This window comes from Hippoglossus hippoglossus, chromosome 5 (assembly GCF_009819705.1).
Source record: "Hippoglossus hippoglossus isolate fHipHip1 chromosome 5, fHipHip1.pri, whole genome shotgun sequence".
Taxonomy (NCBI): Eukaryota; Metazoa; Chordata; class Actinopteri; order Pleuronectiformes; family Pleuronectidae; genus Hippoglossus; species Hippoglossus hippoglossus.
This window is the reverse complement of record NC_047155.1, coordinates 7,890,915-8,467,630: the sequence shown is the minus strand read 5'-3', so window position 1 is coordinate 8,467,630 and position 576,716 is coordinate 7,890,915. Positions and strand designations below refer to the sequence as shown.

The window sequence follows — 576,716 nt, the reverse complement described above, 5'->3', positions numbered from 1 at the left end:
ACCTAACAGTCTTGACTGCTGGTAGCTCAATCCAAATAGCTGACAAGTACATTTCAAATAGTATAGCGGTACTGTAGAGTGGAGTCATGGCAGCCATAGAGTGGATCATTGATATGGCACAAGATATTAAGACAAATAATAAAATATGGACAGCAAGAGGAATTTAAGTTAAACCTCTATGGTCTGCGATGAAGCAACAAACAATTGAAACAGTAACCACCCATTTTTGTGGGATTTGTGCCGTTTGATATGAGAAATTATTGTCTTTGCAAGCCATGTATGACTCTAAAGGTTTGTTGGAACCAGCTGGGAGGATCAAGCAGTTGCGGCCATCCCATTACAAGTAAGTGTGATATAGTAAGTAGCTAAACTAAGCAGCTGAAGGTTATTCTAAAGACCATTTCACAGACACAAATTGTGGAGCTTTTTAAATGAAAACTACGCTATTGAGGACGTCAAAGCAAGTTATAATCCCCGAAAAAAGTGCAAATTACGATATAGTATAGTAGTAGTATATATATAGAGGGGGGTTCATGGTATGAAAAAGGTTCCCCACCCCTGACCCAGAAGCGAGGGTTATGGGTCTCGACCTGGCGGCACTCTCCATGCAATCTTTAAACGTGACTCTTGGGTGGACACACAATCTGCAGGCAATGGATAAGAGTGACTTCTCTGCTTGGCTGATTAGGCCACAGCCTCCTGGCCCCAGAGTCTAGTCAGCGCCTGAGTGCCGACTATCGTGTTTATGAATAAAGATGTTTGTGGATATCATTTAATTCAGACTTTTTGACATTGCCACCGACATCAAAGTCGTTACTTTTGGCAAGACTGTATCCACTGAAAAAACAAGTGCCTTTATTGGAGCAGAATGCACACAAGCGTGGCCGTGCATCCTTGATCACTGTTTACCGAGCTGCTCGAGCTGACCTCTGTGAAACGCTCACTGATTGGACAGGACGATCCGTGTCATAACTAAGACCGTTAATTCTCAATCTGCTTTTTCCTTTTATCTAATTAATGGAACTGTCTTGATTATGTAATTGCGATTTTCCGCCTCCCACAGGGGGTAGGAAGTGTAGAGACACAAGATCGTCTAATCTAATAATAGGTCGGCGAGCCTGAGTGAGAACATTAGATATGAATTCAATAATGCAAGATTTGTGCTTGGACAATTGGATTTTGATTGGCATAATTGACAATTACCATTCACCAGCATGTAACACAGCCCGTTGTTTAGTGTATGAGATTAATTTGTTATCGGAAACAAACAAGACACTGTGAAACAGAACAGTGACAAACAATCCGAGTTGTCCTTGTTTACCATAAATGTCTATTACACATCTCACTACACGCGATTCTGATTTTCTCGTAAAAATGCTCATACCGACGACTTCTGTTTGTACAGCTGAGGACTTGAGGAGGTACAGTGTTGACGGGGAAGTTACTCGGATATAAGCGGTTGTTCAGAAATTTGAAAATACAAACACAAAATAATCTGTAGTCCAAAGTATACAGCAAAAATGACTCTTCCTGAATGTCACAGTGATCAACTGAGCAACTGAGCCATATCTGAAAACTATCCATCAATTTAAAATCTTGACGCCTCCCTCCCTTTTCCCTTGATGCCATCAGCATTTTATTGCTAAAGCAGAGTAAATGGGGAAAAAAGAAGATGACATTTAAGTCGGCTCTCCCCTCTGAGTGTGAGCACTTGTTGGAAAGGTTTCTCTAAAGAAGGAGAAAAGTTGAGTTCCTCAACCTTACCTTGCAATCAAACCATTTATCCTCCCTTTTTTGTTGTTCACTGCTCATTAGTCTTGATTTAATTTTCTTTCTGTGTGCCCACTCGCAAGAAGAATCCAATTAAGTGTCAGCCATAGTTGCGTCTGTGATAAGTAAGCAGGTATAGACTGAATAACACCCACTAATTGATAGGAAGCAACAGTTCTTAAGAGAGTCTAAGAGGAATTACTGTAACTGAAAGTTCACCAGGAAACTTCAGGGTTCAAATGTCTGAATACAGCATAACATGTATTTATTCATCCTTCTCTTGGACTCTTTCTCACTGTAGCCATGAGTAATATTCAAAATATCAGAGAATGGATGAATTGCATGTGTTTAATAAACACGTTTACAGAAATACAATGTGTATCTGCTGTAGGATTCTGGTCTGTACATGGTGATAAAGTGGGCGAGGTGGTATGTGCTCTCAGAGTGACCTCACTGATGTACTGCATTAATCTGTTTAATCGAAATCCATAGTTCCACATACATGAAAAACTATTCACGTTAAATGGATTGAATTGCCATCCAGACATTCACAGCCCACAAGGCCATGGGAGAGCACAGGTAGGTGCATGCAGAAACAGGCCCTATGCCACGAACTGCTTCTGACAAAGTGGATGAGAATTCCTCTTTACTCATTTGTCCACATTGCACATCCATCAGTTTCTACTTTAGTTCGTCATTGCTTTTGTAACATTGCATCACTTACTATCCTGGGTTTGTTTGTGTTGACAACATGTGACAGTTCCCATCAAGGTACGTGAGTACATTCAACAACAATAAGTTAGTTTAACTTACCTTTTATTACGTTGCAGGTAAAATACTGTTTAATGGTTTGTTCCTCTGTTCGGACCCACCAAGCAGGATAAGGTTTGAGAGGCCGCCGACCAGCATTTCCTGGTTTCTATCCTCTTGGTGATGTCACGGATGACATCACTGGGACAAACCAAGTGAAGGGGTTTCCTTTTTTTCAAGAAAGTTTGCTTTTTTGATTTTCAAAGCATTATTAGATATGTTTCAATGTATCTCTTTTGAAGAGCGATTTAGTGACTTGAATGAGCTTATGTTTTAGTGAAATAAGGTTAGAAGATTGTCTGGAGGGAAACTATACTTTGTCTGGTTACCTGCTCTTAATGGTTCAGCCTGAAAGTGTGAATTGAACACCCTTTATAATCAGATGGATTATGATGGCAGATGGGAAGTGAAGCTGTGGTGCCCCAGGAGTTGTCTAGTTTCTAACCTACAGGGACTTTGGTGAGCAAATAAAAGTATTAACCTCGGAACCTGTGAGTCTGCCTCCCTGCCATTATTATTACTTATTTAATACAATTTTTTACATAAAATTATATAATTTCATTTTGGCTAAGTAGTTGTGCTAGCAAGTTGATTAGCTGCCTCAACCGTTCCAAGATGTAATGCAAGCAAATGGTTTTTGCCATTATTTAGCTAATAGCGCTGTCAAAGCCGGATAGCATGTTTAAATCTGAATGTCCAGTGACATTCAGATTGTGGTATTTATGTTGTGTGGACAGGAATATGGTCTGAACTCTGTGAACTGCCCCACAATTGTAAAATTCCTGCTCCACTCCTGGAACCAGTCGATCACCGTCCAGTGTCTGATCGTCACTTTATCACATTTCACATCTTCCTGTTGCACATGAAACATACACAACACTGAGCTCATGTGTGGCTTTGTTAGTTACTTAAGATATATCTGGTACAGTTACTACCTGCATACTTAATATGCACCATATAGTATGACTTGCCATATGTGACTGCTACAAACTTCTTAATCCTGATTATGTACTGAGGAAGTAGAATGTCGGTGTCAAACAAGGATCACAGCAAAAACTGTGTGTGCTGAATAAAAGGTATTTCCAATCTATGGTATAGCTTATTAATGATTCCCAACTGATTTCTCTTGACAGAATCTATTAATAAAAAACTGTATTGCTTAGTCAGACCACTGGAAATAAATGTGGAGGAATCAGCTGAGTGCATAAAGCACTGAGTGTGGGAATATTTAGAAATTTATATTGTGAAATGAAAGTAAGTTACAAATGTTTATGATTAATAGGATTTTCTGAAATGCTTGGGTTCATTCCAATTTAAAAATCACATGCTTCTCAGAGTACAGACATTGTGTGTGTGGTCAAATGTGCATGGACATAATGATCAACACGTGTGCAAACCTGCTTTATCCCTTAAACAACATTGTCTGTACGACTATGGGAAGTGCTGCAAGTACTAAATTACAGGGTCATCTTTTTGTTTTGTCGGCATTAAATCATGTGCTTACTTCATTTTCTTTATTTTTCACTTTAATAAATTTGAGCTCTGGTTCACTAAATCAAATGACAGATGGACAGAGATGCCTCCATTTAAAGTTAAATACTATCTTGCAGAAAGCTGATCATCATAAGTAATTCTAGAATAATCCCAATAGTGAGTGCAGTAGGATTTTAATTATCAATTAACTACTAGATAAGCTTAATTTTCAGTACTATCCAGCCATTATAGGGGTTATTTAAGGCCCTATTTCCAACAGTGTAGCTGACCGAGCTGAACTTGGCTGCAGGTCACCTATTACCTAAGAGTCTCTGTCCAGCTCATCTCCATGTGCAAGCTACAGAGCAGATCCTATCTGGAGAGGAAATGAAAGTCATTCTCGCCTCTTACTAGCATTTTGAATAACGAGAGTGCAGCCTCATCATTCATAATGACACTGATCATCTATAACGGTTCAGATATGATAAAAAACCCAAGCTCATGTAGAAATGCCCTCTTCTCCAATTCTGATTTCTATGGATCTGCTGCGTGTAACCTTGAACAGTGACAGATAATAGGTTTGTCATTGGAGAGCTTCCTCATTCCCACATAAAGAACCTTTAAAAGAGATATATCACTGGCCTCCAGTTGATGAAGTCTGCAGTGTGTTGGGATTATATCTCGATTCATTCTAATTTACCTTCCTGTGGGTCCCTAATTCGAATGACCCTGGTGGGATCATTAAAGCAGAGGTTATCAACTCTGAGTGGAAATGAGATGCATCCTTAAGCACGGAGAATTGTTCACCTTTTTCACTTTCACTGTCACCTGGTAACAGTCTCCTTCACAAGCTCTGGTGGGAAATGATCAATCTTCTATTTCCAGTCAAAGACCAATATAATGTGTAATGGTTTGGTACTGGCTTTTCTATAGATAGAGATTTGCATTTAGCCTTTTAGATTAAGTTGTCCTGCAAAATGATACCTCGATAGAAGGAAACTACTGTCTGTATAAAATGCTTTTCCTTTCGTGCTCATGATTACAATTTGTGTTACATACACACTTTTAGAACACCTTAATTTTCCTTTGATTTAATTAACTTTCATTGCGGCAGGTAAATTAACCACTTTCTTAATCCCTGTTTTCTATTGAATTTATTTACTTTTTAAAGTTTTTCATTTTGGTGACGACAAAAACCTTTGAGGTGGAACTGTTTCAGTTTCAATAAAAACTGGAAAAATGCAGATGATCTACAAATTAAAAAATATTGGGCCTCTGAATCCAAATTTATAGTATTTACATAACTTCTAAAAGTAGCAATACCCCAATATAAAAATATTCAATTATAGGTCAAATCAATCTGTAAAGTAATAATTTTCATTATTACCGACATCAATAGATTGTCATGCATCACAGAGATGGTATTTGGTGAGGCAGTTTGATTTAGCTACCGTCACTGTTATTATTGCCAAATGAGACCATTGCACTGGATGGGAATGGACTAGCCACATTTTTTAAGTAGCTAAGAACAGACAGACGTGGTGTCCAGATGTATCAAACCAATTTCCCCTCTAATTCTTCAATTTCCACAGCACTGTGGAGATCAAGAATCAGGTGTGTGTATCTGCATAAAGATATCCAATATGAGTTATTTAAAGTTCAACAAAAATATATTGTATCTGTTTCGCTTCTGTGTGCAAGTCCAAGGTAAACCCATTTATTCCATACAGCCTCCCTCTGGGTCGTGAAGCTGCTAACGTGTGATCTTGATAGATAAAAAAATAAAATAGTGTCTCATGTTGTACTTTCTTTTATGACCACTCATAAAAAAAAGTGTTGTGCACAGCGGAGGGGGGTGAACTTACAATGAACAGAATAAAGTTAGTGGAGCACTATTGGAAGTGAAGTCTTTCCAGCTAGTGAAAATGTTTCCAGAAACATTTACTGAAGTAAAAAAAAAATTCATCCAACATCTCTGCCGATTTCATAAATTTAAAATTGCTGCTCCACCTCTTTTCAGCCTCTGTCAGAAACACTCCATTTTGGATCTCTTTATTTTGTCACCCTCTTCTATATGTGCCAGTTGAAAACATCTGCTGCACAGAATTATAAAAGTTATGCATGAAAATAACATAGATAATAACACAAAATTAAGAAAAAGCCAAACTGCAGGCTTGTTACTTGGAGACATCGTTGCTTTATGAAAAGTAAAGCCAGGAAAACAAATTGTTTCAGGCTCCTCAGGTGCAGTTTTTTGTCTCTGGAAGAGAATAAAACCTTTTGCTGCTAACTTTAGCCTTCGTAACTTAACGGAGCTCTTACATGTATGAAAAAGCACAAGATTGTGTTTTCAAAAAAAGCCATTGCCATTAAAATTGTTGTGTTTAACCCCACACGCCTACAATAGCCTCCCAGAGCAACTGCAGGGAAATTATTTTTGATTGGAAAAATAAACTCATTACATCGCAATTCATGACGAAAACTATGACTGCTTTTATTTTTGTCTGATGTGAGGAGCAGCTTCACATTACCAAGCCAAGGAATTGCAATTACAGGCTATGTGGGCTGAAAAATTGGTTAAGTCAAGATCTGCATTCCCATAAATTGCATTATTCAAGGTAAAGTAGATACAGATTAAAGCAGCCAACAGTGAATACTAACTTGCTAAAGACTTTGACCTGTGGAACAATGAGTCACAAGTTTGCAGACGTTGGTGCTACCTGTCCTCTAATCTTTCCTTCAATCAGTGCACAAGGTACCAGCAGGAAACAGAACTATTGCATTTACACCTTACTGTTGTTTCTGCTTTCAAAACCTGGAAGTTAGTATGGAGTTCTTGTTTCATGTATGTGTCTGTGTCAATCTCCTACTGTCTGAGAGGTGTTAATTGTCAGTGATCAGTGAATTTGTGTGTGTTGATATGATTTGCATACTTTAATAAGAGGATCAGAATCAGTCTCACACACACTGGCAGAATTATCATTTTAATGCAAACCCCACTTGTGACCGAACAGACATCATTCAAATAGTAATGAAATACGCCTCTTTCCTGTTCGTCTCATTTGTTCCAGTGTTGTTCGACGCGTCGTTCATTACAGCCGTTCGCAACATTCATGCAGCAATTCAATGGCAAATGCAAATGAATCCAATTCAGCTCGGAGCAGATCCTGACCCGTCTTTTTCTCAATCTGCCATATTGATTGACACGCATGTATTAGCACCTTTCCATTTGTTTCTTTGGATCAAAATGAAATTCTCTTTATTGAACTTCACGCCTGCGAACCACACGAGAGCCACTTGAATTAAGGCCAGAGGTTGGCTCGCAGTTTTCTTGACGTGTAGGAGTTGTTGTTGGTCGTCCCCGGGTCCGTGTCAATCAGCACAAGTCTTTCAGTTGTCTGTATTTTCTGTAGTCTTCCACTACCTCTTTACAACTCATTGTTCTCTTTCTGCAGGATAGTAGGTCTTGAAATGTGAGTTTATAACGGCAGCACCGAGGCCTCACCCACTCAATCCCATTACAAAGCTCATACATCACGCTGACAGTGAATTCATGATTAAAGAGTAAGGATATGGTGATTAATCTACTTTTAATTACTCAATCATCCTTGTCTGAAGAGTTGTTTAAGGTCATATTTTTCTACCCTTGACTAAAGGTAACTGATCTTTGCATTTTCAAATATTAAGATGGAACTGGATCACTGAAAAAAAGGCTTTGACGACTAGATGTAATTCATTTCTCCTTCACAATCATTTATTTATGTTGTCTATGCATGGTATTTCTTCTTCTGTTGCAGAATACAAAGCTAAAAGGATAATTTCTTTCATATTATAGGCTGACACATCTTTTTCCACATAATAAAGATGTATATTCATTTGATATGTGCTTCCTATCCGTAAGTATTCCAAATGATCAAATTTCGGGTTTATTTTAGTTACACTTCTGTTTGAAGAGACAGAAAAATGGAAAAGTTGGCTGAAAGTCAATGCGCTCTGTCTCTTTTTTTTTTTGTTTTATTTCAATTCGTTTTTTGCAGAACTGTCAGAAGTAATTCGTTGGTGTTTTCTGTTTCTTTTTGACAACGCTGCTTCCAATTTTGATCCTAACTTCTTGCTTTGTTGTTAAAATTGCCACATTTTATAGGTCATACAATGTGTGACATTGATGTCTTAATCAATTAAACAAGCAGCTTTGAAAGTAAAGACAGAGATTGAGAAAAAGTTTTAAAAGGTTTTTTTTTTTTCTAAACCCACTTTCTGCATGATCACAAGGCAAAACTAAAAACTACCCATTTTTCTCTCTAACTGGCTTCATAACTTTTACCTTGCAAAAGTCGATAAGGTTTATTCTGAAACTGTTAAAGGTCCATAGTTGACTTGTGTGGTTTCTTGGGATTGTGCCGGTTTGGCTAAGGTTTTGGTAAATTCATCTTCTGTAGGATGGGATATTCTCGTTTCCTGTGCCCGCTCTGCTTTCTCTTATTTCAATGTGTGCTTCTGGCGGGTCGTGACCAACCAACCACTCACCTGCTCCGGTATAAAGCCTCCAGCCTGATCACTACCTCATTACCAGAATGTTGCCTTACCTCATGTTGTTTAGCTGTGGCCAAACCAGGCCAGTTTAGATTTCTATATTTGAACGATCTTAGTTTTTCTATGCCTGTGCTCTTTTACTGCAGGATCACCTCCTCAGCTCCCTCATCCACATTCACCCTGACCTGCTCTCCAGGACTCCTCTTCAGCGCCTGTTTCCCCCAGCAGTAGGATTTGTTAGTTTCTGAGTGTTGAGTCCAAAAAATCTCCATCCTGACGAAACAAGCCTTGATAGTCTCTTTGTGCTGAGCCTTTTCACCAGAACTCTTTCCTAGTTTGACGCTATCCATCTATTGTCCATCATCTCCATTGCACTGTTGGGTCAACAGAGCCTCATACTTCATATTATTAAGACACTTATCTTTCTTTTATTCGGGACACCCCTGTAGCTCACCTGGTGGAGCATGTACTACATAGTAAGGTTGAATCCAGCAGGGCCCTTTCTTGCTTGTCCTCCCCTCTCTCTCCCGTGTCTTTCCTCTACTAAGACTGCTCAAATAAATTAAACTAGAAAAGGGGGAAAATAAATAAATGAAAACACCTCATTTCTAAATCAGAGATAGCGAAACGATTCATGAGCATTTACTTAGCGGCCACCTGAACGGTTGTTTAGGCAATTAGGACTTATTCGTTAAGTTTAGATGAACATCACGGTCATGGTTGCTAGAAATCGATGCTGAGTGTCGGTGGGAGAATGCAAAGGGTTCTCCACTGTCGATATTGCAGATCCTAACATTTGCCTCAACCTCCCTTCAAGGCCTGTCCCATGGACCAGAACATTATAATGACAAAAGGGTGCTTGCCAAGAAAAGACGAACCGAGGTCATTCTGAAAAAATGACCTATGTTGTTTTTTTTTCTGGTGAGGACAGTCACAAGATGACAATCTGTCGACTCACTCACCCCCCCTCTCTCTTTCCCCCTTCTCTATTCTGTATTTGCCTTCCTTTTAATGGAAAAGCTTTTAGATATTACCAGAGGCAGCACCTCAGGCCAATGTTATCTGCCTGTTTATTCATGTGCACATGCATTTCTGTGGTAGTAAGCAGATGTTATTCTGATACCATCTGACAACACCTCAGGAAACCTCACTCTTCTCAGGGTCATGACACTGAGTCATTACTGACATTACCTCTCTGATACAGAACGGCTCCGATCAGACACGATGGGCTTTTTGCAGTGAGAGGCGTCTTATTTTCTGTAGTTTTCTACGGACTGCACGTGTTTGCACTGTTTATGCCCCTTGTGCATCTCACATTCTAGTTCCTTGGAGAGTTGGAAAAAGTTCAACTCGGAGCAGAGAAAAGCCCAACGTCATCGTTGTTTTAACCTTTGCACGATGCGATGAAGTAGGCAGACCTGAAAAACAGCCACGTGAAGACAGGATCCATGCAGGAGAAAGTTGTTGTGGCAGTTATACCCGGAGTTATCAGACCTTACCACAGTTTGTATTATTTTAACAGAACACATCAAGTGAAGATAAAATGATGCTGTTCTTGAGGTTTTGGGTAAAATATCAGGAGCGTTGTTTTTATTAATTTAAACTGTACGATGAGTGAACTGGTAGCATGTACACCATTAAGTTAAGCTGATGTTACCTCACTTTCAAAATCAACGCTCTGCATCTTCTTATAGATGTAAGACACTATCTAAACAAATTGTGATTGACAGCAGAGAGTCAACACGAGCCTTGAACCAACCATCATGAAGCTCCTGGACCAGTTCCTCCAACATGATCTCTCCTCGTTGGGAGGGTCTCATGTACCCACACAGACACACACATTGACACAGCCTGAACCAGTGCCCTCCAGCTGTAGCCCATATGTTTGCAGAAGTACAGCTGTGTGAGTTTATGTCACATTCAAATCCCTGTTAGACTGAGGGCAGGTGACTTGCTGGTTGCCTGGCAACAGTATAAAAATGAATGCAGCACACTGCTCTTTTTCACAACTTACAAGACCTTAATTCGAAAGAACGTGATAATCATGAAAAAAAGACATGACATTTAATCTATTATATGAATATAAGGTATGATATACATAGATACAGGAAGTGACCTGGACTAGAACCTCACATAGACTTGCTTGTGAGTTGTGTACTGAAATCATCCTTTTGAAATGATCTTCCTTGTCTTTAAAACTCAACTTGACAGTTTGGCTCTGAATGCATGATGCCCTGGCAGAAGGCGGTAAGGCAGTCGGTAGAGATTGAGCACATAAGCCTCTTTATAATTGAAGCCCAAGGCAACAAGTGTCCCAGGGACATGATGAACACACGCTCTCAGATCCAGAAGAGATATTACTGTGGAAGATGGTTTGCGTCTTATCATAGAACAGATGTATCAGTGATGGAGAAGTAGATTATATCCTACAGGACAGATTTTTAGAAGTTTGTAAAGATATTCTATGGTTTTTTTATGTTAAATTGTATTTATTTTTCCATGATAAGACATTAAAACTGCACTTAATTTCCTGTGAATCTAAGCTGCTGTTGTTTGCGTGGAGCCAAGATATAAAGGTAATGTTAAAAAATCTATCTTTGATCCAACAAAATAAAAGTGGAATTCCTTTGTTGACGTGAAATCATGCATTGACTGAATAAACAGGTTCAACAAATATTTATAACGTGCAAATTAAAAAACATGCCTTTAATTGGATTACATGCTGTTAGTGTGTTTTAGGAGTAAATGTACTTTATATGTGGAAAAGAAAATATTGACTATATAGGCAAAATTAAGATATACACATGCAACAAAGGGGTGTAGAAAAAGTGGGGGTCATTTTTTCGCAATTGGGAGGAAAGTTTTCATGTGCTTGAAGTCATTGTTTCCATAGTGTTGTGCAGCTTGAATTAGCAACGATTCACACCTCGAGGCGACAATCAATTATAATGACATTAGCCCGGTAATGAATATATAGCTTCAACCCCGGATTTAATGATTAAAAATGTCGGTTTAAGGGCACTACATTTTGTTCTATATACAATGAGCAGGGTTTAATGATTTCACAAAGCTTTAAAAGAGTAGAGAATCACATTTGAGATTCTCTCAGATGTCTTTACACGCTGTGGGTAGCTCTCCTAATTAGATAGGTGTTTGTGTGCTGGAGGTATTTGCCAATTACTGCGGTGACAAAGCACAAACATTAATGGGAGTTCGACTGCAGCTCCAGACAGCAGTGTCTGGAGCTGCAAGCCCAAATAAAAAGCTCTTGCAGAAAGGGTCATAAAGCCAAAGGTGAAATCCAATTAATTCCTCTGTATCGCTGCAGATAACGACACTGAACAAGAATTATAATACATTTGTGCATCTTAATGAATGTGACTGTAATTAACCTGTAAAGTCTCTTTCCAAATCTGCCCCTAATTAAGGCAAAAGATAGATTGTCTATCAAATACTCTCCCCTCAATCAAGTCATGCCCAGGAAACTGTGTGTCTACCTGATAGTGGCCCAGAGATGGCAGTTTAGCTTCAGTAATTAAGATATCATGTTGAAAGCATAGCCCCGGGCTACACTGTTAGATTATCATATACAAACATCAAGATGCCCCTGTGGATTTAAGTTCATACAGAGTAGGAGGATGTAATGCTTGTTAGGGAACCATCTACAAGATTTGCGGAGGGAAAGAAATGCTAAGTGTTTATTGTCTCCCAGTCTTGATCTTTCAAAAACTGGATGGTCTGATCGGGTAAACATGTTTTTGCCCAAAATGCACGAATATATAGAGACAAATAATCAGCCACAGATTTTGGTTTCATATAACCTGCTCAGTTTTATTAGCAAATTTTGACAACTCCGTATACATAAAGCTGCATGATGGAAATCTCCGCCTGGAACATGCACAGATGTTGGCCTGCAAGCTTTGTATTGTCACAATGGGGAAAAAATATGGAACTAACAACTCTTCTGTATTTGAGCATCCAAACCCTGAATTCAATAAGAAACCACTTATATAAAAATACTGTATTTTTTAACCATGTTTCTGTGTCTGAGAAATAACCGTGTTTTATATTGTTTTGTTACATAAGATTTAATGGTTGAGGAAAATACTGTTTTCTTTTTTTTTGTATTATGCCTCCGTGCCGGTGACAGCTGTAGTTAGAGCCATTATGGTTTCAGGTTGTGTCTGTCCACAACCATTTCAATGCAATATCTTAATAACACCTCACAGGAGTTTTATCAACTTTGGCTCAAGCTCTCACTTTGTCAAAGTCACTTAGTAACTTTGCAAAACGTGTTTTTGGACCTACCCTAATAATTGATATGCTGATTATTATAAAATAGACACAGTAGAATTGTTTAAATTCATTTAAAGTCTTACACATATATTATGATTCTAAATAGACCTGGATGTGAAATGTAACTTGACTGGTTGGCAGAGGAATAAAAAAGAATAGTTGTTAATTCCTCTTCACCAAGAGCACAATTGTGAGTCACACACTCGGCATTGGATGGCAGGGTCGGGTAAAAGCTCTCACGTAGAATGAGTTTCTCATTTCTTAAAAAACAAACAACAAAAACTCATCTATATCATACAATTATATGTACTATGAGGTAACCTTGTGTTTGGCAAAATGGCACGTTAGCAACACAAAATGCTCCTGAGTGGTTTCACACTGCATGTGTTCAACGGAAAGTGCTTTGAAATGTAAATTGCTGTGAATAAAAAACAGTGTCTCAGTCTATTTCTAAAAACACATCAATTCCACTGAACTGCAGGTTTGACTGCAGCTACAGAATTTACAGTCTCATTTGCTCAGTTTATTAAAAACATCAAAGCTATATTTCAACTTTGTAGATTTCCTGTAGATTTTCTTAAAACCTGTTTATGAATGTGTCTTGGACTTGCACAGAGCTGTTGTGCAAGGTTATTTATTATTCTTTGTTAAAAACTGATTCTTAAATGTATTAGCTTGTTGAGAAATTATGAAACTGATGTGTCTTTTTTTCCCAAAGCTGACCTGAAATGGTCCTAAGTCATTTTATTTGATATTGTATAGTGTCTTCTTGTTGTCTTGCGTCAGGTTTGTTTCCCACAAACTGTTATGCAGAGCTGAAAAGAACCGCACCTCAAGTGTTTAGGGCTTTTAGCACATATTGCAAACATGATGTCAGCCAATGTAACATCATGTTTCAGTGAAGCTGCTCTGATCTCGACACTCACAACAGTGCAACACGAGAGGCAACACTTCTTTCATAATTATAATTTTTTTTACCACTTTTATGTAAAGTATTCACAAGCGTGCTTCACCTGGAATTAAAAATGAGCTTCGTTTTGAGTAAAGCTAAATATGAATTGAAACAAGTTTCCAAAATAAGTTGAAATTAAATGGTTTAAAAACACATTTGTTTTAACGTTTTTAATTGCTCCAAGTAGTTTGCAAAAGCTAATTTTCAAAAGAAGTTGCAGGAATAAAGCAAATAAGAGAAATAAAATATAATTGAATGCTTTCATGTTTATTGTATACTTTTGATTTTTAAATGAAACTAACATTGGCTCAGTGTGGAAATGATACAGAAGGTTGAAACAAGACGGCATCAAATACAAACCTCTCCAATCAAAAACATATTTTTATTATGTTTATCACAAATAATATGATTTTGGAGACAGGGAAGATTCATGAACACACTTTGATGCTAAATCATGAAAACAAAGAATTGTTTAAGAAAAAGAAAATGCAAATTTTGAGAAAGAAAACAAACCCCTCTGTCCCAAAGAAAGCAAGAGACTTGTATTTCCTCATTTTCTCCAGTCTTTGCATGTGAATGGATCCGTGTGGGTCATTGGTCTTGTTTCCTCCTGGCTCGCCTGTCGAGTTGGATATATGTAAACTGGCCTTGCCTGCGGCAGCCTTTAAAGGGTATCAGTTTGTTGGAGAGTGAGGGCAGGCGGGGGTGCAGGCCCAGCTGAGTGAGCAGTGGTGTGTGCGGGGTGAGGGGCAGAAGGGACTGTGGTCGGGTACTACCCCCCCCCCCCTTCCGATTGAGCACAGTCCCTCAGGTTCAAATCCCAGCATTACGCATTGCCCGTTGACTCATGTGAACCTTTTCCAGTCGCTATTCCCCTGTGGACGGTGATGTGATGTGGATCCGTAGCTGTGTGTGTGTGTGAGCACGTGCACGACTGCAACATGTGTGTGTGCACAAGGGAGAGAGACCTGTGAAAAGTGGCACCCTGAGATGACTGAAAACTCATAAGTATAATTACACACGGCGCAGCACGAGGACTAAGCAATGTACAATGTCACTTTTTCAGAGGCTGGAAGTGCACGGCTGGATTCTGTCCTTTTTTTAAAAAGCGAATGCACATTTAATTATAGGTGGACCACAAAAGGAAACAGGCTTAAACGTGCTGTGAGTGAAAGGGCTGTTTCCACAGTACTTCATTCTATTATGAAGTCATATTAAATATTAGAATAACCAATATTACATTTATATGAACTGCCATCATATTATATGTGGCCTTTGCACTCCTGATAATAGTGTGATGTAGGTGTGTGTGTGCGTGTGTGTGGCCGAGGTGTAACTGTCGTTGTGGGGACGTAAATCTGTCTATCTTGCGGTGGACAAAAAAGCAAGTCCTCAAAACGTAAATCCTTCAGTTCATTCAGACATGTGTTTAAGTTAGGTCAAGGTTAAACAGGTAGTAACTCCAGGAAATCAATGTAAGTCAATGTACTGTCCGCCGAAGTCATGGAGACTCAAGTTCCAGACTGAAGACCAGTTAATTGAGGACAGCTTGTTACATCAGGGACAAAAGCCATGTCCCCAATTTGGAAAAGGGCAGATTTCTGGGTCAGTGGTTGAGGTTAGAGTTCTGTTAGGGGTAAGTGGAGGTTAGGGTTAGAGAGATAGTGATTAGGAAGGTAAGGTTAGGGGGTCTCTAGGAATTGAGTGCGACATAATGTGATGTCCCTCAAAGTGAGCTTTGACAGTGTGTGTCTGCGTGTGTGTCTGTGTGTGTGCGCTGTACACACGATGGTAAATGTGTCATTGAACTCTTGACCCCTCCAGCGTAAGTGTTGCTCACTCTCAGCCTCGCCACGCTCCACTCCGCTAATTAGAGTTGCCAGGCCTGACAAGAAGTCCTGTCACAATCTGCCTGCTCGCAAATGGCACTCGCCTGTTTGTCACCCTATTTCAGAAAAAGTGTGAGAAAACTGGAGAGGTGACATATTCTCACCATCTCTGTTCATCCCATCCTCTGCCTCCCTTCTCCTGGCTGGGTGTGATTAGTTGTGAAGAGGAGTAGATATTAAGGTTTGCTCGATTGCCTTTGCAAACCTCATTTTGTCTAAATCACGGTGCCGGAATGCAAACGATCGCTTTTCTTTGTGCTTTCTACTGAGCCGTCGGATTTTGATAACTTGCCAAGTTGCATCCACCAACAACAGCTTCTTACAACACCCATTCAGTTGTATATGAAAAGTGAGTTCTCTATTCTTTGGTCTTTTATTATATGAGGAGGATGCCTGGGGAAACAAGTGTCTGGAGAAAGAACGGGGGCCATGCTGAGAGCATGAAGAGGGGGGGGGGGATGATTCGCCGGCTTTTCCAATATGGAGCGCGATGGTGGATACTGTCGGCAATGTTCAGAACTGTCTACGGTGCTACGGTGTCATGGCAACTGCACAAACTCCTCTAGACGTTCAAAAATACCAGAGAGAAGGAAAAAGAGGAGCCAATGTGGGCAAATCAATAGAATCATACATTCTGATACAGTTCAGATGCTCTATTGGACACATAGGGACATTAACACACACACACACGCCCATTCAGACACAATAAAATAGATTTAAATGATCTATATATAACTGTAAATATCAAAATAAGTACAGATGAATAGATAGGAACCTATTTTTTGACATATTTTTGTTTTACTCCATAATGTCAAGACTTATATATTTACAGTATATCTTATGATTGATAAACGCTCCCTGTGCTTCAATTACCTGTGATGTACTGTAATGTGTCCCTAACTATGTGGTGTGATATCGTTATAATGATTGATGAGAAATAAGTGAGGAATAAACACTTCAAAATTCCTAATCTTATCGTGGTGTGGCTCATTTGTTATCGATTATGGCCCAGTCCAATTAAGTTCCATAAAAACAACATAAAACTACACAAAAATGACAGATTTCTTCATATTGCAGCATTTGTTTTGGAGCTTTGCAGCTTTTCAGATGTACTCAAGATTTTAAACATTAATACATCAGCAAACTCTTATTTTCCTACATAAATATATAATGGAGTAATGGCATCCTGAGCTGTCAATAAAGTCCCGCTCCCTCTGTGTGTGTGTGTGTGTGTGTTGGACTTCAAGTCTCTATATTGTTTGTTTTTCGTAGCCAGTCCGAACACGTGTGTGTTTTCGTGCATGCGAGTCCCTCCATGTGCAACTGTTTCTCGTCAACCCATTCCTAAAGTGACAAGAACAGTGAGCACGACAACGCGACCTCCAGGGGGCAGTATGAAGACTTCAGGTGAAGTGGACCTTTCAGAATTCACGTTCTCGATTTTACGAGTCCTCCGACAAAGAAGAGCGGAGTCAGTCTTGCTCTGGTTTTTCTGAGACTGAGACCGACGAGCTGCTGAAGGCCTCTAATTTGACTTCTGCTGAATGCATGAGTAGCTTGATGGGTTTATAATACTACACATCTGTGTTCTATCGTGACCAACCAGACTACGCACAGTGACGTTGGCTAACTCTCTGTAACCGATGCATCCTGCCAGCATTGACGTGGAGCATATCACCGCAGTGCTAGCGTGGGCTAATGGTGATGGCTGGATTGTTTTGTTTTGGCTCTAGTCTTTTTGGTTGTTAATGAACATGCAGCAGCAGTTCCACTGGGTTTCATAACACCTTGCAGAGAACACAAATGGAGGGAACTGGTGTGACTCAAAGAAGGTCAAGGGGTTTAGCCAATAGTGCATTAGCTTTGGCCAGAGATGCAGGTGCTCTAGTGTAACATCTAATGGTGCTGAATGTCGTGTATATATAGCCATTATGGGAACCTACATTACTGAAGCCCCCCTACCCTTTGTGGCAGTACTAGTTATACTGGACCGCCTACGCTCATGTTCCACAACTGACCTGAGAAATTTTTCATGCCATGCCAGCTGGCAATTAGGACTACAAATCTGATATCAGGGTCAGCATGAAACGCAGTGTGGTGAAGCGCTCCAGTGAAAAGGAATAAAATATGCCCACATGACCTTGAAAACAGAATGTGAAACTGAGAAATATGGAATTGTCCATTATTAGTTTTTTTTTCCTTGTGCAACTTGCTGAACATCTACATCATACAGAACTTCTCTCTCGCGCTCGCTCTCTTTTTCTTTCTCTATCTCTTTATTTCAGAACCTTTTCTGTTGGAGATGTGGCTACGATGACCTTTACCCACTTCGCCGCCAGAACACTGTAAGCAAACAGCTTTGCAGATGCAAAAGAGAGACTTTACAGGCACTATTCGCTAAGGAAGGCTAGGTCTCTGCTGGAAAATAGGCTTTTGCCAAGGGAGAACAATATCTTTCAGTTATCAAAGTGCTCAGACAACTCGCTTCTCCACATACAAGTTGGTGCAAAATGTGGGTTTGTTTGTTACGGGAAATCTGCCAAGGCCTTTAGCTCAGCTCTTAATGCGCCTGGTTCATTGTTGCATTACAGTATAGATACAAGGATGTCTATTCACACAGGTCATGTTTTACCACTCTACAGTTTAGTGGTTGTAGTCGAATTCTCAGTGCCTCTTTTATGAACTGTATGTTCACCATCTCATTATCCATGAAATGTAAAAACAAGATTATTGGTTGAATTCTTCATGTATTGTAATGGTGTGATTGTAATCTAACTATAAATTTTATCCGACTTTTCGTTCTTTTCTTTTTCAGGCCTCACTTTTTTATCCAGTTTTTATGGTTTCAGTGCGAATGCGTAAAGTTGAGATGTTGCACCATGGATCTTTTTTTGGGGGCTCATTGTAACGGCCATTTCCTCACGTTTTTTTTATCACATCTTTCATTGTTAAAGAAACGCCCTCTAGTCCGCTTCCGAAACCATCCATTATCTATACCGCTTATTCTTTTGAGGGTTGTGGGGCAGCTGCAGCCAATCCCAGTTTATATTGGCGAGAGGCAGGGGAACACCCTGGACAGGTTGCCAGCGTAACCAAACCCACAACCATTCACACTCATTACGGTCAATTTAAGGTCTCCATTTATGCCAACCCCAATCTGCATGTCTGTGGACTGTGGGAGGAAGCTGGAGAACCGGCCAGTAGAGAAAAAAAAACACACAAACACAGGAAAAAAAGTAAACTCCACAGAGAAAGACACTGGACAAACCAGGATTCAAACCGAGAACCTCTTGCTGTGCAACAGACTAACCCGTGATGCTGCCACCAACCAAACAGTCAAAATAACCTCTTTGGTAACAATTTGAAACATTTTCTAATATACAAATACTTTTTTGAAAACATTCTACAGTGTAAATATATTATTGTAAATATAAAAACTGTAAACAATGAAGTATATTTTTTTCAAGGACTGATTGAACGGATGAGTATACTTGATTGTAGAAAATGCATTTTTTACTCCATCTACCTCAGTTCTCACACAAAACCTGAAAAAAAATGTTCTCTTCACGTTGTGATCAATCATGTTAACCTGTAAAATACAATAAGTAAACACCCTGACTCTGGGAATTAAGAGGCAATCACACATAATGTACCGAGAATACGAGCAAACCATAATTTACTGCACTCGCTGCTTCTTGTGTAGTGAAGTGATTAACAATTATATTGCATTGACACCCACATTGGAATGTTCTTTCCAAAGATACAGATTGTTGAATGTTTTCATGAGGTCTGGTAAGAAGTATTTAAACGTGCTTATATGAGGTGGCTGAGCACCAAGCAGGGGATTTATTGTAGGGGTTTACATTAAGTGTAAAGGCTGTAACTGAGCGAGGCAGTTTGACTTTTTATTCTAAAGGATTGTGCATATTAAAACTCTTTTCTGAGCCATGAATCAAAGCCGTCCGGAAATATGAACACCGATAAAATCTCTGTGGGGCTCGCACTGAGAAAAGAAGCCAGGTGGATGCTGCGGGAGAATTTCAGTGCGGAGGAATCAAGAGCGACGGCAACAGGTTGAGCAGCAGCGTAGATTGTGTCCGGCAGCAATAATAGACCTCCCAGTTAGTGACGGCAACACAAGAGACACAGAGCACGTTCCCTGGCTCAAGTAGTTCCTATAACTATACATTACATCCTCTGTTTTACTATTATGTGGTTTAAAAATAAATATAAACACACATCAGCTCCTATCATACTAACACAAGTTGATATTTGGTGATAAAGAAAATGGATATTAACAGAATATCGATAATATTGTTCAAGAAATGTGATAAATGTTGATTCAGAGACGATGTATGTGCTTGGGGCTCATATTTTTTTGCAGACCATGTTCAACCCTCTGACACTTATCTTCTGTCATCTCTGTGTGAGTTTGAAGGCTCGTGGTTGGACGTGTGTGTGGCAAGTCTAGCTACATCTATGTTAGTCATGTTTTGGGTGTATTTGTGTATATATATATATATATATATATATATATATATATATACACGAGCTGGAGATATTTAGCATATAAGTCACTGTACTTGTATTGTAGTAGATGCATAAATCCGGAGAGTTCCATCTCTCATGAGGTTTGGGTTGACATCTGTAACACGAGACCTTTGCCAGGGTTACCCCACAGGGGAATATGGCCGACAAGGAGCAGCCTCGACAGGGAAAAGAGAGATGCTGAGTGAACACATGCCAGCGACTGTAACCGTGCTGTTCTTTTCGTATTAAAGAAGGTGCAAATTGTGGGCCCCAGAGGAGGTGGGTCTAAGAGTGTGATGGAGACAAGGTGAGATTCCAGATGTTTTACCGTTTGTCCCCGCTTGATGTTTTAAGGGATGCTGTAATTCTTCACCTGCTCACCAGCAACCTTTTGAAATTCAGCTCATTGTGACTTTGAAATCATCACCTGATCCACCGAGCTGATTCTGCAGTGAGGAGATACATTAAATACAGGCTGACATTCATGGTTATGCTACTTTTGCAGGTAATATACGACACTTTGTTTGCTGTTCAGTTTGGAACGACTGCCCTATGTGCATTAAGGCAGATGGCTGACTCCAACCTCTCAGAACTACCCCTGGGAGGTTGCAGTCAGTCATCTGCTGTAATGCACTTAGAGCCCTGTTCTACATGCAGTTCAGAGGCACCAAACACAGCGCAGCAAGTGTCTCCGCTCTCTGCTTTCGCTTTTTGCACGAGTGGACCCATTTTCTCTTAGTACCTGGCAAATCCGCCATCATAATTGCACTCTGCCATGGGCTTTCAAAAGGAACGGGCGGGAGATGGCTGCATGATTGGTTTATTGCACGTTACGTCCGAAACCAGGCTTGGTGCAGCGACCCGTTTTTCAGCCGTTCAACCAGAAAAAGTGGTTTTGGACAAACCCTAAATGCACTTAGATAAAATAGAGCCCGTGGAGTCTCGGAGCAGCTTCATTCCACCTGCCAGCTGCAAACATCCAGAGGTTCATACTGTCTGCCTTGGATTTCACCATCCTCCTCACAGACACTGAAAGCTAACTAGAAAACGAAATGTTATGAATCGTTAGTGCAGCACCAAGGACATATTTGATAAAAAGAAAAAATCCTATTCGGAAAGTCTATTATTAAATGGCAGGCACCAGGTGTAATACATTATTATTCATCTGTCTGAGTACATGAGACACTGTGTTTGCACATTCAGTCGGGTTCAATTGATGTGCACAATAGTTTCAATTTTGGATTTTGTGCTTGTCTGAGTTGTTGGGAAAATCTCAAAAAGTTCTATTTCACAGACCATATTAATAATACTGCACTTCACGAGCACATCAAGCGTTAACTTCTTGTGGATACAAACTATTTGAAAATGGATGAAAGGACAAGCAAGAGAGAGAGAATTAAAATATTGTAACATCAGCCAACATCTGGATATATGGACAAGATACTTTGCAGAGAGTGTCCACCTACGAGCTTATAATCACAATCTGTACAAATTCATCCATAAATAACACAGTTTCACCACCAACGTTGCAAAAACAAGGTTAGAACTTGCACTCAGTTTTTCTTAGTTAACTTTGTTTTTATTGGAAAAAAACTAAAGAAGGCAAACTTGTAAAGCTGTAAATTAAAAGTACAAAATTAGCTAAATCCAAGGCCTCACTTTTAAATGACTGAAATCGTTACCCCTTTGCAACTGAGAGGCCAAATGTGTGAAATTGCTGGAGAGCTTGCAGTTCTTTGTGTGCATGTGAGTTTTTCATGAGAAACTTCAGAGAAAACTGACACTGTCCTGACTTGATGTGGAATTCATTCTGAACTTCGTCCACGTGCCACGGCTTCAAGAGTTGGGGAGAAGAGAAAAACGTGTCCTCTGGCAATTTTCTCAATATACCTGCCATGTTTGACACCTCCTCTCCCCCTCAGCTACACAAGGTCTTTCCATTAACCAGTACAATAGAGAAAGAGATGTAGTGTACTGTACACTGGTCTGATGCATCTCTCTGCCCGTAGCATCCTGACAAATACCCACACTTCACCTTCTATTCAATGTAACACAATGTAAACACAATGACGGCATATTGCAGCCACAGCATCACACCAATTAGATGTACAGACAGGGTCACATGAAAAACTATAATTTTAAAATGTATGGAGCTGACATTAAGACGTGTCATTTCAACGAAAACACAGATGTATGATCATCGCTGAAGAAACAATGAAATCATCTCCTGGCATCTGACAACGGTGTAAATAAATCTCTACAAATTACAAATAACATTGTTGGAGAATCTGCCTCTAAAGGCCACTTCATTATTTCTGTCTTGTTTGACAACCGCTCATTGTTGCTCCCGGCCGAGTGAAGGTTACCGGCGATATCGCTGGGAATTCTTGTAGCGCCGTGACGACACAAATTCAGAGGTAATCAATCAGCCTTTGTTTTACCACACAAAGCCTGTCTTGAGGGTTATGCAAATCTTGCAATGATACTGTCTTTTTACTTCTTGTACTTTCTTCAGTATGTAAATAAAAACACAGCAACTCGTTTCCATGTAAATGCCATATCAGGCACTGCTGACATGTACACAAGTGACACAACTTTGTTACCAGACTGAGGGAAATTTCCATTTTGTGTCTTTGTGTTTGAAGTTCGGTTGTAATATTAAGTGACAAATCTAAATTCCAAAGAATTAAATTTTAAATGTACACCAATGAAACGATAAATGGTCTTAAGACATTGTCTAAATAACAGTAAACCAAAGAGTTGCTGAAGTCATGGCCACACTTTAACCTGATCTATGAACTAAATGCAAATTGTTTGTGCTTATTTTGTATCGGGTTTTTTTCTGTCTCATTCAGTAAAGTTACATTTGTGTAGATCTCTAACTTTTTTCTGAAATGAATCAGAAGCCAAAAAAGTTCATGCCCCCTCACTGCGCATTTTTAAAAATAAAAATGACCCAAGTTCCATTTTAATGAAAGAAAGGTCGACAAGATTCCATTACAACCCTGGGTTTGGTTATTTTTACAACATAAATCATATTTATTCACCTCAGTTTCACTCCATGTTCCCCCCTGGTCATCCAGGACCCCCTGGAGTGGCTTCGGTTTGAAAACCACTGGTTAAAATAGTCAAAGAAGTGCACGGTGTTTAAATCTACATATTTAACATTCAGCTCCCCACATATCTAAATAAACTCCACAAATGAGATGCATTAAACAAGGAATAATTAGGAGATACCACAAGAAATTCAAAAATCTGGAATCACTCTGACAAAGATACCACATATGATGAATGATAAACCACATGCTGAACACACAACATCGGACATTTTCAGTAAAGTTGCTGCAGAGAATATTGCAAAAATAAAGCCTATTTACACATTCAAAAGACATCAAGCAGCACTTAGCATTCATGTGTCATATTTCTGGCCATAATTCAAATGCAAGTCCAATAAGATGAGGTAAGATGATCCTTTATTTGTCCCACAACAGGGGAATATTCTGTGTTACAGCAGCTAAGGGGATAGCAGAAATAAGAAGCATCAATAGACATGTAATAAATAAATAAACATGCAATATAAACATAAGGAAAAAGAAAAATAGAGCAATACAACATAGGGGAATAGAAAAAATGGCAATTATATATACAATATAAACAGGGTTACTCATGGAAATATAGTGAGATTGCACAGACAATTAAAGTATTGCAGGGTTGAAATGAATTTACACCTGTGTGGATTATCGGTGCGGTTGTTTATGTCAGAATTGTGGCTGATGTGGTCGAGGGAGTAGCAGCAGCAGGAAGGAAAGACCTGCAACACGTCTCCTTCACATTCTTTGAGTCAATCCATTTGTCACTGAAGGAGCTGCCCGGGTGCTGTGATGGTGTCCTGCAGGGGGTGCGACTGGTTTCCATCAGAGATGATAGCTTCGCTCTCATTCTCATCTCTCCCACCGCCTCCACTGGGTCGAGGGGGTATCTCGGGACAGAGCCCATCTATTCGGTCGGTCCAGTCTCTTCATGTCGAGATGCTGCTGCCCCAGCAGGCCGCTCCAAAGAAAATGACTGATACCACCACTGTCATAAAAAGCTCTTCAGGAGCGCCCCCTGTACTCAAACACATCTCGGTCCCTTGACGGGGTTTTCACACCAATCATGTTTGGTCCGTACCTTCAGACTTTTCTGTCGAGCCCTGAACTAAAATATCAGCTGTGAGCAGTGCCTCACAAATCATTAGGCCCGAAAGAAGAGGTGGGCTCATCCTGATCAAAGTGAACCGGGATTTGGATCGTTTGCAGTGTGAAAATATTTTTTAGGATAGCTCTGACATTCGGATCAGTTGCAGGAAGTTGAGACAGCATAAATCAATAGTAGAAGAAAAAAGAAGCAGAGAGGCGCCTCACAGGATCACTTGTAGTCTCAGCCTCTAACGATATAATGTTGAATAACAAAGACGTCGGTTTGCTGGTGTTAACCCAATGATAATGTAACAGTGGTTTATTAATTTTCTCCATTCAAACAAACTTTTTTCTTTCAAAAATAGTTCGCAAATACAACAGTAGAATTCTAAACATTTCAATGTCAGATGCACGCACGTCTACAAACCAATCAATGTCAAGTACAGGCAGTGATAGTGACAGGACGTGTGTATATCACACAATATTCTTAAATCCACTCTCTAAATTGCAATGTAAAATCAAAGTCGGATCAAATGTTTACAATTTACAAAGATATGAAACTTGTCCCAGCTCCTGAGAACAATATAACAACTATTTTTCCGTCTATTCAATGCTGAGCCGGTGTGGTTCATTTAGTTATCAAAGTTTTAAATGGGTCGATGGCGACGGAGTTCACGCAAAACAAACCCCCACGAAAACATGCTGCAAGATGATAAATGGTTCGGTGGGATTCTTAACTTACAAGAGTAATTAGTTTACTATAAAACATGATGTGTGATGATCAAATAGTTCCAAGACTGCACCTATTTAATTAATTTGCTCCCTGTGGTGCGGATGTACAGAATGAGCTACATATACAGAGACACAACAAGCAACAATGCCAAGTGCTATCTTCATACAGAGAATGTTTATCCGAACATGATTAATGGAGCCACATATCTATTTGGAACAACGTGCTGCATTTGGCTGGCACACATGAAATTATAGGAACAAAACAAAAATTCACACGCCTGTCCGTGAACACAGTGGTGTGGTATTTTCTAATTCGTCAGTTGGCTAACGTACAGTATCAAACCACAGTGGTGGTGTCATAGCAGGGACGGCGGCGTGCCAGGAGCTAAATCTTGGCATGTGTGCACAGGGAGCGGCGGCACATGTTTATTTTAGCATGTGTGTGTGTGTGTGTAATGAGTGTTTCAAAAACGTAGCGAGTAATAATTCATGTGCACTGGCTCAGAGTTACCACAGCTCTACCTTTGTAAGTCTGAATGTTTTTTTATTATCATCACCCGAGATAAAATCTATTGAAACAAGCAGCTATTAGAAATTGATCTCACTGAATCGCTCAATAGCGGGATGAGTGTCTTTTTTTTTTCTTCTTTTTCATTTGAATCAAAATGGAAATGAGGAGTGATGACCTTCAATGGCCTCGGCTGATTCAACTGAAACAAGCTCAGTTTGTGGTATTGTACCCAAGGAGGAAATCTCATTTCTGTGGTCCGGCGCATAATTCAATCCGAGATGAAACCGAGCGCACTTGTCAGGGGCCCACCCCTCGCTTTTGTGCCCTGGTAGCACCGTTTCTCTCCGGAGCCTGTGATGTCTATAGAAGACACTCTGAGCTTCATTCTAATTAATATTGTTGGATATTTCATAAATCAAAAAAGCAGGTAAAAGATAATATCACAGAATCTACTGCTTATTCATTGTGGGACCCTTCATACCGTGGATCACAACACACACGGTAGGTTGGTCAAACTCATTAGGTTCACTTGATTGATTTTTCAGACTCGGAATTTGATGAAATGAATACACACGAGAATGTGAAAAGAACTTTGACCTTCCTTTGCCACGCTTTCAAATGTTAGTACAACACAAGTTGAAATTAGTAGTGGTCAAAGTGTTCAGGCTGTGGCTCAGATAAAAGAGTTGAGTTTGGGAAAAACATTCTCTGTATTAATACACTTATGGTGAATACTCACTGAAATCCCCCTGGACTCAAGACTCTGGAGAAGAATGTTCCCAAAATGTGCTTCTGAAGAAATCTTAAAATGTGCCTCGCATAGAAGAGTCTCTCAATTCTTCACGGTTACACAATGATTGACACAGTTTCATTGATTTATCGAATGATTGATAACGACCATCTTAAAAGTCCAGTGTGCAGGATTTAGAGGAATCGAGCGGCAGAAATGGAATAGGATATTTTACACTCATGTTTTCCTCCTAAGTGTTGTTCTTTTCATTACCTTAAAATGAGCAGTTTACAATACATCAGCCACAGGTTCTCTGTAACAGGCCCACTACAGGGAAGTCTTTTATCACCAGCATATTGTTTTAATTGGGTTATTACCTCCACCAAAGTGGTTATGTTTTCCCACTGTCCATTTGTATGTTGGATTGTTTGCCTGTCAGCGTGATTACGCAAAAAAATACTCCACGGATGGGATATGGGCCACAAAACACATCCAGACAACAATAACGTTGCAAGATGGGGCATTTTCTCCAATTCCCTGAGGAATAATCTGTGCGTCTTGATGAAAGAATCTGGTATATTTAGAGGACTAGTGAGTGCAGTTTGAAAAGAGATGTGTCGTACTGAGTGCCATTCTGGTTGCCTTTCCTGTTTCTGTGTCTCTATGAAAATGACATAATTGTGACTTACTAAACTGTAATTTAGATTTATTTTTTTGGTAGTAGACCAATTGGAAAAAGTGAGACCACATCATGTTTAGGAATGTTTAGGAATTCAATAAAGCACAAGGAAAATGTCTCAGGCTGATCAGCCATCATGACATTATTTAGATTATCATCTGAAATACCTGGAACATACACTTAGTGAAGCCTTTATTCTATTGTAAATGAATTACTGTTAACTTAAGTAAAGAATCTGATTTGATCATAGTCAAAAATCAAAGTCTTTGCCCTCTCTGCCTAAATGTGGTTGTATAACTGAAACAGGCCTGTTCTCATTCTGTGTGACTCCCTGTCAGTGCCCTTTACATTGCATCAATTAGTGAGTACATGTTATGGGCCATTTAAACTTGGCTCACGCTGCTAAGATTATCAATATCACAGTATTCGCCATAAAGAGAAGGCCCTCCCATCGGGATGAAAGCCTGCCTGCCCTTCCCTGCAGAAGCGGATTGAGATTCAATTGTTGAGTGACATTCGCTTCATGACAGAATGATCTTGGTATTCACAACTGGGCCGAGATGCCCTCCCGTTTAAATAAGGACATTTTGTTAATTGTGAAGCAGAGAGAAGCAGAATGGCATTTGTCTGGTGAGGGGGGAGGGCATAATCAGGCGGATCGGAGGCTGAGGAGTGGAGACAAGGGCCATTATGCTCATCCAGGGCAGACACTTGAGAGGAAATGATAACCGGAACTTAGAGTGACAGAGTAATATCACACACTCCCCTGCCCGAGGAGACGCACTCCCTTTTCTGACGAGGACATGAAGTAAAGAAAAAAGCTTTGGATTGAAAAATTTCCATTTGAAGGCAAATTGATGGCCGCTCCGAGAGCAGCCGACGACTCCACCTCACCCCCTCCAGCGATATTAACAGACTGTAATTAATCAAAGTTTCTACTTTTTCTAATTGAACTCAACTTTCGATTTGCCGGAAATGAGAACCCCCTGACATTGGGTTGTGATGATTTCACATTATGCCAAAGACAATTATGTGCATGTCAAGAGTGTTGTATTACCACTCCTAATAACATCATGTCCTCTTTCTGAGCCACTGCGGTCATCTTCCTTTGCGAAAATACTCTCCAGACAGAAGAAGGGTGGGCGGCGGAGATAGCGGGGAGGTCACTGCATTGGCTGCCTTTGCTAGTCCCACAGCATTCAAACAGGAGCTGGTCAAAATGAGTCTGGAGGATGATGTATTGGTTCGGTTTGCAAAATCATAAGCACAGAGAGTGGGTATTCAGCACAAAACCCTTTATGGAAAAGTGGTCTCGGGCTTTCAAAGAAAAAAATAAATCACATTTGTGATCAAATATGCTAAATTAGTGGCTCTTACAACACAGTGTATAGCTCACTGTACTCCAGCGATGTTCTTTTCTCAATTTGGGAAGAAAAAACCACAATTAGATCAGAACAAGCCGCTAACTCAATTGCATCAAGCATTATGCAAATAAGTCAAAGAAAATATAGCAGTGGAAAGAAACACAAGTCAGTTTCACTCCGGCAAAAAAGAAATCAATTGCAATGTCGGCCTCTCGCTTGGAAGCTGGAGAGAGAGAGGGAGAGAGAGCAGTCGCAATGCCTTCAGGATCAAGTTTTCCCACTTGCATAAATATTGCATTTGCCTTTAAAAATAAATTAAAGGATTATCTCTAATCTGATTAGAGTACTCTGTTTTAGCCCTGGGCGTTTTGGACACTGAAGGGTTTGTACGTGGCATAAAATCGGGCTCTTTTTTTCCTCCGACACATTGTTGACGGGAAAAGATGTTTGTGCAGCCATCAATAAAAACCTGAGAGTACGTGTCACTCGGCCTATGAGTAAAAGTGTCACTTGGCTGTGGTCAACTGACTGGACAGCAAAACAGGGCACTTATCCAGACCAGTCAAACAGCTGTTCATGGAGCAGGTTTATTACCACAGTACTAGAAAATAACAAATTCAATATTATATCCTGCGATGAAGGACAAAAAAGTCCAAGTTGTACAAAGATAATAGCAATTTGTGGATTATCCCTTGGAGATAATAGTAAAATAACTTCTTTGAGATGAGAAGTATGACTTTTAATTTTCTCTCAGTTTCTCTTTGTGGAAGTGACATTATTTTTTAAATATCTAGCGAGGATGTGAAATGGAGAGGAAGCCTCACGAATCAGCCTGTTCAACCAATCTGTTGAACACAGCTCTTACTGGCATCAAATATTGGCAATGCCAGCTCATGCAAAATGCAATTACTGCATAATTTATTACTGTTATTACTTATCAGTCAGTCTCGCGGTGAAAAATTGGAAATGTTCATATTTTAATGCTGGATTCAGGGAGGATTGAATGATTAAAATGTCGGAAATAGTGTAAAATGTGGTTAAGCTTCTGAACATGCTGCTGAAACCTGGATGTGATTTGGGCTCAAGTCTCACAGGCAGCAGGGCAGATTTATAAATGTTGCGGCGTGTTAGGTCCCCTGTGTGATGGGTATCCTCCTCAGCATATTCAATCTGGCTCTCGGTGAGGGTTGAGGTGAACTCCATGTTTGGGGGGGGAGTTATAACCTATAACATCCCAGGTGGACTCTCTAGTCAACAGCCCTCGCTGTGCCACCTGCACTGAGCATCTGCCACCGATCCACCCAATCAAAGACAACTATAAAATATGGCTCCACAAAGGGGTAATTGAACACTTCTTTCATTTATTACCATTCACCTTGCTGTCAGAGATTGCCCCAGAGGAGCAGAGATTGTTGGGGTTGTAAATAGAGGGGCAGTAACTTACTTTCTGCACCTTGGTGAGCCTGTTTATGGCTTCTTGCTGCTTCCTGCTTCGGGTTTAAATGAACAGGACTAACAGCACTGCAATGTTACAATGAACAGCGTTTAGGCCCAAGGTGTTGAGATAGTATATTTGTAAAGTAATAAGACAAGTGGATTTGCAAAGGCAAAAGGTTAAACGTCAAATATTTGCATTGTCACTCAGTAATGAAGCAGGAAGAAAGTCGCCTGCATATGTATCATGTTCTGGAATTTTGTATCAGCAATAAACCTCCGACATCTGAGGCAAGTAGATGAGCACTAAACGGAGTTGTTCTCTCCACAGTCGCCAAAGTGCTTCTCATTGAAGGAGCTGTTGGGTTTCTCTATAATTTCCTACGGCCTCCTCACTATGTAAAGTGCCTTGAGATATTGTATGTTATGATTTGGCTCTATAAAATTGAATTGATTTAAGTGGATCACAGAAAATATATATATCTCAAATTGCAGAACAGCCAAATTACTATAATAAAAGAAAATGATGGTAAGACAAGGGCATTGGCAGAGTAAAGTAAAATAAGGAATAACAACCTGTTTAAAGTAAAGTGTGTAAATCTGTCTACAGCAACAAAAAATAGACAATCTGAGCAAAAACAAAAGTTGTGTTCACAGCTTGTACTTTCTGATAACAATCCAATAATAAATAGCATTCCATTTTAGAGAGAAGTACATACTGAAGTACACACTGCAAGTATAACCTGGACGTATCCTACCTTATACTTGTACTGTTCAAGTTAGGGTCCTGTTCACTGAAACCTATGTATTGCATATGACATTATTCAATGAAACTACATTCAGAGTAAACTACGTGAAAGATATAGCTATATTAAAACATATAGTACCAACATAACAACAATGCCAAAAGGGTATTAGGAGCGTAGATAAAAGATCCCAGTCAGTACTTACTCCTGTTGACAGATTAAAATGTCGTAAAATAAACCACGACTTTTCTCAGAATGACGGTTGTTAAAACCCTAAATCTTGAGAACATAAGCTAAATTTAAGCTACACTGACGCACGTAATCTAACCAATGTTACAATGTGACAGTGAAACCAATGTTCCCATCCATCCCCTGCTAACAGAATTGATTTTTGATTTCAGTTGTCATTTTCTTTAATTGCCTGACTGTCTTTGTCTTTTCTTTTTTTTTTGGCTCTCGTCTCTGTTTCGTCAGCAGAAACGTGATTAACGTGTTTTAAGTGTGGTAGTTCGGTACGGAGATGTGATCACAGTAGCTGTGGTCGGCTTCAGTTTTTGATAATCACTATGAAATCTGACAGTGACCCAACTTCCACAGTCGGGGGGGGAGACTGAAAATGTGCATCCAAACAATCCCCGAGCGCACGTGTCCGCTCCCCTTCCATATGCTCAGAGAGTCTCAGTCCTGTTTGATGTTTGCCTGTTTCAGATCAGCTCAGACAGTCAGGTTGGTTTGCACAGTACCAATCCCACTGAGGATCCAAATCCCATAAATTCTACTGACCATGAGACTGAGTTCCAACGAGAGAAAAAAAGGACTTCCATCTGTCTGGTGGATATTGGCAAATGTTTGCTTGCAACATTTATCTTGATAAATACTGTACATCAACAATTATTGCTGAGTTTGAAACTGTTCTCTCACCGTGTGGTTAAAAACTAATTTAAGGAACCTTAAAGGATATCAAAGTCATAATTGTTTAAAAAGGTTCACATGCTCTAATCTTCCAAAAAACAAATCCTTATAATGTCAATTGCTGCAGCTCCTCTTTTCAGCCTCTGTCTGAAACACTTGTTTTTAGCTCCTGTCTCTTTAAGACCCCCTGATTGGCCAGCTGGCTCACTCTGTTGTGATAGGTAGACAGATTCTAGTGCATCTAGGGAAATGTTGGTCTTCACTCTCGCTTTACCTGGTTTTGCTAGGGGGCGCTAGCTGCTAAGCGCGCATTACACAAATGGGGGGGCATCGTGGCGACAACACAATGGTGCAGAAGTATCGGCCGGACTTCAGATGAGGAGGTTCAGGAACAGTGTGGCGGAGAGGAGCTCCCTTTACCGCAGAATTTATGCTTTTGAACTTTGCAGACCTTCAACACACAGAGAAAATCATGTAAAAATAAAAGGAACAACATGGTAAAGGGTATGAAAGGGTATAGGTTTTTGTGATATATCAACAAATACTCATCAATCTGTCCGGCTATTGCAAACTGAATGCTGCCTCCTTAATTGTTGTCTCCTACCAAGCCCATGCCATGCTCGAAATAGAATATTCTGGCTTCAGTAATTGAAAAAGATGGCCACAAGCAATAAAGTTAATACCTTCACCACAACCTTGCAAGGACCGATGAAAAGAACAAATGTTTTTGGACGACTTTTATTGCTTGTACTGTCCATGAGCGTCCGTTTCATAAGACCAGTATAAAATAGACACTTTTTATTTGAATCTACTGTTATGGATCCAATGTGCGAGCATTTTATAGGTTTTCTAACTGTTACCATGACGACGAAGGTAAAGTACGTCTGCTGGTCGTATCGGAGGGTGTGTAAAAGCAACCTACATGGTTGTTAAGGTAGAAGGGCTTGATGATAATTGCAACTGCTGGAAACAACCACAACAACAAAAACGCACACACACTGTGTTATTACTGTAGTAATTTTAAATAATTGAGGTAAACCATGATTTACACACAATAACAACTATACACAGTTATGTTAAGCAACAATGATGCGGGTCCATACGAGCCTGAGCTACATACACGTTATCCAAACGCAATATGCTATTGGAAAGATAAAAACAGGAAACATGAGAAAGCATCCAGGCTTCTAACACGAGAAATTGGACTGTTATTGCTATGTGACCTATGCCGCTCAGCCAAGATGCACTCATCCACTGCACATTGGATGTTTTCAGCTCAGTAGTCCCCTAGCATAGACAGGTAGGATCAATAAGACCCTCTTTTACTGCTTCACTTCACAGCTGTCTAGTCCTGCAGCTCTGGAATAGTTTGACATACACAGACATTGAGGTAAACAAACTTAGAATGGCAAAGGTGAGTTTAAAGGGCCCAACAGGAGGCTTCTTCATTTTTTATATAAATGTTTTTTAACTTTGCGTCTTCTTAGTTCTCCTCCACCTCCTTTTTTCATTTTTTTTTTTTTTTTTTACCGTCTCTCAGGGGTGCTCACATTTTTTCACAAATGTTTTTTTTAGCTGTGCCGCCAGAGTACTCGGGTCTCTCCTCCATCCACATCAACTCTTACATCTCCTCTCCATAAAGAAATACTGCAGGGAGGATAATTTCGCTGCACCCCGCTTCACTTTATTCATTTGGACAATTATTCGGTGAGAAGGTGTCGTCTGTGATTTGTACCACCTTGTTTGACTTTTTGCGCACACAAAAAAAAAAAAATCATTTCAATTTAGCCCTGTGATGCTGCTGAGCCCACAACCCGAGGCTTTGATGGTTTTTGACGGACAAATATGGTTACAGCGCTGGGACATGAAACATTTATACACCTTTATCCTTTAGTCTGCTATGATTCAATATGTGTTTTTGCATCCTGCTATGAGGCTCAGTGAAAACAAGCCTGGACCCTCGTCTGGCCATATCACAAAATACCGTGACATTCGTTTCCTGGGGCCAAGATATGTCAACACTAAAGTCAAATAACTGAGTTTAATTTAAAAATTGAAATATTTCGATGTGTTTTTGAGGCTGTTTTCAAAACATGTCATAGCCAGTGTCACTTAAAATAAATAAAATAGTGTATCAACATCCTTATCTTATGCCCTGAAATTCAAATGTATTTTTACACCTTAAATCACCTCTTTACTTGTTTTTATATACAGTCTCGAGATACGTAAATGAAGACGTCCTTCCTTGAACGTATACAATCCTCCATTCTAAAGCACATCACAAGTGCGAGCTGATGTCAGTCTCTGCTCATTCTCAGAATATGCTGCTCTTGCCAAACGAGATCCCTTTGCTTTGAGCTATGGGAGAATTAAGTCATTAGGCTCAAGTCCAAATTAATTCAAGTCATTAGTGTGAAAGTTTTTTTTTTGCAAGTGTTTTTTTGGCCAGTTGAGTCCTAAGTCATCAAATTCTTAACTCGAATCCAAACACAAGTCCACCTTGATCAGCGTCCACACCTCTGAGGGAACACCCTGATGAAGAGAGAGAGAGAGAGAAAAGGGATTTTAGGAAAACAAGGGAATGCCTGAAGGAGGAAATAACATGGACGTTTTTACCAACAATTCCACAAAGTTAAATGTCACGAGAGCTTGTGCACATTAACACCAGGCTAGATAACAAAATCCACAGAAAGTGTTTCAGTGCAGATTAGGGCCCAAGCTCTGCACTTTAAAAACTGGACCAATTGTTGCCTTTTACATGATTTCATGTAAAGATTCGCCTGTAGCCATAATTTGCTCTTTCTTTATATTTTCCATAATTATCATCATTGTGCTTGAACTGTTTAATTGATGTTTCACCCTGAGAAATTGGGGCCTTGAACATGTTTTGATTCTTTTTTTTCTGAATGGTTGTTGATGCACATCCCCTTATCAACCACTAACTGAAAGGGAGGCAGAGAGATGGGATCGCTATTGATAGCGATTCAAAGAATAACAGATGAATCACACATTTATGTGGGAAAATGGAAACGACCAAAATACATGTCATATGCACTTGAAGATTAATTTAGCATTAATTCAAGTAGCCTGTTTATTCCATGATTCATACAATACATTCCTGATTATACAATATGTTCATAGTATTAGTTTCATTATATTATTTATATTATTTTATTCTAATGCTGAACACATGCTTGTGGTTTGCAGATAGAAACTCAAATATTGATCTCCAATCTCCAACATGTCTTTTCTTAGACTAATTCTCATATTAAAAGATTGATATTTACCCTCTTTACTAATTGGTAGAAATTTACTAAACTATGAAAAGGATCTGTAACCTGCTGGTTGGTGGGAAGTACTTCTACTTCCGCCTGTCACAGTAATGTGAACTACTGCTTTACGAATGCAACACATGAATTTGCACTTACAGTCAAAATGCAATCACAATGCAGAATATGATGAGGACATGCAACAATGGACTTAAGAGGAGAAAAGAGGTTCAGCGAGACTCATTAACTCACTTTTATTCTGAAAGTCTATTCTAAGTCTACTGTAATTTGAATTAACCTACTTTTTATGTCCCTTTTCTGAGTATTAGTAGGCCTATCATATTGTTATCTGCAATACCACCCTTGGTTTTACTTCGTATCGGATTAGAAAGACAATCAGCGTTATCGCACATGAGGCTTGTCCACAGTGGGGGAGAGCAGGCCCCTAAAAGGAAATAGCTACTGATGTTGAGGATTCGGCACAAATGAGAAAAGTTCACTGTGCGTATGTAAAGAATAAAGACGAAGTATCTCTGTTACGAGCCAAAGCTGCGGTTCGCTTTGGTGATTTGTCAATTTATCTATTGAATTATTGGGTTTATTCAATCATCTTTTAGTCTCAGCCTATGTTGACCTTTCGGGAATGGTTCTATATTTATTGCATATCCTGCACACTGTCACAACAATCAGTGTCAGCAATCAATAAATACAGTAGGTGATTCATCCCAAAAAATGCCGCGCACTACCAGCAGCTGTATGAGATCACAAGATGTGTCTTTTTGCTGAAAGACACTTTATGATAAGTGCATATTCCTGTATGTGTCATCCTCTAATTACATAGATGCTGCTGTCAGCTTGTGCTTCGACGGAACAGCACAATCTTTCATCCATGAGTTCACACAGAACAAATTCGACATGATTTCCATATCGTCAGATTTCTATCTGAGAACTTGAAGAGTGGAACGAAGGCACATTCACGTGAGCCAGTTCATCTGTTTGAACAATCTACAGGCCCCCTCTAAAATACATACTTCAATGCATGCTAAAGCAGCGTTCTAGATTATCACTATAATCCAATATTGTGTATGTTTCCCATGTTAAGTTGTAGGATGCACAGAATAGCAATTTCAGATTTTGAATTGGCAGCGTATAATAGGAGCTAGTCTGCAGGGGAACAGAGCTATTTGTTTGGGAACAGTGCGGGCAGCCCCAGGGTGTGGAACAAATACGTTTGAAGCTTTTGTCTTTCTGTGCACATGGCCTGAATTGTGGCGTTATGAGAATGTTCTCAAGCGCAGCCTTCAAGGTTGGAGCAATAGGTTTCCCCTCCAAAATAACTGTAAATGTGTTTTCATGTTCAGACATGAAGGAAAGATACAGATGCTGCCTCTTGTGCTGTGTCCTTGTGGTGAAGAGAAACTTCTTGTGAGCTCTTGTGGACCTCAGGTCCCAAAATACCACGTCCATAATCCTCACATAAACAAACTCTGCACTTGGGCTATTGCATTTTATACCCGGTGTAGATATTTCCTGATGGAGGGCCATCAAAAAAACATATTTGCCACTGACAGATGCTGCTGGTATAATTCAGAGAGGAAAGTGTAATTTCCATCTGTGGAGGGGGAGGAGGACGGCTGAGTGTGCACATTTTTCAGTGTGGAAATTAAGCGCTAGACGGGAGGGAAGGTAGGTTTGCTTCGCTGTCCGTGCATTTGTGTGTGTGTGTGAGAGTGTGTGTGTGTGTGTGTGTGTGTGTGTGTGTGTGTGTGTGTCTGTGTCTGGTACTTACACGCAACAGGGTTCAATACAACGTATTTGATCATGCATTCCGTAATAATTAGGTAGTGTCCTGGCTGTGGCATCAGCCTCTCAGGGAGCTGCAGTTGTTTATCTGCTTGTGCTCCTGCAGACAGCTGTAAATAAATGAAGAAGGAGTAACTCTTAAGGGAGTGTGTGGGGGGGAGGGGGGGGACGCTCACATTGGGATTTGCTGGTTAGTTTTGTCATGCTAGGCTTGCTTCCGCAATTTTTTTTCCCCCCTCATACAACTTTTTGTCCTTTTTTTTTTTGTGTCCATGTTTCATTTATCCATTCATCACGCCACCACTTCCTCCTACATTAATTCCTGTCCGGGTAATAGAGTTTTCCCTGATTAATCTTTCACCCATTTTACTCTATAGCCAGCATTGCAGCAGCCACCCTACTTATTTAATTTGAGAAACGATCTGAAAGGAAAATTCAGGATAATAAATGTTTTCTCCTCTGGGACACTGGTTGGTACAGGCCACATCCATCTTTGAGGAGCCGCAACCCCCCCTACCCCACTGATCTGGTTACACATGTGGGTGCAGAGTCTACGTGCTGTCACTTTACATCACCGACTGTTGGTTTTGCACGCTCGGAAGGAAGACACAGCTTATTTGAATATGTGTCTGTGCCCCCCCGGTCCGTCCGTCTCATTCCTGTAAACGTGATATCTAAATAATGCCTTGAGGGACTTTCCTCAAATTTGGTACAGAAAATATTCAATGTAGAGATTTTGGTGGTCAAAGATCAAGGTCACGTTGGCCTCACAATGCACATCTTTCGCCTTGTGAGCGTCAAAGGTCAAAAGGTCAAGGTCACATGACATTCACTTGGCCTCAAGGATGACCTGAATATAATTTGGTGGCCAAAGGTCATAGGTGAAGGTCACTCTGACCTCACAAAGCACTTTTTTCACCTTGTGAATGTGATGTCTTGAAGCGCCTTGAGGAAATTCTCTCACATTTGGCACCAACATTCACTTTGAGCTTGGATTTCATCTTGGTTGTCAAAGGTCAAGTTCACCGTGTCCTCACAATATGTTTACGTTATTCTTGAACACGATATCTTAAGATCATCTTGAGGGAGTGTCTTCAAATTTAGTGCAAACATTCACTTTGACTCAAAGATGAACTGATTCGATTTTGGTGCCTGGAGGTCAAAGGTCAAGGTTACAGGGACCTCATGTTCCTGTGAATGTGACATATTAGGACTGCCCGTAAGGAATTTCATTACATCTGGCACAGTTCACTTCGAATCACTGATACATTTATTAGATTTCAGTGGTCGAAGGTCACAGTGACCTTTATATGAATCTGGAAAAAAGAAAGTGTGTCTAAATATGTACACAGAAACTGCACTGGTTACTATACATACAACCCCAGTGCGGTAGTTCTAGTTATTCATGCACTTATACATGTATATGGTTTACACAGATGTAGGAAAGGTGACCGAACGAGGTCACACAATCAAAATAAATGTCAGTTCTATGCACTGAAGGAAAATGCTACACTGAATATATTCTGCTTCATGGATAGAGACATCCAAGGTACATCTGCTCACACACACAATTAACTGCGAGGAGGTGGAGCTGATGACGATGTCTCTGCTACAGCAAACATAAAGGCCTATTCAGTTTTAGCTCCCGCATTACAGTTAAGCTTTGCATACTCCTAATCCTTATTGTCTACAATTAATGAGTTTCTCTCATATTGAGAAACATGCAAATTGAGATTTCTGGTTTGGAGACTGCAATTATGGGAGAAGCTGAGGGATATGAGACCCTAATTATGTGCTATCATTATTGCCATGGATACCGCTACAGCTGACTTAGTATGCACTGGTGGAAAAGAGGAATATGAAATATTACGCAATCCAGTGGCTGCATGTGATACAATAACTAAAATATTAAAGGGAAACAACAGCACAAAGTGTCAAAAGTCTTTTGTTTTCCGTTCACATGCCGATGAATAATACAGCGTTCCACTGCAGTTACACGCAATTCAATTTAATTAGCCCATGCAACTAATAATGAAATGTGCTGTGCAGTAAACTTGTCTTCAGAGGAGAGGGAAGGGCATCATTCCACAAGGTGAAAGTCACACAAAAAAATGGGTGAATCAAGCAAAACAAATGCAATGACAAAACAGATTTGTTTTCGTAGCACCATGCACACTGCAACTCTGCACAAAACAAAATGTTCCATTGTCATGGAAATGTGACACTGTTGCTTTCACCTCTCAAAACACAAACACAACTCTTTGCCTACCACTGTGGACGCCGCCACACACACACACACACGCATGCTCACGGGTTCATAAGCGTTTCACATTAACAAACTCACTTTTGTCAGTTGGAGCATTGAATTTAATCTGCTTTGATTTTGCATCAGAGAGCGCACGCAGCCCTATTGTGAGTGCCATCATCTCAAAAGAGCTTAGTGGGCAGAACTGTTATTTGACGGAGGATAAAACACAGTCTTACAGACAGAATCGATGCACTACTTCTAAACCGGCGTGGATTATGTTTGCATTTCATACATCTCTGTCTCCCTCGCTGTATTCAAATGAAAAGATGATGTCTATCATCGAGCAGCAGCAGCAGCAGCAGCAGCAGCAGCAACTTTGCTGTACTAGCGTTGTGTACGGGCACTCACTCCCTGTCAAATCCGTGCACACCAGGCTCAGATGTATCATTTGTGGAGCTATGTTGCCAACTCACTGTGCACTTTCAACTTCAATGTCATCCACCAGTAGATTTCCCACAGGGCTTAACTGATTTGTAAATGGCATAGTTCGCCCCTTTTGTGCCGCTTACAATATGCCTTTGAAAAATTGAAAAAATAATAATAAGTCCCCCTATTCCCCTTTATCCTGCATTGTGCCACTCGGTGCACCTGGGGAAGTGTAGCACTTGCATGATAAGTGGAATATTGAAAGAAAAGCCGGCTGAATTCAATATTTCAGCATTTTCTCCCCTCGCGATTCAGTGTCGCAGACTTGGAGCCCACTGAGTGCTTTACATGACATTTTTATACTTTGACTCATGCTAAAGACACGACTTTGCATAATGGCTCTCATTTGACTGTAAGCAGTAAAGCTTCGCACCGAATGAATAAATATTCCTCCATTCATTATTCATCCACTTTTATATTGATCTCAAGCAGTGATTAATCTGAGGCCCGAGCCCCTTGTCAAGAATCCCACATTAGTCACAGGTTCCCTCTCCCGTTGTGTTGTCTTGGAGACACAGGCTGTGAAGGTGAAAGAGGCCAGGAGCTCAGAGTGGTACGAAACATGAGCCTTGTAATACCAGCGAGAAATTCTTAGACGCATCAGTGGTACAAGAAGGTCGTGATGTTAACATAAACCTGGAAGACTTGACCTCCGACACCTTCCCTGCGCGCAGAGCCGCAGGTGATCGTCACATCCTTCAAGATGTGCCATTGCTCCACTCGATTCCCTGCCTACTATCTCACTCACACACCCCCAGTCTCTGCTGCCAAGCGCAGTGTACGATTGCAGGGGCTGCTCTTTCCCCCTAAAAGACCCGCGGTGAGCTAAGCCGAGTTACACAGCCAGAGCCAAAGGATTCTGGGTAGTTGAAAGCAGCTTTTCTATCACAGCTACCTTCAAAGGCCAGGAAGCCATCCACAACGCAGGGACACTGCAGGATCAAAGGCCCAGAGAGCTCTCACTAATTAGTAGGTGGGAATCCTGTAAATGCACAAACTATTGTCTGCCACTGTCACATTAGTGATAGCAAAGGTTGAGCAAAAGAGGCAATGAGAGAATGTGGCAGGCAGAGGGAGGAAAACGAGGGAGGGAGGGAGAGGGGGAATGAGAAGGACAAGATGAGAGAAGGGACACGCAGTCTCATTGTGTAGAAGCATGTGCGTTGCTTTGTCCCAAAGTGAATGGCATGTGTAGGTGTGTGCTAATGTAAGCCGAGAATGCAAAGTCACAGCTCCCCTTTCTCCTCAGTAACAATCTCCCACAAGGCGACGTCGACCTAACAATGCCTCCTGTGAGCCACAGTATCTGCTCCAGTCATATAGTTGTAATAGAACTCCATCAAATCATCATACCTTTAAAAAATTATGCATTTCCTCACACTCTGGGTCTTATTTCTGTTGTTCTGGAAACTAGTCCCTTGGGTTTCAAAGGAGAATTTTTGCACAGACGCTTCTCGTATCACACGTTCCATAAACAGTCACGTCATTTCCAAATCCTTCTTACAATTAATAATTGTTCACTGGACACTTAAAAGGATATGTAGCTTGGGTTAAGTTGAGCACTTACTGCTGAACTGCAGGGAGCATGGTTTTCACACGTGTCGAACCAAGGAGTCGTGATGTTAGCAGTATGTAACGAGCATGTGTGTTGCCCGCTAACAGGCTTCACCTTTTTGTTTGCTTCCTAAGCACCTAAAGAGAGATCAGGCCACTCACTGCCCAATCAGGGAGAAGCATGTCCCATAAGCAAGTGTGAAGCCCACTTTTCACTCGTCTGCCTAAAAAAATCACTGAGCCGTGAACAAAGGATGAGCTGGGCATGCAGCTGGAGGAACACATGCAATCTATCCATGTAACTTCCACTTCCACGTGTCCACTGACACTTTCTACTGTTGGTTACGACTTGTGGCAAAGGACAGTAAAGGAATGAATTGCTCTCCTATAGCTTCCAGCTGTGAGATGACACATCTGATCCCGGCTCCTGATGGTGTCTGAATGGAGATCAGACAATAGACAATGTTCAAATACACTCACATGTCTCTCTGAAGGAGCCGAAGCTACAGTAAGTAGAAGGAAGACGGATGTTTCTACCATAGACTGTTCATAAAGATGGACGACTTGACAGCACCTCAAAAAGTGAAGCCAAATTTACATGGATTGCCCCCTGGTGGCTTGCTGCAGTATAGGTCGTAAACCTCGCCTCCACCATGTAATCAAATGGGACATAGGCCAAACTAAAAAGTAAAAGAACGTGTTAAATACATTTTTACAAAAGATGGTCTCCATCATTTTCAGTAGCGCTCATTTTCCTTTGTTTGCTGTAATTAGTCATTTGATGCTATTAAAAATGGAGTGAAACGCCATGATTGACATTTGAGACTGACTCCAATTGGTCGAGTGCATGAAAGATGGCAGCACCCGTATTCTACATATTTGTAAAATGGGAGGAGGTAGAGACACGTCGTCCATACATTCAATCATTTATACTATAGTACAAACCTGATGATGCAGTGCCCCCCCCCCCCATCATGCAACCAAAGAGCTCTGATCTATGGGTCAAGAAGCTCCTGGTCTGCAACCCGTGTCAGAAAAAATACTAGATGACAAAAAAAAAAAAAGCCAATTCTGCACATACAAGGGGGGTCACCTTCTCATATTCCTGCTCACTGTCAGTTTCAGAGCGGCGGCTGACAGTTTGTTCTAAACTCCCCTCTGCAGACTGGCGGCTCCTCCTCCATCCCATTTCAGATGCCTGGGGTTCAACCAGACTGGCAGTGCGGCGGCGAGCATTTGTCAGCACAGATTGACTTTTTTGCCCCATGAGGTGTCGATAGGCTGCACCTGACAGGCCGCTGGCTCCGTGCAGTTTGCCTGCCTTGTTAAGTCTGACACTGACAAGAAGTGACTGGGTGAGAACTGACACACACGGAGGGAAAATCTACGGCTACAGCAAATATTTGATGATGTGATTTACGCTGGATTGGAGATGGAAGCCGATGTTGACATTTATGTAACATCTGCACAGTCTGGTCGTCAGGGTCTGTCTCTCTCCCCGGGTTCTCTCTCTCTCTCTCTCTCTCTCTCTCTCTCTCTCTCTCTCTGCGTTTCCACAATTGCAATCCTACCAGGAAAAATCTCACCTTTTGAGAAAGAAAGAAAGAAAGAAGCCTAGTTTCAGTCCTGATTAGCTGAATGGCATACTGTACACGTCACCTGGCACCTTCATAAAGCCGTGGTTAGCAGTCTGCACGTCACCACATGCAGGTATAAATCGTACATAATGTATGTAGAGACGTGTCACATGTCCCTTTATGTTGCGATAAGATAAAACGCACTTCCCATGGATCACTGGTTTACAAACAACTGTGTGTTTAAGACTCGAGCAGGAAGTATAAACGTTTAAATGCCAACGGGGAACACGTGACTGAATGTATTATTCAACTTTTTTTTTCATTTGGAAATCTTCTAAAACCTCTCGCAGCCTTTGAACCAGAAACGATTGCAGCTCCTGTATCTCTGTGCCGGAGATAGAACGCGTCAACGAGGGGACAGAGCAAAATGTGAAACCCTCCTGATGTTTGAAAAGGGAATTGAATGGTGCAAAAAAATGAAATAAATGCTAAATCACTCCCCGTAGTGAGCTGCACAAACATGCTCCAATCTGCCTTTCACAGAAAGTAAGAAGGGCAGGAGCAAGTTGTTTGTTTTTTTCCCCCCAGTAAGAGTCTGGGGTTTCAGTTGAGCCTGGAGATCACTGTAATGACTTTAATGAAGAGGACTTGTTCTTAATTAAGATTAGATTTCTGTTTTATCTGGCTGCCACATCAAGGATCCTTTAGTTCCAGTCTGAATGACGCCTCATTGTGGTCGATTACGTGGTTGATCGACCATGTTAATTTAAACTGCATGACATCAGTTAGCTGGTGTAATTCTCACAGACCAGTGTGGACCGCCTTTGGTATTAACAAGTGTCAGAGGGGAGCAGAAAACATTATCCACACACTCAGATCTAGAGGACAACCAGTGTGTGTTTGTGCGTGTGTGTGTGTGTTTGTAATGTGTAATCACAAAGTGCTCTCTCCTGTTGTGTGGTACATTACTACTAAGTAATAAATACTGTTTCTCTTTTTAGCCTCACTCCTGTCTCACATGGTGGGACAGGTCACGTGTTGGACCACATGACCACGTTGGACGGACTGTATGTGTGACAGCTTGAGTCTACTCCGCCCCCCCTCCCGCATGGCAGACTAGCAGAAAGTGCCTTTTAGTGCAATTACATGGGTTTCTACACATCAATTAGCAATCCAATTAAGTCTTGATGTGATGAATAGTGGTGAATAGGAGCAGAGGAGCTACTGATCTCACTAATAATGATTTCGCCGATTACACTGATCAGTCAGTGGCTAAGAAGACAGACATGCCAAGGTCATCAATTAACACACAGAATGAGCGCCGGGGAAAGAGCAACAAAGGGTAACACGCAATGTTATCCACTAATAGCAGCGTAAATAGTTTGCCATTCCTACTCAGGAACCAACAATGTTACATATTGCATGGTGAGAAGCAGAGTTGTTTTGATGACAAGTTCATAATTTATAATTTACAATAACCTTAAATGCTATAATGTTCAAAATACACATGATTTGTCTTTACAATGCTGCAGTGCCTCTTTTAACCTTCCATCTGAAACAGTTTTTGCTCTCGGGACAATTTGATAATGCTCGGTTTGCTCTGTTAGGGCAGCCGGCCTATTGTTTAGTGTTTGGTCAACATCTTACAGCATGTGTCAGTAACATAGACTGTAAATAAAGAGGGATGACGCATCTCCACTTCCCCCCGATATCCAGAAATTAAGCCAATATATCCTGGACAGGAACGTTGCGATCATCAGGTCCCACCAATACAAATGCTCGACCGATCGCGAGTCAACCTCAACTGTCAATTATGAGGTTTCACCCCTGTGTTATAGTATCAAACATCAGTGATTTAAACTACCTAAAATAACCATCCTTGGTAATAATGCAGCCCGCCACCAGGGGGCGATTGAGACGCTTTGGCTTGACTTTTGTTGATCTTTATATAGTGCATGGTCACTGTAGCCATGGTAACAATCCATCAATGCCAGACTGATATTGAAAATCAGGATGAACCAGCTGACAGACATTACATATTGTAATATGTAACATTATAATCTCTCTACATCCCAGTGACGTAGGTGATAAACCCAAAATGCGTATAATGGACACTTGGTGGTCCTGACGAGGAAATGTATCCATGAAAGATTAATAATCAATATGTTTTCAGTTCATTTGAAGCTTGATTATTGAAAATTAATGTACTTTCCTGCTATTTCAGCTTTGTGTCCTTGTTTTCGTTCGTCTACAAGTTTCTGCAAAGTCAAGTTAAAAGGATAAAACCATAATTAGTCTGAGTCATGAGCGAGAATACTGTCGAGCTGTTTCAAGCTTTTCCCCTCATGCCACCTTATGAGCACCGAGCACCTTCCTAATATTTGAAGGTTCATGCATACTTGGTTACTCTGGGCCACTGGTTAATTCTATTTGGGTCAGTGACTTTAATGAATTAGATTTCATTCCTTTTCTCTTTTTTTTTTTAACGCTCTCTCCCCCTCCCACTTCGTCAGGCTCTGATTAGATATTTTAGAACCTGAGCAACACGCTCGCTACAAAGTGAAGTTGTGGGAATTAAAATATTCTAAAGCAAGGGCAACGGAGAGGTCACCAGCATGTTCCACGATTAACCTCCGTGGTTTTTCAAATGAGCTGTTAAGGATGTAAAAAAAAAAAAACACTCGAGAAGAAAACATTTATCCGAAGTGACTGGATTCAGAAGTGAACCCTGCCATTTAAAAACCTCCAGTGTAACACTTTTCATTTCTCTGCAACCCGGTATCTTCAAAACATATTTTTCTCACAGCTAAACTGCATCATGAGCAAATAAATGTTCTCTCAAACATATTTGCAGTCAGATTTACGCATTTGACATAATGAGGATATTTCATTAATGTATATGAGGGAAGACGAAAAAGCATGAATACTGAATATAGCAGTAAATTGCTTATAGACAACATTCACTTCAACCAATTTGTGACTTTTGTTACTAAAACTAATCTAACGGCACAAAAAACTCACACATCTTGATATGATCAATCCATCGTCGTTTATTAGAAATAAACCAACACAATAATGCTAAGTTTGTGATGACAGTTCAGTTTTAGCTTTTAGTATTAACAACTTTTAACATCAAATTAAACACTGATCTAAGCCTGTGTTGTGTTTTTACATCTTGCAATTTCTCCACTTGAAAGAATATTTGGCTGCTTTTATTAGTTTGCATCTACTGTAACTAAATAATCACCAAAATGTGCATTGACCTGTTCCACACTTTCAATGTAATTTCAATTTAACCACACGTCACTGTCAAGGAAATGTTAATTCCCATATATCTACATTATAATATGAAAGTTGTGTTTAGGCCTGAGGGCTCACTAATTATTAATTTGGCTGCTTTATTAGGCTGCTGTTGATTCATTGAAGATGAGCCATATTTTTTAAGCTATATTCTTGTTAAAGTTGGAAAATATTAGCGTTTGAGAATACACCTGTTTTTTCATCAAACATATGGTTACACACAACATTAGCATATCAGCAAATATAAAAAATATGATGCAGTTGCTGTAACTCATGAGGCAGCATTAAAGGTTATCAGGTGTAGTCAACAATAAGTCTACTTTTATCATTTCATAATATTTTTGGCTTGTCAATAAATATGCTAAATTGAGGTATTACAAATGTAGGCGCAAAAGTGAAACAGTCTTATATATATCATTGGATTCTGATTATTTCCGTTCTGAACAGATCTGCTTAAACTGTTTGAGTAGCTGTAGCAATGCGTACTAGCAGTAGCAGTACTTTGAAATGTACTCACTTACACCTACTGCTCCTCCCAGGGGCATAAACCATCAGTAAGTGTTATCCTAGTTCTGAGCCAACCTCTCCAGGTCCATCTTCTCTCAGGGGGGACATTTCTTGGTTTACTCTCATTGATGTATCTGCAGCTACAGCCAACTTTTTTGAATTTAAATTTTGATTGAGCATTGTTATAAGAGAGCCTGTGACCCAAGCATTTCATTGCAAGCGACTGCTTAATGTTATCGTTGTGCATATGACAATAAACTCTTGAATCTTGAATCTTGAATCTTTTCCCAAACCTCCTCTTGTCTCATCTGGGCTGGGGACCGGCAGAGGTAGAGCACTTTGTAGGTTCACTTATAAAAGAAAATCATATGTAGTCTCCAAAGTATTTATTAACAATACTTGAAAATATATAGTGGACCAGGATATATAAAGGTAAAGATGAGTGCACCACAGCTCCCCAGCAAAGACGGATGAATTGCAGAGTAATGTCCATCTGAGGAGCAGCCGCTGAGGCCAATGACATGTTGTAACGCTCCCATGTTCAGAGACTTACCGGGACGTCCACGTGATGCTTGGATTTTACATCAAGCTTTTTCCCTGACAGAACCTGTTTAATAAACACTGAAAACAACACTGAAAACAAAACAACCTTAATGGAGTGTATGAACTGGGGATGAGATTGAGGGCTTTATTCATCAACTTGTTAAACACTTGCCGCTGGAGACTACATTAACACGATGCTGTGGAGAGCGCTGTTCCTTTATCACTGCTTTTGTCCTTGACCACAGAGACGGCTCATCACTATGAATGGACTCTCAAGTCGATGCAAGTATTTCCACTACAAATGTTTTGTAAAATCAGGTTAATGAAAAATAATAGCAGTATATAATCCTGAAAGGCTCAGTCATTTTTAGGTTATAGCATTCACCACGTTTCTTTACTCAAACAAATAAGCTTCTAAAACGTATATACAGTTTAATTCCTCCTCTTCAAGATCAGGTTGTTATTTACAAAAAGCTCTCCCGACCTCTGTGGATGTGCAGAATCAGCACATTCACCACAGTTACCTGTAGCCTGTAAATCCTCTCTCCTCTCTTCTTACTGCCGTTCGTTGCAGAATCCCCCTTTGCAAGAAAATTGTGGATCCTCCAAGAGACGGCTGAGGTGTGGACGCCCGTAAAATGTGGCTGTAAACTGGCCGCCGCCGCGCGACGCGCTTCTCCGCGCCACATTAACCGTAATAGAAGGTGAATTTCTCAGTGACAGGTTTTATGTTGTTGTCAGTCACACTGGTATGTAAAGCGTGATAAAATATTGCAAGATGGCAAAATAATTTATTCCTCACTCACTCGTGGCCGCTGGTGGACGGACGGCGACGATGGTTTGACAGAGCAACGTCGGGTTTCAGCGGTTTTGTGACACATGTTCGACGGCGTGAGACTTTCCGTACTTATGATTTGTTGCTTCCACCCAGACTGACGCCGAGTACATCACAGTTCAGGTCTTTTAATGTTCACGTGCAGGCGTCTGGCTCTGGACCTCTGACAGATAGAAGTTCATTTTACTACTTTAAATAATTAAATTTACTCTTATTTTATTTTGAATATAGGTATTTTGATGTATTGCGTGTTGCTGTTTTCTTGTTGTACCTTTTTCTCTGGGAAGCACTTTGGTCGACCAACTTCTCTTAAACGTGCTGTGTAAATAAAATGGACATTGAAATTGAAAATGTACTATTTGCACAAAAAATTATTTTGGTAAAGCTTTGGCTGCCACTGTTATTTTCATGACTGAACTGTGCTGTTGTGTTAATAACATCTTACCACCTATGGTAACGTGCTGGTTCAGGTGGAGCTGTAAATTCAGCTGGCCGACACAAAATCTAAAAACATATTGATTTTGTTTTTTACACAGAGGGGGGGGGGGGGGGGGGGGAGTGGAATGTTGCAGATAAATTAAAGTCACATCAGCGGAGGGTTGTGAGGATGTTAGGTGATAAATTCAAAGATTTTTAATGACTTCTGTAATTAACAGGTCTCCGGTTTGGTGCAGAGTAATTAATCCCAGACTTCTGTTCAGACGGTGGCTCATCACGTCCTTGTAGTTGCTGCTAAGTAAGATTCTCCTGTTGTCAGTTTCCACAGTGTCGAGTGCTTGTATAGATCTACTGGTTAAGAATGCACAATATAACCGCACAACAAATATGGCCTAACTGAAGCTGTGTAATGTTGTTGTTGCTTTTTGTGTAGTGATGTGTTTCTTAAACTTTGTCCACCAACATAGATTCAGTTTTATAAGAGACCCAAAAGATGGAAGACTTACTGGTTGATTTTTTTTGAGGAATATAAGTAGGTTACACATATTAACATAGGAATTGTTAAGAGGTGCGTGGACGTGTGACTACACTGTTTAGGGTCATAGATATCTTTTGTCACATATATGCAAAGTATGGCTACATCCATACCAATACGTTTTCCTTTGGAGCGTTTAAGATCTGTATCGGAAATAACCCCTGTCCAAACAAAACTGAACATGCATGTCATGTGACCATTCACGTAGAGCAGGCATGTGTGTGCTGGTGTAGACAGGTAGCAGATTGTCGACTCTGCAGCCTGTTGTTGACTTGCAGGAAAACACAACAAACAAGAAACAAGGATGGTGACAGTTTCTTGGACCGATGACGAGATGGAATTATCCGTGTTTCCAAACGTCTCTGTTCTAGGTGCATGAAAACTCTGGGATATTGTGTACAGCAGACGTGAATGTAAAGTTTTGAAAATGTAAATGTAGCAGTGTGGATGTAGCCTGAGTGACGCTGTTTTCAACCTGCATGGAATCAGCCATCCCTTTTTCAGATGCAAAAAAGTGTCAAGCTGTGAAGGATTTCTAACAAGCAGAAGTTCAGGGTTTCATTAGGGGTGAAAATGTGCATTTCTGCAACAATTCTATTACGTCTACTGGCTCTGCAGCAGTAAAGATAGTATCCATATCCAAACCCGAATATACATTTGTCCCAGGTTTAGCGTTAGGAATGTGTACTATGCCACAGAAGCCCAGCTGAACACGGCTTGGAAGCAGCTGGGTTGGTGGTATTACACGGGGGTGCACGTTGTATTGTGGGTAGGCCATCCATCAGGGAGACTGCAGCTCCCAAAGGTGGTCTCTTCACGCTCAGCTCCAGGCCCCACTGCTGCACACACCCCCCCCAACTTGCTCTACTTATGAACAGGCATACATCGAGATATGGACAAAATAATAGGACGGCCACATGAAGAATGACTTATACGATAATAAGACAGCTTGACAACTTGTGAGTTTCCGGGACTCTCGACCCGACCGTTTACATCCTGTTCTGCAATGTTGGATCGGGAGATTAAAAAGAGACAATTGATACAATACCTAACCTGCTTCACTACAAGTAGATTAATGAATACTCACATGAATAGCACCAATTGAGTTGCACACAAAAAAAGATTGAGGGTTCTACAAAAGTTTATATTTGTGGAGTTTTTTTGTGCACAAAAAGGCGCCCAGGAGCCATAACTCATGATCAGAGCTCAAAAATAAGCAATAGAAAGTAAGTAATACAATTTGCATGTCATTAATTCTTCCTCGTGCATTCAAACAGGTTTGGAAAAAGCCAATAGATACTGTCTACCCACAATTTACGCTGGCAGCTGTTAAACACCAGCGCTCTCGCTCTATTCTCTCATTATTTTCTCATCTCTGAGGTGAAAACACCCCCATTCACGTCTGTGTTGTCAGGAACACCAGCATCACCGAAGCCTTGCACGCAGCCGATTCCAAATCGCCAGTGTGCAGTCGTTTCCACCTCCTCCACTTCTTTTTAACCTGGAGGGATCGTCCAATATCTCGTAACGCGTAGTTCAGGATTTGTACGGCAGCTTTTCCCACGGATCCTTAACTTTCACACTTGGACTGAAGCTGCCATAAGCGTCGCTAACAGCAAACAGTTTTTGTTTACTGTGTAAGTTGTTGGGTGTTCTGCTCCTCCTGTACTGGCAAATATGAATAAATGCTTGCACACATGAAGACACACACACACACATACGCCACATATCTGCAGGTCCCTTTGGGGCCAGTTTCACTACAGGCAGAGTTGAAATGTAAGCCCATGTGCATCCGTGTTATAGTGTGAATAACGTTGACCCTAACAGAACATGCACTTTATTTGATTTATGATTTTGAATTTCTTCTTTATATCCTCATTCATTTCTTTCTCCTATTTGAGGAATCAGCATCAGTCATAACCACTTTACGTCTACATGTAACACTGCTGTCAACCATACGTTTTGGTTTTCTTAACAATGAAATTCATCATAGACTTTAAACTATGATTGTAGACGTATTTTGCATTATTATATCTGCATTGTTTAGTTGTCTTCATATCCCGTCTTTTCTTAGATATGCCCATCGTTATTCTGCCTCTTGCTCCCTTGAAACCACATTTAAATATAGCCGATTTTCTGCCGCTTACGTGTTCAGTGAACCAAACCAGCCGGCCATGAAACGTCTTCGAAAAATTCTCACTAAGTGAATCCTCCTACATGTAGCACATTTGCTTATCATCAGAGAGGGATGTATATTGTGGAAGCAGACGTAAGACAGGGAGACGGCCTCACGGTGGGTCCATGATGTCTGTGTTGGTGCATCGGATCAGACAGAGGACGGAGGAAACGCAGGTGTTATCTTGCCATCGAGCGCTCGCCCAGGATCCTTATTCCTGTGGTATATCTGTACGTGGTCCTGTGATATAAGAAAACACATCTTACTGTCATGTGGTATGCAGCAACGACCGGGGTGAAAGAGCTCATGAATATCCACTGTATTAAGAGATTATGCATATTCCATTATTCATCGGATGAATTATTAAAATGAAGTGATCTTTGTTCTCCGCTGTGTAGCTCCAACACCCTCACAGTGAAGGTGCGCTCTCCATGTCCGTTTTAATTGCTGGAGAACACAGACGGTGGAAGACTGAGTATTTACAATGACCAGGAAAAGAGTTATGAGGGACATAATTTAACTTGTAGATACGGATATGACAGCTCCTGCATATGAAAATTTCTGCAATAATGTGCGTGAGGGACATCGCACATTTGCATTTGGTGTCATGACGGGCGTCGTCATATCTGTGCTAGGATATGACATCAATAACTTTTATCAATGTAAAGCTGCAGGACACTTTGTAATTACCATATTCAATCGTTTCAATGTTCTTCATATTCTTAGCAGCTCTTACTTGAGGCGGCTTCCTGTTAATTTTAGACACTGCTCCCTGCTATCTGACTCTATGTGCTGTAGCTAATTATTTTTCTATTTCATTTTCAGCAGTGTGTAAGTTTGCACGTTCCTTTGACTCAACCTGTTTCCTGCACTGCCTCATGTTGTGGCTACCAGGTTAGTGTTTCTCAATTACTGTATCAATGGTGGTCAAAGTTTTTTACAAAATAGTAAAAAAAACTGTCTCTGGCTTTTTGTCTCACAGGAATCCAAAGCTCCACTTGCACAGTTTCTATTATGTTTGATGGAGGAGTTTAACAAATGGCAAATTACACCTATTAGATAAGACTTCATTAATCCTGAGGGGAATTCTTGTGCCAGCTTTACAGTATTACAGTATCAACAATATATAAAATAATAGAAAATGGTGAATAAAACAACAGGGTATTAAGTCTAAAAATGTAAGTGAAAATAAGACTACAAAGTGTATTGTAAATTAATTAAAATTATAAAGTATATCCAGAGTAATGCAGAACCAGTGCCTAATAGAAATAAAAATAGAAATGAGACAATGAAAACTAATACTGAACAAGGGTTAGTAAAAGTTCCGGTAGGTAGAAATGATAAAAGGTGTATGTGAAATGGGATACTGCACATGAATAGTATTATTTCATATTAGAAGACATATTGGACATGAAAAAGAAAAACTGAATAATTAATCTATTGTATATGTTGTTGGTTTTATTTCCAAGTGTCTGATTATCAGTGGTCCTCCCTGCAGAAGAGGGGTGCGTTGGACATTGACTTTACTTATTGAAAATGTATAATAAATATTCATTGTAATACTGATAAATACGAAATAATGAAATAATAGGTAACACAATGAGTAATAAGTAATAAGTCACTTTTGCTGCAGACAGTTCAGTGTGGGCCACTGATGACAGTTTATTTTGTCCTCGGTAAATTCAAACATCCTTTGTTTTTAAGGATGTAGATGACATTGATGACAACGACACTGATATCAGCAACATTAACGTCCACCCACCTCCACAGAGGTGTCGTCCTGCAGGCGGAGCAGGACGTGCTAATCTCACCATCACAACAAACTAGCTCCTGATATTCTCATTCTGGGTTTTGTGCTGCGTGTTGAAAATGATGCAACCTCGAAGCAGACCACTCACCTTTAGAATGTGTCTGTATGTCTACACATATATACATTTCCATCAATACTAAATAAGATACTTAGCATCTAGTGTTGCTGTCACTAAGCAACAACACCGAATGGCATTCTATTGATGGGATGCGTCAAATTCAGTTGCATAATTTAGATTTACATAATTTCTATAATTACGTCATAATTTGTCAAACGTGTGTGGGAAGTTGCAATGCAAAAGTTATGCTCCATTTTTTTGTTTTAAAACTTTTAACAATTGTATATATATATATTGTCTCTGGATAAAAGGTTTAAGGAAGGTTTATTTACAACTGCGTCTATTTGTTTATTTTCAGGAGGATTATGCTAAATTTACTGAACCGAGGGGGGGGGGGATGGGTCGTGAGCCAGAGAAGAATTCATTAAATCTTAGAGCAGATGTGGTTAAAGAAGCAGGTACAGGAATTTATTTTCAAATTTTTCTTTGCGAGAGGGACCCTGGTCATCATGGTCACAATAATAAACGCTGGTTAAACTGGTGTGTGTGTGTTTCCAGTAAAGACTTAAGGCTAGAGCACACAAGCTGTGGAACAGTCATGAATAAAAAAATAAAAATAAAAGATGACTATCACCTCTGATTCCCAATGATAAAATCCCTTTTTCACCCGTTCACCCACTCATCCACTGGACTTTGCTCGTGTCATAATTACTGAAGCCGTTAATCATTCATCAGCAGATGAATGTTTTTCACAGGACGGCCTCTTGTCTTTGTCATTACTTGATCATTTATATTGACCATTAAATGATAATCATAAACTATCTAATCCATGAACTTAATCAATCTTAGATTTTCTCACTGAGGTTTCTTAATTGCATGTTCCAGTAAAGGACATGTAGGATCTTTATCTGTAGCATGTGGACTCTGCGTGTTGTGACTGAATTCATTTCTGGACTATGAATTATGCTGGAAGTAGAAATATAATGGGGCCTTGAACTGCCTGCGTTCACTCCAGAGAAATGATCACAGCTCCCTCTCAACTGCTTATTGCTTCATTTATGGGAATGACCTCCCTTTCTCTTTCCCTCCACTCCTCCCTCGTTCTCTCACAACCTTCTGAATATTTCAAGGCGCCTTGAAAAAAGCCACTAGTTGTATCAGATTGCAATTATCATTATTTACAAAACAAAATCCCAGGAGTCTTAGATTTTGAATAATGCAGACGGCCGTGGAAGAGATAAAACCCCAAAGCACTCCGTCTTCAGGCAAAATCATATCAAGAGTTTATTTCTCCAGCATGTAGGCAAACAACCATCATGTTCTCACTTGGACAGAAGATAGGACACGTGTTGGTCCCCGCTTGTTTGCCGACATGCTCCAGGAATAAACTCATAATATTACTTCAATTGAAGACCTGGAGCCTTTGTATTTTTTATTTCCACCTATACTTGTCTGCATTATTCAACATCCAAGACTCCTGGGATCGTTTCTGTTTTGTTTTTTACCTGCATCACTGAAGATCACCTGTCGGATCAGCTGGAGCCACACGGCGCTTCCTCCCTCCTTTGCAAACCACCAGTGTTATTTCTCAGTCATTTATTCCAACACGGTGTCTCCTCCTCCTTCAGCCGGCACCTACTCTCCGGATCAAAACGTGCCTTTGTACGTGTGTTTGCGTTACAAGTGCAAAACATCTTTAATGTAATCACAAAAGCCATTGTCCCTGTCAGACGTCTCCTCTCGTCTCCTCTCACGGCGCGTTTCAAGCAGAGCATTTGTGCAATTACTGAAGGATCCTCACTAAGTATCAGGGGACAATTGTCTCGCTCAATGTGATCATATGTACAGAAGCACATCGTAACTCCTCTGCATGCTCACGTCGATTTCTGCCAAGTAAACGGAGCACTGAGAGATTTCAGTGTCGTATGTGCTGACATGTGATATCCGGCTGTTTTTGACTCCCTCTCATTGAATTCAGGACGGTCTTTCTGTTTGTCTCCCCAACCTTAATGCTGCCATCGTTCCCCTGATTCTCTCACATCCTCTTAGCTTTCCAAAAGGCCTGAAGGATCTTCTTTCTGCATCCCAGCCCATTTATGTCTTTTTAATCTCCGTCATTTGTACATCTCTGAGATGGAGCATTGTCTTTCAAGTAGCACATTTAACCTTTAATTACCTGAAACAGACCCATAAGTGCTGGTGAGTAATTACCTCGTGGCTGAATGTTTTCAGAATCGCTTCAGTATCAAGGCAAAGGCACTATTGTTGTTCTTCCTGTAATTACAGCATCCTTTTAAATATTCTCATTGATAACTTTTTTTTTTTTTTTTTTTTTTTTTTTTGCATGATTATGGCTGCAGCTATGTTTTTTCTCTAGGTCACACACTCAGCTACATCTGTTATAACATCACTACAGCTCAACCAATGATTGTATATAATGATGGAGTCCTCCTGCCATTGTACAACCATGAAGTCAAGAGGCCATCTTGCTCTGGTGGCATCATAAGGAGCCAGGGTAGTGATCGTGGTGTGGAGCCGAGGTATCAAGGTAGTTATGATTCAATCTCAGCTGTCAATCTTTGTCTTACCCCATTTTTATAACATAACTTCTCAAGACCAAACTTATCAGAAAAAAACAAACACTTCTCACATCAGTGTGATAGCAACTTCCTAATATGACAGAAATCATCTTTGGGGAAAGAAATGTACTTGGGGTGTACTTTGACTTTTTAGTTTGGCCCACGTCCCATCCACAAACATGGAGATAAGGGGGTGGGGTTTATGACCTATGCTCCAGCCAGCCACCAGGGGGTGATCAATACGGAGCAGTCATGTTATCGTTCTTTATATACAGTCAATAGACTCAAACCTTATATGGAGATAGAATTTAGATAATGGATAGTTCTGAAAAAGCCCAGATTACTGGGCATATAACAACAATGTTATACGATCTGTAACTATGGTGTGATTAAGGTTATTTAAATATCATATGTCACAAAAAATGTATGGATGACACATAAGTGGGTGGACATGATCCTGTTTTGTGATTTGAGTTTACAAAGTATTTTAAGTCTTTTTGAGCTCAAATTTGGGTTTTATTCTACATTTCATAATTTTAGAAAATGATGAAAAATGCAACCAAGTGGTTTCCCTAAAAACAGAATTTTAGGCTAATCTGTTCATTCTAGCCTAGTACATTTTTTATCTTCTGTGCTCGGTGTGTGTTTACAATTTCAACTTCTTCGCCTCGGAATCACTTGTTTTCCGATTTACAATCCTGTTCACATTTTACAATGTTGCAAGGGATCTCAGTCGTCCCCTGTCTGAGTGTCTCTGGTGAGAACTGAGCAACTGTGCCAAAGAATCACACCATGAGAGACACTCCGTACTGTGTAACTGGAGAAACCAGTCATAATGGGCTGGTGCAGGGGACTCCTCTCTCTCCCGTGCGCACGTTTTTCCTATCAAATTACTCCGGTAAGAAGGCCCAGTGACGGAGCTCATCACATCACAAAGGGGGGAGAAACCAGATAGCAGAATTCCCAATCCCCAGTTTAGCAGAGATTTGAAATAGCAATCCCCATCAGGGCCCAGCGATGTCAGTTAACTTCCCCATTCACGGAATAATGGCACAGAGCCGACCCTCCCGAAGTATTGAACAGCATCAGGGGACGACGCTCAATGAAATCAGCCGGGGGGATCTCTCACTTCTTAAGCTTTTCAGTAATATGATCCCCTGCTATCTGCATTACCATATGGGATCCGGCAGCCAGGTAGGGGCAGAGGCAGCGGGGCTTCAGACAGATAATTGATTCCCATTTTTAGTAAGAGGATTGGGGGATGTTGCATAGCAGCAAAAAAAAGGCCCTTTTCAAAGCTGCAGCTTTTAGGCGGTAAAGCTACATTATACCTGACTCAAGGAAAATCTGATCTGTTATTCTTGTACAGCTCTCTGAGGTGGTAGAGTGCATAAATAAGCCATGGGCTACAAGAGGTCTCTGGTTGCCACAGCTAGACAGACATTCAGCAGGAGGGGGGGGGGGGGGGGATTTGTACTACTCACTGAGTACATTTGTTTCAATGGGCAGAATTATCTCCCTCACTGGACGCATCAATTAGAAAAGTGTGTTATTGTCTGTTAAAAAAACGGGAAAGAAGCTACGAAACCATTTAGGCACCTTGTATCAGACGTAACTGTCCAAAACGGAGCAGTCACAAACAAACAGACAATGGTTTGGTTTCTTATCAGGGACACAAGACATATCCTCCAGCCGCCAGCAGGCTCCTGGACTGTGAGCGATCAGGAGACTGGGTCTCCAGCCAAATGGAGTATATCCCCCCCGAGTGAGAGAAAGAAAAATGTCACCCAGGGTAGATGAATGAGGGATGAGTCATTTCCATTTATGAGGTTGAGAATGCTCACACTGGTCTGCTGTCATGTCCCTCTGTGATTGAAATGTGTTTGTGTGTATGAGGTTGTGTGAGAGAGACAAAAGAGCAACAAAAAAAAAAGAAAAGAGGGAGCGTCGGAATGAGAATTTTTATTTATTTTTTCGCTACCAGCATCATGACTCTGGTCATCAAATGTTTACCCAGAGAGCATCAGTGCTCTTTCACCATGCTCCACCACCTTACTCGTGCACTAATGCGCTGCTCCTTTCACAACTGTAAAGAATGGAGAGAGATGCACCGCTGCGTTTCTGAGGCACATCCAGTTACAGTCTTCTGCATAACTTGACATTTACATCTCAGCCCACACAGATAGTATATCCACCGCATATATACCTGCTAAATATTCATAGTGTTCCAGTCCAATCACTTGTTTCAAAAAGGTTGTGGTGTTATTGCTTTACGGGTGAAAACTTTACCCCATTGTCCAATCGGAGGAGTTTACACATGAAGATGTTGAGTGTTGAAGGATCGATGCAAGAAGCTCTGCACATGAAACGAATTATTGTATCAATCCCTCCAGTATCTGCAGCACTTATTCCTTTTGATGGTCGCGGGGGGAGTTGGAGGTCAGGTGGCTATCGTATCACATAGAAAGACAAGGAACCATAAATTCTCACATTCACACTAACGGTCAGTTCAGAGTCCCCAATTAACTTAACCTCAGTTTGTAAACGGACACGGAGAGAGAACATGCAAACTCGACACAGTGAGAGACCTCAGCCAAACCGGGATTCGAACCGGCAAACTTCTTGGTGTCAGGTGCCAGAGCTCTTTCTTTTTAACTGTTCAATACAAATTCAATCACATTTGTTTTACCTGTTTGTGCAATCATCCTGTGTCACTGCACTTTACTCAATAGCCTTTTCTATACAAACCATTTCTACAGTGAAAGGTGTATATTATGTACAAATTGCATTTTTTTTATTTACATTTTTTTATATTTATTCTATGGCCTTTTTTTATATACTACCTCATTCTGACTTGCCTGCTTTTGTAGCAACTGCAATTTCCCTGGTGTGTGGATCAATAAAGTCTCATCTTTTATATCTTCTCACTTTTGTTACAACACAGTAACTCCAGCCCACCTGCTCCGTTACAGCACACGTGAGACTTGGAGTGGAGTTAGAATTAAAGCTTCCCCGTGGACGTCTCGGATCATTCTTGCAGCTGTGGAGCAATGTTCCGGTGAATGGATGTGGAACATTGCTCTACGGTCGGCTGACCCTCAACTTTTCTGAGCTGGAACAATATAGAGAATGAATATGGCCGCATATCGATGCAGGTTCTGCATACATACATGAGGCACCTACACAGCTTTAATATTTAAACAGTAACCTCACGCCGCCCTGGAAATCCTGTTTTTAACCTCTCACCTTGCTGCAGTGATGTAGTCCTTCTACTCCTGTGACATCTCTCCAGGGTGTGGTTACAAAAACAACAGTACAAGCTTGAAACTTTATCCGAGAGGGCAGCAAAGATTCTCTTTACTTTAAAGTTTTTACTCTTTAAAAAATGCATGCTTGCATCTTGATTGTCTTGAATCGGACTCGACGGCCGTGGAACTTGACTAAAGTTTAAACTCGACTCCCCGAAGATTCTCACATGTGCTCGTGAAGCCTCAAGACTTCACTTAAACTTGGCCTAAAGGATTTGCTCTGAAAGACATAAAAACATCTCTGGCAAGTCCTCATTAAATGTTGTCAGAGCAAAAAACCCACTGAGCCAGCAAACAGAGTCGTATCCTTTTCTCTCCAACTAATCTTCACAAAATGATGCCACAGCATCCAGCCTGTAATCTATATCTTTACACACTTTGAGTAAGTTAAGTTACTGCTCCTACCTGTTTTAGGTCCCATTAGACTCGTCTCTCCTCAGGAATAGACATTTTCAGAAGTGAACTCTGGAGGATGGCCTGTCAGGAGGGGGAAGCAGATGGACCCAGGATGCAGAGTTTAACAAAAAGTGTCCTTTTAATAGGAAAAAAGTCTTTAACAGAAAAAACAACTGAAAGCACACAGGGGAAAACACTGGAGGCTTACACGAGGAGATGCAGAGGACGGGCGCTCATGAGACAAGGCATACAAAAAGCACAGGGGATCACGACAAACATTATGACAACGAACCGACAAGGACAAAGGGAAGCACAGAGACTTATATACACACACAGGGAAGGCAGCGGCAATTGAACACAGGTGGAACACATGAGGACTGGTGCAGGCAATCACAGACAGGAAGTGAAGAAAGAAAACACACTAGGAACAGAGACCACAAAATAAAACAGGAAACAGAACACAGGGAGTGGGAAAACATGCGACACAGAGACAACACATATACAAACATAAACACAAGGATCTACAAGAAACACGAGGAGGAGATAATTAAACCGAAAACCCTCTTAATAAAGAGGCGGAAAAACACTGAAAAATACAAAACCATGACATGGCCACACAGTTGGGTCTGGAGGTTCTCTGGAGTTTCACACGCGAAGAACGCAGCAGGAGATTCTCCACTCGCAGAAATCACACGTTTGTGGTTACAGCACAAAAGCTCTGTCGACACATTGTTGTCTTCTTCCTGTGTGGCATCACTTTTTCATCATCAGATATCTTGTATTTTTGTAGGTGTTTTTTTTTTTCTTCAGTTTTGCATCAGTCGCTTGTTAGGATTCTCATCAACACACCCACATGCTCGCTGTGAATCCTCAGGATAAGCTCCTGCTGCTTTCTCACATGTGCTCATTTGAACAGAGTTTAATGTTTTAATTCCGCTGTGGAAATCACCTGTTCTCGTTCACAGCACATCAACACTGGCATCTGCCCCCATCACCAAAACCTCACTCAAACCTCATCGTCTTTCCAATTCCACATCTTCATCAGTGTCTTCTGTGTTTGACACCTCTTTTTCATACTTGTATTCTTTTTGTTTTTTAAGTTTTCCATCTGTTGCGTATTATGTCATCAGTGTAGTAGGGGTATATTGTTGTTGCGCTATATTACAAGATGAAACAGGAAATTCCCACAGGTACTGATTGACACATTTATTGTGAAGGAGGCGGATCACCACTTCCGGTGTCAAAGGGTTTTTGTTTCTTTCTTTTTATTGAGTTTCCATCATTCTGTTCTTTTACAATTGTGTACATAAGAAAGTTGGGTATTGTGTTGAGTGTGCGTGTCTTCTTGGGAGGTGGGATGGCGAGGAGTAGTGCTGGAGTTAGAGCGAGCGTTTTCTTTCTGAAAGCGGTATTACTCGCGATTCCGCGGTGGTACTTCCTCTTTTGCTCTGGACTCTCCTGGTAGTTGGTGAAGGTCCCAGTTATCTGTACGGCTGTTGCTGTGCAAGAAATAAATCATTCGGAAAGACATTTCCTTGGGAGTCTGTCTTCATTGTTATCCACAACGCAGAGTTGAAGACGCTACATCAGCGCACCCACTCTCTTGTGGTGAATCCTCTGGAGGATTTGCAGTGTTCTCACCTGAGCTAGTTTGGAAATCCTCCTGTGTTTGTACCCGGGGTCTGGCAGGAGAAACTCCACAGGCAGTGAGAAGCCGTTAACACGTTCTCACATAGAGCCCCTTCAGAGATTTCAGATTATCCAGAGTTCAGTGCATGTCTGAAAGCAGCTAATGTTGACACAGTACTCGCAGTACATACAGTAGGTCAATTACCCACTAGACTCACAGTCTCATAGAAATGCTGCTGTTACACAAGGTGCCATTGTTGAACTTCCCTGCATTGCGTTGTTCGCGTAATGCACTGCTGCAGGAATCAGCTGTAATTGGCAGACTGTTGCTCAGAACCAGTTGCATTCCTCTCTCACAGCCGCCTGTTATCACAACACTGACTTCTGCAGAGAAAGCACCATTTGGCTTCTTTTTTTTTGTATTTTTCAAAACAGGATCCCAATGCTACAGAGCATTTTGCAAGTGCTTCAGTTTCTCCATCAGCTGGCACGCTCGCTGGTAGCCTGCCATCTGTCTTCCAGCTCTACCTGCTAGATGTGTTTCAATCTGCCATTTCTCAGCAGAGCTGGAGAGACATGTAACAAGTCACGTGTCTCTCCCAAATGGAGCGAGAGGCAACCACCACAGGGAGAGAGAGAAAGAGTGAGAGACGAGGAGGGGAACAGGGGGGGGGGATTGCTGAGAGATTGCTGAGAGGGAAAAAATGTCTGTGCTGCTTTTTAATTGGGGAGAACATTTAGCAGACAAACGTATGACAACCCCACCTGTTCGTTTGCCAGTCTCCGTGGTTTGTGCTACAATATGGAGCTGACAGAACTCCCTGAGAATTCGGCTGCTGCCTTGACAGGAGAGCAGAACTCCAAACGCCGGCCGACTCGTCAAAAACCTACATCACACTCCTCAAAAACGTGAATCCAGCGAATCAGAGCTATACGACTTTTCCACAAGTGCACTGCTATTATTCAAATGACGACTTATTTCTCATGTCCAAAAGACATTTTGAATGCTCCTTCAGAATACGAGTGGTAATTATCACAAATATAGTGTGTGTGTGATTCTTCTGGAATTGTTTTGTGCTATATGGGTTTACTCGTACCACTTTTTTTTTTTTTTATTTCAGATGTGTTTTCTTACAGGTGAAAAATACTCAAGAGACTCACAGGCACATGTAGTATCCAGGACATACACATCATTACTCTCGGTGCAGTTATTCTGCGGAGACTCCACAAAGTCCACCGGTGTCTTCAAACCGCACAACTTCAATGTTTTAATGAACTCAACAGTTCAGTCGGGTCTGGTAGGAAGAAAATCCACGTATTCCCCCCTGGTAGGTCTTCACTCTTTCACCCCCCCCCCAAGTTTATTATCAACACTAAACTTCATGTGTGAGTCACAGCCGACATCCCAGCGTCAGTGGCCTCAGCAGTGTCGTACGGATTATGATGTATGGTGCACACCATCTGAAGACTTCGGGCTCTAAACTGCTCTGCAGACGATGCCAAAATAGGCTGTGGTATATAGGCTGCTAATACAAAATGTATCCTCAGTCTCAAGAGACTCTTGAATACCCACAAACTCCTCTCCTTCCCACACGAGTGTGCAGAATATGAAGTTTAATAAGCATAAACATGATTTTTTTTCTTTTCTTTCTCCTCCCTCCTTCTTCTTAACATCCGGAGCTGAAAGGATTGGACTCCGGACAACAGTCTTCTCAGAACTTAACGATCGTGCCATCTGGAGGCAGGGAAGTGTTGTAGCCACTGATAGCGATCATCTTTTTTACACTTTCCTCTCCCAGATGGTGGGGGGGGGGGGGGGGGGGGGGGGGGAAATGACGCACCATCTGGGCGCAGGTGTCGGTGCTTTGAAAGCGAAAAGCAGCCGCCGCAAAGTAGCCGTAAAGATATTTGCACAAGCACTTCTAAAAGTTTGCTTTGATTAAGAGCTTTTAATGTGCGAGTCTTTTAAGAGTTTAAGTAACTGTGTGGCTACTGTGTGTGTGTGTGTGGATATGTGTGTGTGTGTGTGTGTGAGTGTGTGTGTGTGTGTGTGTGTGTGTGCAACCCTTTAACCACATGCATGTAATCATCATTGCCCAAAACTTTTTTTTAATTTCATAACTGGATCTTTACCGTTTACATTTTTTGCCTTCAGGTTCAACATGTGTTGCATTTTCCACTTTCTGCACCGAGAGAACTGCTGCATGAAAGATGCTAACACGAGTCTTGACTGTGCATTTCATTTCATGGGTTTCATCTCACGTAAAATACTTTGCTGTGTTGGAGCAGAGGGATTTTCTTTGCACAGAAATAAAAACCATGCTCTTCTCCAACTGAGACATAATAATGCTGCCATCAAGTGGTCAGCCATCGTTATTACACCGACCTCATCATCATCATCATCATCATTGTCATCATCATCATTATTACCGACCTGACGCCTCTTCTTCTCTTGTCACTCTCAGAACAAACTCGTAACTCGTATTACTATGTAATAACACACATGGTCTACAGATTCAGATTATATATGTGTTCCCAAAAAACACCTGATGATTTGCAGGCACGTGTCATTCAAGGCAGTAATAAATAATAACCTTGGTTTTTCATATCAGTGCATAAGAACTTGACTATCTAGTGCAGTTGCTTCACGAAGCAGCTCAGTGTGGCCACTAGATGTCACTGTTTACCATTAACTCTGAGCGTGGCAGAAATCCCAGGGTTCACCTGCATTGTGAGGAACTCCTCAGTGAAGTAAACAGACTGAATCTGAAGGATCAGGCTTGTTATTGTTTGTGTGCTCCCTCCACACTGCACAGTCAGAGACGATCAGCGTTATGTCATCCTGAGTGTGTTCGGTTCGAACACAGTGTGAAAAAAAAGATTCCTCTCAGTAAAGATTCAGTGTTTACCACAAACACACCTCATGTCACTGAAGAGGGAGGTTTGTGCGTGTGTGTCTCAGTGTGTGTGTGTGTGTGTGTGCGTGCGTGCGTGTGTGTGTGTGTGCGTGCGTGCATGTGTGTGTTTCTGTACTTAGACCTTTGTGAGGACCATTTTAAGCATAGACCTTATAGAATGAAGACATTTTGGGAAAGTGAGGACATTTCTTTTTCAAAGGGCTGTTTGAGGGTTAAGAGTTTGTTTTAGGGTAAGGGTTAGAATTAGGTTTAGGCTAAAGTTAGGGTTAGGATTAGGGTTAGGTCAGGGTTAGGGGCTAGGGAATGCATTATGCCAATGAGTGTCCTCACCAAGATAGAAAGTACGGACGTGTGCGCAAACCAAGAACAGCTCAACTCCAACATGTTACAAAATGATTTATCCATTTTTATCATGAAACAAACTTCATTTGTGATTCATCGTCATGATGAACACAGTTCCAGTTATCGACTAAAAAGACCACTTCAGACTGATCATCACTTGTAGTTTATTAGGAGTGTTTGTTACTTCAACTCATCCCACAGTCCATTAATCAAAGAATGTCGGCAGCACCTCCAAGCATCCTGCAAATTGAGGTCAATCAGTTTGTTATTGTGGAAAGACATAGCATCTACATCTTAGGATCTAAAGGGAAAAACTGTAGACGCTTCACCAATGTAGCAAATATTATTTAAAAAAAGATAATTGATAGTAATCTCACTGCAAGACAAGAGTCATATATATAATAATAGTTTCATTTAAAAAAAGCCCCTAACCCTCTCACACACTACAATACTGTACAGCACTGTGCACCTTCACACACACACAGACACACACACACACAGAGAGAAGCTAAGTTAATTGTATTAAATTGGTCTGACTTCCGACCACAGTACTTCCACTTGCTTTGTTTTGTCTCCACCAGGCCAATACCTGGCCACTGTAATCAGGGCTGAAGTGAGGTGGAATAAAGGCACAACATTCCCGCCTTGATCAGGCTAAAGTGAGAGAGAGAGACAGAGACAGAGAATAATGCTAATAGGCCCTGAAGCCGCAGCCTGTCAGAGTAAAGAAAGTGCGTTGGAGTGTTTGAGGCCTCGAGCCAAACCAAGTCACATTAGCACGAGAGATCAGACTCTGTCTCTGGAGTCAGAAATAATGCTGTGCTCCAGAAATCCTCTCTGAATAGTGTTTTATCTTCTGCTGGTGTGACTTTCATTGAGCTACATCAAAAGCCTCTGTCTCTGTTTCTCTGTGTGTGTGTCTGCGTGTGTGTGTGCAGCACAGTGTGTTTATATTCGGATATTTGCCAGTATGCGTGTTCATTTCTTCCATCCAGGGCTCAGTGGAAACGTTTTTGTTTGTGTGCAGCTGTCCTTCCACCTGCCTGTTGTGGACTGACACTGCCATTAACGATGCATTAATTCCAGGTTTCAGTCTTTCCACATTTTCTCGGCTCCTCGCGAACACGCCGGCCTGACACCACGCCCTTCGCCCTTGTAAAATCTTGGCAGCGTGTTGTGTTGTGTTTTTCCTCCAGGCTGAAGTCTTGTAGTGAAAGTAAAGACTTGGTTTGAAAATGATTTCTCCTGGCACTGGGAGTTGTATATAGTTCTCTTGGGCTCTATTTCCTTTTTAATTTAGAGTAGTTGTGGTGTTCTGAAACTGTGCAGTAATGTGATACCTTCACAACACTGTCTGGTTGGAATGCTTTAACAACACAGGGAGAGGTCACTGTGCGTGATAAATATAATCAAAGCAATACCAGTCAGTGTGATGTAACTGGCAGAATATTTTATTTTAAATGATGTTTAAAAAATATATATATTCACGCCTTGCAAGCTGCTGTATATTTAACATCATTTACTTGTGTAGGGCGATTAAGGAACAACTTATATTTTGTAATTTATGTCATCTTGTAAATTGGTCCTGTCAGGGTTCACATGTTTGATTCACTGACTCACTCTTCAACTGTTTGGATGAGTCACTCAAACATTTCACTTCTACCATGAAACACATTTGTATAAAATACTAAAAGAAATGGGAGATTTGAATATTTTTGTTTAAAATAATAATAATTATGCTAAAAATTACTATTAGGCGGCCATATATGATTTTTTTCAGCTGAACTAACATGAATATAAACTCTGACAGAATAAATACTAATAAATAAATCTCTAAATAAAATGTTGTTTTAATCAATGCAAATCTTTTTCTTAAATCTGGAGGCAGATAGTAATCAGCAGTCCGAACTTAAGCTCTGACATCGCTGGCAGTGTTTAGGCTCGGCTCTAACGCATTATGGAAAATGTTCCAGTGTGGCCCCGCGTACCGTACGAGAGCAGAGCGGCGGGATCGCACAGCCGCTGCCCTGCTCTCGTGGCTTAAACCATGGCTGAACCACAAGGGTGCGTGATGCTGCAGCCTTTGATGCCAGGCTTGTTTACATGACATAATGATGCCCATGCTGTCAGTTTAGAGCGTTTCAATGCTCTCCATTCCCTCACAAAGGACACTCATCAGACAGTCTGTTTTGCTGGTGGAAATGTGGCTCATTATCATGGGTAAAACGATATGAATTGAAAATCTAAGAGTTTCTGTCAGTGCTCATTGCGGAATTGTGTGTTTCCGAAAGTAAATAAATAAATAAATTGAGACCATTTGAGGGAGACAATAGGGATTCATCAGCGTGGAAAGTAAGATGCTGCATGGTGTGTGAAGACCCCATTTGGAGGATAACTGTTGAGAGCTGTGTTTACTATAGGTGGAACAATTTGTCAAACAATGACACAACAAGTGGAATTTCAGGGGGTGGGGGGGGGTGGGGGTGCCAGCGGGGTGCCAGTGAGTCTCTCTGTCTCCCGGCCTCACGTGCTCTTTAATGTACTCCTGCACAGTAAATAGCACGTGTATACATTTTGTGAATGTGGGTTTTGTATCTGCACACATGCGTGCTCACAAACATGCATATCATGTGTGCACATTTCCCTCTTGTGATCACAGAGCGAGTGTAACTGGAGTGTTCGAAACCACATTCTCTGTGTTTTTCTTCTTCTTCTTCTTCTTCTTCTTTGCATGTGTGTGAGCATCTGTCCTGTTTTATTCAATGACACAACAGTCAACTCCATGGTGACAATACATGTAGTACATCCTGTCTACTTTATATTCAAAGAGGAAAACTCGTGAAACAAAAGTACTTTGCGGATGAATTCCCAAAACAAGCTGTGAAGACTTTACTTTATTTTGTCTTCGACCAAAGTAACTGTAGTTTTTCCCGTGATGTATTTGTACAGTAGGACCACATTATGCAGCATGGGTGGTCTTAACCCCGACTCTGGAACTCCAGAGGGGTCCATTATGTGCATCATGTCCCTATAGCGTGCTGCGTTACCAGGTCATCGTGAAATGGTTACGTGCATTCGACAGACCCCTGCAAGAAACATGTGTAATGTCTTTTTTTCCATTTTAGCCTCTCTCAGCCATTAGAGAACAAACTCACTTCACATCCAGTGTCTTTCAGGAACAAACCCATTACACACCCACCGCTCTGTCGAGAGGCCACCGGTCCGCGTTTTTTGCTAAATGACCCGTGTGCCTGCTGAGGTGATCGCTAAGGAGATTTAAATGTTTGTGGTGGCCGGTGCTTGTGGTAGGTGATATCTAATTAGCCGACACGATAATGAGTTTAGCCCAGAAGAGGAGCTCTGGTGTCATAGGTCGAGTTTTCGGCCCGAGGCAGAGGAGGAGCTGAATCTGACCCCAGAGTCCAGTTCCAACACGGACTTTCCCTCAGGAGCCAGAGGGAAGAAAATGGGTGAAAGGAAGTGGGGGTAGTTAATTAAAAATCTAGCTCCAATGGTAGTTGGTAAACTTAATTGTGCACAAGACCTCGAAACGTACGAGGGATATTCAACATCTCGTCCTATTTTCTAAAAATAAATGTAAAGATTTTGTTGACTTCTTGTTGATATATGCTTTCTGTCTTTCTGTTAACTTTTGGAAACCTAAAATATTCCAAATGACATATTCAAGATACCTTTTTAGTGGATTTTCATTGAGCTTAAGTCTTGTTGACTAACATTAAAAACTTGTAAACAAAATATAACAGGAGAATATGTTAGATTTTTGCTACTGATGCTAATATGCATTTTGTCACTGCATTTTTTATTAAGTTATTATTGTCACACCTAAATTACAATTATAAAAACAAGCCCAGTCCCAAAAACCAATCAATAAACAATACATGTTTGAGCCAGATTCCTTTAAGGATCATACTGGCGATAATGGATCATTATAATAGCAAACCATTTGACACATTTCAGGTAATAATTTAAATATTCTCAACATCTAGACGTCCTGGGGCATGATCTCAATAAAACTAATGTGAACTCATCTGTTTTTATCCAAACAAACCGACCTTTTGTCTTCTGCTATCAAAAGATTCAAAACTTCCTCACAGAAATGTGTTAGTTGTTTGTCACGCTCTCTCCTTTCTGACACTCTCGGCTCTGCTGAGTCTCAATCTCCCCGCACGCTGCCTGACTTTTCCCAGAGGGGGGAAACAAATAACAAAACAAAAAGGCCCCGTTCTCCTCTAATGTGTGTCTGCCTACCTCCTGGGAGACGGGAACAAAGAGCTCTGACTCACAATTCACCACTCCGGCTTCCTTTCAACTGTCACCCCATTTAGTCTGCGAGCGCGGCTCTGATGGTTAAATGTTGGACGTGAGTGCCGGCTTTCTGACAGTTCTGTGGTGGTTGTGGTTTCTCTCATTCCCCTCTCGCTCTGGCCTTAGCGACCCTGCTGCCTTTAAAGTTACTGCGGATGAAATGATGGAGGGGAGAGGAACACACACTGCGCCAAGTGTGTGTGCATTTTTAGTGGTTTCCTCTTCAGTATGTTGGTATTTTTTGCAAGTTTGATTATGCCATCATGCAGTCAGAATCAATGACAGATACAGAGGCATGAATGCAGATGACTGGAAATCTTGGCAGCAGTCGAATGTCATCTGGATCGACTGTCATGCAAGACAGATGCTGCTTTATACGTCAAGGGTGAAGAAGTCAGTTTCAGAGACTATAAAAACGTTTAATAAAGTTCCGAGTTTGTACATGTGCTCGCTCAAGATTTATTGGCAACGTGAAATATGGAAAGAATCGGAGGCCAACCCCATGAGTCATTTTTATAGATCTTCCTCACTCCTATAGTGAGTCACACAGGATCAAATTTGAACTTTATCATTTTTATGAGGTAAAGTAGGTTATCGATTTGCATCGTAAAAGAAACAAAATATTATGACACCAGTTTCCCGGCTGTTTGTTCTTCTAAGTTCTGTGTGATCCGTTTCAGAACAATATGCGTGTCATATAATTTCAGACAGCTGCCTATACATACAAAAATCAATGCAGACAAAGCAGTCATGGTGGCATGCCATCCAAAAGCCCTGGTGCTCCACCACTGTGGTGGTACTGTAGATCTCCATAATTTCCTTGATTCCTTGATCTGTGCCCATCTGCGTATCTGATGGCTCGCCTGCAGTCTGTCTCCGTCATTTGTTCCAGCATGTCCCCGCTAAGTCTCTGTTGCACTCTGGGAACACGGACCACAGGAACCCCCCGGGGGGATTGAAGTCCTTTACGCTGCTGTGAGTACATTTTAGGTAGTTGGAGGTCAAAGGGAGCGACGGGGATGGAAGAGTGGCATAGAGAGAAACAGACACAGGAACATGGAGGAAACAGAATTGTAGAGAACGAGGGGGGGTGGGGGGGGGGGGGGGGGGGGTCGACGCAGGGGAGGTAGAAGATGCATTTTAGTGGAAACATGTTTTAGTATGAGCCTGAAATCCTTCTGAACAAACCATAATTGGAAAAATATGAAGGGGAAATGGTAGATTTAGCAATAAGAGGCTTTTTGTTCTTCTTTCACAAAACGCAGCTCCTTCAAATCCCGGGGACCGTGTTTGCCTCCTATTAGGAAGTTAATGCAAACATTGCATTGACTGGGACGTCTTCCCATTCTCTGAAGTGTTTTACACACACACACCAGCAAACAATGTTTTCGTCACAACTTCTACGCTTTGATGCAGAATCAGTAAAACTAGACGGAGCTGAAAGCGCTTTTTGCGCAAAGTCCTTTTTATGACATTTGTAGGATTAGATTGAAGTCTGAATATCATTTAAAGTTGTTGAATTGTCTTTTTGAGGAGCTGAAATCTATATTCTCTCTTTCATAAAAGTTACTAGTGAGGATGGTTTGTGTTCCTTACAAATACTGAGACACACTACACGGCAGAAGCGTCAGTTACTTGAGGTATTTCGTCAAATAATTTAAAAAGAATTAACTTGAAAGTCTGTGATGACTGAAACCAGGTTTGATTCCATCTTCCTCTAAGTACTGGTTACTCACCAAGCCATTAACATTACATGACCTCTCCTGCTTCTCTTCCCATTTTTTTCCCCCAGCACTCACTGGATTGTGTGCGACAGAAGCCGCTTTCCTCCAGCCTGCGTTTCTTTTTTCGAGGCCAAACTGTTTGATGAGACTCCTGCTCGGCTTCTGACACATTAAATCACTCGGTGCCTGCCACTCTCCCCGCAGAAAACCTTTCTCTCTCAATGCACGACTGATTTACACAGCAGGGGTCATTAAATGTGCAACCAAAGAGACACTTATGAGGCTGTAAAGCCACCTCATTGTAAGTGTTCGCCCTAATGGCTTCCAAATGGCCGGGCCTCATCTGCCTATGATTTTCAAATCAATTTATTACATGTAAACACAGCGCAGGGCCAGCTGAGCATGAAACCCCATCTCTCTGTGATGTGATGCTTCATCAGTGAGAGGCTGAGGAAGGAGCCACAGCAGAGGGGAGGTGTGATGGAGTGAACGTGTGATAAGGTTAAGTGGGAAAATCGTAAAGATGTTTACTTAAAAGCTCATGGGTGTAGTTCTAATGTGCATGGGGAGTGGGGCCATCAGTTTTCCCCTGTGTGCGTGTGGACACTGTGATTGCTCAAGAATTTGTGGTAATTTAGATCTGTTGGAAATGAATAGCACCCTCTTGAGTTCTTGACCTGTGGTGGCATAACAACACATAAAACACATTCCTCATCGTCCCCCGCTGATCAACGCTTCCAAGAAAAACACAAGAAAGAAGAGCGGTGCGAGCGAGCTGCGAAATATTTGAAAAATCTGGAACGAAGTGCACTGAACAAGTTGGTTAGTCATCACGAGTGCACAAGCACCATTTCGTGAGAAACACTGATTTGCTTTTTTGTTTGTTTGCAAGAATCCAGAAGTCCTGATGGAGGGGAACGCATATGTGATATGTGATCTGGTAGTATACATTACTCTGCTAGGATACACCATATTGATAATATATATCATATTTATATATTATGTCTGTGTGTATGTATGTATGTATGTACATACATAGTGTGTATATGATATAGTTATAAATACATATATTATCACTACATAACTACCACTGCATTATTACTGCTATTACTATTATTATAATATCATGCTGTTCCATTATTATTATCATTGCTCTGCTATCACTGCGCATTATTATTAGTGTGCAGGATGTGTACTATTATTATTATTACTTTTCTTATCACTATTCTTCTATTCTATTATTATCAACATTATTTTTATTATTAACAAAATCATCATTTAGTGAGTATGCTATCACCACCTTTATTTATACCACGACTTCCTTTGCACGACTTCCTGCTGCTGCTGCTGTGACAATTTAATTTCCCTCCGGGATCAATAAAGATTTCTATCTATCTATCTTATCCATCTTAACTGTTTTATCTAATCTCATCTATGTTATCTTTCTGTATCCAAGCAAAATAATGAATGTAGCATCATCAAGAGTTCTTTTGTTGAGTTATAAATGGCACACGTAATACTCACTCCTCTGCAGCTAAATGCTCCACTACATGTCACCAGTGAGCCGCTGTCTGCTTCCTCAGTGCAGCAGATGTGGCCGGTGGCTTGAAAAGACACTGACGAGCAGGTGAGACTGAACCACAACAGTGAGGCCGTGGGCTGTGAAATGAAAACAACGAGCTGAACGCTGCATTAAAGCTGAAAACAGTTGAGGCGACGGGTCGAGTCAGGTGGTAATTGTCTGTGGGTTTATTAGCACAAGTGGCACCTTTCACATGACGCATTATATATATTTTTTTACCATTGTTATTACAAAGACATTGACCAGAACATCCTTTATACAATATTTGAATATTGCATGAACATGCATCTGCACATCCCTGATCAAACGGGTGTTATGGATTAAACAAACCGCACAGATTACAATTTTTCACACACGCACACACCCCTCCCCGCTCAATGGCCTTTCACACACATGATTTGCCTGTGTCTCCAGTGTGCAGTGCAGCAGGTCAGGTATCAGACTGCAGGTGACAGGGTTAAACCTGCAGCTCCTGCCACGGCTCCTCCCCTCCCCGCTCCAACCTGCGTGCCTGGGGGCAGAGAGGGCGGCTCGGGGACGACTCATGCCGTGCCAGAGATTCACACCGGCAATTTAAGCTGTCAGTGCGCTCATGAATCACCTGGCTAAGGCATCATTACTCGAGAAGATTTATTGGAAACACATAGGCCAAATTTTCATACTAAAGCAGCAAGTGGAAGAGCCCCCGAGGGCCTCAGGGGGTAGGTTGAGAAGATGTGGGAAAGAAAAGTAGGGGGCTAGAAAATGGGCTGCTGAAGAATATAAAGCTATATAGAAAAAGACAAGATGGTGTGAAGGTAACACGTTAGCAGGTCATTTTTATCCAATCAGCTTAAAGGCCTCTAAGCGCCAATATTAGGATTTTTACTCATGAAGTTGATGCTGAAATATTTACTGGAAACTGATCTCAATTTGAAACTTGGAATTAGTGTCGCAATCAGTCGTCATAGTTGCTATGGCTGCAACATTTGAGTAATATTCTCAGCCACTTGTTCTGCACATGCTGTTCTGGCTCAGGAAATGAAGTGAATGTGTTTTTACTGTGTTTTTACCCCCAGTATGGAAACCCCCAAAAAATCTACAGAGAGAGAGATGGATTAAGACATGATGGAGTTGGTCTTTCTTTTTGTCCTCTGTGTCAGAACATATTAGTCTTTGTGCATATGTGTGCATGTGTGCAAAATACTTTCCATTGTTTTTCTCGAACCAGCTTTTGCAATAGGAATGTTGTGCGTAAGTAAAACGGCAGTGGCTGCAAATCATCTGTCCAGGATGATGTCTGTATGTGAGTGAGTTTGTAAAATCTCTGTAAGAACGCAGAGTAAGTGCACTGTCTTATTTACTCCGACACGTTTGATGAATGGCTGCAGGATAACATTTTTGCATGAAGCACAAAGACAAGGATTTGCTCAAAGACATAATTTAGATTTTTCAGTAGTTTGCTGCACTCTTTTTTTTTACCACGCTGCAGATTTAAGATTCCAGTTGCACTTCTGTAACTTTGATGCTGCGTTTGTGGCTCTAGATTATTTTGTTTCTTGCCAGCCGGCTGCAGGATGAATTGTAAAAAAAAATACTGAAGCACATCTTATAATTATAATTGGACATGTATTTATAGTCAAAGTAAGAAAAAACATTAAGATGAAAAAGGGACGACGACAGGAGAGAAAGTGACCAGCAAGACCTGTAACATCACACGCAGCAGCACACGCAGATAAACGCACACCTCCTCCACAGAAATGACAGACTTTAAACCTCAGAACCAGTCTGAGCACCTCCCGATCGCTCCCACGAGAATCACTATTTAGGCGGCGTGTTAATGAGTTCCATTTAATTCCACCTCTCAAATGTCCAAGAGCCTGAAAAGTCGCGCCGCAATTACCTGTCAACCATCTGACAGCACCACCTCCCAACGTCCTGCGTCTGTCTCACACCGTTAATTAACTCCGACACTTTCAAAACACAACCTGTTACACCCGCATTGTGTGCCACCAACAAGCTCTCAGCTGACAAGTCCTCAGACTGATTCATTTTTCGTTCCAGGATCTTGGACGTGTTCCAGTTTGATGACTGTACTTTAATGAAGATAACATCTATGAACAACATTTAACAGAGAATTGTAACTCTCTTCATGTAAGGACGTTTATTTGCATACGATTTCTCTGTGGTTCTCACGGCAGAGTTATGCATGGGCAACAGCTTAAGAAGGAACCGCTGAACATCTTAAAGAGAATATAAACTAAAAACAAAGTGAGTAACTGCTATTACAGTAAGTTTACCAATAATATGTGAAGGGGAGTATGAACTGACCTTAAAAATAAAGAGTTACGAAAACACCAAAGCCCATAAAGAAAGCAATTTATAAACCAACCACTAACAGCAGCAACACACACACACACACACACACACACACACACACACACACACACACACACACACACACACACACACACACACACACACACACACACACACACACAGAGCAAATCCAATACCCCTTGGTCAATACACTTGGCAGTAAGACGTTAAGGAGAGATAGGGAGAGACAGGCCTGTCTGGTCTCTCTTTCTGGAAACATTGGCCTCTCATTATTTCGCAGGATGCTGAGGGGTTTGATCCCTGTGGCTCTTCTGAATTAATTTAGACACATGTTGGACCCTGAGGACCTGGAAACCCCTGAAGGGACATTGCTTCATGACACTGCTAAACCATGCGTTGGCCTTACACAAAGACGAGAGAGCGGCTGGAGAGATGATTTGGCAAAGGAGAGATTGAATAAACTGACGAAAAGGGAGAGACATTGAGGAAAGAAAGGTATTAAGTAAAACCATGTAATCAATTAAAAGAGGTAAAATGACAGAAGAGACGTGCTGTGCCCTGCGGGGGGGTTTACTGAAGTAGCAGCGAGGGTGTCATGGCAGACCCTGACATCCTGACCTCGGGGCCTTTGCCTTTTCCAGTCGCTCCTCAGCTCAGCGACCTGACAGAAGCAGCAAGTGCTCCATTCCACTGCCCCATTAGCCAAAGGGCCTCATGGGATCTACGGTGCATAATTCAGCATTTCATGTGCACTAGAATAGCCTAACTCTGTGTGGTGTTTTCTATGATGCCAGCACAGGGTACTGAAGCGGACATTCTGCGGAGTACTTGGGTTGAGACGTGCTGCACTAAATCATTGAAATTCCCCTCTCCCTCCATTTAGTCTTCTTACTCTCGATGCTTCCAAGTTTCTAATTACAACGGCAGTTAGAAATTCGTATTGTTTTTTATCTTGTTATGCTCCTGGGCTTATTAACCGACACTGAGTCTTGCCGTTGTGCTGTACCAGGTTTACTTACAGGCCCCAACATACACAGAGTGCTTTGTTTGCAGATAGAAAATAAGCCTTACCTGAATCCTTATAGGTTTTATGCATCTCCAGTGGGGCTGCCTCCCTCGGGCTGGTTGGTGGGACCCTACTGGCATCCTCCTGCAGAGTGCCAACAACACACTGACAGGTGGCAGTTTGACGATCGTTTCAGTTCATCTAGATGTTAAATACAAACACAGATAATTAATGAAGCAAACGTTATTTATGACTTCAAGTGGCTAGAAAAATATAGAAGTCTAAGATTAAACCATGTTTTTGGACTTGATCACAGCCCAGTCATTATTATGCATAATATTTCAAAGAACTGTCAGACCTGGTATTAACATCTGTCCTGAGGGATCCGATCACAAGTGGACACCTTTAAGTACGTGTACGAATGTGTCTCCACATCATGAAACTGCTTGTGATATTTTATGTGTCAGCCAGTGTTACTGTTGTTGTTGTGGTCACAAACAAATAAATGTATGGGTTCTAAGAAGTGTAACAAATACTTTAAATTCATTATGAAGCTGTTGCAAGTCAGAGGACATCAGTGGAGTAGGCCGTCCTTCAGTGGAGCCCAGAACGTATTTCCTTTCACATTGCGAATAGAACCAGACCACCTCTGAATGTGGTCCGGCCCATCGAATCTCCAATGCATCCTCAGGGCATCTTGGGAGTGTCCTATACTTATAGAGCGGTCCACTTAATGATTGGATCACCCAAGACATACTAATACCAGATCTAAACTGGGCCAAAGTTAAATAAGAGAGGGCCAACAATTGAACCCTGGGGAACTCCACAGCTCACACTGTGTCGTCAGATAAGACAGAGGAATTCCCTTCTGTAGGATAGGACTTCGATTATTGTCAGTGTCCAATTTAGATTATTAGAAAATTAGATATATTTCTACCTGATATTCAAATGTAGTTATCTTCAACAGAAAATCCAATGGATGCATTTTAAGTTGACTCTCTGCCGGATACAGTGACATGGATTTGAAAGTATTTCTGCATAAGTCAATTTATTTTATATATACTGGAGTCTTATATGTCAATGTTACAAGTCCTAAAAAGCGATTCTTTGTTAATAATCATCTCATAATCATCTAACTGGCCACATTTGATAAGCACATAGAAACTAGTGGATCACATGCACAAATAAACAAACTTACACATAAACACTCAAGACTTACCAAGGCAGCTTACACTCAGAGGTGATACTCTCTAAGAATAGTAGGTGGTCGTACTTTACAGTATTTGCAAGTCAGGCAGTTCCGTGTTAGTCATCAACCACATCAGTGCACTCATAATTTCTTCAAGACTGAGGACGAAACCCAAGCGTGAAAATCTTAAAATGGCATGACTTTGTCATCACAAGATCCTCTCCTTTCTGACATTTCCACATATTCCGTAGCAGACTTCTGAGAGAGCGAGCGAGCGATGGAGAGAGATGAGGCATGCCTGAGAATCAACACAGAGTGACATTTCAAAGCTGGCCCGCAGTGATCTGCCAGTGGATTCATCAGTGTCAGCCCCATGAAGCGCTCATCAAAGCAGCCGAACACAGAGGCTCACTAATCATGTCAACCCGCTGTAATGTCATCACCCATTAAAAAAAAAAAGTTAGTTTTAAACATCACCCTCTTGTAATTATAATTCCTCTGGGCAGACTTATGTTCTGTGTCTCAATTTTTTTTTTTTTATGTTAGCGTCACCACATTGATTAAAAAAATCCTATTTCTTCTGACAATATTATACTTTATATGCTGTCTTTTGTTCATTATTTACCACATGTGATTTTTGCCTGTAGAAAACAAGTAAATTAGAAATAAACAACACACTTTTCTAATGATTAACTTAGACTAATTTATCCTTTACAAGTCTCCGACAGATATGGTCTCTGTATCTGCAGCTCGGCTATTAACCACATTCAGTTGCATTTCTGTCAAGCCTCATCTGATTTACAGTTAAATGGTGATACTAACTTAAATAATCACCACATTCTCACCTGCGCTGTTGGTCCTCGCTGACAGCCTCGCAGCAATAGCAATGCTTGTCCGCCTGCAGGGCTGAATGTTGACCTTGTCAAAGCCGCTGAAAGGTGTGAGACGGATGATTGGTGGTGCAGCTCTCTCAGAAGAACTGTGAGGACGTTGGGTCCGTGCTATCTCTCGGCTAAATCTGGGCATTTGCATGTAATGGTGCAAAGCTGCAGAGTTCAATTGTCCGTTGGAGCGTTGGTGCTGGATTCGGGTTTGTTTGATGTGTCATAAAGGCTGAACAAAACACTCGAGATGCCACGGATGTCTGTGGCCCTGTTAGTGCCTTGCATTTACATGTGTCTTGGGTAATCTGATCACCAGAGGACAGCTCTAAGTACAGGTGTGAGTGTGTCCGTGACACATTGGGGACGCATGGAGATCCACTTGCTCAGACCACGTTCGGAGGTGGTCAGCGCCTCATAACGACACATCCCTTCACACACCACACTCAACTGGCATCCTTTGTTCGAGAAGAAGGATGTAATCAGTTATGTTCTGAATTAGGGGCTTCGTCCACAACGTGCATCAAACACCTTGGTTGATTTAGTTTCCCTGGAACTGCCTTGATTTCTTCTTCTTTGAATTTGCGGCAGACAAAGCTCAGGAAATGTGTGGCTGCCTCCTGCAGGTTAAAAATAAGATCACATTTTGGTCTTTTTAAATGGAAACGATGCACATGTTGAGCAATATATATATATAGAGAGAGAGCGAAGGAAGTGAGATCCTATCAGATCTGAAACGTGCTAATGCCAGGTGTGAACTGACGCACATAGAGCTTTCCACTCGGGATTGGACACATGTTAAAGCCAGGTATGAACATGCCATAAGACGTAAGATCCTAACAGTAAATCATAGTAGATCATTGGTGTCAATCATTAGAGACGAAAAAGCTTCTTTTTGTTAATGAACTGTTTATAACAAGGTGTAAATCAAAGGCAATAAAGACAAACTGTCTGAAAGTGTTCTACTTTACCCCAAGTATGACCATTAAGAAAAACTATAGGTGCTTTTCAGAATGCCCTTCCTTGTACAGTCCACATTTTGATCAAGACAAGTATAAGGTGTCTACTACAGTGGGGTGACTACAGCGATCTTAGAGACCTTAGTTTGAAAGACCTTACGAGAGCTGTTTTCAGACAGGAACTCCAGACTTTCCCTGACGAACAACTCAGCAGGAGATTCTCCGCTCAGATGCGTTCAGGTGAGGGGTTGAGCAGATCATGTGTTTTTGTTTAAAACACATCCACACCAGCATCTTCCACTATCACATCTTCCTTTATGTCCTCTTGTCCGTGTGGCTCCTCTGTTTCATCCTGAGATGTTAGCATTCTTTCAGTTTTACGTCATTTATTAGAAATGTCATCAATGCGCCCACTCGCTCATGGTGAATCATCCAGAGGACCCCCTGTTGTGTTCCCACATGGACTCATTCAGACATTCTGCTGGAGTTTTTTCCCAGGGGGCTGGAAGAAGAATCTCCGGAGAAAGTCCGAATCCTCTGGCTCTGACATTTGCATTTCTCACATACAGCCCCTCCGGAGTTAAGTGCATGTCTCCAAGCAGCTCAGTTTTTTGGCCTGTGGCAGAATCTCCAGAATCTTCTCGCCGATAACTAATGAGACACAGTAACACCCTCTTATTTTTGTTTATGAAAAAATCACAACATCACCTTTCAGGTTCCTTTGCAATCATGATGATGATGATGATGATGATGATGATGACTCACTAAAACAATAACAGTTAAAGAAAAAAAGCTTTCATGTTTCAGGTGAAGTGCAATGGAAGTGTTGTGGTATCTGGCTTTCATAGTTGTGTAATAATTAATCTTCACCAATGAAAATTGAGCAGTGGCTTTATTCCGATAAAAGAAAAGACAGGCGTGCACAGGGTATTTACTGTCCCTTTTAACTGCTCTGCTTGTCTAGTTTTAACATGTTGCTCTCTCTCTCTCTCTCTCTCTCTCTCTCTCTCTCTCTCTCTCTCTCTCCGTACTGAAGAATGTGACTCCCGCTGCTGAATCCTGCGCTGGTTAATTGCTGTAAGTGAATAAGTCATAGATGGCAGCAGCAGGCCCTTGGGGCGCAGATCGTTTTCATCCTTCCTCGGCCTCGCCGCCCTGCTCAGGTTTTGGCTCTTAACCAGCCCGGCTCATTTTCAGTGGGAATCGTCTGACTTAGCTCACCACTGTACTCCGTCAACAGCTGTTACACTAACCTGCTGCCTTTGTAATTAAAAGAGATACAGTCGAATCACAACAGCGTTAGCGCTGCCTGCACGGACACATTTGGTCGTGAGCGAACATCCTGTACCTGTGAGTGAAGGACGCACCACTGATTGGTGAAAAGAGTGTTTATTGTCTCGTGATGACTCAAATTTCACACGTCTGGGAAATTATTATCCTTTATGATGTTCTTACTTGCTGCCAGTATACAAAGATTGTAAAAAAAAGTAGCAACAACAAGTAATGCAGCTAAGATATCTGTTAAAGCCTTTTCGTTAATTTAATGGTCTAAGCAGTATAATATTTATCATGGTATCCCAGGTGAGACGTTGGTTTTCTTACAGATTCTTGGCCTTGGTGTAACAACATTTCAATGTGAAAAACACAAAGAAGAATTTCCTCAGGTCATGAGTTAAATTACTAAACGATACAACCTTCTTCCCATTGTGTAACATCATCCATCACTGCAAATCATATCGTTGGTGTGTTTGTTAATTGAAATATGTCTCAGGTAGTATTTTAAATTCACACAAATTCAGCTCGAGTAGAAATTGTATTCTTTAATTTGTTTTGTTTCTCTTTATTTGTCTCCTCTCTTGCTGTAAACTTGTCTTCTGTCATCACTCCCGGTATTTACCTCCCTCTCATTGATCAGTTAACTCCTGGTGTGTTTACATACAACATAAAGTCTTCCAACAGCTTCACAAATTTTAGTGGTCACTGCTAACCACACAGTCAATAAATCCGTTGTCAGTTGTTCAGCGAGTCGTGCGGACCTGCCGAGCTCTTCCTGGTTCGCTATGGGGCCACGCTGCCAATCACTCAGAGAGATAAGGAGGCTCCGGCTGGGATTCTCACAGAGATCCAACTTATGGTAAATGTCTCCTGCCGACACTGAGCATCCACATTGTCGACCTGTCAGTCACTTCCTAGTTACGCCCTGGCCAGTCACGCGATGGCTCACAGCCCAACTGAACCTTATGAAGCTCATGGTGCTTTGTCTTGCAGACGTCTTGTAGTCACAGGAATTGTGAAATCAGGGTGAAATAAAAACAGGACTTTAAATCGGACTAATGTACAGCATATATTTAATAAAAACCCACCATCTAAACATCCAAAACACAGAGAATGAGCCCGACAGCCTGAATGTTATATAGCTATTCAACAGGTCATTTAGTCGTAATTTAAGCAATGTTTGCAGCGGTTTGGTCTTTGTTAACCCTCCTGCCCCGGGGCGCTTTCCCTCTGTGATGCCTGTCAAGTTGTTTATGGTAAACAAAACCTGAAAGGGATTGTATCTGGCCACGGTGCATTCGTTTGACAATGCTGATTAGATGTGACATTAAAAAAAGGAGAAGACAAAAGAACAGTACCGTGAGAGCATCTCCACGGAAAAAAGAAATGTGTCGTTATCTCCCATTGGTTTGTGCGTCTATGAGTGAACTCTCTCCCCTCCTACCCCCCACTTCACCGCCAGTTTTGGACAGATACAACTGCTGCAAGAGCAAACCTAAAACAGCGACCAGCCAAAGTGTGCGTATAGGAGACCTTTGTTTTCTTGCACAGTGCCGTCTTTCTTGTGCTTTGCTTTTTTTAATTTTCAAATTATGTATTTAAATTTCAAAGCAATCTCTACCAGATGAGCATTTGCTCATGACAAGCCATGCATGAAGACAAAGAAAGTGGCTGATTTCAATTGTGTTCTGTCATTTCTTGTTTTGGTTTGGTTTGCTGGTGGACGGAGGTGGGGGGGGGGGGGGGGGGGGGGGGGGCATATTGCACAGAGTTAGCATCACATGAAAGGCAGATTATTTCTTTCTTTCCAGCGTGCACGTCATCCTTCAAATCCAGAGTGTTACAGACACAGAGGGATGCACATGGTCTGCATAAAATTAATCTTGCATCCACTCACAGTGTCGCAGCTGCTGACCATGCAGGATGGGAGTGCCTGGGAGGGAGCCGTCTCTTTATTGTGTTTCTACTGTGAATAAATCCTCTTCCTATATATGGCCTAATAACAGAGCAGGTTCCGCAGGTGAAGCCCTCGGGGGGGAGAGGAGAGGGAGAGCAGGACCGAGCTAAATACAGCAGTAAAGTGTCATAAAATCAACTTCATTCACCGGAATTTACTACAACTGACTGATATAGTTTTTCCACTTGTCATAATCAAGTATCAACACGAGGACATCACATGTTTTGTTTCTAGCGTCTGCAGAAAATATTTCAGTTTTTATTAAATGCAAATTATGAATAAAGCGGGAATGCAAAGGTGTTGCACACATCTGTAATTAAATCGGGTTCAGTTGAATCCACCTCGAGAATTGCAGACACAATAATTAGCGCAGAACGTGAGAGAGCTGTCAGGTTCCAAAGGCCTGCTTTTGCCTCTGAGCACTAAGAGAAAGTATGCGGTAAGAAGAGCTCTTAAGTTACCACATGGTATTAGACATGGAGCGAGCAGGTCCCTCAGGTCGGAGTCTCCACTTTGTCCTGTAGCTGACGGCTGTTGCAACGGGAAGGAATTCTGCGCATTTACAGGATGAGGCTGGGATGAGTTTACCTGCGGCCTGTCGTCAATGGATGCAGGAATAAACGTGGACTCTACACTGTCTATTGTATTTAAGGCCTCCGCCCCAACCCCCGTCTCTCACACACACACACACACACACACACACACACACACACACACACACACACACACACACGCAGGTAAGCTGAAATATCGGTGGCCGGTCAGGTCCTGCGTAATTAAAGGAGATGCTGATCTTTGTGACCTCACCACACCCAACACTTAGCCTGGCATGTTGTCTGCATATAGAGGCCCTGCCCAGCCATGTATACATGACAATAGAGGGGGTCACAAAGCCAGCAGAGAGGGCCGCTGTTTTTGTGTCCGTGTGGTGGAGAAAAAAGAAAGAAAGAAAGACAGACCATGCAGGTTTCTCTCTGCAGCTTTTCACCTCGCCGTGCGCCGCTGGTTTGAACCTGCTGTGCACCTGGAATTCCACACCAGCTTTGGTCGTCTGTCTTGTTTTTAAATCATTAGTGTTCTTCTGAGATGCCTCACACTTATTTAAAAAGTCAAAACTTACACCGGGCTGTTTATTCTCCGTATTTACACAAAATACCTTCTGAAATTGTGGTGCGATAAATGTATGACTCCAAAAATATCCTTTATTACAATTATCATAATTCTCTTGTTTTATTCAACCTGCAAAGTTGACATCAATTTTCTCAAAAGTTGGTATTTGAACACTTTATTCCAATTGCGAACACCAGAGGGCTCTCTTTCTCTCCGAGTTAATAGCTCATGGGCATCACTGCTGGAAATAGGACATGGGGGCCAATGTGAAATGGTGAGGAAAGATACTTGTAAATAATCATATATTTATAAAAGACATAAATCCAAATACTGTCTATTAATTAATTTGCACTGAATTAGATCTAAATTGAGATGAGGTGTGATAGTGAACACTGAACTCCACATGAGCTGGTCAGCAACTTGTATATCAGTTCAGTGATTAAGTGTGTGTGTGTGTGTGTGTGTGTGTGTGTGTGTGTGTGTGTGTGTGTGTGTGTGTGTGTGTGTGTATGGCCTGTGTGTCCGCTCAGAGCCTTTTCCCAGCAGCCCTGTGGGTGGTGCGTGTTAATTGACGAAACTTTCTAATGAGGGGGGGGGGGGCAGATCTGTGCACAGAGCTCTGCTTTAATAATAAACTTTACCACAGTCACAAACTGCCGCACCGTCGGATTAGTGACGCTGCAAATCACAGCCAGCTGTTTGAAGATGTGACATGCGAGCCAGGTTATCTCTGATAATTGCCATCAGTGTAACCATATTCACACGATGTGAGGTGTATGCGTCATGTCAGCACTTTGTCCACTTCAAAGTTTCTTCCCTCCACCTTTGATTTACTGTCGCTAAACTGTGTGTTGAATAGAAATAAACACTCTACTGCTTCTTCGGAAAACTCCTGATTTGATTCCTGTCATTCCCATTTACTTAGTGTCACTGATGGAGCTGTCAATATTAATCGAGTCACTTTTGACAGTTGCAAATGTGCAATTCAATCAAAACAGGTTGGAACCGACTATTATTTAAATCTGAGTGGCATCTGGTGATATGACCTTTAACAGAAGTCTCATGTAAACTATGCAGAAGTGGATCAGCTTTAAAAACCTGCTGCTTCCATATCCAATGCATTTTGCAGGTTGAAACTTAAAAATAGACAACAATGAATTAAATAAAACTCTCTTCTCTTTGCTTGGTTTGTCCGTAACTGTATTTGATGCAATTTACAACTTCTTGAAACTTGCAGTGTTCTTCTATTGAGTGATTGAGATTTTGCTATGGGTGCATTTATCTTCCTTACCCCATCAGAAGCGTTGTACTTGTTCTGCTTCGTTCGACATTATACGTAAATGACAATTTGACCAAGCTTGTAACTCACCAACAACAGCTAGAGATCCATGCAGCAGAGAGGCTGTAAAAAAAATGGACTAATCAGTGTTTGCTGTTCCACTGAGCGGCACAGCGAGCAGACAAGAGCAGCCAGTTGCCAAGCAGAGAATCCTACACGCAGCCAGGCAGCCAGTGTGAGCTCTGCGGGCCCTCGGGGCTCCCCGCCGCAGCGTTAGGGTAGGTTACACACCTTGCCTGTTTGTAATTCCCACTGACAGCGCTGGCGCTCGGGGGCCAGACCTGTAACCCTGAGCGCAGCCTTCACTAACAGGCCCCGAGAACACAGGAAAACCCACAAACTCCAGCCCAGGTTGTGTCTCGTGCTTTTCCTGGGCTCGCTCGTTCCACCTCTCTCCTCCCCGCCGTCTCCCTCACTCTCCCTTCATATATCACGGTTAAATGACCCTCGGTTCAACCTCTTCCTGTCCACCGGCCATTTTTCAGATCGCTCCCCACTGCTTGTGTTTATCAACAACGCTGCGTCACATAGTTCCCTCTGTTGCCCCAAACCCTGCCGCAGCCACCAGACCAAAATGACCCGAGATCGTATACTTCTTAGCGCTGAGAGCTAAATTTAGTTCACCTGGGAACTACACACACACAGTTTAACCGCAACATAAAAAGAACGGTAACTGGTTTTAATATTGTGGGAGACTGGTGAATATCCATGACTTGTTTTGAGAGAGTTCAGTCTGAACCATCGATAATGTGATTTAAAACATACTCTTTGGTTTCATTACGGCTCCACATGATCAAGAAATACCCTGATCTGCCAGAACATTGAAACCAGTAACTGGATTTAAGTATCCAAACCTGTAGCAGGTTTTTGAAACATTAAAAGCAGTTAGTGGTTTTGATGTTGTGGCAGATCGCTGAATGTTTCTATGGAGGAGATTAATAGTTTTGTTGAATTAAGCAGTTTCTCTGAACACCAGGATGAGACCACTCGGTGTAACCTGAGCCTCCGTGTTCTAAATATCTTTTTGAAGATGTTTCCATCACTTTGGAAATTATCCTCCCAGCCTCTACACCTGAATATCATTTTACATTACACAGTGGTATTATGTTATAATTAATGCCTTTTGTGATGAAAAGTGTGGAATGCATGTCCTCTAGGCAATCGTCTTGTCAGGGGACATGGATTTCTCTCTCTCTTTTTCTCTCTCTGTCTTTCTCTCCCTCTCTCTCTCTCTCTCTCTCTCTCTCTCTCTCTCTCTCTCTCTCTCTCTCTCTCTCTCTCTCTCTCTCTCCTACTATGCACCACGGTTGACCCCCTGCAGACCTCAGGGCGAGTACTTGACACTGCATCGCATGAGAACGCCGCCGCTTTTCCACCCTGATTAAAGCCACTGCCAGAGTGAGTCAGGGCCAGACTCGCTGTGTGTCTGCACCCTGCCCCTCTGCACTGAAAGCTCCCCTCCCTTCTTTCAAGAAACATCTAAAAGGGGTTAAGATATACTATCAGCCGGGCCGCCCAGTCAGGTTCACTCAGCAGAAACATGAGGAACTGTACTCAAGAGTGTTCCACGAGGAACCGGGGGAGCACCTGAGGGGCGAGAGAGGAATTCTTAATGTCACAAATGAATATGCAAATATCACTGAATGTCATAACACATGCTTTAGTCACCGCCTGATCCGAGAGCGGCCGGGACGCCAGGCAGCTATCGCTACACCAGTGATGCCCGAAGAACACAAGCTGCACCATTAACAAGTGAGAGATCGCAGCGTTCGGCCAGAGCCGTGCAGGTTCGGGCTCCACAAATGTCAAAGCAGGCATGGAGTGTCTGCTCTAACATTTTATACTTCAAAGAAGTAAGTAAAGAAAGAGAGGAATAGTTTGGAGAAGAGCAAAAAGAGTTCGAGACAAAGCGTTAAAGACAAGCAAGAAAAAGACAGAGACCTGGTGCAGCATATTCTTCCCCTCGAGAAGTAAGACTTTCACCCATGTCAAGAGCCTGTGGCGCAACAGATTCATCATCATCACCATCAGTGAATCCCCTGCGGACCCCTCTGTCCCATTTCCTACGATGCTGAACACAGGCCTTCCTGTTCCACTTCCTCTGTGGTAACAACTTTCAACCTGAGATGTGAAACAGCGCCAGTGAGTGACTGCAGAGCCGCGGTGTCGGAGATTGTGTAACGCCGACAGGTCTGAGCACCGCGTGCCGGGGACACACCTGCGCTGACTGGGTCCGAGGCTCCTGACAATCAACCGACGAGGCGTGTGACTGCCTAATTGCCGGTTTTAATATTGAACATTGAAATGTATTCTGTGGAAAATCAGTTGTAGTGAGTCACCGGAGTTGGGGTGCAGCCATTTTCTTTAAACTGCCAGAAAGCAATGGATTAAAATTGACAAGTCCAAATCATTACCCCATCCAAGGAGGTTACGTTTTCACTCCCCGTCCATTTGTTTGTTTGTTTTCTCAGCAGGATTATGTGAAGAATTCTCAAAAGATTTCCACAAAACCCGATCGGGCGGATTCCAAAATTTTTTTTTTTTCACTTTCATAAACACTGACATTTCAAGACACTGGGCTTTTTTGTTTTTTGTTTTATTTGTTAGCTTTTTTTGACATTTTCACAAATTTCCCAGGGAAAGGGGGGGATCCCCTGCTGTGCTCTCACAGTGAATTCTCTGAAAGAAAGAAAGAGTTCAGTGCATGTCTGAAAGCAGCTATAGTGAAAGACATGGTTTTAGCGAATAAATTATTGCTAAGTCGTGTTCCTGGTCACGCAGTTAAAAAGCTTGGTTAGGTAAATAGAGGACATTGATTGGATGTCTATTAATCTCTGGTCTACACGCTGACCCATCACCCCCCAGCTTCCGCTCACTTAACTATCCACTTAGCTAAATACAGGCACTTTACTTCCTGCGCCGTCCCTGAACACTGGCATTGGATGTGAATCACGAGGTGTCCGTGAATAGTCAGTCGCCCAACGTTGATATATTTTCGCCACTAGCGTTTTTACAGAGTTAATATAAAGATAATGTAGGTTCTGTTTGGCTTTTGAACAAACAATTATGCTGTTGTTGTTTTTTTTTTGTGAGGAGACTCTGTTCTTCCATTGTGTGACTCTTGGTTTTATTTATCTGAAAACATCATGTGCCCGAACAAATGTCTTTAAATACTCAACTTTCACCTAATTTAAACATTTTCAGACTCAAGAAATCCTTATGTAGTTTTTCATGCATATTTCATTTTTATTTAAGCTTTTTGTCGTCTCCAGCAGAATCGTGTGAATGAAATTGTGTTTCCTAACAGCCTGCTGTGATTGGTTGGCTCCGTTCGGGCCATCGTGTGTCAGAATGTCATCAGCTTTACCATAAAACGTTGTCGTGTTTGTTCCTCTTCAGTTGTGGTGGCAAAGTTTCCAAAAAAAAAAAAATCTTGTTGTGTCCTGAGCTGGCAATTTGTAAGAGCGTCTTTTTGTGGGAACGTTCAAGGGTTAATGAGAAAAGAAAGGAAATGAAGTGGGCATGTTTTCATTCTGTCTGTGTTGCAATATACACAGTTGCAGTGACAAACACACACACTCACACACACACTGACTCACAGACACATACACACACACACATACACACACTCACATGGATGGAAGTAATTAGACTAGAACAAAGCTGAAAAATTAAAGTGGGGAGGAAATGTTGAAAACACAAGTTTGGTAAATGACCTCATAAACACCCAGTTCCCTCTCTCTCTCTCTCCCCCCCTCTCTCTCTCTCTCTCTCTCTCTCTCTCTCTCTCTCTCTCTCGCTCCCCCCCCCCTCTCTCTCTCTCTCTCTTTCTCTCTCTCTCTCTCCCCCTCTATCTCTCCCGCTGTCACTCTTTTACAGTGATTTCAGTTAGTTTTTCCTCCGTTTTGTTGTGAGATGTAAATGAAGGACATCAAAAGACTCCCCCTCCCTCCCCTCTCTCTCTCTCTCTCTCTCCCCCTCTCCGTCTCCCACTGTCAGTCCTGCTTGGCTGCTTACTCTCTTCATCTGGTCCTCATATGGGCTTCATTCCCCCCTACTGCAGTCCAGCCCAAAACTATTTCCTTTTTCAATTTCCAGGGGAAGTTGTTAAATGGTTTCTGAACCAAACAAGCCTCGTTTTTTTTTTCTCTCCTCCCTGCCTCTTTTCTTTCTCGGCTACTTTTTCGTGCAGCAAACTCCTGCAGGGGCCCACAATCAGCCCTGTGTTGTTCGGTTCACTAATACTGAACTACCAAGCTGGAGGAGGAGAAATAAAGATTTCCACACTGAAATAATGACTCATACAGTGAAACTCCCCGTGAAGAATTTTATTCATGTCCGTAAATATATTTCAAAAAGGGACGTCAACATACAGAGTACAGACTTGTTACCGAAGTGAACTAGTTGGATCATCCTATGTCACACATATACTCGACCTCTTTGTCCCGAGCAGGCAGTCAGGCAGGAAGCCAAGCTGTAGCCACGGGGGCAGAGAAGCCTGCTCATCTGAAGGACAAACGCTAACCGGGCAGACTTTCCTCATCCCTCCATCCCTCTCCCTCCCTGCTCTCCGTCTGCTCTGTGCCCTCTAACCTCGCTACCAGTACGGAGAAGAGAGGAAGAGGGGATCTATAAATCCACCCCCTCCGCCGCGGCTCCTCTCCACCGCCACCCCCATTTGTCGGCGGCCTAGGCGAGGCGAGGCGAGGCTGGAGGTGGTGTGTAGCAGGTCTTCAGAGTAAGCTGTGATGACAGGTGTCACTGAGTCTCATGGGCGGACCTGTGACGAGTGTCCTGCTCACTTACAATCCTCACTTTGGCGCTTTTCACAAGTCACGAACTGATGAGTGCCAAAAGAGGTGGTACGAGGATTCATTCGCCCGATTTGTGTTCCCTTAATGCTGGAGTGTCTGTGTGCATGTGCGTGTGTGTGTGTGTGCGCGTGTGTGTGTGTGTGTGTGTGCGTGTGTGTGTGTGCGTGTTACACACAGGAACATGCAGGACCATGATGCAAAGCGTCTGAACGCCTCCATCCCCTGCACAGGAAAACGTAGATATTGGTATACATGTGCATGAATCCACACACAAACACACACCCTCCCTGCAGCCTGGCACCACACACACGCCGGCTGCCAAGCCAGTTTAGTGTAGTCCTGCTCTGTCTCAGGGCAGGGACACTGCAAACAAAGCCCGTAGCTGCTCCATGCAGTGGGTAAATTAGATGTGCCGCAGGAAAAGAGAGAAGAAACTCACAGGCACGTCTGTCTCATTTAACATGATGTACAAAAAGGGTTTTGTCGGGTGCAGAGAAGTTGTTCACACTCCTTAAAAGTCTCAGTCCGATGATAAATGACGACCAAACAAATTCAATTAGGGTAGTTTGTGTTTCTAAATGTATGTGGTCTGGTGTTGGATATTTTAAAAACGGCGTACAATCGGCTCTGTGAACCAAAAGAATCGTCACAAAAACAGCATTGCCTTGTTGTTGCCGCTGCTTTAAGTGCCAGACATTGCTTGTAATGTCATGTTGTGTTGTTGTCATGTGAGATCACAGGGTTTTCATGCCTTTTTTCACACTTAGCATGTGATGGGGGAAGGAGGAAGGACCAGATTCAGAAACAACAATCAACTTGTGCCCAAATTAAGTACGATTCATTTTTTTTTTACCACAGAGAATTGATGTGCAAAGTATTTTTGTTGAAGATTATGGCCGAGATGAGTATCAATGAATCCAACAGGGGCATGGACACGTTATTCCTTTTCTTAGCTTCAACTATTAATAGATAAATCAGCTGTTGAGGGCCAAGCTTCTTCTCTCGAGTCTCCGCAATTATGTGATCACAGCAGGGAAAGGGGCTAATACGGCCTGGGAGGAGAAGACATTCATCAGATCATGGCAAGCACTGCATTTCCATCTCACTAAGATCCCAGCAGGGATACACATACTCATGAAGCCCCTCTTTTGTACCTGGTGCAGGGGCCTCCCTGCCTTCTGTTATCCTGCAGCCTCAGTCTGCGCAGGCTAATGAGCGCAGGCCTGGTAGCTTCATTCTCCAGGAGGGCAGCTCCCATTCATCCACCGGCCATTCTGCGAAATCCCGCGTATTCACCGAAGGCCAAACCCGCAGTTTGTCGGCATACACACCTCCTCCTCCCTTGCTCCCTCGCCCCTGCATGTACTCATTCTCCCCAGTGTGGCACACAAACCCTCAAAGCCCCGTTCCACCTTTTCACACTGTGCCAGGCTCAAAGGGAGGCTGCTGGGGGGGGTGGGGTGTAGAAATAGAGCTGTGTTTGTTTAAACTCGTCTTTAAAAAGCAAAAGGGGGAACTTGTTAAACGCAGGCCGGTGTGGCCCCGCCGCGCACACCACGACATGAAGGAGCAGCGCTGCAGCTGAGAGGCTGCCGCTGCTGCTGAAGGCCTTTAAGGTATCACTGCCACTCAGGCGCTTCAGAAAGCCACTTTAAATGACACCAGAGCTATTTAACACAACTGTCTGTGTGTGTGTGCGTGTGTGCGTGTCTGTTTGTGTGTGTCTGTTAGTGAGAGAGTGTACTCAAGTGATGAGGTGAAATTAATGTTATTATTATTATTATTATAAAAAGGTGAATAAATTGGGTTTTTAAATACTTTTCTTAATATTTTCCTTCTAAAATAATTGTAATAAAACATATTTAAACCTATTTCTTTATTAGCTGTATTTGTTTCATCATATTTATATTGTTTTTCTCCATTTACAAATATTACATTATGAAGGCCTCGCTGCGAGTCAGAGCATCACATGGTCATGCAGGATCTTTATTTATTTGATAATCAAATGCACATTTCTGATGACTTATGAAGTGAAGTGAACCCAGTATTGTATGGCCTTTTACGTCTCAATCTGTGTTACATTTTCTTGCGGTCTCCAAGAATAACTGACTGTGAGTTAATACAGCCAGTGACATTTTCACCATTCACTGGGTGCAGTTAATTTATGTCTCTTTTCAAAATGCCAAGCAACTATTCACCACCATGTTTTACGTAATATCCGAGCAATAAAAGTCTAATTTTGCCATTTTGGCTCCAGGTATTTTACATCAGGGCTCATTTTTATTTATTTATTTTTATTTTTATTTACATCTATACCTCTTTTTTTGTTCCTTGTTTTTTTTTTTTTTTTTCATTAGCCAAATGTAATCTCTAACTCAGTTTGACAGATTCACTGGAGGTATTCAATTTGATCCCATTTTCCTTCACTGGGAAATCTGGTCTTTGTGTTGACGCAGTCTATGAGAGTAAACATGTGCTAAGTCGTTTTGCATGTCTAATAACGGAATGTTTTCACGGTTGATTTTATGCAGAAAGACGCAGCCCTGTCGCGCCTGGACCCTGTCACAGACTTGTCACTGCTTTGATCTAAAGCGCATCGTAGGAACCCCTCGAATTAGGTTAATTTGCACTAGTAATGAGGGTAGTTTTAATGTCTTAATGAGGCTTTTGACAGGGGTTCATTGTCTCCAAATAATCAATGACAAGCTGTGTGAGGAGAAAAGAAAGGAGGGATGAATAACTAAAGACTAGGGTCCTTATATGCATCTTATCTGCAACCTTTTTAGCTTTAAATTTTATTTAAAACGTCGTGAAATTCAAGCTTTTGTAATAAATATATATGGTTAAATATATACTGTTTTATTTAAAGTTTTATAGATATTTATTTTCTTTATTGTTGGTATTTAAAAGGATAAACTGAATATATATTTTCTTTTACAAAATATTAATCCTTGAAATAGGAGTAAATTCATGTATTTTTTTTCAGTTTTACCCTAACCTATAGAGTATGAGTAAATCATTTTGCTTGTACGCTGTCGTCTACACTAAATATCCCCATGCACGCTCAGGATGCTCAAGTAGGACATTTGCATTTATGCAGATTAAATTAATCTGTTGATCTCCGTGTCTGTCTAATGAAGAAGGCATCGTGGTGTGTGGATATGAATGTCTGTATGCATGAGGAGGACGGGTTAATTAGGGAAACTGTGCCTGGGCTCTCCTAAAAGGTCACACTTTGCCAAAGGCTTGAATACATTCTCCAGACTTGACGTTCCACAAAGTGACAAGTGCAATGACAGATTTTTTTTTTTTTTTACTAGTCAAGCAAAAGAAAAAGAAAAAAAAAAAGCTATGATGGAAGATGTTAAGGGCTTCACTGGGTTAATTCTCTATACTTTGTTTCTTCTAATTGTCCCTCTCATTAATACGTAGACCATGGAGAACTCAAGTCATTACTTTAATTCTTTCAGGCCTGATTATCTGCATTGTTAAAATATTCTATAATCTGCAGATTGGATGCCCTTAAAAATGATTATACATTACTATATCTGTGTTGAATAATATCCCATCGTTAATACTGCCGTCCTCCAATCACGACAATTGTTAAAAAACACGAGATCCTGTTTTTTCTTTTTCACACTCAACTCATCGCAAGACTTTAACACGAGTGTGAAAATATTTGTTCTGGCTTCATGTGTTCTTTGGCTGTCACTTCCCACTGCTGCTGCTGTGTATGATGGTTATTGCCTCTTGTCTCATCAGATTATTCAAATGCCGCGCACCTGACAGGGCAGAGCCAGCGGCTGATATTCACACACAACCTGCACATATTTGCGTGGTTTCCTTCAGGAAAGCAGGAAGCGGCGGAAGCAACGGGAGTTAAGGTTGACACGACAAAATGAGATAGTGAATGTTCTCACACAAGTCCAAATATGTGTTAAATTGTTTTATTCCACTGTCCGTCACTGAGCCTCCTTCTTCCTGCAACATTAAAACCATCATCCCGCAATATATATCAACATCTTTCTGTTGCTTAATCTCTATCAAATCTATGTGTGCAACCCATTTTCTTCTTCCTGATCCCTCCTGACCACATTGTCCTCACAAACATTCACAAAAAAGATAGAAAACATTTTTCATGGTTTAATGTTTATTGCCACACGATTGCCTCTAAAGACCTTTGACAGAAACACAGACTTCTAAAAAATGTGGAGGAACAACTGTTTGGCCCAGAAAATGTTGATTTGTGTGTGATCTATTATTATTAACTATTATTAATATCTATTATCAGGTTGGACTTAGAGGCCTGTAATCTTCTTGAAACATCACATTTCTGCTTTTTTGGTAAATACAATTTTATAAAAAAATATTTTCCACATGCAAAAAAACTCTACGGTACGTGACTTTATTTGTTTGCTTGGTTTTTCAGATTTAAACATTTACTGCGGCCTCATAGTGTCAAACAAACACAAATTAAAAAGTTGTGCTCTCTGTCAAGGAGCTAAAATCTCCTGGATTTATGCGAGCTCCACTTTCCTCACAGCAGATTATGAGCTGTTGGTGGAGCAGTAAAAACACGTGTTGATTTGTAGATCAACACACTAAAATCTCCATTCAACATTGTTTGACGTGTTGAATGATGAGGTTTGCATCGGCTGCGCAGCATCAGTCACAGCACACAAACTCCACCATGTTCCTGATTAACAAGTTCACATGCAGGAGAAACACTGGGCGACGCATTTGTCTTTGTTTTTCGTGCATAATCAAGAACAAACTGCGTCCTTGAATTACGTGTTCTCGGGGATACACACGAGAGCCACAAATCCAAGGAATCAAGTCCACAAATCTGCGAAAACACAAAAGCTTCCCCGTTTTGCCAAAACACTGCACTTCTGTTGTGAAGCTCATATCGTTTACTGTAAGTTGGTAAATAGCATGTGGTGAAAATTAGAGGCATCATACAAAACAGTACCAGCCAAACCACACAAGTGTTTCACTGTTTCTTCTGCCGCCCCTCTCTGATTCTCTCTTCCTCCCAGTTCCCTGCAACAAGCTGAATTTGCAGAAAACCCTTCAAAGCTCGTCTCGGTTAAACGTCGACCGGAGCGACTGATCGGTGTCTCTTTCACAGAGGGAAGCAAACAAACAGATTTCCGTCCGTCATTGTGGTGCGCAGCGGGATGAAAACAAGCAGGGCAGAGACTCAGAGGAGATTCGAGCTGTGAGATTTGTGTTGGAGGACATTCACAGGCCTGATGGAGCTTTAACATACGTGAGCACATATTACCTGTATGACATGAATCTGTAAGTTACAGATGAAGTAGTAAGTTTTGTCAATGAAGCTGCTTTAAGAATACTGCTTTAGTACGGACATTTTTCTGAAATCTTCCGTAGGGGCTGTATATGACAACGCAAATGTCGGAGTCAGTTGCTTCGGACGTTCTCCAGAACTTTTCCTGCCAGACCCCAGGTAAAATGTATGAATGAGCCCATGTGAGAATACGGAAAAAAGAGGCGCCATTTATGCAGAGGATGCAGCCGAAATTCATCTCCTGCCTCCTGCAGGCTTTACCCAGGCGTCACCCCTCACCTAGATGTTTCTGAAATGTTCCTGTTGCTGTGAACGCGTCTGACCGAAACAATCTCCTGCATATGTGAAAAGCAAAATCCGGAATATGTCCAGACCCAATTTTTCAGATATATCGAGATTGAAAACAGTAAAGCTGCGTTTAGACCTGCACTGAATTCCGAATAATCTATAAGAGTGAAAGGCTCGAGAAATTCTCTAGAGTTTCTCCGACAAGCACCTTAGTAAAAAGGTTTGAGAAAACAGCAGCAGATCAAACAGAGGAGTCACTGCCAGCGTGTGGTTGTGTAACACGTGACAGACGCCAACCTGACAATCATGGGGAAAACAGCAGCAAAGATGTCAATTGACCTTTTGGTAATACGGGTGTTGATGTGTCATAAGCACAACGCAGCAGAATTAATACGTCCTTGCTCCGCCTGGTGAACCACACCTCAACTGAACTTTCTGTTGTTATTAACGCTTTTAACGAACTCCGGACATCTGAACAAATTCCACAGTTTCGTGTCTGAAAACAAGACGGGTTGATGATATTGGTGCAGTCATGCACTTTCGACCCCAGATGACTTCAACGATGGATCATGTTTGACCTCAGTTATGATTTTGCGGATGCTTCTCTTCCGGGAAGAAATTCTCCTGCCAAGCCACGTATCCAGCAGCACCTCAGTGAGCAGCGAGTGGGCCGGTCTTAACAGATTTCATACCAGCTATTGTGGTGCGCCATGAGTCGGGATGAGCCAAATCCCTGTCCGGGCCAAAGCCCTGTCCGGGCCCTACCTAACCAAACCACAGGGTCTCACTCCGTTTGACTAATATAAAAAGAGAAGTTTGTGCTGACACTGAAAAGGACACAAAGCAAACAAGCGCAGTGTAAGTGACACAAAGGATCCAAAAGATAAACACGTATGACTGAATAAATGGATTACATGTTCCCCTTTGACAAAGCAGCTTTCTGCACCTCTGGGATTTTGGAGTTTGTCGAGTGTTGACTGCCACACCCGGAGCAGAGGGGGTGTTGCTGACTGATCCCCGCAGCTTCCCTGGCAGAGTCAGCGATGTTTTTTCTATTTGATTGTGGTGACTAAATTGATTTTATAAGGTCTAATCAAAATATTCAATATGTTTTTGCGAAATGTCAGTTTAAACGGGGGGTGGAGGAGACTGCATCGTCAGCCTGGAAGCTCATTAACAGATGCTTTGGCCGGAGCAGCATTTTACTTTTGTTTGTTTTCTTTTCGGTTTCACTTTTGTATTTCTCCTGCAGTTGCAAGAGGGAGCAGAGTTTCATGGAATCCCCAAGATCCTAAGTGGTTGGTCCAGTGTTTGACTTCGATTAAACTTAAAACAAACACAGAATAAGAGAAAAATATTGAAGTTGCATGTGACTGGTAAAACTAAAATAAGTAAGTTCCTTGATCTCGGCAGATGTAGAGTCTGTAAAGCAGATTGGCTCTAAAGTGGAGATATTAGTTTTGCGTTAGTCTGTCAGTGTTGGCAGCTCGACTTGAGATAATGGGAGCAGGGCACGCTGCAGCTCGCCTCTGTCACACATACATTATTTAAAGAACGGTGTGAATTTGACACGGGATCCAGGCGACTGCAGAGCGCAGCACACTCTACAGTTTATCTGAGAAAACCTTTCAGTGCAGAGTGTTTTTTGACAAGATGAATCCGAGGCTGAAAATTGAAACGTTGAAGAGTTTGTTTCCCTTCTCTGTGACAGCCGGGAAACTTGCTCCGTAATGCGAGAAGCCACTTGATTTGAACGTGTTACCAAAAAGCAGCTCATCAAACTAAATCAACAATTACACACACACACACCTACTGTACACACACACACACACGCGCGCGCTCGGTCTGCTCGGTCAAGCCCCTCCCTCCCCGCCGTCTCTTTGAAGTGCGGCGCTGGCAGTAAATTCTTGGGCTCTTTTATGCTCATTCCCATTTCGATTAGTGGGGTTAACAAGCCGCTGCAGCTCGGGCTAATGAGACTGTGCCACGGAGAGGGGTCATCAGAGGTGGGGTGGTGGGGGGGGTGGGGGGGGGGGGGGTTGAGGATGGATGACTCAGTCCCCTTCCTACTGAGGAGCCGAATGAGACGGAGGGGAATCCTAAACATGTGCTGCTGTAGCTGCTGCTTCGCGACCTGAATGAACGGACTCACGAAAGCAACGTAAAAAAAGACAAATTGTCATATTCATACAGTCACAGGCGGTTTCCTGCCTCTCTGCAATGTCCAGCGCATCATCGCCTCTCACAGAGGAGGCAATTACTTTTACCCGGAGTGTTACTGTAACTTCCGAGCATATCCTCACTCCACACACATGCGAAGGCAAACATCCTCCTCACCAACATGGGGGCCCTGTACGGCCAATCCCGCTGGGGACAGATGGGCAGACAGAGAGGGGGGGCCTCATTAAGGCAGGATGTACCAGGATGCAGTAAAACCTCTACTTTCCTTTCCCCTCGTTCCCCTTTCTTCTCCCCTGTGCTGATTCACAGCACACGGAGCTCTCGGAGATCACTAACAGATGGAAAGCAGATAGTCGGATCCCGTAGCGACAGAGAGGAGACTCTCTGGTAGTCTCGGTCGCTCTGTTGATATGTCGCAGAAAAAACACGTCCATGTTCCGTAAAGTACAATTTACTAGTGTTAAAATACAAAAAAAGTCAAATGCAGTAAAGTGCTTGTAAGTTCGTAACTGGTTTCAACATGACTCTCTGAATACTTTCTCTATGTGTTCACGCACGGCCCATCATGGTCAAGGTGCAGACATAAAAGTGCAATAACACATTAAAAGAATTCGCAAACGTAAATACCACAATGTTTATGTCATGATGCTCGTCTGAGGCGACCTCACACAGCAGCAGATGGTGGCTTTTTGAAAAAATGTCAACATTTACACCCACGTATCGTGAATGTGACATAAATGAATTCCTCAGTGAGGCCTTGTGTTTTCTAACACAAACACTTTGGTGTTTCATGTGATGCCAAATGGACCAAAAGTGACAAACAATTTTACGGTGGTGGAGGAGATGTCAACATTTTCTGGTCCATGAATCATTTTTAGTTCACAAATTTCACCACGAGATAATGGAAAATATAAATAAATAAATAAAACTTTGTTTGTATAGCCCATATTCAAACTCTCAAAGGGCTCAACTAGGTGTGAAGTCCTCTGCCCTTTAACCCTTGACAAGAAAAAATGACCAAAAAACATAAAAAAGTGCCACATGTGAGGATTCCTTCTCCCAGGATGGACAGAAGTGTAATACATGTCTTCTGTAACAGAGCACATCAACAAAAAGACAATATTTACAACATCCATGTCTAACATGAGGTGCATCAATGTTTAAAGTATTTACACAAAAGAAAAGGAAGATGAAGGGAGCAGCAACGACACTTGTATTGATAGAGGTATTGCATATAATAGTATTATGTGAGTAGGCACATTGTATATCGAAGCAATCTAGTTATCATAGAAATAAAATGTGTGTGTTTACAGTGCTTTGTTATGTAGTACAGCTTTAACAACAATAGCGTGATTATAGGTGTACATTTCTTCACACCACCACTGATCACTGTGCAGGATGAAGGTCTGGACATTATGACTGGACGTATTAACCAGTGTAATGGAGCCGCACGGACTGGCCCCGGGGCTCCTGTGTTTGCATGTGTGTGCTTTGTGAGGGTTAACACACTAACGGACCAATCTGCGGCTCAAGAGCGGGTCTCCCACAGAGGTTAAGTGTCTCAGCCAAGAGGTCGGCCCGTCATTTAACAACCATAACTGCGTCCCGTCCTATCCAGGTCAGATGGCGGCGTGGAGATCAGCTGTGATGGCTGACCAAGTGAGCAGACAAATGAGGAAATGATGAGAAGCGGGGGGCCTGTCTTGTCCTGTCTCCAGCAGCAGCAGCCCTCCCCTCCCCTGCTGTGTCCGTGGCCGTCTGTGCCGTTGTCCTAATCACGCCAGTCAGCGCTGACACACAGCATACTGTACTGCAGCCCCGCATGGCCCACAGTCCGCCAGCATCCCTGCTCCTGTCAGTCTACTGAGGCAGGGCAGGAAAGAAACCAGCCTCCGAAGTCCGACACAGTTCAGGACAGATGTGGAGATAGAGGTATTTCATCTGTTCCCTCTTTACGTTTCCCCTCCTGCATCCTGCGTCGTGTCATCGCTCCATCACGGCCTCTCTGCCCCACACCCATCAGAATGCACAGGTTCAGTGTGAGACAGACGTTCCCCTTTAGGTACATTCGCAGACACAAAGCTTTCTAGCCTGTTGCTCGGAGCGATGGAATGAACATTGATCTCTGCGGAGGAGGGCGAGAGAGACGTGGAGAAAGGAGGTCGAACCTCCAGATCTTTCATCAAGCAGCACCTCGGGGGGAGATGAGGAAGATGAGGAGGAGGGGGTTAGCGGGGGCGGAAACAGTGGACATCAGGATAATAATCATAATTCAATTAAAAGGTTACTCACCTACTCAGTCACTCAAGGGAGGAGACGAACACCGCTGCTCCAGCTGCATCATCCTCCAGCCAGCGAGGCCTATCACAGCGCCGCCTAATTGAGATCCACTCTCTCTCTCTCTCTCTCTCTCTCTCTCTCTCTCTCTCTCTCTCTCTCTCTCTCTCTCTCTCTCTCTCAGTGTGTGTGTATGTGTGTGTGCAATGACAACAAGGGGACCCTCGAACGCCTCCGAGGGGCTCCTCTCCTAATTGGTTAATTAATCCTTACAGAGCTCGTCTGCAGGGCCAGGGGCGCTCAGCGTAGAAAGAGAGAGAGGGAGTGAGGGAGGGAGGTAAAGACAGAAGTCTGGAGGGATGTGCGTGCGTGCGTGTGTGTGTGTGTGTGCGTGCGTGCGTGTGTGAGAGAGAGAGAGGGACAAGTTTGACAATGACATCATCATCAGCGACAGAGCGGATATGATCCCTTAGAGCGCCACATGTTTCTCACTAAGTCTTAAACAGTCTGCTACTTTACGAGACTTCAGTTTGATTCTGCTTTTTGTCAGCGTAGATCTTTTCTAGGTTTTGATCACTGATGATAAAAACTTTTTTTTAGCTCCTCTCTCTCTCTACTTTCTTTCCCCTGTTTACGCGCCTTCGTTCCTCTCATTGTGTTCCTCTGGTTCCTGTTTTGTGGGGAAGGGTTACACTGGGCTGGAGGGAAGGGCAGCCATGTATAGTCCCTGCTGGGATGATACTCACTGAAAGAGACAAGTATGTAATTTGCCCTTAGATGCAACACATCACAGTACCCACTCTTGCATAATACGCTGGTTACACGGGGTAAAAGTAGGATTGTCAAGTGTATATGTTACAGCTCCGCTTCCGTAGGAGTGATACATTGGAAAAGGGATGTGTCACTAACTTTATTGAAGAAAGATTTGTATTTGTTTGCTTTGCCAGCAGTGGATGATATAACAGAGATTTAATTTCCATAACGTCACAGTTATATCACTTTATTTCCAACAAAGTATTAACTTCTGAGTACTGCTCTCATGTCAGTTGAACTTTACAGGGGTATTGTGTCATTATTATTCCCAGTGTGTGAATGATCTTGCTCACCTGACACTGACTCCTCTAAAACAACATTAAGTACATGTTTGCGTTTGCTGTTCAAACTGTATAAAATTCCTTCATATTTAAAGAGGGAGTGGAGTAAATTGGACACACTGGTTCACACACCGGAGAAGTAATCCAGCGAAAAATGCAGATGCGCAGAGGAAAACCCACACAATTTCTCTTTATGACATACAGGCATGCACGTTCACACACGTGCGTGCACACTGGGGAATGTAGTCAGTAAGCAGCCTTGTGTATTGACTGAGGCGGCCTGTACACAAACTCTCTAATCCCATTCGTACTGATGGTAAAACAAACAACATGTAACGAGGCTGCTGCTGCTGCTGCTGCTGCTGCTGCTGCTGCTGCTGCTGCACACTAAGAATCAACAAGTCCTGCTACTCAAGTAAAGGTACATTTACTGTGATGGATTCTGTGTGCAGAATGGACACTGTATCACTGATGAAACACACATGAAGCAATTTCACCATGTTTTATATTTGAATAATAAATATCATAGCACCATAAAACATCATATCGCTTTTGATAAAGAAGGTTTATGTTTTTGCAATGAAAATGTCCCATAATGCATCTTTAAATGAAACCTTGAATAAGTAAATCAAATGTACATACAACGGTTAACAATTTGTTCCCTTGATTGTAGAAGTTGTCTAATGTCTGAGAGTCAGGACAAAACATCAGCATTTGTTAAACAATCTGGTGACAATATACATTTTAGCTGTTGTTACAGTATCAATCAAATCACCATTGTAAATGTTACCACTGTAAACTGTGAAACCAATAACCATTTCATCCCTATTATATTTTATACATTATATTATAATGGATGTATTCCACTAAGCTATATTTACCCGTTAGGTATGTTCCTATTTGGGAATAAAAGGTTAACACTTATATTTTAAACTATAATTTGGGATATGTAATCATCAAATAGACGAGTCCACAGACTCCTTCTGCAGGTTTGTATGGAGCCTCTCTGTACAGTTGATGGTATCATCCTGAACTTCACCATCATGTTGACACTGGAAAGATTGAACATCAGTTAAACTGCCAAGAATGTTACAATTCCTTCCAGGCACCTCAAGACGGCACCAAGATTTCCCCTAACCCTCCCTGGATTCAGCCGGCAGCGCCATCTTTTCTTCGATGGTGGGATAAATTCATTAAGGAGTTTGTATATCAAAAAATTTGTGATGATTCACAAGGGAAACACTGAAGAAATCTGTTGCCTCTGGCACAGCTCGGCATGTTAATCTTTCAAGGCAGCTGGATTTCCTTCTTGCCAGGCTCAAGCTATTTGTGTCTTATAGGTGTGACCAGAGCAAGAAGCAATTGGTAATTAAAAATTGTGGCACAGTCCTAAAATTTGGTTTTAATCTAGCCATAAAAATGGCAACATTTTAAATTCCCTTGTCTCGGGTGTCTCAATGTCCAGTCCAACCAATGGCGGAGGAATCTATGAGAGTCTAAAGGCTTGAAGGTTGCTCTAATTTGACTTGACACATGGGTAACATTAGTATTTCTATATTTTTCACATAGCCAATGTTTTGTATCAGTATTGTTTTCTCCTGTTTGCTCATTTTCACAGTAGCTAATGTCCCATTTGCGAACATGGAGGAGGTGGAATTGATGACCCACTCCAGCCAGCCACCATTGGAGCTGTCACCTCCATTTTTATTTACAGTCTATGATTACACCATTGTGTTATTGCCTCAGCGATATTTATTCCTGAATTTCAGGTGCTGAACTTCGGGAGAAGCGGTGAGGAGAGGGGGTGTATTGTCTGAGTGTTGATTCAGATATCAACAGTCTTTCTACAGAATTGCGTACTCCGCCTTTAAGTCATCACCCAGATACACCTCTTCCCATCCAGGTTGAGAATACAGTGTGACACAATAAGCAGCCTGCAGGCCTTGGCACGCTCGACACTGCTGTTGCACCATAAATCAACCATCACTCAACCACCTAGCATGATACTGTTTTTAATTTTACACTCAGATATAAAGTCTTTGTACAGGGCTCCAGTTACATGGGAAATCTTACTTTGGTTCTGCACACAGTTTATTTACATAGCTCTGAGACAGGATAATAGTTTATGGGCATTTGCAAAAACCTTTATACTCAACTATTGAGAGGGAACAATTCAGCTTGTATCCGACACAATAAGCATAAATTACAGACTTTGCTTCTTAGGTAAGTACTAGTACAATTAATTTACCATAAATCATCAGCTGTTTACTCTCTGAAGTACCGACTTAATGTCTTACTTAAGTTCATAGCTTGTCATCGTACCTATTTGTCCACTTAACGAGTAAGAATGTTGTGAAATTGCTTCCTCGCATTTCTCTATACTGATTATTAGTTTTTTTCAAAATGCTTCAAACAACATTCAGCTCGACGACACAATCATTAAAAATTCACTCGCAATTGTTTCTAAATCTTTTTAGTTTGCACATTTGTTGTCTTTTTCCCCCCCAATCTATTTCTTTTCATATTTTGTGGTGACAATATGATTTCCCTGAATCCCTAGATCTTCTTTTTTTTTTCTGGCTGACACAAGTTCCCCCGTGGTCATTGCCTCGGACACTATAATCTAAGGATACAACCCCTGTCTTTTGTAGCTGAGATCCAAAGAGTTCAGTGATGATGAGCCACGGTGGTGCACCAGAAAACATGGCCCGAGTCACATCAAGTGCTTTTCTTGGACGCGTCCCCCCGAAGCAAGGACGAGCGCAGCAGCGAGCAGACAGCATCTGACATGACATGAGTTCCAAACAAACCAAAATGGACACACACTGGCTGCCCACACAAATTGTTAGTGTGTGTGTGTGTGCGTGTGCGTGTGTGTGTGTGCGTGGTCGCGGTGGTGGTGATCAAACAGTAAAAGATACGCACGGACATACATGCACGGCGGCCGTATGAAGACATCAGGAGGAAACTCAGAGATGAAGAAGTGAAGCAGTGCAGCTGAAGTTCTGGTTCCCTGTGTGTTCACTGTGTCCCCTGACAGTGCTCCTCCCTCAGGCCCATTCTAGCATAGGTCAGGGATGTTAAAGCAAAACACATGTAGAGTAAATAGATACAAGAAAATGAAAGCAAACAGAACAACCAACTGTCATGTTCCGTCTTCGGGAGCATCAAGTTTTCCACACAATTTTTCCATCTGAAGACGCTGGAGCCAAAAAACGTGAACGTTGTCCTGTCAAATGTTCCAGTTTTCTGTGCATGCACGTTGTGTCTGTAAGTGTGTGTGTATGGGTGTGTGTGTGTGTGAATAGTCAAGCTTTTGCTCATGTTGTGGGGACCTCAATCTGCCCACACAGTCACCTTATGGGGACTTGTCTTCGCTATAGTGACAAAGCAAGTGTCCATCATGTAAATCAATCCATTTCAAGGTGAAGACAAGTTTTAAGGTTGTTAACACGAGGGTTGGAGTTAGACAATTGGTATTAAAGGTTAAGGTTAGAGTAATGTGATGAATGTAAGTCAATGTAATGTCCTCTGAAGTCGTGGAGACACGACCGTGTGTGTGTGTGTGTGTGTGTGTGTGTGTGTTGTGCCATCTTGACTCCTCAGACATCAAAGAACAAGGCGAGGGGTGTCAGAAATAATTTGGCCACAGTGGAGCTACACGGCACGCTGCCATTCACTTTGAATCAGCTGCGCTCAGAGAGATCTAGCTCAGCCTGGGGGGCACGGCCACTGCCACTGCCACTGCCACAGACACACACACACACACACACACACACACACACACACACACACACACACACATAGAAACATACACACCTCCATCACCCCACCTCATTCTGCCTCACAGACGCACCAAACACAAGGTCCCCAACACGCCTCATCACCCAGCCCCTGGCCACCCCTCTTGACCTGCCTGGACATAGACATGCACAAAGGAAGCGCACATAAACACAGACACCTACCATCTCTATATACACACATTGACATACGAGGACGTCAGGAAACACACACATTTAATACACGTGCACATGCAGCAGACAAGCGCTGTCTCTCCCATTTATTGTCCCTCCATCCTCCACCTTCTCAGAGATTCCTTCCCTTCCCTCACTGACTTCGCTCGTCTCCCCCCGTCCTTCCTCTTTCTTCTCATCTCTCCCCTTCTCCTCCCTTTCGGAGATTTCAGAGAAAATAGCTGAGGGCCAGATTAGAGGTTGGCTGCCTCTTTGCGTTACCAGCAAAGATAAATATTCCCAGGATGACTCCCATTGCCTGGAGGATGTTTATGTGTGTGCATGCACCCCCACCCCCCCACACACCCCCCACCCCCCCAAGAAAAACCACACACATGCACACATGCACAGACACACACACACACACACACACACACACACACACAATGACACATGAATGTGAGCACATGTGCACATTTAAACACACTCTGCTGTATTTCTGCAGTGTTCAGTGTGACACAATAGATTGAGCAAAAAAAGATCATAACAGTCATCTGTCTGTTACTGACTTTACCTTACTCTTACCTGTTGCTTTGCTGTGTGTGTGTGTGTGTGTGTGTGTGTGTGTGTGTGTGTGTGTGTGTGTGTGTGTGTGTGTGTGTGTGTGTGTGTGTGTGAGCCTATAATGATAAATGGTAATAACTGCTCCGTGATGTCACAGTTACAGGCTGCAGGAATAATGTAAATGATGAGATTGTGTGTGTTTGTATTTGTGTCAGTATTGATGATTGCCTGGAGGTAACGATAGCAAAATGTTAGAGCATAATTTTTTGGGGGGTTTTTACTCTTGTCATCATTGATTTTCATATTCATTCCTCCATCTTCACTTTGTCCCGAAGGTAATTCTCTAATTTGAATGGTCAGCTGCTCTGTATATTACCTGCCACCATGGCCACGTGTGGCAATTACGAGATTATGATAATCAGAAAAAATAAAAAACTATTTTTAATTTTGACACAAAGTGTAAAACAATATACATGTAAGGAACAATTAAATATTCAGAGATAAAATATACACAACAACACTAATAATAAAGCAGAACAATACAACGAATTAAAATGACTAATAAATGCTCGTTAAAATATCAATATTTCCGAAAACTGGATCGAGCCAATAATATGTAATAAAGCATTTAATGTTTTAATATGAGAAAAAAAAACATGAAAATAATGAAGGGAGGGAGAAAATACAGATTACAATGCTTTTGTGAAAAAATGAATCTTTGGTTGTATCTTTCACAGAGAGCTTGAAATTGTGTTATAATGTTGCACAGCTCAAAGCTGAACAAGAGATGAATGAATGATTCCCTTTCATTTCCAGAAACGCTTACATCACAGTCAGTGAGATGTGACCATTTCCCAGGATTGTCCTGAGTCACTGGTTGGTTAGTTCAGCCCTTTTTTAACAGTTTCTTCAGAACAGCAGTGTTGTTTCTCTCCGTGCTGTGTTCAAACAGGCAGGGCAGTCACACAGCCGGACTGATCCCTAAGTAAGAGGGAGAGCCAGTATGGCGGGACAGACACAGTTTGCTATCTAGAAATCAAAGAGTGGAGCAGCAATATCCTGGTTTGTTTGATTCAGTGTAAACAAGCAAAGGTGGAAGTACAAGGAGTCCTGTTAACAGCTTTAACGACATCATCACTAAAGGCAGCCTGACTGAGACTGAGTGACAGACATGGGGCCGTAAACACAAACGTGTGCCCTGATAAAGAACATGTTTACTTCTTACTCTAGTGTCATACTAAAAGTATTTTTCTTTTTTTCTGTGACACGAGATGAAGTCATCTAACTGACTGAGAGAGACATCACCTACAGTTTGCTAACGTTAGCCACCATAAGCTACGGGTGTTAGAGTAACAGTGAAACCTCCATTTGCACTAAATGAGTTTCTTTATGCAAGAGGAAGATCTGCAGCACTTCTCTAGTCTTGATGTGCATCCATGTGCAGAACTTTCTCTATCATAAATAGCCAACATTTCCCTTTTAGAATATACAGTATCTCCTTCACATTCATGCATGTGTGTGTGTGTGTGTGTGTGTGTTTGTGTAAGTGTTGTGCACATTTCTCAACCTTATGACCATTTTTTGAATGTAAGAAGTCATGCACATGTGTATGTATTCATAACACTGGCAATCCAGTACAGCTTGTAACAACCCCCCCCCCCCCCCCCCCCCATGCTCTGTTCACCATAAAATGTTTTTCTAAGGACTGAAAACACACAGAAAAGAGTGGCTCTCACGTGATGACCGTTCTAACATCAACACAATCAAGTCATACATCGGGTCAATTACAAGGTCGTTTGTTGGTTGTTTCCGTTTTTCATACTCTAACGGGGCTGCATGAGCATGAGCAGCCATATGATACCATTTCATTTCACATTAACGATGGCTCAGCCAGCTGTTTCTCACATGATCATTCGCTGGAAAGCAAAAACATGTTTTCCACTTATCTAATTAATATATATATTCAGTTAAATAAATGAATGAATGTATGATTTGTCAAAATCTGTCTACTATCGTGTGATTGTGCCTGTTGGATAGGATTTGCAGGCTTTCCTGTGACACAAGGTGAATGTATACTGATTTTATATACGTCATTTTAAGAGTATTATATGTTGTAGAATCTGAGGGAAACTGCAGTGTGGTATAGCAGAGTTACCCAAATCATATTTTACAGAACATTTTAAGGCAAAGTCGATTTATACAAATTTCTGCATTTTGTTTCCGACCCACCACTTCAGAAGAGCATCTTCTCAAACAGGCATGGTGGGGCTACGTGGACAATAGGAGACCACAGGAACTCTTCTCTCCTCGGGTTGTTTTGTGTTCTCTCCTTCACCATCGAGACCACAACACATAGAAAGCTGTAGAGAGGCTTATTTTTCTCCTTTACAAATAGACAAATTTGTACTTGAAACCCTGCAGGAAAACATAATAGACGGCAACTGGAGCTGGTTGCAGATTCTTGTAGATTTTTTAGCTCTCATCCAAGAGGCTTCTTCAGTGCTGAAGACTCAAGGCAGGAACGTTACACCTCATCTGTTGATGAGGTAACATGAAATGAAGGGGGATTGGTGTTTCACCTCGATGTTGTCACTGAGCTGAATCGATGTTTGTGTTAAAGGCAGAGCTGGAATAGTGGGACAGATGCAGACACTGTTGTGTAACTCGTCTCATCTCTGATTTTCAGAACGCCACCATGCACTCTGAAATCACACACACACAGGTACGGCCAACTGGTTTTGTTCAGCGTAAACCAGAAAAGGCTGCACAAGGAGGTGTCTTCTGAACTGCAGTATAGTGGGATCTTTGTCTGAACGCTGCCACTGACAGTTGGCGTGACCCAGGTATTTAACCTGTGTGGAGTCGTTGTCAAGGTCCCTGATGTTACGCGGCCCGTTGGTGCTCCTGGCTGTTGTAACAGAAGTCGATCGAGTCATTGGAGTCACCTCAGGCCAAGTGCAATTGGCCGTTGAATCTCCTGCGACGGGATGAAAGAACAGCATTGGGAGAGTGGGGATAAGTGGTGTCGCAGGCCTCAGGAATTAATTCTACACGTCCACGGCCTCCCTTTCCACTTCTTTCAAGCAACACGTCCCTTATCCAAAATATGTCAAGAGTGTCACTTCTCCCTCAGGTGAAGATGAACTGCTGCGTCTCCTCCTGAGGAGTTGGTCTTTCTGTGTTGAGCCATGTGTGGCTGTGAAATCTATATCACTGCAAAAGGCTCTTTTCACTCTTTGTCTTAAACTGGATGAAAGACGATTCACTTTATTACTAAAGAATGGAAAACACTGCATTGTGTTTTATGACAGACCATAACCTGAGTTACAGGTGTGCTATAAAAGTCAATGGTTTAAATCCTACACTGACACTTTAACATTCCTGGCCTCTACAGTTTGACGACCAAAACACTTTGATGCGCAAACATAATTCTTCCCCTGGTATCTTTTCTACATCTGTGGGATGGAGCTCCTGTAAGTGAATCTAACCTCACAAACCAGGCTGTTCCCGCTCCTCAGACAGGGTGAGCCAATCTCTTTATCATGGCATCTTCCCAGAAGAGTAATTACACAGAAGAGAAAGAGCTGTCAGGACTCAATCCTGAGCAGAAACAGGGAAGTTGTTGTTGAAAATACTGCTGCGATGTAATCACAGGTCGGCATGCACCATGGTTCCAGTGGCAGACTTCAATGCTCAAGCAAGAGAGCGTTGCTACAGTGAAGACCTGCTTTCTTGAGTCCTTAAAGGGATAGTTCGCCGCTATCTACTCACCACTATGCCAATGGAGGGGTGGGTGAAGTGTTTGAGTCTCAGGGGTAAACAGCGTTGCATCCAAGTCCAATCAAATTGAAGTAAATGGGGGCTTTTCTTCATCCAAGTCATCCAAGTGTTCGCAAGCCCAGACATTCATATTCGATATTCCATATCCGGTAGCGCACATTCAGGCTTAAAACGTGGTGTAAATGACACCATTACGAGTCGACCATGAATGTGGGGGCTTGCGGACACTTGGATGACACCACACGAGCATGGAGGCATGTTTTTTCTGGTGTTTTATTATGTCTGAGGAAGGGAAAACTCTTTATCCCTGAAGATCGGTAAAGTGGGGAGTAGATAATGAGTGGATTTCCTTCATTTTGGTGAACTATCCCTCTAAATATAAGATCCTCTGTGCCGGGCTGACAATAATAGATCTTGACTGCAAGTGCGCATGTAAGTTCAAGTCTCATACTATTAACGTCATTGTGTTAACACCATAATATCACCTCAGATGTGACCTCTCACAGTTTCTATGAAGCCTCAGAATACACAGAGCCGTGCAGAGGGATACAGATGAAATTATTTACGGGAACTGCTGTCAGTGGGACACTTGTAGGAAATTGGAATCAGATGGAGATTAGACAGTAAGGAATATGTTCCCCCCTCGGAGGTAAAGTGAGGAGAGAGGACGGGCCGGGGGAAGAGGGGGACTGTGCTGTGCAGCTTATGGCAGCGGTGACCTGTGAACAGAGGAAATTGACTTATGTTGTAAGCCCAGCCTCTCTGGAGAGCTAATTTACCCATCTCCCTCTGGACATTTACCTTCATCTGCAATAAATCAGTAAAAAACCGACTGATTTCAATTCAGTCTGCTTTTATCTGTTGACTTATTGTGTCTCTGCGGTGGACAAACTCATGGAAAAAGTGTCCTCTGGGATTTTTCAAAACAGAAAAACAACAACTGGTAACTCGCACAGCACAGAGTCCCTTTCTTTTGTTTTCTGTCTGTTGTGGGGGGGGGGGGGGGGGGGGGGGGGGGTGAGGCTACATGCAAACTACTGCATTGTAGTTTTAAAACACATCACTGCTGATATGTTTTTAAAGTTCTGGAAATGCTGGGAAATTTGGAAAACTTTTGGAAAACTGGCTCCCGTTTTAGATTGAAAACTCCAGGACTGCATTGTAGTGTGGACGAGTGTCACTTCCTGATTGGTTCACGACACGCCTACCAGCAATGAGGGCAAAACATCGTAAACACTCGGTCCGGACCTGGTTGTCGGCCCGAGAAAATAAATCCCACTTTTCACCGCTGTTGTTTCTCATGTTTCATATTTTTCTGTAGCTGAGCAACCAACTGTCGAGTAGAAAAATCAACTTCCTGTTTACATCAGCAAGCGCACGCCCAGTGTGCGTTAATGGTCACGTGACATGTGTTTTTATATGTGTTAGAAAGGACATGGTTTACGAAACGGAGCTCAAAATACTTGTTTTTTGATCAGCTGGTGGCTCGAGTTGTTCTGCTACTGTCGGGCTGCTCGGCAGACAGCTGTGCTTTCAGAGAGGCGGTTGGTGAAGAGCAGGAAATTATGAGACGTGTCAGAACAAGACTGATATTTTCAAGCTGCACATTTTTCTCCCTGCTGGAGACTTCTGTCTGTCTGTTTGGACAAAGCACTAAACACACACACACACACACACACACACACACACACACACACACACACGTACACACATGCATACACTCAGTCTTACACACACTTGCGTAAGCACACACTCATTCGCCTCTTATTCATACTCACTCATGCATGTGCAGATGAAGACCGACACATACACACCACACATTATGAATATGCCTTTTGATATGTGTTATTCTGCATATTGTTCCTGGGAATAAAATGAATGTGCAACAACTCTGCATGTCCTTGAATCACATTTTGCTTTTAATAGATTTCTATGATATGATATATATATATATATATATATATATATATATATATATATATATATATATATATACATTGTATGATTTCTGTGTAAAGATCACGTCACTAGATATTTTAAGTCTGATATGCAAACACACCCAAAACAGGTGCTGTCATATGGAAAACATGTGACTGAGGGTTTCTTATCGTCCCAGGTGATACTCTACTGATTCCATCAATACTCTAAAAGATTATTTTTGGCAGTTTGAAGGGTTTTGAGTGAAAGCCTCGACGCGGCTGTTTCACACCAAACAATCAGATAGTATAGAGCAGCACTTCTCTGGGTGTAAACATGCTGAGATATGAGCTTTATCGCCCTCATATCACCGACATCTGGGATCTCTCTCTCTCTCTCCATCTCCCTCATGCTCTCCATGTTCCCTTTTTTTTTTTTTTTAAATCCAGCAGTGGTTACATCAGCAGAACCGTTGTGTGTGTGTCACGCTGAAGTAGCTTCTGTTTTTTTTTACATATCCCGATAAGCAGGTGCATGTACGAGCACAGACTTGTGATGCATGTCCCTCTCTCGCTCTCTCTCTCACACACACACACACACACACACACACACACACACACACACACACACACACACACACACACACACACACACAAACTGTACACAAACACAGGAGCACGAAAATCCTACCTACCCAGGACTGGAGCTGATTTCCTTTTTCTTTTTTTTCTGTGGTTTTTGAATAATTATGTTTGTTATGAACAGATTTGTCGATTTCTAAGACTGTTCAAACATTCAACACAAGCAAACCTCAGCCTCATTCAAACATGAGTGTATATTCAAATGTGTGTTTGCCTGGTGTAACATTGTATACACACACACACACTGCACATACCCACCACACAGATACAGCCCGGAGACATCAGTCTCATTCATACAAATTCTACTTCTAGACCTGAGCATGTTCTGTTCTGACTTTAACCTGATTCTTAACAGTTTGGTTGATCTCTTTAATTCTCCACATCAGATGAGGATAAAAGATCACGACGCTGTGCCGATTGTAAATGTAATCACTTTTAATACATGCGCTAATATCAGAACATTAAATTATCTCTGCCTCCTCCACGGCATCTCTCTCCTTTATCTAGATCCACATCGGAGCGAAACTTCACTGTTTCTCTCTCTCTGTCTCTTTCTTTCAGCTGTTTGACGAGGAGGTGGACACTGACAGCTCTCATCACCACCTTCCCTCTTTATGCAAAAAGCAGCGTCGTGGCCGGATGCCATGGGTAGGCACTGTAAACATCACTCCCTTTCTCTCCCTCCCTCCAACACAATAGCGCCCAACGTAATTGAGGCATGCAAGTCTGTGGCTGCCGTATGCCAAACATGGGCCCGGATAAATTGCTGGGAAGGAGGTAATGGAGGGAAGAAATTAGAGAACGTACGTGTGCCTTTGATTAAAACCCTCGTGAATGATTGATTCAAATCCACGAAGGATCAAATTTAGTTGAAAATGAAACAAATAGTTGTAAAGAAAAAAGATAAAACTTGTTCGTTCGAATCCGTTAATTTCTCATCAAGTAGTCATGAGGCTTCAAAGTGCTATTTATATAAGTGTTACGACAAGTTGCTTAAGTATGGCCCTTCCTCGTCTGAGAGGAGCGCATCTCCCCGCTCCGTTCACTAGCCTGCACGCTGCAAACAAGTCTGGGCAGCTTTGTATCTCATCCCTCTTTGGATAAACACAGGCAGGAAATGAATGTGGTTTTACAATGATTCACTCCATACTGGAAGCATTTGCTGTCAAAGAAATCCATTCAAAGCAGCTTTGGCTTCACATGTTTACTATTTTCTTTTGCTCTGGCAGATATGTATCTTTTCAGTTGCTTATTTCCTATACCTCTAAAACACACCTCACCGAGGACACGTTCAGGTTTTGTGCTCTAACTCGAACAGTTCATGTCTGAGTTTAGAAGAATTTTTGACAAAAGGCACCATTTTCAACCACTTTTTTTCCGTCTCTCTCTCTTTTCTGCTCTGCTATCTTTATAAGTGGAAATTCAAAGTGCCAGAGGGCTAAAGCTTTAACCATGCAGTACAGCTGGGGAGGGACTGTCAGCCGGAGTAATGAGCTTTACCTTTAGCTGAACCATAAAGGCTGGTGCCTGCCTATGGGCATTGCTGCTCTGAAGTGAGGACAACACACAAACACTTGCACATGTACGCTCAACATCTCGCTGGTTGTAATGTGACCCCCCCCCCCCCACCATGTCCGGCCACAGACAAAGGCTCCAGTTGTTGTTGCAGGGGTCCTTGATTGCTGAGTGACCATTGTCAGGATACATAATTTGCTGAGTGTGTGTGATTTCAAGGTATTTCACTTTGAGAAAACTATGACAGATCGATCACACAGACAGATCAGTTATTATTGGGACAGATTGATCTCAACGTAACATTTGTTCATAGGCTGTGTGTGAGCTATGGAATTGATTTTAAAGTCAAGAGTAATTGCTCAATGATCGTCCTGCAGAATGTGGCCTCCTCACACTTAGTAACTTCAAAAGATCACATCTTTTAGATGGCTTTTTCATTTAAATTAAAATCTATAATTGTTTGAACATATAATTAAAAAATCTATAATTATGTTGCATTTAGTCATTATGTGAAACTTCCCCTAACAAGGAACCAACCTTTTTACCAGTTGATATGACCGACAGCATCTTTTACTGTCTTTCTTACTCATGTATTATTTTAAAATAATTTTAAATATAATGTTTATCTTTCTCTTCTCTATTTTTTGTATTACTTTTCACATTTTTCAATGCTCGTCGTATTATTCTAATGCTTAAAGCTGCACTCATTCCTTCTTATCTAAGCAATGGATGAAATCACTACATCTAATATAAGAGGAATGTTTTGTAAAGACAGAACACAGTGTTTCCTCTCAGCTCTGCAGCATCTTCCAGCATAACCGCTCACTGTGCTTGTCTAATTCAGCTGACTGGAAATAAATGATGTACGGCTCTTGCTTCTATTCAGTTTCAATAAGGTGAGACATGCTGATGCGATATGGAGTTTATAGCAAATGCTTCCCGATATCCAGAGTGAGAGTCAAAGACCATTTGGGCCTCATTAAACCATGGACTATCTCTTTTATGGACTGGAAACAACAAACGCAGTCATATGATCCAGAAACCAATTGGATCACGCTTTGTAATAATGCACAAAAGTCATTATATTCGCATTGTTTTCACTGCCGGCACCTTATGACCAGCAGCACATCCTTACTTCAACGTTCTTCCCTCAAAGGTTAATGTGCGCAATTTCAAGGTGTCAGCAGAGCCACGCGACACTGTGTCGCCTGATGACAAACAATAGGCCCCTGATGCACCGTGAGCTCATGTGCAGAATGAGATGTTAACGGGGGACAGGCATAAAGGAAGTTCAGCAAACAGGCCATGAATTATAAGCGGTGCAACATGTGTGCTGATTTAATGTTGATATAGTCTAGTCCTGTGATTCCTGCTGTGCTTTTGTGCAATTGCATGTAACTTGTGCACAATATGCATGACTCTCTTATAAGGAAAACTAGAATGGCACCAACCTCCACCGAGGCCCAACAGACCTCTTATGAAACCACATTTGAATTCACACAAACAAAAACTGCTCTTAAAACTCACATGTAGGCAGAAGCTGTCTACACTCACATCCTTCTTTCAGCATTTCCTCTGAATGAAATAACATTGAACTCATCATGTGTCGTGGGAGCAGCGCTGTAACGGCAGCAGGTGGTTTCTGCTTCACCAATGTGACGCGGCCGCTGACATGGCATTAACCTCCGATGTAGTCATGTGCTCACAGGCTCCGTCCGCTGGGCTTGGGAATCAGCCATGTGTGGGGCCGGCGATGACACGAAGAACGGAGGAACAGTGAGACACAGACAGATCAATAATTCCTGCTAATCCATAATCCCGTCAACAGTGACAACAATAAGCAACGAATGTTACTTTTCCACTTATTTGTTTTCTATTGATCCGTGATGGATATTTGCCGCTTAAAATGGAACTGAATTGAATACCTTTTATTTTTATTCTTTCGGTTTTTGCCTTGTATTTTGTGAAGCACTTTGTAACCTTGTGTTATACAAATAAAGTTTTTATTATTATATATTTTAACTGTTTCCAGAGACAAACAACTGAAGGACCAGAGAAGCCATGAGTGTGATGTCTTGTTGTTGTGTCTCTGTCCCTCTGACTCTAGTAAACCAGGGAAGAGCGCTGTGTGTAAAACACAGTACACTGTGTGTTTACAGGCCTGTTTGTTGACCAAACAGCTTGTTCCCATTACCGCACTCAGGCCTAGGTGAACAAGACTTGCTTGTACATTTGTTAGCAGGGGAGACGCCAGATGCTTTTCATTAGATAGATGAGCGGCGGCAACCATCCTGTGTAATTTATCTGTTTTTGGGTCGGGGTAAATATGAAAGAAGACGGGGCTCTTCCTGGTGTTGGACTGCGTTTATGTGTGAAGGAGCTTGTGTGCGTGCATGTGAGACTAGAGGCCACCGCAGCCGATAATCCTGCTCCAGAGCTAAAAGTTGTGTGACGTGGCAGGTTTGCAGATGAGGGTGAGGGCTCTTTATTTTGCAAAGCGGAGGCTGCAAGAGGCCGGCGAGGAGAGACGCAGTGTGTTCCCTGAGAAACCAAGACATCTGCTGTCTGTGAGAAGAGAACACAGGGACCAGATCGGGGACTAAGGGGGTCCCCGTGGTCCCATCCACACTGGCAGAGGCTATCCACTGACCGACTAATTGGTGAGGGGCCTGTGCGTGAGCGAGTGAAGGAGGGGCGTCTGGGTGGCAAGCCAGAGAGGAAGGAAGACAGGCCACCTCGTTCCCACAGGATAAGGAAAGAGGAGAAAAAAACCAGCGACCAAAATACAGAAGAGGACAGGAGTAATAGATGCCCCCCCCCCACCTCCTTCTTCTTCCCTCTGTAGCCCTTCCAGACCCAGACTCCAGACTAGCCTCATCCTTGTAATTTAGATTAATTTCTTCCACATTTTCCTCAGGGATTAGGCAAACCCACCCCCGCCCCCCTCCCCCCCCGTCCCCAACACACATACACACAGGCACGCACACTCGCCTCACCCCCCCACCCCCCCACCATAGTTGCTTAATGCTCTCATTATTGAACTACATTCCCCTCACAGCTAACCCCCACCCCCGGCTCTCCGCGCACACACACACTCAGAAATGAAAAACTCCCTCATCGCTGATCAGTGTTGATCTTTTAAGGTCATTAAATGATTCCCCTGATTATGTGAATGAAACTGTTTCGTCTTATTTAACTTCATTAATGAAATCGTCTGCTCCAAAGTCAACTCGGAGTTATTGCCCTTTCAAATGCTGTCACCAGATGAGTTATTAAGTATTTTCACTACGCTGCTTTTGTAAATGGGAGCAATTATTGGCCAAAGTTGCCTGTTATGGAACAAAGAGGAGGAGTTTTCTTAGTTTTTTTCCCCTCATGTCTCAGAGGTTTTCTTGTAAATAAACGATTGTGAGCCCTTCGCGGAGCATCACTGAACTGGACAGCGACAAAAAGAGATCGTTGTCAGAACGCTACAAAAACCATTTCACAGTAAAACATACGTACACGTCTGGTTCCTCCAGGCAAAAATCAAGTTGTCTGTGTTGTCCGACTGCAGTTGAACACAACACAGCAGGCAAATACCAGCAGCGTGAGTGTACTCACCGTACCTCCAGGTGTGTGGACTTAATGCCACACAGGAGCGAGTCACGCTGGGAGCAGACGTTCCTCAGAACAACAAGAAAATACTAGAACCTGTGTAAATCCAGAAATGTGCATCAGAGGCATTTAGACATTATTCACATCACCTAACTTTTAAATGTTGTAATTCATCTATCAGTTGTATTTTCTCTGACAAATTGAGATTCCCCATTGAGGTTCACTGGAGTTTGTGTGTTGTACTAATTCCTGCTTCTCTTTGCATGTACAGTACATATTATCTTGTCTGTCTTTTATCTTTTATTTTCTCATTTCCCATTTTCTTCTCCCTGGAAAGCACTGTTTTGAAAACTGCCTCATGTAGCTAGTTATTCAGTGTGAATTTTATTTGTGTCATTTACATAAAAGTACCTGAGACACATTTATGAGATACCGTTTGAGTAGTGAGACAAGAACACAAGAGTAGATTGCCAACTAGAATGGGACTTAATAGAGCACATGCTTCCACCAAGGCCCATCAGTCCCCATCAAGCGAATGAATGATTCCATGTAAAATCAATAAAAATATATAAAGAAATCGTATATTGCAATGGTAAAGACAGTGATAAATAATTCTGCATGAAGATTTAATGGGTTCTTTCCTGGCTCCCATTCTTTTATTAACTTTCATGGAAATCTGTTCATCAGTTATTGCGTAATCCTGCTGATAACAGCCAAACAAAAAAAACAACAGGGGGGAAATAATACAAACAAGGAACTGTCCTCTGTCCTCAGCACGTGACTCTTTATCTTATAACCATCAAACCCAGGGAAATAATCTGAAGTGAAGGTCATTTTAATTAAAGACTAAAATCATCATAAAAATCACCATGGAAACAAGCATTTTAGAAACTTTTCTTTCCAGAGAGACCACTTGTTTGTACAACTCGTGATAATAAACTTGAGCATAACTGTGCCTATAGAGCACTTTAATCCTTTGGTTGAATTAGTGATACATAAATAATGTTTGGTTGCTTGCTGTAAGGGTCGAGTAACGTCTCCTCTGACACAAGTTGCTCCTCTGTTCCACAGTTCTTCACCTGTCAGGGAGGAGCGGTCCAAGATTCATTAAAACGAGGATGAAAGAAAACATTTCAATGAATTTGGCTGAAATACAGACAGAACGTGTGAGGACCGAACGATCTCCTGCTCTGAAGTGGCTCTTCTGAAGATGTAATCTGATTTTCATTCTCTGTCCCATCTTCTTTCGGAGAGTTCCCTAAATGGCAATCTAATCATCTGGAGATCGGTTTGCTCCTCCTTTCTTTTTTCTAGCTCACATTTTATCCTCAAATGATCATCTTGCTTCCTGTATTTATTGAACTAGACCTTGACTCCTGATTTACACATGAGGATCTCCTGTCATCACGATGACTTATCGCTGATGACATGGGGTATTAAGACTTGGGTTTAACTCATAAAGTGGTTTCAGTGGTCGGGAAGTGCAAGCAAGCGATTAGTCTGACTGCAAATGAGCCTTAATGTACAACAGATTTCAAAGGCAGTCGTTGAAGGGAAGTGGTTGGGATGAATGGAAAGGGGTAAGAGTAGAGTTGTAAGTATGTGGGAACATGTCGGGCGCGATGATGTGAAATGTGTTACAGTACGGGCTGTGTAAAAATAATGCAACCATTGGATTGTTGGAAGAAGCTGATTTAATTTCCTGTATTTTTCTCCCTTAGATAAGTTGTTAAAAATGAAACTCTTCAGTTATTCTAAGACTATTTTAAAACACAAGTTTGAGCCCAACTATATGAATTTCAACTGGATCTCTGATTTCAAAAACTGTATTATTTAAAAGCTCGACAGCTACTGAATATGGAAAAATCTGACTTGGGGGTATTGTATCAGAATAATTGTTTTAAATTGATTTAAGTTTGTACTTTCTTATTGATCAATACAAATTTTGAATCACAAACAAATGAAAGCCATTTTAAACTGTTGTCATCTTAGCACTATATAAGTATTTTTTTAAAGCAACATTTTAACTCGATTTTAAAAAGAAAAATGTTGCATCGAGTTTTTACTTTTTGGCACATTTTCCATCTTTCCTGACAGTTCCGTCATGTGACTCGCCGTGACCTACATATAAAGGTCATTCAGTCAGAACTGGCATGAAATACAACTGCAGTTCACTGAGTCTGGGGTTGACAAGAAGCCCTGGGCATCCTAATGAGATCAAAAGATTCTATTAGTATGTCAGATATAATCTCTGGAAATAAAAGGTGTAGTATAGGAGTTTTCTTTTTTTTCATAAAAGACGGAGAAGTGAAGGCAACAGGTAACCTTAACAAGTCGGCGCTTGCCTTTGTTTCCCAGCTTCATGAGGTGTGTCAGAGGTGAATTAGTCAGAGTGTCTCACGGTTGAGACGAAAATGTTTGACCAGTTACTATGTTGGTTGTGTTTTGGAAAACACATGTCAAGGGATGACACATTAAACAGGTGCATTGTGGTCTGTTTGGAAAAGGACTAGTTGGTGGTAGACTATTCTCACCACTGGGTTTTTATTTGTACTTTCTATAGGTGGTTTATCTTCACTGATATTAAGATTAACATGGAAGAGTTCAAACTTAAGACTGAACGTCTTAGATACTCATCTGACATGTTCTGCTCAGAGAGGATCTCCTCCGCTGACCGCTGGTGAAGCGTGTGAATGGGACTCGTGGATGTTTAATGTCTGTGAAGATTCTCTCTCAACCAGTTTGTGGTATTTATAAGAGCTGTAAAAAAGGCAATTGGACGTTTCACCAACAGCTTCGTCCAACAGCTCATGGCCGCCATAGCAAACCCTGCGAAATGGTAGAATGACAATATGAAAGACAAAACAGACAGAGAGAGAGAGGGGGGGGGGGGGGGGGGGACAGGATAAATAATTGAAGCCTCAGACACAGGGAGAAAGAAATCTTCCTCTTTCTCCCTGTGTCAACCTCCAGCAATACCACCTTCCCCTTTTTTTTTTACCACCTCCTCCCACTATCCACTCTCTCTCTCTGAGCCGAGTGTACAAGCTAACGCGAGTAACTGAAGGCAGTTAAAGTCAACCGCTGCGAGGGCAGTGATCCTCTGAGTTGACAGGTCTGGTTAGACAGGTTCTGAGGGGAGAGGCTGATACTTGTTTAACTGCAAGGTATGGCACTCTTCTGCTGCTGCTGCTGCTGCTGCTGCCTCTGTAGCATTCAGCCTGGCCTGTGTGAGACGCTGGTTAAACCCACTGACCTCCAGTGCAGGATATGTACATGTGCAGAGTTTTGTTGTTCACATTCACCTGGGTATAGTCGAGATAAGTTTCTTTATACCCATAGAGAGTTCAATTTGTTAGGGGGGGCGGGGGTCGGCCTGTGAGCTTCATATAACGTGGCATAACGGATGTTTTTAGTTTTCTGGATGAGATCAAAGACAAATTTCCCGCCTGGTCTGGAAAATGAAGCTCTATTCTATTCTATTCTCTGCAGCACATATGAGGAGTCATGTTGAGACAATATACCGTGGTGGATTACAGCACTGCAGTTGTTCTTATATGTCCAACGTTAATGCTCAAATGTGTTTCAGTCAGCACTGGTTCGGAGTTTCTCTGGCTCAGCCGTTTAGCAGTAAACCCCTGAAACACATAAACAGACAGACCACATGAATCAGCAGGGACTGGCCAGGCAAGTTATGATTAAGCAAGCTTGCGCCACATGTAAATCCCATCTGCAGTTTTGCATTGCTCTGTTTTCTCACACACATCAAAGGCATTGTCATCTGCAGGGTGAAACTTGCACTGGCCACATTTCCATAGATGAAATTCACCTTGAAACTCAAAGCAGATTGACTGTTCACAGGGAGCACACCTGCTCCACAACACAGCGAATACAGGGACTGTCAGCGAGCCGCGACTTTAGGAAGATATGGGTATAAGTGATGGGCTTCTAGCACAAACTGCTTAGTATGTGTCAATAGCTTTCTAAGTTTAAACATGAACAAGCCATTTGTCCGGCCCTCAGCTATCTTTGCTCATCACATGATGTACTTTTGAGGTCTATGCCTTCACTGAACCACACAGCCTATTTGTGAAGCTAAGTGAGAGCAGATAATGATGGCTACTGTTCCCATTCGTTTGGGGTTTTTCTTTGGCGTTTATTAATAGGAAAATTTTCCAACACATGACTAAACCATCATCTGTGAAATACTGCTGAAAGAAGGCTACAGAACAATAGGGCTATCCATTAACAAAATGTGTGTGTGTGTGTGTGTGTGTGTGGCCCAGGCGACATCACTGACTCACTGAATCAGACTTTAGTCTTTCTTTTTATTTTCATTTTTCCTGAAACTTTAAAACAGTTTTTTTTACATATTTTCAAAAAAAGGTATATCATGCCCACTTCCTAACCTCTACTCGATAAAAAACTAACCCATTTATAAAAGTTGAACACGTCATCATCATCATCATCATAAAAAGTTAAACCATACACCAGAATGATACCATTATTTACACAAGCCCATTAAATTACAACATAAATTAGAAAATATTTACATCCAGAACAAGACACTGGATAAAATTCTATGTGTGGAATTTAATGTCTAATTAAAAGATTTTTTGAAGAAGGAAATATGTACATTTACACACACTCTCACAACATGCATACACTCCGGCAGGACTGAACTGGTTGGTGGATTGATGTCAACTTGAGGTTTTTAAATACTAATGATGATTAATACCTAACAGTCACAGAAATAACATGTTCTCACTGCCTGGTATAAAAGATAGAGTAACAATGGAAGCACTGCTATGCCTGTAATCCACATGAACACTGAAGAGGCTTCTATTATAACAACTTTGAAGTCTCTGGTTTCTGACCAAACACAGATTGACAAACCCAAAATCGTCATTTCTTATTCGGGCTTACATAAGATTCAAATCATCTCTCGTGAAACAAAGCACAATAACACTGGAGCCATTTTGAAGTGGTTGTACAAATCAAGCATAAAAAAGTAAAGAAAACGAAGTGGATATTCTTCTCTCTCTTTTTCTCATATAAAAATTGTCCTTTTGCAAGTCCATTGAGACACAGGAAATCAGTGGATTTGCCTCCAGACGGAGCAGAAGGGGGAAAGCTGAGAGGAATTCACAGCCACAGCAACTCATCTTGAAATGATGTCCTCTAGGGAGAAAAAAAAACCAGTATGCACTTTGTTCTTTTTTTCCTCTTCTTGTCAACAGAGTGCAGGTCCCATGGTTGTAGCGTTGGCACATTGGCAACTGTATAGGACTGCAGAGTGGTCGCTATGATATGGTCTGTAGTACATCTTCACAGGAGGCGCTCCCGCTCGGATCGGTCCACCGGGCGTTAACCGTAGGTGCCAAAACAGACTGAAACTGCAGCCGGCTGTGACAAGTTTTTTAGAAATCCTCAACTTCTAAAAAATATATAAATCTAACAGTGCGAGCATACAGTACGTACATACACAGTCACGCACAAATTCAGCTTTCAAAAAAGACAATACTAGATATTGATTTTTTTAAAAGTCCAAAAAGGGCAGACAGGGCAGCGAGATTAAGGGGCTCGGGGGAGGGGGAGGGGGGTTCTCAAGTTCGTAGGGATTCTCCTTTGAGCTCTCATTTCCTGTGCTTGTCCATTTTGTCGGTAGATTTGCTTCCACTGTCTGAGGATCCCTGGGTGTCGTTGCCAGAGCTCAGGTACATCTTGTCCACTTGTTTGAGCGCCTCGTTCAGGTAGTTCTGCAGTGAGGTCATGGCGGCACAGATGGCCGGAGAGCCGAAGCCATGAGTGATGAGGCTGAAGTGGGTCAGGCAGCCTTGGATTCCCGGCTCCATGATGGGAGCCGGCCGAGAGTTTCCCAGAGGCGATCGATCCTGAGTGAGCAGGTCAGTGAACTCCTTGCAGATTTGCCTGAAGGTGGAAAAAAAAACACTGATTTAGGAGGACAGGGGAAAGTACTTGACCACATCTACTGATTCACCATGGCCTGAGTGTAACAAGATAACACTGCAGGTAATCCAATAAGCAAAATGCTCCGGTCATCCATGAAATTCTATGCAAACTCTATCCATGGACACTCACTTGGCAGCAAGGAGCATATTCTTCCGAGAGTTGACCTCGTTGCGTTCTACGTGCGGCCTGCCGAGGTATTCAGCAATCGCCTTCGCAGGGAACTCCGTCTCACACACGTAACCGAAGTCTCTCGCTAAATGAACAGCTTCACCTGAAAGAAAAGAACGAGGAATGAATGACTTTAGTCAGAGATGAAAACACAGATCATCAACGCAGAAGTTGAGGTGAAACATGCTCCTGATCTCAAGCTAAGACTGTATGTTGAGGAATAAATGAAGAGTATTATTATTTATGTATACATATCACAGCCTGCCCTTTCACGCTAGTCAGAGATGAATTGGAAAGCTGGTCAGCCTCAGCAATTTATCGATACACAGCTTCACACTCGCGCTCGGCTTTGGACGTGATTACCCGAGCATCAAGGCACATGAAGAGAAGCAGCTGAACTACAGAATAATCAGCTGTGCTCAGTCGTCTGGCTCCAGGGAGGAAGAACTAGTGAGATGAACATATTTCCGACTTGAGGGTGGTTTGACTTGCATGGTCATAATGGGTTTATGTGGATAAATGCTAGCACAGAGTGCCCACGGCACCAACAGTACCACTTATTGATAGACACGCACATCATTTGAGGACGCAGGCAGCCATTCAGAAGCACAAGATTTAAGGTCAGCTGGCCCTCCTGGCGAGTCGAACACAAGATAACAAGGCTTAATTCAGCTTTGAAGGTCTCTAAATAACACGAGCCTCCAGTCATTCTCCTCCACAAAATCATCAGCCCGTTTAAAAAAATTAGGCATGTAGAGGAGCATGGGAGAGAAAAAAAACATTTTCTACCTTAGCCCGCGGCAGGTAGCTGTGATTAAAGTACCGTGATCGCAGCTAGGCATCGATGACTGATGAGGATGTTGACAGGGGAAGGTAAAGGTGTTGTGTCATCGTCAAAACTACCTGACTTTGAATAACTGAATAACTGTGGCCGTGTTGCACGATGCAGAAGATTTAAATCACTGAAAATACACCTAACTGTATAAATATAAAGTGTTGGTCCCCTCTCTTTGGACCAAACCCTCTTGTCTCCCCCCATTTCTCTGCTCGCGCCCCAACCGGTCGAGGCCGGTGGCAGAAAATGTTGGGTCTCTCTCTATAATACTGTTCAGTCTCAACCTCACGATGTTAAGTGCCGTGAGATAATGTTTCTTGTGATTTGACGCTATAAAAACAAGATTTAATTGAATTTAATTGAAGTTTGTTTTGTTTATGAGAGGATTATTATACAATTGTGCAGAATTAGTGCGGAGATGTTTATTGCGCTATTCTGTTTCTTCATAAGGGTTTAAAAAAGACAAAGACTTAGTTAAAAGGATTATATCAGGTCTTTGTCGATAACACAAGACATCGGACAAGAATCATTTAGTCATTCATTCTGATTTGGGCGAAATGGACAGAATCACCATGGGAATAAAAGGACAACATTGATTTTTTTTTTTTTTTTACTGAAACAAGTTCCTCAAGATAAAAACCTGGCGTACAGTATTTAAAACACACATGCTACGTCGAGGAAATTGACATTCCTACGCACTATAGAGCGACATTCCAGGCGGGGCGAACAGTAATTACACCTGAGAAGGTGCTATGAACCACTGAGTGACATGGCATACCTTCTACGAGTGAGGTAAGTAGGGTGACGTTGGCTGCCTTCCTCCTTCCTGCAGGCAGGTTCAGCCCAATTTTATCCAGCTTTTCTCTCAGGGAACGACCGCCATTTTTTGACTTGGCTCTGCAGGAGAACACAAAAAACACATGGTGAGTCTAAAGCCATAAAGTCATTCGTGGATTATTCACAATAAAAAAATGTTCTCCCATAGGTGTGTTTGCTCAGGGAGGATTAGGGAATTGATGAAGGATTTGGCAAGATTTGATTATCATGATTATTTATTTCTTTTGGACAAACATGAATAGATCAGTGGGACTATTGTGATTTCACTAAAATCCAACGACTGGAGCCCATACAGTAAAAACAACTTGTCAGATGAGACCTCTCACTTGGACGGCCTCATCCTACACTTAAAAAACACAAGTAACACACAAACAGCCTCTCCTGACCTAAAAAACACTGAAACAATTGATGGTTCCACTGGGGAAAAAAAGCATAGCAGATAAATCACTCATACATGTGTTTGCAGAAACACTTAAACTCCGCACTTGCCATGGCCAATTCAGTTTTCCGCATGACATGAGAGGAGTAGGTTCTCCCTCTCCGTGGCGGCTATGAGGGGGAGCATCTTCAGGGAGGCGTGTGTGTGTGTGTGTGTGTGTGTGCCCCCACTCCTTCACCCCCTGCTCCCCCCGCTGTCCCTCAGATAACGATCCTCCTATTGCTATATGACCTACTTAAAACTGACTATGATTGTTTGTGTGTGTGTGTATGTGTACGTGTGTGTGTTGGTGTGTGCACATGTCAGCATTAACACAGACACATGGGAAGTGGCAAACGTGCACTCCAAGCACAAAACGCTCCAGTCAGGACATACTGTAGCCTCCCAGTCCCTCAGCAGACTACCACACTAACATATGTGCCATAAGGTCAACTGCTCTGCCACGGATAAATGTACGCACGCCGCGGCGCCTGACAGACGCACAAACACACCCAGTGACTCTTTAGATCGGTACTAACTGCGTTGATGTAACCTATCTCCAGAGGAAGCAGGGAACCAAAATTGCAGACCACACAAAGAATGTCACGAACATTACGCAGAAAAAAAAACAACTGATGAGCCACAGCAACTGAGCCGAGCTGTGCCTTTAGAAAAAGTCTTTCCCATGGGCTGCTGAGCTTCAGTCAACAGATCACAGGCCATTCACAACTGAGACAATCACACAAGCGTATCTACAGCTCGCAGGCAAACCAGCTCTCGATAAAAACCAACCAAATGAATTATGCTCATTGCTCTGGTTAGTTACCTTGATTTTTGTGAATCAGTGCGAGTGTATTTCTATGTATTTGTAAGTATTTCTATGTATTTCTAAGTATTTCGAAGAGTCTGAGCTCTGACCTGCGTAAAACGCCTCCCAGGAGTGATGCGTTGAGACACTCTGGGGGTGACAGGCGTCTCTGGACCTCGGCCACGGTGACCTTGTACTTGGAAGTGGAGCTCAGCAGGGAGAGGCGGCCCGGTACGGAGCAGAACACCTCCGTGGGATTTGACACCATGCCCAGCAGGGACTCTTTCTGGAAGGGAAGACCCAGCGCATTTCCTTTGGGTAGAGTGACGGGACCTGCAGGGTGTGGAAGAAAAAAAATTTAAAACATGTGTGAAAGAGTGAAAAAGGAAAAGAAATAGAATTGCAATAGGATTTGTTTACACGTGTGCACTTTTCCCGTGTGTCTGCGTAAGCTCAAATCAGCCTAATTCCCATAGAGTGTGTGTGCAGCTCTAAACAAGTGAGAAAAACAGTGTCTGCCGCACTAAAGTATACAAAACTCAACTGTTGAAGACGGTTGAAATACTGTGTGGTTTTTCCAAACACTGGATGCCTGCTGGTTTTAAAATGCCCTCATGCCAAACACCCTCCACAAACAGGTACACACACACACAGACGGCCTCTTCATCTGAGCCACAGATTTAGCTCAGAACTTTAGCGACAGAAAGAAATGTGTGTCTATTTTTGGCTGCCTCTCCCCCCCCCCCTCCCAAAGAGAAATGTGTTCACAGATTCAAAGATGTTAAAACCAACCCACAAGAGCACTGACAGTCATCGGACAAACACAACAGTACAGCACACTACAAAAACAGGGCTATCTTCATCCTCACCCGCAAGAACGCCCCCCTGATAATAAGTCCTCTGTAAGCGATCAAGGTTCCTGCCACCTCGTAGTCCTAATACTGAGACAGAAATCACAGAGTCACATGGGTGCTGCAAGGCTCCTCTGGGGCACATGCTTGGGAATGACATCCCATTGTTTACAAGTGGAAAACCTAGATTGCCCATAGCGTGCCCTTAAGCATGGGAACAATATAATGAGCCATCACTGATTTATGTAACAAATGCAGACTGGCTGGTTTACTGTGGCGTGCACATGGCTCTCTGCTTGTGAGCGTGCAACACAATACTCTCACACTTTGTGCAGCAATGTATCTATCGTCTATCTATCTGCAGTATTTTTCTTGAACATGGTTCAAATTTTTAAAAAAAGTAAGAGGATAATAAAATCGCTGGAGCTGATCTTTTCTCTCTCTAACTCAAAGTCTGTTTAATGGAGCCGCGATGACAAAAACAGCAGGAGTGAGTTCCCTCAAAACAGTTCATGTCCCAACAAATTACTGAGCTGTCCTTCACATGCGAGCCTAATGCCACACCCCACCCAAAGCTGGTTCTGCAGAGCCAAGACGCTGCTGCTTCACGATCAACTCGTAATTTCCTGTTAACGTGATCTGAAAGGAGCTGCAATTGCGAGCTTAGCCGGCCTAGAGATGATCCAAAGCTTTCCTCCCTCTCTCGCACTCAACACCGAGGGGTTGTGATGTTGCTCAATTTTCATGTCATGTCAGCTGCAGCACTGACATTTTTTTTTTTTTTTTTTGTTGAAAGGAATCTGTTTTGTTTTTCCACTGGGCATCCATTCAAGCACCTTCACCAACAGAATAGGCTGAGCTTAGATAAGTGCATCTCACGGTTAGGAGGATTATCACTGTGTGCAAGTGTGAGCAGGAGACTCCTCCTTTGCTGTGGCCTCAGACTGAGTGGCGTGACATGTCACTATAGAAGTAATTGTTTTGACATTTCTAAATATGAAGAGGGTGAAAAAAAAAATACAGTCCTTACAGTACGTTAAATTGCTGCATATTTATCTAGTTGTCGAAAGACACATGAACATCAGGCAGATTTTTCCAAAACTTTTACACTAATTGCTAGAATAATCATAAACGTGGTATTAACTCACCTTTCTTGATGACTGTCTGATCGGCCATTATAATACTGTGGTCATCTACATGCTGGCAAAAGAGAAAAGAGGAGGCAATAAGCAAACACATGCACAACTCAGAAATGACAGACGTAGCAAGCTGAATTTAATTTCTGAACGGTCCATATAAATCATGCAATTTAAAATCTGTTTAAATTACCATTTCCTCTTTTTTAGCCTATTTTCTGCAAAACAAACAAAACAAACGTATAAGGCCTGATTCACTTGTGATGTTTTCTACTGGGACTTTAGTGACCTTTGATTATTTTTGAATCCTCTGTGTTATAAAAACAACATCTCTAAATGTTACGATATGCAAACAAAGCGAATTCATTTTCTTTACTGCATGATAGTGTGTATAAAAGAACATTAGTTATGCTGCATACTTGTCTTGCAACATTAGAGCAATGACTGTATTACCTTTTAATATCTTATTTTTTGTACAAATGCCTTTTATATTGTTTGCAACCACACATTTTATTTGTTTCTGTCACTAAAACAATAATTATTTCCCATAACGTGTCACAAACACATGCACAAACATGGCTTCCACACAACTTCAGCCCTCAGTGTAATTTCCAATCATCCACTCACTTGAACATCCTCCAGTCCGTGGCCCATGTCGTGCATCCCCATGCTGTCCCCGATCACCGACGACTCGAGGCTGTGTGCGTGCGGGGGGAGCAGCTCCGGCCGGCGGAACCCTTCCCTCCTCACCCCGGAGGAGCCTCCGTCCAGGCCCAGGATCTGACTCGCCAGTCCGCTCCGTGCGTGCGCGCCCAGCCCATCCTGGCCCTGGCGGCCGGGCCACGGCTGCTGCTGGTTCGACGACGGCGACTGGTGGAGGGAGTTGATGTTGAAGGGGTCGCCCAGGTGGGAGTAAGGGTCGCCGGACTGCTGGTAGGTGATGGGCTGGTAGGGAGGCGGGAAGTACGGGGGCTGGAAGTCCGAGCTGGCCGAGTGCGAGAGGGCGGGGGACGGGCTGTAGAGGTGCTGGCTGACCGCAGGCAGGTGAGGCAGCCGCGGGTTCCCGTTGCTGCTGCCATCGTGTCTTTCCTGGGGAGACAGACAGGACAGGATGAGACAGAGGACAACAACACGGTGGTAACATGTGTCCCTCAAGGGGATGAAGTGTCTTTCACTGTGTCCACTGTAAAAAATGGGTGAGGTGTTAAAGAATTTAATGTAAGATAATGTGACATTTACGCGCCTATTCGTCCTCTAATAAAGTTTTTTAATATTTAATTATGGTTATTCTCACTGGTTAGTAAAGGCCCACATTAATAATGAGGCAGCATAATAAAGTGAAGAAGAAAGAGGTTTTTATATGACTATTGATATTGTTATTATTATTATTATTATTAGGTCAATTGCTTCTGTTTTTTATTATAAAAATACACATTTAATTCTAGAAAACGCAAAACAATTTTTTTTTTCTTTTTATATTATTTTTTCAAAGTTTAAAAACTTTTGTCCAACTAAACTGTCCGCCATTTTTTTTTCTTTTGCATTACTTTATATTTTGTCAGGTTTACAAATATGAAGAAAAACCATCAGCCATTGTTGTCGTTGAATCGCAAACTTTCCATGTCCCTGAAAAAGGCAGTTTGGGTTTTTTAGTTTTTTGAGTCTCTGGAATAAACTCACCTCACAGTCATCCTCATATTTCACGTTGTCGGCTAATTTCCACAACATTGTGACAGAGGAATAAAAACAACTGTCCCTCCTTTAGCAAAAAAAGATGAAGAAGAAGAAGAAAAAATATAAAGATCTGTGACAGGAACCGTCGGCTGCGCGTTTTAATCCAGGTGTGAAACACTGAGGAGCTTCCTGGTGCTCGAGAAAACCTCTCGTTTCCTCTTGACAAGTCGGAAGGCTGGAGGAACCGACGCAACTGACGTGATGGTTCCGGCCGCAGATGTGAGTGTCCACAGCGGCTGTGGGAGAGAAGGATCGCGGTGTGTGTTTCCCCGCCGCTCCGGTCACTGCGCTCCGCGGCTCTGCTGTGGAAGTGGGCGACGGCGGCGCATTTAAGAAACTCGACTCCCTCTCATGGACAAACCGGAGACGTTCACTCTTATTGGCGCAAAACGTGAAGTATATCTGCACTCGCGGTGGGCGTCACCCTGCGCCATGAAGCAAGTATAAGAGATGGAGGGGGGGGTTATTGAAATATGGCTGATTGGCGGGAGGATGCACCAATCAGAGGTCGGTGCGTCTGTGCCGCTTCCAGACATGTGCACCCACGGGGGCTTCACTTTATAGATCCACAGTGAATGCAGCCTCTCACCCCCCCACTGGTTTGTCTTACTGTGTTTGTTTTCATATCCTCGAGTCACTTCAACCCGGGCTTTTATTTTGAAAAGGATCACCTGCACAGTCTGGATCATATCTGGATGTCGCTCTGAAACAATTCTCCCATTTATCAATGAAATGACTTGGCTTTTTTTGTATTTTTACTTGTTGCTACAGATGTGATGCCTATCTGTAAAAACAAACACGATCAATAAAAGAACTCTTTTTTCCCCCCGGGTTGCTTAGTTACCGAGTTCTGAAGTACAGTAACGTTGCTAAGGGATCGAGCCGCTCTACAATGTTTACAGTGTTGTCAACGAGATTGTGTTAAACAGGCTACATCGATGTGAGCGGAGGTAATGATGTGTTTAATGGGCTCTATTATTTATTCATGTGTTTATTCTACTGATGTTAAAGGAAGGCTATGTCACTATAGAAATCATTTGCATTATTACAATGACATCAGAGTTTATTTGAATTACAACGTATGACCAGAAGCATTATTTGTTTATAATCGCTGTTTTTATAATAATCATAATTATTCCTATATCCTCAACCAGCAGAGGTATAGAATAACAGCCCTCTCTCCAAAATGACTATTAGCTGAAAATGAAAAAATGCATTTCTCCGAGCTGAAATGATTCATTAAAGAATAATATGCGTTGAAATGAAACCCCGTCTTTTTCTCCTGTGGGTGCTTCACGGTGTGGTGTTGAAGTGCTCGTTACAAACCGCAGTGAGCCTCAGGGGCTTAACAGCATCAGAGTCTGAAAAACCTCTAAAGCTCAAAGGAGCTCAACAAACAACTCTTTCTCAACTTCATTTACATTTCTGGTGGAGTTAAAAAAAAAAAAAACACACACACACACAACAAAGCTGCTTCTGGAGCTTTTCACATGCACCACATCTCCAGAACAGGCCTAATGATATTTGTCTTTTTATTGTAAGCACCTAACTGCGCAATTATGTGGATAAACTTATTCTAGCGTTTACAGACACTAATGTACTCCATGTCCATTAGAGGCTATTTCATTCATTAGCGGGGTGTAATTTGACGAGCAGGCTCCTACATGTCAGATTATAATTTGTGAGATTAATGGAGAGACCTTTGTCTTTAAGGAGAACAGCCTGTGGCGTCCGTCCTGCACCCAAGCTGTGATGGACGTCTGCGCATGGGAACAACAGGACGTGGGCGACTGAGGATTATCTTTTCTGTTGTTTTTTAGTTTTTTTTTAGTTGGTCCTTGGCTTGTTGTGATGCGAAGCAGAAGTGAAATGCGCACTGATTAGATGTTATTTTACGTTGGGATCTATAAGGAGGTTAGGGCACGCCTGGCCTGACGGGGATGTCTTCTGCTGCCCTGGTGCTCAGCTCGTCGTTTTAGTGAAGATTGTGAGGCGCGAAACCGGCTCAGCTCAGGATGTCAGGTGAAGGGATTCAAATGCATTCATGGCAGGAGAAATAGTAGTAATAATAATAATAATTTTCCGATTGGTTTGCTATAATTTAACTTTCCATAATACAAAATAAAAGAAGTCTGGCGTGGCTTTTTACATTAAATTCCAAATTTGTCTTTTATTTTTTGGAACACCACCTAAAACAGCCCCTAATAAACACCACAATAATATTTAGGTTACTGCAAATCGTGCTATAACCTATATTACCTTTCATATATATATATATATAGACTATATATTACTTTATATTACATTATATTTGTGTTTGCATTAATCACAGAGCATTTGAGACCTTCATGATAATACTAATAATAGAAATAATGCATTTGATCTGTAAAGCGCTTTTCAAGGAACTAAAAGACACTTGACATATAATTTAAAAGAAAGACACATTTAAGATTAAAACATGAAAAATATAATATTATATATTGAAAGCATTTCTGAAAGAGGTGAGTTTTCAGAGCAGATTTAATTAAAAGTGGACATAGCCCTGTTCTCTGTTTTCACAAATAAATAAATTTAAATTTAGGAATTAAATCAAATTCTACTGTGTTGTTTGTATATCATATTAATTTAATTAAAGTATTTTTTTTTTCCCAGTTTGTCTTGTTTACGATCCAGCAGCTTCAAACCGCATTACTCTTACACGAGTGGAGCAAATAATCACAGGTTCTTCCAAAAAAAAAAACGCGCGCACGGGTCCGCGCCGGATTAAAACCAGGTGATTATCACAGGAAGTCAATAAAACACTGTTACAAAAATAAAACCAGCGATAAATATGGTGCAGGTTAGATGAAAATCCTCCGGGAGAAGCAGAACAGACGAGTGCACTCACCCTCCAGTCTATCCTCTCCAGCACAGACATCTGAAAGGCTCCGGTCGCAGCGGATGAGTGAAACCGGCTCAGTTTTACATTGCTGACTTCACCTGAGGGCCGAGCACTGCGCATGCGCCGTCCAGCGTGATACACCTGAGTGGGAGTATATCAAAACAAATTATCAATAGATCCCCCAAAAAAACTCACACTTGTATTTCCTGTGTATAATTATTATTATTATAATAAAGCAACATGTGTATTCAAATTGATTAAGGTGAGGGAAAGAGCTTAATGCGTAAAAAAATGCATTGTATGTTTTGTAATGTTAAATAACTATATAGGATCACACTTAGGATTTATCGTTAATTTCATATCGATCTGCTATTGATGAGTTGAAAAAAAAGAAAAAGAAAGAAACAATGTCACACACAGAAAATGTGGAAAAGAAAAAAGAAGTGGGGGAATTTTCAAGATGAGGTAATTCCACCCCCCAAAGCCACATCGCCCCGGGGCTGACCGAAAGAATCTGCTTTCAAAAAGCCACTGAAGCTTCTTTAAAGGCCTAAAATGGCTCCTGTTATCTGATCTGCAGAAGACTTCAGCTTAAACTAATGAACAGATCAAAGTGTCTGCGCTGCTCGGCTGAGAAAGTCGCTCACACATCTGGTTCAGAGAAAAGAGCCTCACCTCTTTCTGATGCGCGGCCCCCGACACCTGCCACAGTCCCCATCGACATCTCACACCATGATGGGAAGCGACCGTTGAAGCTTTTATATTTCTGTACAACTATTGCGCTTTAAATGCAAAACACCAGCTGTGAGAATCTTGTATTAAAACACTGGAACAGTTAAGGCCTGGACTCTTAATTTCACTTGATTTCCAAATATCCATGCTGTATCTCAATGGATCAAAGTTATAAAAGAAATGTTATAAAAGACAAATCTCATTACAATTCATTACGAATGTCACATGAAAATCACAAACCAGATGAAAATGCGTTTATCAGCAGTAAATCCGTGGCCTATAATGGCCCCTGGCTGTTCCACCATTCACTGTATTTATCGCATTTTTATAAACATCCATTCAGAATTAAAATAAATCTTTGATATTTTCATTCTTCAATTGTGGGGCCACATAAAGCAAACATGTGGTCTAGGGGGAAAGTAGTAAAAACAGCTGATTCTATAGACACACGTCTGCATTTGCTCCTAAGACAAAGTTATAAAGTCAGTAATAAAAGGTTAATTACAGAAGAAATATTCATACAAGCTCATGTGTTTCTTACTATAAATGCATTGTATCTCTGAACGTTATTTAACGATCTAAATGTGCGCAGGAATATAAATGATCACCAAACAGAGAAGCAGCAGCTGGATGTGGAAGAGAGGAGCCGGTGTTTGTTTAAATATTCAGCCGCACTGATTGGATTATTTATGGTGTAACTTACATTTAATGAGACGCAGGCAAACTCCGCTGTGCGTGTTCCATCCCTTTTTATTCACAGTCCGTCGTTTCACGCAGACACAGTTTCAGGGGATGAGCAGGTTTAAGATACAGACGACTCTGCTGCCGCCTAGTGGCTGCGTGCTCACATCACAATAAGGCTGATCATGAATACATATAAAATAGTTGTTAGTAATCTTAAAAACTCACTTTACACTTTTCAATATTGCTACTTGTTATATTTCTGCCAAAGTCTTGCTTATTTTTCAACTTTGACAATGACTCTGAAGGATAATTTGAAGTCTGACGTGTTGTTTTTACCACAAAGGAAGTTAAATTACTTTGTTTAAAATCTGCAAACACATCTTTCAGCACAGTGCTCAAGCAAACACTGTTTGGAAAGTTCAAACATCAAAGTGAGTCTAAAACAATAGAATTACTTACCTCCACCACCAAGTAACAGTCCTCTTATGAAACCACATTCAGATTCTCTAGATCAGGCTTTTTATTTGGATTTACACCAAACTTCACACACTCAGAAATATATCAGTCCCCTAAACAGGTCAGAATTGTTTTCCCCACCACGAGCTTTGAATCATTCTCTGAGAATTCAGGGGCGATTGCAATGTTTAGGTGAAAATAAATACATAAATAAAATAAAAATAAATGGATCACACAAAAATGTACAGGGTTCTTCCTGGACCCAAATCCAGTCGTCCTGTCCTGCTAACTATCTTACATATTTAATGAGAATAATCTTCAAGGCGGAGGTAAGTGGAAAACTAAATTTGAATTAAGAAGAAATAAAGTAACACATTTAAAGGGATAGTTCACCCAAGAGTGAAAATTCACTCCTTATCTACTCACCACTATGCTGGTGGAGCGGTGGGTGAAGTGTTTGAGTCCACAAAGCACCTTTTGAGTTTCAGGGGTAAACAAGCGTTGCAGCTGAATCCAATACAATTTATTTACATTTGAAGAATCGTTAACCATTTACTTCAATTGTATTGGATTTGGCTGCAACACGATTTATCCCTGAAACCCCAAAAGTGTTTTGTGGACACAAACACTTCACCCACCCCTCCATCGGCATAGTGGTGAGTAGACAGAGTACTATCCCTTTTATTAAAAACAAATATTTGTTACTCCTTTTACATAAAATGTCTGGTTGCTCCACCAGTGAACCTGTCTGATAAGAGTCGGCCGTTTTTGATCTGCTTGTATCTTTAGAAAACACTGAAGGACACTCATGGGACACCTTGTGTGACGGCAACAAGACGATGTCGTTTTATTCGTTTTAACCGACTCCGATGCCGTCAGCTGCTTCTCCTCATCATCACACTGAAAACTAACCCTCACAGCATCACACCTCTTACACGTGAACACATGAAATCTGCTGCATGTGGTAAGAGCTTTTTATGGTTTGTTTTTACTGTGGATTTTCCTGTGAAGTGCACAACAGGGATTTGCTGCTGCTGCTGCTGCCATCACAGGAAATAATTGCTCGTCATTGCACTTGCTAGCTCTGTGTAACCAGGCTTCATGTTACAGAGGCAACACCAAATAACAGCAAATAGAACCGCATTGTATTTCTAATATACACGGCACAACACGTAAATACAGGCTGTGGAAATCATTGTGAAAAACAATATACTGGAATAGAAAATTTATTTTTGACATTCGCTCAGAAGATGTACAATAAGAAAAGAAAAAAGGTCTGACTGTCCAACTGAAACAAGAAGAACAGAACATTTTTGAATCTCCATTAAAAAGTCCAACTGCCTGAAGAGGATTATATCTAAAAAAAAAAAAAAAAGAACATACAGTGTTCACTCATCACCCAGTAGGAGCTGCTTTAGAGATGTGGACCTGTGACACCGCAGAGCGACATCCAGCCTATATATAGGCTGTCCACTAGGAGACGGCAGAGTGACAGTGATGATGGAGTCACCCTGGCATCAATTCTCAAAGCACCGGTGGCTTAGGACACACTGATGCAGGGGAATACGTGGGGGAGGAATTAGGCGACAAAACAAAAGAGTCTGGACAGCTTGGGGAGCCATTAACAAAATGTTCACAACATGTAAACACTGAGCTGCTGGGGATCGGAGAGACAAGTAGGGAAGGAGTCCGCACATCGATGGCATTATTAAAAGGTCATGAGGGTTATGTGGGTGTATACTGTACGTGTGTGTCTGTTTGCATATACTCGTCTTTGGATTTTTGTGAGGGCCAAATTGGTTCCAAGCTCTCATTGTAAGGACAGTTTGATGGAGCGTGTGTGTGAGTGTGTGTTGGAGCTGGGTTTCCTGAACCAGATTCATCAGTAATCTATCGTAAATGGGTCACAATTTCTGGAGCAATCTAAAAATGGTGGTCTTTGCTTTACTGGGTGAGAGTTACTAGAAGTGATACGGGGTGTGGGTGACCCAGTTCGATGTCTGATCTTTAGTGCGCTTGGCGGAGCTGTGGGTCGTGAACAGGGACTTGAAGACTTCAGACTTCTCCTCCATTTTCTGGATGGACCTCTTGGTGCCGGACGCTGTCGAGGACTTTGGGTCTTCAGAGGAGCTGGAGGTTGCAGAGGTTCCAGCCACGTCTGGGTGGAGAAATGGCAAAAGAAATAAACAGGATAAGGAAGATTAGTACAAAGAAAAACAGGGCAAAGACAGAGAAAGGAAGGGAGTAAGACTGAAAATGGGAATATGAGGTTTACCTAAGTTTGTCTCTCCTTATTTTGTTATTTAATTTCCTTTCAGCCTGTTGATTTGTGAAGGAGCAGCGGATCTACAAACTATTTTTGAATGCTCTCTGGACTTTGAGGGCCTCACTAAAGACATAACTTGAAGGCCAACTGATTACAGAGGTTACCCACCGATCAATCACAACATTAAAACAAGTTTCTATCTTCTTAATGGCATCCTACTACAAAAGCCATAATCCACAGTGGAACAAAAGACTTTCAAAGGCATCAGATACACCAGGTTATACAGTGAAGACAATAATCAACGAGGGGAAAGATATGCCACCAAGATCAGGATGTTCCTCTAAAGATTAACAGACAAGGAGGAAACTGGTCAGGCTGCCAAGAGGCCTGTGGCAACAACAAATGAGCTGCAAGTATTCCCGTCAAGCGCTGGTTGCTCCATACGTGTTAAAACAAATTCTCCAGTATTCTTAGTGTGGCTAGTCCATGGGATAGGATCACAAGATGGAAGCTTTTTCTCACAGGGAGAAAAAAAAACAAATGGCAACAGCAAAAGAGGATTTAAGTTTCGGAATGACCCAGCAAGAGCCTCAAACTGAAAACCTGAGGTGACCCGTCGAGGGCTGTGCACCACTGCAATTTCATTTGACTGGAACGTTATTGCCAGGTAGGATGGAAAAATACTGCCAAGTCAAGATGTGCCGAGTTGATATGTTCCAATCCAAAAAACATGCTTCATCAAATTATTACTTAAAGATTGCGCCCACTAATGCATTAAGGTTTTCTATGATTTTCAACCATTTGAGTTTGTTTTTTCACTGGAATTTTATAAGTTACACAAACAAGTTCTAGACTGAAAAGTTCTGGAAATGGAAACCAATATACTCAATTAATTGACTAAATTGATTTTATATCACAAAAAAAGTGTGTAGACTTTTAAAATCCACTGTGTATGTTACTCTTGTATTCATTATTTATAATAAAAAGCCAATTAGAATATCAATATGTAGAATGACAAAAATGCATTTTCAACAGTCCCGGGGGCAGGACTCCTCAATATTTTAAGCAGAGTACTTTGCCCGAGTTGGAAGTATTATAGTTTTGTTTGTCTGTAATAATTAAAACAAAGTATAAGCTACATGACCGGCTAGACCCTGACTAGAGCTCAAGAGAGGGACGGAACCAGAATAGGACAATTTTATTAAGGATAATTCAATGTTCACATAGGAAACACAATTTGTCCAAAGATTTCTAAGTTTTGACTCAAGTAACTCAGCAACGAGTGCCTTTCAGCCAATGTCCTGTTCTGAGGACAAACAATAGTGGCGGTCTCGAATCTAACATCCATTAAAGCATGGCTCAGACTTCGAAAGCATTCTACCTACTCCAACAGCACTAGCACAAGTAAAATAGGGCAGATTTCAAACATGTATGAGATCAGGTTCTCTACATATCGGTCACTAAGTGAAAGATGTGTTTATTAAAATAGACATGATTAAATAATTGCAACCATCATTTAGACGATCACCTAACACAATACAAATGAGATGAGATGTGTTAGGATCCAGGTTACTTACCACAAGTTATATCACATCACCATGTTCTTAGTATTTACTGAGTATCTGTATTTCATGTGAGTTAAATGTTTGGAATAAACCACCAAACTCCACTACAGCACATTCAAAACAGGTATTCAAATAAATAAGGAGGAAAGGCTCCGGTGTTTTGTTAGCAGATGGATTTTGTTTATGTAAATGCTGAAGTGATTTATCTGAACAAAATAAATGATGCCTCCAACAGGCTTTACACAAACCTGCTGGTGTAGACACAGTCTCAGCCTGTTCAGTCACTTTGCTCTTCTTTGATTTCTAATACAGGACGGGAAATGTACTGATTAGAAAGGGTACATACAAATCATTCTCAAGACACCAATACAATGGTCAAGTTTATTCAACTGCAACCACTCACCCATCCACAGATTATTCTTTCATCATCTTAGATCATCTGTTATTCAAATACAATTTTAACTCACCTTTGTTTTGGCGTTGGCTCGCTTTGCTTCCATCTTCTCCCTCAGCTTCTCCCCCTCCTCCTTGGACCCATTGAGATATACGATGTCCTCGTGTTTAAACGGGTCCCCACACTGTAGCACAAACATGACACTTTGGTTAACTGCATGGAAATATATATATATAGAAAATAAATGTTGTGATATCTTAAATCACAAGTTGAACTCAGAAAACATAAGGTCTCAAGATGTTGATTTTGTTAAGTGACTTGAACCAGGATTTTGTATTTTTGTGATGGGGTAAAATGTACTACTGAATCACATATTGTGCCGACGTGGAACAACGTGTGATTCAGTTGTATTCTGTGGAAAGATGCCCTTTCCACAGAATACAGAATTAGTGGAATACCTCTTTGCACAACAGGTAGGAACATGTACTCTTACTTTCACTTGCAAAGCATTAGTTTGTTTATGCTGCCTTATGGAAATCCTAAGTAAAGTAAACATGCAAATTCAGTTACTCAGTCAGAAATGATGATACCCAGGAGACTTCATTGACCAAAGACGGCAAAGCAACTCACAGTCACACTGCAATGTACAATATCAGCAAGAAATAAATAGTATGAGCCTACTCTGTTTTTGTAATCGAGTTATATATTAAATATCTAAAGATCTTTCTGGTTTGGGGGTTTTAGTTGTCTGGGATTTACCTACGCAAGTGCAACTGATTCCTGATCAGTGGATTAAGCCATGTACAGTTTTACAGACGGTATATTATTGAATACCTGGATGACACATGAGTTATTTTATCAAGAGTTTGTAAATCTTTACAAGTACAAGGGAAAACACACCCATATACAAGCACAAATATCAAACCCAGAGTTACCAGCAGGGGATCTATTGTGTGGCCGTAATGCGGCCTCAGTGGGTGGGAACTCCAGCCATGTGCTCTGTTCAACACAAGAGGGATAATCTCAGGAGCTGACCAAGCAGCAAATAAATTCAGTGGGCGCTGCTCTGAAGTCAGTCACTCTGCTGTTGCTACTGCCCACAATGACACAGGCCACTGGTGAGCTGAGCACCTTATCATCGAGTCAGTGCACAAGTCGACCAGAACGTGTCTTTACCCGACAGGACAACGAGAAGGTGAACAAAACAGATTAACTGGTGGTGGGACACCGAGGAGAGTTTGATATGTGCACCTCCAACTGGGGAGATGATCTGGAATTTAACACATCTGAGAGAAAATAACTATGTGAAGAAACAACCCACCAGTGATTAGGAAACAGTATGAGGGAGGAGAGTGGTTAAAACCTTAGAGAGAGCGAGAGCGAGAGAGAGAGAGAGAGAGAGAGAGAGAGAGAGAGAGAGAGAGAGAGAGAGAGGGGGCGGGTGCGTAAGGTGCGACTGTGCCTGTGTGTCAGGTGTGTGCGTTATTGCTGGTAACCAGGCAGGGACGGACTCAATCTCATGGGGATGTGGGGGAAAGTGACTCAATACAACCGGAGAGAAATATCACGTAGAGACCAGACTAACGAACCAGTTTGGCTCAGACGTACGACAGGATCTGCGCCTGCTGATACCGCTGCTGTTGCTGCTCATGATGGGAATGACTTGTGTTCTTTGTCGTACTCTGGATGGATGATAACAAGACATGTGGAATATCTGTTGTGGTGACACAATGTTTGGAACAGGCGTCTGATGTCGGTTTACTTCTTCCTCGTACGGACTACAGACTGAACTGCCTCTAAGGTAACTGCCTAACCTTTGCCGCTCTTTGGATTTTTTTCTTTACACACTGTATTGTGATAAAGTAATAAATAAATATAAATATAATACCAAAGAAAATCAATCAGTATCAGTAGCATTGAGGTTAATCGAGCCGCAAATTCTTCCTTACTACGTGTAGGGTAGTAGCTGGTTTGTTAATAAGTGTAACTGAAGAGAGGGCTGCATCACTTACGGTAAAATTAGGGCTTATTCTCAATAAAGACACTAAATAATAACACTGAAGTATTAAGATGTCAATTTTGTGAATTTGGCGTACAAATGCTAACCTTATTACACATCACATAGTAACTTAATAAGGAGTATAAATGTCAAGTATAATATCCTTCCTAGGCTATTAAATGCAAAAACAACAATACTACATAGTTTTACAACATGCACTGTAAGTTATCACATCTAATGACAGGAAGCAGACGTGTAAATGATTCTGAAATCAGTTTGAAACCTTTTGGCTATCTTTATATCTCACAAAAATGTTTTATGTTTACTTATTGCTATCTGTTGTGCCTTGCACATGTAGGTCCTGAGTTTTTAAATGATTTTTTTATTCAGTGAGTCAACTTCACTTTCATTATTTTGAGCAATTAATGAACATCAGTTATTTGTTAAACGTAAAAAAAACAACCAATATTTTCAATGACCCAGACTTAAAATATTTAGTTTTTGCTTGGAATCTGTTTTATCTTGTGTTTTTGTTGGAGTAGTAGAGTCACAACATCTCTTTACATGTGAGAATTATTCCAGAATGATTAAGAAAATCTTACGAAAAGGGATAAATATACACACACACACCTATTTTCTGCGGAGAGTAAGAACATTTCTGCGCACATATTAGTGAATGAGGCCCATTGTCTCTGAAAATAATTATGAAAAGACTAAATCTGGTGCACTAAACTATATTTCTTTTTCAACCTAAAAACTGTCTTCATCTATTAGTGCTAACCTACATAATTAACCCTATTCAACATCCCTTGGGGTTCAGGACCCGAATGAAAATAACCAATCTAAATGTCTTTTTTGCAGGAGTTGTATCTGTGGTGGTGCTTTCTGGATACGGTGAAGTGGGGCTATTATGTGGCAGCTTGAAGGGGCAAAATGCAGCTTCCTGTTTTGCCTGGGAATGAGTATTATTATTTGTTCCGTCATTTACTTGAGGGCCAGTATACCGACAGCACCCAAGCCTTCAGAGCCTTCAAGTTGCAGGCCCTTTTCCACTGAATGTAAAGCTGTTCTGCCCGGCACTGAGATAGGAGTCGAATGGCTCCGCCGTGACTGCCAGGTAAGCTTTATTTTATTGTCTATCTTCTTTCTGAAATAAACATTAAAGGGGCAGGGAAGCAAACTCAGGAAAGAAAAAGAAGTATACTGACAAATACCAGTAGAGACACTTTAAAAGTTATATGAGTAAAATTAAGTTTTTATAAAAGTTGTATTGTATTACTCTTGTCTGCAGGTGGAAAGCTATATCCTGAATAGCCACCTGCAGTGTTCCAATTTGACCAGAGAGCTGCACTTCATCACAAGACCTCTGAGCCGTGAGGAGGAAGACTACCCTTTAGCATTCATTTTGACTGTTCACAAAGAGCTGGAGGTTTTTGTGCGCCTGCTGCGGGCCATTTACATGCCACAGAATGTCTACTGTATTCACGTGGATGCTAAGGCTCCATGGGAGTACCAGGAGGCTATACGGAAGCTAGTCAGCTGCTTTCAAAACACTTTCCTCTCCAGCCACAGCGAGACAGTGACCTACGCTGGGTTTTCCCGTCTGCAAGCAGATGTGAACTGCATGAGGGATCTTGCAAAGTCCAAGATAGGCTGGAGGAAGGTGGTGAATCTGTGTGGACAGGATTTCCCTGTCAAAAGCAACCTGGAACTGGTGCAGTACATGCAGAGCAAAGAGTGGAGGGACAGAAACATGACGCCTGGGGTGAAGCAGCCGGTGTCTATGAGGCACAGGACAGAGCTCGAGCACATTGAGATCACAGGCTCACATGTTGTTCTGAAAGGGATGGGGCTGAAGAAAGGTCCTCCTCCACACAATCTGCAAGTTTACTTTGGAACAGCCTACTATGCTCTCACGAGGCCCTTTGTCGATTTTGTTCTAAAAAGCCCAATAGCTCGGGATCTCTTGGAGTGGTCCATAGACACGTTCAGCCCAGACGAGCACTACTGGGTGACACTCAACCACGTCAAAGGTAGACTTTGTTTTGAATTGCTACACAGACACGCTCCCACTGCTGCTAACATTACTTTTCTGCACAACAAATACCAGTATAAAGCTATTAATTATTAACTGGTCTGATTATAATATGTAAACACTCGGGAGCTGAGACACAATACAATCAAGGTCAAACTTCACATTTGACTGTTGGTCTAGTAGAGTAAAGTAACACTTCATTGTCCCAGAGTACGTATTTACATACCTACACAAAGAAGCATTAGTATACAGGTTAAGGCCAAAATCAAGGTTGTCAAATTGTCACTCAGATCAGTAGAACAAGAGAATTTAAATAAGGAAATCAAAGGACAGGAGGCAACGAATCACATCCTCAGCTAATCAAAGGCCAAAACATATTTGTTAAAAGCCAAAAGCTGATGCAATAAATTACCTTATGTATCTTTCACAACCCTATACAAAAACAGTGCTGACAGTCCAATAAGACGACCTCTGGATACAAGTGGTCAGTGACCAGTCAGCAAGCTATAGTTTCTCTATATTCTTTTCTCATATTCTTCTCTGAGGTATGTCACACATTTCGTTGCTCTGATTGGTAAAAGGTCGGCTCTCTATAATTTGATAATGTTCCTACAATCCCAGGCTGAAGCAGACTTACTGGACCTCTGTCACCGGTTCCCTTTAATAATGGTCAGAGCAAAAGAAGAAACTCTCTTATGAAATCAGTGGTAGGAAAGACTGTTCATTAAACAGACAAATTCATCTACCACTGGACCATGACTCTGCTCTTCACTGTGTAATAAGATGACGATTACAGAATCAAACGTAAGAACAGACCAGTCTTATGCCATTAAGCACCTAATTGGTCTGGCATTAGTCATTACTGTTCAAGAAGAATAAAAGTGGGGAAAGGATGCAGCCCTGAGGGGGCCCAGTGAAGGATGAGAGTGTACTAGATATAGATCTACTAGAACATTCACTTGAACTCTCTGTTCTCGGTTTGTAATACATGAAGGAAACAACACTTTTTATTCATTTGAGGTTTGACTGGTGCTTGTTTAATTAATTTATCTTGTTGTGCCCTTCAGCGATGATTTAATGGCACCCGACTGGAGAATTAGCACCACCGGCTGATTATCTCAATGCAGCCAACTGTTAATATTCCCATAAGAGTCCTGGATTCACATTAGCAGTCATTAACATTTTCTTTTACAGATTTTAAGGACATCCAGTTAAAATTTTCCCTAAATTTCCACAATTGTAATTGTTGCACACTGTAGGTTGCTGTCATTTCTCACACTTGCTCGAGTCCCAAGAGATCAAATTTTTAGTGAAATAAAATTTCCTCCTACACCAATTGAGAAACATATTAATACTACCATTGGTCTTGATTAGGGAACTGGCCTAAAATTTATCCTTGAGTTGAAATGTCACGACAGACTTGAAATGATCAATACTGATATTGCTTTGTCAAACAAGAGACTCGTGCAGTTCAGAGGGGGAGAGTGTAACAAGGCTTATATACTGTAAAACTCAAATAGAATTCCATCTACTATTTTATCTGTGCAAAATCTCTTGAAGGAGTCCTCCAAGGGAGGGAAACGCTCCAGCAAGTTCCCCGTTTCTATGTGAAGCATCCTGTTCATTCTCCCACGCTGTGCATGTACCACTCCCAAATAGGGCTACGTAAACCCCAAGAATTCAATTATCTTGTATAACAATGATTTGTGTGATCTGATTATGTGTTTAAAGAAGCTCCAGGCAGCCACATAAATGGAGATTGGGAAGGAGACATCCGGGCAATCAAGTGGAAGGATCAAGAGGGGAATACACATAATGGCTGCAAAGGTACAGTACTGCAGAGCATGTCAGTTTATAGAGGTACTAATTTATTGATTAATAACTGTACTACAAGGCTTAACTATGGTCTAGCTTCATTCCTGGTGCTAGGAAAATCATATTAAATACTCTTACGTAATTTGCAAACAACCATTTATTGCCAAGACAGTACATTTTTGGTCCTATATATGGCCTTTTGTCTGCAAACAGGATTATAGGACCATTTACTGGCTAAGGCAACTCAAGATTTACTAAACAGAAGAACTGATAGGAGGATTAATTTGATATGAAGTCCCCTGTAATAGGTTTAGTCTGTGCTTCATATGACCTTTTACTGGTAGAAGATATGATTTTTATGTAACAATGAAATACACACAGCGGGGTCCAAAAGACTGAGACCACTAATGGAATGTTGATGTTACTTTCCAGGGCACTATGTACGAGACATCTGTATCTATGGAATGGAGGACCTGCCTTGGATCATTGAAAGGAACAGCATGTTTGCCAATAAGTTTGAGAGAGACACCTTTCCTGAGGTGCTGGACTGTCTGGAGCAGTGGCACAGAAACAAGGTGCTCAGCCAGTCGACTGTTCCCATAGAGCCATCATGGCTGCTGGCTACACAGAGCAACTCAAGCAGCAGCAGCTACTTTAACAGCAGTGCTCGAGCATGACATCGCTGTTGACATCCTCGGCAAAAGACTGGTTACATTGCAGTTCAGATGAGTTGCAATTCCAAAAGGTGTGAGCAGGAAAATACTGCGCTGAGAACAACGGGATGATGCACTGTACATGCCCTAAGTCTGTAGCTTGACTACTGTTCATTGATATATTTGCCTATATATTATTTTTATAACCAGGGGATAATTTATATATATCAGAGAATTGAAATCTCTTTGCTGTACCGTCATGCATTCAGAGCAAGTGTACGACTCCTTATAAGAAACATGCAAGTCAAAAAATAATACCATTTGGGACAACTAGAAGACACAAAGTATTGAATAAACCACTGTATATAGACTTAATATTGTTTAATTGAATCAAATATGCAATGTTGTTCAATTCAATATTTGTCAGTATGTTGTCCAGTTTGACAAAGTTATGTCTGTCAAATCCTTATTTAATGAATTCAGGAGTTGGTGTAAAGAAATAAAGACAAATACAAGAATAAGCTCTGTTCTCTTTTTCTCTCTTTGCTTCATACTAATGTTCACTTTAATGTGTGCAACTTATGTCAGAGTGATTGTGGAGGTTATATCCCTGAGTATATTGTGTTTAAAAAATAAATAAAGAGTAAGAGTTGTTTCTTTCCAAAATACTTTACAAAGCTACTCAATTCAAAAGGTAATTTAAATAGTTTTCTTCAAAATTAAGGTCAGTTGTATTTCTTAATACAACTCGTTTTTCAGACAGTTTCCAACCAGGAGCACTGTGGTTTCAGAATCTGTTCCGTGCAAAGTCAAAAAACTGATCTGTGCTGATATACTTTCACGTCAACAGATAAAACTATGGTGACTCTATATCCTTTACACTGCCCTTATTCAAAATTGTGTCACTGTCACAGAGTGGTTGAAAAGAGAGACAGACATTTACCTGTACCCATGACTATAGACATATAGTTTGACTACTACAGCTTTTAGTTTAAATGTTCCTTTCAAGTGTAACCTGTGTGGTTGAAATTTATCTCGAGATGTGAAATAAAGAGTTTCTCAGACCGGAGTTGTCTTTGAGTTGTTAATACTAAGCTCTGCAGAGGGTTACACATTCAGCAAGGGTGCTCAAAGTGGAACTCCCCAAAGTCAAAAAAAGCAGGTTCTTATACATAGTGGTGTTTCAGGGTATATACATTGTTTATGGTCACAAGTAATCTGGTAGACAGATAAACATCTACTTCTATGAATAGAGGAAGGTGTTTCAGGGCATACACATTGTTTGTAGTCACATCTAATCTGGTAGACAGATAAACATCTACTTCTACGAATAGATTTCAGACGTCATGGTCCACAGGAGAAGTGATGCATCACAGTAGTAAGACACTGATCACTGAAAGTTTCCATTACACGTGTTAATTCTGAAAACCGAGTTTATTTCTGTGCTGAGGCCATAGACCGCATACGAGGGTGTTTATCTCTGCAGGAAAAACTGACACAGGCTTTCAACTTACAAAGACATGGCATTCATCAATATACGAACACAGATGTCTGCAGTTTAGAACATGTCATGAATCTGGCGTAGAGTTTTCTTAGAAAACTTCCTCAAAAAACATTTAACAAAAATTTTAAGGAAGATATTGGTGAATGAGGCCCAAAGTTCATTTTTGAGCAGAGATGATTTACACTAATAAAAAAATTTACACTTTGTCAGCAGTGTACGATTTTTTATATATATATATATCTCAAGTATTGTCAATTGTACAGGAAGCAACAATATGTAGCCATATTCTGATGAGTCATCCCATAAACGATGTGCATTTTAAGGGAGTTATTCAGTAATTAAGTTCTTTCATGTCTGTGAAATTTGTATATCATCTACAAAGTTACTACAGGCTACACAAACAAAAGAGGGAATGGTTAAACAGGAGTGACAGCCACAGGGAGAGTCAGGATGAAATAATGCTCACCTTATGGCAGATTTCTGTCTTGACCTCCTTCAGGGCCCGGTCTGAGAAGACACAGCCACATGTTTGCAGGTAACAAAACCTGAAGAAAAAGAAAATATATACTGATTATAATAATATAATAAAATAATATTAAAAAAGAAATGCTTCTTTCTTGAACTTTCCCAGTCTTTCTGTCTTTGGCTTTGACCTGTACAAAGTGAACACAAATTATAACTGAGCTCTTCTGTGTTTTTGAGTAGATACTGGTGATGGGAACTGATTAGTGTCATAACAATATATAGCTTATTTTAACTTAATACTGAATGTCATACAAGCAAATAAATCATAACACAGCTCATGTTAGACACAGAGGTCTGTAGAAAACACACCAATAGAGATGTCCTGAATTTAATGGAATATTGTGATCAAATGTCACTGAGCCAGGAAGCTAATGGGTCTACAGCTGCACAAGATTGAATGGAGAGCCTTCCTTTAAATTATTTCTCGTTGTGCTCAAAAATTGTGATTGATGAGTATTCCTGGGTTCTTCTACTTGATGTTGTTTACCTGTGCTTGCCATTCATCTCCAACCCAACAACAGGGCAAATAAACATGCCACAGTTGATGTCCTCATAACGGTCTCCTTTAGCATTTCTTCTTTCTCCCTCCCACTCAGGGTTATCGATCAAGTTCAGCTCCTTTATGTCCTGGAAATGGAGAGGAGGAATAGTCATGTACTGAAGCACGAAACCACACATGAAATCTAGGAGAAACGCACATAGGCATAAACCCCAATACACATCAGAAACTTTGCAGAAAGATTTCAGAGACATCGTTGTGCAGTACCTTTATCCCACGGATGTGTGTAACAGTCTCAATGTTGGGTCTCTCTGCAGTTTTATCCAGAAGATATTCAATGATAGCATCTTTGTTAAAGAGCCTGAAACATAGCACAGTTCAAACGTTAAGTGCATTGTGAGTTTCATGGTTGTAACAAGGCCGATGATTTAGCCTGAGTGACGATGGACATGATGTCAACCCTCACCTTCCCAGGTCACAGGAAACGATGGGACGTCTGAGTTTCTCCTGGCTCAAGGCACAGTATTTCCATTTGGCGGCCAACTCTGCATTTTTATCGACCTACAGGCACAATCAAAGCACTTCAATCAAATCACGTTCCACGGAGACAGCCAACGTCACGAGCCCATGATATCTGTCAGTGTTCTGCATTATACACATGCAAATACTGTACAGGATTTAGTAAAGCATTCAATCACTAGCTGCTAAACACTGTGATTTCTGCGTCTCTTATAAACCAAATTCCTCAGGACGACGTGTCCCACTTAACAGATAAATTACGTAAAGGATTTACAGTATTAAGTCTTTTAGCTTTGCCCTCGATGACGAATGTACTATAATCGTTAGCTGTTATATTTTAAAGGACAGTTAGCTGGCTTGTTAGCTTAACTTCGTGTACATGTCGTGTTCGACAGGACATTGAACACGTTCATTATGTGGTATATCATTTATTGGTTTACAAGATCAAAGGCTCAAAATAATGCAGTTAGCATGCTAGCTGGCTAGCGGTTAGCATTCGTCAGACAGACGTCCACATCGTCACAAGGAGAAAAAAACAAAACAAACATAACGAACCTTCTCGACTTTTTTCGGGCCTTTCACCAACTCGTGCCTTTTGGGAATTGTACCACCGTCACATCCCATCCTGAAAAGCCGACCTGAAACGTCTAAACACCGGGTTAGCTCGTTGTGCGTCACAGCTACACGCAGACAGGAAGTCCCCGGGTTGTAAACAAACTTACGAGTGAGCTGCAACTCTCGCGAGATGTGCGGCCGAGCTGATGTCGCCATCCAGCGGCTGAATGCGGTAAAAACTCAAACCCCAATTCAGGCGTGTTTTCTCTCTGCAGCCACAGAGCGGAGGCATCGCTCCAAACAAGACTATTGTAGTTTCTGTTCAGCCAGCAGCTCTGATGGAAGATTGAAATTGATCAGTTACCATTAAAAAATACATCAAAACATTTAAAAAAAATAGAAAGATCAAATCAAATATACTTTATTGCCCCGATGGAGAAATATGTCTTGGGCCAAAGTGCTACAGCAGCTGCAGAACCGTATATTGTGCAACAAACAGTAAAAAACACTACACGAGGAGATATGTGTGCGACCCAGAATAATAATGCACAATAAAAGTGAGTTGAAGTTTTCACCTGCACTAAAAAAACTTTAAAAGATAAAACACAAAAAGAATATAACACATGAAAGATGAAAAAAAAAAAACTGGCATTAAAACCTAAAAACCAGAGTTTAAAATGTGCGGGACAAAGTGCAAAGGTTAAACATGGCCGAATCAACATGTTTCCTCATTGAGTAGTGTGATAGACTTTGGGATGAATGACAGCTTGAGGCGGTTGGACTTACACTCATAGGCTCTGTAACGTCTGCCTGATGGTAACCGGTCAAACAATGTGTGTGACGGGTAATTAAGGATCCTATCTCCTAGTCTGACCACAGAACCTTTAGATGGTCTGAAGGGAAGTATTGTCCTTTTTCCCCATCACCTTCATAGCCGTTCAGCAACTATTTAACAAGAAGAACTTTAGATGATAATCTTTTATGATGGTTTTGATTACTGCACAAGTATTTGTAAAATAGTAAGTAAGTAGATGCAAAGAATAGGATCTTCTCAAGCAGAAAAATACTGAACTGAGAAAGGATGATGCACCGTACACTTCCTAAGTCTGTAGCATGACGACTGTTCACTCATATATTTGTCTATTTGTTGTTTTGATATCCAGGGAAATTAAGTCTCTTCCCTATCCTTGGGACAATTAAAAGACACAAAATATTGAATAAACTGCTGTATATAGACTTAATATTGTTAAATTGAATACAAAATGCTATGTTGTTTAATTTAATATTTGTCAGTATTAAGTCCAGTTTGACAAACAAACTTTTGTCCGTCAATCCTTTTTTTCAGGAGTTGTTGAAAACAAAGAAATAAAGACAAGAATAAGCTCTATTCTCTTATTCTCCCTCTTATGAGGGATTTGATTACTGCGCAAGCGTATATTTGTAAAACCAACAAGTACAGGCAGAGAAGAGGATCTATTAAGGTAAGAAGGATAAATATGTTACAGGAAGAAAAGGAAGGTTTTGTGATGGTACTCTAATATCATAAAATCTTTATAAAATGTATTCTAGCAAAAAATTTGAGAAACATGTATTCAGTATTGCCATGAGAAAATCATGTTAACAGTAAACCAATAAAAATGCTATAACCAAACATGGTCCTACATAAACCACCATACACTATTGTAGTTGTGCATGTAATTATGAAAAAAAAAAAACTTCCCCCACATTACTTCACTCCTCAGCCGCCCATCCATCCATGAAACGTTCTCAGTCAGCCATTAAACCCAGGACTAGTAAGTGACATTAGTCTGGCTCTCAGACCCGGTGTCAGAGTGGTCTAAAGATGAAAGTTTCCTTGGAAGATAGTTCAATGAGTGCTAATGAGATCTGTTTCCTGTGCCTTGCAGGCTGCAGATTAGTTTACTATCGATGGCGCTGTCCAAGAGCGACCATTAGTTTGGGGAATACCCCACCGGAGACATCTCTGGCAGCATGACTGATAATCGGAGTTGAAGAGAAGACGGAATAAAAACAGACTGTTTGACTTCATTTTGGCCGAAAAAGTAGATTTCGACCTCTTTGTGTTCACCACCCACGGGCAGCTGCTGCTGCGGTTTAGCGAAATGAACAGACACAAACACAAAAACATTTCTCCATTCTGCCCGTTGGTTCGATTGGTTCTTCCTGTAAATTATAAATTGTGTTATGTGTCTTATTGAATTTCCCCCCTTTCTCACACAGAGCTAAATGTTTAGTATGGATTTTCATTAGAGACATTGGAGTGAAAGCTCTGTTAGCAAACTATCTTGGAGAGAGTGGAGGGCCCCGGGCTGATGGTGGAAACCAACACCTCAAGAACGTGCACTGAACAATGGCCACTGGACAAAAGGAGACAAGAACAATGGTCCGCTGTCTCCGTCTTGCAAGTTTTGTTGTTTTCAAAACTTCAGAATTAGAGCTTTCTGGGGAACAGTGTCGTTATTTTTAGGGTGAAAGTTTGTTCACTATGCCTTGTGCCTGATGCACCTGATCATAAAAAACTTACTGAGAGGTAACATGCTTTTTTTTACTCCTTTCAGCTTTAATCCAAGATACAAATTGCACGAATAAACCCACAGTATTTTGGAATTCCAAGGGGTAATCCATAAATGTCTGTTAATGCTGGAGCTGCACGGCTAAAAGTTCATAGTTCTTCTCCTTTACTCGATGAGTTCAGACATCACAGTTTTCATGTGATCGAGAAAGATGTGAGTTATCTGAACACACACAGACGCCCTGGCATGAAAGTAAAATGACAATAGGGATCGGGTCGCAAAAAATTATCATTATTATTGCACATTACCGCAAACTAGATGGTCATTTTTTTGAATGATTATCATCCCAATCTGTTCAAATAGTTTGTCACTTAGGAAATGAGGCAGCAGTGTACAAATGGGTTTACTCCAACCAAGGATGTTATGTTTTCACCCCGGTCTGTTTGTTTATTGGTTGGTTTGAAAGCTAGATTATCCAAAACTACTGGATGGATTACCATGAAACTTTGTGGAAGGATGCGGTATGTGTCAGGAAAGAACTCATTCATTCGTGGTGCGGATCTGGAACATTGTGAGATGAGTGGGTGTTTTTAATTTTTTTGTACGTTTTCACAGATCTCTCAGGGAATAATTCATGGGTCTTGATGAAAAAAAATGGCATATTTAAAGGACTGATACCTGTGCGTGTGTGTAATCTGGTGCAGCTTGATTAGATTTAAGGGGAATGTTGGGCTTGGTGGAGGTATGTGCTCTGCTAAGTGCCTTTCGAGTTCATTTAGTTTATCAGATCTGACAAATCCAAAGCCAGAATGTGTCACTGCCAGTAGATCCTGATTTTAACCGATCACATCTTCTCTTAACGGTTGAATCTGAAGAGTTTCCTCCCAGATCTCCCCCTCTGACCGACCCTCCCACCACACACACTCATATCCTCCTCACCCGCTGTGGTGCTGCTCAGCACGGCTGACCCAAAGAAAACCCCAACCACCAAGCGCCCATCCAACCTCATGTTTATACTTCCATGATGAGTCCAACCTGCCCAATCAGACTTCCCCTGACTGGCCTTGAACTGAAACTGTATACATCTTAACCATCCCAGCCATCCGAAGCAGCCAGTGGAGACCAAGGCTGCATTAATTGCACCAACCAGTGCTGGTAGAGCACCGAGTCCAATGCATTTAGCGTCTCTAATTGGGGAGGAATTGCTTTGTTTACACTGGCGGTAGTGGATAGAGCCGGACCTTCTGCAGCCAACCGAGCTAAAGCTCGAGGAAGGAGGAGTCTGGATCTGCCTCGTCCCTGTCGGAGCTGGACGGAAATTATTTGGAGCAGAGTTCAGGGATATTTACTCAGATTTATCAAGAGGAGGGAGAGGAGATGAATCTCGTTTTTCAGCTTTAAACCTTAATTTATATAATATGAATTTGATAATTTGTGCTAACTAGGATAATGCCATTTTATGAGCTAAAGAGCTATTGTGATTTCTAATGTAAAACCACTAGGGAAGACAGTTTAATTATCTAATAAATATTTTATTGACAATTATTAAACATCTTTGTCATTATTTCTTAAAAGATATTTTTTGCATTCTATTAAACAAGTGAAAATAGTGGAAAAAGTCCACTTGAATTTTCCCGAAACCTCAGGAATCACCTTGACATGATGATATGTGACATTTGAGCAACTGGAAGCAGTAAGCAATTAATTAATTATCCAACTTGTCATTTTTTTAAATTATGAAATCATTACTCATCCAATAGAATCAATTTATTTCACTATGTGACATGACTATAATCCCAAATCCCCGGAGCACAAAAGAGATAGTATAATATAGAGGTGGATAAACCACACATCAAGAATTTTATTATAAATTCATCTTCCACCGCAACACTTCCCCTCAATAAAAAGTCTGTTATGAGAGATTTTAATTTAGAGCCCACTGTACTCAGTCAACTCTTACGCCGTGTATCAGGCCATATTCGAGTTCATGGACCTTCTGTATAATGAGAAATCCAAAACCCTGGAAAAAGCCCACCACATCCAAACACTGCAACGGGTTACCACACACACAAATCGACCACAATTATTTTCTCATTCCTCTTTCTGTTTATGTTCAATCTCACATAGCTAGAATGATGTCAGTTGGAAACGCTGCACATAGCCAATTTTTATATCCTCCTGGAGTGGGATTAACCTGCTTGAGCTTTTGCCACATATCGATACAGATCTTTGATTGTACTGTAAAATATACCCCATGTATTCTGGCATTAGGTCATAAACAGGGAACTTTAGCAGAATTTCAACTTTTTTTTATTGTAATTTCTTATATGATCAGAGTAAAATCGAAAATTTTAAGTATTTATTGTTTTAGGTGATTCCATTTGGATTTGGAAACTGTGCTGCTGATGAGTCAGCAAGAAGAAAGTCAGGTTTTATCTGTATCTCTCTGCATCGATGGAGAAAAACATGCCCGATGTTGCCATGATTCCTCCAGTAGATGACAGTGGAACGGTTTTCCTCGTTGCACCAGCCTGCTGCCATGTGACAGTTTTAATCCGGCAGCTGCACTGAAGTGAACAGCTCAACGTTTTATAAACTCCACAAACCACTGGGACCTTTTCATGATATCAGCCGAGCCAAGACGCACACACAAACACACACACACACACACACACACACACACACACACACACACACACACACACTCACACACACACACACACACACACACACACACACACACACACACACACACACACACACACACACTCACACACACACACACACACACACACACACACACAGACTCCACCTGGACACATTTTTACCATCAGCCAGCTTCTGATTATCTTTTCCACTGTGGCAACACCAGACCCAACACTCTGCAGACAACAGAGCCACAAACAGATAAATGGATACATGCACGCACGCATGGCTCAGATACACATGTATACATTCGCTGTCTGTATAAACAGACAAATATGGGACACACTCACATAGGATCATTGGTTCCTCTTTGATTTCTGTGACTGTGGAAGGAAAGTCTCCATACATCAGTGGAGGCTATATGAATGGAACAATTGGTTGTGTGCTGGCAGCACAGGCTCAGTCACATCTCATTAGCTTGACGGGATCCCCGAAAGGTTCTGACAGCGTCCTGGCTGTGATCGGCGTGGCCCCGGGTGATGGGGACATACCTGTGGCTGCCTTGAGTACTCATGTGGGCACGTGGTGGAGACTATTCAAGCGCACGTAGCAGCTGAGGCCTGGCAGCAGCGGTAGCAAAGGTTCTGGGTGTTTGCGCCAGCCGCCGCCTCACCCTACACGTCCTCGGCAATAATAAAACTCACTCTCACTCCTTTTTATTTCGCTCTCACTCCATCTCATGCCCTCTCTCACACACCCCTGCCCGCACACACTCACATTACACCGACGTGAGGGGAAACGGTGGCTGATGCTGTGCCGTGGTGAGCTCAGCGCTCACTTTGAACGTGAACTAAAAGTCTATTTAGAAACCAGTTGACGTTGTTAAACTTTGGAGGTTTGCTGCTTCCCATGCTTTCGGTATTAATGCCATGTTAAGCTAAGCCGACGGGCTGCTGGACCCGGCTACATACGCAGCTTTTCAATCATACGATGTTAGATTTTGCAAGAAATCAAATAAGCTTATTATCAAAGAGTTTATTAGAGCTTTAATATTATTGCGTTTGAGAATGCATCAACTCAATGCGGCTGTACTCTAAAAGGTCGATCTGAACAGGCAGAGACGGCGATATTTGGAAACTAACCGCTTGCTGCTTGCAGACTGGGCCTTTTGAGTCATGAAGTAACCTTCGCTGATTTGTCAGGCTCCTATCACATGACTGGCATTAGCCTCAGCCACCAGTATAGAACGTATAATGCATAATTGTTGCTCTTATCTCTGCTAAGAGCAGTTTTTACAATGATACAACTGCTGACATGCGAAGGAGACGAGCTGTTATTCAACCATTCTGTGACAATTCTGCAACAAACAACCAAATGCTTCCTGTTTACACCGGCATGCTCATGCCCAGTGTTCACGTGATGTGCGTTAGTATGGACGGGGATTAAAACCCAGAACCAAAACACTACTGTGGACTAAAATCCTTTTTGGTTTGAAGGCAGTTTTCAAATGATCCCGAGCTATTTTCTTTTGCTGTGTCACATTTGCAATTTCCCTGAGAACCAATGTTCTGTGTCAATTCTGGTGTTTTCCATGTGTCCACTTTAGGACACCACCCATTTCTTCTGTGATCTCTTGGAAATGAGTCTGCAAGCATTTTTATTCAGTCGCCTCCAAAGATGTCTCTCTGAGGGGTCTTTGGACGAACACATGTTTTTAATAAGGCCCTTTGCGTCTGGCCTTGCATAAATGTTTAGCAGCGTTCCTTCTGGGAACTGGGGCCTGTCTTTACAGTGGAGGCTAATCAGCTGTAAATTCTCTTTTAAAAAGGAAAGGAAGGCATGGAAGGAGTTAATCTCAGAGGCCCGTTGCACTCTGTGTCTCCCCGTGTATTCTCTCTCTCTCTCTCTCTCACACACACACACACACACACACACAGACATGCACACTCCTTCCAGAAAGTGCAAAGGAGGGGATGATGACAAAAAGAAAAAAAGAGGAGAGAAGAAAAGCTGGAGGCTTTGACAAATGATCTAATAAACAGGTAGGGAAATTACAGGCTAGGTGCCCGCTGGGAGAGGAAGTGGGGCAGTAAATATCTTTTAAAAGCTGTCAATAAATTTGCAGTGCTGAGTTGAGAGAAGTATCCACGGTTAGAGGCGAGAGCAAAGGAGATTGGGCTCCTGTGTGAGAGCAACTGGTTAGTGACGCATGTTGTGAGCGTGGTTTAAATATTGTTTGAAAAAGCTGCTGGTGTATGAAAAATAAATGTGCGCAACGTATTCTGAGATACGACACAGTGAGAGAAAGGTGTCCACAAATAGTGGAATAGAAAACTATTGACTTTTACTTTATTTGCTCTACAAGACAATTTAAGTGTGGAAAAGTTTAAAATGCACTCATGCACAACTTTGTATAGCTTCATGTTATTTATCTTTAAACGTGTATATATATTTGGTTTGAATACTCTGCCTCGGTTATCACCTTATACTTAAAATATTTGTATTGTCATTATCTTCTTTACAGTGACAGCCTTGAATTGTTCTGGTGGCTAGACACTGCAGTTTAATTATTCCTGACCTTTTTTTAACCCTTTATTATTATTATGCTCTTGTGATTGACTGTTTTGTGTGCTACTGGATGCCTTAATTTCCCTCGGGATAAATAAAGTATCTATCTATCTATCTATCTATCTATCTATCTATCTATCTATCTATCTATCTATCTATCTATCTATCTATCTATCTATCTATCTATCTATCATTTGGTATAATTTTATTTAATGATATGAGAAATGAATTGCACATTTGTTCATATGCAGGCGAGGAGCTGTATGACAGAGCCATTGTTTGTTTCCTGTCTTCGTGCGAGTGAACCAGTGACGATAGGGAGACTATTATCACCAGCTCTGCCCCCGCACTTGGCAGGGAGTCTGTCGGAGTCTAATAAAGTTCACTGACACCACCGTGTCTTTCCCACACCTTTCAAGCAGCCTTGTTACTCAGCAGCTCAATTAAAGCTGATTTAAGGGTTCACCTGTGTGCCTATTGGCAAATGTTGCCCCCCAGGGCGGTGCTTCCGTTTGACTGACGGGTTGATGAGATAATGACAGACAGCCACAGGTCTCACCCGCAGTCACCTGTTTCAGCCCTGCGACGCTGATTGGTTAATCATCCAGGCGAAGTGGACCCTCCAAGAAAATGTGGAGCTGCAGGAGTAGAAGTAGGAAACAGTGAAGGACACAAGTGTAATGAAAAAAGTCTAACTGTCTTTGTCGCCTCAAGTCGTAACAAAAAGACTGTGTGTTATTCTGATATTTTCACATTCTTAAAATGAACACGGTTATTATCCTGGACAGCTCTGTTTCACTGCTATTAGCAAATCAAATGTCCAGTTGTCTTTTAAAAGTAAAAGTTAAAAACTGTATGTTGTAAAGATGGGGTGAAGTTAAACATCTAGATGGAAAAATGAACAACTCAAAGTGTTTCTCTTGTTAATAACAACTGTAGGAAATTGGAATTTGGGACCTCCCAGTCATCCCGACATAACAATAAAAAGAAAACATGCGTTTTTTTCCCCTTTGCCCCGTCTTCCTCCATTGTGTTCACAGAAGATTGCCATTAGTCATCGTGGTATAAAAATAAAAGCTAGCTCTTTTATATTGTGCCGGCTATGATGGGCAGTGTGACATATTTTTCTAAGGACAGGAAATCTGGTATGACACATTATCGGCTTTGTGATCACTCATTACCGAATATGTGCGCTCTCTCTCTCTCTTTCTTAAACACACATGATCACAAGGTCGCGCTCAGCCACAAACACAACAGAGGGTTCTGAAGATATGCAAGAAGAAGCAGGACATGGATACTTTGTTTAACACCTTCCTCCTCACCCTTGGAGCGGACCCTCTTAAGTTTCTGTTTGGTAAGCAGAGAGAACATCCCTGAGCCGCTCCTGTTCTCCACTTCCCAGGAGCGTTCTCGTCCCGAGGATAATGTTTCACTGCTGCAGAGGTGTGATAGCGAAAAGGTCTGAGACCTCCAGGCCAATTAAACACAGCCCGGATAACGAGTTAGACCACTGCGTTAGGTGTTAACATCTCCAGTGTCAGGGTTGATATACATAAGAAACACTAAATGCCAGTAAGTGTGGTACTGTTTTAAAATATGTCATTTATGAAAGATGTGGAAACATCAAATCAATAACTTTCTGCCTCTAAATTCAGACTGAAGACTGAAGAAACTATGTTTGGCCCCGGCTGCCTACCAGGCGGTGAGGCAGTGAAATAATAAGGAATAATAAACTTATTAGTTCTTATTATTTCACCTTAGAAAATTTAGATGAGTTCTGTCTTCTTCCTGACCCAGAAAAGTGAATTATTGCCTTTGTCTTGTCACTACTGCAATGCACTATACTTTACATGAAAGTCAATACTCAGAGTCTCAGCTTACAGAATGCTGCCGCTGATATTTTAACCAATACCAAGCACAAAGGGCCTATTTCTCTTCAATTCTTGCCCCCCTTCATTTGCTGCCTGTTAAATTCAGGGCTGATTTTAAGATTCTTTTCAAAACTTTTACATTTCAGCACGGTCTTGTTATATTACAGAGCTACTGACTCCCTATGCCCCAAACTGTAATCTAACTTCTTCCAACCAACACTTGCGAGTAGTTCCTGAGTCAAGTTACCAAAGATGAGACTTGCCGTCACTTTACCTGTTGCTTAAAACTTATTTTTAGAGAAAATACTTTAAATGCATGAGTTTTAATTGGTTTTAATTGATGTTGTTTATTTCTAATATTTTCCTTTATCTGTCTTTTGGATTTGCCTTGTTTTGGTCTGTGCTGTTTTATTCCCATGCAAATTGTAAAGTACTTTGTAACCTTGTTTAGATAAGTGCTATATAATATATAATGAAGTTTTATTTATTATTATTAACTTGCAAATTTAACACATCCATAAAATGTGACAGCTATCATGTGGCTTATGATTGCAAACTGTTAATATTTTGTTTTCATTTGAAATAATGAAGGATACTCAGATGTTTTTTCTCCAAATAGATGAAGCATTTAGCAAGAATACACAATCTTGTGTGTTCTTTGTTATTAATCAATATCTTTTTGAAACATTCCAATACTGCCAGAATTTCATCGAGTCCCTCTTGATCCGAAGCACCGTAGCCATCTTACCTGGTTGCCCTTCAGACAGCTTCGGCTAATAAATGCCACTCTTAATCATTCTTCCGTCCCTCACACACTTTTGGGTTTAATTTTGCCTAACTGTGCCAGGGACCAGGGTTCAAACCCCTGTGACATTTATTCAGCCGCCCTTGAAGCAGAAGCAGGAGCTACCAAACAGACATCACTTCCAATCATCGTCACGACCTCGGAGCCCTCGGAGAACAAGCAGCCTGAGTCGAGGTCTCCAGTTTCATCTACTAAACTTCTTCAAAACCCCACAGGCCTCAGCAGCGCTCCCTGGGATTCCCGTTTCTCTCCGACCCGCTGTATCTCCCTCTCCTGCAGGAATGCGTGTGTGTTCTCGCTGGAAATCAGACGGGGGAAAAAATCACTGCAGGATGATACCATGTTTTTTTCAAGCCATTATCTTCCTTTTTTTTGATGGGCAATTGACTTTGGGAACAGGAGTTTGCGGCGAGGGAGGGGTGGTGGTGGTGGTGGAGTCGGTCTCTGCTTGCCAGTAAGAGCTCCGGGGCCTCCTGCCCTGCGCTGCTGTGATGCCTCTGTGCTGAGTTTGGCTTGGCTTGCGTCTCTGCACTTGATGGTTTATTCATATTCAGCGGTGCGGGACGCTGTGCCATGAGGTTCCTCTCACACTCAATATGTCTGCAGGAGAGTGACAGAGAGGAGGTATGAATCCCAGCTTTGGGCCTTTGACAGGTTTTTACTCTCGTCTTCAGATTGAAACGGCCGACACCACAGATTTTCCTCTGAAAATGTAAATGTTTTACAGCCATCAAATACGTTTTTTTTTCACAATAATTCTATTGTAGTCTACTCTACGTCTATTCATGCGCAGTGTAATCTATTCTTTTTCCAATGTTTGTTTTATTCTCATCAGTTCCATTCTATTCTTTTCTTCTATGGGTTCATCTCTTTCAGCCTGGTTTAGTTTCTAGTCTACATCAACCTCAACCCCATGAATTCCTGTGGTTTTTTTCAGCCTCGGAGATACTGGAAAAAGAAAGACGTTACCAAATAAAGCTCGTGTCCATCTTTACACCCGAGCGCGGCCAAAAAGGAAGAAAAATTTGGCAAAATTTAGGCTTTGCGTATGTTCCAGCCTCCCGTGCAATCATACCCTGCATTTCCACAACTTGCACGGAAATACACAACTTGGTGAACAGCAGCACGACCAAAAAGCCTAATCTCCCCTCAGCCATTGTGTCGATGGCTTGTATCTGTCAATGAACAGGCTACTTGCTATTCAACAAACAACATCAACTTCCCCTTGAACAGCCCAGTCAAAACAAGCGGCAAAGGCTGGCTTGTCCGCACTGCCCCACTTAATCAAAGCCAGATGTCTCCTCAAAAACTATTTCTCTCTTTTCCTCACTGCACCCCTTTCTCCCAGCGCTCGCTCCCCTCCTCTTCCCCCCACATTCCCTTTCCTGTCTGAGATTGTGTAGACGGCTGGTCCTCGGCAGTCGTGATTTGGCTCTCCGGTTGGCTCTCCTGTCCGTCTTTCTGTCTTTTTCTCTCTCTCTCTCTCTCTTGAGCTTTCTCTCCCCCTCCGCTTTCCCTCCCTTTTCCCCTCTTGCTGTCTCCAGAATCAGCATCTTGTCAGGGAGGCGTGGACCTGCGTTGACCCTTCGCAGCGTTCACAATCATTCAAGGTGAAGAATTAGACCCACATGGCTGATGCTGCCAGTGAAGTGCGTCTTGCGGAATAACTTCCAGTCGATCCGCCTGCCCATTTGATGTGATGGCGATTTTGAAACGCATGCCACAGCCTGCCCGTCTCACTAAGAGCTCTCGACTCCCTTCTGTTTACTTAAGCTTGAGCCGTGTCCCTTCAGTTACAGATCTTTGAAGAGAACAATCTTGTGGCTGTCGACACACCATTCTCAGTTTGTCAGGGCCGGAGCCAGGCAAAGAGTGAATGCTAATTTACTTTTCCACCTCAGTGCCGAGGGAAAACACCCTTTCCCGGAGATGCTGAACAATACAGGCAGTCCTTCACTGCTAACTGCTCTTTAGGGGGGGAAACCTCTGGAGCTCGTCCCCCTGCTGCTGCTGCTCTCAGCCGGGGCTATCTCGCTCGGCCTCTTTAATCTGAGAGGCAAATAGCCCCCAGTGTTGTCCTTAGAGTCCAGGCACAACTCCGGGCAGCTCAATGGGTCCTTGGAGAGCAGCAACAAAGGCACGAGGGGAAGTGTTTGAAGTTGGCGTCGTGATTGGCACTAATTTACTGGCTTTTTAGCCCCTTTTTGTACGTGTGCATTACATGATGGTGTAAAACCTCACAGAATTAGCAGCGATTTATTCTGCTGCACGAAAAACAGGAGCAGTTTTGTCAAGAGTGTCAAATGTTCAGCGTCATTATGGAAACCACAGATGGTATCCAACCAAATCTGAAAGTCTATTTTTCTTTCTTTTCTTTACAGTAGCAAATGAAAACAATGGCCAAACATACTAATTTAGTTTCTGCCTTCATTTTAGAAACATTAAGCAAAGATTTAATGTAGATTATTTAACTCTTTCCAAACTTAATCACATTAATCACCAGGCTATTACCTCAGTTTATTTACAACATAATCATAATTTAGAAAATGTTTATACAATCCTGAATAATGGCTTCATAATATATTATTCCATCATTGCATTATAACTCAACATTATTGAGTCGAAGAGCTCCATATGTTACATGTGCCCTTGAGTTATTTTCACTTTCCATTAAAATGTATGTTGAGTACAGTATATTACCAGCGTTGGCAGTGTTGCAGAAGGAAACAGGCTGATGGGGGCCATTTAAAATACAAGCAGACTGGCTTCCTCCAGCCTATTTCTATCATTTCCAGACTTTGTTTTCTTCTGCATAGCGTAACAACCATAACATTTTCAGAAAACTCCATTCCGTAAAACGGTATGGAAACCGTATCAGAACCAGGTATTGTAAACTATTCCTAAGATTCTCTTTTGAATTTGAGTATTTTAAAATCATCAACAACAGCCTTTTCTATATGAAATCAATTTTTTCTAATACTGTTTGTTAAATGCTACTTCAACACTTTCCCTCAGTCCCATAGTTCTATCAGGCTGGACTTCATGCCTGACTTGCAGGCTGTGGACGGTGCTTCACTGCTTCACTGGCATCGAGGGGATGGAGGAAGGGGCAAGCGGATTCTTGAAGGGGACACTTGTGGGAAGGAAAAGGGTCTCATTGCGAGAGATCAGCTTGTGTAAACATTCAGGTTAATGAAGCTCAGTGGGCCTAATCCTCAGCCCTCTCCCTCGCTGTGGCCTCAAACCCCATCACCCCTCCCCAGAATCCCCGGCCGCCCCTACCCCACCATTTTCCACATAATCCTTTGCAGGAGTGGGCACTGTCAATCAAAAGGACCCCAGAGAAGAAAGGCAGGGGAAGATGTAGGCATGCACTTGGTGTGTAGTGGTATAAGTGTTTATGTTTTGCATACACATTTGCATGGGATTGTTTGGGTCGAGGGTCCGAAAGTACATCACACATCACATACCTGTGCACAAGCATTTGGTCGCTGCATGCTTTAGGATGGGATTCAGTTCGGGGGGGGGGGGGGGGCAACTTCAAACCATATGAGCGGAGAAGGTGGAAGCCGTGGGTCCAGACCAGGACTCGGGGGGTAATCAGCAACATATTTTCCCCTCGCACCGTATACGTGCGAGGGGAAAAGGGGATAAAGGAGCAAAGATGGTGAGGACGGAAGGCGGGTTTCCAGTCTAAGCTCTCCAAATACTGACATCACACATTGTAGTCAGGCTTTCAGGCCCACTGAGCTGAAGGATATTATTGTATATGTCTATGTGTACGGCCCCGAGGCAAATCGTTCATAAAGGAAAAAAACTAAACAATGATTTGTGTGGTTGAGCAACGAACCCGCTGAGCATTTGTGTGTAAGGTTGTAGAGGTCTAGACTCTATCAAATGATTGTATGCTGCATATGAATTGCAATGACCATTTATCAAATTTTATGAATTTGTCTAGTGTTACTCAGGATCTGTCAGTGTAAAATCAATCAAACCTTTAACCTTAGTGTAACCTTATAATATTTGCTTGAATTCTTCGAAATAGCATAGGATTAGCTGAAAAGAAAAACTCACTCACTTCATGTTTTAGTTTTATTTTGTTTTTAACACTATGGAAAAGCCAAAGATACATTTCCAAAGCGTACCTGAAGAATAAAGTTTCTAACTAACCAAGTAATGCAAAATTCTATATTGCATTGTGTTACACTGGGGCCAAGGCCAGCTGAGACGAGATGTAATGACCTGCCAGTGGGACCCTCCCTCATCCTCTTCGTCACTACTCCCCATGTAATGGACCTTCTGCAGTTTACTGTAATGAACAGCAAATTTAAATTTGAGACACATACTTATCATCAGCTTTCTATAAGAATTTGCTTCAATGCAAAGTAGTGTACATGCCACAGACACCTCATCGTTCCTATGTTAATATACGACTGTAGTGATTGTGGTGCACTGTAAAGGGATGTCGGACTCTGGGTGTTTCCTCGTGCGTAAGCAGCTTTGCATCTTTGTCATTCACTGGAGTTGCCCTAAGGAACAGTAAACAGTATTAACTCACACACACCCCAGCTGGCGGGTGGCCACGGCATCATGACACAGATACCTGGGGATAATGTGCATGTGTTTGTGTGAGGGTTGACATGTACAGTATGTGTGTGGTTGTGTGAATAGATGCCGTTTTCACTTCCTCCTTGGCCAACTCCCTGCACTGTCTTCAACAACAGCAACAATACGCTCACAGCCCAGGGACAGAGCCCGAACTGGCCATTCAACTCCACTGTTGCCATATCAGTTCCAGCTCTACATGAGGGCAGGGAGGATTTGCACACTGAGCTCGTGTTTTATTCATTTTTTTTGTGACAGTGAGTGTGTGACTCTGTTTGTCAGGTGGCAGCTGTCATCTCAAGACTGAGGACATTTGTCCTTAAGTCACCTGAAAACCTGAAACATTAAAATGCAGGGAAAAGCAAATACTGACAAAACTTACATCTGTTGCATCACAATATTGGCAAACATTAGAATTAATAACATTTTATGGCTTGATTTCCCCTAAAAACGGCAGAAAGAAGCTGCTGCTATTCTCGTAAAGGTGTGCAGGGCATGCAGGGTAATTTTGGACGACCCCTTGACGCCATGACGAGACATGGCAGTATTAACTTTCTGCCCATATCTGGCCTTTGGTCTCTCTCTCCATTTTCTCACAGTTCTCATTTCCATGTCATCTTCTACCTTTGCCCCAACCAAAGGTTTTGGCTGCTGTTTTATGATGGCACAGTTATTGTGATGATCTTGATTTATGGTCTAATACGCTTCTCTCTCATTTATTCCTGCTCCCTTGGTTCCCATAAATCAGTGTGGATATGGAGCCAAGCTTGGCTCCGTGCCACTCGTGCCACAGCAAAACACTCCTCAAGGGACGAGCAGCGGCTGAAAAACAAGGAGGCAGGGAGGAGGGAGAGGGTAGAAGACAAATCAAACGCACCTGAATAGCACCAAAATCCAGTCATTTCCTTTCACAATAAAGTCAGTGACATTTACTGTTGATATAAGACCTTTTGCACTTTTTAATCACGAACGCAGAATAAGAAAAAACATTTTTTGGACTCTCTCAAACTATTTATTGGCAGAGCTGTCATAAAGTTTTCACATTGAGCTTTGAAGGAATAAAACGAGCCTTGTTAACACCACACAGACGAGTACGACAGAGCTGTCGGAGCGCTTCTGTTCTCTGAAACCTGCTGGTGGCAGAAATGGTGAAAACGAGAGAGAGAGAGAGAGAGAGAGAGAGAGAGAGAGAGAGAGAGAGAGAGAGAGAGAGGGGTAAACTCAGGGTGGTTTGGGGTTCCCCTGGCATTCTGCATTAGGCCAGAGGAACACAAACATGCACACAAACCACACACACCCACACATGAATGCCGAAGTGTTCAGTCCAGCCGCTGGCTCTGAACCAACATTAACACGTTACCGTCCACAGCCACGTGTGGCACCATCGAGTAACACCGGGGTGTCCTGCCAACTTTCTTCTTCTGTGGTGAAGCTGGTGTGTGGCACCAGAGAAAGGAGCCAGCAGCGTCCCTGCCAACTCCTTCCCTGCCCTCTTCTTCTGTGGCGGTGGAGCTGATGTGCCGTGGTGACAGGGGCTGCCTGCAACACAGCGACGGACCCTCACTTGACTGAATTATCTCATCAGGGTCCTTTTATTAGGAACTCAGCAGGCTTATTATTTTTATTATTAAGGGCCTGTGTTTTCATCCTGAGGATGCCAGGCTTCAGTGAACACAGCTGTTTCTCCTCAACTCCTATGCTTTCTTTACTTAAGAGGTGCTTTCGCAAAATGCCGTTCAGATATTTTTCTTCAGCATCCCCCCCGCTCTCTGCCTGTCCTCTCACTGGTCTGGCTTTCTCTTTCTTTTCTTTTTTTCTTCCTTAGGCAGGATTAGGCCAAGTTTAACAACCATGTCTACAGGATGGAGTGACAGGCTAGTAAAATGATGTTGAGCACAGCGAGCCAGATAATCATTAAAGTATGAAATAATAGATCCAAGTTGGCCTGGTTTGTCTCAAGCCTAAACATTCAAAATGCCTTTCTCAACTTTACATTATAGGAGCAAACTTTGATGTGAATTATCTGTAGGCAGTTATGTAATAATGGTTAAATATACCTACTGAAAAAGAAAGAAATGGGCACAACAGCAACAGAGAGTCAAAGGGATTATTTGTCATGAACCTATTTAAAACAGACATTCGTCCTCCAAGTGTATAAATGCTGAACCGCTGGATACTTGAGTGGTTTATTGTCGTCTATCATTCATCACACTCCCTGTGTCTTTCAGGAGAGGGTCATGAAGTGAATGTAGAGACATCAGGCTGTCGGCTAATAACCTGGCAGTGGAAGTCTGATCAATAGCGCGGCTCAGGTTTCTCATCACCGAGAGAAAGTGTAGCAGCAGCTGTTTGGAGCTTCAGACTTGACGTGAACTGAGGAGCTGCACGATAAGGGGAGATGTGTTCCTCACAGGGTTTTACATTTATATGTGCACCTCATGTCAGATATGATAGATCAGGTCAAAGCGCAGCAATGAAAGAGGTATTGTGGACGCTCGGCATCCACTTTAAGAATAAGGCTGGTCCACAATCCTGCGAAAAGAGGAAAACCAACAATGTATTAGTCCGTCTCTACTTTCTGACTCATATGTTCCAACTGAATATGTAAATCACACCAATCAAATCAAGCTTTCATTATTTATACAAGATAAATCATTTCTTATAATAAACAGTGTGGTTTTTTATTTAACAAATAATTATATTTTGAATATTTTCAGCCATTTAGTCTTATTTATTAGTAAAAGTAACTCATTGTGGGATTTTGTGGTTTTTCCGTGTAATTTCCTTAAACAGTTGTTTTTTCTTTTTAAACAAACCAAATGGAACTAATTTGGCCTAAAGTAACATTTAGTATTTATGAATTTTACATTGTTTAACAAAAATCATCTGAGGGGCGTTATATTTTTTCAGGATTTAATAAAATGTTATTTAATCACATTAAATCATTGGATGTAGTCTGCTCATCACAACCATCTATTTCTTACATAGACTACATCCAATGTAAAAACCACTGGTAGTATTTAACATATACCGCAGGCCCTAGTTTTTCAATAATTCAGACCAGAGCACATGAACTATAGGGCCCCGTGTTCACGAGCTCCCTCACAACATCTGAGGACTGTGATAAAGACGGAGACAACCAGAAACATTTCTCACAAATTCAAAGCGTGCAGCGGAGCTCAAGCCGTGTTCAGAAGCAGAAAACATGATTCACACATTGAGACACGCAGACACCCCAGCAGCCATCGCTTTTTATGGATCCCGAAAGTCCTATTATCACGATGCTCGGGCAGCGAAACAGACGCGTATCCTCCAAAGCTCTGTCACAGCGCCCAGTGAGTCAGGCGTAATATTGGCTTTTCAGCTGCTGGGCCTATATATCGCTCTCGGAACTGTTCAGACTTGTCAGAATCACAGTGTGGTTGCTTCTTATACGAGGACAAAGGTTTCACCGGCGTCTCGGTCTGGGAGCGAGTGGATCTGCGCGGATCACAGCGGTGAAAACACAGAATGAAAAACTTATTGGAATAATAGCGATGAAAGGGAGATAACAAAGTGAGACGGATTGCAGAAGTACAACTCGGTGACAGTTTGAGCGAATGATCTGTTGGGAACATGTTGTGCTCCAATGAAAAATAAAGACGTTCAGCTGTGTAAACCTACTTTAAATGTTAAAAACTCCTGATTCTGCGTTTGCTGTAGATTTATCCTGTTGAGAATTACATGACCTCTTGTTGGGGCCACCGTGCAGTTTAACTTTTCATGTGCCCAGAATGGTTTTTTTCCACATAGGGTAAATTTTAACCATTGAGTCATGCTTTACTTCTTCACCACAGCTCGACAGTGGTAAGACTAGATGTAAAACCATGTAGGGGGGGAGGGTCACTCACGATGTTAAAAAGAAAAACACTCAGCATCCATTTGTCATGGTCCCAGGACAGTCGGCCTCTACTCTCCATCATGCTGGTTGTTAATCAATAAAGTGATTACCTTAATAGAATGAGCGGTGCCTTTTAAAAGCCTCTTTACTTGTCAGATAATAAAATCTGCCGATACAGAATCTGTTCCTGATCAGATATGTGAATTATTGATAAGCTAATTGAATCTCTGGGGCAGGGACACATGGGGTTGTTAATAATTGATATACATCATCTGGATTAATACGTATATGTGTGTGTGTCGTCTTGTTAACACAACAAGACTTTAACCGTTTTTTTTCCCGGGCCGTCCAACAACAGCAGCAGTGCCAGGGCCATGAATGTGAACACTCATCTGACTTTGATCGCCAAGAAATTTCCCCCTCAGCTGTGTGCAGACTTATTAAAAACCAAGCCCTGCGTCCTTCACTACCCAGCCTGAGTAATAACAGGGTAATGCAGTAAGTCAAACAGTCTTGTTCTAATTAGGTGTGGTTGTGTGTGGCGTTCCAGCGCCTGTCGACTGCTCATAGACATGACCATAAACACGTCGGGGCCTCGGCGCTCAGCGGACTCGCGGCGCAGTCCCCGGCACAGGGATGGATCCAATAAGGGTTCTCGTCTCTCGTGTTTTCTCTTTAAAAGGGAAAAAGGGGAGAAAACACGACGATCACAAGGCAACGTTGGTGCAAAAACAAAAGAAGGAAAGACAGTGAAGAAGAGGGAGGAGGGAAAAAAACACAGAGGGTACCAAAACAAAGAGGATCTCAGATCACAACGCGCACAGAGGGAGCGTGAGACACGGGTCCACTTCATCTCTACATTAAAAAGAATAGATGACAGCCGTTTGTTTAAAATATTGTATTTGTAAAACCTTTAAAGAAGAATGGGGCATAAAACTGAGTAGTTGAACTTGTGGGCTCTAACTGATACTTGATGAAAAGTCACTTTGATATTGCTGACTTGATCTGAATCCAGAATTATTACAATCTATTTAAAATATACTTTTAACTGTCAAATTCAAATTAATGTTTTATTCTCAATGAATCACAATGTCGTGCAAAACCAAACTAATTTACATGATAAAGGCAAAAATGTAAAAGTATTTTTTTTTTAAAGAGCTAGAAGAAAAAGGCAAATGTGTGTAAAACATACACATAAATAGATACTTGATAAAAAAATAAACTGCATCTATCTCTTGAACAGAAAGTATCACAAGAACAGGTGCATATAGATGAAGTATGAGAATACAAATATTATATACACATTTCGAAAATAGATACTACAGAGTGCATTGATGTACAAATAATCAAAAAATAGATACTACAGAGTGCATTGATGTACAAATAATCAAAAAATAGATACTACAGAGTGCATTGATGTACAAATAGTCAAAAAATAGATACTACAAAGTGTGTGGATACACAAATAGTCACGAATAAAGAGAATCAAGTGTCTTTTGTTTGCAGTTATAGTGGCATGAAATATAATTATTACACTTCAATAGTTTTATTGTCATCGTTTGGTCATTTTAAAGCACTTTGTAACATGAAAAAAATTCTATACAAATACAGTTTATTATTATTATTGTACTATGTGTAGTGACTTTAAGAAATTCTGCGTTTTGTAGATTTCTATATATCTGTAAATCAACATCTACAGCAGGTGTTTAATGGCACAAAACCAATCACTAACTCTTATTACTCTAATATGAGGAAGTATTTAAATGCTCCATTGAGCAAAGTGTTGTTGTTGATGGCTAAGTAGTTTCTTGTGTGTCCGGTCTGTAGTAAGGTGTTAACACTGAAACTACCTCTCTGTCTCTCTCCCTCTCAGCCTTCAGCTCCACCTGGGCGGAGTTTTCACACACTTTGCAGTGACAAGACAATGTGCGAAAAGGTGAGGCCACGGTGAAAATCCACCGCCTGGAGCCACCAAGCAGACCAGAGAGGAAATGAACACATCAATTCTTTTTTCTTTTTCCTTCACACCTTTACTCCCCACCTCTCTCCCTCCCCCTCCCTCCCTCTTTATCTCTCGCTCAATCGCCCCAGGCATCAAACTGATAATCCAAAAGGTCACCTGTGGCCTCCCTCTCCCGTGTTCTCTCTCTCTCTCTCTCTCACCCCTCCCTTCTCTGCTTCTACAATGAGGTGAAAAAGAAAGAGAAAACCAGCCCGAGGGAGTTTCAATCCTGATCACCGATGGGCCAGGTAACTCCGGGAGTCGAGCAAGTGTCTCGTCTTCTCATCTGCGAGTTTCTCCCACATCATTTCCTTGTTCTCTGAGACCCCGTTCCTCCATTCATGAGGGTGGAAAGGTGCCACGGAGTATTCAGCAGCTAAGAAGTGTAAGCCGATGGGTCAATACACTGAAGCTCTTTGAGAGCCGTAAGAACTACAGAGACATGAAAGATGAAATAGTTCACATCTTTTCTTTTTTCTTTTTTTAAGCCATCTCAACTTTCGATTTTACCCTCAAAGATTAACTTTAATACTATGGCATAAAATAAGAAAAGTCATATATTCCTGTACTAGATATATAATCTTAAAATAAAATGTTGTGTCCGATACATCTTGGCACTTAGAGTGAAGATAACATAATCCTTTATTGATAAACATGGGTGGAATTCAGGTATTGCAGCAGCCTAAGTACAGAATAAATACAGGTAAAAGAGAGAATAGAATTTAGAAAACTATCTCTAACAGAACAAGACACAACAATAAGATATGTAAATGTAAAGTAGTGCCAATGAAATCGACAATATATATACATATATATAACATATTTATAGAGCTGACAAAACAGAGAAGTTTTATGCTGCTGACCCCGATTCAGTTTGAATACTCTGAGGCTGCGTTTTAGTCTGGACGTGCAGAAACGGAGGCGTTTGGAATCAATGGCGAAGATTCTCACAACCGTTTGCTGATTGGTCACGACTTTTCATCAAGCTCTTATAACCTGATGGAAGAGAACAACCAACATTAACTTTGGGCTACCAGTGTGGAACGGGATAATCCATGACAAGCTTTTGCTGGCCCTGTTATCTTTGCTAACAGCTGTTGTGCAGTTTTTACGATGACATGTGTAGGAGACGAGACACTACTGGCTGGTCAGGACAGTCTGTGGTTTCCACCGCTGTTGAAGAGTCTGAGGGCAGGGGGCACATTTGTTCTTAGGTGGGATTAGACGATCATACTTATTCATCTATTATTCTATTTTCATTGTGTTGTCACATAGAAGCTTTCACAATAGCAGTTAATGGGGGAAGTTTTAAAAAAGTACAGTTCATATCGTTCACCTTTTAGCAACAAATCTCCACAATCATCCATTAGCCTCCTGCGCGGCTCTCAGGTTTCATTGATTTGCAGCAGTCGATTCTGTGACTTTGTGTAAGCCCTGGGTGGCAGGGGTGAAAGGTCAAAGGTCAAGGGTAGGTCACTCGCCTGCATTTCATTTGGAATAAATTATTAACAACACAGCGGAAAAAAGTACAACATGTCCTGTTTGGAATGAACACTAATTATCCCAATTATCGATTTTAAAGACGTTGTTCCTGTTAACACCTATTAAATAAACATTAAGCACGAGTTTATCCAACCGCTTCGAGAGACTTAACGGCTGAAACATTAAATGAACCATAACCCTGAGTAAGAACGTCGGCTTTGCTGTTTGCTCTTTGTATTAAGTATTGTGGTGCGTCTGACTCAGACAGAGTCGGCTTATTATCCTCATTAAAAACCCGTTTTCCTATTTGTCAGACATATGGCTAAACTAAACTTCATTATCCATGGATCTATTTCTGAAGGGATGTGAAGACAATTCAAACATTAGGATTAACTGGAGCTGCGTCATATTTGCCTTTAGCTGAAAAGAGCTTAGGTATATGTTTACATGACACCTCAAGATGGTGGGTTGGATAAACGTGTCTCGTGACCACATACAGTATCTTAAGTTAGTTGTATTTGCTTTATCTTCTCGTGACCTAACAGCTGTTGTGACCCAGAGAGGGGAAGAAACTTCTCCTACATCACCTCACTGGTTTTCCTCTTTCTTTCTGAAGCTGCTTTCAGACAAACACTGAACTCTCAATTTTGATCTGGAGCCCAAAACTCCAGGATTAAAAAGAGGAGCCATATATATGAGGAAGACGCCGATGAAGATGTCAGCTTGGAAAGACAACCAGATTCGAGAGCCTGTAGAGATAAGACACCGCTGTTGATGTGATGTAAACAAACATCTGATCGCCTCAGTGAAATTAATAAATGATGTCCCGCATAGCGCGCCACCCTCATGTCTGAAAACGGCTTAAGACAAAAATCTGTTTCAGATTGCGAGGCGGTGGGGATTCTGTATCTCAGGAAGCCACAAAAGAGTTTTTGAAATTCTCCCTTTTCATTCAAAAAAAGACGCTCTGACTCTTTGTGTCTGTGATGTTTCCCTTTTTCTCTCTTTTTCTCAACTTTGTGGTTTCCAGCTTTCTGTTGTCTTTGTGAAGTGTGTCAAGATTTATGAGAAGAGATGCTGCTTCAGCTTGATGATGATGGTTTTTCTATATGAGGGGAATCAAAAGGCCATTTTTGTCCTTTCTCCTCCGTCCTGTGTCTGAATTTTATTGCGCCAAATGCTGTTTTGTACTTTATATCTGAAAATGTGTTTCCTTTTCATTCTTTCTCTCCGACCTTCTTTCATTCTTTCTTTCCCTCTACCCCGATCTTATTACTCTCTCTACCCTACAACTCACTTCCTTCTGCTGACAGTGATTAAACCTTTTCCTCGCCTCCCAATAGAAAGGCAGAAATCACACAGACATGCACATACAGGTCATGTAATGAACTCTAGTTTCCTTTAGCCTTCCAGCCATGGGAATCCAACACAGCACATCCAGCGATGACATCATGCAGTACCCAGGTCAAATGTTATATCTTATCATTATCATAACAAACCCACATAAAAGTGTTCGCTCTGTGGTTGATAGGTCATGAACCTTTGCACTGTATGGAACCGTTCTATATCAAAGAACACGTATTTTAAGATGTCCGGAGTGTGTTTGCATTAAGAGGAGCTGCAGAGTCTCTGTTCATGTGATGTTTGTCACAAGAGTTTTATTGCTTGCTTGCATAACAAGTGAGGGAATCCCCTCCTCTCTTCAGTTGTCTTGTTACACAACAATGTAAGATAGCCACGCAGTACTGTTTTTTGGATATAATCTTTTTTAAGCAGGTTGTGTAATTGCACTCTGCAATAATTTATATTTATGATGATGTGATGAGTTAGATGAGATCAAACAGAGACATGGACCTTTTCACGCTCCGTGCAACGGCCCCAGGGTAAGAAGAGTTAAGTGCAATTACAGACAACACACAAGGAAATGTAATATTTGTGAGATACCTGTTTGGAGACAATGAACCTCATTGTACATACGTTTACTGAGATATTAAAGATATTATCACACATTCTTACACACGTAACAAAATACCAGTGTTAGCATGACTTTGACAAATGTGTGGTTTTTTAAATTACTTTCATAGTTTGATGATCTTTAGTTTCCACTTTTGTCCAGACTGAAATAAAAGTATTTATGATTACCATTCAATCTTTTGCTGACGTTCATGATTTCCAGAGGATAAACTCAACAGACCTGTCCTCTGATGTCACCAGCAGTGCGGCAGTGGCAACTATTGCATGAAGTGAATCCTTGGTGCCCAGATGATTTATCCCAATGACTCTCTGAATAACCGACTTTATAATATTCTATGTATAATATTTTTTAATACTTTTACTATTTACGTATTTTATATTGTATGCTATTTTTTACATCTTTATATTCATGCTTGCACTAAACTCACCACAGCAAATTCCTTATATGTGTAAACCCGATTCTGACCTTTTCTCTAGTGCATCAAAGTTTTGATTTATCCAGTGAAACATCTCAACATCTCGAATGTACAAATGCAAAAGGTGCATTTCTGAAGGTTCCTTGACGTTTCCTCCAAGGCCACGAGGAGGTTGGAGTTTGTTTTGACGGATATGACTCAACAACTGTGGATCGCCTCAGGATGAACTGTCGGCTATGTGACTACAGGAGATCAACACTTTTGATGAGTCATGACCCAAGTCCTTCATCAAACACCTTCCCATCATCCTCAGCTACACGTTAGGGTGAATGTTAGCTTACTCGAATGCTATACGATGGTAAATATACTTGGTGCTAACGTTAGCACTTAACTCAAAGCACTGCACATGAAAACTTGCGCTAAACTTAAAAAATTAAAACTGGACCATGTTTTGAGTCCACATCGATATGAACACACATTAAACAACCACAAATAATAACCATAGATATTTTATATATTCAGAATAGCTTGATTGTCACCACTTCAAACCACAATATCTGTAACTAAATCTCTCTGACTGCTTCCAATGCTGTGAAGCAAAAGTTCAGTTTCTTATTTCATCTCAATGAGGAAGTTTTCCCCATGTTTTTCTTGAAACACTGAGGTCAGAGCTCGGGGTCAACAGACACAACACAGGCTTGTGAATGAGTCAGCGCTTTGCTCATGGAGACAACAGCAGAGCAAAATGATTGACACGTGGTGAAAAGTGACTGGTGATCAGAATAACTGTGGTAAATACCATTTTGTTTCATACAATTTGATTTACTTTGTTTTGTCTGTGATGCCAAAAAAATGCAGAAAACATTACCTGAAGGAAAAAACCATCCAGAGGACAAATATCATCGTCTTACAATTTCACACCTTCGTCAGAAAAATGTGCAGAAAACCCCCCCCCAGTCATTGTCAACACAACAAAGGGCCGTGTTGTTGCGAAACTATTTCACACCATTCCTCAAGTCACATGGCCGGAGCAGAAACACAATACTCTCAACACGCCTCGTCTTTGTCAGTGCGAGCGAGTTCCCTGCGCTTTCATGCACGGATCCTGAAGTCCAATGATTTCTGCTCGGCCGTGGGAACTCGTAACGCTCCGTGTGCACGTATCCGTCTCACCTCTGGGCCCGCGCGCAGGAAATGGAAGAGTTGAAAGTGTGTTTTTGTGTGTCGGCGCATGGGGTGTGGGTGGAAGGTTTCAAAAAAGCAAAAAATGGCTGTGGAATTTTCTCAGGAGATTGTCCATCACACGAGGGGAGGGAGGGAGGGAGGCAGTCTGAGGTTTTGCATTATTTGCATACAAGAGCGGATTATAAATCAGCAGCAGTGACAACAAGTGCCAATTGTCATCTGAGCACCAGCTGAGTTTCAGGTTTGCAGTTGAGTTTTCATTAGGCAGACAGGAGTTTACAGTTGTGAGTCAGGGTGTTAAGTGTTATTCTATCACTGATAACAATTGTCAGTGATGGAAGTGACATTTTGTTGACCCCGGGTTCACACAGCATGTAATAGTAATTTCACACAGGTTGACACAGCCACTGTTGTGTTTGTATACATGGGAAAACAGACAGAAGAGTCAAATGGAGACTTGCCCCGAGGATGTTAAATTCCATATATCCGCTCAGGCATTCCTTCAAACATTTAATGCCGTGTGCTACAGTTCCTGGGTTCGGTGGGAAAGGTGTCCGCGGACGAAACACACTTTCTCACGGATCATCGGTGAAAGCCAGAGGCTGCTGCAGAGGATGAGTCGTAACCACTCAGTGAATGAATAGAGATATTTAATGGGATTGAATGACAGCTACTGGGGGGATAGTGCTCATCCAGCCAGGTGACGTTTATATTAATGCAGTCAAATCTCAGCAACTTACAATCACAAAACAAAGGAACAAAAAAGAAAATCCTGAGTTCAGCTGTTGACAACAGATGAGGTTTAATTCACTGGTGGTTTTCCAGGTCATATTCTGTGGCGTTTGTACAGGGAGGGACAAAATACCATGAACACCTCACTAATAGGCTTCAACACAGCGACATCATAAAACCACAGAGTCACAAATCACCTGAGATGAATCATCGCCTCACTGTCACAGGGAGTATTTATCACAGGTCTGTTTTAATGAATCGTATTTACTGTGCAGGTATTTACATAAACGTGTCCACCCTCTGTAGAAGCTGTAACAGAGCTTCATTCCTGCACTGTGACATCGATGTTTCACGATCTAAACTTAACCAGTATTCTCAGCTTCGAGGTCCAGTGACCATTAAGAAACAATGAATTTAATGCTGGGAGCCCTCCACATATATGCACACTTACATCAGCATTTCTAATACTATTTCTCATGCTCCACAAACATTAGTCATCTTATACAGTATATCAGTCCGGCGGGGCAGCTCCTGCAGGCTGGAGTTTCATCCCGCTGTGGAACCAACTCTGTCTGAGGCTCACAGCCCCAAACATCTGTTGTAATTTCTGTCAAATTGAATTTTTATTACCTGGTCATTAAAGCCGCAGCAATGGCAAAACCAGATGGTTTCTTGCTGACCTTACAACTGGTTCTTTTTTATGGCGTTGGTGAAAATTGAACCAAAGGAAGCCGTGCGCTTTATAAAATTAAGGCAATCATTCCCACATTCCTGAGACATGGGGGGCACTGGGGAGGGCAGAGCAGCAGAGGGGTGCAGAGACACAGTGCAGGGGGAGTATATGCATACTTTTGTATGTGTCAATGTATTTGTATGTGTATGAAGTACATGTATGCATATATGCAGCAGTAAACTTTGTGGGTAAATTCCTGCAGAGTTGGGGTCGGTTGGACATGATCAGTTTTAAATAATGTGGTTTTATGATTTACAAAACTTGGTCTGTGAAAAAACTGTTGTCAGAACATAATTGCATCTCAAATATTAAGCAAATTGTTTCTAACATGTTAAAGAAAAAGAAGCTGGATCAGAACCAGTTGTCCTGCGTTTTTAAGCAATAAACTTTGATTGTAAACTATCAGCATTTTGGATTGTTCCGTCAAATTGTGATCTGCAATATATCACGTAGTAAAAAAAAAAAAAAAAGTGTTCCCTTTTCCTGCGTGTGTTCCTGAGGGGCCTCTTGGCTGCTCGGTTAGAGGCCAGGGTCAGTTAAATAACACTCACAACACATAACCAGCATGGGTGAGGGCTGTCTCACTGGGAGGGAGGGCTGCTCCATCACTGGTCCCTGTGGGGAGCAATGGAGGGATGCTGGGTGTGTTTATTAGAGACAGAGGGAAGGGAAAATAAATGTAGAAGAGTGGGGTGAGAATAGTCCTCTGAATAAAAGAGTCAGAGAGCACCTATGGTCAGATAACATTCTCATAGAGATGGGTAGAAATTGAACAAATGATTATTATAACAGTTGGAGGTGTTGGAGCCTCAGGGTTCACTGGATGAACTGATGACAATCAAAACAATAAGAGTCATGCTGAGGCTCTAGAGAGTTTGAGATAACAGGTTAGAGTCTCTTCACCTCTGTCATCAAAACTCCAAATGAGGGAATATCTTTTGTAAGAAGGATGTTTGACTCTTTGCGGTGGTGCAACACTGTGGCTCGATCCCAGGCTCTTCCACTCTACACTTGGGCAACACACTGAATCCCAAATTGCCCCTGACAGCTGTGTTGGCAGTGTGTGATTGATGTGTGAAGAAAGTGCTACACACAGATGAACTTTGTGAATGGGTGAATGGAAAAACTGCACTTTAATGTGTTTTGAGTGGTAATCAAGGCTAGAAAAGTGCTTTGTAAATACAGACCATTTGCCATATAGTCAAAATTTGTGAATGACTGCCCCTTTCTAGTTATTTATTTATTTAAAGAAAAGAAAAATCAGGCTGTAGAGGAGGTAACTGGCACAAAAATAAAATGAAATTGGAGGAGGAAGATGGAGATGTGACCTAAAATCAGCAAAAGAACAGATGTTGAGGATGTGTCAGAGTCACAGAAGGAAGATTTGGAATTGAGAGTCAAAACGGACTTTATGCTTTGCAGGCTGAGATTCATCTAAACGCAGATGTGGTGCTTACAGACCTCTTCCCTCTCTCACCTTCCCCTTCCAGGGTTTCTCAGAATCGATCAACGTGGGATAATAATGTGACGTTTCATGTCAATGTTTCACACAACGTAAAGTTAAACTTTAACACTCAATCAGCCGCTCAAGACAGATCCCTGCCCAGCTGACATCTTCTTCTTCATCTCTATAATTAAAACGTACTGCAGCAAACTCGGGAGCACCACTTTCCCGTCTCACGACAGGAGGAACGCCGATGACACACTGTGACAGTAACTGTGTCAGAGGACACCGCCAGCTGGCAGGAGGATCCACAGACAGCCGAGCGAAGCCATCAGAGGAAGAGAGAGACAATGGCAGCTTTTATTTCTCCACCGCACATTCCAGTGGAAGAAAGGAGCCTGGCCGCCCGCCTGCTGTTTGAACCAGAGGCGCTAGTTCATGGCGTCTGGGTCACGGTACTTCCCAGAGTCACTGTCATTTTTCTACCTCAGTGTTGCAATGTCACAACACAGGAATTTGTTTCCAGTGTGTTATTGTGCAATTTTCCTTTCATCAACAACATGGGGAAACATTTGAGTAAATATGGTCGATGACATAGCAATTCACTCCGTTGATGGGATCAGAGCTGTTCATTTTAAAAGAGCCAATAAAAACAACACACTCTATTTTTAACATTTATGCAGTATATTCATCTTTCTGCCCGGATTCATCATATTTCAGAGAATTAAGATTTTGTCCATGTAAGTGTAGCGGCAGTTGAGTTCAGCTCCTCACATACATAGGAAAAGCCTTTTTTTAACCTGTTGAGAAAGTTGTATTTTCATTTTTATTTTTGACTCCACTGATGTCTTCACTCTGCATTGACGAATCAAATCTTAGGTCAGATCAACTTTTAAAACCATTATTTTTCCCAGAAAAGAACAGGCGCAAAAAGCAGACGTCCGTGTGACCACAAAAAATATTTTCCTGGATAACATTGACAAGGAAACGTGTAGTTATGGCATCAACAGCCAGAAATCACCTTCCATGACCTGCGCAGCCTTTCCTCTCACTGCACTGTAAACATCTCACTACGACAATGTTTAAGGACTACCCTGAACACAGTCATCAAACACAAATCACTAATGAGCAAACCGCAAACCGAAGACAGGGTTGAAGTGATCTGTGTTCCGGGCCAATACTCCAAAGCTTCTCTCCAGGCTCATCAATGTCATCACTCAGCCAGAGAATCCAGTCCGTCCACTGACAGTCGCCCCAGTAAACCAGCGTGCTCGGCTGTTGCATCACGCCACGCTCACTGTGTACCGACTGAAGGCCCTAAATCATTTTCCCCCGACTACAAAATGTCCTGTCCTCCTTATTACTGACACCATCACTCTTACAGCTGACAAGTGCCAAAAGCAACAGGTCCAGGCACATTCTTTAGGGGATTTTGGAAAGAATTCCTGTTCAAGTAGGAAATTACTAGCTGAAGATATTCCTGATAAGAACAGTTGGGGAAATAGGGCAGTGATTTGAGGCACACAATATGGATTTTTTTGTATTAAAGGGAGGCTTTTATCCCAGCAACTAGTTGTACCCATGCAATGAAGATGTAGTCTCCTCAAATAGGCCCGTAGCTTGTTGGGATTTGTAGATATTTAACGAATACGAGTGTAGTGCCCCATGTTCTAAGCATGTCTGTTTGGAATGGGCTGTTTTCTTGTCCTGTGGTGACGCTGGTTGCAGCTTTCGTTATGAAACTGTAAAAGTGACCTGCAGTCATTGAGCTGCTGCGAGTAAAGACCGACTTCAGGACCCGGTCCATGGAATCCTGAAGCCTCGCCACCGCTGCTGCACAAAGAGCTGCTCACCTGGTTATTCAAAGTTTTGTGAAGCTCGACTCAGTACGCAGAACGCAGAACTGGAGAATCCGTCGCTTTCATTCCCATTGTGGTGAACGGGCCCGATGTCCTGAACACGCTGTTGTCTTGATCGATGTCACTTATGTTGATGAGTCCCGCAGTTGCTATATTCAAAGTTTATTATTCTTCAGTGTAGTGCACCAACGTGTCCAAAACGCACCAAATTCAGCGCTGCACTTCCTTGGGCCACTAACACATCGTAGAGTGATCTTAAGGAATGAAAACGTAAATTCATCAAACTAAACATATGGCAAGTATGAAGCCGATAATATGAACGGTTCTCGAGATATTTACTCCACATACAGACAGACAGAGATTTCTGGACTAATTAGATCTAATGTAGCAGCAGAAAGTTCCTCCATCTCCTTGTCGCTTGTTTTTTCTTTTGTCCTGACACATTGTTTAAAACAACACCTTTTTTCACACAGGACACGTGTTGTTATCCAGTGTGTTTGAAAGCCATATCACCCTGGAGGATGTTCTTTTCTTTTATTTTGGAAAGGTCAGCGATGCAGACATCGGCCCAGATGTGAAGTAGCATGAATCTCCCCCAGGTGCCCTCACATATCCATGTCTGCGGGTGTTGAGACGGAGGCAGCCGGGGCATCCTGTTGTCCCCCGCTCAGGAGAACCTGTTTCCTCCTGGGCCACGGCTCCCAGCTCCAACACACTCTTCCTCATGTTACAGAATACACAACGAGACAATGGCACAAAGTCGGGCACATATGAAGCAGACACACAAACACTCACACATATATATTGTCATTATATTAAACAAACACAGAGGCAGAGGACGAGACACCTGCATGGTGCCTTCGGGGAAACGTTCGGGGGGAAAATATGATGGTTGCGCTCCGGCAGACAGAATTGACAAATGTTGCTTTTCTTCAGCTCAGCGGTTGTTTTTAAAACTCAACCCACATGACCTGTTTTGGTAACCTTGAAAGATCTTTGACTTTTCCCACATACACCACCATGAGCAGGTGATATGCTGCAGGCCTACAGGGTTAAATATCAGAATATGATAATGAATGTCGAAAAGGGGGGTTGGATGATTTAAATGAAAGTGGAGGAAGGTTTTATTGCAGAAGACAAATGTCCAGATGTTAGTTTATCTGTGGAGGATTTGGGATCTTTAAGCTGAGTAAATCAAAATAAGAGAAAAGATCTGATATAGTGGAATAAATTGAGGTTACAAGTAATATTTTATTAATTCCACATATAGATTAGTATGAAGCCTCCCCCCCTTAACCTGCAGGCTAGTTTACATTTCTAGTTTGAGAACATTTAATAACAATAATTGACCCAAACACATTTGATTAAGATTTATAGGTTCACGATTTTAAGGAACTTATTCTTTATTTGCCTGTTATGTTAATTTATACTTCTTTTCAATTCACAAAATTTAAATTCGAGCTGCAAAAACTTTGCAGATTTGGATTTTAAATGTCAGTCAATGCTTCATCATTAGCCAACTATCCAGCACAATGTGTAAGATTTGAAAAAAATAGTTCCACATCAACCTGTAGCTGCAACGCTGAGATACTCAAAGAATTTATTTCAATTCTGCAAATTAGTTATTTTACCATTAAAAGTTATATGTGCACTGTACATCAGCACTGTAGACCACAAACACCAAATATATCTCACTCAGGTCATACTCATTTTTTGTATGTGCAATGTTCAGTGTCTTATGTGCAATCCTATCACATTGTATATATTCTGTTCACATGTATATGTCATGTTTAAATTGTATATATTGTTTCTATTTTTATAATTTCACATTGTATTGTATTACTTTTTCTATTTTTACTATCTCCTTTGCCGCTGTATGATAAATCCCCCCAGTGGGAATACTAAAGGATTTTTACCTTATCCTATTTTGAAAATGCTAAAGTACTTTTACTTAAGTATAATATATTATTGAAAGCAAGGTGTTGATGTGAAATGGAGTATTTCAAGATTGTCATATTAGCAGCTTCATTTGATGTAGAATAACTGTTTATATCCATTAGAATGAAATAGGAATGTAAAACAGAGAAATGGTACCTGTAAGTCATTGGGACACACACACACACACACACACACACACACACACACACACACACACACACACACACACACACACACACACACACACACACACACACACACACACACAAAGACAGTAAAAGATAACAAACCCACTTGATAAATAAGTCAATAGCCTGGAGTTATTTACCACAAACTAACAAATCCTCATGTGTGGAGAGCAGGCAGGGAGTCTGCAGCTTCACACAGTCTCAGTGAATAGTTCTGAGGGTCGTTGTGTCAACAAATGTGGAGAAGAGCCCTCCACCAAACAAAGATTTTACGCACAGATAGAGAGGAGAAGAGGAGGAGGAGGAGGAGGAGGAGGAATAAATGAGAGATAAGGATTTGGAGGGGCGGTGCACACACACACACACACACACATGCACTCACACACTGCTGTGTGGGAGGAGGAGGAGGAGGAGGAGGAGGAACCAGAAATCGTCTTCGCTGGTGGAGTTAACATCACTTCCACACCGCCTGCAAAGCAAACGCGCTCCTGACGCTGCAGAAGTGAGATCGGCGTGAGAGAGTGTGTGTGTGTGCGCGTGTTTGCAGAAAGCTGTCAGCTGTCAGCACCCGGAGCCTCCTGACACACAGCCTGCGCTTCTTCCTCCTCCTCTTCTTCCTCCTCTTCCTCCTCCTGTGCCCGGCTGCTGAGGGTCCGCAGCGCCGCTCTCCGTGCCAGAGGTTCGCGGGACAGTCGTGAGAAGTGCGCGGAGCCTCCTCTGGGCATGGACACGCAGCTGCTCCGACTGGAACTGGGATTTTTCTTTTCTGCGTAATCTTCCCCCTGAATAATGGTAAGTGCGAAATCTTCTGTTCTCCCGCGGTGGAGCTGGTTTCTCTTTCATCTGCACCTTGATTTTCGATCCCATCTTGTTCGTTTATTCTGGTCAAACCATCAAATTAATTCAAACAACCTGGAACATGTCTCTTGTAAATGTATGTCAGCTTCCTCTGTGCTCACATGTAGATCATGGTATTAAGATGAGGGCGATGGACCCTTATAGCCCCCAGCCCCTCTTGTAAGGGTTTATAAAATTCCATTAGTAAATTTGATTATGATGAGTATATTACAGTTATAAGATTATGATAAAATAAGCATAAAAATGACAATTTAATTCCACAATCCCCTCCAGTCTAAAAGCCCAGCTGCTCCCTCCACTCAGTTGTACTATAATGCAAATATAATGTTGATAATATTGGATATATACGGATACATTTATATATTTTCATGTCATGTGTAAGTTTCTGAGTAAATAACAAGAAGCAGATATTGTTATGATAATATTTTAAAGGTAAAAGGACCTCAGAGGCCTGATGCAAACATTAAATGCTTGGTGAACTTTTATTTAGGCCTCTAGGCGACCCATCTTGAAATGCACAACAAAAATAATTTAAAGTAACAAAAGTAAATTGTGGCCTGTTTTTATATTTTTTGTGTAGTTTCACATTTTCTGTCAGCTCTGGATTCTGTCACATATTTTTTTCAGCTCCACTTCCTCCTTGACATTCATAAAAGTCATAAACAGAAAACTCTCAACTCGTCCATCAACAAATCTCGTATTTGTGTCTGAGTGAGTCCTTGAATAGATGTGGGAGGGTGGGGGGGAAACAAGTGTGTGTGTGTGTGTGTGTGTGTGTGTGTGTGTGTGTGTGTGTGTGTGTGTGTGTGTGTGTGTGTGTGTGTGTGTGTGTGTGTGTGTGTGTGAGGCACCTTCTCTTTTGATTGAGCTCCTTTGTTGTTCTTGGTGCTGCTTGAATCCGTGCAGCACTTTCAGCTCGGGCCTAAGTACAGAAGATTACACCCAAATCACTGACACCCACCGCTCCCCCCCACCCTCCAGCAGCCAGGCAGGGACCCTCATTAACTAAAATTAGGGGGGAGCCTCGCTAAGCATTTTTCAAAGGCCGGCATTCATATTTTTCAAGGACCCCTTCATGGCTCCAGACTAGAAACGTACCCACTGTGTTTTGCCAACTGTTTAAAATCGCCCTCAAACGTTTCTATCAGCTGCACAGTGTGAGCAGCAAACATGTGGCCCCGGTGGCTTTTAAAAGAAATGTAAATAAACAAATGAGAAGCAAAGAAATTTGACGTCGCACTTTATCGCAATTATTATAATCTGGTTGGATTCAAATAATAATAAATATATAAAAACTGGGGATCAATTAGAACGTGTGTTTTATAAAAATGTATTGAAAAACAAAATTTTGATTTTAGGCTCCTCTAGCTGTTTTTTTTATTTGAGTTTTGCACATTGTTGTTGCAGGACAAGCAAAATGAAACTGCAGAGAAATGTGCTTCCTATACCAGTTCTCAAAAGAGTCACTTATTTCTGAATTTTTAAAATAACCTAGACGCATGTTTCTCTTTGTCAGTGTCAATTATCTGTCATGTGACGGGTCGTAGATTTCTCTAAATCTCCTTATGAAGCAGTATTCTAACATGCAGGGGTCCGATGCAGGGGGATTTGAGGTGTGCTCAGACCACATACCGAAGGTGTGCGCTCGGGTGTGTTTGATTTAACACTGTGGTTCTTCTCCTAATAACATTAGGCCTCATTTCTACACTCCCTCTCCCCCCGGCAGGCCCAGACACTCTCTCTCTCTCTCTCTCTCTCTCTCTCTCTCTCTCTCTCTCTCTCTCTCTCTCTCTCCCTATAGCCCTCTCCTCGGGCTTCATGGTTCTTATTACCAGCTCTAATAAATTGTGAATAAGCAGCAGCCCGAAAAGTCCCGAGCTGCGGAGAATTCCCCATCCTGTAGCACCAGGCACCCCCTCTTAAGAAAACACAAATTAATTCCAAACCCCTCTGTAGCCAAACGTTTGTGGAATGATAAATATTTTCATAGGAAGTTCTGCTCTTCCTGACTTTATCTGCAGCAATTTCATTATATTCCTTTCACAGCCGCACCACGGATCTTGATGTCTTCTGGCTTCCGTGCATTTCTCTCCCTCTCCTTCCCTTTCTCCTCCTCTTCTCTCTCCCTTCCTCCCTCTCTTTCTCTCTCTCTCCTCTCTCTCGCTCTCTCTGGGATTCAAACAACCCTGCTGACCTGAGCTCGAGGTTACACCAGACCTGTCATGTTGCCTCATATAATCTTAAAATATCTTCGATCCACGCTGTCAGTCTGAGATGAAGACATCATCCCAGAAATAAGAACTATAAAAGCCAGTCAGTGTCAGTATAGACGTTACAGATGGATTCGCTGCACTGAAGTGAAAATGTTCTGCATCTGGTAAAGTAAAGTTTTAGACTTTTTCCTTTAGATGCAGCCTTATTGAATTCATTCATACTCAGTCTTCGTTTCTTTGCTCAGGTATTTATTCAGAGTTAATCCATCTAAATGAACATAATCGTAATCTGACAATTTAGAGAAATTTACAGGACAATGCTCCAACTCTTTGTACTTGATGATGAAGATGATAAATAGCATTATACATTAGTTTTTGCTCAATTTGACAAAGACAAACTCATTCATTAAATAATTTTATAGTATTAATTCAAGGGTTGTTGAAAATACCATTAAATAATCTCTATAAATTTATTAAAACACTAAAGGCTACTTTAAAGTAATGCCTGAATATTTGTTTATTTGTGTATACATTTATTTACTTATGATTTATAGTAGTATCACTATCAACGTACTTAATTTAAAATGTGTATCTGTATGTGCAACTATGTCCACACTAAGGCAGCATTCATGTATATCTCACATGTGCAGCTGTCTCCCAACTATTTTGAACAAAGCAAAACAGATAATTATGTGTTCATTTAATTTTAAGGTGTAGAAACAACAGAGAGGAGATGTTGGCGAAAGAAGAAAGATATTTCATTTGAGTAAAATCAAATTTCCCTTCCTCTCCTCGACTCATTTTCTCTTCCAGTGTGAATGTAGCCAACGTTTCCTTTTTGAGTATTTGCTTTGCATCTTCCACCCTTAGGTTTTACAATACATGTGTGTGTGTGAGACAGAGGCTTGGTCATTAATGGAACAATACATCCATATCAGAAGAAGTGTGTGTGTGTGTGTGTGTGTCTGTTGTGTTGTGAGACTTCTTCATCTTCACATACGTGTCAGTGTGTTTGGTGAAATGAAAGATCAGACCTCAAAAGAGTTGCTTGTGACACTATTGGTTAATCTTCTTTCCTCTCAAACAGTTTTAGGCTTTAGAAGTGATCACTCTCTCCCCCCTAAATGTCTTCCCCTCTCCCGCCCTTCCCTCCCTTTTTTAATACCCCCTAAGCCCCGGAGAAAGAGAGAGAGCGAGCGGGAGCGAGTGCCCGCGGAGGCCTCGTGGTGATGTGTGTGTCAGCAGACAGCAGCTGTCTCTGTGGCTATCTCCGCTCTCCTTATCATGTCCTGAGAATGGTGGAGCCACACACATCGCAGCGTAGCCACTGTGACCATATTTCATTCCTTCGTGCTTAATAGCCGTTTGGGTACTTTCCACTGAAATAGAGAGTTTTTTAATAATTGTCCCAGTGGCTCTGGGAGTGTTTTCTTAGGTGTCAGAATTTTTTTCTCTAGATCAGTTTTCCTCACTAAAATAAACAGGATTTTTCCATTTTTCTGTTATCTGCATTGATCGTTGCTAAATGGTGTTAATCACTCTCTTGCTTCCTCTTTTTCCTCACTTTCTCTCTCTCTCTCTCACTCACACACACACACACAGTAAATCTACCGGTAAACAAGTAATTGGACCTCAGTCCGCCTGTAACGCCTGCGAGCCTCAGCTACCAGGGAGCTCGGCCTGGCCAGCTGTTAGCAACTAGGGCGGCCGCTCGCCATCGTCTGCCGAGGACACTGATGGAGGGCCAAACCTTTTTGTCCTAATGACTAATAAAGCAGCGGGTCTGGGAGTGTGTGTTCATTAGAGAAGCCAGGAGCACTCATGCAGTCAGGCGTGTGTCAGTTTTGAGTGTGCACGTGTGCACGTGTGTGTGTGTGTGTTGTGTGCGACCACCCTCCCATCACTGGACCAGATGTTTTTTACCTGGGAGCCAGACCACCATCTGACTGGGGTCAGCCCAGTCCTCCAACCCCACACCCGCTCCTCAGGGGCTGCTGGGAGGTCTGCCAGCTGTCCCTCATTCTGACCCCCCGTCTCAGGGCATTGGTTCTGGGGGAGAAGGAGTCTGGGCTCTGGGGTAGGTGGTCCTTCTTGGATTTTGCAATATTACCGGCGGAAAATGATTAGGGGTTGTTATGAGAGTGAGAGTGCCGGGGTATGGGGCAGTGACGGCGAGTGAGGAGGAATGAGAGAAAGAAAAAAAAAAGGATCAGAAAGAGGGAGAAGGAATTCAAAATTCTGTGAGAAGTCATTTACAAAAGGAGTGAGGAGCATGTGCTGGAGAAACAGAGATAAAGACACTGGCATTGTTGAATACAGAGCATTTGATTACTGGGGGGATGGGGGGGGCGACTCCCTTCTGGCTTTAAAGCAGACTTGTAGCAGGAGCTAGTCAAGTGGAAAGAAAAGGCCACTGAGTCTAAAGTTACAGAGAGGAGAGTTGGCAACAGGTTCACTGCTGCCAGAGATTAATTAGAGCCTCTCATAGAATGACCCCTATTTCTTTCAAAGCTGCTCTCTGTCTGTGTGTGTGTGTGTGTGTGTGTGTGTGTGTGTGTGTGTGTGTGTGTGTGTGTGTGTGTGTGTGTGTGTGTGTGTGTGTGTGTGTGTGTGTCTATACAGGGATCCCTCTCATTGAACCGGTTGCTCAAGCGTCCTAGATTTTCTTCGCGTGATGATGCAAACACCCGAGTTGAGTTATAATCTGGGAACGGGTGCTGATCACACAGATAATAATCAGGTGACAGAAACCTGGGAACATCTTACTCTTGTGCTTTTGCTTTTCTGTGTCTCAGCAAATGTCCGGGTTGCATTGTGGAGTCGACGAAACCCAAACAGGTTGCTGTCGACATTATCAGTCTCTTTTTTTTTTAATGTTTATTTACTTACTTATTTATTATTTTTGCTGATGACATCTCAGAGTAAACAGAAACAGTCTGTTATTGGCGTGTTAAGTCTAAACAGAAACTCAGTATTCAGCTGGAATCCTGAGAGTTTCCTTCATAGTCTGCACATGCTCCAATCTCATTACTGGCAGTGATGATGCTGAAATTCATAGTGTAATTATAATTCTGAGTATCCACAGCTTCTGCAGGATCTCCTCTTCTTATTATCACTCTGCATGCGGTCGCCGTGGAGTAAAGGGCTCAGTTTGCTTAAAAGCAAGTGCTCGTTGGACACACACACACACACACACACACACACACACACACACACACACACACACACACACACACACACACACACACACACACACACACACACACACACACACACACACAAACACATACTTGGAATACATTTGCCTCTTAATGAATTCTCTGGTTGCTGAGGTCAAGGTGGGTTATGAACCCAGAACATCTGTTAACAGACCACCAGCACCACTCTGCACATCTAAAATACAGAATTCAATTTGCTCTTTGAAAATGTTTAATTTTCTACAATTTTCTTTTTCACCACTTAACATCTTAGTATAATATAATAAAATATAATCTAATATTGTGGCAAACGCGATGGCAATTTGTGAGTTTTTGGAAGCTCTTTGTTGGAGTCAAAATCATCTTTTTTTTTAAATCGATTAATCATTTAAGTAACTTTTTTATACAAAAATTCAAATATTAACAGGTCCCAGCTTCTGAGTTTTGAGGATTTACTGCTCTTTCCTGTCTTGTGTGACAAAGATGGAATAACTTTGGGTTTTGTAACTTTTACAGAGCTAGAAATTTTAAACGTCATCTGGATAATAGGAAATTATTATTGTTGGCATTGTCACGATTTTCTATCATATTTTAGGCCAATTAATCCTTTAAGAAAATAACTTTCAATAATGAAAACAATTCTTAGAGACAGCTTTGACTCTGAGCAGAACTGAAACAGTCTTGTTCTTTTTGATTGTGTTGCATTTTGTCATGGATTTCTTTATCGGTGCAGAAATTCGTTCGGTACATATCTGGTTTAGAAGGATTATCAGAGTTTGAAGCGTCTGTTTTTGTTGAGATTTTAAAAAGACCAGAAGATAAAAACTGTTGATCTTAGGAGGTGTTGGCTTTGTTTTCACTTCTGAATGTGGAATTGGATGGAGAAAAAAAAGAACTGTGATGCTAAAGCTTATATTACAGAGATAAGATGCTGGATGATTTACTATCTTTTCTCTGCAGTCTGTCGTGTTGAACTGTCAGCCGTGTGTCAAAGGTGCCTGAAAAGGGCAGAAGCTGCCAGATGGCACTGATCCCAACCACGAAAAAGCCTGATAGTGTCACACAAAAACTAAAATACTGGGCCCTTGTTCTGTGTCTTTTATCAGCCACTGAGAGACAGAGAGAGAGAGAGAGAGTGAGGGTTTTTTGTGTAGAGATGAATCAAGCTCCCCCCCCCCCCCCCCCCCCCCCCCCCCCCCAGGCACTTAGGCAGACTGTCCGAACGCGGGGCTCCAGGTGGGGTCCCATATGGCACCATTACAGAGCCGAGAGTCACCTCGTCACTCCGCTGATCGAGAACCATAAAGGTCAAATGATCGGAGGGGGGGGGCACAGTGCTGTGTCACCATACTCTGGCCTGTCGTACCCAGTCTTTAAAAAAAACAACACTGACACAGCACATATATTGACACTGCAAACAACTGTCTATCCCAACGCACACACCCACACACACCCACACACCAGACACGTGGCATTATATTAAAATGTTTGATTAATGTAAATAAGATAAAACAGCCCACACCCTTCACAGGAAATGTAGCAACGGATCACAGACATTTGTTTTCTTATCATATTTATTCAGTATAAACTTTACTTCAACAGTAAATCTAATGGCACCTTCCATCGCATTTGCATTATCCACAACTTCTTCAGTTCACTTGTCACTTATAATTTTGCATGTGGATGCTATGGCGTTAAGGGGTCAATAAGCTGAAATTAATGTAGTTTTTGAAAGTTAATTAGATTAAGAAATCTTTTTTTTTTGTAAAATGTATATTAACACTTGACTAGAGACAGTTTTGTTTACTGCTGCTGCGTTTAAAGACTACAGTGAAGCCTCTAGGCCTTGTTCCACTGGTCAAAACCCACCAACACCTGATTTTTTTCTGCAATATGAATGGATACAGTTGGTGTTCACTCCCAGGTCGAATGAAACTCTTCAGTGGAAACAGGTTTTTTATCGGCTCTGACGGAAACGAGACACCTTGGTGACTGCACTAATTTGGAAAGACAGCAGGTCGACAGGGAGCGGCCTCAGTTTTCGCCGCAGTCGTGACGTTGAACATGAAACTCTGGGCAAACACCTCCACTGGCAAGGGGGCAATTTAGCAGTTTACACAGGTCAAAAAAACAAAACAAGCTGTGTATACTCTATACTACTTTTGGCCCAAAGATTCCCTGCAACAAATTGCACACACTTGTAGATATTAGTCGCCTAAATATGTCCACGAATTATTCTGTGGGAAATCCATGGAAAATGTCAAAGAATGCCATATTTCGTAATGTTTAGCAAATAATACAAAATAAAAGAAATCCTGGACCTGCACTTTTGTCCTGATCCACAACAAAATTGAATGGGTTCTTTCTTGGTCCCCGTGACACCCATACATCAGGTTCTGTGCAAATCCAAACCAACGGATAGGGGTGAAAACATAACCTCCATGGCGGAGAGTCAATCTACATTGTTTTAGATCTTTAGTTGTTTTCGAGCAACCTTGTTGTGAGCATGACATTCTCCTCCGTTGACACATAGGGATCATCGATGGATCAACGTGTCTGTCATCTTCTCGTCACTCAACGGCCTAGTTGAACATGTTAATGTGCATAAAGCCCGTGTATTCCTGTAACTGTATCAAATGACATGTCAACTTAAAGCACAACACACCATCCTGTGATGTAATCCGTCAGCACAAAGGCTAGAATTCGATACCCGTGAAAGAAGCAGTGGTCTAGCAGAACCCTGGGACCCAGGTGAAGCTGGTGGGACTGGCCTCGTGGCCCTGTGGCCTCCTGTGGCCCTGCCGGGTTTGTTTTAGCTTCAGTTTCAGCCCTCAGCCCTCCACTTCTCTGCTGAGCTCCGCTGGTCTTCCCTCCGGTGTCCTGCCGTTCCCATGGCCTTGTGCGCCCTCCTCCCAGGCCTCACCCTGAACCAGGAAGTGCCTTTGTGTCGCACACAGATTTCATGTTTGTGTGTACATGCATGTGTGTGCATTAAGGACTGTTGCAGGGATGCAGCTAAAGTCAAGAGGACTCTGAACAGGCTTTCATTTTTGATCCCTGCAGGGAAGCACACGAGCACTTTCCTTGTTTTTCCTGTGTAACGTTGGATCAGTGTTACTCTCCTGAGCTGCACAGTCTGTGATGTGGGACGGATCAGGACCCTGATCAGACTCAAACAGGTTTAAGGGTCATTTCTGAAGTGGAAAAAAAAGCTTAGCAGAAAAGCAGAAAACACATGAACACGTGTTTTAGATTGAAAGTCATGATTTGGTGCCTACTTTGGTGGTTTGTTATAATTACCTATGTCTTCACCCTTGTCCATTTGGTTGTTGGTTGGTTGGTTTGTTTCAAAGCATGATTACACAAAAACAACTGGACGGATTACCATGAAACCTCATGGAAGGATGTGGTATCGGTCAGGGAATTGAAATTTTGGTGCAGATCCGGATCAGGCGCGGATCCGGGATTTGTATATATATATTTATTTTTTATTTTTTTTATTTATTTATTTATTTATTTTTATTTAATATTGCGAAATAGGGTGTTTTTCAACATTTTCATTGATTTCTCAGAGAATAATTCTAAAAACACTATTTACAGTGTGTGTTATTTGGTGCAGATCCCAAATAAAATTCTGGATCTAGTGAATCTAAATGTGGTTTCATCAGGGGACTTTTGGACCTATTGAGTCAATCAGTTACAGAAAGTTGTATAATAAATAAAATTAGACACAATTAGAATATAATAAGGCCATTGGTACCTTGTTTTTTGTCATTATCTTATAGGCTATTATTGACAAACAGTAAATCACCTCATTAGTGACAGCTTTACAGTCTGTTTTATTTATGTTTATTAAACGGTCCATTACACTGACGTGCAGGTGGATTTTTGGTCCCAGAGTCTTTGCGGCTGCTTCACGGTAGAAAAGCACTTATTTACTCAGAAAACAGCGCACGCCGTCGTGGCTGTTTTAAAAGCCAGGAGGGCAGCGTCATCAGTGGAGCTGACACAACACGAGATGTGTTTTCTTGCTCTGTCCAAGTCGTTAATAACATGAGAGCGGCGCAAACGTTACTGTGATTCCGCTCAAAGCTTTTAATACCACCGACAGTGAAGCTTTTGCTCACATGTTTCTGTCTCTTTTTCAGCTTTACTTCCCCCCCTTCTCACCTTGATCCCTCTCTGCTGCTGTAAAAAACCCTGCTGCCCCTATAATTCATGACTGTCATCTGTCTCTGTCGTAGTGTTGTCAGAGAGGTCGGAGGTCAGGCCGTTAGCTGCGGCTCTGCTGGACTGGAATGGCCCAGAGGCGAAAGAGACGGAGACAGAAGGAGGGAGAGAGACAGAAATGAAATTAATGGAATATAGCTCGGCCTGTTTTGCACAAATAAACAGTTAGATAGTTTAGCCTCCTTTTTTAATTCTCTACAACACATTGTACATGCAGACACTGCAGCAATATGCCTATATGTGTTCATGTGCTGCTATAACTGAACAATAACCAGTAGATTTTGGAGCCTGACTGCAGCGATTTGCTCCCGACATGCTCCCTCTTCAGTCAGCATGAGGTCGGTTTGGATGTTGGACGATGAGGCCTGATTCCGGGTAAACACTCCAGTTCACCCTAAAGATGCTGGTTATGGTTTAACGTCCGTGCTGTGTGCCCTTTACGCTGTTCTTTGTCACCATGCTGGGGAAACACATTTCTTTGTGCTCATTTTGATGTTTTCCTCAGTACAGCTTCGATCACCCACAGCTCACATTGACCACCACCTTGTGTGATCGGGATTTAAACTCTGCAGATGGACACACTGACCTCGTTCAGCTACTTGCTTTGACTAATTCATGTAACATTGACCTTTTGACCTCCAGTCTACTCATATACTTGAGGTAATGGTTTTGGGCAGTAGTACACAATAAGTATTTTATAGCGCAAGAGTGAATAATATACATGATATACTCAATAGTTAGAAATTCAAATAAAAAAGTATATATAGATAAAATATCTAAATGACTTTGATTAATTCAGTGTATTTAATACCTAATAAATAAATGTGTTCAGCTCATCAATGCAAAAAAAACTGTGATAATTCCTCACAGCAGTCCTGCTCATTGAGTCACAGAAGTACAATACAACCCCATTGGAAAGTGTATTGCATATTTCCCTCTGTCTCACTGTGTCACCCTATCTGAGTCTCTGTTGTCTTACAAAGCTCTATTGTCTCTTCGTATCATCAGAACGTACGCGAGACATTGTGCTGAACGGAGGATCATGACTAACTCACACTCTGCTATTATTTAGAATTTGGACCGCAGCCTAGCTCTGGGTGTTTTTCCTGGTTTATTTCTTCTAAGAAGCCACATGAACAGAATGAGTCAGCAGAGGTGCAGCGGAGCGTTTAGTAACATTTTCCCAAGAAACAATGTCACCTGTCAGGTTTCTTTAACTCATCTGACTGTCAGACCACCGCTCTTCTCACCGATACCACATGTATCTTGTTCTCTGGTTCTTTTTCTGGAAACCTACTCACCTCTCGAACCTGCGCGCACCGAGAAAAAACTCTCCTCTCGCCGTCCTGCTGCAAACGGGGCCTGAGGCGCGTCGCCATGTGTCACTCCCCTGCACACCTGTATCCTGATGTGTTTTTTGCTATTGTTTCCACAGGAGAGTTGACGGCTTGAGAGGAACCTGACGAACAGCAGCGGGACAGGATAAAGAGGATCAAGCTCTTTCTACAGAGGCAGGTGAGAGAAGAAGAGAACAGTGAAGTGCTATGAAAGCCGGCTGCAAAATAACAGAACAACCTCTGGTCACAAGGACGGAGCAAAACAAACTGGAGATTAAATGTGTGAAAGTATTCAAACTTGAAAAAATTGATTCAAATTGACAACCATGTCTCTCTGTGAGATTGTACTATTTTTTTCTTGAAGCTGTAGATTTTCCTCCTTGTGTTTCATTTATTAATTTGTTTTCACTTTGAATTTTCCAACAGTGCCTCATTCACAGAGCTTCTTATCGTCTATTTCAAACTCATCACGTCTACTTCAGGTGAGTTTTCAACGTTTGTTAATGAAATTAAGATTTTATTTCTGTTGATTGCCTAATTAATTAATTAATTAATTAATTTATATCTATCTATCTATCTATCTATCTATCTATCTATCTGTCTCTCTATCTGTCTCTCTATCTCTCTCTCTTGCTCTCTCTCTCTCTCTCCCTCTCTCTCTCGCTCTCTCTCTCTCTCTCTCTCTCTCTCTCTCTCTCTATCATAATCAAAATGTTAAATAATAACATATTCAAGTCTGTTTGAAAAGAGAACTGTGACAGAGGTCCAACTGATTTTTTTGTCGTTATTTAGAATTATTTAAATTTCAAACTGTCTATTCTGATTCAGCCCAGCACTTCCCTTTTTTTCCCTGTTTGCTGCATTCATTCCTTTACTTGTTAAAACAAAGAGATCCTGTCATTATATTTCCATGTCTCTGACAGCTGAGTGTGAACTTCCCCGCAATCACCTCAAACCGTGACACATGTTGTGGTTGTGTTGTAACAGAGAAAGAGAAGAAGAACTTGTCACGATCCATTTCCTCATTGTTTCTTCTTGCTTCAGGACCAAGTGTCATGGCTGCTTATGGACAGACCCAGTACAGCCCTGCGCTCCAGCCTGCAGGACCATACGCACCTTACACTCACCACACGCAGGGCTACAGCATGCCGTCTTACAGTGAGTACAAGCATCGAGAGAAATCCTCTCTAAGGAAGCTAAAGAAATGTTGGTAATGTTCCAAACAGGTATTTCGATTCTGCAAGTTAGAATGACTCAGCTGTTTTGCTCATAAACAAACACGATATGAATGTCACCCGGTAGAGGACAAACCTCCACCAGCGCCCAACTGTTCCCTTAAATTCTGCAGCAACCACATCACCATCATTTAGACATAGTTTTAAAACTATTAAAGAACTTATAAATTATAGATTTCCAACTGAATCCATGTTATCTGAGCTACACGTTGGTTTGTAGGCCTATTTTTTTTACAGTACAGCAGCTGAATGAAGCCCATCGCCCCCTTGTAACCACATTTAAATGAGCTAGATCCAGATTTTTATTTGGATCCGCAACAAATAGCACAAACTCAGAAATACTAGTTTAATAAATACAACAAGATCAATTCATTATTCCCGAAGAAACAAAATGTTAAAGAAAGTGATTTAAAAGGTTATTGGATCAGACCGTTTGTCCAGATATGTGTCATAATCGTTCCACCAGGTTTCATGGTAATATACAAACAAACAAACGGACAGGGGTGATAACATAAGCTCTTTGGTGTAGATAAAAAACATTATGACAACATGACTACATACAGTATAACTCAAGGAAACGAGAAAGATGACACCCAGTGTGTAAAGTAGTAAACATGAGATGAGCACACATTTAATTTGCAATTACAAAAATCTTGTTGTGATATATGAGGAAATGGTGTTGATGTTGTAAGTAAATAATTTCCATGTATTATTGAATATACAGTGAATGTTCTGCTTTCTCTCCAGACATTAAAACAGAGGACGGTCTGAGTCACTCTCCAGGACAGACTACAGGACTGTTGGGCTACTCAAACTTCAGCAGCACGACTCCCAGTCCGAGTCTCTACAGCTACTCACACACACACGGTCAGTCTGAAACTCTGTATACACTGAATATAAGAACACACTATCACACACAAACCAGCACGCAGACCTTTCGCTATCGTTGAGATTACTGGCAGGAGCATCCTTCCTTATCCCCCCAACTCTTGCACTCTTTTTTTAGCCCTCCTCCTCTTTCCTCTCCTCTCCTCTCTTCTCGTCATCTTTCTCCCCTTCCCTCCGCCACACCTGTTCTCCATTAGCTGCGGTCTGGACTCCTGGCGTCAAAAGTCTCCCCACCCCTCCTCTTTTCTCGGGGTCAGGCCCCCTTTCTCCGCTCAGACCAACAACACAGCATGCGAGCACTTGTGTCTTTTAGAGAGAAAAAAAAAAAGAGAGAGTAGGAAAACAGATAGAAAGAAGGGAAAAGAAATGTTGGGGGTGGAAGAAAGAAAGACAGAATAATGTAGAAAAACAAAAGATGGGTGCATGGGTCTTTGCCAAACAACAACTTCTTAAATGTAAGAAGTGGTGGTATGCTTTGGTGTGTCTGTGTGTGTGTCTGTGTGTGTGTGTGTGTGTGTCTGTCGGTGCACATTCCTCAGTCGCCCGGCGCCCAGAGCATGACTCGCTCAGTGCGACTTTATGGCTTTGAAAGCAGCGTAAAATTGACCTTGTGTGTGAGAGGGCAGGGGTTAAGGTGCATTTTAGGGAGGGGTGAGCAGCAAGACCCTGTTTTGCACTGTGAGTCAAATAGAGACAAAACGGTAAAAAGAAACTGTAAACATGATGCGTGGATGGTACTTTGAATTTCACTGATGTTGCTACATTCTGTAAATCCAAGGTTTAAAAATGTACATATAATCTACTTACACTTTGAAGACAGTGTTTTCCAAATTTTAGTTTTTTTTAAAGTTTGTTTTGTTGAGAGATGTAACGACCAAAGTGCACCTATGAGCAAGCATACTGTTAAATTGTGGCTTGTTTTTAAGGTTTCTTTACTATTGTTCCTACAGTGGAAAGTTAAAATACATTACACAACCATGGCCGACTGCAAGATCACATGTTACACTGACTTTATGAGTAGTCTCATCCTGTTGAAATACATTTGGCTGTGAACCAAGAATCCTCCTAAGTAGTATTAGACAATACCGTGGATGTATTAAGTTGTAATAATTGGCATCAAGCAACGTTGGGGTTTGTCGTGTTTTTTGGTAGCTTGCGGGGGAATCACTGTGTCGCTGAAATCTACACCCCAAGCATTCTTCTGTGAAACAGAGAGAAACAAACACCAGTTGAGCAAATGAAGCCATGCTTGAAACATCCATTCTGAGAAGTTGCAGCGCAGGCAGAGAACAAGCTCATCGAATTGTCCGATGTTATGAAAACGTAGCTAAGCAAGCTTTCGTTTCACTGGTAATGCAGCTGTCCAAGTTTTTTCTTTGCAAATGCATCACAATCATTTGCGGCTTTTGCTAGTTGGCATTAGCTTGGTAGATAAAATAATTGAAATCACTCTGCCGCTCAAAGGCTGATTTTAAGGTGGTATGTTTTCTGGCATGTTATTAAATTCTTGAGGCGACTCCGATCATTCCATTTGATTTAATTAGCTCTCTTGTGTGACATGTGATCGAGATGCCAGCTGGGTTATGTAAACCTAAAGTATTCTGTTTCCTAATGGGGAAAAGAAGTGGCAGAATGTTTTTTTACAGTGCAGAACAAGCAAACATTCACAGAGGAGTTTTGACATAATTAGCGATTAATCAATAATCCAAATAGTTGCAGATTGACTCTGTCACCTCTAATTGTTCGCCAGCAATTAATTTTACACTAATTAATGCAAGTTATGATAAATTTGTACCCATCCAGCTAATTGCTGAGAAATGGGAAGTCAGCTCTTGTGAACCAAGAAACACAAGTGGTTTGATAATAGTTCAAACCCGAGGTTATCTACACTAACTTGGATCAGAGATGAAAGCAAACATCTACAACCGGAAACTTATACGTTATAAACATCCATCACAATCTATAGACTGACCGAGCAGTCAAACATTGATTTGCTGTATTTACCACACATTTATTGTGTAATGACAGATTATTACTAACATACAATGTACCTAACTTTGTTTTTAGGTCCTAATCAATAAGATAATCAAGCAAAACTCTTGCTTACCCTGTCGGACTTCACTGATACTTTCACGCTCCAAGATCTTTTTATCGTTGTCTATTACACTGAGGGCCAAAGTTAAAGTAAAAGTTATGGAAGTGAGGCCCAGGCTATAAAACTGGAATCATCCTTTATCATAACAGTGGCATTACTCTTCAGTATTGCTGATTTTTAGTGGTATGCTGTATAATCCCGATTCAGACCGGGAATTTTAAAGGGTTACACTATCAGATTTCCACCCTCCCAGATTCCAGTTTTCCATATCTCTCCCTCTTTAAGAGAATATTCAGATGTCAGACATTACACAGGAATGTAAATATTCTTGTAAACACACTTTTGATGAAACCTCTCGCAAACGACAGAGCCTTCGATGACTGTGCTGCGCGAGAGCCCGACCGTTGAACCAACAAACATTGTTGAACGGCGTGCAGTCAGAGTTTGAAGGACAATGTTCCCAAACAAAACAAATTTGTTTGAATATTTTTATGCATAAATCATTAACTGCAAACTTCAAACGGTAATAAACTGCCACGACAACCAAATGTTTGTAGGATTTCAGAATGTTTCCATGTCATCCATTATACTGTACACAATACTCAAGGACACACACACACACACACACACATCATACAAAAAGCCATCAAAATACTATGTGTACAACAGAAACCAAATGGGGACTATGGGAGCCTTTCTGTGTTTACTCCAGAGACCTCCTGTATTTTTCCTTCAGTCACTTTGAAGACTGTTATGTTGTTTTGTTGGAGGTTTCACTGTGGTTCTTCCATTCAGCCATTACTCTGGGTTTGTCATGCACTGTGGAGAGAAGAGGAAGGAATGGGGGGGGGGGGGGGGAATTGATGGAATGAAAACGAATCATTGAAAAGAGTTCCGCTCATCAGAGAAGAAGAGACTCAGAGAGGAGCAATGGTTAGAAGTCAAACAGGATAGGTCCATTATGGAAAAGAACAGCAGCTCAACTTTCAAACCATCGCCTCTAATTACTGAAACGGCCTCTCTGCCACACATCTTAATTCATCAGGTAGCAAAACCCACCCCATTAAATAAACACTACAGTTGGAAACCAAACAATTCTTTGCGAATGTTATCTGATCTGTTTTCTGTTTGATTACATATAATCTAATTGCAGTGCACACAATCATCCGTCAGCTTATGTCAAGCTTGTCAACAAAAGGCCATTGTGTTACATCTGCATGTAATTGTGTTTTAACAGGTACCTCAGCACCACAGTCACAACAATGGCGACCGTTTTAGACTCTGGCTCTAAATGGTGGCGTTCGTATCCATGATATTTTAGCTGCATTCCTGCGTAGTAGGAGGAAGTGGACACGTGTCGTCCATCTTCATAGACAGACTATGGTAAAGCCTCATAGAGCCGCTGTAAACGGGCTTGTTTCAACACCACCATGTGTTATTAATCATTGTGTCTTTGTTCTTTCTAACGAATATTCAAAACCCAAGGCACTCAATTTTCCCCATGCTTTTCTATTGATTAATGAACGGTGTAACCAACGTCTGCCTTAAGAGCTGTCAAAGTTTAATAATCCTGTATCCTGTAAAGAATGACGTCCTTTTTGCACAAACACAATTAACACACTCTTTTGCAATCAGTGTCAAAAGTCCATCAGTTTTTCCTTCTGCAAGTGATTCTAAAAAAAAAAGAGAGACACTTTTTTGAGATATTCAGCCGACAGGCAAACACACAAGCAGTGGAATGAAAATTATAAATGTTGTCCTGTGCCGTGGGTGGAGGTGAAGAAGAAGTAATTAATCAGCCAAACAAACAGAGCGGACAGACTTGACAGGAGGATGCCGGAGTGAGACAGTGTTTTACTTTGGGTGGAAAATTGCTCGGAGGAAGACATTCCTGCCTTAGCTTGAGTAGAAACGGAGAAGACTCCCACCACAGCCGCAGCAGCAGCAGCAGAAATAGGATTTTCCCACATGTATTTTTGTATCAAACATAATTGTCACTCGTCCAAGAGGAGATTAATTGACTGGACGTGGTTTGGGATAATTGTAGATGAGTCGTTGGCGTCACCCGAGACCTCGTGTGAATGGTGCATATATGATAAATACTAACTGATATACCTCACTCCAGCTCCCGCAGCACTGAGCTGTCACCGAGTCAAAGTTTTACTGCTCATTACGTCCACCGTTCAGTTTCAAATATCATATCAGATGCTGTAAAATCATATCAGGAGTCTAATCGCCCACCACTTAACTGATTGTGATAGTTTTTTTTATGCTGCATGATTGATTATCATCTGATAGTTTGTTCTACTCGTCATTTCTCAGGTGGTGGAATTTCATCTGGAATTTTTCAAGGCTCCCATGCAATCTCCAGTACAACCCCATTCAACCCAACCCAGCAGGTGTGTAATTCAACCTCAGCCATTGTTTAGTGCCAAGATGTGTAGAAATCCCCGATAACTAACGTCTTAATTTAGCTGCTGTCATTTCTCTAATACCCGTTATATACTTTTTTTTGTGTATATTTAGATTTGTCTGTGATGTGCTTGTTTCTGTGTTGACAGGAGTTCTCAGCGTACTCGAGCTACAGCCAGGGTCAGTACTCTCCGTATTACAACTCGCATCACTACAACAGCCCCTACCTAACCGGCAGCAACATCAGCCCTGCTGCCATCACGGCTCCGTTAGCCTATCAGCATCCAGAACACCCGGTCATGCTGCCCAATCACAGCCCAGAGTCACATACAGGTAAGGGGGAAGTCGACCACGTGTCCTTTTTGTATTTTTCACCGTTTTTCTCTCATTTTGTGATAGTAATTCGATTTTCTGTTCCGATTAACTGCAGCACACCTGATAAACGGTGTCAGGATAATAGGACAATTGTTTTTTTGTTTTCTTGGAGTTTAACGTGAGTGTGTTCTGACTCATCTGTAAAGAAACAGCTACAGTTTTGAAAAAAATCTCAAGCATTTCTTTGATAAGCATGTGGAGCCTGTAAAGTTGCTCAAGAGAAAAGAACAGACTGGCAATCGACCCTCAGGTGAAATTAGTTTGCTGAACTTGAGGAGAGGATTGGACTGACAAAAGATTTGCAATCTGTTTAATGAGAATCGACAAGTACTTTAAAGTATTTACTTGATTGTAAGATTAAAAGTTAATTGTCTACATGGTCTGTATTTATTAAAGTATAGAGCTTTTCTAGTCCTAATGACCACTCAAAGTGTTGTATAATATAGTTTTGCCATTCACAATTTTTTTTCACACACATTTATGCAGCCAGGGATCAAACCAACAAACTTCTGGTTAGTGCACGACCCGCTCTACCTCCTGAGCCAAAGCCGTGTAGTGTATTTCTAAATAGCATTTTTTAAATAGTTTTGTAAGTTTACTAACTAATAACTAATTAACTCTTAAGTCTTATTTTCTTCAACAAAGTTCAGGGACCGTAGAGAGACAGATTTTTTTCAAAGAAAAATATGAGATTCTAAAATATCTCAGACTCTGATTTGTGAATATATGTATGAATTTGGGAGAAAAAAAAAATCTTTTAAAAAGACGAATCAGCAGCTTCATTGTGTGGGTGTGTTTCTCAGCAGAGTACCACCCACCGCCCAGTCCCCCCACACCAGGTAAAGAGGAGGGGGTCGCGGCACGGCGGGGGTCCGATGGGAAGTTGAGAGGCAGGAAAAGAGCGAGTGACCCCGCTCCACCGCTGGACTCTGACATTGAGGTAAACACACGCTCACAGTGTCGAGAATTATCAGTATTTCTCTGCACTATTTATCTTTCTCTCTCTCGCTCGCTCTCAGAGACACACGGACTTTCATGAGGTTAACATTACATATCTGTTATTTCACTGCAGCGGGTGTTTATCTGGGACCTGGATGAAACCATCATCATTTTCCATTCGCTCCTCACGGGAACCTTCTCCTCACGATTTGGCAAGGTACGGCAAATTCAACCGCTCCCTTTGTCGCTCACTGTAAGACGTGCACGCTGAGGCTCATCACACTTTCATTACAGTTTACTAGGCAGCAGGTAGTCAGGTACAGTTTGGCACAACGTCCTCACCGCAACAAACTCTCCAGTCAACTCACCCTTTGTTTCAGTTGCTTATTTGACTAACAGTCGAGGGTTTGAGTCCACAACCTTTGGCTCTCGTCCCTGAGCATTTTCACACGCTGGCTGTTTTGCCTTTCTGCCCTCTTGTTTCTTTTCATACTGCACCGAGGTTGTTTAGCTACCCCAGCATCCTGCGGCGTGATTGACACCCAGCGGGATCTTTACATAACAGACCGGCAGCTGACAAGGGGCGGACAGTGGTGCGTTTCTTGTTGTTGGCCGCAGATCTGTGTTTTGAATTCTCACGGTCCCCCTGCGGGTTGACACAAGGCTGATGGGAGTTTGAGAGCAGCGTCTCTGATGCGTGCGTGCATGCCGTTGTTTCTTTTTCTTTTCTTTCTCTGCCACGGAGAGAGTGGGGTGAAGAGGGGGGGGGGGATAAAAGAGGGGAGGAAGAGCCAGCGAGAGAGAGATAGAGAGCAAAAGAGAGTGGATGTGTTGAAATGTGACTCATGTGCCAAAAATTCCTGATTCCTCCCACCACCCAAAACGCCCCGCTGCTGGATCCAGGGGAAGCTCGGTTGGACGGACTCTGACATCAAAACTCAGACATGCAGCAGAAGAGTTGAATGAGTGACAGCAGAAAAACAGATTAACAATCCAAAGCGTCAGGGCGGCTTACAGGGCTTTATTTTCTTCTCTTCCTCTTAAATGTCTGACAACCATTCTACATTTTTTTCTGGCATGAACTGTCTCCGCTCTGAGAACCTGCATTTGACACCCAGGCTCTTCCCATGAGCCTATTAAACTCTCATCATAAACAAATGTTTTCGATGCATATATACGTGAAGGCAGGTCCGGGGCCCTGCAGCGTTAAAGCAGGAAAGACAAATGCATGCGTTGAAAGAAAGTTGTTTTCACCAGCACGCTGAGCCAGAGGTGAGCGGTGGAGATCCACGCGAGGAGCCGCTCCTCCATTATCTCATCCATCTTACAGCAGCCCCCTCCGTCATGTAGTGTGTGAATTTCCCTCCGGAGGCCTGTCTTTCATATCACCCGTCCTCTGCCTGACAGTGAAGGTGGGAACTGAATGAATTGGGAGGTTGTTTTTTTTTTCGTAAATTCTTGTCTCAGATTAGCAGACAGGGATTTGTTTGTCTCTGCAGGAAGGCGATTAAGGATAATTATTTCAATTATTAGATAAGCAGAACAAACCTCTGTTAAGCCTTTAACTCCTCCCTCTTGATCCTTTGCATTCATCTCTTCCTTTTCTGGACAGTGTTTTGCAATCCTGCCCCTCGTCCTTTTCTCCTTACTCCTCCTATTGAACTTCTGCCGCCCTTAGTCCCCAGTTACCCTTTTCTCTTTGCACCCTTTTGTTTAAGAGGGGAGGCGGCAAGGGGGGGGGGGGGGGGGGGGGTGTTTAGTCATTTTCACCATTTACCCTCCATGTGTCATCAAGCCCGTTTCTAAACCTCAGAGGAGCCAGGAGACAGCTCTGCTTGGCAACTCGTCTGATGTTCACCTTTGGCTGACACCTCTGTGTTCCTCCCGTCTCGCTGCCAGAGACGAGCCAACGCTGTCAACCAGACAATGTGGCGAGCAGACGTGTGCACACACACACCTTCTTTTGTGGTCGTGAACAACAGCGCGCCCAAGCTGTATGTTTTTCTGCCCATCATGATTTACGCGTTTATCCGGGTGATGGTTTATTATTTTCTTATTGGGAAACAGAACTGAAGTTGGTGCAATGCAACACCCAGGTATTTGCTCTACTTTTCCACTCGAGAGGAAACGAGCAGAGAGACCTGGTGGTGTGAGGTGTCGATAGAAAGAGAAAAATGGAAAACATCAAGAAAAAGAACGATATATCATTTACCTGCTCTTTTTCCTTTAATAACGATGAAATCTGTAATAAGCTCCTGCATATTTGTCGGGCAAATAGAGCAGAGGAAGCCATTTTTAAGAATCATGTGACCGTCCTTAAACAATGATATATATATAAATAAATCACAGTTTGCTTCTTTCTTTTTTTTCTCATCACACAAAGCTATTGATTTCCATCAATTTCCTTAGATTTAATTTAATTACTCTCGGTAGAAACTCGGTGGAGCTGTGTAACTCATTAGTGGCGTGGCCCCAGGGCTGGTGTCAGCCTGTCTGCAAACTATCTGACAGAACTATCAGATAAATTGATGGATACATTTGGTTCAGACTTTCATTGTGCCCGGAGGATAATTGGGGATAAATACGTCTGCAACATTTTCAGCATTAATCAATCTGCATCTCTGCCAAATGTTTGGTCTTTTGCTCGTAAAAGGACTCAAACGCAATTAATTAAATATCAGTTGCAGAAATACTTGTCAATTCATCTTCTGTTGATCAATAGACAGATTCATCTTTTATTCTCATCATTTTAGCTGTAGAACTAGCTTTGGTGATTCTATTTCCTGCACCATCATCACGTCAAAACTTTATTTGACCAATATTTTTTTTATTCATGATCATATATTAGTACAACTAATGGCATTCCCATCATGCTCAGCTGTATTTTGTTTGCATGCTTACAAGAAATGTGTCCTGAGTGTCCCAATGTGCCCTGAGCCACTGACACCCACAATTTAAGTGTTAGGGTTAGAGGAAGTATGCACTCATTGGTAAAAAGATAAGACTTAGATGGAGGAAGCGAGCTCATGCAATGACATCTAAAAATGTTATAACGAAACATCTTGTGTGGTTTGGTTTGCCTGCAACGCGCCAAGGAATAGACCCAACTGTAATGTTTCTATTTCCTCATTCTTCTTCTAAGTTTCCAGTGCATTGCTGCCTCCCACCGGTTAAAAACAACAATGAATCTGGCCTTTGCAAACTGAAGTGATATTTGTGTTTGTTTGGCCTACACATACACAGAGGGCGGGCGGGCGGGCGGGCGGGCGGGGGCAGTGGATCTGATCAGAAACCGTCACTCGGGACACATTCTAACACCAGGTGTGAGCTGACCCACTCGTGATCGGATCACCCAGGACGCACGTTGATGCGGAGGCATGAGCGAGGCCCGAGTCAGGAGCGATAGTAAAGATAAGAATCGGCTGAGTTTGACTGACACATATGATGAATCGCCTGTTCACACTTGCCTCTCCCTCAAACCTGTTTTGTGTCAATCCCGGTGAAAAGGAAGAGAGTTCCGAGGACGAGCCCGGCAGCTGCTCTGACAGGGCGAGAATAGTGACAAGACTCATAATGTCAAATGTGATTTAACTGATTATTCTCTCAATACCAAAACCATCAATCTCAGCTGGGTTTAATTATTTATGAATTCACTGTCATAGGTGCGGCCCCTGAAGTGACAGAGAAGCTGTTGTTCTTACGTCATTTTCGTTAACTAGGTCAAACCAGTTTTCACTCATTGAAGTGTATTTGACACAGATCATAACTGTGTCTGAGGGGGAAGTTGTTTCCACTATGCTCCCCGTATATACATATATACATATAACAAATACACAGCAAAGCCTTTAAGCCTCGGCGCAATTTGTGTGTAAAGTCATTAATGTTAAGGTGTGTGTGTGCTTCTGTGTGTTTGCATCAGGACTCGTCCAAGGCCGTGTCTCTTGGTCTGTGGATGGAGGAGATGATCTTCAATCTGGCCGACTCCAGACTCTTCTTCAACGATCTGGAGGTGAGTTTTGAAAATGCTGTTAGAATTAAATTGGAGGATATTTCGTTCCGTTGACTACTCTCCAAGATTCTGTTTCCTTTTAATATTACTAAAACCTTTTCACATTTTCTTCACTGCCCACTTGTTTTTATTCAATTATGTTGATGTTATTTACATTGCATTTCTTCACTGTAATTTGGAAAATAGCAGCAGTGACGGCATCACCACTACTGACCAGTAAACCTTCCCTGTAATATCCCAGCGAGAGCTTTTGACATTTGCAGTTTTTTTTTCTGCCTGGCACGAAGCACCGAAGCTGTATTGCATAAACGTCCATCCTGCTCTAACACTTACTGCAGCATTTTCCAAACAATTTCCCTTCCTGAAGTGACGCTCCAGCAAGAACAGTAAAAGGAGGTGTTGTTCGCTGCTGGCGTCCTCGCTCTCTCACAGTCAGACTGAACCTGCCGCCTGAAAACCCAGCAGAGTCTTCGGGGCGACCTCTGAGGAGAAATGAAAGGATTTTACCGCCTGCTAGCGACCGAACCGTGCACATGTTTTTCATCCTGCATTCCTCAGCCTTACACTGACAATGAAGAAAAGAGATTAGCGAAGGGCTGGCCAGGGAGAGAGAGAAAGTACACTTTGTGCTGTAATTATAGGTGTGTGTCTGACTATCCGAGAGGAAAATTAGTCAAGTGGGAGGAGGAGCAGTCGAGCGGAGGGTAAGGAGCCAACAGAGCCATTTGCAAACCTGGTTTTTATCCCCTCCTTTGTTGTCAGGGCTCAGAACAAAGCAACGGTCGACTGACAACTGCTGCTGAGTGCTGAGGTACAATTATCTTGTCGCTCTGGAAGCAGTAGCAGCGGGCAGGAGTTCACGTGATTGTAATCGGTGACTGCCTGATTGTTTGACATTAGCAATCCAAATAGAAAATGATTGAGAACGAATGATCAGATAAAAGCTGCTTTCAGACGTGAACTGAACATTTTCCTGAAATTATAATAGTCAGTTGCTCTGGAACTTTTCCTGCCAGCCCCCAAGTAAAATGTCCGAGTTAGCCCATGTGAGAATAAAGCAGGGAAATGTGCGAAAAATGTTAGCTTGTTGGCGCGTTTGATGACGTTTCTAACATGCGATGGAAACAAAACTGAAAAAATATAAGAATTAAAAACTCAAAGGATGAGAAAGAGGTTCCACAAATCTAAAAGACGGAGAGGTCGACTTGTAACGACTGAAAGATTTGAGAGCTTTTGGTGACGAGGGCCGACGCCGGTGTCGATGTGTTGTAAGGAAAAACACAGGATTTCCGCCTCCTGCTGCTCCACCCAGGCTCCGCCCCTCACCTAAATGCTCCAGATACTTTCCTGTTGTTTTCAGGAAATGCATCTGACCCAGGGAGTCTCCTGCTGTGTTCCTCAAAGGTTAAAGTTCAAGTTAAGGTTGTTCATATTTGTGTGTTGTATTGTATTTGCATTGCTGGGTCAGTAGTAGCATCTGTGCAGCGCGACTGGCACCTGAGTGGGGGGGGAGAGGTGTAGATGGGGGAAGATGAGGTAGCGTCTCTGTCTGGCTCAGGAAAGAAAGACTGAAAGGTGATAGGAGATCCTGTCTGTCCCGGGTCACTGCCTCACAACACGGAGATGTACCAGGACTCTGCACATACGTGTGTGTGTGTGTGTGTGTGTGTGTGTGTGTGTGTGTGTGTGTGTGTGTGTGTGTGTGTGTGTGTGTGTGTGTGTGTTTCTCTCTCTGTGTGTGTGTGTGTGTGTGTGTGTGTGTGTGTGTGTGTGTGTGTGTGTGTGTGTGTGTGTGTGTGTGTGTGTGTGTGTGTGTTTCTCTCTCTGTGTGTATGTTCATGTGAAGACAGAAGGTTGTTGGATTTAGAGGCTTGTAGCTGCACAACCTAGAAGAGAGAGAAATAAGAGAGATCTTTTTTAAGAGACACTTTCTGTCAGCTTTTTATGCTTCTTGTTTTTGTTTCATCCAACGTATCCAATATTAATAAGCGTGGTCAAGTTTCTGATTTAACTGCGTGTTGCTTGAAGTGTTTTTGGCTGCAGCCGCATGTTTAAACTCCAGTGTGGTTTTTTTAATCCCAGTGGTTTGGTTGATTTCATTAGTGTCCAACAGAGAAGACAGCGTGCACGCCACTGTGCTCGTCAAAGACAATGAGCCTTTCTTCAGGGGATGTTTTTTTTTGTTGGATTCACTATAAAAAAAAATGTAGATTTACTTTAATTTCCTAGGTGGTTACCCTCTTTTCACTGTATTGACTGTCCTGTGCCTGTGGCGCCTCCCTGTCTCAGGTCCCGACACCTTATTTCCTCCCTCCCAGACTTTTATTTGAGCTTTTTTTTTTTTTTTTTTGTAGCTGCTATCACTCTCAGAGGCTCCCCTAAAGAGGAGAGACCTGTCTGTGCAGAGCTCAACTCTGAAATGGATCTCCTGACATATCCGCTCTCCTTTTCATTTCCCAGGAATGTGACCAGGTTCATATTGATGACGTGGCATCAGATGACAACGGACAGGACCTGAGGTAAAGCTTCTGCTGTGTAACTGTACTTAAAGCTCCTGCTGAGCTGCTCTGGCGGTTCGACTGTGGCTTGTGAACCAGACTTGCCCTCTAGGCTTTAGTGCACGGGAGGAAGAGAAACAAGAAGTAGCAGGGAGATGAGACGAGGAGTGTGTGTGTCTGTGTGTGTTCATGCATGCAAGCATGTGCATGTCTTTTATTTTCCCAACATCCACAGCCATATAATATGTCGCAGGATTATCCAACGCTTTCATTCCTCATCAGAATATCTGTTTATAATTCCCTCTGTCTCGCTCCGTCCAGACATTTTATTGCATTAAACTTGTTGAAGCACTTTTAGGAGTGATCTGACAAAGTGCCAGACTGCACCAAAGCACTTTTCTCCAGTTTATTTTACTGAAGTTGGCCTTTTTCATCTCAAAGTTTTTTTTGTATTTACCCACGCAGGATGTATATACTTCATGATTTCTTACTGACAAAGCTTCATTCATTGCTGCATTCAATTTTAAAGCATTTCTTGTCCCTGACATTTTTTGCGGTTGCACTGGCACGCCTCCCTAAGTTTGATGAATGGTTTAACCACCGCCTTCTTGTTCATAGCCTGAATACTTTGAATCAATTCCTAGAGCATGAAAATTTATGTAGTTGTACCACTTCTGGGAGCGCGGCCTTCAAAACACATTATAAGATGCTCAGGAAAAAAATACAGCGTGTTTCTGTCTTGATGATCTACATCCTGACTGTTTCCTGTATTGCGATCCCGCAGCACTTACAACTTCGGGTCGGACGGCTTCCAGAGCCCAGCGGGGGCCGGCTCTCTGTGCCTGGGGTCAGGGGTCCACGGAGGGGTGGACTGGATGAGGAAACTGGCTTTCCGATACCGCAGAGTCAAGGAGATCTACAACACGTACAAGAATAATGTTGGTGGTAAGCTGACGTCTTATTTACACGTAACACTGAGGTTTAAAGGAATTGCTGTTATCTTGTATGTGAAGATGTTTGGACTAGGTCAACTTCTCCAAAGGCCAACTAGGGTTAAAAAAGACCAGATAATGTCAAGAACTGAACAAAGTGAGGATTCAAACCAAAGTTCTATGACTGGGAGTTACTTGTTTTTGATGCAGAATGTAGACCTTCTTCACAAAAGTGCATCTCGTGCTGTATTTCACTAACCAAACAATTGCTGAAGATCAAAAACACAGTGAGGATATAACGATAAACACCTGCTCCTTCCAAAAATGAAAATCTTTCTAAGAAAAATATTTATTTACCCATGTATGACCTATTAAACAAACTGAATCACGATGTGGTGAAGACACGCTGACAGGAACCAGACATGTTTGTTTGTCAACCAGGATGATGAGTCAGCTGTTGTGCAGTTTGCACTGACTCTGCTGATTACTTCTGGCTGCTCTAACTCTGCTGGAAAGCATGTGTCTGAGGTTTTGGCTGCAGGGTTTAGTGCGAGAGAGTCGTCCGTCCAGGGACTGCAGAAAGTCCCGCTGTCGAAAGAAAGCCGTGTCTTTGGGTTCAGTTTTATGTGCTGGAGCAGTGAGGGGGTTCAGATCGTTCCCTGACGGTCCGACTTGTGTCTCTCAGGTTTGCTGGGCAGCCCCAAGCGAGAGGAGTGGCTGCAGCTGAGGCGAGAGATGGAGGTCCTGACTGACCTGTGGCTGACTCAGGCGCTCAAAGCTCTGGCGCTCATCAACTCCAGGTCATTTCATGCATCAATACATTGATTTACATTTGATTTATAGCTCCATTTGATACATTTCTTAATATAATTATAGCCGTTCATATCCGTATATCCTTGAAGAGTCACATAAATCTGAGTTGTTGCTGTTCCATGTGTTGTTTAAGATAAGAAGTACAACATGTCGCTGTCAAATAAACAAATGTGAAATAATAAAAAATATTGTAGCAGTTTAATGTGAAGGTAATTTGAACTACTTAATGATGTTGGGTCATTTGATCTATAATATTGCATCATATTAGAAGCTAGAAGATAGTTGTCAAGTAAATATAGTGGGAGTTAAAAAGTGTAAATTGTCCCACTGAAATACAGTGAAATAGAAGAACACAGTGGTACTACATGAAAATACTAAAGTAAAGTACACACACATCAGAACATTAAAGTACAGTGTAAAGCTTGAGTAAATGTACTTTACACCACCGGTCTTAAACTTAACCATATTGTAAATGTGTGTGTTTCAGGCCGAACTGTGTGAACGTGTTGGTGACGACCACCCAACTCATCCCAGCTCTGTCCAAGGTGCTGCTGTACGGACTGGGCTCAGCCTTCCCCATAGAGAACATATACAGCGCCACCAAAACAGGTGAGAAACACAATCGCAGATGATAAAGAATACGAACAACCTCCAACTTCCGTTAGACTGTTTCTCTAAATGTAACATTTCAACCTCTGATTTCCCCCTCGTGTCGAAGGCAAGGAGAGCTGCTTCGAGCGCATCTCTCAGAGATTCGGGCGGAGAGCAGTGTACGTGGTGATAGGAGATGGAGCCGAAGAAGAGGCTGTGGCCAAGAAGGTACAACTCACTTTTATATTATTATATATTCAGTGATACTGCTGAAAAATGAGCCACAACTCATCGTTTGACTTTTTACGACATGTTATCCACATATACTTTGTCGTATACTACTCCAAACCCCAGTCTGAATTTCACATCTGCACAGCATCTGGAGCGTTACTGAAAGTATAATCTGCCTCAATTAAACCTGAACTTAAGTTGGATTTCATTTTTTGTTTTCTCAGAAGAACATGCCGTTCTGGAGGGTGTCCTGTCGGCCCGATCTGGAAGCTCTGAGCCATGCACTGGAGCTGGACTACCTCTAGAGGGCGCCATTTATCACACTCCACTCTTTTTTCAATCTGAAACATGAAACACTCCTGAGTACCTGAGTGCAGCCGGTGGGGGGGGTGAATGTGCCCCCGGAGACTGATTCAGAGTCAGTATTTGCTATTTGGAGTGAGCAACCAGGCGGACAGTTTCACAGCCTGAGGAGCTGTGAGGATCTTAAAGCGAGGCTGCAGTTTGGACCAAAAGACAAGTGTAAAAAAAAAGGGACCAAAGCTTCATAACCAACCCCAGGAAAAGTTTTTTTTATAATTCAGTTCATGTCAAGTTTATGGCAACAAAGAATGCACTGAAAACTAACTCTTACATCCTTTTTTAATGAAAACACAGTGAGTATGTCTGCACGGATGAAAAGTTCAGAATGGAGTTAGACTGTCTGTGTCTTTTTATATTTGTTGTGACTCGGCCAACGCTATTTTAAAATCGTGGGATAGATTTTACATCCACTCTTATTTTAGAATCGTTTTTATTCACGTCAGGTAGATAAACATCACATAACATTCTCCTCATAGTTAGAGGCTATTGAAAATAGTCTGTGTTTTATCATTAAAATGTGAGCTATTTATTATTGGTTCAATTGGTTTATATCGTTTGGGAGCTTTACATGGAAAACTTTCCCCTTCAAAGACCAAAAATCTGCTCTTGTAAAAAAATGTTTGGACGTTGTCTTGAAGATGCTGTATCATAGGCTCAAATCCTTCCTTTTCTGGGTTGTACATGTTTTTCATGTTTTAATTCTTCTTTTCTGTCCTTGTTTAATTTCCCAATAACCTGTTTGTAATATAGATGAACTGGTATGGTTGTGCATGTGCCGATTACACTGCCTGTCAGCTTAGCTATGATCTGTATATAAAGCTTTATTGTCGATTTGTTTTGACAGAGTGAAAAATAGATTAATAAAGATAAATTAATTGTACTGTGGGGGAATGGCGAGTTGAGTTTCATTTGAATTCACTCAATATAAAGACAAATAAAACATAAGACAAATAAATGAGTGAATGATTAAAACTCATGATTTACATTATATGCAAATGTCAAAGGATTTAAAAAACGGGCACTGACCCTAAATGAACTTTTTCTTTTTTGAGTAAAGGTCTCCCTCTTCAGGGCATAAAAAGAACTACAATAATAGTAATCAACATTGATAGATTTGGTTTCTACACAAAACATTTCACACATCATGTATTTAAACACATTCATTTTATTTTATTTTGGTAAAAAAGTACAATATTACATTAAAACTCACATGTTGCAGATTTTTTTTCAATTTCAAGTAAAGAAGTGGATTTTCAACTAGCAGTGTTGATTGTCGTGGCTCAAACACAAAAATAAATAAATATCAAAATCATTAATATAAATAACATTTATATTATATACACAGCAACACAAAAGCATGAGGATGGCAGCAAGATGTGTTTTGTTTGTTACAAACTAGATAAGATGTTTCTGAGGCAAAAAAACTTTTTTTTGCCCAAACACAGAATTTGATCTAAGCTCTGTTGACAGAGACCATCTTGAAGCCCCTGATGGTGCAGTTGATGTTGATCAGCGCCAGGTTCGCCTGCAGCATCCTTGTTCCCACCATGCTGGGCATGAATTTGATGTGTTCCTCCACTTTTCCTCCTGGACGCACCGGCAGCATCCTGTAGGAAGAAACAGAAGATGAAACATTAACTACTTTTACTGTGGAACTGCCCAAACTGGCTCCTTTGCTCCCTGATTTGTTTTAACCTGGTTGGACTTGACTTCATTGAACCACTTCACATGGTGACAGCCAAGTTAAGCTCATTTTCCCATCATTAAACTGTATACGCACATTGTAGCTAACTGTCAGGTTATATTTTCACACCTCATAAAACTTGACATCAAACAGCTTTAAATTCCACGTCACTGCCTGCAAATAATTATAGGCCTGGATTTGGATTAAGCAGTGAGAAACCTTTTGGCCATGCCTGCCTGAACACTGAACAAACACATAAGCAGAAGGACACAACACGCCCACATTCCATCAACAAGGACACCCTGTCCTGCCATGTTCTGCACAGTGACACTCCTGTTTGTGTAAACATTCAACACAGACAAACCAGTTGTCATCATTCTTACCTGAAGTGAATCTTGCCCTGGACGAGCCCGGCCCCGGCGATGGTGAATACTCCGCTCACCATGTGAGAAAATGGGTTAGTGAAGGTCACCACAGCCGTGTGCTCCTTGTTCGGCACGATGGAGTCTTCATCTGTGATCTGTTGGACACATATGTTTTAGTGAAGCTTGAGAATCCCCTTAAACTAACCCTTAAATCACTTTAAAGTAAGAAAATATCACGTAAATTCTAGATATGCTTCTTAATTGAAGATATATAATAAGGTTGTCGTAAACAGAATTTTTCAGGTTTGAAATGTTTTAACCCAAAATGCGCATTTTGTTCTGCTCCTGCACCATCACATAAATGTTCTAGATGCATTTTGAATGAACATTATAATTTTACTTAGCAAGGTTTTTGCTGAAAATATTATAGAACTTGTGAAAGAGAAATAAAGATCTGGTGTTATTCTCTTAATCCCTGAACAGAAGTGAATTTGACATCTAAATTACTGGTGAGCAAAAAAATCAAAATCTCCTCAAAGTACCTGTATGTTGAGCTGTGGGCTGGAGATGTTGAACTCCTCTGTGGCCAGAACCCGCTTGTGACTGGCCCTGTCCTCCAGGACCACTGCCAGGTTGATGAGGTTGTCCCCCACCACGTCCTCGTACTGGGCCGGGAGGATCTGCTGCGTCAGAATCTTGACTGCAAAGAGAGAGCGGAGAGGGTGAGTGTGTGAAATTCATCATCTACTAATTCCACAAACGTCTGTGGGACGTATATCTTGTGAACTGTTCATCTTAGCGACTTCATACTCAGCACGTCTATTATAAACTGGGCAAGAAAGTGCAGTGGCGAGTTTGAACATGTCTTCTTCACTGCAAATAAACCAGGTAGGATGAACGCAAAGTTTTCTAAATTCACTCTGCACCATCTCTTTATAAAAAGCTCTGACTCAATGTCCAGCACATAAAGAATAAAAGTGAGAGTGTGTTGTTGAACTGTTTGAGGAGGACTCACTAATAAGGAGGAATCATTCTAAAGTAGCTCCGGAGCGTTAACTCAGGCCAAGAGAACAGCCCATTCCAAAGAACGGGCACTTATCAATTTTATAATAAATTCTGAAAAGCACGATAATGCTTCAGAATTGAAACTCTGAGTTTATAGTCGAGTGAAAAGTAGATCTACCTTCCATGGGTGCCAGCTGCATGAGGCCCTGCATTTGCCAGAAGGTGTCTGAGGGGCTGTGGTTGTATTCTTTGGCCTGAGCGTTGAGATGCACCGCCATGGTCTTGGCGACGCGCTGTTTGTTCATGACTTTCACGGTGAAGCCGATCGGCTCTCCGGCAACCGGAGCTTTGTCCAGGTTCAGGGAGACGAACACTCCTATGGACGAGCCTGTGGAATAAATGCGAAGAAATCCAGAGGGTGAGACCACGCGTGTTTGAACAACTGATAACTCTGATTAACATTCAAACAAATTGAAAATGTAAACGTACCTCTGCTCAATGTTGAGTCGTCTGATGTCGTGGAGCTTCTGGACGAGATTGTTGAGGTCGGGCCTGTTTCGTAAAGATGAACAGATAATGTGAGCAGAGTGGAATTTATGGCTTGGAGTGAACATGAGGCCACTTCTCTAAATCAGCTGGGGAGCATATAAAAAAGTGTCTGGATCTTACTTTTGATGTATTTGTAGTCTCCTGTGATTCTCTGGACTCTGGGGAACCCAACAGCTTTGGTGCAGATGAGGGATCCCACTCTCTCCGTGTCTTTGTTGAAGCTCAGCACCCGGCCCTGGCTCACTATGATGGTGTGGACGTCGGCGTTCACCTCAGCGCAGACGAAGGGGATGTCGTAGAGCAGGTCCATGCGCCGGTCCTTGATCGCTTTGACTGGAGATGGGCCGCAGCAGAACACTCCTGGGGGTGAAGGGAGAAACGGGGGGTAAACAAGAAGGTTGAGGCAATGTTCAGAAGAAGGTCAGCGGTGTGATTTCATGTTATATGATCAAGAATGTTTCTCACACACCTCCACTCCTGTTCTGAGGAGTCGGGTCCAGAACCTGCCAACCATCCATTTCAACTCCAATGTCCTTGCGAGTCATCCAGCACTCCACCCAGACGTGGAAGTTCCTGTCAACAAAGGAAAAAAATAATATATCACTGAGCATTGAATTGTTATTATTATTGTTGTTATATTTATTTTGTATTATTATTTTTCACTGACCATATGCTGTCTTTGCTGTGTTTCAGCTTCTCCCCCTTCTCGCTGTAGTACTCCTCGATCGCCAGGTTGCCGTTGGTGTCGTGAGCGGAGTTGAAGTTCGTCACCACTCGACAAGGAATGCCAAGAACTCTCATGACTGAAAGACGTAATCAGAAACGGGAACACACACGTTTACACACGGATGACGGTATCTGGCAACGCGCAATGGAAAATGATGACCCAGCAAGACATCAGACGTGACAGATGTTTTCATTTCAAGCGTTTGTACATTCTCGATGATGTAATTTACCTGTGCACATGACGGCTGCAAACACCCAGCACTGCCCGTACTTGACGGGGCTGTAGCTGGACTGGGCCCACTGCCTCAGGATGTCCCCGCTCCCAGTCCACACGGAGGGGTTCACTCCGTCTTTGAAGTCCCCGGACCAGTTTCCTTTCAGGACTCCGCGGTCGTCTTCACAGTTGATCTGAACATGGATAGAGAAGACACGTGTCATTCCCTGTCCGTGCACTTTTCCGTTCCCATGAGATCATAAAGCAAGTCTGGGCGACAAGTGCAGTTTAATCACACCTCGGACTGACAATTACAGCATCTCTGCGTGTGACATCTAATCATCAAGAGCTTCGTGTTCATCTTAACAAAAATCTGGCGAACACTGTCCCACCTCAGGCAATAACTTGTTTTTAATAAGCAGCAGAGATTTCTCATGTTGTCACGCAAAGTGAATAATAACACTGATCAAGCACAGAGCAGGAGGAGGAGGAGGAGATTTTAGTTGTTCCCTCACCATGGCAGACACCACCCGGCTGATGTACACGGGGTTGTTTCTCTTCAGATAGTCCACTCTCCTGCTGTTCTGGTGCTGGGGACTGACTTGCAGCAGATTCAGACACGCCTCCAGAACCCCGGGCTCGTACTTTACAGGGAGGAGGAGAGATGGGTTAATCATTGGATTAAATTCACTTTGACATACAAATTGCTTCAAACAGGTTTACAAGACATTATTATTGAGAGAAAGACAAATAACTGATTGGAAAGAAAGAAACCAGAAACCAGAGACCACAGCAGCAGCATCAATAACAAAACTGAACAAATAAACCTTTTTCCAAGGTTTAGAAACAAAGGCAGCAAACTTTTAAGCATTCAAATTAAACAAACATTACATTCTGTCATCATCCGTCCACCAGAACGTTTTCATTTCATTTACTATCGTCACATTAAGAGCAATAAAGAAGAAAATGTGATTCAATATTTCTTCATTCACACAATTCACACAACCTTTTGTCCTCAGGGATGTTTTTGTATTGTTGATAAAAGTCAAGATTTGTGATTTTATTGTTACCTAAAATGTCTATTCAATTTAAACCCCTTATTTCTACCCACTTATATTCTGATGGAGTTTAATTCAACCGGGACTAAAAAAAATTAAGTAATATTCATAGGCATTTGTTATTCAATAATACGCCACTGGGTTATCATTAGTAAAGAATGCTAGGAGTTTTTTCCACACAAAAGAAAATCTGTTGAAAAGATCATATTTCCATACCTGATCAAATGACCACGGTCTCGACACAACGTTCATAGTCGTCCCCATAAACAGCAGCCCAGAGTCATTCTGGACATATTCCTCTTTCTGGTCCTCAAAGGGAATGTACACTGTGTCTTCTGCAGGAAATAAACAAGACATTCAGCTCATCGTAGTGTTTTCATATTTTAAATCGTTATTCTTTTCCTGTGATTAATCCTTTTCTCTCAGGTTAGAATCACTGAACGAGTTGCACAGTGCAGCACTAAACTATACCTATAAAAACATTTCTGGTTTTGTTCGATAACTGCTGCTGCACTAATGACTCTGCAACACTTTGCTGTTTTGCTTTTCTTAATGTGGCTGATGGTTTGTGGCATTGTTACAAAAAAAATAGCCTGGTGGTGGTTATGGCTTTTAAATCAGCAGTTTAAAATACATAGGAGGGTTAGGGTTAGGGTTAGGGAGATTGGGATTTCAACAACTACCCATCCAAAATACTTTCTCATGTCTTCACTTACCAGGGCACCAGGGATTGCAGAGCAGGATGAATTTGCCGTAGGTGCGCGCCTGTTGGCTGCCCTGAGAGAACAGACCCAGCTGGAATCCGTAGAGTCCAACTGAGGCCGAGGCAGGAGAGGAGATGAAGATGGAGGGACTCTGAGGGTCCAGGTTGTCCTGTTCGATGTAAGCTTTCCACTGGGAGGAGGAAACCTTATTGGAGAAAGTGACCGGCATTATCACATACAGGCGGCCTGAAGGAGAAAAGAGAGGAAGATTTAATGAGTTCAGACACCTACAGAGCCGTAATCCAATCCTAGTTAAATTTAGATCTAGTTTACCCAGCATGATTTTGATCCTCAGAGAGTCGGTCTTGGGGTTGAAGGGTCGGCCTTCCAGCCGCAGACTGATTCTGAACGGGGCTCCTCTTCGCACCACCAGGGACTTGGCGCTGCTGAAGCCGTCTGTCCTGTGTCTCTCCAGGTTTTCAGATTTTTCCAGGTCGACATCTTTGATCACAAAGTCTGCAAATCAAGAAAGACGATTGGTGAAATTGCTCCAGAAAAATGCATTTACCAGTCAAATGGCACAAACACCTAAAAACCTCTCTCTATCACAGATGACTAGAATGAATAAAAAAAGTTGGATAAGTTGAATAATAAAAGAGGAAAATGGTAAGAGGAAAAGAGAGTCGAATCTCACCTTCCATTTGCCTGTCTCTTTCGGAGCAGTGGTTAAGTGTGTGTGTCCTTTGAGTTGCCGTCCACAGCTTTTTAAGCCTTTGCCCCACCCCTGGCATTTGTAACCAAAGCCCTGGAGCCATGCCGATCAAAACAAGCGCCACATCAGATGTTCAGATTCATGCGTAAGGACGTCCTTGGTCATGAGTAATCAGACCTGCCCAGTTTGACAGGATTTTGACGTTTTTTAACGAGCTGTTGCAAAATTCAGTGTGAAAGTGCCAAAGGGGTCAAAGGGTTTCTACTGTAACTTAAAACAGTAATATGTGTTATTTATTTATCCGTCATTATTTTGAATGGATGAGAACATATCCCATTGATTAATTTCAGTGTTTAATAATAGTTCAATTATACATACTGCTTATTGTCTATAAATTGACATAAAATATTTTACATCCCTTCACTGGGTAGGGCCACTTACTTTCTCAGAGTACATGTTGACTCCTCCTTGTAGATTTCTCTGGAACTGCACAGTTTCAGGAGAAAGTCAGACCTCCTGTGAGTAATTACACCCAAACAAGTTCAATGGAAGATCAGGGATCTGGAGTGGATTACATTCGTTTGCTGGACATGTCTGTGTCGTGAGTGGTGAACGAGCTCGAGTCAGATTACAGTAGCCACATGTCACACAATGACCGAAGCTCAAAATCTACAGTAGATTTTATACAAACAGATGTTTAATGTTTGTGTTTTACAAATATGGATCGAGACCATCAGGCAAAACGTCATCGCTCCCAATTACACTTAATTGTTAAGATGATGAAAATTGATGCACCACTTGAGAATTATTTTCATAGAACAGAAATATAGACTTGCACAATCTTGTGGGCTCAACCTTTCGGTCTCTCCCTCTCTCTCTCTCTCTATGCACACACACACGCACACACACACCAGCAGCGACTGCCCTTGAAACTTAGACACCGTGACTTCTGCCCCAGAGCAGTGTGTGTAGGAGTTCCTTTGTTTCCATTGATTGACTTGCCACCTCAGTTAAGTGTTAAATGCCGTTCAGTCACCTGTTGATAATGCCTGGTATGTACAGTATTATGTGGGAGTCGCATTTTTTATGAATGAATATTGAGTCATTGTCACGACAGGAGCTGTTGCCTGCTCCATCTTCCGGTTTCTATCTGGTGTCTTCATATCATATGAGTTAAATATAATTTATAACAAGAACTTGAATAGATAAGATTTAAAGAAATATAAGACCAATCTACAGTTATAATAAATAAAGTTTCAATTTGCTCTATGGATAATTTAAGGATTTTTAGGATCTAGCAGCCGGTCAGACCACCACTTTGATAAAGACTGAAATATCTCATAAACTATTGGATGGATTGTCAATTTCATGAAGACGTGTGTTGTTTCTAGATAATGAAGCCGTATGACTTTGGTGGTGACTTGACAATTGATGATTTGCACCAGCTCCAATCTGAACTAAATCTTAATCTAGACTACCCAGCATAACTTTGACCCTCAGAGACTTGGGGTTGAATGGTCGACCCCCCCCAGCTGCAGCTGACTCTGAACGGGGCTCCTCTTTGCACCACCAGGGACTTGGAGCTGCTGAAGCCGTCTCTGCTGCGTCTCTCCAGGTTTTCAGATGTTCAATTAAAGACATTAAGACACATTTAAGAGAGGTAATTGTTTCCTGAACACAAGTCGACCTCCATGTTTCAGTTACATTAGGCCTTTTAATCTGACACTAGTTCCCCTTGGGGCTCGAACAAAATAAATGGGGTAACACATTTTAAAAGCGGTTTTAGAGATTCACACTTTTAGCTCATTTTAATTACAGTGACCACTTGCTGAAATAGTACCTGCATTCTTTAACAAACCACAAAGCAAAAGTCATGCCTGCCATGTTTTATTCATGTAAAATTACCACAGTAAAAGTATTAATTTAATGTACCCACTCGCAATCAAAAACATTATACATGAAGCAAATTTGTATCTGTGTAGACCCTGTATGGATGGATGGAACGACCTCTGTTTATACTTGGACTTCATTATGGGACATTTTTTGAAAGTAAGTGACAGTTCAATCAATTCACATAGTTGAAATTGCAGGTGACGATAAACCCTTTGAACAGAGTAAACTGAAGACATGTGACTGCAACACGTTTATTCAGCCCCCCTAAAAGAAAAGTATCCAGTATTTCTGGTGGAGGTGCAGCAGGGAGGAGCTTGACGTCTGAACAAACATTCCAGCAGAGTGAAGGACACGCAACAAAGCAAACACACAAATTGTGAGTCATGTCCTCAACTGCAAAATTTCAGGCAGTCGTCCTAACAAGCTGCACACTCTGCAGAAAAGGACGCTCAGTGCTAAACTTGAATAGCTTCTGTATAAAGATAAACAGACAATAGTTTTCAGGTTTTTTTTATTGCGTATTGCGTAATTTCTGTTGTCATTTAACCAAATCGGTTGATAATGATATTGTCAATATTATATAATATATAATAACTGAATATTTCACAACAAATTGCATTAAACATCTTTTACCTTTCATTCTGCAGCAGCTGTATTTATGGATCTAGGCTACTTGTCAAAAATAAACTGAAACAATCAACCAAACAGCCGCAGGGGAAAACGCTTCGGACACAGACATTGACATGTAAAGCTGGTTTTGCCTGATATCAGTGACATGTAAATGTGCGGACGTGCTTCAGCTCCACATTTGGCTAAAAAACAAATCATGAACAATAACACAAGCAAATAAATAGGTTGGCGAATCATAAAACTCACAATGATACAAAACAATAATCAATGAATAATTGAAAGAAGGCAACATTCAATATCACTGGAATATTAGTAAGTACTAGAAATGACACATGAGAATGTTATTCATCATCTGAAGGACTGTCAAGAGTCAATACGGAAACATTACTGCGCATCTTCAATACTTGCAGGACTGTGATGCGTTCTGGTCTCACCAAGAAAAATATATCTCAAATACAACTGCTTCCAAACCACAGCAGCTTGAGTGAGTTGACTCAGAGCAGAATGAGAAAACACAGTACATCAATTATACTGCTGCTGGCCCAGTTTATTTCCGAGCTGATTAAAAGATCGCTTACTTATTAAAAAGCTCTTAAAAGTCGTGGTCCTATCTACTGATTAGACTTATCTATAAACTTTTCAATTTGGCTTTTGATAAAATTTTACTGATTCGTTTACAGGTATATACTTTTAATCTATGTTTATTATGTGGATTGTTTTCATTTTAATATTCTACTTTTCCATTTGTAGTTTTTACTCACCTCAATCATTTCTTGCACACTTACTATTATGAATTTTTAACTCGTGTTTCCTTCCGATTTATGAAGGAATTTCCTTAGCTCCTAATTTCCGGTATTTATTTGTGGCACAGTGGTTTATACTGTTCTGCAGCGAGCTTCTTCATATTCAAAAATAAAAAGCTAATTTCATTTTTAAGCCGCTGTCCTTGGTTTATTATAAACGAGGAAGTCTGTGATGTCATGCCACACGTTGCTGTCGTGGTAGAGGTAGTTCATGGAGGACTGCAGCGAGGGCTGGAGGGTGTGCGGGTGATACTCAAACAGCCACAGGACGATGCCCCACACCAGCGTGGCGAAGAGCGGGAAAGGGTCGTGTTTGGGCTGCGGGACGATTCCTTTCTCTACGGCCAGACGAGACAGGGCGAACAAGATCCTGGACAGCAGGTACATGTTGATCTGAGGCCGGAAGGGAAGCGAAAACATTGAATAAATCAGTTGCAGACTTTGGTTTGGAAAGATTCTGTAGAAACAGGGTTTTTTTCTGGAGGCCTGTCAAACCTGGCTATTGATGCTGTTGTTATTGCCAAACACCAACCAACCGCCGACACACGCAGCCAGAAAGGAGTGGGACTGTAAACTCTTCCCCTGGATCCTCTGCTGCAGGGTCTGAAGTCCTTTATATGTGAACACGAAGCACGCCAGGTTACGGGAATGGGTGTAGGTGGCCTTCAGGATGGCTTTGAGCTTGTCCTTCAAACTATGGACGGCAAAGAGCAGATATACATAGATTCAGATTCAGACAACTTTACTGATCACAAGGACGGCAGCTTTGCAGCTTTGCAGCTTAACCCGTTCACGATCACACACACAACATCCAATACGATACAGGCCAACAAACAAAGAGTGCTCGGGAAAGGACATCAAGATAAAGATAAGATAACAATATATATATATAATAAGTAACATGCAATACATAAGTGTGGGAAATATAGAAAAATATGAATGTAATTAAACTGATATATTGTAAAGACAGGAAAGATATGTGCAGAATGAAAATAAATAAAGAATAAATGATAAGGAGGTAAAATAAATAGCAATAAAAGACAATACAGATACTTTAATGATCCTGAGTTAGGGAAAGTTAGGGCATTGGTCACATTGATCAGAGTCATGTTGTGTTGATAAGACACTGTAATATACAAACATAGTAAATCATACCTGCCACTTCTGAAGAGAAATGTCATCACCAGGGCGTGAGGGGCTCGGATCTTAGCTCCATACCTGAGAAATACACACATTTACATGAAGTTACCAAACTCACATGAAGAACAACTACCTGTTCCCTGGAGCTGCTAATGTTCCCTGTTAGCTCGCAGCTGATTGGTCCACAGACACACCACAGAGTTTTAATGTAACTTTCTATCGAACTGAGCTTATTGTTGTTTATAACGTGTTCACTCACACGACCCCGTTCCGGAACCCTTTCAACACAGCCAGAGCCGCTTTGTGTTTCTCCTGCTGCAGCAGATTGTTGACGGTGAACAGCAGAGTTCTCACCAGGTCAGAACCGGCAGCCGCCATCGTTTCTGACGGACAGGACACGGTGTGGCACACAAGCGGCGTGTCACAGAGAATGTTGTCCGTGGTGCTGCACCGCGTCGAAGGTTCCTACGGAGTAAATCCAGCTAAAAACAAAACTAGATTTAAAAAAAGTTAAAAATTGCTTTATGTTATTAGAAGAAAAAAAATCGTATCGAATCTTTTTTACGTTAGTCATGTCAGGTTGGGGTACGGTGGCCCTCAAGGTCAAAATCAATTTCAGAAAACTGTATTTCACAAAATAAGACACAGTTCATAAAAGACATTTAAAAAAATACAATTTCACAAACACATTTAGAAAAAACACATTTCACAAGACAACAATATTTTTAAATGATGCCACATTTATCAAAACACAACAATTTTACTTTTTCTGAAAAAGTGGGAACACAGTTTAAATGGTTTGAGAAATAATATAATTTCAAACAGGCCAAGTTTTGGAAAATTATTCTGTCTTTACTGATAAAATACAGGTGGAATATTTCCATGAGGTATTTCTACTTAATGTTTGTTTGTGTGGTGCAGCTATAGAGCAAACCTTCATTAATACATTAGTCATTCACTTATTGCATATTACATAACATATGAATATATACACGTGAGACCAAGAGAGAGCGTGCAGACACATTTTGTGACACACATCAGAGAAATGTACGGGAGATCAGAAACAGATTATGAGAGTCTGAGCAGACATTTCAGAAAAGAAAAGGTGTCTTATGTCTTATTTAAGATATCAACATGTTGTTTAGTCATTTGTCTGAAATAGAAATACTCCCAAGTTTGGATGTTGTTTACAGCTGCTACTGATCCTGCATGTTTGAAGAAGACTGTAAAATGTCTTCACATCCTCTATTTAAAGTGAATGTATTAACACCACAAAGTAAAAGCTCTAAAGTGAACTTAAGTAGAAATACAGAATCAGCTAAATATATTTAGGATATCAAAAGTAGATGTATTTAAGTGGAATGCTTGTTTCTGTATTGAACTTTGTCTGAAAGCAGAATTCTGAACAGACAGGTTGGTCACCCAGCTGGTTGGGTGGGAGCTGTTTCTATAATATTTGCATCACATTCTATAATATGATTTATGTTTTATCATAAACACTTTGATGTGCAAAGTATTGAATATTGTTGTTGAAGAAATGTCAAATGAATAAAGGGTTCCCTCTAACCAGTTTTCAGGAGCTCTTACAGCACCACCTGCAATTTGTTTTTGCAGCCTCCATTAACTTTCATAACTTTTCCAGAACTATTCATTTCATTATAACAACCTGAGTCTGGTTCTGCTGGAGGTTTCTTCCACTAGTGGAGTTGTTTTTCTCTCCACAGGGGCCAAAGTGCTGCTCATTGTGGGATCTGTTGGTTTCTCTATCATTTTTAAGATCTGGACCTACACATGTTATGATTTGGCACTTATAATTGTATTCAATATTTCCCTAACATCTGCTTACCTCTTATTCTTTATACATGTATTTATGTATTTTGTCAAGCACTTTGTTTAGATAAGTGCTAAACAAATTAAGTTATTAGTTCCCTGTATATTTCGACACAAAATCATTAGAAATCACAAGTCATAATTTAAAAAGATTTATTAAGCATACATAGGCATCTTTGAGTTCACTTTGGGAAAGTTTTCAGAGTGAAAATATTCTATATGAATAGAATGGGACGAAGAGATGGTTAATGTCTGAGGAAGGGTTTTTGCTTTGATGATAATTTGTGCTGGTCCCAACTGGAGAGGCTCACGTAAATCTCAGTACAAGTGGACTAATTAAGGGTTTATACATAAAGTTGTATTTATTCTTTCAGGGAGACCAACAGGCAGGTGCACAGTATTGTTGATATTTCCTTTTTCCAAATGCTGGGAAAGCATATTTTTTCATGTTGCAACAGAACAATATGAAAAAAAGCGGTTGCCTTATGTTTATTTGAAGAAATATTCAAACAAAAGTATTTAATTGCATGTAATATAATAAACTTTGAAATAATTAGTACACATGACAACTCACCTACAGGAGCCCAGTGTTAATATCATTTTATTACAGTTTTTTTCCTCAATCAATCCAGTTCATTGTCACATGAAACCCATTCTCCAAATAAATAGTATTCCACCACTGACCTTCACTTATCCAAACAAAGCTTCAGCTTTAAAAAAAAAAAAAGAAAAACTATCAACATGATTTACAATGTAATCGTCACAACTAAAAACACCATTTTGCATATTTCTATACATTTAACTGCCAAATGGTGACAAACACAGCAGTGATTAAAAACAGTGAAGTGGTTAATTCAGCCAGTTTTGAAAGTCAAGGTGCTACGTCACTAGTTGTAATCTGTCAACAGGTTCAACATTTTAAATCACAATTATTTATAAGATAATAATCTCTTTACAAGCCGGGGCTCTGGTAGCTACACACGGAGTTTGTAGGTGTGTTTGTATATTGAATCACCGCCAGTGAACGAATACAGGCGGTGTGATGCGACTCATCTGACGCAATTAACTATGAAGCCAAAACTGGTATTTCCTGAGGGTCAGTACACCTGTCAGATCAATGATGGAGATTAAATCAGTAAAAGAACAACCAGCATATTTTGTATCAGCCTCATGAAAAGAAATGGTATGAAAAAAAAAGAAGCCTTTTGCATTTAGCTGGAAACTGAAGGGAACGCTGCTGAAATTCAAATTGTATTAATGAATTTTCAGAGATGTGGGATACATATAGAAATTTCATCATGTAAGGATGCACCACGCCACCTATACACAATACAGAGCAGTTTACTAGCGTTTAAAAAAATATCACATTACAATTCATTAATTTGGCTCCGTTCATATTACCCAACAAGACCTATGAATACACAGTAGGGACACAAGTTAATATCGTGTATGAATACGAATCCATTATTGTGATAGGCCTGGTAAGAAAATCTTTCAAATCCACAGTGATGAAGCAGGTCAAGGAATTTTAATACCCGATTATTTAAAAGTGCCTAAAAGGACAAATCAGTATTTAAAAAAATAACTGAAACTTAGTGGGTAAAATACAACCGATATTAAATATGTTATAATTCAGAGGATGTAAATAACTGTTGATGACTTAAGACTTACAAGTCAAATGGTTTACATAAAATGTATGAAAAACAAAAAAAAAAACTTTGGTGGATCGATTCCATAGATGTTCGATCAAAATCAAACTCCTGAAACTAAAAGAAAACTTTGTTGTTTGACATTAGTGGAGCTATTTTTGGAAAAAGACATGAAATGATCTATCTCTGTACAAATCTTAATACCTCACACCCTATAAAACTAGGGATAATTACTATTATATTAATTCAAATCCTACTGATCAGTTTAAGCCTGCAACTCAAGGGGGTCCTCTGCTTGTGTCAACTATACGCAAGGATATTTACAAAAACTGCTTTAGTCCCTTCACGAGTACAAGGTTCTGTGTCTTAATCAGTGATCTATGATGATGCTAAGTTCAGGATAACTACCAGAGAATTGGCTACCATTCCGTGGGCACATGTCGTTATTTATTTGTCCAAATGCTCCCACATCATCAGTGCCAGCTCGTAACTATCAAGAGACTTCCGCACTCATAAAGGGAGTTTCTATTATGGTCAAACAGGCTGATGTAATAATACACAGCACAGATTTAGGGAAGGCAAAGTTCATCAAAGCAAATCACATCCGTAGTAGTTTCACCATATTTCATGTTGGGAATTTAACTTCAATATTGTTATTAAAATGATGAAACAAATCACTTTTTGGCTCTATAACTGGCAAACGTTTTCTACAAAACTATTGCACATAAAAAATACAACCTTTCTTAAGAACAATCACAATGGTCTTACTGCTTAGCTATGTTCAAAGTTTGATCTCATTATCATTAAGTTAACAAATTAAACCTGTAAAATAATTATTACAGTTAGCATGATTATAATTATAAAAGTTGTTAAAAGAAATTTCACATGTGCTATGGGTCAGTCCAATCATGTGGAGAAAAATCATCCGTCCATCCTTTGGAAAAGGAAAAATTAAAACAGAGTCTGACAGATCCAAAACCATATATGTGCCCTTTGCGTCGCTTTGAGATATGAAGCTTTTTATTTCAAGTCAAAACACACAAGTATGGTTCTTTGCTCTGAAATGTTTCGTTCTGCATAGACCCCGAAAAGGCGGCTGCTAAGAAGTTACTACTGCAGAGATTCACGGGTAGCACATGTAGAAACTGCACTTGCGTAATGCGCAGCGAGTGCAGACATGACAGAGTGAGAAAGGCGTCTCTCTTCTCTTCCATCGCCTGATGATGGGCTGAACAGGGATGAGTAAGATCATCTGGATTAGGGAGCAACTGATGCGTGTGAAGTGAAACAGGGTGAGAAGGATTCACTTTAGGTCTTGTGTGATGCAAACTCAAGTGAAACTGTCTCACTAAACAGCTCAGAATCAGCTGTGGCTGCATATGGCGATGTGGACGTAAATAAAAAACTTGTTACATCCATCTACCAGTTATTAGCAGCTCCTGGCTGCAGGCAGAATCTGTTGGAGAGTGCTCTCGTCTGAAATGGCTCCTCCAGCCCTTCCTGCAGCTCCTTCTCTTATTGCATCACTCCTGCCCAAAGCCTTCAGTCTCTTCTATGGCGAACATGAGTTTCTCCTTCATCTGCTCGTAGCTCTTGTAAGGAGGGAGGTCCAGACGATTAAAGCTACATGGAGAAATGAGAGAAAAACTTTATCTTGAATTCAATGTATAACCTCTAATCATAAACCAAAAACAATGTAATGACAATCAATATGAAAAAATGCGATGATGAATTGTATTAAAAATTTTAAACAAAGATCATATTTTACATATCAAAGATTATTACCCTTATAATTGGTTTAAAACATACAATATCTGATGATCAAAAAAGGCTTTGACTTTCCTCCCTGTTCAATGTTGCCACAATAAAATTACCTGGTTACTAAACCTGCTGAAAGTGCTGCATTAATTATGTATGATGCTTCATAAAAACATTCACTAAACAAATGTTCTAAATTGGGATACAAAACTGCATTCTTACATGCTATTATACAATTCAAATACCTAATTAAAGATCAACAATAAAAGGAAGGGTTGAGAGTGAGGTGAATGAGAAATGACTAAGAGGGTTTGGTCATCAGGCCGGTTTGGATTAGGTATTTCACCAAACACTAGAAGTAGAAGGACGTGTGCGGCAGCAGACGCAGGTCTCACCATGTGTGGCTTCGTGGAAGCCAGTTGTCTTTGCCCACTTTCTCAATGCAGAACTTTTGGGGACCGTTGCTTCCTGTATAAATTAATAATCATAAAGACAATTAAATAACATACTGTACTATCTGTGTGTAAGTGTGTGTGTGTAAGTGTGTGTGTGTGTGTGTGTGTGTGTGTGTATATTTTAGTTACCCAACAGGTCAGCGAAGCCACCAACAGGAAGGCGGCAGGTTCCTGTGACAAACTGCAGCAGTCTCATCCTCTTCTCATTGTCCATCTCCTTCACAAACTGATAACAGATTATTCGATGTTAGTAGCACTTAACAAATTCTGGATGACACACTTCAATGAATCAATAATACTCCGACATTGCCATGTTCTTTCTTTATTTTATCAAAATGTTTGTACATTTTTGGAGCCACTGAAGATAGTTATGGCTGTTAAGAAATCCCCAAACTACTTTTATGAGAAGGGATAAATCTGTAATAGAAACAGATCTTACAGTTTGACTTGAACATTGCAGTCTGAGTCTGTGCAACAGGACATATGTACCAACCTGCCAGAACCAGAGAATCTGCTTGCTGCTTCGGGCATAATGCCGGTAGATTGTGCTTCGCTGCCAGTCCACCAGGTCGATCTCCTGCATTCCACACAGCATCACCTACAGGCAAGAGGGAAGCAACGTCTTTATTGGATGTAATCAAGTGTTTTTTCAAAGGATACAAGCATCCCAAATACTTTCCAGTTTTAATAAAGGTTGGATAGAATAGTACCTCCAACTCTTTAGCATCAAAGTACTGAAGATATTGTTGGGGCAGGACTTCATTGAAGCCCTCAAAGAACGCCTGAGTCTGCTCCTCCACACCTCTGGACAGCCGCCACTCTGCCACCAACCTGAAGACAAAGATATGAAGATCAACACAATAAACTCACACAGAGTGAAGAAGAACTGTGACTGCACTAGACAAAGTGAATGTAACTGAGCAGGATGGAGACAGATGGTGGGTGAGAGCAGAAGGACGCAGCCGTACCTGATGTATTCCTCCTTGTTTTCCTCTGTTACTTGGACGTTCCCTCCATCTGGTTTCAGCTCATGGGTGGTCACCTCCCCCAGGATCTCCTTGTCGACTGAGAAGAACATCTCCAGACCACACTCCTCTATGTTATTATCCCTGCAGGCCAGAGAGTTGTCATCAGTATTAACAAGTTAAAAATGTAATATATCTTGATGTGTACATTAAATATAAAAGGTATAAACTAGGCTACATCACAGCAGATCACCAACAAGCCAGTTTAGCCTGAACTTAAGCACCAGCCATCATGCACATGGCCTTGAGCTACCCCCCCCCCCCCACTAACTTGCACATTACAGTTTGCTTCCCCAGACCTACTTGATCCATATGAGGGAGTTGTAAAACTCTGGATCTATGGACTCAAGATCTTTGAGAGCAAGGGGTTTGTTCAGGATGCGCTTGTAGAAGGGCAGAGAGAAGCCAGTGTCGATGAACTTCCCGTGGAACAAGGCCTGAAAAGGAAAATGAAGGAGTGATGAGATGTATTTCATGGGCAAGATTAATCATGTCATTATCACCTTGTGTCTAAATATTGATGTGCACTTGGGAGTATGTTGACAAATAGTGCATTTACCATGGCAATGAAGCGTCCTATGAACTTGAAGTACTTCAGGTGATCAGGGTTGATGTAAGAGGCCGGGTTGATCTGCAGACAGTAGTTGTCCTTGCCAGCATACTCAAACAAACAGTACATGGGGTTCAGTACCTCATGAGACAGCAAGAAAAACCATTCCCTGAAAAAAATAGAACCGCAGAGGACAAAAAGAAGTTTGGGTGAGGTGGTTTGCAAATCTTGCAGATCAGGATAGAAACCATCACAAGATGTTACGCTGTGATTACAACAGCTTAAGTGTTTTGTAAGGTAAGGGTGGCATCCAAAATGTCACAAATGAAGACAAAACACACCTAATGAGTCACACAATCAAATGGAACTCAAGAGAAAATTCAGTGGAACTAACCTTGCCACACCACCATAGTCCAAGCCCTCCTCCCCGGGGAAAATGATCCACAGTCTCCGCCTCAGATCTTGAGGGTGGAAGCTCATGATCTGTGAATGCAGATCGAGGATTAAAACAGTTCCACACCCGGAGCTGACAGGGCCGTGATGTTAAATAGAAAAACAGAGTGAGGGGACGGTGAGTTCAGATCATCACCTGTTGAAAGGAATCCTCAAACAAGGTTTTCCTGCTGACGGTAATCTTGATGTGCTGAGCCATTGACATTTGCTAAAAGGGAATGAAAACATGAAATATATATTATAATACTTACATTTTGTATATAAATACTTACATTTTAGATAACGTGTATACTTTTGCACCAGCAAACTAGTTATGTACATTATCATATCAGTACATATATATCATAGTAAACAACGCTGTAAATTTTGCTGAGCAACAGCAACCTCTGCAGCCAGTAAAAGCTAGTGGCTAAACGGTGGATATTCCCAAACCAGAAGTGCTGTCGCTGTAAAAAACAAGCCAATCTCCATTTGAAATTCATTTAAAAAAAGTTTCTTTGCTGAAAATCGGACATGAATGCTAGTTTCTAGTAACTTCTAGTCGTTTTTAAACTGATCAGCAGCTCAGCATCACAGTTATGTATCACAACAACAGTCATTCAGGGTGCACAGTGGATATGAAAGAGGCACCGTTCTCCTTATTGCAGTAAGCATATCATTGAAAGGATTTGAAGCTATTCTTTTAAGGTAAGTTGGCAACATTTTTTAACTGAAAGTAAGTTGTATAAAGTTATTTTGAGAACCAACAACTTTATCATGAGAGATGAAGGATGTAAGCACCAGTGTTGCACGTACCTGACACCAGAACCTGAAGTATTGCACTTTGGCTTTAAAGTCCCTGACATAGGTTATCTGTGGCCCATTCTCACTGTGGAAAAGATCAGAGGGAAACTCATCAGATAAACAAAATACATTTAAATAATGTGCTGTATAGGGTTGATGCACATTGGCCTCTGCCTAGGGTTTTTCAGGTTAACACTGACCACAAATGATCATGAGGATCAGCTGACATTACACTGATCTGATTTAAACATGCACTAATAAAAATCTTTATCTACTGTCGTTTAATTATTTACCCTGGGTAATGCAGACCATGGTGAATATCTCAATTACATAGTTCTAATGACTATAGGGCTCAAGCTTATTTAAATAAAAATACACAGAGAAAACAGCTGTGAGCCAGTTTACACCAGATAACTTACAGTGAAGATTTCCCTGTGCGAGGATCAATGTAGGTTGTGGTTCGTCTGTTGTGGTCCACAAAGTACGGAATGCCATCCACAGTGAACCTCATCTCCCAAGCCTCTGGCAGAGGTTTATCATTCAGCAGCCTGAACAATACAAGAGGGAATATACATAAAACCAACTGTGTGACATTACAAGTGACTCTGGGGAACTGAATATATATATAAAAGTGTCCTAGTAAACAAGACAAATACTACACAAGTTAGTAAGACCATCAATATCTTCACATTGGAATAACAGTTTGCAATATATACATTATATGTTCCTTAAAACAAATACCTTGGGGTTTGTCAATATATATTTCATTCAATATAATTCAAAATCTTTTACTAATACTTAAATCCCCAAAAAATCTTTATTCATTTCCATTTGAAAACAGAATACAGAAAATGTAATCCTCAGATTTACATCTTATTTGAAAGAACATAAACTAAGAAAGATTTAAAAAAAGATACCCTTAAGATATATAAAAGCAACTTTATATTACGTAACACTCATTAACTGGTCAAGTAAACTGTGTTTAGTCAGATGCTCTTTATTATTTGCACCATTAACTTCCTCCTTTGTACCAGTTTACTAATGATTCATTGTAAACATTCATTGGAACAGTTTAGAGCAATTATCCTGCAATAAATCATTAACACCATGTTTAAAAGCAGTAATTTATGTTGAAAACGCTTGTTGTTATCTTCAACCTTTAACATTTTGTATCATCATAACTTCTAAATTACTTGAACGTGTTTGTGCCCAACTACTGGACATTGTTAACAGGTCTTCAGTCTCCCGTTCACCTGGTTGGTTGATATGTTCTCATCCGGCCAAATTCTCATGGTCGAACAATAACTGTAACATTAATAAGTTCTTCTACTTCAACTAATCAATTTGAAGAGTAGATGCAATATCTATCACTCAGAACCCTGGACCAGCTAAAACAGATTCTCTTCTCTGAGCTTCATCATGAATACAGACACCAAGTTGGTGACAGAATAGCGCCTCTCACAGGCAATAAGGCAAAAGTACAGTTTAGGTAGTTATCCTCATTGACAATATTACACACCACTTAAATGGTAGAATAATATTGCATCAGTATGACAAAGAATGTCATTGTCAAGATGCACACACACATTAAAAACACACACGCTCACCCTTGCCTCCTGGGGTCCTCCCACTGTGTCATACGAGTTGGATGATGAACAAAATACACTCTGCCATTGGTGTCTGTTCTCTTTTCTGACGTAAAAAAAAAAAGAATGACATATTTTCGGCAGTATTCATTTACTTTAAAACATATCTACTAAAACATCCCTTTTTTACATTTCAGTGACAACACCTAAATGTCTAAGACTCAGTGATATTTACCCCAACCATGTGGCAGAGGTCCCAGTGGGTCAAACTCTTTATTGGCTGTAGTTGCCAACTGGTCTTGGAGCTGAACAAGAAAGAAAATGTGACACATGTTGATTAAGACGAAACGAAACAACTGCATTTACCAATTTGTATGAGGCAGTTGCTCCTAATCTATGATACCCTCAAGAGGGCTGTAGTTTTATTTTGTAAAAAAACGTGAACAAATGTTACAAATCTTCGAACTGTGTTTCATGAACAACAAAGATATTGACTAAGATTGTGATTCCTCTCACCCCATAAATGAACCTCTGGTTAAACTGCTGCATGGCTCCCTGCAGCTGGCTGCGCTGGTGCTGCCACTCCTCATAGTTACGCACTGACTCCTGTGTGGGACGTTGCCACGTAGTGGTTCTGGTTATGTGGTCGACGTAGTACACTCTTCCCATCGGGTCCACCCTGCGCTCCCACCTACAGGAAAAGGTCAGTGTTGAGAATGTTGGCCAAATGGCAAATGCACCAACCTGATACAGAAACACAATCTGTTCAAGAACTGCGACAACATCACAGACACTAATTCTAATGTTAAGAAATATAAAAAATGTCTGTAGATTTTTTCATTATAATATGACTGCACACTAAAACAGCAACAATCACATTAGTATCGATGGTATCAAAGATAAGTTGTACCCTGAAGGCAGCGGGTCAGGTCTCTCCCAGGTTGTCCTTTTCTCAATGTGATCCACATAGTACATTCGACCGTTTTGATCCACCCTTTGCTCCCACCTCCACGATTCAAACAAAACAGAGAGCAAATCGGAATAAACAGGTTTAGAAAGGAGACAGCAAAAAAATATATTCTATAACTGAAAAGGAAAATAGGACATGTCATTTCCTATCATGCTCTAACGTTTATTTAATTGTGTCGCAAATCTCACCATTTAAGGTTTTATTTTTTATCATTTGGTTGAGACTTGATGTTCTCGACTTAACACAGATGCAGGCAGAGAATTTGCATCAACTCAACACAAACAAACATGGAGTGTGAATATCACTCAGAACTGGCTAATTCTGAACAGGAGAGGGACAAATACCTAAAGGTGTGGCTACTTCTGTCACTTGGATGTGGTTATGGTGTGAAAAGGATGACAGATCATTAAACCATACTTTGCTGGTCCACAGATCAATAAACCATACTTTGCTGGTCCCCACAACGCACTAACACCACTAACCTCTTTTACCAAATACGCAAGAATCATGTCAAACCATAGAGTGTCTACTGATAAGAGAAGTACAGTCAAGTGTTCAAAACAAACCCAGACTCCGACATTACAAGAGACTGTTGGTCTTTGACATACAATATGGAAAGTGGCAGCCAATGTAGCTTCTGCAAAAGCATCAAATCATAACATTGATAGAGGATTTCACAGAAAATGTGCTATGTCATGATCTGCATTGTTATCTTGAAATCATCTATATCAGGATGAGGTCTTGGTCATATTGAACAGCCCTACCTATTAATTTTGAAAAACAGTGAAGCAAGTGTCTCTTTACCCTGGTGCCAAGGGGCCGTTGCTGATGGGTGTGACTCTTGGAGTTGCAGCAGTTGCAGCAACCACAGCAGCTGGCGCTGTGGCCTCTGGTTTGGGACCAGATGCTGTTGGTGGGGAAGTTGCAGTCGCTGCCCCCGAGTCATCCTGCTGATCTGAACCTCCACTGGCAGACACCTGAGAGGAGCCATCAGAGGCTGGGGCTTCACTCAGCTCGCTAGGGGAGGAACTGCTCGAAGAGGCTGTGGAGAGGAGCAGGGTCAAGGGCAGAGGAGAGAACGAGTAAGTGTATGAATTAATTAGCTTCTTCCCTGATTGCAGGATTAACACACGCTGCTTCTGTATACAAAAGAGGATCCAGAGTATGTGAGACTGTGAAAAGAATGGTATGTTATATAACTAGAATGTTCAATGAATGAGGCAATAAATTGGAAAGTCCCTAATGTCACTTTGATATCTCATGCGTTTCCTACTTGGTGAGGCTGCAGGTCTGCGAGGCGTTGGAGGAGGAGGTCGGTTTGGTCTGGGAGGACGCGAGCCAGTGGAGCCCCCTGGTGACCGCGGTGGAGAAGCAGTTCCATTGACAGCATGACCATTTGGTACTATTACCCAGTCCTCAGAGTCACTGGAGGGAGACGTGTCTCTGCTTGACCTGGAGATCAAAATGCAAATATTACCACTTACGTCACTTTACAGGCAGAGTACGTTTTTTTAACCAAAAGTAAAATGAGATTCATGACTCATAGGCTTTTGTATTACCAAACCCCTGAACCGATGATATGCACAAACAAGCATGTATGAGTCTAGAATTAAAAGTCTATTATACCTGTTTCCAGTGTCTCCATTTTGTTTCGCAGTTCCATTTTGAACAGCAGCTAGAATGACATAGAAAAAGAAAGCAACTGAAATGTATGTAAACAATGTTACATATCGCACCTCTGATTATGTAGCACAAGTATGTCATCTAAACTCACTCACTGGGACGGCAACATGCCTTCTTGTTTGGTTCAGTGTGCACAAGCAAAGACCGCATGACAAGAGGTCTTCTAAATGGCAATATAACTAGAAAAACTATCACTAACTATAACTATAGCAACCATGCCCATCTGCCCACAACAGAAAGCTCCACAGCACGCCACCAAACTCAGAAGATTTACATTCAGCCATTAAATAGGATCAGTTGCCTATTAAGTAATTTCGTCATCAGTGTCAGAATGAAATGTCTCGGTTAGCATTTCAGCAGAAGTTGATGACTGTGAAAGTGATTACGAATGAAAAAGGAAGAATCTTGCAGTAGACTTATAAATTAAATGATTTTGGATTGTAACTGTGGTCAACCTCGTGTTTCTTGTTGTGTTTACCTCTGTATGGGTGTTTTCTTACCATGTTCTGTCTCTGCTTGGGCCAAGGTTTCAGGATCCACCTGCATGCCGTCCAGACAGACCGACAGGTCACCTACGACATCCTTGGGGTCCCTGTCGGAGCTCAGCTGCAGTGTCTGCACCACCTCACACACTGGGATGGGGACGACATGTTGAACACATGAACTCATCACTCAGTAACAGAAGAAACAAAACAAAAACACTTGCTAGAGTTGCCCTGAAGTAGACACAATGTCCCATGTATTCATGCACTTCCTCCTGACACTATTTTCAGCCCTCGGGGAGTATGGGACTTTAAAGATGGCAGTATCTCTCAGCTCAAAGCACTTTAATCACATGAGGCAATGGGGCCAATATGGACAAGACTTATGTCACATGTTTGTGGGTGCTGACCAGGTCTGAAGGGGAGCCATTGTATCTAGTTATAAACACACTCTGAGCAAAGAGGAGGTCATTAACTTAGGTGAGGCCTCTATCTCAGTTAAGGTTGTTATGCTTATCAAAGCCCAATAAAGCATTCCCATAACAAATACCAGCAGATATGCACTCTTACATATTACATGTCCTAAATGTGCACAACGTCTGCCAAATATAACATGCTGCTGATAGACATGGACGCACAAAACAAATATTGAAAGTGAGATTACAAGGGATATTACTTTGTTATTATCCTGAAATATATAAGCCTGCAGTGGGAGCTCTTTCCTGATGACCTCATAATGTTCTGTGGGAATCAACCTCCCCCTGAGCCTGGAACTAATAATGCCATATTACACTTCTTCAGCAATATTTCTCATTCTAGTAACTACAAACAAAGCACAATATATCCAGACAGCAGAATAAGATCCTAGTTGTCTAATGTCAAAAAGTGTAAAGGTTAGTGAAAAGTGATAAATATATTTGATTGATTTTCAGAAAGACAAAAAAGGAAGTTACAATTAGAACAGCCCATAGAAAGTAGTGTGAACTCACATTTCAGTTCATTACTCCTGAGGGTCTCAAGGATTTCCAGTGTGGCCATCCCCAGCAGGATATCAGCCTTCAGTGTCTGGTGGCTCCAAACACGAAAGATCAGTTTGCTGACCGGAGTCACAATTCTGTAGAAAAGATGAGAAGATGAGCCGAGAACAAGATTAAGGATGATCTGCACAACTGCTCGTTGTCAAATAGTTAGCTTTGAGGAAATCCATCAGTGATGGTTGTGGTATTATCTTTTGTATTACAAACTGAGTGAGGTCCACAGTAAAGGGCTAAAACATATTCTATATATTTGAATTAGTAATCACTGCAATGGAATATGTTTTCAGTAGAACCATTTCAGCACTTTTGAGCTCTCAGGTAGGAACAACAGACATGAAGATAGTGAAGTGATTTACTAAACACTTAATAAATTATTGTGCGATATTTTACTTGCAAAGCAGAATTAGAACTGTGTAGACTCAATTGCTATTTTAATGAAGATAGATCCGATATTGGTCATTTAATTTAGTTTTAATCATTAACATTTCTATTATGGTCTATGAGCCATTTGTTGAGCTGCTTCTGCTCCAAATGACGAGAGTCTTACTTACACTGTGAGAGCCTGCTTCCATTTGGGACTGTGCGTGTTGTTGCACTTCTCTGTCTTCTTTGACTGGCCGTCCACAGCTACCTCAACATACGGACTGGGGCCGAACCAGTTCTTTTTGTTTTCCTTCAGCCTGGCTGAAAGCACTAGAAAGAAAACAGCCGCATTTATTAAAACTGAACATTTTACTCTTTATGAAGTTAGGATTTATTGAAGGACTGTTGTATATGTAGCATTAAAAAGATCCTCCAACCAGCTAAATCCATTAATGTATAAGTATATACAAATCCCTACTTCCTGTGACCCCCACTGAACACAACAACAGTCAGTGACAGATCTCTGAACCTGCTTTTAACTACAAAATCTGAACCAACTTTGGCAGCGACTATCAAAGGGCAATGATTAGCTGCCAAGAAAGCTGTTGTAGGGAAGTTTGTCTGACATTCAGTCCAAAAGATCATGTCCGTAGCTGCTTTTGTTTCGCTTGTTGTTAACACACAAACCGTTCTCAACAGGAAGTAACAACAAATCATCCGCTCTCTAAGGCAAACACACAAGCGGAATGAAAGGTGGGTGCAGGCGATATTGATAATTGTTGCTACACATCCCAGTGACGCACTCATACAGGCCCCACACAGACACTCCCCTACACTACACAACTCGAGACAGTCAGACAGACAGCCCTCTCCACAGTTAGTGACTGATCTGTGACTCGCATGCAACCCACACATCTACCTTTGCCCCAACACTAACCGCAACCTGCAAGTTTCCAAAACAAAAATCAAACGACCCTCACCACTGCAACTTTATCACTTTGTCACACTTGTTTCCTAATTCTTGTTGCGAGACAATTTTACAATTCTTACAATAACAACAACAACTTACCCGTGACTTGCAGTTGGGCCTTCATGGTTCATCCATAACACTGCAGCCTTGTTCGGCTGCACCTGCGACAACTGCAACCAGGGACAGCAAATGTTAACATAGGACACTTCATGCAGGTGAACTGTTTGAAGAGTGAGCGGGCATGTAGGCTGCTCAGGTAAACTGTGGAAACCAGAATAGCCTGGCTTTACCTACAATGGCAACTATGGATTAAAAAGTAAATCCAACAAAAACAAAAGGGCTGTAGTTGCCTTTACAGTGAATTAGTGTTTCTACAGCCTTAAATTATTAATCCACAATAATATTTCAGATGAATTTGCTGTAGTGCATGAATTTAATTAACTTATTTTGCACATATTTTTGACACATCTTCCACTAAAAGGCAGCATAACTTAATTCACTGGCCTTATCTTGCTCTAGAATCACTCGCTGTGAATGTGACACCTCTGTTGCCGTGTCTGCTACATGGAGATGTGAAATGTCATCGTTCAGACAAACACTGCGTCCTCAAGTAGTGATTTGTGTCCAAACTACGTCAAGAAACCACCGAGTACCTTCCATAACAGGAAATCCCTTCCGTAACTCAGCCACTATAAGCCTCACTAAACCTGCCTTTGTGGAGCGGAACAAGTAGATGTCTTAGCTCCACTGCTGCGGGCAGGCCGGGTGGGTTGACACCGGTAAAGACAGATTATGTGGAAAGACTCAGACAATCAACAGAAAGTTGAAGAGGCGACATGTTCCCCCCGCTGCTACCTGCAACGTGAAAGGCAGCTGCCCATACAACATGTAGCTGTGCGCGTTAGCAGCGGGGTTAGCCGAACAGGAGATTAGTCGTCAAGACAACTTCAAACACCACGTTCCACCGGGACATTGTTGTTGTATTATTCACTATAAGGATAATGGGGATGTCGTGAAGTGTGTATTTCGAACAGAAAGTGTGAAGTTCCGCCACCTGGAGCAACTTCGCTCGGCCGACCGTGAGCTTTAGCATCAAGTGACGTTACTAATGCTAACAGCAGCCCGCTAACTCATTAGCTCCCACCGTCCGCTGGAGGAAATCGTACATTTCTCGCGAAAGTGACCGACGTGGCAGTTCGTACCTGGTGTGAGAAGACGACGGGGAGACACCGACACTTTTCGTTTCAGCGATAACTAGACTGTTGACAGGGAGCCGCCTGCCATCATCAGCGCGGAGTCGTGTTCCGTTAGCTAGCACAGGACCTGCTCTTTCCGGTGCGGCGTTTCAAAACAAAGGAATGCAATGCTTTAAGACGATGCATTAAACTGAACATTAGCTTTGAAATTTGAACTATTTATTGGTTTGTTTATTTATCTTCTGGAATTATTACTCACAATTTTTAACAGATAGTTTAAGGTCCCAACAATAACAACCATCGATAAAACAGAAATTCTAATAATGAGCGTATCTCTATGTAGAGTTATCACCGGTTACAGACCTAGATTTAGTCATTTTTTATGACACAACGGTTGTTTTTATTCAGTTATTTATTTGAGGCACCTTAACTGCGTTTTGAAATGTGCAATATAAATAAAATGTATTATTATTATTATTTGATATTTTCTTAGTAGCAGTAGTGTTAGAGGTACCAGTAGATGAATTACCATGTATTACTAGTCATAGATTATTTGCATTATAAGCGGTATTATTGGTAGTATTAGTATTATAAAGGGTCAGTAAGATTGAAGGGCATTATTGTCACTTGTTTCCACTTTTATTTTGAAGGCTCAAACGGTTTGACGTTGGAACAGATACATACGTCACCACAGGATAAACTTTTACGATTAAATAATAAAATAAATGTCGCTGTCTGATTCTAACGCTGTTTCATTGTGTTTATAAATAACACAACTTTGACGAGATTACACAGATGATGACGCACGCCGCCATTTCTGGACACGCCCACATGTGACATCCTCTCGGGCGGTCTCGTGACATCGGTCAGCTGTTTAGCATCCAGACTCAGTCCCGGGTTTTAAATGTCGTGTTATTCTGTTCAATAGAATAGTTAAACAGATCTGAAATCATCTCCACGGCCGCTGAGGATGTTGTCTCGACTGCTGAAGGAGCACCAGGCCAAGCAGAATGAGCGGAAGGAGCAGCAGGGTGAGAGGCTGCTTCCTGTTAGCTCCGATGCTAACGAGGCTAAAAACAAAGCCCTCGGTCGCCTCTGTGTCTGTGTTAACGACTTGTTTTTTTGTTTCCTTGCACAGAAAGACGAAGGCGTGAAGCCATTTCTGCAGCTACCAGCCTGACGGAGGCCATGGTGGACCACCTCAACGTCGGGTAGGGACATTGTAATGGATGCTCTGCTGTGTTGATGGGGTCATGTGCTCCGAGGTCTGTGAAAGACCCCGGTGTGGCAAGCTGTACTTGATTTCTCACAAATTCTGAAACTTGACAAACAGACAGTGGAGGTCACAATGAACAAGAGTGAGGTGAAATATCTGTGTCACCCCTCAAAATAATATTCCAAACGAGCAGTGCCGTAATAAACGAGCAGTGCCGTAATAAAAAAATGTGCCAACTTTGCCTTTCATTTTCATAAAAAACATATTTGTAATAATCCATTTCATTATACTTGTTAATGTCTTCTGTGGAAATCAAATCAATCGTCCATAATAAATCTCATTAAGACGTTTGTCTTCAGTCCTGTACCCTAAGACCACAGATAGACGACCACATGACCGCAGTGCTGTGTTGTACCTCACTCATAGCCAGTCCTGCTAATAGTGATGAAGATGATAGATGATGATGAGCTGAGGTTATGGACATGTTAGGATGGGATATGTAGTAACACTCCAGTTACTCAGTACGCATTTGCTGGCACAACACAACACAACACAACAGAAGCCATCACTTCATTTTTTATTCATTGGTAGTGGTTGAGTACTGCACTCAAGCTTCCGAACCAAGTACATTGAGTTTGTATTTTGCCTGGTTCACTTACAGATTTCAGTCAAGCTGACCCATCCAGGGTGCCCCACCCCCACCACCTCTTTCTGAACCGATAAAATAAAGCAATCTATTCCTGGCAGTGTGAAATTGTTCCAGTGAGTGAGAAAACCACAAATACTACATTGAGATTGTGAAAGTTGTGATTAAACCAAGACAATCAGCTTAAAGAACCAGAGTCTAACGCAGAGACCATTGTTGTGTCGCTCCTCTGTGAGAAAGATTATGACCAAAATCCTTTAGTGACTTGAAAAGATTAAGACTTATTTGAATATTGCCGAATATCAGAGGATAAGTGGACAAATTAATGGCTTCTGCGTATTTAGTACAATTTCATTCTCACATGCCACAGTATATATATAAAACACAATTCTATATGTTAATGTATTAACTGTACTGCCTCTCTGTTTTACTGTAGGGTTGCTCAGGCATACGTAAACCAACGTAAGCTGGACCATGAGGTGAAGACTCTCCAAGTGCAGGCGGGCCAGTTCTCCAAACAGACTGCTCAGTGGATCAGTATGGTGGAGGGCTTCAATCAGGCCCTTAAGGTAGGATACACCTTTTCAGGAATGTATTTATATAGTATATAAGCTCTTTATCTTATGTATACTTTATTGAACCAGGAAGGTCCCATTGAGATATAATGGCTCTTCTGCCATGGAGTCCTGGTCAAGGTAGGCAGCAAAATTAGATAAAGCCTTAGTTGTAATTTGTTCCTTGCTCATCTAAAAAAAAAAAAAGGAGTTTCTGCCACCTAATGTGCAAATATATACTTAAGAGTTTTAACAATATCACTTTGTATAAGCATGTAAGTTTGGCAGTCGAATCATCTCCTGAGGTGCCTGTGTTCCTAATAAATAGAGTTGGATTCTCTAAAGGATATCTGGACCCACATTCCACATATCAAATAGCAACATTAAGTATGACCCTGTCACGCTATAATAAATTCTATGATTCAGCTTTAATATAAAAAAATATATCACATACTTCAGATTTAACCATATTTACTGTCTTATCCCTGGGTGCACCTCGTTAAATTAGCATTTTTATATACAATGCTTTATCATCTTAGCTAAAAGCAGGTACATTTTTAATGAAAGGGCCTTGACACTGAGATCTGAGTGGATTCAACAGGTGGTAAAATTCATCAATGAGTTGCTTCCTCTGCTGTTTTCCAGCTCATGTCATCCTCAAATTGATACATTGAAGCTTGGAGTTGTTAAAGACTTGTCTGTTGCTGCTCCTGATGATGTGTTAGACTGGTAAATGGAAAAAGTGTCAACCGTTGTCCTCTTCTTTTGAACAGGAAATTGGTGATGTGGAGAACTGGGCGCGGAGTATTGAGATGGACATGAGGACCATTGCCACAGCTCTGGAGTACGTGCACAAGGGTCCGCTTCAGTCTGCTTCCTCATAAACTACAGGGGAAACACTGGGATGAAACAGAAATCCACCTGAGCCCTGTCACAGAGATGCCAGCAGCAGGGACTCTGCTCATATGCACTCTCTCTGATTGGGCTAATGCTGAGGATTACTTTGTGCAGAGCATCACTGCTTCAGTGGGAGCTACAGTATTTACCAGGGCAACCACACAGTGATGCTGGAGTTCAAAGATCAGAGAGTAAAATGAAATAGGTCTTGAATCTGTGACTTCACTTGACGAATAACAGGAAATGGGTAATTGTGTGGAAAAAACTTGAACATTATGGAATTGTAAAGGTTTTGCATGTAACAACTTAGTATATTCTTTTAGTGAAAGGTTCAAGGGGCCCTGCATCGCCAACTGTTTCATTGTATGGAGCATAGACTGTAAATAATGATGGACGACGCGTCTCCACTTCTTCCAATTGTAAAAAAAGTGAATCTAAAATATCCCAGATACAGGTGCCGCCATCTTGTGCTTTTAAAATCATTTGGAGCTAGAGTCTCTTCAGTAGAGATCATCGTATGGATCTCTTGACCAATCATGAGTCAGTGTCAGCTGTCAATCATGTCACTTTGTTTATATAGCATCAAATGACAAATCAAAATTGAGCTTATTTGAAACTTGAACATACATCAGTGTGATAAGAACTAGTTAAATTGGCAGGATATGGAGGAGGTTGGGTTTATTATAATGCAGCCAGCCACCAGGGGGCGATCAAGGTGATTTGTCTTCAATTTGGGGAGCTGTCACTTCGTCCATATTTATATACAGTCTACGGTCTGTTGTATCTCCAAAAAGCATTTTTTAAATGGGCCTTGTTTCAGCACCTGATACCTTAAATATGTCTATTTTTATTTATTTGATGTCTGTGTATATTGATGACTGCTTAACGTTTAGTTACATTTGGTGATCGAACATTTTATTTTTAATAAAAGTTGAGAATGATGTTGGCGTTTCTTTTCTTTCAATGAAACTAAATTTATTATCTATAGCACAAAAAGTGTTTATACATGAGGCTTCACGAAGAGTTTTTACAGATAAGGACAGAAAAGTTTACATGAAGAACCTGATTTGTAAGAGGTTAGTTTAATCTGGAAAAGGATTCTCCTGTCAATATGTACAGAACCACATTTAATTAAATGCTAACTAAACAAAAAAAACAGTGGGAGGCCAGATCAGATAATGAGTGTGAGAATTTGGAGGATGGTTTAGTTACGGCTCTTACAGAAGTGGAAGATGAAAGCAGAGTGACAGTGTCATTTATATTGTGCACAGAGCTTTGCAACAACCATACTTGTGAGTCTATAAACACAATAACTGGTTAAATATTTGCCTGGCTCTGCTGATTCAATTCAAGGAATGTGTGATCTGCGAGAGAAAGTTATATCATGAAGCTATTTACATAATTGCATGTTCTGTAACTAATTACACTTTCAATTCACTGCACCAGGATAGAGAACAGGAAACGTAAGCCTTACCACGTCATATGTTATAGAAATACGAGGCTTGTTCATAGTCTCAGTGTAAAAATATCTAAAACAACAAGTTACAGTTTTGTGGAAGCTGTAATTATGAAGCAAAAACACTTATCATTATTGCACCTTGGTTTTATTGGCCTAATGTATTGATAAGCTACAATACGCAGTACAGTACAATGTTTACAGTCCACACTCTGAACCGTAAGCTCTTACATAGTATACAGCATATATTGTTCAGGCTTGTAAACTGATATACTGGGTCACTGAATTCAATGAGCCAATGAGATTATACACATTTTTCAGGGTATACACAACGTAGGATAATCACAAACATAAAGTATGTTATGCCTGCATGTACTTGGAGAGAAAAATCAGGCTCTGAAAGTTTTGGCAAGATTTCTTCTCAACTATTCGAGAGAGATTTTTGAAAGTAGTTAATGCTCTGTGAGAAGTTGGAATATGTCCAATAAATTCTTTGATATTCAAGTTTGCATATTGTACACGAAAGTCTCTTTGGAAGTCCAAACACTTTTTGTCTTAAACACACACACACACACACACACACACATTGTGGATTGGGGATTACCAATTGCGGACTTGTCTTAAGGGATAAACCAGAGGGATAAAGCCTCTCTCTGACCAGCCTCTGAGTTAGGACAGAAGAAACACCAGAAAGGGAAAGGGACGAGGACGGGTAACTTCCATCACGTCTTGAAAAATACAAAAGGTAAAATAATACACTTTTTTATAAATATCTGTTTTATTACTGAATTACCAATGAGTATTTTTTCTGTCATGTATGTTCTGGCTCAGTTTTTTTTCTTCATAACATGGATCTCTAATGGTGATGGTCACAATTTATCATAGTGGGATCTAAATGTGTAGCTTACAGCAAAGAGTAATTCAGTTTTTAATTTAAGGTTTGTTATATCTAATCAAAGTACAGTGATCGTTATAATTAGTAATTTGGTACTTTTTTATCGATACATGTTTCCTAGTGTTGTGAAACTAAATTGAATATTCTTAACCTGAGCTGTAATTTTACAGGATCATTATTTTTTTAACCGAACAGCAACAGCATGGACACAGCACCTTATTTAAATCTGCAGCCAATTTTAATATAATGGTTATTTTGAACCCTGTATGTATTTTATTCTGTTATTCTAATTAATAAGCCTGAAAAGTAATTGGTTTTCTGCAGTGAGCAGCTTAGGCAGCTCAGTCACGGGCCTTACAGTTATGCTTCAAAACAATGCCCCCACCCCCCCCCCCCTCGTTCTCTCACAGATGCCTCTCTTTCCTCCCTAAGAGTCTTATCCAAAGATTTCTCATGTGCCCAAAGCAGTTCTGTATTACACTTACCTAAGGCCCTCAGTGAACAAGTGCATTGTTCTCCATAGTTATCAAAAAGGATCAACAAACCTCATACTTTAAAAAAAAACAACTACATTATTATGAAATTGAGTAGGGATTTGAATATGGGAATGCCTGGAATTTTCTTATGAGTATTACCTCATTCTATTCAAGTCCCTGTAAAGGAGATTTGGAAGCTGGCCGTGTCACTACCCAGTAACTTTTGCTCAACATGTTTTTTCAGTAGGCACCAAGTCCTCCAGGTGACCAAAACCTCTCTTCTAGTCCTGGAAGCAGCATGGACACACAGTTCATCTATGACCTTTTAGGGTAAGAAATACCAATGGGTCATTTTGGGCAATAATTTGGACACATTTAATAGATTTTAATATTTTCTAAATCCACATCATCTCCTCTCTTTCAGGGAAAATGCTTGGTTGTACGTCTGCACCACCTTTGCATTGCTGTGGATTATTGTGTGGCTGTACAGAGACAACCTGGAGATTGAGGAGATCACGGACAAGTACGTCTTTGTGAGCGGCTGCGACTCCGGGTTTGGAAACCTGCTGTGTAAGAAGCTCGATCGCAAAGGTTTCCATGTGCTGGCCGGCTGTCTCACGGAGAAGGGAGCTGATGATCTGAGGAGGCTGGCGGGCCCCTGTCTGAAGACTGTCCTCTTGGATGTGTCCAATCAGGACAGCATCCAGAAAGCCATGGAGTTTACCAAGAAGGAGGTTGGGGATAAGGGTGAGAGACGATTTGCTTTATTTAGAAATAAGAGATAACTCTTAATTAAAGGCACAACTAAACACAAATATCATCTTCCCCTTCTTTGTCCTCCATTCCCCTTTGTAGGACTGTGGGGTATCGTGAACAATGCTGGACGCTCTCTGCCAATGGGCCCTTCAGAGTGGATGAAAGTGGAGGATTATCACAGCACGTTGAAAGTGAACATGAACGGAGTGATCGGCATGACCACGACTTTCCTGCCCCTCATTAAAAAGGCTCGTGGCCGCATCGTAAATGTAGCGTCAGTGCTGGGCAGAGTGGCCGCAAACGGTGGAGGATACTGCATCTCCAAGTTTGCAGTGGAGTCTTTCTCCGACTGCCTCAGGTAAGAGTTACGACCCGATCGACTGATAGAAGCTCACTGCAACTCTCTGAATACGGCAGAGTTCTGTTGAACACAGAGGAAGTGTTTTGTGTCTTTTTCTGTCGTTTACAACGGCCTCCTGTATATTCAGATCATTAGGAGAAGAAGTTATACAAGGCAGGCTCTTTATTCTACATGAAATTTGGAGTGCACACTGTAAACATTTTCAGTCATGTAAAAGTGTCATAACCTGGCCACCACACATGAGTTGAACCAAAAAAGTTATAGAAATGAAAAGGAAATTTAAATGTTGAAATCTAAATAACACCAAAACCAAATGCTATAAAAGCCAAACTGTTATTTGTGTATTATAGATATTTTTAACAGCCTTACTACCAAATAACATTAAAGATAGTCTGGCAACCCAAACATTATTCATATCAATGACTTTTAACTGACCTTTAAGGCAGGAGTAAATTGATTAATAACCGTTATTTGTTTCCACTTATAAATCATTCATAAATTGTCATTTCATGGTAATTGTTTGTCTTTTATTTATAGAATATGGACACATATACGTACATGTCAATCTACATGATCTTTACTGTACCCAGGAGGGATATAAACTACTTTGGAATCAATGTGTGCATCATCGAGCCGGGGTTCTTCAAGACGGCGGTGACGAGCCTCGACCCCCTCGAGAGGGAGCTGCATCGCTTGTGGAACCAGCTCAGCCCTGAAGTACAAGCCAGCTACGGAGACAAGTACCTGGATAAGTGTAAGTACACACCAGGCCACCGGATAGTATTTCAGTGGACTGTAGCACTTCATATTGACCTACATTAGCACTCAGCACAACACATAAATCTGCCAATGCCCCAAAGTCCCCTTACAGTCAATAAATCATCTCACTGAGGACAAAGCACATAACTAATAAATGATTAGTTCTGTTTATGTGCTTCTTCTTGTCAGACATCAAGGTCCAGCGTCTGATCATGAATGCTATCTGCGACTCTGACCTCACTAAGGTGACCAGCTGCATGGAGCACGCTCTGACTTCGGCTCACCCCCGCACCAGATACAGCGCAGGCTGGGATGCCAAGCTTCTGTGGATCCCCCTCTCTTACATGCCTTCCTGGGTTGTTGATATTGGACTGAAGCTGGTGCTGCCGCGTCCTGCAAAGAGCGTGTGACTCATCATGACTTCAAAAAAAAGAAATCTATTCACAGTTATCAGCCTTTTGGTTTCATTTCAATCGTGTCACTTTGATGAATTATATATATATATATATATAAATATATCTACCTGTAAATGCCTTTGTGTGCAACATATGCTTGACACTTTTAGACAATAAAAAAGAAAGTAATGCAATTGTACAATAAAATTTGCTGAATGAATATTCTGTCAATTATTTGTGTTCCTTTTTGTGTTTGAGGCAAAAATAACTTAAATTTACTGTTTAGAAAAAGTGTTTCTCAAAACAAATGATCACTTTGTTATTACAGAAACACATAGAGGGAAAATCCAATAGCCACCACAAGAGGGGAGGCATCACCATAATTGATCAATTATCGTTTTACATATATTGAAAACTTTTCTGGAAGTTATTTTCAAGTTTTGAAATTGGCTGACTAATTGCTGAGTGGGAGGGACACCTGTGTGCTCTCCTCTGGTTTGCTGTTGTAGCTGTCAGTCAAGTGACAGCTGCAACATGAGGTGCTGCAGCTGTCACACACTACACCCCCACCCACCCCCCCAACCCCCAACCCCTCACTGCTGCTTTCAAGTGCACATCGTAAAATTATGTTTTTATTTTCAAACAACTCACCTAATGACATATTGTGAGTTCATATACACAATGAGCCCTTGATATTAAATCTATATAGTAAATATAAATGTCAAATATAAATGTTAAATTGAAGTGTCAAATGTTGAATCTAAATATAAATTTGAAACACTAAATATAAATGTTCAATCTAATCCGTCCTCGCTAAAAAAGTAACTTTTAAAACATTTCAATATTCAGGTCAGTCAGTGGATCTAAAGCGTGAGGCGCATATAAAGTGTTGAACATCATGGAAATGTAATCATGATGATTCAACTACACAATCTCTAGATTCATTGCGTCACTTTCACGTGGACAGTCTTGTGGAAAGTTTAAATTCCCGACCGCACGTGAAGGCAGCAGAACCGCACCGAGTCAGTGACCTGAGTCGCAGATAAAAAAACCTGCTTTAAAACTAACTGTCTCCTTCATCTGCTGTGTCACCGGGACTGTGGCTGCGGATCAGCCGCATCATGTTGTGTGTGAGGCCGCTGCGTCTGCTCTCTAACTCCGTACAGCTCCTGAGGAACCCAGAAGCGGCGAGGAAGACATTCAACATCCAGGCAGCAGCATGTTGCCTGAGCTCCAGATCCTCAGCTGCTCACATGGATCACCATGTCAAAGTGTGAGTGTTTGGTGAAGAGCTGATCACCTGCCTGATGCTGTGGAGCTCCACACCTCCACTCTGCTGAAAGACAACAAGGTTTACACTCAGGAAATATTCAGACACTTCTCCGCGGATCCCCTCAGGTCCACAAAGGTTTCTCTTATCTTTCCTGCTCAGGACAAATAACTGAAGAAGAATAAGTTAATTGATTTGTGTTTCCAACAACTCAGTGAATCAACCTTTATTTCCACACGAGAGTGTTGTGCAATGCTGTCAACTTACAACTAGACCGGTTGTTTTTTGGTTTATTTTGCACAAAGCTATGTCACACAATTTGAAAGAACTTTAGATAACGCTAACAACTTTTTTTGTATGCAAACACCCAAAACAGCTTGAATTCTTCTTTTACGAGGTTCCTTTTCTCTTTACCAGGGATGTGCAGTCACAGCCTCTCAGCTCCGGAGTGGACGACATGCTTTTCTACGCCATCACAGAGGGAAAAGAGCAAGTTCCCATCTCGTACTTTACCTCAGTGAGTAGCTGAAAACATCCTGTTTGTCCGCTGCTTGTTTTTCTCCACTTCGTCCAACTGTACGAATAAAATTAAGCCAAAATGTTTGCTATACGGGCGCCGCTGTCTTGCACTGGTGACATATTTTGGAGCCAGAGTTCGTCTCAGTCTCAGCTGGTCATTATGACATTTCACCAAGTTTTTGTAGCAATAAATAACAAGTTAAAACCAAACGTACTGGAAGAATAAACACTTGAACAAACACATGTGATAAGAGCCACTTAATAAACCATCTCTGGACTTTGAGTTTTTAGTTTGGCCCATGCCCCATCTGCCAACATGGAGGACCTTTACTGCAGGCAGCCACCAGGTGGTCATGTCGTCCATCTTTTTATATAGTCAATGTTTAATATACAAAACTTCTACTGTATCTGTGGTTTCCATCTCTGTTCGCAGGCCCTGAGGAAAACTGGCCTCCATCCGTCCGACCCTCGTCTAAAGGACTGCATGGAGAAGCTCCGACAGGCCGTGAATGACTCTGCTGGTGAGGCCATGATGGACAGAAAACTTTTCCACAGGTGAGACGGCAGCAGATTGGAATAATCTCTATAGCTCCTGTCAAACACACACAGTGGAAGCCGCCGTCTTTTTTACAGTAGCCCAGAATGGACAAACTTAACACCTTTTTGAGTTTTTATGACAACTGAAGGCTACAGGTTCTCTGTCATGTTTGGAAGGGGAGGGTGAGTTGAGGGGTGTTCAGCTGCAACATGCAACTTCACCACTAGATGTTACTAAATTCTACGCACTGTACCTTTAACCAAAAACACAGACGTGCCCACTGACCCAAGATGTGAGATTAAATAGAAATCAATGAATAGAAATTACAGTGCTGTGATTAAGTCCTTTGGCTGCTGCAGAGACTTTATAGTTTCCACTGACCTTGTTCACAAGCTACTAAATTACCTTCTATATCTGGACACCTCATCTGGTGCAATGATTGGTGTAAATGCATCATGATCTGACTGGGATTTTGGAAGTAGCCTGCCTCGCATTGTTTTCTGATTTTAGGAAAGTGTAAACACAATCCCTACAATGTGTCGACATCACTTTAGCTCACATGAGACAGATCCGGTCTGAAATGTATCTCAAAAATACAAGGTGGAAACATATAACCTGTCTGGATATAGATCACACTTTAATGTCTGTTCTGGGGGGGGGGGGGTTGTTATGTCTTGAGTAAACTGTACCTTCACTACAAGAGGTGGGAAGTCGTCTCCCACAGATTAAATATGCTGTTCCTCAGTAACCCATCATGGGCTGTGGGTTTATTTCTTTTCTTCCTTTGTGGAGAAAATAAGAATTGATTTCCCATTTTCACACAAAGTGATGGACTGAAAACACAGCAGATAAACAAGTCAAACACAGGAACACACGGCGCATCTTTAATGAGAAACGGTGTCTGAACGCAGCGGATTCAGTCACAGAGCTGACGGGAAATATCACCATAGATTCCTCTCACTTTATTTCCTGTTTCTTAGAGCTCTGCCTCCATCTCGCCGCCAACTGTCTCATGGTGTTTTGTTTTCCATTCCACAACCCAGTGAAGTCATGACACCAAACTATATTTAGTTTGACCTTCTCACAACAATCCATTGTAATGAAGGATTTGTTGTATGTGACTTGCTGCGTGATTGTCTCTCCGCTGATTTCTCCCCCTGGTCCTTTTTAAAAAAAATGTCCTTTGTCCTCCCCGACTTTACCTCACGGATAAGAAGTGATTCATGTCTATTTTAAATGCAGGATTAAATATGTGGAGGAAGTTAGAACCACTAAAGACTGAGAACACATGTATGATGTGATGTAGTCAAATGCAGCACTTGATGCTCATGTGACGATTTCAATGCTCAGTGTCTGAAACGTATTGATTTGATTCTGTTGTCATTTTATTAGTTCAGACAGAACGTGCATGATACTAATTTTAAACCTTATCCACCCACAATGTGAAGGTCAGGAAATATTTCTCACTTTTTTATATAATTGGGTCGAGAAAATAGGGTGATATTTGAAATTGTTTATTATTTCTAGGATATGTAATCTATCAGATATTTGCTTTCATATAGATTATATAATAACACAGCAAAAAAGGTCATTTAGCATGACCAAAAGCTATGATATGCACAGATATGTATAATACTATTTAAGTTGATTATCCTGTAGGAACCCTGTGGTGTATTTACCATCATGCTGATGAAAGCATGTTGCTCAGACCGATCTCTCTTAGCTGCTCTGCACCCCCACAGAGAACGAGGATATTACATTGACTTACATTCATTTCCTGGAGACTTACTGTAAAACTCATCAATAACAACTTCCTACCCAATGCTAACCGTACTGTAAACATAACCTTAAGCTAACCTCATCCTAACGTGTCCTCACCTTAAACTTTACATTTGGAATACGTGTCTCCAGAAGGTCACTGTGAGAACATATTTAGGTCCACACAACATGAGTAAAATCAAGACCACACACACACAAAAACATATACTATTATAAACCATGTTATTGCAACTTTAAAGTCTCTGCAGCAGCCACAGGACTGAGAGTTAATCACAGCAATGTTATTTTCTATTTATTCATCTGAAGTCCTGAGAAACTGGCTGTAAAGCTCACATCTTGGGTCAGTTGGCATGTCTGTGTTTTTGGTTAAAGGTACTGTAAGTATAATTTAGTGACATCTAGTGGTGAAGTTGCATGTTGCAGCTGAATACCCCCTCACCTCACCCTCTCCTTCCAAACATGACAGAGAACCTGTGGCAGCCTTCAGTTGTCATAAATACTCAAAGGTGTTTAGTTTGTCAAGTCTGGGCTACTGTAAAAAAACATGGCGGCCTCCGTAGAGGGAACCCACTCCCGATGTAAATATAAAGTATTTAAATATAAAGGGCCCATTCTAGTGTAAAGAAAACAACAAATCGTACAATTTAGATGAAACACACTAGTGAAAACATCACTAGGATTATTTTATATTCAATTTCTGATCCCTTTCACCTAAATCTTACACACTGGCCCTTTAACTCACCCCTGCTCTGTTATTCTGTCAGATGTGCTGGTGGAAACATCGTCCTGCTGATCCAGGCCTTCAGGAAGAAATTCATCATCCCCGAGTTTGATACATTCGCACGGAAAATAAATGAAATCTACAACAGAGTAGGACATCAAACTGATGGGAAGGTGTGTGCTGCATCTGTTTGTTTGTTTGTTTGTTTGTTTCTCAGACATTGAAATGTTAATGTAGAATCTGTTTATTTTGCTATTGAGGGGCCTTTGGCAGAAAATGCAAACTGTAAGAATCCCGACTGTGTCCCACTTCTACAAAATAATTTTCTACTAACATCTTCTCTCCTGTCGAGCCTTTACTTCTGACACTTGTTTCTGAATCTTAAATTGTGTGATCTGACTGTTAGTGTTTCCCTTGTACATCCTAGGTTGCAGACTACATCCCCCAGCTCGCCAAATTCAGCCCAGAACTCTGGGGCGTGTCTTTGTGCACAGTGGACGGCCAGAGGTAGGAGCTACAGACTCATACTTGACAAAATAATCTCACCAAGAGGTTCATTCAGTCTAAGATCAAGAGCTGTGGATCCTATAAAACAATCTTCCTTTGCAGGTGGAGGTTTTCCTTTCGCCATTGAATTATATTTAAGTTTAAAGTCTGGCTGCCTCAAAAGTTGATATTGATTTGAATGATGCTGAGAAACGATGTGGTCGAAAGCTCACAGCTACTAAATGGATCTAAATTATGATATTGTTATAAGTCTATAAATTCATTATTTAAAATTTCAATCATTACAGTTTTTGAGTAGTACTCTCCCCTTTTCTATAGTACCAATGAAATGTCCATTAACAAGACACCTGATCCTCAAACTGCCCAGTGCTGCTGCTGACTGACATGCTGTTGTGACTGTGGTGTCACTGGCCTCTTTATTCATTTTCCTCCAGACACTCAGTGGGTGACACCAAGCAGCCGTTCTGCCTGCAGTCCTGTGTGAAGCCCCTGCAGTACGCCATCGCCGTCCACCAGGCGGGAACGGAGAAGGTTCACCAATATGTGGGCATGGAGCCCAGTGGACTCAAGTTCAACATGCTCTCACTTGATGATGAAGGTGTGTGAGGCCTCTTCACTGTGCGGTTACATCACAGATCTTTTAGAAAAATGGACATATACTCTGGGTCTGGAAAATAAGCCTATGCAGAAAAGCCTGAAACTTGTATTCTCTCCAATGACCAGCAGAGGGCGACTCTGGTGGACACTGGTCGCTAAAATAAGTTACTTTCTTTGGAAATTATTAAATAATTCAATCATGAGAAAAGCGTGAATTGTATCGTATTTAGCTTGTTTGTGTTTCCCACATCTACGGCTTGTTCACAATGCTACTGAATCACATTTAAAACAACAGACTGCTACTGACCTTCAATTCCTTTTAATGTGTTGTTTGGTCTGCACCTGTTTGTTCAGAACATGCTTCATACACACACAAGACAACATACATAACATAACACAACACACATCAGGTCCCTTCATGATTCAATGAATTGTTCAGTATTTAGTTCATAGCCAACCCTGTGTTGTCTGATATCATACGTTGAAGTAGCAGAAAATCCCAATGAACTTGACTTGATTCATGGAAAGAAAACTCCCATTTTCCACCGAACTCCTCATCAACACTGAACCTTATCTTGTCGTCCTCTCCTGCAGATAAGCCCCACAACCCGATGGTGAACGCCGGAGCCATAGTGATCAGCTCTCTTATCAAGGTAAACACGCAGACATGTGCAGGCCGCTGTGTGAAAGTTGAATCAGCGCAGTAAATCACTCTCCCTCCAGTAAAAGTCACCGACACAAAAACATAACTGTGTCAACTTGGAGTTGCAGATATTGAAAAAATGGTTTTATATTTTCAAAATTTCAAAAAGTTGGATAAAATATTTTTGAAGAATGCATTTTACAGATTGTTGCATCAGCAACATACACTGATCGTCAATACTTTTCTTTTTTTTGTTCTCTTTTATAGTTTAATTTAAAGAAAACATTTCCTACACCTTTCTCCTTCTCGTGTTTTATTTTAAATGACCCTGTTTATCCCTGTAATGTGCGTGTCCTGGTTTAGAGCCGGCAGGTTCCTGAGTGAGTCCGTTGTTGTGATGATGATGATCATTAACGACAAAGCCTGGGGCGGGAAATGTCATTCAGCAGCAGTAGCAAGTTACGAATACAACTTCAAAGTGTCCTCATGGAATCATATGGAATATTTGGCACGTTTGAGTTTTGTGTTACAGATTCAAACCAGAAAAACTGGGATTAGAATCATCTTTTTTTTTTTTTTTTGCTTGTTTCCTGTTTCGTGAAAATTCTTCGTGAACTCTACCTGGACTCTGTTTTATAATGTCCTCCTGTTTCCCCTCTCACTGCACCAGCTGATAAACGGATGTTGAGTTGTGCAATCACTGATGCATTCATGTACTGTTTCACAGTGCGTAATTAGCCGAGCTGAAGTCACATGCATTGTTTATGAATGAATGTGGCAATCACGATATTTCTATATAAACACGCGGCTCTCACTTTGTTTTCAGCCTTGTTCAAATAAGGCCGACAAGTTTGACTATGTGAGTAACTTTCCTCTTTGTTAAAACCATGAATTTCAAACTGTGGCATGATTATTTTACTGCGCTCACAGATGCAGCTGTGCACATAAAACCCTTCTATTTGCTTAGGTTATGGAGTTTGTGAAGAAGATGGCCGGCCAAGAATACGTTGGATTCAGCAACGCCACGTGAGTGCACTGTCAATCATTTAGAGATATTGTATTGTTTAAATATCTTGGTTTAACACACCTAAATTCCGATTCCGTGCCTTGGCAGATTGCCTGTCCGCCGCCCCATTGCATTATTGATGTTTCAGTATCGACCCCTTGTGCTCGTCTCTCTCAGGTTCCAGTCAGAAAAGGAAACGGGCAACAGAAATTTTGCCATCGGATATTACATGAAAGAGAAGAAGGTCAGTCACAGGACGTTTTCTTGCTGCGTTAAAATAGGTGGGATTATGAATTATTAGTTTCTCTACTGCTGCATCTTTTTTCAGGTTCCTTTACAGTCGATTCGTGAAATAAGGCTGCAGCAACACACTTTATTATTGATTAAATGATTATTTAAATCATTTTTGAGCATTTAAGTCATTGATCAATTAAATGCATGTAAATATTCAATGGCAATACAATAAGGTGATATTTTTGAAAAGCTAGATATTGATTATTGTTGTGTGGTGAAATATATTTTCAAAATATGTTTTTTTTTCCTGATCACTTTGAAAATTGCTATATTATATTTCTTTTAAGATTTTTTTCTTTTGATTTTTAAGCCCAATTATCTGTAACGATAAAATACAACAGCATCTTTTCTAAAATGTTATTTTTTTTTATGTTGACAGTTAAATATCAAAACTCAATATTTCATCCATTGTTGTTGCCATCATCAGTTTGCTCATCCAAACATCTTTGAGGTCAACTAAACTAAACAAAACTTAGTGCAGTTATGTGTGACCTTTTGACCCTGGGAGCTGTGTTGTTGAAGGTGCCAGAATAAGACCGAGCTTTATAAACTCGTTTAGATATTCTTGATTTGCTGGTAGTATAGGACAATGTTTTTCTATTAGTCTAATAATCATGGTGATTATATTTAATTCAACAGTGTTTTCCACCAGGAGCTGATATGATCGATGCCCTAGATTTCTACTTCCAGGTAAATGCCATGAATGGAACATTTCATTTAACAATTCTTAGTTTAAATGAAAAACATTTCCACCATAAACTGTTTCTGTCCTCAGCTCTGCTCCATCGAGGTGACGTGCGAATCGGCGAGTGTCATGGCTGCCACTCTGGCCAACGGGGGAATTTGTCCGATCACAGGAAAGCATGTCCTGAGTGCCGAGGCTGTGAGGAATACTCTGAGTCTCATGCACTCGTGTGGCATGTATGACTTCTCTGGACAGATGGCGTTTCACGTGAGTAACACGAGGAGGTGCCACACCACCACTAACCCTCTCGCACAAATCAATGCCATTATCACACTGAAGGAAATACTATGTTCCCATCCCTCAGGTGGGCTTACCGGCCAAGTCGGGCGTGTCTGGTGCGATACTGCTGGTGATTCCCAACGTGATGGGAGTGATGTGTTGGTCTCCTCCACTGGACAGAGTGGGCAACAGCGTCCGGGGAATAAACTTCTGTCAGGCAAGAGCGAGACACACACTCCGCCTGTAGATTCTCTGCCTTCAGACTGTTTCTGATGAAGAAGCAGATGTGTCGATACATCACATGTTCTATGGGATTATAGCATCAAATCATTCTGCCTGTGTCATGCAATGTGTTTTCCCTTTTTCTTTAACGGCCAATTTGAGCTGAAGCGAGACGTTCACTGCTGTGAGTGAGAGGGATGTCAGGCTGAGATGAATTTTAAAGTGCAATTTTAAAAAGTATAAATATATACAACACAAGAAAGTGCAGCACAAAATGTGTTTTTATTGATGGCCCACAAGAAAGAAGGAAAACAATTCTTACCAAATGAAAGACTATTGAGATAGTCGAATATTCTGTGACATTATAGGTTGAAATGTTCAGTTGTCTCTTCAGTTGAACTGGTGGTTTTCATCACATTTTCTTGTCTTAAAACACAAGAAATCTCCTGAAGCATTTTCCTCTTAAACTCAATAAAAACTGTATCTCTCCCTCAGGAGCTCGTGTCGCTTTTTAATTTCCACAACTACGACAACCTGAGGCACTTTGTGAAGAAGCAGGATCCTCGCAGGGCGGACGGGGACGACAGGGTGAGCTGCTTCATCGGGTTTGTTGATTTTTAGATTAAAAATATGTATAAGTGCTTTCTTTATGTTTCTCCTGTGTGTTTACAGAACAAGTCTGTTTTCAACTTGATGTTCGCTGCCTACAGTGGAGACGTGTCGGCCCTGAGAAGGTACAGTTCCTCACCTGTGTCTTATAAGATAAATGAGCTTGTGCTGTCGCATATACAAATGTTGCACAGAGATATTTTAATGTAAAGAATATTTTTGTATTTAACATGTAAATGCTAATTTCTGTATTCATCTCTATCTGGTTTGTCTTAGATTAGCTCAAATATAAAAACCAAGCTAATATATGCTAAAATGTGCATATCTATATAAAAAAATATTTATGAACTGTTCTTTTATCTACTTCAGGTTTGCTCTCTCGTCCATGGACATGGATCTAAAAGACTATGACTCTCGAACAGCTCTACATGTGGCTGCAGCAGAGGGTGAGACCCACATGTTCTGTGACATCTGTGCTTCTTCACTTTTAGTTTAATGAAAGAGCCACGCCGGCTCCACAGATGAACTATACAAAAAATGTCTGTAACCGGAAATAAAGATTCTGGCACAACATTAAAATATGAAAAATAATATAAAACCGATGATAACGCTTCAAAATATGTTGTTATATTTATCTTTTAAACTGCACATGTGGTTTCACTTATTCTATCTGATCAGACTTCTTCTGTGGAAACTTCTTTTTGGAATGTGGGAGGAGTTGTGCCTTTATCTCTGTCATTCATGGAGGAATTCATGAATTATTGTTTCAGTGCATCTGCACCAAACCTCAGCCTGAGAAGAATAAGTGAAATCTCGTGTGTGGGTGTGCAGAGCCTCATGACAAAGAAATGTAATTGAGGCTTGATATATTCAAGTTTATCCATAAACTTTATCATGAATATGTACGAGTAAAAGGGACAAATGCGACCAAATAATTTTAGCTTGAATCAAGAAAATACAAATTATGAAAAATATTGGTAACCATAAATGCCGAACCTGATATTTCTCAAAAAGGCTCAAATCAGCCTACTCATAATCAATCAGGCCCTAATCAACACTGATGTTAGTAATGTTTCAGTGACAGTCATTGATCGTGGGAGGTGGACTGTGTTAAAATGCTAAACTGAGGCTCTCCTGAGACACTTTGACCACCTGGCTGCGTTCTACCTGTTCAGCTACAGATTACAGCTTCACTCTTAATGAGGAGCGGTTGTCACAGCAACACATGAGCACATTAGTCACACTAATTTATTTCTAGAGATAATTATAATTTGCTGTCGTTGTTACAAAACAAGAACCACAATGTATAACTCAGACTCTCTTTAACTTTATTTTATCTCCGTGTGTCATCTGGAAAACAAGTTTATCTGTGAGCGACGCAGAGTTACACTTGTTGAGATATTTGTTTTGACGCTCACCATTGTAATGAGTTCTCGCTCCATTTGTTTTCATGATTAACTGCAGAGGTTCAGTTCCTCTGGCTGACATAACACAAGACCACTAATTAATCAACTCACTTACACTTGCACTGCTGCGCCATATGGACGATTATGTTCTGTTGTGGTTTGAATTCCTTCTCGGTGCAGATTGAATGCTCCGCTGCAGCGTCTTCTTCAGTCACATTCTTTTTCAGAAACTGACGTGTGAGCAAGTCATTTGTTTAGATCATTACAAAAAAAAAAGGAATAATATACCTAAATCTGAGTCGGATGGTGAGCGCAGGAGGATGTTTTTGTATTTTTAGCAGCTTTATTTGTTTGTCTGACATATTTTTCCTCTCCCACAATTCGTCACATTGTTCGATTTTCTTATAAATCGTGAATATCTCGCCGGCTCTGCTGTTCCATTGCTTTTTGACACCAGCGTTTGTGTCGTCTTTACTTGTTTGCCCCTGATGAGAAACTGTTATATCTCCTGTTTGTTCTCAGGTCACATCGACGCTGTGATGTTTCTGACTGAAACCTGTAAAGTGAATCCGTTTGTAAAGGACAGGTGAGATCAGCATCTCTTACGTCTTTGTGTCCTTTTGCATTCATCCTCTTCAAAGCTCCTTATTTAATCATGATCAAATATTTGAACCCCTAGTTCTGTTTCTTGCAGTCCCTTATTTTGCAGACAGTATTTAGAGGCATGTTATTTCCTATCGATCTCCTGTGGTGCAGTTTTCTTTCTGAAACTGTTAAAGTGACCTGTAGATATTGAGTCAGGGCAAGAAAAGACCTGCTGCAGGATTCACTCCACAGAACCCTGAAGCCACGGCTGCTGCACAAAGAGCTGTTCACCTGTTTATTCAAAGATTATTGGTATTGAACGCTTCATGTGTCCATATCAAACCAAATTCAAGGCCTTGACAATACACAGGTCAAGTATGTGAAGCGAATGAGATGAACGGTTCTGGAGACACGTGAGCCACATGCATACAGACAGCGATTTGTGGAAGATTTGACAGATTATAAAATAGATATATCTAACAGCAAGCCATAAAAATAGAGATTAACAGATTGCCTATAAGGTTTAATTAAATAATAACTTCTCCGAGTGAACCTTCGATCTTGAATTCTCTTTACCATTGTGTGAAAACTTTGCTCCATAATCTATCGGCTGGCTTCCCTCTTCATCACGACCTTCACCTCTCGCCGTGCAGGTGGGGGAACCTGCCGGTCGACGACGCCATGCAGTTCGGACACGACGACGCCGTGAAGCTGCTGAAGGACTATCAGCAGCGAACGCAGCACACTGGGGCCGAGCCTTCGCCGAAGCTGGGCACCATCGAGGGCATGGTGTGATGGGGTCAGGGCCGTCGTGACACCTGTTTATAGATATTTGTAGCATTGAGGGAGAAATATTGATCGCCCTGTCCCGATCTATTCCATCTCTGTGAATTGACTATGCAAACTGGAGTTTACAGCAGCAACAGAATTCGTTCATTTGATTAAAAGGGGAAAAAAATTGTTGTGCTTTTTATAACTTATACCGACAGCACTTTTTACTGTTTCTGTTTTTGTTCTCTTATTTGACGATGTTGAAAACTGGATTCTACATGATCCCAGTAAAACGTACGGGAGGTTCATTGTATATGTTTTGTTGTTAAGCTGTAAATACGTGTGCTGGACCCCTGATACACAGATGAATTATTATAGAGTTTTTTATTATAGAGTATTATTAGAGTTTTAATATTTATACACATCTTAACCTGACATCACCAAAGATAATTTGTGTTGTAGAATATGTTGATATTGAACACATGCATTAAACATGTTTTTATTAGATAATATTTCATCTGCCGCCTGTAGTTTAACTTTCTTTTGATTTCATGAGGTTAGTCAAGGCACCGTGCAGGCAGTGATTTTAAATATTAAGCAGCATCCACTAGATCACCTGACTACATGAGGAAGCAGCAGCAGGGGGTGCGGAGCCTGAGCTGCACTGTTTTATATGCCGCGATCGCAAGTGTGTTTGCATATGTTTATATGAAACTGTAAAATACAGGAATAAGAGATATGCAGCCGTGGCTACAGTGAATAAAACATGAGGAGTCATGGCCAGAACATTTTAACTGAGTTGCTGTGTTTATTATTTTTTATTTAAAGTCATTACATTTTGACAGACTGTTCCTTTACATGCCCTGTAGCCAATATATAGGTGAAGATAGCTGTTGCATGCAAAATACACATGTACCGCTTTCATCCAGCAGATGGCCCTCTACCCTCACCGAATAAATGTATGTAATCTCAACCGGTGAAGCCACAGCATCCATTACACTGAACATCCCTGCAGGACGGGAACATTAATAAACAGGACAGACATTATATCAGACAGACCTGACCTGCTGCCACCTCGACACTTTGTCCTGATGTTACCTTCCTCCTCTGCAGCAGCAGGCAGGAAGTCCTGTTTCAGCCGAGCAGACGAACCTCCACCAGATAATGAGAAAACACACACTGACTAAATATTTTCAAATACAGATTTATTCTGCTATTTGGATTTGACTCCTGCAGATGAAAGGCCTCTCCTGAATTATATGGGACTAATGTTGTTGTGCACTTTAAATGACACAACAACAAAAAGGAAAATCTGCTGCCTGGGCTTTATTGATTATGTGGCAGTTTACTGTTTAGGCAAATATTCTCCATTTACTCTAAGACATTGGACAACAACAACCATTTACTCTCAATCACTATCTTGTGGAAGTTGTGGGTAAAACAGTGAGACTCTGGCTGAGGTATCAGATTGTACCGTCTGGACGGGAGATGGGAACCAGCTAAAAAAGTAAACTTCCATAATTTGAGGTAAAAAAATATATAGTTAAGTGTTTAATAATCTTAGTAGCTAACTGCATCCATGTCCATATTAAGCAAATACTACATTTATGAGGAGTATCCTTGTGATGTTATTGTAGCTGAAGTTACCGTGGTAACTGAAGTTACCGTGGTAATAGATTACTCATGTTACCATGGTAATAGATTACTCATGTTACCGTGGTAATAGATTACTCATGTTAAACTCAGTTAAAATGCACTGGTTTGACATTAGTGGAGCAAAACTCACATGTTTTTCAGCACAGAGAATAAACTACTTGACTTTAAACATTTTATATCCAAATTATAATTTGTCAGTAATAATCCTGTCAAACACTAAATACATTATTTCTGTCTGTTTTTTATTATAGACGTTTGTGGAAAAATAAAATAAAATCTATGTATCCATTCATCCATCTTTCTTTTTGTCCTTTTGTCTCTCTCTCTCTCTCTCTCTCTCTCTCTCTCTCTCTCCTGGATAAACCTCCGACCCCCCCGAGCAGAACTTGGATGTGCAGTGACGTTAACTTTCCTCCTCACAGTTGACTTATCTATTTATCACATTTTTCATGGCGTCTCCTGGATAAACGACCTCTGATCCCGCTGGGCAGAACTTGAGCAGTGACTTTAACTTTCCTCCTCTCAGTTGACAGAGCTGTCAGCAGCAGCAGCAGCAGCACTGGTTCGTACATGTCGCAGCTTGCAGATGAGTCAGCCTCTCTTCATAAACTCAGTATATATCTATCTATATAGATATATAGATGTAAATATATATATATATATATATATATATATATATATATATATATATATATATATATATATGTCAGTGTAGGCCTCGTGCTGCTGTAATAAGTCATACAGGTCGTTCATGCAGATGTTTCCCATCTCACGATTATCCACCACAGTCGAGGCCACTGTGAAGCAGCTATTTGTTTTTCCTCTGATAACCACTTCATCTTTCTGACAGCTCAGTGACTGATGAAGGTGGATTCACTGAGAAAACTGCATTTTTCCTCAAGGTGATTCTCCCCATTTTTTTGAAATATTTAAAACATGTAAGAATAGATCTATTTGTCACTAAAGAGGCATTGAATTTAATTGATGACACTCCAAGGTAAAATTGAAGATATGTGTTTGCGTGCTGTAAGCGTGTCTGAAATATTAATGTCATATTAATATTCTAAATCACAATGATTTGATTTAATTTGGTGTAATTGAATTGACTCTGATTATTGCTTGTATATATCACCTGTGTGCAGTGAAACCCAGCCCATTAGTTTGTTGTTGTTTACACGACGGGAGGATTCTAAAGAGTTTCTTTCCTTGCGCATAATCAAATGAAATTTTGTCTTTTAATTGGTCTTTATGTTCACATTTACAATAGTGTGACATATTTTTTGCCTTTTTTCCAATTAAAAACAGCATTTAACAATCCTTGTATGTGTCAGTGTAACTTTTAAAATCCATTTAGCAGCCAAACTTCATCCCTCACAAATTAGCCCATATAAAATGTAATTTATCAAATCTGGAATAAATCTTCAGTGTTTTATTCTCATTAACCTAAAACACGCTTCACCTCCACTCGTGCTTTTTTTAAGTCTTAAAAGGATCAATGTCTTTTACACAAAATACAACACAAACAAATCGCTACAGTGAAAATTACATTTTATTGTGATGGAGTCGCACAGAAGAGGAGACGAATCCCGAGTCTTCTCCCGTCTCCATGGAGACTGTCCTTCTTCTCAACCCATGATCTGGCAAAGTGAGGATAAATGAATCATTACGTGATTATCTGAAAGGAGCTGAACAAAATACTGAACAAATAGGTGTAGTTTCTACAAAATGAATGGATGTAGAGAGCAGATTGTGATTATCCTGCAATTTCTGCACATGGCTATAGCGTGATCCATCAAAAGCCATCATCACTTCATGTATAACTCGCAATAATGCAAATATCGTGATTGTTTTTCTTTCATTTTCTCTGTGGTTGTGTTAAATACTGACGCTGTTCATCCAGGTGATGTAGGCGGAGGCGCGGGTGAAGACGGTGGGCTTCTTGGTAGCGTTGCAGCCGGAGGAGGACACAAAGCTGGTCACACCGTGGACAACCCACCGGCCGTTGACGCTGCAGTTCAGGGGGCCACCGGAGTCGCCCTGGATTCAGAGATAACACAAGAGCCACAGACAGTTCGTAATGGACGTCTTTATTTCTGCACGTTGAAGAACTGCAGTTTTTCAAAGAGCAACATGTTCCCACTTGCTTCACACAGCCTCTTTTAATCTCGGACAGCCTTGAGCAAGTTTGTGCACAACATGAGCTTTTTGTGCAGCTCAAGCATTATAGTCTGGATCTCTGTGAGTGACTTATGGCCCCGCTGATGCAGCAAGTAATCCCTCATGTGTCCTGCAAAGTATCTTCCTTGACAAGAAGGGGTCAGGCCTCAGCTCTGACATTCAATTTTACTTTTCCTGGTGGAGTAGAACTGAATTTTGACAAGTTCTTTTTCAGTGTTTCTCCCAGTCTGCTTGCACGAAACATCACTCCTGCCATCTTAATCATAGAAGAAGCTCCGGAGGAACTGGGTTAAAAATCTGACTCTAACCTGCTGAAATTAGAGCCCAATTTGAATTAAGGTTTATAAGTTACTAACGACTGTAGATCAGTTAATCGATCGGTTAAACACACTAATGAAAAGACATTTGGCTGTTAAAAGATACTTTGTCCAGTGTTGATCTTTTCTAATTGATAATAAGGCAGTTATAAATGTTAATAATCTATTAATAAATGCTTAATAAGCTGGTCAATATCCTCAGCATCTGTTTTTCCACAAGGACAATAAGGATAGGGTAATTTAAAAGAAGGGTATTCAAAATTATTTTTACAAATGATTGCTAAAATTGATCCATAAAGCATAATAATTAACTTTAGAAAAATTAAACAACTTGCTTACATTTGATTTGGGGTATATAGGTTATTTTCATTATTAATATTGTATTTATTATTACATGTATTTTTTGTACATTATATACAACGATTGCACGGCCCTCACTCACCTGGCATCCAGAGTCTCTGCCGCCACCAGCACACACCATGGAGCTCTTCACCGTGCTGCCCCACCATCCGTAGCTGGAGCAGGTCTTGTGGTCGACAACAGGCAGGGACGCCTGTTTGAGCTGAGCAGAGAGCTGACCTCCGGCTGAGGACGACACAAAAACATATGTCAGCTTTGTTGCTGGATGTAAACACCGAACAGATTAATTCATCCTGTACTGTATGGTGATGTCCCACTCACTCTGGGTGCGTCCCCATCCAGTGATGTAGCAGGGGTTGTTGTGGGGCAGGACCTGACCACTGGGGGGGAGGGCGGCCAGCTGGACGTTGTTGTTCAGGGAAGCATCAGAGGACAGACGCAGGAGAGCAATGTCCCACCTGAGGGTCAAAAGAAACATGTCCTCATATGGTCAAAACGAAATAAATATGGTCATTTTAAGAAAAACATGTATTCAAATGAACATACAAATTGAAATATCCAGATACTGCGGCTGTTATATGAAACACCATGTTAGAAAACAGCCTTTTGAAATTTTTCCTGGCTTTTACATGTTGACAGATATTTCTAGATTCCACTTTTATAACGTGTGATATACCACATGTATCAGTATTTGCTGTTTTTCTGTGCAGAAGTGGGTCAGACCATGACTCGTGATCATCGCTCACCCTCCAGCAACGTTGTTGGAGTTCCAGTTGGGGTGGACGTAGACGCGGCTCACGCTCATGTACTGTTCTCTGCTTTCGTGGGAGTTTAAGTTGTGTTCTCCAAGAACAACGCGCCAAGTCCTGGAGCTGTGGAGATAGAAACAACAGAAAGTTTTCATTCCTACACTGTCAGCCAGTGGATTATCTCCAATAACCTGACACACATTGAAAACCAGTCAAATTTAAATCTAGATGTCTTAGCTCTGCATTGACACCATTGGGAAATATAATGAAATATGTTAATGCAAATGTTCAGCTTTTAGAACATGTCTCCTGTTACTTCATCCATATTTCTTATAAGATTTAGAACCAGCAGTTCGTCTGTGATGTATGAATCACCCACCGGTCGACACAGTGAGCTGCGGTCATGACCCATCCTCTCCTGACCAGGGTTCCTCCACACGTGTGGTGGAAGTTGGAGCCAGATTTATACTGAAGAGAGATCTGACAAAACCACAACAGAGAGAAATTACAGCCACAACAAAGGACTTTCTCTTCACGTCCTTTATTTTACTTATTGTTTTGTCTCTTTGGTTTTACATATTAAACATTTCAGTTCAGCTTATATAAGACGATGCACATATAGTAATGATCTATAACCAATCACCTTAGTGCTTTAGTGCTATAAAAAAAAGCTATGTCTCCAATCAGCCTAAAACAAAATACTGCAGGAACCTGAAATTAAAGTGAGTTGTGAGGAAAATATAATTACAATGCTCTTACAATGAATCTTAAACCGGTCACTCATTCTTGGCACCAAGATATCCAACCTCTCCCTCCACAGTGAGGTGAGTCAAAATGATACCAAACCAGCACCGATGTGGAAATAACATCGATGCCACAGCTAAATACCAACGTAAAAATGTCCAGAGTATTTTCGCATTAAATGATCTGAGCCCTTGTCCCTCCACTGCTGTCCAGTCAAACAAAGCTGCACCGTACCTGCCAGGGCCAGGTGTTGGGTCTGGCCACTTCACCTCCCACAACTCTCTCCTCCACACTGTCCTCCTCCAGATACCTGGGCTCGGGCTCCAGCTGGGCCAGCACTGAGGGAAACACAGGCGACAGAACAGTCAGACAGGAAGCGTTCGAGCGTGTGCAGAATGTGAAAAGAGGAGAGGAATCAGACGCCGTTTACCGAGGGCTGCGAAAGAGATCAACACAAGAAACCTGAGCATGTCTGCGGTCTTTTGAAACTTCCTGTGCTGGAGACTGCTGTCCACTACGCTTTTATACCCCACGTATGTATGTGTGTGGGTGTGTGTGTGTGTGTGTGTGTGTGTGTGTGTGTGTGTGTGTGTGTGTGTGTGTGTGTGTGTGTGTGTGTGTGTGTGTGTGTCCACCTGTGTCTGTCTCACCGTTATCACTACAGTGGATTCATTTATGGAACAGCTGACTCAGCTATGGATCCATTTTTTTTCCACAGGTAACAGATTATCATCCACTCATGTCATATGTATGTATATACAGCCCAATGTTTGCCCCGAGGGACTTATCTATATGTGCAGCACATGTCCCCCTCTGTCCTCAGACCCTCACATCACTGTTTGCTGCTTTAAGGGAAACAGGATTTGTCAAAGATAGAAAGAGGCTCACAACAGCACACACCAATCGGCCATGACATGTTCCTGGACTTCACCTCTGCTGTTCAAACCCATTGTCAGGTGCATTTTACTCGGCTGAGTTCATGGTTATGACCGTTCACTCATAGTAAACCAAACTGAGGTGAGCAACCACTGAGATTAGTCAAAAATCTTTGCTTTTATGCAAAGTATTGTCGTACTGTCGATGAAGATTATCCTCACACTTACTGAGTGGGATGAAGAATTTTAGTTGCAAAGATCATATTCAACTTTAATTTTCTGAAAATGAAATGTAAGCTGGGCGTCTGGAAACATGAACCATCTTGGTAATAATTTCAAACAGGAGGAAAGTATAAGAAGTTATAGGGTTGTACTCTAGGGTTGGTTTTATATGTAATAAGTGGGACTTGTGCTACAGGAGGGGATCAGCCTGTAGAGCATATATCATGGAATGATCCACATCATGCTTTTTCATGTTTTACTTTCCTCTGGTAGGTTATATATGTTTGTTTGAGTTTCTAAAAGGTCTACAAAGTTAAAAAGCTCCTCTCCACAGTAAATACTGCTCCTGTAACTCCTGATACAGAAACCCCTGCTCCACAGTGAGCAGCAGGCTGTTAAAGCAGCTGAGCTCCACACACACAGAAGGTAAATGGGAACAAGCAGAGAGGAGGTACAGTAATGGGGGGGCAGGAATTGTGTATCCTGGCCTGGTGCAAATTACCTGTGTTGATTAATAAAGATTCATTGTTTTATTATGATTGTTTAAAAAGCTTAACAAGCCCAAGGCTGCGATGCAGTATTACACGTAAAGGTGTTGTTAAGTATTCATGATGCCCTTTGGATCTGATATAACTCAGTGTGTGTTCCGTACAGTTAAGAGCTGCTGCAGCATGTGGCTTGGTATTGTAATGGACATGGTTGTTTGGGTAAATTAGGCAACACACTGAGACAGATTGAGTTTTTACTCAAGTATATAGGCCGACAATGTGAATTTTGAAATTTAATATCTTCCTTTAAAGAGAAAGGAACAATTTTGAGCTTTATCCTTCAAGCTACCGGTTTAATGGAGGCTCCAGGAAATAGACATAATCAACATACAGTATATGTTCACAGTGCAAATACCAACCACACATCCTGGAGCTGCAGAGCAACACTACAGACAGCTCATCACTGACGTGCTGCACGAGATCTGAACTCTGTTATCTGCTCGTCTGTACCCAGTCCACAGCAGGAGAGGATTACTGTGCATGTGACCCACAAACTGCTGCTGCCTCACAGTGAAACATACTGAATCTATATCTGACATATCCGTCTATTTCATCAAGCATTTCTTTCTGATCATTTCAATTCCCTAACCTTAACCTAAACCCAAACCCAAATATAACCTTTACCCAAAGCTAAATCTAACCTTTTATAACATTTATCTACCTTCATATCTAGTAATTTACCTCATGGGTACTTTCTTTTTGTCCCATATCGAAGACAAGTACCTATAATGTGACTGTGTAAACCCTAAGGTCACCACAACATGAATAATACACACACACAAATGAACACATACAGAAAAAATGCACATACACACACACACAAAACAAAACATTTCCATTAAATTTAAGTTCTGCACAATTGCTTTATGTATGTAAACTTGTACAAGTGAGAGAAGTGATCTTTTATATTCATATTATAACAAAAAAAACAAATGCACTTGTTTTCTTGATTAGATGTAATGATGATGAGCCTGGGAATCGAACCCTCTGGTTAGTGGATGACCTGCTGAACCTCCTGAGCCACAGCCACCTGTAACCTTATGTACAGAGCTGTGTCATGGAGGTGTGAAATCTCTTTATTAGAGTTTTAAAATCTCTTGCTAGAAACATACATAACAGTAATCCTATGATAATAAAAGCATAGCTCAGAGCGGATATATTCCAGTACCTTCACATAAAGGACAGAGCCCCCTAGGCCCTGCTTACACCTTGTTTATGGAGGATACTCTGTGTTTCTATAAAATCAGTTCTTCATGTTTTCTATCATTGACCAGATTTCACATAAAAGGGTGTGAGAAATGGATCTGAGGGAAAAAAGACGGAAAATAGTCTGTGTGTGTGTTTTTCGGATTATAGTCTGGTTCCCACTGTAGACAGACACTTATCATGCATCGACTGTTCCCTCTGGCAGCTTCCTCAGCGCAGCCTCTTCCTTCTAAAATGTCACAAAAGCACCACAGAGGCAGCGCAAAGGGCAACGCAAACCTTCGATTTATTAAACACCAAACAGAGAAGATTGTGATCAGAGCAAAAACTGAATAAAACTTGAATTTCAAAACTACAGGCAAAATGCTGCAGAAGAAATGTCAGCGTTTACTCAGGGCCGCTGGCTCTCGGCACACAGATACAGATTTATTTGCATCATGTGAAAAACACATGGTCGTGTTGCTGCTGCAGCGGCTGCTCGTCAGTGTACTCGTCCTGTTTCTGTCACAGACGGAACTTGATGTTCTGAGCGAGAAAACGTTGACTCAGAAGTTTTAGAGTAAGATAGGGGATCAGATTTCCTGGGTTTACATGAATAAGAACAGGATAAATGTGGATGACGGTGTGTAGACATCATATGATTACGAGTGTCAACATGTGAAATTTCATCGGCACTTCTCATTTTCACACAAAAATCTGAAGATGGAGACAAAGATATTGATCTTGAAACTGTTTTATTGGTGGAAGGTTTAAACGGGCAAAGTCCCAGATGAGGCTCAACCTTCATTTTCAGGATTGTTCATGACCTGCATGGAGAAAGAAAAGCAAACATTCAGTCAACTGCTTCTTAATGCTAATTATTTAACCTGCCAATCTGTGGTAGTTAGGGGAGCACGCTGCAAAGTGCATTAGGTGATTAAAGTAAAAGAGTTTGTATCCTTTAGCTTTTTTCTCAAGTTTTTGTTTTTATTTTCATCACTGACCGAATTCATCCACGTCACGTAGGCAGAAACACGGGTGAAGACCGTGGGCTTCTGGGGAGCGTTGCATCCCAAACCCGACACGAAGCTGGCGACACCGTGGACATACCAAATGTTGTTAAGGCTGCAGCTAAGAGGGCCACCGAAGTCTCCCTATACAGGAACAACAACACAAAGAACACACACAGACATGACATACAGTCTGCACAAGAGTTATTAAAGACACAATGTTCAACGCTGATTATCTTTGTAGGGGTCGCATGACATTTTATACATAGGAATCATAGTGGGGAAACTTCTGCTGATTATGAGTAACACCTGTTTGAACAGGTGTGTTATCAGGTGGGGCTCATGTGAAAAACAGTGTTTTTTTGTTTGAGTGGGTTTTCTCGGCTGGTGAGATAATGGATTAATATTTAACAGGTATAACCCTGGGTTTGCTTGGTTTCTATTTTTTGATCCGTGTACTAAATAGTTTCATACAAGCAGACTCACATTGCACGCCGACTGAGCACCTCCTCCAGCACAGATCATGGTGGTCTTGATGGTGCTGCCCCACCAACCAGCGCTGGTGCATGTCTGATGGTCAACAATGGGAAGTATGGCGTATCTCATCCTGTTGGACATGCTCCCATCAGCTGAGGGTGCACAGAGGAGTCAGTGTCAGATACTGAGTTGCTTCCTGGTTTACAGTCTGAACAATCAATGTGAGAAGCTGCTTGTGACTCACTGGAGATGCGTCCGTATCCGGTGATGTAGCAGTGGCTGTTGTCAGGCAGCATCTCAGCGGAAGAAGGCAGAGCGACCGGCTTCACGTACGAGGTCAGGGAGACGTCCCAGGACAGCCGCAACACGGCGATGTCGTTACTAAAGGTTAAAAGAAATGTGACTATTTGCTTTACTTCAATTCTTCTATTCCATGTATGTCTTATAGTCACTGTAAACTGTGGTCATATTTTCCACAAACATCACCAGAAACATCCTGACCAGAAATTAGTGAGTGACTTTTAAAGAAATAAACTAATCAAACAGAAAATATTATAACATCATTCAATTCTTAAGAATCAGGCCCAGCAAGTTAAATAGTAATGCTGAAGAGTAAATCAGTTAAAAAAGAGTCAGAAGTCATTAAAACCCAGCGTTTATCTCCAATATTCAGTGAAGAAACAAAAGGAAAAGAAGAATGCTAAACAGAGTTTGGTTTATTCATTACAGAGGCAGCTCTTCTGGATCAGGAAGCCGGGGATCATGGGTAATATCCACCGTCCAGTTGTGTCAGTTCAGTGAGTGGGACTAGGCAGTCAGAGCTCCACTCAACGTAAATGTTAAAAAACCTAATCGCTCAGCCCAACATAATTATTCACCACATGTGGCTGCAGAGGGCACTGTTTCTCAGTAAAAGTTACATAGTGTTGCTTTAAATGATATCGGAGGTTTCTACCCAAAGTGTTTAGTCTATAATGGCAGATAATGGAGTAGATTAACAAATGTTCTCACCCTGAGGAGATGCTCTCATTGTTCCAGTCCGGATGGATATAAACACCCATGACATGCCTGACTTGCTCCATCGAGTGACTAATGTCCAGGATAAGATCACCCATGAACGCGCGCACAGAGCCGGAACTGTCACAGCAGAGATTAGTAGTTTTGTTTCCACATTGAAACATAATAGGAACAAAAAAAAAAATCACGTATCAAATTAGAATAATGGAAGGTTGACGGCATTGTGTGTGTTACCTGTACACACAGTGAGCAGCCGTCATGACCCATTTCTTACGGATCAGAGTTCCTCCACAGAAATGGTGATACTTTCCATCCGAGTAGAACTGGAGAGAAACCTGGAGCAGGACTCGCAAAATATTCTCATCAAGACAAAGTCAAATGGAGATTGAAGACCATTTCTCGTATCAGTTATTTTCAGTCTCACAATATCTTTATGAAGACAACACGCTCCAGATAGATCTAAACAAATGTTAAATTATATAGTTTATCAAGCCGATGGATTATATAAGTACATTTTTGCTAAATTAGAAGCCGTACTTTATCTTATGTATTAAGGTTTCATGAAAGTTATTTTTAACTTTCTATATTTTAACTGTGCTAGAAGCTCACTAGTTACACTATTATGTCGTAACTGTGTTTAAAAACGTAATATGGTGCATAGTATGTGGACAGTGGAGTCTGCACAGTGGAGTCTGCACAGTGGTGACCAAGGAGCGGAGCCGCACTACCAGGGTCCCACCAACATACACACTCCACCAATCACAAGTAAATCTCAGCTTTCAATCATGACGGTCCATTCCTGTTTTGTAGCATCAAATAACTACTGAAAAAATTACCATTCACTCTGATAAAAACAACATAAAAGCCACTTAATGTGGTCCATGTCCCATCCACTAACAAGGAGAAGGCGGGTTGTTTATAATCTGAACTGCACTCAGCCACCAGGGGGGGATCCAAAGGATTTGGCTTCACTTTTGGGGATCTGTCCTGTCGTCCAACAGTGTGTGAGGCTAACTGAATGCAGGACGTAGCTTCATATTCAAAGAAGCAACGCATCCAGCTCACAGTAAGAAAGTGTATGACCCCACTCCTCCGTAAAGAACACATTTGTTTAACTTTCTTATGAAGATTAAAGAGAATGTGGTTTCATCTCCTGTCTACTTTGTATATCTTATTGACTGGATCTTGCACCTATACAATTTAATATTCAACGTTCTGCTTGAGTGTGTGATTCTGTGTGATACTGTACCTGCCAGGGCCACGAGTTGTAAGAGGGCACCTCCTCACCTCCCACAACTCTTCCTGCAGCGCTGCTCTCTGCGAAGTTAGACCCAAGCTCTGACTCAGACAGCACTGAGACACACGGGGAAACTCATTATATCATCACCGGAAATATGTCCTTGTGTTTATTATTATCTTCAAAGACAAAAAAGATGTTTTCATCTGTATCGTGTTTTCTTTGCGGCCTTGCCTCACCTGGGGCTGTTAGAGCGGTGAACAGCAGGAACACGAGCATCTCTGCGAGGCCGGTGTGTTTCTAATGGCAAGTCTGATTCTTTTATATCCTGATCTGACCTTCATTTGATGCGGCCCCTCGGCTGAGCTCAGAAAAGCACCTGTCGTCGGTCTCAGACTTTATCACAGTTTGTGATAGTGTGTGACAGCGTGTCGCCATGGCACAGCTGTGGTTGCATAAATGTACTGATAAAAAAAAAAGAGTCTTCTCAGCACAAACAATTTAAAACGAGTTTATTTTTTGCAAAACAAGTCGAAACAAGTGCAAAGACACAGAAGATGAAAACAGGGTTACACGTGCTCTGTGTCCTGCAGCATGGAGGACTCTTGTTTACACCAGGATCTGGAAGAGAGGAGAAGAGATCAGACATCTTAAACAATAAAACGCCATAAATTAACAAGCTACTTAAATGGATATTACATCGCTTTGTACAAATCAGTCATACTGACCGAGTCCATCCAGTCGATGTAGGCGGACACGCGGGTGAAGACGGTGGGCTTCCTGGGAGTATTGCATCCACTACTGGACACAAAGCTGGCAATACCATGGACGTAGTATTTCCCATTAACCAGGCAGTTCAGAGGACCACCAGAGTCACCCTGACAGGAATGAGGATGAATTGATTATATATAAAGATTCAGTCTATACAAATAAAAATAACACAAAGTTGTCTTGTCTTATTGGGAATTACCTTCCAATTAAAAATTAAGTTTATGGTTTAGTTTTTTTCTCTGTCTCAGAGGAGTGGACTCACATTGCATCCAGACTCAGCAGCTCCACCACCACACACCATGGTGGTCTTGAGAGTGCTGCCCCACCAGCTGCTGCTGGAGCAGGTCTTGTGGTCGACCAGAGGAAGATAGGCCTGTTTCAGCTGCGCAGATATGCTACCACCAGCTGGACGCGGCGACATGGGAAAGATAAGTTAAGTTGAGCTGTATGGTAAGAATGCACCCATCGAAACCGACAGCTGCCCAGAGGGATCATGCAGTCAACTCACTGGAGGTGAGTCCCCATCCGGTGACGTAGCAGAGGTTGTTGTGAGGCAGGATCTGGCCCATGGGAGGCAGCGAGCCCAGCTGGACGTAGGAGTTCAGGGTGGCGTCAGCGGAGATACGCAGGAGAGCAATGTCCCACCTGAGGGTCAAATAAATATGTCCTCACATCAGCATGTAAAGCTTGTGAAGGCCTAAGTCTGCAGGGCAATGGACCAAACAGGAGGAACCAATCACAAGTTTGTAACCAGGGAGGACAATTTGTCTCCTGGTTAGACCAATACTTTCTGGAGGTGATGTTTGTGTCCCAATATCAAGTGTCCCAGTTTCAAACATATGCGATTGCACAAACATGTTTTAAGAAATTGATTCGTTTCAAAAATTGTTTCAACAAGGTCAGGACTGCTTTTAAAGTAACACATTTCTCTTTTAAAATGAACAAAAGCATATTGAGTCTTTTTCCAGCTGAAAAAAAACACAATCCTCACCCGTTACCGACGCTGCTGCTGTCCCATCCGGGATGGATGTAAACTTGGACGACATCCATGATCTGCTCTCTGCCACTGTCGCTGTAAAGGTCATGTTCACCGATAACAACACGCCACGTCCTCTGGCTGTAATAAAACAAAATAAAAACACAGAGAAATTCTTATACTATTATATATTATTATAAATATTTTTTTGTATTGATTAGATACATTTTTGACTTAAATGACAGTTAGAGCCTCATGAATTTAATTACAGAATAAATTAAAGACCACAAAACACCATTAACTGATATCTATGTTTGTGTAACTTGACTTTCTAATCAATTAAATGACTCCGGTCTGGTGCGAGACAGTTATAAATGAGAATGTGAGAAGTGCTCTCGTGCTGGTGACACGGAAATACATCATAGCTGGGTCTTAAGATAAGAGTAAGCAATGCATTTTAAACAAAAAAGCTAAATAATGACATTTAAAACGTACACGCCTGAAGAATAGTAAGTCTGGTTTATCATCATATGTTACCTGTCCACACAGTGAGCAGCAGTCATAACCCAGCCTCTCTCAATCAGGGTTCCTCCACATGTGTGGCGGTATCCGCTTCCAGATTTGTACTGAAGAGAGATCTGAAAGTGGAAGAAGCAGACCTTCAGCAGCCGTGTGTGGATGACAGTGGGTAATTCATGAATCTGCGTTTAAACATGGAAGCAGCTCTTGACTTTGTGTTCCAGTAGTTTACCTGCCAGGGCCAGGAGTTGGGTCTGGCCACCTCACCTCCCACCACTCTTTCCAAGCCGTCCTCCAGATACCTGGGCTGGGGCTGGAGATCGGCCAGCACTGGTCAAAGACAAATACAAAGAAAAACATTGTTGTGATTTATATGTGGTTTCCTACAAACCTCACAATGTTGTTTACTTTCCACCAACAAGAGAAAGAAGAAATTAAGGAGGCCTGGATGAACTGGTAGAGCAGAGCATCTACAACTCTTGTGTGTTGACTCAACTTAAACGGATGAGTGACTGGATGACAGGAGAAAAGAGCGACTGAGGCAGAGACAGATGAAAAATGAATGGAAACATATCGCAGTGTGTGGGATGTCACTTTCTTACCCAGGGCTGCGAGACTCGTCAACACCAGAAACCTGAGCATGTCTGCAAATTTGCCTGAATGTTTCTGCAGCTGAGGAACGTCGCTCTCCTTCTTTTATACGTCAAGTCGACCTTCAGCTGGTGCGAGAAACCGTCGAAGTTCTTTCCCCTGTGACAAAGCCAAGTATGCACCTGTGTTGTATCTCACACAGTGTTATCTCAGTTGCTTACCACACACCTCCTGCTTTGACCAGTGGGAAAAGCTCCTGAATGAAGAATGACACACAGACATATACGTTTATCTGAATACCACGAGTCCGAGTGACTCAAAGGTCTAAGAAGGGTTTTATAAACATATCTTTGTTTATGAAAATCCACCACATTATTTCAGGGGATTATTTATAGGAAAAAAAACACACTGACTGAATAACTGTGTAACCAAGTGACAAACATCACAATGAAACCCACAGTTTCCAAAATGACCTTTCAGTGCAGACTGTGTATGTGCATGGAAATTAATATTCTGATGAAATTCAGTGCAAGTTTTTATGGTTATTTACATGACAATAGACTCGACCTGAATGAGACATGAAGAAGCATAGCACATGCTATAATATATAATAATAATCTTTTCCTTCAGCTTTACAGGGATACACCTTCTTCTTGTGACTTGTGACATCATCTGGTTTACTAGAGTAGATGCTTATTCTCTGTCAGTGTTAAGGACCCACGAGTCATTAGAAAGGTTAAAAACAACATTAATGACATCACTGAAGTACTGAGTAAATAAAGACAGGAGCTGGGGAATTTGTCATTAACTAATTATATATACATATATATATTTGAGTCTATTGACAAAAGACATTATTTGTCTGAATCTAAAAATGTAAAAAAATGAACTAAAGCAAAGTCAGTGCAGCAGTTTCAAACACAGAATATTATAAATGTTATTATATATAAGTAAATGTAAATCATTAGGTTATAATTATTTTTTGTATTTATAATAGAAAATAGAGTAGTTTTGGACCAGTCAGAAAATAAATTATTTGTGCATTGATGAAACACAGGACAGTGTTACAGCTCAACACTAGAGGGGGCTAAAGACTAACACGAACATAGAATCTCAATTCCGTCACATACAGGATCTGCACTTCTCAGGAGACTTAACACATGACATCCTGTCCTCGGAACCTAAACTTCATACAAGTCTAGTAAATCTGATGCAGATTTCTGTGTCGCATTTAAATGAGATAAGTGGAAACATTTGAAGACAAAGTCAAAATCTGCGTTCTCAACTGGTGAGATTTCAATCCAGTGTGAGAACTGAGTTCAAGAAGATTTCTCTGACCTCTCTGACACTGAACGATGAAATTACAGATGAATTACTTGATGATGACTGTACGTAGCTGAGTAAAATATAAATATTCATGTATATTTAAGCCATTTATGCGTACTTAACTGGTCATGCTGATTCAAACAATAGGTGTCTGGACAATGGGAAGGCCTGTGATATGTCCCTCTTTTATAAAATAGTCTTTAATTAGGCAGAAAGTCATTAAAACTGTACGGATTTGGGATTATTGCCTTATCGGGCACTTATTAAGATAGCTTGGCTGGCTGGTAATTGAGCTGGCCCCCTGACACACAGGAGAAAAAAAAGGTTCTTATGCAGCCAGACTTCCTGATCAACAGGGGCTTCACATTTTCACTATTTTCACACAGCGCGTCCTCGTCCCCTCCGAACTCCTCGCGCAGCCCTCCACCTCCCCAACCTTCTCCTGCAGAGGCCTGATTCAAACGGGGAGATCAAAGACAGGAAGTGCTGGGGTTGTGTTAATTAAAGATGTTTGTTCTTGATACAGCTTCCTCTCGTTAATGAACAGTCGATTTAGTTCCCATAAAGATGGCTCACATACGCAGGCAGGAAATTGAGATTCAAAAAAAAAAAATTTAATGGGATGCACTGATTGGGTATGAGATATGAAGTCAGGGAGGGTTATCTCCGGGTAACTGTTGATTATGTCAATGTGACACTATTTGAGCAGATCACACTGTGTCGGAGAAAAATCTAACACTGATGCCGATATACATTCATTCATTAATTCTGGCATCCTCTGTAATTAGTGGTGGTGTGTGGAGATGTTTACATTAGAAATCCATGACTTTTTCTGAGGCACGGTGAGTAAAACAGAAAATAAGGGGAATGCGAATTGCGTGAGAAAAATGGAGATATTTGCAGATACCTATCATATGAGGAAGAAAGCTGCTCTGCTGTTGAGCACGAGGACAGTCGGTAAATATTTGCCTTGTATTCCTTCATTGTATTTGTACACAATAAAGCAGTATTAAACAACATTTTTCACCATTTGTGAGCAACAGAACAAGCTGTAATTGACAGTGACACATTATACAAGGACCATATGGGATCAGACATACACAGTCAAACAGACATAAGACACATCATTGTAGGCATGCAACAAAATTACTTTTGGTGACTCTCAATGACCAGCAGTGATAGAAAAAAAGATAAATAAACATGATGAGTATGATTTCCTCAATCCACTATATACGTGGATTGCATTAGAGCGTAGACCTCCGCCAAGGCCCAACAGTCCCCTTAAGAAACCACATTTAAATTCAGTCCTCTAAACATGCCTGGTTTCTTTCATCATGATCAAGGAATTATTATCTGTGAAACTCACAATGGTAAAGAAAGTGCAAATAAACTCCTGGATCTGCCTCCTGATCCGGATCCACACCAAAAGTCAAGAGGTTCTTCCCTGGCCCGCATTGAATTCTTCCTGGTAATCCATCTAGTAGTTTCTATGTAGTCCTGCTAGCTAACAAACAAACATACAAAGGGACAGGGGTGAGAACATAACCTCCTTGGGGGAGAAAATATGTCAAGGCACTTGGATGAAGGAGGTAAACAGCGCAAACAGTGCAGAATAAAAACATATTGCACAATGCATTTGATTTAAAAAGTTAAAAACAATGCAGAGGCAGGTGAGCATAAATGTAATAATAAAACCAATATATATAAACACATATGTTTATACATGTATTGTATATAGAATGACCTGAAACACAAATTCTCTGGTTTATACCAATAACAATGAGCCATTTCAAATCAAAATCGGTTATTAAATTTGAAAATATTGCCGCTGTAAGCAGTGCAGACATTTAATAATTTGATTTATATTTATACATGAAAAAAACTATTTTTGCAATTGCACTTCCTGCCATTCATCTAAGTACAACCTTGATTTACTCAGAGTTATCATTTGACAATATTTTTTCTGTGACCGGAGTTCGACAGAAGGGAAACTATCACAGAGTCATCTGGTTCTCATGGAGCTTTTTATTTTTTGGGCTGTTGATCTCAAATGCAGAAATTTGTCTCTCTCCTTGACCTATACCAACTAAAACACTGCTCCTTCTTTTTACCTTCTCTTCGGGGCTTTGGTGTTATTATGTCAATAAAAGTCTTTACTGTGTGTGGAGTTGCAGCGCTAAATAACTGCGCACCATGGCACTAATCCACACAAACTCCACAGGGACTCACAGCATTAGCACTTTCCCCTGCTATCTGAGGAGGTGTGAAGGGATGCATCAAAGCTGCCATGTGTCCTGCCTGGTGACAGCAGAGAAACTGATCCACTGGGCTGTTTGCAACCTTTAATTGCAATTATATCACAGTGAAAACAATCAATACGTCCTCCTACACACCCTCCTCCCAACCCTTCTCTCACACACCCCCTATCCCTGAGGAACCTCCACCGGCTAACTTTCCCTCTCACGTTTCCTCCCTCTCTCCTTTCACCCTGCCTCTCTTTATATATAAATATATATATATGGTGAAAAGGTACCATATAGGCGGTGGGGGCGATGTGGTTTATGGGGGGCAGGGACGAAGTGGTGCAGCAGCAGTAACCTGCTCCTGGAGAAAGATGATCTGCTGTGGCTGTGAGTGCCTGATTGATCCTGTGGAGTACTGTTCATCCATCTCCGTCCTCCAGCGTGATGCTACTGCGGCTTTCACCTGTGTTGCTGCACGCCTGCTCCCTCTCCCCTGTTCCCCCGTCATGCCCCCGGGCTCAGCTGCCGCCATGCTGCCGGGTCCTGGCCCTCGGCTGCAGCAGTGATAAGCTCTAGTGGAGTGGAAAAGGAGGCTACCGCTCTGAGCCTCCCTCACTGGGTGATGGAGGGAGCTGGAAAGGTGAATAAAGACTGGCTTTCCATGTTGCCTCATCCTTGTCGCTCTGTATGTGGCAGTGGTTAGGTCATTAGGCGGCTTTTAAAATCTGATATTCACTCATTAACTGGGAATTCCCGCCTCGAAAAAATGTTAAGTATCATCACATGAGAAGAAATAAGCTCTTTTGTGAGCAAAAATGTAAAATATTTTGATGAGGTGGATGAATAAGTGTCCATATTGGTATCAGTGTTACATGGACATCTAATCAAAACAGCCTCATACAACTGCCTGTTTTTCATTGCGCTGCACATTGATATCTTTCACTGACTGTCAACGTAATTACACACCCAAGAGACACGGGAGAAAATTGTCTGTCTACAGTATATGACAATTAGCACAATTTCACAGAGAGGCCATCAGTCACTTTGAATAAGTGAGCTGTGAAAACAGTCACTTGTTCATTTGCAGACTAATGTGTCGCTGTTTGAATTATAGGATCCATTCAGACAATCAAAGGTAGCGTCTGTGTTACAGTGATGGATGATGAGTGATGGGCTGGTGGCACTGGGCTGTTTGATGATGTCTGAACATGATCTGACTTTAACAACACAGATCAGACATGAGGCAAACCTCTAATTTGAAAAATCTGCTGTGGGTTCTGTCACTTTTTGCGAGAATGCAATCTCGGAGCTTCACTGGGTTGAGGCGATGTTACAGTCATGCATAACTGGTGCCTGCCTTCATGAACGGGAGTTAGAAAACGAACTTGCACCGCAATAATTTTGAAGAGTCAAAGGAAATGAAGTTAGAAATGTGAGTGAATGGATGGCCACAGTGTTCATGTTCTTGTTATATGATGCACATTATCCAAAGAAGCGGTGGATGTTAAACATGATCATCGTTATATGGAATCAAATAAAAACTCATCTGCTAGTTTCATTTCCTGAGTGTTGCATTTTAAAAGATTTGGATTTATAGTATGATATAAAGCCAGCTGTTGCCATGACGAGGGCCTTAAGGTGTAATTAGACAGAATGGCGTGCTCTCTAACTTGTTGCAACACAACTAACCTAAAGATAAATGGACCATATATTCACTCAAATGGAAGATAAGGTTTTTTAAGGTCTTCCTCTGACTGGCTCACACAGATATTTCATGTGGATTCACTGAAAATTCATGCTGATTTATTTGTGATAAAAGTGGAGGGGTTCTCTCGCCTCTGTTAAATTAATTCTGTCTTACAGGGGTAGCAATGTGAGTTAAAGCTATTGATTGGAGCCCATGTGATCATCCAGCTGCTTTATAAATCATAAAAAGGGAATCTCGGAATGTCTTTATCAAGAAATTTCCTTAAGTCGCTCTCACATCTCATTATTTTAATTCAAAGGTTTATTAGCATTACACATGTGAACATTTTCAACAGGACTTGAAAACTCTGTGTTCTTAATTTTAACCAAAAATTTTTCAGAATAAGTGCATAAGCAGTTTTTATGGTCAGCAGTAAAACATAATTGCTGGTGATTTGATTTTCAATTATCTCGTCAATGAAAAATTATTTCTTTCATGGCATATTAAAGACTAGGTGCCCACTTTGCTGAGCCTGTATCTCATACATGCAGTAGCACAATGCAATTTACTTTACTGCCATCCTCTCTCAAGTAGAACGGCGTACTGTGCAGCGGACCACCAATGAAATAAGAGACCAAGAAAAAGAGGGGGAGTGGGGGGCTCGAGTGAGGCATGCATGTGAATATTTAATTAGCTGTTAATGAATAGAAGTCATTAGGATTAATTCCTCCTTACGGCTAATTCAAATGATCTTTTCCACTCCTCGGGAGAGCAGAGGTTGGTGCGCACAAGACTTAGGTGGCGTTTTCCGTGCTGTCCCTTAATGGGGCTTCAGCTGCGGACAATAGCCAATCATTCAAATTTGTGTAGCGGTAATGAATCAAGTCGTCAGCAAATATGCAATTAGCAGCTATTCTGAGCAGCTTCTTTTGCTCATAAAGATTATAAAGAAGTGGTGCGACAATTGGGTTATACCTTCTAAAATGAAAAACTTAAATGTGGCCACGGTGAAAGAGGATCATGCCTGCGAGCCAAAACGTATGCAACATCACATTAAGCATTTCATCGCTTTTGCCCGGCGCCTCCATTTGTTAAAATGTCAACACAGTAAATGTAAAATAAATGTAAAGGTCTCGATTTACCAGCTCTCCAAATATCTCCAGACACTCATCTTGGATCGAGCCCGAGGCTGAGAGCACACAAAGTTTGTGAATGATGATTCCAAAACTTTTCCTCCACGGGCGCAGGATCAATCTTGCTGCAGAGAGACCCGATGCTGTATTGAACTGGAGACACAGATAAATAACCCATGTTCAGACCCAATCAACCACTCTAACAGGTGCAGGAGTGGCGGTGGTAAGATGACACTAGACCTCCACATCCACAAATTGCTTTCCACCATGTTCTTCATCTGTGCCAACCACACACTGATATCAAAGTGAGTCTAGATGTAATGGCAATTCCTTTAAAAGAGTAGTATAGACTTAGTGACTGAATGAATGCACGTCAAGTATTAGATTATAAGGTGATTTCCTACCTACGCAACCATCACTCGATCATTTGGCTTGTGAATTCGTTCTGCAGGCAATTCCCTCAAGAGCCGGACTTGGCAATTGCCTACATGAAAAAACAGATGCGTGGAGGGTTGTAAACTTTCTGCTGAGCGTTAGCAGCCTGACATGATTTGCTCTTGAAACACATACTGCGGGGACCAAAAGGCTGAGACCACTCTCTCTAAATGGGAAAGTAGGAGCGGAATAACACGTTACAGAGCCGAGGAAGTAGAGAAACACCCTGTGAAAGTTGCATACGATTAAGTATAACATCACTTTACGGAGACGGTATCTTGTTGAACTGCATCACAAAGAGCTCAACAGGAATATCAAGGCTTTCCCCTGCTTTCAATAAAGGCGTCCTTGACTGATAATGATGATTGCCCAGTAGGATAGTACCCATTTGTCTGGGCTGGGACCTGCAGATACTCATTATTAGATCCAACGACCATCTGTCTGTGAAGGCCTTGTCTGTCACCCTTTTGATGATGTCATGCCCTGGACCAGTGCCGGAACAACAGTTGCTTGGAAGCAGGTTCTGGGTGTGGGCTTGAAACGGACTTAAATCATCGGGGTCAAGAGCCTCTTGCTCCGTCTGTGTCCCGCTTGCCTGACGATAACTAAAAAGACTTGTCAATGGGACCCCAGAGTGTGTTCGTATCCCCTGCCAGCTCCCTGTGAGCGGGTTGGCACACCACGTAGCCTTGGCCAAAGTAAAAGCCAGTCAGCGTGGAGTGAGCAGAGAGGACACAAGAGAGGAGAGGAGAGATTTACTCTCGCCAATCGTGTAATCCCAATGAAATATTAAAGGAGACTTGACCTCACAAACTGTTATGGAGACAAACCTCTTGTTTCCCATGTGCCAGCATGAATCAGTTTTCCATGTGAGAGCTCTACCCTACACTATGTAATAAACTTTACAATATGCAGATCAGTATTGACACAGATTGCATTATTTAGCAGTTAGCTAATAAGGTGTGAGAAGCTAATAATCGACCCTTAGCTTAGCCCCATTCCTTTCAGTGAACGCCCCGGCTATCATGCTAGCACGTACTGCAGTGTGCTTGCAAAGATACCAACAGCAGATTTACAACTCAGTTCTGAGCCAGTGTTAGGGTCATTTTTTAAACGGTTGTTCTTCGGTTTTAGCAGGTTTTCAGTGGGAAAAGAAGATTTTTCATTTCTATCTGATGACTCGGTTTCATCGGCTGAAAGGCAGACAGCCACAGTCAGATATTATCAGCTGTAGGCTGCAGCTCGCTAATGAATTAAGCTAGCAGTAACTCAGTGGGAAACAGATGGGAAAAGCGACATGAGGACAAAACAGAAAACAACAAAACAGAATTACAGGGCAACACATAGATTAGGTTTATTCTTCATTGCGCTCATATTTTAATGCAATATTTTTCACTTTTACAAGGGAAAAGGCTGAGAGGATGGGGACTAGCCGAGCATCTATAGCAAGTTGACAGTTCTAGGATTGAACAGGGTTTTCTGTTGTAGTAAAACAGATTTTTGATTTTATATTATGAACAGCCACTGAAAAGGCTTTTGCTTTTGGATATTTTGGAGTTTTGAAAAGTGAAGAAAACATGCCTAATGGTAGATGTTGATGAATAATCACAGGAGTTTGGAAAATGGTTTGTTGCAAAAGCTGCCACACTGGAACAAGACCTCCTTTTGGCTGCCATCACAAGTACATAAACACGTGCACTGACCAATCATGACAGAGGCTGTTGACATTGTTGTTTACAGCAGTAGACATGGAAGATAAAAGCAAATAACCCCAAGAAAAAGGAATCATCATCTTTGAGGGAGCACACAGACAGGAACATCTGTTTTTTATATTTATATGTCTTTGAGGAACCATACAAAAAGGAATAGCTGCCATTATTGTATTTTGTTCCTGCTTGTTCACAGTGGCACTTTGTGAGACCACCCCCGTCCCTTCTAACTCTTATGTCATGCATTTAAAGGCTTGGTTTAAAAAAAATGCATTTGGTCTTCCCTATGACTAACAATAATTACTCCTGTATTTACAACAAGTATCGATTCAAATAACCGTTTTATATGATCAGTGTAACAAAAATAAGATTTAGTTTTTGTCTGTAACTGTATATAAGACCATACATCCTATTTGGGAGTCAAGGCTCTTTCCAATTCTGTATTTGACTTTTTGCAGCAAAGCTTCACAAATTGATCATGTTAAGATGTTGTGATAAAATACGAAGGAGAGAGACTTACAGGAAAGACAGGCTGTTCTTCCAGAAAGTTAAATATCAATCTGAAACCACAAGAAAAAGGAAAGACAGGCAGCTGAAATCATGAGACAGGACAGGACCCGCATTTAAGAGGGATTTGCTGCTGCTACTCCTGTCATGAAAAGTAATGTTTTAATCTAGTCCAAATGGTTCTCGATGGTGTAGTAAACAGCTGAATCATTTGTGGGCCAGGAGGTGGAGGACTACAGTTGGTTTTTGTAAAGTTCATCTTGCCTATCTGTACAAGACCCACACATTTTTACCCTACCTCTTACTTGATAATCTGTTAGTATAATCAGGTCTTCCTCCTTTCATGGAAAATCTAATATTTCTTTTCAACTTCTGAGCTTTCAAGATGTCCTTTGTAAAAAAATAAAGAGCCACTTTCATGGTGCCAGTGGATGGAAATATATTCATGAGGAGGAACGCTGAAACAGAGCTGAACAGCCTGTAAAGAAAGCAGCATAAAGCGATGACCGTCAGACAGGCCTCTTCATCCAGGTTCCTCTGAGGAGCGTTACAACATCAGTCTTCAAACTAATGCAAGTGGACAGAAGTATCATCTCAGTAAGCAACTACATCATCACCGTGGCATAGACAACTATCATAAAACCTAAATTTGGCTAAATGAACAACCCAGCACCTGCTATCAAAGTTCACCTCAGTAATTCAATATCTATTGTAATATCAAACCCATGTGTGTCACCGCTTCTACCCAGAATTCACATCACCTGACTAGATCAGAGCGTGGCTCATCTTCCTCGCACTGCTTGCTGATCAATATGAGATGCAGGCTTTATAGACGACTGCCACGTTGTCACAGTCAATACTATGGCAAATCGCAATTATGGACGCATTATGAACAATTTCATGGGTGAGCTCCCCTCGCATCTTGGCAATATGGTTTCTATGACAGATTTGGCACTGGCACTCTTGCGACACATCTGCCTTATTGCCTATGTTTGGCTTACTCACTCACTCTGACATACTTGGATGTTCCACTCAGTCAGCGACATAGAATTGGTCAAGGGAGAAAATAGATTTGTTTGGGGATTTGTGTGAGTCTGTGTAAAATAGTGTGTATGCATGCATTGACACTCGATATGAAATCATAAATAATGGGTTTCTTTGGATTTCTTTTTTAAAATTAAACTAGAGTCCCTGTGTGCCATATGTGCTTCCACCACCAGCTGCCAAAATGCCTCTGGTTTGTAGATGATGATCAGCTTCAGAAATGCACTGAAATGCGAAAACAACTTTGCCAAAGCTCTGCATGGTGGAGAATATTCCTTTTTTTTTTATTAATGCTGAACAATTCAAAACCAATTCCACTTCCTCTTGTAAATTCTCTCAGAACTAGGGTGAATTTAACAATTATAACCCAGATAGATTAACGCACTGTGCTTCTCCTGTACATAATACAGGCAACGTTTGGTTGCCGATTTACTTTACAAAATAAACATAGTAACTTTCACCGGTAGAAAGTAATACTTTGTGCTAGCTAGTTTTTTATCCATATCAGCTAGCTTGGACACCATCATAAAAAAGCAATGGAGATAAAGATAACAATTAATTTGGGAATTATATACGGAAAAAGCACCTGCTCAGTTCTCGTGTCTCATTGGCTTCCACGATCATGTGACACGAGCCAACTTAACATGTTACATCTGTTTTGTCACAAAACTTCCAACGACTGAAAACGTTTGGAAGTGATGCAGCCACCCATGTTTTGTACTTATTGATATTTTTTAAATGGAATCAATACCAAATGAGTAGCTTGTGAGTATCAAAGTATCGATCCCGTACAATCCATCCGCCCAGAGCTCAGAGGAACATAAAAAAAAAAGCAATGGTACTAAAGGCAACTATGAATTTTTGAATTACAAATGGATAAAAGTTTATAATACAAAACAAAGAACCCCTGACAGAACTAAAGTTGGTCAAGTTATCCTGTTATAGTTTTTATCAATTGTCTTTCAAAATGCACTCTTTATTTTTGTCCCTAGGGGCTTCCATACTTGAGCTACTCTACTGACTTAAGTTAACGTACGAAAGTCGCCATTTTCTTAAAATGTAAAGAGAATTTAACGTTAAAAACCAGGTAGTTTAACGCATTGTGCTTCTCGTGTACGTGACTACAGGCGACGTTTTGTCCACTATTTACTTTACAAAATAAATAAATATAGTAACTTTCACCGGCAGAAAGTAAAAAACTAGCTGCTAGCTAGTTTTTAAACATCTTAGCTAGCTGGACCAGAGGAGCAGGGGGTGAGTTAACATACATATTGTGTATTTATATATATATAACTGTGTGTTTTAGTACAATATGTCTCCTGGGTGGAGGCTGAGACTTGTCGGAGTGACACCGACGCTGGACTTCGTCACCCGGTGGAGAACACACGTCGTCCTATCCGTGCTCTCTCCTGTCCGGGGGCGAATTTAATTGATCCGGGCAAACCGCGAGGTGGCTTCCCCCTGAATCCAGAGCGCCGAGGCTTCTCTGTGGAACCAGGATTTTATCCCACATTGGCCATTGTTTGATTTCTCCCCACAACACTCGCACTGGAGGAGAAACCAACCGGCACTGAGGGACGAAAACCGGCCAATTATCCCCGCATTGTTGTGGAGGCAGCAGCCCTGAGGAGGGGATGGATGCGGGCGGGCGAGCGGAGGCGCACCGAGGCGGCGGCGGCAGCAGCAGCGGGTCTGTGACGGAGCGATCTCCTCTGTGATGCAGCTGTGGACTACGCGGGACGTCGGCAGCGATTAAACCGCTAAAAGGAGGCGAGGAACCAGCGGGTGTTTGTCATTGTGCACACGTGTTGGGGGTCGACGATGAGCGGGGGAAGCCGTGTATCCAGCAGCAGCAGCAGCAGCAGCCTCCTCCACGCCGCACACAGGGAGCATCGCACCGCCGCTCCGCTGCCTCTGTGAATCAGATTGTCTTGTTCTTCCTCGCCGCGGTGATCCGTCATGTTCTCTCCCTGCACAGCCTGATCTTTTATTAGTACTATTTTTTTTTTTATTGTCGCACAGACCTGCCCGGTGGTTTTTCTGCGTGAAACCCAACATCAACTCTGTGGTATTACGGGGAAAGTGTGCGAGGAGAGGACATCTGTCCGTGCGCGCTCCACACCGGGATAATTCATCGTGGAAGTGTGACCCCCTCCTCCTCCTCTTCCTCCTCCTCCTCTTCCTCCTCCTCCTCCTCCCCTCCCTCCTCAGCCGAGGTACCGCACATGCTTTTTCCCCCCACCTTCACTTTTTGTGTGTTTTTGTGTACGCTGGAGGTGTTTTGAGGAGATCTGGCGTAAAATGCGTAAAAGGCTGCCAGTGACGCAACATCTCACACGGGCTGCATGAGAAATACATGCGTCGCAGGGCGTGAACTTGCAGACACTAACATCCTTTACCATTAGTAAAGCATCTGCTTATCTATAAAGGCTCCTTCTGCAAAACCCCCTTCCCCAGCCACCCAGCCACCCGCCATCCCCCTGAATTCACCCAAACTCATCATCATGGATCTCAAAGCGGACTCGGAGGACATGGACTACAAGCGACCGGCTCCCATAGAAGTTTTCGCCAGCAGGTCCACGCTGCACGGCATCTCGCACATGTTCACCTACGAGCGGATGTGCATCAAGCGCAGCCTGTGGATCTTGTTCTTCCTGGGCTCCCTGAGCGTGCTGGTGCTGGTGTGCGTGGACCGCGTGCAGTTCTACTTTCAGTACCCGCACGTCACCAAGCTGGACGAGGTGGCGGCCCCGATGATGGTGTTCCCCTCGGTCACCTTCTGCAACCTCAACTCCTTCCGCTTCAACCGGGTGACCCGCAACGACCTGTACCACGCCGGGGAGCTCCTTGCCTTGCTCAACGGCAGGTGTGTGTGTGTGTGTGTGTGTTCACTTCCCCATTGTGCTTCACACTGTGCGTTCAGAGCTGCCACATGGAGCAGCTCTACCTGTTGGTGTATGCATGTCTTCCACAGATAACTCCTCATCTTTGATTTCCTGCCATGGAATTACCCAGCCACCTTTAACAGCCACTTTCTTCCAACATGCACGATAAAACAAACTCATATTCAGCACACACACACACATACACATATACACACACACACTCACACACACACACACACACACACACACACACACACACACACACACACACACACACACACACACACACACACACAAACAAACAAACAGAGACACACTGCCTGCTTGGATGATAAGATTTCTCCTCAGGGAAAACCCATCTGTGAGGATTTAGCAGTTGTTGATTTGGGATTTGATCGTGTCCAATGCACAATACCAGGCGACCGCGATAAGACCGAAACATTTGGGTGAAGCGGTACATATTTAATTTGGGTACATTCTTCTGCAGTTATCCCAAAGCTGAAGACCAATAGATGACTAATTCCCTGAAACTCCCTCTTTAGCTATAGTAAACAGTGTTGATGCTTTATTTGTAAGGCCCAGCAGTTTAAATCTCTAAGGTAAGACTGAATGTGGAACTTTGGGTTTAAGCTTGGTGGAAATGCAACTTTATAGATGCACTGTAATGTCTGAAAAGTCTCAGGTGAAATCCTAAATGTCACATGGAAGTGCCAGGAAGTGTTTTTACACCTGTGTCACAGGTTGTTGCTGCAGACCGCTGAGAGATGTTCGGACATGTTGAATCTTTCACGGGTCTGTGTGAATGTGAACTTGGACTTGACATTAGCCTGAGGTGAGAAGGGGTTGAAGGGTGTTTTCTGAGAGTGTGGAAGGCAGCATTAGAACTGATGATTTAATAATGTGGTGACATTACAGATCCTGTCTGCTGGAATCCACATTGCACATGTAATCTGCTGTGTGTATGAAACCCTATCTAACAACATGAAATGTACCCCCTAACATCAATTATTTGAAATATGTTGATACAGTTTTTAATTTGAAAGAGTGAGCAGGAACACATTTTTATCACAGATCATGTGAATCCCACAGGTAACTGATAATGGAGGAGCTATTTCTAAGTGGTTATAAAATGATGACGAAGAAAAGGCCGCCGGTGCATTTCTTTGCTTCATCATTTTACAGTCCATGTGATACGCATACCTCAATATTGGATAAGTAGATGAGTAGATTTTTAAATCCCCTGCCGACAAAGTGCAGAGAGACGTGTGTGATTCACAGCTGCCATCCCCTCCCTTTACGCTCCTTGTTTTCTGCTGTGCTTTGATCATTCAGTCTTTTTTCGGCAGCCGTGACAAGCTCACTGCCGTCGATATTCAAACTTCTGACTTTAAAATGTCCTCACTTTTTCTTTTCCTAAGCCACCCAGCTTATTCTGATCACGTTTAGCAGCGCAGTACAGATGACCGTCCTCCACTCCATACTCGCAGCTAAAGCCGTGTGAAATTCACTCACACACACAAACACTGCTCACTGCCCTTATGCAGAAATAAAGGCTCCAACACATAAATGCGTCTAAAAACGTTTTCAACACATTATTCAGTGTATTTTTATCATATTGATCCACACAGCTCTGCAGCCTAAGGCACAGCTGGAGTGTGCTACATGCTAGAATGACATAAATTCAATTTTCCCATTTTCATACTGAATATCGCTGCTCCGTGACCTCTATATATGCATCCATATTACAGGTGATAACCTTACAGGAAAGAAATGGATTCCATTGCTCGGGGCTGCAGTTCGAGAGCTTTATGGTGTAGATTTCAACCAGTGTCCCTACATCCTACGTGGATTCATTTCTCTGTGTTTGCACAGACTGTTGTAATGGCAAACCATTAAAATATCTACATGCTGAATTTACTAGTGCAGGTCCAGCCAGATATCCCGGATGAAGTGAGATGTGAAAAGCATAAGGGCAAGAGCAGTGAATATTGAAGAGGGAGGACACAGAAAAAATGAAAGCAGTGGCACTTGCTCCAAGTGACTTTGGAGCGAGCTGGCTTCTGATGGAGGGAGGGGACTATAGAGGCAATTAACTTGTGTCTCGTAAGCTTGTGATGAACAAGTCTTTATCCCTGTGTAATTAGTGCTGTTTGTTAAGCTACAGAGTTGTGCCGCTGATTAACACTCTGGCTCACTGTTCCTAGCCCCCTTTCTTTCCTTACACGAGCCACACACCCCTCTACTTCCTCTACAGATCGGTTCAGTACGTGATATTTTCTTAAATTATTACAAAGCCAGCTTTGTTGGTAGGTCAGTCTCTCACAGTCCAGAGGTAGAAAAGATACTGTGTGATAAGGACTTTAGAGTAATAACAGAAGAACTTGAATCTAACTTGTAGATAAAGAAGTTCTCAGGGTTTCCTCTTTTAAATTAAACATTGATTGGGTGGAAAACACTTTAGTGGCAAACTTCTAGATATCAGGCAGCGTGCTGTTGCCTTTGTTAGAAAACGGTAGAAGAAAAACAAAGTGCTATGCCACTGTGAGACGGCGTACATCACTTTGTCAGGAGGAAGCAGCGGTATCACTGATGCCAGGCTGTCTTAGATACTATGAAATTCATAGCTGAACTGTGAGTAACTTCACCTTAACTCCACTCCCGCAGTCTCCATGCAAAAAGAAAAAGCAATCCAAAAAAAAAAACAGATCCCTTTTTTCTTATTGTTTTTGCCGGTTGGAGTCACACTTGGTAGTGCGGAAAATTACGAGTAAATTGCTCAGTTTTATTTGTATTGTGTTGCAATGGCAATTATATGATAATTAATAAAAGAGAGGTCACTTTGGAAGTAGGTGTTGGTGATGTAGTTCATGCTGCCAAAAAAGCGTTGAATCAGCTCATGAAAGTCAGAGAAGCGAGTCCTGTGCTTGCACAGTTCTCAAGCTTTAACATGTTTCCTGAGCTTGCAAACATGCTGAAAAGTCACATAAGCAGTGTGTGAAGTGCCACAAAATGTGACACTCGATAACTTTGACCGTGTTATCTGCCTCAGCAAGATCACAGCTCCTAACCAGGATTTGACTGGTGTAAAGACAAAAGTGCTGGGGAGAGAATGGAGGGAAGCCAGATCATTATGCAGATAACAGAAAAGCAGAGTGATGCCTCTAAAGCGGATTTTTCGGCTCATTTTTATTCATCTTGTCTTTTGTAGTAATTGTGTTCCAGAGAGAGGATTACCAATGGACAGACATAAGTAGGCAATTTAGTATTTATTAAGGTTTTTAACAGATCAAATGTGAGTTCTTTAGTACTGAAAATCACTGCCAATTGGGCACTGGTTCCTACTGGACCGAATCACCTCTCAGAGATACACTGTAGGTGCCTCATTTCGGTGCCTCAGCAATGTACTGAAATAGTCGCCCTGCTTACAGATGATATAAACCTCATGTGCCAAGTTAACAATACATTGTGGTTGCAACACACTCTGTATATGGCTCTGGTAGCACGTACAGTTAGCTAGTAGCTACCTCAAACTCTAGTCAACAAAATGCCTATAGCTCAATGGTCACAAGTGTGGTTTGTGTGAACCCATAGCAAGCCAATCAGCAGGCAGTGTGGGCATCCATGGCCCCTGCAGCCAGGAGTAAATTGATAACATATTTGTAGTTTTATATTTAAGTTAAGTGTACTGTAAACAGTTAATAGATAATATGTTAAATTTCAATGTCTGATTTGCCTTAGAAATACAAAAGCCGTTCTTATCTTGAGCGTTTTTTTAAAGAAAAAAGCATTGTTTAAGCACCGGTACCATTTTTTAAGAATAGATTTAGCACCGGGACAAAACCCAAACGATACCCAACACTAGTGATAAGTGTATTTTGCTGCTTTTGTTTGTTTATGCAGTTGCTCATCAGTATAATATACTTGTGTTTGGGTTCACCCCACCTCTCAGTGGCACTTGATTGCATTTCTATGATCTTGTCCAGAATGGCAGTGTGTGCTGCATTGCCATTAAGATGTGATTGTCAAAACTCTGCCACCAGGAATCATTCCAGTTATTGCATTTTCAAGGACACTGCACAAACAATACAGTCCTCGTTAGCGTATGACTTCAATTAGTGCTTAGTGGATAATTACCTGATATTATATCAAGATGTGTTCATTGTTGTGTCACACTGCCTTGAGATGTTAACACATCTTAATACAATTTCCAGTGGAGGAATATTGTTTTTTTGATTATATAAACATGTATAAGTGAGTAAGTGAAGTTTTGACAAAGTACAGTTTTATGACAACATTTTCACCGTCAAAGTTCAATCAGCAGTTGCTCTTGCACCCTCGCTCCTCTCATTAGGCGCGAAGTGATGCAGATGTTCCTTCATTCGTTTTAGTCACCACAAGAAAATTAAAGTGGTTGTGGCCCGTAATCCAATTTAGCCTCCCCCGCCCCTATGTAGCGAGTTTGCTGTGATTGCTTTAGGGAGCAGTGGCAGGGCAATATTAAAAATCTACCCATATTATTGTGATTGTATGCGCTTCAACTAAAGCCTCCTGACTCGGGGATCTGAGCACAGCGTCTTAAGTGCTCTCCTGGCAGCTTTGTGTTGCCTATAAGACACAGGCTCAGGATAAAATTCAATTAAGTTCAGTATATACAACATCAGGCCGTATCTTCTTATTAGACTTAAGCATGACAGTATCGTGATGCAGTGCCTGTGTGGGCGAGAAGTAGTTTCGAGCTGAGATTTTTCTTTTGCCATCAAACATCACACATCTTTTCCGTGATTTAATCTGACCTGTCATTTACAGAGCTGTGTGTTTTCAGTCATTACCATTCGTGTCACTTCCAAACAGCAGCTAGTAATAGCTGGTTTGATACCAGCAAATATTGAATTTTCAATAAATGTCCGTATTGGGGTAAGACAATGGTGAATGAGCCCTGCAGTGTTTATATTAATTTGCAGTTTTATGAGCTGTATTTCTGTGGTGACGTTCCTGGAAATAATAATGTGTTCTGCTAATGTAATCTCGATGAGCAGATATCTGTATATGAATGCTGAATACTAAATTGCTGTCAGACAGTAGTTGGTTTGTTCTGAAATCACTGCTAAAACAAATAATCCCTACTGCTGCAGCTTCACATTAAAAGCATTTAACTAAAACAAAACACAAGTCAACTTTTGTTATGAAGTAGTCACAGGAAATGCCATGTGTTTGTCAGCTTGGCGCTTACTGCTAATGTTAATCAAAACTTCATCTAAGACAACGGCCATTTTCATCATTTATTTGACAGCAGATCAGTTCAAATCTTTGTAGGAAGTAATGGAACAAGAAGGAGCAACCACAGTGAGCCGGGCTGTAGGCGACACCCTCACTGCACACATCCATTACCCATTAACCCCACACAACCTTAATTTGCCTTGATAAAATTTCAACAACAGCCAGATTCTTTAATTTATCATATATTCAATCCATGAGCAAAGTGGTTTCTTTTATGCCATATAGCTTGTGTTGTTTATGCTAATTCTTCTAACATTGCTTTGAAAAGATGAGTAAAGGGATGTTGGCTGTTTTTCCTAATAAAAATGTAAAATAAAACACTTAATCACTGATGTTACTGTTTAGTGGGAGTGATAGTTGAATCTTTGATTAGTTATTTGATCAAATATGTTTGGAATTAGCGGGTGAAAAACGCTATCTTAAAAAATTGTTTAAATGGTTCTGGTTTATTTTTTATGCTTAATTTGACGGGGATATTGCGTGACATTCAATTCAACACTTGTTAAGAACAATACTCTGAATCTTCCCTATAACAGCACTGCTTAAGAAAAACCATGACAGATTCACCTCTTACGTCTGTGTTATGAGCACAGCAGCGAGAAACCGTCTTCATTTCAAATGACAGAACATTGAGTCTCACGTGGTGAATATTTTTTATTTCATTCTGTTTGTAGCAGGTAAACAACACTGCAGCTGCAGAACATATTACATTTCTTGTAATTTGGTCGGAACATGAGTTGAGAACTCGTCGCCAGTTGAATATGAAGGCAGTTCTCACAAAATAATGAATCTAGTATTTCATATTTTATTCATGGATCAACTTACATTATTCCCGTCATCAAGGGACAAAATCTTGCTCATGAGCACTGACAAAAGCTTGACCTTGTGTAATTAAAAAAATCTGTGAAGATTTACCACCAATTACCATTTGAAATAGTACCGATATCCACGAGAAATAACTCTGCTGTAAGCATCCACAGATTTATTGTCAGAGGAGAGGGGTATGCCGTTGTCTCTCATGGTTTTCAATTCTAATTCTGGTTTTCCTCAGCTTGGGCCAGACTTTGAGCTGTCCATAATTATTGCAATAGCACAATACATGAACCCCATTATAAGATGGCTGCTGCTCTCAGGCATCCCACACAAATTCATGACTTCATATCAAAAGCTACACCCCACTTCAGAAGTAACAGACAGACTGACTTCTGTGTTGCTTAATTCCCCAAACCATTAAACACGCGTTTACTGTGCTGTTCACTCTGATAGACTCCGTGTGTCCTAACAAATTGTTCTCGTAAGTGTCTGTCAGTAATGCTTAATCTTGGCGGTACATAATTTGGATGCGTGTACCACTGATGGCCCATTGCTCAGCGGGGGTCATCAATGAGCTGTCCTTTCTCCGAGCGGGGCCACACTAGTTAATTGAGGTTAATTTGTATCTGGGAGTGACTGTGGGCAGGTGCTGGAGGATGATGGTGGTTGTCAGCAGAGGCATGTCATAAATGACTTCCCCCCCAATGTTTTCCTTCTGTGAGTGTGGTGATTGAGTTTTAGTTTGGTGTGTGTCTATACACACAAAATTAATTCAACTTTGTCATGTGTTTTGGAGTGAAGAGACACAGAACAGGAGAAATTCAAGTGTGTCTGTATATGCTTCCCTACATGATACACCTCATTACATTTTGCAGCAGATGCTAGATGAAGCGTTTTGTTTGATTTGAACTTTATGTAGGCTTTGCCAGAGTGTGCAGAATCCTCAGCATGAATTACAGCATTATGAGCATTGTTATGCTTACGACGTGAAAATGTACTGCCACAACAATTAATCCTAATTATTTGGCAGATTGATTAACATGATTGTGTGAAAAGAAATATTCCCCCTTCCCTAAGTAATGAGCTATTTTCTCCCACTCAGCAGTGCCCGTTGTGGCTGGCACACCGCAGCTAGGCTGCCACTTTCAGACAACATGTGTTGGTTTTTGTCAGAATATTATAAATATGCTCTTTTTGCTGCTTATCTAATAATTTTTTACATGTTAATCTCATAGACTGTATATAAAGATGGATGACTTGTACAAAAACAAAGTAAAACATATTCTGGATGAAGGTGTGGCCATCTCGTGCTTCTGGCATCATTTGGAGCCAGATGTCTGCGCAGTAGTGATTGTGGAGTAAAGCTGCGGTATCGGGGTCATGTGCTACACGTGCTCAACCAATTGCGAGTCAGTCTCAGCTGTCTATCATGTTGTTTCACCCATTTTTTTTTTTTGCATGAAATCAAACAGCTAAAACCAAACGTACAGGAAATATGAACCAACATTAGTGAGTGAAGAACTAGTCTGCTGTTCACTTGGATTTTTATATTTTGCTCCATATCCCATCTGCTAATATGGAGGAGGTTGGGTTTGTGAATCATTCTGCAGCCAGCCACCAGGGGGAGATCCAGATGATTTGGTTCCACTTTTGGGGAGCTGTCATATCTATGGTTGAATCTCCATTGACCTGCCAAAATGGCTCATCTCCCTGCCAAACTCTTTAAATTAGCATTTTTACAGGGTCTTGACCTACAGCTAAGGCTGAATCCCCACTAATCCATTTAAGTTTTAAAAGGCAACACACCTGGCATCCAAACTAGTCCCTAAAACAGAGACTTTTGTAAATGCTGCATGACACATTTTAGTTTGAAAACTTAGCCTTAGTGTTTTAGACTACATGGACAGAAAATGGAAATGCTGACGCAGTTTGCTGGCTGATTGGGACCTTCAGTCATGACATATTCTCCCTGAGTTGTAACGCACCTTTTTGTAATTTCATCCTTTTTCTGTGTGTGCTCCTTTCCGATGCTTTCCTCCATCGATGCATAATGCTCCAAGTACCACTCAAATATGGTGTCCTTACACTCATGTTCCTTTCAGAGTAGACAACCTGCTTCCTGTTTACACCAGCATGTCTTCCAAGTGTCTGTGAATGGTCATGTAATGTACTGTATTTTCAGGTGTTTCAGTGTTCTATGCTCTCCTGTCTCTGGTTATTCCTCGACTCTGTATCTGTTTGAAGATGGTGATTGGAGACTGTTGAGAATTGCAGTGGAAATTAGTTTTACCTTTTTGATATGTACTTGTTTGATGTGTTTCTTGCTATTCATATCTGGAGTAAGCCCTTTCAAAAACTGTTTTTTTGTATCTCATACAGGAAGAGAGAAGCTAAAAAAAGAGATAGGAGATAAGACAAAGGAGATAAGCTCATATTTGGATATTCTTTGAGAAAAGGTCCAGGTGATTTATAGGATTAGTGCATATACTTGTGTGTTTATGAATGTGCTTCGTCATGTTCACATTAAGTAATTCCATAACATTCTTGTCCAGGTATGAGATCCGAGACCCACACATGGTGGAAGAAAATGTCATGCAAGTCCTGAAGGAAATGGCAGATTTTGACAACTATAAGCCCCGGCCCTTCAACATGCGTGAATTCTACGACCGAACGGGCCACGACATCAAGGAGATGCTGCTTTCCTGCTACTACCGGGGCATGGAGTGCAGTGCTGAAGACTTCAAAGTGGTGAGTCTGGAATGTCAACAGTTAAATGTCCTCTGCAGTGCCAGCTGAGGCCTGCCAACGCCAGGGTGAGCTGAGCGCGTTTGTATTTCAAGGTCAGCGCTGATAGAGTTTATTATGACGTCTATATAATTTTTAGCATTGTTGAGCAATCATTGCTTTTCGGGAAATGACAGGTCAGGGTATAGATGATATTGAATTGTATGGACGGATTTTATTTTCAATTCAATCTGCGGACCCCATCAGTCCAGATCCAGAAGGACTGAGAACCGTTGTGTTCCACTGTGGTGGAGTCACTTTGAGAGTATATCATTGTACTATGTGGAAGTCTGATGTTGTGCTGGCCCTAGTGTGATAGTTTAGTCTCTGAAAGGCTGAGCAATCCTCTCATGAAAGATTGAAACTTGCTCTTTTGCTGAACCCTGGGTCAGTACCATAACACTTGCTTTATGAGTAAGAAGTTTAAAAAATCTGTTGCTCTGGGAGATTTGGTGGTTGGTTTTTTCTTTTCTTTTGTTTTATTACCTGGAACCTGTGTGACCTTTTATATCTGCTGTACAGTATACCGATTTATCAGATACAGCTGCAGTAACAACCCCTAAGCTGCCTGAAGTGCATGGAGCTTGCCTTGTCCTGATAGTCATCTTATGGCTGTCATCAGTTTGGTTTTAGATTTTATTTCATGTCTGTATAATAATAGCGGGAATTTTTGCTTCCAATGATAAAAATTATGACTGCTCAATACACTCATTTCTATTGTAATGTTTATTTTGCTGATACAAAGAAATTAACAAAAACGATCATTACTTTACTTGTAAATATTTTGTTTATTTGTTAGACATTTGGAAGTCTGGTTTTTTTTGGGTGGTGGACAAGGAGTGCACAGTGTTTTTATCAGGGCTTTTTGTCTGACAGCGGCTTCTTACTACGGCTGGAAATGGAGTTGATAAGTACATTGACTCTAAACCATATATTTAATGTGCGATGCAGTCAGGGTCCGAAATTAACACCTGTCAAGTGCCAGATGTGGGCAGATTGTCCGTTTGGGAAGTAAATCTCAGAAGACGAACCGCCCCACTGGCAGGTAGATGTATGTACCAAAATAGTCAAGTAATAAAACACCATCCTGAGAGTCTGTACAGCTTTTTGATTTACAGCCCAGCTCTACACACACAAACGCGCACACACACACACACACGCACGCACACGCGCACACACACACACACTGTCACAGCTCCACAACTGGACCTTACATAGACTTTATTTTTCTGGAGACTTGCATTAACCCTAAACATAATCGATAACTATCCAACTCTAACCTGAATCTTTACCAAACTCTAACTTTACATGTTAATGTCTAATATCTATTTAGGACGATTCTCTTTACATAAGTGGAAATGTTAAAAAAATAACTGTCAAATTTCTCCCAGGGACATACACAAATGAGGATCCTCAGAATATTGTCTTTTGTAGGGGTCCTTGACTGGAAAACAAATTCTTAGTATTTAACCGCATGCTTTTTCTTGAGAAAGTAGAACTTTTTGCTTCTGAATGGATTCAGTGCAGCTCCTGTGAACACCATTTAGTGTCGTGCTCACCTTGCTGTCACTTGTAAAGTCAAACCTGTCACAGCCGTCTTGGAGATAAACTGGAGATTCTTATAATGGACTCTTTTTACAGAACTGACCCTCACAAACTCTCTGAGCTTTTTAAAGTGTAGCAGAGTGCTTAGCTAACTTTAAAAATCAGGCCTCCTGCTTTTACTCATAACAATAAAGGTGCTCTTCACATGACAAAGCAAAGTGCTCCTCCAGACCAGTGCACCAATTTGATAAATAATGTTAATGTCTGTAGGCAGAAAATGTGCCTGAAGACGAGTGTAAATCTCTCTCTCCCTCTGTCTCACTCCTTACTCTGTCCTTCAGTGGCCCTTAGAGGTAGAATATCTCATGCTCTGAGGATTTTCGCCCTGTATACCGTAAAACCATGTAGTACAGGAGTGGGCTGCAACACGGCCCACTTGGTACGGCTCCTGTAATGTGCTGATGTGTCCACATTTACTGTAGTTAGTTGTGCTTATGGCAGATGGTGCGTCGCAGGGCTCTACTGTATTAATACAGTTGTGGACCTGGATGGAACAGCTCAGCAGAGAGTACTAATGGGGTGGAAAGAATCTTCAGTGTGATAGCAAAAGAATAAAGAAAGGACGATGAACACTCCCTCCACCCTCTGCCTCCGAACCCCAGAGCATGGAAGCAGTAAAACTGTGATTAACACTGTCGGCAGCTTCTGCTTGTTTACCCCTGGCATCTCCACCGTGCCTCACTAGCTGCTCCCTGCCTGTGGAAGATAGCCAGAAACAAATGGTCTCTCTACATATGGCATCCAGGCTTCCAGTTGCAATGCAATGTTTTATCTGTGCTAAATAGGAGTCAGGCCGCAGCTATAGAAACGCTGAATAGAGGTCGTCTCAGATGGGAAAGTGAGAGGTATGTAATTCCATGTAATCTTCTGATGGATGTATGGTTTCTGATACTTGACAGTTTCGACTGAGTCAGAACTGATTTCACACTGTTTTCAGGTTCACATGCAGGTATTGAGTCGGCCATTATCCAATCAGAGGTACAGTCTCTGTCTCTATCAGTTAAACGTCACTGGTCCAAGTACGCAATGACACGCAGTACTATATAACCAATTTCCAGTCATTGCTTCTTGAAGCATTAAGAATTACTTAACACCCTCTATCTCTAGACACCCTCAGTTCCACTCATTGTGTCCCTGCCTCGTCGTTCTCCTCTGAAAGACTAATTAGCAATGCAGAAGGCTTGGCTGATATTAAAGAACAGCAGGGAAGACATTTTTGCCCAAAATTAATGGCCTTCTACTCCTGATTCAAAGCTGCAGGAGACTATACAAAAAGTGAGTAAAATACAAAGACCTTTTAAAGAAACGCTGACATACTGACACATGGATAAATCACACATGTAGATAATGTTATTGAGTACACACTTTAGTCCTTCTCACTGTATCCTTAAGCGATTATCTGCAGATAACATGTTGATAGGTGATTGATGTCACAGTGTTTAAGCTATTCCAACTTGAGCACTTCAAGACACCCACGTCTGATTTCAATCGCCAGGGAAAACTCTGACAGACTTTACAAGACTCAACGCTGAAGGCGAGGGGGTTAGCAGAGAACGTCAGGGAAAAAGAGAGAGAGAGAGAGGGGAAAGCTAGGACATGAGAGAGAAAATAAGAACCAGAAAGAAGGAGGAGGAGGAGGAGGAGGAGGAGGAGCAGAAAGAATGAGGCCCAGGTAACAACAAAGTCCTTGAGATGAAACTGAACATAATGGTCAAGTACAGCACAGAAATACAAAAACACAGAACAGTAGCTGCCACCGCAGCAGCAGCAGTAGAAGTACTATCAGGAGACACAGGTTTGCGCCCATTTACTCTCAGACGCTGCAGAGTGGCTGTATCTCCCGTTTCCAGCTGGCCAGTGCCACAAAGAAGCATGGCCGCTCAACAGGTTCCTCCTATCCATTCCTATATTTGAGTTAAAAAGGGAAACCTGTGTATAAAGACGACATGACAGATCACTCAAAGTGAGGCTAAATAATTTGTATCGCTCCCCAGGGGTTTGCCTTTTTTGATAGGATAGAGTAAGTGTGAAAGGGGGAGAGAGAGGATAGACACACAGTAAAGGGCTTCAAGTGGGAATCTAACTAGCGACCGCTGCAGAAGACTGTAGCTATTCAGCTGCCCAAGTTTGGTTTGAATAAGATGATGATGCTATAAAAATGGGGTGAAAGGTCACGATGGACAGCTGTGATACCAAGGCTTCACATCATGATTGCTACTGTGCATATTACAGGATATTTAAGATATTTAAGATGTGGGGACGTGTCCTTCTATTCACAGTCTATGGTTCTAACCATATACACAAAAGAAAATAATAATATTCTAAACCATGTAGATCATAGTGATATATAGAAAATATCTCCATTTTTCTCTGCCAGTGGCGAGCTCACTTCGGAGACGTGAGGACGTCCTTAGATCATACATTTTTATCTGTGTATCAAATTGCAAATTTATAGGTTTTGTTAAAATGTATTAACTTGACATTTTAAGACTTTCAAGCTTAATTGAACTGAGACACAATTGTCTTTGAACAACATTGAAATTATAACAAGACTTGTTCTTATCTCCTACAACTACATCTCTGTATCTCCTTTCATATACTTTTTTTTACTTTATCAGCATTACACTATAATGTGACCTTCATCAATGTTAGCCTGTCATGCAGATAAGTGAATACAGTTTTAAAGATGGCTTAAGTGATTAAGTAATACTGTTTTCTATTAATTATTACACATGGATTTTAGGTTAAATTCTTTTTTCTTTTGTTTATAGTCTCATGGTTTAGGTTTATCTGGATGTTTTCATAGCCTTTCAGTAGTTCCAGTCCTGCCATTTAAATTCCCTGTCAAATCTGTGACTCGCCCCCATCACCACCTCCCTCCACCTTCTGCTACCCAGACTCTTACATAATCACTGATCATTCTATTGAGCTATTGTCTCCATTTGAGCTGTACCTTGACCACCAGAGTCCACCCTCGGTGTTACAGATAAGTGTCGGTAATGAGATGAGATCAATAGAGAAAGCTTTTAAGAGACACCTGCTCATGGATCACTTTTCACAGCCCCGTTGTAATCAATGCCGATTTTGAAGTCTTTCTTGAACATAACGCTCCCTTCACAATCGTTACTTCTTAATGAATGCAATCATTCCTCCTCCCTGCTCATGTAAAGTGATCCCTCAGATGAGTAGCATGGGTGTTTTTTTTCCCCTTTGTGTTTTCAGGGACTGTGTTTCATTGCTTAGCGGCGGTGTAAGTTTAATGGTTTAGACTTTGAGTTGTGGCAGCTTCACTTCTGATTTCATAAGCATAAAAAAAAAAAAAATGTAATGCAATTTGATTATACTGACTTTTGAATTGTGATGACTGTTGAGGCTGAGTGGAGCACCTGCCATTTGTGATTCTAAAAGTTCAACCCTGCTGTAATCTCCCATTCCTCATCAGCTGTTTTTGACACACCTCACCTTTGTTCCACCCTTTTTTAGTCATTGCTATTCACGTCTCATCCATCAGCTCAGAGCCGATGATTCTGCCCTTCTCTTTGGCCGGACAGTTCCCACAGCTTTCTCTCTTGAGGATAAATCAATCAATTTGCTATTACTGTAGGACTCTTAAAGACATGGATCAATTAGGTTGTTGCTGAGTAATGGATGCATCCCTAATGAAAAGAATTCCTTCTCTCAGAGTGTAACGAGGCCAGTGGCTCTCCCTGACACCAACTTGTCTTTCAGTCTCATCATTTTGCAATTCAAACTAGGAATTTAATCATTAGGAAATACACATTATGTAGGGGGCCCATTGAAAACATTTTTTCAGCCAATCAAAATGCTGATTGAAAAATTGACACCAAAGCCATTTTAGGTGTGCGGCAAAATATATATTTTCTCATGAACAACCACCTTGTGTTCTGTTTAATGTTTTGTTGTTTTTTTAAACTGGAAAGCTAAACCAGATGTTCTTCATTCATTGCCCATGTGTAATCCATGTGTCTTCTTATCTTTTCTACTATTACTTGGAATGGCAGTATTGCACATCAGTTTGTTTTTGGGGTTGGCTTCTTTGTTTGTAAGCAAGATTGCACAAAAATTACTCTATGGATTTTCACAAAATTTGGTGGAATGAGGTGGAATGGATCAGGGAGGGACCCATTCAATTTCGTTATGTTTTTTTTATCACTTTCTGTAATATTGCACGTTTTTTTGTGACATTTTCACTGATAACTCGGGGAGTAATTCCTCTGATCTTGATGAAAAAGAGGGGGCTGATTCTTAGTGTGCAATTTGCTGCAGTTTGATTGAATTCAAGGGATCTATTGAGCCGGAGGTGTGTACTCTATATAAAACTTGCCAAATGTTTAATCAGTTATGAATAAGTTTTAACATATTGTGATAACAGTAGTTTTTAGAAGGGAAAGATGTTTGTGACATACATTGATTTTTATATCATTTATGTATGTAAACAACATTTAGGACATTAAATTAACACGGTGTGGCTTTATAATTGTATTTGCTCTCTGTCTGACATTGGTGATTTTGGCGCACAGTATATTAATGTATGGTTTTTAAAGTAGAAATTGACAATACAAGAGCAAACACCACACTGAGCGATTTCACAGCAGCCCATCCTGCTCCATAGCCTAGTTTTCGCTGGTTCTGTGACAAGGAATGCAGGGAATCATAAGAGGCGTAGTTTTCTGTCACAGTGCTTTTAAAAGGCCTGACTGCAGTTTGTCCCCTGACCCCTTTTACAAATACACAGAAAGGCAACTTTCACCTCTTTTTTGTATTTTTAATTGCAAAGTAGAGAAAGACGATTTTGACAAAGTAGTTTTCTGGTGTGTGAGGTGCAGGTTGGACAAAAGGTGAGAATAGGAGGGAAACGCGGATCAAGGCTAATTTAGTCACATTCAGGGGGAGATCAGAGAATCCATTTATTCCATGTGACCTTGTCACTGCTCCCACCCTTATAAAAATGATTTTTAATAATGAGTTGGGTGCGGGAGATGTGCAATAAAGGGGGTAGGGGAAGAAAGGGAGGGAACTTATCCCTTAAAGAATCAATTATAAACACTTTGGTTGAGATCAGAAGCAAAGGATGGCTGCGCAGGGCTTTTGGGGGAGGGAGAGGAATAGAAAGTGGATGGGGCAGGAAAACTGTCCTGAAATAAGAATGTCAGTGTGTGCCAGCGGGGGGAGTCTCTGTTTGGCTCTGGGTTGGTGGTGCTGCGCTTCGAGTGGTAACAGGAGGAAGGAGGTGGGGATTGATAGACACTGAGGGAGAGCTGCAGCGCACCAGCTGAATGAGAAGCAGGGTATTCTGGGCTCCGTGTGCTGAGGTCCTCCCTGCATGCACAGTGTGTAAAGCTCTCAGCTCTCTCTCAGTTCGCAACACTTGACTGCAAACAGCGGATGTATGGTTCAGATTGTGCAGACAGTCGGAGTGATTATTCACACAGCACTGGCAGGTGGCACACTGCTGCATTAGTCAGCTAATTACCACCCAGAGTCATACTAGCAGGGTTGAATTTTTCCTTTTTCCTTTTTTTTAGTAGTTAAGTATTAATTTGGAGGAAACCTGTTACATTTGCCTCGGTACATTACTTTCTGTAAATTGTACTCCTCCCTCCGGTTCATGAAAACCTTTTGCATATATTAAAAAAAAAATCACTGGAAATCATGATTAATGGTTTAGGTATTTAAAGTTGATCCTTACAATTATATCAGCTGATTGATGAATGAGAGTACACCTATGTTCTGTTTCCCATGGTTGCACGATGTAGCTTTTGTCTCAACAGTAACATTAAATATGACACTTGGGAAGGCAAGCGACAGACATGTCAAAGAGGTGTTTTATTATTTCACAGACGACAGGGTACAGATACTGTCATCATGCGCTCCAGCGTCTGGGAATAGTTGGTGGATTTGTAACACTACCAGCTCCCCTTGGGATGCAGCTTGTTCATCTTCCCAGTCGCTGCCTTGGTTATTTTTTACTTTTCCTCGTCTCTTGGGTAAATCCAGTTCTTTTAAAAACACTGCATCGACTTTCATTTGACTAGAGAGGTTTTTGAGTCAGTGGCGCTTCTACATATAAAACACTAACGAATCGTTAATTGTGTTCTTGTTGCACGATAGAAAAACAAACCATTTACTTCATAACAAATATTTTTTCCTGAATGCATCAACATGTGCATTAGTGATGCGTGGATTGCAGTTATACCCACGGACTCGCTTTTGGCACCCTGGTGACAGGATGCGCCTGGCGCTTCTGAAAACGGGCAGAAATTGAGATTTAATGGGTTTGTTAGCGGAGGGATAACCAGACATAGTTTTTCAAGAACAGGTGAAAGGGAAGACCATATAGCAATATGCTATAGAGTCGCAACAAAGCATTCCTCTTCTGATAAGTTTTTATCTTGTGGTGTTTTGATGTTTATTGCTGAATACATCAGATTCTCTCGCTGTGAAGTGATACGATGATGTGGCTCTGATGTGTTTGCAGCACGTCTTAGCAGCCCCCGTTAGTCACTCATCAGTCAACAGTTGTCAACTGGATTAATAAAATATGCTTGAGATTCCTTCCTGATGAAAAAAGGGACTTGTCACTCAAGACTGAATCAACCTCCGTGTGTCCCTGTCTTCTGTTTACTCACTCAGGCAACAGCTCATCCATTGTCTATAGCATTTGTTACCCCAGTCACCTGTCTGTTTTTTAGTTTATGTGTTTGTTGGATCCTGCAACACAATTATAGTGCTGTGGCTGTGCCTGACAGTGAAAATAGGGCATTGGGAATATTGGCATTTCAGTCATCTCAGGGGAAGAACAGATTCAGAAATTCTCAAATTGTTTTGGTGACCAAACATGGACTTTTGTTTGTAGAAATAGATTTTTGAGACAATTCTTCATAGCAGCTTGTGTTGCTTTCTGTTTTTATGCCTCTGCAGCGGTGACAGTTGTGACTAGAGGCATTATGTTTTCAGCATTATGAGTTCCATCCACTCATTCATCTGTTCATCCATCCATCAAATTCTCGTGAACAGAATGATATTTGACACAATTTCATACACGTGTCCCTTGGGATAAAATGATGACACTTCACCATGACATCCTAATATTCTGCAGAGGTCTAGACTGCAACTCAACACAGTGGACCTCTCAGGTTTTACTACTACTAGGAGATGTATTTGCTTATAACCAATCATAGGCATCATGGCTGCCTCGTGTATCCTACATCTGTTTGGTGCAATCTGTTGCGCTCGTACTTGTGCATCAAAAAAGATGCAATATGCACATGAACAGTAGGGGCAGTGCAGAGGCAGATACTCACCTTGGTCACAGCATCATTGATTTATGGGCCTTACCAAATATTTGAATTGTTGAGTGAAATTTTGTTGTTGTGATATGATTTGCTAACAGATAGTTTGGTGTCTAGGGACCCCAAAGGGGGGGATTATATTGCGGTCACCTGGACCTCTGAATGAACAATGTTGGCTGCAGTATGGGGACAACCAACTCCCACTTGTATCGTTATCCAACCAAAACAACATACCTAAGAACACACTCCATATAAGAACATGTTGGAGCGTCAGGAAGCAAACAAACACACACACAATGTGAGGATGAGACGCACTTCACATACACTTTGGGTAGAGACTTCCAGGAGAAGACTCAGATCGAGGGACAAAAATTACTGGTGCAGATGTTGAAATAAAAAGACCCCTTTGCACTGCGATTCAGCCTCTGTGTATTCTTCACGAGAAATCTTCTACAACATTATATGCACAGTACAAATCTCGCAGAGTACACACAGCAAGTATGTGAACAATTACGCTCCGAGTGTATCTGGTTGTCCATGCAAACATCAATATCTTTAGCCCTAGAGTAACACTGTTGAGCACTTGAGGGTCAAAGAAAACTGTTCTCAAGTTCAAGGTGTCCTGTGTGAAGATACTGACTCAGGTCTCCAGTGATTAGTATCTGGACATGGGCATGTAGTAGTAGATCAAACGTTCACAAGAACAAATCTGCATACCTTCCAGCAGGGTTTCAATATTTATCCTCCGCCTGCAGGATCCCAAAAGATTCTTTTTTTTTTTTTTCTCAGCCTCATTTGTACACCGTATGAATGTCACTTTTTAATGTTTAATTAACCACATTTGGCAATTCCTTAAATAAAAAAGTAACTTTTAACTGCCGTAACCCTGGTGCTGTATCCTACTTTCTTTCCTAACCTCCTCCTCTTCGCTTAAGACAACTGTCAGTCATTATCTTTTCATGTCAAGCTTCCTCAGTTCTCAGGCTCTTTATCCCACCATTCCCTTGCGATGGTTTTTTCTTTTCTTTCTTTTTTTTAAACCAGCAGTAGGGGTTGGTGATGGAGTTTGAAAGCATCAGAAATCACGTACAGATTGCTGAGTGTACAGTTTGCACCAGCCCAGTTCAGTGTGTGCAGACCGCAGAAAGGTGCAGGCAGCATATTCATGCAGTCCATCTAATTTATGGCTTTCTTCAGTATTAAATATGTGTGTAGGTGGCTGGGTGTGTGTATGCACGTGTGCATGGAAACAGGTCACCCTCAGTATAAAGCTCCAAATATAAAATATCCAGCTCTTAGAGCTTCTGCTATACAGTAAGATGCTGACCTGCAACTTTGTCGGTTAAACCTCCCAAAAATCTACTTCATGTTCTTTTTTATCTCTTCTACACTTGAGGAACATTTAAGCAGAAAAGTTGCAAATTTTTTCGGTTGTAATTTACTAGAGTGGAGCAGTTTTGCTTCTCCAGCTGTTTCCTAGTGATTGAGTTCATGCAAGTGTGTCGTATATGCATCTGTTTGTAATTTATGTTTACTCTTAAACATTATATTGTTTATTTTTCCAGACATTGTCTTTTACTCTCGACACTGTTCTTCTCGTCTGTCGACCACTCCCAAGCGCTTTACAATTTATGATTCATTCATATACACACATTCAGCATTTGGTGCAGCTGGATGTTCATGTCTTGCTCATGGACACTTGGGCAGTCTCTGAAAGAGCCAGAGGGGAACCGGGTACCTTCTGATTACTAGTCGATCGCTCTGCCTCCTGAGCCAGGCCGCCTCATGCCGCTGTCATATAGGCAACGAAAAACCATTTATGTTATTCTGCAGCTCTGGCCACCGCAGCATTTTTTTATATAATATGGGAAAGTAATTTTGTCCTAATTCCAGACTGACAGTGAAAATGAATGTGCCAAGCCTGGGTTACAAATCAGTAGATGGGGGGGGATGACAGCCGAGTGGACCCAGCTAAAATACTGTGGCTGCACAGTTATTTTGTCACAGAGTTTACGTTCCTGCTTTTAGTACCCGAGGAGCAAACAGCTGGGCAGATGAGTACTGAGATTATTGTTTATGGAAGGGGGGGGGGAGGTTGAAGTAGAGTTACAATAACCAGATCCATTACCTATACAGCAGAGACAGAATCTGACAAGTGTCTTACTCCACTCATGCAACCTTGGGAACTGTTTCTCTTGGCTTAGTCACAAATTCTGTTGACAGTTTATTTCGTACTGTGTCTTGGTAATTACAAAAAGCCTAACAACTGCGACAGCACATTTTCCACTGACCCTTTGTTTGTCGTTCTACCCTCAAAGGTATTTGTTTAATAGCTGAAAGCCTTGTGCTTCATTTCAGTCACCTGGGTCATGTCAACCAGCCGTGCTCTGGCTTTTATTAAACATTCATTTTCCAAGGAACTTATTCTTTCACTTCTGTGACTGACTGAAAGAGCAGGAGGTGATTTAATACAAGTCTTACAATTGGTGTACACTAAAGAAAATCTTCCTTTTTTCTGGTTATGTATTAAAGCTTAACTTTAAGTATTTGGCCAGATAATGCCACTTTAATGAAAGGACACTTTTTGCCAGTTTTTATGTTGTTGTGCATGTACCTGTACACCTCCTTCACAAAATGGTTCTTTTTGATGTCTTATCATGAGAATAAAATCAGTTTCACTTCTGCAAAACCAGATATTGGTTGTCATAAAACATGTTTCAGATTATTACAAACAATTGGGATAAATTCACCCACATTTCTATCGACGGTTGGAAATTAAAAGTCTGCGTGTGTTAGTTAGAAAGCAGCAGGGTTCCTCTTGGGGAAATGATTGGTTGTTATAAGATAACAGGCTTTTTTTCGATTTAATGATGAAGGTTAAATCACTGGAAATTACAGATTTCACGAGAAGAATTTACTTGTCTCCTTGTTTATGCAACATTTCCTAGATATTTATCAGCCTGAGGTCCTCAAAACCAGCCTGTCCTCTGACATTAGCTTCAACACTTAACCTTTACCAGATGGACACTAAAGCCTCTGTTTTTTGGGTTCAAGGCACTGCACAGAGTCACAGCTCGAATAATCACTTTGTCCAACAGGCTATAAGAGGATAATGGTTGGTGCTAAGAGAGGGACCTGCGTTTCGAATAATTTTTTGATAGTCCTGCTCCTGTCATGTGTGGGTGTCGCAGTGTCTTTTCCCTGACACACAAAATGTAGCCAGGCTTAGTTTTCCAGTTCAAAGCCTGGTTTAGTCGGGGAGCCGAGAGTCACTTCATGTGCCAGAGAAATAAAAAGCTTCCACTTAACACTGCTGTGCATGACTTCATCCTGCAGATTATGTTCAGCTGACTGAAGGTAGGAGGGTCAGTGTGTCGAAGAGATGGGCATGTGCTGGTTTTCCCATCATCATGTGTGTCTACTTCATGACGATGACACAGGTCCAGGAATGAATTTATAATCCACTATGTATCAGTACATGTATATCTGTACTGAAACTCTTGGTATCAAAGAGACAAATACATACATAAACAAATGCATATACCCCAGGCACCACCTTTTTCATCCTAAGATATTTGTATTGTTTTTGTTTTTTCATTTCTGCGAGTGTTAGAAACTTGCTCACTCACTCGTGGTGAATCCTGCGGAGGATCTCTAGCTGTGTTCTCACTGAAGCTCATTTGGACTTTCTTCTGACTTGGTACCAGTCGGAGAATGTGTGTACATTGTCCAGAGGCTCTCACTTGGACATTTGTGTTCTCACATACAGCCCCTCCGGAGAATGAGCCGGAGGTTCTCCGGAGTTCAGTGCATGTCTGAAAGCAACAATGAAACAGGCTGTAGACTATGTCTCTGTATGATGTCATTTTCGAACTTCATAGTGATGTAATGACATAATTTCGTCCGTATGATCATATATTGTTTTATATCTAGATAAGCTTCAGGTCATTTTGGTGTTGGTGCTAGAAACACTAGTCTGAGGTTGGTATTAGTATGCAAATACTATGCCTAAAATACTATCTGTGGTCCTTATCAAGAATTGTCATTCCACCATCAAACGCATCACATTGATATATTTATGCTATACCCTGAGTGTGCTGCATGCTCGAGTAGATAATAATGCGGGTGTGTGAATTTACAATTTGTGTGTGCTCATATGCATGATTACATGTATGCATATCCCCAAAGCTTTCAGCAGGAGTGCCATAGGTCAGTGCACTGAAGTGCGCCTCAGATTTTCTAGAGAGAGAGGAGACCTCTCGCATTTATCAGGAGTGAAGAGAGCGGCAGTAAACAGCCATTACTATGCACCGTCACAGTTTGGACTCGCATTACAATTACTGCCTGTCTTTTGGTCCGAGTGGATCTGCTCGCCCATTGGTGTCATATAATAAAATGTGGGATACCAAAAAGGCATCATTTTTCAGTTAAACAGGTCTTAATGAACCGTTTGGGTAATGAGGCGGCGAGCTGTGAGGCAGAGAGGGACAATGGCAAACATTGCAAATGGCAGCGCGTGGTGGGTCCGCTTTGTCATTAACCTGCCCTTGCCTGTCTCTGGGAATAGGCTTCATTTCCTGGTATTAGTCCTGATATTATTCCCTCCTCCTTTTCCCTCCCATCAATATTGCATAGGTTGACCACAAGCATGACATGTGCATATTATGTTTCTCTTGCTAAAAGTACAGAACTGACATAATCCAGCATGCACAGAGGAGCTATTCTCTCTTCTCAGTCTGTGTCTGAGTGGCCATTAATTCATGGACAGTATAAACCTACATATGAGCTCATTGCGTGCTTGTGGATACACTGTTCTGTGCCGTTAGGAAACACAAAAAATCATTGACCATGATAAGATACATGTATGTTTCAAGGGACCCATTCACCAGCCACTATGCGTCATTGTCCCATTGGTCATCATGGCCGGGGAAAACGGAATCTTTCTTATCTCACAGACAATCTGCTGAATATATATATATATATATTTATAAACCACTAAACCTTCTTCCTGTTGGATATCCTGTCTTTTCCACAGCTGTGATACAACCACAGGGCAATAGAATGAAGGTTAGAGAAGCGAGCTAGTAAGTGAAAGATTGTCTTATTAACTCGCTGGGAAAATTTGGTTTGAGAAAATAAATGTGAAACAATCCTCAACATCTAGAGCTGAAATAACCTTGAGGAAGACACTGAATCCAAAACGTGATCGCTGGCCACCAGTAAAATACTGGTAAGCCTATAAGTGCAGAGGGAGAGGAGGAAAATAAGATGATGAAAAGGTTTTGTCATTTGTATTAGGAATGTAATCAATGATGGCAGGATGTCATCACCCGCAGTCTATTTTAAAGTGCATATTTTTTTTGCCTCAAGTAGGGATTCAAATGGATATGAAATCTTTTATATTTATATCTTTTTTACAGTGGTGCAGTTTGATTTTTATGAAAGCTGAGGATATTTGAATGTAGGTTTTTTGAGATACACAGGAAAGTTTTATGTTATGGACTAAACTATTTTTTGTATCCTAGACAATTGCGAAGACTTTACGGCCCTGAGAACTTAATTTCTTTGAGTTTATGATCAAATAGCTTAGTGGAGGGTCAACACTCCACAGACTCCGGTTTCTAATCCCAAGTGAGCCAATTTAATGCCGACCACCCTGCAGTTTATCTCAAATTACGTGCTTGTTTTTCAAGCCCATTTTAATATGGGACCAGACAAACACCCTCTCAGGATCCTTACATGACCGATAAGTTCATATTGCAAGAACAGACAGATTTCCAACACAAATATATATAAATTACTTGGGTAGAGGCTTTTTGAAATGCATCTGTAAAGTAAATGCTCATAGGCACTTTCCACCATGATGATTCTGTCTGTATATAATCACCTCTGTGACTCGGAGCAGTGTCGTTAAGGAAATTCAAACATTACTGAAATCAATGTTTTCTCTTAAGTGTTTAGAATTTCCAAAAGCTCCAAGTACCTCACTCAATAATAAGTATACCAGACATGCAAGGAGTCAATTTAGCCTTTTACGTTGCACAGCATTGGCAATCAATTTATAATTATGAATATGTAATACCTGACAAATGTTTACTGTGAGGGAGCAATTTGCATACTTCATCCGTCTCACTTGAGTATCTATGTACATGAAAGATTTATTTCAAACATGAATTCATTCACTAAAACTTGATGCATGAACTGGTCTATTCTCAGATCTACAGAAAGCAAACACAGTTTCATGTACACTATGCGATTGATGATTTTTAAAGGCTGTTACTAGAACATCAACCGTCTTAGACTTCAGAAAATCTGCGCAGGTATTCTCATTGCATTTAATGAAGAACAAACATATACTGATCATGCTCTGAAGAGAGAGTGTAATGAAAACTGATTAACACTGGCTAAGCAGCATGATCATTGTCTACAGGCAGGAAAACAAAGATTAAGCAGAAACTCAGTTGCAAGAAGCTGGTGTTCCAGTGAAAAGACACAGGCCAAGAAGACAGACAAGTGAAAACAGATGTAGTTTAATGGCAAAGTGGTAAGATGGCAAAACCAATAGGAGAAACCACGGTGGGTTGCCACAGATAGAGATATCGGTTTTTAAAACCCAAGGCTGAATTAAAGAGTGAGATGTGATGCAGTGACTGCTCAGAAATAAAGAGCTTTCAGTTTGCACAGGCCTAACAAGTAAATGTTATTCATACTTCAGTTTTCACGAGCTGATATTAGGGAAAACAAACGTTTTTTCTTTGCAGATGCAATACAAACATTGTGTGGCCATTCAACAGTTTGCAGATTTATTCATGTTAAAGGATTTTCTTTTCATATGAACAAAGCATGACTTTTTCTGCCAAAATAATGTAAATTTGTTGTTATGAGGCACAGAGCATATTTGGCATAATGTTATCACTTTTTGTGCTTTTAAAATAAACTTCTGTGTATTACAGAGTTGCACTATTACACAAAATGTAGTAATACTTTGTGAGCAATAAGCAATGCTGGCGGGCCTCTGAAACTAAGTGGGTAAAATGAATGGATGTGTCAGACAGCGGAGGGAAATGTGATTTAATATTCCCTCTTTGGCTGCAGATGATATGCAAACTTAATTGAATTGTGTTACCTTATTCGTGCTCCAACACTAAATTAATACAAGCAGATAGTTTTCCACGTTAATATTTTAGCTGTGTTCACCAATTTAGCTTTTAAAACACAGAGACTGAAGAGTAGAAAAGTCTCATAAATAAATCTTAACCTTCGTCTTGCTTGCTCATTGCGTTTGAGATAATAAACAAGAAAAAAAACAATGTCTATTATCCATAATCCTCAGCTCAACATTGACAGCTGTTGGTGACACAGTGACGGGGACGTCAGATTTCCTCTCTCTGTTGCACCCTGACAGCAAAGACCACAGACTCTGACTTGTGTCCTGACCGAGGTAGGCGTTTGTCACGCGGCATGGTACACATGGGTGTCATGAATATCCCAGTGTCTGCTGCAGCTATTGAGCGTGAGGCAGTGAAACTGTGATCTAGCATTCTCACACCAAACGTACACATAGCACTTCAGCCAACACCCATGGGGGTAATATGAGTCTCCCCTTCTCTGCAAAGACACCATAATAGGCAATTAAACAGCTAATCCGGTCGAAGCAAAACAAGGTTGTTGAAAAAGAATGGAGCATTTAGTGGTTGACTAACACTTCAACTGGAATGGGGCCTATGTCATGTTTCTCCTTCCAGTGTATTGAACGTTGGAAGCTGATGAGTGGGTATATGGATGGGAAGTTGCAGCTTTGAAAATGTGTCTCTTGTATTACATTTCATCGAATCCTCTTCCACTGTTGTTGTTAATCACATCGTGTGAGCAGGTAATGAAGTTTCTGGGGCTGAAGAAGGCAGTAATCCATCCTAATAATGGTCTTCTTGGTGTGGTTTACATGCTATTGTCTCTCACTTAGTGAGGGAAATAGGCTTCCCAATAGGTCAGTGCAAACAGCTTGATGGCCAGACACATTAGAGATGTGTGTGATTGTATTTGTGTATGCCTGTATTCACAAAGGAAGTAGCAATATGGCATATTCAGTGTGATGTATTTAATAATCGACCTAATTCCACAAACGTCTGTCTGTCTGTCTCTCTGTCTAAATGTGGAGCATGTATCTTGCAAACCATCCGTCTTATTGACTTCATACTTGGCATGTGTATTGTTAATGGCCTAGGGAAGTGCTGTACCGAGTTTAGTGCAATTTGGACACGTTAGACGTTATCAATAAAAATGTGAATAGATAGACGACCAGCACTCTGGCAAATTGTCTTCAAAGTAGAACACAACCTTCGTTTGGTTGCTGTAATGCTTTATGTCAAGCTGAATTACACAGCTTTTATTTTGAGAAGTTGTGAACTTCAGTCAGAAGATTCTTTTGGTTGCTTAACAGACCTCGGAAATAGTAACATGTGATATGAAAAACTAACACCAGTCAAGTAAATCGTACATGTGAACAACAATGAAGCAAATTCAGTTTCATTTTATGAAAATGCATTTATTATAAAATGTTCATTGCAGATAACCCAGGTAGGATTAACACAAACTTAATTCTGCACCATAGACTTGTCTCTGCACACATTGTCGAGCACACAAACAATAAAAAAGTAACTTTATATTGAACAGTTTGAGGAGGACTCACTAATGGCAAGGAATATTTCAGAAGCATTACCACAGGCCAGTCAAACAGCCTTTTCCAAACAGGCATGTTTAGAACGGGCACTGCGTTAGTAATAATGATAATATCTAACAATTGTGATTGAATAATGAATACACAATTTGAAGTGAGCTCCTGAAATAGGTCACACATGCTAAAAAATGTGACCATAATCTTGATTTAACCCCCAAAACAAAATAAATATGCAAATAATGCAGAAATGCCTTATGTATCCATTCATCAGCTCCTTTAAACCCACAAACAGTTGCATATGCATAAATTTACAGCCAACCCATCCGACTTAGCCTCAGTGCCTGTTCCTTTGCTGCTTCTCGAGCCAAAAGCCTTGCATCATTAGCCACCCAGGACCTGGTTTACCCCTCATTCCTGTAATTAGAATCCAGCCTCTGCAGCTGAGATACGACCAGCAGCTTAGTCTGCTCAGATATTTGCTGGTCGTGCAGCAGCAGAACCTACATGCTCTCAGAATTAAGGGCAGACTTTATGAAGTGAATCAAGGCCTTACATGAACCTGCCGGATGGGGAATATATTACAATTTCTTCAAAGAAGAGGGGGGCAGTGAACGAGTTGGTTGTCATCTATTGACTCATATTACATTAAGCCACAAACGGTCCATTATGACTATATGTAAGCCCAGACCACCTCAGGGTCAGTTGACATCATTATATAGAAAAAAAACCGAATCTGTTGCTGGTTTCCTTCAGGGTGTTGGGACTCCTAATGTTTCGCAATGTAATGAAAATGTTCAGTCACACTTAAAGAAAAATGAACATATTATTCTGTCAAAGCCGATTCTGGCCCTTAGGAGCAACGATAGGCTGCAGAGACACGTCTGTGTTTTAGGTCATGAAACAAGAGGTCATGCAGGTTTGGTCTTTACGTGTCTGAGCAGCAGCTGCTAAACCAAGAAAGGAAAAATAGAAAGTTGTTGATTGATTAGAGAAATTCACTTTCAATTGTTAACTTTCCCCCTTTGTAGATGTCTGTCAAATGAAACCTTATATTTTCAAACATACCTACATTCTTCGTTTCAGCTTTTTGAAACCTATATATTTTGAGACATTTCCAACTCTACATTTAGCTTGAAAATGTCCAAGTCAAGGTTTCATTTACAATCATGAAGTGGAATCTACTTTGCCTACAAGTACTTTTTTGTCAATGTTTTCTAGGTCAAATCTACAACAACTTATCTCTCATTCAGTCTGAACATACCTCAATACTGCATATTACTCTCTGTACTACCTTTGCGACTGCTACTAATTTGACTACTCCTAATTCATCTTTGAGAGCTGCTATACATAATATCACTAGTACTAATAAATACTAGTACTCACTAGTACTCCTCTTTAGCTATGAACAACTCTTAGCTACAACAATCTTCTTTTAAAATCATTATTGCATTATGATGTTAATTCACCATAAGTTGTGCCTGTGCAGCTTCTCTATATATTTCTTTCCTGCCTTCATTCATTTCCTGTCTTTTATTTATTTGCCTCTCTTGTCTGCATGCATGTTTTTGTCTCTCACCCCTGCCTTACCTGAGAGGAAGCATCTTTTCAGGTTCAGGTTGTACTATCTACTAACTGCTCTTTCTTTTGCTGCTTTTATCTTCTCCACAAAGGAGGAAAGCATTGCTGTTTGTCCATTTGTCTGTCTTTCAGCAGGATTACTCAAAAACAATTGAACAGATTTTCTTGAAATATGGTAAATGGATGATGTATGGACCAAGGAAGAACCCATCAAATCTTGGAGGAAGATTGCCTGCAAGATAGGGCCTTTTTAAAAAACGTTTTTCACTGATTTCTGAGGTAATAATTTATGGATTTTGATGAAAAATCAGGAATATTAAAGCGTCTGATCTCTGTGTGTAATTTGGTGCAACTTGATTGAATTTAAGGACTGTTGGGCCTGGGTGGAGGTAATTTAAGTGCCATTCTTTAGTAGGCCAAATGCATTGTGTGGGTTTATACACATTTGGATGATCACTATTTATATTGGTACTATCTTGTGTTCTTCTTAAACCCAGAAGCAAGGACATTTTTATTCTTGCTATTGGATCATCTAGTGTCTTTTATCATACAGACACTAGATATCTGTACTAGATGTTTGTTTTTGTGAATGGGTATGTGTGATGCTTCAAATATGTTATTAACCTGTTTTGATTTGTGGACTGATTATAAATAAGCATGACAGCATCATTTGGTTGTGGTTTATGATTTGTCTGTATAATTTCCATCATAAGGTAAAACTGAAAGGAACTAGAGAAAAAAAAAAAAATCATACTCCCCGTTTTCTTCAGAGAGATTATAATTTTTTGCTCTGACAAATGGTTTTTCCTTCGTTTTCCTCATTACAGTTTAATGCAGTATGTTGCAAATAAACAAATAATGAACACAGGCCAAACAATAAGCCTTTTGTGAGGATGCCTAAATTCTGTACTCTGCTCCAAGTTCAGATTTGTGTCCCACTGCATCTCGCGTACAATGCAATTTGTTTTCCATGTTTTCGGCATTTATCAACAAACCACACTAAAGCCTACATATTCCGACTGGATGATTATATCAGTGTAGCCACTGTGCATGGATTAGAATGAAGGAGAGAGATTATCTGTCTGTTTTTGTGTGTTTGTGTGTGTCTGTGTGTTGGGTGCAACACAGTAAGTAGCAACCTTTCTATTTATTGCAGTGCAACTGTGTCAAAAAAGCTAAGACTGGATCAAAAAATTGCCAAAGAGGAGAACATTATATATTCTTGTAGAAGGGAATACATATACTGTGTGTACATATATACATACAGTGGTTTATGGTAATGCAGTTGGCTTTCCTGTAGCCCTGACTGGGATGATGATGATGATGAGGTGCAAATCTAAAAGCCATTACACCTCCCCATGAGTTCTATTATCACCGCTGACTGATAATTGCATTGGGCTGTGGTGCTACGAGAGCGACAGCCTGGTGCTGGTGCCTTTCTTTATGGTGCCGCCAGATATGATCTTTGAGTGCACTGGTGCGAACACTGTGGACTTTTTATAGTGTCCTTTTGTGTCACATGGGCCAGACGGAGTTGAGACTGTGCGATAGGAACAGGAAGAAAAGGGCGAGAAAGTTAATGTTAATTAACAGAGAAGAATGAGGGAAGGGAGGGCAAAATCAAATCTCATTTATGAGAATATTTACTGGCCCTCTGCTCCCCTTTTTATTCATCCTTTTCTTTCAGAAAAGAGAATGAAGAGGCTGGTTTTTACCATTAAAGGGATGATGGGTCATGCAAGGATGGCTAAGTGGAGAAAGGTGAACTGAAATGACATCTCTCTCATGCCATCACTAATTTAATGCTGTTATTACTTTTGTAAGTGGATTTTTATCCCTCTATATGCGTTCCCACTTTCAGTCACTGATATTTAACTTTAGATGAGCCAGGCCAATAAGATTCCCCAAGGAGGAATCTGTTTGTTTCAATGGGGATTTTTTAATGAGGTAGCAGTAGCCAAGAGGTGAGGGTAATAAGCTTGTGGTCACTGGTGAGATTTTTTGTCCGACTGTGAAATGCCTAGCAGGAGATGCGAGAGAACACACTCCATTTACTGATCAACTACCGCTGTGATGCCTCAGAGCAAGGCAGTGATCTTAATTAATCCAACCGAGCTGCCCACCAGCAAACATTGTTGTGGTATTAGCAAGCTCCTCCTAAGTGTGCGTGCATATTTGTCATTGCTGAAAACGACGGTCTGTGTGAAAAATTTAAAGTATACCCAGTCTTTTTTTTTTTGTTTCTTCCCGATAACAGAAAAAAGCAGTTGGAACCGGGATCCAACCATCGTCTTTGGATCCATGTTAAACAGGGCAACATGTATCCCATTCACTCATTTACTGCTAAGGAGACATCATAAAACTGAACATGCAGTAGATCAAAAAGTTTATTTGTATATGCCTGTTCTCACTAGTATCATTATACACATTTATATGGATGTGGTGAAGCAGGCAGAAGTTGCTCATCTCCCTTCCCCTTGATCTTCGAAAAAAGATGCATCTGCACTTATTTTCTGTCTCTCCTGCCTCATCATTACCTCAGAGATCTGCCTCCATCTCTCTCTCTTGTTTAACCCGGGTTGTCCATCAAGAGCTCTGCTTTGATATTCATGTAGTAGCATGATTGAGATGCGAAGCAGAGCGTTGCAAGGTCCGAGGTCATCTTCCTTTCCTCGGTTGTTTCCTGCTCACCTCTGATACCTTTTTTTCCCCTCTCCTCTCCTATCCTATCCAATCTCTTCTGCATCTTCTTCCTCCTGTCTGTTGCTTCTTTGAGGTTGTATAACTGATTCAAAACCTGTATCCCATCGTCTCTGGTCAGCCTGACATTGGTGGAAGGAATGAATAAAGGGAGAAAGAAGCCATTTCGTTCTTTCACTTTTACACACTTTGCATTCTTTGTTTTATTTTCCGCTGTGTAAAACATCACAGACCGTTCCTTGCTCTCTGGTCGGTTTCTTTCGAGGTATTCCGAAGTAGCTTTGCCAATTCGCCTGCAGCTACAACTGGTGGGGTGTAAAGAGTTGGTACTTTGGCCTGAAGGATAAGTTAAACCTACTTCTAATTGTTGAACCTAGCTGAGGCTGAAGAAAAGTTGTGACCCCCTGGGAAAAGCACAGATTTGAGAAAGGACTAAGCTACTTGATCTGGTTTTACCCTGGATTTGTGATTTCTTCCTGCAGACTGAACTAAACTGAACCTTTACCCTTTTTTGCATCACCGTGTCTCTGAGGTGGTGCTGTTATATTGTCTTTGTTCCCTTTGTCACATATTTGTCAGTACCTTTAATTACAATGACAGCGAGAACATGCTGATGTGTGGCTTGGTGCATGTTTCTGAACAAATCTGGTGTAACTCCTGTCACAAACTGTTAGTTTACACCCACGCTGCAGTCCCACATACACACAGATGCCCATTCATCTTTTTTACATACACTAACTCAAACAGATACTCGTATCATGCCATTCTAGTAAAGTGTGATGCAGCCATGGCCTTTTGATACCTAGGTCTTCTAAGTTGTAGGAGGACAAGCTGTGTAGACCTCTGATATGTGTTAGCTCCCCTCCGGCCACAGCATTTGCACCACTGACCTTTTCAGACAGGCCCATCCCCGGCCATTTCTGTAAAGCCAATATCTAGTGATTTATTTCATTTGGCTGTCCGGGTACATCCTCTCGGCTGGACCGCGCCGCCTTAGGCAAAGATAAAGCTGCGGTCTGAGCCCTGGGGGGGTGCCGTGGATGTCCCCCCACATCAGCTTTCAGCCGCTGTCATATCCCCACCCTACACAGAGAAACACCACTAACGCAACAGCATAGGACAGGGATCAGCATTAAGAGTCACTTGTGGCTTGGACCATGTCTGTGCTTTGCATTGGAGTTCTGGAGTACGGCCAGACACATCAACCCAACCACTTAAAATGGTAAAACTGGCAATAAGAAAAACAACATTGGATCGTTCTCTGCTATTTGACAACCAGGCCATATCTTCAGGGCAGAAACCCTTCTGTCTCTGTGTTAGAGTGAACAGCAGTGGCAGGGGAAGGGAGCAGCGTGTAGAGGCGGCTTGAAATGGGCTTTGCAGGACGTGGACCTATAGAGGCTCGCCTGCAGCCAGACCATTTGGTATTTGCCCTCTGAGGGTCGTGCCAGTATACTCTCAGAGGTCATCATGAGAGACTGCATCCATCCCACACACTCCTACTCACTGAGATTGGATGAATATCACAAAGTTTTTCAAAGTGAGGGCTTTGGAGTGTCATATTAGGTCTCTGTTGGTGTATTGAAGTGCAATAACCTCAGTAGTTTCATCATTGAAAATGTCAAAAGGCAGGTTTGAAATGAGGCTTCTGGATTGAAAGTTTAAATGTGAAAATGGTCTCAGGCTCTCGTCGTCACTTCTGTTTTTTACTAGCACTTTCTTTTATTAGACGTTTCCAGTAAATCTCTGTTTTACCTTTTGAAACAAAAGGGGAAAATAACATCTTGTCATCAGTTACTCAAGTATCCCTTCACATACATTTAAAGACATGTGATGAGAGCCCTGTGTCATGTGTCACTCAAACAACATGCATCAGTCCATCTTGTGCAGCTTATTTTGAGCAGTTTGTCAATCTTCTTTTCACCCTCCTAGAAGGTTGGTTGATAGTGCTTTGGACAACGGTTTAATGGTATTTGAGAAACTGTCATGCGATCTCCTGCTGTATACAGTGTAATGATACAGGGATTAGGAAAGATACCTCTAACTAGGCTTAGATATTTTTGATCATGTAAAAATTGCCCGACAATTATTTTCAAACCAGGAATTTAAAAAACTGTTCAGCAACATTTTGAATGAAAAGCATTGGCAGGACCTGGGCATATCCTGTACACACATTGTTTATAGGCAACCATACAATATACACTATGTATATTTGACTCACCACAGTTTCATAATGATATTAAAGTTTCTTAAATAACATAAAAGATTTCTTAGTGTTTTTGCACTAACCCTTCACTGTTAAAACATCCATAAAGTTTTACTGTCCTCTGCAGCCAGGAAGGAATCAAGATAAACTTGGCAGATACCACTTTCCCTGTGTGGGATACAGTTCTCAGCAGGCAATGAAACCTCAGCTCAACACTGCCCTGCTTTTTAAGAGTGTGCTGTGTGCATGTGCCCCCGCCCCACAAAGATCATCTTTAAAAGTTTATCATTTGTAGACACCTTTTCAAGAAATATCCTCACAAAGTTTGGTGAGAATTATTTGTTATTTTGTACACACACAGACAGGGGTGAAAGCAATACCCTTCTCCGGGCTAAGCCTGAATTGTAGTTGCAATATTTTTTTCAGTTGGTTGTGGCTCACAATGTTGTACATAGATAGATGACTTTTGGTAAAGGTAATTCGGTATTTGGAAATAAAGTAACAAACTTCCCTAACCCGCAAGGAAGTTTGTTACTTTATTTCCTCTTTATCCTCTTTGCTTTTAAGGCCCCCACAGACAGCACACCAGAGAAATGCCAGGGAGCTGATGCTTCTGCCAGTCTCACAGCTCTTCTCCTCACCACCCTGCTGCTCTCCCTCCGTTGTCATCATTCCCCTTAATATCCAACCTGACATTAAATCTTTTAATGTTATCTTAAGCTCTCACTTTTAACTCAGTAGTGATAAAAACAGTCAATGGGGACAAGCAACAGAGCAATGTTTGGATTTGTCCATCTTCAGAGTGATATTTTGTTTAACATTACAGACACCTTTGTTGTTTTGAGTTTTTCAAATGGTAATTTGACAAATATGTATTGATGTAAAAGAGTTCAGTCGCAGAGATTCAAAGGATTTAAGCTGAAAAAAACATGATTACGTCTAAGTCTACTCTCTACATTTTGGAAAATACACTATGCATGATACTGATAGTAGGCATTTTTCCAGATTGTGTGTGTGTGTGTGTGTGTGTGTGTGTGTGTGTGTATATAAATCTGTCTCACTTTGTCTTTGTACTTCACCAAATATACCCCAAAAGACTATGAGACTATGTTAAGATCACATCACCATTCTAACTCAGAAGATGTCTTTTTTTTTTTTTTTAAACAATCATTCAGATACAAACACTCCTCTTGTACACCATCACACACACACACACACACACACACACACACACACACACACACACACACACACACACACACACACACACACACACACACACACACACACACACACACACACCCCTCCCACTGTATGTGCTGCTGAGGACTTTTTATCTTGACAAGTACAGATCATTTGTGCACACAGACATTGCTGCTTCAGTGCAAACCTACCTATGTGTACACAAATGCTAATTTATTCTTAATTTAGAACCTATCAATGCACAGCAAATATTGACCACCCCTCTTCAACTGAGGGCAAATATGGACAGTGCTGTGTTTTCGATGAGAGGACAGACATCGTGGTTGTCTTGTGAAATCTATATAAGCTGTCAGCATTATTTGTTGTGAATTGTATTGAAAACATGTTACTATAATATATAATATATAAAACAAGGGATCAATAATTTTCTTTGAGGTTCATTTTAAAAACTAAAGGACATAAAACAAGAGTGTAGATCAGTTTTCTGTCCAGTGACAAACGTGGACTGTCTTCTCAGTATTTATCAATTTCCCAATCCCCAAAATCCGTTTAAAGTGTAACTGGGAAATGGATCTAACAGTGAGAACAGCTATCTCTAAAAATGTTATTTTCTTTACTGTGAAATGACATCTCTCAAAAGCTTTAGCTTCCCAGTGAAACTTCAGTTCCTGACAGAAGTCTGGGAGAAGACGGTGACAGAATTTCCTTGATCTTCTTTCCTTGGGACTCTTGTATCAGTAATACCTCAGATGACAGAATTCTCAGTAGTTCATAACACATTCAAAATGCATGATATGTTGTGATCTTAGTTAAAGGGTGTGACTCTCACTTTTCCTTGAGTAGAAAATCTGTTACGGCTGTTCCTGTGCTACTATCGCTCCACGCACCTCACTGCACTAAATCTGTGGCATGTCCTCAGGAGACTTGTGGAAATCAGTACCTTAAGTAGAATTCAATTAAATGTGGGAGCACAAAACAAGAAAGGTCACAGGACCTCATCACAAGATCTCATTACTACATCGTACGTTTTGGGGGGCAGCCTTGGCTCAGGATTTAGAGCGAGTTGTCCACCAATAATAAGGTTGTTAAATAATTGGAAGCGTGGTGGTTCAATCCCCAGATCCTCCAGTGCACATGTCAAAGTGTGATGCCATCAGTGTGTGTCCGACATGTGTTGAGTATATATGGTGTGTGTTACTAGTAGTGCTCCGAGTGTTTGTTAAGGCTAGAAAAGCACCTTTATAATGCAGTTGTATCAGTGAAGGAGACAGTGACTTTTTTACACATTTGTAATATAATAAAATATAAATAAAAATATTTTTTTGACGTACAGTAAATGCTGAATACATCTTTTTATAAAGCACTGGAGGGTTTGAGAAGAGCGCAGCCCTTTCAAGGTTTAAAGAATCAAACTAATTATCCCATAATTTTGTTTCTGAGCACGTTCAAGTTAAAAAGATGTTTTCTCATGAATCAACTAAGTCCTTTAAAACGTCACCTGACTCATTGCTCCTTGTATTTGCAGCCATAGGTCATCAGTTGACTTTCAGTATTTGGAAAGACGACTCTTTCCAAGACTATTCGACTCTTTCCAGTGCCGTTAGTATTTATGAACATGTTACACACAGAATATATTAATCAGTGCAGACCTTTTTTAAATTTTTTTATACCAATCCTTATGGTGAAAACTTACAAAGTCCAATCGCATATCAAAAGGAAGTGACACATTAAAAACAGAGGCCTGCTTTTGGTTAATAGTGCTAAAATATACTGTATGTTTTGTATGACAAGAAAGAGAAGAAAAATGAAGGAATGTGGCTTTAATTAAAGGTTATTATATAAGGTTGTAGACATGGGGGGGGGACCTTTTAAAGCTCCAGTGGAGTCAACACTGTCAGTTGGGGGTTATTAAAAAGAAAAAAAGTTATGAGCTGCACAAGCTTGAAAGTGATGTCAATACGTCGATGAGTGAATGATGGTCTTGGTATTTTTTTAATTCTGGCTTGAATATTTATATATGCTGTATGTGATGAAATCCATCCCCTGCCGCCAAAAACAGCATCATTTATAATCCATGTGTGAGCACTACAAATTACATACACTGATATTTCAAAGATGGAGTAGCCTGAGATGAACTTGTTTCATGTGACAGGCTCTGGCAGCAGCAGCTGGAGTGATGACGACACAAGCGATGCAGTGGCCCTTTACTGAGGGGCGTCGATGTTCTAGATATAGTTTTATGTTACATAAAATGAAATCATTCAACTACAGCAGCTAAACCTTGAGAATGTGATTAACTACCTGGCTTCGTTCCTGTTTGGCTCAGAGACACTTCTCACCTTTAAAGACAAACTGTGTTTGATCACACAAAAGAATTTGAAACAAGTCGTCTCTCTCTTTCATGTCTGTACAGTTGGAACGTCTCAAAGAATTCAGGCTCTCTCTCAATCCATCCGGCAGTGGAGCTATTCGCTTATTATGTGTCTCCCTGTGTGGCAGACAGGCCATGATCGCCTTAGGGCACGGGACCACAGTGTGTTCACAGATTGGACTTCATTAAAGTGCAGAAGATTGCACCGGACAGGGATCACGCCCACCCCCCCACCCGTCTCTCTCTCTCTTTCTCTCCCTCACTCCGTCTCACTTGACAGACTGAACGAGTGTCCCGATGGCTGAAATTAAATATACAAGGCAAAAATAAATAAATAATGTGGGCTGGGAAATTGATGAAAGTTATCTTATTAAAACTTGAAAGAGTGATGGAAAAAAGCTGAACTACCAATCGGCCAGATGGCCACTAAGTGTGTGTGCATATGTATACATGCAGGCATGTGGTGCAGGTCATCACAGTAATAGCTTTTCATTTTAGAACAAACTCCATCCAGACGAATGTTTTAGCTCAATAATAGAAGTAGTCACCGTCTATATTTATACACCTGAAAAAACATCACGTATGGTGGTGTACCGCTGAAAACAGAAAGCAGATTGTTTACTCTGCAGTTTGATGCTTTGTTGCAGAAAATACAACAAGAGACACCAATGGCGAAAAGTAAGACAAGGGATTTCTTTGCTTTTTTGTAAAAGTAAATGTTAGCAACGCTTTGCATTCACCAATGGTAGTTGATTGATCAATAAGACCAAATCAGGAAGTGAATGTAGGTGTCTGTGTTATAGTTTCCAAATGTCTTGGTTTCTGCCAGTCCAGGCCAAAACGCAACCGTGGAGTTTTCAAACTGAATCGGGGCCGGCAGCATTTCCAAAGGTCCAACTGAGTGGACGTAGCCTGTAAAATGATCAATTTCAAAAATTACATTGTTTTAGTTTTTTTACATGAATGACATATTTTACATTTTGCAGCCAGAAGTGTTTTCAGCTTGAGGAGGAGGAAAAAGTAATTGCTACCCCACTGATAAAATTCTGAAACTCCCATTATGGAAATATATATATATTTTTGAAAAATATATTAATCAAGTCCCACTAATTTTCAAGATAGTTTTGCCTTTATTACGAACCCACAAAAAAAAAAAGATGTGACGACTCTCTTCTCAATTTATTTCACGCTCAATAACCCAGGAGATTGTTTCTCACCTTCTGCAAATGCAGACTAACACTTTGTGGCTCTCACTATTTGGGTGTTTGGTTGGTGTAGGTCTCTGTGAGGGTTTGGCAATGTTTGCTTGAATAAAATATGCAAGAGCTGGGTGGTCTCCAACAGGTTCTCCTTTACTTCTGCAACTTGTGATGTGGACAGACATTACAATCCACAAGATGGGGAAAAAGTTAAGGAATAGAATACATTTTTCTGCCTTTCCTTTAACTTGTGTCTATTAGTAAAGATGAATAGTGAAAGAGACGGAGGAAATTGTGATTTTTAAGACAATATTAGCATAATTCAAATTTTTATTAATTATATTACCCAACATTTAACCCAGGGGTAGGGAACCTTTTTCCACATTGTGACAGAAGAAATGTAGAGTACGCATGTTTTGTTATGAGCTACTAGTTAAGAAGCTGAAACCTTCTTCAGAATGAGAATTTGAAGGCTGACTTGGTGCCACTGCATAGAGGTAAAATTATGCATTGTGTGCAAACCTTGTGCATTTTCCTACTACAAATATTTGAGTATGTTAGTGTGCTTGCAAAACTTGCTAATGCATTTTGTGTGATAGATGAATATTAAACAAAAGGAAGTGAATATATTTGATAAGCTGTTAAATGGTAAACCAGCGTATGAGCCTGATCACATGCAACAAGAATTCCTTGAGCTGCAAAGCAATGACGATTTCCAAGCTTGGTACAATGACCTCCCTCTGCAGAATTCAACAGACTGTATGCACGTCCTGATGAGGTTGTCATTCTGAGGAAGAAATGCAGTGAAGTTAGCATCTCTGTTTGGGACAACCTGCTGCTGTGAGCTGTTCTTTTAAATGCTGACTCCTCCAAAGATGGTAAATGGTCTGTATTTATGTAGCTTTCTTGATGACCGAGCAAAGCACTAATTTCAGAATTGCCAGAACAGAAAGGGGTTATGCTTTCGAAGGTTTTACAAAGAAAATATTTTGTCATTTAAGTAACTTGCTGGGATCCCCAGACATGAGACACTGCTCTTGTCAGTGTTCTCTATCTTTAAGACCATTCAGACTCATGCAGATTAAATAAGAGCACTTCTAACTGTTTTTATCATCTCTTCCCCCCGTGCTCTTGTTAGCATGCAGAAGACTTGCAGAGCACACTCTGGCCTGGAGAGAAACGTTAACAAGGACAAGAGACATCAGAGGAGAGTGAAATAAAGCAAAACCTAATATATTTGAAGAAATGGTTTTAGAGGAACTGCTGCCTGCTTTATTTTTTCCAACTACTCAGACAAAGTTATCTGTATTACGTGTCCATTTTACTTTCCCCTTGAATGTCTGGCAATCTGCAGACAGACTACCTCACTTAACCTCATGTATAATAAATGGATGCTGAGAAAATCAAAAAGGACGTCTTCCCACCGAATGTAATGTAGACCCTTTCCACAACAGAGGATGTTGCTTCAGCTTGGATAGTTTGCATCAGAGTCCACTATGTCTTACTGCAGGGAGTTTAATTTCAATTTGTGCTTGGTGTGTTGAGCGGCCTTCCCCGTCCTGGGAGGTGTCTTTCCAACATCCCTATACATAATGTATAGGTTATTTGAAATCCTGAAAGTCCCAGTTAAATTTGTGTCAGTTTAATTCATGAATAATTTCCACCTTGTTTTCCTTGGGCTCGTTACGCCTTCTCTCCTCTCAGATCCTCTCTCTATCCTGCTGCTCTGTGTGTCTCTCCTCCTCAGGCACTCTCTGTTCATGAAAAACTACACCTCATCTATCTCTCCCCAAACCTAGAACCAACAAAGTCTTCCTGTTTAGCTTTCTTCTCAATCCTTAATCCTTCTTTATGTCCTTAATAGCCATCCAGATGTTGCCTTGTACAGATGGGTCTTTTGAAACCGGTCATGGTGTCCCAATGGCCAAAGCTAGATGTTGAAACATACTTGACCGGTTAAGGCCCCCTGATGAGAGGATAAGAGAAAAAGATATAAACCATGTGGAAATATTGTTGCTATCAAAATATGGCCTTCAGAAGTGACTCACTTTGTTATGATCTCTGGTGAGCACTGGCTCGAGTGTTAACTGTTGTTCTCAGTACAAAGAGTGTCGCAATGACACTAACAAAGGATCTCTGTTAGTAAAGTGGTAAAACAAATCCACATTCAGCATAGTCTTTATTTACTTTACATTCTCGCTCCTCAGTCGACCTCTCCCAGGAGTTTTACAAAACAATTTTGCCTCAATAACAGAAGGATCATCTTCAGATACTCTTCTCTATAATCTTAAACAAGCCCACATTACAAATTGGAAAGTAATGGTACATCACACACTGCAGGATAATATTATGATTAATGCTCCAGTGGCAGCAGCCCACTCACCTAATGTGACCTCCTTGGGAAGCAGATGTAAACAAAATGGTGACAACTTGCTCTAACGTTAACAAACACAAGTAGAAACGATTCTGGTCTGTCTGTGTCACTAGTTGGCTGTTGTAGATCAGCTCGGAACGTTTGATAATTATCGGGGTGGCACAGATTATACTGCAGGCAGTTCAGGAGGTTTAAGGACGACTCTGTGACCCCTTACACCACCAGATAATCTAGGGCAAACATCAGTTCTTACGAAGGTTAAAGATTTCCAGATTCCTGAAGTTATTTTTTATTTTTTATGTTGAGTTCCGTGTCCACTTCAGCATTAGTCTCAGCCCATCTGCCCCCATTCTGTTAAACCTGGGCATTTTTTCTGCCTGGTGGACTGAACACCAAGTTTCGTGAAGCCAGAGGAAAACAAAGTGTGAGTAAACGTTTTGCTCTTTCAATCTTTCTCCTCCTCCAATCAGCTTCCTTTCCTCTATCCAACTTCTTCTCCCTCTCTACCTCTCGGGTCTCAAGGCCATCCAGCACCATCCCTGGACCCAACAGTCATTCAACCGCCCACTCAGGTGGCTCCAGCGGGGGGGAAATTGGAGCCATGCATCACTCCCCCGTAGATTGACGATAGAAAAATTCCATTACAGTCTGTCACATGTCTCTGGAGAGATGTCCCAAAGAGAGGAGGGAGGGTAGGCGGAGAGGAAAAGAAAGTGGGAATGTTTAAAAGAGAGAACAAGGGAGTATTTTGATAAAGGGTGTCCAGCTAGGGTACAGACATGATAAAAGGGTAATGGCTGCAAAGAATGGCCATTACAATGTATCACTGTCATACCAGCAGGACCAGAGCAGCTGTGGGACTATTTGAAATGATTCAGCTTCTCTCTCCAAGGAGCTGTGACACTGGGACTATGACTTTAATCAGTCTCAAAACCAGCGCACATTAACACCACATGCAGGCGTGCACGTGATACAAGTGCACAGAAGAGCAACCGCTAGCGGAAAATCATCCTCGCGAGAGACCATTCCTACTCCATGTGCACAAAAGTGTTCCCATGGGAACAGGGCTGTGAGGTATCCATTACAGCATTGCTCCTCTTATCAAAACTATAATCTCCCTGGTGAGAACAGTAATAAAGATATACATGAAAAAATTATCTGCTCACAGTGTTCATTTTGTGTCTTTTCATACAACTTTGGACTGTAAAAAAGTTATTTTTAGGGGAGCCATTACCTTTCCCTCAAGTTCCAGCACTATCCTACAGAAGCTATGCAATTCGTTATTAATCAACCGCTTATAGTAAATATTGCCCGGGACAAACGTGATCACTATGAGCAGTTTCCACTGTACTGCACGAAATTTGATGGAGGCGACCGACTCGCAATTCTCTATGCAGGAAAAACCCAGGATATATAAAAATTCTATTTTAATGTGTATTAGGTTTACTGGATTACATTGCAGATGGAATTGAATTCTTCTTCGTCAAAAAGAACATATCAGATGTCCACAATTCTCCTTGCCTACAATTGCCTTTTTTATGTGATCATTCTTCCCAGGACAAATTATATTACTTTCGCAATTCATGTGTATTGGACTTTGAGTTCCACATATGCATAATTCAATTTTTTGACATGTGGATATCTGTTATATATTTTTACTATCAAATACTCACATATCTGTCCGGCTGTTACATTATATAAATGTGATATCACATATCCAAAATAAAACCTTTTCCAAATATCATTACATTTGTTTTGAATATCCAAAAATACATAAAATCCGTGGGATATCCAAACTTTTCAGGTACTATTAATGGGATCCTGCATGGAGTTTCTTTCCTATCCTCATTTTTAAGAGTGTGGTCGTCCTTCTCTCTTACAGCCCCTGCTCATGTGTAAATTTGCTCGGCCCCTGCTCAAAGCGGTTAAACAGCTCGTAATGGACGCTTTAAGAGGATAAACAAGTGCTCCTGCAATGAGGCAGATTTTATTGGTCTATCTCAAACCTGGCATTCTATTGGCTGGGAAATATTCACAGGGTCATTTCATAAAAATCAGGAGCGCAGAAATCTGAGAGCAGATGTTTCATGTGCACACTGAAGCAGATCTGAGCACAAGAAGGACTCAAGTCTGAGCCATTTGTGCCATTTGATCATTCATTTACAATCAGTAGCTACTTAATTACACCTGCTCATTAAGGCAAATGTCTAATCAGCATCATGTGATGGCAACTCAATGACATGGTTAAGAGGTTTAGTTGTTGTTGATCAGACCAAACTATTTGCTTCACAGTTTGATTTGGTTTGTTTTGGCCGGTGTGGAAGAGGACGAGGAGAATGATACAACAGAAACTAGCAGATTAATTGTGCAAATACATTTTTTTTGTTTTAATTTTCTAATTTTCTTATCTCTGATCAAACGTCACTTTCAAATGAGCATCTATTTTCATGATATGAATATGTGCTTAAAAATCATCAAGAACAATATTTTTCTTTCCATAGCTTCTTAAGAGACTCTTCGCTTATGATGAGTGTATTGGAGACGCTCATTAATCTACAGTCATATTTTAGCCATCATGGAGTGTCTCCAGTTATGATGGTTCCTCTTGGGCTTGAGAAGGCTTGTAAAATGGATTGTACGATATTAAGCCTTAATACGCTTTTGGGAAACGGGGGTTTACAACTAATAGTCACATGTGTGAGATTTGTTCCTGGACCAAATGCTCTGAACTACAGGTGCGAATGCAGCATCAGAAACACTGGACAGTGAAAACGAAACCTCGAAGACACTGAGCAACAGGCGACAGGAGGCGACAGGAGGCGATAATGACTTGAGCAAGCATGTGTCACAATAATATGATGTATCAATACTTGATTACATCATTCTTTTTATCATTCATTATAGTTTTAACAGGAAGAAAAGCTAAATTCTTTGTGGCACAGATTCAACACGTTGCTGGAAACTGCATAAAGATTCTGGTCCATGCTGGTGCGATGGCAGCTTTGTCACCTCAAGTAGGCTGTGGCATTTAAATGATGCTCATTTGGAATGGCCCGATGTGCAACAAGAAAATATTCTCCACACCATTACACCACCACTGGAAGCCTCAACCTATTTGCACAACATGCAGTAATTTCAGTTTTCAAATGTTTGTGTCACTGCAATACCAAAGCTGCTTGTCAGATGGTGCACACTCTTACACAGAGGAGACATACTGTTTGTGAGAGCTACTTAGGAAGTAAAGGTAATCTGTGGTGAGAGTTTGTGTAAAAAGTAAGAGCACTGTTGTTTCCTCTTGCTAAGATAATTCTTCTGTTCTTTGGTTGAAAGAAAATCTGAATGATGTATCTCCTTAGCCAGCTGTTTTTTTGTTGTACCATTTAGTATTATTACAAAAGTTGTACAAAACCTACCAGTATGAGCTGCTGGAGGCTGGGAAGTAATGTTTTAAAAGATGTTTTAATTATGGCTGTTGAATAGAGTTGCTGGAATAGTGGGTGTTACATTGTTTTCAGGGTTAGGGTTAGGGGAAGAAATTTCCACACTGAGGTGTCCCACTTTTTAAATGTTACATGAATCACATACAAATTTAAAATCAAGTTGCTATTATCTGATGTGCTCAGCAACTTTTCTTTCATATTTCACCCACATTTCTTGGATATGTATTAAACTGACAGAATTTTTTCTGCACAATAGCTGTATCAATCACAATTATCCCCACATGAGAGATCACAAGAGAGACAGAGAAAGAGGAAATGTCCCTGCTATTAAGAGACGGACGTCATCTCTGAGCTGATCTTTCACCTTCTTAGATGTGTGGTTTTCAAATGCTGTCTTGGAACGAGTGCAGATGGAATATTACAGGTGTGCCGCTGCGACTTCTGTTTTCAAAGCTGCGGTGAGTCGATAAGATTTAACTGACACCAGCATCAACACGCTGACCCCCATCTCTCATTCACTGTCACAGAAAAGAGCTGAGGTGAACTAAAGCACAGAGAGATGGAAGTGAAGGAGAAGAGATTAGGTGGACCGGGAAGGAGGCAGTGGTGAAATGAAATGACATGGGAAGGATGAAAGAAAATTATAAGTGTATTCTGGCCTAACACTACATATGGCAGATCAAGTGTTTGTAAATATCACCAATTAATTTAATCCACTTTGTCTTTGTGTTAAATTTAGCTCTTTGATATTATGTTTAATTGATTTAAACCAAAATGCATTACACAGCAATTTGAAAGGTTTAGGTTAAACTTGTATTCTTCCATGTATTACCAATTAATGCATCAGTGTTGTAAATACATTAGTAATTTTCCTGAATAACGACAGATGGAAGTATATTAAATATAAAATACAAAATCTGTGGCTAAAATGTTGTTTCTCACATTTTTTTCCCACAGTTCTTTGGTTATAATTGGAGGCTGGCTGTGGTGTTTTTTTTTCTTATAATCAACATTATAAGAATTTTGATCATTTTTTGTCAATTTCATACTTATATTAATATTAAAAAGGAACTATGAAACTAAAGGACTGTAGGATTTAAGGTTGTTTTTAAGTTTTCCTTTACTTTACTTCCTAATTTGTTGGTCTAGTTTTAGTCACCAATAAAAGAAAACCTTGTCTACATCTACGCAACACAAAGTATGAGCTTGTGTTTGTCTAATTTCACAAAAAATAATATATCATGAGTGATTTCTGGGATACAGCAACTATTATTACAATCACAAAGGAGAGTTGTTTTTATCTCAAAATGAGCTTTCTGTTAAAACTATAACAAATATTAAAGTAACACACAGAGGCATGAAACCTTCTATGATCAGCTGTTTTGGCTCATTAGGCTCACTGGCCAACACGAGCATGTTTACAACTAGATCAAATTCAGCTCAATACAGCAGCATTTGTGTCCAGCATTGCCTGCTGACTGCATTTTTTATTCAAGCTACTTTTTGCAATCATGAGAAACACTATCATTTACGATCGATGGCTAATCTCCTCAAAAACTACAACCAGTTTTATCATTTTGAAAAAGCTTTTGATTCTGTGTCCTCCGTGATTTCCATGATCATTGTCTCTGTTATCAGTGTGTGTACGAGGCAGGAAACATTTTGTTGCTCTGTTTATTTCAAACTAAAGAATTGCAGGCGGTTTATCGGGCAGCCAAGAGTCAGACAGGAACAATCTGGGTTTGTAGCGTTGATAACAGCAGCAACTGAATATGACTCTAGAACTGCATATAAGTTTAGAGCCATCACTCATGCCAGCAAGCTTGTCCCACTGTAGTTCCAGAGTCTTTGAATGTGAACAGAGACAAAGACGCTGCCTCACCCCCAGACTCTGTTTGTGTTTCAGCGTCTGTGTGTTTCTCTCAGCACTGCAGGAGCTTTTAAGTCTGATGATGAGGCAGATGACAAGAGAACAGGTTGAAGGACTAATGGCCTTATAAACAGCTGGGGTCAGCATGGGAGGGAAAAAACCCGAGAGACAGACAGAAATGACAGCTATTTGGACAGGGAGACGGGAGGAGAGGCAGACAGGGATACAAGAAAGAAGGAAAGGTATATGGCCTGGCAAAGAAACAAATAATGACTGCAGAGAGGAAGGTTGGGAGGCAAGCATGGCGACAGAAAAGAGGAATAAACAGATGGATAGGACGGCACACACACTGTCAATCTGCCGTCCTGTATGAAATCCTACCGTTTCTACCTTAATGTAGCGTGTTGTGTAAATACATCACCTTCCAGTTGCTGATTCTGTGGAGACGGGTGCACAGACATGTTTAGACAGAGAGAGAAGGAGAGAGAGATGGTGAGAGGGAAAGATGGTTGGAAGTAATCAGACAAGAAAGTAGGAAGACAGACACAGGGGCAGACAGAGGAAATCAGATGGGCTGGGACCAGACAGAATACTGCAGAGGCACTGGGTGGCAGACATCAAGGGGCGTTCCACCTGCTGAGGTCCTACATGAAGGACATCTCCTCCGTGTGCGTGTGCGTGTGTGTGTGTGTGTGTGTGCGTGTGTGTTTTAGTATCAATACACGGTATCTTGTTTGGATGTGACCCCCGTCGTGTTTTACGCTCCAGTGTTTGTTTATCTGTGCTTGTGGGTGTCTCATACTGTCTCTCCAAGTAAAAGTGTGTGCGCGTCTTTTGTGTGTATGTGTGTACTTGCTTATCTGTGCAGCGTGAACTGAATATGTTTGCACCAGATGCCAAGGAACGCCACGTGTTTAAAAAAAAAACAGCTACACTAAGCACATAAACAATGAATGGTGCTTATAGTTACATCTGTTCATCCACTTCAATATCCTTTCATGTTGCCTTTCCTCTCTCTCTTCTACCCCAAATCAAACAAGCATATTTTACGCCATGAGAGAGACAATGGAAGTCAGTGCTGCCATCACACCTGATATAATTTGATTGATTCAGTTCTAGAGACAATATGTAGTTTGTAATGTAATTACTTCACATCTTCTTGCACTGGGCTCAGCACAAGCTTTGCAAGAGTCTTCTGGAAATTAATCTTTTATCTAATCACAAATGTCATTCATTACGACAATGGTTCTCAAACTGGAGCCCTAAAATCTCAGCTTGAGCCAAAAGCAGAATTGAGCAGACTTGCAGCAGGCAGTTTGACGTGTAACTAGCATCGCTAATTTCTGTGTTGTGTCCCAGTGTTTACTGGAATAGATCCATCAATAACGTTATTAGATCCACCTCTCCTTTTCCCGATATGGCGAGTCACAGTGTCCGCTGTGAAAAGGAAGGTCTGAGTCATAGACGCTATTTAAAGATTGACGACATGACAGCTCCCCAAAAGTAAAGTAAACGTGACCTGATCGTCCCCTGGTGGCTGGATGCAGTATAGGTCATAAAACCCTGCCTCATCCGTGTTAGTGGATGGGACCAATTAAAAGAACACTTTAAAAAATATAAAGTTTGGGTTTAATTAGTTATTTAATGCTATAAAAACAAGGTGAAAAATTATTGAAGGCTGAGATTGACTTGTAATTGGTCGAACACTTGTTTTCAGGGATATTTTGGCTTTATTTTGTACAGTGGGAGGACGTGGAGATGCATCCTCCATCTCTATATAAAGTCTATGGTCTGAGTTCTGATGAAAGATTAACATCAGTGCCCTGATGATGCCTGCAAGGCTGTCAAGATTCAGGTTTAAAGGATTTATTCAGAGTGCTGAATTGGACTGTGGTGATGTTTTTTTAAATCTCTGCTCTTGTAATGACCTGTGAAAGTCTTTGTTTTGATGGCTTATATCAATAGCACTATTTGTCTGTTTGTGTGCTTTGTTTTTGATATTTCTTTTTCGAAACAGGGAAGCAAGGAAATTGTTGTAAAATAGCTGAACTGTTTCAAATTGTGTCAGGCCTTTATCACATAATCTTTGAATTATACACTAATATATGAAACAGCCTTCTTTCAAATGATTACCAGTGGCTGTTATCTAAGATTATAGTACTTATTTCTGGAGCTAGGTAGACGAGAGGCTGCAAATAACCAACACAACATTTATTAAGTGCAAAACTGATGCAAAATTACATATAAACATCAGCCACTGCCATCTGTGAATGTTATCTGAGTTGTGAAAGGCCCTTGGCAACTAGGGCGAATATTGGCTGATTTCAATGTTTGGCTCATAAATCAGTGCATCTCTACTCCGCTATCTTTCTCGTCTTGACCAGCTCGCCATGACTCTGAAGTTCAGTACCAATGTTAAAGTGCTGACTCACCACTGTGAGGGTAGGATGGTCCTGCTCTGGCCACCCATAGGCTCTGCCATTGGTTCACCTCTATTCATAAGCCAATTCTGGGTCTGCTCTCAATGTGTGTGTCTGCATCATGCAGAAAAATACTGGACAATGCATTCATACAAATACATTTATTCAACTTATTTTTCTGATTTGCATTTGGGATACACCATGTATATTGTATCCCAATTTGTAGAGTTGTGTTGTCACAATTTCATAACAATATTAACACTATTCCTTGTGACTTACATACTGATCCAGCATTTTGGTCACCGCATTGTTAGCATGTGTTTACATTGTGTCATTGTGTAAAAAGTACAACTGGAGATGTTTGTAGTTCCGCGAGTTGGAAAAGGAAAGCACCTTACAAGAAATTGCACTTCTGGAATATAATGCCAGTTCCCTGTTACCCCGCAGTGAGTCTATCGACAATCCACTACTGGGTTATTGTGAAACACCAATCTTGTCCCTAGACTCTGTTAGTGGTGGAGTAATGTGTCAAGATGCCAGTGGCTCTGCTTGAGCAAACCTCCAAGGAGGGTCTTTATTGACTCTCAGAGGAGCCCAGCAAATTTGGACTTTCAAGGCCCTGCACGCCCACACACGTATTTGAGTCACTTTGGCTGATTGGACCTCGGGTTGAAATGGGTGAGTCTATAATAGGAACTACCTAAAACTTCAAAATCCATGCAATAGAAAGAATGAGAAAGGTATAAGCTGTCTTGTCCTGACAGGAAAGACTTAAATAACAGGAGAGTCAGGAAGGTGTCAGTCAAGTATGATGTTTACAATTGATGAGTGTGTGTGAACACCTGAGTGACCACAGCACAGCAATATAGCACTATCTTCTAATCACTCCTGTCATGAGCTTCACACATCAAACTTCCTGACATATCAGCTGTAACTTTATGTCCTACACATTTGTGTAAAATCGTTACTCAGTTGTACCACCCTTAAAAAGTATTGTGGCACTATTGTGGCACTCTGCCTATGCAAAGTACAATGCAATGTGGATACAATGCACTGCTGAACATTTAGAATCGCACACATGCTTTTCAGCAACACTAAACAAAAAAGCAGCAAAAATAACAAAATGTGGATTAAGATATTTAGAATTTATTTGTTTTGCATAAAGCTTTAACTCAGAAACCCCCATCTCTCATGTGTGAGCTGCCACCGCCTCGTAGACCAGTGAACATATCTGATAAAGAGACAACACAACGAACCCAACAGCCATTAGCTCCCTGTTCCCACTGCTGTCTGCTCTGCCAGGGATTTACTGAAGCCCCACTGTATTGTCTTGCCACAAATGCTGTGAAACATCTACATAAACAACACATGAAGTCCAATGGCTCCTTTCACTGGCAGCTCAGAGCTGGCCTGCCTGCCTGCAGCCACAGTGTACTGGCTGTGTGGTGGCTCACTGCTGGGTATTATCTCCACCACATCCATATGCCTCTGTGATGGGCCGTCTCTGGGCTGTTTGTCGGTGTCTTCCTGATTTCCCCCAACGTATATCTTTCCCCTCCTCTCCCTTTGTCTTCTTTTCACTGTCTTTCTATCTCTGTCTCACACACACATACAAACAAGGCCGGGTGACAACACACTCAGCCGTCTCTCTGCCTCCTTTCATTCTCCGTCTTAAACATTCACACACAGAGTAACAACACACAGCACAGTGGCTCCCCTTGAACATCATTCCTCATGCTTGTGAAACTGTGCTAACTGAGGGCCTGTTTTTTTTTTTAGATCATTTGAAAACAAGCAGTGGAGACGTTTCAAAAGCCAACACTTAATTTGTTAAGAATTTTTTGTTTAGCCAATTCATGATGTATTTTATTAATTTGTGCTACAGAGTGCCACCGGTGTCCAAAAACTAAAAACACATCAGTGAGCAACATTGTAGAACCAGGTGACAATTTCCTTTATCATTGTGAATATAGTATGAACCATCAACTATATATATATGAACCATCGACTATATATATATATAAACAAAATGCCTGCTCCCAAAAAATGAAGCCAAAGCATCTTGAATGCCAGTCATTAATTCGGCCTCCTCCATGTTAATAGCTGAGATGTGACCTGAACTAAAGAGTAAAATATTTTTTTCTCAAAGATGATTTTGGTCAAGCGTTTGTATCCGCGGGACCTCTATCCTCCAATCACTACTGCGCAGACTCTGCCTTCAAATGCACAAGATGACAGTGTAACAGAGATATTTTGGCTTAATTTCTAAATAGTGGGAGGGAGTGGAGACGTGTGGTCAATCTTTATGTACAGTCTATGGTGTGAATTGGTGGAGTTTTAATTTCCATGTACACTTTCCTGATGTTGTAATTAATCCCCAAACGTTTATTTGCTGAAAATTGTCCCAAACAAATGTAGTTTTCCCTTTTTGTTTTACAGCATTACTCAGTCTTTTTAAATTCTATATTTGTGACCTGTTTTTGAAGGCTTTGTTCGAAAAAATGCGCTGAAGTGGACATGGAAGTGGGAAAACACTGAGACACTGGAAAGTTGCAAAGTTTGTATTTCAACATAAATATAAAATAAATAAACAAGGAGCAGTATCTTCTGCTGACAACATGTAACATGTGGACTGAAGATGATGTCTGCACAGGCAGTCACTCACTGCCTGGGCTGGTCGGCCCTGAGGCTGTCTGTCTGCGTTTTTGTTCCGTTCTTAGAAACCTACAGGGAGGTGTTGGGAAATACGCCTGAGATATAGTGCCTCAGTCTCCCAGTGTGCCTGCAGTGTCAGTATGTGTGTGTGTGTGTGTATGTGTATGTGTGTGTGCGTGAGTATGTCTGTATGTCCATGTCACGGAAAGCGGTGATTGATGTGCTACCTGTCCAGCCTGATTAATAACACTCCAGGCCCATGTCATGAGGCGTACTCCAGCAGCATACATTCATGCATACATACAGACACATGACAACTCAACCATAAGTCTGCACACATGATGCAGATGCTTCCTCTGCTACTGCAAACACGTGAAATACAAACAAACATTAGCATAACATACTGCATCCACTCATGCATGGTACGGTAGCACCCATTTGCCAAAAGATTCAGTCCGCCGCTGGAATAGTAAACAACAAATTGGTCTCAGTATTTTAGATATCTGCTGGGCATCTGACCAAGTTTTATCTGAAAAGAAAATAGAGCATTGGAAAAGAAAAAGCAAAAAAAGGAAGTATCACATAAAATAATCATATTATACACAAATATATTAGTTTTGTTAAAATGTATTCTCATTAATGACAAAATAAGAATAGCAAGTTTATCATAATATTGGAAAATGAAAAGCAAAAAAATGAAGGCACACATTCCATCATCTTTCTCCCACCTTTATTTTAAATGCATTATTATGCAAAATAATCATATTACAAACTACATAATTTATATTAAAAAGTTTCCTAATTAATGAATTAATATTATTAAACTTTGGGCTAGTGATCACAGAATAATAATAAAGGATTAATTTCTGTTTCATTCTTATTCTGCCCTTGCCTCCGTTAGGTGCTTCACTTCCCTCGAGCTCTCCTATTCACCCCCTCATCGGCAGCACAGCTATCCTAAGTGATAAATAGGCTTCAATTAAGGGCCTGCTTTGTAGACTGCAATGTGTCATCTCTGCCTAGGTCGCCTTAACATTTATTCAATAAGGATTCAGCAGTGAGCAAGAGAGAGAGAGAAAAGACAAATGGATCTGAAAGATTCCACGTCATGTTCGTCTGCTATCAGGGAAAGAGCCCCGCAATGATTATTGCAATGGCGTCGCCACCGCAGTTAAGCGTTGGTGTTGTATTCATCAAAACAGGCTTGAAGGCAGCTCAGTGTGATTAGGTTATTTCTTGGCTAACTAATGACTATTATTCTTCATGACAGGAGATTCACTGTGTGTCTGTGTTTACTCCGTAAACAACCTCCGGCTCGTTCCACAATGAGTTTTGGTGCTTTTCCCGAACGGGAAGAGAAAACTTGTAAATTGAGATTTTATGCTTTTCCTATTTCACACAGATACATCTTACACTTGAATTGGGTGTTGGTGGGATACCTAATGGGGGCGCCGTACTTGTTTGTTGCCTTTTTTTTCTTTGGAGACTGAGGCAAATGTGTCAGTGATGCAGAGCTGAAGAGAAGAATGAGGGTTACCTGTCTCTGCTTTGGCTTTAAAATGCTCATTACTGTGACATGGTGCAAAGCAACGCAGGTCACCTTGGAGAGAATTGCTTTTCTGTAACATTTGATTAAGGACCCACTATGTCTTGTGCCATTTTGAATACCATGAAACTCTGTTTAAGCCGAGCCCAAACTGACATTTCAGCAGAGAAAGCACTGTCATACATTTATGGTCTTATAAATATTGAGAGCCCTTTGTCAGCCGTGTTCTCAGTCTGACTTTGTAACAGTGGAATGGTCAGATATTTTAATCACAAGAAGCATTTGTACAAGCCAAACATGGGAAAGAAGTTTTAATTGAGAGCAATGTGATTTAGATGAACTAAGTCCTGCTGATTTTCTGGCGTGTGTGTACGTGGAGTGTCTGTAAACTTCTAGAGCAAATGTCCGAGTGAAAGGCTCTGGACTTTCTCTGGAGTTTCTCCGGCCAGCCTCCTATGGACCCCATTCTGCAGGCATCGTCCAGAATTAGTTTCGTAAACCGGCTTAAGTGTGTGTGAGTGAGAATCCCTCTGCTAGTTTGATTAAATGAGGGCCCTGGTAGGTTGTTTCCTGCCAAAGTAATGAATGATCTGTTCTCTGTGGAGAACTTAAGAGGAGAGACGGGAAGGGGAGGTTAGGGGAGTGGAGGGGGAGGAGTTGGGCAAGGATCAGGTAGTGGAGTAAAGTTGAAGAATGGATCGGCACAGAGGTGCGGTGTGGAATTAAAAGGAGACAGGATAGTAACAGGGGATGAAAGAGGGAACAAACTAACTGAGGATCCTCACCAGAGAAAGCTTCGATTGGCTAATTTAACATGATCCAGCACTTGTCTTAGTTAGTGCTCTTTGTTCTGAGAAGTTGGGTGAGATGAACTCTGAGGTCTGCAGCATTTATACATATAGATAAGAGTGGTGAAAGCTCTGTATGAGGTGTTGAACATAACGCAGCGCCTGCTTCACATATAGCTGCTATAGGGATAAGCTATGCATGTACATTTATATGTGTACTCCTGGGATCAACACACGACACCTTACAGTTTTATAGATCTCAAGACGTGTGTGTAGGTACGTGTTGCAAGCGAAGCGCAAGTCGCATTAAACTGCAGGAGGCTTTGATGTAGTCATTTCATGCCTCTAAATTTGTCCCAGCGGATCCCGTCGCTCGGGTTTGCCACAGGAATCACGGCTGAATGTATGAAGCCACATTATCACGTTACGACACCGTTTCTGGCACCAGGGGCTGATGATTGGTGACTGGAGGCTCTGCGGGGGGGGGAATCTCACAGAGCTGTCACCGGCCAGCAACACCTTATGAGCGTAATCGGTAGAAAATGTGGCTCATTTACACACTCTTCATGGCATGTAGGTGTTTGTATGTTCTCCACTTACAGCACATACATGTGTTGTGTGTTCATATAGTATATGAACTGGTAGGTGTTGCACTTAAGTCAGGTGGAACGCAGAAGCCCTGTCATCTCATGTGAATGTGACATCTATATGAAAAGGCCACTGCCAGCATGATAACTTTGCCGCACTTATCTAACTCCTGTCTCCATTTGACAATGTTAATTGGTGGCGTTTGTTCAGATACGTCTTAAATAAGGGCTTGTGAGGCGGTTGACGTAATAGAGCTGAATTATTTGACACCCCCTAGCTCCATGACTGTGTATGTGCGTGCGTGCGTGCGTGCGTTCGTGCGTGCATGTGTGTGAGCGAGCATCGATGCACTTGAAATATTATTCAGCCTGGGTTCCCCCTGCCCATCTGTTCTCTGCGTGTTCCACTTGCTCAGCTTGGCTTGTTTTTGGTTGCGTGTCCCCCTGCAGGCAGTCATTTAAAGACATGCATCCATGTGTCTCTCGCTCACCTCTGCTGGATCCGCTCAGGGTGGTTCTGCTCTGTAAGTGAATTGACCTATGAGCCCCCCCTCTGTGTGGGCGTATTTCCCAGAATGCTCGGTTTGGAGGCAGTGTTCACTGGGCACCTCATTATGTTGGAAGAGAGGACTCAAGGGAGGAAGACAGGTTTTTGGGAGCATCATCCCTTCTGGCTGCGCTTCATAGACTTTTCTTGGCAGACGAATTTGTGTTTTGTTTTGTTTTTTCCTAGTGTTTGTTTTTCTCTCCTCTCACTCTCGATTGCATTGTTCCATAATAATATTATTATGAATCTAGCATTTTAATTGAGGGTGTTGCCTCTAAGGTGCGATTCACCCAATTTAAAGTGGTTTCATGGCAACCCCCGAGGTCTGTGCTCAGTGTTAATTATGTGACGTTCAACTAACAATAAAATGCATGCATGTGTGGTGTTGCATGTGCAGAAGAGGGCAAGGTGAGGACGAGCCTTCTAGCATCTTTGGGAGCATTTATAAAACACGCACATTTTAATAGATGTGCTTGGTGAATGGGTCACTGGCCAAATGATAATCTCCTGTTTCTGGTAACAAGATAATCTGATGTTTAAGTAGGTGTAGAAGGTGTTAATTTCAGGTGTCTTTGACGTTTAGTTTATTTTATGGCCAAGGTAATTGAGTTGAGTAACAAAATGGAGTTTTATAATGGACTAACATGTGGTTTATCTTTTTATCTCACTTGAGACATGTGCTATGTATTCAAATGGCATCTATAAACACACCCTGCTAAAAAAGAGGGATTCAAAGTACACATTTGATAAAGTGTGTTTATATACTGTGGAGACCGCATGGAAAGAAGCAGCACACAGTACAAATAAATATGAGGGTTCTGGCTGCAAAACAAATTCCATTTCACAGACACTGCAGTTTGCTGTTTAATTAGATTAAACCAGTTCAGTCTGCTGAGCTCCTCTCCCAGTGACGCAGACCCTCCAGTCTGACACTGTTTGTGAGTTCCTCCGAGTCGCCTCGTTGGCTCAGTCTTCGTCCTAATTCATCATACATGTAGTCCTGATCCAAGAGGTTAAATATTCACAGACAGTGCTGCAGTTCACTGTGCGGTACTGTGGATAAAGATAACCTGTTGCCACGTTTTTATCCCTCAGCTTTATCTTTTCCTAATTCCTCTACCAAAGTTAAATAAGTAAAGTTTATTATGGTATGATTTAGAGATAGCATTAGACATAGTTAATCTTAAGAAAATATCTATATGTGTGTAGACAAATTCTGTATGTTCACATAAAAAGTACCTTGAAAATAAATAAACATTTGCTGTAGTTGTAGTAAGCAAGGTGAAGATTGAGTCTGCCCATTTTGTTACGAGTTTCTTCGTACAATTACTGCTGTTGGCCAGCGTGATGAACAGTGACAGAGGCCAGTGACACCTATTCTGCTGAGACCATCATTCACCACTGCCTTTACAGACTAAGGTTGACCGATTCATAATATTGGCTCTGACATTCAGCATTTTTATGGGATTTTAGAAACTTTGTTTTAAATCCATTTGTCAATAAAATGTATTAAGTTTAAAAAATCACCACTTCGGCTCCGATGCAGCCACCGCTCTCCGTCTGCAGTCACCACTTGAACAGACACCGACCTGAATCACAGAGTGGTGTGGTATAAATTGTGAATGTGTGTGTTTTGCACGCTCTATTGAGCGTGGCATTGAGCTGCTGTTACAGGCACACTGCTCTTACACTTTCTGGCTGCGTTTGTGACCTTTTACAACTCACAAACATCCCTCCAGGAGTCTGTCATGACCTCAGGAACATGATAGACCAATGAGCACACCTACTGGGCTTTTGATGGCTTTCAGGTAAACAAGACCTAAAACTGTTTATGTGAATGTCTACAACCTCGGCATTCGTGATTAGTCTTGCAAGCACATACAAATTGTTTGGCCTTTGACTGCATATATCTTTTGAGAAGAATAAGGTGGAAACAAAGGTTTCTTTGTGTCTCCTACACAAACCTCTGATTTCAATAAAAGTGTGAGATTGCACAGCCCTGTCTCGGAAGTTGCATCCTCAAAGAACTTGTTTTTAATTTATTTAATTGTTAAATGATTCATTTAATAAATTGTATTCCTAATTATTTTGTGGTTAGAAAAATATCCGCTAGCTACATTATATTGAAAGGCAACTTTTAATGAAGTGATCATTTTATAAAAGGCAGCAGAGTCACTAGTAGGAAGTCTGGGCAAATAACTGTCACACCAGAGACTTCACATCCTGATCTTAGGTTAGTTTTTTGGTAACAAAGTGCTCCATTTCCTAAGCTGTGAATGTGACAACATAACCAGTGTTTCCCATTAACTTCTCAGACTGTAGTGGCTCGTCAAAGTCTTATTTGTCCTGCCGGTATGATCTAAACATTACTTACACTTCTCATAATAAAATGTTTTATCTCAGGAAAATGTTATGCCTTTATTTAACGTATTTACTCAACGTCTGGTTTGATGCAGCAATAATAATTTGATGCAGCAATAGTAATCCAAAACAAATTTCTCCCACTGGAGACAATGTAACCTTAAAATAAAAGATCTCTGTTGCTTTATTGTAGGGCTTAGTCATAGAGATATCTACACTGCTGTAACTCTCTCTCATAACATCTGTAAAGATTTTACCATCCTCTACAGCCAGACAGAATGAGGCATATGCTTTTGCTGTGTATTCGCTCTGGAAACAAGCATACATTTCTCATCAGATAGGAGACAGGCAAACCTGCCCTCTATGTGCACCTGGTGCTCAAAGAAGAATAATGCATGCGTGTTCATAACATAAGAGTCAACGCTTCATTAGCCCAGCTCCCCCATCTCTTCATCTGTGACACACATAAATCTGGGCTGTTTGACAGATGTTCCCCCAGTTTCATTTCTGCAGTTGAGACATCCAGAGACGCAATGAACTCATCTTTACTCATAATTCATTTATTTTCTTTGTTGCAGCAGAACATGTTACACCATCCTCCAGATACAACTGCAGGTTAATAACACTTTCATGGCTGACCAACTCGATTAAGGCTACGAGTAACCCATAATTACACCTCGTGGGTGTAAAATACAAAAGTTAAGCATTTACTGTTCATTCAAAAAGAATAGAATAGCTGTAATGAATGACCACATAAATGTATGTTCCTTAAGTATAAGATGACTTGTAAACCTAATTTAAAGAAAACATTCCCACCTACTTTCCATACGTAATAATTGTAGAGAAGATCCTGTTGCCGTCTATTAACAAGCACTGAAAGAAGTGGGTCGCAATGGAAGGTGACAAGGGTTTTAAAAAAGAGGTCTATGAAAGTGAAAATCCCATGAAGAGAAAGTCAGTGTAGAAATTAGGGTGATTGACGTTGGATGATTTCAGTGCTTTTTCTAAAGCTGTCTTTGGCTTTCTGCAGTTTCTGAGGGTGTGCACGACTACAACAGTTAACAATTAGTGGTTACAAGGATGAGTTCACTTAGCACATATTTAATGTAAGACTAGTTATATTTTAAGTTGTCTCACAAAAACCTGCAATCATCATGTATAGAAGGAGATGTGCCCCTGGACAATGACATCTCAATTTCCCCAACTAGAGAATCAGCCATCATTGAAAAACCATGGTTAAACACATGGTGACGTTAAATGTTGAGGTCAGTTGTCACTATGAGCTGTGAATGAAGGTTTCAGCTCTCCCATAAGATGGAGCAACCATGTTTGTCTCCTGTGTGAACACAGCCTCTCTCTCATCATCCTTTAGCAGCTCACAGCGTTGGCGCTATGGCAACAGTGCAACAGAGATCCGGGAGGCAGCCCAGAGAAATGAGTGAGTAACAATGTAGCATACAACAGATAACAATCAAAAGTCAACATTGGTGCAGAACAGAGGCTGGAGATGGAGGTTCTGGATTCAGCCTCACTTGCTATCGCTGCTGGTGACAAAACGTACATCATGTCATATTGACAACGATTTGAAAATGGCAAATATACATATAGACTTCTTTGGAAATGCTTTACTGATGTTATAAATCATACCTTGTTAAAGCCCTATGAGACAAATTGTGATTTGTGAATATGGGCTATACAAATAAAATTTGATTGATTGATTGATAAATCAAGTCTATAAGGGAGTGTTTAAGGCACTTCTGTATTGGCTGGAGTCTATGTCCATTTTAATGTATATATTTATGTGTATTTTTATATATTATATGGTTGTTGTATGATTTGGGTCAGAAATATGGTATAGAAATATTGTTGAAGGGTTAATATAACAATTTGTACAGACATTGATGGTGCTCAGAGGACAGTGATCCCCAGGCATGTACTCTACCTGATTTTCAGATGATTTGTAACAAGTCTAACCACTCAAACAAATCCAGATTATTCGGGGATGGATGTGATAAAATGTGATCAAAGTTAACCTCACATTTGAAGGAAACAAGCAGTTTCAGAAAGCAAAGTCTTTTCATCAAAGAGACAAAAACAACACTTTTTTTTTACTTTACCAAACTCTTTGAAAGTTAATGTTTGAAAATATCTGTCAACTGTTTTCACATGGGCTGTTTGTCTCCTCACGTACAAAGAATAAAAGCCTCATTATATGTTAATGCACGTGTTGGTATGTGTGAGCGTGTCGTACATAAATACATGACAAGTGGTGGAAGAGGTGCTCCATTTTATTTTGTCTTTCACCTGAAAACACTGACTTCTACTCTCTGTGAGGCTGAACATCACTTAAAGCCATCACGCTGTATTTATGAGTCTCTCTATCCATGTTACACCACTCATCCCCTCATCCACCGTCACTCAGTGAATTTGATTTAATTGAAATGCCACCATGAATAATACAGAATGGCCGTGGTGGAGGGACATTTGGCTCATCTCCACATATAAATGTCCTCAAATGAGTGAGTGGCAGCTGTGAGGATCAAGTGTCTTCAAAATGACATTTGCCTTGAAAAAGGCAGTGGTAGCAACAGCTTTGGAAGAAGGGGCTGAGACATGTTCGGAGTAGCAATGACTGTCTGAGTGACAGAGGAGCAGAGGAGAGGAAGGGTGGCACTGGATAGCTCCCTCTTCAGATTGCCTCCTCAATGCAATTTATTTCTAAGTTTGATTCAGTCTAGTGGGATCCGAGCAGGCCATTGAGCATAGAGCGCGATACACATTCCCTTAGCCTTCAGGCCGCCCATTCGTCGAGATTTCTACTGAATTTATTTGTTGGCTTCCCAGTGTTTAGAGACTTGTTAGCCATCGTTCTGTTGTGGAAAATAGGTAGAGGTAAGGAAATGTGCCCAGCGTAAACACATGCAGGTCCATTAAGTCTCCTTCAGCTTTCGTGTTACCGACAGATTGACTGACTCAGGGACAAAGTTACACCATTGGCCGAGTGTTTCGGTCATTAATGTTTCAAAATAAATTGCCCTAATGCATCTCATTCAATCCACTGCACGACAACTGGCACAGACATGAACGAACTGTCAACCTGGCCTCTCAGTGATTATTGTACAGCAGCCCGGCAAGTTCACAAGGTTTGATAGTTTCACGTAAGATTTCAGTTGTAGTTTGACTGTTTTTCACACTTAATATTATGATTATCATTGCACTGATACTGTTCGTTTGCATGTAAGCAGCAGGGGTGTAGTAAATAATCACATGCTTAAGTAAAAGTACTAATACCACATTGTCAAAGTACTTGCAAATGTTAATTGAAAGCATGTATGCATGTATGTATGTATTCAAATAAAATAGATTTAAATCACTCAAGGCAGAAAAATGTCCCCTGAGACTATTATATTTAGTATTTTATATCCAACTGCAATAAAGATTATTTTTATTATGGATTAATCATCTGATTATTTTCTCTATTAATTGATTGATTATTTGTTTTGTTAAAAAATAGTAGGAAATGCCATCACAAGTGCAATTAACAAACGATTATTAAAAATACTTGCAAATTCAATGCAAGTTTGTGACAGTACAGCCGAGCCCATCCAGTCTGAACCTTTCATTTAAACACACAGCCACTTGTGTCAGCCCCCTGAGCCGGTAACGTTGTGTGTGTGCTTGTGTGTGTGTGTGTGTGTGTGTGTGTTTCTTTATGGGGTCAGATCAGGCGCAGTGTGTGCGTCTGTAAGTCAGACTTTACTGACTGAAGAGACAACAGAGATGCAGCCAGTATCCATGATGTGGAAAAATGTTTCAGATAGCTTGTTTCATGGTTCACCTTTATAATGTGTTTTCACTGTGTATTAAAGTTACGAGTGGGGCACACGTGGAGGCCTGCACGGAGGGATGATGCTCTTTAAACTGGACGAACATGTTGGAAGTGTTCCCTGTTTTGGGACCCACTATGTGTCAATGACCATTTTTGGAATATGTAAAGTAATCTACTGCTGATTTACTCTTTTGGTGATGGAGATCATCAATCTTATTCTCTCTGCCGTCTACTCTGCGTGTGTTTGTCACTGACAGTGACACGCATGCATCTGTTTGTTTGCATTTTTCAATACCGGGATAAATTACATGATGGGCTAGTAATCAATTATTATACCATGACTCTGGGATATCACTACAACACTATTGTACAAGTAAATGTTGCTGAATTCACAGCACAGCCGTTGACTTTAACTCAAAGGGATTTTGTCAGGTAGCAACATGTTTATAATATCAGCCATGATTTCATTCTGTCAAATGTGAACTTTGAATTTAGTGAAATCATTTAGAAGATATTTGTTTTCAATTTTTAGATGCATGTTGAACATGGTTTTTACCAATAGATTGATATTCGCCATATTCCATATATAACAAGGGAACTGCTGCTGAATGGCTGTATTAGATGTGAAGTCTTTAATCCCTCTTCAAGTCTCTTTTAATGACTTTCCTTTCTGGCTCATCAGTTTTTCAATTGACTCTTAATTTTCTTAAAGGATTATTTTTCCCATTGTCCATGATATTTCTACATTTGTTGGTGAATCATGGTTGATCATGAAACTTTGGCAGATGCAGAATAATGGATTATGTATTAGATAACATTACAGGTAATGTAAATGCAAGGAAATAAACACCTAGCGACAGATGGTGATAAAGATGATTCCGGTGCTTCCTCTTGATTTACCATCCCCCCCAACACTGACACACTCATACATGTTGTCATACATGGACCTAAATGTATGTGATGCATTAGACACACAAACACACACACACAGGCCTTCATTAGTTGCTTTCTCATCATTGTTTACCCTGTGCAGAGGCAGGGATGCTCCACTGGTTTTCCCATCAATCTGCCACAGCAGTAGCATCATCACACTCCCTGCCTCTTCTTCGGTTCCCTCCCCCTTCACACACACACACAAACACGCACACGCGCACACACACATACACTTAATGCACTGTTGCATCTTCCGACATCCCTTTTCCAATGCCAGCAGGAATGCATATATTACACAAATACAAGCAAGATACTCAAGCAACACTTTCTGTCCGTTTCATTACTCACAGCAGCGGTGGCCGTACACACCAACACACACACACACACACACACACACACACATTCACATTCAAGCAAAGTGCTCTTAGTCCTGCCAGCCTGTTTGTGGCAGATGGTGGCAGACCCACAGCTTCTGGCACTGCTCTGATCTTGCTGGGAGGGAAGAACCAGACAAATGAACAGGTGATGGAAGGAAGCAGTTTTTTTTTTAAAAATGAGATTGAAATGGAATTCAACAAAACAGAGACCTAAAATATGGAATAATGATAATAAACTTTTAAACTCTTCTGTTGAATATTTGTTTTACTGCATCCAGATAACCAGCTAGGTTCAGGGATAAGGGCTTATTGTTGTATTTCAATTTTGCAAGCACTTCATATAATCTTTGGGCAGGTAGATTTATTTGAGAGGTTTTAAAAAGGCTGTGTTGTTATGTATGATTTTATGCCAGACTTCACACTTTGTGGAGCAAAGTTAGCACAACCCACAGTAAGTGTGTCCCCCCCAAGTTGAAAATAATATTTTGCAACTTGTTCACTTGTTCTTTTTCCACTTGCTCATAAAAACTTCGCTACTAAAAGTGAAATTGGTGTCCCCAGCTTCAGAGTGTGACCGTCTTGGTTGCAAATGGGACTAAATATTTTCTGTGGCTGCACCGGTGCGCCTGACATTTAGCAGGTCTGTCTACGTGTGCGTATGTGTGTAGCTTTATTTGTTTTCCCCACCAGCAGTCCGCGATGACCCGCCCGTAGTCTGCCTCTGATTGGATCTGACCCTGCTATGAGTGGGGTAAAAAAAAAAAAGAGTGTGTTTATGAAAGTGTGTACTTCTTGAATCGCACTGGTAATTCAAAATTAAAGAAATATTGAATTTCGGATTTACCGTCACATCTGTCCCCCGGCCGTGAAACACCCAGTTCAGGCACGACATAATCAGAGGAGGTAACCGCTCCACCACCTGTCTCCCCTGTCCCCTGATAAAATGTCTAATCCTGACCCAATGTCTTCAGCAGAGATAACCTAATCGGACTCTGAGCTAGAGCTGCAATTTAAATAGAGAAAAAATCTTTATCTGCACCTTTTTTCTGTTTACAATGTGAATGGAAACTGACAAAAAAGGTAATGTTAGGACACAAGTTAATAAAAGGCCAGTAGTATACATAACGTTTTTCCTGGCTTTTTTCATTTATAAGCTCAATAGTTCATATTTATTGGAATCCAGACATGTTGAGTATCTTGACAAATACCCCCAGGGACACAGGCTGTGTCCCTGGGGGTAGGAATCCTGATTCAACAAAAAATGTACTGATGTTCAAGAATAATCTGTATGTAATTGTGTGCATTCGTTTAAACACCCTTGTATTATTGTCATAGGAATGAAATGGCAAAAAACGTTAGTTCTAGAACTGGAACCAGAGAATGCATACCTCCAACAAGGCCAAACACTTCTCCATATGTCTGTCTAGCTCTTATAATAGAAAAAGGAAGCAGTCTGATTGTCTGCACAAAGTTGTACAACCTCATCGATCTAAACGCCATAAATATGTCAAATTTTAACATCAACAGTCAAACATTATATGTCCTGAGACCCCAAGGAAATGCCCTCCTTTGTTAGGGAACGTGATTTAAAAGTAATTACTGGATCTACTCCAGAATTGCACCAAGATATATTGTGTTCTTCCCCGACCCATGTCTCATGCGTAATGTCTGACACATAAAGACATATCCTTCTTAGCAGAGGTAATTAGAACAGAGATATGTTTCGAATACCCTCTGATCGTCAGTTTTAATATTTTCTACTCACACAGTTCCAGCTGCTGTGGTGTTCAGATATACTAATTGATATTCTAATTGATGATTATGTTGACCACTCACGTTTGAATTTAGATTATATTAATGTGAAGTGGCACACCTTTCAGACCTAAGGACAGGTTGACCTTATGAAATGGAGTCGTCGAGTGGGACGGATGATCTTTATTTGTTTGTGAAAAGGGCAGCTGGAGATCAACAATAATGGGTCTCCTGCTACCTCGATAATGATACAACGGCACATTTGTAAAAGTCCGGCTGCTGAGCCCAGGTGAAGAGTCACCAAGCTCCTGAACCATGATCAGCAACCTGTTTTTATTCAATCACATACAGAGATTCATATACTCTCTTTTGTATTTAATAGCTGATGTTTAGCATCTGCCCACATTTGCATGCAATATCTTTCATCGTATTGATAAACCACCATCGCATTTAGTGAGTTTTATGAATCCAAAAGGAGATTCTCTGCTTTTAGACGTTAGAGTAGCTGCTTTGAACGTCTGGACTGCAAGAAGTTCAGGGCAGGACAAATGAAGGATTAAGGCATTCTAATCCCCAAGCAAGGCAGTTAGCTCTATGTTTTGCTCCGTGGAGATATTTACAAGCCATGAGTAGAAGTGAATGTGAATGTGTGGATCTTGGTAAATATTACATGAGTGTAAAAAAATCTTAACATCTGTCACTTTTCAGAACAGTCGTACAAATTGCTTCATAGGAAGGTGAAATTGAGAGAAAATAGCAAAGACAAAAGAATAGCAAAGGATAAAAGAGATAGAATGCATTAAAACCTACGCACAGAGTGTACAAACCACACATTCAAGTTAAAAGATCATGATGGTGGTTTTAAATGTGCATTCATTTGGCTCCTCTGAAATGAGGCCATTCCAAAAATCCATTCATCCATCGAGGGTCGCAGGTGGAGCTGGAGCCAATCCCTGCTGACATTGGGCAAGAGGCAGGGGTACACCCTGGACAGGTCACCAGTCCATCTCAGGGCCAACATACAAAAAACCATTAACAACCACAGTTAGAGACAGTTAATCTAACCCCATTCTGCTTGTATTTGGACTGTAGGAGGATACCCTAGTTCCAAGAGAAATCCCATACAGACTCAACACAGACAGACCCAGGCTGAACTGGGATTCTGAACTGGAAGGCAATAGTGCTAACCACTAAACCACTGCCCTGTTTCATTCCGTCCCTGCCTCATTGCAAAAACAATTATTCCACTAACATACATGAAATGCACAAATTTGTTATCTGGTCCCCGCTATCATAATTAAGGCATAAGTATATTCCCAGAGTTGATGTCTGTAGCTGCTGTACTCATTATACCAACAAGCCCTGTGCAGCCAACTATTTAACACAGGGATTCAAAACGATTCTAGAAGATAAGAACAATTTTAAAAGAAGATACAGAAGTTATTCATATGGTGGATTTGTGCATTTTGTTATACAGTAATTAGTAAGAGGAACCAGGGCTGCTTGTTTTCTCTTTTCTTTCAGTTTTTGAAGTGAATCTGCGAGGTTTGCAATCTACATTTGAGAAATAAACCCATTATTTGTACTGTTGGAGGCCAAATGAGGTTTGTCTATTAGATGGAATATTCAGGCTGCACCCACCCTCCTCTCAGGAAAGATGATAGTTTGCTTCAAAGAAAAAATAATATGCCATGTTTGTAGACAATATGTTGAAGCAATTGAGGTGTTGGGGCAAATAAAGACAGAGGGATATTTATATAGTTTGTAAAAACAAGTACTGTCTGAATATCTGTATTGAAACCAGAGCCTCCCATTACTCCCTGTCACTCCCCACCGCAGTTACTGTGATTTTTATATCAGTGCTTAGTGCAGTAGGTGCTGTCAGGCAACCAATCAGTCAGAGAGTCCTGCTGTTATGGTCGTGCTCTGACATGTTGTTCTCTGAACCCTCCACCCTGGATGACCCTGCTTAGCCCACATATATCACTCATACTGCACTCATACTGATGGACGTGGGCACTGGCTAGTAGATCACCCTGAGTTCAGACACTTCATTGACAGTGTCTGAGTGCATGGCATAGAGGAATGACCTGACTCCATCTTTACACGCTGTACCGCGGTTACCGGCTGTGACAGAGTGGCTGCTGTTATTGTCGGTGTATCATCGTGACCAAACGTGGTCCTGAAGTCTTCGACCGTAGCGGGGAGTGACCACAGAGCTGCTTTACAGAAGTTTGTGTGTTTATGTGTCAGTGGACGGATTTTATAGACACAACAGAGTTACAACAGTGCAAGATAAAGTCCTGAAACTTTACAAGGGTGTAATTGAGATCAAGATACAGACATAGTTCTTATGGTGAACTCTCAGAGTACTCGTGTAATAAAAATGACTACTGACTACTCACCGTGGGTCAGAATGTCATGTTGTTGTTGTTGATGGGCGTCTCGACTGGTGTGATCACATTGTATGTTCTGTTTGTCTTTAATATTTACACATTGTTTGCTGGACTGCTTCAGTTTACATTTATAATGACACTGACATGCACATTCAGTATTCTGCGGTATACCCATCAAAGTATAACACAAGCAATCAATAAATGGTCATTCAATTAAAAACATAAAAAAACTAAAACATGGTAATTTCCTGGGGGTTTTTTTTCATACAACATTGGCACAGCGTGATTAACTTTTAATTGTCATTGTTGTGTTAACAATCCCTTTGTCGAAATAGAAAATAGACAATGCTTGGGCTGAATTTCGTATTAATCGTACATATAAACTCCTAAATACATTTCGCAGTTTGTACTCATGTCACTCACCCTTCACCCTGAGACCATCAACTATTTCTTTACGCCTACAGTCGTTCTTTCCCCTCTGGCACACTTAGTAGATCATTCTAGACAGCTTTTTAAATCACACAAAGCTCTTAATATTTATGTGTTTAATGGGATATATATATATTTATATATGATTGATCAGCTTCTGTCAGCCTAGTGGAGACAGTTTGTCCAGCCACTTTCCTCTCCGCTCCTCTGTGCTCCTGACAGACAGACAGACAGCTGGTTCTGATTAGAAACGTCCAGTGAAGGTCAGAGTCGATTTGTAGTGAACAGACTTAACATTTCAACAGCACTTACACCCTGCTCACGTCTCTCTTTCACTGTGGATTCCTGGTCAGACTTCCAATCAAAGTTACATTCCGCTGGCGCAACAACTGAACAATTGCGACAAACTTCTTATGTATTTTATGTGTGCGTGTTTGTTTGTGTGTATGTGCTTGGTATGTGTGAATTATATATATTTTGTATATAATATAATACATGTGATTATGAGTACTGAGTTATAAAGGGGACCTCCTGTGTTTTTCAACCTGGGCCCTATGCCTGTAAATGTGGATGCGTAAATGAATGGGGAAATGTTTAGAATGGGAGCCGTAGATCGCCTCCGCCAGTAGCCACGATGTTATCTTATGGGGCGACAGTCCATTTAATGTCCAATAAAAGCTATTTTATCTTCCACCAATTAAAAGGCGCATATTGTTGTTGAGTCTGGCAACATTACATATGTCTTGCTCAACAAGAAGTACTTGAATTCCCATTTAAAGCAAAGAGAAGGCTCTTTCTTCACAGTTTGCATGGTGTATAAACTTCATACATGAGTGTACTTGTGATAAATCTTGCTTTGACAGTATCTCTCCAATAATACGAGTTCAAATCCTCTCTAAAAAGAGGCTCATTCTCTAAAGATGCTATGCCTTTGTATTTCATAATAAAATTCCCTAGAGAACTTTTTTTGATATTCAGAGCTGTGTAATCGCCTTTTCTCTATCATGTTCCGTGGATACAGACGGCAGCTGGCTGCCCACTCCCATGTTTTCAATAATTGCCATCTTCTGTGAAGGTGTACTGCAGGTGCCAGTGTTGTGGGTATGACTGACAATGTAGCACATCACATATACACTAAAACAATGTCTGTCATCCACCCTGGAGTTGCACTAGGGAGACAGGCACCAGATTACTCACCACACTCACAGACTCTCAGCTCAGCTTTGTTTTATCTTTAAAAAAGTCTCATCAGGAGGTCTTATCCTACTGGGTGTGCTTTTTGATGATGGGGGTACAAGAACCTTTGTTTCATCACTTTGTTACTACAGTAGAAACCTATGATATTTTCCGTTCACGGGGCTAGAGTCTGTTTTTTGAATAACTCTACAAAAGTAGGTCATTATCTACATTTGTATTATATTAGTTAGAGTATTGAGTTTAAAATGTTTTGATTGATATTACTGTTAATATTTGTGTGACGCCACTTATTAATGGTGATGTTAATAATCCTAACGATAATAGTGATCCCCTGACTTTTCTTATGCAATCACAATCAAATTTCAATTTGTTCTGTAGTTTGGTTACTTAACTTATTATAATGTCCTTTAGCTTAATTATATATAATAAATTATATTATTTATATTATATATTATATTAAATTCACAATGCATATTAAATCTGTACCAAAGTACCGTGATAGAATAGAATCAGCTACACAGCCTCACATTCATTGGTGCAGGACAAATTTTGTACAGATATACATGATTCATCGTCATGCTTAATAACTCTTTTAACATATTATATAAAAATCCTGTGTTTTCTTGGCATAGGTTTTGAATTACAGGTTATCTATACAAATACATGGCAGTGTGCATTGTCTTTATAATGCAAACGTCTCTGCTGGATCAGTGTGATGATTTACAGTTCAAACAATGGACTACACTAATTATATGCATCTGAATTCAAAACCGTCCAACTACTCAATGGACATCACAGTTTGTCATTCCTCACATAGCTCGGTTATAATTAATAGTGTCACGTACACTGATGAATGAGACACTCTGTTTTTTTAGATAATTGAAAATTAAAGAGATGCAGTTTGCAGAACTGAATCCACAGGTGTCGATACCATGCACGAATAAGATTGAGAGCAAAACTTAATTTAAATTTAATAGCTATTGAGTAATGCTATTTGATTTGTTGATTTGTTGCACCAGCTTACCTTAAGATAAATTTAATTAGTAAGGCCTTTCATTGCCTTAATTTATATGTTTTTTTTCCACTCTTAAGAAAATGTATAGCGCTGTTGGCTCACAGTGACTGCATTAATTTTGTTAAATGGTTTGGAGATTTATTGAAAAGCACGTACTTTGCATGAATCGAAGTTTGCTGTAAAGATTAAAGTCACAGAACTAATTATAATATTCAAGGTGAAAATGGAGAAGGGAAGGAAACTGTAGGCGCTCCTAAATCCTCGATAGCATCAACCTAAAGGTGCTTTGTCTCCTGTTTTAGGAGCCGGCGATGCTTTAAAACTACAAAAACAGCTAAATCCATCAGTGGAAAGCACATAGATTTTTTTCCCCTCTTTAATGAGCAACTTCAAAGCAAGCTCAAAAGCACTGTTTAAGTGTCCTTCACACACAACAAGTGCGTTTATTTGGGTTTGCGCTGTACACACACCTTGAATACTTTTTATGTCACTGCAGCAAAATGACATCTTGAAGGATGGCAGGATTTTTGCTTGTCATAATATTGCTTTATCACCTCCAGCACAACAAGAACAGTAAAGGTGTGATTATGTGTCTCAGGCAGCTTTCTTCTCAGTATTTTACCAGTCTACTGTCCAAAGGGATACACTGTGGTTACGCCCCCTGACCTCTTCTCACCACCCAGCAGCTCATTTTCTGTGTCCATACTCGTAGCAGAAATAACACACATCACTGAGTGTTGTAATTACGGACACATTTGAGCTTAATAGGCTATCTCGGCAGTATGGATGTATTGGTAACACCTTTTTCTTCTTCTGTGCCTAGTTCTAATATCAGCTCAACGGTGGGTCAGGGCATTAGAACTTTACAGGACTACAAACTGTTTAGCTTCTATCTGAAGGAGTCATCTGGATTGTGAGTCTTATATCGGTATTGCACTGCATCAACCTATTTAAATATCTATAATGAATGTTTAGTTTTGTTGCTTGAAAAATGACATCAATCATTAACACATTATTGTAAAAGCTGCTTGTTAATTGTCTGTCCATAGATTCAACGATTAATCTACAAATACTTTCTCTTCTATTTGGCATTCTCATAATGAAACCATAGCAAATCTGAGTTTCTCTAATTCAGCTCAAACTGCAGTGTAAGGCCAATAAATGAGTGTAGTGATTCACGGCTCCCTTCTGTCACATGGGGCATTGATAAATTCACAAATTACATCGAGGAAACTAATCAAGATTATTATATAAATTATAAAATATAAAACTATAGTACGCAGAACGCCAAACTGTTGTTGTAGCCGTTTTAGTGAACAAGCTGCTGTTGTGATCTACGTCATTTAAGTTCAAGCGACCGCTGCAGAGCGCTGGTTTATTCAAAGTTTATTATCATTGAATGTAAGGTGTGTCGTAATCGCACCAAATTCAATCCTGCACTTCCTTGGGCCCTTAACAATACACACACCACCTTAGTGTGAAGCCGAGATATGCGAGCCCTTCATACAAACAGAGATTTCTGGAATGTTAGATAGATTGATTCACTGAATTAACAAAATTGTCATATTAACACAGCTGATGCCACATATGTGTTGCATGTTCATCCGAAGTCAAGAGGATGGTGATGAGGGAAGAAGTTAATGTGCTAATGTACAGTTGATGGATACATTTCCTCATGGTAAAAGTACTTGGTGGTTTAATTTGAGGATCAGAAAGCTCGTCTCTACTGAAAGCGTCATGTACATTAGTTCATGTAATGGCACCACCACACCATTAATAATTGCTTCCAGCTGACATGGAATGAACTAACATTTCCCAGATTGAAACGGTCTAATAGCCTGTGGAATGAGTCGCATTACAATCCCCCTCAACGATGTGGTCACATTGCATTACTGTGTATTTCTGAAGGGAGTAATAGTGTGGATTTTTGAAGGACATGTATGATGTTATGAGATTACATGGACGTGTCATCTCTGTGATGGCCTGCGGAAAATTTCCAATTACCATCATCTTTCAGCCTGACACAAGCTTGTAACTGAACTTAATTTAACATATCTTACCCACTAAAAGCATGTTGTCAGTGTTTGTCTGATAAAGGCCGTGTTTCATACTATACTATAAATGCAAGCCCTGGAGGACATCATCTTAAGTCAAGCTTTAAGAAGTCTTGCTTACACTACTACTTTTTCTTGGAGATGTGTGATGAATGTGGGAGAAGGGAAGGCATACAGCTATTGGGTCAACCCGAGACTTTTGACTTATATCTATTTGTAAGAATAAGTACAATTTCCTTTGTATCCATTGCTGTGCAACCTGCTCTGGTATCACGGTGTCTTTGTGTTGAATAAAGGAGAAACACAAAGTGGTTTAAAGAGATTACCACGGAATTTAGTTATCCTGAAATCTCACATGAGGACAGTTTGTCTGCAGCTGAATCTCAGGAGCTGTGCTACAGAGAGGACAGGTGGTTTTGTCAGCTCTGGTGTCCAGTAGGTGTGGATTGGACAGATTAACGCTTTCATAGTGTTTACGCACCACTGATGTGTGATTTCAAGTACTCAATCCCTGAACAGTTTCTTAGGAAAGAAACGTTGTACTAATATTGCGTATAGTTCCTCCTTTTCATCTCAAAATAGCCTTGATTCTTTGCGTTGTGAGTTTTACAAGACGTTGTAAACTTTCCTTGCATGTTGACAAGATTGCATCACATAATTATTTGATGCGTATTTGTCAGCCGCACATTTCCTGTTGCCAATCTTCCGTTCTACCACATCCCAAAGGTTTTCTATTGGATTGAGATGTGGGGACTGGGGAAACCACTGAAGTGCTTAGAACTTATCGTCATGTTTGTGAAACCAGTTTGAGATGACTTTCACATTGCAAAAAGGTGTATCATGCCTGTAGCAGCCTTTGGAAGATGGTAAATTGTGGCCGTTAGGGGATGCACATGGTCAGCAACAGTACTCAGATTGTGTGTGGCATTCAAACGATGGATTTATGCTGATTCATCCGATCAGGGTACTGGGGACAATTTGCCTAATTGTGGGAAATATGACATAAACGGAATGCCTTTCATCTTTGGTCAATGGAAACAATCTCATAGGATCTTGTAATGAGGTATAAAAAAAGCAAATTAATATACAATCATTGACACATGAGATTAACAGGCATGCAATTTACAGAATTTGAGCAAATGACAAGCAAATTGCAAATATAAATAAGCATGACAGTCTAGATCTTGATATTCTTCCAATTGTAATTTTCATTCATGTGGAAAGAATGTTCTAGTGTTGAAACACTTGCCACAAGTTAACAAACAGCAGCCCCCCCGCTGCTACAGTGACCAATGCAATCTCAAACACAGCCCTGCAGGGCCATTAGCTGCAATTTGTTAATCTGGTCCCATCTTCCACCTCCTCCAAGAGGGTTTAGATTGTCTTTTGATGTGGACACCAATCTTCTGTGGTATCTGGTCAGAGCAGTAAATGGCCTCGTAACTAATTTACAACTGTGGTAAAGGAAATAGTGTTAAAGCGACGGTGAAACATTTGAAGGTATCTTTCAGGAACATTTAGGTTTGTAGTGTTCTACTCAGAAATATCCTACACCATGTTTTTCAAGTTAGTATTTGTGAGACTGTTCCCCCTGCAGTCCAGAGTTCTGCTCTTGGCTGACAGGATTGCTGTAATGATGTAGCCTGTCCATCAAAATGTCAAAAACTTGACACAAAACCGGGTTTTTTCAGAGATGTTTTTCTATTCACCAAAGTTGTAAAAGGGTGGTTATCTGAGTTGCCGTAGCCTTTCTGTCAGCTTAAACATGGACATTCTCTTTAACCCTTTCACGAACAACACCGAACAGCCACTCACTACAATTTCTGAGTAAACTCAACACGGGTGTGTTTGAGAATTGTAGGAGATCAGCAATTTCAGAAATACTCAAACCAGCCTGGCTAATTGGCTGTTTGCATTGGCTCATTTAATGTGCATTTCAAGCAACATTAACATAGTTGTCATTGTTGAAAATCAGAAATGAGCTGAACATACTGTATGTATAAAACATTACATAGAAACATCTCATTTACTCTCTCCTGTTGTTATTCACAGCCAGGGAGCATGGGGACGATGACACTGAACTGTATGTTTGTCCCTTAAATGTACCAAAAGCGGGTTTAGGTCAAGTTCTTCATGTTCTTCAAATTCTTGCTGCCTGCCAAGGATGGTTTGGGTTAATGGTTTGACTTTATGGATATTTTAATAGGTTATGGGTGGGATTTCTCCTGGTGCTGCCGATGGTCAGTCTGACAGAGAGAGAGAGAGAGGATAACAGTGCGGTTAGGTTAAGAGCACTCCACACAGCTCTACAATAAACCATTATCATTTTCATATCATTATGGGTTAAGCAGGACAAATACAGTACTATGTACAGTGTCTATATTGTATACATAACGTTATAGTATACACAACGTTTACGGAGGGTATGCATCATCACTCTTGACAGTTAACAGTGAGTATCAGAGGACTCTGACTGTGTCCTGTCTTTCACTGTAATTATGTCTCACATGCTTATCTCATTATCTAAGGAGTTGTCACTATTGAGAAACTTTCCCACACGGCCTCATGTGAGATAAAAGCAATATTTTTCCTGATTCTCATTAGGAGCAGTTGAGCCGCACCAGCACAATAATAAATGACAGAGGAGAAAACACACAATTAGACTGATGGTCTGCTGGGAAAGCAATGACATTCAGTTATTTCATCTTCTATATTTAGGAGCTGAGCTTCACACAGACGTCACAAGAGAACTAAGGAGACCCCTGGGATGTGGATTTGCACATTTTGTGTGTGTGTGCACGTGTGTTCAGATAACCATGTGTAAGTGAGCAAAGACTGCTCATTTATACAATTGGGACCTCAAAAGGTGTAGCGATCAATACAAAGACAGAGGACCAAAGGGCAAGGAGTCATCTCCCACTCTAATCACCATCTTAACCTTCAACATATCTGCAGGCCTGACAGACTGCTCACTGCGAAGGTGCTGAGAAGATAACCTCCAGACGTGTTGAGAACTATTTGAGAGGATGTGGAGAGAAGATGCATAGAAAAATACAAAATGTATCGGCTAACAGAAAAATGCACAAAAAAGTCAAAAAGTTTAGCTTTATTTTCACGAATATGTAGTGACAGATTCATGTTTGTGTTTGATTTTGGGTTTGATTTTTGTAGCTTTTATAAAGTATGTCATGATAGAAGCTTTTAATGTTATTTCTCTCAGGAGCAAACACAAAAATAACTTTTTTCAATGCGGCGAGTGGAAGGAGGGGTGACAGAATTTCAGTTTTCTGGTGTAGTTGACTACTGAGAGGGAATCTAGACAGAGAAACACTGACACTCTGACTTGTGGTCACACCGATTCACATTTTCAAAGGACAATTTCTCCCTCTTTTCTAAGACATCTCCTTCCTTCCTTCATCCTTACTCTTCTTGAGAGCAAGGAAATTGCAGTTTATCCACCCTACTGTGTTTCCTTGTGCCTCCATGTCTCCGCTCCACATTCCCCATTTGTCTTCTTTTCTCTGTTGTTGTTTTGTCTGTTTCCCTTACTATCCTTCTTCCTCACAGAAAAGATAAGTGCCATTGGGTTTCTCTCGGTCCATATTGTCCTCCTGCTCAGAAAAGTCTGTCTGTTTTTAATGAGCTCTGCGTCTGTGGCTCTCAGCCCCGGGCTGTCCACTACTGACCTGTTGGCATTTGCTTCTCTGTGCCTCTCTCCTCCTCCTCCGCTCCTTTTTTCTCCCTCCCTATGAAGCTTTTTTTTCTCATAGATTAAAAATGAAATGAATTGGTGTTCAGTCTACCTAAACATCACCTACTGGCCACTACGACTCGAAGCTATTATTTACCAATCGTCGTGGTAGCAGCACAGTAGCTTAACAACTGCACCTTTCTACCCACAGACAAAAGATCAACACATACAACACATTTCTCCTCAGCGGAGCAGTTTTTAGGAACAACTTCAATCTCTCATGAGATAAATCTTTGCTTTCATTGCCTCACTGAATAACAGTAAACAGCTCACACCAATCTTTGCGTCTTTCAGGTAGCATTTTCAGCGCAATAAATAGAGTTGAACAGCTGGCCTAACAGCCAGACATCTGATCTTTAGACTGCACTCCATCAAACTGGGAGGCAGTGGGCACTTGATGAGTGCCATGACCTTTAGCAGCATATCTGCCACAGCGGCCTTCGATCATGGCTGATTGGGAGACGGGGCTCAGTCACTGGCCAGACCGGAGGTGGTCTTCTGCTGCATGGCTGGATGCTGCAACTGTTCCATTTCATTAATCTTCTCTGCAGTGCTCTGCAAATTGTACAGACACACTGTATACACACTTACACAAAGTCTCAAGTCAGGGTCTGCAGTCTTTAGGGGACTTGGTCTACGAAGGCCAAACCAAAATGAGACATTCTGGTCTATGGAGGATATATTTTTGCGTCACCGGCTCCTGCTCTTTCCATTGTATCATTAGCTAATTTGAGCTGTTGCACTTGACTTTTACTTGGCCGGCTGCGTACGTAGCTCTTCAGCTTCACCACTGGCATGCAGTGAATCCTTGAGATAGGCTGGCCGAGAGAGATCCACATGTTGGCTGCTTTTGTTGCATTTGTCAATCGCTTTGAACGAGGCTCTAATGGGACCATTTAGTTGTGCCATTGTGATGTAGTTGCTCTTCAAATGCAGCCTCCACTGATTGTCTCACGTTGCCCCTGAACTTGACCACCCAAGCATTTGCTTTTCCCAAGTGGGGACATGACCAACTGTCCCCAATTAACAAGTCTGAAATTTGTGTCAGAAGGTAGCCTATTATACACGTGCGAACACACATGCACACACGTGCACACACACCCGCACACTTGCCCGCCCCATGCAGTGATATGGCCTATACCTCGCTGTAATTATCTGGGTTGTTTAGTTTTTTTTATTCCTGATTTTTGTGATGTTGCCTTATACTTCTTTCATCTACACCTGCTTTTCTCCTCTGCACACAAACGCATATTACTTACCCTTCAGGTGCACTCGAAAGTACATTTTGACCTTTCCATTCCGCTTCAAACTATTACCTCTGCCAAGTGTGAAAGGAAAGAAGTCTCTTGTGTTCCCTCATTATGCAATAGGTTCAGGTGCCAAGAACCCATTAAAGAACAGTGAGATCTGACAAATGCAAAATCTTTTCGTCTTATGTTTGACATAAGCTACACTGTAGGAATCGATTGCAATAACTGTAGCTTGCCAAATACACAGGTTACGCTTTGATATTTTTGCGAATTTTATTAATTAACGATAACCGCACCGTTTTCTTCCATCTGTACAACAGTGTGTGTGACTGCCCTTTGATTCTGTACAAAGAGGAAAGTCAGAGCAGCGTGTTTTTATCAGCAACACACTGTGATGGAGAGATAAAGTAACGTATGCAGGAGCTGTTGTCAGCCTCCGTCTGAGTCTGTCTGTCGCTCCCTCTGTATCTCTGTGCAACACAAGCCGCCCACAGAATCAACCGCCATCTCTGCTCCTCCTCCTGCTGGCTTCCTTTTATTCCATGTCAGAGCAACTCACTGAGCCTGGTGCTCTTTTATCTTGTCCTCACTTTGTTTTTGACATAGTAGCATAAATATGGGCCTTTTTAGGCACCATCTGAAATAATGCCGTCCTTCCCCTAGGGAGGACACTCCCTGTACTTAGTTATTTACAGTATATTTACTTTTATGCGAGGTACAACTTGTATAGTTGTACAAGCACAATGCTAAAAAAATGTATTTGCCAATGTCCTCATGGGCAAGGCTGCAGCCTTCTTGGCAAAACCCCAGGGGTTTATTTAAGGCTAACAAGACCAGGCTCATATCTAAGTGAATTGGAGAGATTCACAGCTGCACTTTTAGGGTTCTCTGGGAAAATAAAAGCTGCTTGTGCAGAATCACAAACACAATCTGATAAAAGCAGCTGAAAATGTCAGATTTGCCTCAAAACAAGTTGTGTTGGCTATATAATAAAATAGTTGCAGCCCCTAAATATTTCAAATGATTAAAAATGTCAATATCTAAAAAGCTATATCATTTTAGTTTAATTTGTTTCAGTCAAGGCAGTAAACACATGTATTCTTAAAAGACAGAATGTTTTTTGAGACCTCAGCACCCTGTAATAAACAAGAATAAGCCGTTTGACGTTTATGTCTCCACACAGGAAGAAAATACAGGTGTTGTCACTGACATTTTTCTCTGTTGTTCGACAAATATGTGTGTAAATTAGTATAAACACTATCTGGTTAATAGGCTGCCGTGTATGTCAATGAGTGAGTCAGTGGTGACCCTTACTGTATTCTTTCCACTATATGAGGTAATTCACTGTCTATTTGTGTAAATTGAAGCCCCATAACGGAGAGAAAATTGTGTTTTCCCATTCACCAATTGTACATTAATTGAACACGGCCCTCAGAGGGGACACTCTGGGGGCTTCGGCTCATCTTTTGTTTCTGTGATGTCACATAACATTGAAAGTCTGCAGCGTATACTCCACGTGAAGTCAGTAACCAAGACGTTCCCTCGCAGCCACCTCTGCTCCCATGTGAGGCATCTTATATAAATCACAGCATATTCTCACCATTGTGTTGTCAAATTGAGTTGTGAAGAAGCTGCTAAGAGAGACACCGGTCAAGGTAATGAATTTCCACTCACTGTGCTCGCAGAGATAATTCTCTGCTGTGGTTTGCATAACCTATGAGCCTGACAGGACTCTAAGCCATTTTCACGCATAGAATGCAGCTTCCCAAATAGGAGGTTTGGGGTTTTAGAGAAGCTTATACAAGCAAAAGGATTTGAGCCTTCCTCCGTCTCACAGGAATACTCCTGAGGTTGTAATTTCTGTCTGCAAATATTCACAGACACAAGACATTTATGTGAAATGAAAGTTAATACTTTCCAAGTTAAGTGCCTGTGTTGTTTGACTGAACAGAAAAAGAAGAGTATTAAGAACTAACAACATAGTTATCTAACTACTTTACATACATTTATTTATACAGTTAATCTGTATTTCTCTCTGACCTCCTTCTTCCCGTCTCTTTCCCTCCCTCCCTTGTTCTCTCTCTCTGATGCTATCTCACCAGGAGGTTTTGTTACCAAGGGCATGTGCCGGATCAGCGTTTATTTATTTATTTTTTTCCCCAAAATGTGACATACTCCTCAGCAGTGGCTGTGAGCATTTAGTCAATGAGGACATGCAAAGTAAACTCAGGATGAGTGGGGTGGTACACCAGCCAGCCAGGCAGGCCAGGGGGGGGCATCACTCTTTGCTGTTTAAATGGCCCTCGCTGAACAGCTAATTATTTCACAATCACACAGCATTTCTACCGAAACCTGTCACTGATGTGGCAAATTGGACTAAAAAAAAGCAGGCGTCCAACTGGAAACCAGTGCTCATGAGGAGATGAAGCTATTGATCCAGTCCAGCACTTCCAATGTGCTCTGGTTCGAAGGCTGGTTAACGTCGTATAGATCCCGGGTCAGACCTGTTAACATCCTTCCTGCAGTGGACCATACTAAGTGCAGGTGGGATTCACCCGAACGTGTCGTCAATGTGTCTTGAGAATCGATCACTCAGACACATTATAGGTGGTCTGGGACACATGTGGCCGTTCTTTTAGCTTTTTGAACAGAAATGCATTCTGGGTCACATATAAAGAACCCACTACTCAACTGATGTCCTCTGATACAAGTATTTCTACGCCTCAGAGCACCCATGTGTTGATTTGTCAAGGGCATCACCACAGTTTAAACGCTGATCACCCTAAAATGACTCTTAATGTCTCGTAGAGGTGTTCGCAGCACATAACTCCACTCTCTCTATTTCTCACTCGTGACACAAACACATTGATAACGGACACGTCTGACACAACTCAGACTGGGTAAAAACAACATAATTTGGTCTTAGCGAACTGAAATAGTGTGTGAAAAATATTGAAGGAAGTAAGATCTGATCAAGTGGTCACAGAAGACCAAACTAGAGCTGACCATTGTGTTCGAATCTCTTAGGACGGATGTTAATGTCGTCTCTGAACTGTCCTCTTCTTGAATGTCATTAATTTCAGTTTCAGAGGTGGGGTTTTGCACCCACTGAGCACTCAAATGCGACGAGTCTCTCCCTCCTGAGAAGGCATGAAGGAAACACAAGCGCATAACACACATCAGATAGGTAACACTGTGCTCAGCAACCCAAGCGAGACTTCATCAGAAATATTCCTCCCTCGCCCCCCTCCCCTCCATTCTCCCTTTGTGTGCCAGTTACAATACAACACGATCAGACCTGTTTGTGATATCGCACATCAAAGACTGAGTGAGTAAAGTAGCACAGAGGCTCATTTCCATACCCTTCTAACGCGTTCTGGAGAATCTGTCTCACGCTAATATAACAGCCATCATTACAGCGATGCAAAGGTGGGAACGAGTCAGTGATTCATTCCAGCGTGCTGCTCCAGAGCTTCATTTACAAGTGGATTTTTAATTCATTAGCTGCATAATAAGGTTAATGCACGACAGAGTAGAAACTCAATTGGGAATTCCCAGAAATTAATAAAACATGATTTGTAACTCTGAAATGTGTTGAGGTTTAGGATGGTGGAGAGGTGCTGCTCATTGGTGATCCAGCTGAGTGAGTGACAATCAAGTTAGGGCTCAGAGTAAAATATCATAACATAATGTTTAGATTAGTCTCGCCTGTTTGCACTATTGCAATGTTAAATTATCGGAATTAACTCCTCTTGCGCATTATCCATATATCATATTATATCATTATATTATACATTTATGCCTCTTATTGTGATTTCCACCAAGTTATATCTACCATATATTTATTCAATTCAATTTTATTTGTGTAGCGCCAAATCATACCATACATGTGAAAAGGTTTTGATTTTTACTTACGTTTTTCCAGATAAATCAGATGAACAAAAGCCCTCCATAGTTTAGTTTTAAGCTTTGATCTCAAAGATTACATTTTCCTTAATAATGGGCAGACTTGCCTTCTGAGTGTAACTTCTCTTTTCTTAAATTAGACTGCCAAATAAATGTTGTAGAGAGCCGGGCAGCTTTGATTGCCTCCAATCAACTTAATGCCCATTTTGTGCTTTCTGCTGCTCTTTAAAAACTTAATTGCAGCAATGAAGTGGGTGGCTCTGAGTAGTTTGTCTGTGGTAGACGTGTCTCAGCTAACAAGCTTGTCAGCAGTTCACTCGGTCACGAGTTACCTTGGTCATGCAGCTTTAGACGATAGGAGCTTTTTTTCTTCTTTTTCTTTTGACTTGTCGATCATGCTGCTCGCTGTGTGAACATGGATTAAATGTATCTTCTTCCCAGGTGAACCGTCAGGCATATTGTTGAACGTGCATCCTCACATTTGATCACTATCCCACTCGTGTCACTATCTGGGAGCGGTGTTGGTGTATGGATGTCTGGATTAGTTTTCTGCTACCTGCGGGAAAAGTTGCAGTTCAGTCATGCTCAGAATTTCAACTTCATATATATTCAGAGATTGTTGGACCCCAGCAGCTGCTTAATGTATGGAATCTACCCACTAATTCCACAACTGTCTGTCTGTCTGTCTGTATGTGGAATGCATATCTCACAAACAGTTCATCTAATCGCCTTCACATGTGTATTGTTAAAGGCCAGTGCTTCATGCAGAATTTTATCATTTTTATTCCAACATATTGGACGGACAAAGACATTCAGGGGTGTCTTAGGTGTGGATCTCTGTCATGGCAGCAACATTCATAGAATCCCTTCCTGTTTGGCAATTTGTCTTTCAAGTAAAAGCACAATGGTCGTTTTATTGGTGCCATGATGCTTTATATTGAGCAGAATTACAGAGCTTTTATTTTGAAAAGTTGTGAACTAGGCTCTAAAGGTTATATTGATTGTGCAGACTTCGGAAATAGCCGACTTGCAATGTAAAAAAAAAAAAAAATGCAGTAAAATAAATCAATCAAATGGACACATGTTAACAATAATAGAGCAAAATCTGTTTCATTTTATGATAAACACTCAAATCTCCATTGCAGATAAACCAGGTAGAATAAATGCAAAGTTTTCTACCTTCACTCTGCACCATAGACTGTTTATAAAAAGCTTTGCACACAATATCCAACATGCAAACAATAACAAAGTGACAGACTATTGTTGAACTGTTTGAGGAGGACTGACGCTCCAAAGCTTTAACACAGGCCAAGCAAACAGACTATTCCAGACAGGCGTGTTTAAAATGGGCACTGCACGTCTATACACCAGTGTGTATATACATTTTGTGAGCTAGTGCAACCAAATATAGATGTGTATCCGTACCTGTGTTTAGCGAGGCAAGAAAGAGTGATTGGTGAGCTGTAAGGCCTGCGGGTGGGGAGAGGGCTAAATGGAGACGTATTGTTGCAGGTATAGGTCTGCTGTGCTACTCCACAGGCCGGCTAATGAGGAAGTTTAGCCACAGGGGTCTCTCTATTAAAAACAACAACTGCAAGAGATGGAAGAGAAAAAAAACAACCTGATCTAATCACGATCTCTGTGAGAAAAAACAGTGGTGAAAGACCAGTTCTCAATCAGATTGGACAGCTACATCCCGGAGGTGTGGTTCAAAATAGAGGTAGGAGTGTAGGGTAAGACAGAGGAAAGGGGTGGAGGGAGAAGAAAAATGAGCGAGAAGAAACAGTTTTGTAGAAGAAAAGCTTGTGTTCTAGGTGAAATAGGAAGATGTTGGAAGCGGAAGAAAGGGGGAGCGAATGAACAAATGCTTAAATAAGAAAAATATGGCGCACAAAGGAGAAAAAAGCCCACAAGAGGATGAAAATGAAAGAATGAGAGATTTCCTCCAGGAGCGTTTCTTCAAAAGATTTCCTCAAGAAAGAGCTGCACTCTGCCTGAAATCTGTCGAAGGCATGGTGGGAAAAAAATACACTTACAGCTCAATCCTGATTTGCTGTCAAATCCAATACATCAAGGCCACATAAAATGATGGTGTCAGTGTTGTAAAAAACGGTCGTGTTTTTTACTATCATGTCTGCAATGTTTTACTTCAGTTTTGCCCTGTGCCCTGTGGCAGTGAGATGATGTTGTTTATAAAGTTAGAATCTGTCGACTGGATCATTTTTAGAGATAATTGTTGCAGTAATACTGACACACACACAGGTGTAATATCTGTGTCTACTTTTTTTGGTACATTAAGAATAGTAGCCTCTGGCAGAGGTATGTGACTTAACAGGAAAAAATTGTGAGATAAAGCCGAGACAATCGAATTAGGTGAGTGTGAAACACAAAAACAAGTCTTAAGTGTTGCCTCAGGATTAAAATCAAGGTCAAGAATGAACACTAAAGATTTTATAGTCATTACTGTTCAGTAAACATCTTAAATATAAACAGTATATTCTCTCTGTGCGTCATTGCTACTCTCTCTGGGTCTTTCCCCTGAATGCCCTCATCCAATTGTCACTGCTTAATCTAAAGAAAACGTTAACATTTTTAATAATATTTCTCTGTGATGTTTCAGTTTGTCCTTCTATGTGACTGTGTTGTGAAAGACACAATCCAGGTTCGATAACTCTAAGTTAAACAAAAGCACACAGAGTTAAAACTGCAGCTCATTAAACCACATGAGGCTACTCTTCATTTGAAGCTTTTAATCCACAGCAACAACTCAGTGAAAGTGGCCAGCGACTCAGGGAGAGTATCTATACTTACATCAGGAAACATCTGCTGTTAAACTATATGATGCAACAATTTGCAGCTATTACTTTGTGGTTGTGATTACACAAAAATAATGAATCAGGGAGTCCAGTGTGTGGATCCATAAACACAAAGAAAATATATGTCAAGCCTCTCGTTTTAGGTCAGTTTTGTTGTTTGTCTTTGATAATTGGGATAATAAATGGGATCTTCTGAGAAGCACATGAAAAAACAGTCAGTAGCTCTGCCAAGGCCCAACAATCCCCTTAAATTCCATCAAGCTGCACTAATTACACCCACTCATAGATTTCAGACCCCATACCTGATTTTTATGCCTCCGTGCCGGCGACAGACAGTCAGACCGTCCCCTGAACTTGAGTGAGATCCTACACTCAAACCTGACACACTCACATAGTCATGTTACCTATTTAAGATACTCACTGTTTTCCTCTGTTTATTTACAAACTGTCTTTTGCTAACACGTCTGAAAAAGCTTGCTTCCTCCACATGTCTGTTTCCTGTTCCTTGTCACTTCAGCTGTCAGCAACCAATGACTCCTTTAAGCCTGAAGCAGATTTCTCTTTTTTTTCAGTTGGTATTTTCTGTCCATGGCAGTTTTTTCCCCTCAGGGTTTACCCTCCAAGGAGAAGCCAAAGATCACTGAGTCTCTCCACTAAGCTACATATTTGCTGCTTGTAGTAACATACCTATCAAGATGTGGCATCAGTGTTAAGGTTATGTTTGGGTGCCTGCAGTGTAAGCTCCGAGGCTGCCAGCGACGTTTCATTGCGTTCTCGCAGATATGGTTTATATCTAATTTGCCTCATGCTGTTATCATTTACTGCAGCCGGGCAGATGTTCAAACTGATAAGAAGAAAAATAGCAATGATTATTAAGATGTCATTATCAAACCCATATGACAAACAAATGTAACCTAGGATTGATATTTTACAGTTGTAAACATTATTCCCTGCATTGTTTATTCTGTAAAATATAAGTTTTCGTAGTGACTTCCATAACATGGACACAGATATACTGACTCATATCAGCTGCTCTGTAATCGGCCAAGCAATAGACAAGTCTGGCTTTTGTATGTACAACTTTCATGGATAAAATAAACTTCTCACCATTCACCTACATTTGCAGAAATAATAAAACTAATAACACACACTGAAGATGGACAAGCGAGCAAATTAAATTGTTTTCCATGGAACCGAAACCTTCCCTGATCATGATGCTGTCGAACCAATACAAATTAGAATCAGGGAACAGAAATGATGATCAGTGAATTATCAAAAAAAGAAATTCAAGCAATAATATCAAAAAAGTTGCTACTCCATTATGTAGAATATAAGGATTTATCTCCCTTGATAGTAAATTGAATTCTGTTGTGTTTTGGAAAATAGATTTTAATATGGCTGTTGGGATTATTATATTATTTTTATAGTTTTAATTGATTAATTAAGAGGATAATCAGAAGATTAGTCCATCGTTGTCATCATTAAATGTAGGGCAACAACAAATCTTCATTATCTGTGGGGGAACAGTGTTAATATTCTCTAACAATGTAAAGACAAAATGATGAATCAACTAATTGATAAACGAATCGGCAGTTGAATGAATAATCGTTCATTACAATCGTTAACTGTAGTTAGCATATTCAAAAAGTGTTTAATGAAACACTGACGGGACAGCAGAGGTGATGTGTTCGAGCCGTGCCCCTCGTGTACATGTCCTTCTTTTCTCATGTGGATCCAGACAAAGTCACACTGGTTATTAGCTCCATCGATCTTTTTTAAGCCAGCTAATCACGATCGATTTGCTGCTGGTCACCTGATTGGCTCCATTGACATCACTGGGCTGAACCGTCCCAGCTGGTCCGTCCTATGTGATAATGACATACAAGGTTAGTCTCCCTCCTCTCAGATGGGTCGACTAGTATTGACTCTCTTTTAAATGTGTCCTGCAATGTCACTAAGGCAATTAAAGGATCCGTATATGGCTGTATTTTAGCGCGTCATCGGAAAAATGAAGTCAGGGTTTAATATATCACGACTCAAGTATTGGTTATCAAAAGAAATCCTCTGCAGAGCCTTGTCAGTAATTGTAATGGAGAGGTGATATAACACCAGTCGACACCCTGCAGTGCAGTGTTGTTTAAGCCTGCGAGTTTCCCCCCATTTCCTCGCGTCTCCTGCTCCTCCATCCCTTCCGTCATCCCTCATGCACCTCCCTTCAACCTTCCCCCCTCGTAGGAGTGCCTGATTCATTTTCCCAGTAACAGCCTCAGTTCCCCGTGATTTATATGTTTATGGTCATTACTGACGTTGAGTAATACATTTCCGCTTTTCCCCCTCTTCTCTGTCTTCCCGCGTCTCTCTTTTGGCAGAGCCCTGGGGTCCTGCAAGGAATATCAATTACTTTGTTCCTGTTTAATCACAGCCCTTCACTCCCTCTCACGACACCACTTTAAGGCACAAAGAAGTTTTAGCCTTTGAGGTGTCTGTTGTTTTATTTTGTCCCTTTAACAATAACCAGCAAAGACCATTGTTCTTATCATCTGAGAACAATGATGCAATTTGTTCTCATTTGTAATAAACACTGACACTCCTGCAATGTTTTACTGAGGCTCTATTCACACTGTGGATTTTTATTTCTGAATTGCTGCTCATGTTTTTGTTGTTGTTTTCTATCCTGTGGATGAATGATTGTACCTATTCCAGGATGTGACCCATATCTGATTCCAGTTAAACAGACACAGAAGTCAAAAGAAGCAGAGAGCAGCTATAATAACATCACCATCCGTTTTCTTAGCCTTTGTGCTTCTCCAACTTTCCTTCACGCATTTCATTTCAGTGCAGGGTCTTTCTAGTCTTAAATGCAGGCAGTGCTTCTTAACTAAAATCAAGTGTGCTGTTTTTCACCCCTTTACGTCCATATATATCTTCTATTGTCTTCATTGCTGAAGCTAAACCCAGTCAAGCATCCGAAATGATGAAATATGCAAGAGTGATACTGTCACTGCAGCGCTGATGAATCAGGTTTTTAGCATGAAATACAAATAAAAGGTAATTTAAGTGTTTTGTAAGCAAAAATGCCAAATGTGTGGATTTACTTTGTTTCTTTGTTTTCCATAAGTGTTAATTTCAGATTGCTGACCAGGCTTATCTATTGTTCTGGGAGAAATTATAATTGTAATTTACAATATATAATGACTTTTGTCGAGCAACCAAACTGAATTCATGGATTAATTGAAAAAATAATCAGTAGATCACTTGATAAGAAAAATTATCCTGAGTTGCAGCCATAGTATGTGAGGACTAGTAGCAGAGAGTCATTGATTCATGAATTCCAGATAAGCATGCACAACGTTTTCAGTGCACTCACGTTCACACATGATAAAAATGCATTCCTGACTCAACTGGGGCAGCTCAGGGTTAAGTGCCTGGCTCAAGAGCTGGGTCAAGTACAGTTGTGTGGGTTTTATGTGTCAGGGCAGATGATGTCTTATTTACTTTCGCTGCACAGGCTCGTCCAGCTGGTGAAGGTATTTAGCCCTGAGCGTGAGGCTAATGTGACCCACCAGCTCAAACAGTGGCAGTTGGTGTTTGGTCGGGAAAACGTGCAGACGACCAGTAGCAACTAATGGACAGACCTGCGTTATCACCCTTCTGACATTCAGTCATTTGATGCACAGAGAGGAAAGAGAAAGGGGGGGGGGGGGGGGGGGGGGGGGGACCAGTGAGACCAAAGTCAACCTCCTCATTACTGGATCCTCGTCAATGACATCAAAGTAGCTTCCCACAGTCATTCTCTTGGAAATTCCTGGTTAGCGTCAGCTTTGCGCTGCCTGACAGAAACAAGCTCGGTTTTCATTTCGGTGACTTTATTTATCATCCAGCTCCTCTCTATAATAACCAGCTTTCTCAGCACAGAACCCTAATGAACCAGGACTCTCTGTACAGTATGGACTCTTTTTTTCTCTTTGAATTTAAATCATCCAGCCAGGTAGCTGCTCGCAGCATTTTTCAAAGAGGACTGGTGCCATCCCTTATTGGCAGCATTTCATTCCCTTAAGTACAGTGTCTCAAAGTAACTTCAAAAACCGATGAGGGCAGTCAGTTCATTCCCTTGCATAAGAAACATCGTGCAGAAAAGTACTAAAGACTAGTTTTATTAAACTAAACCATGGTAGGGTAAACCCAAACCTACCTAAGCCCTTAATCAGTGAAATAAAGTGTGGCCATACGACCGGTTTTGGGTTCTCTACATCTAATATTTAGTGGGAAAGAAACATATAAGGAGCTTACAGGCGCAAGGAAAACTAGCAAAAAAAATTCTAATAAAATAAGCAAGATGCGAGTAGTACTGTCCTTATCAGTCTGATAACAGAAGATGCTTTGCTTCCCTAAGCTGTGTTTTCACTGAGGAGTTTTCACTGCCTCTGATGCAAATATCATCTGGCTTGTAAATTGGCCATGGTGGTATAATAGCAAACTACTTGATGCTGTCACTGCTCCTCCTTGGGACATAGTTTAATCACTGGCTCTTTTTGATGTCGACGCCGTGTGGGTTTACTCATCAAGCGCCGCTATATTTGTAATACAGTCTCAATTGTGTTCCCTCTTTCCCCTGAAAATACATGTCTATTTTATTTATTTTTTTGCATCATCTTCATGCTGTGTGCCTCAAGATGCCGCAAACAAGTTAATTTACACATATGAAGCGGAAAGTTGCATGTTAAAATACATCTGAGTTATAAACCAAGCAAAAACTAATGGTTTTATGCAGTTGAATAATTATTTTTTGCAACTTTTTCCAAGGATAAGATGCCGAGTGAGAAAGAATTAAAAAAGATGAGGGTCAGAACCGTCTCATCTACCACCACGAAATAGAAGTGACCTTGTGTCTCTCTGTGCCGGCCGTCTTCGGAGGCTGAATTAACTTTCCCCCATCACTCTCACCTCCTCTGATGTGTACGGCATACATGCCACAACACAAGCCTGCAGCCTCATGTTTATTAATTTCTTTGGGCGAGAGATGCTCTAAATCATTGACCCTCTTTTAGTGCCTCGTGCTCCAGCTGAGCATGGGAATGGGGAGGGCATATTGATTTTGCCCCCTTCTCATCAGCAGTCAGGCCCTTATTTGGGATGAAGAAATGGTAAATCTCATATAGCGAGCTGCTGTCAGGGCCTGTCCGGATCCTAATCTTCACTAGCTGATGGCTCTCTAATCTTTTTACCATCTACAACTCATTAGAGGCTGAGGAGGTAAATGTACAGTGTTAAACATCGCATTAATTCTCAGGACATTCTCAGGAACTTAATAAAGGAAAGTTTTGTTCACAGCTTGGATATGACACAGCAGCAAAAAAACATGCCTTGAATACGTTTTCCCATTTCTTTTAAGATAGTGCGGTATGTGCTCACAACAGAACTCATTATTCTGTTAACAGATTCCTCGACAATAGAACAAAGTCCCTTTGAGAACAGACTTTTGAAATGACCTTTCCCTACGTTCTTATAATTCAAAGAAAATAACAGCTTTCCTTGAGTTCATATATCTCCTTTACTGTTGTTTTCTTGACGTCATTGGTCACTTTGAAGTTTTTGTTGAATGTGAATTTTGCACCCACATTTGTTTTCTACACTTTCTTTTTCCTAAGCTGACCCCAGGAGGTTACACTACACAAGGAGCAAACGGTCACATGATGACAGACTCATTACGAGCTTATTGAACACCGGGTTTTTGCTGACTGAAGTGTGACTGAAACCTTCCACCCACTTGAACCTCTGCTCCACTGTGGGATGGAAATTAATTTGCCCCGGATGGGAATTTCAGACGTGGCGGCATTTGTTAACCACAGTAAACGTGGTCATGGAAGCGGTGAGTGTGTAAATGTAGCAGACTGATGATTGATCACGTCGATGGATGGATGAATGGATGGATGGATGGCCAGGTGGGAGCATGCATTATTAAAGCCTCCGGGGCTACAGGCTGTTGAGCAACCCTCTTAGTGAAATTGGAAATATCAGGAGCTGTCAGAGATCCTTCCCCGCAATAAGCTAATTTATCCACTTCTTTGATAAATTTTGGGGTTTACTTGATGATACAATGTAATGTGGTTAGCAAATGAGCAAAAATCTAATCTTGTTTTAAAAAGTGATGAGGGCGGCGCAGTCCTGTGAGTGCTTGCTCTCTTAGTCCTGCAAATAAATTGAGGTACTCTCAATAATCTAGTTATAAACTCCCCCTTGGAGCGCTTGTCATATTATCTGACATGACAAATAGACCCAAGCTCTGGCATCTGGCTCCCACCCTCCCTCTCTGGCACCCTTTCTGCTCTCTGTTGTCTTTTTTTTTTTTTAACCACCCCCTCTTCAGACCTCCTTCCTCCTTCTCTCCTTCTCTCCTACTCCCGCCGATAAAGTGGGAACGGAGATGCACCAGGTGCTTTCGCTCAGATATCCATTCGTGATTGGCCGTGATGAGACCATTGAATCTGGCTCAGCTGAGCGTCCATCATGTGTCAAGGAATGGCGGCGGGACCGTAGAGAATGTTTGTTTAGCACTTGAAAGGGTCCTGCACATTTTGTAGCAGTGATGGAGCGGCTGTCAGCATGTGTTTGACTGTGTGTACGTATGAGTGACTGAAGGACAAAGGGACAGGGGAAAAAAATAAACTCAGATTGGTGCTGACTATGCTTTTACAACATGTGCACGTACTCGCTCCCAGCTGGGCCTTGACATGTGTGTATACAACTCTGCTCTGATGGGCCTTGTTAGCGCTCTGGCCTCGGGTAAAGCAGCAATGTGTGTTCTAGCTCATAACTGATTAGAGTGCCGACATGAGTTGGTGCCTGCCAAGCTCTGACTCATCATGGCATGATCAGTACAACAGTGGACATTATTGCCCGAGCTCTGTAACCATTTGTCAGAAGGTAATACTGTCTACTTGAAATTACATTCATGTTTAACTCATTTACAACAAGAAATGCCACAGGTGCAAGTGGAACTTTAAGGTTGGGGAATTCACCCCAAAAATAATCTGGGGAAATACAAAGCAAGCCGCCATGGCCTCAATTGTTCATGGGAAAAACTGATGTTGATGATATTACAAAAAAATATATAGATAATCTCCCCACATGCAATTAGTTAGCCAGCTGGTTAGTAGTGACAGACTGTGCAAAGTACCATCTGCACTGTATCTATCAGTCGACTCCCTTTGCTTCACCTCTGGTAATGAGAGAGATTAACTCATCAATTTATACAGCAGTCTGTCCCTCTCATAGAGTTGCATTGGACAGAGGGGGCTAACCTCCTGGAGTCATACGCCGTGTTCAGACAAATCCTGCTGAGGAACTCCGGAGAATTGGGTCTGGGCGCAGTTTTCCTTTTACTTTCTGTTTAGACGCATTCACAACAACAACAAACTCCACAGGATTCAGGTGAGGGGTGGTGGCACAGGCAGGATGTTGCATATTAATTCTGTTGCGGAGATCACGTGACTTTGTTAACATTACATCGACACTGCTCCATTCATCAAGTCTCTTCATATCTTAGTGTTTTTTTCATTTTTGCGTATGTCGCAATATATATATATATATATTAGAAGTGCCATCAACCCCCTCAATCGCTAGCCTTGAATCTGTTTTCACATGGACTTCTACAGACTTTCTGCTGCCTTTATACTCGGGGGCCTGGCTGGGAAAGTCCGAAAACACGCACGCACACCTCCTCCGGAGAAACTGCGGCGAACCTCCGGATTTCAGTGCATGCCTGAAAGCAGCTCAAGATTAAATGTTCTTGTCTCAGGTTACACGACTGCAAACTGTGGCAATAAAGTTGCCACAAAAATTAAAACTTTAAATCCATGTGTGACAAAGTTAGGCCAGTAGATTTCCATAATTTATTGTTTTTATAAAGAAAAACTGGGGGTGTTGGTGTCACAGGATTAAAACTTTGAAGAAAAAAGCACGACAAGCCTGAGGAAGACCAAGAGTACGCACGCAAAGAACGTTGAGTCACAACTCACGCTGAGTTTCGAGTAGACTGAGTCTTATTTTAGAGCAGTGCAAAATTAATGATATATCTTTAGCATGAAATAAAAGTTATGCAGACTAATTTCTGGTAGAATATATACAGTAACAACACTTTCAAAAGGCTTTTAAAATACATATAAAAGGCACAATATGTACCGCGATTCCTCTGTGTTATTTGAATTAATGTCAGACAAGACACAGTCAAAACCCTTTTTGAGTCAGAAAATTCCATGTATTACAATAAACATGCAATATGGCTGGTAAAACCTGCAAAAATAATCCTTATTGTCTACTTAAGGGGTTTAGACTGAATACATGCCTCCATACAGAAGGAGTTAGCTGCGCATTTATATGTATGAAATAATGCAGATGGAGGTCCTGAAAGCAGACTCGGTAATCACTGATATTAGTGGCGAGATCCCCAAGCTGTGTGACTCTGGGCCTGCCCTGATAAATTGGCTTTATGAAAATGCCACCGAGTGACATATTTAAACCATTCAGCTTGATAGCTGTGTCCCTCTCGGCTCTTGTATTAAAAGACAGCCTGCATGCCCAGCTAGTATTCCTCTTAGGGGGAGAGAGAGAGAGAGAGAGAGAGAGCAGGGGTGGTTAGGTAGAAGCAGGAGGGAGAGAAAGAGAGAGAGAGTGATAAAGTCACAGTGGATCAAACAGACTGAAGGAGAAAAGGCTGATTTGGAATGTGTGCAGAGGACGACAGGAGACAGAGAGGACCTCACCATGGAGGTAATAGGTTGGACTAAATGATAATTACATTCAGAGGGGAGCCAGTGCCGCCGTGTTATACAGCAGGACAGACAGCCAATCAAAGAGCGGCTGTCGTGGCCCCGTGACCCGACTGCTCACATTCAACACGTCGGTCACAGCCAGAGAAAAAAAGGACAGGTTTCTGACTCTGACCGAACACACTGGTGTTTCCATGGAGTCCATTGATTTCAAAAGTAGACGCATGATATCTCCATTGATTTCAGTTGTGTTCATCCGCTATAACCCCATCTACCATCCATCTCCACTTTAAGTGCAGTGCTAATTACACTGACCTTAACACCACTGCTCCGTCTCAGTCTAGTCTTTTTTTTTTTTTAAATTATTTTATAGTTCTTACACTAAAAGCACTTGATGGCCCGACTGCCGCCAGCTGTATATCATCATTAGATAGTCATCACTACACATTGTGAATTTCAAGCATGTCATAAATAGCCACACCACTTGAGATGCAGCTTGCTCGCGCGCCTCCTGTAGCTCGCTCTCATACGAGCAAATATTTGCCAGCGTCTTCGACTTCAGTCTGCATCACAATGAAGTCCCTCTTAAAACTGTTCACCGTCCACTGAGCAGCCCCCGTCTGTTTTCCTGTCATCTGCAGCCACGTCGCTGCAGTGTGCAGGAGAAAGAAAGAGGTCCTTTCTTTGAAGGCTTGAGATGGTAGAGTCAGCGGGTGTCCACACCAAGATCTGCTTTGCACTGTTAAACAGGCAGTGACACAAACCAGCTGCTTCAGGGAGCGGTTTTCTACCTTGAAGGCTGTTGGCTTTTACAAATGAACCAGCCAGATTGTGTTTGACATTGAATTTACTGCTGACCATGATCAGTCTGTGAGTAATTCTGAGCAGGGGCACCTCATTTTTGTTTGGTCCTCGAGATTATTTTCCGGCATTTTGGTCTTTGATGGAGTGGAGTGGAGCGGAACAACAGTTCTGGGCAAGGTCTGTTTTATGATGTGCAACTTAAGTTAGCTGAGTTGACAAAGCCCTGAGTGAATCATAATAAACGGACAAAAGGACAAAAATCAACCTCCACCATGTTACTTTGTTGAATGAATGGTGCTGTGCTGAAGTGCTGTGTACAGATGCCCTGTTTGTACATGTGATTGGGTGAAGGCGACTTGTACTGTAAAGTGCTTTGAGTGGTCGAAAGAAAAAAGCGATATAAAGTTCTTCAGTAATAACACATATATAATTATAGAATACTAATTTGGATGCGGATTACCAACGGCATCGGCTCAAAGCTTTGAGGCACCTGGGTCAGCCTCACAGTATATTGAGTCATTTTTTACTGATATCACACTTACCTTAGCCTGGATACATGCTGGTGAGGATGGTTCCCAGCCAGACATGACGATGTCCTGATGCACAACCAGATCATATAGTAGACAGATTCCTCTGATGATAGCTTACCGGTTCACCCGCTCGACTGTGAACCCATCAGCGAATCTGCTACAGTGAGTGTCATTTTATCATTGTCCCCGAGTCTGCTATCAGTCAAGGTCAGGTTTAAAGGAAGTGCTCTGCTGCCACTGTGTTTTTTCCTCATATTTCTTTCGAGTACAGCTGCAGTATATACTTTAAACCTCTCGCTTTGTGCTTTGGTGTTTTTTTTTACCTTTTGTTTTGTTTTTGATAGCTGCATCTACCTATATTCACAATCTGGGGAAAACTTAGTTTTAAAAGACAGCAGAGCAGACATAAACAAACCTTGCATATCTGGGTTTTAGTCTTACAGTGCACCATGGATTAATGATTAATTTGGGAAAGGGGGAATGGGAAAATAAGGTGTAGAAATTCACTGCTTTCCTCTTCCTGATATCAAGAGATGTGAAACGCTGTTAAGCAAGGAAGCTTTTCCTATAGACAGGTAAGCTGCAGCTTTTTAGTCAACATGAGGAACCAAAATATATAACAAGGCTCAAATATCTATCATGAACAATTGTTTGTTTGGGCTCAATCCAATGATCGCTTCTTTATATAGATATAGATATAGATATATATAACCAGAAGTTTGACTACCAGCGTCAAGAGCCTCCTGACACGCTTGAAAAACCTCTGTTCCAAAAACATGATTCAACTTGTCATCTTTTACCAGCCACACATGTCTAACTCTGTGTATTTTAAATATAGAACTGGTTTCCTGAAGGGCAGAGATCTTGGAGAATGTGCTGGAGATGATTATTCTCAATGAGGAAGATTCAAGTCAGACACGAAAGACGATGATTCCCAGTCGAGGCACTTGAATAGCAGCACCGGGTCAACGTTCATTCTCAGCATGCATCAGAGGGGAAGTTGACACACACAGAGGAATATGCAGAGTTTATATTGATTTCTGAATGTGAGCTTTGCTTCATGTGAGAGGGAGCTCACAAGGCACTATATAGATGTGTTAGCCAACCTAGTATATACCATCTGGAGTCATTAACATCATCTTTCATGCAGGGTAAATATCAGTTAAGGATGCTGTGCAGGAAACCCAAGACAGGAAAGAGTTGATGGTAGCTGAAAAGAAAATCTACGAAAATCTACGAATTATCATCTGAATCGTGGGCTCAGTCACCTTTGCTCTACTTTAAATGAGAAATGTGCTGTTGGGCCACAACAGCTCACTTAAAACATAGGCCATTGTTTATCTCCATATTGTTTCCTCCTATCAGGGGAGCTTCAGCGTATGAAGCTGTGTGTATCAGATATCCCCATGTTGAAAGATTAAGACGGAATATTGTGTTTTGGAGAACGGCATCATTGCCTTTGGCCCATTCCTCATTCTACCACAGCATCTTCTGGGAATGGACTGAGCTCGTTTTCTTGTTTATTCGCTCGTTGTATTTCATGTGCAGGCCGAATTCACTGAATCCTGCAATAAGGATATGAATGCTAGGCTATTGATTGAAAACTGCCTTTGAGGGAGAAATGTCGTTGGCTCTGTGCGTCAAGTCTTTTCCTTTTGTAATATCTTTATTTTGTCATCTTGATTCTCCTCCTAGCCTCAATTCAAATTCTGATTGAAAGAAGATTTATGAGGTTCACAGATATTATCCGAAAAGCATCACGTGTCCATTCAGTGTGTGTGTGTGTGTGTGTGTGTGTGTGTGTGTGTGTGTGTGTGTGTGTGTGTGTGTGTGTGTGTGTGTGATAGAAGCACAGGACAGATATGTCACATAAATTATCTTGAAGCATCAGCATCCATTCTGTGCGTGTGAGTCTGTCTCTCTGTCCGTGTGTGTGCGTGTGCGTGTGCGTGTGCGTGTGCGTGTGCGTGCCCATGTGCATGTGTGACTATATGCATGTTCTGAGTAATGGGCTTTGTGCATCCTCTGTTGCTGACGGCCAGGATGTATCCATGGCAACGCCAGGTCGATCCTAGCTGAAAGCGGAGCTGGTGAGGGGACTTGAAAGAGAGCGTTAAACCTCCCCTCTCATCTGGCCTGCGCTCTTCTCACTCTGACCATGGCAAGATGCGTGGCCCTGTTGGAATCCCGGCCTGAGGGGTTACATACTTTAGCTGTGACCGAGGACACTCGCATCACAACACTGCCACCTTTTGACCTAATGTGAAAATGAACCCTCTAAACGTTCTCATAATTTTGTTGTTGTTGTTTTTGTATTGTTTTCTGTGTTGTAAGTTGGCTCAGGGGTCGTGTGTTGAAACAAATGATTTCCCCCGAAGGCTGAAAGTACCAGTACATTACTTCTCTGATTTATATGCTTTTTTCAACGAGGGTTGACAGAGTTGACAGGAAATGAGGGGATAAGGAGATGAAGATGGTCTCCAGCTGGATGTGAATCAGGGCGGGTTAATGGTCCAACACGAAAGTGGTGTTGCTGTTTAATTCCTGTCAAGATGAAATGTGTTTTTAGGGACAATTTGCTGTTGATTTAAAAGCCCAAAGCTGTATTTTGTCAGTGGATGAATCCAATGGCTGTTTCAATGAAATCTGTAGCTTTGTTAACCCTTTTTTCTGCAGTTGAAAACTTTCATCAAGTTTAATTTGGTGTTTGACACAGGAAGCTCCTTTTGATATGAACTTCAAACATCATGATTAAAAAAGAGACGTGATCCTGCTCAGAATACGTGACAATATTAACAAAAAATACATAGTGAGACATACAAAACACAAGCAGAAAGTGCTGTTGTCATCACATTTTACCTTCACACTGATGCCTGTCAGCTCCTCAGATGCCTTGTCATAACAGTTTCAGCCCCAAAGAGAGGAGAATTAAATGTGCTGCTGCTGCCCCCTGGTGGACATCAACGTGCACACTGAGGCAGAGCATGATGTGAGAGCAATGAGTAATGACAGGCCGGGGTGAATAAACATAGTTAAATGGGGTAGAATTGAGCAAGACAGTCATGTTTGGTTCTGGATTTATTTCTTTGAGAGGAACATAGAAGTCAAAACAAAGCAGAGATTTATTGCCACCCTGTACGCATCAATAAATCTGCCCTGACAACGTAATTAAGATATTTTGGCAGAACGGACGTGAACCTCAATCATCAGATTTCATTCAGGGGGTCAGTGAACGCCTTCGCACAGTATAATTTCCCCTGCAGCAGTTTCACAAGCAGCCATCTTGTGCCACATCTGGGATGTTAGCGTGTGTGAATATTCATGCGGTGGCACCTCTCAGAAGGTCCAGACGCTGCAGCTGAGGGAGCGCTGTGACCTTCTTGTTAGGTCAGGCTGAATGCCAGAGGCTATCTAGTAATCACTACAGCCGTACATATTCAAAAACCAGCGGCTACCACCAGGCGCTGTTTAGCAGGCTCCACGACTCAGCCAGATCAAGGTCGAGGCCTCTGTGCTTTTGTTTGCTCTCTTCAAGCTTCAAAGCTGTAGCTAAACACATATTGACCAAGTCTGCTGCCATTCTCACCCTCTCAGTTCATGTCGGTTTCCGCCTGATGAAAACACGCCGGCGGGTTGTTATGATTTTAAAAGCTCAACACGATGGATCGGTTTGTGTAATGTGCTTTCCATTGGTTTTACAGGTTTAATGTGGCTGCTCCTCTGAGGTATCTGTGGTATCATTAGCTGTAGGTTTTTATTGTAAAGAATGCTTTCATGCCCCCCCCCCCCAACTGCGTCTAAGGTTTCCTTCTCTGGCACCATCGTCTTTCTGAAAATAATCTCAGCAGTCTAATGGAGGTGGATCAATGCGGATGGATCGGTCTCTTACATTTCCTTTTCATATCACAACCAACACCACCTCTGGGAATCTGCATTTATCTCCATAGTCAATAATGAGAGGATCAATTTAAGATGATGTTTTTGTCTCTCTTTCTCTCTCTCTCTCTCTCTCTCTCTCTCTCTCTCTCTCTCTCTCTCTCTCTCTCTCTCTCTCTCTCTCTCTCTCTGTCCTACTTGTTCATATGTATTTTCAGTAAAGCATAAAACAGCTCAAAGCTATGTGAGGGTTTGTAATTCGAAAGTGATCTGTTGTTAATTAGAGGAATTAGATTAGATTCCTTGATTTTCCTCCCTGGTCTGTTCCCCTCACTTTACTTATTACAAGACAAGAAATCACTGGCTCGCTTTGATTTCCCTAAAATCACACATCGTCAGATCAGATCTTGTAAAGCATATAAAGTGTTCTGACATATTCCAGGGGCAGAATCGTTTTCGGTTGCTCGTCTGAGGTGATTTCAGTAACGGCTAAGTATTATTTGCATTCAATTACACAACTGTGCTGAGTTCATTTTCTTTCTGAAGTGAGGTCACGCCGCACAGTCAAATCAGCAGAAATAAACAGCCTATGCAAGAGCTTTTGCTACTGTACACCGGCTGCTTTTCTCTTTCATTTTCTCTCCTCCACCATGTGAAACCTTGTGTTTTTTTTCCTGTAAATGGTGAAACTGCCCCGGCACGGTGACCTGTGGCTGGGCCCTGCGGGAGTATTCTGTTTCCTATACTCCCCATGGCCTCACCTTCTTTGCTCTCCTCCTCTTTCACCCCCCTCCTACTCCTTCTCTTCTTCTTCCTCATCTTCTTCTTCTACTCCCCTCGTCTTCTCTCTTTGTGAATTTGCACTAAGGGATGGATCTGCCCCAGAGACACAAGGACAAACCCCAGGCAAGGCAACTCAGTTCAACTCAGAGTAGATGTGAGTGGCGGTGAGCGGTGTGTGTGTGGTTTGAGTTTCATCTTGTGTTCTTTACTTCACATGATGTTTTGACGTCAGCTAGGACAGTGTGTTTGATCCCGTCTGTATTTTGATTGACACACTTCGAGTCAGCCTACTTTGAAGCAGAATTCCTACTTTCCTGACATTTCCAGTGGTGTTTGGTTGGTGACTTCCAGGATTATTTCAACTGATGGTCTTGCGTCACCACTTCTGTTCTTGAATAACTTAATTCCTTTGAAGACGTTGGACTCTTTAAGGACCAGACTTATTGCTTTAATATTTCTATGCATTATAATTTATTCATACTGCCACCATGCCGGTCCGAATCATGTGCACCATCTCCTTTGCTGCGGACGACGAGCCCAGCAGAGGATATGGCAAAGACCCATTTGATGACCACTACAAGCGCGTGAAGAAGGGTTACGGCGACAGGGACACGCAGGACTACTTGGATAGTCAGGTGGGTGATTACAATGAGGAAGAGGACGAGATCGGGGAGGTGGATGACCTGGCCACTTTCTGCAGCGGTTGCTCGCTCCACGGCGCCAACCATGTGTTCGTGGAAGACAAGAAGTTTGGGATTCGTCAGGGTTTGTGGGCGACGGTCTTCACCGTGGCGCTGTCTGCGTTCTTGTTCCAGGTGGCCGACAGGATCATATACTACCTCTCATACGATCACATCACCATGCTGGATGAACAATTTGCCAAGAACATGACCTTTCCGGCGGTCACCCTATGTAACTACAACTTTGTGCGAAAGTCTCAGATGAGCTTCAGTGACTTGATTTTCATGGGACCTCTGCTGGGCTTCGAGGAAGGTATGGCCCCCGGGTTTCCACTTGCCGTGGAGCCTGATCGTCTGCCGGGCTCTCGCTTCAGCATGGATGAATTCTACACCCGCACTCGTCACCGCATAGAGGACATTCTGCTGGAGTGTAACTTCAGAGGTTTAGAGTGTGGTCCTGAGAACTTCAAAGAGGTAAGAAATGCGTACCAGATAGTTTGAAATATTTACTATTTCTGGGAACCTACATAGTTTTAGTTGGACACTTAATTTACAGCAGGTGTCTTAAATGTGTCTGGTAGATTTGATGGTTTTGTTCCGTCAGTTATATTTCTTTTTGGGATCTAAAATTGGAATGTGGCCCAAAAAATGAAGACAGGGCGGCTGCTTGATTTCAACAAGGGCGATCACCTGCGGGATTTCATTGTAATAAAATGACAACATCCTGGAAAATCTACAATCAAGTTGAAACTGGGAAAAGAGAAGGGAATTTTGTAGAAAATCACTGATCCTGAAGAAAGCGTTAATTTGCAGTTATACAGTTACTTACAATCCTGAGTCATTGCTATAAATAAAAGTGAATTTTCCAAGTCAGCGTATCTGCTTTAATGAAACGCCATTGTAAATAACAAAGGAGTAGACATAATAAAATCAGGTTCCATTACTTAATTGGTATACTTGGCATACAGCTGTTTTTATTGAATTAAACAGGCACTGGAGAAGTCGTCGTGTTGCTCAGATCAAATCTAACTGCAGCCTGATGCAAGTCACACATTTCCTGTTATTTGGAAATTTTTGGTTGTGTAACTGCTGCCCCATGCACACCAGAGAGCACTCGGGAGGAACACGGAATTACCAAGTAGTGTTGATAATATCCAGCTATTGGCCTATTGATTTGCTTGACCTTTGCACAGTTACAGATAGGTATGTGCGGACTGCTAATGGATGTACTAGCGTTACATGAGCCGCAATTATATCAGCGTGTAAAAGCAAGTACATGACACATTAATCTAATTTTAGAGCTGATCTCATCAGGATTTTGTGTTGTTGTGTTAATGTACCGTTTATTTGTATCATGATTTTATCATTACTTATTTGACTATCAGTGAAGGAAGTTGTTAAACCAGCGGCCAAATAAATATTTTGGTCATCAACAAAAACAATATTCATCATTTGTTGGGAAGAGAGAACAGTTTTGCTTGGACAGCTCACTATAAATCTTACTTTACTTATTTTTATTCAGGTTTCATTATCTTTTCTGAAATATGCCCAGGTCTGACAATCAGTATCATTTATGGAAAAGAGTTGGGTGTGTGGACAATGTCCTTGAGGTGAAATAGGACCAGCTGTCATCCTCTGTTGATATGCTTTTCTAGACAAAGTGCTGTGACTGCAGTGCTCTGTGCCAGTTTGCATGAGAGGCACCGAGGCTTTAGTCAACAACAGAAATTACTGCCACTGTGAAGTTTAAAACTGAACTTATACACATATAATAAGCAAACTTTTTGGATTATTATATAAAAGAATATAAATTATTCATTAAAGTTATTTTTAGCAAAATTGCTGAAAATTCTATTGATTTTCTAAATGTGACTTGTTTTCTTATTTTCTTATTAATTTTGTGGTTTTGGAACATTGGTCTTGATAAAACACAGAATTTAAATATGTCAATTTTATTATTATCAATTAGTATTGAATAGAGATCTTTGATTAGATAGATAAGATGTGATTTTAAAAATTAGGAATATAAATTGCAAGTGAATCAAAAATGAAAATAATCCTAGCTACGAGTATGGTTTTACTAACATTTTTGTGTTGCTTATACATATTTTATTATCTTAACTTTGTTCTATTGTTGTCTTTTCTGTTATTGAGGCTTTGTTATGCATTAGACATATATATGTGTCTTAAACTGACGTGCTTACATGTCACAGGAAAGATAAAAATACAGAGACGAGCAAAGTGACATGACATAAAACACTGAAGATCTGTCTCAATGGGTGATTTTCATCAGGAAGTTTCAAAGCATCAGCACGGAATGAAAGCAGCTCTGACATTATGAGGTTGGGATCTTTAGAAGTTGAGAGCAGTGGAGGGCTGCATCTTGTCAACCAGCACACACACTCTGAGTTTAGGGTAAACAAGAGTGTGGATGTGAAATGAAGGTCCTGGATGGTGAAAATGTGGAGGTGAAACCTGGAAAAGTAAATGAGACGTGTGAATAAGCTTTATCAGCCTCAGCAGATGGTTCCACAAAGGTACAAATAATTAAAGTCAGTCTCTTTATTTGCGTGGTACAGTGCGTGCAAGCAAAAAGAAAATTAATGATTCTGCAGTAAAACTGAATTATTGCCGCAGTGAAGAAGGTGAAGTAGAAAACAACAAAACTAACTTTATGAAGGTTGAAAGTAGTGTCGCCTCACAGAGCTCTTTTTGTCTTTGGAAACTACAAATGTACCTTCACTGTGAGGCTATCCTGCATGTTGACGCAAACAGCCAGCATGATTTATCCTCAGCAAAAAAAGAGGGTTAACTTTAGCTTTGACAGCTAATAGATCTTACTTTACATATTTTTAGTCAGGTTTCATTATCTTTTCCAGGCAAAAACCTGAAATATGTCCAGGTCTGACAATCAGTATCATAAATGAAAAAGAGTTGGGTGTACGGACAATGTCCTTGAGGTGAAATAGGACCAGCTGTCATCCTCTGTTGATATCCCTTTTTAGACAAAGTGCTGTGACTGCAGTGCAGTCTGCCATTTTATTAGCACGTGGGGAGGCAGTGAGCAGACTGTGTTCAGTGACAGATATTGCCGCCTTGGTGCAGTTTAAAACTCATTCTTGCTTTCATAACGTCTTAGTTTGAATTAACTGGGGATGCTTCTTGGATCACATTATCATGAAGCTGTGACAGGCTCTGGATGAAAATGAGTAGAACATCTGTTGTTGCACCAAGTATCATTGATCCAAACTTCCCACGATAAGTAGTTTTTATAAAAAGTACAAAGTTTCGAATATATCATTAAACTGTCTTTTACAGTTTCTTACACCCCCCACATTTAGTAAACATGTTATCAGGTGTGATCAGAAAGATACAAACAGGTTACATTTACTGTATAACTGCATTAGTATCAAATATATTATACCTGTGTAAGGGCGCATTTATGTATGTTTTCAACCTTTTTTCATTTGTTTATTTGGCTGATTGGTTGGTTGGTTGGTTGGTTGGTTGGTTGGCTGATTGGTTGGTTGGCTGATTGGTTGGTTGGTTTGTTGGTTGGCTGATTCTTCTTGGTTCTAGGAAGGATTATGCAAAAACTACTGAACAAATTTACATAAAACTTTAGTGGGAGGATAGGACTTGAGCAAAGAAAGAAGTCAGTTACATTGTTATGACATTTCCACCAATTACCCAGAAAATAACCAATGGATCTTGGTGATTCTTGTTATCTACGTGTGATCCAAATAAAGATCCGGAACTAGGAGATGTACATGTGGTTTCTTAAGGAGACTGTTGGACCTTGGTGGAGGAATAGTATGTGCTCTACTGGATACCACTCTTATATACTCTCTACCCATTCATCCATTCATTATCTATACGGCTTGTCCATTTAGAGTCGCAGGGGAAACTATATCTGAGATAACTGGTAACAGAACAAACCACAATGAAGCCTTTCCAAAACCTCTTCCGCGTCATTTCTGAAAGACTCTAACTATCAACATGAACATTTGATGAAGTTGTGGATTATTAAATTTTGATCTCAAAAAGACGATGAGACTCGTTTCCTTTTTGGTAATTTTTGCTAATGAGTACTTAGGAAATAATCTCATGTATGTAGCCTTAGTGATACAGATTATCAGAGTACTGTTTGTAATGTATATATCGTTTCTAAATGGAATGATGAGTGCATGCCTGCAGGTTTCAGGTCACTCCATTAAAGATAAAAACCTGACAAACAAGAGTGACAAGTAATCATTTCTGTGTCTGCTGTAATTAGACTAAATACCTCTGTTGACAATTTCACTTGATTCCTTCTGTATGACAGGCAGCCTCCCTCTAAAATAATCATGATTATTCCTTCAGCTCATGCACCTTCATGCAGCTCTAATGAGTCAAGGTTTTCTCCCTGTTTGTGTAATTTGTCTCCATAGCAACGTTAAAATGTTCTTAACGTTGTTCAGTACAGGTTTGATAAGCAGCTATTTAAGGAAAGCTTTCCCTCTAAGACACTTGGTTGGTGATTTTGTGTGTGTAGATAACTGGTAGCTCAACAGGCACATTGATTATGCAAAAGTATGCTGATATATATATATATATATATATATACACATATACATACACATGCCACGTACGTGTCAGGATCAAAGATGAAGGATATCTTTGAACATTTAGAAATCCAGTCTTTTTTTTTCTACCTGTACCAGATGCAATGCAACACACAGAATGTGTTTTATATTGAAGGGTATGGCAGTGCCTATATGTAGACCATAGACTATATAAAGACGGGCGACATGACAGCTCCCCAAAAGTGAAGCCAAAGCATCTCGATTGAACCCCTGGTGGCTGCCTGCAGGAGAGGCCATGAACCCTGCCTCCTCCATGTTAGTGGATAGGACATGGACCAAACTAAAAAGTCAAAGAACACATTTTTCTTGAAGATGGTTTCTCTGGTTTACCACATTCACCGGTCGGACCTTAATACCGTGGCTCCACTACTGCGCAGACTCTGGCAACAAATAACGTCAGCACAAGATGGCAGCTTCGTCCATCTTTATAAAGTCCATGATACATTCAGATACACACACCCTGATGACTCCTGAAAACTTTGTGTCATCAACATCTATCATTGCAGTTGACTGACTAACTTGACTAATGACTCACTAGAAACTGAGAAACCCAAGACCTCTTGTTAGTGGTTTACCAGCCTTTTTAACTGCAAACAACTGCAACCTAATAGTCTTCAACCAATCACTGGTCATGACAGTATCAGGCTGTTTATTGTCATAAGTGTGCTGGGCCCCATGACAGGCAACACTATTCTCTCTCTAATCTAATGTATTCTTTACCTCCTGCTCTCACCCACGCAAAGAGTAAACTCAGTGGCTTGACCTGTCCCTGTATCTAAATCATATTAGCTTAACCTGAGCTGCTGTGACTTACCCCAACACTGCAAAAATTTACGCTTTGACTAAATGCAGCGTCAACCTTTATATCTGTGTTGTCTTTGCTCAGGTTAAGATACAGAGACATTGCCCAACAGCCATTAATATAATGGACAGCTCTAACCCTGACCAACATTTCACATTAACTGTATTGGTCTCCTTACAAATGTACTAGATACATAAATTTTTGCAGGCAGCAGCTTATGGAACTCAGTGTTAATAGTGGATAATATTACAATAAGTCTAAAGTTGTAAATGTTGTTCAGCAGTTTATAAGTTGATTTTAGTCTAGATGAACTGAAGCCTTTTCCAGTGATCAAAAAATCCCTTAGGGAGGAGTTGAAACCCCAAAATGTAATTAACATTTTATCAGTGATCAATAAAGAATCAATAAATCATTACAGCTTTTAAATCCTGCACTAGAACGTGGTGCCACAATATGACATTTGCAAATCACATACAGGAAAAAAGAGAGACCAGCATTAATGCTAACAGGCTCGCTAAACCCTTATGGCCTTTAGGAAAGGCTTGATTATATCTATACAGCAGCCTAACTTCACCCCATAGCATGCATTATGGATTACCGCTGTCATTTTCCTATGAAGAAAATCAATAGAGTGTATTTATTTTGTGTAATGTGGCAATTTGCAACGCCACAGGTCCCAGTGTGGAGAACCTTGATCTCCTGCTGGAGCCTGTTTATTTTATCTACTAAAGAGCCACTAATGTTCCTGCAGCCTTCACTGCTGGTGTACTCAGGGGGGGGGGGGAATAAAGTGTGTTGATTGATTGGTTTCTGTCTCTCTCTGTCTCCAGGGTCTTCTGTCCATCGCTCTTCCCTCTCCGTCTCTCTGTCCAACATCTTAGTCTGGTGGTTGAAAGTATGTTAGTCTGTGTGTGTGTGTGTGTGTGTGTGTGTGTGTGTGCATGAGTGTGTGTTTGTCTGTCTTGCTCAGGGCTGGATCAGTAGTGAAGCTCGGCTAACGCCCTGAAAAGAGGCGGTTCGGGTTGCAGCATTTCTGTCTCGGAGCAGAATGTGAGCCTCCCTCAGAGAAGTGATCGAAACCCTTGCTTCCTGCTCGAGCCACAGCCCATTAGATTCAGCTTCCCTTTCTCCCCAGCTCAGCATTGTCAACAGAACCAGCCAGTGGCTCCGGTTACGCCCTTCTCCTGTCTTGTCAAGAGCATCCATCCGTGCACCCCAGGCTCAGGCTCTAACGGACAGATACCCAGACCCGACAGAGAGGGAATATTTTATTTTCACAGAAAGGACAAATTAAATGCCAGAGCTCGCCTCACCATCTGCTGTGAATGCTTGTTACGGTTCAGCATTTCTTTTAAGCTGCCTTTGGGCAGAGATCGTATCGGGGAAACTGTAATGTAATTATCCTCGAGCATTTGCCATGATAAATTAGATGTCCACAAATTGTCTTTAAAAGAACAGCATGGTAAATCACGATGTAACGGTTAAATAAATTATAACATCACAAAGAATATAGATTAAATGAATATTGCGCCGCTGACACTGAGTGCGTGCTGAACTCAGGCTGCTCTTGCCGCTCGTGGTGCAACAGTTGCTCTACACCTTGTGCAGTTAGGCTAATTAAACTGTCACTTCTTCAAATGGAAATTGATTTTTTGCGTCTCTCTGTAATGTGGAATCATTTTGTGATGTATTTGATCCGTCTTTGTACAAGTGAAGTGCTTTCATGCAGCCTGATGGATGTTCAATTCTCACTGTTTCATTAGTTTGTTTAAAATGCAGGTGGCACAACAACACACTTAATAAGTGGATATAAATGCATCTGTGCATAACAAACTGCCTCTTCAGTGCACGTAGTGTATGCATGTGTCGTTTTAGTTCTTTGCCCCTGACCTCTTAATGAACACAGTGAAATGAGATGAGGGATTTAAAATTTCAGGTTATGGAAATGAGTTTGATTAAGAAAAAGTATGGGCTCAGTCAGAAAGTGGCCCTTAACACAGTGCCCCTCCCCTCTGAGAGGTGACAGCACAAGACCATCAAATATTTATGGTGACACTGAAATGCAGATCGCTGTCTGTGACTTACCTCATCTGCTTGGCCATTATTCTCAGATCACAGGTTCGGAGGTGCCCTCTTTTAAGCACAGCTATAGCTTATCACTATTACATTTACTGCAAGTCTGTGGGCTGAGGCTCAACTAGATTTTAAATTTTATATTTACAGTAACTTCCATTTGATCTAATATTTCTCTTCTAACTTCTCATTACAAAAAGTCTGATGATCTGTCAGTGAAAACTCTGATATTCATCAAAGCTCTACTTTGATTTCAAGGCTTTTCAACATGTTATTCCACTTTTGCTGACATGCACTTATATCAGAAAGTGGTCACAAGGGGGCAGTGTTTCACAATGTATTTTTGAGCATAAACTGGCTTTCATGGAGCCTCTGGCTCTGATGTGCTGAATGCAGTTTCTTTTATCTTTTTGTTTATAACAAATAAACGTAATCCCATCTTTTATAGAATCATTTGACTCCCACTAAGTAGGACATCAGGATCTCTGAGTTGCAGCGACTGTTAGGCTGTAAAAGAAAATCCATAATAACCTTTCAGCAAGTTTTATTTTAAACGGTCTGAGATGAAACTAGACCTCTGCACCTCCTCGTGGTTCTGTGTTAAGTGGTTGACTAGGTTGTGTTGGTTGATTTACCATGAAATCAGATGATGAGTGGCTGTGTTGAATGTTGCTAATAGTTTACACAACACAAATAGAGGCTTGTGAAGATGTCTGAGGTCTCAGTGGAGTTTCGACCATGGCGTTGAAGGTAATCTTTGAAGATATAAAAAACCCAGATGACTTGACAAACTCCTGGCTCCAGCTACTTCTGGTCAAGCTTGTGTGTTGCGTGTGCATGTGTAGCGTGCGCATCTGGCCACGCTGTGTGAAAGGGGCTTAGAACAGAGGGGGGAGAGTTGCAGGAGAAGAGTTTATTTTTTTATTTTTGCTTATTCCAGATTTTTGCTTACTGCAGCTTTAAAGCGTCGTGCAGAATTGCTGCCAGCAGTTGCATTTTTTAAAAGAACCATTCCCCGAGGGATTAAACTCTATTTGTGTGTTGTGGGGATTAAAAAAAAAGAAGAAATATTACAAATTCCAACACGAGCTGAGGTTTGTTTACTGTGGCCACGGACGGCCTTGACAGAAACTCATCCCCTCGTTCATTCTCCACCTTCTCTTCTCTTTTTATCTGTCTGTTTGACTCGCCTCAGATCCCACCCGTTTTAATTAAACCTCTGTACAGCAGCAGCCTGTTAGAACGAACCCGTTAGGACATAAAGACGGCCTCATTTAAATTGGACGGATATACCTCTCTCCAGCATGAGCCAACACTTCATAACACAAATGATAGTTGATCATTAAAGTGGCATAAATGGAAGGACAGACCTTTCACTTTACTCGTCAACTAAGATTAATGACACAATGATGTGTAAATGAGGGACACTGCAATTTTGCCGGAGCAATTATATATGAATAAGACATATGACAAGTGTCCTGAACAGAGCCAATAGCCACCTACAAGTAGTTCATTAGGCTGATGAGAGGTCTTTAATGGCTTCCTACAGGGTTGTCCTTCATATCAGAGCTGGGAAAAAAAGAGACGTCTGGCTCCAAATGACAGAAAGGATGTCAGAGGAGCCGTAGGGAGAAAAGGTATCTTCAGCTTCAGAGAATGGCTCCGTGTTTCTCTTTTCCACTGTCTTCTTTAGTGTCTCTGTCTCTGTGTGTCCCCACGTTGGGATGTGTGTGTGCTTCGTGTGCAGGTGGATGCCTAAAGGCGATTGGTGTTTATGGACAAAATGGTATTTTCTGCCTCCCCTCTCCAGGGTTTCATAGGTGACTACATCTGTTGTGGTCAACGGGACTCCATTAGGAAGCACATTGAATCAGCAGGACACTTTACCTCACACATTTATCCACGTTGACAGAGAGTTTTAAAACACTGTTTTAAAATGTATTAGTATGGATGTAGCCAGATTAACCCCGGTTAACCTCTGTGGCAAAGTACCTGAAATGTAAATGAGCTCAAAGTTGTTAACACACCTGCACTGAGCTCATGTTAGCGGGAGGTCTATTGATTGATTGGTCTTTGTTTCATCCCAGGAACTGAGAGTCAATCACGGCAGGTCGGCTGCTGGCACCTTTGGGCAAAGCTGGAGAAAGGGCTGAAATGTGTTATTCAGTACCACACACAGTGAAACACAACTGATGTAAATCTTAACACCAAGATTGAGATCGAGTGAAAGAAATATATTCATCAGCAGGGAGGTGTGTCTTTTTTAATTCCAACCTCCACCTCCCTGTTCAGTCAGCCTCGGACCTGGAGTTATTAGGGGGACAAAAGCAAATAAATCATGCCGGCAATTAGCAGCCTACTTTGCACACAAACACACACCTGCAGATATAAGGTACACACACTCATGGGGGCCATCAGCCATCATATTTCTCTCAGTACATGTATCTCCAGAGGAACCGTCACAGTGCAGACTGAAATGAAATCAAAATGAAAGATCCATTTAGGTGCAACCCAACTGGGTTTGGACTGTTTCATCTTTTCTGGCAGTCTGATCTTCCACAGTGTGTGTGTGCGCGCTGTGTGAGTTTTCCCACAGACTTGTCAGCCAGTTGGACTTCTATCGACCCTCCTTCGTTAGCCCTGCTTCCCCTGCTTGTCTGACATCCCCCTGACAAGGAGAACAGACACAGAATTTGGACGTACACAAATTGCGGCGACGGAGCTGGAATATAAGCAATGCGTCCAGGCAAGAAATCGATGAGGTGTTTTGTTTCTTTGTTTTTCATCTGTCAGAATATGCTGGTTAATAGCATCTGATAAGCCCTGTGATTATAAACTGATATTAAGCTGGGCAGGGGCTGAAATTAATAGGACGTGGCAGGATATCCGTGGAGGATCACCGCTTGAGAGGTTCTTGATCGTACTTATACAGAATTAAACATCAAAAACCAACTCGGTGTAATATTTTGAAAGGGTAAGACGTTTATGATTCAACTTGCCTGTCAGGGAGAGGGCAGGTGGTACTCGAGCATGTATTCCTTAAAAAAAAAAAAAGGGTATATATATTTAAGGATATATATTATCATGAAGAGAGGGAAGTGTGCATGTGTGATGAAGGTATACGTGTCTGTGGTAAGAATCAGTAAAATATGTAGGAACATTTAAAAGGTTAAGGATTTTAATATTATTGTCTTCCTTGCCAAGTTATTTAAGGAATTAAAGTAATAGTGTGACATTTTGGAAAGAATACAAATTTGCTTTTATTTCCAAGAGTGATATAAGGAAGATTGATGCAGTCCAACTTAATATGGACCCCTTTTAGCTTATTACCCATATATCAGTATTTGAGAATATAGTTGAGTAACAAGAAGTATATCAAACCCTTAAAGCTCATAAATTAACGCATGATATGTTGTTTGTTTAATCCAAAGTCAAATTTTAGTGATTTTTATGTAGAGAAGCGATGACTTGTCACACGACAGTTTATTTGTCTGCCCAACACTTCTGTGCATCATCTGCAGCTACAGCGCTGGTTGGCAATGAGTCACTGATGTCAAACCTGCTACATGCTGTCACTGCACCCACTCCTGGTTAAAATATCATGACTCCAGACCCGTGCCTGACACGATTGATCAATCTTTTCCTCTCCGTCGCATTTTGAAAGCACATGATTTCCAAAATGTTGAACTATTAATACATTTCTTAAAACCCCACCGCTGTTTGTGCACTTTTTGACAACCCTGCAGTTCTGAGCTCCAGCGCAGCAAACACACACCTCCACAAATAATAAAACAAATGGAAGGATTTGGTTTTACAAGAATGATTCATTTGTAAATGTCAGGCAGAAAGGGACCATTTATTTCACAAAGGCCCATTCATTCATTTCTCTCTGAGCGGCAAATAGGAGGCATCGGGCCTGCGGGAAATGGGTGACTGTTTGCTATAGCCAGGAGCCGCACTCTGAAAGTCATTCATCACAACCATTTCCCCTTTCCCAAACTCTCTCCAGCCCAGCTGTCATGATGCTGCCGAGATGAATTTGTTGTGTCATCCTGTGTTTCCCTGTGCGGGTAGAAGGATACTCTGACTGCCCCTGGGGCTGTAAATATAAACCTGCTCCATCCATCCACAATAGTTATACAGTAAGACTCCTGAATCCATTTTCAGATAAGTGCATTGATGTACCACAGGTGGCCATTCATGGGGGTGCTGCCACAGTCGATCCTTTCACAACCTGAAAAAGGGAGATTTTGGAAACCGTCCGAGCTTGGTATCCTGCGCATTGTTCGCACACACCAGCTATTCACAGTGTTTAACCATCTGGTCTGAGGCTGACTTGTGCACACCGTCACTATAAGTGTTTTCAATGCAGTAAAACGCTTCCCAAGGCGGTGCTTTACATGCTACTTTACAGCTCACAGACTTCACACAGTGCCTAAAAAGGCTTCTTAAATGTACAATCACTGCTAAATGGGACAACGTGGGCTTTTAAAGGCCCAAAGGAGTTTAAATGTTTTTATTTGGTGGTTTTAAATCGGACCATATTGATGCCGGAAATGTTTTGGTCGCCAGTTTGTTTCCCTCTTGTCTACATGGAGAAGCCTCTGAAAAAAGCTGCATTTATCTCTCTTGACACTTGAATACGTGTCATGAAAGAAACAAGCAATGAGATTTTGTGGAACAGAGATGGTTTTAAAATAAGAATTTGTACAGGATTACTAAACATAATTGATGTTCATGGTATTGAACTATTTATGGAGTATTCCAAAAAAAGACAATTGCACTACCATCAAATCAGGGGCCTGACAAGAAATTAATTAGCAAAAAAAATCTGATTTCAGCTGGGGCCAGTGCCCCCCTCGCCCTGCCCCTAGATGCACCCCTGCATATGTGTGAAATTGGTGGATTAGCCCTTTATCTAGTAGTTTCACTAGTTTCACAATAGTTTCCAGTATGACGCTGCCAATCACACAAAAAGCAGAGATAACTTTCGAACAGACATTACTCATTCACAGCATGAACCCTATAATTAACTATGTTGTGTTCAGGTTGGCACTGCGGTGCAGTCGTTAGCACTGTCGCCTCACAACTGTGGGGATGTTCTCCCTGTGTCTGTCTGGGTTTTCTCTTCAAAGACATGCAGCTTAGCTTCTTTGGAGTCTCTAAATTGTCTGTAGGTGTAAATGTGAGCATGAATGGTTGTTTGTCTCTACCAGACCTGACAGGGACTGGCGACCAGGGTGTACCCTGCGTCTCCATCACTGGCAGCTGGGATTGGCTCCAGCTCCCACACAACCCTGAAAGGAAAAGCAGTATAGATAATAGATGGATGGATGATGTGTACGTAGCAGCATTTAAGCAGGTTCTACTCGTTCACGACACTTATTATGCTGCGTTCAATCAAATTATATTAGTTTAAAAACCAAGGACAAACTTTCAGAGCATAGAGCAGAGTGTTTCTGATGACGTTCTTCAACATTTAGCTTTGTTTCAGTGTCACAGCCTGAAGCTCTGGGTTCACAGGCTTGCAGAGCAGCTCTTGAGCTACTACCACTGACTCTCATCTCACACTGTTCTTACAGTAGAGTAGCACTTATCTGACGAGTTATTTAATTCATTCTTATAGCCCCAGAGATTGAGAGGCTGCAGGAAAAGTGGCTTTTGTGACATTTGTCCCTTTATAGCAGATCATGTACACAATTATCCTCAAAATTGTCTCTGTAAATCACCACCTGCTCCTCTGTCAGCCCCCGCAGCTACGGGACCATGACTGCCACTGCTGCTCTCCATGCCTCCTCCCCATTTCTCTTCCTCTGCTCCATCCTTCCCCACCTCCCTCCCTCCCTCCCTCCCTCCCTCTCTTGCGTTCTCTTTGCCTGCTCTCGTCCCCCAGTGGGAAACAGAGAAGAGACTGCAGTAACCAGAAGAGCCAGAGAGAATATGGAGATCACAGAGAGAGGGGGAAAGAGAGAAGCACAGTAAAGAACAATGGTGTGTGCGAGGAGGGTTGACATATAATGTAAAGACACACAGCAGAGAACGGCAGAAGGAGGGAAAGTGCTTTGTGTTCATACCCTGACAAACACACTGGGGGTTTGTACTGTAAGTACTGAGGGTAAACAGTGAGTATAGAGAAGTAATGATAGCGCTAGAGTTTGTACAGCCAAGTAGATTTAAGACATAGTGGGGAGGAGAGAGGTCGGGAGGGGAGCTGGGCAGCGTTGTTTGCCTGGTGGCATGTATTTTGACTCTACTCATGTCAAGGTCCAGGGTGGCCAGCACCACCCCAGTGTGGACCCAGAATGACAGTTTGATTAACTGCCGAGCACCTCGACACCCCGAGCTCTCGCAAACATGCCTTCCAGCATCCGAGCAGGCAGCCAGACAAACAGAGCAACGTGGACCTCAGAGGCTCATTCTCTCCTCAGCCTCCACATTTCAGAGAGGATATTAATGTTGCTTCTTTCCCTCCCTATTCAAATTAAGAATTAATACATTTTCATTGATTTGTGATCGCAATAATTGCAATCCACAGGCTCAATGTAGTTTATATATCAATTATTTATTTTAATTAAGATTAGATAGATCGATGGATAACAGCACATTTGAATGTACCACACTTGCATTTTAAAGAGCTGTATTACATCATGCTGTGATCACAACTGCAGATTGTTTCCCTCTGTGCACCATCATTTATTACAACCTATCTGCAATAGCCACCTTGCTGTTGTATATACTGTATGATAGTATACACATTGTAGTACAGTTCACAAAATGCACATATTTCTTCTTTTTACATTCATTTTTTATATTTTTATTGTAATGTTTCCTTTTTATAAATTTCTATTTTTGTTTTGCAACTGTAATGAAACCCAATTTCCCCTCAGGGATCAATAAAGTATTTCTAATTCTGATTCCCAGTTCCCCAGACTCCCAATCAGAGGATTGTGGGGTAAGTGAGAGCACTTTCTCTTCCAAATATCTACAGATTCATCAACATGCAGATTTATCAAAATAAACTTAAAGCCCCTATATAAGTCTGCAGTGCCTGTACTGTAAACACACAGCAATGTATTATAGGCTGTATTATTCTCAGCACATCTATTCAAGTATAGGCATTTCTGCATGAAGACCTTGGGGAAAGTGTAAAACAGAGAAAGAAAGAAATTCTAAGGAAATAAATATATAAAGCAAACAAAAAACGCTAGTAATAAAAGAGACAAAGATGTCTTTCATTGTTTTATATAAATATATTAAAGATGGGAAAATTTTTTAAAATATCTGCCCCCGGTTTGAATACTAATTGTGGTGGTTTTAAGGAAAACTACTGCATGTAATTCAGCCCCGAGCATGGCACACACTGCCTGCCAAAAGGTAGCCTGGCTAGCTCGCTAAAATGACAAGATATGATATGACGTAAAGTGGCAGCTATTCAATTTCTGTGCTTGTCGCTGCCATTTTCATTTATCCTTTAACCTTTAAATGCTTCGTTCGTCACCCCTGATTGAAATTGAGGTCCTTTTCTCATTTGGAGGAACTGTCAAAGCTGAAAAAACAGCCATCTAGTGATTACTCCCATTCACATTAGCTCCCAGCGATCAAGCAACTAATACACTGTAGTGTTTAATAGCCTGCGATGGAAATTCATGACTTCAGTTTCCAACAGATACTGACATTTGTGAACTGAGAATCTTTTCCGTAATTGCGTCCCTTTTTGTTTGACTGTGGCGCGGCTGACAGGTCTGACTTCAAAAACGTGTCCATAAATTTACACCGCACGCCGTCAGGGTGTTAACCAAAGTCCCCATCAACGCACCATTCAGCGGTTCTCAGATTTGTCTCAATAACGTCATTGAAATTACTTGGCAAGAGACAGATTCACACTCACAAAATGGTGATTGAACTGTCTGTGATTATTAGAATGTCGCACTGTAATTCCATTTAAAGTAACAGTCCTAGGCTGCCTGAACTTGTGCTTTGGAGAGAAAGGTGATGTACTTTTATACATTCAAAAGTTCTGCTGTGGGAGTATAAACTTTGGAAAGTCAGTGGGTTTTTTAAGCCAATGTCTGCATTGAGAAAGAAGAAAACTGCTTTTTTATGGGATTTATGTTTTAATTTCCCTGTAATACCTCGACTAAGGAGGTTGTGTTTTCACCCTATTTGTTTGTTGGTTGTTTCTTTTGTTAGCAGGATTATGTAAAAACAACTGAATGGATTTGCACGAAACCTGGTGGGAGGATGGGTCAAGTGCCAATAAACAACTCATTAAATCACGGGAAAGGAGCAGATCCAGGAATTTTTTAGGACTTTCTTTAACATAACGGGATCGCGAGACGATAGCTGTGTCCCAATTGAGGGACAACCTCCTTCAGAGAATGAAGACCTCCTCCTTAAGGGGCCGTGTAGACCGCGAAGGAGACAGTCTGCTCTACAAAGGATTTCTGTGATCGCCGTGACTAGCTTGTCCCGCTCGTACTGCTTTTGATTAGCAATAGAGCTGTAGTTTGACACGACGAGAAAGTTTTAATGCCCCACGGTTTTTCCTAACGTGTGTTTGCTGTTCGGGTGAGTTGAAGCATTATATTTAAGCATCTGAAGTCTCATTGCTTGCTGGCTCTGAAAAGCGGTTTGTCATCAAGGCACAATTAATCCTGGGATCGGTTGAACCGAGAAGGATCCACGGACGCATTTGCCGACCGCATTTGAAGGAGCCTTTGAAATGGGACAATGACACAATCTGTCTTCAGATGCAGCCTCTGAGGGATGTGGCCCCTGAGTGGAGACACCGCTATTTTCACCGATCCAAATAATTCATGGAAATCAGACATATTTGGGGACTTATATCTATGAAGGTGCAATTTTGCTGTGTATCCAAATAAAAAGCAGGATATAGTGGATTTAAATGTGGTAGTTTAGTGTTGTTTCCTTGGCTTAGCTATAAGGCTCGATTGAGTTTAAGGGGAGTGTTGGGCGTTGGCCGAGGTATGTAATCTACTGATCGCCATTCCAGTCCACTGTTGATTCATGATGTATTTTATGATCTAGTCAATCAAACAGGATATTTATTTACGTCTCCGGTTCTTAGTTATTAATAGACTAAAGCTTGAACTCATAACAAATACTCCTGTTTGCTTCCATAATGGGAACATTAGTGAAACTCTTAAACTGCAGTTTCACATCAGCGTGCATTTGTTATTCTGTTGTTGTTAAAGTTGCTGTGGGATTGTGTTTCCCTGTCAAGCGGGTGCATCATTATCCCTTCATCCAGACGGATTAGCTCGTCCCACAGAGCCTCTCCTCTCCTCTCCTCTCCTCTCTCTGTCTTGATGAGTTGGCCGGGGAGACGGTGTTGAAACAAATGCTGTTGAATGCCAGAAGTGTCAGGCTCCATCTCAGGTGAATTCTAATGCACCACCCGCAGTATTTTCAGACATAAATTACAAATAATCTATGTTCACACCACAACGTTTACTCTTAGAATTCAGTCACTGTTTTGCGTTGGATTTTCATTCATGTTGGTTTGTCTTGTCCTCTCATTTTCGTACTCGCCTGTTCACAGACGTGTTAGCTCTCTATGCATGACATCCAACTGCACTGAATCAAGCATATACTGGTACAAGCCTTGTATATGCGACGGTGGGATCTCACTCAACCGTCATCATGGGCCCAAGAGCAGCCATTCCCCATGACACCCTCACTTGTTAAAACATGAGTAATCACCCGAGTAAATGACTCGATTGTCCTCAGAAGGGACATAATGGTATGTGCTACAGTATACTGCCGTGGAGGGAATGAGAATGAAAAGTCTAAGTAAGCAGGCGGTGTCCTGTTTGAACCCGTCTGATGTCATCTTCTATTCCTTGTTGTGTTCAAATCTGTGTCATGTACTATCTTTATGTGCTATCAAGTAGACTGCAGTTGGTTAAAATCGAGTCTGCAGCTCAGTATTCCCGTGAATGCAGGATGAAGCGAGCCCTTTGTGTAGCAAGGCAGAAAATCGAAGATGTGAGAATCAGGCTGGTTGATTCATGTGCAGCACGTTTACCTTTAATGCAGAAGGCTGGAGTTTGCGCCCTTTCACTGACCTGCAATTAGAGTTCACCTCACTGCAATGTAGTGGCTTAATTATACCGAACTTCATCATACCATGCACAGACACTGTACAAGGCAAGAGCTGGAAAAGTGTTGGCATCGGACATCCTCGTACAACATTGCAGGTTGTATTTTTCTATCAAATTTTTTAATATGATAACATTGTGCAGACCAGGTTAATTGCTGAGATGAGACAACACTGCATATCACGAAGTCCTCTGACGGGGCAGAGTAATCTGATGGGTTTTTAACCAACCTCCCGGCATGGCTTGTTTAATCTGCCAGGGGCCATGGGGCCAAAACTGACTTTACACGAGCTGGGAAATGTGGAGAGTTTTTCTATGCTGCTCTACTACCTGGTCTTATGGGTATGATTTTAGAAATACACAACATAACATAAAATTGAAATGATGAAGATTCAGAAACAGGAGCTTCTCAAAGACTGTAAACATACCTTGTCGCTCTCTTTCGTTGTGGTTGTGTTTCGGTTTCTGTTGTGGGGCTTGTGCAGTCTCGTTGTGGCTTCTGCAGGTTGGGGCTTTTGGATTCGTCTTTTGCTTTAATGCACTTAAGAGACTTCTCGGTCACCATTCACCAGAATGTGGTTAAAAAATATTTACTTCACCACACAAACCAATCAACTAATTGCAGTGGTTACATTGGTTTGGACTGAAGTTGCTGCTAAGCCTCAGGTCTGTAGCAGTTGCCCTGTTTGCCTGGTCGGCCAGTAGCCCTGCCCCCTGATAGCCAAACAAAAGAGGAAGGCAAAAGGAAGGCGTTACGGTTTAATGTGCATTACATGTTGACCCTGGACCTTTATGAATTGTGCAAGGATGGATAACTACCAACAGTTTGCTCAGTTTTTCCTTCGATTAAAGTGTTTTATAATCTGGCTAATTTATTAGCATTTTTCCTGATGTCTGATTCTCTGTCTGCTCGTGTATTTTGCCCTTTCAGACTTCTTTGTAGTGATGGCACCTTGTTCCCAGACACACATTAATACACACTGTCCCCAAAATGTAGGACGGAGAGTGAGAGTCAGGCCTGCATGAGAAACAGCTTTTACTGTGAACACAAAGTGATGATGACCAACCAAGCATGAACCTCCACTTAACCTACACCCCAAGAGAGAAAGATGGTGTTTATAAAACGCTTGGTGCATTCAAGCCTCTGTTGCTCGCCGCACACAGGTCTCCCTCCTCGCAGCCAAACTGGGACACTGCAGGGTCGAAACCCCCATTAAATCTGAGTTAGGCTCTTCAGGAATTCAGGAGAGGCTTGAAAGACTCTCCACATGATTTGCATCAGTTTCCCAGAGACACCTTGACCTTTTTTGTTTTCCCCATAACGTTTCACATCTTACTGTGAAACGCATCAGAAAGTTGACAGTCAGGAATATCCTGAGAATCCCCATGGATGTGAATCTTTTCTTCTTTTTTTAAACTTTTAATCTTAAACATTTAAAATTCAACTGGTGGAAGAGTAATGAAAGAGACTGCAGTCTCTATACAGTACTACTTTCTATAGGATAATGCAGTGTGTTTGTGTGTGTGTGTGTGTGTGTGTGTGTGTGTGTGTGTGTGTGTGTGTGTGTGTGTGTGTGTGTGTGTGTGTGTGTGTGTGTGTGTGCAAAAATCATTTCAGAGGTCCTGGTTGGGGTTGGTAAAATGTGAATCATGGTAAGGGATTTGGTTAATCTGTCCACAATGAATGGAAATCAATGCAAAGTTCTGTGCAAACATTAGGGATTATGGTTCGTGTGTGTGTGTGTTGGTGCCTCTTTATGGCCTTTTTCAGCATAAACACTGACCTTGCCAGGACCAGTTGACCTCATGGGCACCAAATGGTGTGTCAAACCTTCATTTCTGCTGTCCTGATTAAGGTTAGAGGTGAGATGTGAATTGTGGTTAGGTTCAGGTTAGGGTTAGTCATGAATTGGTCAGGGTTAAGGTTGGGGATAAGGTTTTGGTTACAGGCTGTCCGCAATGAAGTCAATACAAAGTCCTAAAAGGGATATTTGCTCCAACCTGTGTGTGTTATTAGGAGCCAGGAGGGATTATGTGTGTGTGAGGAGGAGGAGGAAGGGGAGGCTGAAATTGAAAGTGAGAATGAATTGTGTGGGATGGGGGGGCAGACAGGAGAAACATGTAATTACAATATGACTCTGGGATTTTCACTAAATCCACAGTCTCTGGGGCATTTCCTCCACATCTTTGGCAATTTAGAAGATATAATCCCCTGGACTGAATTTGGTGCACAGTGGCGCACTAAATCATTGAGAAGAACTTCGCTTCCCCGCAGGACGAGCTCGGGGAGCGCTGTGCGACTGACTACTCCCCCATCACCGCCACAAGCTGCTGCTCAGAGCCCGAGAGCACCGAGCAGAGCTGCGTGCGCTCCTCTCGCAGCCACACGCACACGAGCAGCAGCCATCTGAGAGCGCACGGGCGAGTCTCGGCACAGCCACTGTGTGCCACACACGGCGGGACCCAATGTTGGAAGCGCGCACCTGCGTCCCTCCAAAATGTGCCAGTGTGACGTGTCTGGATCGAAACCGAGACCGGGCTCCCTCGCCGAAGCCGGGAAGCTCTTCCTGAAACACACCACCCTGCACGGCTTGAGGCACATCTTCCTCAGCGGCTCCTACCCCCGGAGGGTCGCGTGGCTGCTGGCGTTCCTCGCCGCCCTGGCTCTGCTCTTCACCTGGTCCTCGAACAGAGTGCGCTACCTGCTCTCCTCGCCCGTGTACACCAAGGCGCACATGGTGTACGCCAAGCGCCTCGTCTTCCCCGCGGTCACCATCTGCAACCAGAACCTGCTGCTGCCGCGGCGCATGAAGAAGACGGACATATTCAGCGCGGGGAGGTGGCTGGGGCTCCTGGGGAGGAACTGGCAGGTGTCCCCCGCTGCGAGGGAGGCGCTCACTCCTCTGAGGGGCCACGACGGAGGGAGCGCGGCGCCGGATGAGCCGTCCTGGTCCCCGCTGTCTCGGATTTTGGACTTCAACCACTTTCTGCCCCCGCCCCGGGAGTCCCAGCCGTCCATGCGGCAGCTGCTGGACCGACTGGGACACCAGCTGGAGGAGATGCTGCTGTACTGTCGGTACCAGGGAGAGATGTGCGGGCCGCGTAATTTCAGCACCGTGAGTGTGTCGCCAAAGTTCTGCTGCTTTTGCCTTTTTCATGCGCCCCCACCCCCTCCCAACAGGTTGATGCAGCTTTCAGAGGTGGATGCAGCTTTTGCATGAGGCTGAGTCGCAAGGTGAACTGGTTGTAATTGTCAGTATCTTTTATGCGTCGCGTGGATAGATATCAAGTGGCTGTGTAATTAATTTGCTTTGAAGCCGTGCAATCAGCAGGCTGTGCACACATCTCTGCACTGTTGCTTGGTTATGTGCCTCACTAGTTCAATTAACTCTCTCATAGCTCTTAAGCTGCGGCCATGTAAATGCAACAATTACATTCCTGCGTAGTCTCATGCTGAGCACTGAGTGATTTGTTTTACATAATTGTATTTCTGCGGACAATATAGCTCCATACTTGCTCTAATATTCCTGTGGTTTTCCCTAAATCCCCTGAGTTGACAACACTTGATGTAATATTTGCTTGTTCACATTTAATCCAGCTCTCTTTTAGTCTCGTTATTCACCCACAGACACTGTAGAATGTCCGGGTTCAACATCAACTAATATCCAAAGTTGACTCATTTTATTGGAGACCATTTAAAAACCCAGCAGGTTTCTGCTTCCCCCCATACGGTCTGAACTGGTCTCTACTCTGTCGTCCATTACCTCCGGATCAATGTGTGTACAATCCTGTGCTCACAAGAGACCAATCTGGCCCTAATGAAGACTTTTGATTCATTTAGCAATGCTTTAAAATGCTCCCTGACACTGGGATGAAGAGCAGTTAGGGCCGGGCTCGCTGGTAAACTGCAGCCCCATTGATTGCTCTTCACTGTTGACTGGAGAAAAATAGGAAAACCGTTGTCCCTCTCTCCCGCCTCTTTAACCAATTCCATTTTCAGTTAAGTAGAATTTCTTGTATTGTTTGAAATAGTTAGATATTTTTTGGTTGTAGTTCTTTTTTTTTTCCAGCAGCAGATGTGACCGAGTGTTATTTCTTATTTGTATCTGAAACTCTCGGCCTCTATGGCATCAAAACATATCCTCAAATAATGCATCAAAGAATCTGCCTCTCTTGTACACACAGATTTAAATGCAACACGTCTGGAACCACAAGGCAAGTTATCACAGACAAACACATTTCTTCTCACCAGCATCTTTAGGAACACTCCGTGTTGTTGTTGTAGAGCATTTTAAAGGGTGACCAAGCAGAAGCAACCTGTTTCGGAGATAAACATTGAGCCAAGCTCTGAGTTTGGGGGATATGTTAGTGCATAGATAATCGATGCTTGGCCTCTGGGTGAGCAAGATGAGCTGTCGGCATGAGTCAGGCCAATAGAATCAGTCACACTTGAGAAGTAAGGTGTGGAATAGGAAGGCGAACCTGTCCACGTACAATGGGCTTCGGGATCTATTGACTTTTGTGCAGGAACCCCCCCATGTTGCCGGTGTCTCTCATGGAAATCGTAAATTTGGTTTCCCCCCCTCTGCCTCATCAATCCATCCTTCCCTCCATGCAGCTGCTCAATCCTTCTTTATCTGTGCTCGAACAACACACATGCTTCATTCTGTCCTCACTCGCAGATTTTGAACATTGATTTCAGTAACGAAATCGACCCGAGAACACAGCCAGCCTCTGTCCCTCCCATGTTCCCGATTGACTGACAGTTTGAATCTTACCGGGGAATCTAAATGGAGCTCCATTTTTCTATTTTTATTTCCTGTCTGAAATATCAATGTAGTGGATGCTTTTTTATTTTTATTGTAAATTTAGTGCATAAATACTTTGAGAGAAAATGCCTCATGCTATAAGTAATACTTAAGATGTAAGTGGACTGCATTTCCATAACTCTTAAGTTTTAACACACATTTGAAGCTCTTTACAGTGAGTCACATTCATACAGTGATTATATATATGTAGCACTTCTCTAGCACTCAATCATGTGTCTATCCCAAGGACATGTCAACATGTAGACTGGAGGAGCCCTGGATTGGACCATCAACCTTTCCCACTAAGTTTGGACCCACTCTACCTCCTGATCCACATCCGCCCCAACAGTTCTTGTGCTTTGCTCTTTATCTGCTCTCACCAGACTCTCAGTTCAGACACAGCTTCCTCTAGACTTTGCAGAGTAGAAGTTTGCACGTTCTACTCTGTCTGGCAAAACTCCACCACCTCTCTATCTGCCAACTGCAGCTTCATTAGTCCACAAGGCAGAGCAGACACACACATTTTATTCAACAGGTGTGAGTCCCGTGCCCCCTCTTGACTGGAGAAGCTCTGCTCTCAACTCTCTCGCTTTCTCTCTACATGCACATTTAGCTCAGACCTGCTCCCTGATAACTATAGAGGCATTTCGGAAACGTTATTAGAGGTTTGACCAAATAACCTCATGGAATATATTCAATTTCTAAGGTAATTCATAAACCCAGCCTCCTCCCTGTTAGTGGATGGGACGTGGACTAAGCTATAAAAAAATTATAGAGAACACATCAAATAAATTAGATGGTTTCTGTGATTACAGATAGTTCTTATAACACTGAAGGGTTCATTGTTCTAGTAACTTTGGTTTTGTTAGTTATTGGATGCTATAAAAACAAGGTCTTGATTAACAGCACACACTGACTCGTGATTGGTTAAGCGTGTGTATGGACGGGACCTCGTCACGGTGGCTCCATCCCCTGATCGCTACGGCACAAACTTTGGTTCCAAATGTGGATCTAATACCCCCCAACAATATGGTGTTGTTCATATCTGGGAGGCTTTAGCCTAATTTCAATTTAATTAACTTTAATTCATTTCAATTTAATTAAAGTGGAGACGAACTGTTCATCTTTACATACATTCTATGTTCCCTTCCCATAGATGTAGCACAGTGTGGATGCAGAGTTTTTGTGTATTCTTTCATTTTTCGAACACTAGTTAATGGCCTTTATACCACAGTGACAATATCAACATATCTGAGTTGATTCACTGCCACGCTGGACCCCGACCATCTCTCATAGGTGGTGTTTTTGTAACTGTCATAACACATTGCACCTTGGTGCTCAGAACCAATCTCGAAATCAATGGAGAGGAGAAAAAGTGGTTCTTCGGGGGAACTTTAGGGAACAGCTTGTGCATCCTCGTCACATTGTCATGTGAGGATAGCCAAGGGCCATCTCAACAGCCTCGGCCTGTCTGTCTGTGAATTTTTTATCGAAAGAGAGAGACAGTGACATTTCCACACCCTGCTAGAAGGACACAGGGTGATGTCTCTCTCAGCGTTCTTCCTCACACAGGCCGGGGCGATTTCAATATTTAACTTCTGTGTTTACAACTTACAGAGATATCATGCCTCTCTTTTTTTGATGCAATGTGAAGGGCTCAGTGTTCAGCGGCGCAAGAACCAACCTTAATATGGGATTTACTCACTCAGGAAAAGCTGCTTAAGAAACGCAAATATTTGTTCACCCTTAATGCTTAATGTACTTGAACTAAAAGGTTAACAGCAACAGATTACTAATGTTTACCATCACGGTGTAGAGCCATTATAAACAGCACTTATGCTGCCGAGAATTAATTAGTTTTTCTTGAAATATTATCCAAGGAACGGTTTCGTGTTTGGTGATAATGGGCTTTCTGCTTCAGGTAAAAGGTTTCTCTTTACCAAAATAATGCACAGCACTGTAAAACACTGTCAGCAACACAGGATAAGACAGACCGCTTGATAGAAAGACAAGAAGAAGCATGTTGAGAGTAAACGTTAACCTCAGAGCCTCAGAACACAGTGAAGATCCTGACTCCCCAAGGTCACCACCGGCACCCACCGCTGCTCTTCACTCGATGCAGCCAGCACAATCCCCTGGTTACCACAGCAACTCTGACTATACAAGCCTCCTGCAGTCAGTCACCACATTATCAACACATACACGCAGATGGCAAGCAGGGGTGGCCGTACACCTCCATGCAAAAACTGTACACACAGACACACACACACTCACCCATATTCATGCATGCTTTTTCACATTGTTGTATGTGTATGCACACTTGGGGACATGCACAGAGATAAACACACACTCACAAACGATCTTATCACGGTTGTCTTGATCCGCCAAATGCTTTTTCTCTTCTCAGTGTGATCCACGCTGCCTCTTTCTCTAAATGTTCTAACTTGTCTCTTGGAGATTCTGTCTTTGTGAGCTGTAAATGGGTAAAACCTTTAAAAGAAATCGTCCGTACAAGTTAATTAGTTGTAGATTTTTAAATAAAACATGGCTTGTTTGGCTGTTGCAGGATTTAATGGGGGGGAAAATCCAGTCTGAGACTTAAAAAGCAGTAGACATTTCCTTCCTGCAGGCTTTTCCCTAAGTTGTGGATGCAAGTGCCGCTCTGATTTCATAAGATTTCCCTGCGTCTATATTCCAAAGAGCAATGATATACAGTGATCTGATTTTGGCTAGAGACGACTCTGCGACTAAGATGGATTTCAGGGCCATTTTATTGATGTTTGGAGTCTGCTCTGGAGTCACCGCACATAGGCGGGTGTTGCAGCCGCTGCTTTTGACTCAGTTTTTCCACTTACGCACTTGAAAGGTCACATCTCATATTGTGTCGACTGTCAGACCGCTTTTTATTACATTTCGCCACTTTGCGTCTTAAAAGCTCCTATATAACCGCGCCATGGGAGGCAATCTATCGTGGCTCACGCTTCATTCTCCCCCCACACATTTCACTGTCCAGGTATCACGTAATCCTAACTTTTTTATTGTGAGACATGGCTGCAATTTTTTCTCTCCGCTCCGTGCATCTGCCGTCTGTGACATCTGAGTAATTTGTCACGCACGGCTAACGTCTGATTCATAAGTCAGCCTGTGTAATAAACGCCTCCCTGTGTGTTCCCAAGATCCTCACACAGCACATTCACATGATAGGAAGCTGCCACCTGTTTTAGGCCGCCTCAGCAGAAAAACAAGCCATTTGTGTCGTAATGTGGTTATTTTTACTGCCATGTTACACCGGAGCCTTGTCTCCTATGTATGTTGTGAATACAGACAAAGAGTGGAAGTATGAGACTTATTCATTCTACACAAACCCCCTTTTTTTGTTTCTTTTTACCATTTTGTCTTATTTATGTCAGAACGTTGAAGGTTAATGGTGAGTTGATTGGGAGCTAGGTTGTTGTGATACGGGGCTCGCAATTGTGCAGCCAGACAAGCGGGAGTAGGGGAATGTTTTATTTTGGATCCCGCCCATGCTTTTCCATCCCCTAATGTCTGATGATTTGATTACACATCCATTAGTTCACTGGCAATCATGTCTTTGCCAATAGGTCGCAGATCCCTGCTGCGCTCCTCAGCATCCCTCCAGCACATCCTGTTATACAATGTGTGCCTTCCTGTTTGCATCGGTGGCCGTGTGTCGCAGAGATAAAAGTGGAACTGGAGCATGTTGAGCTAATTCAATCGGATGCTTTGAATACATTTGGTAAAGACGAAGCCAGATGATGATTTGATTAAAGCTGAAGCAGTTAAGTGGATTTCAAGCACCAATGCCAAAGATTCACTGGTTCCTGATTTGTAAAAGTGAATATTTGCTGTTTTATTAAGTTTTCTACTATATCAAACTGAATATGTTTTGTATTATTGGACTGTTGGGTGGATAAAACATGATTTTTGTAAACACTATGTAAACGGTTCTTACAGTTTTTGTGAACCACATAGTCGATTGTGAAAATAATCAGCAAATTTATCAAAAGCAATAATAATCGTTAGCTGCAGGTTAAGATTTGATGATGATTAGCGCTGCAAACAAAGATTGTTTTTGTCTTCAATTAACCTGCTTATGGTTTTAATGATTTATCCACAAAAACTACACTATGTATTTTTGTTTAAAACAGGCGTTTAAAAAAGCTAATGTTTAAGCAGCAGGAACCAATGAATGTTTTTTAATATTTATTTATTTAATCATTAAAGATGTTTAATTATCTGTCAAGTGCATAATTGATTCATTTAATAATAGTTTCAGCTCCGATAATGATCCATAGTTATGAAACACGAGTCATTACCTCTCTTTAAAACATCAACAGTCTGTGTTTGAAATAGAAAAGAAACCGCAGTAAGTTTTTGGGAGATTTGTTTTGATGCCAGCTGTCATTGTTGTTGTGTGTGAGATTGCTCAGGCAGAGGATATCCCAGTTCGGAATAAAAGTCGTGTCAAGCTCACTCAAGCACACAGTGTATCACGCAGCACCGAGAGTGGGGAGAGCTCCGTACTGTATATCAACAGCATCTTAACAGTGTAAGTCCTCTGAGGTTTGTGACGATGGGTGGGGGCTACTGCGTGTGCTTTTTATTTGCTTCTGAAACAATCTCCCACTCAGCACCCCCTTTATCTGCACTACTCAAGGATTAAATATGTATAGCTGGAAAATGAGATTTCACTCCAGGGTCAGGGATGAGAGTTATAGGTCGAGATGCGCCCTACCTTTTACTTTTCTCTTGTGTCAACTCACTAAAATCCTTGTTTATTCTGTGTTTTTCAGATTTTCACACGCTACGGAAAATGCTACACCTTTAACTCAGGCCAAGATGGACGACCCTTGATGGTGACGATGAAGGGAGGGATGGGAAATGGCCTGGAGCTGATGCTGGATATCCAGCAGGATGAATACTTGCCCGTGTGGGGAGAGACTGGTAAGCTCACCTGGAGGATACTTCATATGAAACATCCCGTGTTCTAAAGACTGCAGCTAAAACCACATGATGTGTATGTTTGCCTATAAGGAGTTGAGTTATAAAGAGAATTTTAAATCAGTTTAATACCAAACGAGCAACTTATTTTCAGTGTCGGTGCTTTGAGAAGTCTCAGGGGGAAGAAGTGATTTCCCTCTTATCCCTCATATGGAGGCCTGACTCAGCTATACTGTACTCACTGCAAGTCCCTTTTGATGTAATTGTAAAACCATAAATCCATTTCACTGCAGTGAACATATGCATACTTACGGCTAAATAAGATCTGTCCTAAATTTACACTTACTATGCACCTGAATTTTTCACATTAGTCAGACGCAGAAGCAGGTTCAGGATGAAAAAAAAAACACTGTCTTTAATGCAGAGAGCTCAGTTCACAGGAATTAGGCCAACAGAATCAAAAGTGCCAAAATGTACACTCTCAAAGATAATGGTCATACACGTAAGAACTGAATGTGGGACGATGTACTCTAAGTTGACAAGATGAACTGGCAAACACAGGAGGAACACACAGATACTGTGTCTCAATTGAGGGGTTGCATCCTTCGGCGGCTGCAATTGATGACAGATTGCGTCACAGCCGACGAGACTAGGCTTTCTTACTTTGAAGGCTCCGACAAATGCACCGTCAAATGTGTCCTTCCATCCATGAGAAACAAAGGCTCCATTGGGTGGATCCTCCTTGGGTCAACCTGTCCCAGGATTAATTGTGCTTTAGTGACAAAGTATTTTTCAAAGAGGTAATGGAAATGAGACGAGTGATGCTTGAGTATCAGGCTTCAACTCAAACAAACAGCTACCGGTACCTATGTTCAAAAAACCAAGGGACATCAAAACGTTCTCATTGTGTCCAACTACAGCTCCATTGCAAGACGACAGCATTTAGGGCGAGAACAAGCTGTTGATGCCGATCCAGGAACTCCTCTGTCAACCAGACAATCTTATTTTGGCTCAGCCTTTATGGTCAATGCGAACCACGAAGGAGGCGCAGACAGAGTCCTCGAAGGAGTTGGCCCCTGAATTAGGACACCGCAAGACTTAGGGCACGGTCACACCTACGGGAATGTAACAGCGGCAAACCTTTGCCTCTTGGTTCACTTTCAATCTGTGCGAGCGAGGAGGTGAATAAAACATTTGCTTTCTTTGCAAAAGCAAATTGCAGCATGGCTTCGCGTGGAGTTCAACTTTGGTGAACTTTGACCTTCGATATTCGCTTCGCATTCACATGTTTGTGACCGTGCCCTCAATTCTAAAAGGAGGGGAGACAATGAGACACAGGTGTGACATATTAGGGAAGGTGTGGGTATCAGACGCACAGGAGACACCGGAGGATCAGAAGTGAAGAGACCTGATGTGAATTTTAAAATAAAACGGGGAACAAGAAGTAATTTAACTAAACATATGGATGAGACACTTCTGTGAAACATTGTCCTTAATAATGAGAGATGATCCTGATGAATAGATGGTCGGATCATTTGAGATCCTCTCACTGTGTCCATGGATAATATTGACTAAACCGTTTAAAGACATCGACATTGTTGAGGAGAATTTAATTTCATTGGAATATAATTGTGTCACTTGTCCGCTAGGTTTAAAGTGCACATGAATCAAACAAGCAGAGAACCATATGGCCAATATAAGATCAATGCAGTCTGGAGCCTCATCCATTCGGGGTCAACCCCTCATCAACACAGTGGAGTCTCCTCGGTGCTGCTCCAGGAGACCCTGAACGTCAGATTTTTAATGCTGCCGCGCCCGCTGCTGTGTTTTTGTATCAATATTTAATTCACTCTGAGAAATAAATGTAAAGAGTTCAGTGTGGTCATGGAAACACTGCGCACGAAGCACAAAGCAGAAGGCTGTGATCTGAATGTAATATTTAAATATGAAGCTGCATCTACTCCAAGTCTAAATGATTTAATAACTTTTAATGTTGGTTGTGTAAGATTATTTAATGTTGAAAGGCTTTTATAAGAGCAGATATGGTGGAAAACTAAAAATCTCATCACTATAATACAGTGATTTTGTCACGTAGTTTTCATTTGTACCTTCACCACCAAGGTTATGTTTTCAATTGTGTCTGTTTCTGTATTGTTCAGCAAGATTATGTAAAAAGTCTTGAACCAATTTGAACCAAACTTGGTGGAGGAATGGTGCACGAGCCAGAGAGGAACCCATTAAGTGTTGATCTGGTTAAAAGGCAGACCCACAGTTTTCCGCATTACAATTTTTGCACATGTAAGCAAAGACAAATTTCGGCCTCGACAAAGGTAGACAATAAAGTATTTTCTAAACTGTTCTATTCTAACCTTGTGAGATAGGACATTTCATCTCAGTAAATCATAAATGGGTTTTGATTTAAAAAAAAAACAAATCCGACATCAAGATGATGAGACCTATGAGTTTGGTGCAGATGATCAGATTACTGCCTTTCTCTGTAGGATTGTTTGGCCTTGACAGAGGAACGCTCTTCACAGAGTGCCCTTTTCCTTCAACTAAATTGTTGTTGTTGTGGTGGATCTCTGGAAAAAATATCAACCCACCGATTCCTTTAGTATCGTATTCAGTTTTTCTAAAGACTGAATGCTTTTGCCATTAATTCCGAAATGAGACAGATTGGCCCTGATTAATCCCATTACAACAGCATTTAGCACCTGTTTTTTAATCTGGCTGAATGCCCCGCAGTGCCTAATGTGCCAGACAAACATCTGGGGCCTCATTTATCAAAGCACACATAAAAAAAAGTTCTAAGTGCACATGTCTGTGTCTGTAAGAAAAAAGAAATTAGGTATTTATCAAACACGTACATGCACATCTTCACACATTGAACATCACACTCAGAATGCCAATCAACCTGTTAGCCTTAATGGAGAGTTACATGTTATGGACTAAAGCAGCACATGAGAAAGAGCTGCACCTCCAAAAGATTTATGGACCTGAGTCTCACCTTGTGTGTTTTTCTGCATTGTTACTGGTATTGTTTTTGTTGCTTTGTGTTTTAAAATATGTCTACTATTTATAGCATTACTTTGTTACCATACAGTTAATTATTCTGAGCAAATGCGGTCACGCCGCATGAGATGTTGCAAAATGTGAAATTTTGCCTTTGGAAAAGCTCATGTTGTTGTTAGTGTATCGACGGTACAATGTCTAACATCTCCGTTAACGTTTTACACGTGAGAACCTGAGATCACCAGAATCATAAATAAAAATGATGCCAAGTCAAACTGGCTTGTCCAAAAATAAAAGTTGATTTCCACATGATTTGCTTCACACATAGCATCAACTGACACAATTCTACTCTTTTGATTGCAATTAATTGTTAATCCTGAACACTGATTTGTAAATTTAAACACATTCTTTACATCACGTTCTCCACAGATGCTAAGTTATGCATGTAAGAGAATCCAGACATAATAGAGGCATATAAGGCAGAGTTTTATTCTGAAACATTGATTATTTTGTTTTCTAAATAACAACTAAAATGTCCTCAGGAACAACAGCTACAGTTTATCTATTGTTACACGGGTAAGAGTTCGGTGTTTATGTGTAATTTATCAATCGGTTTTCACACATTATACCTGTGTATTGCTGGAGGTTTGTCAGTACATCTGGTCAGAAGTGGTTCTAATTATACAGAATTTTAAGCATAAGAAATTGATAAATTCTTCCTGTGCATACAAATGAGTGGAAACAAGGTTTAAAGCTGAAGTACTCTTACATATAAATTACATTCAAGCCTTTGCCAACAAGTTCACACAGTGAAGTATCAGTGCCGAGTAAATCTCTGTATTTTAAATCTGGTGGCTTTGGAGACATTCCCGCGCTGAAGGATCAGTAATGATTTGTTTGCAAGAGATGAAGTGGGGGTATGGTAGAGCCCATATGGTGGAAAAACTTTGGATGCATTCAAGAAAAGTTTTTTTTAATCTGATTTTACAGATAAAAAAGAACCTTGGTATTGGGAGGATGAAATACTGTTTAAAAAAGAAACAGATCCAACAGCTGATAATAGTCATAAGCACGTGTTGAAAGTGTTTGGGTACATACTGTCACCATCAGGTCTAAACTAATGGTTACCAGTTAAAAACAAAATCCTGAATATTGCATCAATCCATTTTTTACAGCTACCTTTCCTCTTCAATGTTGCAAAGGGCAGGAGTTTATCACAGCAAACATCAGGTGAGAGGCAGGTTACATGAGGGACAGTACGCCGGAGAGTGAAAGTGTCCATCAATATATAGACACCCACATTCACACCTACGGGCAGTTTAGAGTTTGTGCCTCTCCTGACCTGCTCGTGTTTGGACTGTGGGTGGAAACGGTTTCTCCCAGAGGAAACCCAGGCAGAGAGAACACACAGACTCCACACAGGAACAATACTGCCAGGCATGTTGGCTCAAGATAACCACAGATCCCCCCCCCCCCCCCTGTCCTGCCTCAATAAGGATCAGAAAATCACAGGCGAGCACAGCAGGCTGCAATGAAAGTGAGATCCAAGAAAACGTGTGCGTTGGCGGCTGTGACAAGGTTATAATTTGCTTGTTAAAACCACTGCTGGTTATATTGACTACTCTGCCAAGCAAATTTCTGTGTAATTGTTGCATACCTGGAATTATTTCACAACAAAGCACAGACAATGAAATAACTCGGAGGCGCCTGAACGTGCTCGAACAGCGTCGAGTATGATCGAGTTTCCATTTCATTCCGAGATTCTGGCCAAATTTCATTATCGCAATTGTATAAGGATGACAGATGGCCATGACCAAGAGCGAAAGCCGGGTTGCTACTAGCCTTCAGCATTTGTCTTGGCAGCGTCAGAGAACGTCTCTGTTTCCAGTCTCACAGGAGCGATGTGAGCAATTGCTAAATTCCAGCCGCATCCCTGAGCCCTTTAATTGAAAATAGTGAGAAAGCCTGGCGCTTGGAAGACGACACCAAGTGACAACCGGGGAGGAAAGGCAGCAGGAAACAGGCATCCCACTTTATCCCTGAGGCAGTGCTCAGAGGGACTGAATCTTCTGAATCCTGCCCGCCATCGGCACAACAAGCGCAGCCGGGTAACTGCAACTGTGATAGAAATATGTTTGAGCAAGTACAGGTTTGAGCCACCATGTCATTGTGATGTTTCCCCCGATCTCAGTATCAGAGAGGCCCATCTGCGTCTTTTAAAATCTATACAGCGGAATGCTGCAGCGAAGGGAGCTGTCAGCTGTATTGATTTTCCTTTTATCATCATCATCATTTATTTATTAATTTATCCATTCATTCTTGTTTCCCCTTGCAGTAAATAAGACTCCTCTGGGGCGCATATTAAAGGAAGTCCGTCTCCTTTATGGACCACCAGCTCACGTTAACTCCTGAAACACCTCATTGTGTTTGTCAACTCTGCAAGTTCATTGGTTTAAGTAATGAAAAAGCAAAGAGCCCCTGTTAGCGGTTCTTTAGAACTAAGGCTACAGCTAAATGCATTTTCAAAAGTTCTCATAGGTCATTGTTTTTTTAGACTTTGTTTTTATCTTGACAATGTGTGCATACAAATCGTCATCCCTGTTGTAAATGTCCTGACCTTTTCTTGTCAACAGACGAGACGTCGTTCGAAGCCGGGATCAAAGTTCAGATCCACACCCAGGAAGAGCCGCCGTTCATCGACCAGCTGGGCTTTGGAGTAGCACCCGGGTTTCAGACCTTTGTATCCTGTCAAGAACAACGGGTACGTCTTGGGGGGGCGGCAGAAAAGAAAAGAAATAAAGAAAGTACAATATTATATGTCTGCACAGGTTGAAACTGCAACTTAACATGAGTCAATCTAACGTTTGGCAATTCAAAGATATATTATGATTATAAATACAATAATTTCCCCTTCAGCTTTAATAATGAAAATCTTCATTTCTAAAGCTTTTTGGTGCATTGATGTAACAAGGTCGATTTCAGCTGAAAGGCTGTTACAGAGTTTTGGGGCCCAAATGTATGCTGGAGCGTGGCGTGATTTAAATGTGATGATTAAAAGATTTCAGAGAATGATGAAAGTCGTTCTAAAAACAGGACTGAACACTGACATTAAAACCAAAGTCCTAAATGTCTGGCTTAATGGAGGGTAGCAGGTTTTCAAATTTAGCATTAAATTCTGATGTGTTAAATGATCCAAAAATAATGTTGTGTGTCATTGACATATCAATGGGAGGAAAATTATGTTACATTTTCTTCAGCCAAGTTTTCTTATGGGTTTGAGCAGAGTTCTGACAATCATTAGAGTGTGCCATTTAGAAAGTCACCCATTTTCTAATCCTCACAGTGGAGGTGTGTCAGCATGGGTTTTACCAATTAGGATTTATTTTCTGTTAAGTTGTCTTAGCTCAGCTTTTTTTTTATATAGTCTACTTTAGAAAACCTTTCAATAAGCAAACATGTTTCAGTGTCAGAGTCAAAGCTTTTCAGACATGAACTCCATAAAGATTGGGTCCGGACATTTTCCAGACTTTGCCTTTCACGTATGAAGAATTCACAGAAGAATCTCAAGGTCAGACACGTTCCTAACGACAGGAAACTTTCCGCAACATTCAAACGGGGGATGGTCTCAAATCTTGTCATCTTTCCAGGCCGACATCTTTGTTGGTGTCTTCTACGTGTTGTGATATTTTTCCAGTTTTACGCCCACTCGCTTGCTGGGAATTTTCTGGGAATCTTCCTGCTGTATTCTCACATAGGCTCACTCCGACATTTTCCAGACATTTTGCTAGGGGGCTGGCAGGAAAAGTTCCAGAGCAACTGACTCGGACATTTGCTCTCTCACATCCATGCCCCTCTGGAATATTTCAGGACATGTTTGAAAGCATGGACACTCTCAAAATTTGAAAAATCACCTTGCCAACATGTTTTACAGTGTAGTCGTAAAGTACGTCACCTGGGACAGTGACCGTAATAATCGATGATGTATCCTGGAATCATTGAGGGTATTTTGGAGCTTTCAACATCCTGCGTGAGCCAGGTGACCCTTCCAGCGATGATCAAGCCCTGGCCGGAGTCCCAGTAGCACTCACTCTCTGCTGCTCATTCCCCTTGATCCACAACCATCTGGAGGATCTCCCTGCTGAGCTCTGAGGCGCCTGATGGCTCTGCCCTCGTCTCCCCCTGTCAATCCCAGCAGACACACTGAGAGCTTTACTGGACTTTTTCTGAGCCACTTGGTATCTCTGTCTTTTGAAATTTTAAACAGACGGCCCCAGCTGTTCAGTTTTGCAGGCTTATCAGAAACTCTCTCTCTCTTTTACCAGTGTCAAGGCAAATATTACTCATTTCTCATTTATTTAAAGCACCACTAAGTGATGTTTGAATAGAATATTGTCTTTAATGACTCTCTGTAGTTTGAAAAGGTGGCTGGTACTAAAAAGAATGAAAACATTATCACACAACTCCCTGCTCTGCTCAGATTCTAACCTCTGGTAGCTGACTGTTATTAGTTTTCCTGCTTCACACACGGACGTAACCTGGAGTAAACGTGAAATACTGTGATGCCTCTATAACAGCAACATAGCTCAGTTCATTGAGAAATTTATTTTTCGCTCTTACAAACATTTCCAATCAGTAAACAGCCACTTGTACTTGCACATCTACTTTAATAATTTACATGTAATGTTATTTTATACTTCCACTCTACCACATTTCCTAGGAAAATATGGTTCTATACACACGTATTAACAAATCACTTTTTAATCTCAGATTTTATATAAAAAGAAAAATGTTCTGTGCAAGACTGAATCAACTGCTTACAACTTTTTCGGCTTGCGCACAGAAAAGCAGTGATTGTGTCCCTCTTTCACAGTTCAGAAGTCTGTGAGATTTATTTAAACTACTTTTCAAGGTCCAAAGTGGATTAAAGTTTAGTGTAATATTTCACAAAAGAGCAAAGACTAAAGAAAAACATAAAATACAAACAAATTCAATACAAAAAATGAATACAGACTGGTTTTTCAGAGTTTTCTCTTTTCCTCTTTCCTAACCCATTAATCATGTCACTCACACACATCTTCTGATTGGAGGGGGCCAAAGCACTGGACTAAAATATTCAACTAGCTACAAGAATAAAATACCATTTACACATTATTGCATCAGTATTAAACTAATGACGTCATTTATCTCTAACATGAGACATTTTTCTGCAAATTTAACAAAGAGACTTATTATTCTCATCATATTTTAAATACATTTTACTATAAAAGATTTATAGATTTTGAATCTTGTATTGATACTTTTTCTTGAACATAGTGATTTTCACGAGTGTGATTCACTGTAGTTGCGTCAGTGACCGAGCCACAGATCACAGTTACACACTTGTCACTGGACCCGCTCACGGCCTCTGTTGGACCCCAGGGAGTTGGAGCGAGCCTCCCCACATTGTAAGCACTGCACTATCAGCACAATGCTGTGATTTCAAGGACAAACGCGACTCCACTTTCACAGAAGAGAGGCTGAATCAATCCTGTGTTTCTTTCTCCTCGAAGGAAAGAAGTGTCTGCCCGAGGCTCATCAATAACCTGGCAGTTGGAGCGACAGCTGCTATTATTTTTTTTAATGTGATGGAGGTTGAAAAGACTATTTTGATTGCTGGAAATCGAATGCTGAGCCTCCAGTGTTACACCACCAATCCCACAGCGAGAGAAACTGTGTTTGTGGGGCCCCTTGGGGACCTTGGGCCCATGTGCAGTCTACTGAGTTAAACACCTGGGGCCTTAACAACACTAAGAAACTTTCCCCTGTCAGTTTGTAGAACTCTGTCCCACAAAAATGTGTGTCGGTTATTCTTCTGAAATGTGAATAATCCTGCAGGGCATGGTGGCGATCGTGCAGCCAGACAAATCTTATGCTATGACTCGTAATATGCTACAAAACCATGCAAAATGAATGGAGGAGAGAAAAGGGCTGAATTTGGGCGAGATCTCAGTCCTTCCACGTCCACACCACTAGTGAGTGTGTTCCAGTGTCGACGCGCTGCAGCAGGACTTTGCATGCTGCCAATGTCGCCTCTGTAGGAGACTGTCCCTCTTTGTTTTTCTCTCTATCTCACAGGCTCCTTTTGCTTTTTCCGTCTCCGACATTCATTACAATTCCTGTAATACTGTTACTCTCTTTTTAATATGATTCTCCACCTCTCTCGCTCCTCTTCTCTTCCTCCCTATTTATTTATTTATTTATTTCATTGGCTGGCAGGCTCGCTCTTCATTAATCTAATGCAGCTCGGTCACATTTATTCCATTCTGTGCTTCAGCAGTCCTGTAGTGCTTCCTCCCAATTAACATATTAAGCAACAACTTCAAAATGTTTCCTCACCCAGCTCCTCTCCGTCCTCCCGTGCTGCTGTCCACTGAGTCATGCTGACTTTCTCCTTCCCACCTTTTACCCTTTCATTTTTGCGCTCCCTCGCTCCGTTAATGTAGGGGGGACTTCAGGTCGCAATCTTTCCATGATTTGTTTTAGTCTTCATGGTCGTTAAACAGCTAACCGCACACTAAAATGTCATTAAATCTCTCATGCCAGATTCGCTTTTTGTGCAGACAGAATTAAGCTTTTGCAGAAGTTTAATCAGGGTGGAAGTAATGTTGCCACTTGGTGGTTTAGGCCGGCTGAGTGGGGCTTTAGAGAATGCGGAGGAATGGAAATAGGGACCTCTGAGTGCGAGAGAGCCATTATCAAGTCATATAGTTCCACCAGTTGGTCCAATCCCTGTGATGAGCTGAATAAATACGTAACTAGCGATTATCGATTAGCACATTTTACCCAGCACTGATGGCTTTTATGTTTTATTTGACATTGGCAAACGTCCTTCATGTGGAAAACAGCAGTGAAATCATTAAAGTCTCCGGATTAGATTGGAGTTGGAGATATCTGGTTTTCTTTAGTGCGCTGTACCGTACCTCTGCATGTGTATGAATACTGTATGTGCGTGTTGAACATCGCCGTGGGTTATTAGTAACCAAATCCAGTATTTGACACACATGGCTGCCTCCTGCACTTCAGAACAAATTGTAAAACGCAGTTTTCTAAATGACAACAGTGGCCTTTAATTTATTGCTGTGTGAGCACTCAGTGATGCACTGTTTGGACTGATGAGATAAAAACACACGGGCTATTTTATAGCTTCCTAATTCATATCATGCAGCAAATTTTGCCCTTTCGTTTTTTTTCCTGTAAGATGGCTGAAATGTTAATGAATGATTAATAGCTAATATTGTAAAATGATATTCAAATTGCAAAATGCAGCCTGCTGAAACATGAAAGAACATGAATATATCTAATATAAGTTCTAAACAATTCAAAACTGTATAGTGGCCTAGTGGTTGCACAATAACATTGGTGTAATAAGAACTACCTGAAATGACAGAAACCATCTTTGAGAATAATGTATTTGCATTTTGACCTTTTAAATTGGTCCATGTCCCATAGATGGAGGAGGCAGGATTTATGTCTTGCCGTTAGCATCCTGGGGGCAATCGAGATGTTTTGGCATCACCTTTTGGGAGGCGCCATGTCGTCCATCTTTAAAACACAAGGAACATGGCACAACGCTTTGCCCTGAAGTGAATCTGTTTAGAATGAAACTCTGAGAACATCACAGCTCTACTACACAGCTGATTCAGTTCCTGCATGAAGAGTGGGCTGCACAATGACAGCACCGAGTGAGACTAGGAATAGGAGAAGCGTAGGAGAGAGGCTCCCACAATAAGCACCACTGCACACATGTATTTACCATGGAGGGAGAATGAGATTCACTCTCTTAGCCAAATACAGTAAATGTGTAATAAGTAGAGCAACAAGTTTATATTCATATTGACAGAAAGCTTTAACAGGGCACGGATCAGGTGTGTTTTATAATTAAAGTGGTTTTGCTTCTGTCTCTCTCTCTCAGCTGACGTACCTGCCTCCGCCATGGGGCGACTGCAAGGCCTCAGCGATGGACTCTGACTTCTTCAGCAGTTACAGCATCACAGCCTGTCGCATCGACTGCGAGACGCGATACCTGGTGGAGAACTGCAACTGCAGGATGGTCCACATGCCCGGTAGGCCCCAGAGGAAGCATCTCATCACTGGATATCTCTGTATTTGTTGAAGAAGATCCACAGTGTCTGCAGCTGTGGCCGGAAGTCCTGTCATTTGAACAACTCTTAAGCTTTTTGTCAGCGACTGCAGATAATCAGATACTTTCACACTCCAGCGAATCGAGAAACTCCCCTATTTTCGCTTTGTGTTTGTGCAGTGATGCTGTCAACCCTCTGCATTTAATCACTGTGTGGTATCTGAGATGGCAAATTGAAAAGGGCTTCGGCTCAGAGGAAACATTTGGATCTAGCCTCCGTTAACCTTCACTCTCCTGTCCAATAAGTGTTAATGTCTCTATCCTCAATCAGGGTCACTTTGAGCAGCGTGTTGCATGAAGGGAGCCAGACAATCTGCCAGTGTGATAATCAGGATTAGCTGCTGCCTTACAATGATTGTGCAGTTGATTAATACAGTTAAAATCCAGTGTAGATTGTGCGCCGCTCCCATTCATCTCTCCTATCTCCGTGTCAGGAAGAACCAAAACGCAGAGAATCAGTGCAGAGGGAAACTCATTTACTCAACATCCAGAACATGTCTTTTCCCCCCGTGTTTCCTGATAGAAGGGAGAGGGACGGCTCAGAGAGACGGGGAGGGTGATGGACACTAATGAGAGGCAGCGAAAGTACAAAAAAAAAAAAAAGTTAGATCAATTACTAGATGAGATCAAGGATGTAACATCCAATCATGATAAGGAGAGTAATGACATCGTGTGCAGAATAAATTATAAGCACAGATCTCCTTGTCGTTGGTGCATCTTCTTTCCCTCGCTGCCTCTTTTTGTTCGGACTGTGAACGCTGTGTCTCTTCTGCCTGTCCTCAGGAGATGCCCCGTACTGCACCCCGGAGCAGTACAAAGAGTGTGCAGATCCCGCCTTGGGTAAGGAGATAACCCAGCATGCTCCGTGTGTCTGTGTGTGTGTGTCTGTGCTGTGTGTGCGTATACACTGTTCATTGTGTTGCCTATGCCCCATTGCTCGGAGCCTCTGATCCAGGTTGATAACAGATGATATAACGTGTTCAGCCCGATGGCAGCCGTTCTCAAATAGTCCCCGTCTGGCCTGGCACTGAGACTCTCAGTGCCAGGCTTCTCACCCTCCCCTGTCTCTCCATCAGCTGATACATTTCAGGTTTTTCATGTGTGTTGCCTGTTTTCTTTTTCTTTTATTGAATTGTAATCTCATGACGCTGGCCTGTGGCGGCTGCTGCTGCTGCTGCTGCTGCTGCTGCTGCTGCTGCTGGTTCTGCTGTCCTTCCTCCTCTGTCGCCGCCTGTCTTCTTTCTTTTTTCTTATAAGAGTCTCTTGGGTCTCAACTCCTTTCACAAGTTTTCTTTGATGCCTCTCGCTCTGCTGGCATTTTGTTTGTCATCCTGGGGTGACAACAAATCTATCGGCCCCTATGGCTGCTCTCTTTCAATCCCTCTGTTTCTCTCTCCCTCCCTGTCCACTTCGTTTTTTCCAGACTTTCTTGTCGAGAGGGATAATGACTACTGCGTGTGCGAGACGCCGTGCAACTTGACGCGCTTCGGTAAAGAGATGTCCTTTGTCAAGATACCCAGCAAAGCCTCGGCCAAGTATCTTGCCAAGAAATTCAACAAGACAGAGCAGTACATAGCGTAAGTCACCGATTTAATGTCTTATTTGTCCTTTGTCTGTCCTATTTTTTTATTTTTTTTTATTACACTTTTTATTCCCTTTTACACGTTCTCATCTCGGTGCTGTTCGGTACAACCAGTCTAGAATTGCTGGCTGCTAAAGAACTTCTCATGAAGCAGAAAAATAAATGTCTATCAGTGTTATATATTTGATCAGGAATTCATTATCACCATTCATGGAATTTCACTGCAGTTTTTGTTTCATAAAATGTGTCCAAATAAATTATTGTGATTGCAAACAGTAGAAGGAAAACTCATTGTATTTTACAGCAATTCAATTATTTTCATGTGACTTTTCATACATTTGCTAAATTTATTGTGTATACTTGGCCAGAACTAATACAACGCATCAGAAATGAATCCCTCCTCTAATGTTCAATTTTTATTGAAACTGTTTTATAGAGGGGATGACTCAGACCTATGGCAGTTTTAGAGGATGTGGCTTGTGGTGCTGTTGAGTTTGTTGCATTATACGGAGATGAGATCTGTTATATCACCTCCCCTCACTGGACACAGTAATAGAAATGCCTGCAACCAGCTCCAGTCATCACAACAATCATGCAGGTGATTCATCGCCCTGATGAAACAGTTTCAAAATGAACTGAACATGATGCCTGTCCTGAAGTTCGGATTTACTGCAGGATTGTTGTACCAGGCTGACTCAGTTTTAGCAAGTTGTACCGAGTGTATAAAACAAATTTCCCTTCAGCCTCATTACGCAGCCCTACTTTATATTTTGTGCCACCTTTCTACCAGCTTCCTTTGTCTCCTTATGTTTTCCTTTATTGTTTCTTACTCTGTATTTCAAAAGAATTCCAAAAGCCAAGTTTATTTGTATGGCACATTTTAACGAGGCAATTCAAATTGCTTTACATAAAATATAAAAGGCATCATGTCAAATTGTAAAAGCAACACAAGACAATACAAAAAAAAGATGCTTTTAAAAAGAAATTTTAAAGAGTTACATATAGAATAGAATAAATGACATAAGAAAAAAAAGAGTGAGAGTAACTGTGCAGTGTAAATGTAGATGTAGATGATTATTTATTTGATTTCAGTGGAAAACAACAGAGTCGTTGGCATTGATTTAAAAGAACTAAGAAGTGTGGCAGACCTGCAGTTCCCTATATGTGGAGCATAAAAACTGGAGCTGCTTCTTTATGTTTAGTTTTGACTCCGGGGACAGATGGCAGACGTGTTGCAGACGACCTGAGGGGCCTGGATGGTTCATAACGTAGCAGGAGATCAGAAATGTATTTTTGGCCCCAAACCATTCAGTGCTTCATAAACCAACAGCAGGATTTTGAAGTGAATTCTCCAGACATGTTCACACATTTACTTAAAAGACAGAAAGTCTGCCTCAAAAAGAAATCCTCACCTCCTAAAACAAATCTCAAGTATTTGATAATCATCCATCTAGAAGAATTTATATTGAATTAATGACATTTTATGAATGGTGAAGCCCTTAAATCATCACATAATGAACTAGAATGGCTCTCCATAGAGCGTACACCTCTGCCAAGGCCCAACTGTCCCCTTGCAACCAATCAAGCCGCACCACAATCCACACACTCATAGATATCAGTCCCCTAAATATGCCTATGAATGTTTTCATTGAGATTCATGTATTATTCCCTGGAGAGTCGGGGATAATGTTGAAAAACACCAGATCTCACAATTTTAAAGAAATCTGTGCCAACATTTAATAGGTTTTCTTGTGACATGCTCCATCCTTCCACCTTTTTGTGGAAATCCACTCTGTAGTGGGGAAAACAGCAGGAGGGAAAACAGCACCTCCTTGGTGGAGATAAGAAATAATGGACTTCTTTTCATGTTGTTTCCAGGCTTGATTGTAGAAAATTGTGTAACAGCAGTGAAATGATTTCAAGAGAATTTCTAGGAATGAAAAACCCGTAGTTGATAATGCAGGTTTATGCTTCTGCCGTTAGTCCCCTCTCCTCACTAATGGGTTTCTCACTGTATCCCTGTTTAGCCACACAGTGCTGGTAATTCTCAGATGTGCTCCTGGTCTCGATGATGATGCACTAAGGCTAAAACCTGATGTTTACCATCGTTTTAATCGGATTAAACCTCTTTATCGCACAAACAGCTTTAAAGCCGCATTGTAATTCTCTCAATACACAAGGTCGTGTCATCTATGTCAGCCACCAGCATAAACAAGAAGGAAAAAAGTTCACAAAGCCAAGTTACATATTCTATTTGATTGATCTCGAGTGTGTCGGCTCGAAGGCTGCACAGTAACTGCTGTAACCAGATCACCCGCTCAACTCAAACCTGCCTTTTTCTCACTGAGATAAGGAAATAGAAAATACAGCTTCCATTCAAAGATTAATCAGCCAAGTACCGAGTGTGTCTTTGCCAAATCTACTGAAAAGCTCAAAGTAGTTCAGGGAAATAAGGAGACGACACAATAACAGTTGAATCACTTTTTTTCCTACACGAATATTGAGAGTGATGCACAAACCTTCCTCTTCTCCCTTCTGAAGGTTTTTCCCTGAGCACAGATGTGAGTTCATCTAGTCAAATTTTTTTGGATTGGCTGTATTTCCGAGCGAGTGTTTACTGGTGTGAAACTGACGTCTGTGGCAGTGAACCGTCTTTCCCCACGGGACACACAACCACACAGCATTATGGGCTGTGGATAGTAGCTCTGATCAGATGTATTACAGGTTATTCACTCACAGTACGAACAGCTGACAGCAAACTGTGAGATGACACCTCACATAGTATGCCTGTATGAATCATAAGAAAACACTCAGGAATAATCAGTGACAACAACACACACTTAGAACCAGGACCACTTGTACCACAGGGGGTAACTGTTTGTTCCCATTGAGGTACATGGAAACATTTAAGGAGCTTTAAGTGACAAGTCTAAACCATAGACTATATAAAAAGATGGATGACATGACCGCTCCCAAAAAGTGAAGTCAAATCGTCTTTACGTCCCCTAGTGGCTGGCTGCACTATAGGTCATAAACCCAGCCTCCTCCATGTTAATGGATGGGACCAAAATATAAAGTCAAAGTACACGTTGGATATTTTTTTCTCAAAGATGGTTTCTTGTCAGTTCGGTAGTTCTCATCACTCTGATATATGTTCAAGTGCTCGTTTTCCTGTAAGTTTGATTCCAATTCTTCATTTGATGCAGTCAAAACGTCTGGAAAAGTCATGATTGACAGCTGCAACTGAGTCGTGACTGGTTGAGTGTGTATATCTCAACAATTTGCATAAAGTACTGGATGAATGCTTAAAATACAGTCGATAAATAATTCAAATGTTTTTTTTTCAAGATGTGAATAAATAGCTGAACTACAGCGAAAAGTAATAAACAGTTGAAACAGCTTAAAGCAAGAAAATATGAAGCACATGTAAAATAATAAACAAGTGTAATAATTGTGTAATAGTTAAAAAGTGTGACTAAACTGATGAAATAATAAATTAAAGTAAATACTTTTAGAAAGTTAGAGGGACTTGACATACAAAAACGATAATCAATAAACAGCTGAATATAAAAGTGTACCTTGCGTGTGTTAATGTTGTCAAAGTACATCTCCATCTCATTTCTTTTGAGACTGACAGTTAATAATGATCAACTTGACTTAAATATAGTAAACCAGCGCCCCCAAGCACAAAAAGGAAAGTACAAAGTCAATACAAGGTTTTGATCTCAACTCCAGGGGGGTGTGGAGTCAGACTCAGAGAGGATATTCAGGAGTCAAAATAACCGACTGCCGTGCCCTGGGCCTTTACACTAATCCCGTCCCTTTTTTCTTTCTGCTGAAGTCACAAGTTTGAAACTTTCACATGGTACAGACTCAATCAGCTCTCATCATTTCCCTTGTATTCCTCAGTGACCAGGCCCACCTTTGGGAAATTCCAGCAGGTTATTTGCTACACTTGATGCGTCCGCTCTGCTATCAGCAGGAAGTCGTCGTCTTCTCCTTTAAATCTCTGATGAGAAGAGATATTTGATAATGTGTCTTATGACTGTGTGTTTCCCGCTCTGTTTGCAGTGATAACATTCTGGTGCTGGATATCTACTTTGAAGCACTGAACTACGAGACCATTGAACAAAAGAAAGCCTATGAATTGGCCGGTCTTCTGGGTAAGGAACTGGCTGTCAGGTGTCATGTATAGTTCTCAGTGTGCAACATGGCAGATGTGTTTGATCAAAGTGACAGTAACACAAAGACTTGTGTCGTCATTGTGGCTTTTCATTTTAAAGCCTAAGTACATTTTTCATGAACTTTTCAATGTTACTCCACCACGTTTATCAGCAAATATCGGAACTTTCTACTCCACTACATATTGACAGTGCATTGCATTATATGTTCAGATAGTTTTTTATATATATTTATAAGTTATAAATAACGAGAGGGAAATTAGTTCACTGATCCAATCAGTGGGCAAGTAGCTTAGACCCCGCCTCCTACAGCAGCACTAGTTATATTTAAACGCAAACACTTACTTATTTCACTCTCAAGTTGAAAAGTTATATGGTACTTTTAACTTGATTACATTTTTGTCTATTTATTTGTACTTTTGTGTACTCACTCCACCATTGGTCATTTATTAATTTACTATTTGTGATTTTTGATTTATCTTTCCAGGGGACATTGGAGGTCAGATGGGTCTTTTCATCGGAGCCAGCATCCTCACCATCCTTGAACTCTTCGACTATCTATATGAGGTAGAACATCTCATTTTAGAAAAACCTCTCGCATTATCTGGAGCCTTTTACTTTGATTAAAAATGAAAATCTGTGGTACAGTCAATGTTGTTACACAACAGCTGGAGCTGGACGTACTGTATATCTTCGTCACTTAGCATGGTGGGAGCAGACACTGTTTGTTTCATTTTGTACTGTCCAGTATTGGACTGACAGTTTTTTTCACACCAGTACGTGTTTTTGTGCGCATGACTAACTCCGTCCTTCACAAGCCTGCACCTCATCTCTGTGACGTACTCGCATCTTAGCTGCAGCAACGCTGAATACATTAACATTTTTGCTGTATTATGTTTTAGATTAGTCAGGATGTCTCTGTCTGTTCTCGTTAGGGTTACCCTGGGCTGTGTGGTTCTTCTTTACTCTCTCTTCTTCCAGAGTCTGTTAGTCCTTGATTTAAGCTGCTGGAGGTGGACAGGATGAGAGGCAGCACTAGCTCATGTGCAGGATCGATGGAGAAACATGTTTATAGACGCATAAAATTGATCTCATTTGAGTCTCCGCCAAGGCTAATGCCCAGTCTTACCATGGTAAAGAAAGTTGGGAAAAAAGCCTGGCTCCGCAAGTTTATTCAGATATGCTCTGAAATTCTTTCTTGGGTCATTCCCCACCCGTACACAAAATGTCTCAGATAGCGGTTTTTGCATAATCCTGCTGCCAGACGGATAAACAAACTGGAATAACACTCAGTAGACACATACCTCCGCCGAGGCCCAATGGTCCCCTTAAATTCAGTCAAGCTGCACCAACCAAAGTCCAAAATTTGACAATATATTTTTTTAACCATTAATTATTCACTGGGAAGTTTGTGAAATTATGATTATGATTATTATTATATATGAAAATTAATTCCCGGAGCTGCCCCCTAATCCAGGTTTTTTCAGGTTCTTCCATGACGCATATCACATCCTTCCACCAAGTTTCGTGGAAAGCTGTTATTCCTAATCTTGCTTAGAAACAAACATACAAACCAACTAAGGTAACTGAGGTAATAATGTGTTTTGATCCCAGAAGGTCAGTGATGTCTGTGCTTGCCTATTTTCAGGTGATCAAGTATAAGATGTGCCGCTGCGTGAAGAAGAAACACAAAGGCCACAACAACAATGACAGGGGAGCTGTGCTGAGCCTGGATGATGTGAAACGCCATGTCAGTAGGCAGCTGCTAAGTACTTTCACTGTGTCTCACTGGCTTTGACAGGGGCACACTCTCCCCTTTGTCCTCACTGGTCTAGACTGCAGCCGGAGTGAAGGAGGTGGTGATGGAGGGAAGGGAGAAGCAAACGAAAGAGTCCAGGGATAGAGACGGAGGAATTCGGGGGGGGAGGAAAAGACTTGAGAGACACGAAAATGGAGAGATTGGGATGTGAGGGAGCGAAAATTGAGAGTGAGAGAGAGAGAGAGAAAGAGAGAGCGAGAGAGAGAGAAGTAGGAGAGCGGAAAGTGGCTTGAATTTAATCAAAGCTGGGGGACAGGAGCAGCAGGGACAGTCTGGAATTAGAGCCTTAGAAGGTGTGACAGCTCACTTATTTCCCAGTGTAAATGCAGCTAGATCACTTTAATTATAAGTCAGAGCCCGAGCACAGAAACAGGGAGGGAGGAGCTGCTAATCTGAGCTGCTCTCATGACTTTACTTGGTTATTTTTTCATTATTTTTCTGTGCAGTTGTCATGAATTAGTTTCCTCTTGCCTCCTGGCCCTGCTTGTTGCTCATGTCATGTGTTTTTATGACTAAGGTTTTCTCCAATTTGTTCTGGATGTGATGCTACCTCCGCTGCGCTTTTTCCTTCCCTTTATCTCACCGCTTCCTCCTCTGCTCATCACTTCTTCTTCTTCATCCGCCTCTCTCCTCCATCTTACCTCTGTGCGTTCTCTCTCGTTGTCAGGCTCCTTGCGAGAACCTGCGTACACCATCAACGTATCCTGGCAACATGCTACCTCATCACCCGGCCCAGGGTAACTTTGAAGACTTCACTTGCTGAGCAGACCCCGAGGTGGAGCATCAAAGTGCGTGTTATGCAACCAAAGCCAACCACACAACAAGAACTATCCAACACGGGGGAAGTGCGAGGAACTGATACGAAGTCGAACAGAGGCACTTTGTTTTTCTTCGAAACGGAGGACAAATCCAAAACGGCGAAGAAACTTTCACCTGAGGCAAAGTGGAGAGGATATCCCAAATATAAATCTGTCAGTTAACTCTTCTGTCTCTGTGTTTTCCTCTGGAATACTGCCGCAAAGGATGCTCATGGAGGAACCTTGCCAACACGGACCTCTCTCTTTCAAAAGACAAAAAAAGTATAAAAAAAAAAAAAATTGAATAAGGGAAAATGTACAGTTATCTCACCATTATCAGAAAAAAGAGCCCCCATGCCTTTATATATAAACACAGCAGAACACAACTGTTTCACACGACACTGGCCTGCTGGTGGGACACACACCCATACTGCTTACTCCACTGTACATGTAGCAACATCTGTAACCGTTGCAGCGCTCTCCATGAAACAACAGCTGGACTTTGTGTAGTTTGTTTGCGAATGTATCTTTGTTCCCAGTGAGTGTAGTCGGGGGTGTGGGGCGGGGGATACTTTCAGGGGGGGTCGTGGCGGCAGTGGTAGTGGTAGAGTTTGCATCATCTACCATTTAAAACCTGTACTGGTGAAGATTTCAGGTCTCATCATGTAAATGCATGCTTGTATTCGTCCAGTGCATGTTTTTTAATTTCTTTTTTTATTTTGAACATACATATAATTACCAAGTTTGCCTCAATGATAGACAGATGATACATCCCATGTATGTTTCCGTGTGCGTGAGTCTGTGTGTGTGTGTGTGTGTGCCAACATCAGTACCCGAGCAGGTACAGCGAGACTCTATTTTGCAACTGGATGAGTTGCAATTTAAATTTAATTTGTCATCCGTTTTATTTTCTTTCCGTTTTTACATGTGCCAGATGAGTTAAAGCGTTTTCATTCGACTTCATTTCTTCTTATCTCGACTCCTGGATGAGGTGACGTCGTTTTTTAGTTCTTCTTTTGTGGGGGTTTTAAATTTTATTTCTGTATCTGTATTCTAGTTGCAAAAGTCTTATCAAAGCACAATACCGCCAGTATGTAGAGGTGATGTAAAAGAAAATGTACTATTCTTCTTGATATATTGTCATATTATTAATATCGTATTGATCCAACAGTTTTTCGGTTGTTTCTTTCTTTCATATAAAACATACTCAGTATTGCCTGATGATCCTGTCTTCATCCTCCAGGTAAAAGACTGGTCCATTTAGTTATCGCAGCATAAATAAAATGTAAATATCATCTCATCTGTGAATTTTCTTCTCTAAAGCCTTCGTTTGTCTTTTTTTGGCAAAGCAATGTATTTTTCAACTTCACATACTGTGTAAAATGTTCATTAGTAATCATGAGTAGCGCTCAGAAAATTTGTCTGAGGATTCCACACTTCATCCGAGACGTGTCGCTATCTCTGGTTCCTCCAATCAACATGTTATCGAGTGTTTTGCTTCATACAACGATTTCTTGGAATTGAATCAGCATTACGTGGAGGGGTTTGAGGGCAGGAGGCTGGTAATAACTAGATATTGCTTATCTGCTGCAGCCGTTCATTTTTGCTGCAGTTTAACAGCTGCAAGCAACAACATTGACATTTTGGGAGCCCCGTGCTCTTGAACTGTAATTATACTTTCAGCGGCTGTACGACACAGGGATGGATACAAAATGTCCCACACAGCCGATACAAATTTTATCAAGATTGTCAATCAACCAGTAGCCGCATATTCTACTTATCGTGTATGCTGCTGTACATGTGGTGCTGCCAAGTGCCATGCTTCTATTTAAAAGAAGCAGCGTGGTGATGCATGAATCTGGTAATATTAGAGCCCAGTTATTCGCCCTTACACACGGTCGGCCCCGAAGATCCTGTTCGCTCCTCAGTCAGCTGCACGTGACTCCGCAGCTTCCAGACATTAAGGGTTGTTCTGTGAGGAGGAGTTTACTTTTGCCTTATCATTTTTTCATGCTGTCTGTGAGTGGGAAACCAAACATCAACATTGTTCATCAAATGTGAGTGTGCATTCATTTTTTATTATTCAGAGGAGAAACCTCAGCTGGTTACCACACATTAATATACAAGCGTTAAAGCTCCCTGGAACCAGCTCCGACATCTGATCCAAGACTTTCTTCTTTCCCCTTTTTTGAATGTTAGAAACAAGAACGGTTTTCATTATTTTCTGTTGTACCTGCCAAGAAGACAAATTAATCAAAATAATAAAAGTTGATGCTGTTCATTTCCTGCTGGCATTTGTGTCTTTGTCTGGGTGACAGCCTGCGAGTCAGAAGATTACAGGCTGGGTCAGGATACAGGAGAGCTGCCTGCCAGTGCAAGATGCTTGTTGCATCCTGATAAGGCTCCAGGGGCAAAGCAGGTGGGAGGAGAGTAGACAAACTGGAAATCTCATCCAAGTAAATCTGAATTCACAAAGATTTCCACCAGTTAACTGTTGTTAACAGATCCAGAAGTTTCGCCGTCTGTGCTCTGTGGATGAGGTTGAATCATGTGCACTCATTTCGCCCTCTAATGCAAACATGAGAGATCGACTCCCTCCTTGTTTTCACCTTGTCTGCAGCCGATCTGTGGACGGCATAGAAACAAGCTACCGTGATGAAATCGGTCCCAAACTGTCGTAAACGGTTGTGACACCCTCAGCTAATCACCACAAGCAGCTGTGTGTGATTTACTGGGGGGGTCATATTCATGCAGGGGACTTCTAATGTTTGTTGTTATATTTTAATGAGGGTTGTTGGGAAGATGTCTGCACCCACATCTGTCACTTTAATCAGGCCGGCTGCTGTCACCCAACATGTGCTCAGACTCGGGATCTTTATAGACCAGAGGTATAATTTCCTCCTGATCCTATTATCACATCTTGTTATCTACATCAACAAGGATATTACACTCCTGTTGCACAATCCCTCAATATGCTGCCCAGTGCATACTGTGATTTTCAGTCATTAAATGAACACAAACACAAAATCCATCTAGTGTGGGGTTCGTGTAGCAGTACAATTTATCTGGTACAAATGGTTTTGACCTAGTGTTTTTTTTTATATATATAACTGTCTAATTTGATACTACTATTTTTTCATTTACAGTTTTCAAATATGGTCAGCCCGCGATTCACTCACATGTGGCATTTGTCTGGATCGTTGGGACTGGGAGGCTGCAGCAGTTGCTCGGGCGCGACCGCTCGCTCTCCCATGCGTGAGCTGGAATTTGTGTCAACGCCACACAGCCAGCAGTGTGGAAGACTTCCGCAGTGTTCAGCACTACTGTAACACTGGCACAAACACACACAGAGCCCCCCCACTCGTTACGCCGGGTTAACACCGGACGCGGAAGCGCCGCTGCGAGGCAGCGCAGCGCCGTTCTCCAGCACGCAGCCGCCTGGCTGTTCACACGGGACGAGCATTTCTCCGCTGGTCAGCCCCATAGACTGTATGTATATAAGGTCAGCCCGCGATTCTGCTTTCTCCGCTTGTTGTTGTACCCGTTGAATGTCGGGGTTCGGGGGTAAATGATGGTCTTCATAGCCCCCCCCCCACCCCTCTCTTTCTCTCTCTGTCTGTCTGCTTGTGTGCTTGTAGTGGATGGGCAGAGGGGGACATTTAATTATGTGATTGGGAAAATTAAAACTCCAGGACAACAGAAGGGGAATACAAAGTATGGGATGCATATTTGATAATTTATATCATGTAAAATATGTAATTTATATCGTTTAAAATCATGGGGGGAGAGGGGGGAGGGGGGAGCTGGCTCATTAGCATTTAAAGGAACAGGCACTCAAAACAGGTCACTCTGTGGAGGGCTGTTTTATACAGGGTAAAAAGGGTGCTGTTTTATATGATCCTTGTGGTATTTTGACCAAAGTATGTTACAGACATTTCATTAAGACCCCAAGGAACCATATCAACTTGTGGTAAAATGGGCATGCTATGTCCCCTTTAAGCTTAAAACTTTCACAAAATAAAGTGCATATCCTATGTTCAAAACTACAAGCACTTTTTTAATCAGTGTTCTTTCTGCTCCACCACATTTACAGGACAGCTTCGGTTACTTTGCACTTATGGATTAATAATTCAAAATCAAATTAAGAAGTAGAATATGGCATAGATTAAGATATCCAGCTGTACATAAAGTTGTTAAAATGTACTTCATCTTTATCAGATGCAACATTGAAGGGGAAGTACACACATTACTTCATAAATATCTAGAATGGAGCACATACCTCCATCAAGGTTCTTACCTCACACTGTTAAACCTTTGTTTGGATCTGCAGAGAAATGTATTATTGTGCAGTGGCTTAAAAAATCCTGCCCCACACAGAAACCACTAGATCTGGATTTTTATTGGGATCTGCACCAAATTGCCAACACTCATAGATATCAGTCCCTTAAACAGATAATTCCTGGATCCATCCTTTTTTTCCATCTGCGCCACAATGTTTAATTCTTTTTTGGCTAATGTCCCATACTTCCACCAAGTTTCATGGAAATCCGTTGTGTAGTTTTAACTAAATGAAAACAGACAGAGGAGAAAGCATAGCTTCCTGATGGGGGTATTTTAATACTGAAATGGTCCAAAATGGGCCGTTCTGTGTGATGAGTACTTTCACTGTTGGTACTTTATGTATATTTTGATGCTCATACTTTGGTACTTTGATTTAAGGACAAATTTGAATGCAGGACTTTTTTACGTGTAACTGAGTATTTCTACTAATTTTGCTCAAGTAAACTACTGAATACTTTTTCCTTCACTGCCCAACCCTAGTATACGACACTACACTAACGCTGGGTCAAAATAACTTTAAATAACTCATTGCACATGAGATCAGGGATGAATATGACTCAAAATGTTCAATTTTGATGCAGTGGTTTTCAGTTGTAATTATAAGACTGTGATATAATAAAAGATATATAGGCTACGGTACAGAAATAAATATTTAAAGTAGAACTGACACTCCAGCTTGTCTCTGTGCTCTCTGTGAGTCACGTTAGTGGTATAAATTTATCCTGTCAGATCTGTCAGTGCAATTAGGATGCTCAGCCGTTTGTCAAAGATAAGGCCGCGGCCGGGCTCCTCTGGGCTCCACTTTACATTCAGCTCGTTAAGAGGATTAATAATTATAGCGCAGTCAAATTTCTCAACACAGAAAGACGCTATATGAGATGTTGAGACTGGAGTCCGCCTGATTTGTCCTTTCATTTGTTTAAAGTGTGAACCCTGGCTCATTTGTTTAATATCAGGCTGTCAGGAGGCCGACAAAGGACGAACTTAATCAGCTGTCATCGCACACACAAAGGATGTAGAATCCTCTCTGGAGATTTGAAGAACAATGCAGTGAATCAGATGCTCCAGATTCCTATAAATGAGGAATTTGCGACACCTTGTTCCAAAATACACAATGTGTCCCCCGTCCTCCCTCATATGCACTCGCACGATCGCACACTGATCAAACACAAACAGGCTATGCAAACAGATGGGATGCCGTGTTTGGTACTGTTGTAGCTCCATACTAATTGGAGGGAGAAGTGTAATGACATCAAAGTTTGGAAACAAGAAAGTGTTTGATTTCTTGGTTGACGTGCACGACCCCAGCTGCTTACACACTCAAACAGAAAGCACCACACAGGCTCGATATCATCTCCCACTGTCTCTCTAATGTAATAATGATGACGATGTAGATTTGAAGGTCATTAAAAATCCTGTCACTTTAAAAATCCATCCTTTCACTGAGGTGCAAATGAACAAGGTCGGAGTTAAATCACTTATTTATGAACCAATGCTGTCACAAGGGAAATGAACAAAATATTGAAACGATTTTGATTTGTGGTTTTTGTGACAAAAATACACAAATACAAAATAAACTTTTGCTGCTGATAATACTTTCTATGTTGTAATTGTTCACAGGTAAAGATTAAACCAAGTCATTATAGCCATACAGGTCTATACTAATGTTTTAAACACTTTAGATGTTTAGATTATTATCATATCACATTGTAGCATCAAAGAATCCATTGTGTCTCTTGTTCTTCACTCTATTTGCAACGCCCTGGACATGCTGCTGTAACACAATCATTTCCCAATTTGGGATCAATAAAATTACATCGATCTCTATCTATCTATCTATCTACTTTACGTTACTTTACGTCACTTTACGTTACGTTACGTTACGTTACGAAAGCACGTTATAAAAGAGGAGGGAGGAAAGATTAATAATGAATTTATAATGAAAAAGAAAAACATCTTTACTTTACGCTACGTTACGTTACTTTACGTTGCTTTACGTTGCTTTACGTTACGTTACGTTACGAAAGCACGTTATAAAAGAGGAGGGAGGAAAGATTAATAATGAATTTATAATGAAAAAAAACATCTATAAAGAGGAAAAATAAAACAATTACTTTACTTTACGTTACGTTACGTTACGTTACGTTACTTTACTTTACGTTACTTTACGTTACGTTACGTTACTTTACGTTACTTCACGTTACGTTACTTTTCGTTACTTTTCGTTACTTTTCGTTACTTTGTTACTTTTCGTTACTTTTAGTTACTTTGTTACTTTTCGTTACTTTTCGTTACTTTTCGTTACTTTTAGCTACTTGTCGTTACTTTTTACTTTTCGTTACTTTTCGTTACTTTTAGTTACTTTGTTACTTTTAGTTACTTTGTTACTTTTCGTTACTTTTCGTTACTTTTCATTACTTTTAGTTACTTCGTTACTTTTAGTTACTTTTAGTTACTTTGTCACTTCGTTACTTTTAGTTACTTTCAGTTACTTCGTTACTTTTCATTACTTTTAGTTAGTTTTAGTTAGTTTACGTTACTTTACGTTACGTTACGTTACGTTATGTCACGTTACGTTACTTTACGTTACTTTTAGTTACTTTTAGTTACTTTTCGTTCCGTTACTTTACGTTACTTTACGTTACGTTACTTTACTTTACGTTACTTCACGTTACTGCACGTTACTTTACGCTACGCTACGTTACGTTACTTTACGTTACTTTGTTACTTTTAGTTACTTTGTTACTTTTCGTTACTTTTCGTTACTTTGTTACTTTTCGTTACTTTTTGTTACTTTTAGTTACTTCGTTAACCAACTGCGGTGGTTTGCCTGTCCGACACAGCTGTTTATCCTGCAACACCTCAACACAAACACACAAACACAACACAGACCCACAAGACAAAGATCTGTGAGACCCAAGCTGACCTGGATATGTTGGCTCCATATACCTGCTGTATTTAAAATAACTCAGTAGATGTAGTATTTGAAGTTTACATTTGAAAGACTACTGAATATTTCCTCGTCAGACTATCATGTGGGTTATTCTAGTTTGGTGGTAATAGATTCAGTATACTCACAGTATATCATGGTTGGTTCTGGAGTTTCTATCTATATAGTAAATGTGAATAATAAACAGGAAGATTAACATCATATATACATTTTATTCTTTTGTCTTTGAGGTTGTAAGTCTATTGCAGACAATGAAACAATTCAGAAACTGTGCATGAGGTATAAAGAGATTTATAAAACTGACATCATCATCTTTAATGTTCTTGGCAGTGTGCAGTTCAGGAAAGTGTCTGATAAAGCTCACACCTGACACCCTGTCTTCCTGGTTGGCCTGAGACAGATCCCAGTTTACCAGTTTTCTAGTTCAAGTTTACATTTCAAGACATTTTTGCTGGGAGCAGTTTCCATTTAAAAATCAATCTTTGGATGCAAAGAGTTTTTCACTTGAGCCCCCGCTCCCCAAAATGTCTGTGCACGGCCCTGAGGAAACCAGTGGGTACAGTAGGAGTCTTTGCTTAAGACATGAACGTTGTTGTGTAATTACAGGGCAGTTATCTAATCTGTCATAATTCAATATTCACTTTCATGATGTGGTGTGAATGTACAATTCAAAGAAGTATAAAGATGTTATAATATCAAATCCAACCCACCAGACACAGTGGTGGTCCAGACGCTCGACGCAGGATCCACAGGTTCGACAGTGTCCAACCATCTATCCATCCATCTTAATACTTGAATTTTGAATGCAGGACTTTTACATGTAACAGTAGTTTTAAATTTATATGTTGTATTTTCTCGATATAAAAGATTTTTATCTTCCACCACGAATTTAATGAGATTCTGCTAAAAAAAAATTCCAATAATCAATAACCTCATCATCCCTTCCAACTCAGTGTTGCTGAAGTACCCTACCCCTCCAGCAGGGGGCACCAAGGCTCCGCAGCCACTTCCCGCGGCTCAGTTCTCGCGGTAACTCGGCTGCTCCACCGGCGGCGTCATTCACAGAGGAGATGGCGGCCAGAGGCGGCTTCCAGACTGCACCTACGGGTGGTGGCGGCGGAGCGATGGGACCTGGACCACCGGTACCGGGCGCGGGACCAGGCATGGGGCCCGGGACTCCTTCGGGAAGGATGGGCCCGTCTTCGGCCGCGCAGAACCACATGTACCGCTCCCCGATGCCCGGGCCTGGATACCCGGTGAGATATCGCTCCATCTTGGCTCCTGACGCGTTAGCCTGTCCGCTAGAACAAAGCCTTCCCACCGCTGCTTTGTCACCAGCGGCTAACTTTCACCTCCGCTGCCGGTGCGGGCCCCGGCTCGCACCGACGCACCGCCCGGCCGAGGAGCAGTTAGCCCGCCACCGGCACGTACACAGACCACTTTGACCGAGTGTGAGAGTTTGTTCGCTGGTTTGAATCCGCCGAACCTCCCGCCTGCTAACGTTAAGCTTAGCTAGTTAGTCACGGTAGCCAATTAGCTCAGGCGGCTAACGCGGCTAGCTGCCGGTTAACTGCTCGGTTCTCTACCTGAAAACAAACCGTGAACACTTGGAGTCGTTAAATAAAAGCTCAACAAAGTGAGTTTCTAATATCTGGTGTTGTACTTTGCAGAGTTTGTTGCAGGAGAAAGTTTAAAAGCTGCACAGCTCCGTAGTTCATTGTGCACGTCTGAATGAACAGGCTGCAGTCTGAGTCGATGCTAATCCTCAGATATAAACAGAGATCAAAGGAGGGACTCGAACCAGGTGGTACAGTGTGTTGTAGACAGATCACCCGCTGGAGTTCTGCACTTTGCACAGTGCTTCGTCTTTTCCCTGCATTTAGTGAAGCTGCAGTCAGCTGGCAGCCGGAGGAATTACACGTCAACGCAACTAGTCCAAGATGGTCACTCCATAAAGTTCAGAGCTTTTCTAACTTTCAGCAAACTGAGTAAACTGCTGCAGATTCTTACAGGTCAATTAAATGACTTTGATTCTACATGTGCAGTTAAGTCATCAACCGACAGAGAAAATAAATTGCGAGTATATTGTTTTTGTTTTATTTTAGTCATCTAAACTTTCAAGTGTGTTGTTCTAACTTGGTAAATAGGACTTTTCCCCTTTTTGATGCACCACAGAGTGAACATCTGAGTGAAGTAGATGTAGTTCCGATAAGTAGCAGGACAGATTTATGGAAAAGATGAAAGTCTCTAAGTTACGAGTAGTCGACTGCACATGCGGACATCGTGCTCTCTGGAGTTATAACAGGATCTATTAAAAGATGTTACAGTTGTAAAGTGAAAAGTGACTCCTTTGTCAGGGATGTTCATTGAAACATTCAAAGATTCGATATTTGAAAGTACCCTGATCGTATGAACAATGTTTCTATTACTAATATTGCTACTATTTTCATCAAATTTAATTGATAAGTTATTATTCAGAGTTACATCTGTCCTTTCCTTCTTATGGAGACATCCAGAACCTATAAATACAGAATATTGTTAATTTCAAATGTTTAACCACTGGACACAAGATGTCTCCCACTTCACACGTGCTGTGTGCACTGTGGAAAATATTAAGACCTCTTTGGTTTTTATAAAAATGTAAATTATTTTTTAAATAAAATAAAAAGTACAATGACTGGCTTCCAGTAAGAATACATTTTTTCCTTCAGACAAATGTGAAAATAGTCACATGGACAATTTCTCCATATATGCACCTTTAACAAAGCACATTTTTGAGCTGAGGGGGATTTAAAACCTTGACCTACACATTGTTTTCTCAGTAACACAATGTTGGTGGATTTGTCCGTGTGCGAGCGTCGGATTATAACTACAAATCTGATCTTTTGTGCAGTGTTTTCACTGGACTGGAACCACTATAATGGATCATTAGTCATCTCCAGCTAATATACTGTTTCCTAGACTCGTGACAAAAATCTAATCATCAATGCTGATCTGAGTTGAAGTGTTTGCTGCTTAGCTACTGGCAGCCTGAAGCACGAGTGAAAGGATGGTGCATCGTTTTTTTCTCTAGCAGCCTTGACTGCTTTCAGTCTTACGAGCTGCCTTTCACAACATAGTCAAAGAGGATTCAGAGCCTGAATACTGCTGAACTCCAGTTGTTCTCGGGTAAACCAAGGTTGTGCTGATGTATTGTGTAAAAAGCACTTAATGATCAACATACAGTCCTCTTTATGCCCACACTGCGCTTTGTGGAAAAGGTAGAGCACATACATCCACCCTGTGCTGTTGACAAGCCCATGTCCGTCACTCTTCCTCGCCTCCACCCTTTCACCATGAGGAGATAGTCCCTTAAATTCTCTACCATTTGTCAGATTGGCTCCTGGAGGGAACACTGCAGTCAGGGATTTTTCATTCATCTGCTTTTCTCGCCCGCACTCATGCAGTTAGGTGCACAAAGTCGCCTCTTTGAGTTTTTAGCACACGGTTTGGTGAGTTGGTTGCCGTTTTTGTTCGACATTTACTCGTTGGAATGAGTTTGCGTGCACGTTGTTGCCTCTTGTTGTAGGACAATTGATGTTCCAGGCAGATGCGTCTTTAATGAAAAGAAGAACATCTTGTTTTAATTGTGTTTGGTGAATTATTTGACATTAGGCAATGTGCTGCTTATGTGTTGTGGCTTATTCACATTTCAGCACTGATTCGTTTGGTATTATTTAATCCTTTGTCTTATAGCAGCTATGACCACCTTATTAGACAATAACCATTCAGACTGAAGTGAAAGGATGTGAGGATCGTGGCTATTAATCTGCTTTTTTCTTTCCCTCAAAAGCCGTTTCAAGGCTCTCATCGCACACGCTGACCTTGGAAATGCAGGGTGCTTTACAAATGAGCTGTTTTGTTCTTTCACCGTTTCAGGCGTTTTTAGATTCACAGCAACTCGCGGACCCATGAATTAAAATGGAAATGCACACATTAATTAGCAGAAATACTTTCTCTTAAGACGCATGATGATGATGATTTAGATTCACTTTCTAAGCGAACAGGGTGTTTCACATCTCTGAGCACGCATCCATTCCTCTTTTTGAATAATGGTTTTCAAGAAGTGTTTCGTGAAAAGTGAATAAAACTTCAGGACAGTGTCATGTCATGTTTGAGTGGGGTGCTTCTCAGAGATTGTGACCTTTTTGTGTGGGTCGGGACAAAGGTTTAAAGTTGGAATATTATTCATATTTTGCGTTATGGACCTGTGCAGACCAGATTCCTGCACCCAAGGCGGAAAATACGACACACTGGCGGAATCTGTTTCACATCTGCAATACCTCAAAGCAGATGATCAAATATTTCTGTGCTCCAGATTTAGTGGCTGTAAAAAGAATGCCCAGAAAGTATTGTCTGAAGTGTTTTTCTTAAAATAGTCATTTTTACTTGTCTTTTCTGTGCAGAGACCGGGCATGCCTCCCTCCAGCCGTATGACCCCTCAGGGACCAGCCATGGGCCCCCCAGTATACGGCAACAGCCCTGTTTCTCGCCCTGGGATGCCTGGTGTCATGGACCCGTCTCGTAAGAGGCCAGCCCCCCAGCAGATTCAGCAGGTTCAGCAGCAGCAGAACCGCAACCAGCAGTAAGCCCCCCCAGCCCCTTCTTTATGAGTCTTTGTCACACTACTGTTGCAGAGTCTACACCTCCAGATGAGGTGAGGACGCACAGAGCTGCCTCGACTCACTCTCAAACTTCTTGCTTTGTTAATTTGTTTTTACAGCACAAAGAAGAAGAAGATGGCTGATAAAATTCTACCTCAGAGGGTGAGTATTAGTCAAATTCCGGTGAACAGAAATCCATTTATTCTGGCCTTGAGTGTGTTGGAGAGATTATATTTGCAAGTCCATTCGAATGTAAATTCAGATGCTTCAAAAAAGGGTTGTTCCTGAGAGCTGTGTTTAACGTCATAGGAGTGTTTGCACTTCACAGTATCATCAGTGTCATTTCCCCCCCAGATTGAATGGACTGCATTTATCTGGTGCTTTTCTAGTCTTATCGAGAGCTCAAGCCTAACCCACTTTACAATATTGGTTATATTCACACTCACAGTCATATAGACGGTGCTGTACGTACAGCGCTCAACAGGAGCCAGGAATCAAACCATTAACCTTCTTATTAGTGGATGACCCACTCTACCTCCAGGTTTCCTCAAAACTGCCGTTAAAAGCTATTAAAACATCTTATATTCCATTTACAAAGGTGTTGAATATTCGTTCTAGCCTGCTGTGGGAATTAATGTTCCCTATAAAAATGTGTTTGTGTGTGATTTGACCGAAATCTCAAAAGTCGTGCAAAATACTTCCTAAACATTGTGCCGATCTGATCCAGTGAGTGGAAGCACATGTTTGAGGTAATTGCTGCTAAAGAAGGTTCAACCAGTTATTACATCCAATGGTTCACTTACTTTCTCCCTCCAGCATTGTGAATATTTAATGCGCATGATCAATGCAGACACAAGCTTATCTTATTACCTTGAGCATCACTGCAAAGAGCCAGATAATTTAGATGGGTTCACAAACCTTTTCTCATCACTAATGCACAGCTCCTCTTTGAGATACAGAGTAACTAGACAAAATGCTGCCATAACGTTTATTCTAAATTAATATGAGGATGTGGTTGACAACTGATGGTGAATTCCTTGAGGCGTACTCTCTTGTACTTGTTTAATGTTGCTCCAGTTGTAACCAATATCTTCTCTACTGCTCCAGATCAGGGAACTGGTCCCAGAGTCTCAGGCTTATATGGATCTGCTGGCTTTTGAGAGGAAGCTGGACCAGACCATCATGCGCAAAAGGCTGGACATCCAAGAGGCCCTCAAGAGGCCCATCAAGGTACGGTTTCATTTAATCCTTGACTCCCTCATACTCTCCTGTTCAAACCTTAAATACATTTTAAAGTCCTATAGCAGTTTTCAGTTAAAGAAACCTAAGTTTGGCCACTAGCGTTATTTATCAGTTTAGATATCAGGCCAGTGTTGAGTGATAGAAACGTATGAATTTAACGTGAGTTTGTCTTGACTGGTTGTTTTTAGCAAAAGAGGAAGCTTCGGATCTTCATATCGAACACCTTCAACCCTGCGAAGCCGGATGCTGAGGATGGAGAAGGCACAGTTGCATCGTGGGAGCTGCGTGTTGAAGGGCGTCTGCTGGAAGATGTAAGCTAATTGAAACACTGCACATTTTATTTCCCAAGTTGTGACTGTTGTCTAATTTAAATGTACTTGTGAGTGTCTAATTCAATATGACATACTGTAGGATGTATTATCTAGTGTGTACTAACAAAACAACAATTTTTTCAGTTTGGCATAATTTTTTTATTAAGTTGTCACAAATGATTATTTGTCAGTGGTGCCTCTTCCCCCCCAGTTCCTTACAATATTTTTATAGCAGTGGTTTAAGCTAATATCTTTCTCTTCCATTACACTTTCTTCAGACAAATTAAAAAGATAAAGCACCAAATAACTCACTGGGGCTCATAGTGTTTCTGTCCGTTTCATTTTTCCCTTCAGTTTAATAAAGTGACAAATCAGATATTGGAGAATTCCCTCTCTTGCCCTAATTTGGTGGCAGTTTTGTGTATTTGAATATTGAACACATAATTTCTCTTATGTTTATTTAATTGTTTGTCATAACTATTTAATCCTTGGTATAATGACAAAATTATTCTTGTCTTGATTTAGATCAAATGCTTCATTTCACTGGAGCGACCAGACATACATATTGCACTGATAATTCAAACTAAATAGCTCACATTTATTTCCAAAAACATAACTAACATGAATGACCTGTGTTTTGCAGACAGCCGTGTCCAAGTATGAAGCCACCAAACAGAAAAGGAAGTTTTCTTCTTTCTTCAAGTCCCTGGTGATTGAGTTGGACAAGGACCTTTATGGACCAGATAATCACCTTGTGGAAGTAAGATCACTGTGTTTCTCAGAATGTACGTCTGATATATACACAGTTTTCCTTTGGTGGGGGGCCACAGTCTCGGTAAATTAAAAGGAAACCTGTTGCGCAGCAGCAAATCAATGTAATTACCCCCCTTGTATTTTAGAAGATTGTTTTACTTTAATACATGTGGTTTTTCTTTACCATTTACATACATGAGATAAGTAGAATTTTATAATAATTAATTAATTAAAAATACCACTATGGCCTGTCAATTTATTGGCATAAAATGAAACCTAATGCCGAATTGGAAGAATAGCTGCATTGGATTAGTGTTCACTGATTGTATTATCAATACATCACCTTTTAATGTTCAATTCATGCTAGGAATCTTTTGTAATTGTTCTGCTAAATGAAAGAATATCTGTTTATAGACTGATCAGTAAATACTTGTTAATAAAATGTCCGTCATCTCTTTTAGTGGCACAGGACCGCCACCACCCAGGAGACTGATGGTTTCCAGGTGAAGAGGCCAGGTGATGTGGGTGTTCGCTGCACCGTCCTCCTCATGCTGGACTACCAGGTAACTGCTCAGTGGTTTCCTTTTAGAAATATACAGTGTTTTTCTTCTTCCATCTTCCAAAAGACACATTGACCAATTTGCCAGTCACAGTGGACCATGGCATATATTTAAAGAAATCTTCATGGTAAATAACCGGAGTCACCTTCTAACAACAAATTGACCTTGCTCCAAACAGCCCCCTCAATTCAAGCTGGACCCCCGGCTGGCTCGTATGCTGGGTATCCACACCCAGACCAGACCTGTTATCATTCAGGCCCTTTGGCAGTACGTCAAGACCCACAAACTCCAGGACCCTCATGAGCGCGAGTTCATCAACTGTGACAAGTACCTGCAGCAGGTGAGTGGAGCCTTGTAGAAGTTTAACTCCTCTTAAAAATTGTTTTGTTACTTTAACATGCACCAAAGGGGGAAAATGAGATTAATCCAAGTGGTGAACACAAACTGTAGCTGGTGCATGAAGCTGGGATGATGGACAGTGTCATAAATGTCTTTGTGCAATTTCAAGAGTGAGAATTAACCGTCACCTTCTTCTCCTACCGTCTCTCCTTTTATGGAGTCTCTCTTTCTCTCTGGGTCACTGACTGGTTTCCCTGCGAATTCTTTTCTATACTGCCAAGATAAACAGGATTGTAGGATGTTAATATTGAGTTTCTATAGAGTAAAAGTATGAAATGATACTTGACAGGTTATGATATCTATACTGTTCACACTTTCTAGTAAATGTACTTCTTTGATTTTGGGAGGTGGAAAATGTTGAATAAAGACTTGCTTTGTGGAGAATGATAAAATCTGTATAAATCAGAAGTCACAACTACTCGAACAGCAGAGAGAGAAACAAACCTTGGGAGAATAAAAAGTGAAAAGAGCAGAGGAGAATGTATTTGTTCAGAGTAGATATGTCAAACACAAAAGAATCTGAGCTGCGCAACAAACCATCACTGGCACAGAATTGGCTGCAATTAAGCCTGAGATATGAAATCAATTTTAATCTGGGTTTTCAGAATAAAATTTATTTTATATAAACTGTCATTCACATTTCTATACGGTGTAAAAGGTGATGCCTTAAAACTAAAATCTAAATAGCAGTGAACATTTGAGAAGCTGAAACCTCAGTTTTTGCTTGAGAAAGCACTTGAATGATTCATGAATTATCAAAGCAGTTGCAGATTTGTTTTCTGTCGATCGACTACTTGTTTCCACTCTATTGTTAAATTTCCAAGCCCTAAGCAAGAACTAAGCTTAAAGGCTCAGTGTGTAAGATTTGGGTGAAAAGGATCTATCAGCAGAAACTGAATATAAAAACACACTAGTGATGTTTTCACCAGTGTGTTTCATCTAAATTGTACACATTGTTGTTGTCCTTACCCTAGAATGGGCCCTTTATATTTAAATACTTTATATTTACATCAGTAGTGGGTCCTCTCTATGGAGGCCGCCATGTTTTTTTACAGTAGCCCAGACTGGACAAACTAAACACCTTTTGAGTTTTGATGAAGGCTACCACAGGTTCTCTTTCATGTTTGGAAGTGGTGGAGTGCCACATGCAACTCCACCACTAGATGTCACTAAATTCTACACACTGAACCTTTAAGAAACTCATTTTCTGTTTATCTGAAGGCCACTGTGGGTTTCCCCACACAAGCCTGGAAGGAGAGGGTGAGACAATGGGTTTTCAGTTCACCACTAAATCCCACACACTAAACTTTCAAACTTCTGAAAACATATGACACTACAATTATGCCTCTAATTTTATTACTCTTTTGTGATGTTAGTGGTCTTGTTCTCTCGTACTCTAACCGTTAGTTTTCATTTTTTCAGATTTTTGAGACCCAGAGAATGAAGTTCTCCGAGATCCCGCAGCGCTTGCATGCACTGCTGATGCCTCCAGAGCCCATCATCATCAACCATGTGATCAGGTACTGGGGTTGTTTATAAAGGTGTCTACAGAAGATAGTTCCCATTGAAATCTAGTTCAAACTGAAAAAGGCAAAAATGATCATCACACATTTTCATTAACTGCTGTTGAGAGTATTAGAAGCTGGATAAACAAGATAAACTGCTTGTGACAATAATGTCCCTGTTGAACTGTTGCAAAAGGAGAAGCTGCAAAAACATGATGTAAAACTTTGCTTGCAAACAATACAAATATTAAATCAAAGTAGTTGCCAGTTTTCCATTGATTGACCAATTTGTTAAGATGTATTTTGGGTTTTTAGTCTGTTCTGTCGGAATTTTACCAAACATGAAGAGTAGGTTTGCATTAAATTTGATGGTCTGTCATCACATGCTGCTTTTTTAACAGTGAACACACACAAACAAATCCCTGTATAAACTATGTATTTTTTACAGTGTGGACCCTAATGACCAAAAGAAGACTGCTTGCTATGACATTGATGTGGAAGTGGACGACACACTGAAGACCCAGATGAACTCCTTCCTGCTCTCCACTGCCAGTCAGCAGGAAATCGCAGGACTGGACAACAAGGTAGAGCAGTCACCAGCTCTTCTTTTTACGGATGTCCCCGAGTTTTGTTTGTTCCAGAGAGTTATAGACATGTGTGGTCACAGTGGGCAGTTGTTTCCTTTTCCATGGAATTTCTTGTGAGCGTTTAATGCTGCTAAGTAGTTCCCTACGGTAGAAAAACTAATATTTTTCGTTATTTTTCGTTCCTTATCATTTTTATCAAAAGTCTTGTGAATTTCCACCTTCCATCTGCTCTAACCGCAATTTTAAGCACACTCGACTTAAATTTAATGTGAACGAGCTATTTTCTTCCTATTGTGTGAACCTGCTGAGGCTAATTTCACACATATCTGCTTCCTCGAATCGTTGCCGGTGTATTGTTGCCTTCGCTCTCGTCGGTTTTGAGGTCTTCTTGACCTCCTGCTGACAACTATTACCTTGACCGTGATGGCTACAATCACATTGATAGGACATGGAGCCGTTCCCTGAAACGACGTCCCACTGTGTCGTCTCTGTTCGGAGACAAGTCAACAATATAAATTCAGAGAGCTTGTTTTCTGTTTCGAGGCGCCGTTCTGGTTTTTTAACTTTATTCTGAGTTTTTGATTGCTGATATCAGATACAGTTCGTAGAAGAACCTGTCTGGGTTGTCTCGGCCATTGTTGACACACAACCAGACTTATATAAACCCAGATACAGGACCAACTGCATTTATTCTACCTTTGTTCAAACCACTCTTTTCAAAATACAGCTTTCATGGATATAATGATGTTAATTTTGTTTATTTTATAAAAAACACAATGATGAGGCCATAGAATAGTTGATCTAGTTTTTCTGGTGTTTCCCACAATTGGTGAATGCATCTGTTTATATTCAGCGTTACTCACCAAAACATATTAATCTGTTTTTCAGATTATTATGCAAGTGATGAATAAGTAGGATTTCGGATTATAAGAATACTTGACGTCGTTCCAGATTATCCAGCAAGTCGCAGTTCTCATGCAGAATGAGGAGGAGGAGGAGGAAGACGTTTCTGAGGATTAAAAGCATGAATTTTACAAATGGCTTAAGTGGAGAGACTGATTAAAATGGAAGAAGCATTAGAGCAGGTTTAAGAACTTCAGTAGCATCTGAATCATTTTCGTTGAGGTGTCACTCTGATTAAGAGGTTTATTTAGGTTCAGTTTTTGTTTTTGCTGCTGATTTCCAGTATGTAAACAAATTATAACCCGTCTAGGGCTTAAGTGGTGAAGAAAAATCTTTCTGTCCTCAGCAAAGTTATTTCTTGATCTGCTCTTTGATTAATCTGTCTATATTAATATTTAATCAATACCTAATTCTCTACTTAATTCCCACAGATCCATGAAACCATTGAGACCATCAACCAGCTGAAGACCCAGAGAGAGTTCATGCTGAGTTTTGCCAGAGATCCTCAGGGCTTTATCAACGATTGGCTGCAGTCCCAGTGCAGAGACCTCAAGGTCAGTCTGTCCGTCATCACCTAGAACTCCTAGAACTGGATCTTTAAGTGAACTTGAAGCACTTTTTTGTTTTTGAACCACTCTCGTTGTAGATACCATGTTGTTTCGGCCCGAAAAACAACACCTTCAAACATGAATCAAAGCTGTTGTCAGTGGAGCTTCTTTAAATGTCTTTGTGCTGCAACATGCTTTTAAATGAGAGCAAAGTTTTTAGTTTGTTGTTGTGGTGTCAATTCAAGAGAGAAACCACTTTTAACACTGAAGGTCTTTTTGGCTGAATGTTTGTTTTAACAACACATGGATCAGAAAGATGAAGAAGCATCACCACCTTTTTCTCCACTGACCAGTGTCACTGGAGCAAAGTGCTTCACTGCAGACCTGAAGAGTCGTTTGTTTTCAACTAGAGACACTTAGTGCCCTGTCATAACTGTCACTACTGTGGAGGCTTCACCCACCTGCCTCATGAAATTCTGTTCCCATGTAGTGTAAAAACCTTTATGAAGAAGCCACTGAGTTCTCACTATCAAATCATTGCACTTTGTTTTTAGCTGCTTCTTTACACTCAGAACGAAACAGGAGCACGTTGAGCTGTAAACTAAACAATTCAACTCTTGTTAAAAACTGACTGAACCACAAAACTATGAATCCATGTAGCAACATTTGATGGAAACGGAGGTCAATGCCTCCTGAGTGGTCCGCTGTCAGACACCTGGCAGGAGAGATGTTAGATGTGGTTTAATAACTGAGCTATGACATGAACACTCACACATGTGCGATGTAGTTTGTGTATTGTTGACTCCTCCTGAGATTAGTTTTACCTCCTTTTTAAAGGAAATCTGATCGTTTTTGTTTTAAAGTTTGATTCTAAGGGTACATGATGTACATGATTGACAACCACTTGACATTCGCTAACATCTCAGACATCAAATGGCAATCCGATAAATCAGAATAAATCAAAGTGTAAACATACACGCTTGCATTTGGAAGCCTGAGTAATCTTTAAGTTCAGAAAATGTCTTGCCGTCGAGCTGTGTTTTGCTGTCAGTGACATTGATTTAAATCCAAGGTTCATCTGCGGAAAGACAAAACTTAAATGATGTAACTATGTGGACACTGTCCACACACACACACACACACACACACACACACACACACACACACACACACACACACACACACACACACACACACACCAGGCTCAAGCTGCTAACTCGAGTGTGTGACAGGAGCGCAGAGTCAACATAGCATGTGAAACGAATAACATGTCTGACTGGATTCACGCCGTACTTCCCTCTTCCTGCAGAGGTAGCCGATTACCTGCTGACCACCTGTCATCCACCTGCAGTGTGGAATCTGTGGAGTCTAACAGATTCAGTCCAGAGCTCGCTGGCTGCTCCACTACAGCTTATCAGAAAACAATATATATTTTTTATCAGCATGGTCATCGTAACTGCAGTCGTTGTTTGATTCAGTCTCTTCAATAGAATCCTTCTTCCTATGTTTTTGTTTTCTATTTGATTTGTCAGCCTCTGGGCTCATTGAAGTTCTCTTTATCAATGTTTATTTTCTGTTACCAGACCATGACTGATGTGGTAGGAAACCCAGAAGAAGAGCGTCGGGCTGAGTTTTACTACCAGCCGTGGGCTCAGGAGGCCGTCTGTCGCTACTTCTACTCCAAGGTAATCACGTTCTCCTCTGCTTGTTTTTCCTCCTGTATTTTACCCTCTGTTTTGGCATCAATCATCATGATTCCACCACCTCCAGACGAAATCCTTAACTGATTTCAAATTTTTCTTTGGTGATCCTCTGACTCTTCCTCTTGCAGCAGTGATTGTGATAGTGTGTCTACAATTCAATCAGGGTTTATACCAGAGACTAACTAAAGATGGATGAAACATCTTCCTTCTGTTGTACAAAACTGAGGCTAACAAATCCCTGATAATAAGTTCTGCCATCTTGTTCTTTTAACATCATTTGGAGCCGGAGTCTGCACAGTAATGATTGTGAACTGGAGCCGTGGTTTCAAGGTCCCGCTGATACATGTCCTCGACCAATTGTCAACAATCAGTCTCAGCTGTCAATCATGACAGTTCAACCCGTTTTTATAGCATCAAATTATTAAAATCGGATGTAGCAGAACAATGAATACTTGAACAAACAAAGTAATGTCGTCTATCTTTATATACAGTCTATGATTAATACCAGCAAATATAATATATTAAACATAAATACACAAGGAAAGAGGAAGACGGGGGAAAAACTAATCCTAAAACGTACAAATTCGTACAAACAAACTTGGACACAAAGGATTAATGCTCATTCTCCTTAAGGAAGAGCAAAATGAAGTATCTCTCCATACCTGAGATGTTCTACTCTGGTAATCACATTCATATTATAACTCATATTGCCTCACCCCAGAGGCAAATGGCTCCCCTGTTTCCTAAAATTAAATTTTCTAATGCCATATATGATAAGCTATGGATGGTTTCTTTTTATCTTCCCAGTTAAGAGCTAGCAGCCCTGACATGCATATTAACAAGTGTGCAGTGTTCCTTTTTAATATTAAACTCGTGGGGATATTAATTCATATTTTAGGTCTTAAAGGGTAATGTATTGAAACCAACTGTCCGAACCTCCGTCCTACATTTCTTCACCGCGCTACATTAGTGCTCATCTAACACCATTTCATTTAGTGTAAGTTTCAGGGATCTTACTTTGAAATTTGTGAATTTTAGCTGAAGTAACTCAAACGTAAACAACAGCCATTTATATTGACTTTTCTGAAGATGTATATTAATTGTGTCTGTAATGTATTTTACTCTTTTATTGTTACATCCTCATTAATCGAGGCTTGGAGCCTTTTCTCTGACACTAAAGTAGAGCACTGTGATTTTTTTATTTATCGATATGCACATTATTTTCTTAGACTTGATCATTTGTTTAAGAAATGTCAGAAAATCCAGATAAAACATCTGGACTTAATTTCGTAAAAACACTGATATTGGTCAAATGTTTAATTAAAACCTTTCCATTAGTATTTTTTCTCTCTTTTTAAAGTCGGAGCTACAGATATTTTTGTCATTTTCTCATAGAGCTAACTATTATTTTTAAGATAAAAGTTGATCCATTTATTATCATATACAACGACGAGAAGCAGAAAATTTAAATCATCACATTTGAAAGAATATTTAACATCTTCACTGGAAAACTAAGAATAACCAAAACAATAAATTGATCATCTTAATAGTTCCCAATGAATCTTCTTAATGAAGACACATCTTCATTTATTCATTTCACCTTCAGTGCTAATGCAGAAAGACACTTTAATTCTTAGTCCTGTCGGTTTAATGACGTTCACAGTTTCATCGTGACGTTGCTGATTAAATCTGTGTGAAATTGTCTTTCAGGTCCAGCAGAGACGACAGGAGCTGGAGCAGGCGCTCGGCATCAGGAACACCTAAAAACATCTGTACAGGAGGCAGATGTGCTGTCAGAGAAGACTGATGTGTCTGTCAGTGTGTGTGTGTGTGTGTGTGTGTGTGTGTGGGGGGGGGATACAAACTTCTTACCACCGGCGTACAGACGCAATTCAAACCCAGACAGACATAGATACTACATGGTTTTACTGTTATATAGGATTTTTCTTACTTTCAGTAGCTACTTCCACACTTTTGTACGTTTTTATTTCCCCCCCCTCACACGAGAGCTTCTTGAGCACAATGTATTTCCTCCTGCATGTCTAAGGTTAAGGCACCTGGAAGCATTCCTTTTCTCTCCATACGTACGAACAGACTGAACTCAGTGTCCCAGGGACTAAACAAATCTTTAAATCAGCTGGAATGTGTTGATTCTCTTTGCCCCCCCCCCCCCCCCCCCGTTCTGAAAAGTAAATTTACTTTGTACACTCCACCTGATGCTCGCCCCTTGAGTTAGATATTGATCGTGACTGTGTTTGTAATCAATCAAATCACTCATTGTTTTCTTTGGACAGTTGGCGCCACAGTCGATCGTGGCAGAAAATACATTTCTGTGGAAAAGCGGTTACTTTTTGTTAAGTGCCATTTAGTATGAAGTTGTTTTATTTTCTTCCTTTTTTTTGTTCATTACCATTGATCTTTGTTTTTTATATGTATTATACAGTACTTGTCTTGTTAGATAGTACAGATTATCAAGGAAGTAGCTAGTATGAGTACCTCTAGTCTATATAGTTTTGTAAATAATGAGCAGAAAAAAACTGAAGATGGATGTGAAGTAAAAATTGTATCTCTTATCCTGACAGATCTTTTTCTTAACTTTTTGTCTACGCTGCGATAGTTGAACCAGTATTTATATTAATCGGCCCTCGCTCTCGGAGCCCAGTGATTTAACTACTACAGCGTAAAGAGTACGTAAAGTCCCGTTTGATGAACCACTGCTCCGCAGAGCTGAATGCACTCAGCATTCATGTTGCCTGCGAGCTGGGAGGAGTTAAATCTACTGCTTATAGTTTTGTGTACTTTTGATCATGTGCAGAGAAACTAGAAACACTTGAGCTCCGTCTCACGTGTGGACGAGCTGATGTGAAGAGACGTTGCTTCTTTGACACTTTGCTGAAGACCTGACACCTCTGTGGTTTAATGGTTGTTTCACTGATGAAGATGAAGACGAGGGTCCTGGCTGAAACTCTTGTGTGTGTGTGTGTGTGTGCATTTCATTAACAAATTCCAAGAATACACTAATGTGGGTTTGGGGAGGTGCATGATTTGGAACGAGTTGTGGGAACCTCTGGGATGTCAGACACAACACTGGTTGGACTGCAGTAATATTTGAATCTGCAGACTTTTTCATGGACCAAACCTATTTTTCTGTATGTTCTTATTATGTTATAATAAAGGATATGTAAAATGTAGCTGTATGTGCCAACTTCTTTGTTAGGGTTTCTGTTTATAATGAAAAACCACTTTCATTTCCCTTCATCGATTTACAATTGATTGACTCAATTGATTATTTGTTTTAGTGCAACAAATGTTTAAGAAATTGTTAAGAACTAAACTTGAGTCAAAAACTGAAGTCAGTACAACAGTGTTAAAAAAAAATACTCCATATATATAATACCTCTCTTAATTCCGGATCAAGTAAAAGTACACAAGTGTTGAAAAATAAGAATTCTACAGTAAAATGTCTCCTGACTGATGTTATATCTCATTAGTAAATATTTAATCCTGATGCAGGAATGTGTTAACAGCAGCCGGTTGAGGTGGAACTAGGAGGTGACTCTCACTAGATTCTTCTTTTGAAAGGGACACTGTCCAAAAGGTTTGGGAACCATTGGCTTAATAACAGAGTAATGTGTTCAATAATTGTTATAAACTGAAATATAGAAAGTAGAGCCCGATCAGTCTTTCACAGACACATTGGTGGTGTTTCTTTATGCCGACGTGCTGGTATGAAAACTTTTATTTTATAGTATAAACAATGCAGGAAAGCTGTGCATTAGTGTTTACACATGCTTTTTTTGGGGGGTGGGGGGATATATTTATATTGGCCAATATATCGAATTACAGTTTTTCTCAATTGCTTAAGCACGATTTTTAAAACAGGGCCTGGTTTTTCAAAACACTACACACAATTGGCAGAACACCTCAGATCCTTTACAAAATGAAACACTTGTAAAAACTATACACTAATTTATCAAAACCATATTTTGTTACCATATGAAACACGTTTCATATGACTTAATTCTGTTTGAACCAGTTACACACTGCTGTTGCTAACCTAAAACACTTAGCAATTCTACTTCTCAGTGATCAGAGTACTATAAGTGAAGTACACAGAGAAAGTGCAAATATACAATAAATTCACCAAACACTACACAAGACCAATGTTGCAGACTGATGAAAATACAATTTATTTCTCTCCATATTCCCAAATAAGTCAACATGTCAACATGGAGAATCACAACAAAACATGTCCCAGTTTTCATGCTACTACAGTAGTGTGCATAACACTGTAAGCTCAGCAAATATCAGACAAACAGAAAATTCTGTATCCAGTACAGGTTACAATGACAGATGCCACTGTATGTCTGCTAAGATTTGGCTGAACTCTTAGTCCAGCCTCCCTCAGCGTCAATCCGTGGTTCACGACATGGTCAACTAGTGTTGCGTGAATTTCATTTGATCAATTTGGTCCTCTTCTTCTTTGAGCACATTCTCCTCCTGCTTCAGGTCTTCCTCTTCCTCTTCCTCTACCTCCACCTCGACCTCTAACTCTGGCACGGCCTCTTCCTCTTCCTCTTCCTCCTTCTCCTCCTCTGTGGATTCCCCCTCTCACCCTCACTCTTCTTCTTCTTCTGACTCCTTCCATTTTGGTTGAAGACAGGTGAACTCACCTGCTGCATTTGTATAGTGCTTAAACCTGATTGGTGTGTCTACAATTAAGCAGTCATGTGTTTACGCACCTGATGGCTGTGTTGAACCAATTGGCTCATAGGGGGGGGGGGGGGGGGGGGGGGGGGGGGGTGCATTTGATATTCAGTGCTTTGGAATTGCAAGGAAGTGACATCTTGATATACTTCTGTGTCTAATGTATACAAGTGTGCACACAAGTGTGTGATTTGCAAAACAAGTGTTTTGCAAATCACTGTGTGTATTGTTTTGCAAAAAGTGTGAAGCTGACATTGTGCTTATAGTGGTGCAGATCTGGGCCCATGTTTTGCTCCTTGAGTGTAAGGTTTTGATAATTGTGTAATACTTTTGATTTTAGTGTTTATGCAATCGAAAAAAACTGTAATTCGATTTTTGATGTATCTACTGTTATTCCATCCCTGGCCTTATTTATATTAAACATTCTTCATTCAATTGATCACGAATGTTTGTTTTTGCTTTAACTCCTGTTTTAGAAAATGTTTTTTTTCTTGTGATTGAGGTCTGAGTGTTTCAAGTTAAAAAGTCTTTGGACTATATTAGTGTGAGTCTCAGTTCGCTTTGCACAGGTAGAGTCAGAAGAAAACTTCTTACTTTTATACTTTCAGTACATTTCAGAACCAGTACTTTTATAATTTTACTTGAGTAAAGAGGTTGAATCAGTACTTGTACTTTTTTTGACAGTATCTGTACTTCTACTTGAGTAAATAATGGTGTGTGTGTGTGTGTGTGTGTGTGTGTGTAGTAAGTGAAGTAGAGAGAGTGAGGGGGGGGCGGAGCAGACCAACCATGAGCAGAGGGAGGGCCCGGGCCTCCTCAGCTGTTTGTCTGTTTGTATAAAAACTCTGCGTCTCGGCCTCAGTGCGTCTTCACACCGGCAGCAGCAGCAGATCCATCTGGAAAGTCCAAACACAGGATGGCAGCTCCCAAGAAAGTGTGTGTGATCGGCTCTGGTAACTGGTGAGTGGAGCTTTGAATTATTCTGATGCACTTCTGCAGGTCTGAGACTGTGGAGTGAAAACCAGTGGTGGTGCAGGTTTATCACTGCAGCTGTGAACAATATAATGCAGTCACAGGCACCATATCTGTATTTTGCTGATTAAACACAATGTTTCTTTCAGTTTTTGAGTCTAAAAGTTTGGAAACTTGCCAGCAGGAAGGAAACTTTACTCCCAGTGAACCTGGATGTGTTTCATGAGAGTGAGATGAGAGCAGAGAGCAGAGAGGAGCTGTTTGATTCCTCTGAAGCTTCAAAGCTCCAAGATCTTAGTTTGACACTCTCCACACTCTTTGTGTCATTAAACAACATTAGTGTTGAATCAGCTTCACCCTGAGCCTGCGTGACCTTTACTGCAGTCAGTGAAGCCTCACCCTGGGAAAAGTAAAAATAACACTCCCTAAGAGTACTCTAGTGCAAGTAACAGTAGAAATAATACAATATAAAAGTACTGTACTACGAGTAAAAGTAGAAATAACACAATGTAAGAAATACTTCAATACAAGTTGAAATAACACACTGTAAAAGTGTACAAGTAAAAGTAGAATTGCCACAATGTAAAAATACTTCAGTACAAGTTAAAGTAAAAAGATCACACTGTTAATACACTCCAGTAAAAGTATATATACCACACAGTAAAGGTTCTCTAGTAAAAGTGAAACTATATATTTAATATATATAGTTTATAGTATAGTAAAACAATATATTTGTTATATATATAGTTTTACTTTATTAGACGTTTACTAGAGGGTAATTGGACCAATTTATCTGTGATAATGCATCATGTTTTGTTAGTAAATTATTATTTGACATAGTTATTATGTTAAATATTTGTAGTGAAGTTAAAAGTACAATATTCCACCTCAGTGTCTTGTAAAGTTTTTGCAGATAATAGAAACACTCAAGTCAAAAAGTGATCAATGTAAATACCAATGTAAAGATCTTAGTTCTGTTGATATTCAATACACTGTGTTTGAATGAGAGGTTTTTGTTTTTCATCTCTTGTGTTATTCTTGTCTGGGAAAACATCTGAAAAATCTTTGCAGTCATGTGAGGTGAAATGTTTACACTACAGTCGAAGTCAGTGAATGGAGTTCCATGTGTCAGCTGACTCCTGTTTACTAGTGAGAAAACTCAGAGATGCGTCACTGTCTCTAAATCAGTCATAACTTTGGACTATAAGAAATATACATGATATAGATAATGAATTCCACAAGCTCAGTGTTAAAACAAAATCATAGTGTGTCTCTCTACGTGTCCACAGGGGCTCTGCCATTGCCAAGATCGTGGGCGCCAACGCAGCCAAGTATGACAGGTTTGACACCACAGTGAACATGTGGGTGTTCGAGGAGACGGTGAACGGCCGTAAACTCACAGAAATCATCAACACAGACCATGAGAATGTGAAATACCTGCCTGGTCACAAGCTGCCCCCCAATGTGGTACGACGAGGAAACGATACTGAAATCAAGGAAATATGAGGAAAATATTTCAGAAACGAACAGTTTGCACTTTTCCCTGAGTGAAGTCTTGATTCCTCTCTTCCTCAGTTGGCTGTTCCAGAATTGGTGGATTCTGTGAAAGGAGCCGACATCCTGATCTTTGTGGTCCCTCACCAGTTCATCATGAGAGTGTGCGACACCATCAAAGATCACATCAAGAAGGACACTGTGGGAATGTCTCTCATCAAGGTAACATCCACACAGAGGTCTGTAAGAGCTGCGGTGTTTCCTCTCAGATTGTCTCACGTGAGTTTTGTGGCGGTCTGTCTCGTGCAGGGCATCGATGCGAGTCCAGAGGGTCTGAAGCTGATCTCAGAGGTGATCCGAGGGAAGCTGGGCATCACCATGACCGTCCTCATGGGAGCAAACATCGCCAACGAGGTCGCTGAGGAGAAGTTCTGTGAAACAACCATTGGTATGAGTTTAATTCTCGATGAAGCATGTGGGGAAAAAATGGCAGAAACTCAATTTGCAGTTGTTCATTGGTTCAAAGTCTCGACAAGCACTTCTACTTTTTCTTCTCAATGACTTTGACTGAATTTTATTTGTCTTTATTTACTTTATTTGTCTTTTGCATCCTCACATTTTTGGTATGTTGGAATCATTTTTGTAGTACAGTATAGTTTGAGGTTTTTCTTCTTGCCATTTTATTGTACATTATAGTATATTTTTTAAATAATTGCATTATAGAAGCTGATTATTTAATCTTTGCTGACAGGGTGTAAAGACAAAACATACGGGTCCATGTTGAAGGAGCTGATGCAGACCACCAACTTCCGTGTGACCGTGGTGGAGGAGTCGGATGTCGTGGAGATCTGTGGAGCTCTGAAGGTCGACTTTCTCCTCTGATCTAATCTGATATTCAAAACCATTAGAGAGCCAGCAGACATTTTAATTTATGTCTGTGCTTTGAAATGCACAAGGAAACATGCATAAAAAGATGTAATGGTGGAAAAGATGTTCCAGATGCATATTTATGAAATTATGTTTTTGTGGTTTCATATTTGTAGACATCTACTGCACTTTCACTTTAAATTCAGGTTAAGCCTCCGTGTCTCTGATTCTTCAGACGTGTTTACATGCTGGTCAATTTAAAACCTTTCTACTGAGAACTTTAAAATGGCATGTTTAAGATGCTCGTCCAATAATTGGTCAAAATGGTTTGATTGTACATTAGATTTTGATCGTTTGGGTTTTTCTTTAAATTACAATAATATAATAATATATATAGATGTATATTTATTAAAAGCAGCAAAGACATAACACCAGTCTTTAGTTGCCATTTAGAGCGTAGCCCTGGTACGTATTGGTACAAAGAGGCCGCACAGTAACATGTCCTCTGTCTCTGTCGTTGCAGAACATTGTGGCAGTCGGAGCAGGTTTCTGTGACGGTCTGGGCTTCGGCGACAACACTAAGGCGGCAGTGATTCGTCTCGGCCTGATGGAGATGATCGCCTTTGCTAAGTTCTTCTGCACGGCCTGCCACGTCTCCCCCGCCACCTTCCTGGAGAGCTGCGGCATCGCTGACCTCATCACCACCTGCTACGGGGGACGCAACCGCAAGATCGGGGCGGCCTTCGCCAAAACAGGAAAAGTACGAGGAAAACACAATGTTTTCTCCCCATGTGTTTGTGTGTGTTCATCTTTATCTGTGATAATAATGTGAAGCCAATCATCTCTGTGTTCAGACCATCGAGCAGTTAGAGAACGAGCTGCTGAACGGACAGAAGCTTCAAGGTCCAGCAACTGCGATGGAGGTCCATGAAATCCTGAAACAGAAAAAAATGGTGGAAAAGTACGTTTGTCTCATATTTGATCGCAGGATGATGGATGAGAAGCACATGACTCTTATTTCACAACTCATAAATTGTTATTTTTAAACTTTGGTTTTTGCATAAATCAAACGAACAAGATGCACAGTTTTATTTATTTATTTACAAATGAGTTGACCTAATGCTAAGCTAAGCTAACTGGCTGTTAGCTGTAGCTTCATACATCCGTGTGAAAGTGGTTTGAATCTAAAGCTTCATTCCAAAAATGCCCCAAGTGTTCACCAGCTCCTTCTCACATCATTCTCACATCATTCTCCGGTCTCTCCAGGTTTCCTCTGTTCACCGCTGTTTACCAGATCTGCTTCAACAGCCACCCCGTCACTGAGTTCATCAACTGTTTGCAGAACCACCCAGAGCACATGTGAGGGACCGCCGCACAGGGAAAAGGACTTTTGTACTAGAAAACCAAAGAGTTTATACGACGGAGACGTCAGCTGAAGAATGTGCTTCATCCTGACGTCTCCAACAGAGAAAAGAAAGAAACCTGTCCTCCCTCTGCCTGAGCTGCTGTGTTGACCTGCTGTTATTACGTCTCTGACATAACATCTGACACCTCCTCTGCTCTAACTTAACGATTCATAAATGTACGTGTCGTCAATCTACCAGGTCTTAAAAGTGTGAAGAATTTGAGTTAAATACACGTAACCCTGACCTGGATGTTTTGAAATGTTACATCATGTCTTGGGTAAAAGTGCCTTTTCACCGTGTTAAACAAAGCACTGAACACTAAAGCCACCACCCCCCCTGTACCGAGATGTAACCGATAACTGAACAAGGTTTATTTTAGGAATAAATGATTGTTTATGGTGTGTTTTCCGAGTTGTCTCTCTGACTGGCTGGTGTCTGGCAGCAGGATTCACTCAGAGAGTGTCTCTGCAGCAGCAGCAGCAGCAGCCTCACTGTAACCCGACCTGAGCTCATCCACACTGCCACTCTAAACTCTTCACCTTTACCATTTTCTAGCGTGTTACTGCAACCTTTCTCTAAGCACATGTCCTGCCTCAGTCTCAGGCCTCGGAACTGATGGTCGTTAGCTCAGCAAGATTAAATAATGACTTTCTGTGTTTTTCAACCCACTTTATTAGCCAGAGTTTCTTATATTCTGTTGATTCACTTGAAAACCTCTCTGGGGATTTCTGTCCCTTTCTTTCAAGAAGGCCGGTGTGTTTTCATCAGCAGCCATCTGTCCCTCTCCATATGCCGACGTATTTGAAGGCCGCTCAGTCCCTGTAAGGCTGTATGCATGAGAGTGTCAGATTAAGGCCTAATGAAACACTGTGAAAGTACAAATACTCCACTCACCTTCCAAACATATATATATATAAAACACAAAAATCCTCTCCATGCACGTCCTCTGTTCCCACTTATATCTTCACTTTTTTTGAGTTCATCAGCCCATTTCCTCTGAAGTGTTGTGGACCTTGAAGTTGCATCATTTGCTGCCTGTTAAATTCTCGATTCCCTCGCTGGAAATCCCTCGCATAGTTAATGAGTCAACTGCCCGGTGAGATTTCTAATAATAACGTGCTCCAGAGAAGCAAATGTCCATCTATAATTAGACGGGCGGACAACACTGCAGCTGTCTCATCCCCTGCAACACCAGTATAGAGATGCATCTTTTTGAAACACTAAACCATTGTGGTGCCACCGAATAATGTGACTGTTTGAGTGACTGCTTCAGATTTAACACATTTTAAAGGGGTTCAGTGTCCAAAAATCTGAGCTGGCCTAAAGTGGCCTCAGCCTTCTTGACCTCATGGTATGTTTGAGCTGTTGCAGAATATGCCTTGACAGTTTGCAGTTGTAATACACCCTCTGGCCACTTGAGAGTGCCACCTCCTCAGCCACGAACCCATCAACTATCATCAGCTTTGATCCGCTGCCTTTGATACGGAACTTTATGAGATAACCTATCTGCTGCTCAGAGGAATAAGGTAAAACCTACAAAAGTAAAACAGCACAGCTTCGATAGGACATATGAGACTGTTGTGTGGCTCCAACAGAGAAACAACAGGGAGGTTGCATGTACTGAAGCACTGAACCCATCCCTTCTCCCAGGGAGGAGGGACTCACTCACTCTGCTTCCTCAATCCAGTCTCCATCTGTCAAGTTAACTGGTGACAGCCAGAAACCACAGGAAGCTCAGCTGATCCACTTTCAAAACTAACACAGGGACTCTATGAGAGAAGAATGAGAACAGCTGGATTCGGGCAAAGCGAAAAACTACCCAGGGGCCAGAGAGCCATTAGATGAAGGATGGAGGGCCCATTGTAGCTGATATTGTACTTATACAGTATTACTCGTATTAAGTTAAACAATTAAACATTGGGTATTTCGGGTGGTGTAGGTATAAGTTGTCTGCTTTGCCTGGTTGGTTATCCAACAGGGATAAGCAGTGGCAGATCTAGGATTTTTCTAAATTGGGGGCCTTACCGGAGCCACAATTTATACAGAGGGGCCAATTATATGTCTGACATCCATGCACCATTACTGATTCAGTGAGGTGCACATTTAAATCCTTCCGTATTTACTGTTAGCTCTATATTTTGGAAAAGGTTCCTTGTTTAAGCTTTAAAAGCCATATTTATTGTTAGTTTTGTTAGTAAGTGAGTTATTAAGACAACTGACAGGACAGGGATACTTCCAGTGCCCCTCCGGCCCCGCCCGTCCCACATAGCATCTGAATGTGGCCCACTTTAGGCAGTGATGCAGCACCTCTGGGCTTCTTGTCGCCCAGATGTTCCTCATCAAACGGAGGGCTTTTTGTCAAACATGCAGTTCTCTAGACAAGGTGTAATCTGGATGTGAATCTAAAGCGGTCCATGTGGTGAAGATGCCCCAAATAGCACAAAACAAATATGGGCCAGCTTTGGCACCTTTGGTTGAGACATGCTGTGTTGCTATGGCTAACTCGTGGCCCAGATCTGTCAAAGAGGAGCTGATCGCCCAAGTGGCATCATCCCATGCTGTATGTGAGACATTATGGGCCAATCTGGGCCAAAACTATTTGCTATGTGGGATTGGCTGCAGCACATTCCTCTCTGAGCAACCTGTTGCAATAAAACCCCCACAGCAAACCTCCACTGGGCTCATGTGGTGGCGTGGGAACCCAGATACCACAGGGACGTGGGTCACTTTAATTGATGATGCAACCCTTCTGGCCGCCTTGTTGCCTGAAAAAAAATGGACGTGAGCCTTAAGTGGCCCAGACATCCCAAAACAAATGTGGAAACTGTGAACCTAAAGCAGCCCTTGTGGTAAATGGCTGGAATGCGGTAGTGCTCTGGTTGACTTGTGGCCCAGATCTGGCAAACAGGAGGTAGGTCGGCCGGATGACAGAGTTCAGTTGGGGTCAAATCTGTTTGGGCTGTGTGTGGGAAGCAGTTTCCTGTTTTGCCTGGTTGGTGGTCCAGTCTTTGCTTTGGGAATATGTGACAAAAACAATATCATCCAAATCCCAACCAAACAAACCAGTGATTATTTGTTGATGTCATTCAGGAGCTGAGAGTTTTCCCTCTTGAAGACCGTTAGGAGTCTTATTTTGAAAAGTGAGGCGGAAGTGGAGCTGCTGGTGAAGCTGTGGAAGAGGAGGAGGAGGGAGGAGGAGGAGGGAGGAGGAGAAGAAGAAGGAGCTGGTCAGTCATCACAAGTGTCGCAGGGGCAGAAGTTTCTCAGCTTTTCTGTGGAGGAGGAAACTAATTCCCTTTGACCTCCGGGGGGAGACGAGCTTCCACCAACATGGCTGCTCTCTCCGCCTGGTTCTGGAACGAGAGGTTTTGGCTTCCACACAACGTAACCTGGGCGGACCTGGCGGACCCGGCGCCCGGGGTGGAGTACCCCAAAGCCGGACACTTGTTTGCCGCCTTGCCGCTGGCTCTGGGGATCTTCTCCGTCAGGATCTTCTTCGAGAGGTTGGTGTTTTACCGGAGTTTTCCTGTGATGGTTCCCGCCTGATGAGGGAGGACCAGCACCAACATGTCATCACTGTAGCTGCAACACAACACTACTGTTTAAACTGTCATCTGATTTCCCTTCTTCAAGATAAACACGTGCAAGAAACTACTTTAAAAACACACGGACTTCAAATGCAGCCATTCCCCAAACTCCTGTCGCATATTCATGAGTAATCGATAACCGATAATCAGATTGATCAAGTGACATCTGATGCCTGTGTGTGTGTGTGCAGACTGCTCCTCCTACTTTTATGATCTGGGTTCATCCAGTCCTGTGCAAAAGTTGAGCTGTGTTCTACTCAGGTAATAACGTGATGACGTGATATTGGACAACGCACGCACACACACACACACACACACACACACACACACACACACACACACACACAAGATAGAGTTGTCTCCATGGCTTCCCCAAAAGAACGACAAACCCCACAACATGAGTAATAACTGGACAACACGCACACACACGCACGCACACACACACACACACACACACACACACACACACACACACACACACACACACACACACACACACACACACACACACACACACACACACACTGGCAGTAGTGACGTCATCATTGTTTAAAGTAAAGCTGAGTTGTGGTGAAGTCTTTTTTGAAATCTTACCATTAACCTGACCCTGTTCCTCAAATAAAGATAAGGCCCCTCACTCCTCTAGTATTGAAAGAAGAAGCAGTGGAATTCCATGTAAGGAAACTTCAGGGTCATTGACAGGGATGGGTGGGGGGGTGGGGGGGTTAGGGTTGCAGCCATCCCATCAATAAATCATGATTCTTCCAAAGATCTCTGATCTTATAATAGCAACAAAAAAAAGCAACACCAGACATTTAAAGAAAAGGCTCTGACAGCAGTTTTCTCGTTTGAGCTGCAGAACATGTTACTTTTAGATCTTCACTCACTCTCCATCTACTGACAGAGACGGTTGCATCAGGAAAACCACAGTCACTCACTCATCAGCTGAAACTTTGCTTCGTGCACCTGGGTTCAACATCAAACTTTATTTGAAGTCTCAAGTGTTTGATCAGCTGTAGATGTGTAGAGTTTCCTTTCTACAATGCTTAAGTTTCCACTCTAAAAACCTGACAAACTTGTAATGGAAGTTTGCATTTTGCACCAAGCTGCAGAATAAAAGCACGACAGGGGAGTGGTGCTAAAAACACCCATTATGAACTTTTTTATTCCATTTATCACATAACATTTCCATTCTTACTTTGCTTTATCAAACAATAGCTATAGTGTCTTTGTATGCACAGTGTTGAAGCTAGTCTGAGGTCATATGTAGGGCTTCAGGATATAGAGAAAGTGTGATACCGCACTTGAATATATCAGCAGTGATATAAGATAAGATAAAGTGGAGCTTTATAATGATCTGGCTTCTCATGATCTCCCAGGACTTTAATCACATGTCACTGGACATATTGTGCATTGTATTCATTGTAAAAGTTCTTTCAACTGATTGAAAGAAATGTAAACTTGATGCATATTGATGCAGCCATTTTGAAATAGTATTTAAAGCTTTTCTCCATCTAGTGCTGACTTCACCAGGTCTGTTATTGTATACAAGCACATGATAGATGCTTCAAATACTGCAAATATACAGTATTGTGTAATGTCGCCCATTTCTATCGTTAGTCAACATCAAGGGTCACATCATAATAACCTTTTACGTAAACTGCTTGCTGTAATTGTCAGACATCAACGAGACAAGTACAGGGAGTACACCTCAAAACTTGACACATCGAAACACACAGGCAACGTAGCTGTTTTTAAAGGAGACATGTGCTCTTAATCAGATTCATCCTTTTAATTTCTGTTCATATTTGAAAAGGTTTACATGCTCTAAAGTTCAGAAAACACATCACTTGTATCTGTTATTGTTCATTGTTGCAGCCATAGAGAATATGAGGGACAGTCTCTGTCTGAAACACTTGGTTTTAGCTCCTATCTCTTTAAGGCCCCCCTCCCGATAAATCCCAGTCTGCTCTGATTGGCCAGCTGACCCACTCTGTTGTGATTGGTCAATGGCTTCCGGTGTGTGTAGGAAAATTAGTGTTCCGCTCTCGCTTTACTTGGCTTTGTTAGGGGGGGGGGGTATCAGGTTAGCTAATCAATGTGTATTGTGCAAGTTGGGGCTTTTTAATGCCACATGACATCACAAGGATGAGGAAGTATCGTTTCAAAGTTTCAGGAGTTTCAAAAAAACCTAGAACACACGAGAGGAAAAACGGAACAATTGTAATATATCTCCTTTAAATATTGCCGTAAATCTGAATGATCCAGGTAGTGTTGTCACTCTTAGCAGACATGGCACCTGCATGGCCGGCATCAGTAGTTGTGTGTTTGGTTTGGACGTGGTCAAGTGTCTGTAGATAAGGAGCGATCAGATATTGGAGGTGTCTGAGGTGAGCTGCTGAGGTGTCTGACCCGGGGGCCGCTGTCACCGCTCGACACTCTGAGCGGCCGCCTGGCTCATTCATTTATTTATCAGAGTAAAACATCACACCACAGCTTGAGTTCCACCTCCTCTCTCTGTAACACACACACACACACACACACACACACACACACACACACACACACACACCACACACACACACACACCACACACACACACACACACACACACACACACACACACACACACACACACACACACACACACACACACACACACACACACACACTGTGTTTATGCATAGTAACAGCGTCACACAGTCACACATTGATGAGTTTGGATAAGGGCTTGTTCTCTCAGACACGTCCGACCACAAACTGGTTTTAATCAATGACATAATTCTTTATAGGTTTAAAAAATATTTTATTTTTGATTCTTTGCTAACTAGCAGAGATTTCTGAGCCCAATGTGTTTTTTTTCCAATTTAATTTTCCTGTTTTTCTTTTTTTCCTTTAAACATTTTCCTCAATGTTACTTAAAATAGAAACTCGGGACTCCCCTGGATGATGTAACATTTCTATGTGTTTATATTATGGCCACCAGTTGTATTTATTTTAACTTGGCTCTAAATACTACAATCCCATGCTGCTGTAGTAGAAGCCAATCACAAGTGTGAATTCACACTTCATTGCCTCAGTTTTTGAATTAATCCATGACTAACACAGTTTTCTAAAACTGAGCTGATTTAAGATTTAAGTTTTCTTTGTTTATTCAATTAAACCAAGTTTTCATATCGGAGCCTCAGAAAACATATGCTGAAAGGCAGGATTTTTTTCGGCTTTATATTTCAGACTAATTTTAAATGACTCAACTGCAACATTTCAGTATTGAGCAAAAATTGTGTTCTTTGGAAGGCACAGGACACGTTCACATAGCTCGTCTTCGTCATACTGGTTTTACACAATGTTCTATGTGTGATAACTTGCCCCAAAGATGAGATGATCTGTCAATAGGGGAAGAATCGTCACAGGCACATGGGAACTTTTTTCTTCGAGTAGCTTTTCAAAGTCCTTCACCGGCCTGTGCCCCCCCCCCCCCCCCCCCCCCCCTCTTTCTAGACCAGTTTCTTCTTGTTTGATTGAAATCATGCCTCTGCTGTTGGCTCTGTCTTTGCAGCCGGGCTGTTCTGTGTGTTCAGGCCCTCGTAAGCCTTGTCATGAGTTAAACTGTGTTAAGTCTAACTAAACCTGGCTGTGTTTGGCATTAGGAGCAGACAGATTTGCTTTGTAAGTTGTTGTTAATACTGATTCCTCTTAAACAACAAAAAAGTAATTCTGTCTCAACCCCCGAGGAAGCAAAGGAAGAGACTGTAAACAAAATCTTTTATGGTACGTTTAACATCCTTCTTATTATTTCTCCCACTTAACCGGCAAAGCTGTTTTAGACACAAACTGGAACTGACCAATTCAAATGGAAACCACAGTGAAAGTGTCTATGAATAGAGCTGAGCCTGTTCCTCAGACAGGGCCCTGGCACTGGGAGGTTTCCCCCCCGTGTCAAGGTTGTGTCCAGCCTGCAGTCAGGACCACACTCTGCCTTGTTACCAGGCCTTGTTTACGTCCGAGTGGTCCGGTTGTGAGGAGGAACAGGGATGTTTTGACGTTTGACAAAAATAGATTAGCTGGCGTCTCTCGCCTTTTTCCCCCTCCTGTTGCTGCAGACCGACGATAATCACTTCAGGCTCGGGCTTGTGTGAGTTGTTTCTGTCGTTTCGCTCTCCTGTGTGTCATAAATCCTGAAGGCCTGTGCTTACAAGATAATGGAGACTGTTGCATATCTCTGTGCTGCATCAGCTCATCTTTTATCTCACCCCTTTGATTGAGTAACAGTTTAATAGAGAGATTGTTAGAGAGCGAATGAAGGTAATAATTACCACATGGTGAATCCGACTTATCGGCTGAATCATATTTATATCACTGTGCTGCACTTGAGCTTTTAAGCGCTCAAAGGTCCAGACACTGATCTCTGCCTGTCGACTGTGCTCGTTAAAAATGGTTTTATGCTCTAATGAGAGGTGGGTTGTGATGTTGATTGTTGAACATCATCACGTCACATATCCAGTCTCTTGTCTCTGCAGAATACACTTTATGATTTTCACGTGCTCACTCCCAACCTGCCAAAGTTTTGGGCCAATTTACTTTCAGTGACTTCACAATTGTTCAATACGTGAAGTGAAACTGCTTCACAAAGGTCATTGTAATGTGGGGAAGTAAGACGTCCTCTTTAAGAAAATATTTAAAGAACCAGATTTTGGGTATATAATCAGTGTGTAAGATAGAATCTGGCTCTTTCTTTTTCTTTAAATTGAATGTGTGTATAATAAATACACCTGCACAGTGTAGACTTTGTAAAGTTTATACAACCCAGGAGCGACTGTGATCTACGTACCTGTCCCTGCTTCAAACTAAATCCCACTGAAGATCAAGAAGTAGACAGCGCTGAGAGGTAAATCAGGTTCCTGCAGGGAGACAATAAAGAAACGAGTGGTGAGTGTTTTTTTTACGTCAGACAAAAGGCCTTGTTTTTTTTCTCTGTCCCACGGAATACAATGGCTCAGGCTATTTTGTGATGAGTGTCAGATTCCCTCCGCCAGGAAACCTCTCCTTGTACACGGCAGAAGACAATAGAGGTTTTATGATCAGGGAGATTTTATTATGGATTCACGACTGCTAAACCGATACCTGAAGAACCTGATTATATCAGGCTGTGAAGGAGCACTGGGTGAGATCTTCATGTTTTAAACGCATCCATTTTATCAGGCTACATCCCAAGTATTACTGCATCAATGAGACTTTTGCTTTTATCAGGATAAAACTGAAACATGTGTTAAAAACAGCAAAAACACCACCGTAAAGATGAGATCACTAGAAACCCCCCTTTTTTTCTCTCTCTCTGGTTTTGCAGAATGTGTTATTCCGTGGGGAAGAACATCCTAAAATAAATCCTGGATCCACACAAACATTTTTAAAGAGTTCTTTCTTGTACGATGTCCCATCCTCCCACCAAATTTTGTGGGAATCTGCTTTGCAGTTCTTGCACAATACTTCTGACAAACCAACAAATGCACGGTTTATACCAGATTGCAAACTGTAGCTTTTACTGTATATTCAACATGTTTTTGTTGTAAGCTGTGGACAGATTATTCTCTCACTCTATAGTCTGAAAGCTACTGTCACATTTAAAATTCTAGAGGGGCGTAGAGTTCCTCTCGTCAGTCACTGTCACAAAGTTTCCTCTTCAGTCCACTTTTTAGCCGGAGGCATGAACTTACTGAACTTTGCATTCCTGTTGAAGTTTTATGGACCGACAGTTCACACCAAACTGCAACTCACCATGTTGTCTTGTGAAGTTGTATCATCACAAGGGACGTCTTTACAAACAGACCAAGTGATTGCTGCTTATTCTAACCGAATACTTAAGATAACAGCATGAAACGATCGATTTGATGTTTTTGACCTTGTGTTCAGTAGAAGCATGAATAACTGGCTCTAATTCAACAACACACTAAACCCTGAGCTGCAGAACTTAGAGATTGACCTTGTGGATTCAGACCCTGCTTTGTCCAAATGAGCTTTATTTCATTACCACGTCTGAAAGTCACTATATTTCTCTTGCTCTACTTTAAAAATTTCACAGGAATGAATTGTCTTCAGGAATTTCGGTGTATTTTTTTTTTTTTGCGGCAGCAGTGCACACAGCTTTGTAAATGATTTATTGAATCTTTTTGTTCTGCTCAACAATGGAACAGTATTTAAAGGGGTAGTCCTCACAGTTTCTTTTGGCTGGAGTTGGCACAGGAGTGGATATTTATTTAGGTACATGGGTAGTTGTGAGATGTGTTTGTCAAAAGGCACGAGTATGTTTCTGCTGATTACTCTTGTGTTATTACACTTTATGTTGTTGATAATCAGTGTATCAACATCGCTGCTGTGTAACGTTGTGAATAACAAGAACTCTGCCTCCACCCTCGTCTTTCACCAGACTGAGGGCGAGTCACAGGTTAATGAATTTGCCAATTAACACTTGTCCAACTTTATATCTGAGCTACTTCTTCTTTAAAGAAAAGGATTGATGCCTTATTTGGACATGCAAGAAACCTTTCTCACAAATAATTATTTATGGTCATAATACACATAACAAGCCCACGTGGTTATATCATAGCAGAAAGCACAAGTGGCCCATAATAGCTAATAAGCCGTTCTCTGTGCATGTTTAGTATTTGGATAATTTATTACATTAATCAGATCAACATTTAAGTTGACCTCAGTCATAATGCAGAACAAACACACACAGGCGAGGGTCACCCAAGGTCGCAGGGTTCCCATCATGAAAGAGGCATCGCAGAATCACTGGGGGGATTTTTCAGAATCTCCTCCTCAGCATGTGTTTCCTGTGTTTCATCCTCTGATGGTCATTAGCTTGCCGGGCTAATGCAACACATCAACCACGCGGTCTTGTCTCCTCTGAAAACATGTGACATGCAGCGGCACGCAGACTATTGGCACAGCCAGAGGAAGATGAGGGATTAACACAGTTTATAAATGTGGTTTGAAAATGACTGAACCAGACGTGAACCTGTAGCTTAGTGTGATCAACTCAAACTGATCAATCCAACTTTTTGTCCGGGTTGTTCTCTGACAGCTGATGTGATATCACTGTAGTAGTAGTAGAAGTAGTAGTATGACTTTATTTGGCTTCAGTCCATTGTAATGCTCCGTAACCAACTCTATATCACTACTGTTTGACATGTATTATCAAAACGCTTTCGTTTTAAGATATATTCATGTATTTTTCCTTGAATCGTGAATGTGTGAAGGAACCCTGTTCAAGTTTTAACATCACATCTCACACGCTGACCTCTGTTACAGATTTATCGCCAGTACCTGTGCCCAGAGTCTCCACCTTCAACCAGGAGTTGCAAGAAGAGCTCAGCCCAATGCAGTGCTGGAGAAAGTTTATACATCCATCACAAAGGTTGGATTTTATTTTTGACTGTGTCTCTTTCTTATATTTTCTGTTTAAAAGAAGCATTTAGGTGCTGGAGTATGAATAATAGTTGAGATTAGGAGATGAGACAGATTCCCATGTTAACGAAACGCAAACATTCCCATCCTGACATCGTACGGGGCTTTATTTCTCCCCTGTTGGGTTCAGTAACACAAACTGAAGTTGTTTGCTGTTTCTTGTCCCTCTGCACAGAGTCCAGACTCCAGACATCTGGACGGCCTCTCCAAACAGCTGGACTGGGATGTGCGAAAGGTCCAGCGTTGGTTCAGACACCGCAGGAACCAAGACAAACCCAGCACGCACACTAAGTTCTGCGAGAGCATGTAGGTTAACGTCTGCTGTGTTCACCTTTGACCTGATCTGCAGGCTTGAGCAAAGAAACCAGTGGTTGTGTTTGTGTATGGATGAAGTATCTTTGTGGGGACAGCACTGAGTTTAAAAAAAAATGTTGTCTGTTCCTTTAAGGCTTCTTCTTTCAATAATTTGGATTTAAATTTGAAACATACTTCCAATCACTTTTTTCTTAGTATGGGTTCTGTTATGTTTTTTCACGTTAATGTTGGGGCGAATGGATGTTAAATGTTTAATTTCTCTCTAAAATCAATCGTATTTCTTGGATCATAATCTCCTCTCTTGTTTTTCTAGGTGGAGGTTAACATTTTATCTGTGCATATTTATCTATGGCTTCCGGTTTTTGTTGCAGGTGAGCAGAGTCTCAGATGTTTCTTCATTTGTTCACAATTTAAAGGCTGGGTATATTTCCAATACGTTATAGCGTTATCAGTGGTTTACTAAAATAATGTTTGTTTTCAGTCCCCTTGGATGTGGGATACACGACATTGCTGGTACGGTTACCCCTATCAGGTATGATGCAGTTCTACTCTCTATATAATCTGTAAGGCAGTCCAATTCAATTTAAGCCTCAGAAATTAAAGTTAAAGCAACAATCTCAAGAACTGAACAGTTGTACACTATATTCAGTTTAAAAGAACAGCCCTACTTTTCTCTCTCTATATATTTCAACAACTACTCATACAGATACTCAGGTGCTGCTTAGAAACCATGTTGCTAAGATACTATTACCTTTGCTAGTGCTACTGCCGAATTACATGCATTCAACCATCGTACCGTCCCTTGGGTTTTAGAGATGTGATGATATAAACTAGGAGATAATGATGTTGTTTACACCTGGTTCTGTTTCCCTCTCACATCTCTGGTTGTATCAGACCACGTCGAGCTGTTTTAAAAAAACATCAATGAGCACAACTGATTTATGATTTTAATTTTATTTCTTTCACCTGGAGATTTATTTGGAATTTAAAATAAAGTTGAAGGTGAATTTGAAAACAGTGTCAATAACAGTCAGAGAGAATCTGAGTAACAGTAAATTGTCCTGCTCAGTATCTTGATCACATTTTCTTTTAAAGTTTAAGGTATATCAAACTCCTCTGTGTCCTGTGTCAAGTAAAGACAAAATTGTACAAATCCTAATAAAATAATGTAATTGTGCTTATATCTAATCACAAGACAAAGTTAAATATGCTACGATTAAATACTTTATCCATAACAAACCTTCAAAACTATTTAATAAATGCTGTAATCTCTCACTCGTCATTACGACTTCAGTCTCATACACACCCCCCCGATCAAATTTCCATCAGTTAACGTCTCAAGCTGCAGGTTCACATTCAGATTTGTCCAGATTACAGCAGGCGGATTAAAAATGCTTCACAAAGACGTGTTATCTGTCTAACACTCATTCTGGCGGACAGAGTTTCACACCCTGACGCACTACAACAAGCTTTATCTGCCGTGTTGTTGGAAAGGAATGACTGTGTCGACAGAGCCCATCACATTGTCAGGCTTGACACAGTTGACTGAAAAACACAGCTTCTCACGACTTATCGCCAAAGAAACCCGGTGATTCATTGGACCGGTGATGTGTGTGTTGATTTGCAACAGTGCTGCTCAGTGGTGGTCACCTGACGTCCTTTCACTATCACCCCTGTGGAAAATCCAGTGTTGTTTCATTTGAAAGAATAAGATTGTTCTTTAATGCGACTCCTTAAACCCGCCTCTCCTCTCCTCTCTGTGTCTCCAGGTCATGACCCCGGGTCTTTACCACTACTATGTGATTGAATTGGCCTTCTACTGGTCACTCATGTTCTCGCAGTTCTCCGACATAAAAAGGAAGGTGAGAGAAACGACTCTGGCTCTGTGAGACTACACCACACTGGATCCTCCGCAGCTGCCACTCCCTGTTACACTTTTTTGTTAATACGTCTATTGTTCCTCATTTGGCAGTGGCAGAGAATGCCTGTCTGTCTGTGTGTGCATGCCTGATGCAGGTTGCAGGTTTTTCTGATGTATGCACGTTAACACAGCGAATTAAGACCGACCCTGACTTTGTTGTGTTCATTTCGGAGGGTCACGTGGGCCGAGCTGATGCTGCTCGCTGAGTGAAGGCCTTGTATTTTCAGCACGAGGGCGCCTGCAGTCATGTGATTGCCGGATGGAGCAGGCCTAACTCTATTAGAATGACAGAAATTCCACACAGTGCCAGCGTATTAGAGCCGGAGTTTGTCTGGAATGCGAGACTGAGGAAGTCATCCAATGATCCTTGTTTGAAATTGACGCCTGGATTTAGTTTTAATTCAGGGTTTTAATTTCATGATCTCATGGTGAGATGAGGCTGGTTAAACTCATCTGATTGTTTCTGTAGATGTTTGTGTTAATGAGGCTAAAAGCTGTGGAAGCTCCACTCAGTTGCTTTGTGAATATTCATCCATAGGTTGTCTGTGTATATATGCACATTAATGGGGATTTTCAAACAAGCAAAACAGCCAGTATTCAGGCTACAATAGTGATTTTAAAATTTAAGAGATCAACAGAGAATTCAAGTGAAAGATGCTTTTATAAAGAATCCGAAGACAAGACGATACGACTACAGGGGAAATTTGCCGTGATACAGATGCACACATGTGTCTCTGCTCTTGTGTCTCTGCCTCTTTGTTTGTCTTCAGTCGTTCCTCACTGTTAATCTGTTGCATGAAACAAGTGCTGCCGCTGGGTCAGATTTCATTTGAGATCATTTCCTCTGTGTTTGCTCTAAAAGAGTCGAGCTCTGTTTCAGTGTTCATCAGGAGTTGAGTTCACGCAGCTACACAATGTGATCTGTCCTCTCACATGTCTCTAAAGGCTTCAGGTGTTGTACTGTACATGTAGCAGTTGTAACATCTTTGTGGTTTTATAATGAAGTCTGAGTTTGATCTCCCATCTGTTGACAGTTGACCTTAATACTGATGTGATGTGTTTGGCTGATAGAGGGAATGACGTGATGATGCTAACAGGAAACGTTCATATTTTTCTGTGTTGCTGTCTTTAGCTCATAAACACTGAACCCACATAACTGATCGTAGATCATATTCCTTATAAGGACCAGTGTCCATTTGATTTCATGTATTATAAAGTATTAAATGCTGTGGTGCAGACTAGAGCTCTTACACAGCGTCAGATAACTCAATTGAAACAAACATCATAAATACTTAATGCCCGTCTCGCAGCACAAAGGAGAATCATTCTACAGCGTGATGGTCCTTGGCTGGAATGACTTCCTCGTGAGTGCTCCGCTGTTTGATCGGCATCGGCTCATAAACCATTCATAAGCCAGGAATCACCAGAGCGATTGATCCTGAGGGGGACGTCAATATCTGTTAATTCTTCCAATAGTTGTTTAGATGTTTCTCCTCTAGATGCTAACCGTGTGTAACCTCTTTATGATTTCAGGACTTCGTGATCATGTTCATCCATCACCTGGCGACAGTCGGCCTGATCAGCTTTTCCTACGTCAACAACATGGCGCGAGTTGGGAGCCTGGTGATGTGCGTCCATGATGCCTCTGACTTCCTGCTGGAGGTCAGAACTTTTATTAAATGCACCAAATTGGTGTTTTTAAATTTTTTAGTAGTTTACTTCATTTAACTTCTGATCTTTTCTTTGGATCATAGCCTTCTAATCCATTATATTTTAGATGTTTGATGTTTTATTACCATTTTTACCTTTATAACATAAACTCACACTGTAAATGAAAGGTAAAAAGGATAGATTTAAAATATAGAGTCAGGCATTATGGCTTCACATCAGTTGCTTTTCAGAAACAATAGATATGAAAAATGATTGTTATTTCCAGTCACTTTCACTTGGCTAAAATTCAAATGGACAAAGGGTACGACTCCACAAAAACTTTCAGATAAGAAAGAATAGAAAATCTTCAATTCACAAGACTTATCATAATATGAACTAATTTCTGCTGTTTTCTTTTCCAACAGGCAGCCAAGCTGGCCAACTACGCCAAATACCAGCGCCTGTGTGACTTCCTCTTCATTGTGTTCAGTGTGGTTTTCTTCCTCACACGACTTGTTATATATCCAATATGGTGAGTTCTCTGTGACACCTGCAACCTCAGCATGAATAATTTAAATACTCTGCCATGCAGTTTGATATCACTACAAATATTTTCATGGTGTCTTTTCCTGGCAACGAAATAAATAATATATTTTAAGGAAATGTTTAATCAGCAAAATGAATGTTTGCCTTTGAGAGGGTAGACTTTTTTTTTAATTATATAGCCTGCCAACAAATATGATGCCTACAATTTACATTACTCTAATGTCATTCTTATGCACTTTAAAATTGTTGACATATATTTTATTTTTTTTAATGTTATTCTTTACACAGCTTCTCCTTTTTCATCCTTATCTTTTACTCATCTTTTCCTCCTTTCCTTATTTTATATTTGTACACATTAGCCTGTGGTTCCCCCTCTAGAGTACACCACTGTACATATTTCACAGAATATATTTGAAGTATGTGGCAAATAAATATTTGAATCTTGAATCTAATATTTTAGCTCTGAGCTCCGGTTAGAAAATGTTTCTCTGTCACGTGTCTTTAAGGTTTCAATAGAAAACTAGGGCTACGTTGTAGCACTAACGGGCCCGAGCACACGCATTTTGAAGCCTGTTGCGGTTAGTGGAGAGAGCGATCAATGACCAAGCGCACGTCTCCGTGTTGCATGCGTTTTGCGCAAGGACAAACGCTTCACTTCCGCTATGACCCTGCACTAATATTAATATATGGAGCGTCCGTCTGTCCGTCCAAAAAAAAAAATAAATACGGACAGACAAACGGACGAAATTAAAAAAAAAAAAATAAATAAAATTGAAATTTAAAAGATTAAATAAAATCCGTCCGTCCAAACAAACAGACGAAAATCCGTAACGTAAAGTACGAAAGTAACTAAAAAGTAACTAAAAGTACAAAAGTAACTAAAAAGTAACTAAAAGTACGAAAGTAACTAAAAAGTAACTAAAAGTACAAAAGTAACTAAAAAGTAACTAAAAGTACAAAAGTAACTAAAAGTACGAAAGTAACTAAAAAGTAACTAAAAGTACAAAAGTAACTAAATAGTAACTAAAAGTACAAAAGTAACTAAAAAGTAACTAAAAGTACAAAAGTAACTAAATAGTAACTAAAAAGTAACAAAAAGTACAAAAGTAACTAAAAGTACAAAAGTAACTAAAAAGTAACTAAAAGTACAAAAGTAACTAAAAAGTACAAAAGTAACTAAAAAGTAACTAAAAGTACAAAAGTAACTAAAAGTACAAAAGTAACTAAAAAGTAACTAACAGTACGAAAGTAACTAAAAAGTAACTAAAAGTACGAAAGTAACTAAAAGTACAGAAAGTAACGAAAAGTAACTAAAAGTACGAAAGTAACGAAAAGTAACGAAAAGTAACAAAGTAACGAAAAGTACGAAAGTAACGAAAAGTAACAAAGTAATGAAAAGTAACGAAAAGTTACAAAGTAACGAAAAGTAACGAAAAGTAACGAAAAGTAACGAAAAGTAACTAAAAGTAACGAAAAGTAACGAAAAGTAACTAAAGTAACGTAAGGAAACATAACGTAGGTGGCGCTATGACCCTGAACTAATATTAATATATGGATGTGTTCAGGTCAGGATTGTGATCATAGGTCAGTAGTTCGGAGCCGGTTGGATAATGCAGAGTGGATTTACAAAGTACTTCCTGTTTCATGGCGAATCAGTAGGTGGCGCTATGACACTGAGGAAATATTGACACATAGAGCTGTTCAGGCTTGGTCTCTGATCATGAGACATCAGTTTGGCGGTGATAGGACAATGCACACTGGAGTTATGACAACATCGTCTCCTTTGGCGAAGGATGAACCTTCGCCGCACCTCAATGTTTACACGGTTTGAGGAAATGTCACAATTCTGACCATGATCCAATGACTTGACTGAGCTCTTTTGAGCTGTATATTGTAAAACAGCCAGGAGCAGTTCATCAAAGTAAAAACATGTCACTTCCTGTAGCCAGCAGGTGGCGCTGTGATTTTAAGTCAAGATTTCTGTGTAGATGTCATCAGGCCGGGACTCTTGTCTTACATGTCTAGTTTGGAACTCGATTGGAACAAATATGTCAGAGATACAGAACCTCATGTTTTGATGGCGTGTAATCAAACTTTGATGCCCAGCCACGGTCACACTGTGTGACGAAAAATCGATCTTTGAGTTAGTTTTTATCTCCATCTTGTTTAAATGACACTCATCTCAATATGAAGTTGATCTGATGAAAGCCCTGGGACAAGTACATCAAAGTAAAAATGTGAAAAATGGCCAAAATGGCCACTAAAGTCAAAATGGCGGGCTTCCTGTTTGGTCTAGCATATCTATCCAAGAGACTTATTTGTTTGTTATGAGAAGACACATGTCCCTAATGGTTTTTTGTACATTTCCGCAACTCGTGGTGCCGGGGCTGCCCTTTAGGGGGCGCTAGTCAGTTATTTTGCCACGCCCATTCCTTAAAACCATATGAATGTCTGCAGGGGTGGGGGGGCTGTTGCTACACAAATGTAGTTTGAGGGAGATAGACCCATGAACACACTTTGCTTTTTTCCCATAGCACCTCTGACCTTTTTTGTTTGTCTTGTCATGGGCTACGATTTTTGTGAAGATCGGTGAAAGCTAACTGAGGGGCTTTTCCTTAGATGGCGCTGTTGAGCCATTTTTCCACGCCCATTTCAAATTACTCCAGAATACAATTACTTTTTGGGGTTTTGAATTCCCTGCAAACTTTGGTAACAATTTGAGCATGTCTAGGCCCTGAAAAAGCCCCAAAAGGGAAATACAAATCCTTCGAAATACAATAGGGCCTCCCACCGGAGGTGCTCGGGCCCTAAATATCCTAATCATACTGGGCTTTGATTATTGATGTATAAAATATATAATAATGATTTAAATGAACATTCATTTCAGGCCATACCCCTAAACTCTAATTAATATGAGTGGTGAGTCTATTACAGTCTATTCCAGGTGAGTTATGGAAGATTGAAGAATGAAAAGTATCATGGTCTGATGTTCAGAGATAACTATGATCTGATGCCACCGTGCCCGACAAACAGATTCGTCATTGCACAGATCTTCGGTAAAGTTGAGGCTCGACAGAAGCCTCAACTTTGAATGTTGGATGTTTGGATGTTGAAGCACGACCTCCAGAGACGGACAATAGGGAGCCTATCATTACCAAAAGTAACCCGAGCTGCTATATTCAGTGTCTTGGTGTGGGCGAGGGATGAAGCTAGTGTTGTCGCTGCAGCTACCTGCACTGAAATCCATACCTTCGCAGGGGGGAGGCAATGTCTGTTGACAACCACCTGTCACTCAGCTGGATTTAAGGGACGTGACCTCACCAACCACATAATGTCACAGTGGATCTGTCACTCACCTCCTCGGCTTCCAAACGGGAATTACAATCTGTGCTGTTACAATGGGCCTCATCAGACGAGTGGTTAATGAAATGATTAAGCTGGACGTCTTGTTCGCTGCTCGGATTTGAGACTATTAGTAAATGTTCCATCCACTTTCTGAAAGCCCATCGAATGTGCCTTCACTCAAACGTCCCACATCTGTTTGTCTCTTTCTTTCCCAGGGTCCTTAACTCCACTATGTTTGAGAGCTGGGACATAGTCGGGCCGTTCCCGTCCTGGTGGGTCTTCAACATCTTACTGCTCGTGCTACAGGTGCTGCACATCATCTGGTCCTACCTCATATCCCGTATAGCTGTGAAAGCCATGCTGCGAGGAAAGGTGGGTCCCTCATGAATCACCAACTATTTGGGGGTTTGATTCTCAAATAAAAAAGAAAGGTATTTGAAGATTTGCTGCTCTTTGTCGTCACAGTTAAAGTTTTCACCTTCTGCTCTCAGAAACCTGAGACTTCACAACACATCCTGACATTTTACAGACCAAATGTGTGGTTCCTTAATTAATCATAAAACCTGCCGAGTTGTTTGACATCTGACATATTCAACATTTCCTGCAGGAGTTATTGTTTTCCCACTATTACAACATGCAAGTAATGATCTGGCGTGTCTTTGTTTTTCTGGTACAAGCACCTGCTAGTCTCACTTCAGTGAGTTGTGGTTGTCCTCTGTCTTTACAAGTATCTGTGTGTGAACTGCTGAAATTACACAGTTCTGTACTGTGTAATTTCATGAGGTTTAATTTTCATTCATATTTACTTACATAATAGTTTAAAATAGACAAACTCATTCCCACCAAAACATTTACTCCAGGGTCATAACAAGGATTTTCACAGTATTTATTGTGTTAATAGCAAAGAGAGCAGCGACACAGTTGAGTCAGTCTCATCCAGGCATCTGGTTGTGATCAGAACCTGTTTATTGACACATACAGGATAACATCACAGCTGGTTTTGGTGATGAAGTTGCCGTCACGACACTTTCTCCCAGTCTGTCCCTGACTCTGTCTCATCTCTCTACAGACGCTGTTTGTTTCCTCTCCCTCTGGAATGAGAGAGGGAGATCCTGTCTTTCTTTCTATCTTTGTCCAATGAGCCAAATCCTGCACTTCGCTCTCGCTTCTCTCCGTTCGCTCTGTCCGCTTGACAACTTTTACCTTCTCTGTTTCTTTGGCTGTAAGTTTCTGTTCACCCCCGCTCTGTTGTGATTTCCTTCTTACACGTCTTAACTTCATCTCTGCTCTCCATTGCCAGAAGGATTTAGCGTAGCTGCTGTTACAGTAGATTGACACTTGGGTTCAACCCCACTCTCACATGGAGAGCAAGTAGGAGGAGAGATGAAAATGAGTAAAGCAATAACAGTGTCATGAATGTCAAGTATGTCCAACTGTTTCTCATTAGGCAGGAGTGTGTTGAAATGTTCCTACACCACCACCCTGTGGTTATGACGAACACTAGTAATTTAAACTAGAAAGACTTGTGTAAGAGTTCTTTAAAAAGATAGATGAAAAAGAAAGAAAGAAACTAATTTCAAACAGGGCAACAGTAACACGCTAAATTGAAAGTTTCAGGATCAAGATGCACAAAACCACATTTTCTATAAAGGCACATTTGACTTCCAACCTTTTTATTTTTAGCTTATAACACCTAATCATTGATTTCACATCTTTCTGATATTTCAGTCGGAGTAATTGTCCATGAATTTCATATTTTATTAGAATAGGTTTTAAAGGCTTTAAATGATTGTAGCATTTCACAGAAAGATGCATGAGAAATAAACATAACTTTGTGTTTTAGATTATTTGTTTGGGGGTTTTATCCAAATTTCTCCGACAATAATCTCAAACTAAAGAGTAAAATGGGAAAACAAACACAAGAGCAAACCAACCACTTGTCCAGTTTCAGACAGTTTTTCCTCATGAAATTCTGAATCTGTTTTAAATGTTCCCATCTTGATTTGTTCATTAAATAGTTCCCTCTTCATACTGGTGCTGAAGAGATTCTTCTTAGTGTGAGAGATGGAGGTCAAAGTACACAAGAAACTCCCTAACATATGGTATTATATTAACCTGACCGTGAAAAATATGAACTTGACTTTCATGTCGTATAACAACAGTGTGGAAAGTGACAGCGTTTTATGGCAGAATGATAAAGTGCCACTTTGAAATGTCTCCTATTAGTCATTTATAGCTGTGATTAAGATTTTGCCTTAAACCTCTGTGGCTTTAACTTCCTCTTCCTCATTATATTCCCTGTCTGCCAGGTGTGTAACGACGTCCGCAGTGACATTGAGAGCAGCTCAGAAGAAGACGCCGACACGCCCACAGAGGGCCTCAAGACTTCTGCTCATTCTCCCAAGGGAGAGAACGGCACTAACGGCCACTATGCTGCCTCCAAAGCTCAGGCACAGAACCACAACAGCTGGTGACATGGAGCCTGTACCCAGGCGCCCCCTGCAGTTTACACCCTCACGACGTCTCCCAAGGGCTTAGTTTGTCTTGTGACTGTGTCTGTCGCGCAAGCTTCACGCTCACATTTGAGACACAGGCAGTCTTCAACCACACATTACACCGACAGTGAGTGTGCGCTGACTCACATGTTGGTGAACTGGATAGACGCTGTAACGTCGTCTTTGAACAGCACAACTCAAGAGGTGAAACGATATGGAAATCTGTTGGAGCAAGTGATTTAGCTGTTAAACCACGGGATTTGTTTCGTTTCGTGTTTGGCTGCAGATGTCGGTCGGTGTCGAGGTTCTCGCCCAGTTTTATTGGTCAGATGAACTTCATTACTTTTGTTTCTGAGGGTTCATTTACAGTGGAACACATAGGACAGAAAACTCCTGCTGGGGTGGCTTTGACCTTTCAAGGATTTTGCACTTCTCTTCCCAGATTTAACAATTCACAGCAGTTGTTATACGTAGAATATCTGCTTTATGTGACCAAAAGTGCAACACACTTGAAACGTCAAACTGTGGCCGTCTCCGCCCTTTGCAGGTTTTTGTGCTTTTACCCTTTAACCACAATGTTTGGCCACTTTGTGACTTGTTGTTTTGTTCTGTTTTACATTTTTTTTTACTTCTGTTGAGACCAAATGTTTATGGAATTGTTTGATGTTACTGCCTGTAGAAGAATCCAGGTATGGACCAAAGTGTCTGTTCTCACCGAGTGCCTTGTAAAAATGTTTTTTCCAAATATATTCCATTGTTGAAAGATAAATTTCTTATCGCAGTTCTGTCTAGAAACACTGTTACACTGTGTGGTTAAAGGCATTTAATTTAATACAATACAATCCATTACAGCCATCTTCACCTCTGACACGCTCATAACAAGGATGTTAATGTTGTTGGTTCATTTTCTTGGTGACATTTTCATGAGCGATATATCTTCCTTGCGAGGACACAATACCCTCACATTTAAATCGGCAAACATCCCGAAAAGAATAATCATCTTTGTGATTTTAGCGATGGACAAAAAAAGAGGAGGAATGGAGGGGGGGAAATGTCCACATGTGTGCAAAGAGGAGATCAGTCCGTCTGACATCAGTCTTTGAGGATTTCCGGATCCTGGTTTTCTGCTGCCAGTTTCAGCTGGTTTTGCTTCTGCACGTAGCGGTACCCTCGCATGACACACATGTATCCTCCGTACGCCGTCAGCAGCAGCATGGAGCCAGTGAAGGCCCGATAGCCGAAGTCAGCCAGACGCTTCCCAGTAACCATGGTGAGGAACCTGAAGGGACCAGGACCAGGATGTCAGAGCAGCATCAGCGGCAAAAACACAAGCAGCTCTACCCAAGTTATTTATTGTTGGCTGGGATTTTGCAGCACCATTTATAATGTGTTCACTGTCTTAAGTTGTATTAAACAAAATACATGTTGAGTTATTTTTACTTGATTTTCCACCATCTTATAAACATTAAGATATAATATTATAATAAAAAACACCATACTGCATTCTGCCCACATCACTAATCCTGGACTCACATAATAAATTATATACTTTTTGTTTTGGTAATTGCATTTCATACTGATCTGTCCTTTTTTTAAGGGAAATAGTATTTAACACGCTACGTGTATCTAATAGTTAAGATTTTACAGATAGTTGTTTTACACACAGAACAAAATAAGCGTATAAAACATGATATCATGGTTAGAGATTAACCAACAAGTAAAGCACATGATAAAGTCAGCTCCACTTCAACTCCAGCCTCCAACTACTTACATATATGAACATTATATCATTAATCATAAACAACTTATACTATATTAAACAACTTACCCAACAAATTATACATATCATTAATCCTGGACCTTATAGTACTTAAATACAGTGATGGAGTAAATCGTGTGTAATTGAGAGTATTATAGTATTATGATAGAAATCTGTAAAGTATTTATACACAATGCAACAAAGCAAAACTCTACATGTTAGATTATAACAGTAAACAACAACAACTCTCCCAGGACCAAGTGAACAGGGAAATGTGAGTGAATGAAAATACTGTGATTAACATTTAGTTTTAAACCTGTGTGTCTTTAACTTCCTCTTCCTATTATATCCCCTGTCTGCCAATCAACGATGGAGACTTTTATATTATTTGTAGTTGAGCACATTAGTTTTGTAATAAAGTGTTATTAGCATTAAACGCGTATCTCTACATGTTAGCATCCGTCGCTCAGCTTTATCACTTCTCACATTGTTTTATCGACTTCCGACAACTCCACGTGTTTGTCACATCTTCTACCAGAACAAAGGCATGTGAATTAACGTCCTTACCTTTTATTCTAAAGCTGAAATCAAACTCAGGCTGTCGCTGTTTTTCTCAATGTCAGCGTGAGGAATTAGCACTGGAGCTAACCTTCGCTTTCGTAAGCTACGGAAACCCAGAGGGGACTTTTCGCTTCTTCTCACAAACCTGCGGGTAAAGCTGCAGGGCGCCATCTACCGACCCGGAGAATATTACGTGTCATGTCTTCACGCCACACACTGTATAGATTCTATAATAATATTCATTATAAATTAATACATTTAGAAATATGTGGATAAATTAGTGAATCAATTAATAAAGGCAGAAATATATGAAGTCATGATTATGTACTTATTTATCTTTATTTTATCTTTTACATCTTTTTACGCATTTAATTGTTAATTGATGATTTTTGTTTTGTTTTGTATTTATATAAAATAACCTTAAAGTGTCTCCATGAACTTTGTCGATGTTTAACTTCCTGTTATTTTTTATATCACCAGAGGTCGACTGCTGTCCGTGTTTTCCACCCGGACGCATTTCAGAGACGCACATGTTTACAATGGCAACATGTCGGACAGAGACCGAGTCTGTGGAGGAATCAAATGATCCCGGAGCTGCTCCTCATGGAAACTTCATCAACTATTACACCTTCAATCCTCCGGAGAACAGACTGAGTCTGATCCCGGCTTCACTGCTGCGGGACTTAGGTCTCAGCTGCGGGGAGAAAACACTGCTGCTGGACGTGGGCTGTAACTCAGGGGTGAGAGATTAAGTTTACTGGGGTTATAACTTGCAACAACACTAATAAAATAAAATAAAAAGATAACACTTCTCCTTCTGTATGCACATTGTTGTCTTTTCATTCAAACTTCCCTGTGATTCACATTGTAATCCTCTTTAACATGTGTCTACTTTAGGAGTACCTCTAATATCTAGAATAAAATGTGAGATCATATAAATTTGAAGTATATCTGTAGATTTGAAAAGGCAGAGGCTGAGACATCCTGACACCAAAACCCTAGAGCCTACATTTCCCACAATGCTCAGATAATCTTTCCTTACAGATTGACGCCTGTTTTAATAGCAGCACACTTCACAATAAATACAAACAAGTTCATGTGTCAAATCGTTGTATTGCTCCTTTAAATTAGCACTAACAGCTGTCCACTCTGTCCCTGTGTGAATGACAGGACCTGAGCGTAGCCTTCTATAACCATGTGGTGCAGCTGCCCGTGTGTGGAGAAGAGTCTGAGGGGAGAGAAGTTCATCTCCTGGGATTCGACCTGGACGAGGCTCTGATTCAGCGGGCGCAGGACGCCAACCCTCTGCCCAGCAACGTCTCCTTCATCCCTCTGGACATCACCACAGACACGGAGACGCTGCAGGGTTACCTCAGTGGACACGGCTGCTCCCTCTTCCACCTGAGTCTGTGCCTGGCTGTCACCATGTGGGTCCATCTAAACCACGGGGACTCCGGCCTGCTGCAGCTCCTCTCTCACTTGGCCTCCATCAGCCAGCACCTCCTGCTGGAGGCCCAGCCCTGGAAGTGTTACCGCTCTGCCGCCCGGCGCCTGAGGAAGCTGGGCCGCTCGGACTTTGACAACTTTAAGACCCTGAAGATTCACGGGGACATAGCGAAACATGTCAGGGAGCACTTGGAGAGACAGTGCGGCATGGAGCTCATCCAGAGCTTCGGCAGCACCGTGTGGGACAGAAAACTGCTGCTGTTCCGACGGACACGAAGCTGAGGGAGAGAATCAGGTTTACATCTGCTGCTCAGGAGCTGCAGGGAGACGATGAGAAGACAGAACCTAAGAGACAAATGTGAGAAAACTGTTTATAATTAATTGACATTTCTGAGCATCAATTTATCCCAGAATAACTGGTTCCAGCGTCGGAAACATGGAGATTTGTATTTATCTTTGTTTTCTTCTTTTGTATTTTTGAAATAAATCTTTTGAACAAATAAACAGACTGAAGACATCACCTTTGGCTCTGGTGACTCATATTTTTTTTGCTATTAAGTAGCATTTTACAGACCCAGATTTTACAGATCTATGAACTGAGAAACTTTGCACTTTGATCTACTGGGAAAATTAGGGATTGCAATTTACAAATATTTTCCACTGAAGATGAATATTTTACTCTATACATCAGAAAGTAGTGAAAAATATCCAAAAAGAATTTCCTTTAGACTGAGGTGACATATGCAGCACCGACATAAAACAGAAATAGAAAAATCGGAATATTCTCAGACTGGAGAAGCTGAATCCAGAGAAATAAAACCTCAGACTTCAGAAATAAAATTATTTTAATAAGGTAAGATAATAGAAAAGATGTGTAAATATACATTTGTTAATCATTCATTTAAGAACCCCCCCCACTCATTTATGTGCCTCAACCCTGAAGTTTCATAAAATGAGACGTTAAATCAGTTAAGAAGGGACTTTCCAACTAGTCATAGCAACACAACACAGATTGATTCAAAGTTCATGATTCTGACCACTAGTGTGTTGTTCCCTTGGTTGAAGCATCTGAAATGATACAAAGACACAGCTACAGCAGAACGTGTGTGTGTGTGTTTGTGTGTACTTTATGTGGGTACTATATGTGGAAGAGGGCGAGCTGGAATAACAGGTTGTAAAGACACTGTGTTCTTCCTCAGAGTTTTCTCTTCTTGTGAGCATCTTGCACTTGAAACAGAACATGTCAGCAGACTTCAACACATCAGAGGATTAATCATTCCTTTGGTACCAAACTGTTGTGGATTACAGTTCAGATTATTGGAGGTTCTGTGGTCACCAACAGACATGGATGTGGTTTGCAGAACTTTGTATGAAGTCGTGTTTCTGCTACACCCTGCGACAGGGGAAAGCTTCTACGGGGCATACAATCAACCCCAGCCCTGGCTAATCATTATTATACATCAATGACATTAGTTTTATGGTTCATTTCAAAATAGTAAAAAGACAAGTTGATGTGTGTCTACAAACTGATGGTTCTTTGAAGTTACTGTAGTCAGTGGATTCTTGGGGCAAAACCTGGCCACTAATCCATTTTCAGGAAAATGGATTAAGAAGAGCTCAGGGTAAGGGGTGTGTCTGAGAGTTGTGTCTGACTCAAAGAGGGGGTGACTCAGTTAGGTTCTTGATGAGCAGGCGTGGGATAGCTGCTCGGAGAGAAGCAGACGTTAAGCGCATCTCCTCATCACCATCTTAATCGAAGAGAGTTTTCTATAAGGTTTAACACCGACCCTTTACCTGAAGTTCAAACACTCCTGTAACCCTGGGATCTAACACGACAACTGTTCACTTCATGAAAGTCCAATCAGCATCACGATGATTAAATGATACAAGTGTCTTTTTCAATGAAGCATCTTGTCTCTATCCACACTGACCAATACAGAGTAATCAGAGCTGATCGTCGAGGGCAATATTGCAAAAGTAAAACACACAATCAAATTTTCATAATTTTAATTACAGAATACTAAAAATAACATTACATAAAATGTCTTTTTAAAAGAAACCATTGAATATTACAAAGGTTGTAAATTTTGTAAAGTTAGGATATAAAATCTTTGAACAGTGGTGCATAATTGAAAAGAAAAATAATTTTCATAAAATGTATATATTAACTGTTCTACTACATAAAAATGAGATGGACACAAATTGCAGACAGATGAGATGAGTAGACACCGCCATTACTGCAGTGATCTCTCCTTTTGAAGGAAGAAAGACTTGAGATGCACAGCACACACCACAATCAGCTTAAGTTCTCAAGTTATGTCTATGTTCAAAAAAAATAAAATAAAAAGAAGGGGAGAGGTTGGTGTCATCATTTACAACAGAGGAAAACAAACAGGCTCAAGAGACTTAAAAAAAAGTGACTTGGTGACTGCTCCCAATATTCACACATCTCGAATGGGGTTAAAAACCCGACTACACTGGCCTTGGTTCCATAAACACATACTGTTTTCCACAGGTTTAAGCTGTACAAAGAGTAGCAGAATGAGAAACCTCATCCGTTAAATCATTTCACCAAGACAGGGAAATCCTGATCAGTTGTCTTTCAGTCCGTTAACACAGCCGTTCCTATATTCCTACTGTACAACTGCTCGGTCAGATCCACTGAAAGCTACCATGGTCACATATTCATATCAGGAGGTCAACCTTTAAAGAATTGGAATAGACTATACACAAAAAGGGTCGGGGGTGAGGGAGGGTGGGCATGCATGCATAATCCAACAATGTGCTTGCTTTCTTCCTCTTCTCCGAACTTGACGTCACCCTGTGGCACATCCCCGGGAGCCCTTGTTTAGATGTTTTAGTCGACGCCACAGATTCACTCAAAAAGAAAATCACCAGTCGAGCGTCCATTCGATCCACAGCAGTCTCTCTCCACACGTATGACACACTGGCCAGTCGTGTCCAAAAAGAGGTATTTCATGCGTCTCCTGCCATTTGAGACGTGTCATGTCACATTTTTGGTAAACAGACAGATTCTTTTTTTGGGGGGGGGGGAGATGGAGGGTGAACAGTTCATTAAGGTGGTGTCTTTAAAATGTCCGAGATATGGTTTTAATCAAGAGTTACGCTGAGTGGCAGAATCACTGTTCCTTCTATGCAGTAGTAGTGGTTTCAGTGGCCCGTGAAGACCAGGTGGAGAAACGCAGACGAGAGAAAAAAAAAAAAAAAAGAACAAGAGATGGTAGGAGGGAAACAGACAATAACCCAGAGGACATCTCACAAGACGAACGACGTCTCAGACAAGAGGCATTTTGGAGGAAATGAGGTGAGAGACACCAGCAGAGCTACGTGGTTTGGCTGGTCTGTTGCTCAGACAGCTGTAGTTTCTTTCACCAGGGATCCAGGAGCTGCTGCTTATCATGTAAGCTAATAATGCTGTTTAGGTTCAGATGAGTCCCCCTGAGTTAGTGCACACATCAGAGTCAGGCAGGCCTCGCCCGCTTGTTCATTAAGAAAATCCACAAGAAGAAGCAACAAGGAATAATAAAATCAATTCTGCAATTTCATGATTAAGCTTACAGTTAGCTTTGGAGAGAACGAGCCCGTTTGTAGTTCTACAAATCTGTGACCGGGGAAGGACTGAGTCAGTGTTGTTAGTGTGGAGGGTGAGAAAAGGTTCAGATGAAAATACGGCGGCTCCTGCAAAGCGATGCAGCCGATCTGTGAGTCCTGCTCATTTCCTGAAAACACTGAGAAGTTTGCTGTTTGTGTTGTGAACATAATGTGTGCTATGTAGTGCCCAACCAGAGACTGGGGTTGTGTTTGTTTGAGCGTGCTCACACTTAAAATCTGAACATCTGACATGATTCTCAAGTGGTCGTTGGTGCAGGTCTGCCCAGCAGGCGAGTGGTCGGGGGGTCGGGGGGGGGGGGGTCTGGTCGGGTGCTGGTGTTGCAGGTCGCGCTGACGGTGCGTCAGTCAGACAGACAGGTAGGTAGACAGGCAGGTGGGCTGTAACATGAGTCGGGGGGGCTGAGGTTAAATCAAAGGGGCCGTGTCCATCAAGCCTTTGTTGGGGTCCAGGCTGGCGAAGAAGCGGACGTCCCGGTCCTTGTCAGACTGCAGCGCCATCACAGTCTCTTCCAGCTCATCAGAGTAGGCACAGCCCGGCTCCTTGAAATAAGCTGTAAACCAAGAACAAGACAAAACTCCTTTAGTTTGAGTCAAAATCTACCAGCACAAAGCTGTGAAAGAAAAGGAACAGAATGAGGAATACGTTTGCATATATATATAAATAAATAAATAAATAAAGCCCCTTTTTCACTGGTCAAAAAAAAAACAACACACAAACACCGACTAACATCTGGCTTTTGTCTGGAATGAAAATGGATTTAATCTGCGTTCACAACCGTTTCGAATGACTCCGCAGTAGAAACAGGTTTTTATCCGCTCTGATCAGTAGTGATGAAAACATCCGGGTGAAACCACTAATTTCTCCTTTATTTTGGCAGCGTAGGCGCTGAACCATTATCTGCAACTTCCCGGTCGTTGACACATAAATAGCCATGAACATTTCCTCGTTTTTTTTTACATTAACGTGCAACTGTGATTTTTTCTTCATATTATGAAAGGTACAACACTGGCAAGACAATGAGATGAAAGAGCTTCTCTGGCACATTCATGACGTTGAACATGAATCACCAGGGGAAAGAAAGACAAAGGCAAGCTCCAACACAGGCAATGGGAAAGGAGTCAATTGCCGTTTTAGCGAGCTTACCAGCAATTAAAAAAAACCTTTGAAGTAACTGAACCTAGGATGTTGTGTAAAACTGACAAGTTGGGAGTTTTACAGAGAATTATCGTCTGTAATTTTATCAGCGCATTTTCAAAATTGTAACTATTCCTTAGAGTTACAGGATTAATTTGCACCAACCTTTCTCCATGACGCTCTGTCGTAGAGCCTTGGCCACAAGTACACGGACGTTAGCTACTGGGTCTGATGAGAGGCTGAGGAGGCTGGGCAGGAGGTGCTGGCTGAACTGCTCCATGGGCATACAGTCCTCCTCCACTATGGCCTAAAATACAAGGACACATATAAGACAGTCATTCAAACAGGCTGGTAACAGAGCTCATTTCACACAAGCTAGAAAATACTATTTCATCAGAGATAAAAGTTGACAAACAGGCTCACGAACAAAGACTTCTTTTCCACTGTGGCGGCAACATAACACAAAGCTGGACTCATCGACCAGATGACAGATAAGAATGTGACTAACAGGATCACTACATAACGAGAGAGCTGGTATTTTAAAGTTTGGATAAAGTATCAATCAAAAAAAGTGTGTTTTAGTGAGAAATCCAAAAGGAAATAGTATTAAAATATTCCCGAAGCCATACATGGGATGAAAACTAATATTTATTTTCTCATTTCATTTCTATTTGCCAACAACGAGAGAAGCACTTAAAGAAGAGACAGGGAAGCTGCTAATCCACCATGTGGTGCAAAGACGTGAGAGACACACACCTGGCAGATGAAGGCAAAGGCCTGCCTCCCGACCCACTTGGGACAGTGGCAGAACCTGACAGTGAGCTCGTTGATGAAGTTCATGCCCAGATCGTCGGCACCACTTGCATACAGCTTCTGGAGGATCTCTACAACCTGAAGACACAGGAGGAACAGTTCAAAATCTGTCTCTCAACCAATCAAAGTGGACAAAACTGCTATTAATCTACAGGGAAAAAAAGCTAATTCTCAATGAAAGTTGTTAGGAATTAGTCAAAAATGTGCATTAAGTTTAAAGTCAGACACTTGACTTGTTGATCGAGTCAGTCGAGGTAGTTGTAGAGGCTAAACTGAAAGCTGCAAAGACCGAAAACGTCACACTGTCACGTGTTTCAAAGAATAGTTTTAAGAAATATACTTATCAACATTATGAGTGAATATTTAGTTGAAAGAAAAACAGTCTATTTGATGATCTGTGCAGCAAATATGAAACTGATATGAAACTATGAAGCCAAGCTACGATGATCAAATACAACCATCTGTCAGGACATTACTTTATCCCATGACATCATCCATCTGTGTGACTCATTTCCCTTTTGTCTTGACCCAACCATGTATTACAACAGCCACGTTTCCCCCCCCAAAACCAGATGTTCCCTACACCAGCAGAGAGAGAAAAAAAATAACTACGTACCAGTTTGTATGAGATCCACCTGACCTCCGAGACTTTGTCAGAGCAGAGTGTGAGTGCTATCTGTCTGAGGTAGTCATACACATCGTAGTGGCTGTACAACTCTATGATCATGATCAGCTGCCTGGAAGGAGACAGGGAGACACAGTCAGGCAAACACAAAGGTTATAAAAACCTACAGGGAAGTAAAATAAGCAAAATAAGATAAACCTCAAAAGAGTTTGTTGTGGATAGAACTTAGTAAATAAACAGCAGAATAGATACTGACAGTAAACTGACTGCAGAATTAAATCTAACCAATACACAATGTGACAAGAACTCAGGCCCGACATTCTGTCAATCAGCAGGACACTGATTAGAAAACAGTCTGGATAAGAGTCTGCTCCAAATGCAAATAATTATTTCCTAAATCCTTCCTGAGTGGAAGAGGAAAAGGAGACGTACTCTGCCAGCTCGTATCTGAATCTCCAGTTGCGACTGTTGTCCGTCACCATGAACTCCTGCAGCTGGTACAGATATTCTCTCCTCTTATCTGCGTGCAGCAGCTGAAACAAGGAGATGCACATCAGTTATATTTCATAACAGGTTCAAAGTCAGTTTTGTAATCATGTTGCAAAATTTTCTTGCCCTGTGCTTTCTAATCTTGAGACCTCAGTCGGCTTTGAAAAAAGCCGACTGAACTTACTAACGTTAGTCTCAGTAAGTGTTGTAATCTCAGTAAGTGTTGTCCCACCTGGACCAGCGGGAAAATAATCTATAAATCTTACCTTGAGGAAGTCATACAGATGTTTGAGAACGCCAATGCGGACCTCGTCCAGGTCTTTGAGGAAACCGTTGAAGATGGGAACCAGATCAGCCGCCGTCAGCTGGTCTCCCAGGATAACCGCCAGCTCATGGATGGAGAACGCCAGCGTACGCCGCACCTTCCACTAAGAGCGGGAGAGAAACACAAAAGTGACAGGTTTATTTGAAGCAGTTGTTCTGACAATAAAAGTGTAACTATTGCAAACGTACACCATGGTTTCCCATTACTCTGCTCACCTGCACATCAGTAGCGAGGGTTTCATACGTGTCCTTGAGGCAATGCCAGTTCTGTCGTCCCAGAGTGAGAGCGACCCCCGGCAGGCTGAAGGCACAGTGTTTGGCTATTTCCGTATCAACCGTCTGGGCCCGGGCCGGGTCCGTCATAGAGAGGTACTGATCCAACAGCTGCTGCGGGATAACATTCTGGAGACACAGCGGGAGAATAAAGATTAAACAAAGAGGAACGCGGATGCTGAGAAGGTGCTTAATAATCCATGTCTCAGCAAATCAATACCAACAGTAAGGAGCAGATCAATATTTACAGGATGAGTGAGAGTGGTGCTGACTGACCTGGACCTTAGGCTTGTCCTCCATCACTGGGCTGTGAGCCAGGTCTTCCTTTCCCCCCTCTTCCACACTCTCTATCAGTTCAGACTCCTGAGAAAAACAAATATTCACAAACAGACCATTAGGGACAAAACAAGCGAGGTACCAATGGAAGATTTTAACCTACTGTCCCTGCACTAATGCTGCAGTTATAGTTGTGTGTAAAGGCGGTAGAAATTTCTTTGAAAAAAAGGGACAGTCCCGTAAACTGTGGTGGACGCAAACAAAGACTGTAGTGATTCACTCTGCGGTTTATGGGACTGTTGTTACTCAAAAGGAGCTCACACTGCAGGTATCATCTATGTAACATTTGAAATTAAAATGCAATGTTGTTGTAACTGACTTCTGTTTATCTATGTAGTGACTCAGTACATCTGCCACATTCAGCCATATAATAAACTAAAAGTTGTCTGAACACGCTGCGATAATGTGAATAGCCTCATACTGGAATAGGTGAGTTAGGTGAAGAGTCATCCTGGTCCTCCTCCTCATCCTCCTCCTCCTCCTCCTGGTCCTCCTCTTCCTCCTCCTCTTCCTCTTCCTGAGGCTCCGTCTGCGTCTCCTCGTCTCCTTGCTCCTGGACGGGGCTCGACTCTGAAGCTGGAAGAGTTTCCATCGTTTGCTCCTCTTCTGTGGGGCTCTCCACACTGTCTGACTGAACCTCCACAGATATGCTCTCCTCAGACGGGCTCTCCGTGCTGCTCTCAGGCTGCACTTCTGTCTGCGGTTCAGTCGGGCTGTCGTCTGCTGGACAGTTGTCTGCGGGACAGTCGTCTGCTGGACAGTCGTCTGCCGGGCTGTCGTCTTCTGGATTGTCGAGCTGGGCTGCCTTCAAAGCTGCCGACAAAACCTGGACTTGAGCTAGAGGAAAATGACAAATGCAAAAATTGAATCCATATGCCAACAGATGATCAGATGTAGTTCACAAATACTCTGTGTGCTCACCTTGTACATCAGGGTCATCCATGTGTGGTTGCAAACAGTCTAAAACCTTCTGGATCTGGTCGCTAGTGGCGTTGCCATGATTGGACTTGGAATCAGGACAATTATCCTCAGGTTCATCCTCATCCTCCTCCCTCTCTTTCTTTTCCTCATTCTGTGTCACGTCCCCTGACTTACGACAACTTAGCATCTCCAGATCCCCGCTGATGTCTGGTAAAGGAGACCTCCAGTAGTTGAAAGAATTAAAGTTCTCGTCTGTCTTGTCCATCTCTTTTGTGTTCTTAGCATTGTTTGTTGTCATAGGGCTGCCGTTGCGGTTTGAGACATTGTGGGTGTAACGGTCTGGCCTCTCTCCGGGAACTGAACTGTGGTTGTCATCAAAGCTGTGCATATCGTCATTGTCGGCTGTCGACACATGTTCTGGGGATGGTGTTGCACGGCCGTCCTGGTTGGGAAGTGTGTGAGCGATGGTTCTTTCTGTGCGGCAGCCGCTGATGTCGGAGCAGTTCAGGGAGTTGAGGGAGCAGTCGCTGAAATGAGAAACATAATTTAGAGAAATGGCTTGACAAAGATGTTTCTGGTTCCGAGTTCAACAATGGAGAAACCAATTGTTTGGGGGAATATGTGAAACTGTACAAAAGTAACATCACTTTTTCTGGCAGATAAACTAAAAAAAAAAAAACTAGTCTGTCCTGATTAAGCCCAGTGATCATGATTCATTGATTCATGACGCATTTGTGTTGACAAAAACTTGTGTAGTACCAAAGCATCACTGTCTGAACAAATACTCAATTAAATTACAACACAATATTTATCCAACTGTTCCTAAGAGACATAAACATTGAACATGTGCAACGTTATTGTTTGACCAGACTGAAAGAAACACCAGTCTGTTGTTGCAGCAGTGACTGCGGGTCGGGGGGTCTTACCCTTCCAATGTACACCTGGGGAGCTCTAGTAGGGCACCGTCCTCTCTGAAGTAAAGGCCTGTGCTGGAGGGGTTGGCAAAGGTGGAGATGAAACGTCCCAATGACTGAAAGGCTGCTTGGCGCACCTGGAAGTGGAGCAGGGAGGAATCTCTCAGTTTCTCTGTCACTACAAAGATTACTAAAGACTAAACTTTATAGCATCTTTCATACAGGTCAGAGCCTCAAAAGGGGACTAAGCAGTTAATAAAGCAGAAAAAATGTAGATGGTAATAGAGTGAAGTAGTTAGGTATTAATGAACAGTATTTCTGCTCTGCTCCATTGATTTACTCAAATATTATACAGATGTGGACACATGCAGTTATCTTTGTACTTCGGTCTATTTCGACTGTTCAGACTCTAAAATACCCAAAACAGTGATTCAATCTGGAGTGTTTAGAGATTTTTCGTTTGAAAGTTTGCAAGATTGCAAGTAAAATCTTGTAACAGTTTTAGATTTTTCTTTTTCTTTATAATTCACATTTCACTTAACAGAAGTGAAAAAAATAGACAAAAGTAAAGTATACAGCTGAAACATCAGGAACTAAAGGGTGCATACAGCACTGAGGTAATGAAACTTTCTCGATTCCACAGCTAAGCAACAACAGCAGCACTTTTCATCATAGTGCAGAGGAAGTTACACATGAATATGCTTGTTATTTTATGCAACTGTATGAGTTAGGATTTTTTGTTTTGTGTATGTGTGTTTGTGTCCTACCCAGCGGGACTGGTCACTGATGAGACTGATGAACAGGGGGGACAGTTTTGCACGTCGCACCTCTGGAGAGGTGGAATTTGAGACCATCATGAAGCACTCAGCACAGGCTTTCCTGATCCCCCACAGACTGTCTGAGCACAGATCGAAGAACTTGGGCATCTACGTCAAAAAGAAAAACCAAGTCAGTACAACTCAGAATTAACAATGAGGGTTTGAACTGTAAAAGGGCGTTACAGCAATCAAACTAACTTTGACGCACTAAATGCAATGTTCTATGTTAAGTATTGACTCAGGCGAAGCTTTACGAACACTAATGTTTAACTTTCATGTTGCATAATGACATAAGTGTAAATATGTGATGAACATTGAGTCTCACGTGTCTCACCAGTAGTTTTTCTGTGGCTTCCTGGCCCACAATAGAACAAAACTCGCCAAAATTTGCAGCACAGACCTGTAAATAAACAAAAATAACACAAACATAATAAACACATTGACATAAAATGAAAGAGCCAAATAAACAATATATGAGTAAATAATATTAATTCGATTTTATGTCATTAGAAGCTAGCAAAGAGAAGTTCCAGATTCTCAAGAGCATGATACATCCAGCAACAATAATAGGTAAAGTTATTACTTTTTAAAACATCGGGTGGGTTGTTAAATTCCTTCTAAGTCGAATCCCATAGTATCTCAGTAGGATTATTCTACTATCTGCTGTGTGATATGGTTCAGTGACCATCGCAAAACAACATGAGATGTGTGAAGTTGTGTTCCTGCAATGTCCTGGGGTTGTCTGTATTTTTCTGCATGCATTATTTATTTATCTCTGCAAAACCCTCTGCATTGGTTTCATCTATGTAAAGTTGTGTTCCGTGCTGTCTGAAAACTTTCACTGAATGAAACAAAAAAAAAGTGGTGGGAAGAAATGTCACATTTATATAGAGCTGAACATTATTCACCACCTTTGCAGATCCTAAATAACGATTCTCCAACTGGCACCAGTTAGACCACAGAATTACCATTCCTCAGAAAACAACAGTGTAGTGTGGGATAACTTGATGCAGAAAACAGAATTAAGCCAAACTCTCTCTTATTGAATTTATCCTCATGGAACACCCAAAACACGGTTTAACTCTAGCTCGAACAAGTTGACCCATGTTACTACAGGTTTAAAACAGAACATATTGTAGAGTATCATAAAGTAATTTCAGACTGTTAAACCCTATATAAACCCTATATAAGTTGGAGGATATAAATGTGGTTTGGAGGTTGTTACCTTGCGGACTTGGAAGAGTCTGGCATCACTGCACAGGTCACAGAAACGTGGCAGTAGCAGATGCTCCACTGTGTCTTTGCTCAACATGGTGACAACTTTACACATGATCTGTAAGAGGGCACATATGGGGAGAAGTTAGTGCCATCACAACTCATACTGCGCTTCATTGTTCCACTATTCTGCACTGATGACTAAAAAGTTGCAGAACATTTGCAGTGAAGTGAAAACCGTCACAGAAATCAAACAAAATTTCCACAGAGAGAGAAACCATCAGGGTAGAGAGGAAGTGTGTGTGAATTGTATAGGATGTGGGAGGAGGGGGGGGGCTTCAGGAGGCTAAATCTGATTTAGACTGAGTGGAGTGAATTAGTGAATAGTGAACACCCAAGTATAAATAAGAGAGGAAATAAACAACCAATTTCAATTGTGCATTAAAATTAAGGATTGTTTATACCGTGACAGTTTAATAACATTACAAATTTAAACTTATATATTTCAAAAACAATCTCTGCAGGCATCAGTCATGCTCCATTTACTTAATTAGATACAGGCACTGACAGATCACCATGAAGCTATAAAAGAAACCCACTGTGCCTCCCTGGCAGCATCGGACTTGCACCTAAACTATAACCGTTTTAGTATTATTAATTGTATTTATCCCACGATAATGAATAAAAGACACTTAAAAATATATGAATTATGGATATTCTTACAGCAACAGCCTCTATTTTGTAGTCATCGTCGCTGCTGGGTTCTGTGAGGTCGAGCAGAACTGGACATACTTTGGTCTCCATGTCAGCTTTAGAGATGAGGCCCTGCTCCAGCAGAACGAGCAGGGCTGCCTGGCTCGTCTTCCGCACCTTCAAAGATGGAAGCAAGGTTAAAAACAGTTTTAAAATAACAATAATAAATCTGATTGTTTAAAAACATTTAATATGTTCAAACTTAATTGTTCATGAGAAGTGATTGTTTAAAAAACAAACCTACCTGGTTATTTGGATCAGTGAGATACCGGACTACAATTGGTACCAAGTATCTTGAGAAAGCGGCTGGGAAGTTGGGCCGACTCTCATGTAAAAACATGGCGATGTTTGGGACCTGCTCCATCAGCTCAGCTCGCACTGTGGGCTCTGAGGAAACACATCACATTATACAATTAATAAACAAAGGTCAAGTACATGTGTTACAGGGCAAAAAGTGTGTAAGATTAAAACACAAAAGATTTTAATTATGCTTATCAAATCAAACAGTAAGATTAAATTGGAGACTATTATATGGTTGTTCCAGATTTATCAGATGAACAAGAAAATCCATCTACCTCCATCTTCTGACATTCTGGCAACTGTCTCCATGACACTGATAAAGTCATTTTCATTGTCACTGAACTCCCGAAGCACATCAAGCAGGCCGCGAGCCACGATCTGCCTAGAAAGCAACAAGAGCTTCAAGTTAGTAGACCGCCTGCCAATACCTACAAGTGGTGAGTGCGACAGCGTAACACACAGCACTGACGGAGCTGTCAAGTGCATTACACAGACATACACGTGTACTTGAAAATGACCAGAGGGCTTGAACTCTGCGTAGCCGAGCATGAAAAGCATGACGACAGCAGTTGAACACATTTGTGTGGAGACAACAGGGCAGTATTTAACATTTGCAGCTGAGCTGTGATAGTACAAAATCACATACTGAGGACGTTTACCAAGTAGAGTATCATATTAATATCCGAGGAAAATAATTGCGTGTAAAACAGTCTACAGCCACATTGAGACAAACACAATCCAGTCAGGGCTCTACTTTAAGTCACTTGGCATTCCTTCAGTATAGAGTTAGCACAGGTATGTGATTAGTAACTACACAGGAATGCAGACAGTGGTTCAGATGACTATGAAAGAATATTATAATTACTTGCGACATGTCAATCTCGCATGTCAATTTCTGATTTGAGTTTTACGATATGATATATGAACAAATTCAATAAATATAAAAGGACAAATAACAACATAACGCTGCGCAACATTACGGCATTTCTCGGTGATCCATCCTCCCCCCCTTTAGAGTTGTAGAATCAACTGTTACATTGATCTTGCTCTATAGTACAGGCCCCTGACAGTCTGACAGTGAGCGTTATGTCTGGTTGTGGGTGTTGCCTGAGCACAGGGCTCCACTTACCTATTGAAAACATTCTCACTGAAGGCATACTTCTCTAGCCTCCCGAGAGGGGTAAGGTTGTCTTGTCCAGCATCGAGGAAGGCTGTGATGCGGATTCCGTCACACTCTGAACCATAGTCATCAAATCCGACTGGGAGGGAGGGAGCGTGAAGTCATTTAATGGTCACATGAGTTGGAACAGTGTCACAAATACATTTGTAATGCCTACAAAAACAAAACACTTATAATAGGGACACTGACAGATGTACCACATCAATTACAATGCCATGCTTGAGCTACTGAATCAGGCTGAATGTCAGGGCTAAATAACCTCTAACGGTATATAAAGCAGAAAGGCGCAAGTCCAACTGATTATTCCATTAAATCGTCCAACCATAAATACACACTGACTTTGCATTTGGAGCTAAACACTGTTTCATCACCCTGGCTAATGCAGACAACAGGGATTGCTGGTCTGTATAACTGCTAATAATAGCATGGTGTGAAACCTTGAAATGCTGTTGACAGCTTTAGATTTCACAAGGGTGAATGGGGTTGCCCAGAAAGATGACACCTCCATTTATACCTCCCCACTGAAGGGAAGAAAAACAAAGCTCCACATACAGTATATGCAAGAAATTAATCCCTAAATCCAGGGGGTTTTACATGTGGTTTCGAAAGCAAATTAAAATAAACAGAATACTCACAGTCATCCAAATCATCATGGCCATCTTCAAAGTATAAAGATAGACCTGCAAGGATAAGACAATTAGAGGGGTGAAGGGTCCATGGTGGCAAACTTGTCATCAACATACCATAACAGTGTCTCTACACACCACTCTGCCCAATGAAATAAGGAGTTCTGGTTTGGCAGGTATACAAGCTGCCAATTAGTAAGAATGGACAAGGTCTCCTTCAAAAACACTGGCAATAAATCAGTGTGGTCATGCTGATTAATCATTGTAAAACAGAAACTCTGTGCTCAGAGTCTTGATGTGAGAAGAATTCAAAACAAGTCGGTTAATATCCGAGTATGTTTTTCCTGACTCCCCAAAAGAAAAGAAACACTTCTGACAACAAAGTAACTGTTGGAGCTGGTTTTTTTTCTTCCTTAAATTACATTTCTTTCCTGGTCAGTAAATTGGAACAGTCAAGTTCACATCCATAATCCATAAGATGCTGTATGTCACAAAATTAATGTGACTATCATCACTGGTCATTCTGATATACATAATGTTCAGTGTATTGAAACCTAGCTAAAACATATACAATCCAATACAACAGTCCTGCAATAACTGTCTCCTGCTTGAGGGTTAAGGAGGTCAAACGGTACATTGACTCAATTCACATTTCCACATATTCTGTTTAAAGTCCGTATTTAACTCTGATACACCTCCAAGCTCAGAATTGTACTTTAGGGGCTTGAGGGTTAGGAACAGACGATGTCGCACCTTGTGAAGCCCTATGAGACAAGTTGTGATTTGTGAATGTGGGCTGTAAAAATAAAATTTGATTGATTAATCAACTGATTTTTAATGTTAATTTACCTAATCTTTGATATCATAGTGAAAATGTAAAGTTTAACTTCAATCTTCAACTTAAAAAATGTGTTTTTGTCAAACTAACAGTCAAAGAAACAACACATGTTCAAATAACTGTTACATAAAGGAAAACAGCTCAGAATTGAGGTGTTGTGACTAGAATTCAATTCATTGCTTAAAAATGACTTTAAATGATAAATGGGTTGTTAAATTTCTGTAAATAAATTGTCTGTTGAGCAACCAATTGATTAATCGACTTATGGATTTCAGATCTAATGTCAATAACGAAAAGTGGGGAAACTAGAAATAAAATGCAGGCAGTGACCCAGAAAAAATACAGTCTAGCTGGATGACAATTGTATTTTGAGACTATTAAACGAGTCCAGCAAAAGGGTGATTTTCAACGCCTTTTAACACAATGTTTTTTTGGTGTATACCGAGACTACACGAAAACTCTCTGTCCTGTTTTGTGTTCAGTAGCATCCAGTCCGACACACACAACAATAGCAAAGTGTGGTAGTCAAAAGAAAAATCAAGAAATAGACCCCAGAGGGAGAAACGTGGTGGGTCGGCTAATGCCTGTGTTTACAGCTGGGCAGGCAAGGGAATGTGATCCAAATATAAAACAACTCGCATCTCAATCGGAAACAATAAACGTGGTGTTTCGTGAGGGGAGCTGGTAAAGATGCGAGTGGTGCAACAACCGGCATCAAAAAGCAGGTTGACGAAGCACAACATCTCCTCTTTGTTGTGCTATAACGGAGGATTTGACCAGCTTATGGCTGAAAATGACTTTAGCAACTTGGCTAACGTTAGCTAGGTCACCTCGCTAGCTTGGCTACAACAACAGTTCGATAATAAACCCGATTCAGTGCGCGTGGTGGTGATTTACTAATGGGGACGGGGGTGATTCAGACACTAAATCACATCTGCTTGGAACTTAGTGGCTCGAATGACGCATCGGAGTCACTAATTTCGATACCGCTGAGTAGCTGTGGTTAGCTAGCTGGCTAGCGGTGCTAAGTTTGCTAACACAGCTTGTGTCCAGCCCTTTCGCTTGACTTGAAGCGAACACTTCGCCAGGGAACAGCACAAAGGTGGTGGAGCGTGGGGGGCCGCGGCTGCAACCGTCTCCAGCCCCGGAGAACGCAACGTGGCTCCCCCGGAGCCCACGCAGCGTGAAGGTGCGGAGGAAAAGACAATTTTAAAAGTACCATTACCTGCCATCTTGAGTCTTGGCTCGGCTCTGTGGGGCCGCCGTCCCGGTGTGGGCTGTCACCGCCGCACAGCTGTCACTCAAGCGCGGCTGCAAACTACTTCCTGAGAGCACTTCCTGGTGCTGGTGTCCCCCACAGCGCTGCGCGTCCAACCACTCCGCCGACAAAGTGCCTCTGAGCCGGGGCACAAACTCCACATAGACCCGGTACGAACACGAGCCCGTGGGCTTTGTGTGCGTCTCACTCACTGTACACGCACAAACACACGCGCGCACGCAGACACACACGCATAATAGAGCCCAGCAGTCACGTGACCGCGCAGTTCAAGATGGAGACGGAGCCACTGGGAAGCTCCACTGTTAGCTAGTTAGCTCGTCGACTGCAACAGCGCAAAATGGCAAACGCCAGTTAACCCGAGGCGCTAATGTGGCAGCTCCCGATGAGGATGAGGTAAAGCGGCTCGCGCACACGGGACACCGGAGGAACTTTCAAGATACGAGGAGGAGGAAACTGTCCATGGTCGTCAGCACCAAAACAAACCAGTTTTGACAGAGAGGAGATCGATATGGCGCTGAGGGAGCTCAAAGTGTGTCTCCTGGGGGTAAGTTAGCATCGATCTCCGTGTAAACACGTCTGTGTCCGGTTCATATTTGTACCGGTAGCATCGGATGCGTGTCGCAGCTCCAAAACGAGGCTGGTTTGTTTACATGGGTTAAATGTGGTCATAACAGTGATCAGGAGGGTGGCAACACATGCACCTTATTCTCATTTAACTTCACTGCCTTGTCTGTACTTTAAAACACAAGTGTATGTCTCATTAACCACGTCCAGACTTCATACAACAACACCCAACAAGACACACACAGCAGATATACATCCCTGAAACATTATAGCATCCTCACATCATCTCCTCCTGCCCATCATCTACCAGCAAGATTTAAAAAAATGTTTAGTTTAGTCAGTTAACAGGAACATAATCGATTGATTGATAACTCTTGGTCTCTGGGAACCATGTGCATTTTTACATGTTTTAGACCAAAGGATTTGTTGGAAGTTTAAAAACATCAGTCAAAATCCATTTAAACTATCTAAATTACCATCGCTACTGTTACTTCTGCTATTGTTCACACATCTCTCACATGACAGCATTCAGGCATGTCTAGTTTTGCCTATAACAAGAGCATAAGCCATCATTTTCACAGCCACTCATTTGTATTGCTGAAGAAACATGATCATCCTCTTCACTGGCTTATAAGTTTTTAAAAATATCTAGGTCAATTTTTACTGCATGTGTCCGAATCATTCTCAACATGAGCAGGAAGAAGAAGCAGCAGACCACAAACAGAAACAATGACGTGTTGCACAGCCAGATAATGTGCTTCTAACTGTTTCTGACCGCGTTTAGTAAGCATCAACTTTATTGTGTCTCTGCAGGATACTGGCGTTGGAAAGTCGAGTATTGTTTGGAGATTTGTGGAGGACAGCTTTGACCCAAACATCAACCCAACAATTGGGTAAGTTCCTGTTGTCTCCCACGCTAGAGGTTATGTTTATTCTCTTCCTCTCTCGTTTGTCGTGGTTAAGGTTGTTGCAGTGCATAAATGCTCCTAAAGTACACCCAGACACTTTCCTCTGTGTAAATTATCATCCTCATTTTTACCAGTCATCAATAATTGATTGCACTTACAGCTGAAAGATTTTGATAATCAAATACATCACAACTTGCATAGTGTACCACTCTCAAGACCAAACTATTATTTTACATTTTTATCGATTTTCCTCAGAAAATGTAGAAACGTGCCCCATCTTGCATTGTTAAGGACAGTGGTAAATTAATTTGCTGCATCCTCCACTTTAAGTGGATCCACTCCAAAATGTAATGGTTTCGTCCCTGGCTCGTGGCCCATCGCTCTGCCAAGTCTGATCCAAAGTGGTTTTGTCAGCAGGATTGTGTAATTCTGCTGACAAATAAATAAATAATAAACCATCAGACAGACACGGGGGAATTCATAACCTCCCTGGGTTCCAATATTCCAATACAGGATTGCCATGTAAAATACAAATAGCCTCACCATTACTCAGAATACATTAAAATGTATTGAAATTGTTTTTTAACTGATAAATATGCACTGGCAGATAGGTTTTTATTGAATTGTTATAATACAATTTAATTTTGCATTAAAACCACATTTTGATATCGTCTATCTCAGAAATACAGTATGAGGCTGACTATAATGAAACCATTTCCTTCCTGAGATGTTTTTATTTGATAAAGCTGGCGCACAGTCTAAGATATCTTCAATCTTCTGCTGATCCAAGTGAAGATGTGTGTTTTTCCCAGTGTTTCCAACCTTTGTAAATCACTGAAATGAGATGAATAATTTTGTAATATAACTCATGTTATACGTGTCTCATGAAGCCATTTCTCTTCACCAGGGCGTCCTTCATGACCAAGACGGTGCAATACCAAAATGAACTACACAAGTTCCTGATCTGGGACACAGCGGGGCAGGAACGGGTTAGTACTCGCCTTGTTTTTTTTAATGGGCCTTTTAACAAAGCGGAGGAGGATTTACATGTGTTTTGCCTCAACATCACACAGTTTTCATATGATAATAAAACACACAAAACTGGTTGAAAAGGAAGTGAAAAAGCTGACGACACATGTATGAACCACTCCCTGAACCGGCCTGGAGGAATGTGAACAGTGCAGTTGTTCATTACTTCTGATAGGGGGCAACATTTACCTGTCTATAGGTACAGTTCTGCCCTGAACTGATACTTCTTGTTTCAGGACTTTAAATGGCGTGTGGTATTATTTGGATTTTCCTTCTTTTAATCTGTGGATTTTTTTAGTGTGTTATTATGGTAGGAAAAATACATCTGTAAAGATTTGTCCCATTTTAAAATTCTTTGTCCTGCCTCTAATTTCCATCTCATTTCTTCGCTCTCATTGCACTTATCTTCAGAACATGTGGAAAAAAAGTGCCATTGCTTTTCTTTTGTGATTTTAAGTGGCACACGCCACTGAAATATGTTGTCTGTTGACAACTATCATGTCCAGGTGCTCCCTCTTACATAATCTGGAAGCGTGTGTGTCTGCAGATGCCATGTTTGGAAAGCTTCGTGTCTACATACAAAATTAGGACAAACCATACAAACTGATGACATGTGATACCGAAAACAGGATACATCCTGGTGTCTGAGTGCAGTTTTGGTGTTAAAGCCTGTGAAATCGACACCAGGCCTCAGACAGCAGCTACTTTCTCTTTTGACTCACACCCTACATCCCACATTTGTCTGCATTATCTCTCCACATCACTTCCCTACACATCACTTCCCCTTTTGTGTGCATGTCCTTCTCTTGTTCTCATGCACAATCCCTTTCTCTGCTGCTGTCTTCTCCAGATAGGTGAGGTAGGACGTGGCTTGTTTTTGTTATCTCCCACTCTGAAAGCTTTGCCCTCTTCACGGGTTGAGCGGACAGCAGTGCAGCCGTGTTTAAGATAAGATGAGAGGGAGAAACAAAAGCTGTCTCGGTCCACTGGTGTGTGCTGCCACTGTGTGTTATCTGAGAGTCACTGCCAGAATGCCTGTCTTTTTCCTCTTTGTGTTTTCCTGAAAACAATCTATTTTCTTCTGATTCGTTTGTGTTCATTTCCATTTTTAGCCCCTTTTTTTTATTCCCACAAATCCACTTTGTTCACTGTATTTTCACAGTGTTTCGCATCTGTGCCTGAAAAAGTTGCAACATTCCGTTGGTACAAAGCTGCTGTGGTATTTCAAAGCCTTTCATGGCTTGTTTTCTTACCTCTGTGGAGCTTTGGCCTATCAAAATCTGTTGAATTGAGTAAGGGGAGTACAGAGCCAGCCAATTCACATGTAAGGAGAGACCAGGGCAGTAAGGAAAAGCTCTGCGATTTCTACACTCCACAATCCATATCTCAATACCACATGAGACCTTAGGAGCACATCTGAGCCCAGCTGTCAACAGCCGTTCCAGGCCTCCCCCTCCTCGGCGCTCCGTCTCACTGAAAACAAGCAAAGGGAACCTTGCATCCGACTGAAACAGGAGGGTTCCTTTCATTATTCACCCAGCTTGTGGTCACAGCAATTAATAAGCACTCACAGGGTATCAGTGGGGCTGTTTTCTTGGCTGCTGTGTGGCCAGACGACTGGCCTCGGTGTGATTGCTCAGGGTTAAGGCACAGATAGACCACACAGGACTGGCGGTGCTGCAGCCCAACACTGGCCAATGAAAGAGACAGCACTCTCTTCAGAGCCGCTGCCAAATATCCCAAGTTGGATATCCATTGGTGGACTGACGGCCAGTAACAACTATAATTATGTGGAATGTGTGCTTTTCCTGAGGTAACAGTGTCACTCCAAGATGAATAGTTTATTCCATCGTATTGTAATGGAAAATAGAATTGGCGGGAAAGAAGGGTCATTCCAAGTCTATTTGAGACATGGGGCCTTCTTTTAAAATAAACATCGTTAGTTAGTACAAATTACATGGTGTCATAAGTCTGCTTAAAAGCACGTGCAGAGGGAGTCAATATTCTCACAGGTGAGGAGTTGGAGATGGAAAATAATCATCCGGTCACTTTCAGATCTCAGTTGCCAGTTTATTAGATACAACCAGATAAAACTAATACAGTCTTATATAAAAGTCTTATATAAATAAATCCTACATGATCACAAAGTTCAGGTTTTCTGGAATTAGTTTTAGAGAGGAGCTGATTCAACTCTATGGTCATTTTGGTGGGTTGTAGTTTATGGTACGGTTGAACGAGGGTATAGGCAAACTAACAAGAACACCTCTGTGTGTAATAAAACTCAACAGCCTTTTATTTCTGTTACAGGTGAAACCCTTATTACAATTATAACACAGTAACAGCCTTAAAATCCTGTTTCACTTTTAACTATTAAATTTTAACTTTTCTTGTATCAAGAACTAATAGTGGCTAATAGAAGCATTTAATAAAATAATTTAGGGTAAATGGCCTCATAATTAACTATTGTATTAGGAACTAAACAGAGGTAGGAGTATTTGGATCTTTTACTCAAGTAATAAAGTAATACCACCGTTTATTAATTCTACAAATAGATCAGCAGAATGTGCTATAACTTAAAAAAGTTATATAATTATATATTATTTTGTATATAAATACATATAAGTAGCATTTCATGGTTGTAGCTGGTTGCAGTGGAACCAATTTCTTTACAATGTTATATGCCGTTTGATAGATTAATGTGGAACAATGCCTCATTTATAATATAACAGATCCAAATCAGTAAAGTAACAAGTAACCTTATTCAAGTGATTTTTGTCAAGTGTAATGGAGTAAGCAAAAAGTAGCAGTGAATGTAAAGAATTCCTTAGAGTTGTTCTTAAATGTAATATTAGAGTAAATTAACTCAATTACCTTCCATCCCTTGAGCTAAACAATAAAGGCTGCTGGATTTTTGTGCAGCTCAGATACTTTAAACTGATGCTGTAGTTTAACCATTTCGTTCCCTTTAGCATGAGGTAAAAACCTCAATACTTTTTAAAATGTTATGACAGCAGGCTAATTTGTAAAGCCAGCTTTCACGGTGCCCTGGAAAGTCTTTTGCCAGAAAAATACCAAAAGCTGGCACAGGAAAAAGAACCCCCTGCCTCCCAGGCAGCCAGGGGTGGACGTTCTGCACATGTTGTTTTGATTATGCAGGGCTTTGTGATGTGTTGGGCTGGGATCAAATGTATAGTCTTCCATAAATATCAAAATCCTAACAGCTTTTGACACATTCTGCTCATCTTTCTCTTGATGGCTCCCACATGTGTGAGGTCTTGGTGGAAAGACGAGCCGAGCAGTTTTAAATTAAACTGCTCGCCTTAAGGGCTCAGAACACCAGGTCTCTGGTTTTATGAAACAGTGTCTTTTTTGCTTATTTTTAAGGTTTTTGTAAGTCAGTTTTATTGCGTCTAATGGAACTCACAGTGAGAGTTATCACCACGTTCTGGTCTTATGTAACGGATAAGCCTTAGTCTATTAAAATCCTAGAGAGTAATTCTGTGTCAAAATATGCAATAGTGCAATTATAGAGAAATTATATTTTTAGTTCTCATCCAAGAATGAAAAACTGGAAGTAAATCAAGTGTCTCCAGAGATGAGCTGTGATTAATTGTCTTTGAATAAGATCTTTTAAATTGTTATTTTCTCTGATCATCTTCTGTTTCACATGGTTTCAAAGCTGCATCCATATTTAATGATGTCAGTAGATCATACAGTCTAGTTCAGACAGAGATGAATCTCATTGAGAGGCTTTAGACACGTATTCTCCATCCCTGTCCAACAGTGGACCTTCTTTTTTCTTCAGAAGAATTGTTACAGTGTTTTATAACTGTTTCCTTTCTCTGCCTTCCCACAGTTTCGTGCTCTGGCACCGATGTACTACAGAGGTTCTGCAGCAGCCATCATTGTTTATGACATCACAAAAGAGGTATTGTTAGCTTTTTCCCTCCTCAACCACTAATCCACTAATTACTTAGTGAATACTTTCATTGATTTAGTCTGTGTCTTTTCCTGAAGTTTGACATTTTGGGAAATGAGTTCATCTTTAGCTGCGTATGTAACATACAGACATGAGTGGTACTGATCCTCCCATCTTACTATCACAAGAGCAAATAAATGTGTTTCCCAGAATGTCTAACGATTCCGTTAACCTTTCTCCAGAGATATGATGTGCTGTCTGTTTATTAGTCCTCTCAGTCAAACATGCTGTTTACTCTTATCGCCAGGAGTCCTTCCAAACACTGAAGAACTGGGTGAAGGAGCTGCGTCAGCACGGGCCTCCTAACATCGTGGTTGCCATCGCTGGCAACAAATGTGACCTGTCTGATGCCAGGTGAACCTGAGTTAGAGATAAAACTGTCTCCTACTCATAAGTTTTCTGTCTGCTGTTGAAATATGAGGTGGACAGGTGCTAACTTCTTGGTCGTTTCCAGTAAGAAAGTTGTATTTGTTTAGAGTTGACCAAATAAACCTTCATATTTTAGTGTTTAAGGAGTAGTTAAAGAATTTGTTGTTGTTCCTTGATGTCTTCAAAAAAGTTTAAATACTCCCAGGCTATGACGCATATACACTCTTGGTACTTCACATATACATATACACCATCAATGGAATATGTGGATTGTCCGTATAGCTGTATAGACAAATGAACTGATTAGCAGATCATCCATGAAATTGGACAATCTGTGAACATATTACAACATATTAATTTTGTATTTACAGGGAAGTGCCAGAGAGAGAGGCCAAGGATTATGCTGATTCCATTCATGCCATCTTTGTAGAAACCAGTGCCAAGAACGCCATTAACATCAATGAGGTGTTTATAGAGATAAGTGAGTGTGTTTCTCTCCACCATTTGGTGTCATTGACCTACACATCCTCAAATTCCTTGAGTCGTGTAATTCTTTAGTTAATCATTTTCACAGCATTAACACAGTTGACTTCTTAACTGCGTATTTTAGACTGGATAACTGTGTTTTGAGCAGTGTTGCCGAATAGAGATACCACTTCTAGAGTGTTATCAGTGTTGGTGTGAAGCAGAGCTCTGACGTTGATGAGCTGTTTCAGGATAAGAAACAGATAATCATGAAGGAAATTGCTCAAATGCCAGATAAGTTGGTTTTTACCTTTTTAAAAACAAGGTATACATATTAGCGGTGTCCTATAACCATATTACACAATACTTGCATATAGTATGTATACTAAAACATCTTATACTTGCATGAAATTATATAATACTTACAGTACTGATTAAACAGACTTCAGAGCGGAAAGAAAGCGGAAAACATTTAATTACTTTTTATGCTGCAAGATCTTCTGTAACTGTCTCACCACATTTACAAATTGACCTGAGTAGCTCAAAACAATAGTATGAGAATAGTATGAGTTTTTGAATATGCTTGTTCAACAAATCCATTATGAACTCAGTAGGTCTACACTTTAAGCGTGTTTCCACAGCAGGAGGTTTCCCTGGGGAGCAGGAATTGTTTGAGGAACTCCGTTCAACCACTTGTAATTCCACCAGAAGAACCTGGGTTTAAATTTAGTTCCAGGGGGATAGTTTTACTTCCCCAAAAAGTCTGTGTTTGGGGAGTAGTACTTTCTGAATGCTCTGGAACACACAGGTTGGAAGTTTAAGTGCTTTCTATCACTATGTTGTAAAGTATGCCAGTCGATTTTGTGGTGTCACGTTACACGTCGCCAAATGCAAATACTGCAAATGGAAACCTTCACATTTTCATATGTCAGCTAACCTATTTGATTAATCCTTCCAGTGATCTATAGCAGCTGTAAACAACTACTGTCTTACTGTCAATTACTGATTTTCAGTGCTACCAAGACAAATTGTGTAGTTTAATTCAATTGGTGAGAAAAACCATATACCGTAAACGGTACAAAAGTGCATGCATGTAGAACTTGAGAGAGATAAGAAAAGCTGAATGTTGGGAACCTAAATAAATGTGTTTGTCTCACAGGTAGGCGGATCCCTGTTGTAGACACAGCAGGAGGTACTTCAGGAAAAGGTTTCAAACTGGGACGTCAGGCCTCAGAGTCTCGCAGGACATGCTGCTGATGATGCCGGTGACTGTTCCCACATGACCTATGACCTGACCTTTGCTTATTCTCTGCGTCCCCGACCTGCCTCAGCTTACAGCTCTACACGCCCTCAGACATCCTGCCGGCACTGTTATCCGGGTGCAGCAGTGTCACTCTGATGATGATGATGATAGTGAATGCGTTTTTAAAGCACTTAAAGCAACACTATGTAACTTTTACCGAGAAACAGCGCCCTCTGCAGCCACGTGTGACGATAAATTCCGATTTAGCTGGAGCTTTTACTGCGTAGTCCCACTCACAACACACAACAACTGAACGGTTAATATTACAAGTGATCCCTGGCTTCCTGAAGCCGCTGTAACAAATACACCAAACTCTGTGTAGAATTCCTCATATTTTAAAAGTTTCTTGGCGGAATATTAAACATAAACTGTGGTTTTTAATGACTTCGAAGTCTTTTTAACTGATCTGCAGTTCAGCAGTTCAGCGTGATTCTGACAATTTAAGCTGCGACTATCAGTCACTTAAACACAGGAGGTCGTCACATCGAGCAAGAAGAGAGGTTCAGGGTGAGGAGTGGAAATTCTCCCTATTCAAAGTCAATGAACCATCAAACTAATGTTGAAGCTGCTATTTCAAGGCAATAAAAAATACATAGTGTTGCTTAACAATAGCAAATCATCATGTGTCATCTGTAAGTTGCTTGCAGGTGAAATACTTTCAGAGCACAGACAAACATGGTTGCACAAATACAACCCTGTGACAGGGAAAGACCCCCCCCCCCCCCCCCCCCCACCCCCCCCCCCCACCCCACCCCACACACACACACACACACACACACACACACACACACACACACACACACACACACACACACACACACACACACACACACACACACACACACACACAGACATTCTGGCTTCTATAATGGACTCCAGTCTCTAAATGGTATGGTGTAGTCTCATGTTGACCAGAGACTCATCAGATTCATTCAGAAGTGACTTGTAGCTGTAAATTTGTACAAATATATTATCTTTCCACAAAAAAGTTAATTGACAATGTTTAAATCTCAATCTCAAATTATTTTGATAATATTTAAGTTATTGCCTTTAATTTCCTGGGAGACCTTTCCCCAAAATTATTTTCTCTGTATAATCAATAATTAATCGGACATTTCTGATCAAAGAGATCAATGTTAGTACCAATCTCCCATCTTGACGTTTGCTTGAAGGATAAAAGTCAAGAAAGATGGTGCACGCTTGATTTAAATTTGATTGTTTTCATCAAAGCAAAATGTCAAAATGGTGTTTTGATCTCAGCCACAATCACACAGTCGAATATGCAGAAAAAATGTGTATGCGTCTGCTTCCTTTTAATAATAAAGGAAAGTTTTTTGGAGGCACTCTAGAGATGAGAATATTGATACCTCTCTTACGTCTGCATAGCTCAACATGAAGACTAAGCCAGGCTAGCTGTTACCACCTCTTTCCAGTCTTAATGCTAAGCTATGCTAACCAAATGTTTGTTATCTCCCTCTAATGACTGATCAGATGTGAGAGTGGTCTTGATCTTCTCATCTAACTTTCCACAAAGTTAAGAAGCATATTATCCAAACTATTCCTTTTAAATCTTTAATTAGTTGTTCCTCTCTCATTTGGCGTTCAGGATATTTTGATTGTCACTTCACGTTTGATAACAATAACTTAAAATTGTCGTAACATTTCATCTCACTGTTGAGAGAAAGTCCTCGTGTCCCAATGACAGAGCTTTAATCAGGGCTGATATCTCTGACTCTGTTGGTTGTCTTGAAGCTGATTATAAGCGAACAGTTCCAGCTGCTCACATGTGTTCCACATTTCCAGTTGTAATTGCTGAAGATCCATGAACAGGCTCATGTGGATGATGTACCCCACAGTGCACAGAGAATCCCGCCGGTTGTTTCCAAACATTACTCCAACTTCATTTTTCTTAAATCTCCTTGCAACCTTTCACCGGTGAGCCCGTCTGTCTGCAGCCCTTCGCTGCTACCCACTAGAAATTTTACAGGAGAGGCCAGTTTTTCTGAGGTATTGCCAAATTCTTTAATTGTGCGATAAATATTTTTCATTCTCCCCCGGGTCACACATCCAAACTTGTTTTACTAGCTGCCCTGTGATGGAAACAATACGAGATCTGGAAACTCGACCTCGTTCAGAGGAAGCTCAGATTTTGGAGCTTAAATCTCCCCTCAGCAGAAGTTTATAGGTGGAGAATCAGATGTAACACTGTGTTGACATGCTGACCCCTTAATGAACCATTGTTTCCATTCCGCTCTGTATGCACTTTGTTCCAGCGTCTGCTTTCTGAATTTCCTCTCTCTTCTGTGTTGTTCCCCTAAATGACAAACTTATTGTCGGGCCAGATTTCAATCATGGTACAGTTACAGCTTTCACAGAGCCACATCATCACCCGCTTTCTCTGTGATCCTTATGTTATGTTACAGCTATCTCATTTGCCTCTGATATTGTTTGAACTTCAGCAGCAGTGGATCAATGAGCCCACACTGACTTATTCATTCTGTGTAATTTCATGCTTCCCTGGATCTCATGAGCTCCTTCAGTCCCAAAACCTATTTTCAAACTTGCCAAAAGAAATGCAGATATGGTCTTAATTAGACTGCATCTGCACATTTATCAACGTGAATTGTGTCCTTTTCTGTCAGTGCTAGACACTTAATTTGCCTTTGAGCATCTTAATGTAACTGATGAGTACTGTGCTGAGTAGCGCCGCCTAATCTTTCAGGATTTTTTCTGTGGAGTGCAATAGTTGTTATAATGACAAAGGTAAAATGTGACCTAATCGGAGACATTAGTTACAGAGTGATGTGTTCACACAGGAAAGCAAATGCTTGTGCAAAAGATCTCCAACAGGATAATGACAGGTTTATATGAACCTCATTTTATGTGTATTTGGTGATGGGTTTGCTCTTACATCATATGACAGAGTCAAAACACTCTTCTGTCTTTGATAATCACCCAGCATGACATCATGATACCAACACTAGCTACTAAAACCTCAGCAGTCACATTAAGAAGGGAATCACTGCAGCTGCACTTTTGACTCACTGACTGTTTGTATTAATTGGCTCCTAATACGAACTAACGCTGTCTGCAGCATGTTAATATGCCTGTGAAACACTTTATGAAACATTCTTGCACGGGTGTCAGACTTTCTTTAATATCCTATGGTGTTATTTTAGGTTTTGACTGTTTGCTCAGCTCGTATTGCGATGAAGACGGTGGTGCCAAATAATGTCAAAACTATTTTACTACATCATGCATAATTAACCATTTTTTATTGTTGTTGTAATATAATGATTTAAAGTACTAATCGCATAAAATGCTTACAAAAATATTTGAGTTCTGATAATGATGACATGTTTCCCCCTCATTTGGAAACAGGAGGCATGAATAGTGTTTGCCAATTTTGCATTGAAAAATACCATTAGTCTTGGGCTGGCCCTGGGAATGTGATTAATCTATATTGTGTATATTTTTCAGTGTAGATAAATACCATCAGATTGCACACAAATCAATGACTATTCTAGTCTAAGCCAGTTTTGTGACCACAGTGGACTTGTTCACCATTTGCAGTGACATCATCTGAACTGTTGTTACCATATTTAGCTTTTTATTAAATTTCATATTGATTGTAACAAAATACCTGAGAACTCTTGTTTGCGGTGTATTTCCAAATGTGTAAAAAGGGAATTGTCAATTGTTTACTAATAAAAGATTGACAAAAAATACAATGTGTGCCTATATGTGCTTTTTTTACTTCACTGATAGAGACTCAAGGGACATGTGTGCATTAACTTGTTCCTTGGGGATACAGTGACAATGTTGTTAGTGATTGGTTGTGTTGTTTATTTGGGAGCCAGAAGTCTGGCTCTATATATATATATATATATTAGACACTTGAGATGTGGGTTTGATGGGCAGAGGGATTTTCACTGCAATTCAAGTAGCGCTCAGGGGTATATACTGCACACGGTACTGTGCAAAAGTTCCAGGCACTAAAAGTGATATGAGGACTATTCAGAAATAAGGTCATGAATGTTTTTTTAATCATCAGTTAATTTCATGGAAAGTCCAGTTAAGTTTCAGTCATTGAATAAAAGGGGTCTACCTATTATTATCAGGGTGTATCCCGCCTCTTGCTAAATGTCAGAAGGGTTCGGCTCCAGCTCCCCTTGCGACCCTAAAGAGAACAAGTGGTATAGATAATGAATTCATGGATTTATTATTATTATGAGTCATAGTTGGAGAAGTATAATTACCATTACTTCCACCCAATAATCATAGATTGAGTTTCCCTGAAAGGTGGCTGCACCCATGCATCACCCCCCACCCCACCTCCCTCTCTCCCTCCCTCCCTCCCTCCCTTTCTCTCTCGCTGCAGAGGCAGTGACGTCACGGCGCTGTCCCTCACTCCCTTCCTGCTGCATCACAACAGCCGCTAGCAGCTCGAGTAGCACCAGTGACCAGGGGGGGGGCCACAGGATTTATCCGCCAGCCAGCTCGTTGACAGGGAGGAGGAGGAAAAAGAAGAAGAACCCGACCACCCCGCGGACCCTGCAGCGCCCAGCGACGTCCTGACTCGGGGGCTTGACGGACAGGAACTCGGTTGCAGCGCGATAGCCCCGCTCCAGCTGTTGGGACATGGCCAGGCCGGAACAGGTTCTGCTCCTGGAGCCTCCGCACGAACTGAAATTCAGAGGTAGGAGCGGAGGGGAGGGCCCGGCTGTGGAGCAGGGGAAGGAGGGGGGGACGCCTCTGCCAGCGGGGTGAGGCGCAGGGGCGGAGGAGGCAAGGGGGGGGCAGGCCCATGTATTTGGGAACCAAACCTGTGGCGAAGCTGCGGTGCTGGTTTTCTGATGCTGTCACCCTCCAGTGAAACCCGGGGGAGGCTGCTCCGAGAGGACGGCAGGTCAACTAGCTGGCTAGCTGGATTAGCTTCCCAGTGCTAAGCTAGCCGGGCCCTGCCATGCCTCCTGACCGCAGCCTCTAAAAGTCCTCAGGGGGTAAAGCCACCAAAACGTCACGTCCACTGGGGAAGTGCCCACCATGATAAACAGGCAGCAGCATTATTCCCCCTCTAATTCCACCAGCTTCCATTGCACACGAGCTGCTGCATCCTTAGCAGGTGTGGCTAGCTGTCATTAGCCCTGACAGCCAGTGGTAATCTAATAACATGGCAGCTGAAAACTCTGCAACCTCTGCTGCCTCATGTAGCTGCAGGTCATCAACATGCCAACGGCCTCACAGCCAACTGAGAGACATGCACTCCATGTTTCAGTGTTAGGTCTCAATGATGGTACAGAAACTTATATGTTTTTATTGCATTCGTTTTGATCCTGATACAGTTCAGTGCAAAGATCTCACTTTAGATATGTGTGCACGGACAGAGCTTCACTCCTGATACACCATGTCAATACAAGATTTAATCATTACTACTGATCAACTTTGCACAGCATCATCAAAGGACACCCTGTACTCTGGTTTCCATCCGAATCCACCAGTGTGCTCCTGTGGCAGCTGTCAGACTTCCCAAATTGAAAGTGTTAACGCATGTCAAACACAGAGCCTCGTTACACAGCCTTAAACACACAGTGGCAGTGTGTTACCTGTCTGACCTGAAAGCTGCTGTTTGTTCCTGCTTTTTTGAATGTAAAAATAACCCACTGTCTTTATAGCGTCCAGAGAGCTGTGACCAGATCACTGGAACTAACAGTGAATTCTGCGCTCGGGTTTCCTGAATATGATCCACTCATTACTATTTCACCGCTTTTCATATTGATCTTGGGTCGTTTTTTTTACCCTGTGTCGAAACATCTCACTGATGGCGTTTGCACGGAGAACCGTCTAGATGGGTTTTGGAAACAAGACATTAAATGACATTAGTGACTATTCTCAGATATTTTATTGACTAAATGAAATAATCAAGAAAATATTTGTCAGATGAATTGATAAGAAAATTAATAATAGTTTTTTATGACAATATTTCACACATTAAGGTGTTGCTATACTGAAGCTACCTGTGTATTGACAATAGTAATGCCGTTTCTTAATCTGTATCAGACACGGGCTCACAGTGTCAGAGTCCACTACCAGCTTGCATATTCAATAATCAATAATATACAACAAGCTGTCCTGTGTGGAAATAATGGACAAAGCAGACCTGACCCATGCTATAAGACGGACTCTTCTGCAGAGTCGTGTTATTTCTTTCTTTTTTAGACACTTACGGAACACCTCTGAGCACATTACATCACAATTGGACAATTATTTATCAGTTATTTCATTATCTATTCTATGTTTCAGTAAATCCCGCAAAAATTGGCACTCAACCTCAAATTAATCTCAGACTTAACTAATGGAAACCCCAGTATATATTGATATCTGTTTATAAACAATTTTTCTATCACCTACCATGTAAATTCCTTCTTTTACAATATAAGACCTTTTACCATAGAGCGTAACCTGTATGTTTCATAGACATCCATGTGTTATTGCTGAACAATGTTTCTTGCTCAATATACTTGACAATGGCACAAATCACATGCCTATACTCAGGTCCCAAGTAAAATGTAGGCACGTGGTGTGAAACTTCAGGAAATAGGGAGTGGGTCTGTCAGGAGAAACTTGTAGCTCAGACCATCTGTGGACCCAATACTCTCAGATGTTAAGCTATGGACTTTTTAATTTTTATCTTTGTCAGGGGTAACATTACCAGATCTCTACAAAAGCCTTCCAGACCCCCCACTTTTTATACACTTTTAATTAAATCCAAACTTGGAAGACGACAGATTCACATATCAACTCTTCGTAATAGTTTTTTACGGCCATTTGCGGTTTTCGTGAGTTGGACGGTGTCCCAAGAAACTTTCAGGAAGTAGTGGATCAGGTGTACAGTAGTCAGTGGCGTGAGTCTCTTTCATTAAAAGCCTTCAGATGTCAAGCCAGGATTGTGAGGGTCTGAATTTCCTCTCTGTTTTTGCTCAACGGGTACGGGAAGTGTCCGTTGCTCTGGATGTTTGTTGAGCTGAAACTTTATCTTCAATCTGGTGTATGTGCTAATTCTGAAATAGCTCCATGTTTTCCTGCAGTGTGAGTGTGAGTCTCTCAACTGCAAACTGTACCCTCACCACAGTTGCTACTGTAGTGGCCTCATTAGAAATCTACTTGATTAGAAAACTAATGGTGAGGTTTGTACATAAGACCACAAGTTCAAAACAAATGCATGTTTCACAATTGACACTTTTAAGAAGTCATAAGTTCTGCCTTTCCTAAGAATCTTTTACTGCTTCAGGTGCTTGAAAACCATCACCAGATCAACAAGGTTTTAGACCCAAATCAGCTCATGTGTCTAACCATGTCCAATAATTACAGATCTTAATACGCTGCAGCAAAGCAAGGAAAAAAAACGCAACGGACCTCTGTCATAGACATTGTATAAATTCGGGAATAATATTTGTTCTATGTGGTTTTTAACTTGTGGAAAGTCTGAAAATAAAACTTGGTTCCCGTAAGATGTGAGGTACTAGGATTTGTCATTGCCCCTAGAGGGGGATTTGTTGGATTTAAACTATGCATATCTGACCAGTGAGGGCACACTCCCTACAGTATGTGTAATGTGCCAATAATGTAAAAGAAGACTCATTAAAGTCCAGCCTTTCTCCAAGGTCAGTGCATTAGCCAGATTAAGTTTTGGTACTTTTCATACTGTTCATAAACAAGAGCTGTCACATCATTCTGGAAATATTTTTCTGTCGGACAACTTCAAGTCCGACATATTAAAAACCTGCAGAAGTTGAATTGGCAGTAAAACCCTGTTTACCCACATGTCAGGTCAAATACAAATAACATGTGGCTGTAGATTGAATTAGTCATAATTGAATCCACATCCAGAAAGGCTTTGGTAGACCACATTTAAATGTGAGTGTACACATGTAATATATTTTTAATAGTGTTTACCCACTGGTATTTTAGTTAATCTATCTGAACATTCCTATTGTTCAAACAACTCGCTGGAGCCTCTCTTTGCTTTGTATAAAGTGTGTTTCCCCTTTTTTTGCCTTATGTAGTTCCGGATTTTTCTGTCTCTTTCTCTTCTTTGCTTCAAGTCTTTGATTATCCAAATTTGTTTTTACATCTGTTGAATATTACACTCTCTCCGACGACATTTCAGTATATGTATTTGTCAAATAGTACACACAGACTCCTGATCTAACCGAAACTGCCTTTACAAAAACAGACGTTCTAAGTGTCCACCTTTTGTCTTCTTTCTTCACAGGTCCATTCTCAGATGTGGTCACCACAAATCTCAAGCTCGCCAACCCAACAGACAGAAATGTGTGTTTCAAGGTGAAGACGACAGCACCACGCCGGTACTGTGTGCGGCCAAACAGTGGAATTATCGATGCAGGCACCTCAATCAATGTCTCAGGTAATAAATGAGAAACTTTGCCATGAAGGTACTGTAGAATCATGTGACATTATTTAGTTACTTATTTACCAAGAGAAAAGTTTAACATGTAGCAGCAACACTTTCTGAAATAATTAGTGAATCTCCAGAAAATTAATTTGACAGGTTCGGTAATTTAGTCTTTTAGCAAATTAAATAGAAAACATTTGCTTGTTGCAGCTTCTCTGACTCGAGGGTCTGGTTATTTGACTACAGGTCAAACCAATTATACAGGTTGAAAGTGTTATTTCTTGTAAATTTGGACTGGTGTTTCTACACTACAAGATTGATGAAAGTAAAACTTTATTACAGCCCCAGTCGGTACAGTAGGGACTTGTGGGACTGCATATCTGCATATCCTTGATTTGAATCTTGATTGGATAAAAACAAACATGTGGCTCATTGTGAGGAAGGAACTTAAACTATTATTTATCTTGTATCTTCAATGGGTTTGGTCTTTTACATAAACACTGTACGCCTCTTTCATTACAAAGTATTTCCCATGTTCTCTAGCCCCGGTCCCTCGTGGCAGGCCTCATTCCCAGTCAGACACTTTGGAGGGAGACAGGTACAGTCTCGTGTTTCCACACTGGGCCTCCTTTGCCATTTAAAGCCACGGACTCATTTTACAACCTCTCCTATCTGGTGTCAACAACTGCAAATGGTGTCACTGGGGCCTGCTGTCAGCAGTGGGCGACAAATCAGCACAGTCCGCTCTGTCAGTTAGCTTCATTTTTCACCCTTATTAGGCTGAGAAAGGTCACAGGTTCGAGTCCCAAAAGAAGTCTGCTTTTCTGAGAATGTAGTCTGCAAACATGTAGGTGTCACGACTGGGGTCCAGAAATCACTGAACTGCGACAGCAGGCACAGTCTGTAACCTCTCTCTGTCTAATCTGTCTTCAGGGAGCATTCAAGCCTACATAGTTCATCGAAGCAGTGCACTTAACAAGATGACAAGGTCTTGTGGGTACTCATTTTACAGGCACTGTGTGCTTTTAAATCAATATTATAATATTTTTATGAAAAAAGCGGAGTTTAATTTAAAGACCCTACATGGATACCTCGCACCATTGTTTTTACCTATTTTGGTTGCTTCTTCTGAGGAGTGTGTGGGTGTTAACAGTACTGACAGACATTTCCCTCACTTTTCCGTTAGTTTTGGTGCAGCTTTTATTCATGGTGCTGCTCCAAAACCTGTGCCAGTTTGACCTTTTTATCGCCACTCTTTTCAATTCAGCATGCAAATAGCAAATGCCACGCAAAGCATAATATGTATTATCAGCAGCGTAAACAGTAAAGGCTAATAAACACATATTTCAGGGTCAGACGCATTCACAGCAACAGGAACATTTCCAGATCATTCAGGCAAGGGATGGCGCCTCGGTATAGCACGCAAGAGGTAGGACATGACATATACATTCTACTGTGGAAAGCACAGTGTTTTTGTTTACAGCTATTGACTCCTCTGTAATGTTTATTTTTGCGTTGGCAACAATAGTATAAGCATTTGGGCGTATCTGCAAAATCAACAAAAGAGTCAAAAGATGAGATATTTGTGTTCTTCCAGTTTCACGTTCGTCACACGTTAGAAAAGTAATCAATACGCCCACATTCTCGCTGTGAATTTTCCTGTTTTTTGATAGGGGGCTGGCAGGAAAAGTTCAAACTGACTCAGACAATTGCATTCTCACATACAGCCCCCCCTGGAAAATGTTCAGTCTTCAGTGCATGTCTGAAAGCAGTTTAAGTCTCAGCAGAAGTAAAAATACTCTGAAAGCACAAATAATCCCAAAATCATCCTTATTGAGGTATTCAGGCAAGAGTACAGGATTTATAACTTGCCACAGTTCAGTTTGTCTGGTATTACAGAATTTTTTATAACAAAGCAACACAAAAGCTCCACAGACATGCACTCTCAATGAGGCGAGAGAGAACCGTCTGCCACAGGATACCTACAAACCTCAGATGTGTCATTTGCTGGCTTAGCTGAGGATAGACACAGTGCTTTTGAAGCTCAACCCAGCTGTAACTGTATATGCTGAACGTAGCCATGACCACAGGAATGTTGCGGGGATTGATTGGTGTTATGTAGCAGCATCCAGTGGAAAAATATGTGGCGTGAGTGTTTCAAAAATCCTTGTGTCCACAAATATTGAGCTTCTTCTGGGAATTTGTCAGAAGTTTGTCTCTCATACTGGGGACGTATTATCATTCAGAGGGAGCCAGGAAGCAAAGAACAACAATTCCCGTGTTGCAGTTCTCAGAATGAGCTTCATTAGCTTGTCCTCATTTGTGTGTTATGACAGGACAAGAAAATTATTCTCCTGTCTTAACCAACATCTGAGTCCATATTCATGTTCATCGCCACACAAGTGGTCTGTCACCATATTCACAATTAGTTATGTGCCACTGTCAAAGTAGCACATAACATTGTGTTGTCACGATAATCATTAAAACATCTATTTATATTAAATATATTAAAATTACTAATTCGTTGTGGTATTTAGATTTAATCAAACCTAGCAAAATCAAAAGTGACCTATATATTGCAGCTTTGTTGGACTATACAGATGAACTAACATTAAATACACCACAAACACCATAAAGGCAGGTTCATTGTTCATTTAAAGTTTAAGACGTTTGATCGATCAGCAGCTCAAGGAACTGCAGAGTCGACTGAAGTTTTTTGATGAATGGTTGTTCAGAAAATCGAAAGTACAGACATAAAGTATTCTACATAAACCAGGGGTGGGGAACCTTTTTCCTATTAGAGCCATTTCAATCTTTATAACATCTTTACTGGCCATACTAAATTATTGAACACATATATCACGCTAACCTCTCTAAAGCGATGGCTGGAACTGTTTCTCTTTGGCAAGGCGTCTGATGGTAGTGATGATGATGATGCTACATGCAAATTGTTTTCCAGGTTTCGGTGAGTCAGTGTTAATCAGAATCATATTTGCAGGTAACAGCGTTGAAAAGAACAGCTCACGGCAGGAGATTGTCCCTAACAGACATGCAAACTTCAGTGCATTTCCCCTCAGAGTTAAAAAATCCTCGGCACGCAATTCATTTTACAGAAGTCAAGCAGAAGGAGGTTGTTGCACCGAGCTTGAGCTTGTTGTTGCTTTGCGATGGTTGAATTAGCATTTACATTTTTCACTATTGTTTAATATTATATTAACAAATTAATCAATTGTTCTGTGAGTTGAAAATAATTTTAAATTGCAGCTGTAAATGTCACCATGACTTTTGAACTAAATCAAGTCATGATTGTTACAATGGTTATATCTATAGCTGTAACTCAGTCGATTGACAGAAGATTAATCTGCACCAACTTTGATAGCTGATTATCAAAGATTTGCCAAACTTTCTGTGATTCTAGCTTCTTAAATGTGATTTGTTGCGTTTGTATGTTTTATTAGGATGAAAATGAAATATATATATACACTGTATATATATTTACTGTTGGCTAAAATATTAATTTATGTTTTTAAACTTCAATTTGAAATTGTCGTGGATCATTTTATTTCCTGACATTTTATAGACCAAACAACTAATAAAGAAAACTGTACAGTTTAGTTTTTTCCCCAATGATTAAATGATAATATAAACTGTGATATAAAGAATCGTCTGCAGGCCTGATCTCTAAGCACTTCAAGGTAAATTGTTTGTGATTTTGTTGTGAGCATCTTGTCTTACGCAACAAAATGTATTAATGACAGGAAAGGAAAATTTCCTTACCGCCCTCCCTCAGCCCTCTACTCTTTCCATTCATCATCAACAAGCAGGCAGGCCATTACCTTCCAGCTTGACCGTGTTGACTACAATTAGCCTCTGTGAGTTTTATGAATGTTTACCCAGCATGAAGACAGAATACTAAATCATACCATTAGCAGAAGTAGCTTTTTGTAAAGGTGTGTTCAAAGGCTGGAAATCAAAGATGATTTAAATCTGTTGTTTTTTCATCTCAGACTTTGGCTCCGGACCTTTTTTGTGTTGCTCAAAGAACTTAAATGCTTTCCTGCCTCCCCTCTCTGTTATTGTCCCCTTGGACCCGAAGGTGGATGGCAGCACAAATTGATTCTGACTGAAACAGGACGTTCTCAATCTGTTCAAGCCGTCTGTTTCTGGTTTGCGATATTGAACTGCCTTGATTGCTGTAATAGTGCACTACATCTCTGAGGTTTTCCACTCTAGGGAGAATTGGCATGTGCCATATATGAAAACCATCCTAATAGCTACACCAGCTTTGAAATTAGGAGGTCATTTGTTTCTAGTGAAAGCCAAAGAATCACGCAGACATTGCAGACATAGTTGATACTGATGTCAAAATATGCCTTTGAATTACACCCTCATTTAAAATAGGACAAAAAAAGATCAGCCATCAATGGACATTTTCGTCTCTTCTACACTGGCCACTTAAACTCCAACACTGGCATAAGAAAGTGATTATTAATCATTGTTGCAGCTTTAAAATTCTCAACTTCTCATTCATTGGAGTGACATCAAATAACACACCACCGACTGAGGGGACTGATGTGGTGATGGGTTAAAGTAGTATTCCAACTCCACACCTGCTTTCTGTTAGAGTGATATGTAATGTTAAGGAAGAAAAAGGCAGAGTTGGAAGCTGTTAGCAAGATTACCCCCTTGGGATGTCTAGATCTGTCAGTGTTTCGCTGTCATGGTAACACGAACATAGAAATAAATCATCTCAACCACTTTTTCCAAGCGGCAGGGGCAGCCCCCAGATTCTTGAAGACGTGGAGGCCCTAGTTTACTGTTTGGCAAATACATGGGTATTTGATACTCACTAATTCCTCTCAAATCCAAGGAGTGAACACGAGAGTTGAGAAGGGGAAAGAGATGGAAAGTTGCTGACTAATACTAATTGCTGGCGTTCCACAACTACTTGTATATGGGAGAGAAGCTTCACCCAGAAACCATATTGTTTACCTGTCTGTCTGCTGCAGTTTGGATGATAAAAAAGAAACGTACACTTTTTCCTAAGGCTCCTGAGGATGAGGTTTAGAAACCAAATCAAACCGGGAGAGTTGTTACAAAACAAAATGAATGTATTAATTCTTTGGGACTTCCTGGTAATATGATTAATCTTCTGTGCCCTTGGTGGGCTCACGATCCCAGACCCACTGCCTTAACGTATCACTTTAATATCCCTACAGAGCCTCCTAACCTTTTTTCACATACAGTAAGACCAAAGAAGACAATCTTAGAATCTTTAGGTTTGCAGGATAAACGTGTCTCCGCCTATTCTGACACTGATTATCATTTTCTATTTCAGTTATGCTGCAGCCTTTTGACTACGACCCCAATGAGAAGAGCAAACACAAGTTCATGGTCCAGTCCCTGCTAGCACCTCCTGACATGACTGACATGGAGGGAGTGGTGAGTGTGTCCCAACATCTTACAGTCACTTTTCAACATTATTCACAGTATGTGTCCTTTTTGTGTCTTGAAAAACAGGAATGGTATTTTGTAAAGTAATTCATGATGGTCCTGATAGTTATAACTTGTGTGCTTGCAGCTGTTGTGACATGTTATACATCTCTAAATTACTAGTGACGCTGCTGTGAAAGTGGGTTGTGCATACTGGAGGCATGTCCGTTTCAGCAAAAACTTAATCAAAAATTTAAATTGATTTCGAATTTTAATTAAAATAGTTGTTGGATACAGCATTTCTTTTTTGTGTGATATTGTGACACACAAATGCACATGCACATAAAAATACAAACACACATACTAAGACAACCTGAGTAATGGTAACAAAAGCAACATGGTACTGAGGAAGAGCCTGGACTCCTGTGGTGTATTGTTCAATCCTGTGATTGTAACAAAGTTTAGACTTAAAAGCAGATTTTGTTTTCAGTGGTGTTTTAAGAGAAGCACACCAGTGAGAGCCTGCAGACTCTTTTGTTGTTTCACACAAAGGTTGGAGCTTGAGAACAATGGACAGAGCTGATCCTCCCTGAAAACAGTTCAGCTATTGATAATAATGTAAAAAATGCACATTGACTCGGAGTATAGTCACATTTACAGCCAAAGCCTGAATGAATAGTAATTCCATGTATTAAAACAGCAGTTGTGTTGTTTGTTGGAGATTAGCTTCCATTGGAAATTTCCATTTGGTGTGTGGTTCAGCCTTGGGATTAAAATCCTCTAAGGGATTTTAAAAAAAACATCAAGCTTCTGCCCCCACTTTGAATAACAGGAAGGTTGAATATGAAACACTGCTTCTTTATTGTGTTATTTTAAATGATCTCCACACCACACAGTTTAAATAGATGCCATATCAAGCTGAGAATAGTATTGAATTCACTTGCCTCAAAAAATTCTCAGAAGGCATTAAAAAGTCTTCAGCTACATTTACAGACATGTACATGAACCTTAGTTATAGCTTTTCTTTGTATCTGTTTACGGGCTTTCAGGAGAGCTTACACACCTCTAAACCAAACCCCAACAATTTGATTGATGAGGCATTCCGTTGTACTGCAAAAAGTCTGCACCATCAGACCTGTAACAAACTCTGTCAATATTGTTAACTCTGTCAATATTGTTAGCTCCATCAGGAGAGCAGCTTATTGACCCATAATGGACAAGTGTCTATTTCAGCTAAAGCTTAATTCATTTAATGACCAGCTGAAGAGCGAGGTCATGTTAATTGATCAATGATGTTACTGGCAAATATTGTTCTATACAATTTGGAAGTACCTACAAAAATGCGATGTAAATGTCAATATATAGATATATGTGTGTCCATCGCGCAACGTCGAACCACGCATACTAATCACGCATTGCGGTCCACACCATCAAGTGCAGGCCACACGGTGAAAATTTAATGTAAATAGAATTAAAGTTGTAAATGAGGCTTGCTTCCTTTTGGCAGTAGGTGTTGCTATCACTATCACTACATACAGACTAATAGATCTGTTGAGGTCAGAAACACTCTTGTTTCTCTTCAGATCGTATAAAACAGTCTAAGACATCAAAGGAATCTATGATCACTGACACTGACATTATCAAACTGACAACAAAGACTTCTTTTCTTTATGAATCCTTTGAAGTGTTCTTTTATATAGTGCCTGGGTGGAGTTAAGTAGTAAGTCACAAACAAGTGTTATTCTTTCATCTTGACATATGCAGATTAATCACCTGAACAACTATACTCAAGTAAATCGAGGAAAAGACCATAATGGCACACGAGATGAATGACGAACAGCTGATACATTTTCAGCTGTGCATTGCAGAAATGAGGGCAAAAGAGAATGAAAGTGAAGAGCAGACAAGAACTGCAGAAGATGAAATAAATGTTCATTGTGTACAATGAAAACAGGCACCAATTAATATTGTGCAAGAGGAAACAACTGAGGTTGAATGAGTGCTGTGTAGAACTGGAGACGTTGAAAGAAAAGTTAAAACTGACAGAAGAGTTGTGCGAGTATTTAAATAGCACAGTTTTTTGACGGCTTGAACATATTCGAAAACTCACCAGACTTTGCGGGCGCATCAGGCCTCCACATTTTGGCCATTTTACACTAGCGGTGTGCATCTTCACTAGCCTCACGATTCGATACGTTTGCGATTCAGCAGTCTACGATTCGATTCACAATGATGCATCGATGCATAAAACTCGAAATATAACAGTATGTACTTAATAGACTGGTTGATATGCATTTGAAAATACGCTTTTGATTTTCTTTATCCAGAGTGTTAGTATGGCTGGTCGTAATCATTTCAGACTTACTGTTCACATGCTCACAAAGATACTGCGGGAAGAAAATCATGAGGAAAATGTGTCTTGGAATCCAGCTCTCCTAAATGAAGAAGGCTCCTTTGATGACATACCGGACTCATATTCTATGCCTTCACCTTGAATGAAGAAGGAAGAATAAGCTATAAAAGATTGAAATCATGAAATAACACAGAGCCAAGGAGGATCGACCTTTGCCGTACCTAAATGTTTACACGGTTTAAGGAAATGTTACAATTCTGACCGTGAAGGTCGTGTGACGGCTCATTTGAGCTGTATATTGTAAAGCAGCCACTGCATCAAAGTGTAAGCCTCGTGTTTTGATGACTCATCAAAAGGTGATGCCACGCCACGGTCACACCGTGTGACGCGCCTGCGGAATTTTGTGTTTTCGAGTATGTTCAAGCCGCCAAAAATGCAATAAATTTTCCTGAATAATCAAACCAAAAGCAATAGGGCCTTCACACTGTCGGTGCTCAGGCCCAAATAAGTGACCACTTCAGAAACCCTGTTTAAACATTTAGATTTATACTTGTTTATGCTTCTCTTCTCTGGTATGGGATTTTTACCAACCATAACAATCTTTCCTTTTGCCTTGATTTAAATAATTCTAGTGGAAGGAGGCGAAGCCAGATGAGCTGATGGACTCTAAGCTGAGGTGTGTTTTTGAGCTGCCACTGGAGAACGAAAAAACGGTAAGCGACAGTCTGTGCTCTCTCTCGCTTCCTTTCTTTGTCTCACAATGCTGGTCTTTGTTGTCACAACAGGTTTTATATCAAAGTGAATGATGCATCTCATTGCTTCGTTCCAGGATTTAAAAAATCTCACTAATTGACCTTAGCACACAATGTGTTTTATTTTCAATTGATGGTGTCATATTTTATTTTATTTGATGCTTTTTATTGCTTCTGTCTGAACAGAACAACTTTTGTTTATATTTGTGCCACGGAGGGGCTACATTATTTATGGGGCTACGATGTTTATTGTTGTTATTGTTGTTCTGCAGCACCCCACCCTTTTACTACTCTGCTGTATCCATCTTCTCTTTCTTTGTCTTTATTTCATCTGTCCCATCTCAACCTTCAAATCTCCTACTCTTTTTACGCTTTCTCATTCTTTATCTTTCCATCTTGTCTGCACTGTCTCTGAATTTTTAGCATCAAACTGTCCCTCTACGTCTCCTCTACGTCAGTCACCTTTCTCTCCTTGCCTTACACCCACACTCTCGCCCATAAGAACTCTTCAGAGGACCACTTTCCACTTTGTTCAGTCTCACATGCAGTTTATTTTATTTGCGACTTTCTCTCTCAGACCCCACACAACTGTAGAGACATTAGCTCATCACGATATGAACTGAGTCCACCGGCTCCATGAACACCGGGAGGGAACAGGACCAGTGGTAGTTGTTTTCAATTCATTATGAGCTGTGTGTGATACGTGCACATGGCTCCCAGTTGGCACCGTGCTCCACATAGTCCATTAGACAGATAATGCTGATAGAAAGCAGCTCGATCCACTTATGAAAGGCACCCCTGGGTGAACTCTTCTACAAACACAGAGGTAGGAGGCACTGAACAAGCATAAAAAAGAGGCTGAAGCACATTGGGTCGTTATGCAGTGCAGACTTTATACCATAAGCTTAAGTTTTGGCAAAAAAAAAAAAAAGCATTCTTCAGAGCTTATAGACTAAAGCAAATCACATCATACTTAAATCTTCTGTGGCACCAGGACGTGCCAGCCATATGTAAAAAAAGGACAATTACAGAATATAATATACACAATGCAGGAACTTCTACTCACATTTATTTAAATTCACTGCATATGTAGTAAAAGGTATAATCTGTATGAGAGATTTCACAGAAACCACAAAAACAAATATGAATAACATAAGGAGGGATGGCTATTAACCCAATGTGGATACACAAGAAAAATGCAACTGATAAATCCTCTGTTTGAGTTCCATTTGACAGAATAAATTCAGGAAATACTATCACAGTGACATTGTAAGGAAGGATATAAATACATTTGTACAACCACATGCAAATTGGAGGAGGATTAATACACAAAACATCAAAGTTAAGACCATCCCTAAACCTGATTGTTGTACATAGACTATTAACAGGGTTACGATAGAGGCAAAAGTTCCAATCATTAAGAAGCAATATGCATATATCCATATAATATAAGTGTATATATATCTCTCCAACCAGTTTTATTTCATAAAGACCTAAATACATTAAACCTTTGGGAATATATTACACAGATCATATGACAAAATAAAACAACACTAAACAAGACTCATCTATGTGTTGTGCCAGATGTCACAATGATGAATATGGAAGAGAATGCATGTGCTACTAATAGACTCTTGGAAATGGTTCATAGCAATGAGGCTAAAGAGTAATTATCATCTAGTGTGTATATTTGTGTGTGTGTGTGTGTGTGTAGTGTGTATTTGTAATTGGATTCTCTCTGCTTAAGACTGAGTTACGACTAACAATGTTATTTCCTCTTGGAATAGAGATGTCGACTTGTACAGTGGCTTCTGATTTGTGGTGCTGCTGCTTTCTGTTCTGCAGTATTTACTAAGCTTTATTTTGGCCGACATTAGCCATGCCACATGGGCATCCAAGCATATAAATTAGATTAGCATTAGTACTATTGCAATTTATCAAGCTATTGATTGGATTAAGTCTATTAGATTAGACTTTGCTTTTGAAATATTACAAGGCAGTTAGTTTCTGTGCTTGTTTGCTGCCAACAGTTTTGAAAGGAGACTATGTTTTTTTTAAGTGTTTTAATGTCTCCTTTTAAGACATCTTGTGTGGTCGAACAAGCAGATTTCAGTGCGTTGGCGACATTATTTGTAAAGACAGGAGGTTTCAAATGCAGCTTTGTCCCTGCAGGCCTGTGTCATTCATACACTGTACATAAATGTCCCCAAATGTAAAGTGCAGCCATGCGCCAGCCAAGCCATTGCTCAGAATTACCATAGAAACATTTCAGCAACAACAGTCCACATATTATAACTCGTTACCCTGTCACCCTCTCACAGCACGACACGGAGTCCAACAAGATGATGTCGTCCAGCTTGCTGAAGTCAGAGTCCTCTTCGCTGCCCTTCAAGTCACTGAGCTCCACCCTGGATGACGGGGAGGTGAAGAAGATCATGGAGGAGTGCAAGAGGCTGCAGATGGAGGCTCAGAGGCTAAGGGAAGAAAACAAACAGATTAGGGTGAGACAACTGGAAGACCACAGTCGGTTTCTCTTCTATTCATTTTGTTTTATTTTCCATTTCAGTGGTTCATCATAGACTCAGGCATCCCTTTAATCTCCCTGTCAGAAATAATAAAGGGGGTATTTGTTTACTGGAGGTGGTAAACCAGTGATGAATAAACCCAGTCACTCAATACGAACTTTAACCTAACCCCAAAGAATGCAGACTCTCAGATAGAAACACGTGTCTAACAGGTAATTATCAAGCCAGATTTTTCAGTTTCCTACCAAATAAACCTACGTTGTCATCGATCAGACAAATTCTAACTCATCTTTTATCAATGTTTAATGACAATCGCCTCACACACCAACTTTTTCCTCCACACGGCTACATATGAAGTGTCCTCCGCCCTTTGCTGTGCTTCTTTGAACAGAGACAGAATCTCAAGATGGAGGTTCGCATTAAGTGGAACTGCTCTCATCTATAATCAGCAGCAGACCTCAGGGTTCAACGCTCGTAAAGCAATTGTGCAAATCAATGTGTGTGCCATAAATCACCACCATCAATGAAGTCAGGTTTAGAATTGGGCTTTGTCGAGGTTTGGTTGGACATGACTCACATGCACACACGCCACAGGGAGGCCAGGAAAGAGTGTCCTCCCCTTAGACACCAGCACCACCTCCTCCCCTTCAAGTTCTTGCCAGAGGCAGAACGACTGTTGGCCGCCCCTGTGGCTTAGATTAAACCAACAGAGAGCCCCCCCACCCGCTGCTGGGAAATGAAGTGTGTTAAAGCCTGGCGCCTTCTGCCAACCTCAGGGGATTTGGTCAGATGAAGATTTTGGTAGATCCTATTTCTTTGAACTAATAAAATAAACATTGTCCTATCTTGTTGACTGATTGACAAACAGAGCGTCTCTTTTCCCCATGTTGTCTTCTTTATTCTCCATTATTTCACTCTCCGACCACCACCTCTCTGCCACTTTCCACGCACTTCCTTTCTTTCGTCTTGTCCTAATTATTTCCTCTCCGCTTCAGGAGGACGACGGTCTGCGGATGAGGAAGAGCAACATGATGTCGTCTCAGCATCCCTCGGTGGTCATGAAGAAAGAGGAAGGGTTGAGCATCCGCACCGTGTTCCTCATCATGCTTTTCTTTGTGGTGGGCGTCATCGTGGGCAAGTTGGTCTTGTAGAGCGCGGAGCAGTTCGGTCGGCCGCAGCATGCTTTCGGGGGATGAAAACAAAACAAGGGGTCTGGAATTTAGGATCAGAAAATGCCACATTCGCTAGGTGGGGGGGGGGGGGGTGTACAAGATTCGATTCAGTCTAATTTCTGTAAAAAAAAAAATTGAAAAATTCAAAGATAATGTACATGAAGAAAAAATGAAAAAACATCATCTTAAGAACAAACCTACTGTTCCAGGTCTTGCCTCTACGTAATCATCACATAATCATTCTGGCCCTCTTCCCAAAGTCTCATGCATACAGATGACTGGTTCTGTGGGTGGGGAGTAATGGAAACGTGATTTAATGCTCGTGATTCAGACGAATGGATTTTTTTTTAACACCGGCGAGGTAGTGTTGGTGCGATTGAGTCAGTTTGCAATTGTGCGAATGTCATTTCAGTGTATTGTTTTTCTTTTTCTAAATGACAGAGGCCAGACCTTACGTATATATGTATACGTAATCCCCCCCCCCCCACACACACACTGTACAGTATATCCAGGTGTTCCTTCCAGCTAAACCCCCTTTAAGGAAGGGATGTACCAGAGAGATGATCCACACAGTCGGGGTTTCACACAGGGCTATCAAACTGACTCCTGCAATCAGAGGCTTTGTCAAATCAGCTCGTCTTTTGGTTGTAGAACCTCGATCCGTGTGGGAAACACTACAGCGCAGGTATTTTCTTTCTTCATGTCCCGTTTTGTTTTAAGTCCACTTTACTCCCATCACCTGGTGTTCACCGCATCCCCGCTTGACAGAGGGGGGTGTTTGATTGCATGCATTCACACACACGAGTGTTGCATTTGGACTTTTGAATCTAATTTAATTGCTTTTATAATTGTTATAATAATAATAATATGTTATTTGGTTGTAGGTTTGCACAACGACATTTTCTGATTTTGTTTTTCTCTTCTTTTCTGTTGCATTTTTATGATTTTAAGTAAATTCTTTTTTTTTGTTTGTTGTTAGGGTTGAAGCATTTAAGAATTATCGCAGCTACCAGAAATGAGATTTGTATGGATTTGATTCTTCTGTAAATGTTCTACAGATGAAGGACTTGCCTTGTGACCTGTTTGGACAAGTTATTCTCAGGCCAAGAATAAACTAAACAAAAAAAAAAAACAACTCGAATTGTTTCATCTCCAAATTTTGAGGAATAAAATCAGTGGAGAGTCGCTCTCTGTATTATTTGAAGGAAAAAAATGAATTGGTAGATTTTTTTCATAGTGAATCCACATAAGATGAGTGAACAGCCGTAAATTCCCCTTTGCTAAACCAAAAATCAAAGACTACACTACTCCAGCATCCTTCCATGTTCAGCGGAGTGGAAGATGATAGAATTGTCCGGTGGGTAAGAGATTAAAGAGTTTCTACTGTATCTCTGTAAAGTTGTTGGGTTGAGGATGACTTGCGGCTTAAAGGGAGGGCAGAGCAGACCTCGCATCAGGCCTGGGTCACACAGTACTTGCACACAGTTCTTCTTGTTCACCGAATTCCGGTTGGAGTATTTGAACATTTAATGCAAGGAAAGTACTTCCAAGTACCAGAATATAGTGTTGTTGGTACTCCAAGTTGAATATTTAACAAACAAAAATAACTGTGTAACTGCTAACGGATCCAGGCCCAGTTGTAAAACTATACTGACTGAGTCTCTGACCATCACCATGAACAATGTAAGCAGTCGGGAAACTGTTTTGTATGTATATAAATAAATAAATAACTCTATCTGAGAAGAAGATTAATATACCTAGTCAAGTAGTCTCTCTGGTGTACAAAAACAACCCAACCTGGTTGGACTATGTAGCATCTTAATAAATTAAATGAATAAAACCCCATATACCCAACAGTGTGAAGTCATTTCCTGGTGCTTTTCCATTAGTATGATGGTGATAGAATTGTGCAGCACCACTTTCGGTTCAGGTTCATTCCTGCATTTAAATGTTTGGTGGTTATGTGATGTGTTTGTGTGTCTAATGCTCGCTGCAGCCAGTCGTTACCTCAGAGGTTCACTTCATGTGGAGTCAGGATCAACAAACTACCACGAGGATTCATTCAGTTAGATGCTGTTGTGTCTAATTGTCTGGAGAAAACAAAAATAAAGGAAAAGTAAAGATGCCTGATGAGGACCATCTGGATGAAATGTTGCATATAAAAGGATGAATTGCACTCAAGAGCGCAAACCTCCACCAGGGCCCAACAATCCTTCACATGACTATAGTTTTTATAGAGAAAAAAAACTGATAAACTAAATAAGCTATTTGTCTTGAAGCTATATATATATATATATATATATATATATATATATAAAAACCTGCATCAGCCCCTTAATCTGCATCCACAGAGATGAATGTGTTCTTCTAAGGTCCATCCCTCCACCAAGTTTGGTTTTTCATATATTTTTGCATAGGCCTAACAAATATAGCACCATAAATAAATCTAAAATTGTGCTAAATACTGTCATTATAGCAGATTCACAGCAATCTGTTAATTAAAATGCTTCAGGGGAACTCCTCTGTCAATCATCATATCAAACCTAGACTCATGTTAAATAAGGGATTGTGATTGGCCTGACAAGTTTCAGGACCAATGGTAATGACTGAGCTCTTGGTTGAAGGCTGGATCGGTTCATGAAGGTCACAGCCTAATATAGCACAGCCGGAGTTTGTGCCATTCATGTAGTCACATTACATCCGGGTCACAGCGACATGAATCTGTGTCTTGCATCAAGTATCAGTGACTACCTTTAACCATCTGGAGGAAAAAAACCTCCACCATGTCACAAATACTCATTTTAACCCATTTCTCCCAGAAGCAGTTGTGTTTGCTTTTCTTTGTATTTGTAACAAGAGACACAACTTTGGAGACACAGTAAAAAACCTCTCAGTGTAGAGTAGACAGACTATTCTTCATCTGCATGGTTAGACGAGTTTAAAAGCTCTCTGGAAATTCTGGTTTTTAATATCAAAGCATATCAGTCTTTTAGAGAAACAGATGTTGACCGATGCAACTTGCATGTAAAGCTAATGATCAAACACAAGAGGCACAAACTGGGGATGCAATCAGAACTGTTTTGAAAGTCTAGCATACATGTAGTTAACCTCAAGAGTTTTTCTATTTTGTCACATTAGCTCGTCGGGGGTGTTTATCCGAGTAATTACAAGGTGATAAGTTACTGAGGACGTCACATGCCCCATCACAAAAAGAATAACGACTGTGAAGTGACAGAAAACCATCGTGCCGTATAATTACGACTCTTCTCCCAGCCAGGCCTGCTGCCACTGACAGCTCAAGGCCGAGCTGGCTTCTTAGTTGTTACCACTTTGCTTGACTTGGCAGCTCCACAATTTGCAGTGGGATAAAAAATATGGCTTTGAGGAAATTAATGACCCCTTTGGATATCTACGGGATCTGCAGCCGTGGTGTCGAATAAAATAAAATCCCGGTGATTCATCCAGTGTTATTGTATCAGTAACAACCAGACAGTGTTTCTGTCTGCACCTTGCGGTCGGAGGCAGAAGAGTGGAATTGGTGTCAGGAACAACCCCCCCCCCCCCCCGCCCCCCGCTGTGCACCTGGGCCCGGTAGCTCCTCAGCTGTTTGGCTTGGCCACAGCAAAACACAGCTGCAAAACATAACGGTGGAAACCAACCGATGTGATTCAACCTTTTTACAGTCAGCTGGGAAATAATCCATTTCCAAGGTAAACCGCAGAGGAATGTTTCAAAACACCGAGAGGAGGAAAACAACAAGACGTCCTGAGGTGCTCACCTGAACGTGGAGGGCACGTAAACCTCTGCTGTGACCGTGGTGCTCAGATTGTTTTTGTTTTGCTTTGGCAGAGCTGGTTGTTTCCTCCTCTTTCCAGTCTTCATTTGAACATTTAGCATCTGACTGAGGAGCTGTAGCCTTTATTTAGTGGACAGACATGACACTAGTATCAGTTTTTTTTATCTACTTAAAAGAATGCAAATGTTTTGTTCCCAAAATGTCAAACTATTGTTGTAAAAAACTGTAATTTTTCATTCCACTCTTATTTTCCACTGTGTTTTGTGCCGTATAATGATAATAAATTATAATCTACAAGACAAACAAACTGATATTCAACTCCAAATAACAGAAATATAAATATACTTCGATACCTACTTATTTGGTATTAAGGAGAAGTAGTGCTGTAAAATAAATACTTTAAACACAGGCATTTATATGAAAATCCACTTCTTTAGATCTGTGATCTTTGAAACCACAAGCAGAAGTAAAATGTTATTTTCAGAGCAGACGTCATCAGTTCAATTCTCAAAGAAATTCTCAAAGTCTCATAAAAACATTATTTATTATCAGTGTTATTTATTTTAACCGTTAAAAAGAACCCAAGAATTTCAGGATGAAAAAATGGAAGATAACCAGTTGTTTGACACGTTCAATGAGCGAAAGTGTATCCAGATCACATCACACACATCTTTCCAATGAATGTGCATTAGATAACTGCTCAGCAGAAACATAATGACGACTTCATTAACTTTTCTTTCACTTGATCCTTCTCTGCCGTGACCTGGTGCTTCTCATTATCCATCCTGACCTGAAGGAACCCAGATCAGACGCTGATCTCTGACCCCAGACTCCACGTCTTCTGGAGGACACAGCTTGTTTTTGGAGGCTGTGATTGATCTTCCACCATCAGCCTGCACTCTCATCCTGTTTCAGTGAATCTGGTCCTCATTGAGCTTCGTACAATAATGATGTCTAGCTGCCCTGAAAGCTGGAGGACGCATAAAACTGTGCATCAGCCTGACACACTATTGTTTTTCACTTACACGGATTGAACATTCAATCTCCTGCTTTATCGACAGGTTTTACACATGTTTAAATCTGCCTTTAATTTATTATTCTCCTCAAAGTTGCATAAGTGAAACCGAATAGTCGTCTGGCACATCCATGAGCCGTATTTCATGCAAATCCACTTACAAGAGGTCCCTGTAAGAGTTCAGCGGCCATAACGCTTTGAGAAGGACGCGCAGTTTGCCAGGGAGGTTGGAGGCAGGACAACTGGCAGTGAGTGATGGAGTCTGGAAGAGTCGGCCTGCGGCAGATCTCTCCAGCAATAACCCATTCAATCATTTGTGTGATCTTAACCTTACAGCAGAAACACGACCCCGTTTAACAAGCCACCAGAACTGACAGATCGCACTCAGGGGAACGCGTCTGTCAGATCGAATCCCCCAAAGGCCACAAGTATATTAAAAAGGTTGTCTCGTAGGAAATGTTGCAAGTTACTGTTCATCTGTTGTGTTTTTAGGTGCGAAGAGTAGATAGGATATTTTTCATTTGTGTTTTTCTGGGATCTGTTGTGTCCTGTGGGAAAGAATAAAGTGCATTTGACTATAACTGTTAGTTCTCAGGTATTCTAACAGTTACAATTACATACAGTTACTTTTTCTGATTCACTTTCATACAAAACATATATACTGGACATATATACACAAAGATACATATATATCATAGATCAAACCAAACATCTTTGGCTTCTGACCACCCAGATTTACCTTGTGATCCAATCCTGTGGTTCGAAATGGACAAACTAGCTTCACTTTGTCCACAACTATACAATATTAGGTATATAATAAGTATATAATGCTGCTTATACTCTTAATGTACATTTTTCTGTTTATAATTCTGCACTTTAACTTAGGTAAGATTTTCAATGCATGACATTTACCTCAAAGGACTTTCTTTACAAAGTTGTTTTGGTAGTTTGGTAAAAGATCTGAATATTTCTACTGCCACAAGTTTGAGTTAAAGGACCAGTGTGTAGAATTCACAGGGATCTATTGTAGGTGGCACAGTGGTGCCTCACAGCAAGAAGGTTCCTGGTTTGAATCCCAGTTCTGTGTGGAGTTTGTATGTTCTCCTGGTGTTAGCTGTTAGCTGTTTCTCCGGGTTCCACCCACAGTGCAAAGACATAAAGATTGGGGTTAGATTGATTAAAGACTCTTTGGCCTAGTACACACTTAATATTAACATGTGGTTCTTGTGATCTGATCCCAAGTGGACAGCTCTGAGTGTGTGCGTTCACACCTGGCATTAAAATGTGGCCCCACATGCTTCTCGTGATCGGGTCTCAGATCGGATCTCACCTCCCTGCTCTATATAAACAAACATGTAAGTCATTTCTGTTCACGAAGACCAAGTTGTGTTGTTTTTTACCCAGTCTGAGAGAACGGGTGTGTCTGATGTCGCTGTGTGTGTGTGTGTGTGTCGTCACGGGCGAGCGAAAGTGAGGTAGGGAGATGAGACAGGAGAATCTGAATGAATCTCGTGCAACTGCTCTGTGAAGAAAGATTTTACCGATTTAATTATATTTAATTTATGTGGTGATCAAATCAGCAAGAAAAGAAAATACGTTTGATTCATAGTGAAACTGCAGCGGGTCAGAGGGCATCAGCTGAGTGGGAGGTCCTTCATATGTGGCCCAGGACGGATTTACGTTCACACTGTTAAAAGAATGTGGACACATGTTGCCCAGGCCGCTGGAATCCGATGGAATCATGTTTTTCTTCATGTACCATCACTTGTTTTTGTCATTTTAGAATGAGCCCTTCATATCTACTCTGGGAGTCGGCCAAGTTGCAACACCATGTTTCTACAGTAGCCCAGATTGGACAAACCAAGCATTCTAGAAAAGGGTGTTTAGTAGGGTTTTACATACAAAGAGTCTGCAATCTGCAACCTCACCACTAGATGCCACTGAATCCTACACACTAACAAGGTATATAAAAGGAAATTACTGGCTGTTTCGTGGTGTTGGATCTGTTCGGTGGTTGGTTAAGTATACAAGCATGAGGTCATGACAGAAAAGAGCCCCCTTTTCTGTTTGGCATCAGATGAAGCAGGAAAGTGCAGTCGCTGCCCCGCGCTGCAGCTCTGTGGGCAAAACACAACACTTTGTTCATTTGTCCTGAGGCCAAAAAGACACATTTCTCAATAGAAACTCATTTGTTTCAGCTGAGGCAGTGAACCTATGGCAGATGCTATCTTTTATGAGGCAGCTGCAGCTCAAATTCTTATAGAAATAATGGGATTTTCTCAACAGAGCCTGAAATTTGAATGAGTGAGGAGCGGTTGGACGTTGCCCGTACTACTGCACTGATGTCATCTCAGCGATGTGTGCGTGTGTGTGCGTTCACTGCATATGCAAGATTTTTATGGGCAGGCAGGAGATGGGAGGGAGAAAAAAAAAAAATCCCTCTGCTGTGTTTTCTATTGAGTCTCCATCCAAAAGCAGCGCTGACTCTTTCTTACCAGAACATTTATCAGACTAAACCACCAAACTGTATGTGGTTTGGAAAATTGGTTTAGCTGAAAGGAAACTCCTTAGGGCTTGTTTTGTTTTGTTTTCTTTTAACAGTCTATAGGAACATTCTTCCAAAAGTCGTATTACAAGGGTTTGGGTCCTTCGCAGTCCAGCCCCTCGGAGAAGTCTACAGAAAGTCAAACAACAAACTCAAGAGATTTATTTTCATAAATGTCAGCTAAAACCTCACATGTGTTGCAGAGATCCATGTGAACGACGTGAACTGCACACAGGACAGCTTTCATGCTTTTTCTCCTGTGGCCCTTAAGAGTTTCCTCATCACATTTGTTGCTGGATTGACATAATTTTGGACGTGATTTCTGGTCTGGAGGATTTCAACTGCTTGTTCAGTGAAGGAATTTTGGCCAGTTTACTTGTGTATGACCACGTGTCACCTTAATTCTTGTGTTACTTGGTTTGATACCAACATATTAAGTAATTCAAAGTTTCACACAATGAAACAATTTTTATTTTTTTCTCAACGGAGGTGTTTTAGGAAATGTTCTCATTCTCCGTCTTTCCAACACAAGATCAAAACTACTCATGTTGGTCTGTTAAATATTATATATTCGACTACAACTAACAGATGGTTCTTTTTCAATGAGGATGTATAACGTGTAACTCACTGAGCTTCAGAGGTGGTGTTGCCTCATCAATCAATCAAAGCTTTACTTATAAAGCACCTTTCATGCAGGTTAGTGCCAAGCTTTACATATGATCGACAATATGATGATAAGACAGACATGAGAAAAAAAGAACAAGACCAAATGAAATAATTAACACAATTATAAACAATTAAACCAATTAAACCACATTACAGAGCCATATGAGCTGTTTCCTACTATTTCCATTTTTATGCTTAGTGGAAAGTAATTAAAAACTAATTACTAAGTACTAAATACTTTACTTGACTACTTTGAATTCTTTTGATTTTGTACTTTTACTCCACTTGATTTCAGAGGGGGAATGTTGCATAACATAATATAACGTAACTGACGTAAAACATAGAAACAATGCAACCTGACGTAACGTAACTTAACGTAAAATAACTTAGCGTAACATAACTTAATGTAACGTGACGTAATGTAACGTGACGTAATGTAACGTAGCCTTAAAGTACTCATTGTATATGCATTGATACACAGTAAATAAAATCACCCAACAGTTTATAAAATAGTCAGAATTAGCTCCACGTGGCAACAACATTAAAATACTGCTTTCAAATGAATACTTTCATATTCACGTCACTTAAGCTGATGTTATTTGCACTTTAATAACATCTGGAAGGCAGTACTTTTATTTTTGCACAGTTTTGGCTTGTGACCACACAGTTCTTCTTGTGACCCTTTGGCCGCCGCCCATTTCCGAGGCTGGAAAACCACTGGAATGAACTATAATAATGAAATAATACAAATTAACCTCATTTTAATACCATTAGTTCAGATAATGACTCAAATTAACTTTGTGCAAACACACACACACACACAAATGCATCCAGAATGAAATCATGCTTTTTACTCGACTTACTGCATCGGGTCTGTGTTTTATCTGCTCTTGTTCTGTGGATGTGTTTAATAATCATCCACTGGGACTGATCACTAACAGGTTGGCCCTGCGCTCCTCTCCGCCCTGACAGTCTACTTTATGGCCCACAACCGAAACCACGAACAGACGATGAAAAACTGCGCTGCCCCCCCCCCAACCCTGCTCTCAGTTATCAACACCATCCAGCCGTCTCCAGCTCGGCGGATCTATGCGGTTACCGCTGGATTCACTGGTTTCAACAAGGATTCATCCAGGTTCGGAGTCGGCCCAGCGACATATTGCACACATCATTGTGTAGATAAATGCCGTTCATCCACCCTCAGTTTTTCTTTCAATCAGTGTCTGTTCCTTTTTTTTTTTTGTGTGTTGGCTTGTGGGGGTTACAGACCTATATACTCCATCCAAGCCTGGAGGATGACCTCATGGGGCGAGCAGCTGCCATCACCATTCTCGCAGGAGTTAATAGGAACAGTATGTAGCCTCTGGAACAGACTACCTCCTGCTTTCTTTTTTCTTTCTCTCTTTGTCCCCTCCAGTGCAGCACCAAAGGGCCAACTAACATCATTTTACCTTCCTTCATAGCGTATTTATATTGTTTTCACATTTCTCGGAAAACCGCCTCCCTCCGTTCTCATTCATTCTGCCTCATTTTAAAGATGTATGACAGATAAAACCCACCAAGGCAGAGTAGGGTAATGTAATCCTGATGCAGCTCTAATCAATAATTTAGTATTAATAACTACTTGTCAGTGATTGACGTGACAGCCCCATTTATCAATCCACTCTGCGGCTTCCTCCAACTCAACCGAGCTCTTTATTGTCTTTTAGCTTTTGTTTTGCTCTCATGGCAAAGAGCACTCACTGCTCTCCAAGCTCCATTTTGGGCTGCGGCATGCATGCATCTGTTTTCAGAGATAAAGCTACAAGGATGAAGAAGTCTTTGGATTTTCACCCCGATGATTGCAACATTTTCAAGTTATTTCAGAGTAAAATGAATCTAAGATGTTACTTGCATGTTGTGCTTCAGGAATCAATGAATTATGGATTGAAGATGAATCAGCTGGAGTCTACGAAGGCAAAGCAGTGTCACCATCTCCATGTTGGACAGCAGGCTGACTGGAGGACCCACATGAATTTATAGATGAGGCAGTGGCATAAACATGGCCTCTTGTTGCCTTCATTATTTTTCATCTTGAAAAAAAGCCTCTTATATCCAGAGCCTTCAAGTCTTGCCTCAGTGAATTAGCTTGTTAGCAGCTAAATTAGCCCTCAGCTGATGAACACAGTGGAGATATGTGAAGTTGGTTGAGATAATCTAATCAACAGAGCTAAAAGGAGCATGAATATTGGATTTAATCATGTTTATTACAACTTGTTTTTCCAGTTTAGCTCACTGCAGGACTATCTACAGAGTCTTTTTATGAATGAAGTGTAACAGTTATGAGAAGGTTTATTGTAGAAAGTGACATTTTCATGTTATTTTTAATTTTTATTACAAAGCAGGTCTAGATGCTGTATAAATACTTTGAAAGTATGAAAGCACTCACCATCTGTGGAGAAATGCAAACAGCCCATAGTCAGAAACTGTGCCTTGAAACCAGCCATTTATTAGATTTTATACTTTTCCCTCACTTGATTTCAGAGGGGAATATTGCATAACATAATATAACGTAACTGACATAACATAGCTAAACATTACATTAAATAATTCAACCTAACGTAATGTAACGTAACATTACGTAGCGTAACTAAACATAACATAAAATAACATAACACAATGTGAGGTAATGTTATGTAGCATTAAATAACATAACATACACATTGTATACGCATTGTTACACAGTAAATTAAAAAGATAATTTGTACTTGTGTAGTTTTGTGATGTCACAATGAAACAGTCTCTCCCCTGAGTTATTCCCCCAGCGCTGCCCAGCCAACTAAAACACCATAAAAAACACCAGTTGGGTTTCTCTAAGTTTTTAACTTAAATTAACCTCTATTAATGACTCTTATTAGAGTTTTTCTGCTTTGCCCAAAGAACTTGTCAGAGTATAATCATTTTAACACAATTCTTCTTCAAGCGTGAAAGATGAAAACTGAGTTGAACTGAAAGGCCTGCAGTCATTTTGTAGAAGCAGGTGTAAGGATTTTACAAATGTAAGATATCTCTGTGGAGCATGACGCTTCGCTTGCTTCAGTCATAACACAGAAAATCTGGATTTATATATATATATATATATATATTTAAATATTCCTCTGTTGCCTCCTAACTGCTGCTCTTCTCGGCTCATTAACTGTCAGAGCGACTGCGAAATCTATTTTGTTGGCCGGCGGCTGTGCACTCTCATGATGCCGTGTGCATCCAATCTGATATCCTTCTGTGTGTTTCCAGCAGTTGGAATCTCTTGTGTATTGTGTGAGCCTTGTGACAGTTATTTGGCAGATGAAATGGCAACGCACTCACCTTCTATCTGGGCTTTGAATCATACGAACACCAGAGACACGACAAAATCCTGCTGGGCCAAAAGCCCCAGTCTTCTGTTTGCTTTTAGAAAAAGTAAAACGGCAGCTTTGGGACACACCACAAATAAACTCTCATGTCTGCTCGTCTCGGATGTTCCCTCCACCACTTTGTCCAGACGGAGATATCTCAACAGTGACCATGAAATGTTATACACACGTTCATGGTTACCCTGATGATGAATCCCACTGACAAGTGGGAGCCTCTGACTTTTCTTTTAGCGCGACCATAAGGTTAATATTTGTGGTTTGGCATATTTTAACAACTATTAGATGGATCACCATGAAATTTGCTACAGACTCACATGTCCCCCTCAGGATGAATAGGCCTTTTTCATCGCTGAGATTTTAGTATAAAAAGACATTTAGTCAGAATAATTGTAAGTTTTACTCTCCCATAGACTGTGATTAAAGATGGACAACCTGTCTCCATTTCATCCCGTTGTACAAAGATGAAGCTAAAACATCCAGAATAAGCAAATGTAGCAGTGGCAAACCTCCACCTCCCATTCACTTCCAATCTGTTCGAGTGGGGGAGACGGAAAAAACATTTGCTTCCTGTGACGAGGCAAATCACCGCATTGGCTTTGCGTGGAGTTTAACTTTGGTGACCTTTGACCTGCGATACTGTGGCCGTGCCCTGAGGGTGCCACCATCTTGTGCTTTTTGGCGTCACTGAATGATGTTTCATCCCATGTTATAGTGGGAACTGCTGGGTTTCTTTGTAAATTTTAAGGTCTTGACCTTATTATGTTATAATTAAGCACCTAAAATTGAACTGAGTTTTATACTTTTTATTTTATATCATTCATTTTTTGCCATGGAGTTTTGTGAAGCACTTTGTAACCTTGTTTAGATAAGTGCTATACAAATAAAGTTAAGATTGTATCATTATTATAGTATCAAATAATCAATTAAAGGCACATCTACGAGAAAAATGTATTAGACTTTTAAGTTTAAGTTAACATGGGTGTGAAGTTTATTACCCATGATGCATTATTCAGCTTCACTTTTGGGAAGGTGTCATGTCGTCCATCTTTTTATACAGTCTCTGTTTCCTCCCAGTCTATGAATCTGCAATGTTAGCATGCTGATGTTAACATGAAGGTCGAGTCCTGCTGACGAACAGCTATCAAGGCTGAACAAGCCTCACTAGCTGCCCTCAGGCGAGACTCAGTTTCAAAGACTAGTTCAACACAAGTTATTATGAAAAGTAATTTTTTAATACACATAGAAAAGAATCACTTTCTTAAATGGTGAAACTAACAAAAAATATTAGACCCACATCTTTTTTATCAAAAAGTACATTATAGATGGTTAAAATAAATATTCTTCTGATTTATCTTGACAGTTGATAGAAGAGCAGACTAACGCGCTCTCTGGGGAAGAGATGAGGCCACATTTCACTCCACAGTGGGATCAGACCGATGAAGAGGATATGTGTTAGAGTGCAGACATTTTCTACGTCTTCTTTTCTTTCCAGTATGTTTATATATATATATAAAAAAAAAAGATATGTACAAAGTGCATTAGTCAAACTGCATCATGGGGAAAAGTCCACTGGAATGTCCATGGCTTTCATCCCATGTGGAAATAACTGATTCCCTGTTTCATCGTTGTTATAATGTTATTACAGGAAAACAGGATTTATGCAAAATACAAGAATTGATCTGTGAAGTGAGAACAGCTTTTTGATCATTATACTCAAGGAACATGGTTTAAAAGTATATAAATGTATTTTTACATATTGAAATTATGCCACCTGTATATATGTTGAAGGTTTATATACAAATTCGTTTTTAGGTAGAAATGCAGCTGAAGTTAAGAGTCATTAAAGTGAACCTACAGGCAGCATCTGGAAGCCAGATATTTAAAAAATGACTGAGCTCTCTTGAATGTCTCGTCATTTTTCTGGACCATCACACATGTGGTCTTCATCATGAGGAGGAGGAGGGTGAGAGAGCTTCCAGAAAATGTCCGTTAATGACTTTAGCTGCGAAACAGGTTGAATTAGTCTCTAGAACAAGCTGCACAGCAAAGATGCAAACAGCAGCAACATCAGCTGTGCCCGTCTCTCCGTCCCGTTGGCTGGTAACTGGACTTGCTTGTTGTTAAATCCTGATCCATAGCGATGAGAGCGCTGTGTGTCCCCTCCGCTGCAAGGCACCATGGGAGCTTGAAAGGAAGTGGGTCTCCGCTGCGGTCGGTCGGGACTGGACCCATCGGTGGGCCTCTCTCCGATGAACAGCAGGGGGTGTTTCCTGTGGTCCAGCTCGGACTTGAAGAGCTCGTACTCCTTGTGCGGCAGCTTGATGCCCAGTACCGTGCACCCGTCAGTGGGGGTCAAGTCCTGCTCCACTCCGACCTCCCAGTGTCCGGCCCGACCACACTTTCCTGGCCTGGTGCTGTTCAGCAGCTTGGCTGTGGGCTCCTCCATGGCCGTGACTCTCACCTGGGTGACCTTGAAGACCAACTCTGTGGCTCCTGAGACCTTGACCGAGGGGTTTCCCTGAGCGTAGTGGCCAGAAGCTCTCAGGGTGAACGTGGGCTGTGAGCAGGCGGGGTCGGAGTAGTGATGGTAGGTGCCCTCCCATGCGTGCTGGTCGGGGTCAAAGGTGAAGTCACGAGTGAGGAAGAGGACGGTGGGACGGGTCTCACAGTGCTGGCTGACCCAACGGCCGGCCAGAGCGAGAGGGGCTGCAGGGCTGCGAGGCAACACCGGGGGGCGCTGCTCTGAGGAGCGGTACACCAGAGCACACACGGGGCAGGGGTGGATGTGATGCTGTTAAAAGGGAGAGATGAGTGTTTTCATTATCATTGTATATTTTATATCAATATTAGTATCACTATGATGAATATTTTTGATACATTTCTTCATCATTCCCTCATCACATTTAAAATGCATCAGGATAATATGATACATTAAACCTCAAGGGAACGTTTCTAAAACACCCCAAAATATTATTATTTATCAATTTAAACTAAAATGATAAAACAATTTATCAATTAATATTGACAGAAAATTCTTCAGCAACAATTTATATGAGCTGTAAAGGGCCAAGAGGATTTGTTCTGTCTCTGAAATCCTTTTATACGGTTAACACATAGGCTTTATGTCCCTTGTTGCCCTTGTATTCAGTCTCTCAGGAACATCTTGCATTAGTAAATACACTGAAAACAAAAAGACGTTGGAATGTCTCACCATGGCGTTCTGCAGTGGCTGCTGGTACCCTGTGGGTCTATACTGAGTTCTCTGGGTCCAGTCAGTGTGGATGTCTCCTAAGAACAGCTCCTGGATCTTCCCTCCATGGCTGTGATGCTGCGTCTCCACCCGAATCAGACCCATCTCCATCATGGAGAAACCCAGCGCTGCCAGACACCCCCTCCCTGCCCGGGTGTTGTACAGTTCGTACAGCTTCCCCGGCACCACTCGACTCAGGGTCTGGCCCACGCAGGACGAAGGCAGCCTGGAGGACAGCCTCTGAATGGCTGCCAGGCTGTGGACCACGATGCCCACCTTGCTCGGGTGGTGTTCAGCTTCGGTGCCTCCGCGGGTGATCCAGGAGGCCTGGCGCAGACGAAGCTTCCCCCAGATCATCAGGGAGTAGGCCGGGTCCTCGCAGCTGCTGTCGGCGTAGTAGTGCTGCAGGGCTTGGAAGTGACGGCTGGGGTGAAAGGTGTAGGAGCGGGTGAGGAACTCTGGACCGGGCCGAACCTCACATCTGGACACAGAGCGACAGGATGGTTAAAAGTAGATAATAATACAATAAATACACATATTGCCTGTGCCAGCAAAACATTTATCAAAGCACCTTTATATCAAACCAGCGTCACCCAGCACATGTCAGCCAGAGACCGGGCTTTACTTGGCCACAGAGACATATTTTTGACATGCTGACGTAAACTACCTGTGGCAGCTGGTCAGATTTGATCAAAATCTATAAAATAGTGTTTGTAACTGAAACTGACTCCTTTCAATAGCAGCTCAGAAGTACGTCAAAACACACGGCTCCAGGTCTCAAGTCAAGTCTAGTCCTAAAGGAAGTCAAGGATCATGTCCTCGTGTCTGTGACAGTTAATCTGACTCAAGTCCAAGTCAAAGGCTCTGGTCGAATCTCCCTCAAATAATTACTTTTATGCAAAACAATACTTAAGGTTTAAAAGTTATAAGAGACTCTGAATTTGAAAATATAAGGTAAAACAAATGTTGAGCCTCAGGGCTCCATTGGCCTTGACTCTCTGGATCTCTGGAACTGTAGGAATGAAAGTTACCTTTCCAAAAATATTTTCCACATATGTCACGTCTCACACATTCGTCCAAAATCTCCCATTTGGTTTGACATCTGGAAAGTGTGAAGGTCACAGCATCCGATTCACACGGTTTTTATACCACAGGCGACCCCTTGTAGTTTATACAGAAGCATTCTTCACTAATCTAATCCGCTTCTGACTTTAATGGTTCTGTATCTGATAGAAAAGATATAAAATTGTTGACTTTCTCTTATAATGTTTAAGTCAATCACTGCCACGACTTTACCTTGTTGACACCCATGTGCCGTCCAGTCTTGGGGGGACGTCCGCTGTGATTCTCACTCTCTCCTGTGGGTGGCGGTACTGACAGTGGGGCAGCCACTGCAGGCCTTCACTGAGGTTGGAGGAGGAGGAGGAGGTGAAGGAGGCCGAAGGCACCTCCCATAGTTTACTCCCGGTCCCGGCCACAAACACAACTACAGAGGAAGGAGAAGTCAGAAAACAGCCGAGTAAATAATCACTGAGGCTTCATTTAGATTTCCAGGCTGATTCGGGGTGGATGTGGGGAAACGGGGGAAACCGAAACTATTCCCATCAGAAATGGTTATCAGCCTCCTTCATCAGAGGAGGAGGAGGGGAGCGAGCGGGAGCCCGAGGGGGGGGAACGTTCACATCTTCTTTCTGTTACTTCTAAACATAATTCTGGTCGAGGGCAGGCTGTAATTTTGGTACATTTTCCATGTAATGAGTCTGTGCTATAGGAACCATACATGGCTGTGAATCAGGATGCTGGCCTCAGTGCAGACAGTTTTGGCTTGTCACTTCAATCGGCCTGCAGCTGCAAAACACAGCCCTTGTTATTGTGTTTGCTTGGGGGCAGGAGGTGTGTGTGTGTGTGTGTGTGTAGGTGATTGTGCATGAGTGTATAGTCTTTGTACAGGAAATATGCATTTCTATCATCGAGAGGAATCAAACGGTGCGTCACTGACAGCAGCATCCAGCCAAGCCAAACACATCTGTCGATATTATGACTCAAGAAACACTTAAGGTGATGAATGTTCTCACCTTGAGTTTTCCCCAACAATGACAGTAAAGTTAATCCGAATGAAAGCACGATTCACTCCATAACACTTATTGATCTGACGCACACATCTGGAGAGTGTCCGCGTAACTGCACTTTCTGCTCCGTGCAACTTGTTGCTTAACGGAGAGGTGTGTGCGTTGTCGACATCAGCGAAGGCCCGAGCGCTCTGATCTGGAGGATTGTCCGATTGCATTTAGACGTGAGGTAACACGCCGGGGTCTGTGTGAGCAACGCATGTGTGCTTTTCTGTGTTTGTGTGTGTGTGAAAGTTACGGCTTCAGTTTCATTCTCCCAAAACAAACGTCAGAAAGCAAAAGGGACGAGTTCTCACAGACATCTCCTGTTTTCTCTCTGACTTTTTCCACCTGTGTTTTTTCTTCTCTCCTCTTCACGGTGAATTATCGCTGCACACTTCATATTTTGCATATACTAAACTTCACAGTGAGCTTAGTGAACTTTTTTTGAACAAAGCCATGCAGGCTAACTTTATGCTAAGCTAAGCTAACCAAACCATCTTATGACCCAGACTTGTCTGTATATTTTACAGACAAATATGAGTATTATCATTCTTCTCATTCAACTCTTTACAGTAGGTTTCCCTAAAATGTCAAGTTTTTGAAAGAAAGATAAGAAAATATATCTGCCACTATTTGATAATCGATCAATTATTTAAATATTTAAGCAAAAATCGATCACTGGTTTGTCACTTTGGACACTGAGACATTGTAAAGACTGGTTATTTTTCACATTTTCTAAACAAAACTAGAACGGCTCTCAGGAGGGTGAACACTTATAACAAGGCCCAACAGTCCCCTGATGCAGCCACATTTAGATCTGCTAGATCAGGATTTTTATTTGGATCCATACCAAGATTTCTTTCAATCATGATCCATCAGTAATTTTCTGGGAAATCGATGAAAATGTCCCCAGAAAGGCCTCATCTGGCACTGATGAAAAAAAGGCCTGCATCTGCCCCTTTGTCTCGATCTCCACCAAAATGTAATGGTTTCTTCTCGTGGCCCATGTCCCATCCTTCCACCAAGTTTTGACTTGGACAACGGACAAGGGCGAAACCATAACCTCCCTGACAGAGGTAACAATCGATTTTTAAGGACAAATTCGGCAGATTATTCAGTAATGAAAATAATTGTTGTTTTCCTTTTCCCCCTTTCGCTCCCTCGTGTCCCCACAGCTCTCACATTCCTCCTCTCACTTTCTAAACTTCCCCGGGACAGAGAGACAGCTTTATGGAGGTAATCTCACTCCGCTTTCCTCTCCCTTCACTTAAGATGCACATGGGGAGCGGATCACCTGTCGAGCCTCCAGTTGAGCTGGGACTTAGCTGTGGAGGGGTCAGCTCAGCAGATCGCTCTCTTCCCCGTTTGACTGAGCAGACGGAGCCGGAGGAAAAAGGGCTCCGAATGGAAAGTGTGCGACGGTGCCATTTTTTCCTGTAAAGGGCTCCAAGATGGAGAGGCGTTTATTAACCCTGTTAGAGACAGAGGCAGGATGTGTTTTATTCCCTCTCAGTCTTGGAATGCTTCCCACACGCTGACCACAACCACAGACGTGTGTGTAGAGAGTGCAGTCATTTCCAAGCATCCTTCCACCTGACACACACACACACACACACACACACACACACACACACACACACACACACACACACACACACACACACACACACACACACGCACACACACAAAACCTTGCACTTCTATATTAGTGAGGTCACTCATTGACATAATGCATTCTCTTCCCACTCAGCCTATAACTCCCAACCTCAGTCTGTAAGACCTATGCTTAAAAAGGTCATAACAAAGATGCACAAGTACGCACACACACACACACACACACACACACACACACACACACACACACACACACACACACACACACACACACACACACACACACACACACACACACACAACACAGTTACAGACCTAAAGACCAAATCTAAGATGAAAGCAGGTTTCTCCTCCGTCTGTCTGTTTGATGGGATGATTAATGCTTCTCTTTCCTGTCGGGGACACTGAAGTGCATGTTTGCAATTTTCTCCCCCGTGCATGTGACGTGTTTGTTTATGCTCCGTGTCACTGCAGCTGGCGAGGGAACCCGGTCAGTTGGACCCAGCTGCGTTCCCACAGGAGACCTCGGAGCAGAAATACTAATCAGGATTAATTCATTTCCACGGCGCCTTGCAAGTCACTCGATCGGCCTGTTTTGTGTTACCCCATCTTTGTTGCTGCATGCGTGCAACATGTTGCCTGTAGTGGTCACAGTGCATGAGCAGAGAGGCTGGAGTCACAGCATGTGATGTGGAGTCACCCGGGCTGCTAAATTTGAGTTTCTGTTTTTTGCCAAAGTATTTCTATAGAGTGATTCTTAAGGTCACTTGTCATTCAGCCCCGCTCGCTCCCTTGGATCTCCTTCCAGTTGGGCATATGGTTGCATTTACGAAAAGAGTTCTCATAAAAAGCAGAGCTTAGTAAAACAAAATTGCTCATCGTGGGGTTTTAAATATTCTTCTACGAAAGGCCCTGGCCCAACCACAAGTGAGGCGATGTTGTAATACATATGATAATAACCAACCCCCGTCTCAATTTGGTGGAGTTGGGGGACTATTTCGGTTGATTCACTTCCTACATAGGAAGTCAAATATCATTAGTTTTACCCTAAAACGTCCCCACTGATTTATTATTTTTCGCTCTGGACCCTCAAACTTCCCACTGATGCAGTCCACACCTCCCAGTGACAGAATAATAACCTGTTTCAAAAACAAAGCATTTTACCAATGAAAATTAGAGGATGTCCGGTTCCACCCTGATGAGAACGGTGGCCTTTGACTTTATGAGGTATTATATATGTATGTAGAATTAAGGTTTACTGAGAAAACATTATGATAAAGTGCTTTTTGCTGTAATTCTAAGGTGTTGAGTGAGAAAGCTCATTAGAGAGCAGTAGGCTAACTACAGTGTTCACACAACTTCATAATCAATCGACAAATCATTTCTCCTTCAATTATTTATTGATTATAAATCAAAAGGTAAATTTAACTCATATAATGATTAACTCTGCTCACTTTAAATTACGTCATCATGTTAGTAATAACAGGCCATAATAAAAACATATGACGTCCCGTGTTCTGTACGGACAGGTGAGCAGAGCACCTGTCAACACCTGCAGTTGTCATTGGTCAGTTCAGTCACGTGACAGCCAATCAGCACGTGACATTTCAGCAGAAAGTCTCCCGCCTTGTAACTTTGAGCAATTATTTGATTCCTCAATCTTCTGAAAATGAATCACCAATTTAATATGATAGTATAATAATTGTTTTGAAGTGTTTTTCTTTAAACTAAACTTAAAAATCGTCACAGCTTCGGAAATGTCCGGCCTCCAGTTTTTTTCTCATCTTTGGGTTTGGGGCAGTTGGTCAAACAAAACATTTACATTTACTGACATTGCTTTGGGCTAAGACTAAGAGACTGTGATAGTAATTGTTCCCTTTTTTGGATGTTTTGTTCACTAAACAATGGTTTATTGATTTATTGGAAAATCTTGGCAGTTGAGAAACAGTCGAATACAGAAATAGTTTGTATATATTCTGTATTGTTTTTGCACTGCTCTTCACCCATCGTTCTTTTTATATATTGTCTATTTTTGCCCTTTTCTGAGGTTAATGTTCACTGTATGTTCATTTACGTTGTAGGTACAATGAGAGCAATGCTAAACTGGAGTCATATTCCACTTAATTGGCCAAAAAAGCTGATTCTTACAGATCATGAAAACTATTTTTGGTTTTGGCCTAAATGTCCTTCTCCTCATGAAGACCAGGGGCTGTTGATCAATATACAGACTCATGAGTTATGGTGGAAGTTTTAGTTAAAGAGCAGGCGAACTGATCTGTCATTCTGCTCATGTGCAGAAAACCTGACTACACACTCACAAGCAGCTGAACAACACATGTACATGAGCTACAGACAACACACCATTCACCCCGCAGCGCCACAGTTCCCCCACAAGAGGTCAGTGCAGCAGCCTGTGGCCTGCGTGTGGTCTGGATGGTCAGTCCGTCATCACCAGTGACTCTGCAGCAGCCGGCCGCCCTCGCCTCATCCCACTGATGACCAGCCAAAGTCATCTACCTGGCCGTGAGCTTCCATGTCTCCGTTCTGTTTTCCACACGCAGAACAAATGCATGCTCGCACGCTCACAGAGACACACACTGATGTACAGTAGGGCCGCAGAAGGGATACCATTTATACAGGACCTCCAGGCTGCCCTCTGTTTGTTTGTTTGCATTTGTGATTAGGGTTTGGCAGCCGCCGGTCTCCTCTCTCTCGCGCGTCTCATCCACGGAGCCAAAGTCAGAAACCGGTTTAATGCACTTCTTTATTCTGAGCCATCCTGGAAAAACAAGAACCAGACGCAGGCACTTTTTGATTCAGGCCTAGCTTTGCAGAGGGAAATCAAGTGCTTGACATTTAAGTCAAGCCAGTGCCTCATTCATTAGAGAGAGACGCCTTTGTCTGATTCATAGTTCTCATACTTGTCTTGGCTTTTAACAGGAGAATCACCAAACCGGCCAACGTGGAGGCAGCGGAGGTGAAAGGAAATCGATTCTCTCCCAGAGAAAATGTTGTTGGTGAACTGAAATGATGGCAAAGTCCTCCATGTTCCAGTATTCTAACTGCTTCCTCGTGTGTTTCCTTCGTTCCTAGCCCATTTCTTTCAGTGGGGCTGCTGTGTCTATCCCCCCCCCGTGAACTGTACAGCCACTCTCATCTTTCTTTGCCTCAGTGCTGCAGGACAAAACCCACCCAACTGTCCCTGAAGTGCCCGTGCCCTCTTGGCCCACATCCCCCTCCCCTGATGAAAAAGCTCTGACGTTTACGGCTCATTTCTTCTGGATGGTTCTCAGATTTCTTTTTTTTTCTTCCTTCTCTCTATCTCTGTCGGTGGTGGATGAGGTGAATGAAGTTTGTCAGGAGGATGGGGGGGGGGGGGGGAGGCAGGGCGAGGCGTCTTCATGTGCTGCAGGGACAAGATTAGTGAGCTGCACGAGTATGTGTGTATGTGTGTGTGTGAGCAGAAATATCAAATGCTACTGTAGCTCAGAGATTCCACATATTTAAGTGACTGCTGGACATTATTCACAAATCACAGCTGCTCTGAGTTGCTGAGCGCTCCTCCACATAGGTGTGATCAGATGGAGAGTCCGGACTCTTCTAGGGATACTTAAGAATACTTATTTTTATATTCATCTTTCGCACACATTTATTTTTGAATAACTGTCACAGGCCAAAAGAAGAAGAACTATTCTGCAGTTTAGAAAAAAGTCTAATGAAAAGATTTGAAAAATAATAAGTGTAAAATATCCTTTTCTTTATTTCGCTATATATCTTATGATGCCATAGAAGGGTCCTCATCCCAGTGTTGAGAACCATCGTTATAATTAATAAATTAAAAATACCTTGGGTTTTTGTTTGGTTTTCCAACTGGTAACTACCCACATATCGATGAATACAGCGATTTCCATCAATATCATAATTTTGTCCACCATCCCACAGGAGACACGACCAGCTGCATGGCATAGAATGGTCAGAATGGTCAGAATGGTCCTGTCTTTTTTAATTAATAAGCAGTTGCACTATACTGCTGTAAAACCTGTTTTATTATGCTGTAGTTGTTGCTTGAAAGACTAAATGAAAGTGTAAATCTTTTATTTAAAAAAAGTTCTCGACAGCAAAAGCAGTTACTTTGCTTGTTGCTCCATCAAAAGTGCCTTTAGTCAACTCGTCACATCCTGTGTCTCCCACACAGAAACAGAAGACAAGATACTGTCTGTTTAAGTCTTACCAACCGAATGTACGTAGGAACAAACCTCCTCACCACATATCTCACTGCAGCCGAAATTAATATCAACCCTCAAACAAACTTTCAGTAAAAGCCCGTCCACACTCTGAGATTTTCAAATGTCCGACACCAAAGTTTACAAGTGTGGTACAGTCTCTGGAAGTCAGTCCCAAACAGGGGTTACTGTGAGAAGCGCTGACCGACGGCCTATTTCGAGCTTTGGTGACCATGACTGCCTGGTTGTGTGGGAAATATGGGACCAAAATCACACTGCGGATGTAGGATCCACATCTACAAACCAAACAGGATACAGCATTAAATGATGAAGAATGAAGAGGCTTGTCATCAACAGCTTGTCAGCACAATTTTTTAAAAACAACACACATGGACACACACACACACACACACACACACACACACACACACACGAAATGATGGAGGCAAAAATGAAAAAGACGGTTGTGGGCCTGGCATATGAGGATGTAAATCTTTCTTTCTGCTCATCACAGCTTCACCATATATTCAACACAGGATCTGAAATGCCTCAAAATCTTCTCATCTCATACAAACTTAAGGCAACAAACTTACACAATTGCTGATGATGCAGAATGTACTGTGGCCTTGTGACAGCACAGGTTGAATCCCAAATTATCGCTGTAATCAGGTTACTCGAATTTGCAACTGTAATGTGATTACTGAGATTAAAAGAGCCGGAATGATTAATCTATTAGTTGATTATGTATTTAATGATCAATTTACTGCTTAAGTAATTTTTCAAGCAAAAATTGTGAAACAATGTCAAATATTTCTTAGGTTTTGATTCCTGTTTTTTTTTGTAATATCAATGTAAACTACACGTTTTTGTGTTTTTTGACTTTTGGTTGAACAAAACAAGTCTGAATTGAACATAAAGTTCAGACCTGTGATTTTGTTCTCTTTTGATTCTTCATAAACTAAGTGATTTATTGATAAAACAAGCATCAGATGAAACACTGAAGCCATGTTTGTTGGTTATCGGCCTCGCTGCTGCAGCGCCCTGCTTCTGTTTCCCTCACTTCGCTCCACGCTTGTCGCCAAAGTCAGGCAAAGGTCAGGTTGATTTAGAGATTTAGAGAACATGAGGTCTGTTGTGTTATTCTAACCCTCAGTCCGCCTTCCCTTTTTGGGCTTTAACCCCAGTGTGTCTCCCAGACCACGAGTATCCCTCTGTCCCTGGGGCAGCACATGGACGTCTACTGTTGTCTTTTCATCACAGTGTAAGCTGGTTAATCCGGCGGCCTCGTTTATTTAGAGAAGGGATCTACCGGGGTTTGCCCAGTGGACGCCGCTGCCAGGTCCACTGTGGTTATAATGGAACTCTGGCTCCTGTTCACGAGGCAGCATCGCGCAGATCGTCCCGTCGCTTTTCACACCCTCACCACGGAGAAAACAGCTGCTACATCAAACCAACGCATCCACCTACTCCACCGTGTTCTCATCTTTTCATCCTTTCAGCTCTACGAGCTCAAACAAAACATTTCCGCTGTTCTTCATCAAGCACTGATGGATGTTTAGTTTTCGGGCTATCAGACACGAAAGGAGATCCCTGATTATGAGCACCTGACATGCAATGCGGTGTCTCTTCGTGGTTCGAGAAGTTGATAGCGGACAAGAGAAGTTGATGGTCCGTTGATGTTTTGGAGCTGCGATTACATCGGTTATACCTTAATCAAAAAGATCAGGTTTGGAGGCGTTTTTTTGGGGGAGATCCAGTCGGTGTGTGTTTCACATGCTTGGAGAGTGTCATGTTTAAAGTGAACTGCTATGGGCCGGAACTGGAACACTGCATCCAAGGTTTCATTTAAATTAATGTGATCAAGGGGTTGGATCAAGAAATATTCACATCCAGTTCAGTTCAGTTCAGTTCAGTTCAGATCTTTATTGACCCGCGAGAGGAAATTCTTCTCTCCGCCAGACCTTATCCAAACATTTACTGTAAAGTCTCTTCTGTAACAGCACATCGGAGACTTTTATCTAGAAGACTGGAAATACTGGTTCAAGACCAGCTGTTTGTAGCTTTAAAGTTTGAGTTCAAAGGGTGATCAGTATGGAGTCAATATGTCAAAGTCAGTGTTATTTAAAGGTGGGGTAAGCGATTTAAATTCAGTGACTTTTTGGTCAAATTCTGCTAATATCTCCTCATGGTCCATGGCTAGCTGTACGTTCTGTCTGAAAAAAAAATCTAGTTTAAATACACCACCCTGTCTCTATTTGGGAAAAATAGAAAGAATGACAACCCGTACTGCAAAATACAGTTCCAGCCAATCAGCAACAAGGGTGTATGTGCTTGTGCAGATGGCGATGAAGGTCTCTGAACCAGAAACAGACATTTTCATGGGAACTGTCAGAACCAGTATGAACTAATGGAACGTCAATCCTCCTTCTTGAAGCGATTTTAATAAAACACATGGAAACATCCACTGTTACATCTAGAACCTCTTCCTCATACTATCGAGGGATGAGAGGACCTGTAAAATTGTCCTCTGAAAGCGTACACCGCGAACGTAATAACTACTGTTAGCCACTGGAAATGCTAACACCGCTATCTCACGGGACGTTAATCCCACAATAACTTTTTTACAGTAGCAGACGACAGCTATTTGAAAGAAGACAACTCAATAACGAAAGGCCGAACATTGAGCCGATTCAACGGTGGAGAGACCACCGGGAGATGAAAGGCGATGGCAGGTGGGTAACTTTCATTTTCTTTAGCTCACTAATGTCTGTGGTAGCTAAATCCTTTTGAGATCAGTGGTTCACCTCGGAATTGTGAGGGGTGGAGCTTCTGTAGGAGCAGTGACAGGAGGAGCGATTTGTTTTCGTCTTGAGTTCAAACTATAGTCATTCCCTGCAGTTGCTTTCCCCATTTTTAAGACAGACGGGAAGCTTTTCTCATGCAGAGAAACAACTTTACACTTGTCGAAATTCATCTAAATACAAATTTTATGGCCCAAACGATTCCACTTTGATATCAGTGGCCCTTAAAATTAATTTCTAATCGGTTTTCAAACTGTCTGTTTGGGGCAGGGACTCAGTCGTCCCATGCTCCTCTAGAAAACATTTCACAGATATCGTTCCAGTCTGTTAATATGCCCGTGAAACAGCTTCATCAGTGATGGTTGGAGGGGAGGAGGCTGGTTTTGGGCTGCTGTCTCCTGCCGCCCGTCACCCTAACCAGCCCTGATGGGTAAAAAGCTGAGCATCTGCGATCGAGGCCATGGCGGCTGGACAGTCGGCTCTGCACAGCAGCCTGAGGTGGGGTCAGTAATGGCGGTCTCCTGTTATTCTAATCATTAACATAATGGCAACATTAGTTCCAGGGCCACGCTTCCCTGCTCCTGGGGAACCATTGTTTAAAGGCACAGCTCCTTTTCAAGACGCCACTGACCACTGATGCTTTGAAGACCCTCGCCGCAGCGGAGGGGGAACACAGACCGGGCATTCATAAGCCTAACGTCAGCACAGGTTGTGTTTTTATTTTTCACATGTGATGATCCACATGTTGAACTTTTGCAAATTGTTTGAATTGTGACAAATTACATAACAACTTCCTCGTAATTATGAGTCTGTCCGTTATAATCTCTTCCTTTTTGTCTCCGTGTCCTGCCCCGTGTGCTCCTGGAGCTAAAATCCCCCCTGAAAGTGTTCAGCTGATTCCTCACATGAGAGAACATTTATCTCATTGTTTTCATACTTTGGAGGACAGAGGAAAATCTGCCATAATCTTTAAAGATCAGATTCTAATGGAAAGATTTACACTGCAAATTAACTTACACCGAAAAAACAACTTTAACGCATCAGTCGAGTTGGTGGAGTTAGAAAATTCCTGAAAAGGTGAAAAGTACTGTGAAGTATGTAAAACTGAAATGTGGAGTGTGACCTTGAAACAGTTTTTCATTATTTTTGCGTTCAGGATTTACTCGATTACGCATTATTATGTTATAACGTCACAGATACTACATCGCGTTAGCATGAGTGTTTCTCTGGTTACATTTTGAGTTACTACACCTACTACAGTTGACAGTTTGCTAGCTAGCTATAACTTTTTCCCTCAAATAAATCATCTCAGGCTTTGAATTGAAATTTGAAATTTGAAATTTGAAGTTTTTCAAATTTGTTGAGGTGGTTAATAATATAGTAATTTTTCGGACGTGTGACAAACTCACATGAACACATGCAGTCTTCACATGGACTTTCCAAATTTTTTAAACTTAAGACGACAACATTTTTTTGGATCAAAATAAGGTTATAAATACAACTTAAATCAGACTAAATCTGCATCACTTCATGGAACAGAAATATATCATTAAAGAGTTGAGTTAAAAACTAAATATATATTAAAAAGCTGTGTAGACAGACACACTGCCATCCTGCAGACAGTGGTTGCACTCACCTTGCCACAGCAGCCAGACTCCCCTCAACAGGTGACTGAAACGTCCGCTTGACATGTTTCCTGCTTCCGCACACTTCATTCACACACACACTCACACACACTCACACACTCACACACTGCTCTGAAAACAAACTTTGATCCCCGGGAAATCCAAGAAACAGAGAGGCTCCTGTCAGCGAGAGACGATCAGGCAGGATATCACCATGACAGGAGCTCATATATAAAATGTCCAGTAATCCCTCGGATGAAACTCTGCTCTCTTCTTCAGCCAGACTTCTGTCTTTCCTCTTCTTCTTTTTCTTTTTCCTCTTCTTCTTCTTCTTCTTCTTCCTCTTCTTCTTCTTCTACCTCCACTTCTTGGCTTCCATGGTCAAACTGTGAAGAAAGTCCTCAGACGGAACCTCTTGCTTCATGCAACTTCTCCACACTGGTGCTTCCCTGCAGTTGGTGAGAGGGAGAGTAAATGCTCTCTCTCTCTCTTTCTCTCTCTCTCTCTCTCTCTCTCTCTCTCGTTCTCTCTCCACCCCCCCCACACCTCTCTCTCTTTCTCTCTCTCTATCACACACTGCTGGTTCACCACTGTGCAGCCCTGTGGATCTGTTCCACTTGATGCATGTGCAGCCAGTGTGTGTGTGTGCATGTAAGAGGGAGGGAGTGTTTTGTGTGTGTGTGTGAAGTGCGTCCTGTCTGGCTCTTAAAGTTTTGAGTTGAGAGGAGGGAGGAGAGAGAGGGAGAGAGATGGAGGGAGGGCAGAGATGGAGAACATTTTAGAGTGTGTGTGTGTGTGTGTGTGTGTGTGTGTGTGTGTGTGTGTGTGTGTGTGTGTGTGTGTGTGTGTGTGTGTGTGCGTGTGTGTGTGTGTGTGTGTGTGTGTGGAGGAGGGAAGCTTCAACTTCCTAAAGTAAGAGCTCTGGGGAGCTTTTAGGCTAAGGTGTAAAAGTGCAGTGGTGAATAGGAATTAACACTTCAGCCAATAAACTAAACACGTTTTTCACTTACTGCATCGCTAGTTGTATCCAGCCATGTTGTTGGTTTTAAATTATGCTGGTAGAGATTTCTGAAAGTTACAAATTACAGCCACAAATCTGGGCACATACATAATTAATCCAATAAGCAAAACCAATATAATAAGAAAAAGAGCACATTGAAATAATTACAACATAAATGGGGCGACATTTTATTATTTAATGCATCATTCTCCATATACAAGGAAAACATCTATTGGTAATTATCGGTCCTTGTGATTAAAGATCATCATTTATTTTAATCCAAAAACAAGAAACAGGTCTTGACTGACTCTAACTTTTTTTATTTTTAATCTTCTTGCCTCTTGTTCTTCTGTGTTGGTAACAAACTTCATGTTTTTTTCACATGTTCATTCGTCTGCCCCACTTTCCAGACTTTGATGTGCTAAATTGGTGGCGCTTCCCTTTAATTATCCCTCCTCTCTGTACAATGGAAGTGATGGGGGACAAAATCCACAATCCTCCACGTCCTACACCACAGGGGTGACTGTGGCTCAGGGGATAGAGCGGGTCGTCCACGAACCAGACGGTCGGTGTTTCAATCCCTGGCTCCTCCAGTCTGCATGCTGAAGTAGCCTTTGGGAAAGCCAGTAAATGCTAAATTGCCCCAGTGTGTGAATGATGTGTGATAGAGAAAGTGCTGCTTACAGAAGCGTTGTATGTGTGTTTAAACGGGTGAATGTGACCTGCACTGTAAACCACTTTGATTTGTTGATGAGACTTTACACAAACAATCTATTCCATATTTTGAAATAAAGAAAAAAAGTAAGTAAAGAATTTTTGGGTTTAGCAACCGGACATTTTCAGACATGAACTCTGGAGAACGTCCGCAGAATTGGGTCTGAAAGCAGCTTCAAACAATTCAAATCGACATTTTCCAAAGTTAGATTATTTTGGTACCGGATGCCCTCTTTATTACAACCACAGGCAATTGGACATCCATCCATCATCCATCTGTACTGCCGGTCCTTTGAGGGTCACATGGGGACTGGAGACAATCCAAGCAGTCATTGGAGGAGAGGCTGGGTTCAAGCCGTGAACCTTCTTGCTGTGAAGCACCGTGCCCCCCCCCCCCCCCCCCCCTCCAACGTGAACAGTCAAATGGAAATATTTTTGTCTTGGTCATCACTTCATACACTTTTCTCCAAAATTAAAAATGACGTATTGGGTCCTTGGAAAATATGGGATTTCCTATAGCAGAGAAATAAAGTTCTCTTGGTGTGAATGATGCTCGGACGCACAGCATGACTGAGATTGAGGAAGTAAAAGAAGCTCAATGGCAACGTGTCCGAATGCCAGAGTTCCCCTGAATAATCCACAAACCTTGCTGTGAACAGTTGTCTTTGGAATTACTCTCTACCGAAAAAATATTCCCAATAAAAACTGCTCACAGTCGGGTCTGTGGCTTATGGAGAGTAATGGGAACACCGTTTCTGGGAAGAGATGTTACTGTTGACGTTTTGAACGACATTTTTCGTAACGCTGCGAGCACCACAAATGAAATTCCATTCGCTTTTTCATTTTACTGCTGCCGGATAAAATCTCACAGACGGGTATCTGTTGCATATAAAACAAAAACTATCTGCATAGTACGATAGGTGAGCGGGAAAGAGTGTCTCAAGTAATTTGTGTGATCCGACCTTTTAAACTGAAAGAAATTCGCCATAAAGAAACGTCTAGAATCAAACCTGCAGCAGCTGCACACACACACACACACACACACACACACACACACACACACACACACACACACACACACACACACACACACACACAGTTTGCACAAACCCATATCACACCCCATTAGAAAGACACATGAACACACAAACGCTCCAGTCACACTGATTCATCGGCTCCGTGCACACATGTGGTCCGACGGAGCTGTTGACACTGTTGACCGCTGCGGAGGTAAAGAAGGGTTTCAAAGTGCCTGCCAAGTGAGAGTTGGCAGCACATCTACGACGGGTGGGCTGACCAGAGCCCTGGCACACGGTCAAGGGTGCATACACGCCCGACACCACTACACACACACACACACACACACACACACACACACACACACACACACACACACACACACACACACACACACACAGACGCAGACAGTGGCCAGCGCAATTGGGCTGAGTAATTTTATCTATGGTGCAGTGTTTTCTATGGCAGGTTTGTAATGCATCATCTTGCTTATATTAAAGTTTCTTTGCCAATTGTCCGTCTGCCTAAACCTGTTCCTCCTGAGTCGAACATTCACCAACTCAGAGTTTCTCACAGTCTGCTCGCCGTGTTGTCAAGGTCATGAAACACCACATGGATGAGTATTAAAGGAGGATTCTGTCGTTTTTATCCCCTTCCTAGAATCTGGATCCTATTTTTGTATTTTCTTCCATTGTTCCTGTCTGTAGTAATAACGCCGGACTCCCCGAGCTAAGTCCCGACATTTGGGAACACTCAACCTTCTCTAAAAATACAAGCAGACAGGCCACGAAACATGAGCACTCAGACAATGTGAGAATTTTTAAAGTTCCTCTCCTGGCTTTGATTATACCCATGAAGAAAAATCCCTTCATGGATGTAACTCTACACTTTTGCCTCGTTTAGTATTTCTGCATCTACAAATATGCAAATTGGCTCCACTTGCCCCCCCGTCTGCAGCTTCACGTCTCCTCCTCCAACACACAGACCTCTGCTTTTCTTCTGTTTGGTCTTTACTGTACGCTGAACAGTGGCAAGTGGGGATATGGGAGTGATCCAGACACACTTGTTCAAACAGGAAACCAACATCGGAGACGGAGAAGAGGATTGAATTTTGCAATGAATGGTAATGTCATTGGTTGTGTCGACAACTTAACAGTAGAGAAGTACAGAAAAGACTGAGACTTACAAGTATCAAATGCCTAATAATGCATTGCTAACACTAGTTTGCAAAATCCTGTGAAAAAGTGATGCTACGATGAAACAAGAGGTATGAAAAGTTTATGGAAAACTGCTCTGTGAGGTGATGAGACTCAGGTTTGTGAACCCTGGCTGTCTAAGTTAGTTTTACAAATTTCTACAGTGCAGTTCCACGTTGGAAATATAAAATCATGGTGTTGACTGCTTATGCCACTCATGTAAACATACTTTATACTTTGTTAACACATGTAAACGCATGTTAACAAAGTATAAACGTGATTTCAATTGGCGGAGGTACTTTAAAGGATGGATCAAAGGTTCCACAAGACACAGCAGCACACAAAGATCTTTATTCCACACAGTGCAGGTGGAGGGTCGGGATGGATGATGGAGTAGAAAGTGCCGGACTTTGACATCAAAATCTCGAGTTCTCACCCTGACTCGTAGGTTTGGTTAAAGTTCAGTATTATAAACATTTATGTCTCGTGTTTCAAGTGACACCAAGAATCCCAATCTTTATATAACCAAGAGCTGTGAGTGAATTCATTGAAACACTCAGTACCAACATTTTATGACTTACCAAATATATTTATTAACAATGTTTGCTTAACCTTACTTGGGGGGGAAACATTTGCTTCAAAGTTTGTTTGTATAGTTGAAAAGTATGAATTTGAATATGTAATTTATTTGGAGACAGTGTTGCATTAAAACGTGCCAATATTTACTCAATTTAATTTCAACACTTGAGTACTGCAGGTCCGAGCAAGACCTTGGTGTGAAGTTTTAAAGTTTGGGATCTTCCAGTTTAGATAATTTGCTTTCGCTGTCCGTTTGCTTCAATCAGTCACATCGTCTGACTCCTCGTCTCTCCTGCCTCGTCTCTCCTGCCTCGTCTCTCCTGACTCGTCTCTCCTGCCTCGTCTCTCCTGCCTCGTCTCTCCTGCCTCGTCTCTCCTGCCTCGTCTCTCTTAGGACGGTGCCATCCTCGCTGTCCATGGACGTCGCAGCTATTATTCGAGGGGTTGATCTGATTGTTGATCAGTGCCTCTGGCTAAGTGCTAACTTGCTGTGACAGACCCCACAGAGAGTGAAGAGGAGGGAGGACAGATGCCGCTGATCTCTGATCCCAGATCTGACAGCTGGCTCCCTCAGGAGGACACTGCCTGGGGTGTCAGCAGCTTTGATCCACTCAGGGTCCTCTTAGGAATGCACACACACTCAAGGACACACACCCACACACACACACACACGTACTGCACTCTGATGTCGATGTAAATGGATGCACATTTTTTTTAATCTCACACCCGGTTCTCCCTTTCCTGTCTCTGATACTCAGCCTCACATACACACACACACACACACTCCACTGGGGCCGGCCTGCTGGCACACACATACAGGAGCTGGCATCAGTTGCCTAAGAACACACAGCGCTGTTTTATAATCAAATAATTTCTCAATCCTGTAACTAATACCTCTCCACCAAGCACGAGCTATCAACTGTGCTGGGCTCTGTGTGTGGAGTGTGTTTGCCTGGGCACATATCCTACATGTCAACACACACACACACACACACACACACACACACACACACACACACACACACACACACACACACACACACACACACACACACACACACACACACACACACACACTTGAATAAGCACTTACACTTACACATGGGCCACATATTCACACAGAACTTTAGACTGGGTTCATTCATGCTGGTCATTTTGTGTTCTGGTGGTTTGGACCGAGGCCCATCACCATGTCCCTATACAAGCTCGTAGCGCCCCCTGTAGGACTCAGTGGGTATCAAAGCATCTGCATCTGAGCAATAAGACAACAAGGAAGGCAATAAAACATAAAAAAACGGACAACAGCTACAAATAACCAGTGTTTTTGGAGAGCTTGATGTAATTTAAATCCCATCCAGAGCCAAGATGTTTTATTTTAAATTGGATATCTGAGGGTTTTTTTATGTAGGGAAAATTACTTGTGTGAAATTTTATCTCTGTGTGAAAATGGAAGTCAAAAGTGTTTCTCCCAATCTAATGGATGGAAGAAAGAAAAATTAAAGCTACCAGGAGAGAGAAATTTAAGAAAACATCAAATGTTTTGTTGTAAAGCTGCAGGTACTGATTCTCTCTGACACCTTTGTCCATGCAGAGCATATTATGTAATCCCACTTTGGATGATGATGAGTTAAATTTCTCTTAAGGAGCACATTTTAATTTCTTTTTGTATTCATACTTTTACTCTTATTACATGTCTCCCTTGCACTGCGACCATCTTGTGCCGCTGTGTCATTTGTGAATTTCCTCTAAGGAGTATCAATAACACATCTTATCTCATCTTATCTTATCTTGTCTGATCCCATTTGTTCCTCAGAAGGTTGTGCACGTGGTGAGTTCCCCTGAAAAGCTGTTGCAGAACTTCCTCATACTTCCATGATTTTAGGGCCGATAGAATAAGCTCAGTAGAGTCTTTCTATTAAAATAACTGGACTCAACATCACTGCCGATCAGAGCCAGATCCATTTGTGTTTAATGGCGGGTCGTAGTGAATTCTAGAATAATATGAGAAACGTATCAGATAAAATGAAAATATAATAAGTCTGAAGTGAGAACCACACTTGTCTCTGGAGCTGTAAAGGAGCAAAGCTGGAGCAGGAACATTTTCCTCTGGGAAGGATCAATGTAATTATGTGTAAAAGCCTCTTTAACATAAACAAGGCCTTAGTTTTTGTGAAACTGTCTCAATTGCATTAGACTCAACTAAAACTGGCCCAACACTTCAAACCAGACCATGGAGTGTCGTGTGTGTGAGCGTTAACACAGACACACAGCCACACGTGATGCTGCAGATAGCCCACTGCTCTTTAATCATCATACATTCACATCCAGAGAGCTCCAAACGTGCAGCAGGGAAACACACCCACATTATTCTTCACCTTTTGTCCATGAAATTTCACCGTGAAGAAACTAAACCCGAGTGCATCGGTGCCGGGGGTTTGCTCCAGCTGTCACCCTGAGCTAAACACTGCAGATCCCATTCAAGGTTCAGGGGTTTGTTGACAGAAGTGGGTGGTGGGACCAGGTGAGGTCTGAGACACTGTGATGTTGTGATGTTTCCTGAATATGCCGATGAGAAGATAGGCAGCACGTTTGAGTCTGATGTTGTAATCCCCTGCAGATGTCGAAACACGTTACGGAGCAGGCAGGAGGAGGAATGTCATTATGTCTGCGATCTAATGGCAGCACACAAGAAACTCCGGGCAACTTCTTCTTTCTGTCAGCGCGTATCTGCCACACTATGATAGATAGTGGACGCTTTTAAATGGAGTCACTGATGTGTGGAGACACCTGTGACATGCTAGAACTTTAAGAGGTAAACTTCTTCTTATTATAACCAATGTGTGTCTGCAAACACGGATTCAAAGAGGAGCCCTGGCAGCGGAGGGTGCTGAAGTGTCTCCTGACAGTGACAGTGGGAGCCAGATGGAGTGTCTCTGGCAGATCCACTCAGGGAAAAGTTGAGCAAATATTCAGAAGCACTGATCGCTAACAGATGATTACCAGCCACAGGCTTTTTTAAAATTTCTTATTCCCAGGCTGCAGGTTGCCACAGCTGCTCCACTGTCGCTCCCACTCTGCAAAGTTTCCATCTCCATTAGTGAAATGAAACACATCAGGGTGGGTTTACACTGTTGGCACGTTGGCAAAGCTTTTCTTTTAAACACTTGAACGACCATGATGTCAAAACAGCATCATTGGTTATTTTAAATCAATAATTGTCTTATTGCTAAAGTCATAACTTTGCAACCGTGACAATGCACAACAGGCCTGTGAAGTTTGGGATTTCTCTACAGGCTAGAATGGTGTTAATGGAGCTGTAGTAGGAATAATTGAGGGGATAAGTGGGTGGTGTCACAAGTTTGTGTAAGAAATAGTTTCAACAAGCTGTGTCCCAATTCAAAAGCTGCATCCTCCAGAGGCTGCATTTTAAGACTGATTGAGCCACAGCAGCACAACAAGGCTGTCTCTTTTCAAAGGCTCCTCCAAATGATGAAGGATCCACTGTAACAGCGGAGGCCTACGGCACAAAGGAAGATGGAGTCTTGGCCCCGGATATCTGCAGGCTGCACCAGAAGCCACAAAATATTGGCTGTTGACCCCAGAGGCTAATTCGTCAATCGATCATAGCCGACAGGAACCAACCTCTCAGGAGGGAGGGAGGGAGAGACCGGACATTTTGAAACTGCTCATCTTATAAAGGTGAGGCCACGTAATCAGGAAGAGCCTGAAAACACAAATAACTAAGGGGAGAAGAGATAAGTAAATTATCCTTTGTTAACACGTGAATCCAAGAAAAACATTATGTAATTTTCACCATTTGAAATGCAAACAATTTTGTGAATAATAAACAAACTTATTGTGGATATTAATAATTTGTCAGTCTAGTTTTATTAGGATTTTATTATGTCACCATTGGTTTTACTTTAATCTTGTGTCACACATGTTGTATTGGTTGGTGGTTGTGTCTCCTTATCTGATTTCAAATTATTATTATTTTGATTATTATTTTATGGTGTATTTACTCAAAACTTGTTTCATAATTGAATTAATTCGATAATTTGGTGAATACTGTTATGAAACCTTTTGTGCAGTATTTGGCGCATGTTCAGTATGTGTTCAGTACGTGTGGCCCGAGTGGGAATCAAACCTTTAACATCTGGTAGCTTTGGCTGCTTTTGAATCTGCTGGGTCCACTGTCGGGGAGTTAGGGTTACACAGCCGTTATCGACAGGACGAGGAGGTGGAAACTTTCCACACTTTCCTCCCTCTATTACTATCTTCACTTCTAAGAGTTGGATAATCTCGTGGCATGTGACATATCTCTGGTCTTCTCCGTTGGAGGAGATATCGTATAGCAAAGTCCTGCTCCAGTGCAAGATTGTGCTACCTTCAAAATGTGACCCACCCCCCCTCTGCAGAGCCTCCCAGGTTGCTGTTCTCATCATATCTCCATTTCCATTAAGCCTCTGTGAAATTACTGAGAGACTTTATCATGTGTGCAGCGTTCTGTGCCTCAATACAAGTGTTTCTCATTAGTTTAATGTTTAAATGAGCCCGTGCCTGGATTGAACATGTGTTTCAATTTACGCCACGTGAGGATTTCTTGATTTATCTGCTGCTTCGCGAAAAGTTATCTCTATGTCACTGTCCTCCAAAATGGAAAATCGAGTCAGCACGTTCACGGAATACGTCCAAACTGTAATTTAGATGAAGTATTTCTGCAAAAGTAATTCAATTACAGCAAAGTACTGTACGGTTCAGCACCGCAGCTATTTTAGGGTCGCAACTGTGGCGGTGAAGGAATATGTGTGTGCAAGGGATGAGTGGGAGTGTTTAACAAGCAATAAATAAATACTCTCGTCTAATATCAGTATCTAGTATCATTGTAAAAACAACCCGACTGAATGAGTGAATTAGAATTTGAACCCTGTTGAGGTTATGGCTGCGACAGATGTGGGCAGGAGTCACATCTGGTTGGTAAAGCGTAGAAAATGGAGCTAATGGGGTGAGTGGGTGAGGGTCTGAGGCTGGCAGATGTCAGCAGAGGCCGCGCCTGTTATTGACATAGCTGCCATCTTAGGTCTTCTTTTCATCCGTCAGCCGGAATTGACCGAGCATCCCCACTGCTTTGTAATATGACCCAGATGATGGATCTCCTGCTACAGGGAATGTGCACGCGCACGCACACGTATAAAGGAAACACTTGAACAAACACACACTCCAGAGCCACATGCACGAACGCACTTGCACACATTAGCACTCCGCTCTGTTGTCGCTGTCATCTGCCATTTGGATCCGTATCACTTGCCCTTGCAAATCTGCGCCCGTATTATTTTACTCGACTTCAGCTGGCAAAAGAAATTTGGTCCCGAGCTGCAAATGGGATCCTGACATGCAAAAGTCATGTCGGATTAAATCCACGGGCCGAGTGCAACGTTTTACAGACCAACTTGAGAGGTTGACACTGCTGATGATGATTTATGAGCGATGTAACACGTAATCATCACATTCTTTTAGCGTCAACCCAAAAATGTGTAAAGTTATGTAAAGCGTGGGGCCCATTTGAATATTGAAAATCGGCCTGTTACCGGATTGAACATGTGTTTTGATTTATCACATGTGACGTTCACTTGATTTATCCCGTGGAGCTCACCAGCACCCACTCGCCAGGTTTTACAGCAATGCCATTGTACCCTGTGCGGTAAATCAAGCACACCTCCAGTATTTCAATTTCAAGTGACCCTGGTCGGCTGCTATTGTGTCTCATATCCTCTGGTTTTATTGCCGTATTCAAAAAGTGGGTGCATGAAAGAGGGAGGGAAACGGGGAGGGAGGGATGCAGCGGTGGCAGTCTCATGACTTGTCACATTCCACTGGAGGTCTCAGCAAAACCTGGTCCCAGTATGAGAGATTATAGGGAGACATGAGGAGGCCGGGCGAGGTGAGAGCTGATCCTGACCACAGATAGTGGCTCTGGAAGCACTAACAGCACTTCCACCACCTATGATGGTGGTCTGTGGGGGGGGCTTCAGGCCGATTTCATTTCACGTGATTACACATGTGCAAGAGACACATGCTGATATAAACAGGTTGAAAAATGTGCGTCAAAGGGGCAAAGCTCGCTCGATTAAAATAATAAAACATGTACAAAAGATGGGAGGAGTGAGAGACAGAGATTTAGCAGACATCCAAATGTGCAACACCACAAAATGATTCATGTGATGAATGTGGAGGGAGAAAAAAAACACTTCTTTCCTAAATTGAACCAAAACAGAGCTAAACGGAGAATGAAGTGCTTAGAAGTGCCCCTATCAAATAGTTAATAACATCCATATTGAATGAATGAATGAAACATGTCAGTAAGTGAAAGTTATGTCACTCTGAAAAGTTACAAAGTGCTTTACAGCAGCACCATAAAACAGCAAAGGATATGGAAAGTGGCCAAATGAGAAATAAATCAGAATTTAAAAAGAAGGATAAATGAAATATAATAAAAATGTGGAAGCTGATCTTGTACTGAGGGGGAATTCAATCAAGTAAAATCATGGTTCATGTTCAAATCTGGATGGTGGAACTTTTGACAATGTTTGATTTTTAGATCTGAGGGCTGTCACTGCAGAATAAGAGATTAAAAGACAGGCATTAGTTGTGGTGTTCCTTTGGTTCTCATGTTTCCTAAAGTGTTGTTAATATATTCTCATGAGAGTAAATATGTTGTAATCTAACATTTTTAAAGAGGGAACCCTAAGTATGTTTGTCTCTCTACTTTCTCTTTTCACTCTCGATTTGCAGTTTGCATTTTCTTCCCTCTGCCTCTGTTCACTAACTTTGTGCGATATATAAATGTGACAAATCTTTTTGTGAGAGGAGAAGTTTTACGTGTCTCCTGCATGATCTGTTTTTCCTCAGTTGCAGGGAGGCCGTGATGTTGCTTTTACTCCGCTACAGAGTGAAGAAAGACAGTCCTGGCAAGTGTGGTACTTAACCACAATACATCACAACTCAGAGCTAGAAACGACACTAAGGTGGTCACCATGACAACTTTATAGGTGATCATTTGTCAGCGTTATTCTGCTCCTCCCGAGCAGCCAAACCCCACAGTTATGTCTGGTGCTCTGAGTCCCAACCCGCAGTGTTAAATTACTTTATGTGTGAACATTATCACATAACTCTGCTGGACGTCTCCGATTTATAGATTCCAACAAAGTGTCACTGAAAAATCAACATGTTTACAACAGAGCATCTAAAGAGCAGCAGGGATTTGTCCTGATCTTGATAAAGTTGACAACTCGCATGTTTCTCTTGCCTAAAAAAATCTGCCTTATCAGAAGTGATTAATTGCTATTTGTGGATGTTGCTGTAAACACGAGCAGGACGATAACATGATAACGTTAAGTCGACATCAACACTTGTTTAACACAGTTTTGGCTCCAGGCTGGATCCCAACTTCTTTCCTGCTCTTTACTCCCTCAAACTTGAAGAACTCTCTGATTCTGCACAACCTCCTCTGTATGTTCCTCACACTCCGCAGCTGATAAGAAGTCTGTTGAACATTGAGAGAACGCAAAGTGAGAAAAACACGAGAGCTGGAGACACATCAAGCTTTCGGATTTAGCCTTTAAAAAAAAGAGGAGGGAAGTATTTGGTTTTAAACACCCCTGGGTTTCAGATCCTCGTGTCTGATTGTAATCATCATTGCCTCCATTTTGTGCCACTCCAGGTCTGTAATTGACTCTGAGATGTTGATGCTGACAGATGTGGCGAGAGCAGATAAGGATGGAGAGATAATCAGAGGCACGGATGAGAACAGGCAGGTGAGACCACAGGGGAGATTGTGTGCCTCCCCCCCTCTCTCTAATTTCATACCTGCAGACAGGTGCTTGGCAGGGCCCGACATGCGTGTGAGCGCGAAGGAGGCGGGCGGAGGGAGGGTTGGGAATGAGGAAGACCTTCAGACGGGATCAAAGAAGGTCACGCTATTGCTTCTGATTCATCCCCCCCCCCCCCCTCCGTTCTCTCCCTCCTCCGCTGATCTGGAAACGATAGATTTCATTCCTGCATTCGCTCCTGAAGAGGGGAAGTGGTGCCGGGTTACCAGGGCGGAGCCCGAGGAGCTGAGGTGGAACTAAGACCTAGAATGCAGGGACTTGTTTGGATCGCCGCAACGCTCATAATCAAAATGAGAAATGTCACGTCTTCAAAACCAGGAGGTGAATTCTCTCATGATAAAGACAGTGTCTCTAGTCAATGCATAGAATTCAAGAAAGAAATCAGGGACATTTAATTTCATGATCTACTACAGTAGTGTCTATTTATTAAGAGATCTGGAAGAATATAAGACAGGAACGTGGATTGCTTTCACTCTGGGTTGTTGTAGGACAAGTGTTGTTTGCCATGATATTTTGATCAGATGTTCATGGTCCCCAGAGGACGACTCCCAATGATTTGATTCCTCTTGTGCCACCATTAGGTTGCAATTGTGGTTATCAGTGAACTATCTTAATCACTATTTGATGGATTTGATCAAATTTGCTCCACACATTCATTCATTGACTTTTCGTCTGGTTTTCTACATTTTAATTGGTCCAAATACCTTTAAAACACTGATGACGCTTCGTTCATTGAAAAAGCTTGATACTGGAACTGACCCATTATCCGCAACTGTCTCTAAATCCAATCTTAGTAAAGCTCGTATTTAATCATCTACACAATCATTTTAACTCACTGAGATTATTGTTATCTACCATCTGTAATCTCTGTCTGTATGGGGTTCGCATATTTCAAATACTCTTCATCTTATCAGTCTCACACTCGGCAACTGTTGAATTTGGTGCGATTTGGACATGACACATGTGTGAGAACCACAGAGCGAATGAGTTCAGGGTTCTGTGAATAAACAGGTGAACAGCTCTTTGTGCAGCAGCGGTGACGCAGCTTCAGGGTTCTTAGACTGAAACTGGTCTTTTCTCACCGTGGCTCGATCACTGCAGATCACTTTTACAGTTTCAGAAAGAACGGGCACTACACTAGTTTTGTATAATGCACTTGTCCCCTTCAGACGTGCACTCACACAGTCGCTCAGCCACCACTTGTTGATGTGATGCTAAGTGACGCAAATAACTGTGCGGTTATCATCTGTCTGCATATCCTGAGTGACTTCTGTTTGCTTTCATTCAGCTGCATCCTCAGATCTGGACTGAGGCTGAGCCGAGGGGTGAAAGGCGCCGTGATCAATTGATAGAATTACGCTGGTTTAACATGACGGCACTTTTTCTCATGTTCATATTATGATCCATGATTCCTGCATGTAATTCATTAACATGTTGGTTTCAGCCGTAACATTGCTCAAAACTCATTGTACTGTATAATTCTGCAGTTCTCTGTAATAACAGGCATCCGATTTCAAGGCTTTATGATGTTTAATTTATGCAGACGCCTCTTGAACAGCCATGACTCCCATCTGTGGAGTCTTTATAGAGCTGTTGGACGATGCATATTTATGGCTGCAGTCCCTTTATGATTTCTCTACTGTAAAGGAATAACAGCCTGGCCAGTAGAGGTCCAGCCCCCCCACCCCCCTCCCAGGCCATTATTTACTGTGGTGTTGTACCTCGGAGACACGCAGCCGTGATACGGGACAGGAGGCATGCGGGAATTAAATTACACCCGAAATTTAGTGATCCTTCAAAAGAATAGGCTCCCTTGTTGGATAGGTTTACCTTCCCCCCCCCCCTCTCTCTTTGGAAATGTCTGCAGGAGTAAATGGCAAAAACAGGTCAGAGGGAGCAAGTGAAAAATTCCAAGTGAAGTGTGGAGCTGCTTTGTGGTTGCAGTGTGCGGTTGACATGTTGGCTCCTGTGTTTCGGGCTCCGACAGACCCTGCTGTAGGTTCGGTTAAAGAGGGAACGGCTGATGTCTAATTACCTGTTGAGATGTGGTTTGGATTGAAGCGGCTCCTGTGACAGTACGTCTTTCTTCTTGATGAGGAAATTATAGTCTGCAGCCGGGCTCATATTCTCTTGATTTGCATCTTGAGGTCTTCACCTGCTCCCATGCTTCTTCTGTACTTTGAATTATGTGGTGGAAAAGAAAAAAATTCCCCCTCATCAGAAATGAAGTCGGTTTATTTTCTCTGCCCTGGAGGAGCTGGAGCTTTTCGAAACCTCGAATTCACACATGAGAAATATTTTGATTGCGTTTGATAATAACACCCTGCGATGCAGAATGGATCACACAGGCCGACTCTCCACCTCCTGCCTGCTAAGATAATCACATTGTATCATCTGCAGTGGGTCTGCAGAGCTCCGTTATTGTGATATTATGTGCAGGAGTAAACCAGGGAAGCGTGTGTGTGTGTGTGTGTGTGTGTGTGTGTGTGTGTGTGTGTGTGTGTGTGTGTGTGTGTGTGTGTGTGTGGAGGCAAAGAGGGCAGATACAGGGCAGGGAGGATTATCAGGCTGCCCTTGATAACACACAGGTGGCTGATCTTGGGGTTTAGGGGCTGACGCTGTCCCTCAATCCACCACCTCCACACACACAAACACACACACACACAGACACAGACACACACACACACAAACACAATTCCTGTTTCCGGTGCGTTGCAGTATCATGGCAGAGCTCAGGTTACTGTCTGGGTGCGCAGCTTTAGGGCTGTGGAGAGTCAGGAATGGGACGAAACAGATAGTCAATGTTAAATTGTGCCAGTTCGCGTGGAGGTAAAGGGTTATTGATGGAAGCTTTATTGTTCGAGGGATCTGTCCGAACCGCCTCAGGATCCTGGTTTGATTTACAGTTTAACGGCCTGTTGCCTGAGACATGAATAACACCGTTACAGAAGAAAAACTGCATAGGGAAAAAAAAAAGGAATTTTATTGCACAAACAAAATAAGCAATTACTCTCGACGTCTCTGCAGCACATTCTTAAGTGACAACAATTCATCTTCAATTTCACACCAGAGTTTTTCCCGTGTAAGACCCCCATAAAGTGAAACTCTGTGTGTGTTTGCTGCTGGTGTTAGTGGTGGGGGCTGCAGAGAGAAAGGCTTGACATTTATGGATGAGGTTTTCCACCATCTCCACTATCCGGTTTTTAAGAGTTGTTACTAGCAGCGAGCCCCTCTGTGTGCAGCGTTAAGGGCCGAGTGCGGGGGGGGGGGGGGGGGGGGGGGGGACTCAGCTGACAGGACCCGGGGTGGCTGCACTGTATTCACTGAGGCTCTGTAAACTGCGGCTGTGATGTGCACATCCATCACGGCCCGGCGGCATGCTGGGTTTCAGGATGGAGGCGCATTTGTTAAACTGACATGGCCAGGGGGGTGGGGGGGCGACGGGAGGAGGTGGTGGTGGTGGGGGGGGGAGGGAGGTCAGGATTAGGGGAGTGGGGCAGAGCGGGCCGGGGTCAAGATTAGGGTGTCGGGGTAGAGTGGACTGCGCGGACGAGGTTATTCAAGATTAGGAGATTCTTGGGGGGGTTTAGGGGGATAAGGCTCCATGGTAGCAGGTCTGGTCGCTGAAGAAATCTCACTTGTTCTTTTTACAAGTCTGTGCATTATTAGGAGGGGATTTGGGAACAGGGCTTTGAGTGGATGTTGCAGGAGGCCACGTTTTAGGAATTTCATTAACAAAGCAACACACAGGAGGAAACTAAACGAGGCAAAAGCTTCAGAACTTCACAAAACATTTCTTCAAAGCTGGCTCGTGTTAAATTGACAATTTAGCTGCACCCGTTCACCATGCATATATTATATTATAATTGTAAATATCCCTTTGTTCATTCAACTTGTGATCACTCTTTGTCGTTTGCCATGTGTCTGTGTTTGGTTTATGTTATGCTGAGTTTTGAGGCGGCTGCAGAATATTTATAAAAACATTTTTGGACGGTTTTCTTCTCGTGATTGATGCTCCTGGATGAGGTGCACAGATGATTCAGCCCATTTGTGTCTCAGCTGTTAGATTTTCCTCTAAATTATTTTATTTATGCTTGGCTTCCACAATGAGAAATAAAAAACACCCTGAAGGAGAAAATGAGTGCAAGTAAAAGTTACAAATGAAGGCACAAGCTCAGACCTTTCTTTAAAGGCCAGTAATACCTCTGAATAAAAGAAATTATTGACACACACACACACACAAATACACACACACACTTTTCTGTTCCACTTGCCTCTGAATCTCAACCTGTTTTGACCTTTTCACCCTAAACCAGTGACTCTCTGGTCACAGCTGTACACCACCAGCTCAAATCGTGAACTTTATTTAACACCAGCCTGAGAACTATTTACCATATGAGAGAAATGTGAAGAATGTTCACGGTGTGGTCGCTGGATTATGAAGCGTAGATACGACATTGTTACTGGAGAGAGATATTGAAATACTTTCAATGTCTTTTTCCAATCGTGGAAGCAGCAAAAAAAACCACGTTGCATTCATCTTCATTGTTATGGGTGGAATCCAGGAAGTATCCAGATCCTTTACCTCACTAACAGTGATGATACCACACTGTAAAAAGATTGCTTTGAAATAGTTACTGATGTGAAACTACATTCATTGAATGAACTTTCTAGCTGATTCACTTATAAGCATTTCACTGATGCATTTGGATGAGGTGAGGCTATTTTTAACAATGTTATATAATAAGGGTGCAAATAATGAGTATTATGATTAAGGATTATAATGTTTGGTTTGTAAAAAAACTGAAACTAGCAAGTAACAAACAATTAATAGTTATTAATAAGTAATTTCCTCTGAAATCATAACGGGGCATGAAATGAAACTAAAGTAAAAATTCTAAAATCCTACTTGTACTTAATTACTGCACCACCGGAAATCTCAGGGATTAAAACCTTTGAAAAGATTTTTTTCTGTTTTGGTTTTGGGTGACCCAGTCCTTTCAAACACAGAAATGAAAGAAAGAACTAAAAGACTCCTCGAGACAACAATGTAAAAATGATTGTTTTGTGTGGCCGCTCCCCTCCACCGCCGCCCTGTAATCTGGACTAACCCGGGTGTCTGGCGATGGCAGGGCTGGGGTCGGAGGATGGGGAGGAGTGATGCTGACAAGGTAGATCAAAGCAAAGAGAGGAAGGAGGCAGGAGGGGGCGAGGAGACGAGGAGAGAGGGGGGGGGAGATTAGGTTGACGGAGG

At 41.4% G+C, this 576,716-nt stretch overlaps 22 protein-coding genes and 2 long non-coding RNA genes across 31 annotated transcripts; 13 read left to right on the top strand and 11 right to left on the bottom strand.

The window, feature by feature from the left end:
• Nucleotides 1-119,763: 119,763 nt before the first annotated feature.
• Nucleotides 119,764-128,511, bottom strand: tfap2c (transcription factor AP-2 gamma (activating enhancer binding protein 2 gamma)). Of its 2 annotated transcripts, XM_034585487.1 has the most exons (8): nucleotides 128,156-128,511; nucleotides 127,103-127,564; nucleotides 126,488-126,539; nucleotides 125,358-125,429; nucleotides 124,599-124,821; nucleotides 123,204-123,322; nucleotides 121,552-121,693; nucleotides 119,764-121,380 (listed from the first exon to the last, which is right to left on the bottom strand). In XM_034585487.1, exons 1-8 carry the CDS (start codon nucleotides 128,201-128,203, stop codon nucleotides 121,086-121,088), a joined length of 1,413 nt encoding a protein of 470 aa, XP_034441378.1. In that variant the 5' UTR covers nucleotides 128,204-128,511; the 3' UTR covers nucleotides 119,764-121,085. The 2 variants fall into 2 exon arrangements, with proteins under 2 accessions (XP_034441378.1, XP_034441379.1); XM_034585488.1 differs by lacking the exon at nucleotides 125,358-125,429 and having other exon boundaries at nucleotides 128,156-128,506.
• Nucleotides 128,512-134,173: 5,662 nt separating this feature from the next.
• Nucleotides 134,174-147,449, bottom strand: rtf2 (replication termination factor 2). 2 transcript variants are annotated; one of them, XM_034585490.1, is made up of 8 exons: nucleotides 147,292-147,449; nucleotides 146,684-146,778; nucleotides 146,485-146,578; nucleotides 146,206-146,345; nucleotides 145,660-145,738; nucleotides 137,261-137,371; nucleotides 137,042-137,096; nucleotides 134,174-135,132 (listed from the first exon to the last, which is right to left on the bottom strand). In XM_034585490.1, exons 1-8 carry the CDS (start codon nucleotides 147,358-147,360, stop codon nucleotides 134,924-134,926), a joined length of 852 nt encoding a protein of 283 aa, XP_034441381.1. In that variant the 5' UTR covers nucleotides 147,361-147,449; the 3' UTR covers nucleotides 134,174-134,923. The 2 variants fall into 2 exon arrangements, with proteins under 2 accessions (XP_034441381.1, XP_034441382.1); XM_034585491.1 differs by having other exon boundaries at nucleotides 134,180-135,120.
• Nucleotides 138,661-144,299, top strand: gcnt7 (glucosaminyl (N-acetyl) transferase family member 7). Its single transcript, XM_034585489.1, has 5 exons — nucleotides 138,661-138,988; nucleotides 140,048-140,303; nucleotides 140,478-141,219; nucleotides 142,953-143,048; nucleotides 143,469-144,299. The coding sequence occupies exons 2-5, from the start codon at nucleotides 140,097-140,099 to the stop codon at nucleotides 143,711-143,713; spliced, it is 1,290 nt and encodes a 429-aa protein (XP_034441380.1). The 5' UTR covers nucleotides 138,661-138,988; nucleotides 140,048-140,096; the 3' UTR covers nucleotides 143,714-144,299.
• A 33,117-nt stretch (nucleotides 147,450-180,566) lies between the features above and the next one.
• On the top strand, nucleotides 180,567-210,249 carry eya2 (EYA transcriptional coactivator and phosphatase 2). Of its 2 annotated transcripts, none has more exons than XM_034585947.1 (16): nucleotides 180,567-180,945; nucleotides 192,087-192,166; nucleotides 192,415-192,470; nucleotides 193,033-193,146; nucleotides 193,971-194,090; nucleotides 198,529-198,605; nucleotides 198,768-198,951; nucleotides 199,800-199,933; nucleotides 200,066-200,149; nucleotides 203,852-203,941; nucleotides 206,402-206,460; nucleotides 207,224-207,384; nucleotides 208,057-208,171; nucleotides 208,672-208,793; nucleotides 208,903-209,003; nucleotides 209,231-210,249. In XM_034585947.1, exons 4-16 carry the CDS (start codon nucleotides 193,044-193,046, stop codon nucleotides 209,309-209,311), a joined length of 1,431 nt encoding a protein of 476 aa, XP_034441838.1. In that variant the 5' UTR covers nucleotides 180,567-180,945; nucleotides 192,087-192,166; nucleotides 192,415-192,470; nucleotides 193,033-193,043; the 3' UTR covers nucleotides 209,312-210,249. The 2 variants fall into 2 exon arrangements, with proteins under 2 accessions (XP_034441838.1, XP_034441837.1); XM_034585946.1 differs by having other exon boundaries at nucleotides 199,797-199,933.
• Nucleotides 210,250-210,522: 273 nt separating this feature from the next.
• Nucleotides 210,523-217,883, bottom strand: tgm5l (transglutaminase 5, like). 2 transcript variants are annotated; one of them, XM_034586487.1, is made up of 14 exons: nucleotides 216,369-216,410; nucleotides 216,008-216,190; nucleotides 215,687-215,920; nucleotides 215,187-215,305; nucleotides 214,428-214,556; nucleotides 213,929-214,106; nucleotides 213,640-213,775; nucleotides 213,442-213,545; nucleotides 213,093-213,332; nucleotides 212,913-212,975; nucleotides 212,602-212,811; nucleotides 211,961-212,118; nucleotides 211,437-211,573; nucleotides 210,523-210,976 (listed from the first exon to the last, which is right to left on the bottom strand). In XM_034586487.1, the coding sequence occupies exons 1-14, from the start codon at nucleotides 216,373-216,375 to the stop codon at nucleotides 210,823-210,825; spliced, it is 2,052 nt and encodes a 683-aa protein (XP_034442378.1). In that variant the 5' UTR covers nucleotides 216,376-216,410; the 3' UTR covers nucleotides 210,523-210,822. The 2 variants fall into 2 exon arrangements, with proteins under 2 accessions (XP_034442378.1, XP_034442379.1); XM_034586488.1 differs by lacking the exons at nucleotides 216,008-216,190; nucleotides 216,369-216,410 and adding an exon at nucleotides 217,865-217,883.
• Nucleotides 217,884-218,902: 1,019 nt separating this feature from the next.
• pxmp4 (peroxisomal membrane protein 4) lies at nucleotides 218,903-221,252 on the bottom strand. The gene is made up of 4 exons (XM_034585401.1): nucleotides 221,112-221,252; nucleotides 220,868-220,930; nucleotides 220,208-220,406; nucleotides 218,903-220,105 (listed from the first exon to the last, which is right to left on the bottom strand). The coding sequence occupies exons 1-4, from the start codon at nucleotides 221,228-221,230 to the stop codon at nucleotides 219,842-219,844; spliced, it is 645 nt and encodes a 214-aa protein (XP_034441292.1). The 5' UTR covers nucleotides 221,231-221,252; the 3' UTR covers nucleotides 218,903-219,841.
• A 2,005-nt stretch (nucleotides 221,253-223,257) lies between these two features.
• LOC117761475 (E3 ubiquitin-protein ligase Itchy-like) lies at nucleotides 223,258-237,782 on the bottom strand. The gene is made up of 24 exons (XM_034585400.1): nucleotides 237,649-237,782; nucleotides 236,546-236,616; nucleotides 235,665-235,806; nucleotides 235,066-235,190; nucleotides 234,095-234,226; nucleotides 233,538-233,586; nucleotides 233,185-233,363; nucleotides 232,716-232,953; nucleotides 231,852-231,947; nucleotides 231,458-231,632; nucleotides 231,177-231,246; nucleotides 230,963-231,047; nucleotides 229,775-229,903; nucleotides 229,368-229,440; nucleotides 228,709-228,780; nucleotides 228,514-228,602; nucleotides 228,129-228,288; nucleotides 227,873-228,006; nucleotides 227,513-227,653; nucleotides 227,255-227,375; nucleotides 227,038-227,142; nucleotides 226,674-226,770; nucleotides 226,485-226,557; nucleotides 223,258-225,954 (listed from the first exon to the last, which is right to left on the bottom strand). Exons 2-24 carry the CDS (start codon nucleotides 236,568-236,570, stop codon nucleotides 225,855-225,857), a joined length of 2,610 nt encoding a protein of 869 aa, XP_034441291.1. The 5' UTR covers nucleotides 236,571-236,616; nucleotides 237,649-237,782; the 3' UTR covers nucleotides 223,258-225,854.
• Nucleotides 237,783-238,474: 692 nt separating this feature from the next.
• Nucleotides 238,475-241,897, top strand: bloc1s1 (biogenesis of lysosomal organelles complex-1, subunit 1). The gene is made up of 4 exons (XM_034586227.1): nucleotides 238,475-238,673; nucleotides 238,781-238,853; nucleotides 239,941-240,073; nucleotides 240,832-241,897. Exons 1-4 carry the CDS (start codon nucleotides 238,613-238,615, stop codon nucleotides 240,940-240,942), a joined length of 378 nt encoding a protein of 125 aa, XP_034442118.1. The 5' UTR covers nucleotides 238,475-238,612; the 3' UTR covers nucleotides 240,943-241,897.
• Nucleotides 241,898-242,631: 734 nt separating this feature from the next.
• rdh5 (retinol dehydrogenase 5 (11-cis/9-cis)) lies at nucleotides 242,632-246,238 on the top strand. The gene is made up of 6 exons (XM_034585149.1): nucleotides 242,632-243,156; nucleotides 244,027-244,112; nucleotides 244,207-244,529; nucleotides 244,638-244,896; nucleotides 245,490-245,653; nucleotides 245,848-246,238. Exons 2-6 carry the CDS (start codon nucleotides 244,081-244,083, stop codon nucleotides 246,066-246,068), a joined length of 999 nt encoding a protein of 332 aa, XP_034441040.1. The 5' UTR covers nucleotides 242,632-243,156; nucleotides 244,027-244,080; the 3' UTR covers nucleotides 246,069-246,238.
• Nucleotides 246,239-246,985: 747 nt separating this feature from the next.
• On the top strand, nucleotides 246,986-258,858 carry gls2b (glutaminase 2b (liver, mitochondrial)). The gene is made up of 18 exons (XM_034585145.1): nucleotides 246,986-247,326; nucleotides 247,741-247,840; nucleotides 248,276-248,397; nucleotides 250,924-251,053; nucleotides 251,308-251,387; nucleotides 251,822-251,985; nucleotides 252,579-252,637; nucleotides 253,454-253,486; nucleotides 253,595-253,653; nucleotides 253,811-253,877; nucleotides 254,567-254,617; nucleotides 254,703-254,879; nucleotides 254,977-255,108; nucleotides 255,609-255,701; nucleotides 255,786-255,847; nucleotides 256,092-256,168; nucleotides 257,651-257,714; nucleotides 258,367-258,858. Exons 1-18 carry the CDS (start codon nucleotides 247,175-247,177, stop codon nucleotides 258,506-258,508), a joined length of 1,764 nt encoding a protein of 587 aa, XP_034441036.1. The 5' UTR covers nucleotides 246,986-247,174; the 3' UTR covers nucleotides 258,509-258,858.
• A 2,813-nt stretch (nucleotides 258,859-261,671) lies between these two features.
• LOC117761344 (elastase-1-like) lies at nucleotides 261,672-265,032 on the bottom strand. The gene is made up of 8 exons (XM_034585150.1): nucleotides 264,919-265,032; nucleotides 264,723-264,826; nucleotides 264,124-264,224; nucleotides 263,742-263,867; nucleotides 263,317-263,453; nucleotides 263,078-263,220; nucleotides 262,028-262,177; nucleotides 261,672-261,777 (listed from the first exon to the last, which is right to left on the bottom strand). The coding sequence occupies exons 1-8, from the start codon at nucleotides 264,956-264,958 to the stop codon at nucleotides 261,766-261,768; spliced, it is 813 nt and encodes a 270-aa protein (XP_034441041.1). The 5' UTR covers nucleotides 264,959-265,032; the 3' UTR covers nucleotides 261,672-261,765.
• A 3,022-nt stretch (nucleotides 265,033-268,054) lies between these two features.
• Nucleotides 268,055-274,113, bottom strand: LOC117761224 (transmembrane protease serine 9-like). The gene is made up of 16 exons (XM_034584920.1): nucleotides 273,928-274,113; nucleotides 273,558-273,655; nucleotides 273,344-273,444; nucleotides 272,822-272,947; nucleotides 272,339-272,475; nucleotides 272,093-272,235; nucleotides 271,788-271,937; nucleotides 271,675-271,680; nucleotides 271,299-271,359; nucleotides 271,072-271,175; nucleotides 270,057-270,157; nucleotides 269,817-269,942; nucleotides 269,050-269,186; nucleotides 268,815-268,957; nucleotides 268,323-268,472; nucleotides 268,055-268,145 (listed from the first exon to the last, which is right to left on the bottom strand). Exons 1-16 carry the CDS (start codon nucleotides 273,965-273,967, stop codon nucleotides 268,116-268,118), a joined length of 1,653 nt encoding a protein of 550 aa, XP_034440811.1. The 5' UTR covers nucleotides 273,968-274,113; the 3' UTR covers nucleotides 268,055-268,115.
• Nucleotides 274,114-277,153: 3,040 nt separating this feature from the next.
• Nucleotides 277,154-285,956, bottom strand: LOC117761345. Its single transcript, XR_004613817.1, has 3 exons — nucleotides 285,806-285,956; nucleotides 285,566-285,723; nucleotides 277,154-280,458 (listed from the first exon to the last, which is right to left on the bottom strand). It is a non-coding gene; the product is annotated as an uncharacterized LOC117761345 (long non-coding RNA).
• asic1b (acid-sensing (proton-gated) ion channel 1b) lies at nucleotides 285,283-433,590 on the top strand. Of its 2 annotated transcripts, XM_034585147.1 has the most exons (11): nucleotides 285,283-286,866; nucleotides 295,528-295,723; nucleotides 411,589-411,739; nucleotides 417,382-417,509; nucleotides 422,700-422,850; nucleotides 423,711-423,767; nucleotides 424,351-424,504; nucleotides 428,581-428,672; nucleotides 429,178-429,257; nucleotides 430,339-430,440; nucleotides 431,177-431,272. In XM_034585147.1, exons 1-11 carry the CDS (start codon nucleotides 286,505-286,507, stop codon nucleotides 431,270-431,272), a joined length of 1,569 nt encoding a protein of 522 aa, XP_034441038.1. In that variant the 5' UTR covers nucleotides 285,283-286,504. The 2 variants fall into 2 exon arrangements, with proteins under 2 accessions (XP_034441038.1, XP_034441037.1); XM_034585146.1 differs by lacking the exons at nucleotides 285,283-286,866; nucleotides 295,528-295,723 and adding an exon at nucleotides 404,202-405,082 and having other exon boundaries at nucleotides 431,177-433,590.
• A 6,077-nt stretch (nucleotides 433,591-439,667) lies between these two features.
• On the top strand, nucleotides 439,668-453,905 carry smarcd1 (SWI/SNF related, matrix associated, actin dependent regulator of chromatin, subfamily d, member 1). The gene is made up of 13 exons (XM_034585148.1): nucleotides 439,668-439,853; nucleotides 443,043-443,221; nucleotides 443,360-443,402; nucleotides 444,348-444,470; nucleotides 444,671-444,793; nucleotides 445,437-445,553; nucleotides 446,008-446,109; nucleotides 446,285-446,446; nucleotides 447,928-448,025; nucleotides 448,459-448,594; nucleotides 449,932-450,054; nucleotides 451,632-451,733; nucleotides 453,462-453,905. The coding sequence occupies exons 1-13, from the start codon at nucleotides 439,668-439,670 to the stop codon at nucleotides 453,513-453,515; spliced, it is 1,548 nt and encodes a 515-aa protein (XP_034441039.1). The 3' UTR covers nucleotides 453,516-453,905.
• Nucleotides 453,906-457,248: 3,343 nt separating this feature from the next.
• On the top strand, nucleotides 457,249-461,601 carry LOC117761339 (glycerol-3-phosphate dehydrogenase [NAD(+)], cytoplasmic-like). Its single transcript, XM_034585143.1, has 8 exons — nucleotides 457,249-457,418; nucleotides 458,720-458,897; nucleotides 459,006-459,146; nucleotides 459,234-459,372; nucleotides 459,676-459,788; nucleotides 460,315-460,551; nucleotides 460,646-460,752; nucleotides 461,058-461,601. The coding sequence occupies exons 1-8, from the start codon at nucleotides 457,375-457,377 to the stop codon at nucleotides 461,152-461,154; spliced, it is 1,056 nt and encodes a 351-aa protein (XP_034441034.1). The 5' UTR covers nucleotides 457,249-457,374; the 3' UTR covers nucleotides 461,155-461,601.
• A 2,799-nt stretch (nucleotides 461,602-464,400) lies between these two features.
• Nucleotides 464,401-483,288, top strand: cers5 (ceramide synthase 5). The gene is made up of 10 exons (XM_034585139.1): nucleotides 464,401-464,700; nucleotides 472,096-472,201; nucleotides 472,427-472,557; nucleotides 472,880-472,937; nucleotides 473,048-473,098; nucleotides 474,336-474,428; nucleotides 476,021-476,149; nucleotides 476,563-476,669; nucleotides 480,244-480,400; nucleotides 482,338-483,288. The coding sequence occupies exons 1-10, from the start codon at nucleotides 464,528-464,530 to the stop codon at nucleotides 482,500-482,502; spliced, it is 1,170 nt and encodes a 389-aa protein (XP_034441030.1). The 5' UTR covers nucleotides 464,401-464,527; the 3' UTR covers nucleotides 482,503-483,288.
• A 10-nt stretch (nucleotides 483,289-483,298) lies between these two features.
• On the bottom strand, nucleotides 483,299-484,985 carry LOC117761338 (cytochrome c oxidase assembly protein COX14 homolog). The gene is made up of 2 exons (XM_034585142.1): nucleotides 484,850-484,985; nucleotides 483,299-483,802 (listed from the first exon to the last, which is right to left on the bottom strand). Exon 2 carries the CDS (start codon nucleotides 483,790-483,792, stop codon nucleotides 483,616-483,618), a length of 177 nt encoding a protein of 58 aa, XP_034441033.1. The 5' UTR covers nucleotides 483,793-483,802; nucleotides 484,850-484,985; the 3' UTR covers nucleotides 483,299-483,615.
• LOC117761337 (pre-miRNA 5'-monophosphate methyltransferase) lies at nucleotides 484,976-486,770 on the top strand. Of its 2 annotated transcripts, XM_034585141.1 has the most exons (3): nucleotides 484,976-484,994; nucleotides 485,326-485,583; nucleotides 486,014-486,770. In XM_034585141.1, the coding sequence occupies exons 2-3, from the start codon at nucleotides 485,374-485,376 to the stop codon at nucleotides 486,569-486,571; spliced, it is 768 nt and encodes a 255-aa protein (XP_034441032.1). In that variant the 5' UTR covers nucleotides 484,976-484,994; nucleotides 485,326-485,373; the 3' UTR covers nucleotides 486,572-486,770. The 2 variants fall into 2 exon arrangements, with proteins under 2 accessions (XP_034441032.1, XP_034441031.1); XM_034585140.1 differs by lacking the exon at nucleotides 484,976-484,994 and having other exon boundaries at nucleotides 485,262-485,583.
• A 1,509-nt stretch (nucleotides 486,771-488,279) lies between these two features.
• ppp4r1l (protein phosphatase 4, regulatory subunit 1-like) lies at nucleotides 488,280-503,049 on the bottom strand. Its single transcript, XM_034585134.1, has 20 exons — nucleotides 502,708-503,049; nucleotides 500,654-500,698; nucleotides 499,968-500,097; nucleotides 499,114-499,220; nucleotides 498,783-498,925; nucleotides 498,509-498,655; nucleotides 497,796-497,903; nucleotides 496,905-496,970; nucleotides 496,520-496,678; nucleotides 495,765-495,889; nucleotides 494,839-495,365; nucleotides 494,339-494,754; nucleotides 493,858-493,944; nucleotides 493,525-493,710; nucleotides 493,251-493,412; nucleotides 492,928-493,028; nucleotides 492,487-492,607; nucleotides 491,814-491,948; nucleotides 491,223-491,364; nucleotides 488,280-490,473 (listed from the first exon to the last, which is right to left on the bottom strand). The coding sequence occupies exons 1-20, from the start codon at nucleotides 502,712-502,714 to the stop codon at nucleotides 490,328-490,330; spliced, it is 3,060 nt and encodes a 1,019-aa protein (XP_034441025.1). The 5' UTR covers nucleotides 502,715-503,049; the 3' UTR covers nucleotides 488,280-490,327.
• Nucleotides 502,814-512,092, top strand: rab22a (RAB22A, member RAS oncogene family). Its single transcript, XM_034585138.1, has 7 exons — nucleotides 502,814-503,305; nucleotides 504,139-504,218; nucleotides 505,141-505,222; nucleotides 509,119-509,190; nucleotides 509,489-509,595; nucleotides 509,982-510,091; nucleotides 511,235-512,092. Exons 1-7 carry the CDS (start codon nucleotides 503,270-503,272, stop codon nucleotides 511,330-511,332), a joined length of 585 nt encoding a protein of 194 aa, XP_034441029.1. The 5' UTR covers nucleotides 502,814-503,269; the 3' UTR covers nucleotides 511,333-512,092.
• Nucleotides 512,093-515,763: 3,671 nt separating this feature from the next.
• Nucleotides 515,764-533,876, top strand: LOC117761334 (vesicle-associated membrane protein-associated protein B-like). Of its 2 annotated transcripts, XM_034585137.1 has the most exons (7): nucleotides 515,782-516,077; nucleotides 519,654-519,806; nucleotides 525,133-525,236; nucleotides 528,213-528,293; nucleotides 528,910-528,959; nucleotides 530,752-530,833; nucleotides 531,853-533,876. In XM_034585137.1, exons 1-7 carry the CDS (start codon nucleotides 516,020-516,022, stop codon nucleotides 532,006-532,008), a joined length of 684 nt encoding a protein of 227 aa, XP_034441028.1. In that variant the 5' UTR covers nucleotides 515,782-516,019; the 3' UTR covers nucleotides 532,009-533,876. The 2 variants fall into 2 exon arrangements, with proteins under 2 accessions (XP_034441026.1, XP_034441028.1); XM_034585135.1 differs by lacking the exon at nucleotides 528,910-528,959 and having other exon boundaries at nucleotides 515,764-516,077; nucleotides 530,654-530,833.
• Nucleotides 533,877-544,653: 10,777 nt separating this feature from the next.
• Nucleotides 544,654-559,666, bottom strand: apcdd1l (adenomatosis polyposis coli down-regulated 1-like). Its single transcript, XM_034585982.1, has 5 exons — nucleotides 559,079-559,666; nucleotides 547,990-548,179; nucleotides 546,655-547,174; nucleotides 545,417-546,234; nucleotides 544,654-545,356 (listed from the first exon to the last, which is right to left on the bottom strand). Exons 1-4 carry the CDS (start codon nucleotides 559,155-559,157, stop codon nucleotides 545,470-545,472), a joined length of 1,554 nt encoding a protein of 517 aa, XP_034441873.1. The 5' UTR covers nucleotides 559,158-559,666; the 3' UTR covers nucleotides 544,654-545,356; nucleotides 545,417-545,469.
• Nucleotides 548,189-559,881, top strand: LOC117761770. The gene is made up of 3 exons (XR_004613884.1): nucleotides 548,189-549,025; nucleotides 555,769-555,775; nucleotides 559,850-559,881. It is a non-coding gene; the product is annotated as an uncharacterized LOC117761770 (long non-coding RNA).
• The last annotated feature ends 16,835 nt before the right edge of the window (nucleotides 559,882-576,716 follow it).

Excerpts from the sequence above, each read along its gene's own strand:
- LOC117761475 (XM_034585400.1), bottom strand. The coding sequence starts at position 236,570 with ATGAAGGCCCAACTGCAAGTCACGG. Across the intron at positions 233,587-234,094 it reads CCAAGCAGAGACAGAACATG|CTGCTGTTCAAAATGGAACT; the intron begins GTAAGAAAACAC and ends ATGTCATTCTAG. Across the intron at positions 227,654-227,872 it reads AACTCCCTCATATGGATCAA|GGATAATAACATAGAGGAGT; the intron begins GTAGGTCTGGGG and ends TCTGGCCTGCAG.
- tfap2c (XM_034585487.1), bottom strand. The coding sequence starts at position 128,203 with ATGTTGTGGAAATTAGCCGACAACGTGAAATATGAGGATGACTGTGAG. Across the intron at positions 127,565-128,155 it reads AATATGAGGATGACTGTGAG|GAAAGACACGATGGCAGCAG; the intron begins GTGAGTTTATTC and ends CTGTCTCCCCAG. Across the intron at positions 121,694-123,203 it reads ACTTACCTCACTCGTAGAAG|GTGAAGCTGTTCATTTAGCG; the intron begins GTATGCCATGTC and ends CTTTTCTTTCAG.
- asic1b (XM_034585146.1), top strand. The coding sequence starts at position 404,465 with ATGTGCCAGTGTGACGTGTCTGGATCGAAACCGAGACCGGGCTCCCTC. Across the intron at positions 411,740-417,381 it reads GCCCGTGTGGGGAGAGACTG|ACGAGACGTCGTTCGAAGCC; the intron begins GTAAGCTCACCT and ends TCTTGTCAACAG. Across the intron at positions 429,258-430,338 it reads TCTTCGACTATCTATATGAG|GTGATCAAGTATAAGATGTG; the intron begins GTAGAACATCTC and ends GCCTATTTTCAG.
- pxmp4 (XM_034585401.1), bottom strand. The coding sequence starts at position 221,230 with ATGGCGGCTGCCGGTTCTGACCTGGTGAGAACTCTGCTGTTCACCGTC. Across the intron at positions 220,931-221,111 it reads GGGTTCCGGAACGGGGTCGT|GTATGGAGCTAAGATCCGAG; the intron begins GTGAGTGAACAC and ends TGTATTTCTCAG. Across the intron at positions 220,407-220,867 it reads TTTCTCTTCAGAAGTGGCAG|TTTGAAGGACAAGCTCAAAG; the intron begins GTATGATTTACT and ends TGCCGTCCATAG.
- rab22a (XM_034585138.1), top strand. The coding sequence starts at position 503,270 with ATGGCGCTGAGGGAGCTCAAAGTGTGTCTCCTGGGG. Across the intron at positions 504,219-505,140 it reads AACATCAACCCAACAATTGG|GGCGTCCTTCATGACCAAGA; the intron begins GTAAGTTCCTGT and ends TCTCTTCACCAG. Across the intron at positions 509,596-509,981 it reads TGTGACCTGTCTGATGCCAG|GGAAGTGCCAGAGAGAGAGG; the intron begins GTGAACCTGAGT and ends TTGTATTTACAG.
- LOC117761224 (XM_034584920.1), bottom strand. The coding sequence starts at position 273,967 with ATGCTCAGGTTTCTGGTGTTGACGAGTCTCGCAGCCCTGG. Across the intron at positions 273,445-273,557 it reads CCAACTCCTGGCCCTGGCAG|ATCTCTCTTCAGTACAAATC; the intron begins GTAAACTACTGG and ends TTCCACTTTCAG. Across the intron at positions 271,938-272,092 it reads CTGCTGAGTCTGGATGCAAT|GGTGACTCTGGTGGTCCTCT; the intron begins GTGAGTCCACTC and ends CATTCCTGTCAG.
- bloc1s1 (XM_034586227.1), top strand. The coding sequence starts at position 238,613 with ATGTTGTCTCGACTGCTGAAGGAGCACCAGGCCAAGCAGAATGAGCGG. Across the intron at positions 238,674-238,780 it reads TGAGCGGAAGGAGCAGCAGG|AAAGACGAAGGCGTGAAGCC; the intron begins GTGAGAGGCTGC and ends TTCCTTGCACAG. Across the intron at positions 240,074-240,831 it reads GCTTCAATCAGGCCCTTAAG|GAAATTGGTGATGTGGAGAA; the intron begins GTAGGATACACC and ends TCTTTTGAACAG.
- rdh5 (XM_034585149.1), top strand. The coding sequence starts at position 244,081 with ATGGACACACAGTTCATCTATGACCTTTTAGG. Across the intron at positions 244,530-244,637 it reads GAAGGAGGTTGGGGATAAGG|GACTGTGGGGTATCGTGAAC; the intron begins GTGAGAGACGAT and ends TCCCCTTTGTAG. Across the intron at positions 245,654-245,847 it reads AGACAAGTACCTGGATAAGT|ACATCAAGGTCCAGCGTCTG; the intron begins GTAAGTACACAC and ends TCTTCTTGTCAG.
- gls2b (XM_034585145.1), top strand. The coding sequence starts at position 247,175 with ATGTTGTGTGTGAGGCCGCTGCGTCTGCTCTCTAACTCCGTACAGCTC. Across the intron at positions 251,054-251,307 it reads GACATCAAACTGATGGGAAG|GTTGCAGACTACATCCCCCA; the intron begins GTGTGTGCTGCA and ends TGTACATCCTAG. Across the intron at positions 256,169-257,650 it reads ACATGTGGCTGCAGCAGAGG|GTCACATCGACGCTGTGATG; the intron begins GTGAGACCCACA and ends GTTTGTTCTCAG.
- LOC117761338 (XM_034585142.1), bottom strand. The coding sequence starts at position 483,792 with ATGGTTACTGGGAAGCGTCTGGCTGACTTCGGCTATCGGGCCTTCACT.
- cers5 (XM_034585139.1), top strand. The coding sequence starts at position 464,528 with ATGGCTGCTCTCTCCGCCTGGTTCTGGAACGAGAGGTTTTGGCTTCCA. Across the intron at positions 472,938-473,047 it reads GCTTCCGGTTTTTGTTGCAG|TCCCCTTGGATGTGGGATAC; the intron begins GTGAGCAGAGTC and ends GTTTGTTTTCAG. Across the intron at positions 476,150-476,562 it reads CCTCTGACTTCCTGCTGGAG|GCAGCCAAGCTGGCCAACTA; the intron begins GTCAGAACTTTT and ends CTTTTCCAACAG.
- LOC117761339 (XM_034585143.1), top strand. The coding sequence starts at position 457,375 with ATGGCAGCTCCCAAGAAAGTGTGTGTGATCGGCTCTGGTAACTG. Across the intron at positions 458,898-459,005 it reads ACAAGCTGCCCCCCAATGTG|TTGGCTGTTCCAGAATTGGT; the intron begins GTACGACGAGGA and ends TCTCTTCCTCAG. Across the intron at positions 459,789-460,314 it reads AGATCTGTGGAGCTCTGAAG|AACATTGTGGCAGTCGGAGC; the intron begins GTCGACTTTCTC and ends CTGTCGTTGCAG.
- ppp4r1l (XM_034585134.1), bottom strand. Across the intron at positions 500,098-500,653 it reads CCATGATGATTTGGATGACT|TCGGATTTGATGACTATGGT; the intron begins GTGAGTATTCTG and ends CCTCCCTCCCAG. Across the intron at positions 493,711-493,857 it reads AGGACAAGCCTAAGGTCCAG|AATGTTATCCCGCAGCAGCT; the intron begins GTCAGTCAGCAC and ends CTGTGTCTCCAG.
- LOC117761344 (XM_034585150.1), bottom strand. The coding sequence starts at position 264,958 with ATGCTCAGGTTTCTTGTGTTGATCTCTTTCGCAGCCCTCG. Across the intron at positions 263,868-264,123 it reads GCAGCTCACTGTGTCGACCG|CTCCAGGACTTGGCGCGTTG; the intron begins GTGGGTGATTCA and ends CTATCTCCACAG. Across the intron at positions 262,178-263,077 it reads GCAGAGACTCTGGATGCCAG|GGCGACTCCGGTGGCCCCCT; the intron begins GTGAGTGAGGGC and ends CTCTGAATCCAG.
- rtf2 (XM_034585490.1), bottom strand. The coding sequence starts at position 147,360 with ATGGGATGTGACGGTGGTACAATTCCCAAAAGGCACGAGTTGGTGAAA. Across the intron at positions 146,579-146,683 it reads GTTTCCTGTGACCTGGGAAG|GCTCTTTAACAAAGATGCTA; the intron begins GTGAGGGTTGAC and ends GCTATGTTTCAG. Across the intron at positions 137,372-145,659 it reads AGACAGAAATCTGCCATAAG|TGTGGGGACCCGTTTAAACA; the intron begins GTGAGCATTATT and ends TTTGTGCTACAG.
- tgm5l (XM_034586487.1), bottom strand. Across the intron at positions 213,776-213,928 it reads TGCAGCCGTCATGTGCACAG|TCATGAGAGTTCTTGGCATT; the intron begins GTAAATTACATC and ends TACGTCTTTCAG. Across the intron at positions 212,119-212,601 it reads GCAGCTGGCACCCATGGAAG|TCAAGATTCTGACGCAGCAG; the intron begins GTAGATCTACTT and ends CTCTCTTTGCAG.
- apcdd1l (XM_034585982.1), bottom strand. The coding sequence starts at position 559,157 with ATGAAGTGTGCGGAAGCAGGAAACATGTCAAGCGGACGTTTCAGTCAC. Across the intron at positions 548,180-559,078 it reads AGTCTGGCTGCTGTGGCAAG|TTGTGTTTGTGGCCGGGACC; the intron begins GTGAGTGCAACC and ends CTTCCTCTGTAG. Across the intron at positions 547,175-547,989 it reads GGCACATGGGTGTCAACAAG|ATGTGAGGTTCGGCCCGGTC; the intron begins GTAAAGTCGTGG and ends CTCTGTGTCCAG.
- smarcd1 (XM_034585148.1), top strand. The coding sequence starts at position 439,668 with ATGGCGGCCAGAGGCGGCTTCCAGACTGCACCTACGGGTGGTGGCGGC. Across the intron at positions 439,854-443,042 it reads TGCCCGGGCCTGGATACCCG|AGACCGGGCATGCCTCCCTC; the intron begins GTGAGATATCGC and ends TTTTCTGTGCAG. Across the intron at positions 444,471-444,670 it reads CCCTCAAGAGGCCCATCAAG|CAAAAGAGGAAGCTTCGGAT; the intron begins GTACGGTTTCAT and ends GGTTGTTTTTAG.
- LOC117761337 (XM_034585140.1), top strand. The coding sequence starts at position 485,290 with ATGTTTAACTTCCTGTTATTTTTTATATCACCAGAGGTCGACTGCTGT. Across the intron at positions 485,584-486,013 it reads ACGTGGGCTGTAACTCAGGG|GACCTGAGCGTAGCCTTCTA; the intron begins GTGAGAGATTAA and ends TGTGAATGACAG.
- gcnt7 (XM_034585489.1), top strand. The coding sequence starts at position 140,097 with ATGTGGCAGCTTGAAGGGGCAAAATGCAGCTTCCTGTTTTGCCTGGGA. Across the intron at positions 140,304-140,477 it reads GGCTCCGCCGTGACTGCCAG|GTGGAAAGCTATATCCTGAA; the intron begins GTAAGCTTTATT and ends TCTTGTCTGCAG. Across the intron at positions 141,220-142,952 it reads GACACTCAACCACGTCAAAG|AAGCTCCAGGCAGCCACATA; the intron begins GTAGACTTTGTT and ends ATGTGTTTAAAG.
- eya2 (XM_034585946.1), top strand. The coding sequence starts at position 193,044 with ATGGCTGCTTATGGACAGACCCAGTACAGCCCTGCGCTCCAGCCTGCA. Across the intron at positions 198,606-198,767 it reads CATTCAACCCAACCCAGCAG|GAGTTCTCAGCGTACTCGAG; the intron begins GTGTGTAATTCA and ends CTGTGTTGACAG. Across the intron at positions 209,004-209,230 it reads AAGAGGCTGTGGCCAAGAAG|AAGAACATGCCGTTCTGGAG; the intron begins GTACAACTCACT and ends TTGTTTTCTCAG.
- LOC117761334 (XM_034585135.1), top strand. The coding sequence starts at position 516,020 with ATGGCCAGGCCGGAACAGGTTCTGCTCCTGGAGCCTCCGCACGAACTG. Across the intron at positions 525,237-528,212 it reads TGACTGACATGGAGGGAGTG|TGGAAGGAGGCGAAGCCAGA; the intron begins GTGAGTGTGTCC and ends AAATAATTCTAG. Across the intron at positions 530,834-531,852 it reads AAGAAAACAAACAGATTAGG|GAGGACGACGGTCTGCGGAT; the intron begins GTGAGACAACTG and ends TCTCCGCTTCAG.